Consider the following 576,716-nt stretch of genomic DNA (forward strand, 5'->3'; position numbering starts at 1 on the left):
GCCCAGCTGGAGCACAGATGAATCCCTGGAGAGACCTGAATATGGCTGTCCACTCACAGTCTTCATCTAACCTGAGCTTGAGAGGCTCTGCATAGAAGAAAGACAGAAAATTCCCAAATCCAGGTGTGCAAATTATGTGGCTTTGTGCCCAAAAGACTGGAGGTTTTAATCACTGATAAAGGTGCTTCAACTAAGTACTAAGTAAAGGCTCTGAATACTTTTGTCAAGGCAAGATTTTAGTTTTTCCTTAGAAAAGATTACAAACATTTTGTTTTCACTTATTCTTTATAAGGTATTGAATTCAGAATGGTGGATAGAAACTAGATTTTATTTTAGATTAGTATTAGGCTGCAACATAACAAAATATACAAAAATTCAGTCTGAACGCTTTCTGAATGCATTGTATATGTTCAATTATAAGAATGACTCATAGGCCTCTTGCACACGACCGTATGCCCTCCGAGATATACGTGAGCGGACCATATGTCCTGGAGCGGCATTGATCGTGCGCACGGGAGTACACAACATTATAGATTACAATGAAGCTGTGCACGTTGGGCCGCCCGTAGGGCTATTATCCCGCACTCATAAGATCATATGAGTGCGGGACAATAGCCCTGCAGGCGGGCCGACGTGCACAGCACCATTGTAATCTATGATGCTGTGTACTCCTGTGCGCACGATCAATGCCGCTCCGGGACTTATGGCACACTCACAGGCCGTATGTCTCGGAGGGCATACAGTTGTGTGCAAGAGGCCTTAGAGCTAAGTTGGAATAATACTTAAAAGGCTGCTATATCAATAGTGCAGAGATTTAACTTTCATATGTTGAACAAACCAAAGAATTACATTGCCGCTGTGTAAATTATAGGTTGCTTTCAGATATAAAACAGACCTTGTCAGCTACTTACTGCCATGAAAGAGAAATGAAAACATAGGACCTGAAAAAATGTTAAAAAAATATCAGTATATTAGAAGTGTGTCATGGAGCTTAATAGAATGAACAAAAAGAAAAAGAAATACTGCATACAAGGTTCTACCTCTTAATGTAAAAATGTATAATTTATTAGACAACACAAAAACTCACAGAATAAAATTATTGTATACAATTACACAACTATGTGTGGATTAGACATGAATCCAACACATTAACTTACAGCCACCAGTTTCTAAATGGAAACATATGAACACCGCCAGAGTAATAGTGCACAAATATAACATCACAAATAAGGCATCAAAATTTGCAGATACTTATCAAAATGAACAAGTCAGCGGGCATGGTGTGTAGGTAAGATACGCCCCACGCATATCGCCAGGTCAAACTGGCTTCCTCAGGGGTCCATGATCCAGAGCTTGTGTGCACAATATATATACATACATAATTAATTAATAATACACTTCACCTGTTAAAAATAAGTTCACAATGGGCAAGGGAGTGGGAGGTATTGGTACACCTAGTGCAGAACCCACATAAACATCATGGGACCACACGGTATGTTCCAGCATCTCAAACATACAATCAGATTGTGAGCAAGATGGCACACGACTGGAAGTAGGTAAGCGATGCGTTCCAAAGAACGGAAGTGCATCGCAGGAATGAATGTATAAATGTGCCGGATGCAGACTATGCGTGTCAACATGCGTTCCATATGCAAAAAAAAAAAAAAGAAAACCAAAAAAGTTTATTATTATATACTAAAGGAAACCTTTCAAACATAAACGTAATAGTGTATAGTATGATATAAAAAAAAACACCAATATATATGCGCATATATACTGTATATAATAATAATAAATGTAATGACAATAAATGCTTAATGATAGATGATAAATTCATAATAATAAATGCACAGTACATGATTAATTAATTAAATACATCCATGATAGTAAATTAGCAATTCATGATGAATACACAATAGAATAAATAAAGTTAATAAATCCATAATTCATAAATGCACTAAATGATACATGTAGGTAGGCATAGTGGTCTGAGGATTGCAGGGTTGGATCTCAATCGTGGGAATATTAGGGGAGCACCCATGTCTTCACAATTAATGAAATCTGAGTCTAGGTGGATTTTTAAACTGGTTTAACCCCTTAAGGACCCATGAAGTAAATGTACATCATATCTGGCCGGGACTTAAAGTCCAGTGACGTACATGTACAGTACGTCATGCTGATCAGGCTGGTGCAGGAGCTGCGCCCGCCTGATCAGCGGCAGGGGTCCGGCAGTCACTGATAGCCAAAGCCTTGCTGTATGCACCGGCATCGGTGAAAACACAGATTTTGCCGAATTTGCACCCCATATGTGGTCGTAAACTGCTGTATGACCAAACGGCTGGGCGCAGAAGGAAAGGAACGCCGTATGGTTTCTGGAAGGCAGATTTTGATGGCCTTTTTTTTAGGCGCCATGTCCCATTTGAAGAACCCCTGATGCACCCCTAGAGTAGAAACTCCATAAAAGTGACCCCATCTAAGAAACTACACCCCTCAAGGTATTCAAAACTGATTTTACAAACTTTATTAACCTTTTAGGTGTTCCTCAACAGTTTATGGCAAATGGAGATGAAATTTCAGAATTTCTATTTTTGGTTACCTTGCCTCACAAAAATGTAATACAGAGCAACCAAAAATCACATGTACCCTAAAAATAGTCCCAACAAAACTGCCACCTTATTCCTTAGTTTCCAAAATGGGGTCACTTTTATGGAGCTTCTACTCTAGGGGTGCATCAGGGGGCTTCAAATGGGACATGCTGTAAATAAACCAGTCCAGCAAAATCTGCCTTCCAAAAACCACACGGCGCTTCTTTCCCTCTATGCCCTACCATGTGCCTGTACAGTAGTTTACGACCACATATGGGGTGTTTCTGCAAACTACAGAATCAGGGCAATAAATATTGAGTTTTGTTTGGCTGTTAACCCTTGCTTTATTACTGTAAAAAATGGATTAAAATGGAAAATTTGGCCAAAAATTTTAATTCTTAAATTTCATCTCCATTTGCCAATAACTCTTGTGGAACACCTAAAGGGTTAACGACGTTTGTAAAAATCAGTTTTGAATACCTTGAGGGGTGTAGTTTCTAGAATGGGGTCATTTTTGGGTGGTTTATATTATGTAAGCCTCACAAAGTGACTACAGACCTGAACTGGTCCTTAAAAAGTGGGTTTTTGAACATTTCTGAAAATTTTTAAGATTTGCTTCTAAACTTCTAAGCCTTGTTATGTCCCCAAAAAATAAAATGACATTCCCAAAATGATTCAAACATGAAGTAGACATATGGAGAATGTAAAGTAATAACAATTTTTGGAGGTATTCCTATGTATTATAGAATTAGAGAAATTAAAACTTGGAAATTTTCAAATTTGGTATTTTTTTTCATAAATAAAAATGAATTTTTTTTTGCTCCATTTTACCAGTGTCATGAAGTACAATATGGGACGAAAAAACTTTCTCAGAATGGCCTGGATAAGTAAAAGCATTTTAAAGTTATTCACACATAAAGTGACACTGGTCAGATTTGCAAAAAATGGCCTGGTCCTTAAGGTGAAAATGAGCCCGGTTCATAAGGGGTTAACAGAAGGGTACTAACAATTTTGTCCATGTGTGTAAGTGAACATAGCCTGTTTCCATAACATTCACCAAATCTCTCAAGAGCAGTTTGTCTTTTGCCTGGCTGTGATGGAATCCATAGCGATTGCAGTGTCACAGACAGGGAGAAGAATGCGCTCACTGAGCAGAGTAAAGGTCTCCTCCTCTCTGTACATTTCCCACTCATTAGCATTTAAGGCGCCAGAGAGGGGGTATGGAGGCACAATGGGGCAGCCAATGTAAAAAAAAAAAAGAAAAACAACTGTGATGGCATATGCTGGAGGTCTTAGATTTAGAAAGAAAATCCTATGACAGGTTATTTCTCTTTAAATGGGTTGTGCAGTGTTATGTTGACCACTAATGTGAAGCTCTGTGATACAAAGACAGTAGTACAAATCTCCTACTTACTACTTACACTGCCGGAAATAAGGATTAAGGGGTCATTTATCAAAATGGTGTGCTGGTTTGTCTTGGATCTCCTGCTTCTCCATACATCTAAGTACTTGTTGCTTTTGCTGTTTCTTATTATTTGGCGTGTGTTGTTTCTAGGCCTCAGCGTGACGCAGGTTCCTTCATTCTGGAAGGAACCAGCTGTCTTATTCCCTGCTACCTATCTTAGGGCTCGTCAGTTTTAGCAGGGCTTTAGGTATGAGTATTTACACCATCAGGATCTGCTCATACTGGCAGGCGTTAGGGAAAGGCCTAGGGAATACTAGGAGGTCACCATCCCTCTTCCTTAGCTTTTGAGGCATAGATTATGGTCTATTCATTATGGTGTGTATTTGGGCAACTAAGCCAGTTCTTATTTATGCCAGTTTGATAACTGACCCCATACAATTGCACAGGTTTTTAGCCTTTAAACATAAAGAATCATGTGCTTGTTCACCAGTGACAAAAAGAGATTCTACAAAGTGGCTATAATTTGCTAATGTTAGCGCACCTAGATACTGTCATAAAGTGCTCCAAAATTGGCTTAATGTGGCAAAATATGCTACATTGTGGTGCATCTAATTCTATAGAGCTAAACAAAAGCCTCTAGCCATGCACCAAATTCATCATCCAGCATATGCTTCTGTTATAAATCTGGTGCAGGTCTAGACACCTTGTATAAGTTTACGCAATCTATAGGATTAATTAAGGATATAATTAAGTATTATACAATGATTATTCTTTTCTTTTACATGAAGCCTAGTATAAGGACATAAACTACATTTACCTTTCCTTTTACAAACGTAACACAGTAAAATAGCAGCAAGCTATCCAGATGAAGATGAAACAAACTGCCTGAAGCAATACCCAATTGTCCTCATCTTAGGGCAAGCATTCTTTCTGGAATACAATATGGCAGAATGAACATAAATGCTAGGATCACTCCCTGCAATTAAACTCTTTTTCACTTGTGGCAGAGAGTTCCCTGGTTCACTGCTCTTACTCTACGTGTGGTGGTTGACTCATTGTTTCAGTCATGGGTATAAATATATAGATCATTAGAGAGATCTCTATACTGGGTAGGGTTGAGAAAATTGAATCCAACAAAGTGGAATGACAAAGAGTTTAAGCTATCAAAGAACATGACAAAGAGTTTAAGCTATTGACTAGACTTTCAAATTTTCTAGGTGTCAATCCAATTGAACAGCTGTTGGATGTGCTGGAAAAACAAATTCTATTCATGGAAGCTCCAATTCGCAACTTACCAGACTTAAAAGATCTCCTGCTAATGCAGGACATGCTCAGAAATCTTGTAGAACCCATTCCTCAATAAAACAGAACTGTTTTTGTGGTACTTACACAATATTTGGCAGGTGCTTTTAATGTTAAGTCTGATCAATTATGTATATATGCATATATAGCTATTAGGTCACATCTCAGCCATATTTCTTCCATAATAAACAACCCCAATTTTAATACTGTATATGGGTTCTTGTCATGGTCTTACCTTCTTGCTGTTCTCCTTCGTTTGACATGTGCTGGCGGCCATCTTGGTTTCTGGGTTTCTTGTAGCCTCCCACCCTGCGGCTTCTCCTTCCCACTGGGAGGAGCTGGATGCCTAGCTCATATATATAGGAGGTCTGTGGCTTCAGTTCCTTGCTTGGTCCTCCTGTGTTCACATGCTTCTAAGACTGCTGCTGCTTCTGGTTCCTGATCCTGGCTTCGTCTGACTACCCTGCTGGTTCCTGATCCAGGCTTCGTCTGACTACCCTGCTGGTTCCTGATCCAGGCTTCGTCTGACTACCCTTCTGGTTCCTGACCTCTGGCTTCGCAAGACTCTGCTTCGGTTTAGCCATCCGTTTGGACTTTTGCCTTACAGCTTTATTTTCAATAAAGCCTTCTTATTTCCACTTATCTCTTGTTGTACGTCTGGTTCATGGTTCCATGACAGTTCTACAGTCCACCCATTTTGTTAATACTTGGGATGCGTACTTCTGAGTGCATGTCAGCTCTGCTATGTCCTTTACCTAGTATTTTCCTATTTGCCTCTTCTCTGTCCAAGGGTCCAATTTAGGGCTCATGCACATGACCGTATGTATTTTGCAGTCTACAAAAAACGGATCCGCCAAAAATATGGATGACGTCCGTGTGGATTCAGTATTTTGCGTAACGGAACAGCTGATCCTCTAATAGAACAGTACTATCTTTGTTCGTAATGCAGACATAGGACAAGTTCTATTTTTTGTGGAAGGGACATAAGGACATATGGACTAGAAATGCACACGGAGTTACTTCCATTTTTATTTTATTTTTTTGAAGACCCATTGAATTACATTTGTGTGCATGAGCCCTTATCCAAATCCATTTGTAAAATAAGGCAGTCCTCTTCTGTGTTAGCTGCTTTACACACTTTAGAATCAACTGCAAATATACATTTTTAAAACATTTATTACAGCGTATGACAGAATTTTAACATACTGTTGAAGCAAATTTCTTACAGAACTCAGCTTAAAGCTATACATCTAGTAGTGATATGTCAACCTCGGATAACAAAGAATGTTACTGGCAATAATGCCTCTCCGTATATTAATACATTTATTCTAAGCGGTACACCTGTCCCTGACTTCATAACTCTATGTTCTGATGGTATGTTGACCTTGTAAGAGTATTTTATAATAAAACAATAACTTCCTAAACTAGTGGAAAATTCCATTAATGTTGTTCTGCTATTTATTCGTAAGTTACAGAAGGTCGCTACCTATACGGAAGAAGATGACATGTTCAAGATTTTCTTTTCCTATAAGACCAATTTTTCAGTTTTAGCAATGGGTCCATCTAACTGAAAATAACTAATTAAAGGGGTTGGCCACATTGTTATATCTATAGAATATTTACAGGTTTCCTGTACCTGCTTCTCTTATCTTCATTGCAGTTCCACCATAATGTTTCTACTTGCGGCTATTGGATGGGGCTGCTGCGCCTGTATACAGTGCCTGTGCAGCGCTGGCCCCTCTAAATGATGCCATTCAAAATGGTTCCAGTGCCAAACCCCGTCCTGCCAGCCGTGCGTGCTCCGCTTATGTGTTCTACTGTAAAGATTCCACGTCCTGAGTGCTGTGTCTACGCAGTAGCAAACTCTTATGCCTCTAGTGTTCTGTCCTACAGACTGGAGTCTGTGCACTGTGTAGAGAATGCTAGTGCACAAGCTCTAGTCTGTAGGCAGCAGTGAGGACAGAACATGAAAAGAGGCATGAAAATGTTCTACTGCGCAGACAAAGCACTCAGGAAGATGAGTCTGTGTAGTAGAACACATGAGGTAAGCGCACAGCCGTCAGGAAGGGTTTGGGACTGGAACCATTTTGAATTATATCAGAGGGGCCAGCGCTGTAAAAACACTGCATACAGGAGCTGCAGCCCCATACAGCAGTAAGAAACACAATGGTGGAAATGCACTCAAGATAACAGAAGCAGGTACAGAAAGCCTGCATGTATTTAAAGGCTATGTTCTTCTTTGGGGCAATTTTTTTATATTATTGCATTGTACTTATTTTGAGCTAAAAATCATTTTTTCAATTAATCTTTATTAACAATATGGAATCCTTTTTTTGTGTACGTAGTTGAGATGCTCTATTAGCTGCCTCTGGATTTCTTTTCTTTTCCGTCATCTGGGGAGCAGAAGGGACTCCTTATCTCTGCTCTCTCACGTTATAAACACTCAATGTGGCTTAAATAAAAGCTCAATGTGGCTTAAATAAGTGTTTATGACCTCTTAGTAGTTTATCATAAAAGATGAAATAACATTATGTGAGCATGATAAAGACCAGTGTGGTCGAAACGTTGCTGCATTCGGTGATAATAAATCCTTGAAGATATTGAATCATTGGAGTGCTGCAGTTATTTAATCTTTTATGGTTTTGGTGTACATAGCTAGGTGTACATAGCCTTTAAAGAAGAACTCCCACAAAAATAATATTCTCTGACCTGTTAGAAAGGTACATGATGTAATCGATAGTGAATGTAATCTTCTCTTCAGTGACTGTATTTGTGAGTTATCCCCACCCTTCTGCTTTTGGCTGTGTCATGTGACCAGCAATCCGACTTTCCAAATAACACAGCATCTTATGTGTGGACAGGAAGTCACTTTCTCTATGTATTCCTATGGAAACCTCAATGTCAGTCTCATAGGAATGAATAGAGAAGCAACTGACTTCCTGTCCTGTGTCAGTTGGAGATCAGAGAGTTGGTCACATGACACAACTGAGTGAGGATCAGAAGGTAGGGGATAACTCACAAATACAGTCACTGATGAGAAGATTACATTCACTACAGTTTACATCATGTACCTTTTTAGCAGGTCAGAGAATAATATTTTTTGCGAGAGTTCTACTTTAATATTATTTTTCACAGGACATCTTAGACCTTTCTATTGTAACATTGGATGACAGATATATATCTTATATACAGTACAGACCAAAAGTTTGGACACACCTTCTCATTCAAAGAGTTTTCTTTATTTTCATGACTATGAAAATTGTAGATTCACACTCAAGGCATCAAAACTATGAATTAACACATGGAATTATATACATAACAAAAAAGTGTGAAACAACTGAAAATATGTAATATTCTAGGTTCTTGAAAGTAGCCACCTTTTGCTTTGATTACTGCTTTGCACACTCTTGGCATTCTCTTGATGAGCTTCAAAAGGTAGTCACCTTAAATGGTTTTCACTTCACAGGTGTGCCCTGTCAGGTTTAATAAGTGGGATTTCTTGCCTTATAAATGGGGTTGGGACCATCAATTGCGTTGTGGAGAAGTCAGGTGGATACACAGCTGATAGTCCTACTGAATAGACTGTTAGAATTTGTATTATGGAAAGAAAAAAGCAGCTAAGTAAAGAAAAACAAGTGGCCATCATTACTTTAAAAAATGAAGGTCAGTCAGTCCGAAAAATTGGGAAAAATTTTAAAGTGTCCCCAAGTGCAGTCACAAAAACCATCAAGCGCTACAAAGAAACTGGCTCACATGCGGACCGCCCCAGGAAAGGAAGACCAAGAGTCACCTCTGCTGTGGAGGATAAGTTCATCTGAGTCACCAGCCTCAGAAATGGCAGGTTAACAACAGCTCAGATTAGAGACCAGGTCAATGCCACACAGAGTTCTAGCAGCAGACACATCTCTAGAACAACTGTTAAGAGGAGACTGTGTGAATCAGGCCTTCATGGTAGAATATCTGCTAGGAAACCACTGCTAAGGACAGGCAACAAGCAGAAGAGACTTATTTGGGCTAAAGAACACAAGGATTGGACATTAGACCAGTGGAAATCTGTGCTTTGGTCTGATGAGTCCAAATTTGAGATCTTTGGTTTCAACCACCGTGTCTTTGTGCGACGCAGAAAAGGTGAACGGATGGACTCTACATGCCTGGTTCCCACCGTGAAGCATGGAGGAGGAGGTGTGATGGTGTGGGGGTGCTTTGCTGGTGACCCTGTTGGCAATTTATTCAAAATTGAAGGAATACTGAACCAGCATGGCTACCACAGCATCTTGCAGCGGCATGCTATGCCATCCGGTTTGCGTTTAGTTGGACCATCATTTATTTTTCAACAGGACAATGACCCCAAACACACCTCCAGGCTGTGTAAGGGCTATTTGACCATAAAGGAGAGTGATGGAGTTCTGCGCCAGATGACCTGGCCTCCACAGTCACCGGACCTGAACCCAATCGAGATGGTTTGGGGTGAGCTGGACCACAGAGTGAAGGCAAAAGGGCCAACAAGTGCTAAGCATGTCTGGGAACTCCTTCAAGACTGTTGGAAGACCATTTCAGGTGACTACCTCTTGAAGCTAATCAGTAGAATGCCAAGAGTGTGCAAAGCAGTAATCAAAGCAAAAGGTGGCTACTTTGAAGAACCTAGAATATGACATATTTTCAGTTGTTTCACACTTTTTTGTTATGTATATAATTCCACATGTGTTAATTCATAGTTTTGATGCCTTCAGTGTGAATCTACAATTTTCAAAGTCATGAAAATAAAGAAAACTCTTTGAATGAGAAGGTGTGTCCAAACTTTTGGTCTGTACTGTATATAAAAATGAGTTTCTGTCTGGACGTCTGTCTGTCTGTTCTTTATGCGCGACCAAATGACTAGACTGATCTTAACCAAATTTGGCACACAGGTACATCAGGTGTCCAGGAAGGTTTTAGATCTTAGTTCTCTAGGACATACCGTTCCTGAGATATTCCCCAAAAATGACCTGCATTAGCCAATACAAGCTTGCAAGTCTTTCTCTTCAAATCCCAACTGCCATACACACGGTCACATGTCCCTTATCAGCTAATAAAAGCTTGCAGGCTTTTAGTCTCCACATACACACAGTTTTACTCCAGGTTTCCATAACAACCCAGGCATTTTTCTTCACTGCTGTAGGTCAGATTTAGGCTAGGGCTACACAACGACATGTGTTGCTTGACAAAAGGGCACTACTACACTGAGACATTGATGTTGCACAACAATTTTTATAATGATAGTCTATGGTCTTGCACTGCGACATGTGACATGCTGCGAGACGCGTCAGTCACAGAAAAATCCATCTTGGATGGATTTTTGGCGAGTGTCATGTCACAGTCGCAGCATGTCGCATGTCACAGTGCAACACCATAGCCTATCATTATAAAAAAAATTGTGCGACATTGGTGCGACAAAATCTTGCGCAACCCATGTCATCATGTAACCCTAGCCTTAAAGGGGCAGGGCGCTGTGGAGGTCACTGTTAAGGGGGCAGGGGCCACTATTAAAAGGGCAGCTGCTGTGGAGGTCACTGTTAAGGGACAGGGACCACTATTAAAAGGGCAGCTGTTGTGGACATCACTGTTAAAGGAGAGGGCACCGTGGAGGTCACTGTTAAAGGGGCGTTCACTGTGGATGTTACAATTAAGGGAACAGGCCGCTGTGGAGGTCACTGTTAAAGGGTCAGGCACTGTGGAGGTCACTGTTAATGGGGCAGGGGCCACTATTAAAGGGGCAGCTGCTGTGGAGGTCACTGTTAAGTCAGCAGGGTACTGTGATGTCACTGTTAAGGAAGTGGGGTACTGTGGAGGTCACTGTTAAGGGAACGGGGTACTGTGGCAGTCACTGCTAATGGGAGAGGTGCTGTGGAGGCCTCTGTAAAGGGGGCAGGGAACAGTGGACACAGATAAGGGGACGGTCACCTATGGTGGTCAGTGTTAAGGGACGGGGTGCTGTATAGGTCACTGTTAAGGGGACAGGCCCCTGAGGAGGTCAATGCCAAGGGAGTGGGATGCTGTGAAACTCACTGTTAAAGGGGCTGGCTGCAGTGAAGGTCAAAGTTAAGGGGATGGACTGTTGTTGAGGTCCCTTTCTAAGGAGTCGGGGCACTGTGGGGGGGTCAGTGTTAAGGGGCGAGGGGCTGTGGAGATCATTGTTAAGGGGGCGGGGTATTGTAGAGGTCACTGTTATGGAGGATACTGTTGCTATCTTTTAACGACACACGGAAACATTAAACGAAATAAATGAAATATACCATTGCAATGCCGGGTCCTTCTGCTAGTCTCTTATATATAAATATATAAAAATGAGTTTCTGTCTGTCTGGAAGTTCTTTTTGTGCGACCAAACGACTGGACCGATCTTTACCAAATTTGGCACACAGGTACATCAGGTGTCCGGAAAGGTTTTAGAACAGGTCTCAGCTCTTTAGGATGTACCGTTCCTGAGATATTCCCAAAATATGACCTGCATTAGCCAATAGAAGCCAGCAAGCCTTTCACTTAAATCCGAACTGCCATTTACATGGTCACATGTCCCCCATTAGCCAATAGAAACTCGCAGGCCGTACTCCAGGTTGCAATAACAACTGATCACAGGTTTTAGTAGTTCACAGGTCCTTAAATATTCAGTCATATGATGTATGATGGCACAACTACACTGCTACATGCATAGGGGGCAGGGGCCACTATTAAACAGACGGGCGCTAAGGAGTTCACTGTTAAAGAGGCGGGAACTGTGGAAGTCCCTGTTAAAGGGGCAGGTATTGTGGAGGTCACTGTTAAAGGGACGGCCACTATTAAAGTTCACTGTTAAAGGGGTGGTCAATGATAAAGGGGAGGGCACTGTGGAGATCACTGTTAAAGGGGTGGGCACTGTGAATGTCACTGTTAAAGGGGCGGCCACTACAAAGGTCACTGTTAAAGGGGTGATCAATGTTAAAGGGTGGGCAATGTGGAGGTCACTGTTAAAGGGGTGGTCAATGTTAAAGGGGCCAGCACTGTGGAGGTCACTGTTAAAGGGGTGGGCACTGTGGAGGTCATTGCTAAAGGGGAGGACAGTGCAGAGCTCACTGTTAAAGGGGCGGGCACTGTGGAAGACACTGTTAAATAGGGGGGTGCTATGGAGGTCACTGTGAAATGGGCGGACACTATGAAGGTCACTGTTAAAGGGGTGGTCAATGTTAAAGGGGCAGGCACTGTGGAGGTCAATATTAAAGGGGCAGCCACTGTGGAGGTCATTGTTAAAGGGGCGGGCACTGTGGAGGTCAATGTTAAAGGGGCAGCCACTGTGGAGGTCAATGTTAAAGGAGCAGCCGCTGTGGAGGTCAATGTTAAAGGGGCAGCCACTGTGGAGGTCAATGTTAAAGGGGCAACCACTGTGGAGATCAATGTAAATGGGGCGGCCACTGTGGAGGTCACTGTTAAAGGGGCAGGCACTCTGGAGATCACTGTTAAAGGGGCAGGCACTATGGAGGTCATTGGTAAATGGGCAGTCACTGTGCAGGTCATTGTTAAAGATGCAGTCATTGTTAAAGAGACGGGCACTGTGGAGGTCACTGTTAATGGAGCGGGTACTGTAGAGGTCACTGTTATGGGGAATACTGTTGATATCTTTTTACAACACACGGAAACATAAAATGAAATAGATAAAAAATACCATTGAGAAGAATCCTTCTGCTAGTCTCTTATATATTTAAAAATGAATTTCTGTCTGTCCCGACGTCTGTCTGTTCTTTATGCACGACCAAACGACTGGACCGATCTTAACCAAATTTGGCACACAGGTACATCAGGTGTTCGGGAGGTTTTAGACGGGGGCTCAGCTCTCTAGGACATACTGCTCCTGAGATATTCCTAAAAAAAATTACCTGCATTAGCCAATATAAGCCAGCAAGTCTTTCTCTTCAAATCCCAACTGCCATACACACGGTCACATGTCCCTTATCAGCCAATAGAAGCTTTCAAGCTCTTAGTCTCCACATACACACAGTATTACTCCAGGTTTCCATAACAACCCAGCCATTTTTCTTCACTGCTGTAGGTCAGCTTTAGGCTTGGGCTACACAACGACATGTGTCGTCTAACAATAAGTCGCACGACATAGGGCACAACTACACTGCAACATTGATGTTGCGCGACAATTTTTATAATGAAAGTCTATGGTGTTGTACTGTGACATGCGTTATGTGCGACTGTGATGTGACAGTCAAAGGGGTTTTATTTTTGGGGAGATAGATTTTTTGATTTTGTGGGACAGTACTGAGGCACTTTTTCATGAATTTGTTTTAGCACTAAATTTAAATACAATTGGTCTAAGCTTCATAGCTGAAACACATAGGAAAATAACAATTATTTTGGACTTGAAGACTGTCCTGGAGCCTGATGGCAAATTATAAATAGAAATATTCAGAAAGGCCACATCATCAAATAATTTATTACATTGGGGAAGCTATCATCCCTCAGCCCTAAAGAAAAGAATCCCAGTAGGGCAATATGTAAGAGCCAAAAGAAACTGCTGTAGTTAAAAGGTCTTTAAGGAAAAAAGCAAATTACTTAACAGAAGGTTTATAGCAAGAGACTAATCTAGAAAAGTTTTACATAAAGCCTATGCTAGAGCCAGAACAATGGAGAGGACAGAGCTACTAAAAGATAAAACGGTGAGTGACAGCTCTAAAAAAGTGAGATGTATTGGCACATTTGACATTAAATATAAGAAAGTACTTCAAATATTCAAACATCATTGGCATGTTTTGCAAATGGATGCGGATCTAACAGAGATCATTACTAAAGATCCAACCATTACACACAGTATAGAAGGGGGGGATTTCCGAAGGAAAAATAAGTTCATAGCCATTACCTATAGAGAAAAAAAGAAAGTTGAGTCACATGGCTACAGATAAAAACTAAAGGGTCATACCCATGTGGAGAATGCACCTTCTGCAGCTATATGCCAGTAAAAAAAAAAAACAATTCATAAATCCAATAGATGGAAAAAAATATATATATGATTAATTAGCATATCAATTGCCAGGCCTCTGGAGTTGCACAGATAGTAAAATGTAGCTGCCCAAAATTTTACGTAGGCAAGATGGTACAGGGACTTAGATGGTGCACCTCTAGGCACCTGAGTAGTAACAACACAAAGGCATATACCTCAATTTCAAGAATATTAGGCAGTAACATCAAGGGAATGTAAAGAGTCTACAATTCTGGGGTGTCAGTCACCTGAAACTATGCCCTATACAAGGCAATATAGACAGAAGGCTATTACAGGAAAAAAAAAAAAACAGGTGGATCTATCGCCTGCAGAGTTTAACTCCAAATTGACTTAACAAAGGTTTCACTTTTTCATCATTGTTATAGATTTTCAGTCAATTCAGGCAGATAATGAGGGGATGCAAGGATAAGTACACTCCTATGGCTAATCTCCTCTTCAACAGTTAAATATAAAAGAAAGGATAAAGCAATATTAGATAAAATATCAATAAGCTGATGACAAAACAAAGTAAATCAGAAGCCTACCTTCAAGTGAAATGTGGACATTTACAATTAGATAAGCAGATGCTTACTAATGTAATCAAGCACAATACGAGGCAAATATTACAGTAGTATATAATGCATAGTCAACAAACCATGATGGACCAATTAATCTTCAAGAAAAACTATGAGCTATTTTAAGTGATATCAAAATAATAAGAAGAAATCTGAGAAGATCGTAACATAGTAACATAGTACATAAGACAGAAAAAATACATTTGTCCATCCAGTTCGGCCTGTTATCCTGCAAGTTGATCCAGAGGAAGGCAAAAAAACTGTGAGGTAGAAGCCAATTCTCCCCACTTTAGGGGAATAAAAAATTCCTTCCCGACTCCAATAAAGCAATCAGAATAACTCCCTGGATCAACGACCCCTCTCTAGTAGCTATAGCCTGTAATATTATTACACTCCAGAAATACATCCAGGTCCCTCTTAAATTTTTTTATTGTACTCACCATCACCACCTCCTCAAGCAGAGCGTTCCATAGTCTCACTGCTCTTACCGTAAGGAATCCTCTTCTATGTTTGTGTACTAACCTTCTTTCCTCCAGACGCAGAGGATGTCCCCTCGCCACAGTCACAGTCCTGGGGATAAATAGATGATGAGATAGATCTCTGTACTGACCCCTGATATATTTATACATAGTAATTAGATCTCCCCTCAGTCGTCTTTTTTCTAAAGTAAATAACCCTAATTTTGATAATCTTTGCCCCATTCCAGTTATTACTTTAGTTGCCCTCCTCTGGACCCACTCCAGCTCTGCTATGTCTGCCTTGTTCACAGGAGCCAAGCACTGTACACAGTACTCCATGTGTGGTCTGACTAGTGAATTGTAAAGTGGTAGGTCTATGTTCTCTTCTATGCCCCTTTTGATGCAACCCATTATCTTATTGATCTTGGCAGCAGCTGCCTGACACTGGTTTTTGCAGGTTAGTTTGCTGTTTATTAAAATTCCTAGATCCTTTTCCATGTCAGTGTTACCAAGTGTTTTACCATTTTTTTTAAATCAACTCTTTTTTATTGATTTTCAAGAATATTTTATGCAAACAACCCAAAAAGGTCAAAACATTAACCCCCCCACTCACCCCCCTTCCCCCCTTCCCACACCCAGAGTCTCAGGTTCGCGGTTGTAAGAAAGTCTCTAGAAGAGGCATCGATGGTGGCTCCGTAGTATTACAAGAACCTTAGTCCCAGAAGATCTTCAGGATAAGCCATTGCCCAACTTTCCATTGGTTCTCCGTTTTCCACATGCATATCCAGCATCCACTCCAACTATCTCCCAACCTTACTCACAGACCATCATGCAATACATTCCCATCGCCATTCAAAGCAACAAGTCTACTACATTAAACCACAACATTATAATGTGATATCCAAAGGGACCATATTTTTTCAAATTTCGTATTACTCCCTCGTTTTTGGTATACGTAACTCTCTAGTCTAACTAGCATATGAATCTTATCTACTAGAGGCAATCCAGTGAAACGCAATAAGCTTCCTTGCCTGGTAAAGGATTCTTGTGATCGCTATTCTAAGCTCAGGGGTAACAGGTATCTCCTTGGTATATCCCAGAATACAGATTGTAGGAGTTAGTTCAATAGTTACATCAAGCACATTACAGACTAAGTTCCCCACATCAGACCAATATCTTCGCAACCTTGGGCAATTCCACATTAAGTTAATTAAATCAGCATTATGTGCGCCACATCTAGGTCAAGTATCGTCCATCCTATACCCCATTTTGTGTAATAAGACTGGAGTTCTGTACACTCTATGCAGTAATAGCAATTGTAACACTCTGTGGGCCTCACTTACCGCTACCACCGGGAAATCCTCCAATACCTCCTACCACTGTTCCATTGTTAAGTCCGTGACATCATGTTGCCATTTGGAATATAGCTGCAGCGGATGGGCCTTGTGTAACGCCTCCATTAAGCTCAGATAGAACGAGGAGATCACCCCTCTTGTATCCCCCAGGGAAGTAATATGAGTAATAATCGGATGTGAATCAGCAGAGACTATTTTCTCCTTACGGTCTTGTGATTGTACAGCATGTCGTACCTGAAGGTAGACATAAAATAACGTCTTAGGCAGTCCAAACTCTTGCTGCAACATACTAAAGGATTTAAGACAGTTGTTCTCATATAGCTGACACATTCGATTAAGACCATAGACGTCCCATAATTTCACATTAGTTACCGTATTTAGCTCTTTATACAGGTCGTTAGGCCAGATCGGGGTAAGTTGTGTGTACCCTTGGATTCCTACAATCTTTTTAGTTTTCCACCATACTGTGTGTATGGTGCGTAGGATACCATATTGCCTACCCCTGTCACAAAAAAATTCAACCCTCCAAAGCTGCCATTACATTCTTAGTATGGATAAGCTGCTGCACAACCCGGCCAGCAGTGCTCAACTTATCTGCCTCTCCCCATCCCCGAAGATGCTGTAATTGGGCCGCTATGTAATACATCCATGGGTCAGGGACACTCAACCCCCCCTGGGTTTTGGATCTGCACAGCACCGCAAGTTTAATTCGGGGTGTTTTTTTCTTCCAAATAAGGTCTTGGAATATTGTATTAATAGAATGAAATATTCGTAAGGGGATCCAGGACAGGGAGTTATGCAAAATGTACAAAAGCTGAGGCATAAGGATCATTTTTAACAAGTTGGTACGACCGATGAGTGACAAGGGGAGTCTAATCCACACTTGGACCTTCCGTCTGAATTTATCTAATAGCAGTAATAAATTCGAACGGATAAAATCCAGAGGATCCGCCGATACCTGTATACCCAGATACTTAAAGGAGAGTACAACCTGCAAACCCGCAGTGAAACTATGATCTGTCTGCGTAGTATCCGCTACATCCACTAGAATATGCAGCCTGTTCGGGTTAAATCTCCAACACCTGTCTCCCTGCTGCAAGCGCGGCTGCAAGGCAATAACTGTCAGTAACGGAGAATGATCAGACAACCTCCTAGGGAGGTAAACTATGTCTCGTACAAAACGGACCATATTCACGGCTTCATTTCCTATCACCAAGTCAATTCTAGACAATGAGCCATATGAACTAGATTGACAAGAATACTGTTTCGCATCCGGGTTTGTCATTCTCCAGAAATCAAAAAGCACCGCCTCCTGTATTAACCGCGTGAAGGGAGTAACACCCACATTAATCACACTAGAGATCTGGCTGAGCTTGTCTAGTTTTGGACAGGGAACAGTATTAAAGTCACCAAAAAGTAGAGTGGGAACCTGTGGCAAGTCCGCAATAAAGGAGATCACCTTCCTTATTAGCAGCGGAGAGTAGGGTGGGGGGATATAGATTCCTATAAGAACGCATTCAACATTAAATACAGTGCAGTGTAAATATATATACACCTCCCTTCCTCATCAACTTTTTTAGTGATGCAGGTAAATGGAATCTTTTTATGAACCAAAATGCTCACTCCCCTTGCGTATGACGAATACGTAGCATGGAAGCTGTGAGTGTTTTACCATTTAGTATGTACGGGTGACTTGCATTATTCCTTCCCATGTGCATAACTTTACATTTGTCAGTGTTAAGCCTCATCTGCCACTTATTTGCCCAAGCCTCCAATCTATCCAGATCCCTCTGTAGCTGTATATTGTCCTCTTCAGTGGTAATTACTTTACACAGTTTAGTGTCATCTGCGAAAATTGATATTTTACTATGCAAACCTTCTACAAGATCATTAATAAATATATTGAAGAGAATAGGGCCCAATACTGACCCCTGAGGTACCCCACTAGTGACAGTGACCCAATCTGAATGTGTACCATTAATAACCACCCTCTGTTTTCTATCACTGAGCCAGTTACTTACCCACATACAGACATTTTCTCCCAGTCCGAGCATTCTCATTTTATATACTAACCTTTTATGTGATACAGTGTCAAATGCTTTGGAGAAGTCCAGATATACGTCATCCATTGATTCGCCGCTGTCAAGTCTAGAACTTACCTCCTCATAGAAACTGATTAAATTAGTTTGGCATGACCGAATCTTCATGAAGCCATGCTGATATGGCGTTATTTCCTTATTTCCGTTGAGATGCTCTATGATAGCATCTCTTAGAAAACTTTCAAACAGTTTACCCGCAACAAATGTTAAACTTGCCGGCCTATAGTTTCCAGGCTCTGTTTTTGGACCCTTGTTGAATACTGGCACCACATTTGCTATGCGCCAATCCTGTGGGACATTCCCTATCAGTATAGAGTCCGCAAATATCAGAAATAAGGGTCTGGCTATGACATTACTTAATTCCCTTAGAATATAGGGGTGTATGCCATCCGGTCCTGGCAAACCATCACCATAAGGGAGATTTTAGAGTAACTATATCACTATAAGAGTAAGCAAGATGATAGTAGCAGCCATAAATATATTTAAAAATTATGAGAATAAGCCCAATGGATATATACCTGAGACATTGAGCAATCTGGGGACTAAGTTCAAAGACAGGCACAGTAGTGACACTAAGAGAGGATGGAGACTAAGTCCCTGGGCATGTGCGGTACTGAGCACAAACTATGTGATTGAAGTCTTCTGACATGCACATCAACATCATCTGGAGAACATGAAAAACAAAGTTTATTGACATGCGAAGGATAGTGTCACTCTCCGTATCGCCACATCAGAGTATTAGGAACAAGTGACCTGCTGTTAGGGTCAGGCTGACAGTAACCTCTAGCAAGTAATCGCCAGAAGGATAAGGTAAGGTGTACATGGATACAGTTAAAGGTCAGTTAGACGTGGATACACAGTATAGGAGAATAGATTTAAGAGCGACCTCCACCCACCCAACCAGAAGATGCCAGGTTGCTGGCAAACATGTCAGGGGGCATACTGAATGTGTACATACAATATGAGAATACAATCTCAAGAAGGCTGAAGTGTGAAAGGATAGAAAGCTGCACATTGCTATGGGACTTCTGAGAATACCCTTGCGCTATTTTTGGAAGTCCCACAATGATGAAGGGAGGGAAGGCTGCACATGTGTGGCATGCTCCCCTTTCCATGTAAAAGGAGTGGGCTACAGAGGTGGGGACCACACATATTAGGAATGTATGGCATATCCTGCTGTGTGCTTTGTTTGGTCAGTATACCTTTACTACACTCTTGTATCTAAGCCTGTGGCAAGTCCGTATATTAAAGAGGTTGGGCAAGAGTTTTATACTGATGACTTACCCTCAGCATAGGTCATCCATATTTGCTCAGTGGGTGTCCGACACCTGGCACCCCTGCCGATCAGCTGTTTGAAGAGGAGGTGGCGCTCAAAGCTTATTCTGCTTCCTGCTTATCGTGTCCTGTGGAGCGGTGGGATGGTGTAATTACAAGTACTCGGTCTATTCAAGTAAATAGAGTGAGTACTTGTAATTATACTGCAAGACAAAGGGCAATCTAATCAAGAGGAAGCAGGGCTCGCATAGATATCAGATATTGATGTCTTATTCTGGGGAAAGGTCATCAATATAAACTCCCTGAAAAATCCCTTTAAGTACTATACTGTTTGATCTCTTTTACATGAAGCGTATCAAAATCCGTCCATATTCCAACTCTAGAATATGCATAGATTCCTGGTGCTATACCATCCAGAGTGTCATCAGTAATGATTCAGTAATTCATCCAGATTTACATGCGTATTCCTTCCTTCCTGCATTTTTGGATTCACTTCCAAAGACTATAATGGGCATATTTGGAAGCAAATATGCAAACCACTAGGACATACTGCGTACAGCAAATACTGATGGAAATTTTAAGCCCATGTAAATAGTCCTATTCATTAACATTAGAAGCGAATTCCAGTACATATAATATGTGTCATAAATGGACTGGAAACACGCTTGTGTGAATGAGGCCTCACTCTGTGTATGTGTTAGTGAGGCTTTTTTCTGTCATGCATGCAATAATCAGCATTTCATTATAGGCATGCATTGTTAATATCTATACAGTTTACATGGCTCCAGTTTTATGAGTGGGTAAATTTGTAATGTGTTGTATGTTGTTAACCTGAAATAATGATGTAATAATGATGAAATTGGATTTTTATATAATTTTGTGAAGTGTGTTGGCTTTTTTTGACATTTATATAGTTATAACTAGTGATGGCCTTGCGGTTCGCTCGGCGGTATTTTCGCGGCAAACTTTGCTCGTCCGCCGAGCAAAGTTTTACATTGTGAAGAACTTTGACCCATGACACATCCATCAGGTGGTACAGGACAGTCAATTGAGACGTTTCAGCACATGGAAATACCCCCTACCTCATAAATAAACCTGATCTGGGCGCCATTTTACATTTAGTCTTTTGCCAGTGTAGGGAGAGATTTCTGTGTGGAGCAGGGACAGCCTGTTAGGGACACCAAATGCTGGCTAATAGGGCCACAAAAGTCCTTTTACAGACTGGTATAGGTGTACTATTGATAGGTGTGACTTACTGAGGGGTGTGATATACTTATAATATACTTTCTAGCATAGAAAGTATAGTATAGTGCATTTGTATTGTGCAGCGGTTGTCTGCGGTTCTGCTGAGATACCGCAGCTATACAGAGAGCCAAACGCTATTGGAACAAATAATTTCTACTGGTGTGATTTACCAGTTGCCCCCCAAAAAAACTGATTGAAGCAGGAGTTATATACCAATAATATACTTTCTATATAGCGCATTTAGGTAGTGCAGCATTTGTTGGCAGTTTTGCTGCGTTACCTCAGCTACAGATAGGGACAAACGACATTGGAACTAATAATTTCTACTGGTGTGATTTACCAGTTTCCCCCCCAAAAAAAATTTGATTGAAGCAGGGGTGTTATATACCAATTGTATTCTTTCTATATAGTGCAGTTGGGTAGTGCAGCATTTGTTTGCGGTTCTGCTGCGTTACCTCAGCTACAGATAGTGACAAACACTATTGGAACAAATAATTTCTACTGGTGTGATTTACCAGTTTCCCCCCCCAAAAAACTGATTGAAGCAGGGGTGTTATATACCAATTATTTACTTTCTGTATAGTGCAGTTGGGTAGTGCAGAATTTGTTTGCGGTTTAGCTGCGTTAGCTCGACTACAGATAGTGACAAACGCTATTGGAACAAATAATTTCTACTGGTGTGATTTATCAGTTTCCCCCCAAAATTTTTTATTGAAGCAGGGGTGTTATATACCAATAATATACTTTCTATATAGTGCATTTTGGTAGTGCAGCATTTGTTTGCGATTTAGCTGCATTTCCTTTGCTACAGATGGTATATCCCCCTCTAGTATGTCACTGTCCATGTTGTGGGACTATTTGTACACATCTACTAAGTATTTGATGGCTGCAAATATGAGCTAAAGGTTTTTCAGGTTTGCCTGCCATTAAAGTGAATGGGGCCCGCTGCGAACTTGCAGTTCGCGAACATTTGATCGCGTTCGTGTTCGTGAACTGTCCCGGCCCATGTTCGTCCATCACTAGTTATAACACAATCCTGTATTTATGTCCACGGCTATTATCAATTAATCTATGAAAACCATCAATAACATGCATTTTGGTCTATGAGTCACAGTAAAATAGCAGCATTGCAGCTGTTTGCTCTGAGACTTCTGTTTTCCTATAGAGAAAGAGAGTCTCAAGCAACCATGTAACATATTTGGATTTTATGATATAAAAGCAAAGTCAGTTAGCAACATTCTCATAGGGAAACATTGACGTTGCTCTTCTTGGTCTTGAGCCACTTTAAACATTATGTAAGTGAACTGCATTATCGTAAGTTTTCTAATATAATGCCTGCTGCCCTGCAAGTGTTGTCAGCAGATGACAAGATTACAGTAGTAAAAGTAATAAAAATATAAAACAATGGGAAGGTTAGAACTAGTGTTGATCAAAGCAAAGCATCCGAAGTAGAATTCGATCAGAAGATAAGGAATAATTAGATTGGCAACAAAACCGAATTACTTTGTGCTTCGTGGTAATGAATCATTTTGTTTTCTAAAAGCTACACGTGTTAGAAAGTAAAAGTAAGCAGCCCGGGATGCAAGATTACCCATAATTCAGTGCAGACAGCCAATCAGCAGCTAGCCAGCCACTGTTATGTCACTTTAAAAGCCTCATCCCCAGCAGTCTTAGCATAGGCAGAGATGTGGCAAGTGCTAGGGACAGTGTTGGTAAAAGCTTTTAATTGTGGAATTTTGAATAGGGAGAGTGCAGGGACAGTGTAGGGAGATCGTGAGCGTTTTTACACACTGTAGGGAGAGCATAGGGAGACTGTAAGGGACTGTAATCTGAAGCTGAAGGGATCCATAGGAGACAGACCACTTTGCATCAATCCCTGTGTAGGGCACAGAACTATCTAATTAGACAGTGTCCACCTAGTTTAATGGTTAAGCAATTCCATTAGGTCTTGATTCTGACACTTGGGGGAATAAGCTGTGTAATTTAACTGTTATTGGGGTGTACACCTTGTTTAATAGATAAGCAAATCTATAATGTCTTGATTCTCAAATTGAGGTGAATTAGCTGTCTAATTCTAGGACTACCTTGTTTAAGATATAAGCAATTTAATTAGGCATTGATTCTCAAATTTGGCTGAATAAGCTTTCTAATTTGACTGTTAATGGGGTGTCCACCTTGCTTACTATATATGCAATTAAATTAGGCCTTGATTATCAAATTGGTGTCAATAACCTGTCTTGTTCTACTGTTATTGGGGTGTCCACTTTGTTTAATAGATAAACATTCCTATTACACCTTTATTCTCAAATCTGGCTGAATAACTTGCATTGTACTGTTATTGGTTCTCCACAACTTTACTGACACTGCCTCCATGTCCTTCTTTTGTTCCTCTAAAGAGTCATTGGGACATAGCTCTTGCAGGGGCTCTTGCTATTGGTGGTCTGCATGACTATGCACACGTCCATATACTGTATGAGACCTCCCTGTCATACTGATGCACAGTAAATGTTTCTCTACAGAAAGGACTAGCTATCCATGTTGCTGTAGTGCACAGTGATGTACACCAACATACACTATCCCTGCAAGCTGCGAAATAGCTGATTTAACACACTTTGCTACAAATTAATTTGTAACAAAGCAAATTTTTGGGAGAAATATGGTGATGCGTCCGAATCAAATTTTTTAAAACTTTGCTCATGTCTAGTTAGAACTAATGTTTTCCACTTCAATATTTCAGTTTTCAAACACTACTTTTACCTAGGATTTGTAGATACAGAGGGGGACATTTATTAAAATCAGCATTTTACATGCTGGTCTTTTTCTATCCCTCATTTGCATCAGATACACCATAACTATTAAGGGCTGCATGCATTTGAATAATTGCACCATATCTATTCAATAGTGATGAGCGGCAGGGGCAATATTCAAATTCACGATATTTTGTGAATATTCGTCATATATTCACGAATTCACAAATTTTTTGATTATTTTATTGATCGCAAAAAATCCAGCCATGTAATATTCACGTAATGCGCGCAAAATACAGGCATGGGTCAGTTTCCTGAGACTGGAGAAAATGGTTGGCACGGCAGAACATTACAATTGCTTTATATGCAGATAGAGTGCTCCAATATATTTGCGGTTGCGAAATCGGCAGTAATGATGCAAATATTTTGGCGCAATACATGCAACTTCATATTTTAACAGGTCTGACTACTTATTAGTGATTGTTGTGAACTTGTGACATCACAGCACTATGTACAGTTGCAGGAAAAAGTATGTGAACCCTTTGGAATTATATGGATTTCTGCACAAATTGGTCATAAAATGTGATCTGATCTTCATCTAAGTCACAACAATAGACAATCACAGTCTGCTTAAACTAATAACAGAAAAAAATGTAATGTTACCATGTTTTTATTGAACAAACCATGTAAACATTCACAGTGCATGAGGAAAAAGTATGTGAACCCCTAGACTAATGACATCTCCAAGAGCTAATTGGAGTGAGGTGTCAGCCAACTGGAGTCCAATCAATGAGATGAGATTGGAGGTGTTGGTTACAACAGCCATGCCCTATAAAAAACAAACACCAGTTCTGGGTTTGCTTTTCACAAGAAGCATTGCCTGATGTGAATGATGCCTCGCACAAAAGACCTCTCAAAATACCTACGATTAAGAATTGTTGACTTGCATAAAGCTGGAAAGGGTTATAAAAGTATCTCCAAAAGCCTTGCTGTTCATCAGTCCATGGTTGTCATGGTCTTACCTCCTTGCTGTTCCCTTCGTTTGACATGTGCTGGCGGCCATCTTGGTTTCTGGGTTTTCTTGTAGCCTCCCACCCTGCGGCTCCTCCTTCCCACTGGGAGGAGCTGGATGCCCAGCTCATATATATAGGAGGTCTGTGGCTTCAGTTCCTTGCTTGGTCCTCCTGTGTTCACATGCTTCCAAGACTGCTGCTGCTTCTGGTTTCTGATCCTGGCCTCGTCTGACTACCCCGTTGGTTCCTGATTCCGGCTTCGTCTGACTACCCCGTTGGTTCCTGATTCCGGCTTCGTCTGACTACCCCGTTGGTTCCTGTTCCTGGCTTCGTCTGACTACCCTTCTGGTTCCTGACCTCTGTCTCCGCAAGACCCTGCTTCGGTTTAGCCATCCGTTCGGACTTTGCTTACGGCTTGCTCTTCAATAAAACCTTCTTATTTTCCACTTATCTCTTGTTGTACGTCTGGTTCATGGTTCCATGACATTAGGACCAAGCCATGAATTCTGACGGTACAGGGCCACCCTCGCTACCTACGCTGGTTGCCAGACTTGATCAGCAGGATCACCTGTTGGGTCGGTTCGCTGTGGCGTTGCAAACCCTGCTTGAACGCACGGCTCATTTAGCTTCCGTTGCCGATGGGTCGGTTGTCGCTCCTGGGCCCGCTCCTACTGCCGCTCCGGTTGTTGCGCCAGAGTCTACCCTGACACCTGTTGCTGCGCCTGTGGTGTTTCAGGGTATGACCGGTTCTGCCCCCCTTCCACAGCGCTTTGGGGGAGAGCCAACTCAGTGCCGAGGTTTCCTTAACCAGGTGGGCATTTACTTCGAGTTGCTGCCACATGCCTTTCCTACTGAGAGATCAAGGGTGGGCTTCTTCATCTCGCTGCTCTCGGACAAGGCCTTGGCCTGGGCCAGCCCTTTATGGGAGAACAACAATCCGGTGGTTGCCGAGTTTTCCGGTTTTGTTGCTTCTCTTCGGAAGGTATTCGATGTGCCGGCTCGTGCTGCCTCTGCTGCGAAGCTCCTTATGTCCATCAGACAGGGTTCACGATCCGTAGCTGAATACGCCATTGAGTTTCGTACCCTGGCAGCAGAGGTGGGCTGGAATAATGAGGCTCTGGTCGCTGCTTTCTCTCATGGTCTCTCGGATGCCTTGAAGGATGAGGTTGCAGCTAAGGACCTACCAGTGGAGCTCGAGTCTCTTATTTCTTTCCTGATTTTGATTGACACCAGACTCAGGGAGAGACCTTCCTTTAAGGAGAGCCTGCGGAGGTCTCCTAACAGATTGGCGCCTACGTTTGCTGTCCCACCCGTGCCTCCCTCTCCTCCCACGCCTCCTGGGGATGACTTGTCTGGGGGTGAACCCATGCAGCGGGGGTTTGCTCGCCTGTCTGAGGGGGAGAGGGTACTCCGGAGACGCGAGGGCCGATGCATGTACTGTGGTCTCGGTGGGCATTTTCGGTTGGCATGTCCGAACCGTCCGGGAGAACGCTCGCACCTGAGGTCCTGTCGGGGGCAGATCTTGGGTGGAGTCTCCTCGTCCCCGGTTTCCCGTGTTGACAAACCACTGATCACGGTTGTCCTCTCCTGGGTCGGGGGCTCGGTGACGACCCAGGCGTTGGTGGACTCTGGTGCTGGTGGTTTGTTCATTGATAGAGTGTTCGTTGCCGCCAATTCCATTCCTCTGCAGCCTCGAGGTTCCCCACTGGCTCTTGAGGCGATAGACGGCAGACCCCTTCTGCCGCCACACGTGACTCATGAGACCCTTCCAGTGGGGATAGCCATTGGTGCCGTTCACAGAGAGTCGGTCTGTCTCCAGGTTATTTCGTCTCCACACTACTCGGTGGTCTTGGGGTACCCCTGGCTCCAGAAGCATAATCCGACTTTCGATTGGAGATCGGTCGAGATCCTCTCGTGGTCACCGCAGTGTGGGGCTAGTTGCATCCATGGGCCTGTCAAGTTGCTGTGTACTTCCTCGGACTCTCTGTTGCCTCCTGAATACGAAGAGTACCGGGATGTATTCGATAAGGTGCGCGCGGTTGCCCTACCTCCGCACCGCCCATACGATTGTGCCATAAAGTTACAATCCGGTGCCGTTCCTCCTCGTGGCAAAGTCTATCCACTGTCGGTAGCGGAGAATGAGGCCATGGAGGAGTACGTGAGGGAGGCGCTTTCACGCGGACACATTCGCAAATCCTCGTCCCCGGCAGGGGCTGGATTTTTCTTTGTGAAAAAGAAGGGCGGCGAGTTGAGGCCTTGCATCGATTACAGGGGTCTCAATCGCATCACGATCAAGAACGCTTACCCGATACCCTTGATTTCCGAGCTGTTCGATCGCCTCAAAGGGGCCACGGTCTTTACCAAACTCGACCTGAGGGCGGCATATAACCTGGTAAGGATCAAGGCGGGCGATGAGTGGAAGACCGCGTTTAACACCAGGACCGGTCATTATGAATCCTTGGTTATGCCCTTTGGGTTGTGCAATGCGCCCGCAGTCTTCCAGGAATTCATCAACGATGTTTTCCGTGACCTGTTGCAGCAGTGTGTGGTGGTCTATTTGGATGACATCTTGGTATATTCTGCATCCATGGAGGCCCACATTCTGGATGTCAGACGAGTGTTGCAACGCTTACGAGAGAACAAGCTGTTCGGTAAGCTTGAGAAATGCGAATTTCACCGATCCCAGGTAACCTTCTTAGGTTACATCATTTCCGCTGAGGGGTTCTCCATGGATCCTGAGAAGGTTTCGGCTGTCTTACAGTGGCCCCAGCCCAGTGGGCTTCGTGCCCTGCAGCGCTTTTTGGGCTTCGCCAATTATTATCGGAAGTTCATCAGGGACTTTTCCATGCTAGCCAAGCCTCTCACGGATCTGACCAGGAAGGGCAGTAATCCTCAGGTCTGGCCGCTCGAGGCCATCCGAGCTTTTGAGGCTCTAAAGTCCGCCTTTGTGTCGGCTCCGATTCTGTCGCATCCCAACCCTGGGTTGCCTTTTGTCCTCGAGGTGGACGCGTCTGAGACGGGAGTAGGCGCCCTCCTGTCTCAGCGTAGAACACCAGAGGGTCCTCTGCTTCCTTGTGGGTTTTACTCCCGGAAACTGTCTTCCGCGGAGTGCAACTATCAGATTGGTGACAGGGAGTTATTGGCCATCGTGCAGGCCCTTAAAGAATGGAGGCACTTGCTCGAGGGCTCGGTGGTTCCGGTTCTCATCCTGACGGACCACAAGAATCTGACCTACCTCTCTGAGGCCAAGAGATTGACACCACGTCAGGCCAGATGGGCTCTGTTCTTGTCACGTTTTAATTACGTGGTCTCCTACCTACCCGGCTCCAAGAACATCAGAGCGGATGCCTTATCACGGCAGTACTCCGAGCTGTCCGGGGAGGAGTCGATTCCGACTACGGTCATACCCCCGAATCAGATCCTGGCCGCTATTCGCACCAGCCTGACTTCTCCTCTGGGTGAGCAGATTTTGGCGGCTCAATCTGGTGCTCCCTCTGGGAGACCCAACGGCAGATGTTTTGTGCCTGAGGAGTTGCGCACTCGGTTGTTGCGAACCTACCATAACTCCAAGGCCGCGGGGCACCCTGGAAAGAATCAGCTGTCCTGGGCGGTTTCACGTCTGTTCTGGTGGCCTTCTCTACGTTCCGACATCGCCGCATATGTAGCGGCATGCTCCGTTTGTGCCCAGAGTAAGTCCCCTCGGCACCTTCCGTTGGGCCTTTTGCAACCCATAGCCACCGGGGAGCGTCCATGGTCACACCTGGGGATGGATTTCATTGTGGACCTCCCTGCATCCCGAGGCCATACGGTCATTCTCATGATTGTGGATCGGTTTTCCAAAATGTGCCACTGTGTTCCTCTCAAGAAGTTACCCTCTGCACAAGAGTTGGCCTCGATTTTTGCCAGGGAGGTCTTCCGGTTGCACGGTTTGCCCAAGGAGATTGTGTCGGATCGGGGGAGTCAGTTTGTGTCCAGGTTCTGGCGCGCCTTTTGCTCCCAGTTGGGGATTCATCTCTCTTTCTCCTCGGCCTACCACCCTCAGTCCAATGGGGCCGCAGAACGATCCAATCAGGCCTTGGAGCAATTCCTTCGTTGCTATGTCTCCGATCACCAAGACAATTGGGTTGACCTCCTGCCTTGGGCTGAGTTTGCCAGGAACACGGCGGTGAACTCTTCCTCTGGGACGTCTCCCTTCATGGCCAATTATGGGTTCCAACCTGCCGTGTTACCGGAGGTATTCTCTCCCCAGGATATTCCGGCTGTGGAGGATCACCTTTCCGTCCTACGTGCTTCTTGGGTACAGATCCAGAGGTCCCTTGAGGTCTCTGCGCAGCGCCAGAAACTCCAGGCTGATCGCAGACGAGCGCCCGCTCCTTCCTACCAGGTCGGAGACCGCGTATGGTTGTCCACCCGCAACCTCAACCTTCGAGTGCCCACTCCCAAGCTGGCGCCTCGCTTTGTTGGTCCCTTCCGAGTGCTTCGCAGGGTAAACCCGGTAGCCTATGCCCTTGCGCTTCCTCCTGGCATGCGGATCTCCAACGTGTTTCATGTCTCCCTGTTGAAGCCACTGGTGTGTAATCGTTTCACTTCCTCGATTCCTCGGCCTCGTCCGGTCCAAGTGGGCAATCGTGAGGAGTATGAGGTGAGCAATATCCTGGACTCACGCCTGGTCCGCGGCCGGGTGCAGTTTTTGGTCCATTGGCGTGGTTATGGTCCAGAGGAGCGTTCCTGGGTTCCCTCCGCAGATGTCCATGCTCCTTCTTTGCTCCGAGCCTTCCACGCACGCTTCCCTCAGAAACCGTTCCTTACTCCGCGGAGGAGGGGCCCTTGAGGGGGAGGTACTGTCATGGTCTTACCTCCTTGCTGTTCCCTTCGTTTGACATGTGCTGGCGGCCATCTTGGTTTCTGGGTTTTCTTGTAGCCTCCCACCCTGCGGCTCCTCCTTCCCACTGGGAGGAGCTGGATGCCCAGCTCATATATATAGGAGGTCTGTGGCTTCAGTTCCTTGCTTGGTCCTCCTGTGTTCACATGCTTCCAAGACTGCTGCTGCTTCTGGTTTCTGATCCTGGCCTCGTCTGACTACCCCGTTGGTTCCTGATTCCGGCTTCGTCTGACTACCCCGTTGGTTCCTGATTCCGGCTTCGTCTGACTACCCCGTTGGTTCCTGTTCCTGGCTTCGTCTGACTACCCTTCTGGTTCCTGACCTCTGTCTCCGCAAGACCCTGCTTCGGTTTAGCCATCCGTTCGGACTTTGCTTACGGCTTGCTCTTCAATAAAACCTTCTTATTTTCCACTTATCTCTTGTTGTACGTCTGGTTCATGGTTCCATGACAATGGTAAGACAAATTGTCTACAAATAGAGAAAGTTCAGCACTGCTGCTACTCTCCCTAGGAGCGGCCGTCCTGTAAAGATGACTGCAAGAGCACAGCGCAGACTGCTCAATGAGGTGAAGAAGAATCCTACAGTGTCAGCTAAAGACTAACAAATGTCTTTGGCATATGTTAACATCCCAGTTAGCGAATCTACGATACGTAAAACACTAAACAAGAATGGATTTCATGGGAGGATACTACTGCTATCCAAAAAAAACATTGCTGCACATTTACAGTTTTCACAAGAGCACCGGGATGTTCCACAGCAGTACTGGCAAAATATTCTGTGAACAGATAAAACCAAAGTTGAGTTGTTTAGAAGAAACACACAACACTATGTGTGGAGAAAAAAAGGCACAGCACACCAACATCAAAACCTCATCCCAACTGTGAAGTATGGTGGTGGGGGCATCATGGTTTGGGGCTGCTTTGCTGCGTCAGGGCCTGGACGGATTGCTATCATCGAAGGAAAAATGAATTCCCAAATTTATCAAGACATTTTGCAGGAGAACTTAAGGGCATCTGTCCACCAGCTGAAGATCAACAGAAGATGAGTGTTGCAACAGGACAACGACCCAAAGCATAGAAGTAAATCAACAACAGATTGGCTTAAACAGAAGAAAATATGCCTTCTGGAGTGGCCCAGTCAGAGTCGTGACCTCAACCCGATTGAGATGCAGTGGCATGACCTTAAGAAAGCGATTCACACCAGACATCCCAAGAATATTGCTGAACTGAAATAGTTCTGTAAAGAGGAATGGTCAAGAATTACTCCTGACCGCTGTGCACGTCTGATCTGCAACTACAGGAAACGTTTGGTTGAAGTTATTGCTGCCAAAGGAGGCTCAATCAGTTATTAAATCCAAGGGTTCACATACTTTTTCCACCTGCACTGTGAATGTTTACACGGTGTGTTCAATAAAAACATGGTAACATTTAATTCTTTGTGAGTTATTAGTTTAAGCAGACTGTGATTGTCTATTGTTGTGACTTAGATGAAGATCAGATCACATTTTATGACCACATTTTTTCTTGCTACTGTATGTGGCAATGTAGCATGTATGTATGGACAGTAGAACCTACACTATCATTTATAACCTACATCATCTCCCACTAACTATCTGTATTATATATATAAACTAACTAACTTACTAACTATCTAATGTAATGACACAGGAAAGCAGAGAGCACAGCAATGTCACTGCCGTCTCTCTCAGATCTGCAAAATACTGCATACAAGGACTGCTGGGGAGGTTCTTATATGGTAAGGGGTAGGCAGCTTTCCTATTGGTTGCTAGGGATGTTGCTAAGCTCATACAAAGACATTGTAGCCTTCTCATTGGCCCACAAGCAAAAAGGGAGGTTACTGAAAAAACAATCTAGAATATAGATTATATTCAAAATATTCGCGAATTCTCGAAGTGCCGATATTCACGATTATTATTCGCTATTTGAATATTCGCACCCAACACTACTATTCAAGTCCATGAGCCAGAATTGAAATCTATACCAACAAGGGATCTGATGTAGATTTCAGATATAATCTATGCTTGTTTCCTGACTTCAATGGGACCGCAAGATGCAGTAAAGAATAGAACATGTAAAAAAGTGGTTTTAGAGATCCGCTCACCTCTGTTCCTCCACGGTAGGTGCACCAACCACGGTTTGAGTACACCCCTCAAAAATGTGGTTTGAAATAAAATAAATGTGGATGGGCACTCTATATGAAGGTAAATAGGACGTAATTTATTGATAAAATTTCATAAAATGCAAACAATGTATATACCAAAATAAAATAAAATATAATATATAATATACACACTCTGTATCAAACTCTATAAAAATTTGAAAACAGATCAATTTATCATGCTGCTTCCTGAAACTGGGGCTGATACCCAATATAAATCTCACTTTTTAACAGGACCAGTTTGTTCTGGAAATGAGGTTTTATATTGGATGGAATTGATCGGACACTCAGTCTCCGTTGCATGTAATAGTGTCTGTCCAAATATACATAAACAAGTTAAGATGACATATATAATTTCATTAGTACAAATATATGGTCCTATTAAATAAAGCCACTTGAATTTCTTGTTTGGAGTCCTTGGTATGTTTTAAATGCTATACGTAGCAAAGTCCTGCTCAAATTGAGACTCTTTGTGAATAATGAACAGTCTCCTTTTGTATCCACATGGAGTTCGCTACAAATATGACCAGTCTTTCTAGTGTTAATCTTTAAAATAACGGCATCCGAGTCGAATCGCTATGGTGAAAATCCTTGATGATACAGTGAATCTTTCTTTCTCAATTGGTAATATGTATTGCGTCAAGAAAAGTTTTTTTACCCACTATGTGGGCTTACCTTTGCCTATGGTTTGCGGGAACTTGCGACTCAGTTCGTTCTCCACATAGTGCGCCGGCGTCCCGGCTGCAGAGTTGATCGCGTCCCACGTGTCTCTGCTGCTGATTAGCAGGAGCTGGTTTAGTATAGAGAACACGTCTTTTTTCGGCGCAGGTAGATGACGTCTTTTCAATCCGTTCAAATGGGTTCAAAATATTCCTTTTTCTTCTTAGTGCACTTAGGTTCTTTGAGATCGGGGTATCTTTCAAGGTCCTACGCCAGACGCGTTTCGGGGAGATGCTATCCCCTTCCTCAGTGGCATACCCCAATCCTTTAAGTCCTCGTCTTTTATACCAATTTTAGGTATTTCTCAAAGTCCGTTCTGGATTTGTGTTATGTACCAAAAGACGGACTAGATCTGTTCCTTTTATAGGATTCTGGCTTAATTGCGATTTCGATGCGGTAAAGGTGCGTTTTTTTCAATATAGATGCGTTTTTTTCACATTATTTGCAGTTTGTTATATATTATTAAATCCAGTGAAAAGAACTGTTTTTAGATGTTTTGTTTTCACATTATTTGTAATAATATGTCTCTATCTTGTTTGTAGATAGTTTTTCCAGCAATCTTTTTGTTATAAATCTCCACAATATTAAAAACATAAACTATTCTAATGCAATATAAAAGAGTGGATTCAAAAATAGGATTAAAACAGACTAAAAATATAAATACATTTTCATATAAATTTTCATACAAATATTCACAGCCTTCATGGTTGGGATCATTTCTCCCTATAGTGGGGTCTAATATGGGGTTATATGCGGATTTTATACATTTTATTCATACATATATTTTCATTGATATTCCTACAGATTGTTGGGACCCATTGTAGTATTCCACCTACAGACAGATGCTTCTAATTCTAATTTGGTAGGTGGTGTAGAGAAAGGGGGGGCACATGTGGGGTAGAGGGAGAGTTGTAGTGCTGGAAAAAACAGCCTGACATACAACTCTACATCGACACCCACATGGACCACCCAAATTCTATAAGAAGCCAAATATTTCAAGTTCTGCATTAAGGCCCTTTGGTAACATACTGCCAAATTCGTAGATTTTTCTGGATTCTGCCCTTGACAGTCTCTCAATCTGGTTGCCTCCCCGCCAATGTCTTTCGACTTTTTCCAGTGCCATGAAGGAGAGGCCCATCGGATTTTGATTGTGTGCTTCCTTGAAATGTCTGGACAGCGAATGTTTGTCATAGCCTTTAACAATATTGTTTAGGTGTTCCGCTATCCTGACTTTCAAGGTACGCTTAGTTCGGCCAATATATTGTTTCCGACATGGACACTGGATCAAGTATATAACGTTGTTGGAATTGCAGGTGAGGAAATGTTTAATCATCATTGAGTGAGAATTTTGTGTGGAGGTTACTGATAGTGTTTTTCTTGGGAATTTAGTTTTTCTACATCCTTGACATTTCCCACATCTAAAGAAACCCTTTGGCTGGAGCCAATTTGTTGTTGGGCCTTTCTTAGATTTCTCCTTTACTGAAGGGGCCACTTGGATTCCAAGATTTGGTGCTTTTGAGTATGTTATTTTAGGGGTAGGTGGCAGGAATGTCCCTATAATTTTATCATTGTGCAGGTGATGCCAATGTAACTTTATAATCCGCTCAATTTGTCTTGCCTGGGTATTATATGGTAGAATAATCCGAAAATTTAGATATTCTTCCTGTTTTTGTGTTTTTTCTATGGGTTCAAAAAAGGTCTTCCTATCCAAATTTTTTACTTTTTCAAATGCGTCGTTTATGATAGGTTCCGGATAATTTTTTTCTTTAAATTGATTTTTCATCGCATTGGCCTCTTCTTCAAACTTATTTTCTTCCGTGCAGTTTCGTTTCAGTCTACGAAACTGCCCGAAAGGAATATTGGTTAACCACCTTGGTAGGTGGCAGCTTGTGAAGGGAATATATCCATTTTTGGCCGTGGGTTTGTGGAATGTATTGCACATATATTTATTCTCTACCCGTACAATTTCAATATCCAAGAACTCAATTTTTTCATTCCCAAAGTTGGAAGTGAATTTCAGATTATTTTTATTATCATTAATTTCTTTAATAAAGTTTTCAAGATTTTCTTTTGTTCCGCCCCAAATAAAAATGATATCGTCTATATTTCTCGTGCTTTTTTCCATTGGGGGACACAGACCATGGGTATAGCTTAGAGGTATTAGTAGGAGGGACACTATGCAAATGAAAGAGCTCCTCCTCCTCGGGCTATACCCCCAGACTCCACCAGGAGGAACTCAGTCTTTGCTTAGTGTCTGGTGAAGGAGGTTGACACTCTCTGATTCTACTCCTTTTTGTTATTTTTATTCTAGATGGGGACACAGGTCGGCATGGCGCCTTCCTGGTCCCCCGTGGAGTGCCCGCCGCCGTCTTTGGGACGTTGCCTGGCTGCCTCCATTTCCCCCCAAGAAGATAAGTGGATCCGGGCTCGACCTGTTAGCTCCGGCATCCCACCAGCTGCTGGGACGCCTGCTGCCTACCCTCCTCCAGAGCACTGTTCTCCTGGATTGGAGTCAGAAGTCTGAAGAGGCGCATCCCTGCTGGTCTGGACATCGAGGGAGCATGCTGAGCAGATAAGTGTTGCACAATCCCTCCCCCTCCCTCTGTGTCTATTTGTCTGTGGCTGCCTGGGTGAGCTTGAAGAAGGATCCTGATGGGGCACTTTCTTCATTTTGGCACTGGAGTACTGGCATCTCTTCCCCTTAAACTGTGGGCTTCAGCGCTTCTCTCGTCGGGCCTTGGCTGCTGCGCTCCCTCAGCGCCCGCCGGCAGGCCGCTCCTCCACGTGGTGCGCTTATTTTGCGCATATTTTCGCGCTCGCGCATATTTTCGCGCGCACGCATATTTTCGCGCGCGCGCTTATTTTTCGTGCGCGCGCTTATTTTCGCGCGCTTTTTTCGCGCCATAATGACGCGTTAGGGGAGGCGGAGCCTCGGCATGCCGCTCTGACTCTCCTTACACCGGAGACTCTGTTTGCTCATGGCCGTGCAGCTCCTCATCACTCTACTCCGTTTTGTGCCAGGCAAGCTGGTAGCTCAGTGGTACTGCTGCTGTTGCCCCATGTCCAGGCTTTCTGAGTTCAAAGCCCCTTTCAGCCTTCAAAAATTGTTTATATTATTCTAGATGGGGACACAGGTCGGCATGGCGCCTTCCTGGTCCCCCGTGGAATGCCCGCTGCCGTCCTTGGACGCTGCCTGGCTGCCTCCATTGCCCCCCAAAGAAGACAAGTGGATCCGGGCTCGACCTGCAGCTCCGGTATCCCACCAGCTACTGGGTCTCCTGCTGCCACCCTCCACCAGAACACTGCACTCCTGGACAAGGAGTCAGAAGCCTGATGAGGTGCATCCCTGCTGGTCCTGGAGTCGAGGGAGAAGTTCTGCAGGAGCAGATAAGTATTGCCTGCATCCCTGCCTTACCCCCCTCCTCCTCCACCCCTCCTCCACGTCCCTGGGGGCCTGCGGTCCCCGCTTGGGCATCTGCCATGTCCAGCGCGGCCGCTAAATTGGTCTTAGTCACCAAGGCAACCATGTCCTTTAATCCTGTGGCGCTAACGACTCCATCTCTCTCAGTGGTCCCCACAGTGGGTGACTGACTACGAAGAGGCAGCGTGAGCGGCAGCATCCCACCTCGGATGTCTCTGTCTCTCCACCCCCCTCACCTCGCCGGTGGCGCTTGCGGACTGCTCTTCCCCCTCCCTAGGGAGAGTACTCCGAAGGAGAATTATCCGGCTCGGACGAGCCACGTCCTTTTTGGACTATAGGGCATTTTCAAATCCTGTGACGCCAACCACCTCTCTAAGTGGTTTTCCACAGAAGACGCCCGAATACTAACAGGGAGCGTGAGCAGCAGCAGCATCCCTCCTCGGATGGCTCTGGCTCTCCCCCTCCCCCCCCCTCGTCTAGAGGTGCGTTCGGGCGACTCTCCCCTCCCTTAGGGAGCGCAAGTCTGAAGGAGAATTTCCGGCTCTGATTAGGTCATGGAGCGGGACCCCTCGCCTAAGCTCTCCACCAGGGTGGCTGACTTAGTGGTGACTGTCCGAGACACCTTTATTCTCCAAGGGGATTCTCCTCCTTCCACTGGTCAGGAGTTCCCCCTTTTTCCGTCCAGGCAGTCGGAGACTACCATGTTCCCGGTCCATGAGGGATTTTTCCGCGGTCATGTCCAGGGCCTGGGGTGGTCTTAATAAGGTTCTCGACCACCCAGCGCATGAATATACTTTCCTTTCCCTGCTGACGGCGAGGAGAGGTGTCTCCTCCCCCTAAGGTGGATCCTCCGGTGGCCGGATTAGCCAATTATGTGGCCCTTCCTGTCTTAGTCAGTTCCTCTTTCCAGGATGCTGTAGACAGACGCATAGACTCTCTTCCAGGTCCTTTTTTCGCTGGCAGCGCGTCCCTGTGACCTACCTTTCACTCAGCAGGGGTAGCCAGTGCTCTCTCGGTGTGGTTACAACACCACCACCAGGAACTGGCGGTACGAGATGCGGCTACTAACACACTGGAGTTGGTTCTCCAGATGTCTCAGGCTTCTAACATTCTTTGCGAAGCTTCTAGGGACATTGTTTCCCTCTTTGCCCGCAGGTTGGCCATCTCTGTCACTCAGCGCGAAGAGATCTGATTGAAGGTGTGGGACGCTGACGCCTCCACCAAGCGTTCCCTTGCTAATCTCCCCTTTGGGGTTTCCAGGCCTTGTGGGGATCAGCTGGACGAGTTCGTCTCTGCATGCCTTTTGCCGTTTCTCATCTGGTAGGCCGTCGCCTGCTTCCTCCGCCGGGGGTCTCAGGTCGCCCGCAAAGAGGCCTTCCTTTGCACCAGCCTTCCCGGCACTAGAGGGCCCAGTCAGCCCGCCCTGCTGCTCCTAGGCCTATCACATGTCCCGATTGCGGAATCCCACCATCGATTCCTGCGCTTCGCCATTATGGGTCGACACTGTCAGTTTGTCGCCCTTCCTTCGGGTTGGCGACCACCCCGCGGGTCCTTGCCACGGTCCTGGACCGCTCATGGCGCTTCTTCGTACCAGGGGCATTCCTTTGCTGCCCTGTCGGGACGATATCCGGATAGAGGCCCCCCTCTCTACCGCAGACCACGGACAGCGTCCGGATCACTGTTCAGACCCTGGAACGGTTCGGCTGCCTGGTAACTTTCCCAAACTCCTGCCTCTTCCCGTCCCAGAGGCTCTCCTTCCGGAGGGTGATTTTGGACACCTCGGCTGCCAAAGTATTCTACCAGCCTTCAAGTCCTCCCAGGTCCAGGGGGCAGTGTCGCATCTGCTGCGCTCCCCGTGCCTCTCCATTCGGGAATACTTGCAGGTCCTGGGTCTTATGGTAGCCTCTTTCGAGGCCTTTCCATATGCCCAGTTTCACACTCGCCTGGCGCAACAGGAGATCCTTTACCTTTCAGCGGGTTCGGGCAGTTCTCCCTTGGTGGCTGTTCCCAAAGAACCTGAGGTCGGGGAGTTCCTTTCTCGCATTCTCCTGGACGATCGCCGCCACCGATGCCAGCATCCTGGGTTGGGGGGGCGTTTTCCAGTCTCGCACGGTTCAAGGAATTTGGCCGGCGGCAGAGTCTCGCCTTCCAATCAACTTTCTGGAATTGAGGACGATTTTTTCCGCTCTCTCTCTCCTATTGGACCTCTCTCCTTGCGGGCCTCCCAGTGCGGGTTCAAACGGGCAATGCCGCGGCCGTGGCCTATATCGACCATCAGGACGGGACTCGCAGCCGGATGGTGATGCAGGAGGTGAAGTGAATTCTGACGTGGGCGGAGACTCACGTTCCGGTGTTGTCAGCAGTTTGCATTCCAGGAATGGACAACTGGACAGCGGACTTTCTAAGCCACAACACGGTGGATCCAAGCGAGTGGTCTCTGCATCCAGAAGGGTTCGAAGAAATCTGCCACAGATGGGACCGTCCGGATGTGGACTTAATGGCGTCCGGGTTCAACAACAAGATCCCAGTGGTCCTGGCTCGCGCCCGTGATCCGGAGGCGTACGGATGGATGCGCAGGTGTCTCCGTGGCAGGACTTCAGCCTCCTCTGTTTTCCTCTCCTGCCAAAGGGTCTACGCCAGTTCGAGGCGGAAGGGACTCCGACCGTTCTCATCACCCCAGAGTGGCCTCGCCGCGCGTGGTTTTTCGGACGTGGCTCGGTTGCTAGCGGACGCCCCATGGCCTCTTCCCGACGGACAGGACTTACTGTCTCAGGGCCCGTTCTTCCGCCGGAATTTGCGGTCTCTTCGTTTACCGGCGTGACTGTTGAAACCGCCATCCTGATAAAGATGGGGTTCTCGGATTCAGTGGTTAGGACCATGATCAGTCCGGGGAAGTCTTCTTCCTCCCGGATTTACTATCGTACCTGGATGGCCTTCCTATCCTTTTTTGAGGGTTCGGGGTTCCCCCCCCTTCGGTTTTCCATCTTGATGGTACTGTCTTTTCTTCAGTCTGGGCTTGTGCAGGGACTGTCGCTTAGTTCCCTGTAAGGTCAGGTTTCGGCGCGGGCCGTCAGAGGTCCCTTGCTCTTAAGGGTCCGGTGGTGACCTTTCTTCGGGGGTGGCGCATTCGGTTCCCCGTATGTTCCCCCTTTGTCTCCTTGGGATCTCAATTTGGTTCTGCGCGCTCTGCAGTCGGCTCCCTTCGAGCCTTTGAGGAGGGTCTCTCTGACTGTTCTCATCTGGACTTCCTTGTGACCATAGCTTCTGATACAGCTACATAGCGTAGTGATTAAAGTTCTGGGCTATTATGCAGTGGCTGTGAGTTCACGTCCCATCACGAGCTTTTAGGTCAGACTGGTGTCGAAGCTGGCCGCTCTTTCCTGTCAGGAGCCTTAATGGTTTTCCTCCAGGATTAAGTTGTGCTCCGTCCAGTCCCCTTCTTTTTGCCCAGGGTGGTCTCTCCCTTCCGCCTTGATGAGGATCTTGTCCTGCCTTCCTTTTGTCCTTCTCCGGCTAACCCCAAGGAACGCACTCTGCATTCCCTGGATGTTGTACGGGTCCTGAAGGTGTGTCTCGCGGCTACTGCTTCCGTCCGCCGTTCTTGGCGCTCTGGATCTGCTTGGCTATTTCCGCGGCTTGTCACGCTTGTGGTGGAGTTCCCCCGGCTAGAATTGCCGCTCACTCCATTGGGGCGGAGGGGGCTTCCTGGGCAAGACGCAGTCGTGCCTCTGCGTCTCAGCTGTGTACGGCGGCCACCTGGTCGTCCTTGCATACCTTTGCAAATTTTTGTCAGTTGCATTCACTGGCTTCGGCTGATGCGGCTTTGGCCGCAGGGTTTTGCAGGCTGTGGTTCCTGTTTGACCGTTGGGGCGTTCCTCCTGGCGGTGCTGATATTTTTTCCCACCCCATGGACTGCTTTTGGACGTCCCATGGTCTGTGTCCCCCAATGGAAAAAAGCACGAGAAAAGGAGATTTTTGTGAAACTCACCTGTAAAATCTTTTTCTCGTCTTTTCCATTGGGGGACACAGCTCCCACCCATTATTCATGTTGCAGGAGGGGTCTTTAGTTCAGTTTTTCTGTTTCTGGTTGGACCTTATGGCTTGGTCCGATGGTTTCCATGATTTTTTCTTGCTCCTTCTCCTACTGCTTGTGCAACGCCTGAGTTCCTCCTGGTGGAGTCTGGGGGTATAGCCCGAGGAGGAGGAGCTCTTTCATTTGCATAGTGTCCCTCCTACTAATACCTCTAAGCTATACCCATGGTCTGTGTCCCCCAATGGAAAAGACGAGAAAAAGATTTTACAGGTGAGTTTCACAAAAATCTCCTTATCTCCGCCATAGTACCAGGTCTGCCCCCAGCTTGGGATTGATGTTCATTAATTCCCAATGTGCCAGAAAAAGGTTGGCATAGCTGGGGGCAAACCTGGTACCCATGGCGGTCCCCCTCTTCTGTAAATAAAATTGTTCAGAGAAAAGAAAGTAATTGTGGTGTAAGATATGGTCTACTCCCTCCAATACATAGTTGATCTGATCTATGTTCCATGATCCATTTCGGGATAATTGTTCTCTCAGGGCTAGTATGCCCTGATCGTGGTCTATAATGGTATAGAGGGACTGGACGTCCAGGGTACCCATAATCCAATGGTTCTGGGCGTCCAGGCCCTCCAGAATACTCACGATTTCAGTTGTGTCGCGTACATAGGATTTGATTTTTTTCACTTCAGGTTGAAGTAAAGTGTCTATGTATTGCGACAGATTAACTGTTAGAGATCCAATGCCCGAAATTATAGGACGTCCTGGTGGGTCTACAATATTTTTATGAACTTTTGGTAAACAATAAAAGATGGGCAATCTACCTGGTGTGTTTGTAATGAAGTTATATTCTTGTTGTGTCAGAATTCCCATTTGTAGTCCTTTTTTACAGAAAAGACTAAGAGACTGTCTATAGGTCTCTGTTGGGTCTTTTTTTAGGGGGATATATGTGGTTTGATCTGTTAATTGTCTGAGGCATTCAATATTATATTGGTCTTCTCCCCAGACAACAATAGCCCCCCCTTTATCTGCTGGGCGGATCACTACTTTTTTGTTTTTTTGTAGTTCTCTTATAGCTTTTATCTCCCCACTTGTTAAATTATTTTTATATCCTTTTTTGGTTTTTAGTTTTTCCAAATCCGCTTCTACATTTTTTTGGAATGTAGACATCTCTGGGCTGATTTCAGCTCTAGGGAATTTTTTTGATTTGTTTTTTAGATCAGTATGAATATAGGGATCTTTTCTAGGTTGTTCTATAATTGGTGGATTTTTGATAAAATATTTCTTTAAACAGACTTTTCTAATGAACTTTTGAATCCCTATATAGGTGTCAAATTTATTTAGGGAAGCTGACGGTGCAAATTTTAAGCCTTTATTAAGAAGTGCAATCTGTGTGGTTGTGAGATTAATTTTACTTATATTTATAATATTATCATTTAAATTCAGTGATGGTTCCTGTATTCCCCTCTTTCTCTGGGATCTTCGTGTCTTCCTCTTTTTTGATAATTTTCCCTGTGTTGATAATTCTCTCGTGTGTTCCCTGAGTTGTGATTTTCCTGAGTCTCCAGTGTCCATCTCTCGTGTTTCCCTGTGTTTGTTTTTGGATATGTTGGTTTCCTCTGATCCTGTAGTGCTCTGTGTCTCAAATTGTATGGTGTCCTGTATATGTCTGGGGAGAAGACCAATATAATATTGAATGCCTCAGACAATTAACAGATCAAACCACATATATCCCCCTAAAAAAAGACCCAACAGAGACCTATAGACAGTCTCTTAGTCTTTTCTGTAAAAAAGGACTACAAATGGGAATTCTGACACAACAAGAATATAACTTCATTACAAACACACCAGGTAGATTGCCCATCTTTTATTGTTTACCAAAAGTTCATAAAAATATTGTAGACCCACCAGGACGTCCTATAATTTCGGGCATTGGATCTCTAACAGTTAATCTGTCGCAATACATAGACACTTTACTTCAACCTGAAGTGAAAAAAATCAAATCCTATGTACGCGACACAACTGAAATCGTGAGTATTCTGGAGGGCCTGGACGCCCAGAACCATTGGATTATGGGTACCCTGGACGTCCAGTCCCTCTATACCATTATAGACCACGATCAGGGCATACTAGCCCTGAGAGAACAATTATCCCGAAATGGATCATGGAACATAGATCAGATCAACTATGTATTGGAGGGAGTAGACCATATCTTACACCACAATTACTTTCTTTTCTCTGAACAATTTTATTTACAGAAGAGGGGGACCGCCATGGGTACCAGGTTTGCCCCCAGCTATGCCAACCTTTTTCTGGCACATTGGGAATTAATGAACATCAATCCCAAGCTGGGGGCAGACCTGGTACTATGGCGGAGATATATAGACGATATCATTTTTATTTGGGGCGGAACAAAAGAAAATCTTGAAAACTTTATTAAAGAAATTAATGATAATAAAAATAATCTGAAATTCACTTCCAACTTTGGGAATGAAAAAATTGAGTTCTTGGATATTGAAATTGTACGGGTAGAGAATAAATATATGTGCAATACATTCCACAAACCCACGGCCAAAAATGGATATATTCCCTTCACAAGCTGCCACCTACCAAGGTGGTTAACCAATATTCCTTTCGGGCAGTTTCGTAGACTGAAACGAAACTGCACGGAAGAAAATAAGTTTGAAGAAGAGGCCAATGCGATGAAAAATCAATTTAAAGAAAAAAATTATCCGGAACCTATCATAAACGACGCATTTGAAAAAGTAAAAAATTTGGATAGGAAGACCTTTTTTGAACCCATAGAAAAAACACAAAAACAGGAAGAATATCTAAATTTTCGGATTATTCTACCATATAATACCCAGGCAAGACAAATTGAGCGGATTATAAAGTTACATTGGCATCACCTGCACAATGATAAAATTATAGGGACATTCCTGCCACCTACCCCTAAAATAACATACTCAAAAGCACCAAATCTTGGAATCCAAGGTGGCCCCTTCAGTAAAGGAGAAATCTAAGAAAGGCCCAACAACAAATTGGCTCCAGCCAAAGGGTTTCTTTAGATGTGGGAAATGTCAAGGATGTAGAAAAACTAAATTCCCAAGAAAAACACTATCAGTAACCTCCACACAAAATTCTCACTCAATGATGATTAAACATTTCCTCACCTGCAATTCCAACAACGTTATATACTTGATCCAGTGTCCATGTCGGAAACAATATATTGGCCGAACTAAGCGTACCTTGAAAGTCAGGATAGCGGAACACCTAAACAATATTGTTAAAGGCTATGACAAACATTCGCTGTCCAGACATTTCAAGGAAGCACACAATCAAAATCCGATGGGCCTCTCCTTCATGGCACTGGAAAAAGTCGAAAGACATTGGCGGGGAGGCAACCAGATTGAGAGACTGTCAAGGGCAGAATCCAGAAAAATCTACGAATTTGGCAGTATGTTACCAAAGGGCCTTAATGCAGAACTTGAAATATTTGGCTTCTTATAGAATTTGGGTGGTCCATGTGGGTGTCGATGTAGAGTTGTATGTCAGGCTGTTTTTTCCAGCACTACAACTCTCCCTCTACCCCACATGTGCCCCCCCTTTCTCTACACCACCTACCAAATTAGAATTAGAAGCATCTGTCTGTAGGTGGAATACTACAATGGGTCCCAACAATCTGTAGGAATATCAATGAAAATATATGTATGAATAAAATGTATAAAATCCGCATATAACCCCATATTAGACCCCACTATAGGGAGAAATGATCCCAACCATGAAGGCTGTGAATATTTGTATGAAAATTTATATGAAAATGTATTTATATTTTTAGTCTGTTTTAATCCTATTTTTGAATCCACTCTTTTATATTGCATTAGAATAGTTTATGTTTTTAATATTGTGGAGATTTATAACAAAAAGATTGCTGGAAAAACTATCTACAAACAAGATAGAGACATATTATTACAAATAATGTGAAAACAAAACATCTAAAAACAGTTCTTTTCACTGGATTTAATAATATATAACAAACTGCAAATAATGTGAAAAAAACGCATCTATATTGAAAAAAACGCACCTTTACCGCATCGAAATCGCAATTAAGCCAGAATCCTATAAAAGGAACAGATCTAGTCCGTCTTTTGGTACATAACACAAATCCAGAACGGACTTTGAGAAATACCTAAAATTGGTATAAAAGACGAGGACTTAAAGGATTGGGGTATGCCACTGAGGAAGGGGATAGCATCTCCCCGAAACGCGTCTGGCGTAGGACCTTGAAAGATACCCCGATCTCAAAGAACCTAAGTGCACTAAGAAGAAAAAGGAATATTTTGAACCCATTTGAACGGATTGAAAAGACGTCATCTACCTGCGCCGAAAAAAGACGTGTTCTCTATACTAAACCAGCTCCTGCTAATCAGCAGCAGAGACACGTGGGACGCGATCAACTCTGCAGCCGGGACGCCGGCGCACTATGTGGAGAACGAACTGAGTCGCAAGTTCCCGCAAACCATAGGCAAAGGTAAGCCCACATAGTGGGTAAAAAAACTTTTCTTGACGCAATACATATTACCAATTGAGAAAGAAAGATTCACTGTATCATCAAGGATTTTCACCATAGCGATTCGACTCGGATGCCGTTATTTTAAAGATTAACACTAGAAAGACTGGTCATATTTGTAGCGAACTCCATGTGGATACAAAAGGAGACTGTTCATTATTCACAAAGAGTCTCAATTTGAGCAGGACTTTGCTACGTATAGCATTTAAAACATACCAAGGACTCCAAACAAGAAATTCAAGTGGCTTTATTTAATAGGACCATATATTTGTACTAATGAAATTATATATGTCATCTTAACTTGTTTATGTATATTTGGACAGACACTATTACATGCAACGGAGACTGAGTGTCCGATCAATTCCATCCAATATAAAACCTCATTTCCAGAACAAACTGGTCCTGTTAAAAAGTGAGATTTATATTGGGTATCAGCCCCAGTTTCAGGAAGCAGCATGATAAATTGATCTGTTTTCAAATTTTTATAGAGTTTGATACAGAGTGTGTATATTATATATTATATTTTATTTTATTTTGGTATATACATTGTTTGCATTTTATGAAATTTTATCAATAAATTACGTCCTATTTACCTTCATATAGAGTGCCCATCCACATTTATTTTATTTCAAAGAATAGAACATATCCGGGGGGCGGAGCTTGTGCCAGACTGTGATAGCCGCATAGTCAGGAGCTCTCCGTACTTGAACCTCTAAAGCACCAGCATACACAAGCTGACGGATGACAGCATGGTCAAAATCAGGCACCCTAGAGCCGGTGACACTTCTGGAGCCAACAGGCAACCGAGTAACAGCGGTGACATGGACAAATTTATCCAAAAAGCGGCAGCCACCTTGGTAGCTCGAGAGGGCAAGATGGCGCCGAACCCACCACATAAGGTGAGCCAGCGCGCAGCTAACATATCTGAAGGGGAGAGTGATGCAGAGGACTCTCAGAACTGCGCTTCCTATCACCCGCCGTTTCCTGAAACAATCGCTGAATAAAGCAATGGAGCCGATCTTAAGTGAGCTCACGGCCATGCGCCATGATATGCACCATATTGGCGATTGCGTAGTCACTTTAGAAGCGCAACATAATGCAGTGCTTGACCACCAAGCAGCAACCGTGTCCTCCCTGCAAAAATGCCGCACATACCTTGACGACCTCCATAACGCTCTGGAGGATCAAGAGAACAGAGGACGTAGGAATAACCTGGGATTTAGGGGGATACCGGAAACAGTCGCCGCGGCTGACATACCTGGGACTGTAACCGCAATATGCTGCTCCCTGCTAGGCCCAGGCGAAAAGGCTGACATCATTGAGCATGCTCACCGAGCACTAAGACCTAGGCCTAAGGTGTCGGAACCGCCAAGAGATGTAATCTGCAAGTTTCTTTTTAAGTTAAAACTGGAAGCCGCAAGGAGCCATGAAGACTTGACATACGAAGATGCAAGCATCACGATTTATCAAGACCTGGCCCCGTCGACTTTAAAGAAGCCTAGATCCCTGAAGCCCTTAACGGACTGGCTCAGGACAAAGAAGATCCCTTATAGATGGACCTTTCCCTTCGGGATTTCATTCTTCAATGCGGGATGCGGCCTCAATATAAGTACCTTTGCTGACCTAATGGGAGTCTATGACCATCTACAGAATCCACCTTTAGATATCGTGAACTGGGAGCTATATCAGGATCTAACAGAGCTGCCAGAAGTCCTCACCCTTTGAGCTTCCACGCACCCCGAAGGCACAGAAGTTCAAGCGGAGGAACGCGCAGCTTACCCCGTAGAGACTGTCTCTATTATCGTAAATGCGTACCTGAATCGTTCCGATTTTTCTGCTAATCTTCTCTATCCCTCGGACTTACCCTCCTCCTATCCCCTCCCTTCTTCCCTGATACCAGCTATCTGCTATTGTGCTCTGCCCAGTTCCTTCCCATCCTATCCCCACCATACCTAAACTTCTCCTTCCCCCCCCCTCTACAGTTTCTTAAATGTCTGTCATTATGCCTCACCCCTAAGGCTGCTTCCTAACGCCTAGAGGATCGCAATTGGGTTGTTTAACTATTTCCCCCCTTGTGACCCTCATATCCAACACTGGATTAATCTACTTCAATGGGTACTGTTACCCGAAAGTTTACAAACATGTTATTCATTGTTTTGTTTATTCTGTTCTTAACCAGCTCCGGACCGCCGTACGCAGGATTGCGTCCTGCCGGCGGCCCTGCTCTTCTGGGTGGACGCATATACGCGTCCTCCCGCGAGAGCCGAGATTTCCTGTGAACGCGCACACACAGGCGCGCACGCTCACAGGAACGGAAGTTAAGCGAGTGGATCTCCAGCCTGCCAGCGGCGATCGCTCGCTGGCAGGCTGGAGATGTGTTTTTTTTTAACCCCTAACAGGTATATTAGACGCTGTTTTGATAACAGCGTCTAATTTACCTGCTACCTGGTCCTCTGGTGGTCCCTTTTGTTTGGATCGACCACCAGAGGACTCAGGCAGCTCACTAAAGTAGCACCAAACACCACTACACTACACTACACTACACCCCCCCCCCCCTGTCACTTATAAACCCTTTATGAACCACTGATCACCCCATATAGACTCCCTGATCACCCCCCTGTCATTGATCACCCCCCTGTCATTGATCACCCCCCTGTAAGGCTCCATACAGACGTCCGTATGATTTGTACGGATCCACGGATACATGGATCGGATCCGCAAAACACATGCGGACGTCTGAATGGAGCCTTACAGGGGGGTGATCAATGACAGAGGGGTGATCACCCATATACACTCCCTGATCACCCCCTGTCATTGATCACCCCCCTGTAAGGCTCCATTCAGACGTCCGCATGATTTTTACGGATCCATGGATACATGGATCGGATCCGCAAAACACATGCGGACATCTGAATGGAGCCTTACAGGGGGGTGATCAATGACAGAGGGGTGATCACCCATATACACTCCCTGATCACCCCCTGTCATTGATCACCCCCCTGTCATTGATCACCCCCCTGTAATGCTCCATTCAGACGTCCGCATGATTTTTACGGATCCATGGATACATGGATCGGATCCGCAAAACACATGCGGACGTCTGAATGGAGCCTTACAGCGGGGTGATCAATGACAGAGGGGTGATCACCCATATACACTCCCTGATCACCCCCTGTCATTGATCACCCCCCTGTCATTGATCACCCCCCTGTAATGCTCCATTCAGACGTCCGCATGATTTTTACGGATCCATGGATACATGGATCGGATCCGCAAAACACATGCGGACGTCTGAATGGAGCCTTACAGGGGGGTGATCAATGACAGAGGGGTGATCACTCATATACACTCCCTGATCACCCCCCTGTCATTGATCACCCCCCTTTAAGGTTCCATTCAGACGTCCGCATGTGTTTTGCGGATCCGATCCATGTATCCGTAAAAATCATACGGACGTCTGAATGGAGCCTTACAGGGGGGTGATCAATGACAGGGGGTGATCAGGGAGTGTATATGGGTGATCACCCCTCTGTCATTGATCACCCCCCTGTCATTGATCACCCCCCTGTAAGGCTCCATTCAGACGTCCGCATGTGTTTTGCGGATCCGATCCGTGGATCCGTAAAAATCATACGGACGTCTCAATGGAGCCTTACCAGGGGGGTGATCAATGACAGGAAGGTGATCAGGGAGTCTATATGGGTGATCACCCCTCTGTCATTGATCACCCCCCTGTCATTGATCACCCCCCCCTGTAAGGCTCCATTCAGACATTTTTTTGGCCCAAGTTAGCAGAAATATATATATATATTTTTTGGTTTGTTTTTTCTTACAAAGTCTCATATTCCACTAACTTGTGTCAAAAAATAAAATCTCACATGAACTCACCATACCCCTCACGGAATCCAAATGCGTAAAATTTTTTAGACATTTATATTCCAGACTTCTTCTCACGCTTTAGGGCCCCTAAAAAGCCAGGGCAGTATAAATACCCCACATGTGACCCCATTTCGGAAAGAAGACACCCCAAGGTATTCGCTGAGGGGCATATTGAGTCCATGAAAGATTAAAATTTGGCGAGTTCCTAGAATTTTTTATTTTTTGTCACAAGTTAGTGGAATATGAGACTTTATAAGGAAAAAAGAAAAAAAAATCATAATTTTCCGCTAACTTGTGACAAAAAATAAAAAATTCTAGGAACTCGCCGTGCCCCTCACGGAATACCTTGGGGTGTCTTCTTTCCAAAATGGGGTCACTTGTGGCGTAGTTATACTGCCCTGGCAATTTAGGGGCCCAAATATGTGAGAAGTACTTTGCAATCAAACTCTGTAAAAAATGACCGGTGAAATCCGAAAGGTGCACTTTGGAATATGTGCCCCTTTGCCCACCTAGGCGGCAAGAAAGTGTCACCATGCTGGGTGAGATAAATATCTTGGCAAAAGACAACTTTTTCCAATTTTTTTATACAAAGTTGGCATTTGACCAAGATATTTATCTCACCCAGCATGGGTATATGTAAAATGACACCCCAAAACACATTCCTCAACTTCTCCTGAGTACGGCGATACCAGATGTGTGACACTTTTTTGCAACCAAGGTGGGCAAAGGGGCACATATTCCAAAGTGCACCTTTTGGATTTTGCAGGCCATTTTTTACACATTTTCATTGCAAAGTACTTCTCACACATTTGGGCCCCTAAATTGCCAGGGCAGTATAACTACGCCACAAGTGACCCCATTTTGGAAAGAAGACACCCCAAGGTATTCCGTAAGAGGCATGGCGAGTTCCTAGAATTTTTTATTTTTTGTCGCAAGTTAGTGGAATATGAGACTTTGTAAGAAAAAAAAAAAAATCATCATATTCCGCTAACTTGTGACAAAAAATAAAAAGTTCTATGAACTCACTATACCCATCAGCGAATACCTTAGGGTGTCTACTTTCCGAAATGGGGTCATTTGTGTTTTTTTTTTACTGTTTGGGCATTGTAGAACCTCAGGAAACATGACAGGTGCTCAGAAAGTCAGAGCTGCTTAAAAAAGCGGAAATTCACATTTTTGTACCATAGTGTGTAAACACTATAACTTTTACCCAAACAATTTTTTTTTTGCCCAAACATTTTTTTTTATCAAAGACATGTAGAACAATAAATTTAGCGAAAAATTTATATATGGATGTCGGGTTTTTTTTGCAAAATTTTACAGCTGAAAGTGAAAAATGTCCTTTTTTTGCAAAAAAATCGTTACATTTTGATTAATAACAAAAAAAGTAAAAATGTCAGCAGCAAATGAAAGCTCTATTAGTGAGAAGAAAAGGAGGTAAAATTCATTTGGGTGGTAAGTTGCATGACCGAGCGATAAACGGTGAAAGTAGTGTAGTGCAGAAGTGTAAAAAGTGGTCTGGTCATGAAGGGGGTTTCAGCTAGCGGGGTTGAAGTGGTTAAGGTATATGCATCCCTTATTCTAAATATCTTGAAGCCACGAGGGACCCCTCTGAAGTTCACCTTACTCGTCCTGACCCCTCATATTGCCCACAGCTATACTGCGTTCTCCTGGAGAGGGGATGTCCCTCAGCAAGGTAATATCCACCACATTAAACATAATGGCTGACCTGCCATTTGCGTCCTACAATGTCAAAGGCTTTAATTCTCCCTCTAAACGGAGTCAGGTTTTCTCATTGTTACGCAAATTGGGGGCCACTGTCCTACTTCTCCAGGAGACGCACTTCAAATTTAATCACTACCCCAATCTCTCATATGCCCACTACTCTCAGTGGTATCATTCATCTGCTTCTGGGGGGGTGAGTGTTGGGTTTCAGAGGAGGGTCCCCTTTCAATACATCTCCCACCTGCAGGACCCCGAAGGTTGGTACTTGCTGGTCAAAGGTTACATTGGCCCTCAAGTTTACAAGATCATCAACCTTTATGCACCTAATACTGGTCACTATAGCTGGTTCTCCAAACTATTCCCTATTATTAAATCCTTTGCAGAAGGCTTAGTCGTAGTAGGAGGTGACCTCAATGCAACCTTAAACCCACAATTCGACTCCTCAGCTTTAAAATCTGCCCTTGCGCTTAAAGGGTTTCTACCACTTCGGTTTCACATATTTAGCTGTCAGACACTAGCGATCCGCTAGTGTCTGCTCTGCCCAACCATCCTAATATAATTGCTTTTGGGGCAGCCGTTTTGCTAAAAAAAGAACTTTTATTAATATGCTAATGAGCCTCTAGGTGCTATGGGGGCGTCATTAGCACCTAGAGGCTCTGTCTACCTTCAGAAACTGCCGCCGCCCAGCGCGTCCCTCCAGCCCGCCCATCTCCTCCTGAATGCGATCCTCCTTGTGAGCGCCTGTATTCGGCGCATGCGCAGTGAATGTCTGACAGCCTCCCTGCTCAGACATCTCCACTGCGCCTGTTCCTCGGAGCACTATGGCGTCATCGCGCAGGCGCAGTGGAGATGTCTGAGCAAGGAAGCGGTCAGACATTCACTGCGCATGCGCAAAATACATACGCTCACAAGGAGCATCGCATTCAGGAGGAGATGGGCGTGCTGGAGGGACGCGCTGGGCGGCGGCAGTTTCTGAAGGTAGACGGAGCCTCTAGGTGCTAATTACGCCCCCATAGCACCTAGAGGCTCGCTAGTGTCTGACAGCTAAATATGTGAAACCGAAGTGGTAGAAACCCTTTAAAACCTTGCGCTTCATAAGAGAGGGTTTCTGGAATTTGCACCTTATTGACGTTTGGCGTACGCTACACCCAAGTACAGCTGACTATACCTTCTATTCTAATACCCATGGTACATACCAACGGTTGGATTACCTATTCGTATCCAAGGAACAGCTCCAGCTCTGTGATAGTTCTCAAATAGGGTACATTCACTTATCCGACCATGCACCGATATACCTATCAATTTCAGCTCCTGTGCCCAGCCAGAACAAATTCAAATAGCGTCTAAATTAATCCTTGCTAGGTAACCAAAATATTAGAGATAAGATTGCTGATCTCCTCGCAGAATATTTCACCATAAATAAAGACCCAGAGATTTCAGACCAATCCTAATGGGATGCCCATAAACCTTTTATCAGAGGACATTTTATAAGTATGGAGCTTACCTAAAAAAGGAAAGAAATAAAAAGCTTGATTCCCTATGCCAAAAGTTACAATCCTTGGAATCCTTACATAAACGTTCATTCTCTGACCCACAACTTCAAGAACTATCTATCTATAGAGCTGAACTGAAATCCCTACTACAGCACTCTACAGCTAAATTTTTCCTGAATTCGCAACACAAATTCTTCGCACACGGAGATAAAGCATCTAAATTTATGATCTGCAGAATAAAAAACAGAAGATTAACGAACTGCATTCACCAAATAGAATCCCCCTAAGGATCCCCTCTTTACTCCTCCAAAGCCATAGGTGCCCAATTTCGTGAGTTTTACGAAGCTCTATAAAACCTGCTCCCTACGCTTACCCCAGAGGCCCAATCATCCCTTCTTTCTTCCTTCCTAGACTCTCTCTCAATACCAACTATCACCAAAGACCAGAAACAAAAACTTGCCTCCCCATTCACCTTGGGGGAACTTTCAGCTGCCTTAACTCCTTAGTGACCACGCACATTTGTTTTAAATCGCATTCCATGAGCTATAACTTTTTTGTTTTTTCATCAATGTACTTGTATGAGGTCTTATTTTTTGCAGGATAAGTTATAGTTTTTAATAAACCATTTTGTAAACATGTAATGATTGATTAAAGCCAGCTGTTTAGCTAAAACCCCCGTTGTTTACATCAGTAAAAAGATGCATTAGTGGTCACTAAGGGGTTAAAACAAACTCCCCCGGGCAAAAGCCCAGGTCCAGATGGCCTCCCAGTTTTACATTATAGAACCTTACAACAATGCTTACTCGGAAATCCGAGGAGTAGCGCTGGGAGGAACGGATCATAAAATAGGTGCTTTCGCGGATGATATCATGATTATGACTTCTAACCCTAAAAATTCACTTCCTGCGATTCAGAGGCATCTAGATACATACAGTTCCCTTTCCAATTTTAAAATTAATAAGCAAAAATTGCTCGTGATCTGTTTTACGATTCCCCAAGCAACACAGAGAAATAAAATAAAAAAGACTCCCCATTTAATTGGTCCTCCCCGTATTTAACATACTTAGGGATTAAAATTAGCCCTAACACCTCGGAACTTTTTTCACTCAACTATGCCCCATTATTAAAAAATATTTCCTCTTGCATAGATAAATATTGAATATTCCTACTATCTCCTGGTTCGGCCGCAAAAACCTTCTTACGTCTTTGATACTCCCCCGCCTCACATATCTACAGCAAGTCCTACCCATTCCAGTTCCCAAAACCTATTACGACTCCCTAAGGAAATCATTCCACACGTTCATTTGGAATGGGAAGAAACCTAGATTATCTTATGATCTCCTCTCACATCCCAAGTGTACTGGAGGAATTGCCTTGCCAGACCCAGAGATGTATGGCAGAGCAGTCATTTTGTCTAGAATAATAGATTGGCTTAGACCTTCTAACCCTAAATCATGGATCGCAATAGAACAGGAACTTTTAAACAAATCTTTCAGATCCCTCTTACTGGGCAAAAACAGTATATGTAACATCCCACCCTCACCATATCCAATTATTCAAGCTACCCTCAATGTGTGGAAATGGTTTCAATCTTCCCACTGTTCAAAACCATTCCCATCTCCCCTTCTCTTGATTAGAGACATCCTGGAGACAGCCCTGCCTGATGTAATTGAAGGTACACCACGGGGTTTGAGGGACTCATCCACCCTGGTCCTATCATTCTTTAGTCCAGATGGTTCTCTACTCCAGATTAAGGATTTTCAAAAAGTTTTCACTGCTAGTCACATACATCTATCCTCCACATCATATCTTCATGCCTTCATCTCGCAGCACATATCGATGAGCGACCTTTACCGCCCTCTACTATGGTCTGAGTCACTTATCTCTAGCCCCCCCCCCCCCCCCCGAAAAAACTAATTTCACACACTCCCCCTCTACTTACTAAACCAGCCTTCGTTCGACAATGGGAGAGAGACCTGGGACAGGAGTTCTCCATCATAACAGTGCCAAACATATTGTCCGCCTCACATAATTCATCCAGATGTGTTCGCATACAGGAAAACGGATATAAAATCCTAACCAGATGGTATAAAACGCCAGACATAACATCATTATACTCAGTACCAGCCTCAGACAGATGCTGGAGGTGTCTCAATAGTAGAGGAACCTTTTTCCACATTTGGTGGGACTGTCCAATCATAACGGCCTGGTGGAAAGAAATCTTCTATATTAGTAATCAAGTATGTCAGATTAAAGTGCAAATGTCTGCATTTAAAGCCCTACTTAACCTGGATGACGGTGATGCAATACATCCCATGTCCTTCCTTTTTAGACAACTACTGATAGCAGCTCGCCTATTGATACCCAAGTATTGGCTATCTACCTCCCCTCCCCCCATAGAACAATGGAAACTAAAAGTTGACCAGGTTTTTCGTTTTGAGGAACTTTCCTCATGGGAAGCTCGGACCATCAAAAGTTCCAACGTCAGTGGCACCTATGGCAAAAGTTTAGGCACCCGAGCTACTCATAGGGCTCATATGCCATCCTATCAGATAGGGTAGATACCCACTTAAATTTGGTATACCCAGACGGATATTAGATACCTTGCCAAACTCCTACAAAGCTTTCTCCGGCAATTTTCAGACATATTGTTTACCATTTACTGTTATAATCTGATAACTTGACTCTTTAACGAAATCTAACGTGACTGTAAAATATTGTGAATGGGAAATATTGTCACCTGTCTTTTCTGATGTGATGTAAGCTGTTAAGTCTATCTATACATATCACGCCTTGTTAGGCGTATCAGAGTCTATAGATGTACCTTGTTACGTTAAATAAAAATGTTATAAAAAAATAATAGAACATATCCTAACTTTTTCAGTGTGGCCGCATGCACCCGAAGCACACGAAAGTCAATGGGTCAGATTTTGGGCACAATCATATGCTTTCACTTGATGAACAAGCGTTTGTTCGTTCATCAGGTGATTAGCGCACAATTCCACTGGCCAATTTTTGGAAATTTGTGTTCATTCAAACGTTTGTTGCTGATAATCAGCCAGATATTTGATCCCTGAAATGGGCCTTTATAGTACAAGTTAAGAAAAATCTTACCTTTTGTACTTTCTTAGAAACTGTAAATTTACAAACATTTCATGCATAAACTAAGAAAACACATCTGATAAGCATTTGAGCTGGAAGTGAAGATAAAAAAAAGATTTTCAGATTTTCTTAAGGGGATCAAGTGTTTCAGGATTTAAGCATAGTGTGAATAATAGATTTTGTATCTAATCAATGTTCCCACAGTACAAAGACAAAATGAACATCTAACCCTCACCAACTGTGGTGAAAACGTGCTCAGTCCAAATCAACAGTAAGAAAAATGATCAAATAAATTATAAAATCATCCTCCAGTGCTGCTTCCTCTCATTACACTACGCATTGTCTCATTTGCAACGACGGTGTAGTATAATTACAAGTACTCGCTCCATTAAAGTGAATAAAGCGAGTACTTGTCCTTACACTGCACTTCCAAAATGAAGTGCAGTGTAAAGAAGAGAAAGCGGCACTCACATAGAGCACCAACTCTTCAATCTGATATGTTGGGGTGCCTGGTGTCGGACTCCTACCGATCAGATATTGATGAGTTATCCTAAGGATAGGTCCTCAATATAAAATCCCTGCACAACCACTTTATGTACAGTGGTTCATGAAAGTTTGTGAACCCTTCAGAATTTTCTATAATTCCTTCTTCTGAGCTTCCACAAACATTTGTTGTGAAGATCAGACTTTGATAGGTCCCTGTTCTTTACATAAAACAGGTCCCCCACTCACACCTGATTGTCATCCCATTGAAAACACCTGACTCCAATATCAACTTAAAATTATTTGCTAATCCTAGAGGTTCACATACTTTTGCCACTCACAGGCATGTGATATTGGATTATTTTTCTCAATAAATTAATGACCAAGTCTAATGTTTTTGAATCATTTATTTGGTTACTTTTATCTACTTTTAGGACTTGTGTGAAGCTCTGATATAGTTTTAGGTCAAAGTTATGCAGAAATATAGAAAATTCTGAAGGGTTCACAAACTTTCAAGCACCACTGTATATTGGCTTCTTCTTTGAAAAGGCCACACTGGCATTATTTTATGATGTACTGTACATCAAAACAGAAGCTAAAATTGCCTTTCACCTGAAAGTATTTTAGAAAAAAAATTATCAGTAATAGATGTCACACATAGGAAATGGCATGGCTTGACTGCAGCTGACAGCCGCTTTCCCTCTTATTTGCCGAGATCAGATTTAACCCTTTGCATGTCACTGTTAATAGTGACCACATTATCTAAATACTTAAAGGTTCTTACTGTTAATCTATCTCCTGGAATAACTGAAGTATTGCAGTATATGTTACAAGTAATAAAGTACATGTTAAAGTCTATTGACTAAAACTAATGTAGCAAAATGTAAAAATAAATAAAAAGACAGGCTATTAAGGTCCCAGTTGCTGGTGTAGAACCAGTTTTTACACAAATGGTTATATGCTGAACAGGCCTGTCTCTGGCTGGTTGCAGCAATTTCAGGTTTAACAAACATAACTGATGCCTTTTCTGTATCTTTGAAAATACGGTACTATGGTAAAAAAATAACACAAATTTAGGTCATTTTTAAATCCACTCAGAAAAATGTAAAAAGAACACCTAGAAGGAGTAGAATTTGCTGGAGGATGCTACTTGAAGTGATCAAAGTTCCACGATCTTTACTTTAGACCTCCTGCACATGAACATTTTTTTTCCATTTACGTTCCGTTATTTTGCGTTCCATATACGGACCATATACGGAACAGTTCATTTCAATGGATCCGCAAAAAAAAAAACAAGGTACTCTGTATGCCTTCCGTGTCCATATTTCCTTATTTCCGTTCTGTTCAAAGATAGAACATGTCCTATTATTACTCGCAAATCATGTTCCGTAGCTCTATTCAAGTCAATGGTTCTGCAAACAAAAAACAGAGTGCATAAGGAATGCATCCTTATGTCTTCGTATCCGTTCCGTTTTTTTCGGAACCATCTATTGAAAATGTTATGCCCAGCCCAATTTTTGTATGTACTTACTGTTTAAACATTATTGTATGCTTCCGTTTCCATTTGCGATCTGCAAAAAACGATCACAAATGGAAACCAAACGGAAAAACAGAACGGAAAAACGAAACAGAAACACTAATGAAACAAAAAAGAAAAACAGATCAGTTTAAAATGGACCGCAAAACCATATGGTCGTGTGCAGGAGGCCTTACATGGAGATTCTCCACAGACTTTATTTTGTCTGGCATCACTGCGGTTGTTTTTCATTTTCTCTCATACAGAACTATTGATTGGGTGCTATTGAAGTGTTCACTATGCCTGCTAGATGAAGTTGTGCACTGGATATGCAAAGAACTGGCTTTGAAAAAGGTCAAATCTGTGGGTCTTTGAGAAGCTGGAAGATCCATCTGTCAAATCTGGAAAAGAGTTGGAAGAGAGTTGGCGTAAAAGAAGATAAACATGTTGGGACTGCTGGGACTGCTCCTCCCCACCCTCACCATGCCCTTTTTTGGGGGAAAGTGGTGAGAGTGGTGGAGAAACGCTGCTTGCAGCATATGTTTACAAAGTTGTGGGGTGAATAATAAATTGTTTCAAGAATGCTGCCCCCACCAACACACCTCCTGGACTACACAATGATCGCCAATATCTCTCCCACATGTCTAGGACTGGATGGTGTGATGGGTCTCTCACGCACAGCAGCCAACAACCACCTTGGCTGAGCTTCGGGTCCAAGTTACAAGAGCTTGGAAAGACAAACCACAGGAGAATATCTATATGACCATTACCATGCCATAGGGGCAGCCTTTATTTCAGCAAGAGGAGATGCTGCCCGGTATTAATGTGATCCTGCCTCAACATATATACCCTGCTGGAGAACCCAAAATAAAGTGTGCCCCACCTTACTTGTGCACTCATTCACCAAGCACCACTATTCGTTTACACTTTGTCAATTTCAGCTCAGTTGTCTTGTTTTTCAGGTGTTCTTTTTTCATTTTCCACTAGTGTATTTTAAACATGGACTATGAACAATGGCGAGGCTCAGACGTGACTATGTTCTGGCTGCAGAGGACACAGAAAAAGACTGACAAGCTTTTAAAAGTCTGCTTTGTAACTAAAAATGTATCTAGATCACACTAATTAAGATGAACATTTAACATAACCCTAGGGTTCAAGCCAGAAAAAGAAGAGCGATAAGACAAGAACCCACTTGAGGAAAAAAAAAAAGAATATAAAAGTCTAATTACATGTCTCGCTCATATTGTTCTTCTACAGCTTGTGCAGCTGTTGGCACAGCCTTGGGTAACAGCATAACATAGCAAGAGGCATGATTAAGTAACAAGCTGGTTAGCCTTTGCCGTAAAAAAGGTCGTACTTGAGGGTGGAGTCCATATTACAGTATACTGTGCTTTTATATACCTGTATTTAGATTGAGATATGCTTTTTCTAGACTGCTTAGCTAGGAGGAAATAAAGTGCATAATTGTACAACTTTATGCCAAAGGCACCAAATTATCTGGTCTCATTTCTGGCACTATAATTTTGTATACAGAAACTAATGACTAGATGTAATGAAATTCAACTTTCTCTTGAACTTTGTTAATGAGAAAAAATATTCAATTGTATCGTAAAGGAAAGATAGATAATAGTAATCTATCACTGGAAGACAATTGTACTGAAGGTGCTTTAAAAACACAGGGTCTGTATGTGTGTATTCACTTTTGAAAGTTATTCTCCACTATTATAGCATTTAAAACGGGTTGTCCGGGTTCAGAGCTGAACCCGGACATCCCTCCATTTTCACCCCGGCAGCCCCACTGACTTAAGCATCGGAGCAGTTCATGCTCCTATACTCTCCTTTGCCCTGCACTAAATCGCTCAGGCCAAAGGCATTTTTAGGAGTTCTGGTTACGTACCGGGCTCTTTATGGGGCTGCCAGGAAGCCCGGTGATGTCACAGGCACTGATGGGCGGGCTTTAGCGCTGCCCTAGCCAGTAAAATGGCTAGGGCAGCACTAAAGCCCACCCATCAGAGCCGGTGACGTCACCAAACACACTGCCAGACGTAAATTTCCACCCGGCAGTGTGTTATCATAAACAAAAGAGCCCTTGCCCAGCGCGATCTAGTGCAGGGCAAGGGAGCACTTCGTCCCATGAGATGCTCCGATGCTAGCCTCAGGGATGCTGCTGGGGTAAAAATAAGGGTATGTCCGGGTTCAACCCCTTTAATACAGTATTCGGGTCACGCCACAGATTCTGCTAAATATAATTCCCCTATTAGCTAGTGATCCCCCCCATACACACACATGTTTCAACGCATTAGCAGCATCATCAGGGGAATAGGACACTTCAAGACACAGCAGATAATCAGAGTGGCTGTGCGTGTTCTGTCCACATCATTGCCTAGGGACCAGTTGATATTCCCCGATATCTTAGCTTTCTCCAAGTCACTTGTGAGCTCCTGCAGACACATGATTTCGGCACCAGGACGAGATTTTGAATGCAGATTACATGACATACCCTCTATCTATCATGTACATACTCTAGAGGCATTTTTTTCAAAGGGTTATGCCATGATTGATGTAATGACAATCTCTTTCTAACAAAGCTAGAACCAGCCCTGCACCTCACATGGATCCAAAGATTCCCCCATTCATTGCTACAATTGTTTTGCTAGATTTATTTTAGGCTGGCAGGTCAGGGGGCATGTCCTTTCTGTTGTAGCTCTTCGGTGGATAGAGAGAAAAGGAAAAGAAGAAACAGCAGGTGGCGCTATACAGAAATATTTTATTGAATAACTATGTGGTTATACTAAATTATTAATTATATGCAATTACAAAAGTATTTAGATCCGGCTGCTAGTTGGAAAAATGTAGAATATTTTTCATGGCACAACCCCTTTAATTAGATATGGCTTTTTGTTATAGGATGCTCATGCTGCAATTTATAAAGTAGTCCCTATTTGCAGAAATTAATAAACACACTGAAGTCTGAAGCAAAGTACCAAGCTGATAGACAAAGCTGTAGTCGGCAATATATAGATTTAATTTACACATTCAGTCTGGGTTGGATAAACTATTGAGGGGCTGTAAATTACAATCTTTCATGTTTATTGTATAATAAAAATCAATTCTGCAACAGATGTTGTAAGCAACTGTCATGTAATTGTCGCTGGATTGGGTTATATTATTTTTTATTTAACAGCTGCTAAAATTTATCTTTTTTTAAACTTAAAATGGTTCACATCCCATGAAATTAAAATTATACCTGTGTGTCATTTTAAGCTAAATATTAAAATGAACCAAGTAACCATCTGCGTGTTCTAGTAACATTTTATTTTTGTATGGTTTAACATCAGTTTGCCTTAGGCTACTTTCACATTAGCGTTTTTGCGGATCCGTCGTGGATCTGCAAAAACGCTTCCTTTACAATAATACAGGCAGCGTTTTGGTGTCCGCCTCCAGAGCAGAATGGTGACTGATCGGAGGCAAACTGATGCATTCTGAGCGGATCCTTTTCAATTCAGAATGCATTAGGGCAAAACTGATCCGTTTTGGATCGCTTGTGAGAGCCCATGACGGATCTCAGAAATGGAAAACCAAAACGCCAGTGTGAAAATTAGCCTAAAAAGTGCTGGTTCAATTCTGATAACAGCATAATAATTCTATCTTTTATTTCAGCCTTGGCTTCTACTCAAACAGAATATGTTTTAGTAACATCTTAGTGGTTATAAAATGTGTTATTATATTTTCTTTAGGAAATATAAAGAAGAGTTGACACATACACACATTTACCAGGGATGTAATACAGAGAAATTCCTTTTTGTGTTGTGATGGTGTCCCATTGCTTCTTGGAAATTGGAAATATGTGTTGTTTATTTGACTATGTTCACATCATCTCTTACATTGACATATTGTATATGCCATGACATATACATTAAATGGATGTTTCCATATCCGTTTTTGAAATACTAGTCTACTAAGAAATTCCATACAGTTATGCAATATGACCGGCACTCTTACATTGGGAGTAATGTAAGGCAACTCTAAAATAGGTAGACGCTATTTAATAACATTTATATCATACGGTTCAATAAAATTGCAATACATAGATACATAAGAAGCTCTCAAAAGTAAAAATAAAAATATGCTGGATGGGATTGAAAGTCCAAGTATTTACTAATAGTGTCCTCCTGAGGTAGCTTTCGGTTTGTTTTGGCTTTTATTCGATCATAGATGGAATGAAAAAAGGCGCATGAGTCAAAACGCATAAATGCATAGATGATAATAAAAGCGCATGAGAATATATTGAGGCGCATATGGTGGTATTACAGCGTATAAATAGTCTCTCTGTAGTGTTCCGACATATGATGCGGTTTGTTAAATGGTTACTCACTTTTTCGAGCTGGCTCTTATTGCTGTGGCGTCCCACGTGTAAGTGCTCTGTGCTCTAGATGTAATTCAAATCGTTTGTCGGATACGAAATATTATTTTCGGATACAGATTTTTTTTTTATTTTACGAATTTTCAATAGTTTAAGTTTCGCAATGGAGTTGGTCCGGGCGTTGTATCAGTCCGCAGCTGTCATGCTGTGTACTCCAAGTATCGTAAAGGTGATCTCTACAGAGGACATTTAAATGTAGAAGTCCTTATTGAAGTTTTCATATAGATCGCATGGCCATGCTCCAAGGACTTTTGTGAGCGAATATTTCTCAGCTTTCCCAGACGCGTTTCGAAGTAATCACTACTTCTTCCTCAGTGGGTTCACTCACAATGGTAAATCTCATGCTTTTATACCTAATGTCCTCAGATAAAAATGTCAAATCAAAACTCAGGAATAGATTTTTTGATCCTGGGTCTCCATATTGCCTTTTTTTCATGCGTTTAAATGTCTCTTCAAAGGAGGAATGCGATTTTTATGCATTTTTTTCGTCTGCAGTTTTCCCTTACTGCATAGTATATTTCTTATTATTAATTTTGTGTTAATAAATTCGGAACATGAAATATGCCTAAAAATTCATAACATATGGAGTAAAATAGAGTAAAAATCACTGTTAAAATTGCAAAACATCACATATCTCTATCTTTATAGTTATACTTGTATCTTGATAGAGATGTGGTGTTGGGGCCCTGCACGAAGGGGATAAACAGCCAGACATGTGATCTCCCGTCAGCACTGTGATGTCCCCTTCGTGCAGGAAATATACTATGCAGTAAGGGAAAACAGCAGATGAAAAAACGCATAAAAATCGCATTCCTCGTATCCGACAAACGATTTGAATTACACCAAGAGCATACTGATGTAGCAAATACTTGCCAGATGGAAGATAAAATACATTCTTTTGGCCTCTGTCCAGCTAATTCAACCCTTTGGACACATTTAGCTTATATGTCAGAAGCTTTCCCAGCGTACATTTTAAACGGACATCACAAACCTCATGTGAACATACTGTACAGTGGACTTTGCATGCTGTTGCCACTGTATGGCAATGGTGTGGATCTCTGCTCCCTTATCTCCAACCTGTGGGTCATCTAAACTAATTGGGCATCTGTTTCTCTCAGATAGCTCATACCTTTAAAAGAGTCCACTTTCACATGTCAGTATTTGGCCATTATTTTGTCTTAGTAGTTGTCAAAACTAAGACTGGGTCCAAAATACAGAAAAATCTTTCCATTATAATTCTCCTCTGTAGGTTCCACTCCTGGTTTTGGCTTGCAAATACTGGAGCAAAATACCAACCAAATACTGGCATGTGGCAGTGGACTGTCACGGATGAGAGTGGGGAAACCCTCAACCATGCGATGTCAATAGGATAAGGGTAGCTGCTAGGCCAGGACGACAGGATCAGGGAGCAGGTCACCTCCTAGAGCGTCCCTAATTCTGACCCTGACTCCTAACCATATGACCCAACCCAGATGGTAGGAGGGCCCATACTCCGTAACCTAGGGTCCCTACTAGCCCTCAGGAAATCCCTGGACTAGGAGCAGGGTAAGACGACCTGTTCCTCCTAGACACGGACGAACAGGAGTCTCCACTGGCCAAGGAGCAAGGAGAGGGGAAACATATGCAGCATATGGATATGGCAGGTGAGTTAAACCAGTACTACACCTACCTGCCACAGACACGCTGACTGGAACCCGTGCACAAGTACTGATGTTCACACAAACTTTAAGGACACAGCACACACACAAATCACACAGGTATCCAGGACACCCAATAGCTGCAAACAACATAAAGAGGAGCTAAATAGCCCAAGCAGCCACACCCACACACACATACTAGGAAAGGAGTTAACCCTTCCAACACCAGACAAGGTAGGTGTCACTTAAAGGGGAAATGCACACACAACTAAATCCCGTGCACACCAAACATAGAAAGTGAACACATTCAAACACACGTTGCAGATGCAACCGCATGCCTTGACAGCGAGCCACCTAGCAACCAGCTCAGACTGCTACACTGCCAACAACATCATGTTGCCAGTGACAACTACACGTGAGACAACATACTAACTGCCCTCACCTGCGGAAGACAATAAGCAGACCGCTGACAACTGCATGCGACCCAAAGAGTCCCGACCCAAAAATAGTCGTGACATGGACTTACTGTTTATCCAGTGCTTAATAAGAAGGTATCTAGTCTAGTTAGTGGAGTTCTGGGCACACTTACTAAAGATTGCTATTTCGTTTGCCAGTCTTAGTAAAAATTCTGCCAGAGTAAGATGCACTATATTCATTAAAAGGTGCATGCCTCTTCATAAATTTGTTGTATCTTGTGTGCCAAAAACTAAAATCTGGGATAAATTGATGTAAATAAGTTGGGATAACATGGCCTCATCTTTAAAATAAATTTAAAATACTGGCATGAGCCCCCCAGAATCATAAAAAGTTACACATTTTTGCAAAACAAAACAATTATGAAATTATGACTTTTACATGGTAGAAAGCTGAAGTCGAACTTTAGTAAATGTGCTTAGATCATAATTAGATAGGCAGGAATTTATAAATAATGTACCTTCTACACACCCCTCTTTTGGACAGGCTGTGGCTTTTTGCCCCTGTTAAATAGATTTGCAACAATACTGTATATCTACTATTCTACTATTTTGCTACAGTAATAATCTCTCTAGTTCCTAACAATATGTTAGACTGCAATTTTTATGAGTTGATATAGTGTAGATAGATAGATAGATAGATGTAAAAAAGGCCAAGGCAGCACTCAGATATCTGTGAAAAAAGGGTATTTTAATCACCCATGTGGAAACAGCAACGTTTCAGCTCACTCCATGGAGCCTTTGTCAAGCCATAATACATAGTGCAAAGTCAAGTGCTTAGATAGCATACATAATTAACAAAAGTGATTACATGAGTATACATCAATTTTTGCAAAAACACTATTAAGAACAGTAAATATCAAATGTACATGATTACATCACAATAAAAACAGACCATATAACATAAAGTGCTATGTGCCAAAAAATTCTAACCATAAATTCATCTGGTTACAGTGCATAACATCATTAATAAATATTTCAAATCAGGTGTACATGATCTAATTCATCTAATATAGAACTCTCACATGTAGCTTGAGACGGCAGGACTCAGTCGGCGTCCGGAATTGAGTAGTGCGCAGGCGTGGGAAGCTCCTCATCCCGCGAGACTATCTATCACATAGGACACATAGACGCCCACATCCAAGATGGTGACCCAGCACCAAACAGAGACTGAGCATGCTCGTTCCCGTGATGAGGTGGAGACAGTCTGACACACACAAATCATGTGATAAAGTCACATGACCGCCATTCATAACAATGGACCGATTATACTAGTCCAGCAGTGCAAAACGGGCCAATGGCATTGATATATGAATATGAGGGAATTGGTGAACAAGGGTGATAGTGGCGGTATGCCATTGGCCCGTTTTGCACTGCTGGACTAGTATAATCGGTCCGCTGTTCTATGCTGTGCACCAGCGCGTACTTCTGCTTGTTTGGTTGCAGCTCTCGCTATGATTGCTTTGGGCTGTTCTGCATGTTACACTAAACAATACCTTTTGATCAATACAGAAATGTTAGTTTTAGTATACTGTGACAATTCATACAGTCTTAATGGAACTGCATTTTTACAGAGTTTTACAGGACATTCCTTGATAATAGAAGTTCAAACAAGTAAGCCTAAAAATCTAATTTATTAACATGCACTGTACATAAAAGCATGTATTACTGAGATTGAAATCTTACTTCTCTGGCAGTAAATTGAGATTCTGTTTTCATTTGCATCAATCGCGGAGCCTGCAAATGCCTTTCTCTTTGATTTTTTATTTTTTTTATCTAAGATAACAGATAATTTGGAAGTATTCAAAACCTTGTTAGATAGATATTTATCTTCCAATTAATGTGGTATGCACCAATAAAATGAGCAGTGAAATATGTTCCAGTTTTAACAGTTTTGTCATTCTTTGTCCTTTTTTCAGTACACTTCAGTAAATGCACTTTCCAGGTTTTTAAATCTTGTTAAACAGAAATACCAATCCATTTAATAACTATTAAATAATTATAGTATGAGTCAGATCCCAAGCTGAGCACAGTAATATACAGTGTATAATCCAAAATGTGTCAAGCTGTGGTAATATGAATGTGGGGTTGTACTAGAGATTGCAACTGCATTATGTACATAAAGGAGATGCTAAGAACATAATGTTGTCAGAAGAATTATGTAAGATGACTGGTATTGAATGTGAACAATCTGCAGTTTTCTATTCTTAAAGGCAATCTGTCACATCAGTTTCACAATTATAACTAACAACATTGCCCCACCGAAGATTGAAAACACATTCCAAACATACCTGTGTGCAGGGGCATTGCTAGGGTCTCAAAAGATCCAGGGCCCAAGCCCCAATGCATATGACCCCAGTTAATGCCCCCTGCCCGCACTAGCACTAAAGACATTTTACTTGCTGCATATACACTATCAAACATACAGGAGTATACAGCAGCACATACCTCTCACATCCAGAGCCTCCTAAGTGGCGTCTCTACTGATCTTCTCTGTCATCATCTTCTACATTAGGTCAGGACAACTTCTCTCAGCCAGCCCTCGTCCCTGCAGAGTGTGACACAACGACATCTTAGCTTCTTCACATTTCTATCATCACCCCCCAACAACCTGGAGTCCCAACAGTGTTATACTGCTGTTCGCTGTGCCCCTCAATACCCCCAAATACTACCATGAAGAAAAATTACTGCCATTCAAATAGTACCCCCATAGTAATAGTGTTCCTCCAAGTCCCACCAATAGTAATTCCCTTCTAGAATGCCCTCATTAGTAATACTGCCCCCTACAGTGCCCCCAATCGTGATAATGCTCCCCAAGATTGCCTCCATTAGTAGAAGAGCCCTCCAGTATTAATAATGCCCTCACACAGCCCCCAGTGGATATAAGGCCCCCCTATTGTTCCCCCAGTGGTAATAAAGCTCTCTACAGCCCTAATGTATAAACACCTATAGAGCCCCCTGTAGCAATTAGGACCCCAATAATGTCCTCTGTATTTATAACGCCCCCTGCAGTGCCCCCTATAGTTATAATCCTCCCTGTAGTAACCTCAGAAATTATAATGCCCCATACATTCCAACATATAGACCCAAAAACATAATTTCCCTCCCTCCACCATACAGTCCCATGTAAATAACATCACACCATCTCTCCTGCCTCCTCCAACATACAGTCCCACATAAATAACATCAATCCCCTGTCTTAAGCCCCTCCAACATACAGTCCCATGTAAGAAACATCACTCCCTCCCAAACCGCCTCCATCATACAGTTCAATGTAAGACTACATGCACACGAATGTAAAAAAATAATAAAAAGAAATAATAGGTGTTTAGAAGCAGATGCACTGTCATAACCATTTTCTAACACTTTGTGCGTCATCTGGCTGTTTAAAAATGGATGAATTTCATTGGCTTATCCCAGCCCTCTATAATGGCTACAATTGTAAATAATGCCCAAATATTGTCCCCCAGCATTAATAATGTCCCTCATAGTGGCCCCCAGCATTAATAATGTCCCTCATAGTGGCCGCCAGCATTAATAATATGGCCCACAGCATTTCTTTTGATGGCAAAAAAAACTGTGATTGTGTGATATCATCACACTGGGTGCACAGGTCCTTCTGCATCCAATGAGGAGTCTGTGTCCCTGTGCTTTGGATGAGGTGAGTATTTTAACTCCTGAAATATCATTTATCCCCACTGTACCTGTTTTTATGAGCTGTTAACCGGGAACACTCCTGTCTAGACAACTGTTAAAAATGACCCCATTGATTTCACTGCCAAAAATAGTACATGTACTATTTTTTGTCGGCCGCTATTTACTAGACCTTTAAAAAATAAATAAATAAAAAGCAGCCATGTGAACAGCCACATACACTGCAATTGGTTATAAATGGTTATATATAGACACTACTTAAACTGCTATCACATGACCTAAATAACATCATTCTCATCCAAGATACAGTCCCATGTAAATAACATCACTCCTCGCCCTTCAGCCCCTCCAACATACAGTCCTATGTTAATAATATCACTCCCTTCCCTTCAGCCCCTCCAACATACAGTCCCATATAAATAACATCACCCCACTCCCTTTAGCCCCTTCAATATACAGTCCCATGTAAATAACATAACTCCCCTCCCTTCAGCCCCTTCAATATACAGTCCACATGTAAATAACACCCCTCCCTTCAGCCCTAACATACAATCCCTTCTAAATAAAATCACTCTATTAACTAAGCAGGGAGGTGGTGTGAGAGAGCAAAACTACAACTCCCAGCATTCCTCTGGCTCTCACACTGTATCCATCCCTTCCATTACCTCTCCTCAGTCACAGAAGCCATCACAGAAAACCAAAAAATTTTAAGCTAGCAAATAGGGTAATATGTGTGTTGATTAAACAGAAACCCTATAAAGTCTCACATATATGGTAAATCAATCTTTATTAGTTAAAAGAGAAAACATAGATAGTACAATTATTCGATTACATATAGTGGTAAAAATGCAGGAGGATAATGTGACAAGTGCAACAGAGCCACCATCAATCCTCAAGCTGTAAATATAGATGGTACAAAAGGGCTGAATAGGGAAGTTGCATATCTGTACTGATGTGATATAATAGTAACAATACATATAAGTAACCACACAGGGGATAAGCAACAGCTTGAGGATTGATGGTGGCTCTGTTGCACTTGTCACATTATCCTCCTGCATTTTTACTAGTATATGTAATCGCATCATTGTACTATCTATGTTTTCTCTTTTAACTAATAAAGATTGATTTACTATATATGTGTGAGACTTTATAGGTTTTCTACAAAAGCCATCACAGTCAGAGTCTTCTCCACTAGTTCTCCTCTTCACAGCTTAGCTCCACCCCCTCCAGCACTTATCACATGACGGTGACATCATCGAAGTTCTTCTTCACCACTGAGCTCTGCCTCTAGCACAGATAACCTGACTGTGATGTCATCACAGGTGCTTCAGCTCCTGCAGTGAGTCCCTGGTTAGTAGGCACGCTTTTTTTTCATTAGCAGGCAGTACATTCGGGGTCTAGGACAAAACATCTGGGGCCCAGGCCCCGAATATTTTAACCTAGTGATGCCCATGCCTGTGTGTCTTCATTCCATGTCCAGAAAAAGTGCTTTTATTCCGCAGGAAAACAGCTCCCAAGTGTCCAGCTGGGCAGGGTTTGCTGTTTCTTGTGCCCAAAGCAAACCAGACTTAGGGTCCATTCGCACGTCCGTTTTTTCTTTCCTGATCTGTTCCGTTTTTTGCGGAACAGATCTGGACCAGATCTGGACCCATTAATTTTCAATGGGTCCTGGAAAAAATCGGACAACACAATGTGTGCTGTCCGTTTCCGTTGTTCCTGTTCCGCATGTCCGATTAAATATAAAACTTGTCCTATTCTTTTCCGCAAAAATCGGATCCTGGTACAATACAAAGTCAATGGTTCCGCAAAAAACGGATGACATTCGTATGTCATTACGTATGTCATCCGTTTTATGCGGAATCCGTTCCTGGAAATTAAATCCTGCCCACAGAAATCACTTATTCACTTTTTTTCAATTTTTTTTCAAAGAAATCCAAACAACTTTATTTGCTTTGTGAAATTTATACATGTTTCCGTTTTTTGCGGATCCGCAAAAAACAGATGACATACGGATGACATACGGAAACATTTTCAGGAACAACGGAACCGCAAAAAACGGACCGAAATCCGGGATATAGAAAAATACTGACGTGTGAATGTAGCCTTAAGAAGAGAGTTGGGCCGGTTTAGCTGATCATATCTTGGGACTGGTAGCCACTAGAGATATGGGCCTGGTCTTGTTTGAAAGCTGTCCTAGCTTTAGAAATACCTGAAACACAAAAATATAGCTCTTAGAATATAATTCAGGATGGGAGAGAATAGAGTTGAAAGTCAAAGAAAAACAAGTAAAAGCATTATATCCATTACATCGGAAGATATAGCTATAAAACAGCTACTGTATATCTGTTTCAGGGAAATCTGTGAAAATGTTTTTACTTTCACTTTCAACTGAATTCTGGCAGCTATATCATCGTGATACTGGCATTGTGTAAGGCATGGAATGTCAGCTTGCAAACAAGACCAGGCCTGTATATCTAGCTGCTACCAATCCAAAGATATAAGCAGCTGAAGCAGCCCCCCCCCCCCCCCCCTCTTCTTCAGTTTGGCTTGCTTTCGGCACAGAGAATAGCAAACCCCATACTTGGGAGCCATTTTCCAGCAGAATAAAAACACTTTTTATGGACATGGAATAAAGGAAGAAAGTACACACAGGTATGTTTGGAATGTGTTTGCAATCTTCTGTGTAGCAATGCTGTTAGTTATATAGGTGAAAATGACAAGACACCCTTTAAACATTTATTTTTTATTTTTTGTATTAGTCTAATACAATAATCATTGAACGTGTATAGCATTACTGGTAAGCAAGACTGGACCTAGTGGGGGCTCTACAACTACACACAAGAAGATACTTCATGTACAAGCTTTCTAACGATTCTCCCACCAACCCAATGGACATTCCGAACACAGCTCTTTGCATCCCTAACATGCTGTTTCTAAGCAAAAAATAACACAGCATGAAATAACTTGAATCATTTCATTTCTTCCTATATCATGTAGGTTAGCCTTCTGTTTTATCAACCAAATAGATTTAGTAGCACAGTATATACACAGTCGAGTCACATTATTATGACCACTTCCTACTTTTGAGGTTGGCAGTGTGTAGCTCATTAAGGAAGTCACATGTAGTGAGCTGGCTTGGTGGGTATTCCTACTGCGTATGGGGCATCCTCTGGGCCCACTCATCCATGTGGAAGGCACTCTCAACCCATTTCAGTATGAATCCATCCTTGCAGATCACGTACACCCATATTGCCTGGGGAGGATGGGATGTTCAAGCAAGACAATTGTCTGTCATTGGTTGTAAGAGCATGACCAAGACTTCCAAGTACTACCCTGGCCCTCTAATTACCCAGATTTGAAGCCAATTAAGCATTTGTTGGACCACCTCGACCGACATGCTTACTCTATGGATCTTTCCCTACAGACCCTCCAGCAGCGGTAGAGTGCACTGTAGTCACCATGGCTCCAGATACCTATGACAACCTACTAGGACCTTATTAAGTCACTACCAGTCCATCTAGCTGCTGTCTGTGCTGCTCACGACAGTTATTCTGGGTATTAGCTGGTGGTCATAATAATGTGCCTAGACTGTGTAGAATCTATAATGTATATATCATATGACCAGCACAATTTTTATTAACAATGAAAGTAGTTCTTCTTTGGAATAGAGGAGAAATTGATACACAAAATATAGTAGAAATGCGCATATATTTGAAAACTGATACCAGAATAGTACTTTAAAGGGCTTCTGTCACCCCACTAAACCGTTTTTTTATTTTTTTTGTTTACTTATAATCCCTATAGTGCGATTTCTGCATACATAAGCTAAATAATAATTTCGTTTCAGTAGAATTTGTTAAAAACGTAATTTTAAAATATGCAAATTACCTTGCTACCAGCAAGTAGGACGGCTACTTGCTGGTAGCAGGCGCATTCTCCGATCCTAAAGACGCCCCCTCCGCATGTTGATTGACAGGGCCAGGGAACGGGATCGTTCTCTGCTGACCCTGTTTGAATTCAAAATCTCGCGCCTGCGCCGTACCTGTCTTCAATCGGCGCAGGTGCACTGAGAGGCAGCCGCTCGCTCGGCCGCTCCATCCTCAATGCGCCTGCGCCGTGTGTATATGTGACGTCATCGGCGAAGGTGCATTGAGGATAGAGCGGCCGAGTGAGCGGTCGCCTCTCAGTGCGCCTGCGCCGACTGTATACCGTTACGGCGCAGGTGCGAGATCTTGATAGCAGAAAGGGCCAGCAGAGGACGATCCCGTTCCCTGGCCCTGTCAATCAACATGCGGAGGGGGCGTCTTTAGGATCGGAGGATGCGGTTGCTACCAGCAAGTAGCCGCCCTACATGCTGGTAGCAAGGTAATTTGCATATTTTAAAATTACATTTTTAACTAATTCTACTGAACCAAAATGATTATTTAGCTTATGTATGCAGAAATCGCACTATAGGGATTATATTTGGTATATATAAACAAAAAAAAAAACGGTTTAGTGGGGTGACAGAAGCCCTTTAAGTCAGAAATGTAGGGTTAACAATGCCAATATCTTTTCCAGCCCTTTGCAGTAAATGAACAAAGAAAAAGCATCTGACTATATGACATGTACAGCACAGGACTGAAGATTGTGATACAGAAAACTTTCGATGTCATAGAACAGGGTTTAGCAACCTCTGGCACTCAAACTGTGCAGAAATTACAACCCCTAGAATGCTCCATTTATTACTATGGGAGTCACAAGAACAGCCAAGCAAATGTGCACGCTGAGAGTTGTAGTTTCACAGCAGCTGAAGTCCCGAAGGTGACTGACGCCTCTAATAGAAACATACCAGAAGTTTTGATCGGTAGGGGTCTGAGTCCTGAGACCCCCACCAATCACTAGAACAAGGAGAGAGAAGCACTAAGGTCTCGCTTTGCTTCTGTCTCCCTTGTTCTAGGGATCATGTGGGAAAGGGGGGGGGGGTCTCAGCACCCAGATCCCTACTGATCAAAACCTTTAGTATGTCTCTATGACATATCAAAGGTTTTCTGAAAACTCAGTGATCCTTTAAAGGGGTTTTCCCACAGTTGATATTTATCACCTATGCACAGGAGTGGTGACAAATGTCTGATCTTTTGGGGTTCAGCTGGTGGGACAGGGTGCACCCCATTTCTAGAAGTTTGAATAGAACAGCGGTCAAGCATGCATGATGCTGCTACATTTAAAGTCTATGGGATAGCGGAGTACAGTTTTGCAGTGAGGATAAATTCCATCCTTAGGACCAGTATTTTAGTGATAGGTATGGGTCCTAGGAGCGAGGCCCAGTGATTAGACATTCACCACCTATCCTGCCGATAGGTAATATATGTCAGTTGTGTGAAAACCACTTTTTCAGAGAATGTGTCATCAGAAGACGATCTATTGCTTAACATTTTTTATGTTAAACACATTTTAAAATAGTTTTTGGTGATGTTATATTTTAATTTTAATATCACTATGTATATTTAGAAAAAATAACTTCCTGTAGTTTTCACACTGGCCACTAATGGGTCCTTTACACGGGGCGGGAATCTTAAAGATTATCTGGCGGTGTAAATGTACCGCCAATTATCCAATGAACGAGCAAAATGCTCATTCATCAGGTAATCCAATCGTTTGTGCAGACACAAAAATGGTCGTTTGTCCGCAGCAGAACGTGCTGTGTAAACACAATCTGCTGTCGGCAAACAACAAGTCAGTATGGGGAAGAGCGATTGCATTATCGATCTCTGAAGGAGATCGCTGCATGTAAATGAAGAGGTCTCCTCCACCAGCAAGCAGCAGATAGTCGGGAAGGATTGCTCCCTTACCGATAATCCACTTCTCTGTCGTCCCATGTAAAGGGGTTTTAAGCCTAAGGGCTGTATTACACCAACAGATTATCTGATCAATTTCTGTCCGATCAGACCAATACTTGATGTGTATAACAAAAGATCTGTGTGTGTAAATGTCCATCTGACCGATTATTGGTAAGAAAATCTGTCAGATAATCTCTACAGATCACTTTTCTTGGTCTGTACAGATCACTTTTCAATAGCCATCTCATTATCATCACAACAGGATTAGAAAGACAATTATCACCTATATATAGATAACACAGGATTTAGCCTCAAATGTATTTTACATCAGATAATTGACATTAATACACTGATAAATCGACTGCTTCCCTTCACACAGAACATTATAAAACTGCCTGTCTGTGGCCACCACTAGGTGGAGCTCAGCGCAGATTTGATTAGTTACCATTTATATCAATAGAATCTGTAAATAATGTATTTGCACTGAGCTCCTCCTAGAGTTGGTTCCTGAAAAATGCCTTAAATTTATGTCAGGAAGAGGAGAAGTTCCGCACCAGGCCCTCTCTTCCCCTGGGCTCCTTAGCAGTAGCGTAGTCTGCCTCTATGGCAGGCATGCCACTGCCTGTTACTTGTATTTACTGATTTTATTTTGTTTAGAGCGCATCCAGCCTGTTTACGTCACACTGTGTCCTTGTTCATTCCTATTCGACAATTATCTGTTTCTAATAGATTTTCTGCCTTTGCAGATATATTAGCGCTGTACATACAAATCACACACTGACCTTGATGAGGAACATTTAATACATATGAGAATACATAAAGAATGTTACCTGACACTGACACATTGACAAGTCATGAAGTTCAAATAGAGTGATGCATATTGTGCCGAGGTCTAGTCTACACTGTAAGGTTTCTGACACTACATGCATTTGTTCCGTCTCACTTTTTAACAGGTCATCATCTTACTTCCCTAGCTGAGACTGGTAGCCAAAATCCATCATGAATTACTTATAAAGGTCATGAGAGAAATGAACCTTTTCTTGTACATGAAAAAATCGAATACTGCAGAATTAGGCATGGTGGAAGTTATACATCATCTACTTACTGCAATTATTGTCTAACTATGGTTAACTATACAATAGTGTTTACAGATGTACTAAAGTCCACAACAACAACAACAACTCAAATTGTATTTAATAATTAAAACAGGTACAATTTAAAACCAAATGATGCAGTCGGCATAGTAATATGATATACCTAAATGAGGTGCAAGCACATGGACCTCTGCAATCCCCATTCAAATGAATAAACAAAAGGTCCCTATACAGCCCCCAATAACCCCGTGATGGGTGCCACTGGCCATCCCTGCCAAGTTCCTAGGTCATGAGAAATATGGTGTGAAATGAGATACAGATAGGATGAAACTACTTTCCTCAAGCCTGTGATATGAGGTGACTGAAACATTGCATCTAATAATAATAATCTAATTGATATAACACCAACATATTCTACTGCGCTTTAAAATAGGGAGCGGGGGGGGGGGGGGGGGGTGTTCATGTACAAACTGTCATAAATAACAAATAAGTCAACAACATAACCCCTTAATGACCGCGCCATTTTGGACCTTTGTGATATTTCTTGAAAATCTGACATGTGTCAAGTTATGTGGTAATAACTTTGGAACACTTTTACTTATCCAAGCCATTCTGAGATTGTTGTCTCATGACACATTGTACTTCATGACAGTCACAAATTTGAGTCAATATATTTCACCTTTAGGCTACTTTCACACTAGCGTTCGGGTTTCCGTTCGTGAGCTCCGTTTGAAGGAGCTCACGAGCGGACCCGAACGCAGCCGTCCAGCCCTGATGCAGTCTGAATGGAGGCGGATCCGCTCAGACTGCATCAGTCTGGCGGCGTTCAGCCTCCGCTCCGCTCGCCTCCGCACGGACAGGCGGACAGCTGAACGCTGCTTGCAGCGTTCGGGTGTCCGCCTGGCCGTTCGGAGGCGTGCGGATCCGTGCGGATCCGTCCAGACTTTCAATGTAAGTCAATGGGGACGGATCCGTTTGAAGATGCCACAATGTGGCTCAATCTTCAAGCGGATCCGTCCCCCATTGACTTTACATTGAAAGTCTGAACGGATCCGCGCAGGCTACTTTCGCACTTGCGCACTTGCGAATTTTTTTAAAGTTATTAATGCAGACGGATCCGTACTGAACGGAGCCTCCGTCTGCATTAATATGAGCGGATCCGTTCAGAACGGATCCGCCCGAACGCTAGTGTGAAAGTAGCCTTATTTATTTTAAAAAATCCAAAATTCACCCATAATTTTGAAAAATTCTATTTTTCTGCTTTTAAAACAGAAAGTGATACCTCATAAAATATTTATTACTTAACATTCCCCATATGTCCACTTTATGTTTGGATCATTTTGTAAATGTCATTTTATTTTTTTGGGATGTTAGAAGGCTTAGAATTTTAGAAGCAATTCTTAAAATGTTTAAGAAAATTTCCCAAACCCACTTTTTAAGGACCCGTTCAGGTCCGAAGTCACTTTTCTGGGGCCTACATAGTGGATACCCCCATAAATGATCCCATTTTGCAAACTACACCCCTCAAGTTACTCAAAACTGATTTTACAAACTTTGTTAACCATTTAGGTATTTCACATGAATTAAAGGAAAATGGAAATTACATTTCAAAATTTCACTTTTTTGGGCAGATTTTCCATTTTAATCCATTTATTTCTTTAACACATCAAGGGTTAACAGCCAAACAAAACTCAATATTTATTACTCTGATTCTGCGGTTTACAGAAACACCCCATATGTTGTGGTAAACTTCTGTATGGGCGCATGGCAGGGCGCAAAAGAAAAGTAGCGTTGTATGGTTTTTGGAAGGCAGATTTTGCTGGACTGGTTTTTAGACACCATGTCCCATTTGAAGCCCCCCAGATGCACCCTACAGTAGAAACAATCAAAAAGTAACCCCATTTTGGAAACTACGGGATAAGGTGACAGTTTTATTGGTACTATTTTGGGGTACATATGATTTTTAATCGCTCTATATTATTTTATAGTTTTTTTTATGAGGCAAGGTAACCAAATAATGGATGTTTTGGCACCGTTTTTATTTTTTGTTTTTTACAACGTTCATCTGACAGGGTAGATCATGTGCTATTTTTATAGAGAAGGTTGTTACGGATAAGATGATATCAAATATGTCTACTTTCTTTGTTTGTTTGTTTCAGTTTTACATAATAAAGCATTTTTGAAAAATAAATATGTTTTTGTGTCTACATTTTCTGAACGCCATATTTTTTTAAATTTTTCTGGCAATCGTCTTGTGCATGGGCTTGTTTTTTGCAGGAAGAGTTGACGGTTTTATTGGAACCATTTTTGGGTACTGTAGGAGAGTCCCCGGAATAATAATGGACGGACGATACGTGCCACCAGAGGTCCTGGCCTCGGTGGAGTAAGAACCGGATCATTGCGGTTACAGCGGCGAATGCTGCTGGCGCAGCGTGTCCGGGCCGGTTCTTACTGTTCCCCACGGCCAGCCCAGGTTTTTGGTGGAGCTGGGCCTTTAAGAACCCAGCCTGCTGATGATGGGGGTGGGGTGTGTCTTGCTGTGCTGGAGATTTCCACAGACAGAGTGAGTGCTGGTGAAGGAGAGTCTGGGCGCAGCACACATTGAAGGATAGCCCTGGGACCTGTGGTGCTACGAGCCGAAGGGGCTCTGGCCTGAGGGAGACAAAGGCAGATAGCCTAGAAGCCTGCAGAACTGCTGTGGTCTGTCCAAAACAAGGTGACTCAAACCTGCTGTTTATTTTCTATGGAAGGACTTTTGTTTTATGCACTATGTGGATTTGCACCTGTGTGGTCTGCACATTGCCTGTTATGCCGTTGGTGTGAATAAAGTCACAGTGTATCACAAAGACTGTCTATGATTGCCTCAATACTGCTGCCGCTACCGTAGCCTACCACGAGCACATCCCCACAATTGGTGGCTTGGAGCGGGCATTCCTGCAGTGAGGCAGGCCTGAGGCAAAAGTTGTGTTGGACTGCATGTCATATATCAGGCCTGCAAGTTTTATGGTTCCTGACAAGATGGAGGAGGCCATTAAGCACCTGATTCAGAGTAATGTACAGCAGCAACAGGCATTGCAGGCTCAGAAGGAAAGACATGATGAGGCTATGTGTGCACAGCAGCAAACAAACAATCTCCTAATGCAGCAGCTGGTAGCCATGCAAGAGTCGGTGCGAACATCCCTGCAAGGAGTTTCAACTGCGACAACCCCGACTGTGTCTACCGCCAGGGACAAAGTCCGATCCGCCCTGAGGAAAATGGGTCCGGGAGATGATATAGAGGCATTCCTGATGGTATTCGAAAGAACCGCGGAGCAAGAGAGGCTGCCGTTGGAGCAGTGGGCCGAGGTGGTGGCGCCTTTTCTGGTGGGGGACGCACAAAAGGCCTATTTTGACCTCAGCTGCGATGAGGCCAAGGACTATGAGAGGCTAAAAACTGAGGTGTTGGCCAGGTTGGGGGTAAACACCTATGTGCGAGCGCACAGGGTGTATCAGTGGGTGTTTGCCGAGTCCCGACCCGCCCGGTCACAAGCCTATGACTTACTTCACCTAGTAAAAAAATGGCTTCAGCCTGAAATATTGAGCACTTCTCAGATGGTTGAAAGGGTCGTGGTCGACAGGTTCGTGCGTACCCTCCCGAGAGCCATACAGCGCTGGGTGGGACAAGGCGATCCAGGCAACCTGGAACAACTGGTTAGCCTGGTGGAGAGGTATATGGCCACTCAGGATTTGGTGCGGGACTCAGCGGTACTACCGAAGTCACGTCAGCCCCCGTTGCCGACCCGGGATCCTGAAAAAGGGATCCCACCACATAAGGAGGGGAGTGGATCTCCAGTCCGTGGGAGGAATACCCTGGGGAGGAGGGAGGCTGCGAGGATCAGATGTTGGCATTGTCAGGACTGGGGACATGTGGCATCCAACTGCCCTAGGGCATCCGAACCCATGGACTGCGGGTTCGCTCGCCGGTCCTCTTTTTATGCCCAACCGGTGTATATAGCTGACCCCCTGCTGGCGGCGGACAACCCTCCGGTGTGTGATGTCGTTGTTAATGGACACTCCGTGCAGGCCCTGCTGGACTCTGGGAGCCTGGTAACTCTGGTCCATGAGTCGCTGGTAACGGAAAAACTCCCAGAAAGGCGAACCCTTACCATTGTCTGTATACATGGGGATCGCAGGGAGTATCCCACCACTAAGGTTACCCTGGCAGTGTGTGGAAAGGAGGTACCACATGTCGTCGGGGTGGGGAGACGGCTCCCTTATGCCGCAATATTGGGGAGGGACTTTCCCCTGTTCTGGACTTTGTGGAGGAACGGGTTGCCTACCTATGGGGAAGGAAAATGTCCAGGTCCCGAGCCCGAGGACCCCGAGGCAGGGACCCCAGCTGTAGGGGTCACCGTAGAGGAGGTAGAGTGTAACCCTGACCGGTTTCCCCTAGAAGTATTGGCGGGTGAGACAGTAGAAAGTTCGTCCATCCTGGATCTGGAGGTACCCCGAGAAACCTTCGGGACCGCACAGCTCCAGGATTCGACGTTATTGCGGGCTAGAGAAGGTGTGTCGGTGGTTAATGGTGTTGCCCAGCGTCCCGGCGCCGATACCGTATTTCCTCACCTGGCCTATAACCAGGACCTGTTATATAGGGTAGACAAGGTGAGGCAGGAGGTGGTGGAACAACTGGTGGTGCCCCAGCCTTACCGGCGAATGGTCTTGGATTTAGCGCATGCGCATGTGTTGGGTGGTCATCTAGGGGTTAAGAAAACGCTGGAGCGAATTCTACAACGGTTCTATTGGCCTGGGATATATGAGGAAGTCCGGAGGTTCTGTCAGTCCTGTCCAGTGTGTCAGCTGACTAGCCCCCAACCTCACTATCGCAGTCCACTGGTACCTATGCCCATTATAGAGGTGCCCTTCGAAAGGATCGCCATGGATCTGGTAGGCCCCATTATTAAGTCAGCCCGAGGTCACCAACACATCCTGGTAGTGTTAGACTATGCCACTCGCTATCCGGAGGCGGTCCCATTGCGCCATACGTCGGCCAAGGTAATAGCTAAAGAGCTCATGAGTATGTTTGCCCGGGTGGGGATACCAAAGGAGATTCTGACGGACCAGGGGACACCCTTTATGTCCAAAGTAACAAAGGAATTGTGTAAGCTATTAAATATTAAACACCTGCACACGTCCGTCTACCATCCCCAAACCGATGGGTTAGTAGAACGGTTTAATAAGACCCTGAAGTCCATGCTAAAAAGAGTCGTGGCTAAGGACGGGAGGGATTGGGACTTACTGTTGCCCTATGTTTTGTTTGCGGTACGGGAGGTGCCCCAGGCGTCCACGGGGTTCTCGCCCTTTGAGTTGTTATATGGGCGACATCCCCGTGGGCTACTGGATATCGCTAAGGAAGCATGGGAGCAACAGCCTACGCCTCATAAAAGTGTGATAGAGCACATAGGAAAAATGCAGGACCGAATAGGGGTCGTGTTGCCGATCGTCCGTGAGCACATGGAAGCGGCACAACTGGCCCAGAGTCGGGTATATAACCGAACCGCCCGGGTAAGGACATTTCACCCGGGGGACCGAGTTCTTGTACTCGTGCCCACGGTCGAGAGTAAATTCTTGGCCCGGTGGCAAGGACCCTATGAAGTTAAGGAGAAGGTGGGCCCAGTTGATTACAGGATATACCAGCCAGGGAGGCGGAAGCCCGAACAGGTATATCATGTGAATCTACTAAAACCTTGGAGAGACAGAGAGAATTTGTTTGCAGACAGCCCGCCCTCTGTCGGGACGTCAGGGAGTGACCCGGGGTCACCAGGTGTTCCGGAGAGCGCAAGACCAAACAAGCACAAGAGGTGAAAGAATTTGTTAGTCGGAATAGGGACGTATTCTCTGACCTTCCTGGACGTACCACCTTGATCGAGCATGACATTATCACCGAGCCCCGGGTGAAAGTCCGCCTAAGACCATACCGAGTACCGGAGGCTCGGCGACAGGCCATTTCGCAGGAGGTAAGATCAATGCTACGTCTAGGGGTCATAGAAGAGTCAAAGAGCGAGTGGGCTAGCCCGATTGTCCTTATTCCCAAACCGGATGGTTCATTACGGTTCTGTAATGATTTTAGGAAATTGAATGAGGTATCAAAATTTGACGCCTATCCCATGCCTCGGGTAGACGAGTTGATAGAGCGGCTGGGAAAAGCCCGGTATTTTTCGATCCTAGATCTCACGAAGGGCTACTGGCAGGTACCTCTGACGGAGGCGGCAAAGGAGAAGACGGCCTTTGTCACCCCGGAGGGGCTTTTTCAGTATAGGGTGTTGCCTTTTGGGTTACATGGCGCTCCGGCTACGTTCCAGCGTCTGATGGATGTCGTCCTCAAGCCCCATCACCAGTATACCTCCGCGTATCTGGATGATATAGTCGTGTTTAGCCCAGACTGGGAGGGTCATTTGTCAAAACTTCAGGCAGTGATAGATTCTCTAAGGAAGGCGGGGTTAACTGCCAACCCAAAAAAATGCTCGGTGGGACTAGAGGAAGCTCGCTATTTGGGGTATGTGATTGGACGCGGAGTCATTAGGCCCCAAGTAAATAAAGTTGAAGCAATCCGGAATTGGCCCAGGCCTCGTACGTCCAAGCAAGTACGGTCATTTTTGGGCCTGATTGGGTACTACATGAGGTTCATTCCCCATTTTGCCACCTTGGCAGCCCCGTTAACCGGCCTCTTGAAGGGTAGAAAGTCGGTGATGGTTCGCTGGGGGGAGAAGGAGGAGGAGGCGTTCTCCCGTTTGAAGTCGGCCCTATGTGAGTCCCCAGTTCTGGTGACGCCCGACTTCAAGCGGGAGTTTGTAGTTCAAACAGATGCCTCGGGAGTAGGACTAGGGGCTGTGCTTTCCCAAGAGCTCAACGGGGAAGAGCACCCCGTGGTTTTTCTAAGCCGCAAGCTTTCCCCAGCAGAAACCCGGTATAGCATTGTGGAGAGAGAGTGCCTCGCCATCAAGTGGGCACTCGAGTCTCTCAGATATTACCTTCTGGGGAGAAGGTTCCGTCTGGTGACCGACCACTCCCCTCTCCAGTGGATGAGTCGGGCTAAGGAGGGGAGCGCTCGGGTTACCAGGTGGTTCTTGTCCCTCCAAAACTTTAAGTTCACTGTTGAGCACAGGGCCGGCCGCTTACAGGGGAACGCAGATGCCCTGTCCCGGGTACACTGCTGTGCGTGTGTTCACCCCCTCAGGCTTGAACGGTATGTTCAAGCCCTCAGGGGTGAACAAAGGGGGGGGGGATATGTAGGAGAGTCCCCGGAATAATAATGGACGGACGATACGTGCCACTAGAGGTCCTGGCCGCGGTGGAGTAAGAACCGGATCATTGCGGTTACAGCGGCGAATGCTGCTGGCGCAGCGTGTCCGGGCCGGTTCTTACTGTTCCCCACGGCCAGCCCAGGTTTTTGGTGGAGCTGGGCCTTTAAGAACCCAGCCTGCTGATGATGGGGGTGGGGTGTGTCTTGCTGTGCTGGAGATTTCCACAGACAGAGTGAGTGCTGGTGAAGGAGAGTCTGGGCGCAGCACACATTGAAGGATAGCCCTGGGACCTGTGGTGCTACGAGCCGAAGGGGCTCTGGCCTGAGGGAGACAAAGGCAGATAGCCTAGAAGCCTGCAGAACTGCTGTGGTCTGTCCAAAACAAGGTGACTCAAACCTGCTGTTTATTTTCTATGGAAGGACTTTTGTTTTATGCACTATGTGGATTTGCACCTGTGTGGTCTGCACATTGCCTGTTATGCCGTTGGTGTGAATAAAGTCACAGTGTATCACAAAGACTGTCTATGATTGCCTCAATACTGCCGCCGCTACCGTAGCCTACCACGAGCACATCCCCACAGGTACATATGATTTTTTTGATTATTCATTATTACACTTTTTGGGGCAAGTTGATGCAAAAATTTTAAATTTTGGCTCAGTTTTTATTTATGTATTTTTACGGCGTTCACCTGAGGGGTTAGGTCATGTGATATTTTCATAGAGCAGGTCATTACGGAGGTGGTAATACCTAATATGTATACTTTTTTTTATTTATTTAAGTTTTACACTAAGTATTTTTTAAACAAAAAAAATGATTTAGTGTCTCCATAGTCTGAGAGCCATAGCTTTTTAATTTTTTTGGCCGATTGTCTAATTTTTTGTGGGATGAGGTGACCGTTTGATTGGTACTATTTTGGGGGGCATACGCCCTTTCGATCGCTTGGTGTTGCGCTTTTTGTGATGGTAGGTGACAAAAAAATGTCTTTATTGGCACAGTTTAAAAAAAAAAAAATTTACAGTGTTCAATTAGGTCATGTGATATTTTTATAGAGCTGGTTGTTATGGATACAGAGATACCAAACATGTTTAGGCTATTCTATTTTCTTCATTTTACCTAATTGTAAATGTGTGTATTTTTTTCCATTTTTCTTTACACTTTCTTTTGCCCTTTTTTTACTCAGACTCGCTTGTTTCTTGAAGATCCAGTGGGTCTGAGGGCTCTACAATACACTGCAGTACAGTACAAAACACTGCAGTGTATTTTTATTCATAGTAAACCTGGTCAGGCCAATTAATAGATCGTATAGATAGATAGATACCGTTAGATAGATAGATAGATAGATAGATAGAATAGCGCAAAAGTGAAAATGAAAGATTAAGATCCAGTCCAAGATACCGTAGGCAAGTAGAAGTTTAGAATTCTTGGGGACATTGAACGGGTTGTCTCATCTCACCATTAAAGGTGAGAAGGGTCTAAGGCCATCATACATGCAGTGTGTACAGATATATAGTATATACAGCACTGTACTGATATGTGAAGTATGAGGCACAAATTACACCTTGTATCTCACATGATGCTTTGTATACTAAATATCTGTACACACTGCATCTATAATATCTCATACCTCACATATCAGCACACTGCTGGATATACTATATACCTGTACACACTGCATGTATTATACCATATAATACATGCAGTGTGTACAGATATATAGTATACACAGCAGTTCATCTTTTATACCTTGTACCTGAGGTATCAATACACTGCTTTATATGCTATATAGCTGTACACACTATTACACCTTGTTCTTGACATATCAGTACTCTATGTGTACACTATGTGTCATGTACGAGATATAAAAGATTCAGTGGATACAGATATATATATAGTACAGAAGTGTACTGATATACCTGTACCCATGAGATCTTTAGGTTAGGGTCAGGATTAGAGTTAAGGTTCAGTATTAGGGTTGGGGTCAGTATTCGGGTCAGTATTTAAGTCAGGGGCTAGCATTAGGGTTAGGGGTCAGTATAAAGGTCAGTTTTAGGGGCCAGTATTAGGGTTAAGGGCAAGTATTAGGATTCATTGCTCCGCCTACGAATCTCTACTGTCTCTGCATGTTCCATTGTCATAATGTTTCTATTGCAAGATTTCATAATATTCATCTTGAGCTTGGAGCAGTTTAGATTGTTGTAAAATCTTTACATTAGTTAGGTTGTGTCAACCATTTGTTAAATGAAAACATGTGCTGGAATAAGAGATATGGTCAATAGATAGGATTGAGCTACAGTACATTACACAGGAAGTAATAATATGCACAGGAGTGTATTATTTATTACTCACAGGGAATCAGCAATGATTTAGACACTGTTCACACTGGTGCTAGACAGCCATGACATATATGAAAGATTCATTGTGACATGCTTCATAATTAGAGATGAGTGACATTTTAAGAAATTTGATTTGGACCCTTCGCCGAATTTTCCCCAAAAATTTGATTTGATCCAAATTTTTTTGTCACAAAGCGTGTTAAAAAGCAGCAATTCCCCAGCTGCAGAGAGCCTGCATATTGATGTAAAATACTGTGCATTGCAGAAACTTGTATAGCTAATCCGCTGTGGTACTGAAAAAGTTACTGTGTGTCAGTATGACAGGCATTTGACAGGCGTTACTCTTAGAATCACTTTGCATTTCATTTATTTGGTTAGTTACAGCGCCAAATAACTCAACTGGCCTTTCGGGTCAATGTTAGCGTTACGTATAAAGAACTGTGCACTAAGTCAGCAGTAAGTGTGTATTGACGTCAATTTTTTCCCCTTCTTCTGATCCGTCACAAGAACAACTGCAAAAAAAATGTATACTGTCTTTTGAGCATCTGCCTTCACACGGTCAGCATTTGGTCAGTAATCCATCAGTATGCTAAGGTCTTCAAAAAAAACAGGAGTGGATCCAAAACAGAGATGACACGTCATTGGAATATTTATATGTCTTCTGTGTTTTGTACACACTCCTGTTTTTGGCTTCCAAATCGTGAGCATGTCCTGATGCAAAATAGGAATCTTGAGGGTGGTGAGGGTGGCAACTGCATAAGGAGTCAACACAGTGGCCCAGTCACAGAGTGGTGAGGGTGGCAACCACATAAGGAGTCAACATAGTGGCCCAGTCATGAAGTCGGGAAGATGACAACCGCATGAGGAGTCAACATAGTGGCCCAGTCACAGAGTGGTGAGGGTGGCAACCACATGAGGAGTCAACATAGTTGCCCAGTCACAGAGTAGTGATTGTGGCAACCATATGAGGAGTTAACAAAGTGGCCCAGTCACAGAGAGGTGAGGGTGGCAACCATTTGAAGAGTCAACACAACAAAATGGCCAAGTCACAGAGAGAGGAGGGTGGCAACCGCATGAGGAGTCAACACAATGGCCCAGTCACAGAGTGGGAAGGTGGGGGGCAACAACAGTGGCAACAGCTTAAGATGGTGGGTGGCAGTAGGAGAAGAGAAGTTTTAGTGTGGCATCCAAAATAATCTTGTCTGATGCATCAACCACTGGAGTGTGGAAATCCTGGCTGATCGATGCCTGATTCATCTTTGCAAAGGTTAGTCTCTCAACATATTGGGTGGAAAGGCCAGTTCTCCTTGGGGTAACTATGCCCCCCTGCACTAAACACCTGCTCTTAGGCTACACTACTAGCCGGGCGGGAAAGCTTATCCTGGGAAAACTCAGCCAGTTGCGGCCACAAATCAAGTTTGGCTGCCCAGTAGTCCAGGGAATTTTGGAGGTAGGGTGGCAGGTTGCAGTCGAAGTTTGCCACCACCTGCTGGTTCAGGTTCTGCTCTATATCCTGCAGCTGCTGGGTGGTTTCTTAAGCAGGCGGGTGAAGAAAAGTGCACACTAGAGACTCCAGACCTAAGTTTCCACTGATTGAGTTGGTGCTACTCCTACCCCCCTCACCCAGAAGTCATGGCAGGGGAGTGGGAGAGCAGAGGGGCCCCCCTTCGTGAGGATGGCGCACATAGGAAGCGGACAACTGACTAGATAGGATGTCTCAATACTAGTTGAGTTTATCCTCCCTCTCAGTAGGTGGAAAAAAGGCCCCCATTTTGAAATGGTAGCGAGGGTCTAACATGGTGGAGAGCCAGTAGTCACCCCTCTGCCAAATGGTGATAATATGGCTGTCACTATGCAAGCAACTCAGCATGCATCTGGACATTTGTGCAAGGGACTCAGAGGGACTCCCTTCCTCCATCTCCACTACATACTGCCACGGTGTGTTGGGGTCATCTGCCTGGTCTTACTCATCGGTCTTTAGCTCCTCCTGCTCCTCTCCTGTCACTTGTGTAGATAAACCACCCATTTCTGTATACATTACTTGTGTGTGAATGCCCTTCTCCTCCTCCTCCAGTTCAGCCCCCACAGGGCTCAGGCTCCTATTTCTCCTGTTCACTGGCCAGCCAGATTTATCAGCATCTGCTCCAGGACGTCAAGGAGTGGAATGACGTCATTCATCCTGTAATCCTGTCGACTGACAAATAAGGTGGCCTCCTCAAAGTGCCTGACAAACAGTAGGTGTCATGCATGAGCTTCGACTGGCTAACGCCGAAGATACACAGGGGAGTGCTCCTGTCCATCGGCATCATCTAGAAATCGTTCACGGTCTTCCTCTGCTCATATAATCGGTCCAACATGTGGAGGGTGGAGTTTCAATAGATGGAAACATCGCATATCAGGCCATTTTCAGGATGTCTTGCAGTTGGGTGGAAGACTTCAGGAACTTCTTTACAACCAGATTAAAATGTTCAGTATGCAGGGCCTATGGGTTAGCTCTCTTGACGCAGTGCCAACATGATGTTCTTCTTGACCATGGTTCCAATCTTCGTTTGGCAAGCAGACAGCCAGGATTTGAATTCCTGTTAAAGGACACGGAGCAGTCAGGCTGGGTTCACACCTAAGCGTTTTACAGCGCGTTCCTACGCGCTGTAAAACGCTCAACAAGGGGAAACCAATGCTTCCCTATCGGCATGGTTCTCACCTCTGCATTTTACAGCGCGTACAATCGCGCTGTAATACGCCCGACGCCCCAAGAAGTTCAGGAGCTTGTTTGGGGCGACTTGTCGCGCATTCCCGTACATAGACTTCCGGGAACGCGCGACAATGGGCGTTCGCTTGTTCCGGAGCCGCGATTGTAAACGCACATACAATCGCGCATACAGATAGCTCCATCCCGCACGCTCAAGTGTGAACGCAGCGTCAAGGCCGGCGTCAGCACCCGGCATACCCAGGCAAGTGCCGGGGCCCACAGCTGCAGGAAGCCAGAAACATTGAGTGCTTCCATCAATACAGATGGAAGCGCTCATTGCTGGAGCACTGGTCACTCACCTCTCAGCTCCCCACGCTCCTCCCCTCCTTTAGGCCAGCCGCGCTCTGAATGGTGAAGCAGGAAGATTTCTCCCTGCTCCACCATTTAGCCTGCAGGCCTGTGTGGTTGAAGCCTGCAGCCAGTAATCTGCATAAGCCCCGCCCACAAAGTGCTGCAGAGTGATCTGTGCCTGCAGGGAAGAGAGGACTGTGAGCTTCAGGAAGGGGACAAGGTGAGTAGTTACTGTGTTTTTTTTGTTTTTAATACAGAGGGGGCACAGAGGACTTTATTACTATAGAGGGGGCGCAGAGGTCTTTGTTGGTATAGACAAGGCACAGAGGTCTTTATTACTATGGAGGGGGTAGCGCCATCCTGGTCTTGGACACACGGGACTCGTGCAGGTAGGTCCTCTTCCATCAGTTACTCACACCAGTTGTCATACAGTGGGATGCTAAAGTTTGGGCAACCTTGTTAATCGTCATGAATTTCCTGTATAAATCGTTGATTGTTACGATAAAAAATGACAGTTAAATATATCATATAGGAGACACACACAGTGATATTTGAGAAGTGAAATGAAGTTTATTGGATTTATAGAAAGTGTGCTATAATTTTTTAAACAAAATGACAGGCCGAACTGGATGGACAAATGTCTTTTTTCGGCCTTATGTACTATGTTATTAGGCAGGTGCATAAATTTGGGCACTGTTGTCATTTTATTGTTTCCAAAACCTTTAGAACTGATTATTGGAACTCAAATTGGCTTGGTAAGCTCAGTGACCCCTGACCTACATACACAGGTGAATCCAATTATGAGAAAGAGTATTTAAGGGTGTCAATTGTAGGTTTCCCTCCTCTTTTAATTTTCTCTGAAGAGTAGCAACATGGGGGTCTCAAAACAACTCTCAAATGACCTGAAGACAAAGATTGTTCACCATCATGGTTTAGGGGAAGGATACAGAAAGCTGTCTCAGAGATTTCAGCTGTCTGTTTCCACAGTTAGGAGCATATTGAGGAAATGGAAGACCACAGGCTCAGTTCAAGTTAAGGCTCGAAGTGGCAGACCAAGAAAAATCTCGGATAGACAGAAGCAACGAATGGTGAGAACAGTCAGAGTCAACCCACAGACCAGCACCAAAGACCTACAACATCATCTTGCTGCAGATGGAGTCACTGTGCATCGTTCAACCATTCGGCGCACTTTACACAAGGAGATGCTGTATGCGAGAGTGATGCAGAGGAAGCCTTTTCTCCGCCCACAGCACAAAAAGTGCCGCTTGAGGTGGGCTAAAGCACATTCGGACAAGCCAGCTTCATTTTGGAATAAGGTGCTGTGGACTGATGAAACTAAAATTGGGTTATTTGTCCATAACAAGGGGTGTTATGCATGGAGGAAAAAGAACACAACATTCCAAGAAAAACACCTGCTACCTACAGTAAAATATGGCGGTGGTTCCATCATGCTGTGGGGCTGTGTGGCCAGTGCAGGGACTGGGAATCTTGTCAAAGTTGAGGGACGCATGGATTTCACTCAGTATAAGAAGATTCTGGAGACCAATGTCCAGGAATCAATGACAAAGCTGCGCTGGGGCTGGATCTTTCAACAAGACAACGATCCTAAACACTGCTCAAAATACACTAAGGCATTTATGCAGAGGAACAAGTACAACGTTCTGGAATGGCCATCTCAGTCCCCAGACCTGAATATAATTGAAAATCTGTGGTGTGACTTAAAGAGAGCTGTCCATGCTCGGAAGCCATCAAACCTGAATAAACTAAAGAGGTTTTGTAAAGAGGAATGGTCCAAAATACCTTCAACCAGAATCCAGACTCTCATTGGAACCTACAGGAAGCGTTTAGAGGCTGTAATTTCTGCAAAAGGAGGATCTACTAAATATTGATTTCATTTCTTTTTTGTGGTGCCCAAATTTAGGCACCTGCCTAACTTTGTCTAAACAATTATAGCACACTTTCTGTAAATCCAATAAACTTAATTTCACTTCTCAAATATCACTGTGTGTGTCTCCTATATGATATACTTAACTGAAATTTTTTATCGTAACAACCAACGATTTAAACAGGAAAATCATGACGATTAACAAGGTTGCCCAAACTTTAGCATCCCACTGTAGGCTTTGTGCTACACCGCTTGCGTTGTGGTTTTCCTGAGTTTTGGCGGGAACACTTTGCAGGCTCTGTGATTTTAATATATAGCTGTGTAATGTATGAGACCCACCTTTATTTACTATATACTGACAAATAGTTTGTTACATTATAATATGAATATGTAGCCGGTGTCCTACCAGGGTGGTGTTTCTTTCTGCTACCTTGTTTTTAATAGCAACGTCGTTTATACATGTATTGTTATTACTTCAATAAAGTATTTACATTTTTGTACTGGTACGTGGTGAGCTCCATTTTTTGTAGGTTTTGTGTTTGCGTTGGGAGCTGGTACTTTTGATTCTCTATCGTTGGCCCTCGCACTTTTGCCGCAATATGATTTGCACGTACTAACTTGAGTTTGGGCATGAGGGCCCCTTTTGGTGTTTGCCTTTGTATGTTACACAGGGGGCACAGAGGTCTTTATTACTATGGAGGTGGCACAGAGGACTTTATTGCTATGGAGGGGGCACAGATGTCTTTATTACTATGGAGGGGGCACAGAGGACTTTATTACTATGAAGGGGGCACAGAGGACTTTATTACTATGAAGGGGCACAGAGGTCTTTATTACTATGAAGGGGGCACAGAGGTCTTTATTACTATGGAGGGGGCACAGAGGACAGTATTACTATGGAGGGGGCACAGAGAGCATTTCTACTATGGAGGGTGCACAGAGGTCTTTATTAATATGGAGGGGGCACAGAGGACTTTATTACTATGGAGGGGGCACAAAAGGTATTTCTACTATGGAGGGTGCACAGAGGGCATTACTACCCTGGAGGGGGCACAGAGGGCATTACTAATGTGAATTCCGCTAGTGTGAAACTAGCCTAAGAAGGCAAAGGAGGACATTGGTGCAGGACTCACAGCTTGAGAACACAGAGGCTGGTGTGGCTGGGCAAGAACCATATTTTCCAAGTGGGCCATAAAGGACATATATTGTCCTTAACCGTAGTTGTAGCTCCACACATCAGTGCTGCTGTGAAATTTAGCAGACACGGATAGGCTCAAGGAGGACTGGCCCACCTTCTGATCAACATACATATGCAGGGCTGGCAGTAATGATGACTTAGGACTCTCCACCTTGACTCGGCACAAGCCATCAGTTCTCTGAAAGGTACATAGTTTACTACATGGAAAGGGAGGGACTGTAGTACCAGCAACTTAGCCAGGAGCATGTTCAGCTTCTGTATCGTTGGATGAGTGCATGCATATAGTTTTCTTTTTGCAATCACCTCGGTGATCGATTGCTGACGACATTAGTGATGAGGAGTAAGAGTAGGAGGAACAGGAGCATCAGGACCAGTAGATGATTTGAAGGGAACACAGCTTCCTTCTGCTAAGGTGGTGGAGCCTTGACTGCTGGAGAAGGGGTGCGGGCCACTGGGAGATGCAGCAGTTGCTGCGTCACTCAGGCTGTACCACTAGCTGTCAGGCTGTACCACATTAGCGCCATAGTTTTCCCAGGTCACTTTATGGTAACACTGTTGATGGAGGCCTGTGGTGCCAACTTTTACCTTCTGCCAACAGATTCTACAAACGGCCATGCTGACGTCCTTTGGCAACTTGATGAAAAATACACCAACAAACATGGTATTTTCCACCCACCACTCCGAGCTGACTGCCTGCTGCCTCTGTAAACCTGTGAACCACTTGTTCATTCCAGACAGGTAGGCTCCTGAGTAGCAGACGGTCTACACCAGGCACATTTGGCTACAGACCTCACCCTGCTGCCACCCTGCTGCCTCACAGCCTTGCTACCACCCTGCTGGCTCATGCACAAGCTGCAACCCTCAAACCCTGATGATGATGATGATAATGATGAAGCCCCCTCTTCATCTGGCTCCCACGTGCAATCAGCTACATCCTCATCCACTACTGTCTGCACATCACCAATGTCACCCTTACCAGTCTCGGGGCCGCATACCTCAGGACCGCTCGCAACACCTGCTCCCATGCGACTCTCATCATAACTACTTGCTCGACTACCGGAGGAAGCAGTGGATCTCTCATCCACATCTTGGCTGGGTAGTAGCTGCTGAATGTCTTCAATAAGCTTGTCCTCGCTGAAAAGCGGAGCAGAGCCGATGGCATACAATACTGCATACAATGCAGAAGCAACATAAAATAAAAGGCAGGTTCAGGACAGGTGGGGGAACAGAGCTGAAGAACCGACCAACTCTTGGCTGGGGGCGTCTGATGTCAGTTGAGATGATGTTGAGGACCGAGTCAACCATTCAAGGACAGCTGGGTTGCTGGTCAAAACATGACCACTGGATGACACTGGCCTGTCACTGCGACTGCTGCTGCCACATCCCCCCCTTCTTCTGCTGCTACTTCTGTCAGCTCCAGAAACATATTTGCCACTGCCTGTTCCCTTAGAAAGGCCTGGCACCTGTCTGTCAGACCTACTGTACTATAACAGTAACTGTAAAAAAGCAGCAGTATCAGGCCACAATTTCACCCCAGAATCATGGATGAATGGATGTACTTATATAGAAAAGAACATAAGCACCCTAAAATCTGTAGTATCAGTATCTGCATGGTATTATGGGTAGTCCCCTGTTCCCGGGATTCTTACTTCCTCTTTCTAACATGTTTAATAGCCATTTTAGAAAACATCTGATTCGTTACCACAAAGCGCAAGGAAATTCTACTATGGGATAAAACAAATATTTCCTGAAATTTAGATCTATTCTACTTTGTTAACTTCGATTTGCTTAATTCTATTCATAATGATACATCCAATGTGACTTTTATGAGTGTTTCCAGTTTACTATACTATTCTAAGCATGATAGAAAAGAAATAACAAAAGTGTAAACACAGCCTTACTTTTAAAGCCATCATTAAAAAAAATTATGTCCAAAAATATTCTTTGAGGTGGTGTTATGCACTTAGATGTCATACAGGGGGCAGCCTTTTATACTAGGAAGAGGAAAAAATGTGCATGTTTCTTTCTAAGACAGCAAAGACTATACTGACCCCTGCAGGCTATATGAGGTAATACAAAAAAATGTACTGTATGACCAGAATTAATGAGTTATATCTTTATCAATCTAGTTTCACTTTATTTTTTAAGTATTAAATATCTGTCTTGAACATGTAAACTAATTATGACTTATGAATTTTTACATCCGGATACAAGTTTAAAATACAAAGTTTTTGTGGTAACAGATATTATAGCTCCGCTTCGTCTGGTGGTAAAAGCAGAATTGCGTCATGGACACCGTTACCATGGACCATAATGCAATTCTATGCCTTTAGAGGCATAATAGAAGTCTATGGGCTGTAAAACGGATGTGTCCCGTTTCCGTTATGCAGGGGAGTCCTCTCCTGCATAACGGAAACGGGATGGATCCGTTATGAAGGCCATAGACTTCTATTATGACGGACTGAATAACAGAATGGCTCTAAAGGCATTCCGTTATGCATTCTGTCATAGAATTGCGTCATCCATAACACAAATCTGCTTTTACCACCAAACGAAGTGTGAACGAATTTCATAACATGAAATTCGCTCATCTCTATTAGCAGCATCTATATTAACATAATAACCCCAACAACAAAAATAAACTATTCTGTAACAAACTGTTTATTACAGTTTATTAACTCAAAATGGGTGTCATTTTCAACCATGTATTTTCCTAAAATGCAGGAAACAGTTTGATGAATGTCCTACCAGCTCTCCTGAATTTCCAAAACACAATCCCCGGGCGTATACTATTCATAGAAGTGTCATAAGAGGCTGACTCATGACATTTACTAGTAGAAAGTCATTCTATCTACGCTTTCTGCATGAGAGTACAAATTGCTCCACTAAGAACAAATCTAAATTTGTACAGTAAAGCATTAGAAGGTATATCCTGAGATCAATTACTAAGTGCGCTCACGCTACTTCAGTCAAACAGAAGTTAGCACTGATATTGATCGCTGACTAGTAACATAAAGCTTCATTAAACTTTTAACCCTCTATAGTCTCTGTTAATCATATCATCCCCTGATCATATTTAAAAATCAGCTGCAAACTCTATTAAATCTGCCACAGTAAAACTACTGTCTTTAATAAAAAAAATATATATATATGTTAAAAATGTTTCACATAATGGTCTCCTTTTAAAGGCCATGTACACCTTGGAAGCAATTTTTGTTTATGATTGCATTTTATTCATTTTTAGCTAAAAATCATATTTTCAATTGGCCTTTATTAAACATATTATGCCATTCTGTCATAAAGGGTTAACTGTTTTTCGAACTGCGTTACTAGTACTTTCACTTTGTGCCGGTCATCTAATAAACTTTATCTCTAAACTAAGAAGTCATAAAGACTTATTTAAAGGGGTTCAGCAGGAATTAAGAAAAGGAAAATACTTAAATATTACTTTATTATAAATATATTCACAAATACAGTTTATAAGTTATTTTTTTCATCAATAACGTTTTTTATTGAAATAAGGATTTTGTACTTAAGTAAAGTTAACAAAATAGACATAGTAGACATAAAGGAAGAAAATAAATAATAAAAGGGTTCCATACATGAGTACAAAGTTTTGGCAAATTGAAGATGTTACATTGATCATAAGCAGTAAATGCTAAACAATTGCAATTCACAAATTACAAAAGTCCTATGTAACTTACATAAGCAATGTACTTGTGCAGATGGAGTGACTATTGACAACTAGGTAGCGACCTCCAGAGTGTTCCAGTTATAGAAGGTAGTATGGGAGTGGGTCCACACAGGGCCGTCTTTAATATTGATTGGACCCTGGGCAAGAATTTACTTTGGCCCCCTGGATCCCGCCTTTACACACCCTAGCATGCAATCACGCCCTCCACCACAACACACAGTGAAAGGGTACGCATCCGAGCCGCCAAAACGGCGGCTCGGATGCGGACCCAAACAACGGCCGTGTGCATGAGGCCTAAGCACATGCAGTCTCAGGAGTGGTCCACACCACACCCCTGCCTTGCAGCCTCACAGGAATACAGGACCAGTATCTGCACACGTATGTATGGCATAATTGGGATGCACATCACACATGACATGACACAGGTCTTTACCAGGCTGCAGGCCAGCAGACACATTATTATTGACACGTGTCACATGCCACTACTGACTGTACAGCCGTTCAGACAGTTCACAGTTCCACTTCCTTCAGAAAAGCGAGCCTGCCGTTCACTCCAGCGACTGACAGATAGAGGCAGTGGCGTTGCTATGGCTGGTGTCACCCTTTTCTCAGGGGGGCCCTCATGGTGTGTCACATGGTGTGGTCTGGTCATTTTTACTAAGGAATATACAAACCGGATTCCAAAAAAGTTGGGACACTATACAAATCGTGAATAAAAACTGAATGCAATGATGTGGAGGTGCCAACTTCTAATATTTTATTCAGAATAGAACATAAATCACGGAACAAAAGTTTAAACTGAGAAAATGTACCATTTTAAGGGAAAAATATGTTGAATCAGAATTTCATGGTGTCAACAAATCCCCAAAAAGTTGGGACAAGGCCATTTTCACCACTGTGTGGCATCTCCCCTTCTTCTTACAACACTCAACAGACGTCTGGGGACCGAGGAGACCAGTTTCTCAAGTTTAGAAATAGGAATGCTCTCCCATTCTTGTCTAATACAGGCCTCTAACTGTTCAATCGTCTTGGGCCTTCTTTGTTGCACCTTCCTCTTTATGATGCGCCAAATGTTCTCTATAGGTGAAAGATCTGGACTGCAGACTGGCCATTTCAGTACTCGGATCCTTCTCCTACGCAGCCATGATGTTGTGATTGATGCAGAATGTGCTCTGGCATTATCTTGTTGAAAAATGCAGGGTCTTCCCTGAAAGAGATGACGTCTGGATGGGAGCATATGTTGTTCTAGAACCTGAATATATTTTTCTGCATTGATGGTGCCTTTCCAGACATGCAAGCTGCCCATTCCACACGCACTCATGCACCCCCATACCATCAGAGATGCAGGCTTCTGAACTGAGCGTTGATAACAACTTGGGTTGTCCTTGTCCTCTTTGGTCCGGATGACATGGCATCCCAGATTTCCAAAAATAACTTCGAATCGTGACTCGTCTGACCACAGAACAGTCTTCCATTTTGCCACACTCCATTTTAAATTATCCCTGGCCCAGTGAAAACGCCTGAGCTTGTGGATCTTGCTTAGAAATGGCTTCTTTCTTCTTTGCACTGTAGAGTTTCAGCTGGCAACGGCGGATGGCACGGTGGGTTGTGTTCACTGACAATGGTTTCTGGAAGTATTCCTGAGCCCATTCTGTGATTTCCTTTACAGTAGCATTCCTGTTTGTGGTGCAGTGTCGTTTAAGGGCCTGGAGATCACGGGCATCCAGTATGGTTTTACGGCCTTGACCCTTACGCACAGAGATTGTTCCAGATTCTCTGAATCTTCGGAGGATGATATGCACAGTTGATGATGATAGATGCAAAGTCTTTGCAATTTTTCGCTAGGTAACACCTTTCTGATATTGCTCCACTATCTTTCTGCGGAACATTGTGGGAATTGGTGATCCTCTACCCATCTTGGCTTCTGAGAGACACTGCCACTCTGAGAAGCTCTTTTTATACCCAATCATGTTGCCAATTGACCTAATTAGTGTTAATTGGTCTTCCAGCTCTTCGTTATGCTCAAATTTACTTTTTCCAGCCTCTTATTGCTACTTGTCCCAACTTTTTGGGGATTTGTTGACACCGTGAAAATTTGAATCAACGTATTTTTCCTTTAAAATGATACATTTACTCAGATTAAACGTTTGATCTGTCATCTACGTTCTATTACAAATAAAATATTGACATTTGCCATCTCCACATCATTGCATTCAGTTTTTATTCACAATTTGTTTAGTGTCCCAACTTTTATGGAATCCGGTTTGTACATTCGCCTTCGGAGCTGAGTTCAATCCTAGGATAGCCTGCAAAATATGCCCAGTAAACCCAAATTTCCTAAGAGTCTGTTCCAGGAACCCCCAGTGCACTCTGTCGAATGCTTTTTCAGCATCTAAGGAGACAAAAATCATGGGGATCCTGGACCACCCTGCAATCTGAATTAAGTTTATCTTTCTTGTGCCATCTCTACACTGTCTTCATTGCACAAAGCCAACTTGATCAGGATTTATCAGGGCAGGTAGTACTTTGTTAAGGCGGGAGGCTAGTATCTTAGCAAACAGCTTAAGGTCAGCATTCAACAGGGAAATTGGCCTGAAATTCTCATGAGCATCAGGAGTTTTCCCAGGTTTGGGTAAAGTAACTACAGTGGCCTTTAAGATTTGAGGTGGGATGTTCCCACATGTCAGGAATGCATTATACAGTTTAGTTAAATGAGGAAGTAACGCAGGGTGAAATGTTTTGTAATATTCCACTGGAAAGCCATCTGGGCCAGGAGCCTTTTAGATGGAGTAGCTTTAACAGTAGTGAGGATTTCTGTGGTAGTGATTGGCCTATTCAGAACACTTAAAGGGGTTCTGCACTTTCATTTCACTGATGATCTATCCTCTGGATAGATCATCAGCTTCTGATCGGCGGGGGTCCGACACACGGGACCCCCGCCGATCAGCTGTTTGAGAAGGCAGCGGCGCTCCAGGAGTGCCGCTGCCTTCTCACTGTTTACCGCCGGGCCGCCCGCCCACTGACGTCACGACTTGTATCAACTAGAGTGGGCGCGGCTAAACTCCATTCAAGTGAACAGAGCTTAGCCGCGCCCACTCTAGTTGATACAAGTCGTGACGTCAGAGGGCGGGCGGCCCGGCGGTAAACAGTGAGAAGGCAGCGGCGCTCCTGGAGCGCCGCTGCCTTTTCAAACAGCTGATCGGCGGGGGTCCCGGGTGTCGGACCCCTGCCGATCAGAAGCTGATGATCTATCCAAAGGATAGATCATCAGTGAAATGAAAGTGCAGAACCCCTTTAAGTCGTCTGAAGATACTTTGGGGAGCTTAAGGGAATCTAAATATGTTGATATTGCCTCCACAGATGGTTGAGTGGTGTTACCATCTAACTGTAAGTTGTGTAAGGAGGAGTAATATGACGCAAAGGCATCAGCTATTTCTTGAGTGTGTGCTTTATATAGTTCATAAGTTATAATGGCTCTTTTTTTTCCTCGGGAGCAATCATTAGGAGAAATAAAATGGCTGCCGTCCTATTTAGTACTCCCAAAACCTGTCCTAATCACACAGCAGGACAAGTTACTTCAGGACACTGAGGTAAAGAGCTGCCTCATCCTCCTCTCCTACGTGTCAGGAATTATGATCCTGAATACAGATAAGATCTTTAGCTGAATCTTTGTAGGAATGGAGTCCATGAGGAGACAGATGAAGTACAGAGAGGATGTGCGGATATGGCTGATGAGCAGCAGCACTTGTATGCAGCCTCCATTACGACAGCTCCACGTTACCACATTCTGTCCTGTCCATCCTCTCTGTACTTCATATCTCCTCATGGACTCCATTCCTACAGAGATTCAGATAAAGGTCTGTATTCAGGATAATAAGCCTTGACAAGTAGAGCAGAGAGGAGGATGAGGCAGCTCTTTAGCTCAATGTTGTTCTGATGTAACGTGTCCTGCTGTGTGATTAGGACAGGTTTTGTGTGTACTAATCGGATAGCGGCCATTTTTTGTCTCCTAATAATTGCTCCCCAGACAAAACAAGCTATTATAACTAATGAAAGGTATTTGGGAATATGTCTATAATAAAGTAATACTTAAGTATTTTTATTTTCTTAATTCCCGGAGAACCCCTTTAAGCTATATTCTTATCAGAAAGATAAAAACTGAGCTATGAGTGTTTATAATATGAGAGAGCAGAGATAATGAGTCCGTCTGCTCCTCAGATGATGGAAAAGACAGAAAATCCATAGGCAGCTACTAGAGCATCTCAGCTCTGTACAGAAAAAAGAATTCCATATTTTTTACAAAAATAAATTGGAAAAAAAAATGATATTTAGCTCAAAATAAGTACAAAGTAATAATAAAAATGTTCCCAAAGGTGTATATAGCCCTTAAAGTCGGTACAGTTTTAAGGGGTTTCTTTTGCTTGAATGTGATTGGGTTAAAGTGGTTGTCTAGCCTTTACTTAGCCTTTACTTAGTCATCACTGACTGATCACCGAGGGTTTGACTCTCCACAACCCTGCCAATCAGCTGTCGTTCCGTCGCTGGAGGTCAGCACATTTACTATGCAGCACTGCCAACCTCGTAGTGGAGAGAGCTTGTTACTAAAGCCCAGGTCATTGACTTCATTGAGAGCAGGGCTGTAGTAACAAGCTGCTTCCACTACAAGGTTGTCAGAGCTACACCCAAACAGCTGATTGGCCGGGGTGCAGGGTGACAGAAGTCATCACTTAGTAAAAGTTAGACAACCCCTTAATTTTTTTAAAGCCCTCTGAAATGTTTCCACACTAAAAAACAGCCTTGAATGACGTCTTTGACAGACAAATAATTAGGGACTGAATCCGTTGTACATCACAGAACTAGGTTAAAAGCAGGTTCACTTTCATAGAAAAGGTGCATATCCCGATAAAGAGGACTGATCACCACCCTAAACACATTAAACCAGGAAGATGCTGCCGCAGCACGGCAAGCATGCTGAGAGGGGACTGGACAAAAACTGCAGCACGTCCGTCTCCATTATAGTGAATGGGGCCGGAGCGGACTTCCGGCGGCACACATGGGCTATCAGTAGTACGTATCCGGAAGACTGTTCCCCTGCCTGACCCTGCTAATGCAAATGTGAAAGTAGCCTTGGAGTGGACAATATCAAAGCAGACTGCACTATATGTATAAGGTATTGTGAGAGCTCGCTTTCTTATCATGCAATGTCAATGCCGCATCAGCAGCATCAAAGAGTAATGATCCAAGAGATGAGTAGTAACATCCTAGGCATGAGCACCTAAAGCGTAACTAACCTTTCAACAAACTCTGCTTTAATCAATAGTACAGTGTGTGAGCATGAGGAATAGCACTATATTTGGCCACTGTATGACTTGTATCCTGCATTTTAAGAAATTTTCCCTGCGCATGCTGAATGTCTAGTTTGCCGTTCTCCAAGAGATGGTTGGTGGAGACTAGCTGCCATGCACTACACACAGAAAGTAGAGGGGAAACTACAAACCGGATTCCCAAAAAGTTGGGACACTAAACAAATTGTGAATAAAAACTGAATGCAATGATGTGGAGATGGCAAATGTCAATATTTTATTTGTAATAGAACGTAGGTGACAGATCAAACGTTTAATCCGAGTAAATGTATAATTTTAAAGGAAAAATACGTTGATTCAAATTTTCATGGTGTCAACAAATCCCCAAAAAGTTGGGACAAGTAGCAATAAGAGGCTGGAAAAAGTAAATTTGAGCATAACGAAGAGCTGGAAGACCAATTAACACTAATTAGGTCAATTGGCAACATGATTGGGTATAAAAAGAGCTTCTCAGAGTGGCAGTGTCTCTCAGAAGCCAAGATGGGTAGAGGATCACCAATTCCCACAATGTTGCGCAGAAAGATAGTGGAGCAATATCAGAAAGGTGTTACCCAGCGAAAAATTGCAAAAACTTTGCATCTATCATCATCAACTGTGCATAACATCATCCGAAGATTCAGAGAATCTGGAACAATCTCTGTGCGTAAGGGTCAAGGCCGTAAAACCATACTGGATGCCCGTGATCTCCGGGCCCTTAAATGACAGTGCACCACAAACAGGAATGCTACTGTAAAGGAAATCACAGAATGGGCTCAGGAATACTTCCAGAAACCATTGTCAGTGAATACAATCCACTGTGCTATCCGCCGTTGCCAGCTGAAACTCTACAGTGCAAAGAAGAAGCCATTTCTAAGCAAGATCCACAAGCTCAGGCGTTTTCACTGGGCCAGGGATAATTTAAAATGGAGTGTGGCAAAATGGAAGACTGTTCTGTGGTCAGACGAGTCACTATTCGAAGTTCTTTTTGGAAATCTGGGACACCATGTCATCCGGACCAAAGAGGACAAGGACAACCCAAGTTGTTATCGACGCTCAGTTCAGAAGCCTGCATCTCTGATGGTATGGGGTTGCATGAGTGCGTGTGGCATGGGCAGCGTGCATGTCTGGAAAGGCACCATCAATGCAGAAAAATATATTCAGGTTCTAGAACAACATATGCTCCCATCCAGACGTCATCTCTTTCAGGGAAGACCCTGCATTTTTCAACAAGATAATGCCAGACCACATTCTGCATCAATCACAACATCATGGCTGCGTAGGAGAAGGATCCGGGTACTGAAATGGCCAGTCTGCAGTCCAGATCTTTCACCTATAGAGAACATTTGGCGCATCATAAAGAGGAAGGTGCAACAAAGAAGGCCCAATACGATTGAACAGTTAGAGGCCTGTATTAGACAAGAATGGGAGAGCATTCCTATTTCTAAACTTGAGAAACTGGTCTCCTCGGTCCCCAGACGTCTGTTGAGTGTTGTAAGAAGAAGGGGAGATGCCACACAGTGGTGAAAATGGCCTTGTCCCAACTTTTTGGGGATTTGTTGACACCATGAAATTCTGATTCAACATATTTTTCCCTTAAAATGGTACATTTTCTCAGTTTAAACTTTTGTTCTGTGATTTATGTTCTATTCTGAATAAAATATTAGAAGTTGGCACCTCCACATCATTGCATTCAGTTTTTATTCACGATTTGTATAGTGTCCCAACTTTTTTGGAATCTGGTTTGTACTTCCTAACCTTCTCTTACTCACTCAAAAGCAAAATGAGGATCATGGAGGATATTACAGAGAGTTACTGACCTGTATGGTTGTGAAAAATGCACTTGTGCTGCAGTATAAACTACCTATTCAGCTATATCACTCATGCTCCTGCTCACTCCTCCCCCTTACCCCCTGGACGGTTTTTAAGTATATTTCAAAGTGAAAAGCAATTAATGCGCAGGCAGGTGGTGGGGGCAGGGCATGCATCTTTCAAATGTCCGACAGATATTGTCTTGGGCAATCATGGAAAAGATGGGGGACAGTTGGGGGAACGGTAGGCTAAATCCATAAACTTACTTTTTTTCTGTATATGGTTAGGAAACAGGATTAGCAAAATGTTCTTTACAATATCTTTCCTCAAAAATTTGTTGCCAACAGTGACCGCCAAAATTACATCCAACTGCCGGGTAGTAACTCCCAGAGGATCAGATGCTGTATGTGTCACCAAATAATTTAGAATAACCAGTAATATTTTTGTTATTGAGGGGTAATTACTTGTGCCTTGGGGTAATTGCATGTCTAGGTGTTAAGGGATGGGAGTTAAGTCTAGTCTAATAGTATGTTTTCTGGGGTAATTGCTCATCTCTACGGGGTACTTGCTTATGTCTAGTGATACTGTATGCTGGACAGTACCTTATGTCTGGGCATATTTCACGTTTACTAAGAATTTCCCACCCGTAAGAGGTTATTCTTTGTGTCCAGTGCAGTTACTAGTTCCTAAGGGTAACTGCTTGTGTCTAGCGAGATTGCATCTTTGCTCGGCAATTGCCCATGCTTAAGGGGTATTGCTCCTATCTATGGGTATGACATGATTGCTGAATAATTTCTGGCTCCTAGAGAGTCCTTGCTTGTGTCTAGGAGTATTGTAAGTTTCTCGGGGTAATTGATCTACAGTACTTTAGGGGGTAGACGCTCCTAAGAGGTAATTGCTCATTCCTATTAGATAATTGCTCACATCTATACCGTATTGCATATTTGCTGGGGCACTTATTTGTTCCTAGGAATTATAGAACAAAAGAAAGGGGAAAAGGTGGTGGAGCGCCTAGTTAAGGCCAGAGAAACAGGTAATTAGGAAGCCATATCAATTAGAAATTTTTAAAATTTTACTCTATAGCATCAGAACGGAGACCATAGAAACCCAAGGTGAGGGGTTAAACAGTTGTTAGACACCTGCTGATAAACAGTTGGTACACACCCATTATAAAGTGATAGGCACCCAGTGTCCAGGGAGTCCCAGAGGTTGGGTACACTAAATGATTTATTTAAAAGAGTTTTGTAGAAGTGAACAAGATCAAAAAAACTAAATTACTTAAGAAGTTACTAACAATAAAATCTGAATGTATCCATATGTTTAGGCCACATCAGGACCCGTACACACTTCATATAGTACTGGCGCAAGATAAACTCAGGACACCTGATGCCAACCTCTCCCTCGCCGAGGTCGCATGTAGATTGGTAAACTCCTATATGTCCTCTTCATGCGACCTCAGCGAGGGAGAGTTTGGCGTCAAGTGTCTTGAGTTTATCTTGCGCCAGTACTATACGAAGTGTGTACGGGTCCTGATGTGGCCTAAACATACGGATACATTCAGATTTTATTGTTAGTAACTTCTTAAGTAATTTTGTTTTTTTGATCTTGCTCACTTCCACAAAACTCTTTTAAATAAATCATTTTGCGTACCCAACCTCTGGGACTCCCTGGACACTGGGCGCCTATCACTTTACAATGGGTGTGTACCAACTGTTTATCAGCAGGTGTCTAACAACTGTTTAACCCCACACCTTGGGTTTCTATGGTCTCCGTTCTGATACTATAGAGTTACATTTTTAAATGTCTGATTGATATAGCTTCCTAATTACCTGTTTCTCTGACCTCAACTAGGCGCTCCACCACCTTTTCCCTTTCTTTTGTTCTATAATTGTGTTTACTACAGCCTGCCAGCTAGACCGTTGTTTGGTGTGAAGCAGCCTCATCACCTCACTCTCTGACTCTCCAGTCCTTTCTTTTTGTTCAGGCATCCTTTCGCTCCCCTCCCCTCCCCCCCCCCCCCCGAAAATCCCCTACCTTCCCGTTTCCCTCCCCCTATTTTCCTATATCCCTCAGACCCCCACCTCCCTTTTTTTAAGCTCCTTTTTTTGTTTCTCTATTTCTTGTTCCCAGGAAGTTATTGCTCATGCCCAGGGGTATTGCATGTACGATGAGCAATTATTGGTGACTAGCGGGTTATTGCTTGTGCCTAGGGGGTAAGTGCTTGTTTTTAAGAGGTGATTGCTCATATATAGGAGTAATGTGTAATTTCCTGGTACAATTGATTATTCCTAGGATGTACTAAAATTGCTTATCTCTAGAGACATTGCTTATACTGTACCTAGGGGTGATTGCTGATATCTAGTAGTAACGCAAATGTTTGGGGGCATTGCTTGTACCTAGGGGCGATTGCTGATATCTAGAAGTAACGCAAATGTTTGGGGGTATTGCTTATACCTAGGGACAATTGCTGATATCTAGAAGTAACGCAAATGTTTGGGGGTATTGCTTATACCTAGGGGCGATTGCTGATATCTAGTAGTAACGCAAATGTTTGGGGGGCATTGCTTATACCTAGGGGCGATTGCTGATATCTAGTAGTAACGCAAATGAATTGACCCCACCAGAGCGTCTAGCTTGGTAGCTTGGGGGGAGACATGAGGGCAATGACACCATTGTTAGGCAGAAAAGATAAAGGTTTAAGGGCCTTGTTTCTTTCCCTGTATGTCTTTTCCCACCCTTTTTTCTATTTCAGGTAAAATCACCTCAGAAATGTCTTACCTGCATTCCAGAAGTTTCCAGCTGCGGTGTGTCAAGAAAGCAGCTGATTGGTTGCTGCCTGTTGCTGGGGGTGATTTCCAGCTCCCTGATTTGTTGCTGTATTATCGGCGGGAATCTGTTCCCCTTTATATTTTCAGGTTCAGCGGAGCTGGCTCAGAAGTGCCTGGAGAGCTGACCAGCGTCCCACCCCCCCTTCCCCTAATTTTTTCACTGTGTCACCTGTCGCTGGGCTTTATTAGAGGGGTAGTGTCGCTCAGCTCATGCTGAGTGGATCTTGGTCTTTATATGGTTAATTTATTATTGGTCTTATGGTATCGGTTATGTTGGTATTTTAAAAGTTATTTATTTATTTAACGTATGGTTGTAAAATATTTTTAAGTGACCCTTAATAACGCACAGCGGCCATTTCCTCCACTATGTTGTTGATGTCATTTATTTATTTAGGAATGTCAGTATTAGAGTGTGTCATTTGCCCCCATGTTTGGGGGTATTGCTTATACCTAGGGGCGATTGCTGATATCTAGAAGTAACGCAAGTGTTTGGGGGCATTGCTTATATCTCGGGGCGATTGCTGATATCTAGAAGTAACGCAAATGTTTTGGAGATTTGCTCATACCTAGTGGGTTATTGCTCATGTCTCAGAGTAATGTGTGTTTGAGGCCGGGGGTAATTGCTTGTCCTTTGAGGTAATTGCTTGAAGTATGTCTAGGGGTATTACTTTTTTGTCTGGTAATTGCTCATGCATGTGAGGTAATTGCTCATATATAGGGGTTAATTATGTGTTCCTAAGAGGTAGCTGATCATGTCTAAGGGTACAGCGTGTTTTCTGGGCAACTGCAGGTGCCTATGGGGTTATGGTTTGTGTAGGGGCCCTGCATGTTTTTCTGGGGTAGTTTCTTGTTCCTGGCTCTCTTCTAGTGATATTGCTTGTTTGCTGCACAATTGCTCATTTCTAGGAGTTATTGCCCAGTTGGCAGGTCCATGTGTTTGGCAGGGGTTGGCACCCTCTGTAAATCTCTCGCCCATTTGATAAATGTCCCCTGCGAATCCTGTGCACCCTTATATTTTACATTTCTGCCAAATAAACTGCACTTTTGCTGAGGCAGAGAAAGGATGTTAATAAATATAAAATATGACCCCATTATTAGGAGCTGTCTCAGACTGGCACCTGAATGGATGGCACAATTTCCCAGGGCTGCTTTCCAACCTGGAGGAATTATTGATGCCAGACAGGTAGCTGTAATGTGACTGGTAAGCAAGCAGCCAGGCAGTGACTAGAAGAAATCCCTGTCAGATGATGATGATGGCTGCTACCAGATTATTAGCTGGAAACAGGGTCATGCCTGAAAATCATACACCCAGCAGAGAGATGATGACAGTGGTGTAGTCACCATCACACCCACCCACCCTCATCGCAGCAGCAGCACCCAGCCCCTCGGAGCTGAGGAGATACCCAGTCAGTCAGCCTGTGCTGGGTGTGCGTGCATTGTCTGGCTCCTCCACATTCACGGGGTCTCTCCTCCCCGGGGCTGCAGCAGGAGGAGCCCTCTGTGGACAGGGGATGGTAGCAGTGCTGTGAGGCACGGGTCAAGGCTGGACTCTCCCCCGGCGACACAGGAGAGCACGAGCAGCATGGTGTCCCTGTCTCCCTCTCCTTGCAGCGGCGTCAGGTAGTTGCTCAGGTAAGTGCTCCGTCTTCTCTGCTCGCTGACGCCTGTTGCTCTTTGGAAGCTGCCATTGCATCGTCTTCTCCTTGAGCTGTCTGTGCTGTGGCTGCCTGTGCTGTGGCTGCCTGTATCGGTATTCAACTCCCGCCAAGTTTCCAGTCAGGAGTTATTGTGTATGTATTTCTGCTGCTGTCACCCTCACACTGACCCTCCTGGCTGACCAGACATGGTCCAGGGGAATAGTCACGACGACACTCGTGACAGGGAATTGTCTGCATGTGCACGGTGAAGGGACCATGGTGTCTGCTGTCAGGAGGAGGGAATTGGACTTGTTGATGTAGCAGCTGAGAAAAGTCACCTCTTCTGATACCTCTCTGAAGTCCTCCAAGACATTACAAGCTATTTCCAATGTTGCTCTCTGCCAGCTCAGTGCTACACCCCATTTCATCTAAATGAAGCCACATCTCATGCCCATAGTATCCCCTCCTTCTACCCAGATGGATACCCTGTGCTCTTCCCCCTACAGGAAAGACCCCCTAGGTTAGCAGTCCCTGCAGTCTCTGTGGTGAGGAATACAAGCCCTAGTCTGGGAACATCTCTGCTCTATCCATGCCCCCACCTCATGCAGTTCTGGGGGCAATGAGTCCATTCTTCAGAAGGAGTTTGTCGCATCAGCGCCTACGGCTGAACGCTATTTTTCCCCCTTTTTTGTCTTTTGATTTGGATGATGAGAGTTTTCCTCTGTGTTCTTGTTTTTTACATCCTCTTATTTTTGCTAGGAATTGCCTTTATGAGGAATGAATATAAATGAGTGGATTCACTTGTGTTACGTGACTGTATGTATGTGCTGGAGGTCTACAGCTCTGGACACATCTCCTCATTCCTACCTGGTTTATGGTTGTGGGAAAGAGACCCCTCCATCTGTGCTATTCACAATGAGCAGTCTGATTTCCAGCAGGTAGAGAGTGGGCCTGGACTGCTGACACCAACTGCACCTGAGCTCTGCTCCAGCTGCTGACCTCCAGAGGTCCTGGAGAAACGGAATTGTGGATTCCAGTCAGGGATGTCTGCATGACACTGGTGTTTTCTTCCAGAAGTCCAAGACTGTGGACTCCAGCCCTCTCTAACTTGTGCGTCTGGCTGTCTGTCGCTTGCTTTTTATCAGTCTATCTATATCTATCTATACATCCAATTTGTTAACCTCTATGAATCTATCTATCTATCTATCTATCTATCTATCTATCTATCTATCTATCTATCCTATCTATACATTTGTCTATCCGATCTATCTATCTGTTTATCTATCATCTATAACTGTATTCTCTATCTATCTATCTATCTATTATCTATCTGATCTATCTATCTATCTATCTATCTATCTATCTATCTATCTATATCTGTCTTCTATATCTATCTATCTATCTATCTATCTATCTATCTATCTATCTATCCTATCTATCCATCTGTCTATCCGATCTGTCTATCCGATCTATCTATCTTTCCATCTATCTATCTATCTATCTATCTATCTATCATCTATATAGATAGATAGATGGATTGGAGTACTGCTGGCTTTTTGAATTTTCTCCATTGAATGGGACCATGGTGCCGGTTCATATTGGCCTGATTCTGCACCCGACCGTTAGTGTGCTTCGTCTTTATTTAACTTTTTTTTTTCTTTTATCTGTCTATCTATCTATCTATCTAAGCAGGACATAGATAAAAAGGAGGACTCCAAAAGTCCATTAAATTAGGTGATTGCTGCTTCATCCATGGCAGATGCAAAGTTTTAGTCCCCTCATACCACAGGCTCGAGAAAAGTTGTTTCATCTATCCAGCTCTCTGTATCTCATACTACACTATATCTATCTATCTATCTATCTATCTATCCATCCATCCTTTTATCTATCTATCCATTTGCGGTATCTATCCGTCTATCTATCTATCTATCTATCTATCTATCTATCTATCTATCCATTTGCGGTATCTATCCGTCTATCTATCTATCTATCTATCTATCTATCTATCTATCTATCCTTTTATCTATCTATCTATCTATCTATCTATCTATCTATCTATCTATCTATCTATCTATCTATCTATCTATCCATTTGCGGTATCTATCCGTCTATCTATCTATCTATCTATCTATCTATCTATCCTTTTATCTATCTATCTATCCGTCTATCTATCCGTCTATCTATCTATCTATCTATCCATTTACGGTATCTATCTATCTATCTAATCTATCTATCTATCCATTTACGGTATCTATCTATCTATCTATCTATCTATCTATCTATCTATCTATCTATCTGTCATCTGTCTGTCTGTCACAGTATGATTTTGTCTATCTATCATTGCAGTATACTGCGTCCCAATGTCTACCCATACATGTCCACGGGATGATTTCATGTATTGCTGTGACAGTGTGGATGCTGTACCTCTACATGCCGGTGATCACACAAGGCACATGTGATGGCTTCTGTGTGCTGGATGCAAGTCACCTGGAAATGAAAGAAGTCGGCTTCTATCCGTGTGCGTCTCATCTGAGTCCAGGAAACTAGTTTCCCTGTTTTATTACTAATTTGTGCCTATGGGATGTTCATTAGATGTCACGGTCCCTGATTCACGGGACCTATGCACTACTGCTTCTTATATTATGTAGGTAGCTGGATTGTGGAATATAAAGGCATCTGATGTTTAGAAAAAAAGAACATTCAAAGAAAACTTAAAATGAATATTCAGATTTTTGGACTGACGTCCCTGAATGGCTAGCTTCCTGCTACGCTAACAGCGTGACTGTAGGCCTGATACTAACATGATTGTGGTAAATGGTCGTTTTTTTCTTTTTTATTAATTGGATTGTTCATCGGTGAAACCTGAGGCTACAGAAGGATGTTATGTAAAGTTTTATTCCATATATGCTTCCTCTGGTGAAATGGCTTGTATTCTGTAGACATCAGAAAATAATTATAGATAGAAAAAAGAAACTCATTATGCCCTAGAGAACAACTGTCCCCATTATCTTTATGCCAAATACTTGAAAACAGAACAGATTTTATGTATTTTTATAACTGTATTGTAAAAAAAAAAAAGCTTTTTTCCATGAACGGACATTATAGGGAATTATTGTGAATGAACCAAACATTGCCTGATGGTCATTTACATACAGCAATCATCTGCACTGTATGGGGAGAAGCGATGGCCTCTGTGATCGCTTTTCCCCATAGAGAATCATTGTTTCTGGGCCAACCCCGGCCCAGAAAAGATCATTTTGATGCCAGCTGAACGACACGATCGCCCGATGAACACGATTGCAGGCAGTTTTACATGGGTAAATTTTTGGGAAAATACTAATAATGTGACCAATGATCGATGCATGTAAAGGGACCTTTAGGCTCCGTTCAGACTTCCATTGGAGGAGCCTTAATAGTTGATGAAAGAGAAGTGCAGCATGCAGCATTATTCTTCCCATTCGAACCCCATTATAAGTCAGGCACCATCGATGTCTGTCACATATCACAGATCAGGCACTCCATTATGTTCTTTTTCCTGATCATCTGACAAAACTGAAAAATGAACAACTTGATGAAGTGTGAATATAGCCTTACCTGTAGTGTTATCTACTCCTTATTAGTTATTGGGTGGGGGGCAGAAAGTAGCAAAATGTTCTTGATGTGACTGTCACCTCGCAGTGAAACCCTATCTTCCTCCACTGCGTGCCCCGTCTCCTGACCCGTGTGGTTTCCCTGCGTGCATACATCACGCTGCTGCTGCACACACGCAGATGGAGCATCCCCGTTGCCGACCCATATTCTGGAGTCTGGCGGGAGTTCATTGTGCTGACAGGTCAGGCAGAGTAGAAGAAGCCTCAAGAAGTGGAGGAGACTTAAACTGATTGAAATAAAGCTGCAGCAAGCACCGCGTTACATGAGATTGATACCTGGGAATGGGGCTGGCTACAATTCCTTAAACTGGTCTTTATTAAGAATATTCATCCATTCTGTGACACAGGGTTAACTGTCTAGCTGTGGGGAACGTACTTTTACTTTCACTTTGTGGCGTCATCTAATAAACCTTATCTCTAAATTACTAAAAGGCTATAAACACTTATTTAAGCCTTTATTCTTATCAGTAAGATACAAATTGAGCTATAATGAGTGCTTAGGTAGGAGGTCAGAGATCAGAAGCCGTCAGCTGAGCTGCCTGATGGAACAATCCTGCTACTAGAGAATCTCAAGGCTGTACAAAGAAAGGTGCACACATTTTTAATCAAGACCAATTGAAAAGATGTTTTAGCTCAAAATGAGTCCAATGCAATAATACAAAAATGCCCTAAAAGGTGTATATAGTCTTTAAGTTGTGTATTTGATGGAGTCCCCACCACTATCCATACACTTTGCACATCATCAACCCCGCTCAATGGCATACCCCCTCCAGGACCCCCATGGTCACCTGCCTCCCCCTCACTGAAAATACTGTCCTGGTATAGTAACTATGCATGGTGGGGGAAGAGCCTCCCTTCAGAGTGTCAAGTTATGTCTACTAAGTTATCTGTGGTGTTACATAGGACTGCAGGTTACATCTACTACATTATCTATACTCAGAGAATTATCACTGTGTTATCTGAGGTGTTACATACGACTGCAGGTGACATCTACTACATTATCTGTACTCAGAGAGTTATCACTGTGTTATCTGTGGTGTTACATAGGACTGTAGGTGACATCGACTGCATTATGTGTACTCAGAGAGTTATCACTGTGTTAATCTGAGGTGTTACATAGGACTGCAGGTGACCTCTACTACATTATCTGTACTCAGAGAGTTATCACTGTGTTATCTGTGATGTTACATAGGACGGCAGGTTATATCTATTACATTATCTGTACTCAGAGTTATCATTGTGTTATCTGTGGTATTACATAGGACTGCAGGTTACATCTACTACATTTTTTGTACTCAGAGTTATCATTGTGTTATCTGAGGTGTTACACAGGACTGCAGGTTACATCTTCTAGATTATCTGTACTCAGAGAGTTATCATTGTGTTATCTGTGGCGTTACATAGGACTGCAGGTTATATATGTTACATTATCTGTACTCAGAGAGTTATCGCTGTGTTATCTGTGATGTTACATAGGACTGCAGGTTATATCTATTACATTATCTGTTCTCAGAGAGTTATCGCTGTGTTATCTGTGATGTTACATAGGACTGCAGGTTATATCTGTTACATTATCTGTTCTCAGAGAGTTATCACTGTGCTATCTATGGTGTTACATAGGACTTCAGGTGATGTCTCCTACATTATGTGTACTCAGAGAGTTATCGATGTGTTATCGGTGGTGTTACATAGGACTGCAGTTTATATCTATTACATTATCAGTACTCAGAGTTATCACTGTGTTATCTGTGGTGTTACATAGGACTGCAATTAACACCGCTTTCCCTGCTTCCTCTACATTGATGTGTCCCTCAACTTATCATCTTGCTGCCTGCACATCATATCAATTCCTGCTGATAATGTCTGATTAGTGGTGGTCCAATGCCTTCGGCAGTCATCACAGTGAAGGGGCCATGGTGCCATGGATGAAGGAGTTCTGGATCTCCTTATCCAGGTACACTTGGCTTTATATGTGCTTTTTATTTAAGGCTACTTTCACACTTGCGGCAGTGTGATCCGGAGGGCAGTTCCGTCGTCGGAACTGGCCTCCGGATCCGCCGATCTGCTGCTGACTGAAAGCATTTGTGAGACGGATCCGGATGCGGATCCGTCTCACAAATGCATTGCAAGGACGGATCCGTCTCTTCGCTTGTCATGCGGACCGACGGATCCGTCTTGTACATTTTTCTCCTTTTTACCGATCTGCGCGTGCGCATGCCGGAACGACGGATCCGGCATTCCGGTATTCTGAATGCCGGATCCGGCGCTAATACATTCCTATGGGAAAAAATGCCGGATCCGGCGTTCAGGCATGTCTTCAGTTTTTTTTGCCAGAGAGAAAACCGTAGCATGCTACGGTTTTCTCTTTTGCCTGATCAGTCAAAACGACTGAACTGAAGACATCCTGATGCAAACTGAACGGATTACTCTCCATTCAGAATGCATGGGGAAAAAACTGATCAGTTCTTTTCCGGTATAGAGCCCCTGTGACGGAACTCTATGCCGGAAAAGAAAAAAACGCTAGTGTGAAAGTACCCTTAACAGCACATGACACAGTGTTTGGTACAGTCGTCTTATGGAGGAGCCATTGTGTCTGTGTAAACAAAAATGGGGGTGCATGACTTACAGGATAATGGGGCCCTTTTTACTGTATGTGTGGGGGGGCTGCAGTTCAGACCCCATGATAAGTATTGATGGCTTACAATATTGATATATGGCAGTGCACAGTACAGTTTGGTGCAGTCTTCACGTGTTTTAAGCCTTGGAAAAAAAGAAAAGGTGAGATTACGTCCACATGTAAATCTGCAGCAGCAGAATCCACCCCACATCATGCTGTTTATGTAAAATTTGCCCACAGTGCAAGTTTGCTGTGATTTTAACCCCTTCTACCCCGAGATGGTTTTCGCTCTTCTGCCCAGGCTATTTTTTGCAAATCTGACATGTGTCACTTTATGTGGTAATAGCTTTGGAACACTTTTACCTATCCAAGCCATTCTGAGATTGTTTTCTTGTGACACATTGTTCTTCATGATAGTCATAAATTTGAGTCAATATGTTTCACCTTTATTTGTGAAAAAATCCCAAATTTACCAAACATTTAGAAAAATTCCCAAATTTAAATTTCTCTAGTTTTATAATAGATAGTGATACCTCATATAATAGTTACTACTTTACATTCCCCATATGTCTACTTCATGTTTGGATCATTTTGAAAATTACATTTTATTTTTTGTGGACGTTAGAAGGCTTAGAAGTTTGGAAGCAAATCTTCACTTTGTGGGGCTTACATAATAGAAACCACCCAAAAATAACCCCATTTTAGAAACTGCACCCCTCAATGTATTCAAAACTGATTTTACAAACTTTTTTTGACCCTTTAGGTGTTCCACAAGAATTAATGGAAAATGGAGATTACATTTCAGAATTTCACTTTTTTGGCAGATTTTACATTTTAATCCATTTTTTTTCAGCAGCAAAGCAAGGGTTAACAGCCAAATAAAACTCAATATTTATTACCTTGATTCGGCGGTTTACAGAAACACCCCACATGTGGTCGTAAACTGCTGTATGGGCACACGGCAGGGCGCAGTAGGAAAGGAACGCCATATGGTTTTTGGAAGGCAGATCTTAGCTGAACTGGTTTCTAGATGCCATGTCCCATTTGAAGCCCCCCTGATGCACCCCTACAGTAGAAACTCAAAAAAGTGACCACATTTTAGAAACTACGGGATAAGGTGACGGTTTGGTTGCTACTATTTTGGGGGGTATATGCCTTTTTGATCGCTTGGTGTTGCAATTTTTGTGATGTAAGGTGATAAAAATGGCTTTTTTTTTTACACAGTTTTTATTTTTTTAGGGTGTTCACCTGAGGGGTTAGGTCATGTGATATTTTTATAGAGCTGGTTGTTACGGACGTGGCAATACCTAATATGTATACTTTTTTTCATCTATTTCACTTTAGCACAATAATAGCAGTTTTGAAGCAAAAAATAATAATATTTTGGTGTCTCCATTGTCTGAGAGTGATAGCTTTTTTTATTTTTTGACCGATTCTCTTGGGTAGGGTATCATTTTTTGCGGGATGAGGTGACGATTTAATTGGTACTATTTTGGGGGCATACGCTTTTTTGATCGCTTGCTGTTGCAATTTTTGTGATGTAAGTTGACAAAAATTTTTTTTTTTTACATTTTTATTTTATTTGATGGTGTTTATCGGACAGGGTGGATCATGTGATATATTTATATAGCCGATCATTACGGATGCGGTTATACCTAATATGTGTGGGGGTTTTTTCAGTTTTTTTTATTATAAGATACGAGGAAAGGGCGTTTTTTTTCTTTTTTTACTTAAAAATGTATTAATTTTATAAAAAACATTTGTTTTTTACAATTTTTTCTTAAATTTATTTCTGATGTTCACTTTTGGGGGTCTGATCCCCTCTGCAATGCATTACAATACATCTGTATTGTAATGCATTGCCTGTTCATGTACTACAGTGAGTAGTACACTAACAGGTTGCCTAGGAGACCGAGCCTGAGGCTTGATCTGCTCGGCACCCGTAGAAGGCAGGTCCCGATGTTGGGCAAGGCATTGTGAATAGGTGTATAGGGTGATAATCTACAGTGTTGAGAAGTCAATCACTTGTAGTTTAGACCCCCAAAAAATAAAGAAGAGAGAGCGCCAGACCTCGTATCAAGTACAGTTAGGAATAGGAGTAAAGAATACCACTAGACAGTGATAAATACTATATTTCACAGAAAAGTGTTATGGAGCGATAGTGTGAAGTCAAGATGGTGGGTGCTCCGGGTGGAAGACCCTAAGTATACCCTGCTCCGCAAAAAAGACCGTCTACAACCCAATACTCAAATGGTGATGTGGTTGACAAAGATGGAAACTGATAAAAATTGATGGAAATTAATAGAAATTAATAAAAAGATAAATTATAAATTATAAATTGTATATATGTGTGCATCAATTTTTGTGAGCACACATAGTAACATAGTACATAAGGCCGAAAAAAGACATTTGTCCATCCAGTTCGACCTGTCATCCTGCAAGTTGATCCAGAGGAAGGCAAAAAAACCCTGTGAGGTAGAAGCCAATTTTCCTCACTTTAGGGGAATAAAAATTCCTTCCCGACTCCAATCAGGCAATCAGAATAAATCCCTGGATCAACGATATCTCTCTAGTAGCTATAGCCTGTAATATTATTACACTCCAGAAATACATCCAGGCCCCTCTTGAATTCCTTTATTGTACTCACCATCACCACCTCCTCAGGCAGAGAGTTCCATAGTCTCACTGCTCTTACCGTAAAGAATCCTCTTCTATGTTTGTGTACAAACCTTCTTTCCTCCAGACGCATAGGATGTCCCCTCGTCACAGTCACCGTCCTGGGAATAAATAGATGACGGGATAGATCTCTGTACTGACCCCTGATATATTTATACATATTAATTAGATCTCCTCTCAGTCGTCTTTTTTCTAAAGTGAATAACCCTAATTTTGATAATCTTTCAGGGTACTGTAGTTGCCCCATTCCAGTTATTACTTTAGTTGCCCTCCTCTGGACCCTCTCCAGCTCTGCTATGTCTGCTTTGTTCACTGGAGCCCAGAACTGTACACAGTACTCCATGTGTGGTCTGACTAATGATTTGTAAAGTGGTAGGACTATGCCCCTTTTGATGCAACCCATTATCTTATTTGCCTTGGCAGCAGCTGCCTGACACTGTTTTTTGCAGCTTAGTTTGCTGTTTATTAAAATTCCTAGATCTTTTTCCATGTCTGTGTTACCGAGTGTTTTACCATTTAATAAGTACGGGTGACTTGCATTATTCCTTCCCATGTGCATAACTTTACATTTGTCAGTGTTAAACCTCATCTGCCACTTATCTGCCCAAGCCTCCAATCTATCCAGATCACTCTGTAGTAGTATACTGTCCTCTTCAGTGTTAATTACTTTACACAGTTTAGAGTCATCTGCAAGATCATTAATAAATATATTGAAGAGAATAGGGCCCAATACTGACCCCTGAGGTACTCCACTAGTGACAGTGACCCAATCTGAGTATTTACCATTAATAACCACCCTCTGTTTTCTATCACTGAGCCAGTTACTTACCCACTTACAAACGTTTTCTCCCAGTCCGAACATTCTCATTTTATATACTAACCTTTTATGTGGTACAGTGTCAAATGCTTTGGAGAAGTCAAGATACACGACATCCATTGATTCGCCGCTGTCAAGTCTAGAACTTACCTCCTCATAGAAACTGATTAAATTTGTTTGACATGATCGATCCCTCACGAAGCCATGCTGATATGGCGTTATTTGCTTATTTCCGTTAAGATGCTCTAACATAGCATCTCTCAGAAAACCTTCAAACAGTTTACCCACAACAGATGTTAAACTTACCGGCCTATAGTTTCCAGGCTCTGTTTTTGGACCCTTTTTGAATATTGGCACCACATTTGCCATGCGCCAATCCTGTGGGACATTCCCTGTCAATATAGAATCTGCAAATATCAGAAATAAGGGTCTGGCTATGACATTACTTAATTCCCTTAGGATACAGGGGTGTATGCCATCCGGTCCTGGCGATTTGTCTATTTTAATCTTTTTAAGTCGCTGATGTACTTCTTCCTGGGTCAGACAGGACACTTTTAATGGGGAATTTATTTCAACATTCGGCATGTCATCTGACAGTTTATTTTCCTCAGTGAATACATTGGAGAAAAAAATATTTAACAGCTTTGCTTTCTCCTCGTCGCTCTCTGCGACTCCCCCCTCATTACTCTTTAACGGGCCGACACCTTCAGATTTATACTTTTTAACATTTATATAATTGAAGAACATTTTAGGGTTAGTTTTACTCTCTTTGGCAATTAATCTCTCAGTCTCTAGTTTGGCCGCTTTTATTTGTTTTTTACATGTTCTATTTTTTTCCTTATAGTTTTTCAATGCTTCCGTGCTACCTTCCTGTTTTAGTGTTTTATATGCTTTCTTTTTGTCATTTATTGCTTTCTTTACAGTTCTGTTTATCCACATTGGTTTCTTTTTGTTCCTTAACCTTTTATTCCCATACGGTATGTACCTCTCACAATGAGATTTTAGGATGCTTTTAAAGATATCCCATTTTGTGGCTGTATTTTTATTTGTGAGGACTTTATCCCAGTTAGTTAGGCCTATGGCCTCTCTTAGTTGGCTAAATTTAGCTTTTTTGAAGTTTGGTATTTTTATTCCTCCCTGTACAAACGCTCTCTTGAATGATAATTGGAAGGTTATTACTTTGTGGTCACTATTTCCCAGGTGTCCCCCGACCTGCACGTCTGTTGTTCTGTCAGGCCTATTGGTTAATACTAAGTCCAGTATGGCCATCCCTCTAGTCGGGTCCTGAACCAGTTGGGAGAGGTAATTGTCTTTGGTTATTGCCAAGAACCTGTTTCCTTTATGAGATACACAAGTTTCAGTTTCCCAGTCTATATCTGGGTAGTTAAAGTCCCCTATAATAACCACCTCATTATGATTTGCCGCCTCGTCTATCTCGTTTAGTAGTAGATTTTCTGTGGACACATGTATATATTTGTGCTTTTTTTCTTATACGCCTTTTATATATATATATATATATATTTTTTTTTTTTTCTATGTTCACCTTTAGCATATTACATTATTTTAATAACCAGTTTTGTGCCCGCAACACTGGTTTTCTAATTTGCAGACCACCACAGGCTCCTACTGACCCGCACTGTGCGTTCCACCAGGGCCTCGATGCCGTGGACCAGAAACCCCGGCTCCTGTCTCTGTTGGAACGCATGAGGTGCGTTCCACTGAGCGGAAGTCGGTCCTACTTCCGGCCCGGGACGTCGCAGGATGGTGGAATTACCAGCGGCACCTCAAGGAGCCTAGCCGGACGATCGTTTTAGTTTTTTTGTAAGTCATCACTACCCAGCAGACCACCCTTACTCCCGCCCGTGGTGAGACGCATTGTTGTGCGTTCCACGGAGCGGAAGTGAGATCTTATCTGGTCTGATATGTCCGATCCAGCTCTCCTGCTGCACACATGTATACATATATGCATGTATCTAGCCTGCATTACTCATTGTGACCATTTAAGACTATATATTTATATTTATACATATATATATTTTTAAATTTATTTATCTGTTTATAACCACATTGTGGAATGCATATGCGTCCAAATACCGGAAGTACGGCCTTAACACTTCCGGTTCTTTGAAAAACGCGCCTTTTTGAGGGCTATTAAGGTATAAATTGTTTGTTTTACTGCCATTTGACTATGTAATGCTCCTGAAGAAGGGGATCTACTGTCCCCGAAATGCGTCGAGCCACATATACACAATAAAGGTGATTGATCAGAAGCACTGGACCTTCTGCTGCCTTCATCACTACGACTCTACATGCGATCCTGGCCGGGGGGGTTCAAGTCACAGGTGTTTTATGCTTATCCTGGTGACTACCCCCCAGTGAAGTGAGTGTTATTTAATAGTGTGATATTGTCCTGTTTTGGGCATCTCTCACTTCTACTACTTACCTTTTATAATTTATCTTTTTATCTTTTTATTAATTTCTATTAATTTCCATCAATTTTTATCAGTTTCCATCTTTGTCACCACATCACCATTTGACTATTGGGTTGTAGACGGTCTTTTTTGCGGAGCAGGGTATACTTAGGGTCTTCCACCCGGAGCACCCACCATCTTGACTTCACACTATCGCTCCATAACACTTTTCTGTGCAATATAGTATTTATCACTGTCTAGTGGTATTCTTTACTCCTATTCCTAACTGTACTTGATACGAGGTCTGGCGCTCTCTCTTCTTTATTTTTTGGGGGTCTAAACTACAAGTGATTGACTTCTCAACACTGTAGATTATCACCCTATACACCTATTCACTATCCTGTTAAGTGTCTGTAGTCACAAACACTTTTTGAGCTGCCTCACCTCCCCTTCTGCTATTTCAATACCACCCCTGTCGGCGCCCAAATCTTTCATTCCTTTGGGATACATTGTGATCCCTACGGGTCTGATTTAACTTCCATTTTTTTCTGTTCTTTATCGGGCAAGGCATTGGGCAGCCTTTGCACGGCATCAGGCTGCCTTCTGACACATCGAGTCCCCGCCACAGCAGTGCGGGGACTCGATGCGCTCCCTCACCCGACACAAAAACCTTCTATGTCACGGTCAGCGTAGACCACGGCATAGAAGGGGTTAATCCGCCGGCATTGTCTTTTACAGCGATATGCCGGGCACCTGCAGTGATCACGTGCGCACCGTCGGGTGTCCACCCGATCACCTATTACTATTACGTCAAATTGCGGGAACGAAGTGGCTTCCATGACGTGATAGTACGTCATGTGTCGGAAAGGGGTTAAAATCGTGTCCACTTTGCTGGTGCATAAGCAAATCTGCAGCATTTATGTGCCATGAGGACACCCCCTGATATTTCCATGTAGCTATAGGTGGGCTCTAGGTAGCCTAGTCCATCCCTGTTTACCATTTCTCTATAGACCTGTGCACAGGGAGCTGTATTCTGCACAGGCATGATATTAAAGGGCTTCTACCACCAGAAATTCTGTTATGTAGCTGACTGACATTAGCGATGCGCCCATGTCAGCACTACATAACAGTATGTTTCTAACATTAGTCCCTGCAGCCGTTTTTGTTAAAAAAAGCACTTTTATTATATGCCAATGAGCCTCTAGGTGCTATGTGGGCGTAAAATCAGCACCTAGAGGCTCCGTCTACTCACGCTTTATCCCACCCAGGTCCCCTGTTATGCCCGCCCAGCTCCTCTTGATTGATGCCACGGTCCACCACATCGTTGACGAAATCCCGCGCCTGCGCCGTTCACTTCTGTCTTCAGCGAAGGCGCAGTGAGTGAAGGCCGCTCTCCTGATGCCAGCTTCCTCACTGTGACGTAGTCGGCACAGACGCAGTGAGGAATCCGGCACCAGGAGCGGATCATTTACTCACTGAGCCTGCGCCGAAGACAGAAGTGAACGGCGCAGGCGCGGAATTTCGTCAACAATGCGGTGGACCGTGCCATCAATCAAGAGGAGCGGGGTGGGCAGAACAGGGGACCTGGGTGGGATAAAGGGTGAGTAGACGGAGCCTCTAGGTGCTGATTTTACACCCACATAGCACCTAGAGGCTCATTAGCATATAATAAAAGTGCTTATTTTACAAAAACGGCTGCAGGGACTAATGTCGCTAATGTCAGTCAGCTACATAACAGTATTTCTGGTGGTAGAAGCCCTTTAAATAAATCGTACTGAAGGGAAAAAATGTACACTGTTTACTGATCACCATAAATAAGGGATACTGTTGTGTGATATTTAATAGTAAGTATGTTACAAAAACACATCTATTATACTAGTTTTGCTTAGTCATTTTAATGTAATAGTAACAGATAAAATATTAAAAATATATATATCTATACATTCCATTTTTCTCCTATAAATTTAAATCAAGAGATTATTTAATCAGTATGCCCTGGGAATTGAACCCCAGACATTCATTACGGTAGACGACGAGCTTACCCACTAATATAGAGAAGCACTCTTTAGTTTAGGATTGCCTGGGCCTGTTTTCTTCACTAATAGTAAATCAATAGTAATACTGTTTAATAGCTGCTAGGCACAGAAAATCCAGTTCAAACAGCCAAATGTTCTTACACAGTAGTGGGTAAGTCTTCTGCCTCCTCTACAGAAGGTCTGAGGTTCTAATTCTTAGGGCATGCCTATAAAATCTTTAGTTTTTAATTAAAAGTTCCATCTTTTTATGTTACTAAAAAAGGCTAAAAAACCATTACATTTTTGTAACATACTGTTAATTATCACAAAGAATATTAGGTGGTATCCGTGTAATAATAATGACCCATACAATAGTAAACATTATTTATGGTGATCGTTAAACGGCGTAAGTTAGTGAGTAAGTTAAAATGTGCAAATCTCCGTTTTTGGAAGGCCACATATGTTCAAGCCTAAAGTAACTATTCTGTCAGGCAGCACTCTGCTTTTATTTTAATGTTTTGTAATTGCTTAGAGGTCTAGTCTGGGGTCTGCATTTATTTTTGGGTGGGATGAAGGGGTCGTATTCACTAATTGTGACTCAAATACCTTAGGTTGTGAGTATGTCCTATATCAGATATGCACAATGTGCATTACAAAACTATACAAGCATGTAGTTGGGTCGGAGGAGTAGATGCACATACACTAACTGTACGGGCATGTTCACATGTGGCAGAACTGTTGCACAAATGTGTGTGTCTGAATGGGATTGTTTCAGTGGTAAGCACATTAATTTCTTTCTGCAAGCACCATTCAGATAATGGGACAGTCGCAGAAATGTCTCAAAGGTGTCACATGTCAATATAACCTTAGGGCATCAAAGTGATAAGAATATATTTCTGTTTTTACCTGGATTAGTTCAGAAAAACCATTGTGTGGGATCAATGACTTCACTCTCGGCAAATTGTTACTGTGCGATAGCATTCTCATTGTAAAGTAACGCTTCATCTATAATGGCTGTGTCGTATTTGGATAGACTAGAGGGACAATGTACGTCCTTACTGTAGGGGGCTTATTTATGGGGCCTGTGAAAACACTTGATGTTACCATGCTTGACTGAAGTCTTGCTGCTCTTTGCCATTAGTCTAAATATATTTTATATGGAGCTAAATAATTTCTGACTGGCTTCACTAGACTATTATGATGGGGACATTTTACAAGAGGAAAAGCTGCCATTAAAATAACAAATCAGCAGTGCTGTTAATGAAGCATGCACTGCATATATCTGAATTACGATGAGAAATATGAATGCATGCAATTCTCTCCTCTGGGCTCTAGCTATATTTAGTACAGTATAGGGCTTTGCAGTTTTGCAAATCAATTCCTCTGAATGACTTTTAGGCTACTTTAACACTAGTGCTGCAGTTTGCTCTCTAGTATGAGAACGGAACGGAATGCATTTTGGAGCATTCCGTTCTGTTCAGTTACGTTTTGTCCCCATTGACAATGAATGGGGACAAAATGGAAGCTTTTTTTCCGGTATTGAGACCCTATAACGTATCTCAATACCGGAAAATATTAACGCTAGTGTGAAAGTAGCCTTAGTCCAACATTGAAATCAGTAACTTAAATATACAATGTAGGTCTCACGGTGGACTATGTCATGTTCCTATGACCCTGAATATAGCTGGTCAATGTGCTTCTTCTATTAATTCGGTAATTTGGGTTGCACTCACTGTCCAGGTGATGAGGCGCTTCAGTGGAGTGGATATGATCCAAACATAAATAATAAAGAGGGAACCACCGCACGCTCAAGGGTTATACGCAAAGTAAAGTTATTTTAATTTTTTGGACAAATCCTCCAAAAAGAGAAAAAAAAGGAACAATTGCCAATGATTAGATTGTGACTGTTTTTCTTTGATGTTTTGGTCACAAGAGTCACTAAAAGAAAAGAAGAACGCATTAGTCATAAAGGAAGGGGGTTGGAGACAAGGTAAATCGGTCCATTATAGTGAAGGGGAATGAATACCAATGTGTCAGCAGAAAGATTGGCTGGAGGTACAACAGGTGTGGCCTGTATAAAAGGTGAGAAGGCTGTGGCCAATGTTAGAGCTATTATAGAGTCCTAGGTAGAGCGGTTGTTATATTGTATATATACAGTGAGGTGTAATAGAATAGTACCCTAATATAAGGGTAAAATTAGAGAGTTGATACAGAAGTATAGCTTAGGTTTTATACATTGTAAATGGTTCCAGTAAAATGGAGACTAGGGAGCACATCATGGTTGAACGTTATTGTATGATAAATAACATGTTAAGACTTATATAATGTCAGTGGTAAGCCATAGTAAACCTTATGTTGAAACATGTTAAACCCTTACAAATGATAAGTTACAGTATATATTGGCAATACATAAGAGACAAAATGTTGAAAACTATGTAATGGAGCATGATGCAGACAAATATATAGTAGAGCATGGAGAAGACTATGCAGTGGAGAATATTGCAGACAAGTATATAATAGCATGGTGGTAATTAGGGGTATATCATAATAGAATGGACAAACAGTAGGTAAGGATGGCATCAGCCCCAGTGCCGGCAGAGGAGGCTTACAAGTAGGTTGAAGAAGAGGTAAACGAGGTGGTCCCCGTGGCACAGCATATGAGCGCTGCAGGGAAAGCTGGAGGCATATGGAAGAAGGACGCCTGGAGCGGCGTCTATGTAGATGTGACAGGGGGCTTAAGCGCACGAGATCCCACATAGTCTCGCGAGATCTCAGGCGCTTCAGTAAGTCTGACTTATGGTTATCGCGAGACTCAGTTGAGTCTTGCTGAAGATCAAGTGGCCATGTTGGAAGTGGGAAGGAGTGTGGAAGTACGGCAAAGTGTGGGCACATGTTGTGCTATGTGTGAAGTGATTATATGATTGGAAAAGATGGAGGGGGAAGAGAAGGAAATGTGCAGATGGGTATAATGTAGTGTAGTGAAACAAGGGTATAGTGAATGCGATGTAAATAAGGCAAGTGTGTAATGTGAGGGTGAAATGAATTATAAAGTGTATGTATAGTGTGAGGTGTATGTGTGCGTGTGTGTATGATGTGTGGGGAAGGGGGAAGAGGGAAATGTGCATGTATAGTGTGTGAGGGGCTTCAAATAGGACATGGTGTCAAAAAACCAGTCCAGCAAAATCTGCCTTCCAAAGTGTTGCTTTCCTTCTGCACCCCGCCGTGTGCCTGTAAAGCAGTATACGACCACAAATGGGGTGTTTCTGTAAACTAAAGAATCAGGGCAAAAAATATTGAGTTTTGTTTGGCTGTTAACCCTTGCTTTGTTAGTGGAATAAAATTGATTAATATTGAAAATCTGCCCAAAAAGTGAAATTCTAAAATTTCATCTCCATTTTCTATTAATTCTTGTGGAACACCTAAAGGGTTAACAACGTTTGGAAAATCAGTTTTGAATACCTTGAGGGGTGTAGTTTCTAAAATGGGGTCACTTTTTGGGAGTTTCTACTCTAGGAGTGCATCAGCGGGTCTTCAAATGTGACATGGCAGCTTAAAATTATCCCAGTGAAATTAGCTTTTCAAAAACCATATGGCGTTCCTTTCCTTCTGCGCAATGCCGTGTGCCCGTACAGCAGTTTACGACCACATATGGGTTGTTTCTGTAAACTACAGAATCAGGGCCATAAATATTGAGTTTTGTTTGGCTGTTAACCCTTGCTTTGTTAGTAGAAAAAAAAATGATTAAAATTGATATATATATCTATATATTATATAGTAGGGCACACCTGCATTCAGATACACATGGAAGCAAGACTATATCAATAAACATTTATTAAAACTGTAATATAGCAAGATAAAAAAAATGTGTTCCATGTGTATCTGAATGCAGGTGTGCTCTACTATATAATATACAGTACAGACTAAAAGTTTGGACACACCTTCTCATTCAAAGAGTTTTCTTTATTTTCAAAAACCATCAAGCGCTACAAAGAAACTGGCTCACATGCGGACCGCCCCAGGAAAGGAAGACCAAGAGTCACCTCTGCTGTGGAGGATAAGTTCATCCGAGTCACCAGCCTCAGAAATCGCAGGTTAAAATCAGCTCAGATTAGAGACCAGATCAATGCCACACAGAGTTCTAGCAGCAGACACATCTCTAGAACAACTGTTAAGAGGAAACTGTGTGAATCAGGCCTTCATGGTAGAATATCTGCTAGGAAACCACTGCTAAGGACAGGCAACAAGCAGAAGAGACTTGTTTGGGCTAAAGGCTAAAGAACACAAGGAATGGACATTAGACCTGTGGAAATCTGTGCTTTGGTCTGATGAGTCCAAATTTGAGAGCTTTGGTTCCAACCACCGTGTCTTTGTGCGACGCAGAAAAGGTGAATGGATGGACTCTACATGCCTGGTTCCCACCATGAAGCATTGAGGAGGAGGTGTGATGGTGTGGGGGTGCTTTGCTGGTGACACTGTTGGGGATTTATTCAAAATAGAAGGCATACTGAACCAGCATGGCTACCACAGCATCTTGCAGCGGCATGCTATTCCATCCGGTTTGCGTTTAGTTGGACCATCATTTATTTTTCAACAGGACAATGACCCCAAACACACCTCCAGGCTGTGTAAGGGCTATTTGACCATGAAGGAGAGTGATGGGGTGCTGCGCCAGATGACCTGGCCTCCACAATCACCGGACCTGAACCCAATCGAGATGGTTTGGGGTGAGCTGGACCGCAGAGTGAAGGCAAAAGTGCCAACAAGTGCTAAGCATCTCTGGGAACTCCTTCAAGACTGTTGGAAGACCATTTCAGGTGACTACCTCTTGAAGCTCATCAAGAGAATGCCAAGAGTGTGCAAAGCAGTAATCAAAGCAAAAGGTGGCTACTTTGAAGAACCTAGAATATGACATATTTTCAGTTGTTTCACACTTTTTTGTTATGTATATAATTCCACATGTGTTAATTCATAGTTTAGATGCCTACAGTGTGAATCTACAATTTTCATAGTCATGAAAATAAAGAAAACTCTTTGAATGAGAAGGTGTGTCCAAACTTTTGGTCTGTACTGTATATATTAATCTTTTTTCGCTAAGACTGTTTGGATCTTTACAGTAGGTGCACCCTTTTTTCTTGCTGGTCAGTAGGTGAGCCATATCTCTAACTTATAACCTCCGATATAAAATGGAAAATCTGCCAAAAAAGTAAAATTCTGAAATTTCATCTCCATTTTCCATAAATTCTTGTGGAACACCTAAAGGGTTAACAAAGTTTGTAATATCAGTTTTGAGGGATGTCGTTTTTTTCAAATGGGGTCATTTATGGGTGGTTTATATTATTTAACCCCTTAAGGATCAGGCTCATTTTCACCTTAAGGACCAGGCCATTTTTTGCAAATCTGACCAGTGTCACTTTAAGTGCTGATAACTTTAAAACACTTTGACTTATCCAGGCCATTCTGAGATTTTTTTTTCGTCACATATTGTACTTTATGACACTGGTAAAATAAAGTCCAAAATTTTTTTTGCATAATAAAATACCTAATTTACCAAAAATTTTGAAAAATTTGCAAATTTCTAAGTTTCAGTTTCTCTACTTCTGTAATACATAGTAATACCCCCAAAACTTGTGATGACTTTACATTCCCCATATGTCTACTTCATGTTTGAATTATTTTGGGAATGATATTAAATTTTTTGGGGATGTTACAAGGCTTAGAAGTTTAGAAGCAAATCTTGAAATGTTTCAGAAATTTACAAAACCCCAATTTTTAGGGACCACTACAGCTCTGAAGTCACTTTGCGAGGCTTACATAATAGAAACCGCCCAAAAATGACCCCATTCTATAAACTACACCCCTCAAGTTATTCAAAACTGATTTTACAAACTTTGTTAACCCTTTAGGTGTTGCACAAGAGTTATTGGCAAATGGGGATGAAATTTGAGAATTTAATTTTTTTGCCAAATTTTCCATTTTAACCAATTTTTTCCACTAATAAAGCAAGGGTTAACAGCCAAACAAGACTGTATCTTTATTGCCCTGACTCTGCTGTTTACAGAAACACCCCATATGTGGCCGTAAACTACTGTACGGCCACACAGCGGGGCGTAGAGTGAAAGGTGCGCCGTATGGTTTTTGGAAGCCAGATTTTGCTGGACAGTTTTTTTGACACCATGTCCCATTTGAAGCCCCCTGATGCACCCCTAGAGTAGAAACTCCATAAAAGTGACCCCATCTAAGAAACTACACCCCTCAATGTATTCAAAACTGATTTTACAAACTTTGTTAACCCTTTAGGTGTTTCACAAGATTTAATGGAAAATAGAGATACAATTTCAAAATTTCACTTTTTTGGCAGATTTTCCATTTAAATATTTTTTTTTCCAGTTACAAAGCAAGAGTTAACAGCCAAACAAAACTCACTTTCTATGGCCCTGATTCTGTAGTTTACAGAAACACCCCATATGTGGTCGTAAACTGCTGTACGGGCACATGGCAGGGCGCAGAAGGAAAGTAATGCCATACGGTTTTTGGAAGGCAGATTTTGCTGGACTGTTTTTTTGACACCATGTCCCATTTGAAGCCCCCCTGATGCACCCTTAGAGTAGAAACTCCAAAAAAGTGACCCCATTTTAGAAAGTACGGAATAGGGTGGCAGTATTGTTGGTACTAGTTTAGGGTACATATGATTTTTGGTTGCTCTATATTACACTTTTTGTGCGGCAAGGTAACAAGAAATAGCTTTTTTGGCACGTTTTTTTTTTGTTGTTATTTACAACATTCATCTGACAGGTTAGATCATGTGGTAATTTTATAGAGCAGGTTGTCACGGACGCGGCGATATCTAATATGTATAATTTTTTATTTATTTATGTAAGTTTTATACAATAACTTCATTTTTAAAACCAAAAAATTGTTTAGTGTCTCCATAGTCTAAGAGCCATAGTTTTTTCAGTTTTTGGGCGATTATCTTGAGTAGGGTCTCATTTTTTGCGGGATGAGATGACGGTTTTATTGGCACTATTTTGGGGGTGCATATGACTTTTTGATCGCTTGCTATGACACTTTTTGTGACGCAAGATTGCAAAAAATTGCTTTTTTTTTTTTTTTTTTTTTACGGTGGTCATCTGAGGGGTTAGGTCATGTGATATTTTTATAGAGCCGGTCGATACGGACGCGGCGATACCTAATATGTATACTTTGTTTTTATTTATGTAAGTTTTACACAATGATTTTATTTTTGAAACAAAAAAAAATCATGTTTTAGTGTTTCCATAGTCTAAGAGCCATAGTTTTTTTAGTTTTTGGGCGATTATCTTGAGTAGGGTCTCATTTTTTGCGGGATGAGATGACGGTTTGATTGGTACTATTTTGGCGTACATGCGACTTTTTTGATCACTTATATATTACAATAATATTGTACACCGGGAAAGCTGGGTAATAAGTCTGTAATATTATTGTACACCGGGAAAGCTGGGTAATAAGTCAGTGATAACATCTGATACCGGGAAAGCTGGGTAATAAGTCAGTGATAATATCTGATACCGGGAAAGCTGGGAAATAAGTCAGTGATAATATCTGATACCGGGAAAGCTGGGTAATAAGTCAGTGATAATATCTGATACCGGGAAAGCTGGGTAATAAGTCAGTGATAATATCAGATATCGGGAAAGCTGGGTAATAAGTCAGTGATAATATCTGATACCGGGAAAGCTGGGTAATAAGTCAGTGATAATATCTGATACCGGGAAAGCTGGGTAATAAGTCAGTGAATATATCTATCTATATCTAGCACAGATCATATGGCTACTAGCTAACATGCATTTGGGCTGTAGTGATTTATTGTTTTTGCTGCACAGAATGGGTTTGTAACACAGGTTTTATGTGTAAAAGTGTATTAGAATGCAGGACAGCCACAAGTTACTACATTAGTTCACTAGCATTGGTCAGTGGTCACTGAGTGATTCCCCAGCAGGGGGATGGGCTTTACATACTCTGCAGGCTCCATGTGGATGACTCATCCACATGAACGAGCACGCAAGGACTGAGCTCTGAGGGTGAGTCATGAGGAGGCGTGGCCGGCCTTCACTCAACTGGAGCCAAACCAGGAAGTTATCAGGACATTTACTGCTGGTAAGATTGAAAAAGCAAAGTGGGACAACCCCTTTAAGAACCTGTTAGCTCCATGAAGAGTGTGTGTGCAGTCTGAGGCTGTATCATGTTGTTTTCCCGTGAGGCTTGCTATCATGTGTGTGTCTGCTTGTGAGTGGAACACTCAGGAGTGTCCTGTCAACCTTATAACTGGTGGTGGCAGTGAAAGTTTCGTGTTAGTGCGTGGGTGTGCTTGCAGACCTCAGGTGGCGAATTATGATCAAGTTACGGCTTGTCGTAGGGCGTAACAGTGTGTGAGGGTGTGAGGTGAATCGGCCTGAAGGGCTTAGGCAACCCTTGTCACGTGATGCAGTGGGCCAGTCTGGTCACCGGTATGTGACAGTAATACTACTGACTCTCAAGCAATTAACAAATATAGCCATGAATATAGCTTAACTATATTCATGAATTTATAGCAGGATTGCTTGAGAGCCAGTAGTGTTACTATACACATTTAATGTTACCAACAGCTCTAAGGGTGAAGGGTGAGAATGCTCTGGTACAGGTAGATCAAGATACTGGGTGCAGATAGTAACATGTACATTACTGTATTGACATCTTTATCATTGACTTTTTTGTACCATCTGTGCTGTACTTTGGTGACACTGTAATCCTTATAAACTTAATTTAATCTTTATCACACGAGTGCATTTCCTCATTCTGGATGCAAGTTGTACTGTTGGTAATCGGCAACAGTAGATACCCGGGGCACTTGCCTCGCCATCAACATATAGCTAGCAGTAGTATCTCTGAAAACACTACCTTGGAAAGCCTGGACTTGAGCCTCTCTCCTAGCTTAAAAATGTTTTTATATAAAAAAAAAAAATGTTTATTAAAATGAATAAAGAAATAAAATTAATAAAGTAAAAAAAGATAAAAATATGCCCCTTCCCCTTATTTTATAATAAAAAACAGGGGGAAAAAAAAGTTTTTATTAAAATGAATAGAGAAATTAAATTAATAAAGTAAAAAAAGATAAAAATATGCCCCTTCCCCTTATTTTATAATAAAAAACAGGGGAAAAAAAAACACACATATTAGGTATCGCCGCATCCGTAATGACCGGCTCTATAAATATATCACATGATCCACCCTGTCCGATAAATACCATAAAAAATAAAACAACAACGGTGTAGAAAAAGCCAATTTTGTCACCTTTCATCACAAATAGTGTAACACCAAGTGATCAAAAATGCGTATGCCCCACAAAATAGTGCAAATCTAACCGTCACCTCATCCCGCAAAAAATGAGCCCCTATCTAAGACAATCGCCCAAAAAATAAAAAAACTATGGCTCAGAATATGGAAACACTAAAACAGGGCTTGACAAATTTCCTTGGAATCTAGGAGCCAGCTAAAAATAGTTAGGAGCCATTTATTTTATTTTTTTACCTTATAAAGCCTTATTTTCAGCGACAAAAATAACACCTCTTAAATTAATATATAAAGAAGTCTAGAACCAAACAACATGGGCATTAACAACATATACAGCGGCAGTGTACAGAATCGCAAACACATATACAGTGGCAGTGTACAGAATCGCTCACACATACAGTGGCAGTGTACAGTACCGCACACACATATACAGCGGCAGTGTACAGAATCGCACACACATATACAGTGGCAGTGTACAGAGTAGAGTTGTTGCAATACCAAATTTTTGATTCGATTTCGATACCATAAAAAAGTCTTATCTTGCAATAGGTGATATTTACCAACACCAGCCGGAACAACAGGTCTTCTCTTTCGGACTGAATTACTATACGGCTATAGTGCCTATATCCGGATGACTGATTGTCCCTAATGAAGGGAATTCTCTAGAGAGGACACAGCCATATATGAGGAAGTGATTGTTCCAAAATATTGCTAAACTTTGCAGGATTCACCTCCTGTGGATGATATAAGAGAATCCTTCATATATATATCTATCCCGATACAAATGAGGGATACCACCAGTGCATCTTTGATTATCTGAGACGGCACCACCAGTGTGCGTTTACCCTGCGGTTTTACTTTTTCATTCACCTTTTTTATTATTGTGTGAGATTGTATTTTATTGTAATTTTTATATCTTTTTTATGCTTGATCATGCGCTGATTTTAATATAATTGTTACAATAAATTGGCACTTTTCATATGATCCACATATTTGAGTGCCAGCCTTATACCATTTGTTTCCAGTTTTCCTTCCACTGATTGGGTGATTAGTCCTAGGCTAGAGCACCAGTTCCAGCCTGTAAAGGTGGTGAGCTATCCACTTTAGTGTTATTTTATTTATTTATTGTTTATATATTTTATATGTGAAATTAGGAAAGGGGGTGATTTATACTTAATATTTTGGTGGGTTTTTTTTAGATTTTTTTTTTTTACACTTTTGATTTAATAACTTTTTCCCCCCTTAGGGGCCAGAACCTGGGATCTTTTCATCCCTTGTCCTATTCACCCTAATAGAGCTCTATCAGGGTGAATAGGACCTCACACTGTCCCTGCTGCCCTGTGCTTTGTGCACAAGGCAGCAGGGAGCTGACTATGGCAGCCAGGACTTCAGTAGCGTCCTGGCTGCCATGTTAACTGATCGCAGCACCAGGATTACACAGCCGGGGCTCCGATCAGAAGCTGGCACTGCCACCAATGAAGAGGAGCGGAGGTGACCCTGTCCAATGAGAAGGGGAGGGGACCCTGTGGCCACTGCCACCAATGAGGGGGAGGGGACCCTGTGGGCACTGTCGCCAATGATTTTAATACTGGGGGGTTAAGAGGGGGCGGGCGCACTGTGCAACCAATGATTTTAATGGGGTGGGGGGGGGGGAACACTGCGCCACCAATGATAATTAACCCTTAATACAGGAGGCGGGTACTGGCAGCAGATAAGCGGCACCTAAGTGGTTAACCTGAGGCAGGGTGCCGGCTAAGCAATTTTGCTGCCGGCACCTGCCTCCTGTATTATTATGTGTTAAAGATGTGGGTCCAGAATTTAAGTAGCAGGCTACATAGAGCGGCGCCCAAAGATGTCCCAGCACTTACTATTATTCCTGGGCGCCGCTCCGTTTGCCCTCCGTGCCCCATTACTGGCTCCTGCTCCATATGATAATTACTATCAGAGCAATGGGAGGAGAAATCAGCTTCTCTCCTGGGCGTGCCTTCTCCCTGCACTGCGATTGGACAGCGCTACAGCCAGGGAGAAGGAACGCCCACTAGAGAAGCTGATGTCTCTAGCCACGAGCAGTATCCAGTGAGCAGGCGGGGCAGATCCGGGTAACTCCTTCCCTGCCAGACTGTCCGAGAAGTACACGTAGAGGTGTCGGGAGCGCCCCGGATTACAGGGGGGCAGCCATGTGAGGGCAAATACCCAGGCGCCAGGACAAAATTTCCGATCGCCATGGCGACCTGGCGTCTGGGATTTGTCGAGCCCTGTACTAAAACATCATTTTTTTTGTTTAAAAAAATGCTGGTATTGTGTAAAACTTAAGTGAATAAAAAAAAGTATACATATTAGGTATCGCCGCGTCTGTAAGAACCTGCTCTATAAAGAATATCACATTACCTAACCCTTCAGGTGAACACCGTAATTTAAAAAAAAAAAAAAACGGTGTAAAAAATGCCATTTTTTGTCACCTTACATCACAAAAAGTGTATTAGCAAGTGTTCAAAAAGTCATACAAATCAAACTGTCATCTCATCCCGCAAAAAATGAGACCCTACCTAAGATAAAAGATAAAACATGATTCATTTATTTTTTTCAAAAATTATATTATTGCATAAAACTTAAATAAAAAAAGTATACATATTATTGCCACGTCCGTAACGACTGGACGTGGCAATAATACCAAATATTGAGTTTTGTTTGGCTGTTAACCCTTGCTTTGTAACTGGAAAAAATTAAAATGGGAAATCTGCCAAAAAAGGGAAATTCTGAAATGTCATCTCTATTTTCCATTAAATTCTTGTGGAACACCCAAAGGGTTAACAACGTTTGTAAAGTCAGTTTTGAATACCTTAAGGGGTGTAGTTTCTAAAATGGGGTCACTTTTTTGGAGTTTCTACTCTAGGGGTGCATCAGGGGGCCTTCAAATGGGACATGGTGTCAAAAAAACAGTTCAGCAAAATCTGCCTTCCAAAAACCTTATGACATTCCTTTCCTTCTGCGCCCTGCCGTGTGCCCGTACAGCAGTTTACGACCACATATGGGGTGTTTCTGTAAACTACAGAATCAGGGCCATAAATATTGAGCTTTGTTTGGCTGTAACTGCTTTGTAACTGGAAAAATGGATTCAAAAGGAAAATCTGCACTAAAAGTGAAATTTTTAAATGTTATCTCTATTTCTCATTAATACTTGTGGAACACCTAAAGGGTTAACAAAGTTTGTATGGGGGGGCTCTGGCTACTAGGACATGATAGGGGGGCCCTATGGCTACTGCGATGCTGGCCTCTTCCGGCTTGTGTCCTGCGCTGTATGGCTCAGGGCTCAGGCGGCGCGATGACGTCATCGCGCCGCCTGCACGGGCCTCTGATAGGCTGCCGGCCTAGTGCCGCCTATCAGAGGAAGGGGAAGGGACACACCTCTCCCTCCCCTGCCCTGCTGCACAGTCATCTGTATCGCTGTCCTAAGGACGGCGATACAGATGACTGGAGATGAGCGCTTCCACAATGGAAGCGCTCAACTCCGTTTGACACTGACTGACTGTCCTGCCTATAGTTAGTTGCGGGCCGGCACGGGGGGGGGGGGGCCCTAAGGGCCCGGGGGCAATTGCCCCCCTTGCCTCTATAGAAGCGCCGGCCCTGGGTCTGTCCTCATGAGCTGTTTATGTGTAGCTCTGTTGCCGGAAGTCAGCGCTGGATCTACAAAGTTCTATCAACTCTGTAGTGGATGGCACTGTTACAGCAGCGCTGCTCACATTGACTTTAGTAGGAGCAGTGCGGTGGTGACGAGTGCTGGTCACTAGAAGGTTGACTGAGCTGTGTATTTCTGGCACTGACTTCCGGCAACGGACGCAGGCCAAACATCTGATAGGTGGGTGTGCAGGGTGTCATACCCACTGATGAGCTGAGGATAGGTCAGGATGAGCTGAACAACTCCTTTAACACCAACACGTAGGCTAAAGCTTGTATTACACTGCCCGATTTTTTGGGAGATAATTACTGTCTGGCAGTGTAATACTGCCGCCGATGGCCGGATGAACGAGAGATAATCGGACAATTTAAATCTTTTGACATGTAAAAAATCATTTGCAGGGGGCAGATCGTGCTGCCGGAAAACCACTATGCAGCATGGGGATGAGTGATGGCACAACAATCGCTCCTCCCCATGCTGCGGAGGAGATCGCTGCATGTAATAGCATCGGTCTCCTCTGCTAGCAAGCACGTGATTGTCAGGAGGGAAGCCACTCGTTAATCGCCTGCCACATCGGGCTGTGTAATACAGCCTTTATGGGCCTGCTTTTAAAGGAAGTCAGTGATGTAGTTTAATCAAAACATCAATTATACTAGGAAATTTATATATTAGATGAAATAAATAAAGCAGTTGGCTTACAGAGAAGATAAAAGTTTTACAGGAGAAAAGCTGCAGCTCCATAATTAAAGGGAATATATTGCATAGATTTATTTTCCTGCTAAGTGAAACCAGATAAATATTCCTTTTTTCTGATTGTAGATTTCATTTTTTTTTAGATAGTTAAGATATATTTTTAAAATGTTAGCAACCAATTAATGCATATGTATGACATTGGTTGCTAAGTAATGTATAGTACAGGTTCGGTAGCTAAGCTCGCTCCATACATGTCAGGTGTCAGTTGTATTATACAGCTGATACCTGCCGCAGCAGCCAGGATCAGAGCTAGCAGCTGTTTAATGACTCAGATAATTAGACAGAGGAAACACCTCCCTCTGTCCTCTGATCCACACCCATGACAATCAGCTTCTATGTCCCCGTGGGGGTGGGGGGGGGGGGGGGTGGTGGTTGGTCTTCTGAAAGCCCTGAGGCTGCAATGATATGGCACTTTTTTACACCCTGCCTCTGGCAGATGTATTGAGCGATAAAGAGATTACATTCAGTTAGGGGACTACTAAAGACTACAAAAATCAGCTGAATAAAGTTTGAAAAAATATAAAAATATTAAACATAAAAATCACAGTTTTGCCATCTTTCATATATAAAAAAAATTGGTATCGCCTCACCCGAAAGTGTCCTAACTAAAATATCACATTATTTGTCCTGCCAGAAAAAAATAGACGGAAAAAATCATATGTACACAAAAATCACAATGAATCACGATATCAATGAAGATTACAGCTTCCCCTGCAAAAAAAGAATTATCACACATCTGTCAGAAGAAAAATAAAGAAGTTATGGATGTCAGAATATGGAGATTTTTTTTTAAGTAGTAAAACATACAAAAACTGTATACATTTCGTATTGCCCTAATTGCACCGAACCACCAAATAAAGCAAACATGTAATTTTTGACTTTTATCACATTGTGAAAACTGTAAAAATTAAACCTGAATAACAAAGACAGAAGTGTTTTTTTTTACCATTTTCGCCTCACAAATACTTTATCTACAGTCTCTCAGCATTTTATATAAACCATTAAATGGATCCAATGAAAAGTACAACTTGTCCTACACAAAAAGATGCCCTCAAATGACTATGTTGACCAAAATAAAAAAGTTATGGCTTCAAATAGAGATGGCCTTGCGGTTCGCCCGGCAGTCGTTTCGCGGCGAACTTTGCTTGTTCGCGATTCGCCGAACATGCGAACACATGGAGAAATTTGCGCTCGCCATATTCTTTTACATTGTGAAGAACTTGACACATCCATCAGGTGGTACAGGACAGCCAATTGAGACGTTTGAGCACATGGACATACCCCCTACCTTATAAATAAACCTAATCTGGCTGCCATTTTACATTCAGTGTTTTGCCAGTGTAGGGAGAGATTTCTGAGCAGGGACAGACTGTTAGGCACAAAAAAACGCTAGCTAATAGGGCCACAAAAGTCATTTTAAGGACTAGTATAGGTGTGCTATCGATATGTGTGATACACAGAGGTGTGCAATATACTTATAATATACTTTTATAATGTTTTAAAAACACATAGATCTATATAGTGATCACCTGGAAGTCTAGGGGCTTACTAGGGCCATTTTTATATAGTGTAAGGTTCCGGACTGGGTCGCTCTTATCAGGGCGGGTGGTCTGTGGTTAGGCTATTAGGGCCAGAATAGCACCCCCTGTAGGGCAATATCAGGGACAGTTCTTTGCCCACCCTGTCCTTCAATACCACATCATCATCTAGCCCAGGGATGGATGTTTTTTGCTTTCTCTCCTGGATTCATCGATGTGCACTGGAACCCCCCGGATTGTGGTAGGACATATGGTTTCTGATTTGGTGCCTCTGAGCACCTGATTTAGTGCCACCCAGCACTTGTTATTGCCTACCACATCTATGCTTTTTGCTTAACTTTAATAATTCAATTTATTTTCATTTTGAGGGATATCTTTTCCATTCACATGTCCGCAAAATGGGTCTGCATCCGTTCCGCAATTTTGCGGAATGGGTGCAGACCCATTCATTTTCATTGAGGCCGGAATGTGCTGTCTGCATCCGCATTTGCGGATCTGCACTTCCGCATCTTTGCTTCCGTTTCCGCAAAAAAATAGAACATGTCCTATTCTTGTCCGCAATTGCAGACAAGATTAGGCATTTTCTATTATAGTGCCGGCGATGTGCGTTCCACAAATTGCGGAATGCACATTGCCGGTGTCCGTGTTTTGCGGATCTGCAAAACACTTACGGACGTGCGAATGGACCCTCATAGTAAAATTATTAAAGGTTACGTTTTATCTTTATGTATATTCTAATGAATTGCCTTCCTTTTACAATGTTATAATATACTTTCTATGTTAGAAAGTATATTATAGTGCATTTGTATTGTGCGGCAGTTGTGTGCGGTTCTGCTGCGATACTGCAGGTATATAGAGGGACAAGCATTATTGGAACAAATAATTTCTACTGGTGTGATATACCAGTCGCCCCTCAAAAAAAACTTCAATTTCGCATTGAAAAAAATAATGAATGGAGATCGCAAATTCGAATAATACATCTGGTATGTCAGTGTCCATGTTGTGGGACTATTTGTGCACTTCTAGTAATTATTTCTTGGCTGCAAATTTGAGCTGAAGGTTTTTCAGGTTCGCCTGCCATTAAAATGAATTGGACCCGCCGCAAACTTGCGGTTCGCGAACATTTGATCGCGTTCGCGAACCGTCCCGGCAGATGTTCGTCCATCACTAGCTTCAAACACAGGGAGGGAAAACCAAAAGCATTTATAGAGCAAGAGGAGCTGAGCATATTGATGTATAGTCTGTAAGGGATCGTCTCTTTTCAGGGGGTCACACTCACAGATATCTCACCAGACAACGGATTTTCATGTCCAAACTGTGCATTTATTTTGACAGTGTTCTTATAAAGGATAGTCCAGTTATACATCACACGCCAACACTTAAAATACAAATAAACTCCTGCCCGTCTAGGCGCTACCTAAACACAATACGTCCCTACCTCACTCATAGAGCTCAGTTCACACATGGACAACATATGCGGCTTTCCTCAGCCAACATCAATACTGCAGCCTCAAGGCTGTGGCAACTCCAGTACCTTTTGAGGGAGTGTGGCCCAGTAGTCCTCCAGACGCTGGGCATGCAACCCTCGTTCTCTAGGTGTCGCTAGGTCCTCCAAACCTGAGGCTATTCAAAGCCTTGTGGCCCCTCAGTCCTCCTGACTGAGACCACACACAGAGCCTCTGCTTCACAAAACAGTCTCGCTCTCCCTCCTCAGACTGACCTACTCTGAGGCTCTTTATGCCAGCCTGATTACAGAAGGCCTCACCTGTGATCACCACAGGTAGAAAGGAAAACCCGTACTGGAAGGGTGTGGACTGGGAACTCCCTCTACCAAGCCTAGCCACCAGTCCAAGTAAAATCCAGTCCAGAAAATGTATACAGAAATGTCTCAGCAAACTATGCTTTGCTGAGACTACTGCCACTCTCTGGATTTTATCTGTCTCACCCATCTGAGGTACCTGAAGTGGGTCAACACACCTTCCAGCACTGTTCACATTACCACAAGTCTTATGGAAAAATGATTCAGTATAATTTGTATTATATTCAGGTAAATCTCTTCTCTTCCTGAGCACACTAGCCTTGTGGAAGGTCTTCTCAAACGAATGACAGCTATCTCTACAGGGAAGGCTGTCAATCACTGGTAAGACTGCCCAGTTGGCCACTGAGCCTAGAATGAACAGAGATTATGAATGAATCATTTAATCAGAAAACTGTATATTAATCAGCTCAACTTCTGCTCTATAATATGCTGCCTGCAAATTGCACTGCATTTTCATGGTGATAAGTTCGCTTTCAGGGATAAGACCATAGAAACCTGACTCATTGAGTGAGATTTATTGAGACTGGCGTTTACTATTCCAGTCCTCATCCCCCATGCAGTGGAGTAAGAAGCGGCTTATTTAATAAGAGCTGCATGCCTCTTAATAAATTACATTCATGCTCTGGCCCTCAATGCTCCAGAATGTTGTTGTATGTCAGCTACTAGCTGATGTATGCTTGAGCTATAATTTTGTACAGTTTTTGTCGTAAATTATAGTGCGTTCCCATCACCTTCCTCTAAGTCCCAACCCATTTTTGGAAGTGCAAAAAGTGGCACAAATTTAGTATGCACCATACTTAGCTAATTGTTTTTGACACAAAATTTTGTTAAAAACTTAGTAAATCATGTGTTAGAAAAATATTGATATATATTTATATAGTCATGTTACATACACATTGGTCAACAGTAACCACGAAGTGGCCGACCCCTGTAATGTTATTTTTATATGTGTGCAGGTCCAACCATGTGACCTGCTAATTGCGGGGCCAGGTGGTGGGTGAGCATATATAGTGCATTCACTGAGTGTTTAGTATGTCATGATGAAGGACCCAAAATAGAGGTGGTCTGAAACGTGTAACTATACTACATCTCCTGTAACAGAAGCTTTCACTGCTTTTGGATTTAGAGCTGGATTTCTAAGTGTGTTTTTGGACTATCGTTTGAACAGCCAAACCCAGAGGCTGTTGTCCGCGCTCTGCATAGCAGGAAACAGGTGAGAGCTGCTCTTTTCTACCAATTCACGACTTTGTTATACCGAGCTTTCTTTTGTTTTTCTATCTATTATATATCTGCAAAAGATAGTTGTTTTCAGTATGTGTATATATACTGTAGATGTATGGATGTTTCTGTATTATGATTCAAAGCACAATAAAAATGTATGTACAGTAAAGACCAAAAGATTGGACACACCTTCATATTCAAATAGTTTTCTTTATTTTCATGACTATGAAAATTGTAGATTCACACTGAAGGCATCAAAGCTATGAATTAACACATGTGGAATTATATACATAACAAAAAAGTGTGAACCAACTGAAAATATGTCATATTCTAGGTTCTTCAAAGTAGCCACCTTTTGCTTTGATTACTGCTTTGCGCACTCTTGGCATTCTCTTGATAAGCTTCAAGAGGTAGTCACCTGAAATGGTTTTGACTTCACAGGTGTGCCCTGTCAGGTTTAATAAGTGGGATTGTGGGATTTCTTGCCTTACAAATGGGGTTGGGACTATTAGTTGTGTTGTGGAGAAGTCAGGTGGATACACAGCTGATAGTCCTACTGAATAGGCTGTTAGCTGCTTTTTTCTTGCCATAATACAAATTCTAAGTAAAGAAAAATGAGTGGCCATCATTACTTTAAGAAATGAAGGTCGATCAGTCCGAAAAATTGGGAAAACTTTGAAAGTGTCCCCAAGTGCAGTCAGAAAAACCATCAAGCGCTACAAAGAAACTGGCTCACATGCGGACCGCCCCAGGAAAGGAAGACCAGGAAGGAGTCACCTCTGCTGCGGAGGATAAGTTCATCCGAGTCACCAGCCTCAGAAATCGCAGGTTGACAGCAGCTCAGATTAGAGACCAGGTCAATGCCACACAGAGTTCTAGCAGCAGACACATATCTAGAACAACTGTTAAGAGGAGACTGTGTGAATCAAGCCTTCATGGTGGAATATCTTCTAGGAAACCACTGCTAAGGACAGGCAACAAGCAGAAGAGACTTGTTTGGGCTAAAGAACACAATGAATGGACATTAGACCAGTGGAAATCTGTGCTTTGGTCTGATGAGTCCAAATTTGAGATCTTTGGTTCCAACCACCAAGGTGAACGGATGGACTCTACATGCCTGGTTTCCACCGTGAAGCATGGAGGAGGAGGTGTGATGGTGTGGGGGTGCTTTGCTGGTGACACTGTTGAGGATTTATTCAAAATTGAAGGCATACTGAACCAGCATGGCTACCACAGCATCTTGCAGCGGCATGCTATTCCATCCGGTTTGCGTTTAGTTGGACGATCATTTATTTTTTAACAGGACAATGACCCCAAACACACATTCAGGCTGTGTAAGGGCTATTTGACCATGAAGGAGAGTGATGGGGTGCTGCGCCAGATGACCTGGCCTCCACAGTCACCGGACCTGAACCCAATCGAGATGGTTTGGGGTGAGCTGGACCGCAGAGTGAAGGCACAAGTGCTAAGCATTTCTGGGAACTCCTTCAAGACTGTTGGAAGACCATTTCAGGTGACTACCTCTTGAAGCTCATCAAGAGAATGCCAAGAGTGTGCAAAGCAGTAATCAAAGCAAAAGGTGGCTACTTTGAAGAACCTAGAATATGACATATTTTTAGTTGTTTCACACTTTTTGTTATGTATATAATACCACATGTGTTAATTCATAGTTTTGATGCCTTCAGTGTGAATCTACAATTTTCATAGTCATGAAAATAAAGAAAACTCTTTGAATGAGAAGGTGTGTCCAAACTTTTGGTCTGTACTGTGTCAGGAGTGTGGAATTCCTATCGCCCGACGCCCGGGACATGCAGTGCCGGGCGCCGGGCAGGTAGTTTGTGCAGGCAGCTTTGCCCTGCGGGCAAGTAGCAGGGCTAGGGTTGAGCCGTGTTTTCCTCTAATACACAGCCCGGTGCAGCAAGTCCGGGCTGCTTACCGCAGTGTTTTGTAGTGATGTCCGGTTCATGAACGAATCAAATTACTTGACTGATCCGATCTGTTTGAAACAGCTCAGTCACACAGCCCACAGACAATGCAGACAGAGACGCTCACCTCACGCTGGCAGCAGGGAGCCTGAGGGAGGGACGGGGAGGAGCGTAATATGATCTTAGAGTGGAAGCTGGCTTCTGCCAGCCCCACCCCTCCCCGCCCACCAACCAATCACCGACCAGAGCTGAGGGGGCAAGGCAAGCACAGCACACTAGCAGCTCTGACTCGAGTCGTCTGAGTCACACAAGTGCAGGGAGTCTACGAATATAAATGAATTGAATGAGTCACAAGTTAAAAGAATCTAAAGATCCGACGTGACTCATTCGATTCATTGAGTTAAAAGAGCCGTGAGTCAGGCTGTAGAACACTGAGGCTGAGGCTGCTTTTGTTGCAGCAGTGATAAGATTAAGGGACAGGAGCAGAGAGATAAGAGAAGGGAAAGATGACACAGAGTTTAGATTACAGGTTGAATTAAATTAACCCTTTAGAATCAAATTGGCTTCTCAGGAGATATATGTTAAAGGCATCTCATTCAGTAGCTATATAACTAAGGGTGGGTTCACATTACCTTTATGGATTCCGTTATGGCTTTCCGTTATAAAAGGGTTATAACAGAAAATAACGTAATCCATAAAATGGAATGCAAAACGGAAACCTTTAAGAGGCATTCCGTTTTGCTTTCCGTCATCGTAAAAGTCTATGGAAATCATAACAGATCCGTCTGGGTCCTGTCGTGTCGACAGGACTTAGTTTTCCGTCTTGCATAACAGGACCCAGACGGATCCATTTTGATTTGCATAGACTTCTATGAGGACAGAAAGCAAATGGAATGCCTTTTAAAGCCTTCCATTTTGCTTTACGCCATAATACAAGTCTATTGTCCTCCTGTCCTGAGTCCTCCTGTCCGGCGTCAGCCTCAGCTTCCCTTTACTATAATAAATCACTCTTCCTGACTCACTCAATACTAATCAGAGTTCAGAGAGCTGAAGAGCCGACTGCACTGAGTCAGCAGCAGCAAGTGAATCGAATGTGTATAGCATCTGCGTATGCGCACCGGCACCTAGAGTCTTCGGTTCACTTGCGAGTCAGCAAGTGAACCGAAGATCCGATTCATGAATCGGTTCATTTGAATGAGCTGATTCAAATGAACCGATTCACCTAAAAGATCCGAACTTCCCATCACTAGTTATCAGCGCTCCTGTGCAGGCCGGAAGTCGGGCACCACGGGCCGGAAGTCAGCTCCCAGCGGAGGCACACGTTAGTCAGCGGCTGTAGTAGGAGCTCCTGACATGGTGGCAGCCCGTGCCGTGATAGATAGCCCAGCAGGTAGTGTGTGTGGTGACTGCTCTGGGTCAGCTATGCTCTGCTGTCAGGCTGCCGCTCTGCTTCTTCTCCCTGGCATTGAAGTGTCAATAGGAGTGCTGCCAGGTTCCAACTTCCAGCCACTCACCCTCCATGAATGGGGGGGGGGGGGACTTCCCCATACTGGCATGTACATCAAGGGGATTCACTGCCCCATACTGGCATGTATATTAAAGGGATAATTCACTGGCCCAGTATGGCATGTACATTAAAGGGATTCACTGGCCCAGTATGGCATGTACATTAAAGGGATTCACTTGCCCAGTATGGCATGTACATTAAAGGGATTCAATGGCCCAGTATGGCATGTATATTAAAGGGATTCACTGGCCCAGTATGGCATGTATATTAAAGGGATTCACTGGCCCAGTATGGCATGTACATTAAAGGGATTCACTGGCCCAGTATGGCATGTACATTAAAGGGATTCACTTAAATATGGTTTTGATTTAAAATTACTTTTTGTATCAGGACAAGTAGATTGTCATGAGGGACAAGTGGATTGAGACCCCGCTTTAGTCCTTCGACAAGTAGTTTTTTTTTTAAATTTCCACACCCCTGTGTACTGTATATATATACAGTGAGGAACAGAAGTATTTGAACACCCTGCGATTTTGCAAGTTCTCCCACTTAGAAATCATGGAGGGGGTCTGAAATTCACATTATAGGTGCATTCTCACTCCGAGAGACAGAATAAAAAAAAAATAAAAAAAATAAAGAAATCACATTGTATGATTTTTTTAAGAATTTATTTGTCTTGCACCGCTGAACATAAGTATTTGAACACCTGAGAAAATCAGTGTTAATATTTGGTACAGAAGCCTTTGTTTGCAATTACAGAGGTCAAACGTTTCCTGTAGCTCTTGACCAGGTTTGCACACATTGCAACAGGGATTTTGGCCCACTCCTCCACACAGATCTCTTCTAGATCTGCCAGGTTTCGGGGCTGTCGCTGAGCAACACAGAGTGTCAGCTCCCTCCAAAGATGTTCTATTGGATTTAGGTCTGGAGACTGGCTAGGCCACCCCAGAATCTTGATATGCTTCTTCTGGAGCCACTCCTTGGTTATCCTGGCTGTGTGCTTCCAAAAACCATATGGCGTACCTTTCTTTCTGCGTGCTGCCATGTGGCCATACAGCAGTTTACAACCACATATGGGGCATTTCTGTAAACTACAGAATCAGGGCAATAAATATTGAGTTTTGTTTGGCTTGCTTTGTTACGGGAAAAAATGGATAAAAATGGAAAATTTGCCAAAAAATTGCACCGTTTTTATTTTTTATTATTTACAACGTTCATCTGACAGGTTAGATCATGTGCTATTGTTATAGAGCAGGTTGTTACGGACACAGGGATGCCTAATATGTTTACTTTATTTTTTTATTTTTTTTTATTTAAGTTTTACACAATAATATCATTTTTGAAACCCCAAAAATAATTTTGGTGTCTCCATAGTCTGAGAGCCATAGTTTTTTCTTTTTTCTTTGAGCGATTGTCTTAGGGTCTCATCTTTTGCAAGATTAGATGACGGTTTGATTGGTATGATTTTGGGGTGCGTATACCTTTTTGATCGCTTGCTATTACACTTTTTGTGATGTAAGGTGACCAAAAAAATTTTTGGACACGTTTTTATTTTTTATTTTTACGGTGTTCACCTGAGGGGTTAGGTCATGTGATATTCTTATATAGCAGGTTCTTACGGACGCGGCGATACCTAATATGTATACCTTTTTTTATTTATTTAGGTTTTACACAATAATTTCATTTTTGAAACAACAAAAAAATAAACATGTTTTAGTGTCTCCATAGTTTAAGAGCCATTGTTTTTTTTTATTTTTTTGGGTGATTGTCTTATGTAAAGTATCATTTTTTGCGGGATGAGGTGACGGTTAGATTGGCACCATTGTGGCACCATTGTTCGTAAGAGCAGGTTCTTACGAACGCGGCGATACCTAATATGTCTACTTTTTATTTATTTTTACGTTTAATATAAAAAGCATTTTTGAAACAAAAAAATCATGTTCTGAGAGCCATAGTTTTATTTTATTTTTTTGGGCCATTGTATCATGTAGGGGCTCATTTTTTGTGGGATGAGGTGACGGTTTGATTGGTACTATTTTGGAGTACATACGACTTTTTTGATCACTTTTATTACCTTTTTGGGAAATAAGGTGGGAAAAATGTCAATTTCATCATAGTTTTTATTTTATTTTTTTATGGCGTTCATCGTGCGGGGAAAGTAAGATGACCGTTTTATAGATCAGGTCATTACGGACGCGGTGATGTTAAACATGTGTAGGGAATTTGATTTTTTAAATTTTTTATCAGTGATAAATGTGTTTTTTTATTTTTTTCATCTTCACTTTTTTTTTTTCTTTCTTTTTTTTTACCCAAATCCACTTCGTTCTTGAAGATCCAGTGGGTCTGATGTCTGTATAATACTATACAGTACACTATATAGTGTACTGTACTGTATTTTCACTTTACACTTAGTCTGATCAGACTTCTGCCTTTAGCAGAAGTCCGATCAGCACCATGGAAAGCCGGAAGCCTGTGAAGGCATCCGGTTGCCATGATAACATCACCTGCTGCCACAACAGAGCAGCGGGTAATGGGGAGGGAGGGAGCTCTCTCCCTGTTAACCCCTTCCATGCAGTGGTCCCTATGGACCGCGCATGGAAGGGGTTAAACGGCTGACATCTGTGTGATTATGTCAGCTGTTTCAAGCAGAGTGTCAGCAATGTGCTGACACTCTGCTTTACAAGCTCGGCCATCCTGAAAATGAGAGGGAGATGATCGCCCTGTGTCCCCAAGAGGTTAAAGAGCCTTGACAGGTGCTACTAAGTTAGACTAATGAGTGGAGTAGAGGTGGACTTTTTAAAGGCACAGTAACAGGTCTTTTAGAGACAGAATTCTTGCTGTTTTTCAGGTGTTCAAATACTTATGATTTTTTTTAATTTTTATTCTGTCTCTCAGAGTCGGAAAGCACCTACAATGTAAATTTCAGACCCATCCATGATTTCTAAGGGCTCTTTCACACTTGCGTTGTCCAGATCCGTCGTGTACTCCATTTTCCGGAATTACACGCCGGATCCGGAAAAACGCAAGTGAACTGAAAGCATTTGAAGACTGATCTGTCTTCAAAATGCGTTCAGTGTTACTATGGCAGCCAGGACAGTGGTAGTAGTGGGGAGCGGGGGAGCAGTATACTTACCGTCCGTGCAGCTCCCGGGGCGCTCCAGAATGACGTCAGAGCGCCCCATGCGCATGGATGACGTGTCCATGCGATCACGTCATCCATGCGCGTGGGGCGCCCTGACGTCACTCTGGAGCGCCCGGGAGCCGCACGGACGGTAAGTATACTGCTCCCCCACTCCCCACTACACTTTACCATGGCAAACAGGACTTTAGCGTCCTGGCAGCCATGGTAACCATTCAGAAAAAGCTAAACATCGGATCCGGCAATGCGCCGAAACAACGTTTAGCTTAAGGCCGGATCCGGATTAATGCCTTTCAATAGTCATTAATTCTGGATCCGGCCTTGCGGCAAGTGTTTAGGATTTTTGGCCGGAGCAAAAAGCGCAGCATGCTGCGGTATTTTCTCCGGCCAAAAAACGTTCCGGTCCGGAACTGAAGACATCCTGATGCATCCTGATCGGATTTCTCTCCATTCAGAATGCATTGGGATAATCCTGATCAGGATTTTTCCGCCATAGAGCCCCGACGATGGAACTCTATGCAGGAAAAGAACAACGCAAGTGTGAAAGAGCCAGTGGGAGAACTTTCAAAATCGCAGGGTGTTCAAATACTTCTGTCCCTCACTTTATATACATGATATGTGAACTGTGACCTGATGTCAGGTCACAGCACAGTGTGCGGTGCTGGCAGAAGATGACCATGGAGCAGTGAGTACTGGAAGAGACCACTGGATATGCAAGTGTCGGTGCCATTCAGAATAGGAGAAGTTCTTTTGTTTATTTTATGTCTCATCTAGGGGTCTGATGAGGAATGGTCTGAGGTCTGATATGAGGTCTGATTAGGGTTTGATCTGAGGTCTGAAAAGGATTGGGAGTCTGATCTGAGGTCTGATGGGGGCCTGATCTGAAGTCTAATTATGAATGCAGGTCTGATGGGGATCTGATCTGAGGTCTGATTATGAATGGGGGTCTGATATGAGATCTGACGAATAATAGGGATCTGATCTGAGGTCTGATATGAGGTCTGATTTTGAATGGTGGGTCTGATATATATATATATATATATATATATATACAGTACAGACCAAAAGTTTGGACACACCTTCTCATTCAAAGAGTTTTCTTTATTTTCATGACTATGAAAATTGTAGATTCACACTGAAGGCATCAAAACTATGAATTAAAACATGTGGAATTATATACATAACAAAAAAGTGTGAAACAACTAAAAATATGTCATATTCTAGGTTCTTCAAAGTAGCCACCTTTTGCTTTGATTACTGCTTTGCACACTCTTGGCATTCTCTACGTGGCATTGATTCAACAAGGTGCTGATAGCATTCTTTAGAAATGTTGGCCCATATTGATAGGATAGCATCTTGCAGTTGATGGAGATTTGAGGGATGCACATCCAGGGCACGAAGCTCCCATTCCACCACATCCCAAAGATGCTCTATTGGGTTGAGATCTGGTGACTGTGGGGGTCATTTTAGTACAGTGAACTCATTGTCATGTTCAAGAAACCAATTTGAAATGATTCGAGCTTTGTGACATGGTGCATTATCCTGCTAGAAGTAGCCATCAGAGGATGGGTACATGGTGGTCATGAAGGGATGGACATGGTCAGAAACAATGCTCAGGTAGCCCGTGGCATTTAAACGATGGCCAATTGGCACTAAGGGGCCTAAAGTGTGCCCAGAAAACATCCCCCACACCATTATACCACCAGCCTGCACAGTGGTAGCAAGGCATGATGGATACATGTTCTCATTCTGTTTGCGCCAAATTCGGACTCTACCATTTGAATGTCTCAACAGAAATCGAGACTCATCAGACCAGGCAACATTTTTCCAGTCTTCAACAGTCCAATTTTGGTGAGCTTGTGCAAATTGCAGCCTCTTTTTCCTATTTGTAGTGGAGATGAGTGGTACCCGGTGGGATCTTCTGCTGTTGTAGCCCATCCGCCTCAAGGTTGTGCGTGTTGTGGCTTTACAAATGCTTTACTGCATACCTCGGTTGTAACGAGTGGTTATTTCAGTCAACGTTGCTCTTCTATCAGCTTGAATCAGTCGGCCCATTCTCCTCTGACCTCTAGCATCAACAAGGCATTTTCGCCCACAGGACTGCCGCATACTGGATGTTTTTCCCTTTTCACACCATTCTTTGTAAACCCTAGAAATGGTTGTGCGTGAAAATCCCAGTAACTGAGCAGATTGTGAAATACTCAGACCGGCCCGTCTGGCACCAACAACCATACCACGCTCAAAATTGCATAAATCACCTTTCTTTCCCATTCTGACATTCAGTTTAGAGTTCAGGAGATTGTCTTGACCAGGACCACAACCCTAAATGCATTGAAGCAACTGCCATGTGATTGGTTGACTAGATAATCGCATTAATGAGAAATAGAACAGGTGTTCCTAATAATTCTTTAGGTGAGTGTATATATACATATATATATATACAGGTCCTTCTCAAAAAATTAGCATATTGTGATAAAGTTCATTATTTTCTGTAATGTACTGATAAACATTAGACTTTCATATATTTTAGATTCATTACACACCAACTGAAGTAGTTCAAGCCTTTTATTGTTTTAATATTGATGATTTTGGCATACAGCTCATGAAAACCCAAATTTCCTATCTAAAAAAATTAGCATATTTCATCCGACCAATAAAAGAAAAGTGTTTTTAATACAAAAAAAGTCAACCTTCAAATAATTATGTTCAGTTATGCACTCAATACTTGGTCGGGAATCCTTTTGCAGAAATGACGGCTTCAATGCGGCGTGGCATGGAGGCCATCAGCCTGTGGCACTGCTGAGGTGTTATGGAGGCCCAGGATGCTTCGATAGCGGCCTTAAGCTCATCCAGAGTGTTGGGTCTTGCGTCTCTCAACTTTCTCTTCCCAATATCCCACAGATTCTCTATGGGGTTCAGGTCAGGAGAGTTGGCAGGCCAATTGAGCACAGTAATACCATGGTCAGTAAACCATTTACCAGTGGTTTTGGCACTGTGAGCAGGTGCCAGGTCGTGCTGAAAAATGAAATCCTCATCTCCATAAAGCTTTTCAGCAGATGGAAGCATGAAGTGCTCCAAAATCTCCTGATAGCTAGCTGCATTGACCCTGCCCTTGATAAAACACAGTGGACCAACACCAGCAGCTGACATGGCTGCCCAGACCATCACTGACTGTGGGTACTTGACACTGGACTTCAGGCATTTTGGCATTTCCCTCTCCCCACTCTTCCTCCAGACTCTGGCACCTTGATTTCCGAATGACATGCAAAATTTGCTTTCATCCGAAAAAAGTACTTTGGACCACTGAGCAACAGTCCAGTGTTGCTTCTCTGTAGCCCAGGTCAGGCGCTTCTGCCGCTGTTTCTGGTTCAAAAGTGGCTTGACCTGGGGAATGCGGCACCTGTAGCCCATTTCCTGCACACGCCTGTACACGGTGGCTCTGGATGTTTCTACTCCAGACTCAGTCCACTGCTTCCGCAGGTCCCCCAAGGTCTGGAATCGGTCCTTCTCCACAATCTTCCTCAGGGTCCGGTCACCTCTTCTCGTTGTGCAGCGTTTTCTGCCACACTTTTTCCTTCCCACAGACTTCCCACTGAGGTGCCTTGATACAGCACTCTGGGAACAGCCTATTCATTCAGAAATTTCTTTCTGTGTCTTACCCTCTTGCTTGAGGGTGTCAATGATGGCCTTCTGGACAGCAGTCAGGTCGGCAGTCTTACCCATGATTGCGGTTTTGAGTAATGAACCAGGCTGGGAGTTTTTAAAAGCCTCAGGAATCTTTTGCAGGTGTTTAGAGTTAATTAGTTGATTCAGATGTTTAGGTTAATAGCTCGATTAGAGAACCTTTTCATGATATGCTAATTTTTTGAGATAGGAATTTTGGGTTTTCATGAGCTGTATGCCAAAATCATCAATATTAAAACAATAAAAGGCTTGAACTACTTCAGTTGGTGTGTAATGAATCTAAAATATATGAAAGTCTAATGTTTATCAGTACATTACAGAAAATAATAAACTTTATCACAATATGCTAATTTTTTTAGAAGGACCTGTATATATATATATATATGTAAAAAACTGTAAATGCGCCATTAACTTCAATTAGAGAGTTTTGTAGGCATGCTCTGTAACCTGTGCAGAGGCGATAGTGAAGGAAGGGGGAGGACGTGAGCTGTATCCATGTATCCATCACGGTTTGTGAGTGGCAGCTGCTGTGATTTTGCCTCCAGCTTTATAATAGTGGAATTACCTTTAATTGTATTTCTTCCTTTGATGATATTGAGATGATCGCTGAGAAGAAAGCTCTACTAAACAGGAAGTGTCAACCTATTGTTAGTGTCAATGGCTCAGGCAACAACTGCAATACCTATCAACTGATTTGATAGACATAGAAAATTGGAAATTAAAAAATCTACTTAACATAAACAAAGCTTGATTCAACCTAAACCTTCACACACATTTGTGCTAAATGTGTTGGAAATGATTTTGTAGAGGGTTTTTTTAAATATTACTTTTACTAGCAAAATAGGTGCCTGTTTAATAGGTCATTTTCTAATGATACATTCCCCTTAATGCTGGGGATGTGAAACTCCCTGCATCTTCTCTATTAGAGAGACCAGGAAGATAAAAATACACCTAGTGTCTTTATACAGAATAGTCTTAGGAGGTTTTCCTGTTAATTGACTTAGCACTTCAGCTAGGTGTTGTGGCAGGTACAAATGGATGTGCGGTTACCATTAATGCTGTTTTGCAGACTGCTTCTGGTGTTCCAGGACTATAAAATACAGAAGTTGTATGTAATATACTCTTGCAGTTGTAATCACAGGGGAATATAAAAAAAAAACAGTTTTTATTAGGAAATGTACCGTAGGTTCTTTTATCAGAAGGTCAATTTTTCTGCGTTGAGCGGCATAATGTCCATTATTTGTAATGCAGACGAGAAGCTTTCTAGTACAGTCTGCTTTATTAGGGCTATGATGTAAGAATAGGAGACATACTGTCTCACACATTGGTATTAACAGTCTTTGTAAATATGTTTTCACACTACTATGCCGATAACACTAAGTCACTTCTTTGACTGATTTATAATGGCATTCATTTAATTTTCTTTATTTATTAGAGCTTGCTTGCTGAGCCACACTCAGGCTTGGTTCTTTCAGTTTTTTTTTAACAAAAAAGTCAGCTGAACGGAGCCCAGTGTTTTCTGTGTTATCAGTTGTGCCCCTCTTACCACAATTGTGTTTATCATTAAAGGGGTTATCCAATGACTAATGTATAAAAATGTGTATCAGATATCATATAGTACATGACAAAGCTAGAACCAGCCCTGTACCTCACATGGATCCAGAGATCTCTCCATTCATTTCTCTGCTCGAGAGGAGTGTCTTTTCTGCTGCAGCTCAGGAGGCAGTTGAAAGATGAAACTGAGCATGTGCGGCCATCTCAGTGACCTGGACAATGAAATAAGAAAAAAACAAACAGCAGGTGGCGCTGTACGGATACATTTTATTGAATAACTTAGTGGCTATGATACATTTTTATTACATGCAATAACAAAGGATTCATATCCAGTTGCTGGTTTGAAAACGGTACAATATTTTTTTGTGAGACAACCTCTTTAACCCCTTAGTGACCACCCATATGCCTTTTTACAGCGTTCACTAAGAGGCCTTAGGCTGGTCTACCGCCTTTTCACGACGGCCCAGTCTAAGCTCTGCACGGGTCCCCCATGTAGCGGAGAGGGGTGGCGCGGCTCTCACAAGGGGTTTTATTGCACAAAAGTAGTAAAACGTAAAACAAAAGAAAAAACAATATATGTTTGATATTGCTGTAATCGAACTTACCCAGAGAATAAAGATATTATATTATTTATGTTGAAAAATGAACGCAGCATTTCCCCATCTCCCTCCCTCAAAGAGTTATTGTAGTTTTTAGATGGCACATTTAAAAACTACAACTTGTCTTGCAAAAAACCTCATACAGCTACATAGACAGAAAAATAAAAAAGTTATAGCTCTTGGAAGGCGACGATGAAAAAAGGAAGAAAAACACTTGGTCCATAAGGCCCAAAAACGTCTGGTCACTAAGGGGTTAATTTTTATGTAAGTGAATGCATTTTCTAATATACTTTACTTCCCAATTCTACTCTTGCCCCCCTAACACCGGCCCCCTCTCTACCCTGACATTCTTGGTTTTCATTACTGTGTGATAAAATGCAAAAAACTGAAGACTGAAAAGAAGGAAAGAGTAGCAGGGTACCTAGAGGATGATTGGTGGAGGTTCCCAGCTGAATAGGAAAAGTATATCTTTTAGAATGTTTATAGTGATGTTTTAGGTTCATTGAATAGTATTAAAATGATGCAAAACCCATTTATATTCAGCAATACCGCTGCAGTCAGCTGAGTACAAGATTAATAGCACTTTCTCTAAAAATTGAAAGAGCAGCGGGACTTCTGGCACAATTCGACAGCTCTTCAGCTTTCTCTTGTACAGGTGCTGTAAATTTCCCAGAGCTTTCCCTTTTTCCATCGTCAGAGCCTCTTTTGCTTCTAAGGGTGCACTGACACGCTGCAGATTTTGTTGCAGAAATTTCTGCAACTAAAAATCTGTTCTATTCATTTGAATGGGATGGTAAGCACAGAGGTTTCTGAAAGCCCCATTCAGGTGAATGAATCTGCAACAAAATCCGCAGCATGCACCCCTAATGGGGTAAGTAGGGTCATAGTTGTGTTATGGGAGCTTGCTGAAAATCTAGTTGACTAATATACAAATTTAGGTTCACAGAATGAATCCTATTTCCATAAACTTGAACCACCTCCCACAAAATGACACTTACATAATCAGTAGGAAGTAATTCCCTTATGATCCAGTACATGTATGCTTGTGCAGGCACAAAAGTTGATTATCAGTGGTAGTGTGGCTTTCACACTCTTGCAGTTATGACCATGATTGGAGACAATTCTGATCCTAACCATTTCACCCCTGATGCACCTCAGTACTAGGTCAGATTTTTAAAGAGTTATCCAATGATTAATGTAAAAAAATGAAAATCATATATCATATAGTACCTCATGTGGATCAAGAGAGATCTCCCCATTCATTGCTCCAATTGTTCTACTACTATTTCAAGCTGGCACCTCAGGGGGTGTACGCTTTCGGCCGCAGTTCTCTCCCTATCATAGATCGGGGGTGCGTGCTTTCTCAGGGGGCATGTATTTTTGGCTGCAGCCCTCTCCCTGTAACTATTACAGCTTTTAACAGAAGATATGGCTGGTGGCAATTCAAGGATGGAACTGAGCATGTGCATCCACCTCAGGTGGACAGAGAAGTAAAGAAAAGAACAAATAACAGATTGTGCTATATATATACAGTCGTGGCCAAAAGTTTTGAGAATTACATAAATATTGGAAATTGGAAAAGTTTTTATAATAGCAATTTGCATATACTCCAGAATGTTATGAAGAGTGATCAGATGAATTGCATAGTCCTTTGCCATGAAAATTAACTTAATCCCCCAAAAAATTTCCACTGCATTTCATTGCTGTCATTAAAGGACCTGCTGAGATCATTTCCGTAATCGTCTTGTTAACTCAGTTGAGAATGTTGACGAGCACAAGGCTGGAGATCATTATGTCAGACTGATTGGGTTAAAATGGCAGATTTGACCTGTTAAAAGGAGGGTGATGCTTGAAATCATTGTTCTTCCATTGTTCCATCATCAAGAACTTCAAGGAAAGAGGTTCAATTCTTGTTAAGAAGGCTTCAGGGCGTCCAAGAAAGTCCAGCAAGCACCAGGATCGTCTCCTAAAGAGGATTCAGCTGCGGGATCAGAGTGCCACCAGTGCAGAGCTTGCTCAGGAATGGCAGCAGGCAGGTGTGAGCGCATTTGCATGCACAGTGAGGCAAAGACTTTTGGAAGATGGCCTGGTGTCAAGAAGGGCAGCAAAGAAGCCACTTCTCTGCAAAAAAACCCATCAGGAACAGATTGATCTTCTCCCGAAAATATGGTGAATGGACTGCTGAGGACTGGGGCAAAGTCATATTCTCCAATGAAGCCTCTTTCCGATTTTTTGGGGCATCAGGAAAAAGGCTTGTCCGGAGAAGAAAAGGTGAGCGCTACCATAAGTCCTGTGTCATGCCAACAGTAAAGCATCTTGAGACTATTCATGTGTGGGGTTGCTTCTCATCCAAGGGAGTGGGCTCACTCACAATTTTGCCCAAAAACACAGCCATGAATAAAGAATGGTACCAAAACACCCTCCAACAGCAACTTCTTCCAACAATCCAACAACAGTTTGGTGAAGAACAATGCATTTTCCAGCACGATGGAGCACCGTGCCATAAGGCAAAAGTGATAACTAAGTGGCTCGGGGACCAAAACGCTGACATTTTGGGTCCATGGCCTGGAAACTCCCCAGATCTTAATCCCATTGAGAACTTGTGGTCAATCCTCAAGAGGCCGGTGGACAAACAAAAACCCACTAATTCTGACAAACTCTAAGAAGTGATTATGAAAGAATGGGTTGCTATCAGTCAGGAATTGGCCCAGAAGTTGATTGAGAGCATGCCCAGTCGAATTGCAGAGGTCCTGAAAAAGAAGGGCCAACACTGCAAATACTGACTCTTTGCATAAATGTCATGTAATTGTCGATAAAAGCCTTTGAAACGTATGACGTGCTTGTAATTATATTTCACTACATCACAGAAACAACTGAAACAAAGATCTAAAAGCAGTTTAGCAGCAATGTTTGTGAGAACTAATATTTGTGTCATTCTCAAAACTTTTGGCCACGACTGTACTTTTTTTTTTATAAATCACTCAGTGGCTATTCTAAATTTTCAATTATATGCAGTTACAAAAGTATTCAGATCCAGATGCAGGTCAATAAAAGTAATGATTCTAAAAGAAATTGTGCTGCACAATCATAAAAAGATCTTAAATATCTGGATTTACAAAATTTAAAGTCTACTGTAGATAAGGGCAGGGGTGAACCTATAAGCACAGATAAGGCTATCTGTGAGGGAGGAATGATATTCAAAAAAGAATGCACCAAGAAGAAGTTATGGGAATCAAATGAAACTTTATATGAGTGAATGTAATGATATATGTGATTAGAATATTAGTGCGAAAGGATACGTTTATTAGGGAAACTGTACAATTGATAGGAGGCTCTAGGAGCTTGTTGGGCAATCACTAGTCCACACTCTCCCTCTGAGCACTTCTTACCTCTGCAGAATTCTCTTCAGATAACTGGCCACCTCATATCGCCCTCCTTTTCTTTCTCCTTCCCTCTGTCCGGAGTCCTGCAGCCTGGCAGGAAATTTCTCGCTTTGGGGGCAGGGTCTCCTGTGACTGTTGCCAGAGCTCCTTTAGAAGCTGCAGCTTCATATACGAGGGAGTCCTGCTGTTGTCACTGTGCCGCTCTGCTATGTGTCCACGCAGTAAACAGAGTTTATTATTTGGATAGTTAAAGGTGTGGTCCCACAAAAAAATTATTCTACAGTTTTCAACCCAGCACCTGGATCTGAATACTTTTGAAATTGCGTGTAATTAAAAATTTTGTATAACCACTGAGTTATTCAATAAAATGTATCTGTATAGCGCTACCTACTCTTTCTTCTTTTTCTTATTTCTTTGTCTGGCTTGCTGAGATGGTCGCACATGCTCAGTTTCATCCTTCAACTGCCTCCTGAGCTGTGATAGGGAGAGCTGCAGCAGAAAAGACACGCCCCCTTAGCTCCAGCAGAAAAGACTCTCCCATGGAGCTGTCAGCTTGATATAAGTCTAGCAGTGTAATGAATGAGGAGATCTCTGGATCCATATGAGGTACAGGGCTGGTTCGAGTTTTGTTAGAAATAGATTGTCATGTACTGTATGATGTCCGATTTTCGTTTTTTACATTAATTATGGGATAACCATTTTAAGTGCCTAAAATGATGTGATAACTGCAGGAGCCAGGCAGAGTATACAGTATGTGTAGCAGTGCAGGTCAGCAGAAGGGACAGGGTGTGGGGCCCACTGCAGAATTTACTGGCTCCGTTGTGGGCCATTCTGAGGCTAGCTGTACCCTAGGACAACTGTGATTTATTTTTTGAAGAAGTTTTTAATTTACAAGGCCTCACTTAGTAAAAGTTTTCCTGCTTTATAAAATAATAATTTGTTGAGTTCATACTTTAAAATCTATATATATCTTTACAACTAGTTAAGCAGGTATGTACATTTCATTAAATCTATGACGGGAACAGAGAGCATAAAGTTAAGCACAATCAGCAAAGGTGTTTCTGCGGGTCTGTAAGTGTTGAATAATTCATTTCAATTGATGGTAGCAAAACAATAGTTGTTGTTTGCAAGAATGCCTGCAAGAATATACTGTATATGTATATCCACTACAGCAAGGAAGTAATAACGTATTGTTTTTTTAGTTGCTTTTATGTATATATGTTCATTATTTTATATTCTTTTAACTTGCTCTGCTTTACCTCATATTACCTTTTATCTTCCTCGAGGAAACCCAAAGCAAATTAATTACAACCTTTACAGCTAGATTCTATACACAGTTCTTCCCCTTCCTCACCAATTTATTTATGGCATGGTAAAAGGAGATACATGTACACTGACAGAAATCCTTTGGGAATGCTAGTGTGTGGTTCAGGAGGTATACAGATAACCTTTTCTGCTAGTCAATTTCTGTCTTATTTGACTACCATAAAGGGGTTGTGCAAGTATGTAGGGGATTTTGGCAACCCCCCCAACTTGCCCGGACTTGTAAAGGGAAGCTTACTTACCTGCTTCCCTTTGCATCATGTAACCATTTGTCAATGTCAAACTGGATGTTTGCAGGGAGGGAGCCCAGTGGAGCATCACAGGCTGGGAGGAGAAGGAGTGGGGAAAAAAGGTAAGTAAGCTTCCCTTTACAGGTGCAGGCAAGTGTGTGTGTTGGGGGAGGGGGGGGGGGGGGGTAGCGCACAAGCCCTTTAGTCTCTTAAAACAAACAAAATAATATCATTTACTGTATCCACCAGCATATCCTGTGTCAGTTTTCTTGCACTTTATATAGATGAATACTATCTGGCAGTTGTCATACACATTTGTAGGTTAAAGTGAGGAAACTGTCTCACCCACAATATTTACAGCATAGCAGCAAAAATAGTCATGACTATATGTTAATAGAGAGTAGAAAGTTAAAGAGACAAAGGGTTAAGGTTATTTACTGCATGGCTAAATATCTTGTAAAAACTGATTTTAATTTGCAGCCTACGGCTAAAATAAAAACAGATAGCCTAACTGCAAAGTTCTGGAGCAGTAAAGTTCCCTTTATGTGCAGGTTATAAAATAACCTTTTTATGGTTTAATAATCTCAAACCATCAAACAAGGGGATACATGTTGTGCTTTATCTGGCTGGAGAAGACTCATGTTTGTGAGAATAACCCCTTTTTCAGATTGGATCTTGCCTGGTGATCAGATTATTACTGCAGTTTTTAAACCTTTTGTGATTAACTACCACCAGCTATACATTTACTGTGGCCAGCCATACATTTATATAAGTGCAGCCTTTGTATATCACTGGTCTTTAAATAAATGAGAGGTGCCAGAGCTGCTTTATATTAGTGGTTAAGTGAGGGGGCTCCCGAGTGGGAGACCCTCTCTGTGATGTCCTTCATATGGAAAGGGGTTGCCTTGATGAGACAACTCCATTAGAACAATTTTTGTGCAGCATGTCAATGACTTTACATGTCTACAGTGTAGGTCTAATGTGTGTAAAAAAAAGCAATACACGATACATTACGCATTAAATATATAGCGTTAACATTGTACACATAAAAATTTCAAACATGCCATGGCTAATAAAATAGTTTTGTATTTAAATGTTTTGTTCACTTTTGTAATCTTATTAAAATTACCCAATTAGCTACATTTTCTTCTAAAATACTTCGATATTAAAAGGTAATACATCCATTTTATGCATTGAAAACCCTATCCTATAAATATTTTTATGTGCAAATCATTTTGTGACTTCCCTACAGCAACTTGAGTATAATTTATTGGACATATTTAATACATTTATTTCTGGTCATATTTACTTTGCCTGCAGCACAAATATTGCACAGTATGACAATATTTTTCAGAATTCATTATCTTAGTTAATTGTAGGTGGAAAGATGTAGCTTTGTGAAGGCCCTGGTTGTTAATTGCAGCCTTTACATCCTTAAAGCGAACCTGTCGCCATGAAAATGCAATGTAAGCTGCAGGCAGCAGGTTATAGAACAGGAGGAGCTGAGCAGAATGATATGTAGTTTTGTGGGGAAAAATTTGGTGTAGCTCATATTCCATTCATTTATATTCCTACTCATTGTGGACTTTGACATCAAGGAGGAGGACCTATCAGTGATTGACAGCTCTATCTGTATACACAGTCATAGAGGAAAGGCTGTCAGTCACTGATAGGACCGCCTCCTTGACTTCAAAACCCAGAATGATCAGGAATTAAAATAATTTAAATATTAAGTTATACTAAATCTTTTCCTATAAAACTATAAATCAATCTGCTCAGCTCCTCCTGCTCTATAATATGTTGCCTTCAGGTCAAAAATCATGTTCAATGTGACAGGTTCCCTTTAATAGTACTATAGAAGATAGGAGTAGAGAGAATTGAAAGGTTGGCCTGTAAAATTATTGTACTGCTCAACTACCGTACAGCAAATTGGACTGATTTTCTGGGAGTAGAATATTGATGACCTGTCCTCAGTATAGGTCATTAGTATGTGATTGGTGGAGACATGGCACCCGCCACCCCAATAATCAGTTATTTGAAGAGGGTGCAATGTTCTAGTGAGTGCTGAGGCCTCCTTAGATCATACCAAGCACATCTACATACATTGTATTATAGCTGTTGTGCTTGGTATTGCAGCCCAGGCCCATATCCTTATAGGCTACGGACTACCTCAGTGGCGTTTTTTAAATTTATTGATTTACATGTATTTTGGACTATAAACATTTTCATTTGGCTTCTTCAGCTTCTATGTTTTACAGCCCATAGCAGCTGCAGAAAGTCATTTTCTGATAAATCCACCAATGACAGATTTGCAACAAAATGGTTTTCTGCAGCTACTGTGTACTCTAAACCTATTATGAAAATTAATGGTTCCAAAGGTGTCCATAGTTTTAACTATCAATGCTAACATTACAGCATAAATAAGACAAATGCAGTATGTAGCAAAGCACTCCTTTGTTAAGATATTGGAAATGCCTTCGGGTGGGAGTAGCATTGTGGGTGAAGAAGACGAGAAAGTCAACATGTATGACTAAATGTCATATGAGAAGAGTAATGCTAGCAAGAGGAGAAAACAGGAACAGAAATCATCCCCATAAAGCCATAATACATTTATAGCTGTGCTCAGTAGGGGGTAACGACACACCATGAGTGCTTTTTGGCAGCCATATTGGCCAAATAAACTAAAAAGAGACCCGTTTGCTGCTATTTATAGTCAGGTTATAGAGACAAATCTATTTCAGTAGCCTAGGGATAGAAAAAGATTTGAATAGAAGACTCCAGTGTATGATTCATACAGGACTTACATCTCTTTCAGAGCATTTCACATATTAAAAATATTTAGAAGGTACATATGAATTCATTTATTTGTGAATAACACAATACATTACAGTGAGCAGGACTATTATGAAAGTTGGAAAGATTGCAATGTGTCATAATCCGTTCTGATTAGGGTCTTCCTGTAAGGAAGGAATTTGCATTTAAACGTCCAGAAGTCAAATAAGGCTACTTTCACATTTGCGTTGTGTTGTCCGGTTTTAACATCCAGCACAGGCTCTCAAAACCGCAGCACAACACAACTGAAAAAAAACTGAACAAACTGGAACGGAGGGCACCAGAATACATTCCGTTCCGGTTTGTTGCATTCCCATGCTAGACACAAAACTACTGCAAGCAGCGTTTTTTGTGGGGCATGTAGAGATGAGCGAACCTGGTGAAGTTCAGGTTTGCCGGATTTGGCCGAACTTCAGGTCAAAGTTCGGGTTCGGGACCCGAACTTGACCCGAACTCAAACCTGAACTTGACCCTATTAAAGTCAATGGGGACCCTAACTTCATTTACTATTTTCTGTTATAACATGGTTATAATGGAAAATAATAGCATTCTTAAGACATAATGCTAAATAAAATGGACATTATCTTCATTCAGCAGGACCGGCTTTGACGTCACCGCAGGTCCTTTTGCAGGTCCTGAAGAAAGAAGATGTGCGCGATCAAGGCTGCGCGATCAAATGGATGAGGTGAGTTTTTTAAATTATTTTTAACCCCTCAATGTCCATTTTATTTAAGCATCCTGTCTTGAAAAAAATATTAAATCACCCCGAACACCGGACCCGAACTTCAGTGAAAAAGTCTTGGTTCGGGGCCGGGTATCGGAACTCGCAAAAACCATGTAAGTCCATGGTGCCGGATCAGTTTTTTTGGGACATGAAAAAAAAAACGATCTGGCACTAAAATCACTTTAAGTCAAAGGACTCTGGATCTGTTTTTTTTTCTGGACGTGAAAAAAAAACTGATCCAGCGCCCATTGAGTTACAGTGATTTTAGTACCAGATCCGGTTTCTTAATTTTCGATATAATATGACTGGATCTGTTCAGAACGGATGCAGACGGTTGTAGTATTATAACGGAAGCATTTTGCTGTGGTTTTGAGATCCCATGCTTTATCTCAGAACCAGACAGCAAAAGATCAGATGTGAAAGTAGCCTAACCCCTACTCAAAATAAATCTATTTATATGTATATACCCATATAATATAGTATACTACCTTTTGACATGGTATGTACCTCTTCAGGTCCAGGTATACATAACACAATATAGGGTCTAGAACAGCGGTGCACACCCAGCGACATAGGGGCCACTTACAGCCCACAGTGCCATTCCGTGCGGCTCCAAACTTTAGGTTACAGATATGCTATTGTTTGGTGGCTGCTCACATGCATTTCCCATCTTAGAGAGGTAATTCATGTAATACAGAATCAGGGACAGGTAAGTACTAATGGCAGAATGGTGGTTTTCTAATCCCTGTGTGGCTTTCCAGAAAGGAGTAGATGAAGTAGAGAGGTGGTTATGCATGCTTTTTATTGTCTTTATTGTAGTTTATGGGAGTAGTGAAATTGGCTGTTTCAGCAACTCATGAGTAGGGAGAATGGGGCCCCATTTCCCTATTAGATAGGAGTTTGGGAAATGAAAGTGGCACCTATCAAGCATGCTTAGCTTATACTTTTGACAAGCCATTAATGTCTTACATGACAATACACCTAGGTTTTATTGCAGCGCTTGATAATGGTTCATTCTCACAATGCAGGTTGTGCATACCTGGTCTAGAAAGAGCCATTGTACTCTAGATTCTAATACCTCATTTTGCACTAGCTTTTTATCTCTATTTTGTCTTCTTATGAATGTTATTAATAAAATCCTACTCAACCACTATTATTATTTTTTAAGCAGCTAAATCTAGGTAGAGCAGAGAGGGGCTGATCACCATGGCATGTCTACTCTTTATATTGATCACTAGGCTGTGGTTTACTTAGACTCTTTCCAGTATATTGAGGCACCTGCTATTTTTTATGAATAGCTCCTGTGCAATGGAGGGTTAATGAATTAGATCAATTGGATAAATTTAGATACATTTTCTTCAGTCTTCAGTAATAAAAGTATGCTTGGCTCAAATAACACATAGTGGTATTTCATTAATAGTAATAAATTCATTGTGATCACACACGTGAAATCTATTACATATTACAACAATGGGATTAATCATAATTTAATGAGACATTAAAATGTTTGCCTTTCTAACCTGACATTAATGTTTTATACAGACCTATTTTAATTCAGTTCTAGTGTCATGGGGGAAGCCCACCTCATTCCATCATGTTTGATAAGTTGGGTAAAACCAGTAAACTGTACCTATTAAGAGTGACTGGTGCCAAAGGCCTAAGTTGTGCGCATGGGCCCCAGTGTAAAGTATGGAACTAGGCCCCTATCCTATGTGGAAGACGGACCTTTTAGACCCTAAAACTTCAGAGCCTTGGTGCATCTGCTACCTCTGCACCACATATAGCTACACCCCTAACTGGTGCTGCTGTTATCAGAACTTATGGGGTGATTTATCAAACTGGTGTAAAGTAGAACTGGCCTAGTTGCCCATAGCAACCAATCAGATTCCACCTTTCAATTTCCAAAGAAGCTGTCAAAAATGAAAGGTGGAATCTGATTGGTTGCTATGGGCAACTAAGCCAGTTCTACCTTACACTAGTGTGATAAATGATCCCATTAGTCTTTATTATTTTCTTTTGTAATAAAATTATTATTATATATATTTTTTTTTAATTATAAGTACTTGGCTTATGAGGAAAAAGGTTTGACGTCAAAAACATCAATTTTTATACCAACCTCAAATTAGTGAAACACAAAGAGCACCACTGACAGATGATTGGGCTTTAGGTTCCTATACTCAGAAGATAAAAGTTGGCCGACCATCATATGAAAAATTAGCACAAACAATTGTTTGCTTCTGTTTGTGATCAGCCAGGTTGGAGGATCTTGGCTATAGTCCACTAAAACTACATGTGTATGGTATGATCATCAGTATTTGGCTGAACATTTGCCATTTTACTCGGGGACCAGGGAGTTTTTTTTTTTTATTGACTCCCTTGTCAGTCAGCTTAGGCTGTTGGTGGTTTGTTATTTTGTGTATGGCCAGCTTTAGAATTACACAGAGGACAGTCCTTTTTTTACCAGGTGGTCCTGCTTTAGATCAGAGTTCTACGTTTGTGAGAAAAATAGTTGAGGGTCACTTCTTGAAGGTTAGTCTTTTAGTACCCAACAACCTTGTGGGTAATAGGTGGGGAAGATACAGTATATGAAACAATCAGGCTTGAGTGGTCTGATGGAAGTAGGTTGGAGGTAGAGAGAGAAAAAAAATTGGTAAGGGGATATAACTGTTATATAGAAGCTGGGATTGGCCTATTTTTTTTCTGAAGAGAAGTACAGTCAACTTTGGTTAGGAGATTTTTATGAATTCAGTTGTTCCATAAAGTATGTGATGTCTTGGAGGCAATCTTCCAGTTTTAGTTCCATGTACTTTTGTAAAATAGTGTATGAAGCAAGATCAAGAGTGATCTTTGCCATGTGCCGACATGCCACTGATTATCCGCTCAGGGTGATAAGATTGTTTATTTGAGCATACAAATAAGGAATGTGCTGCCAATAATTAGCAAATTTTTTTGCTGGTGAAATAAATTCCACTGAATTGAAGATAGGAGAGTGCTGCGGTTTCTTCTATATGACGCATCCAAGGGGGAACTTCTGACTGGCTCCCAACACGGCTGGCACCACCACAAGATAAGACTTTAATTTTTCGTTGTGCTGCTATACGCATTTTTTCCTATAGCAAATTGTATGGGGAAGAATAATCGTGTTAACTGTAGTTGTTCCCCATACAGTGCAGTTATCGAGATGCTGGTAGTTTAGATCAGTGATGCCCAACCTACGACACGCGGGCCAAATGCGTGCGAAGCCGTGTCATGTGGCCCGCGCAGTGACAGGACTTTATCAGCGCAGGTCGCGCTGCGAACGGCACAGGCAGCAAAGCGATGCTGCCTGTGCCTGCAATCTCCCCACCCAGCGCCGCCTCCTTGCTAATTTATTAACTGCACTTGCCTCTGGGAAATTGAAGAGAAGCACCGTAATCTCGCACAGGCGCACTGGCAGATGCATCGAATTGCGCATGCACCGTCTTCCTGGCCTCTGCCAGTGCGAATGTGCGAGATTACGGCGCTTCTCTTCAATTTCACAGAGGCAAATGCAGTGAATAAATTAGCTAGGAAGCGGCTCTGGGTGGGGGGATATCTGTGGACGACACTGAAGGGGGGATATCTGTGGACGACACTGAAGGGGGGGATATCTGTGGACGACACTGAAGGGGGGGATATCTGTGGACGACACTGAAGGGGGGATATCTGTGGACGACACTGAAGGGGGGATATCTGTGGACGACACTGAAGGGGGGGATATCTGTGGACGACACTGAAGGGGGGGATATCTGTGGACGACACTGAAGGGGGGGATATCTGTGGACGACACTGAAGGGGGGGATATCTGTGGACGACACTGAAGGGGGGGATATCTGTGGACGACACTGAAGGGGGGGATATCTGTGGACGACACTGAAGGGGGGGATATCTGTGGACGACACTGAAGGGGGGGATATCTGTGGACGACACTGAAGGGGGGATATCTGTGGACGACACTGAAGGGGGGATATCTGTGGACGACACTGAAGGGGGGATATCTGTGGACGACACTGAAGGGGGGATATCTGTGGACGACACTGAAGGGGGGATATCTGTGGACGACACTGAAGGGGGGATATCTGTGGACGACACTGAAGGGGGGATATCTGTGGACGACACTGAAGGGGGGATATCTGTGGACGACACTGAAGGGGGGATATCTGTGGACGACACTGAAGGGGGATCTAGGGAGGGGTGTTTGGGTGGGAGCTCTGGAAGGGGTGGGAGGTCCTATAGGTATGTGGGGGTGGGAGATCCGGGAGGGGGGCTCATACATTTTATTGCTTTGGGGCCCAGTCATTTATAGCTACGCCCCTGATTGTTAAGATTGGGCGGGCACTGGAGAGATAGAGCGACCTGCTGTAGGAGAAGCTGGCGGGAGATGAAAGGAGGAGGGGCCTGCTCCTGGTGGTGTCGGGCACACGGCGCAAGCATGGCGGTGGAGGATCTGACTGAAACCTAAAGACCAGACATCAAGGTAGACCTGCAGAAGAAGGTGACAGCGCAGTATGTGATGTATACATGTGTGTAATGTATGTAGTGCAGTGTGTGATCATCACATACTGTACTACATACATTACACACATGTATACATCACATGCCCCCTTACAGTAATAATGCCAAGATATGTGCACTTTTCACAGTAGTAATGCTCACACATGCCCCCTCACAGTAATTATGCCCAGATATGTGCCCCCTCACAATATTAATGCCAAGATATGGGCCCTCTTCACAGACGTAATGCTCACACATGCCCCCTCACAGTAGTTATGCCAGATATGTGCCCCCTCACAGTAATAATGCCAAGATATGTGCCCTCTTCACAGACGTTATGCTCACACATGCCCCCTCACAGTAGTTATGCCCAGATATGTGCCCCCTCACAGTAGTTATGCCCAGATATGTGCCCCCTCACAGTAATTATGCTAAGATATATGCCCTCTTCACAGTAGTTATGCCCTGATATGTGCCCTCCTCACAGTAGTTATACCCTATGTGCCACCTCACAGTAGTTATGCCCAGATATGTGCCCCTCACAGTAGTTAAGCCAGATATGTGCCCTCTTCACAGTAGTAATGCTCACTCGTGCCCCCTTCACAGTAGTTATGCCCTGATATGTGCCCTCCTCACAGCTCACAGTAGTTATACCCTGATATGTGCCCTCCTCACAGTAGTTATACCCTGATATGTGCCCTCCTCACAGTAGTTATACCCTGATATGTGCCCTCCTCACAGTAGTTATACCCTATGTGCCCCCTCACAGTAGTTATGCTAGATATGTGCCCTCTTCACAGTAGTAATGCTCACACGTGCCCTCTCACAGCGTTTGAATTTCTTTCTGGCAAAGCTACCTGGTTCCGGCCCGCAAAATTTATACCAAGTCTAGTGCGGCTCTCAGACGAAAAATGGTTGGGCACCACTGGTTTAGATCAATACTCATTACCGGGCAGCCTATCTACACATGTAAAAGCAGGGGCAGACTGACCATAGACCATTCATGGAAATTTCCTGTTGGGCCACTACACAAGGGCTGCCCCAGCCCTACTCACAGCCGCTGGATGGGTACATGTGATTCTCTCAGCATTAATTAATGCTGGTAGCATCAGGTACCTAAGCAAATGGTCGTTGGCAGCAGGTGCCATCCTGTATTCAACTGTATTGCTAACCTGATGAAATTGATACAGTTGAATACTGCAGTGGGGGCATCAGTATTTTGTGCTGCACTGTGGTATTTGGTTCTGCTGGGGCAGCATTTTGTGCTGCATTGTGGTATTTGGTTCTGCTATGGCAGTATTTTGTACTACACTGTGGTACTTGGTTCTGCTACGGCAGTATTTTGTGCTACACTGTGGTACTCGGTTCTGCTACGGCAGTATTTTGTACTACACTGTGGTACTTGGTTCTGCTACGGCTGTATTTAGTGCTACAGTGTGGTATTTGGTTCTGCTGGGACAGTATTTTGTGCTGCACTGTGGTATTTAGTTCTGCTACGGCAGTAGTTTGTGCTACACTGTGGTATTTGGTTCTGCTGGGACAGTATTTTGTGCTGCACTGTGGTATCTCATTCTGCTGGGACATTATTATGTGCTGCACTGTGGTATCTGGTTCTGCTACGGCAGTATTTTGTGCTGCACTGTGGGATATGCTTCTGCTGGGGCAGTAGGGCAGTATTTTGTGCTACACTGTGGTATTTCATTCTGCAGTATGAGGCAGTATTTTGTGCTACGCTTTGGTATTTGGTTCTACTGGGGCAGTATTTTGTGCCACACTGAGATATTGCTGGCCCAAATTACTTCTGTTTTCTGTGCCTTCCCTTTTTTGTCAATTTAGAGCTGCCTACAATATAGGGGCCACTTTCAGATTTTTTACAGGGTCACTTTACGTTCCCAGTCCGCCCCTGGTTAATAACATGCATGTTATCCTCCCCTTGGAACCATGTATAGTCACACATGGAGAAGGAAGGCTCAGCGTCTCTCTTTCTCCCTGTTCAGCCTGTCAGCACTCCCCCACTGGCCCCTCTCTCCTCTTCCACGCTGGCTGACATCTCAGCCAGCTGAAGGGGAAGGGCTGCTTTTGACTTGAATATCTTGGGCTGTGTAACAGCTAGAGATTCAAGCCAGGTCTTGTTTTAAAGCTGACAATTTCAATATTGCCACGATATAGAGCTGAAGCACTTAGAACCCGGGTCGGGAATGAAAACCATAGGTATATGATCTCTCCAGTGTTTTTAGCATATTCTTCTTGAGCACAAAAAATCTGAAATCTTGATTCTCATGAGACTGTAGACTCCAGGTCCATTTCTCAAATTATAAGCAAAGTCACACATTAAAACCTATGGAGTAAAAAACATATACAACATGCAACTTGTGACACAAAATCCAGCATGTCTGGATTATTTGCGACTGTTGCAACGCATTTGTAGCATGTCGTATGTTGCATTGTGACACTATTATCATTACATAAATTGTAAGTGCAACTTTCTTGTTGTGTGACACGTCACCTTGTAGTCTCCCTTTGTAGTAATTTAATGTTCTGACTTTAGAAGACAAGTTTTAAATGTACATGATTTTGGAAACTTTCAGTATGAACTGACCAATGACACGGCCGCAGTACAAAAAAAATTAAGATGCAGCACTTATAACACCCACAGCGTCTTTGCTGGATCCGTGTCACGGTCTCTAACGTGACAGGTGTCAGAAGATCTAAGAGACTGGCTGCACATGATGTGATCTGACAGCCTCTTTGGTATCACTTGTTTTCAGTGTTGTTGCTGGTATGACCACACCTCTTGTCTCAGGTGTAGCTTAGTGGTCATTACTACTCCTCTATTTAGTCTGGCTTCACCCATCATGCTATGCGGTTGATAGCTTCAGTTTGCTATTGGAAGTGCTGGTGTGTGGTCCTCCTCTGAGTTCCTACTCCTCCATTTACTTCAGAAGTTAACTATTACTTCCCTTTCATATTTTGTTGTTTCCCCTCTGTATTTTGTCACTAGGCCTCAGGGAGATGCTGGTTATTTCATATTGGAAGGAACAGGCCGTCTCAAGCCCAGACACTACTCCAGGGCTATTCCTACCCTCAAGGTCCATTCATACGGATAGGAGTCAGGGCTAGGATTAGGGTTTTCATAGGTGGTGGTGTCAGAGAAAACGGACGGAAAGCAAACCGCATCATGTTGCAGTTTGCTCTCCGGTATGAGAACCGAACGCGACACATTTTGTAGCATTCCATTCAGTTACGTTTTGTCCCCATTGACAATGAATGGGGAGAAAACTGAAGTGTTTTTTTCCGGTATTGAGACCCTATGATGGATCTTAATTCCGGAAAATATTAACGCTAGTGTGAAAGTAGCCTTAGCCCTGTTTCACACTGGCGTTAATGGCTCCAGCAGGCTGTTCCCTGCAGCAGGTATTTGTCCGTCCATCTCTTGGCATATTTGCCGCGCTGTAGCCGGATCTCCGCTGGTCCCCTTTATAGTGAATGGGGCCGGATGGACTTCCAGCAGTGCATGGTTGCACACCTTAGTTACTGATCTGGCAGGCTGTTCCCCTGCTGGAGTCATTAATGCCAGTGTGAAACAGGCTTAGGCTCCTTTCACACCTGCGTTCAGGTGTCCGCTCGTGAGCTCCGTTTGAAGGGGCTCACAAGCGGCCCTGAACGCAGCCGTCTGGCCCTAATGCATTCTCAGTGGAGGCGGATCCACTGAGAATGCATCCGTCTGCCAGCGCTCAGCCTCCGCTCCGCTCAGTGAGCGGACACCTGAACGCTGCAAGCAGCGTTCGGGTGTCCGCCTGGCCGTGCGGAGGCGAGCGGATCCGTTCCGACTTACAATGTAAGTCAATGGGGACGGATCCGCTTGAAGATGACACCATATGGCTCAATCTTCAAGCGGATCTGTCCCCCATTGACTTTCAATGTAAAGTCTGAACGGATCCGCTCAGGCTACTTTCACACTTAGAAAAATTTTCTAAGTTATCATGCAGACGGATCCTTTCTGAACGGAGCCACCGTCTGCATTAATATGAGCGGATCCGTTCAGAACGAAGTGTGAAAGTAGCCTTAGGGGATTCACATTACTTTTGCAATGTTCAGCAGAAAAGCTGATGGCACATATGCCAGACATACTTATAGAACCTCATTTTGCCACCAGTTCAGCTACTCTACTTATAGTTTTGTTACTACTTAGTGTTTTCATTGGAGGTGTTTGTTGGGAAATCCTTCTGCTGTATACATACACTTCAATGTGAATAGACCCTTACACAATTTATTTCCTAATCAATTGAAGTTTGCTTTAGTGAGTTCAGCAAGCACTGTGCTTAGTAGGGAACAGACATCAGCCGCATCAGGAGACTGGATGATCTTCATGCTCCCTGCATGTCACTGGTCCCCAGTGCTGGAGTGTTCTATATTTTTCTCTCTTTTTTATCAGAAAAAATAGGGAAAGCAGAGACTGGAATAAGAAACATTTTTCTCTTTGGATTATTAACATTTTAGGAATATGCATAAGGCTACTTTCACACTAGTGTTAATATTTTCCGGTGTTGAGATCCGTCATAGGGGCTCAATACCTGAAAAAAAATGCTTCAGTTTTGTCCCCATTCATTGTCAATGGGGACTGAACAGACCAGGGTGCTCCAAAATGCATTCTGTTGCGTTTAGTTGCGTTCCCATACCAGAGAGCAAACTGCAACATGTTGTAGTTTGCCTTCCGTCCTGAGATGCGGAGCAAGATGGATACGGCATTACCCCCAATGCAAGTCAATGGGGACGGATCCATTTTGTCTGACACAATCTAACACAATAGAAAACGGATCCATCCTCTATTAACTTTCAATGGAGTTCATGACAGATCCGTCTTGGCAATGTTAAAGATAATACAACCGGGTTCATTAATAACGGATGCAGATGGTTGTATTATCAGTATCGGAAGCGTTTTTGCTGAACCCTGCCGGATCCAGCAAAAACGCTAGTGTGAAAGTAGCCTGTCTCATATTAATTGCTTGTTATAGACTTTGTAAGCTGGCAGCCATAGCCTTTAGATAAAGAGTGTATAAAAAATGAATTGCTGTGTCAGTTGTACCTGTGGAGATATAAATGATGATTGAATGAAAACCGTGAGTGCATCGAAGTTGGGATTGATACAGCGCTGTTATAGTGCCAATACATAGAAACTTGAAAGTTGCTGGCTTAAGGCAAATTGTTTATAGGCAGCTGCTGGGTATAATTGCAGGCATCAATTATCTGCAATCTGACTTTGTACGTGTAACATGATTATTTCAAAATAAAGGACTCATTTTTAAAAGCATGAATGAATCCAGCTCGAAGCATACCACAGCAGGGCGCTGATGCTGACTAAGGCTAAAAGTACCAAGCCTTTATGTATAAATTATCTTCGAAGGGTACCTCCATCTATGAACAGTACTTTACAAGCCATCAGGAATAGGTTTAACTTCTTAGGTCTCATACACACAACTGTGGTTTTGGTCCAAATCCGATCTGCATTTTTTGCGGATCAGATATGGACCCATGCATCTAAGTGGGGCCACAAAAGATGCGGACAGCACGTCCATGTGCTGTCCACATCCATATGGTAAGACCATTCCACGGCCCCGCAAAAAAATAGAACATCTCCTATTCTTGTCCATTGTGTGGACAAGGATAGGACATTTGTGAAGGAATGAAAAAGAAATGTCAGCAGGCTCTCGGCCAGTATCCCTGTTTTGCTGACAGCAAAAATGGCTACAACCATGTGCATGAGCCCTAAGAAGGTTTTTTCTGACAATAAATATTAACCCCTTCCGTAAGTATTTTTGTTCTTACGTTTTCATTTCTTCCTCCCCACCTTCCAAGAGACATAATTTTTTTAATTTTCTGTTCACATAGTCATATGAGGACTTAAGTTTTGCTGGACAAGTTATACTTTTTATGGCACCATTTAATTACTATATCTTGTGCTGGAAAATGGGATGAAATTAAAACAAACCCGCAGTTCCGCCATGTTTTTTTTGGGGTTGTTTTTACAGCATTCAGTATTTTCAAAAAATTACAGTCTTCTTTTACCTTATCCTGTGGACCAGTACTACTGTATTACCAAATTTATATAGGTTTTATAATGTTTTACTACTTAAAATAAAAAATTTTTTTTTTTTGCTTTGCCATATTTTGACAGCCATAACTTTTTTTTTTCATCTACAGAGTGATGAAAGGTTGATTTTTTTTTTGTATCATTAGAATACATATGACTTTTTGATTGCTTTTTATAAAAAAAATTGGGTGCGGCAAAATGACCAAGAAACAGCAAATTGGCTACTTTTATTTTTTTCCATTGCAGCATTTACTGCACATAATAAATATTTTTATATTTTATTCATTCAGACATTTTTGAACTTGTGAAAAAGTGAAAAAAATGTTTTTGGTAATATTCGTTATGTTATTGTTTGTTTTTATGTGCACATTTTTTTTTTTTTCACAGTACTTTTTAATCCCCTTAGGGGATGTATATGTGATCCTCTAATCAATGATTACATTGAGTGCAATAAATACTATAAATACCGGCTTTATAGAAACATAGAAAGTGTCGGCAGATAAGAACCATTTGGCCCATCTAGTCTGCCCAATATACTGAATACTATGAATAGCCCCTGGCCCTATCTTATATGAAGGATGGCCTTATGCCTATCCCATGCATGCTTAAACTCCTTCACTGTATTTGCAGCTACCACTTTTGCAGGAAGGCTATTCCATGCACCCACTACTCTCAGTAAAGTAATAGTTCCTGATATTACTTTTAAACCTTTGCCCCTCTAATTCAAAACTATGTCCTCGTGTAGCAGTTTTTCTTCTATTAAATATTCTCTCCTCTTTTACCTTGTTGATTCCCTTTATGTATTTAAAAGTTTCTATCATATCCCCTCTGTCTCGTCTTTCTTCCAAGCTATACATGTTAAGGTCCTTTAATCTTTCCTGGTAAGTTTTATCCTTCAATCCATGTACCAGTTTAGTAGCTCTTCTCTGAACTCTCTCCAAAGTATCAATATCCTTCTGGAGATATGGTCTCTAGTACTGAGCACAATACTCCAAATGAGGTCTCACTAGTGCTCTGTAGAGCGGCATGAGCACCTCCCTCTTTCTACTGGTAATTCCTCTTCCTATACACTCAAGCATTCTGCTAGCATTTCCTGCTGCTCTATGACATTGTCTGCCTACCTTTAAGTCTTCTGAAATAATGACCCCTAAATCCCTTTCCTCAGATACTGAGGTTAGGACTGTATCACTGATTTTATATTCTGCTCTTACGTTTTTAGGCCCCAGGAGCATTATCTTGCACTTATCAACATTACATTTTAGTTGCCAGATTTTTGACCATTCCTCTAGTTTTCCTAAATCCTTTTCCATTTGGTGTATCCCTCCAGGAACATCAACCCTGTTACAAATCTTTGTGTCATCAGCAAAAAGACACACCTTACCATCGAGGCCTTCTGCAATTTAGCTGATAAAGATATTAAACAATATGGGTCCCAGAACAGATCCCTGAGGTACCCCACTGGTAACAATACCATGGTCTGAATATACTCCATTGACTACAACCCTCTGTTGCCTGTCCTTCAGCCCCTGCCTAATCCATTCAACAATATGGGAGTCCAAGCCCAAAGACTGCAATTTATTGATAAGCCTTCTATGTGGAACAGTATCAAAAGCCTTACTAAAGTCTAGATAAGCGATGTCTACTGCACCTCCGACATCTATTATTTTAGTCACCCAATCAAAAAAAAAAAAAATCGATAAGATTAGTTTGACATGATCTCCCTGAAGTAAACCCATGCTGTTTTTCATCTTTCAATTCATGGGATTTTAGATGTTCTACAATCCTCTCCTTAAGTATGGTTTCCATTATTTCCCCACTATTGATGTCAGGCTTACTGGCCTATAGTTGCTCGATTCCTCCCTACTACCTTTCTTGAGAATGGGCACAACATTTTCAAATTTCCAATCTTCTGGGACGACTCCTGTTGCCAGTGATTGGTTAAATAAATCTGTTAATGGTTTTGCTAGTTCACCGCTGAGCTCTTTTAATAGCTTTGGGTGTATCCCATCAGGCCCCTGTGACTTATTTGTATTAATTTTAGACAGCTGACTTAGAACCTCTTCATCTGTAAAGACACATGCAGCAAAAGATTCATTAGTCTTCTTTCCTAACTGAGGTCCTTTTCCTTCATTTTCCTTTGTAAAAACTGAACAGAAGTATTCATTGAGGCAGTCAGCTAGTTCTTTATCTTCTTCCATATACCTTCCTTCTTTTGTTTTTAATTTGGTAATTCCTTGTTTTAGTTTCCTTTTTTCATTTATGTATCTGAAGAATGCCTTATCGCCTTTTTTCCCTGACTGAGCTAATTTCTCTTCTGCCTGTGCTTTAGAAGCTTGTTTGGCCTTTCTCTGCCTAATCTTATAAATTTGCCTGTCATCCTCTTTTTTTTTATTTTTTTTTATTTATATAATTCCTAAATGCTATCTTTTTGTTTTTAATGATTTTGGCCACTTCTGCTGAGTACCACAGTGGTCTCTTCCTTTTTTTGCTTTTACTGACAAGCCTAATGCAATTTTCTGTTGCCTTCAATAGTGCTACTTTTAAGTAGTCCCATTTCTCCTGGACTCCAATTAAACTGTTCCAATCTGATAGGGACTTGTATACCACTAATCTAATTTTAGAAAAGTAAGTTTTTCTAAAATCTAAAACTTTTGTTTTTGTGTGGTGTGACTCAGTCACTGTACTTATAGTAAACGACACTGACTGGTGATCACTAGATCCCAAGCTTTCCCCTACAGTAATATCAGATACCAAATTCCCATTTGTGAATACTAAATCTAAAATGGCCTCCTTCCGGGTTGGCTCCACAACTACTTTCTGTAGAGATAATCCCAGTAGGGAATTTAGAATATCTGTACTCGTGGCAGAACTAGCTATTTTGGTTTTACAGTTTACATCAGAAAGATTGAAGTCTCCTATAATGATAACTTCCCCGTTCAAGGTCATTTTAGCTATTTCCTCAACTAGTAGATCATCTAATTCTTTCACTTGGCTAGGTGGTCTATATATCACACCTACATGAGTTACCTTATGATTATCAAGCTGCAAGATTATCAAGGTTTGCAGGCAACCCATTATGACAGGTTTAGGGAGCCTTCACAAGGGCCCAAGCTGTCATAGCAACTGATCAAAAACATACGACTTAGACAGAAGGCTCCAATAACCCCACAGATGCGCGGGATAAGAGTTTCATATTCCTATTTTCATCCTTCAACTACCACCTTCCATATCTATTGTTGAAGCTGTGACAGGTACAAGGATCAGAAAGGACATGCCACCCGAAAAAGCCCCCCATCCCGAGCTACCAGCCCGAAGAGAATTTAGCAGTGAAATGAATAGGGAGCTTTGGATCAGTGTGATGTACAGGGCTAGTTCTAGCTTTGTTAGGAAAAGATTTCATGTACTATATTATGTCGGACTTAAAGTTGTTATGTCAGTCATGGCATAAACCCTTTAACCCCGTACAGCGCTGGTGGATGTGACTTAAGGACCAGGACTTAAGGACTGCGGGCTGATTGGATGAGTGCAAGAGCTGTCAGCCGGGCACCTGCTGCATATGCCATTATCAGTGAAAACACAGATGCCGGCGTATTAATCCCGAGTCAAGCTGACTGCGGCATTCAGAGGGTTTGCGGTGGGTATGGGTGCCCTCCTCATCTCCATCGGGTCTCAGCGCTGCAGTGACCGGGACCCAATGGCAGAGAAGGCAGCCCGATGCCTTCCATAGGCATTGGGGCTTGCCTTCTATGGAAGCCTGTGAGATCCAGCTCCTTAGGCTGGGTCTCACAGGCAGGCTGTCAGCAAGTAAAGTTTCAAGTAAAAAAAAAGCCCCTTTCTCAAAATAAAACACATAAAGGGTATTTTGTTGCTGTTAGGCTGACCATTCGGACTTCTGCCACACCTTTTTCAGTTTACATGCAGCGGATTCATCTGCTGATTTAGCCCCATTCAGTGGCTGAGTAACTGCAATCAGAAGGTATCACGCCAGAGCTTCTTTTATTATCTTTAAATAATGTGTAGTTCAGGGCTCGACAAATCCCATGCGCCAGGTTGCCATAGCGATCAGGAATTTTGTCCTGGTGCCTGGGTATTTGCCCCTGCTTGAAAATAGGTCCAGCACACCAGCAGCCGGGCGCAGCCACTGGAGGGTTAAGACCACGAGGCTAACAATGTGACAGGCGGTGCACATGACGGGTTAAGCCGAGTGACATCACTCCCTCTCCCCGCTGGCTTTCAGTGTCAGCTGGCCTCGGAGTGACACACGACATGTACGTGGCAGCGCTCACCTGCCCGCTAGGCGCTCTCCACCGCACGCCTCATGTCCCGGGAGCGGCGCAGGTGACTACGGCGGGGATTCCGTTTTCCTGTATGAAGACTCTTCCAGCGTGTCCAGGAGAGGAGCCGTCTCATCACCCTAAAACATCATGCACACGTCCGTGGAACACGGACCGTGTGATACCAGCCTGGATTTCTTCTGAGTGCAGGAGCGCACGGCGTCATTGGTTGCTATGACACCGTGCGCTCCCTGCTGCCGCAGTACAGTAATACACTGGTATAGATCATACCAGTGTACTAACGTACTGCGGCGGCAGCAAGAAGCGCACGGTATCATAGCAACCAATGACGCTGTGCGCTCCTGCACTCAGAAGAACTCCAGGGCGGTATCACACGTTCCGTGTTCCACGGACGTGTGCATTAGGCTTAACGCACTCACAGGACTCCGAGATCCCTCCGACAAACAGGACCTCAGCCCCACCCCCTCCCCATCACAGCATGGGATGTAGATCTGGCAAGAGCTGGAACCAAATCCCGGCCTGGACTCAGTGAGCGTCCAGAGCTGAGGGAGCACAAGGACGGCCCCGGAGACAACAGCGACTCCATTATCCCCTGGACAGGACAAATAATCCAGGACAGCAGAAGGGCAGTGATCCCGCAGTGACGGCGGATACAGGTGGCAACGAGGGACATTTCTCTTCCAACCCAGCGCTGGCTTCAGTTTTATCTAGTCACAAAATGAGTTTACAAGAGAAAAACTATGAGATGAATGATGAGCCTGGACCAAACATCCTGGGGAAGGGATCTCAGTTCTGTCAGCTGCAGCACAGGGATTATACACAGTGACGTCACAGCGCAGGGATTATACATACAGTGACGTCACAGTACACTGATAAACAATGAAGAGAGGCGGCACACAGTGACATCACAGTACAATGATAAACACTGAGGAGATGCGGCACACAGTGACGTCACAGTACACTGATGATAAACACTGAAGAGATGCGGCACACAGTGACGTCACAGTACACTGATAATAAACAATGTGAAGAGATGCTGCACACAGTGACGTCACAGTACATTGATAATAAACAATGTGAAGAGATGCGGCACACAGTGAAATCACAGTACACTGATAATAAACACTGAAGAGATGCGGCACACAGTGTCATCACAGTACACTGATAAACAATGTGAAGAGATGCTGCACACAGTGACGTCACAGTACACTGATGATAAACACTGAAGAGATGCTGCACACAGCGACGTCACAGTACACTGATAATAAACAATGTGAAGAGATGCTGCACACAGTGACATCACAGTACACTGATAATAAACAATGTGAAGAGATGCGGCACACAGTGAAATCACAGTACACTGATAATAAACACTGAAGAGATGCAGCACACAGTGTCATCACAGTACACTGATAATAAACAATGTGAAGAGATGCGGCACACAGTGACATCACAGTACACTGATAATAAACAATGTGAAGAGATGCTGCACACAGTGACATCACAGTACACTGATAATAAACAATGTGAAGAGATGCTGCACACAGTGACGTCACAGTACACTGATAATAAACAATGTGAAGAGATGCTGCACACAGTGACGTCACAGTACACTGATAATAAACAATGTGAAGAGATGCTGCACACAGTGACGTCACAGTACACTGATGATAAACACTGAAGAGATGCTGCACACAGTGACATCACAGTACACTAATAATAAACAATGTGAAGAGATGCGGCACATAGTGACGTCACAGTACACTGATAATAAACAATGTGAAGAGATGCGGCACACAGTGACATCATAGTACACTGATAATAAACACTGAAGAGATGCGGCACACAGTGACGTCACAGTACACTGATAAACAATGTGAAGAGATGCGGCACACAGTGACGTCACAGTACACTGATAATAAACAATGCCCATGTTTGTTCTAGACTTCTTTATATGTTAATTTAAGAGGTGTTATTTTTGTCGCGGAAAATACGGCTTTATAACGTTAAAAAAAAAAAAAAAGGCTCCTAACTTTTTTAGCTGGCTCCTAGATTCCAAAGAAATTTGTCAAGCCCGGGTGTAGTTGTTTTCTCATTATTGCACAGCACAAGTCTACTAATATTCATGACTTTATAATGGACAGAGCCAACCTACAGTAACAGTTTGTCTGACCCCTGCAGAACAATAATATTACAGGAGATCGTTAATTAAGGCTACTTTCACACTAGCGTTCCGTTTGAAGGCTCTCGCAAGCGGACCCGAACACATCCGTACTGCCCTAATGCATTCTGAGTGGATGCGGATCCGCTCAGAATGCATCAGTCTGGCACCGTTTGTCCTCCTCTCCGCTCAGCAGGCGGACACCTGAACGCTGCTTGCAGCGTTCGGGTGTCCGCCTGGCCGTGCGGAGGCAAACGGATCCGTCCAGACTTACAATGTAAGTCAATGGGGACAGATCCGTTTGAAGTTGACACAATATGGCTCAATTTTCAAACGGATCCGTCCCCATTGACTTTCAATGTAAAGTCTGGACGGATCCGTCTGAGCAACTTTCACACTTAGAATTTTTTTTCTAAACTATAATGCAGACGGATCCGTTCTGAACGGATCCCATCGTCTGCATTATAGGAGCGGATCCGTCTGTGCAGATACCAGACGGATCCGCTCTGAACGCAAGTGTGAAAGTAGCCTAACTAACTTTAATATAAGAATATACAGAACTTGGCAACTTTGCATTGTGAGAGTGGGTTGTTCGACCTAAATAAAACATTCAGGGGAATGGCAATATTGTGTATTATGGACAAAACGTTAAATACAGACAAATCATATTGGCCAAACTGTTGCAATTAAAAATAAGGGTATCCTTTGTAATTGCCAGATTTCGGCATTCATTGCTAATAAAATGTTGTTTGATTGTTTTTGAAGTCTCAAGTATAGAAAAACCCAATATAACACACAAGCATTTGTGCAATTTGTACCATTCATGTCTTTTATTGAGCACATTGTGTAAACATCCACAATGCAGAGAGAAAAAGTAAGTGGACCTTTGTATTAATAACTTCTTTCAGAGCTAATTGGCAGAAGATAAATAGCATGGAATATAATGGCTGCCTGCTTATGAATAGGAAAACCGATATCAATCGCTATCTAGCACTGGGGTGAGGCAGCAGAACACTTGCCAGAAACTACAGCAGTGTCTCTGTTTGTGCCCCTCATTCTCTCTCTCTCTGCAGCTGCTCTCCCCCCCCCCCCTACATTGAATTTTATAGGCAGCAGGTATAACCGTATCCCTGACTGAAGCCTCAACTGCATCTCAACTCTGCCTTCACCAAGATTAATTTTAATAATGAATTGAAATGAAAAGATTGAATGATTAGTGCATAAGGCAGGAGAAGGACATGAATCGGCTGAGTGGACAAAGAGGTATTTTTCTATATTAAGATATACTGTAGTGCAGGGATCAGCAACCTTCGGCACTGCAGATGTTGTGAAACTACGACTCCCAGCATGCTCTATTCACTCCTTTGGGAGTTCTGAAAACAGCCAAGGAGGTGTGCATGCTGGGAGTCGTAGTTTCACCACAGCTGGAGTGCTGAAGGTTGCTGATCCCTGCTGTAGTGTATACTGAGAGTCCAGAGGCTGAAAGCAACATGACACAATCAGAAGGTGATGATTTCAGACTTGATGTACTTGTTTTGGTCAAGTCGTATATAAGAAAATAAATACATTTTTGTGTTTTACTATGGAGTTATTTCCTCTGAGTATCCTGGTTTCCTCGGACACTGCAAAAACATACTAATAGGTTAATTGGATTTTTATGAAATTGGTCCTAGTATGTGTGTGAGAGACAAGGAATGAAAGCCCAACTGATGGCATTGATGTGAATGGTTCATTTATTTTTTCTATTGCTGTATGGAATTATGGTGTAACTATATAAGTATTAAGAAATAAAATCTTAAGTATTTCTTTCCTTTTTTTTTTTTTTCTTAAGATTCATTTAGAGAAAAATAATACTTCCTAAAACAGCACATCTTGGAACTAGGAGGTTCCACCAGGAGGACATAGTTCTGACACCAACTGATCTATGACCTTATCTTCCAGGGTAGCAAAGAATCAGGGATCACTACTGATCAACATCTATACTGTATATTGTTTATGGCCATCTATATTTCACACTGTGAAGAAGCCAGTCAGTTAGATATTAGATGTCCCAGTGGAGATGCAGATGACCAGTTGTACACCACATAGATTTTTTTCTTTTAGCAGGGAAATAAAATCTATGACCTTTTAGGTCAACCCTGCCATACAAGTGTAGAAATATGTTCAGAAATCTAGTATTATAGATTGTTTTCTTTGCTTGGCTGTCTTACTGAACAACAGACCTTGTCATTTCGCTTTATTTTCATAAAGAGGGAAATTGTATATTAAAGGGTTTCTGTCACCAGAATTAACCCTATTACATTGGCGGATGACATTAGTGATGTGCTAATGTCAGCAGACCCTAACTAACCTATTCTTATGCTCCTAGAGGCTCCGTTCGCCCACCTCTTTCAACTCCCATGTAAACTTGATTGACAGGGCCAGGCCAGAGTTGGTCTCCTCCTGCTGGAGAAATCTTGCACATGCGCCGTCCCGTTCTGTATACAAAAAGAAAATACGTAGGCGGCACTCATCAATCGGTGCAATCTTCTTTTATTTCCTCCAGAGCTGGGTACATCATTGCTGAATACATCATTGCTGAGTACACACGGCTGAGTACATGATGGCTGTATGCATAAAAGCTGAGTACATAAAATGGCTGGAGGCGGACTTACATACATGCAGTGCTGACACAGGTAATAAGGCAATTTTTTTGCCGTTTGGCGCCTAAGCGCTTCTTCAGGCCCTTCCATTCTGTATTCGGCGCAGGCGCAGTGAGTGAAGGACGCTGGGCTGCCGGCTTCCTCACTGTGCCTGCGCTGAATATGTCACGGAAATCGCAGGGAAGAGGGAGGAGCGAGCTGTGACGTCGCTGGATCCTCCTATGTGGTAAGTATTTGCCTGATTGCCCAGCGCTTTATTCCCATTGATACCGCCAATGATCAAGAGGGCATTAGAAGAATAAATATTTTATACAAAAAACATTCTACCAATAATAATTATATTTATGACCAGTATATCACCAACAAATCAAATTCATTTGGCACCAGATAATATATACATATATTTATATATTGTGGGGATTCGCTTTGGTAGGCAGGGTAAGCGGACGCAGAACAGAGGCAAAAAACTGTTTGTAAAACAAAACTTCAGTGTTTATTCACACACAAAGCAAGTCGTTTGCGGAAGTCGTTACAGAATTGTAACGTCCCGTCCGGCTTGGGTATTAAGACTATTTGACTGGCCCATTCACTTTTTGACTCCTCGATGACATATAGCCATAGAATTAGCTGCACTTCCTCCGAGATGGCTTGTCGCCGAGCTTCAGGTACCCGGTATGGCTTTAACCGGACTTTTGCCTGAGGCTCAGTGACAATGTCATGCCGGATTGCGGAAGTGCGTCTAGGGAGATCCGAGAACACATCCATGTTCTGACTAATGAATTCCCTGGCCTCCTGAGCCTGTTAAGAGGAGAGGCTGTCAGCAATTTTTACTGTGGCAACCGCTTCCCTTGCATCAGACAGAGGGGCCGGAACCTCTTCCGCTAGAAAACCCGGCCGCGGGCATGTCTTCAGTACAGGTCTCCCAATCTTTCCAAGGTTTTAGTAAATTAACATGGTAAACCTGCTCCGGCTTTCGCCACCCTGGCTGGTGTACCTTGTAATTTAACTCTCCTACTTTCTTAAGAACCTCGTAGGGCCCCTGCCACCTGGTCAGGAACTTAATGTCCAGGGTCGGTACCATAACCAAAACCCGATCACCCAGGTTAAAATTCTGAACCTGAGCCTGGCGATTATAGACACTACTCTGGGCTCACTGGGCTGCCTCCATATGTTCCTTAACCAGCAGCAACACTGTCTCCATCTGCTCTTGCATCTGAGTGACATACTCAATCACACTTTTATGCGGTGTGGGTTGTTGTTCCCACGCCTCTTTGGCTATGTCCAACAGACCACGTGGATATCGGCCATACAGCAGTTTGAAGGGCGAGAACCCAGTAGAGGCATCTTGCACTGCGAACATGAGATAAGGCAGTAGAAGATCCCAATCCCTCCCATCATTAGACACGTTTTTCAAGGTTTGTTTAAACTTCTCTACCAGGCCGTCCGTTTGCGGGTGATAGACGGACGTCCGTAACTGTTTTATCTGTAGTTTTATCTGATAGACATAAAAGGGGTCCCCTGGTCGGTCAGTATGGCGGTGGTATGTCGCAGCGGCACCGCCACCGGGTGCCGAGTGGCATAGTCCAGGACTACCAAGATGTGTTGGTGCCCTCTAGCGGACTTCGGTATTGGGCCTATGAGATCCATAGCGATCCTCTCGAATGGTACCTCAATAATTGGGAGAGGGACCTCTGGAAATGGGGCTGGTTATATGGCAGGTTAGGTAAAACTTGCAATACTCTTTCAACTCTCTGAACACACTGAGCCAATAAAACCACTGTAGAATCTGGTCCTGCGTTTTCTGCTGGCCCAGGTGTTCCCCAAGAACACCTTGGTTGGTGTGCTAACTCCAACATAGACCCCCAGTTGTTGAGGGTCACCCTCAACTACTACTACATTTTCACAGGCCCGAGATAGAGTCAGGTCCTGGTGCTGTGCTGTACCAAAATTGTCTCCAGAGACACTGAGGTCTGCCAACTCTGGACCAGGCGGCAAACCCTCCACATCTTCCACCATTGCATTCAGTGGGGTTGGCTCCCCCCCTTCCACCGCAGTGGCGGCCATCGCTACTGCTGGCCCTTCAGCCTCAGGTTCCCAGGGTTCCGGTTTCCCCCCTGAGCAAGGTCATTCTATTGGGGCTACTCCTGCCCCATGGGTATCGGTGACTCTCGCCTCAGGCCACAGTGATGGGAAACTGGGGAAGTCTCTCCCAATTATTAGTTCATAATGTAACTTTGTGGCGACGGCCACCTCATGAGTCCAACTGCCGGCCACCGTAGATAGAAACACCAGGGCGGTGGGATAGTCCTTTAAGTCTTCATGGATGCACACAATGCCGACTTTTCGGCCAGTATACTCGGCGGGCCGCACCAGGGCAGCTCTTACCAGGGACACCAGGCTCCCTGAGCCCAGCAGCGCCACCGCCAAGTTTTCTCCCACTTGCACCTGGCACAGGTGACTATTGTCTCGGGGTTACCGGTTGCACAGAGACTCCTGGCATACATTGAGGGACGGTAGCCATAGTTAGTGTCCATGGGTTCCCCCGGATGGGGACAGTCGGCCCTTATGTGACCAGGCTCTTGACACTGCCAACAGATCATCAGAGCTGGGTGTGTAGGGAGTATATCCCAAGCGGGTTTTGCTGGCCTTAGCCGCCTGGTCTACGGTGGATATTTCCGGGTTTTAACTGGCCGCCCCAAAAGAACCCCCTGTAGATTTCTGGTGGCCTCATAGCACTCCACCAGGTTGACCATCTCTAGGGCATTACAAGGGGACATGTGACCGATCCAGTGCTGGAGAGGGTACGGCAAAGCCCTCCAGAACACATCAGCCAACAGACGGTCCAGCATAGCAGTGGGACTAAGTACGTCAGGCTGCAGCCATTTTGCAACTCCTGTAGCAGATCATAATACTGCAGACTGGCGGGTTCAGCTGGGTTAAATTCCATTGATGCACCCGCTGGGCCCGGACCAATACATTTACCCCAGTCTTGCCAGAATCTCACCCTTTACGGTCGGGTAGTCATCCGATTGATCATCTGTTAGGTCGAGAAACACCTGCTGGGGTTCAAATGCCAGGAACGGAGCGACGACCTCATCCCATTGGTCTCGGGGTAGCTTCTCCCTCATGGCCACCTTTTTGAATACCACCAGATAGGTCTCAACATCATCCGAGGGGTTAATCTTAGGGATCAGGGACAGCTTTCCGGGCATCTTGAACGTTCTGGGACGTTCTGCTGCTTGTAACGCCATCACATGCTGTAAGAGCAGCTGCTTGTTAGCCTCCCGCTGTTGCAAGTTAGCCTCCATGAGGGCTTTCACAACCACCTCCATTTTGTCATGGGACATGGGTTGTAACCTTGCCGGCTTGATATAAGACATACACCCGTGCCTGGAAAAACGAAGGGCCAGATTTATCATTACTCTGACAGCTCACTCCACTTTCACATATGGCTAAAGTCAGTTTTAGCCAAGTCAGATTTATGATCGACCCTAAATGTGTTTTTTTCAACTTTTTTGCGACTTTTTAAATAGTCGCAATAGTAAATCTGTCTAGAGATTCATTTACATAAGAAAACACGCTTACTTTCAGAAAACTGGCGAGCATAGTGCAGAGCCAATAAAAGTCGCAAATTTTTGCGCAGTTTAAGCGATTGCGCAAAAATGTGCGACTTTTTCACTCCATTATTCTGACTTGAGCTAATGATAAATCTGGCCCTAAAACTTCACTGCGTGTGCCTACTCCAAGCCACCAATTGTGGGTATTTGCTCTGGTAGGCAGGGTAAGCGGACGCAGAACAGAGGCAAAAAAACTGTTTGTAAAACAAAGCTTCAGTGTTTATTCACACACAAAGCAAAAACAAAGCGACATATTTCAGTCTTAGTGTTAGCAGTTTTTCACCAGCAGTCAAAACAGGCTTTTGGGGGCCTGTTTCCCCACATGCTGGTCTCAGCCCTCTAGCACAGCACCATGCTTTAGATCCCAAAACAGAGACACCTTGCTGCTGAGCCCAGCTGTCTTTTAAGGACAGCTAGGTGTTGTCAAAACCTGGACCGGCACTTAAAATCCAGTCCGGTGTTTGACCCCACCTGGCTGCAAATCAGCCCAGCAGCACACACTGGGAGGAAAATACCTGTCCTCCCAGACCATACCCTTCACTGTGTCACAATAGATATCTATCTATCTATCTATAAAGAAAGAAAACAGCAGCACTCTATAGGTATGCCAGGTGCAATTCCCACAATGATTCCTGGACCAGGAACAGTAAAGTAAAGCAGCAAAATGAAGGCAGCTCTCCGGTCTTCAAGTGAAAAAGGTGGATTTTATTACACCCAACAGCAATGCAGCATTTCAGTTCTCTCAATGGAGCCTTTGTCAAGCTAGTGAACATAGTGCCACCAACATATTTAAATCAGGTAAACCTCATCAGTGTTACATAATTGATCATAAATAAATAAACATAATTATACTGTGTAAAACCTGATGTTAAATACAGGGAGTGCAGAATTATTAGGCAAGTTGTATTTTTGAGGATTAATTTTATTATTGAACAACAACCATGTTCTCAATGAACCCAAAAAACTCATTAATATCAAAGCTGAATATTTTTGGAAGTAGTTTTTAGTTTGTTTTTAGTTTTAGCTATTTTAGGGGGATATCTGTGTGTGCAGGTGACTATTACTGTGCATAATTATTAGGCAACTTAACAAAAAACAAATATATACCCATTTCAATTATTTATTTTTACCAGTGAAACCAATATAACATCTCAACATTCACAAATATACATTTCTGACATTCAAAAACAAAACAAAAACAAATCAGTGACCAATATAGCCACCTTTCTTTGCAAGGACACTCAAAAGCCTGCCATCCATGGATTTTGTCAGTGTTTTGATCTGTTCACCATCAACATTGCGTGCAGCAGCAACCACAGCCTCCCAGACACTGTTCAGAGAGGTGTACTGTTTTCCCTCCTTGTAAATCTCACATTTGATGATGGACCACAGGTTCTCAATGGGGTTCAGATCAGGTGAACAAGGAGGCCATGTCATTAGTTTTTCTTCTTTTATACCCTTTCTTGCCAGCCACGCTGTGGAGTACTTGGACGCGTGTGATGGAGCATTGTCCTGCATGAAAATCATGTTTTTCTTGAAGGATGCAGACTTCTTCCTGTACCACTGCTTGAAGAAGGTGTCTTCCAGAAACTGGCAGTAGGACTGGGAGTTGAGCTTGACTCCATCCTCAACCCGAAAAGGCCCCACAAGCTCATCTTTGATGATACCAGCCCAAACCAGTACTCCACCTCCACCTTGCTGGCGTCTGAGTCGGACTGGAGCTCTCTGCCCTTTACCAATCCAGCCACGGGCCCATCCATCTGGCCCATCAAGACTCACTCTCATTTCATCAGTCCATAAAACCTTAGAAAAATCTGTCTTGAGATATTTCTTGGCCCAGTCTTGACGTTTCAGCTTGTGTGTCTTGTTCAGTGGTGGTTGTCTTTCAGCCTTTCTTACCTTGGCCATGTCTCTGAGTATTGCACACCTTGTGCTTTTGGGCACTCCAGTGATGTTGCAGCTCTGAAATATGGCCAAACTGGTGGCAAGTGGCATCTTGGCAGCTGCACGCTTGACTTTTCTCAGTTCATGGGCAGTTATTTTGCGCCTTGGTTTTTCCACACGCTTCTTGCGACCCTGTTGACTATTGTGAATGAAACGCTTGATTGTTCGATGATCACGCTTCAGAAGCTTTGCAATTTTAAGAGTGCTGCATCCCTCTGCAAGATATCTCACTATTTTTGACTTTTCTGAGCCTGTCAAGTCCTTCTTTTGACCCATTTTGCCAAAGGAAAGGAAGTTACCTAATAATTATGCACACCTGATATAGGGTGTTGATGTCATTAGACCACACCCCTTCTAATTACAGAGATGCACATCACCTAATATGCTTAATTGGTAGTAGGCTTTCGAGCCTATACAGCTTGGAGTAAGACAACATGCATAAAGAGGATGATGTGGTCAAAATACTCATTTGCCTAATAATTCTGCACTCCCTGTATTATTTTAATATAATACATGTACATGAAATACAGCGCTATTATATAGTGACCGTGATTACAATAAATAATTTCATTTTATCCATAATTCTGTGTTAAATCCATAATTATAAGTAATATATACATAAAGTGCATCTGTGCTAATCATGTGTTAATTAAAAAGAATACAAACCCGTCATGAATCCTCACATGTGTCAAACAGCTTCAGCGTCCCATGTTGAAAATAGCGCAGGCGCTGGCATGTGTCCCGCGGCTGCGAGAATTCCTCACATCCTGCGCAAAAAAGGGACATGAACCAAGCGTCAACTCAGGTGCATATAAGTCCCATCGTGATAAGGGATCAGGGGCAAGTCATTGTCCCCATCCCTAGCCCCTACACCCCCGATACCTACACCACAGACTATATTGGGGAATAGCGCAGGGTCGCAGATGTTCCACACAGGTACGCCCGTCCCAGGATTACTAGAACGTGTTCCCCCATGCGGAACAGAGTAGAGGGACATCGAAAACGTCACCCCTCCCCTGCTCCCTCAGCCACCAACCTCTACCTCAATTCCCAATACCTCAATAGCACATCGCTAATGTCAGCCAGTTTAATAGGGTTAATTCTAGTGACAGAAACCCTTTAAATTAGAATACGCTCTGTACATATTGATTTAGTTTGAATAGGTCTATGTTTAATTACTTTTACAGTGTGTAGTACTAGATTTCATTCCATAATGTATGTAATTGACCTTAGTAAAATATTAAATTGCAAATGAGCTTAGTATCTCCAGTATAGTTTCAGAACTTCTATTATGTTGTCATTCAAATGTGCTCAGAAACTTCTGAGATCAGTTATGAAAGCAAAACTAGCATTTGTATCTTTTCTATTTGTTATTAATATTATGGCACCTAAATATACATTGGTCCCTCAAGTTACAATATTAATTGGTTCCAGGACGACTATTGTATGTTGAAGCTATTGTAAGTTGAGTAATCAGTTCCAAAGCCCCAAAATGTCATCCAAGATAAGAGAAAATGAAGATGTAAGAAAAATAAGCAGATAACTAAAATAGATAGGCCAGAAGTCCTTACCTTTGTCATTCAGCAATAGCTGCTAACCAGAAAAATCACCTTGATTGGTTGGATCTGAGTCTGAGGCTTGTGTGTTGAGACTAATTTCAACTTACGATGGGTCAGAAAAGACCATTGTATGCTGAAAATATTGTATCCTGAGGATATTGTATCTTGAGGGATCACTGTATATGGAATTTTACATTCCTTAACCGCCTCCGGACCGCCTAACGCAGATGTGCGGTCCGGAGGCGGCAGCCCTGCGCACGACGACGCATATACGCGTCATCTCGCGAGGGCCGGGATTTCCTGTGAACGCGCGCACACAGGCGCGCGCGCTCACAGGAACGGAAGGTAAGCGAGGGGATCTCCAGCCTGCTAGCGGCGATCGCTCGCTGGCAGGCTGGAGATCTGATTTTTTTAACCCCTAACAGGTATATTAGACGCTGTTTTGATAACAGCATCTAATATACCTGCTACCTGGTCCTCTGGTGGTCCCTTTTGTTAGGATCGACCACCAGAGGACACAGGTAGGTCAGTAAAGTTGCACCCAAACACTACACTACACTACACCCCCCCGTCACTTATTAACCCTTTATGAACCCCTGATCACCCATGATCACCCCATATAAACTCCCTGATCACCCCCTGTCATTGATCACCCCCCTGTCATTGATCACCCCCCTGTAAGGCTCCATTCAGACGTCCGTATGATTTTTACGGATCCATGGATACATGGATCGGATCCGCAAAACACATGCGGACGTCTGAATGGAGCCTTACAGGGGGGTGATCAATGACAGGCGGGTGATCACCCATATACACTCCCTGATCACCCTCTGTCATTGATCACCCCCCTGTCATTGATCACCCCCCTGTAAGGCTCCATTCAGACGTCCGCATGATTTTTACGGATCCATGGATACATGGATCGGATCCGCAAAACACATGCGGACGTCTGAATGGAGCCTTACAGGGGGGTGATCAATGACAGGCGGGTGATCACCCATATACACTCCCTGATCACCCCTTGTCATTGATCACCCGCCTGTCATTGATCACCCCCCCTGTAAGGCTCCATTCAGACGTCCGCATGTGTTTTGCGGATCCGATCCATGTATCCGTAAAAATCATACGGACGTCTGAATGGAGCCTTACAGGGGGGGGTTGATCAGTGACAGGGGGGTGATCACCCTGATCACCCTCTGTCATTGATTACCCCCCTGTAAGGCTCCATTCAGACGTCCGAATGTGTTTTGCGGATCCAATCCATGGATCCGTAAAAATCATACGGACGTCTGAATGGAGCCTTACAGGGGGGGTGATCAGTGACAGGGGGGTGATCACCCTGATCACCCCCTGTCATTGATAACTCCCCTGTAAGGCTCCATTCAGACGTCCGCATGTGTTTTGCGGATCCGATCCATGTATCCATGGATCCGTAAAAATCATACGGACGTCTGAATGGAGCCTTACAGGGGGGGTGATCAGTGACAGGGGGGTGATCACCCTGATCACCCCCTGTCATTGATAACTCCCCTGTAAGGCTCCATTCAGACGTCCGCATGTGTTTTGCGGATCCGATCCATGTATCCATGGATCCGTAAAAATCATACGGACGTCTGAATGGAGCCTTACAGGAGGGGTGATCAGTGACAGGGGGGTGATCACCCTGATCACCCCCTGTCATTGATAACTCCCCTGTAAGGCTCCATTCAGACGTCCTCATGTGTTTTGCGGATCCGATCCATGTATCCATGGATCCGTAAAAATCATACGGACGTCTGAATGGAGCCTTACAGGGGGGGTGATCAGTGACAGGGGGGTGATCACCCTGATCACCCCCTGTCATTGATAACCCCCCTGTAAGGCTCCATTCAGACGTCCGCATGTGTTTTGCGGATCCGATCCATGTATCCATGGATCCGTAAAAATCATACGGACGTCTGAATGGAGCCTTACAGGGGGGGTGATCAGTGACAGGGGGGTGATCACCCTGATCACCCCCTGTCATTGATAACCCCCCTGTAAGGCTCCATTCAGACGTCCGCATGTGTTTTGCGGATCCGATCCATGTATCCATGGATCCGTAAAAATCATACGGACGTCTGAATGGAGCCTTACAGGGGGGTGATCAATGACAGGGGGGTGATCAGGGAGTCTATATGGGTGATCACCCCCCTGTCATTGATCACCCCCCTGTCATTGATCACCCCCCTGTAAGGCTCCATTCAGACGTCTGCATGTGTTTTGCGGATCCGATCCATGGATCCGTAAAAATCATACGGACGTCTGAATGGAGCCTTACCAGGGGGGTGATCAATGACAGGGGGGTGATCCGGGAGTCTATATGGGTGATCACCCCCCTGTCATTGATCACCCCCCCCCCCCCGTAAGGCTCCATTCAGACATTTTTTTGGCCCAAGTTAGCGGAAATTTTTTGTTTGTTTTTGTTTTTGTTTTTTCTTACTAAGTCTCATATTCCACTAACTTGTGTCAAAAAATAAAATCTCACATGAACTCGCCATACCCCTCACGGAATCCAAATGCGTAAACATTTTTAGACATTTATATTCCAGACTTCTTCTCACGCTTTAGGGCCCCTAAAAAGCCAGGGCAGTATTAATACCCCACATGTGACCCCATTTCGGAAAGAAGACACCCCAAGGTATTCCGTGAGGGGCATATTGAGTCCATGAAAGATTGACATTTTTGTCCTAAGTTAGCGGAAAGTGAGACTTTGTGAGAAAAAAACAAAAAAAAATCAATATCTGCTAATTTATGCAAAAAAATAATAATTCTATGAACTCGCCAGGCCCCTCATTGAATACCTCGGGGTGTCTTCTTTCCAAAGTGGGGTCACATGTGGGGTATTTATACTGCCCTGGCTTTTTAGGGGCCCGAAAGTGTGAGAAGAAGTCTGGGATCCAAATGTCTAAAAATGCCCTCCTAAAAGGAATTTGGGCACCTTTGCGCATCTAGGCTGCAAAAAAGTGTCACACATCTGGTATCGCCGTACTCAGGAGAAGTTGGGCAATGTGTTTTGGGGTGTCATTTTACATATACCCATGCTGGGTGAGAGAAATATCTTGGTCAAATGCCAACTTTGTATAAAAAAATGGGAAAAGTTATCTTTTGCCAAGATATTTCTCTCACCCAGCATGGTTATATGTAAAATGACACCCCAAAACACATTCCCCAACTTCTCCTGAGTACGGTGATACCAGATGTGTGACACTTTTTTGCTGCCAAGGTGGGCAAAGGGGCACACATTCCAAAGAGCACCTTTCGGATTTCACAGGCCATTTTTTACAGATTTTGATTGCAAGGTACTTCTTACACATTTGGGCCCCTAAATTGCCAGGGCAGTATAACTACGCCACAAGTGACCCCATTTTGGAAAGAAGACACCCCAAGGTATTCCGTGAGGGGCACGGCGAGTTCCTAGAATTTTTTCTTTTTTGTCACAAGTTAGCGGAAAATGATGATTTTTCTTTTTTTTTCTTTTTTCCTTACAAAGTCTCATATTACACTAACTTGCGACAAAAAATAAAAAATTCTAGGAACTCGCCGTGCCCCTCACGGAATACCTTGGGGTGTCTTCTTTCCAAAATGGGGTCACTTGTGGCGTAGTTATACTGCCCTGGCAATTTAGGGGCCCAAATGTGTAAGAAGTACCTTGCAATCAAAATGTGTAAAAAATGGCCTGCGAAATCCGAAAGGTGCACTTTGGAATATGTGCCCCTTTGCCCACCTTGGCTGCAAAAAAGTGTCACACATGTGGTATCGCCGTACTCAGGAGAAGTTGGGCAATGTGTTTTGGGGTGTCATTTTACATATACCCATGCTGGGTGAGAAAAATATCTTGGTCAAATGCCAACTTTGTATAAAAAAATTGGAAAAGTTGTCTTTTGCCAAGATATTTCTCTCACCCAGCATGGGTATATGTAAAATGACACCCCAAAACACATTCCCCAACTTCTCCTGAGTACGGCGATACCAGATGTGTGACACTTTTTTGCAGCCAAGGTGGGCAAAGGGGCACATATTCCAAAGTGCACCTTTCGGATTTCACCGGTCATTTTTTACACATTTTGATTGCAAAGTTCTTCTCACACATTTGGGCCCCTAAATTGCCAGGGCAGTATAACTACCCCACAAGTGACCCCATTTTGGAAAGAAGACACCCCAAGGTATTCCGTGAGGGGCATGGCGAGTTCCTAGAATTTTTTATTTTTTGTCGCAAGTTAGTGGAATATGAGACTTTGTAAGAAAAAAATAAAAATAAAAAATCATCATCATTTTCCGCTAACTTGTGACAAAAAATAAAAAGTTCTATGAACTCACTATGCCCATCAGCGAATACCTTAGGGTGTCTACTTTCCGAAATGGGGTCATTTGTGGTTTTTTTTTACTGTCTGGGCATTGTAGAACCTCAGGAAACATGACAGGTGCTCAGAAAGTCAGAGCTGCTTCAAAAAGCGGAAATTCACATTTTTGTACCATAGTTTGTAAACGCTATAACTTTTACCCAAACCATTTTTTTTTTTGCTCAAACATTTTTTTTTTATCGTAGACATGTAGAACTATAAATTTAGCGAAAAATTTATATATGGATGTCGTTTTTTTTTGCAAAATTTTACAGCTGAAAGTGAAAAATGTCATTTTTTTGCAAAAAAATCGTTACATTTCGATTAATAACAAAAAAGGTAAAAATGTCAGCAGCAATAAAATACCACCAAATGAAAGCTCCATTAGTGAGAAGAAAAGGAGGTAAAATTCATTTGGGTGGTAAGTTGCATGACCGAGCGATAAACGGTGAAAGTAGTGTAGTACCGAAGTGTAAAAAGTGCTCTGGTCATTAAGGGGGTTTCAGCTAGCGGGGCTGAAGTGGTTAAAGGGCGTCTGTCAGCAGATTTGTACCTATGAAACTAACTGACCTGTTACATGTGCACTTGAAGGCATTTCTGTTGGTCCCATGTAAATATGTGTTTTAATATATGCAAATGAGCAATGTGGGCATTGCTTTTACACCTAGAGGCTCTGCTCTCTCTGCAACTGCTGCGCTCTCAGCACTTTGACTGGGAAGGCCAGGCAGCGAAAACATCATCATGCAGAGAAAGGGGAGCCTGCAGGTCTAACAGCAACACCCCCATTGCTCCTAGAGGCTCAATTGCATGTACCCCCAGAAAACTGGCATAATGATAGTTGCAATCTACAGCAGCTCCAAGCTGGCATAGGTTTCAGTTTTTACAGCACAATCATCCTAAATGTAACACATGTAAAAAAGAGGTTGTGTCTCTCTATTGTGTTCGCCAGTTAAACGCTGGTATTTGGTGAATGAGCTCCAGTGTTCTTAATTTATTATTATGCTGATAAAAACTGGTGAGTGGGTTTTTCTTTGTTTAGAAGGACCAGTTAAGACCCCAGGTGCTGTCTTCTCCAAACCAGACAACGCCTTCAATGAATACAGACCTCTGACTCCAAAATTAATCAGTTCAGGCTATAACATAAATTACAGAGCACAGATGCAATAACTAATTAATATAGCCTCCAAAATAAATGCGGACCCCAGATTTCACACACCAAAAATGAATACAATAATTCATAAATAAAAATGAAGACATAAACCTTAACGGCAAAAATTAATACCCCCAGAATTTAGACCTCAAAATTGAATACAGAAACAACTCAAAATGTAATACAGACAGCAGAACCCAAAAGTAGAGACAGGAACAGAAACGTCTGTCTACTTTTCTACTATACGTCGACATCTGCCAGTTAATTTCCATATTTCTCTTTAGTAAAAGGAGTATTTTCAGTGATGATATATTCACAAATACATTGGGGCAAACTTCATTAGAGCTTTAGTTGAAGTTGAGGTTCTATAAAAATTATTTATATTTCCTTATCTTACGATTTATCTTTGTGGCACACCAGTATATCCATTTTCTGATAAGGAAATTAAGATATCCAGTAAAGCTGTCTGAGATGCATGCAATAGTTGTTTGTGTTTGTTCCCTTGATCCTTTAATCCTGTAAGCACTTTAGTTAGATATAAAGCCAGGACATGTTGCTCGGGGCGACATCATGGATAAACTTTGTACATTAATGCCAAGGAAAATTTAGTTGTTTGTATATTGTACAGTGTATAATTAAAGCACAGTGGCATTGAGTTATTTTATAGCATGCCCAAAGTCAAAAGTCTATCATGTGATAGAGTGTGACATAAAGACTTCAAAATATACAAGAGGTCTTTACAACAAGAAAGAATACAATGCTAAGGCAAGATAAACCATGCAAGCTTATTGACGTATTCATAATGTATACAGAAGACATTCCTCTCTTAATATCCCAATTAAAAAAATTGCAACAAAAACATCCCAGTAAAATAGGATTAGTGTGCCTTTAATTTGTGGCGACTGATCCACTTTATCAGGTAGAGGCTAAGTTATATAACAGAAGAGCACGTATGTGTGAACGGAGCATGAGAAAGTGTAACTGCTCATTTGCATTTGGGAATACCAGAGAGAAGATCTGTTAATTAATGTGGAAATTCATCTAATGAAATGATTATTTATTCAGCCTCTTTTTCAGGAGATAAATTAAAATAATTTAAAGAAAGGATGCTCAACGTGCTAAAAAAAAAACAAAAAAAAAAAAACTCTAGCATCTAATTATGATTACTCGTGTAGGATTCTCAGCCACCTTCAAATAAATGGATATTTGAATTACACAATCTAAACATTTGTGGTGGGGGATATATGGAGTGTGACCTTGTGAAATTAGTTTAAATGACAGGAAAAGCTACTTGGCTTTGAGTATGCATTGCAGGGTTGTAGGGTTATGATCATATTTAGAGTAAACACAGCTGATTACATGTGGTCACGAGCCACACTTGACACAAAAATATTGTAGAAGTCATATAACCAACAGGAAACAGCTGGAAATGGTTAAAAAAAAAAATATGAATCAGTGTGCGACCTGGCACTGCACATTCTCTGCTAATCTTTCAGTGTCTTGATTATAATTGACATCTATATGCACGCAGTCACCCAGGTGGGCATCTGTCAAGTGGGTTCTATTTTTAGACTTCAGTATTTTCATAACTGAAAATCCAGATTCCCCCTGTAGTGCCCAAAGTAGTTATAATGCCTCCTATAGTGCTCCAATTGTTATATTTGCCCCTTGTAGTGTACCCAGTAGTTATAATGGCCCCTTTAGTGCCCCCAAAAGGTAAAATGCCTCCTGTAGTTCCCCCAGTATGTATAATGACCCTTGTAGTGACTCAGTAGGTATACTGCCCCCTGTCGTGCCCTCAGTAGGTATAACACCCCTTGTGGTTACCTCACTAGGTATAATGCCCCCTGTAGTGCCCTCAGTATTTATAGTGCCCCCACTAGATTTAATACTCCATTAAGTGCCCCTGGTAGGTATAATGCCTCTCTTAAGTGCCCAAGGTAGGAATAATGCCCCCGTAAGTGCCCCCAGGAGCTGTAATGCCCCTCATGTGCACCTACTAGGTATAATACCCACCTTCAGTGCCCACAGTAGGTATAATGCCCCCTTTAGTGTCACCAGTAGTTTTAATGCTCCCTTATGTGCCCCCAGTAGGTGTAATGCCCCCCTTATGTGCCCCAAGTAGGTAAACTGACCCCCCTTAAGGGAGTAATTCGACACAAAAAATCCTTGAGGCAAATTTTTTGCATCGAGGATTCGTTTGTTTCATGTGACCATGGAGCGGGAGTGAAGCGCTTGCTATAACTCCCACTCCGTGGTCTTCCGCTGCGCTCGGATTACTCCACAGTATTCCATCAGGTGACCTCCGGACACTCCACAGCATGTCCATGGTCCAGCGCTGCACTGACCTTCTGACATACGCACGCCGTTACCTGACGCGCTGTATGATTGCAATGACCAATGACGCTGTGCACTCCGGGTATCAGGAGGAGCGGGGGGGGGGGAGAGAGCTAATGGCACAAGGGGGAGAGCTGTTGGCAAAGGGGGGAGAGCTGCTGGCACAAGGGGGAGAGCTGATGGCACAAGGGGGAGAGCTGATGGCACAAGGGGGGAGATAATGGCACAAGGGGGAGCTGATGGCACAAGGGGGAGAGAGCTGATAGCACAAGGGGAGAGAGCTGGTGGCACAAGGGGGGAGAGCTGAAGGCACAAGGGGGAGAGCTAATGGCTCTGGGGTGGGGGAGAGCTGATGGCACTGGGTGGGGGAGAGCTGAAGGCAATAGGTGGGGGAGAGCTGATGGCACAGGGTGGAGAGAGCTGAATTGACTGGCGGAGTGTAGCTGATGGTGGTGGGGGAAAGCTGATGGTACTGGGGAACGGAGCTGATGGCACGCGGGGCTGATGGCACTGGGGGATAGTAGAGCTGATGGCACCGGGGGAACTGATGCACTTGGGCTGATCGCACAGGGGGGAACAAAGGGTGTTGGGGACTGATAGTAGGGGGTCTGATGAGTTTTTATAAAGGAAAACAGTCTATTAATTCATTTTTTTCTTATTAGAGTACTCGATTAATTTTAAAAAATAATCAATAGAATGCTTGATTTCTAAAATAATCGTTTACTGCAGCCCTACTTTGAAGTGCCCCCAGTTTGTATAATGCCCCTCTGAAGTACCTTCAATTGGTATAATGCTCTTCTGAAGTACCCTTAGTAGTCACCACAATATATTTAGTGCCCCCCAGTACATTTAGAAACCCTCCAGTAGTTATAATGCCCACCCCCCCCACAGTGCCAATCAAAGTGATTTAAAGAATAAAACACAAAACTCCACACAGCCATCTGCGATGCAGCTCGCAGGTCTCTTCTATCCTGATGCCTACGTTTCTGGCATCTCTGCTCAAGCGCATGCGATGACACCATCATGCCACCTGAGACCCGGTGTGACCACCTGCGTCAGCCTAGTGTCTGATAAGCTCAAGGCCTAGAGGCCTTGGCCTGTGAGAGTAAACAGTTGGGCAGGTAGCCATCAGCTCCCGTGTACCTCTGCAGTGCAGGATGCAATGTGCAAGCCACTGATTGGGGATCACTTCTTTACAGCATTTACAGGCTGCGGAAAGTGTCTGCAGCTAAATACTGTATGCACATGTTGACAAAAAAATATTCAGATTTTGCTTTTATGAAATTGTTATTTAATGCATTTGTTTTTAAGCTGGGTTTCCATGTTCAGGTTTTCTGATGCAGTGTATAGGGCCAAATCCAGGAGGTCCTTTATACTTACTCTCCCTTTATAATCCACAACTGGTTTTAGTTTCATAAACTGCATAAGAAAACCTTAACATTAAATCATACTCGTAAAAGGAAAAAAGTGGTGCTATTTCTGCACCCTTGCATAAAAGTTTTGCTGTGTGGCCTCCTTGTGAACCCATAGAGGTTCGCTTTGACAGGGCAAAATTACTTTGGGTCATGTGTGTCACTTCTTGCGACAATCAAAATTGTACTATGGACTAGTCTATAGAGAAATGGCTGAAAAAGCCATACCTAAAATATTCAGCATTTTGAAATATATGCCATGCACAAAAAAAGCACCAGAAAAGGACTATATTTAAAGGGAATCTGTCACCTATTTTGACCATATAAAACCGTTAACATAGCAATGTGCAAAAAAGTACCTTCATTCCTGTATGTGTCTTCTTTCTTTTATTTAACTTTTCATTCTTATTAAAAAGATATGCAAATGAAGTGTCAAGGTGCCCAGAGGGACGTTAATATTCTGCTCTAGTGCCCAGTAATGCCTCCCTGCAGTGCCCAGCCAGCCTTTCATCCAAGCCCAGCACGCCTTCTAAGAAATAAATGTCCTCTCACATACTTGCCGAATGGCGTCGCCCCCTCCCCACTACGTCATTTAATTTATTCACTGCACCTTCGTGGCTTCCTCCTCTCTTGTCCTCCTCCGAAATCCCGCGCAGGCGCAGTATCGCAGTTTCGAGAGGAGGCCCTCTCTGCACAGTGATGGTCTTAATGGAAAAGTTAAGCGTGACTGTCTGCTGTGCTAAAAGTCCCAACAAGGACTTTAAAGAGCCAGTTAAAGAGGAAGTTAAAGAGCCAGAACAGGAAATAGAATACATGGAATGACTTTTAAAAAAATCATATCCAGAAAATCATCTATCTGTTTTTATTATTAAAAATTGCATAAAATATTCACATTTAGGTTGTTAATATGTGATAAAAAAATATTTGATGGATGTGTTCCTTTAAATGATAGTTTTAGAAAGTTGAGTGCTGAATTTTGTAGACCTTGAATACAAAATGTGCTATTAAAATTATATTACATACCATCAGTTTAAAATGTTATCTGAGAGGGTTTGATAATTAATTGCATTTAGTGCTGCATATATATTAAAGAATAATTGCCAAGACAGGAGGTGAGGTAGATGATGAATTAAAAAGGTCCAGCAACTTTTAAATTAGCTTACAATTTATTTATTTATTATGCTCCCTTACAATAAAAGCTTACCAAAAATATGGATGAAGCCTACAGTACTTGCAACGTCTAACTGCTACAACAGTGCTGCACTGCTAAAAGGGTTAAAAATGTGTATTATGCAATTTCTGTATGTAACTTGCACTTGGAGTTAACAGGTCACAGTAACTATAGCTAATACAGGCTGTTCCACCTTCCCCATAGGGAGTGGCTTACATTGGATGATGCAGTGAGTTAGAGCTGAGACTTTGAAGGGTGCAGAAGCAGAGATTAGCACTGTTACCCTAAGTTCACACCTGAGCGTTTTACAGCGCGTTCAAACGCGCTGTAAAATGCTCAACACATGAAAACCAATGCTTCCCTATGGGAATGGTTCTCACCTGGGCGTTTTACAGCGCGTACGATCGCGCTGTAAAACACCCGACGCATAATCAAGTACTTGAGCTTCTTTGGGGCGTTTTGACGTGCGTTTGTGGCCATAGGACACTGCAGTCAATCACACAAACGCGTGTCAAACGTGCGTTTACTATTACAAAAAACGTGCATAAAAACGCGCTACAAAAACGCGCGTAAAACGCGCGTTTGAGAAACGCTCAGGTGTGAAAGCAGGGTTAGGCTACTTTCACACTTGCGTTCAGAGCGGATATACAAGAAATTACCTCTAAACCAATCCCTGGCCATTGGCTCAGCAACACTCAGCAACATCCACCATACAGTACATGTACAGTGGATTTCCGGAAGGGTTAAAAGTAGTTTTTCTCAAGACAACTCAACTCATTTAACTTTCATCATTTTCGACATCCATTAGTCAGATGCAGTGGTTGCTAAGTTGTGGCTGAACTACAACTCTGGCCTTGTCTGGGTAGTTACTGGCTGTCTGGCCATGATGAGAATTTTAGATTTCGAAAAGCTAGAGGTTAATGGCTATAAGAGATAAGGCTTCACATGAGCTGTCAGCTGATGGAACTAAGGGGGTACAGTCTGCAAGTAGACTGATTTTTAACCGCATGTATTACAACAACTGCTGAAAATTTTTAATAAAGACCAAATCAAAAAAAGATTTTTATCCCAAATTAGTAAAAGTAATCCTAAAACGAATTGCTCCGAAGGTGTCTATACCCCCCTTCAGGACCAAGCCATTTTCAGTTTTTTTTTTTTCTCCCAGCCTTCCCAGAGCCACTTTTTTGTTTCCCATTCACTTAGCCATATGAGGGCTTGTTTTTTTCGTGGGACAAGTTGTACTTTCTAGTACCACAATTTACTATTGCATATAAAATATTAGGAAGCTGGAAAAAATGTTTAGGGTGGAATTATATATAAAAAAATAAAACACAATTCCTACGCAGTTTTATGGGTTTTGTTTTTACAGTGTTTCCTATGCAGTATAACTTACCCGTCACCTTCATTCTCTGGGTCAGTATGATTATAATGGTACCACATTTATATAGTTTTTCTTCTTTGTGTCAGAGCTCATTTTTCGTTGAACAGTTTGTAGTTTTTATTGATTGACTCATTTTGGAGTTTGTATGTCTTTTTGATCACTTTTTATTCATTTTTTGGGGGAAGATGACGTGACAAAAAATCTGCTGTATGGGATAAATATTTTAATAGTATGGTCATTTTCACACATGGCGATGCTTATGATGTTAAATTGTTTAGGGGTTATTTCAATATTCATATTTTTTTATATTTCTAAAAACTTTTTTTCTTCTTTTACACTTTTTAAAAGTTTATTAGATTGCTTCTCTCAGACTCCAATGCAGCTTCGGATCTTTCAGCAGGACCGAGGCTGCTGCACACACTATCTGGCTCCTCCGATCCCCGCTAGGGGGAGCCGTTGCACGGATGGGAGCACATGCTTCCAGGTTTTGAGCTCCCAGATACCATGGAACCATTTGACCATGCCATGTGAGGAGTTAAATGTGTGCAATCATGCATACATTAGTCCCAAGTGTCTGCTGTTTTAAACAGCAGACACCCGGTGGCTGTAGTGGCTGCTGTGCTTGCGAGCAGGCACCTTATTTAAATACCCAACTTCCGCCTTAAATTTATGGTAGGCGGTTGGGAATGGGTTAAAGACTGCTGCTGCAAACCATTATAATGATAGAATCACACCTTTGGGTATTTGGAAGCCAGGAATTTACACCAAAGTGAGGAGGACTAAATTAATAAGACAAATGTTGTGTGAGTCTGTTGTAAGTCTGGAGAAATATTTTCACAGTAACAACTTGTTTTCAGAACAAAGATATAAACACATTTAAAGCAATTTCAGTTTTACTTCCCACTGAGCTTTGCTTGTAACGCCTTAAGACACTGTAGACATTTAGTTGTCTCCCTCGATTGCTCGATCTTTAACAAACTGACGGTAGCTAGGAAGTGGAGAAGTGCTTGGCTTCTTGGAAAACTTAGTAAATTGACCACTTTGTTTGCCATTCCTGACTTTTGTGTTATTCATCAATATTTCAGAACCTAGATTTCATGTACTGATGGTAACCTAATAGGGCTTTTTTCATAGGTCATCTGTTCACTTGCAAACTGCAGTGAACGGAAAGCATATTTCCCTTTGGTGAAAGCACAATTCTTTTATGGTCTTTGTTGTGAGTAATTCTAGCAGGGTAGACAAAACTCATGGAAAAATACAGCCCTGGCTACGGAAGTTGTCACCTTTATATGGAGCTTTTCTAGCTATATAAAATTTTAGGGCTGTGCATGGTCTCCATATGATATTGCATGATTCAGTTATTTAGTACAGAGCCACACTCACACATTCTTAATGCAATGCTGGACATACGCTATCGAACTCCATGTGTATATAGGCAGTCTCCCCAAGAAGCAGCGCTTCTAGGGGACAATACCTGAGTACATATGGCATGTAATGGGGCATGTCAAGCTTTGTGCAATATATGTAATTTCACAGAGAAAATCTAAATGTGTAAGGCTACTTTCACACTAGCGTTTTTGCTTGATCCGGCAGTGTTCAGCAAAAACCCTTCCGTTACTGATAATGCAAGCATCTGCATACGTTATGAACGCATCCGGTTGTATTATCTTTAACATAGCCAAGACGGATCCGTCATAAACCTCCATTGAAAGTCAATAGGGGAATGGATCAGTTTTAGATTGTGTCAGAGAAAACAGATCTGTTCCCATTGTCTTGCATTGTGGGTCATGACAGATCTGTCTTTCTCTGCATCCCAGGATGGAAAGCAAACCGCAGCAGTCTGAGGTTTGATATTTGATAAAGATTAGTGGAGTGTCTGAATGGGATGTCTGATGTCTAATAAAGATTGAGGGGTCTGATTTGGGGGTCTCATTAGGTTTAGGGGTTCAATGAAGATTAAAGAGTCTAAACTGAGGTCTGATGAAGATTGGGAGTATAATTGGCAGCCTGATTTGGGTGGGTGATAAAGTTTGTGATGTCTAAACAGGTCTGATGAAGATTGGGGGTCTGATTTGGTGGTCTGATGAATATTGAGGGTCTGATCTGAGGTCTGATGAATATTGGGGTTCTGATCTGAGGTCCGATGAGAAACATGTATGGTCTTAAAACACAGAATTTGAGTAATGAATCAAGGCTATACATGCTGTTTTCATCAAGTAGTATTTTTTCAGAAGAACAAAAACACTAGTAGTTTCAGTCCAATGATTCTTTTTATGATGATGTGAAGGAAGCAGTTCTCCCCATATACAGTGAATAAAAGTTGTCAAGTGAAGAATAATGTGCTTGCATCTTTAATGTATTATATATATCTAAGCTGCAAACTTTAAAGTCACATCTGTTTTGATCTACAATACAGTTAGTAAAGCATTGTATAATAAACACTTTACTAGAAATAAGTGTATAACTGCTAGAAGAATATGTACATGATCCAAAGGCTCTTTAGGGAACATATGTCCTTGCTTTTAAAATCCAACACTTTTTGTATATTACAATAATTAAATAGATAATTCACTTGGAATTATTTAATAGCTAATTCTTTGTACCTGTCACTGATGCCAGTGAATCTCTCAGCGGCTTTCTGGCTTTTAAGCACTTGATTTTCAAACCAGAGAATTATTTATGACTTATACTTACTTGATGTTAAGGCACTCAAACTATTCAGGTCCCTACCTACTGCTGATATTGTTTCTACCCATGCTAGCAAATTGCAGGTAATTGACAATGATTTTGACAGCAGTTATTTTGTTTGGAATTCTACAGATACTTCTGATACAAGGTAATTTTACCTACTAGGTTGTAAAACCTTAGGGTGAAACTTATCAAGCCCTGCATGCCAGAATTTCTGATTCCAAAACGTCTCAGAATAAGACTTTAGACTTTTATGACTTTTACAACACTCCAGTTTTGCAAAATGGGTGGGAAAATAGGCATGTTAGGCTTCCGTTTCATTTAATACATCTGGATGCATCAGTTTTATCCGGATCTGGTTGTATTAAATAAAAACTGAAAAACCGGATCCGGCATTAAAATCATTGTAAGTCAATGGGTGCTGGATCAGTTTTTTTTCGTTACCGAAAAAACTGATCCGACACCATTTACTTACATTGATTTTCATGCCGGATCTGGTTTGTTCAGTTTTGCAGACTGGACACAAAACCGTAGCTTGAAGCAGTTTTGTGTCCCGTCAAAAAAAATTAAGAAACCAGAACAGAATGCATCCTGATCTGGTTTGTTCTGTTGTGTCCCCATTGACAATGAATGGGGACAAAACAGAAGTGTTTTGCCCCCAGTTTTGAGATCCTCTGCTGGATCTCAAAACCTCAATGCAAAATGCATACGTAAAAGTAGCCTTAGCCTGATGGACTGATTTAAAGAGGTTGTCCAACCCTTTACAAGTAAGTTATCCTCTGGATAGGCCATTGCTTTTCGATTGGCAGGGGTCTGACACCCCATCAGATTATCTGTTCTGCAGTATTTGTGAGACTTCTTGACATTTTAAACAATACATTTTTATTGTCATTTTCAAAGAAAAAATAGACATTACAGGCGTAACAGTTGTAGGACAAACATAGAGCGAAGGAAGTGCATGCACTCTTATCTGACCAAGAGAGATTCGATGGCTGCAAAAATGACACACAAAAGCTACTTATGGTAGTAACAGAACAGACAAGGAAGAAACAGAGGAAATAATAGATATCCCCCTTATTATAATAGAGATGAAAATGATAAAACAGAAGAACTGGGAGTCTTTCCCCCTCAGAAAAGGAGGATATTGGTATGGAAGGCTGGATAGGGACCGCTATATAGGGAACTAGAGGCATCTTGACAGCTCTAGGTATCAAAACTGGAGGACCAAGAATGATAGAGGATATGAGAGAAACTATAAAAATAGAAACTATCAAAGTAGAAGCAGTCACTATAGAAATCAAAATCAGGAGTTTATTTTAGAAATGAACCAAGGAATAAAAAGGAAAAGATTAAAACAAAGGGAGATAAAAAGAAATTTAAGGAGGAAAATTAAAAGACTGAGGTCTCCAAAAAGTCTGAAATACTCAGATATGAAGAGATAGAGGAAGAAAATTTTCCCCATCAGATCACAGAGAGAATACAAATAGAAAAATAAATAAAGAACCGAGAACAGTAGTCAATAAAAAATGCCCCGGCATCTATCAGAGGAAGTAGAAGGAAGAGTAAGGCCCCTTTCAGACAGGCGTTGCGGAAACATGTGCGGGTGCGTCGCGGGAACACCCGTGATTTTTCCGCGCGAGTGCAAAACATTGTCATGCGTTTTGCACTCGCGTGAGAAAGATTGCGCATGTTTGGTACCCAAACCTGAACTTCTTCAGAAGTTCAGGCTTGGGATCGTTATTCTGTAGATTGTATTATTTTCCCTTATAACATGGTTATAAGGGAAAATAATAGCATTCTGAATACAGAATGCATAGTAAAATAGCGCTGGAGGGGTTAAAAAATAAATAAAAAAATGTTTTACTCACCTTAGTCTACTTATTCGCGTAGCCGGCATGTGATGGATCATGTGATGACTGTGACGTCACCAAAGGTCCTTGTTGCTACATAAAGCTAAGATGAAGACAGAAGGAGATGCCGGCTACGCGCACAAGTGGACTAAGGTGAGTTAAATTATTATAATTTTTTTTTTTACCCCTCCAGCGCTATTTTACAATGCATTCTGTATTCAGAATGCTATTATTTTCCCCTATAACCATGTTATAAGGGAAAATAATAATGATCGGGTCTCCATCCCGATCGTCTCCTAGCAACCGTGCGTGAAAATCGTACCGCATCCGCACTTGCTTGCGGATGCTTGCGATTTTCATACAACCCCATTCATTTCTATGGGGCCTGCGTTACGTGAAAAACGCAGAATATATAGCATGCTGCGATTTTCACGCAACGCATAAGTGATGCGTGAAAATCACCGCTCATGTGAACAGCCCCATAGAAATGAATGGGTCGGTATTCAGTGCGGGTGCAATGCGTTCAACTCACGCATCGCATCCACGCGGAATACTCGCCCGTGTGAAAGGGGCCTAAGGGACTCAAGTCCAAAAGCAATTAAAGTGAAGGAGAAGCAGTAGGTATTTTTAATCTCATACGTGTACTGAATTTTTGCAAATATGTAGCATCTAATACTGCTGCCCATAATCAGTTAAAGAAGAGCTCCCGCAAAAAATGTTATTCTTGAACCTGCTAGAAATTATGTGATCTGTAGTCAATGTAATCTTCTTACCAGTGTCTATATTCGTGAGTTATCCCCTCCCTTCTGCTTCTCGGCTGTGTCAGGTGACCAGCAATCAGACTTTTCAAATAACACAGCATCTTATGTGTGGACAAGACGTCAGTTACCCTATGGATTCCTTTGGGAGCCTCAATGTTAGTCTCATAGGAATGAATAGAGCATTAACTGACTTCCTGTCCTGTGTCAGTTGGAGATCAGAGAGTTGATCACATGACACAGCTGAGGATCAGAAGGGAGGGGATCACTCACAAATACAGTCACTGATGAGAAGATTACATTCACTACAGATTAAATCATGCACTTTTGTAACAGATCAGAGAATAACAATTTTTGTGGGAGTTCTTTAAGGAAGGAAGATGAAAATAATATACATGCAACCCTGAAAAATAAGTAAACGTTTTACCCAGAAAATGAAGATAATTAATGCATAGAGGTTTTTAAAAGGGGGTCTTGAAGGATCTGGAGGAAATTGATATGAAGAAAAAAAAATATGAACCTTACCAGAAGCGAGAAGGAACCTGTCACGAATGATGTTGCAGAAAGCTGGAACTTATAAATAAACATCCGACTGGCTTAATCCCAAACTAAGGAGCATATGGGTGAGCCCTATAAGACCCCTAGAGCTCTCCCAGACTGCTATGTCCATGCAAAGGTCTCTATGGTAGACGATTGCATGCCCACGTACCTAATACTGTGTGACACAAGAAAACCCTATAATAGTGAGGGGACTCGACCACCGGCACCCTGCACTTAATACTGACGGAGTCAGGGTCACCTAGAATCAAGCCAGCAAGGAAACACAAATAAAGGAAAAAGACTTATCTGAGGAAACAGCAGCAGCAGCCTCCAGCAGTGAACACCTCATCCAGGAAGTAGTATAAACCGCAAAGTGAGGCAGTATGGGAGGGAATATGAAGGGAGACAATTGGTCTAAATACGTGACACCTGGGAGAAGGAAATAAGATGACAAAGTGAAACCAAAACAAAGAACGTCATGCAAGAGGTAAAGAAGAACATCTGCCAGACCTTCTCACGGAAATGGCGGTGACAGAACCGCTATGGGGTTTAGAAGAGAAAAAAAGTATTGTTAGTAAACCAGTGGATGAGGAAAGGGGGGGGGGTGGGTTCGGGGGGTTATTTTACATAGTAATCTGTTAGAAAGAAATGGATATAATTTTTTCAGATGGAAATACACATAAAAAACAAAAACCTATAGATGGGTATATAAGAAAGAATTACAAATACTTCTAAAAAGACGATATGAGGAGAAAATACTGAACAAAAAGGGATTTGACTATTTAAAGATTAAATACTCAATAACTCCTGTTATTTATTGTTTCCCAAAAGTGCACAAAAACCCCTTGAAATTACAAGGAAGATTGATAATCTCAGGTATCGATTCCCTTGCTAGTAAGGTCTTAGAATAAATTGACTGCTTCCTCCAAAAATATGTTCAAATGGCTCCTTTGTATTTAAAGATAGCTGGTATGTTCTAAAAATAATAGGGCAAGATATAGTTTTTTCTAAAGATATGTTTTTAGTGACTGTCGATGTTAGATCATCAAATGGAGTTATCCCGAAAGGATATAGGGCTAAAAGCAGTGGAGTTCTTCCTTAACCAAGATGGAAATTTAAAACAAAAACAGCAGGAATTTATTCTAGAATGTATTAAATCTATTTCTGGTATGGGGAGAATTTCCACTCCCAGATGAATGGGACTGCAAACAAAACTGAAAAACTCAAAGGAACCAAATTTGAGAAATTCAAACATACGTTCATGACACAATATAATGCAGATTATGCAGAAATCAAATATTGAAGTAGAACTGGAGGGTTTTGAGAAAGTGTATAGACATTAGGTCTATAAATATTTTTAGTATTTATTATTTTAGATAAAGAAGCTCTAGTTTTAGTTTCATACATCTTTGTAGGATATTTATAGAAAAAGCTCTAGTTTTCATTTTTATTTCCTCCATAGGACATTTAGAAGGGATGACTGGCTGTTAGCTTAGTTAGATCAAGCAAAAAATTAATGAAAACTAATAGCACAATTCTATTGGATGCAGTGACTTAAAACACTAAGGAATCATAAGTAGTAAAGGGAATCTTTTCACTGATTGGATAGAATAGTCACTTGACTCCATTCATGCTCAGAGCTTGGATTTTAAATGGAATTTTTCAATGAAAGTTGTCAAACTGCATGAGGATAGTGAAAATATGAAGCGAAATTGGGCAAGTCCGCAAGGATTATTTTATATGCTGTTTGTAAGTGTTTTTTGGAAAAACCTGTAGAGACGGTATGTCACTATGTGGTATTTTTATTGATCAAGGAATACAGCTACAGGCACCGACACACAGGAAGAAATTAACACCAATGATTGATTGCGACACAGTGGTGAATCTCTAGGAGGTTCCTAGCATTGCATCTGTTATAGAATTTTTTTATCTGTCCAAGAACTCCCTAAATGTTCCTGGGATGCAGAGCTAGTAACGTTGGGTATTTGACTGTGAGAATATAGACCTAATTCTTTTTAGGATCCTGCAGCCAGTTTTGCACATAACAAAAGGAACCGTTTTATATACATTTTTAATGTAAGTTTTATAGTTTATTATAGAGTAAGAGGCAGAGGCGAGAAAGAATACAGAAGTAACTGTCCAGGACCATTACCAGCAAACTATATCTGCTACCTATCTTCTTTCACCACTGTGGTTAGTAGATCTAAAGCTACCCCTAGGTGTTCACCAGAGACCGCTGCAAGGCAGGTTGGATTTGGCTGCTAGGGACCCAAGTTAATGTCTGTGGAGTGAGGCAGCACAAAACAGGTGTGAGCTCACAGGTATCAGACCTATAAGATGCCAAGACGTAGCAGAGTGAAGCACAACCCAGAGTGAAAGCCACGAAAGACAGTTGGAACCAAATCAATAGATAAGTGGTTGATCCAGAGACAAGCAAAAGTCAGATTACCAGGAGTTCTAAGCAGGAGTTGAAAGTAGCACAAATAAAGTAACAGGAACCAGGAAACATACGAATCACAGGCACTATCTTAAATAGGCTGCCTAGCTCTAAGATTAGACATGAGCCAGGGAACGGTGTGCAGACTCACTGATAAGTCGACCAGCTGAGACTTAGCTGATCAGCATGGCAACTATTCTAGAACCGTTGTGTGCTGGATTGTTTCAGGGTAAATTCCTGACACATAGGAAGCCCATCAAAAGCAAAGATATAAAACAGTACAGGTAAGCCTAGCACTTGTTTAATAATGCAGAACAAACAATATAGCTCGGAGAGAAAAGAAAAAATGGAGGCACTGAATCATGTACTATAAAATATTCAACATTACAATAGTAATAGTAAATCTGTTATCCTGGTGATATAATTAAAGGCAGGATTAAAATGACAGATAAGCAGGTAACTGCAGTAAAGTTATCTGTACAGACCCAGATGTGGCGGCTATTATCAGGCTTAGTGGCCAGCAAGAAAACTGTAGGATTTTATGTTTTTTGTTTAAATATAGATATTGACATGGAAAATTAAAAGTAGCATCAACAGAAATTATTTAAAAATATGTTTAACATAAAAATGTTTTTTAAACAATAGGCCATTTTCTGATTACACATTCCCTTTAATTACTAACATCATAGTGGTTGTTGGTACAAGTGTATAGCTCCTCCTAGGGTGAGTTTACATCACCATTATGGATTCCGTTATTGTTTTCCGTTATAACATGGTTATAACGGAAAATAACAGAATCCATAAGACGGAAGTCAAAATGGAAGCCTTTAAGAGGCATTCCGTTTTGATCCTTCATAATGCAAATCTATGGGAAGAATAACAGATCCGTCCTGGTTTCCATTATGCAGGAGTCCAGTCCTGCATAACGGAAACCAGGATGGATCCGTTATGCTGGCCATAGACATGTATTATGATGGAAATCAAAACGGAAGCCTTTAAGAGGCATTCCATTTTGCTTTCCGTCATAATAAAAGTCTATGGGCAAGCATAACGGATCCGTCTGGTTTCCGTTATGCAGAACGGAAAAAAGTCCTGTCGACAAGACTTTGTTTTCCGTCTTGCATAATGGAAACCAGATGGATCCGTTATCATTGCCCATAGACTTCTATTATGACGGATCAAAACGGAATGTCTCTTAAAGGCTTCCGTTTTGACTTCCTTCCTATGGATTCTGTTATTTTCCATTATAACCATGTTATAACAGAAAACAATAACGGAATCCATAACGGTGATGTGAACTCTTCTGGATGTACACAACGAGGTTTTCATTCACTGATAGCAAACAGAGACATATCAAAGCGATATGGAATGCATTCTGTATAGCAATACTATGGCCTGTTTCTCATGGCCTTGTTCATATTTAGATTTTTTTTCACATTTGTGCTTTAAATAGAGATTATGTAACCAGAAAAGAAATGTTTATTGGATTAGAATAAAACTAAAAGCAATCTCTGGAACCAGCCATAAATGCATTAAACAAATTCACATATTCCAAGAAACTTGCAAATAGATTTTTAAATATTCTGATGGTAGAGTGATATTCCTATAATTAACACTTAGAGATTTCTGAATGCTGAGGCTAAAAATAAAGACAGGGCAGATGGAATTGAAACACAATGATATAATGGTTGTTTTCAAGCCATTTTAATTTTTTTTATTGATTCTTCAATTCAGTTTGTTGTCCATTGCGTTAATTAAAGAAAGGAAAAATAATACATTTATCTACCACCAGTAGTCTGATAAAAGCAGCATTCTAAAAAAAAAGTATCCAAACAGAGAAAATTGCATTTTAGGCATATGTGTCAAGTCTGTTGTGCCAAATAAATAGATTCCTATGTTTCTGGATACAAGTGCATATAATAAAAATTGATATGATATATTATTGTGTGCTATAACGAAGCAGCCATTACACTGTTAAACACACGCTGAACGTATCTACAGGGTCCTCTAGACCCAACGGATGTCAAAAGAGTGTCCTTTTGACATCTGCCATGAAGGTACACTGTACATCAAAATATGGCCCAATGTCCAACAAAAGTAAAAAAAAAAAAAAAATACCTAGCAGTATACATGGAGCCCCATGCATAACAAATATTTGTATGATATACCAATGCATGTGCCAGGGATTTATGTTCAGTGTATTTACCTGGCGTCAAATGTACAATCCAAATGCAATGCGAACATAACCTTAGTTATAAAGACAAATATAACAGCATACTTAGTATTAGAAAGACTGCACATATGATGAACTATAATACAAGTGTCTAAATTAAAATAAACAACATAACTTCTCTCAATAATAAAAAATAAATAACTGTCGATAAAACAGCTTGACTGCCGATTAACCTGTGTACAGATGTTGCCCTGATCCAATGTCAATACAGAATTCAGACGAAGACAAATAATTTAATAGAACCCTGCAATCTTTGCTAGGGTTGAAATAATAAAAAGTACCTCCATTTGAATCCATTTAGGCATTTCAAGGGCTTTTTCCAGTAAGACAATTGTGAAATAAAATATTAAACAGATAAGTATAAAAAGGTGACATTGCAGAGTGCTTTCAATTATTTCTCTTTGACAGCTTCAGAGCGGCAAGGACATCTTGTTGTAAGTTTGATAGAACTGATGCCCATTCAGTGGAGACAGCAATGTGATGAAATTGTGGTGGATGTGTTCACAACAGCTTGGTCTAGAAGATGACCTAGAAAAATAATTAAGCGCATGACTGTAGCATTTCTGAATATTGTATGAAAGTATAAAAGAATGCTGCACACAACCGTATGCCGTTTTTCAGTGTTTTGCGGGCCGTTTTTTACGGATCAGTTTTTGTTTCAGTAGTGTTTCCGGTTCAATTCCATTTTTCCGTTCCGTTTTTTCCGTATAGCATATACAGTAGACAATAATTACTTAGGAAAAATTGGTCTGGGCATAAAACTTACAATAGATGGTTCCGCTAAAACGGAACGGATACGGAAGACATACGAAGTACATTCCGTATGTGTTCCGTTTTTTTTGTGGGCCAATTGACTTGAATGGAGCCACGGAACGTGATTTGCGGGCAAAAATAGGACATGTTCTATCTTTCAACGGAACGGAAACGGAATGCGCACGGTGACACTTCAGTTTTTTTTTTTGCTGATCTATTGAAATGAATAGTTAAGTATAAGTAACGCATACTGAACTAAAAAAAGGCCAGTATACTGAACACAAAAAACGTTCATGTGCATGAGCCCTAATGCTGTAAAACGTGAGATTAAGTAATCATTTTCTTTACTGCGGCTGCTTTGCTTTATAATTTGCAAATTCACTATTCAGCCATTCTTATGACAATGAATAAGACTAGTAAAGATTGCAATGGTGTCCAGTCAAAGAGGTTTTCTGGGAGTACAATATTGAAGGTGTTCTGTCCTCCGTATGTGTGAGAGACACATAAGTTGCTAAACTTCCTACCTAGGAACCAACTGACCAATGTCCAACTTCAACTTTTACTGCAAAAATATGGTGAAAGTGAGAAACAAAAAGAAAATGTGCTTACTATTGTTGATGAGCACGTGGCAATAGGTTATAACACACTACTGTACAAAGCTATGCAAAACACAAACATGTGCATGAAATACAAGCTACACAGCATATAAATGTGCATAAGTGTATAATCCTGCATGTTAAATGATAACCTTGACACAATAGGCCTGGATGAAGAGGATGATAACAGATGCTGCTTGTCCTGGCTAGCTAGAAACTGTTTTCATAAGTGGCCACTAGATGGTGTTACAACAAATTGAATACAACTACTGCACATGTATAGTTAAAAAGGACCTTTCACCTGATTTGACTTTTCAAAATCAGGACCTGGCACTGTAGCTGATGTTTAGATTAGATAGGGCACATATTTTTTCTGATCCGCTGGTCTTCTTCGCCACTGTGACCGGTGTTCTGTTTGCCTCCCTGTATGATAATCAATGGCATCGGTACAGGGAGGAACAGATAGCCGCGTTTCTCAGTGGGTGTCTCCTTCTCGTTGGCTGTGAGCTGTCCAATTACAGCGGACCATGTCACAGTCAGGGAGAGGAGCTGTTTTTTTTCTCCATGGCTGCGACACAGTTGGTTGTAATTGCTCCCCATAACCAGGGAGAAGGAGAAGCCCATTGAGAAATGTTGGCATCAAGGGGTTAATAGATAAACTTTAATAGGCTGTCTTTCTTAGCTGATAATAATACTTTTTGCAGAATACTTAATCAGCATGATAGCTGAGAAATTCCGCTTAAAGGGGTTGTCCCACAAAACATATTTTACAGTTTTAAAACCAGCACCTGGATCTGAATACTTCTGTAATTGCATGTAAATAAAAAAAATTGTATAACCAGTGAGCTATTCAATAAAATGTATCTGTACAGCGCCACCTGCTGTTTGTTCTTTTTCTTATTTCTTTGACCTCATTGAGAAGGCCGCACATGCTCAGTTTCATCCTTCAACTGCCTCCAGAGCTGTGATAGGAGGAGAGCTCTAGCAGAATGGACACGCCCCCTTAGCTGCAGCAGAAAAGACCCTCCCCTTCAGCTGTCAGCTTGATATAAATCTAGCAGAGCAATGAATAAGGTGATCTCTGGGTCCATGTCAGGTACAGGGCTGGTTCTAGCTTTGTTAGAAGGAGATTGTCATGTACTATATTATGTCTGATTTTATTTTTTCCATTAATCATGGGATAACAATTGAATGTTTCCATATTGTTGATAACTTCTTCATTCCTTTTATGTTATACTCTAAAATTATAATCATCATAAGAGAGTAATTTTATTTTGCAAGCTATTGCAGTAATATTTGATATCTTCAAATGTTATGACTTTTTCAGTTTCATTAAATGCTTCACTGCAGATCAATTTGATTTTGCGGCTATACGTTTGTAGAGGAAATATCTCTAAGGCATTGAAGCTAATTGCGCTTTCATCATATTTTTGCACCTTGAAGGTGTAAGCAATAAGTGTTTTTTTATCTGTATATAGTATTTTCAAGTTGTTGGGAGAAGTATGTATGAAAGGAGTGCTGGCCTACATTTGTTCTTTATTTTGAGACTGAGTTCTCACTTCAGTTATTTATTTAGTTCAGTCTCAGAGTAGTCTTCACAACTGGTTTTGGTTCACAATAGCTGATAGAAATGACTGACCTAGTAACTGAAGTGTGAACCTGGCCTTACTGACATAGTTGTTTCACTTTGATTTGTGCATCTGGAACATACAGTTATTTTTATTTATAGGTCCCTCTATTGGTCACAGGATCCCTTAAAATTTTTAAGTATAACTGTCATTTTATGTTTTAATGTCTAGGGACAGTGAATGTGTTTTTATAATACACTTTATTAGGGAAATATGTTAAAGGGGTAGGCCACTTTCTGGCTACTTGTGACCAATGTGTATGCAAGATGACTTTATGGCACTTGCTAATATAGCCTCAGTTAATATTGTCCTTTGCTATATTTTATAAGCTTTGCCTCCTTGTTAGGCAGATCTTCTGTGCTGTCCACATAGAGGTCCTGTCCACTAGATAGCCTCTGATGGAGGGTCATGTTCGCACCTTCAAAGACAGCAGTGCAGATGGCAGGTTCATTGTGGGATGGAGGTGATTTGCCTGGTCACATCACCCGCCATCAGCAGCCATTTTGTGGACAAGATCTCCTCTATGTGGACAGCACAAAAGGCTTGGCCAACAAAGGAGGAATACATTATGAAATATATAAAATGCAGAAGAAGTTTAAAGGCTTTAGAAGTAAATGACATATAATCAATTACAACCACATTGCGCAAAAAGAGTTGCAGAGCAGCACAAACGGACCTCATCGACCAATCCCGGAATGCACCAGTTGCGTTAGGACCACAGATCCACAGCAGTCCGGAGAACAATAGAGAAAAACAGGGATCACAGCAGCATATCCGGTGCGTCTTTTTATTGGAAGCTTTGAGTTCACACACAAGCAAAGTACGACGTTTTCGGCTGCGCAGTAGCCTTTATCAAGTATTACTTGATAAAGGCTACTGCATAGCCGAAAACGTCGTACTTTGCTTGTGTGTGCACTCAAGGCTTCTAATAAAAAGACGCACTGGATATGCTGCTGTGATCCCTGTTTTTCTCTATTACAACCACATTGGTCATCAGTAACCAGAAAGTGGCCAACCCCTTTAATTCATATTAGAAAATTGTATGTAAAGTCTCCGCTAAACAACACTCTAAGACTACTTTCACACTCACGTTTGGTGAGGATCCGTCTGGTATCTGCACTGACGGATCCGCACCATACATTGTAAGTCAGGACGGATCCGTTTGGCTCTGCATCGCCAGGCGGACACCAAAACGTTGCAAGCAGCGTTTTGGTGTCCGCATCCAGAGCGGAATGGAGGCAGAACTGAGCCAAACTGATGCATTCTGAACGGATCCTTATCCATTCAGAATGCATTGGGGCTGAACTAATCTGTTTTGAACCATTTGTGAGATCCCTGAAACGGATCTCACAAACGGAATTCAAAACGCCAGTGTGAAAGTAGCCTAAGTCAAAACGGATCCCTCTTGACTTACATTGAAAGTCAATAGGGGATGGATCAGTTTTTAATTGCACCATATTGTGTCAGTGAAAAACGGATCCGTCCCCATTGACTTACATTGTAAGTCAGGACGGATCCGTTTGGATCCGCATAGTCAGATGGTCACTAAAACGCAGCCAAATTGATGCATTCTGAACGGATCCTTATCCATTCATAATGCATTGGGGTTGAACTGATCCATTTTGGGCCGCTTGTGAGAGCCCTGAAACGGATCTCACAAGCGGACCCAGAAACGCCAGTGTGAAAGTAGCCTAACTGGGGTTGCTAGGAAAAGCATTCTAATGAACACTGAAGGCATCAGATAACTGTATGGTTCAGAGGTAGACTGAAAGGCCTGCCTCTGATGTCCCTTATCCAAGCCTCTACTATCTTACCCCAGCTTTGCCTTCCTATATTTGTATGTAAAGTACATTACTAAAAATATGCCATTCTTTCCTGCAATTTATCTGCTGCCAGCTCTCATCTCTGTACGCTATACCCCTCCCTCGTGCAAGTACAGATGAGGTAGATTCAGGAATTGGTATATGCATTAGGGCTCATTCAGACGGCCGTATGCTATCCGCAAAAATGCGGATCCGTTTTTTTGCGGATTAGATGCTGACCTATTCACTTCTATGGGGCCCTTTTCTATTCCAAGGTTCCGCAAAATAAATGAAACATGTCCTATACTTGTCCGTGAAAATCAGGACATGGCCCTATTGAAGTCTATGGGTCAGCAAAAATACTGAATGCTATCCGTTTTTTTGCGGATCCGTTTTTTTGCGGATCCGCAAAAAAACGGATAGCATTCAGTATTTTTGCGGACAGCATACGGCCGTCTGAATGAGCCCTTAGGGAGATAAATAGTTTTGACCGCATACTCTGGGGAAGCAACATGCCAGCCATATTTCAGGCTGGAAACCTGGTAAAGGACATGATGTAGGTTCTTAATAGGCAGTGTCATGTGTAATTAATGTAGAAATTAGATGACAGCCATTTGGTGCCTGTTTAAACTGCATCTGGCCTACACAACTGTTTGTGTTCCTCCTCTTATATTCACGTGACTAGGAAACCATTCCAACTAACAATTTGCAATTTACCATATATAAATAAGAACTACATACACACATGGACACAATTGTTGGTACAGTTAAAGAAGAACACACAATGGTCACTGAAATAGCTTAAAACTGACAAAAGTAATAATAAAAAACAATTTATTGTGGTTCAACAGAATAATAATAATAATAATAATAATAATAATAATAATAAAAACTAATGAAATTAGCCTGGACAAAAAGAATGGTGCTCCTAGAAAGGATTGAAAATAATTTGACCATAGGGACATATTAAACAGGTGTGTCCTGTAATTAGCATCACAGGTGTTTTCAAAACTGTAATCAGTCAGTCTGCCTATTTAACCCCTTAAGGACACAGCCTTATTTCACCTTAAGGACCAGGCCATTTTTTGCAAATCTGACCAGTGTCACTTTAAGTGGTGATAACGTTAAAACACTTTGACTTATCCAGGCCATCCTGAGATTGTTTTTTCGTCACATATTGTACTTCATGACATTGCTAAAACTGGGTCAAAAAAGTAAATTTTTTTGCATTAAAAAATACCTATTTTACCCAAAAATTAGAAAAATTAGCAAATTTCAAAGTTTCAGTTTCTCTACTTTTGTAATACATAGTAATACCCCCAAAAATTGTGATGACTTAACATTCCCCATATGTCTACTTCATGTTTGAATTATTTTGGGAATGATATTTTATTTTTTGGGGATGTTACAAGGCTTAGAAGTTTAGAAGCAAATCTTGAAATTTTTCTGAAATTTACAAAAACCCAATTTTTAGGGACCACTACAGGTCTGAAGTCACTTTGCGAGGCTTACATAATAGAAACCGCCCAAAAATGACCCCATTCTATAAACTACACCCCTCAAGGTATTCAAAACTGATTTTACAAACTTCGTTAACCCTTTAGGTGTTGCACAAGAGTTATTGGCAAATGGGGATGAAATTTTCAATTTTAACCCATTTTTTCCACTAACAAAGCAAGGGTTAACAGCCAAACAAGACTGTATCTTTATTGCCCTGACTCTGCCGTTTACAGAAACACCCCATATGTGGCCGTAAACTACTGTACGGCCACACAGCGGGGCATAGAGTGAAAGGTGCGCCGTATGGTTTTTGGAAGCCAGATTTTGCTGCACTGTTTTTTTGACACCATGTCCCATTTGAAGCCCCCTAATGCACCCCTAGAGTAGAAACTCCATAAAAGTGACCCCATCTAAGAAACTACACCCCTCAAGGTATTCAAAACTGATTTTACAAAACTTTGTTAACCCTTTAGGTGTTGCACAAGATTTAATGGAAAATAGAGATAGAATTTCAAAATTTCACTTTTTTGGCAGATTTTCAGTTTTAACCCCTTAAGGACCGGGCTCATTTTCACCTTAAGGACCGGGCCATTTTTTGCAAATCTGACCAGTGTCACTTTAAGTGCTCATAACTTTCAAACGCTTTGACTTACCCAGGCCGTTCTGAGATTGTTTTTTCGTCACATATTGTACTTCATGACACTGCTAAAATTGGGTCAAAAAAGTTATTTTTTTTGCATAAAAAAATACATTTTTTACCAAAAATTTTGAAAAATTAGCAAATTTCAAAGTTTCAGTTTCTCTACTTCTGTAATACATAGTAATACCCCCAAAAATTGTGATGACTTTACATTCCCCATATGTCTACTTCATGTTTGTAGCATTTTGGGAATGATATTTTATTTTTTGGGGATGTTACAAGGCTTAGAAGTTTAGAAGCAAATTTTGAAATTTTTGAGAAATCTTCAAAATCCCACTTTTTATGGACCAGTTCAGGTTTGAAGTCATATTGTGAGGCTTAGATAATAGAAACCTCCCAAAAATGACCCCATTCTAGAAACTACACCCCTCAAGGTATTCAAAACTGTTTTTTCAAACTTTATTAACCCTTTAGGTGTTCCACAAGAGTTAATGGCAGATGGAGAAACAATTTTGAAATTTCTATTTTTTGGAAAATTTTCCAATATAATAAATTTTTTCCAGGAGTAAAATAAGGGTTAACTGCCAAACAACACTCAAAATGGGTTGCCCTGATTCTGTAGTTTGCAAAAACACCCCATATGTGGTCGTAAACTACTGTTTGGCCAAACGGTAGCACATAGAAGGAGGGGAACACCATATGGGTTTTGGAAGGCAGATTTTGCAGGACTGGTTTTGTTTATACCATGTCCCATTTGAAGCCCCCTGTTGCACCCCTAGAATAGAAATTTCAAAAAAGTGACTCCATCTAAGAAAGTACACCCCTCAAGGTATTCAAAACTGGGTTTACAAACTTTGTTAACCCTTTAGGTGTTCCACAAGAGTTAATGGCAGATGGAGAAACAATTATGAAATTTCAATTTTTTGGAAAATTTTCCAATATAATCAATTTTTTCTAGGAGTAAAACAAGGGTTAACTGCCAAACAACACTCAAAATGGGTTGCCCTGATTCTGTAGTTTGCAAAAACTCCCCATATGTGGTCGTAAACTACTGTTTGGCCGAACGGTAGCACATAGAAGGAGGGGAACACCATATGGGTTTTGGAAGGCAGATTTTGCAGGACTGGTTTTGTTTATACCATGTCCCATTTGAAGCCCCCTGTTGCACCCCTAGAATAGAAATTTCAAAAAAGTGACTCCATCTAAGAAAGTACACCCCTCAAGGTATTCAAAACTGGGTTTACAAACTTTGTTAACCCTTTAGGTGTTCCACAAGAGTTAATGGCAGATGGAGAAACAATTATGAAATTTCAATTTTTTGGAAAATTTTCCATTATAATCAATTTTTTCTAGGAGTAAAACAAGGGTTAACTGCCAAACAACACTCAAAATGGGTTGCCCTGATTCTGTAGTTTGCAAAAACACCCCATATGTGGTCGTAAACTACTGTTTGGCCGAACGGTAGCACATAGAAGGAGGGGAACACCATATGGGTTTTGGAAGGCAGATTTTGCAGGACTGGTTTTGTTTATACCATGTCCCATTTGAAGCCCCCTGTTGCACCCCTAGAATAGAAATTTCAAAAAAGTGACTCCATCTAAGAAAGTACACCCCTCAAGGTATTCAAAACTGGGTTTACAAACTTTGTTAACCCTTTAGGTGTTCCACAAGAGTTAATGGCAGATGGAGAAACAATTATGAAATTTCAATTTTTTTGAAAATTTTCCAATATAATCAATTTTTTCTAGGAGTAAAACAAGGGTTAACTGCCAAACAACACTCAAAATGGGTTGCCCTGATTCTGTAGTTAGCAGAAACACCCCATATGTGGTGGTAAACTACTATTTGGCTAAACGGCAGGACATAGAAGAAGGGGAACGCCATATGGTTTTTGGAAGGCAGATTTTGCTGGACTGGTTTATTTACACCATGTACCCTTTCAAGCCCCCTGATGCACCCCTAGAGTAGAAACTCCATAAAAGTGACCCCATCTAGGAAACTACGGGATAAGGTGGTTGTTGTTTTGGGACTATTTTTGGGGTAAATTTGATATTTGGTTGCTCTATATTACTCTTTTTTGAGGCAATGTAACAAAAAAATTAAAATCTAAAATTGTTTCTACATTCGCTATTTAGTTTTGTGGAACACCTAAAGGGTTAACATAGTTTGTAAAGTAACTTTTGAATACCTTGAGGGGTGTAGTTTCTTAGATGGGGTCACTTTTTTGGAGTTTCTAGTCTGGGCTACATCAGGGGGGGCTTCTAATGGGACATGGTGTAAAAAAAAAAACTGTCCATCAAAATCTGCCTTCCAGAAACCGTATGGCGTTCCCTTCGTTCTATGCCCTGCCGTGCGGCTATATAGCCATTTACGACCACATATGGGGTGTTTCTGCAAACGACAGAATCGGGGCAATAAATATTTAGTTTTGTTTGGCTGTTAACCCTTGCTTTATTACCGGCAAAATGGATTTAAATTGAAATTTTGCCCAAAAATAGGTGTTTTGGCACCGTTTTTATTTTATATTTTTAACACCGTTCATCCGAGGCGTTTGGTCAAAAGTTATTTTTATAGCGACGACTTTTACGCACGCGACGATGCCCAATATGTATGGCTCTCAGACTTTGGAGACACTAAGCAGGCATCCTAAAACTGCGGCCCTCCAGATGTTGTAAAACTACAATTCCCACCATGCCCTGCTGATGGCTGTAGGTTGTCTGGGCATGCTGGGAGTTATAGTTTTACAACATCTGGAGGGCCGCAGTTTGAGGATGCCTGCACTAAAACTAATATTTTTGGGGGAAAGAAAAATAGTTTTCGTGTCTCCAAAGTCTGAGAGCCATAGTGTTTTATGTTCTCTAGTGAACTGTTGGGGATTATAAAAATTTAGTACTCCATGGAAGTGTGATACTCCCTGAAGCAATCGATAACGCAGAGGCCCGGATGATCGGGGCACGTGTCGCACTGAGTGGTGGTGTCCTTCCGTATCCCCCTCCTGCGACACACTCTGCACTTTTTTTGGGTTCGTCCCTTCTTTCCAGTATGGGGGACCACACCTGGAAAGTGTTGGCCAGGGACGATCCGGGCGCCTCCAGTTCCCGAGGTACTCCGGCCTGCTCTTTCCCGGTCCGAAAAGATCAGGTCCTTGAGGACTGCCTCATAGAATTGGAGGAATGTCCCTGTGCTGCCAGCGCTTCGGGATAGTACAAAAGAGTTGTACATGGCAACCTGCACCAAGTAGACCGCAACTTTTTTGTACCATGCCCGGGTTTTGCGCATGGCGTTATATGGCGTGAGGACTTGATCCGAGAGATCAACTCCTCCCATATACCGATTGTAGTCGACGATACAATCGGGCTTGAGGACCGTTGCCGCGGTACCTCGCACAGGGACTGGGGTGGTGCCGTTACCGTGGATTGTGGACAGCATAAGGACATCCCTCTTGTCCTTATACCTGACCAGCAACAGGTTTCCACTGGTAAGTGCACGGGTCTCACCCCTGGGGATAGGTACCTGGAGGGGGTAGGCAGGGAGGCCGCGCTGATTTTTCTGCACGGTCCCACAAGCGAACGTAGATCTGGCGGCAAGGGACCTGAACAAGGGAATGCTGGTATAAAAGTTATCCACGTACAAGTGGTAACCATTATCCAGCAGTGGGTACATAAGGTCCCACACGAGTTTCCCGCTAACACCCAGAGTGGGGGGACATTCTGGGGGTTGAATACGGGAATCTCGCCCCTCGTACACACGAAATTTGTAAGTGTACCCTGAGGTACTCTCACAAATTTTGTATAGCTTCACGCCATACCTCGCTCGCTTTGTGGGAATATATTGGCGGAAACTGAGTCTCCCCTTGAACGCAATGAGCGACTCATCAACCGCGACCTCCCTTCCAGGTACGTAGGCCTGCTGAAATGTGGCCCCAAAGTGATCGATGACAGGCCGTATCTTATACAGCCGGTCATAGGCAGGATCACCTCGGGGTGGACATGCTGCATTATCGGAATAATGCAGACATTTCCGGATGGCCTCAAACCGGGAGCGTGTCATGACCATACTGTACAGTGGGGTCTGGTACAGGACGTCCCCACTCCAGTATTGCCTGACACTGGGTTTTTGGACTAGACCCATATGCAGCACGAGGCCCCAAAATGTCCTCATTTCGGCTGCACTGACCGGCGTCCAGCCACCGGGTCTAGCCAAAACTGAGCCTGGGTTTTGAGCGACGAACTGTTGGGCGTACAGATTCGTCTGCTCCACCATCAAATTCACCAGTGGGTTACTGAAAAAAAAACTAAAATAGTCAATTTCAGTAAACCCCACTGTGGGAATCTGGATTCCAGGATTGCCAGCGAAATCCGGAATCTCAGGCTCAAAGTCCACTGGGGGACACCAGCTAAGTTCATCGGCAGGGGTCTCCGGTGAACTTATTTGGTGGGCCGGGAAACCAGTACGAACCCCAGGGCGGCTCGTACTAGGGTGGGCCACAGGATCCCTAGCATGTGCGGCCCCTGGCTCCGCCTGGCGGCGTCTCCGCCGCCTTGGTGGCTCATCGTCATCCGATGATGATGAGGAGGATGCTGATGATAAGAGGAATGTGGGGTCATCCTCATCCTCACTGGGGCTCTCGGAGTCGGAGGCAATCTGGGCATATGCCTCCTCGGCCGAGAACACCCGGCGGGCCATGGGTGTGTGTGCGTGTAGGTGTGCGTGTGTTTAAAACTTTATTATATGTGCGTGTGTGTGGGGGCAACGGGTGTTCGCGTACTAAAAAAAGGAAAAAAGGGCAAGTGTTAGGAAAAAAAAAAAGTTGCTGATTAGCGGTACAACGCTGATCAGCGGTGGGGCAGGCGATGCGCTAACAGTGGACGGACGCTAAAAAGTGCCGACCAGTCAGCGAACGCAGAAAAAAAAGTGGTGGTGAGGGGGCTAGTGGTGGTGGTGGGGGGGGGGGGGGTTGGGGGGAGTGGTGGGGGGATGGGTGGAGGGGGTGGGGGGGCTGGTGGTGGTGGGGGGCTGGTAGGGGGGGCAAGTGGCAGGGGGGGGTCTGGGGTCTGATAGATGGATCAAAAAAAGTTTTGTGTAAAAGTTAAGTTTTTTTTTTTTTTTTTTTTTCCTAACTAACTTTTCCCTTCTTTCCCTGCCTAACGATGCCTCTCCCTCACTGACCCTAACCTACCTGGGTGGCGATGGGTGCAGGAGGGTGATGGATGGCGATTAGGGGGACACAGGAGCTGGTGCTGGACGATGCTGCCGGGTGCTCGTGCAGAACAGGAAGAGGAGGGGAGAGAGGAGCGCAGGAAGTTTGAATCTCGCGCCTCTCTCCCCTGCACCAATCAGCACCCTGGACAGCAGTGTTCAGCACCAGGGCCAGCACCGCCTCCTCAAATCCTCGGACTGCGATTGGTGGTGTATAATTACGCCACCGATCGCAGTCTTTTTCCGGTTCATCGGGTCACCGGACACCCGAATGGACCGGAAACGCAGAAAACCGCAGGTCTGAATTGACCTGCGGTTTTCTGCGATCGCCGATACGGGGGGGTCAAATGACCCCCCCCTGCGTTGTTACGGGATGCCGGCTGAATGATTTCAGCCGAAATCCCGTTCCGATTAACCCCCGTGGCGCCGGAATGCCGATTTTAAGTCAGGACGTACCGGTACGCCCTTGGTCCTTAAGGACTCGGGAAATAGGGCGTACCGGTACGCCCTGTGTCCTTAAGGGGTTAATATTTTTTTTCCAGTTACAAAGCAAGGGTTAACAGCCAAACAAAACTCATTATTTATGGCCCTGATTCTGTAGTTTACAGAAACACCCCATATGTGGTCGTAAACTGCTGTACAGGCACACGGCAGGGCGCAGAAGGAAAGGAATGCCATATGGTTTTTGGAAGCCAGATTTTGCTGGACTGTTTTTTTGACACCATGTCCCATTTGAAGCCCCCCTGGGGCGTAGCGTGGGGGGGGGCGGAGGGGCCGTTGCCCCGGGCGCCAAATTGCAGGGGGCGCCAGGCAGCCAAAATTTCAATGAGGGCTACGGGAGCCTATGGCTCCCGTCCCCTCCGTTATGCCCCATAGGCTTCAGGCCTAGTGGCCTGAAGCCTATAAGGCAGTAGAGCGATGCAGGACTCGGTCACGATAACCTCACTGTGACCTCCTGCGTCGGGTCTCGCGAGATGACGCAATGACGCGGCGCAGGAAGGCACAGTGAGGCGTTCGTGACCGCCTGCGGCGGGAACAAGCGGGGATGGAGATAGGTAAGTATTTATTTTTTTATGTTACCTTACCTAATTGCAGAGGCTCTGGGGGCAGTATGGGGGGTGGGAGAGGACTGGAGCAGAAAGGCTATCCTATTCAATGGCATTGGCACAGTAATAAGAGGGGGCGATTATATTAGCAAAGAGGGGGCCAGTACATTAATAACAAAGAGGGGGACATTATATTAGCAAAGAGGGGGCCAGTACATTAATAACAAAGAGGGGGACATTATATTAGCAAAGAGGGGGCCGGTACATTAATAACAAAGAGGGGGACATTACATTAGCAAAGAGGGGGCCAGTACATTATTAATAAAAAGGGGGCCATTATATTAATAATAAAGAGGGGGCAAGTACATTATTATTATTAATGTAATGACCCCCTCTTCATTATTAATGTAATGACCCCCTCTTTATTATTAATATAATGACCCCCTCTTTATTATTAATATAATGACCCCCTCTTTGTTATTAATGTAATGGCCCCTCTTTATTATTACTATAATGGCCCCCTCTTTATTATTAATATAATGGCCCCTCTTTATTATTAATATAATGGCCCCCTCTTTATTATTAATATAATGACCCCCTCTTTGTTATTAATGTAATGGCCCCCTCTTTGTTATTAATGTAATGACCCCCTCTTTATTAATATAATGACCCCCTCTTTATTATTAATGTAATGGCCTCCTCTTTGCTAATATAATGGCCCCCTCTTTATTATTAATGTAATGGCCCCCTCTTTATTATTAATGTAATGGCCCCCTCTTTGTTATTAATATAATGGCCCCCTCTTTATTATTAATATAATGACCCCCTCTTTATTATTAATGTAATGGCCCACCTTTATTATTAATGTACTGGCCCCCTCTTTGCTAATATAATGGCCCCTCTTTGTTATTAAAGAGGGGGCCAGTACATTAATAATAAAGAGGGGGCCATTATAATATACAGGGGGAATAATATTATGGGGAATGAAAGCTATCTGTCTGGCTCTAGCTCAGTATTGGGGGGCAGCAGGATGACAGTGTTGAGACACCAGGAAGGAGAGCATGATAGTAAAGTGAGGAACCTAAAAAAATTTCGGTGAAACTCTGCAGAGACGAGAAGCGGCTGAAAGAAGTTATCATGGCGGTCTTATCTCTGAATGAAGACGTCGAGGAGAGTCTACATCACAGGAGACGTCACTGGATGTAAGAGGTATGGTGCGGTATTCTACTGTAATAATAATGTCCATCCACATATCTGTTGAGAATTTGGCCCATACTGCCGCATTCGGGCCCCAGACTTCAGGTCACACTGTGTGTGTTCTGAATTTTGGGGGCTCACACCCATCTACTACATTATCTGTACTCAGAGTTATGTCTGTGTTATCTGAGGTGTTACATAGGACTGCTAGTGATCTACTACAGTATCTGTTAAAAGTGGCGTACCTGGGGTAGGCGCGGGGGGCGCGCAATTTTTGGCTTGCCCCGGGTGCTGGCAACCCACGCTACGCCACTGCCCCTGATGCACCCCTAGAGTAGAAACTCCAAAAAAGTGACCCTATTTTAGAAAGTACGGAATAGGGTGGCAGTATTGTTGGTACTAGTTTAGGGTACATATAATTTTTGGTTGCTCTATATTACATTTTTTGTGCGGCAAGGTAACAAGAAATAGCTTTTTTGGCACGTTTTTTTTTTGTTATTTACAACATTCATCTGACAGGTTAGATCATGTGGTAATTTTATAGAGCAGGTTGTCACGGATGCGGCGATACCTAAAATATATACAATTTTTTTTATTTATGTAAGTTTTATACAATAATTTAATTTTTAAGACCCAAAAAATGTTTTAGTGTCTCCATAGTCTAAGAGCCATATTTTATTCAGTTTTTGGGCGATTATCTTGAGTAGGGTCTCATTTTTTGCGGGATGAGATGATGGTTTGATTGGCACTATTTTGGTGTTCATATGACTTTTTGATCGCTTGCTATTACACTTTTTGTGACGTAAGATGGGCAAAATTTAAATTTTCTCATAGTTTTAATTTTTTTATTTTTATGGTGTTCACAATGCGGGGAAAGTAACATGATCGTTTTATAGATCAGGTCGTTACGGACGCGGCGATACCTAATATGTGTAGTGTATTTTTTTATTTTATTTTTTATTCAGTGATAAATGTTTTTTTTATCTTAACTTTTTTCACTTTCTTTACATTTTTTTGACCCAGACCCACTTGGTTCTTGAAGATCTAGTGGGTCTGATGTCTGTATAATACAGTACAGAACCCTATATAGGGTTCTGTACTGTATTTTACTTACACTGAACAGATCTATGCTTTTAGCATAGATCTGTTCAGCACCATGTCCCGTACGGACCGCGGTATGGAAAGGGTTAAACGGCTGACATCTGCACAGATGTCAGCCGTTTATACCAGGGTGTCAGCAATGTGCTGGCACCCTGGTAAAACCCACTAGAAACCAACAAATTTTCAAGGGGAGGCGGGCGGGGGATAGCGATCCCGCCTGACGCAACGCCCGCCTCCCGCAACGCCCCCACCGCCTGCGACACCCCCCCTGCACCACCCGCCGGCATCAAATCAAATGATTTTAGGCACTCTAAAGTTTCTGATCCCCGCAGGGATCATAAACTGCAAAAAGCGCAGCAAACCGCAGGTCTGAATTGACCTGCGGTTTGCTGCGATCGCCGACACAGGGGGGGGGGGGTCACATGACCCCCCCTGGCATTGTGACAGGATGCCGGCTGAATGATTTCAGCCGGCATCCTGTTCAGATTAACCCCTGGGGCGCCGGAAAAGGACTCAGGAAATAGGGCGTACCAGTACGCCCTATGTCCTTAATGGGTTAAAGGGTGAAAAGTAGACACTGTGCTGTTTGGTATCATGGTGTGTACCACACTGAACATGGACCAAAGAAAGCAAGAGAGTTGTCTCAGGAGATTCGAAAGAAAATTATAGACAAACATGTTAAATATATAGGCGTGTAGTGGCCGCGAGAGGAAAATTGATGACAAATTAAAGAGACAGATAATACGAATAGTAACAAAAGAGGCCAGAACAATTTTCATAAAGATCAGAGGTGATCTTCAAGGTCAAGATACATTAGTGTCCGATTACACCATCCGTTGCAGTCTTAGCCAACTTGGACTTAATGGAAGATGAAAGAAGAATTCCTGCACTTACTCTCTGACTGCACCTAAGTACCATTGACTAGAAGCAGGGTTCTACCACATCTGCTGTCCTCTAAGTTGTTATAAGTATCTATATGTGACACCGTCGCGCCTACCTGAACTTGTAGAGGAGAGTCCGTGATGTTGATGTGTAGTGGTGAATAATTGATAGTTGTCCTGATCCTCCAGTCCGGTAGAAGCAGTCAGGCTGTGTGTGTAGTTGGAAAAAGTGCCCCAGCCGGCAGCAGGTTTCCTATTCAAAAAAGCTTGCGCTCCTAATCAGAGCGCCGGTGACATCCTGCTAGCTTACAGCTACATGATCTATTGTGGACCAAAAATCTAACGCGTTTCAAAAGGATCGCCTTTCTTCCTCAATTGTAGAGTCCTCATGCCTGTGCTTCTCCTTATGAATACTTTTTAAGCAGAAACTAGCACTAAAGAAATATCATATGAAACAACAAAAACAGAAGCAAAAAGATAAGGATAACAATCCTCCAGAATCCTCAGGAGGAAATAAATATATACAAACAGATTTGCAAGCTAAATCCCACTTCCATCGCCTACAAGAATACTCGGAGTCCCTAAAAACATTTAAAAATATGGTCATTAGGGACATACAAACAATTACACATCATGTAACCAAACAATGTAAAAATAACTTAACCAAAAAAGAATAAGAGGCCATTACCATGCAAGACAAATATAACATCGTTATCCGGCTCGCAGACAAAGGGAGAGGGATAGTTATTTTAGATAAGGAATCCTATCATAAGGAATCCTATCATAAGGAGGCATTAAAACTGCTGGGGGACACTCAAACATTCAAAACTAAAACATGACCCCAATAGAACCTTCCAGAAAGAACTACAGAAATTCAATAAAATGGGTAAAAATACTAAAATCCTGAATAAAAATGAAATAGCCTTTATAACAAATTTACAGCCCTCGGTTGCCTTATTCTGTTATCTTCCAAAGATGCACAAATCCCTCACAGACCCTCCGGGTAGACCCATAGTATCAGGGATTGACTGCTTGACTATCAATTTGTCTAAATATGTGGACTACCACCTCCAACCCTGTGTACATTGCATACCGGCTTACCTAAAGGATACCAAGCATGTAATACAAATGTCACAACCAGACAGCTGAGAAGCTCTGACAGAAGCCTTTCAGAACCTCCTCCTTGAGTTTTCCTTGTTGTGGTGTTCAGTTCCTCATCTCGTTAGCCTCTCTCAGCTGTCATGTAGTTGGACTGATTGCATCCCTTTAAATTCCGCCCCATAATGCATTACTGGGCGGCTTATACTACTTCCTGGAGTGTGTGTGCATGCTGATCCTGTTTCCCAGTCTGCTACAAAGTTAAGTGCTGTACATTTATCTGTTATATTTATGTTTGCTGGATCCCAGGTGACCCTAACTCCCTCCGTGTCTGGTGTAGGGAGCCGGTGGTCGTGTCCCCTCACTATTGTAGGGTGTTCAGGGGTTATATAGTCGAGGTACGTGGATATGCAACCATCCACCTTTGGGATCTTTGCATAGGCTGAGCAGCCAGGGAAAGTGCCAGGTTTTGTGCAGGGGTCTCCCTTTTGGTTCCTTAGCTTTGGATCCAGTGAGTCATATATGCATGTTGCATTGTCTGGTTTCCTGTACACCGTCCGTGACAACAAATTTTAGTAACAATAGAATAGGATCCGGAATATATAACATTGGGACATTTGACATTAAATCATTATATACAGTTATTGAGAGCAAGAAGGGTTGCGATGCTGCTAAGTTCTTTTTACAAAGGTCAGGTTTTTATCCAACAAACCAAGTTGATTTTATTGGGGAATATATTATATTTATACTTAATAAAAATTACTTTTTATATGAAGGGGAATATTATTTACAGACATGGGGAATCGCAATGGGGGACGAAATTAGAACCGAGCTTCGCTAATTTATATGTTGCCAAATAGGAGGAATCAACAGTATTCTCCCAAAGCGGGCTCAGTGCGGACCTCATCCTGTGGAGGTGCTTTATTGACGATGTCACTATTATATGGAAGGGGGGGGGGGACTAAACTGAAAAGCTTCCTGTAGGAAATAAACAGTAATGATTTTTGCTTGGAATTCACTCAACAAATAGTAGAACAGAGGTGAACTTCGTGGTTCTAACCATTTTTATAGAAGACGGTAAATTGCACACTAAAACATAAAGTAAACCAACAGATACTAACAGCTTTATTGCCATGAATAGTTGCCACTTGTCTCAATGGCTATTAAATGTACCAAAAAGCCAATTCATGCGTTTATTTAGGAACTGCAGTAAAAAAGAGGACTATAATAAAGAAGCCATACACCTGCAAAATAAATTTGAAACTAGAGGATACTCATGTTCCCTCCTAAATGAACAAAGGAAAAAAATAGGCAGGTTAAAAAGGCAGCTACTACTGGAGGACAAAGACAACAAAGAAAACGTAGAAGGACAAAATAATGCTGATACAATAATTCCACCAATTATTTCTTAATACAGTAACCAATCAGGCATTTTAATAAGTATTTAGTAGATTCAACTGAAAATGGCTGAATCCAAGGTGGCTGAGGCTATTTATAGGGCTGTGACATCACAGGGCTAGCTGGCTACTGATTAGCTGCATGCATGGCATTGTGGGTGATCCCTCGTTCCCAGAGTTCCTTGCTCCATGTCCTAACAGGTGCAGCAGCCATTTTAGCAGCCATTTAAAAAATGTGATTCGTTACCACGAAGCATGAGAAGATTCGGAGTGAATTCCCGAAATTCTGATCAAATTCCACTTTGTCAGCTTCGATTCGCTCATCTCTAATGTTGACTCTACTGAATACTGACTGTCAAATACAGTTATTACATTGTTTTTATTTATTCAGTTGTGCTTTGATAATTGTATTATGTGACATAACTTAGTACAGACTTCTAAATAACAAGTTTGGTTTCTATTGATCGGTGCCAAATACATTGAATTGAATGGGCTGTGTTGTTACACAATAAAATGTAATGTCTAAGGGGCAGGGTGATTTTTTGTATAGTTACACTGTTAAATGAGTTTTTTTTTAAGTGGATATGTACATAATAATTAAAAATACAGTCAGCATATAAATATCATTTTCATAAAGTTAGAATGTAGGAATTATTTTAGATAGATCTAATTGAAACTAATAGAAGATAGCACATAAAAAGTGCATTAAAATAAAGCAGGTTCCAAGCCTGAGATGAAGCACTGATCTTGCCAAAATGGTACATGTGGAGCGTGTTTATCTGTCAACACGCCATACATTTTTGAGAGAGTAAGAGACAGGTTTCAGCTTGGTCTGTCAGGTTTGCTAACCCTTGAAAATATTACTTCTGACAGTTCTATAAAAGTAAACTGATGATAAACTGGTTTTACTGGCAAATAACTTACGCTATTTTTAATGTAGAAAAATAAAATTGTAGCATCTATGGAGAAAAGGTTGGCCTAACTAAAATCTCATGAATGGAGTATTTAACAACCTATATTATTCATAAACTAAGGAATACTGCTAAAATACCAATAAATGTACTGAAATTAAAACATTAGAAATTTAGCATCTTCTCTAGCTCCTCCACTTTTAATAACGCTCTGTACCCTTACGTGTACTGACGTGCGTGCATACTTGGACTACGACTGCTACCAAGACTCTATACACAGTATTCTATTCTACAGTCTTTATATATATATATATATATATATATGTATGTATACGCTAGCAGAAGGACCCGGCTTCGCACGGGTATATTTCATCTATTAAAGTTAATGTTTGTGTGTGTCGTTAAATGATATCAACAGTATCCCCCATAACAGTGACCTCTACAGCACCCTACCCCTTTAACAGTGAACTCCACAGTCCCCCACTTCTTAACACTAACCCCCTCCCACAGTGTCCCGCCACTTTAAAATGGGACATCCACAGCAGCCCATACCCTTAAGCTTGACCGTCACAGCAGCCTGCTCCTCCAACAGTGAATTTCACAGCACCCCACTCCCTTGACAGTGGCCTCCTCAGGGGCCCGCCCCCTTAACAGTAACCTCCACAGTACCCTGCTTCCTTAACAGTGACCTCACAGTACCCTGCTGCCTTAACAGTGACATTTACAATGAATGCCCCTTTAACAGTGACCTCCACAGTGCCATGCCCCTTTAATGCTAGGGCTACACGACGACATGTGGCGCGCAACATTTTGTCTCAACAATTTTTATAATGATAGGCTGTGGTGTCGCACTGAGACACGTGACACGCTGCGACACGACAGTAGCAAAAAATCCATCCAAGATGGATTTTTCTGCGACTGTTGCATCGCAGTTGCAACATGTCACAGTGCAACACCATAGACTAGCATTATAAAAAATTGTTGCGCAACATTGCTGCGACATCAATGTCGCGCAACACATGTAGCAGTGTAGTTGTGCCCTATGTGTCGTGTGACTTATTGACGCGCGACACATGTCGTCGTGTAGCCCTAGCCTAAAGCTGACCTACAGAAGTGAGGAAAAATGTCTGGATTGTTATGGAAATCTGGAGTAAAACTGTGCGTATGTGGAGACTAAGGGCCTGCGAGCTTCTATAAGCTGATAAGGGACATGTGACTAGAGATGGCCTTGCGGTTCGCCCAGCGGTCATTTCGCGGCGAACTTTGCTTGTTCGCTGTTCGCCAAACAGGCGAAAATATGGTGATGTCCGTCTGGCGCCATATTCTTTGCATTGTGCAGAACTTTGACCCATGACACATCCATCAGGTGGGACAAGACAGCCAATTGAGACGTTTTAGCACATGGACACACCCCCTAACCTATAAATAAACCTGATCTGGCCATTTTACATTCAGTCTTTTGCCAATGTAGGGAGAGGTTGCTGTGTGGAGCAGAGACAGACTGTTAGAGAGTATAGAGACACCAAACGCTGGCTAATACGGCCAAAAAAGTCCTTTTAATGACTGGTATAAGTGTGCTATCGATAGGTGTGACATACTGAGGGGTGTAATATACTTATACTATACTTTCTAAAATAGAAAGTATATTATAGAGCTATTGTAACAACTAATTGCAACTGGTGTGCTATACCAGTTGCCCCCCAAAAAATCTGATTGAGGCAGGGGTGTAATATTCCTTTAATATAATTGCTATATAGTGCATTTGTATTGTGCAGCATTTGTGTGCGGTTCTGCTAAGCTACCGCAGCTATACAGAGGGACAAACGTCATTGAAACAACTAATTGCAACTGGTGTGATATACCAGTTGCCCCCAAAAAAATCTGATTGAAGCAAGGGTGCGATATACCTATAATATAATTTCTGTATAGTTCATTTGTATTGTGCAGCAGTTGTGTGCGGTTCTGCTGAGATACCGCAGTTATACAGAGGGACAAACGACATTGGAAAAACTAATTGCAACTGGTGTGATATACTAGTTGCCCCCCAAAAAATCTGATCGAGGCAGGGCTGCGATATACCTAGAATATAATTTCTATATAGTGAATTTGTATTGTGAAGCATTTATGTGCGGTTCTGCTGAAATAGCGCAGCTATACAGAGGGAAAAACGTCATTAGACCAACTAATTGCAACTGGTGTGATACACCAGTTTCTCCCAAAAAAAATCTGATTGAGGCAGGGGTGTAATATTCCTTTAATATAATTTCTATATAGTGCATTTGTATTGTGCAGCATTTGTTTGCTGTTCTGCTGAGATACCGCAGTTATACAGAGGGACAAACGACTTTGGAAAAACTAATTGCAACTGGTTGCAACCAGTTGCCCCCCAAAAAATCTGATTGAGGCAGGGGTGCAATATACCTATAATATAAGTTCTATATAGTACATTTGTATTGTGCAGCATTTCTGTGCGGTTCTGCTGAGATACTGCAGATATACAGAGGGACAAATGACATTGGAACAACTAAATGTAACTGGTGTGATATACCAGTTGCACCCCCAAAAAAAACTGATTAAGGGGTTCTATATACTTGCTTTCACAAATACTGCTCTTCTATAGGGCCTTGTCACAGTGTCATTTTGAAAATGACAGGCAGAGAAAGAGGCAGGACATTCCGCAGGGGTAGTAGGGGTCGAGCAGGTGCACCAGGCCGGAGCCTAAGTGAGAACTTGGAGAAGGTGCGTGCGATTACATCAAAAGACGCATCAGAGTTGGTTGATTGGCTCACTTAGCCTTCCACTTCTGCACCCTCCTCATCCTCTTTATCTGTACCCTCCCCACTCCGTGCTGTGTTCAACCCCAAAGACACCACCACCATTGCCTCTCCACTCGAGTCAGAGGGAGAGACGGAGCAGCAGATAGGGAGGAGAAGCAGGCAGAACTTGCAGTGCACAGGAGGCAAAAAGCAGACTGAAAATGTATCTGGAGCGAGCCATCCACCATGCATGGTCACATCTTGCACTCCCAGGACGCCGGAACATGGCTCCTCAGTGTGGGCTTTTTTTTACTTGCCAGCTGCTGATAATAGTCTTACCATCTGCAGCCTGTGCTGTCAACGCATAAGTCGCAGTAAGCCCAACACTCACCTAGGGACGACCACCTTAACAAGGCACCTGGCCTCCCATCACCGAGCCCAGTGGGAGCAATGCCGTCAGAACCCACAAAGCCACACTCCTGGTGCTCCACGTCCTGCCTCTTCTCCTTCTCCTCTCTCCTCCCATTTGTCCTCCACTCCGTCGTCGCGTTCATCTGGCACAAGACAGGCTTCTGTGGCCCATATGTTTGAGCATAAAAAAATTATGACGTCGGATAATCCTCTTGCCCAACGGCTGACCGCTGGCTTGTCGGAACTGCGAGCCCGCCAACTACTGCAATATAATTTGGTGGACTCGGAGGCCTTTAGAAAAATTGTGGCCATTTGCACACCGCAATGGAACGTCCCCGGAGGGAAATATTTCTCCCAGAAGGGCATCCCAGAGCTATATGGCCATGTTCAGCGGCAAGTGAATGTATCTCTGGCACACAGTGTCGGTGCCAAGATACATCTGACCACAGACACGTGGTCTAGCAAACACTGGCAGGGAAGGTACATAATTTTTACTGTGCACTGGGTGAACCTTATGACAACCGTCAAGCATGTAACCTGTGGCACCTGTGTGGATTTGGTGCTACCGCCACGGATTGCATGCAGGCCTGCCTCTTCTTCTTCTCCTCCTCCTACTCCATCCTCCATTTCCTCCTCGGCTGACTCCTCTTTTTCCACTGCTACCGCCTCTTCCGCTGCACCCCCCAAGCTCCCCAGAACCTATTCGACATGCCAGCTGAGACGTTGCCATGCTGTGCTGCGGCTGTTGTGCCTGGAATCCAAGAGCCACACCGATCCTGCTTTCAGCTCACAGGCCGATCAGTGGCTAATTCCACTCAATTTTATAGTTGTTAAAGTGGTGTGCGACAACAGTGCCAATCTGCTGAGCGTGCAGAAACAGGGCAAAATAACACAAGTTCCGTGCATGACACACGTCCTGAACTTAGTCGTGCACTGATTCGTTGCCAAATACCCCGGGGTACAGGACGTCTTGTTGCAGGCCAGGAAAATCTCTGCCCATTTTAGAAGATCTATACACGACCATGGCTCGCCTTGCTGACGTTCAGTGGCGACACCACTTGCCCGTCAGACGTTTGATTTGTGACTGCCCGACGCGCTGGAACTCCACCTTTTATATGCTTGATATGCTTCTCTAGCAGAAACGTGCTGTTAACGACTACCTGTACAAACTTTGCGGCAGGACAGGTTCTGGGGAGCTTGTTTTTTTTCACAGCGCCAGCGGCTGCTCATGTGTGACGCATACAGACTTCTGCAGCCATTTGATGAGATCACCAAACTGGTCAGTCGCAGCCAGGGTGCCATCAGTGGCATCGTACCTTACTCCTTCTTTCTGGAGCATGCATTGCGTTGTGTCATTGATCAAGTCGTCGAGGAGCAGGAGCAGGAAGATGATGAAGTCGCAATGCTGAATGAATTCCCAGGGGGGCTACTCCATCTAAGATAAGTCAGCAGGAGTCTGAAGAGGAGTCACAAAAGAATGGTGCCTGGGGGGAGGAGGAGAAGTAGGAGCAAGAAGAGCAGGCATTAAACTTTTCTGGGATCCCTGGTGTTGTCTGTGGCTGGGGGGAGGAGACCAAGGACGACATTCTCCTTGGCGATGAGCAGGAGCCAGGCCGCTCCACCACTTCCAATTTAGTGCAAATGGGGGCCGTCATACTCCAGTGTTAAGCTCCAGCATAAAGGAAAAGGACCAGTACTGGGTGGCAACGTACGTAGACCCCCGGTACAAACACAAAAATGACGGACATGTTACCAGCATTACAGAGGGCTGTCAGAATGCAGCATTTCCAGGCCTTGTTGCAAAAGATGCTGCATTCTGCTGTTGCGGGCGCTGGCAGAGGAATTTCCACCCACATAGAAACATTTACAAGTAAGAAGAGGACGATTTTAAGATGTGTTGGTCACTTCGGATCTGAGATCATTCTTGCAGCCAACCTATCGACAGCCGCCCTCAGGATCCAGCCTCAGGGAATGCCTAGACCGACAGGTGTCCGACTACATCGGGTTACCGACCGATGTGGACACTCTGAGAAGCGAGAAACCCCTTGACTACTGGGTGTGCAGGCTTGACCTGTGGCCAGAGCTGGCACAATTTGCCATGGAACTCTTGGCTTGCCCCTCATCGAGTGTCCTGTCTGAAAGGACGTTCAGCGCAGCAGGGGTGATCATTACCGATAAGTGCACTCGCCTTGCTCACGACAGTGTGGACTACCTACATTTCTAAGAATGAATGAGGCATGAATCTCAGAGGAATTCAACACCTCTGACGACCATGTTTAATTGAATTTCCCCATGACAGCACACAAATATCCGCCACCACCCAGAACAAATAATGGTCCATGTCTTAGGGAGCATTCACACAACCGTGTTTTTCTTCCGCGTCAGTTCAGTGTCTATTCTGCAATTTTTGCGGACGATGCACTGACCCATTCATTTCTATGGGTCCGCAAAAATTGCGGAATGTCTTTCATTGTCATCCGAACATGTCCTACACTTGTCATCCGAACATGTCCTAGACTTGGCCGCAAATTGCGGTCTGTGGCCCCATAGAAAGTCATTGGGTCCGTAAAAATCGGATAGCACACGGAAATGCATCCGTATGTCATCCGTTTTTTGCATACCCCTGGACTGAAAACATTCTAGGAAACCCCATTTCAGTCCCATTTCAGTTTTTTGCGGACGTGAAAAAAATGGATGACACATGGAAGCACCACGTCCTTATTATACGGACTTACGGAACAGAAACGGAAAGATAACTGAAGACATACAGAACACACGGATCCGTGATTTGCGGACCGCAAAACCAACACGGTCGTGTGAATGCTCCCTTAGGTAAATACAGCGGCATAAAATGCATTTTCTGTTTGAGGAATGCCTAATGTTTGGGACCTCGATGAATTCAACACTTGTGACGACCACGTGTTCTCGAATTTCAACTATTATCATTTGGAGTTTTTTCAAGAGGGGGGATTTCGTTAGCCATGTTTTTAATCCAATTTAATATTTTTTGTTCTTTTAAACATATGTGTTTGACATCTATTTGTACTGGCTAGCCTGCAGTAAAATTGATATCTAATGACCGTCTAATATACCTCCAGCCACATAATTACTTGATCATTTATGTACGTTGAATGCATATTTTTGGGGGCCTGTAATCTAACTGGCCAACAGTAAAATTGTTATACTGTGACCGCCTAATGTACTCCCAGCCACATTATCTATTGTTATTTTCTGTCCAGTGAATGCCTAATGTTTGGGGCCTGTACTACACTGGCCTGCAGTAAAATTGATATTGAATGACCTTTTAATATATCTCCAGCCACATAATTACTTGTTCTTTTCTGTCCAGTGAATGCCTAATCTTTGGGACCTGTTGGCGACGACCACGTGTTATCGAATTTTAACTATTATCATTTTTTATTTTATTTTTAAGAGGGGGGATTTCGTTAGCCATGTTTTTAATCCAATTTTATATTTTTAGTTCTTTTAAACATATGTATTTGACATCTATTTGTACTGGCCTGCAGTAAAATTGATATCCAACGACCGTCTAATATACCTCCAGCCACATAATCACTTATTCTTTTTTGTACATTAAATGAATAATTTTTGGGGCCTGTACTCCACTGGCCTGAAGTAAAATTGTTATCCAATGACCGTCTAATATACCTACAGCCACATAATCACTTGATGTTTTCTGTCCGGTGAATGCCTAACGTTTGGGGCCTGTACTCCCGTGGCCTAAAAATAAATTTTTCTAGGCCCCAGCAGGTCACGTTTTTGACAGTTTCCCTTTAAGACGCATAAAAAGGGCCCCCTGATTAAAATACATATTCAATTTGTGGGAATTTTTGCCATTGATCCCCTTTGGTATGTCACTGTCCATGTTGTGGGACGATTTGTGCACTTCTTGTAAGTATTTGGTGGCTGCAATAATGACCTAATGGTTTTTCAGGTTCGCCTGCCAATAAAGTAAATGGTGCCCGCCGCGAACTTCGCAGTTCGCAAACATTTGATCGTCCCGGCCGATGTTCGTCCATCACTACATGTGACCGTGTGTATGGCAGTTGGGATATGAAGAGAAAGACTTGCAGGCTTGTATTAGCTAATGCAGGTCATTTTTTGGGAATATCTCAGGAACGGCATGTCCTAGAGAGCTGAGACCCGGTCTAAAACCTTCCTAGACACCTGATGTACCTGTGTTCCAAATTTTGTGAAGATCGGTCCAGTTGTTTGGTCGCGCATTAAGAACAGATACACAGACAGACGTTGCATCAGACAGAAACTCATTGTGTACCAGCATGTTACCTCCGCTGTATCTTTCCCAGATAGAAAGTGGTATGTGTACCAAGTTTCGTAGAAATTGATTGATGAGTTTTTGCGTTACAGAGCAATATGTGTGTAGCAAAAACAGTTGGAGCATACAAACTCCATGCAGCTGCTGTGTAGTGGCGTATGACCCCCACAAGACTTCTTTCCAGTTAGCAAGGGATGTGTATACCAAGTTGTGTTTTTGAATGGTCACGGAACATATATGCATACACACACATATATACGTCCTTCATTTTATATATATATTGTATAGCAACACTATGAAAAATCCACAATCCCTCTAAATATTACTAATACACACACACACATACATACATACATACACACACACATACAATATCATCCCCACCTATCACTAAACTTTCCCTAGAGAAGGGAAACAAAGGGTTAATTGCAATGTGACAAGGATACATATTAACCTTCGGCAGTCAAAGGATTAATCTGCAGGAAATATATAGGGCCCAATGCAGGGGTGTTGAAGGGCAGGAAAACAGGGTGGCAGTGAAAGGGTTCTATGGAATGAAGCCCAAAGCAGCAGGGAGGCAATGAGGCAAATGATGCAAATGATGCAGGGCTTATTGCAGGGAGAGCCAGGAAGTTGCTAGGCAGGGGGTGGGGAACACTGAGCCGTCCGTCAATGCAGGGAAGCTTGAAGCTGGTGGTTGTGTTTAGTCTCTGGTATCTAGTCTTCCATGTGCAGGCTCCCCTCTTTTTCCCTATGTTGGGCTATTTAAGCCAGTCAAAGCACCCCCCTTCCCCAGCCAGGGATATGACATCATCTTGTGCGTGTGATGAAATGCATGTCCCAGACTGTAACAGGTAACTGCCAAAAGACCCCCCTGTGGTTTGGACAAAGGGTATCAGCATCTGTACAGCCAAATGTACAAAAGAATTGCTGTCCAATGTGTAAATGTACACAATAACACAAACACACCTATACACACTTCATAGACAGCATTTCCATTTACAGGGAACACTATTAAACAGTGGGGAGCATAATAACTAGGTGGTATAAATATATATATATATATATATATATATATATATATATATATATATACCCAATATGTGCACTTCTGTCACCACCAAACATCTGAGAAGCTCTGACAGATGCCTTTCAGAACCTCCTGCTTGAGCTTCCTTTTGTTTTGCTTTCATTTTCTCATCTCGTTAGCCTCTCTCAGCTGTCATTTAGTTGCACTGATTGCATCCCTTTAAATCCCTTCCCAGACTGCTTCATTTTGCGGTTTATATTCCTTCCTGGAGTGTGTGCATGCTGATCCTACTTCTGAGTCTTCTACAGAAAAGTTTTGTTCATTCATTTGTGTTTTTCTGTTTGCTGGATCCCAGGTGACCCTGACTCCCTCCGTATCAAGTGTAGGGAGCCGGTGGCCGTGTCCCCTCACTATTATAGGGTGTTCAGGTGTTATACAGTCAAGGTACGAGGATATGCGATCATCTGCCATTGGGATTTTTGCATAGGCTGAGCAGTCAGGGAGAGAGCCAGGTCTGATGCAGGGCTCTCCCTTTTGTTCCTTAGTTTTGGATCCAGTGAGTCGGATATTCATTTTGTGTCTTCTAGTTTCCTGTACACCTTCCGTGACATTATAAACCGCCAAAACCGTCTCAAGCATGGATCCGGTTTCACTTTTGACTGAACGCATGCAGGGTCTTTCATTGGAGGTAGCAGATCTCCGTAAGACTCTTTCTCAGTTTCAGGTGACCGGTTCAGCTTGCGTTCATGGAGTTTGTTCTGAGCCTAAGATCTCGCTCCCGGATACGTTCTCCGGGGGTAGTGAGAATTTTGTTTGTTTTAGAGAGGCTTGCAAACTCCATTTTCGCCTACTTCCTCATTCCTGGTGATGAGGAACCGAGGGTGGGGATCATCATCTCGCTGCTCAGGGATAACGCTCAGTCCTGGGCCTTTTCACTGCCGGCCCCTCCGTTCAGTGGATGAATTATTTTTAGCCCTGGGTCAGATATATGATGATCCGGATCGTATTGCTCTGGCTGAGTCTAGACTACGTCTTTTATGTCAGGGTAAACAATCCGCAGAGATATACTGCTCAGAATTTCGGAGATGGGCAGCTGATACTGGTTGGAATGATGCTGCACTCCAAAGTCAATTTTGCCATGGTCTTTCAGAGGGATTGAAAGATGCATTTGCCTTTCATGAGAGACCTACCTCCTTGGACTCTGCCATGTCTCGGGCCGTTCGTATTGACAGGCGTCTTAGAGAGAGAGGAGAGATCACTCCTTCCTGTCATACTCAGTCCCAGGACAGTGCGGCGGTCTCATTCAGTGCACAGGGGTCTCAGTCGCTCTCAATCCCTTCTGAGCAGGAGCCCATGCAGCTCGGTTTGATTGCCTCTGACAGTGGAAGATTCAGTCCTCATAGGAAGGTTTGTTTCTGTTGTGGGGGTATAAATCATTTGGCAAATGTTTGTCCCTCTAGGAGATTCAGACAGTCTTTTGAGAGTAATAAAGAGACTAAAAGAAAAAAATCCTTTAAAAATGTTCCATCTGTTACCCTTGGCAAGGTTGATGCGGAAATTTAAGGTTTTCCGTTTGCTTGTAATTCCCGTTTTGTCCTACCTGCCAGGGTGGCGCTAGAGAGCAAGAAACATTTTTGTGAGATTTTTGTAGATAGTGGAGCAGCTGTCAATCTTATTGATAATCAATTTGCTATAACTCATGGTTTCCAGGTATGCACTTTGGGAAAGGATATACCTGTTTTTGCTATTGATTCCGCTCCACTTTCTCAGAAATCGTTAAAGGGCATAGTTCACAATATCCGTTTGATTGTGAGTGATGCTCATGTTGAGGATGTGTCATGTTTCGTCCTTAGCGGGTTGCCTACTCCTCTTGTGTTGGGGCTACCCTGGCTCACTAAACATAACCCCACCATTGATTGGCAAGCGAGGCAAATAAATGTTTGGAGTGACATTTGCAGAGAGAATTGTCTCACGACATCTGTTACTGAGGTTTCTACTAAGACTGTACCATCTTTTCTCTCGGAATTTTCGGATGTCTTCTCTGAGAGTGGTGTTCAGGACTTGCCCCTGCACAGGGAGTACGATTGCCCTATTAATCTCACCCCAGGCGCCAAGCTGCCTAAATCTCGTTTATACAATCTCTCCCAACCTGAAAGGGTCGCTATGCGTGCTTATATCTCTGAGAGTCTGAGAAAGGGACGCATACGACCCTCGAAGTCACCTGTTGCCGCTGGTTTTTTCTTTGTTAAGAAAAAAAAATGGTTCTTTAAGACCATGTCTGGATTTCAGGGAGCTGAACATTATCACAATTCGTGACCCTTATCCGCTTCCTCTGATCCCGGACCTGTTTAACCAGATTGTTGGGGCTAAAGTTTTTTCCAAGTTGGATCTAAGAGGGGCATACAACCTGGTCAGGGTCAGAGAAGCAGACAAATGGAAGACGGCCTTCAATACCCCTGAGGGCCATTTTGAGAATTTGGTTATGCCTTTTGGTTTGATGAATGCTCCAGCTGTCTTTCAGCATTTTGTGAAAAGCATTTTTTATCATTTAATGGGGAAATTTGTATTAGTGTATCTAGATGACATTTTGATTTTTCTCCTGATTTCAAAACTCATAAGGAACACTTACGTCAGGTCTTGCTCATCCTGCGGGAGAATAAATTGTACGCTAAACTGGAAAAATGTGTGTTTGCGGTTCCAGAAATTCAGTTTCTGGGGTTTCTTCTCTCCGTTTCTGGTTTTCGCATGGACCCCAAGAAGGTCTGCGCTGTGCTTGAGTGGGAGCTTCCTGAGAATCAGAAGGCGCTGATGCGTTTTTTGGGCTTTGCCAATTATTACAGGAAGTTTATTTTGAATTATTCCTCTGTTGTTAAACCACTCACTGATATGACTAGAAAGGGGGTAGATTTTTCCTCCTGGTCAGTAGAGGCGCGTAAGGCCTTTTCTAATATCAAGGAGAGTTTTGCTTCCGCTCCCATCTTGGTACAACCTGATATTTCTCTACCCTTCATAGTTGAGGTTGATGCTTCTGAGGTGGGTGTGGATGCGGTCTTGTCTCAGAGTCCCTCTCCTGCCAAATGGCGACCGTGTGCCTTTTTCTCAAAGAAACTCTCCTCCGCAGAGAGAAATTACGATGTGGGAGATAGGGAGTTGTTGGCCATCAAGTTGGCTTTTGAGGAATGGCGCCATTGGCTAGAGGGAGCCAGACACCCTATTACTGTGTTTACTGACCATAAGAATCTGGCCTACTTGGAGTCAGCCAAGCGTCTGAACCCGAGACAGGCCCGATGGTCTTTGTTCTTTTCCAGGTTTAATTTTGTTGTCACGTTCCGCCCTGGGGTTAAGAATGTGAAGGCGGATGCCCTGTCATGTTGTTTTCCGGGAGGTGGGAATTTTGAAGACCCGGGTCCCATTTTGGCTGAAGGTGTGGTGGTCTCTGCTCTTTATCCTGAATTGGAGGCAGAGGTTCAGGTAGCCCAGTCAGAGGCTCCTGATCTTTGTCCTCCTGGGAGGTTGTTTGTACCTCTCGTTTAAGACACAAGATTTTTAAGGAACACCACGATACTGTCCTTGCTGGGCACCCGGGGGCAAGAGCCACAGTGGATCTCATCGCTCGGAGATTCTGGTGGCCGGCGCTTCGTAAGTCGGTTGAGGGTTTTGTGGCAGCCTGCGAGACCTGTGCTCGTGCCAAAGTTCCCCATTCACGGCCATCAGGTCCTCTCCTTCCCTTACCCATTCCTTCCCGTCCTTGGACACATCTGTCCATGGACTTCATTACGGACCTGCCTCGTTCCTCGGGGAAGACTGTGATTCTGGTGGTGGTGGACCGTTTTAGCAAAATGTTCTAGTTTCCTGTACACCTTCCGTGACAACTTCCCTCTACAGTCTATCACAAAAAATCCCAATAAAATACATTTAAGTTTGTGGGTGGAACGTGGAACATTGGAATCATTACTTTCATACCAGCAATACAGTAAAAAAACATGTTAAAGAAAATCTGTCACCATGATCTTGTATTGCAATCTGCTGTAATACATTAGTACTACTGCACACAAGGATCCAGATTGCCAGTTTTATTTTCCTTCTCTGCCTCCGTCTTCCTACTGTCAACGCTCAAGGCTGCGCTGAAGTATACAGACTGCTGTGTCTTGCGAGAACTCCTATGTGCATGTACAACAGTCTTGACATTGCATTTCAACATAGCTTCAAATGCTGACAGTGATGGAATTGGGGCAATAAGAAAATAAAACATATTGATCTGGACTTGTTATATAAATTATAATACCCCCTGTAGTGCCAGTATTTTGAATGCCCCTCTGTAGTACCTCCTGTATAATTCCCCTCTGTAGAGCTAGTATATATTGCTTTACCCTCTAGTGCTAGTATATAATGTTTGAGAAAAAGAAGATATATAGTCATCCCATACAGTATAAATATTGTGAGTGGAGGAGCTGTGTACAGTATATATGTGAGTGTAGAAACTGTGGATGTATTATAGCAGACATGTACTGTGCACAGTATACAGGAGCATACAGGAGAACTCTGGTTGATATTTATAGGGTATTGTGATTTTCACTATTGTTATGTCATTTGGTATGTGGTAATGTTGGGGTTAGTATTTTGAGACCCTAGAAAATCCCATGCCATTGACAGCCCCCTTCACCTTTGTTTGCAGTGGTGTTGTGAACAAGAAACATGGACTGCTATGGGCTGGAATCATATCGTCTTTCGCAACAAACCCAGGTTCTGTTTGTGCTCCCAGAATGATCAGGTTTGAGTAGGGACATCAAGCTATTTTTAGGGGACCAGCTCGGACACCAGCTTCAGCAGCCTACAAGTGTACAGGATATACAGGCCCAGCTTCAAAATCTGTGGAGAAATGTGCCACAGGATACCATACAGAACCTGCATGCCGCCATGCCCAACTATATCTCATCTTGTATCCAGGCGGCCCAACTAGAGCCTCCTTTCAGTTGTCCTGTTTCCCCCAGTAAACGTATGCTTTTGCTCTAATACTGGAATCACTTCCATGTATCATCATTACTTTCACTCATATAAAGTGTCATTTGATTCCAACAATTTCTCCTTGGTGCATTATTTTTTGTCAATGAGTGTATATTCAAGAAGAGATGAATACCATTCCTCCTTCACAGCCCAAGGAATGTCAATAGGACTGCCTACAGAGGTAGCTGTGCATATATATTTTCCCCTGCCATTATCTACATTATCACATTCTCCTTCTTGGTGCATTATTTTTTGTCATTGATTGTGTATACTGTATATATATCTACCATTAACACGTCTGCAAAATGGGTCCGCATCCGTTCAGCAATTTTGCGGAACGGGTGCGGACCAATTCATTTTCAATGGGGCTGCAGAAGATGCTGGCAGCACACCGTGTGCTGTTCGCATCCGCACTTCCGTTCTGCGGCCCCAAAATAAAATAGAATATGTCTTATTCTTGTCTGCAGCTACGGACAAGAAAAGGCATTTCTATTATAGTTCTGGCCATTTGCGGTCACTATTTGGAAAAAGTATTTAAAATAGTTAATGTATTAAATTTAGACACTGTGCCAAGAAAGGAGAGGTGGGTCAATATTTTTTGGCTGACAGCTATCTAATGTTTAGGGCTTGATTTAAAGGGGATGTGCCATTAGAAATTAACCAATTGTTTAAAACGTTCTGTTAAACATTTGGGTATTTTTTATTTATTAAACATGTACTATATATATTAAGCAAAAATCCTGAAATGTAGTAGTTTTCAATCTTGGCACTGAGCCTTGTAATAGGCTGAAACTCGCCGTTCTGTAGATATCCCTCTAATTATCTAGTAGTCATCATATAATCATCACAGGAGGATTATAATGAAAGTTATCCTGTATATATGGAAAACATAAGACGCACCATTAAAGTGTAACTGTCATTTAAAAAACTTCTGACGTCATAGTGAGTTGTCAACATTTTTGATCAGTGGGGTCCAAATGAGGAGACATTGACTGATCACTCAAACTAGGAAGCAGAAGTACTCAGCTGAGCACTGTCTCGTCACTAGCTGAAGATGAGCTCAGTAGAAACTCCATGAGCCCATGTTCCGCTAGGGAGACAGCAAGCAGTTGAATATATTCGCCTCCTCATTTTAACGATCAGTGGGGATCTCATCACCAGGACCCCCACGATCAACACTTTTGAAATGTCAAAATTTGTTTTCTAAAAGACAGTTACACTTTAACACAGCTCAAAATTACCTTTCGCCTCTTAATAAATTAGGCGCATCTTACTCCTGCACAGGGGGAGCAAAACTGGCAATATGGGAATGCCAGTCTTGATAAATCTTCCCAAATGAGTCAACTCTAGACTCCAGGCCCCAGGGGCAGATTGGGAATTTAACCCTTTCTATCCTGGATGTTTTTGCTTTTTTTGTTATGCGTTCACTGCCCTTCCCAGAGCTATAACTTTTTTATTTTTCCATTCACATAGCCGTATGGGGCTTGTTTTTTGCAGGACAAGTTGTACTTTCTAACGCCACCATTTAATATTGCAAATGATGTAGTAAGAAGCAGGAAAAAGGTCCAAATGCGGTGTAATTGAAAAAATGTAATGCAATTACGACACTGTTTTACGGGTTTTTTATTTACAACGTTCAATGTGTGATAAAACTGACGAGTTGATTCCATTCTACAGGCCAGTACTAATCTGGCAATACCTTATATGTATAGTTTTTCTTGTGTTGGAAACCTTGGAAAATATCAGTTTTATTTTTTTATTGCCATATTTTGACCCCTATAACTTTTTGGGAGTTATGTGTATGGAGCTGTGTGAGCATTCATTTTTTGGAGTATACCAGACTTGAGAAAGTGATCATTAGCACCTCTCGATTTGCGACATTTTAATACCAGTAGCACTAAAATTTGACTTTTTTAAACCAAAATGTGCCATTTCAGCCACCCTCCCTGCCAGACCACACTTATGAATTTTGAAACATATTTTCGACTTTTGAAGCATATTTGCACATTTCCACTGGTACAGTAGATTGCGACTTTTGCCTCAGAATCGGGACATTTTTGTTATTGTTTTCTTTTTGTTGAATGTCATAATTTACTGACAAAACCCTGCTGTATAGCTCATATTAGATAAAAATAAACTGTATTATCTTTAACATAACAATGACGAATCCATCATGAACACCATTGGAAATTGATGGGCGACGGATTATTTTTCTATTGTGTCTGAGAAAACGGATCCATCCCCATTGACTTACATTGTGAGTCAGGACAGATCCGTCTTGCTCCGCACCAGATTGCGGATAGAAACACGCTGCTTGCAGTGTTATTCTGTCCGCGATGGGGACGCAACCAAACATAACGGAATGCATTCTGGTCCATTCCATTCAGTTCAGTTTTGTCCTCATTGACAATGAATGGGGACAAATTTCCCCCCCGCTATTGAGATCCTATGACGGATCTTAATAGTGGAAAGGGAAAGCGTAAGTGTTAAAGTAGCCTAAGAAAAAAGAAGGTTCTGTACGTGAGGATCTAAGAGCACTGGATGTACACATGACAAAGCGGTGAGATTACTATATTAGGAATGGTTTGCCGTATCTAACACTTGTCTAAAATGAGTAATAATAGTATATATGAGAAGTGGACATGGGCAGCAGTCTGTGTGAAGGGGGAGCAATCTGTGTAACAGCGGGCATGGGGAGCAGTCTGTGAGAAAAGGGACATGATAAGCAGTCTTAGGCTACTTTCACACTTGCGTTGGGGTGTCCGCTTGTGAGCTCCGTTTGAAGGGGCTCACAAGCGGCCCGAACGCATCCGTACTGCCCTAATGCATTCTGAGTGGACGCGGATCAGCTCAGAATGCATCAGTCTGGCAGCGTTCGGGTGTCCGCCTGGCCGTGCGGAGGCAATCGGATCCGTCCAGACTTACAATCTAAGTCAATGGGGACGGATCCGTTTGAAGTTGACACAATATGACTCAATTTTCAAACGGATCCGTCCCCCATTGACTTTCAATGTAAAGTCTGGACGGATCCGTTCAGGCTACTTTCACACGTAGAATTTTTTTTAAACTATAATGCAGACGGATCCGTTCTGAACAGATCCAAACGTCTGCATTATAGGAGCGGATCCGTCTGTGCAGACATCAGACGGACCCGCTCTGAACGTAAGTGTGAAAGTAGCCTTAAGATGGGGGCATAGAGAGCAGTCTGTGTAAAAGACTAGGGCATGGGGAGCACTATAAGAGAGATGCTAACATTAAAAAATAGTCTGTGTTACAGAAGGTAGGATGGGGAAGAGTCTGTGTGAAAGTGGGAAGCATAAAACCAGCCTATGACAGTGTGGAGTACAAAGGAAATCACCTACTGTGCAGATCACTCTCACTGACTCGGACACAACCAATTTCTTCAGCACAATATTTGCAACTATATGTTTTGCACTGTTGTCTTTGGGTGCACTATCTAGCATATGTTTTTCAGGGTAACCTTGAATTACTATTTGGGGGGTAACTGTAGTTTCAATAGCATTATATCTGAAACACAGTATTTGGTGGATCAGTGCCACATATTAGGTACAGTAATAGGGGCAAATGGGGCAGGAACAGGTACAGAATTAGGTCTAGCAGCACAATGGGGAGTTTATTCTGGATAGGAGAAAGTAGGGTGGGTGCTGGAAAAGTGAGGGGCCAAAGAGTCTGAATAGCAAACTCTCAGCCCTGTAGCTGACATAATGATGGGGCTCTGTACCTGGCATTGTGATGATGTATTCATACGTTACATATAGTACGGTTGAAAAAAAGAATATATGTCCACCAAGTTCAAGCAAGAGCCTTTTTCGTGGGAAGCAATACATAGATTCATCTTTGGCTCAGGTCATATATAAAATGATGTCAATTCTTGTATTATGAACCTTTAGACCTCTTAAACATAATCTTCATGAGCTCCTCAATGAGGGTATCTGGGCAGATGTGTATAACCTGATTATCTGGACTCCTTGCATAGTTCTTGTATCTTTTGCTCTTAATATTTCATATGGGATACAATATAGTTTATAATATAGTGACTGCTCATTGATTTTCTGTGCTTGGATTATATTTAGCTTCAGTGACTCTTAAAGGCTATGTACATCTTCAAAGGCAAATTTTTTTATGATTGCATGTTACTCATTTTGGACAAATTTTTTTTTCAATTGCTCTTTATTAGAAATATTCAGCCGTTCTGTTACAGGGTTAACTGTTTATCTAGTTGTGTGTATGCACTTTCATTTTCACTTTGTGCCTCTCTAATTTAGGCTACTTTCACACTGGCGTTTTGGTTTCCGTTTGTGAGATCCGTTCAAGGCTCAGTTTTGCCTTTAATGCATTCTGAATAGAAAAGGATCCGCTCAGAATGTATCAATTTGGCTCCGTTCCGCCTCCATTTCGCTTTGGAGGCGGACACCAAAACGCTGCTTGCATCGTTTTGGTGTTCATCGAACGAAACTGAGCCAAACGGATCCGTCCTGACACACAATGTAAATCAATTGGGACAGATACGTTTTCACTGACACAATATGGCTCAATAGAAAACGGATCTGTCCCCCATTGAGTTTCAATGGTGTTAAAGACGGATCCGTTTTGGCTATGTTAAAGATAATACAAACAGATCCGTTCTGAACGGATGCAAGTGGTTGTATTATCTGAACGGATGCGTTTGTGAAAGTAGCCTTACTAAGAGGTCATAAACACTTATATAAGCCACATTCTTATCAGTAAGATAAGAACTGAGCTATAATGAGTGTTTATAATATCAGAGATCAGAGATTAGGAGCCAGTTAGATTAGCTGGCTGATGGAGCAGAGAGAAAATCCAGATCCCTCTATTAGAGCATCTCAGCCCAGTACAGAATATGTGTCATAGGATACACTTAGATCCTTAGTTTTAGATCTCTACCATTAGGAGCCTTACCGTTTGTTGTCTAAGTTTTTTGCTGTTATGGCCTGCAGTATTTTTATACATTGTGTGGGATGCTCATCCATAGTGAGGACTTGACCTTTACTTTACTTTTGAAACATAAATATACTTCCATACTTATGGGGGAAATGAGATTTGGGATTTGGGTTTGGAATGGTCTTCCACTTAAAACGCCACAAGAATTACACTGTTAAATATGATATTATTACCAAAAGTCTTATTTTTTATTTTTATAAAATGAATATGACTATGACTCAATAAATTACTTGATATGGTGTGTGTTTCGAATTAAGCAGGCGTTTCTATCGAGATAATATGTAAAGAAGGGTTTTGCGATACCTAATTTGGGATTTTATTTTGTATCTATACAATTTCAATATTTAAGTCACCAGGAAGACAATAGTTAGGGTGAATTAACCTAGTACATTTAGTATTGACAACAGTAACCCCACATGTTTCACTGTAGGCATCATGCATTTTTCTTTTTACTCCTTACCTTTATGACACCATATAGTTTTAAAGCCATCAGTTCCAAAAACATTTATCCTGGTCTCATTACTCCAGAGTATAGTCCACTAGTCTTCATCTTTTTCAGCATGGGCCCTGGCAAATTGTAGTTGGGCTTTAAGAGAGCCTTCCTTCTTGCACGAACCCATACATGCCATTCCTCTACAGCAGGGGTGCACAACCTGCGGCCCGGGGGCCACATGCGGCCCTTGATACCATTCTGTGCGGCCCCCAACCATCTGGTAACAGACATGTATGCCTATGTCTTGTGGCTGCTCACATGTATTTTTGATGTATTTCTCCCATTAGATGGGAGTCCTGGAAGTGTAAGTAGACATTAATGTTATATAATGTGTGTTCAATGTGCCATAAGTACAATATTTCAGTTGTTAATACACCTTTAAATTTTAATTTCGGCCCTCGTCATTGGTTCAGTCTGGCAATGTGGCCCCCAACCAGGAAACGTTGTGCACCCCTGCTCTACAGTGTACGCCACATTCACGAGAAACACACCAGTTTGGCTTTCTACTTCTTTAACTACCTACAGTGAACTTGCATGGCGATTTTCTTTAACCCTTCTCACCAGAAGACGCTCCTGTTTATATGTTAACTTCGGTGGACAGCCTGGACGTGTCTGTGAGATGGGTGGAGTTCCATCTTTTTTTATATTTTTGTATTACTTTTGCTATAGTACTCTGACTGATAAGTAAAGCTTTGGTTATCTTCTTGAAGCCTTCACCTTTTTTGTGTAACGAAATTATGTTCTCTCTCAGGTCTTGTGATATTTCTCTTTCATGTGATGCAATTGCTGACCGCATGAAACGGGAAGGAATTTTCTATAAGTAACACCCTTTTATAGTCTACTGTCTGCTGGACACCTGCTTAAATGAGGAATTAGACTCACCTGCAGTTGAATACTTGTTAATTAGAATTTTGTAGTCTAAGCTTTGCTCCTACAACTTTCATTGGGGTCTACTCAATTTAGCAATGTGGTCTTGAATGAATGTGTTAGGGAAATTACTCATTTGTGTGTGCAAATTAGCAAATCTTGTTTGCAATCAATGGCCCACATTTGTGGCAGTATTATGTAGTATGGTGTCCCATCAAAAATATTGATTCCAAAAGGAAACTAAAGGATTTCTGACAAATCTATTGGGGTGTACTGTCTATATATACTTTGTATGTATATATATATATATATATATATATATATATATATATATATATATATATATATATACAGTGGCATGCAAAAGTTTGGGCACCCCTGGTCAAAACTACTGTAAAACGGGTTTTCTGAGGTCATCACTATGTAGTGCCACGGCCTTCTCTCAGCTTTTCCTAGGCCAAGTGACAACAATCTTCATTGGTCACTTGGCCTAGGCACAACTTAGCCCCACAGAAGTGAATGGGGCTGAGCGTGATACCCAGCACAGCCGCAATACAATGTATGACGCTGTGATTGGTAAGGTGATGGAAGGCCGTGGCGCTCACAGGAGCGCTAGTGCCTTTACCTTCACAAACAGCTGATCGGCGGGGGTCCTGGGTGTCGGACCCCCACTGATCAGATATTAATGACCTATCCTGAGGATAGGGGTTGTCTCAATTGGCGTTTATAATGTAGACAAAGTTAATACAAACCACTTACTAGGGTATCATGATTTTCCATATTGCTTCCTTTTCTGGCTTAATTTATTTTTCCATCACATTATACACTTCTCATAACCAGGGGTTATGTGTGCTGCACAGCTTATATATGATCCCTCTGTCCCAGACACCAGAGTGGTGGCTGTTACCCTCGGAAACAAGCAAGTATAATGCAACTTGGTTGGAGAAATGGATTGAGACAGCAAAGTGGCCAAAATGGATAATAACAGTACATTAGTAAGTGCCTTGTATTAACTTTCTCTATATGATAAATGCCATTTACTGTAGACAAACCCTTAAAGTTATAGTTAGCACTTAGACAGTTTGAGGACATTTATACTTCTGTAGGATGTGGCACATTTATCCTATTATAGAATTTAGGAGATTCATGGTTGTTCACTTTTGACAGAAATTAATTACACAGGTTTCACAGGTGTTAGTGTCATTTAGGCCTTTTCAAGAACCACAGTTTAAATGTGGGATGTTAGATGGAGGGTAGTATAGAAGTGCATATATTAAAAATGCTCTCACAGGGAATAAAGGGTGTTTAACATGTCATGATTGATAACTGTGGATTGTAGCATATAAGAATAAAAAAGGTTTAGTCGCTGGAATATATAGGCTCTTGAGTTCGGTGGAAAGCCCTAAGCAGGCTCCACCCTTTATTGTAATGTAATCTGTTTTATTTTTCTCATTTTATCTGTTACAGTATATATGATGTCACTGGAATATATAAGCGCTTTAGTTCAGTGGAGAAGCCCAAGAAGGCATCAACCTGTATTGTAATGTAATATTTTTTGTTTTATTCGTTTCGGTTTTATATTAGTTATAGTACATGTAATGTTAGCTGTTTGTTTTTTGTTTTTGTTTTTTTCTTTTTTGACTAATAAAAAATTAAGATTAAAAAAAACGTTCAACCAAGAGATTAATGGAGATGTTGATAAAGTGAAAGGAAGTGGGAAACTAGAATCATACACATTTACATAAACATTTATGTTATTTTGTTCTACGAAAGTATTTAAGTATTTTTTTAAACTGTCAACCGTTCCTGCCATTTACCACGTCCTGAGGTACACTATTCCAAAGATTCACAGTTCTCATGGTAAAGGAGCCTTTTAGACTTTGGAGACTGCACTTTTTCTTCTCCAGACGGAGGCAGTGTCCATTTTTATTTTGTGGGGGGTATTTTATAAAGAACAGCTTTTCACCATATTTTTTCTACGGGCTATTTATATAATTATTTACTGCAAATTAATCTTGCTGCCAAATATACACCTCTTCTGTAGAATAAATCAATTTAATTTCTTTAATCTATCCTCATAACTAAGACCCTACATGCCTATTATCGATTTAATTTCTCTTCTTTGTACCTTTGTCAGCTGCAAGGCATCTTTTTTTATGAACGGATGCATAGAACTGAACTGCATGTTACAACCCTGCAAGTCCATCCCTCTTTTAATACATACAAATATCCAGCTGGTCATAGAAGCAGCTGATTGACATTGCATGTTTAGACCCTGAACTAAAGTACACATTTCTCTGTAAGTAGCTCTCCTCATTTTACTCGCCCTATGACATATGATGCATGTAAATTATTAGTGCACAGATGAATAACTTTGCATTTGTCTATATCGAATCTCATTTACCAAGTGGATTCTCAAACACTTCAAGTCCAAGTCAGCTTGTAGTTAAAGGACATCTTCCATAGACTGCACAGTACTACAATACTTGGTGTCATCTGTAAAAACAGTAACAGTACTATGAATGCCATCCTCTATATTAGGGATGAGTGAAGCGAGCTTCGGATCATAGATCTGAAGTCGATATGCTCAAAACTTAGTTTTAATGCTGTACGTAGATCTCCTTACATCATTAAAAAGTGTTTGGGCTCCGGCGAGGTCATTTTTAAACTTGAAAAACAGGTATCTGAAGTCGGTTTCTGCAGCAAGTTTTAAAATGGTTTTCAAGTTGAAAAATCGAATCCCGAAGTTATTACCGAAGTCCCGCAAGACTTTGGTGATAACAAGTTTGCCGAAGCACATTCATTTTAATGCTGTACTGAAACTAATCTCCGTACAGCATTAAACAAAGTTTTGAGCGTAAGCTCATCGCTACTCTATATCATTAATAACTAAAATGAATAATAAAAGAAAGTATGTATGTAACATATGAATCAAATATTGCCCATAGAAATGTACAGTAAAAATATTTTCCTTTTTTAATGCTTTTAGTTATTGGTGTATCTTATGGCGTGTTGTGTACTATAGTTCAGGAATTGGTGAGGAGATCCTATTTTTTACATCTTAGGCTACTTTCACACTTGCGTTCGTCGGTCCGCTCGTGAGCTCCGTTTGAAGGAGCTCACGAGCGGACCCGAACGCCTCCGTCCAGCCCTGATGCAGTCTGAATGGAGCGGATCCGCTCAGACTGCATCAGTCTGGCGGCGTTCAGCCTCTGCTCCGCTCGCCTCCGCACGGCCAGGCGGACAGCTGAACGCTGCTTGCAGCGTTCAGCTGTCCGCCTGGCCGTGCGGAGGCAAGCGGATCCGTTCAGACTTACAATGTAAGTCAATGGGAACGGATCCGCTTGAAGATGACACCATATGGCTCAATCTTCAAGCGGATCCGTCCCCCATTGACTTTACATTGAAAGTCTGAACGGATCCGCTCAGGCTACTTTCAGACTTAGAAATTTTTCTAAGTTATTAATGCAGACGGATCCGTACTGAACGGAGCCTCCGTCTGCATTAATATGATCGGATCCGTTCAGAACGGATCCGATCAAGCGCAAGTGTGAAAGTAGCCTAACTGTGCCTTATAAAAGGCCCCTTCACATATATCCTGCCATCGTGTTCAGTTCTCCTCTGGTGTAATATATATATATATATATATATATATACTGTATATATATACACATAGATGTTTCCTTTCGTGTACCTTTCCTCTTGACAACTTGACAAGACATATGCTAATATACTTTATATGTAATGAATTAGTTTTGAACCAGATTTTCAAAACAACATGATTTTGCGATATTGTATCGCAAGGTATCTTTTCTATATGCCCAATATGCAGCCACCCAGTGGTTGTTTTGTGTATTACAACCTGTATAAGAATCTGCTAGCGTGCCATGATATGGGCCATAGACTATGGTTATGTGACCTAGGTGGCCTTGAAGATGTGAATTTTCAATGCATGCTTACATCTGGTTTTGTTAGGAGCAGGTCTAAATGGTGAGTGAGTTCCAGAGAATAGGTAAAGCATCGGAGAAGCCCTGTAGACAAAAGTGGGAGGATGTATTAAAGACATATGACAGTTGTAGGTCATTGTCTGTGTAAGAGCTTGCGTGGGTTGGTAAATGTAGATGAGAGCAGGGATTATCATGGACATCACACTTGACATGCAAATTGCCCCAAGGCCATTTTAATATGTCATGAATTGTTTCTAATCTGCCAATTTTACCAGTCAAAATGAATCACATACATATCAAGTTTAATAGAAATACAATTTAAAAGTAATTCCTGATTTATTTTATTATTTTAAAATTTGCTGTTGATGTCATCTGAATGCATTGAAGATTGACATTGTTCCTTACTGAGCATGTTACACGGACAACCTTCTAAATCATTATGTCTTACTAGCTGTCACTTGCTTGTCAATATTTCCAGAAAACGATATTGTAATACAAATCCATACTGCAGAAAGCTTTCATTATTGATACATAACGGATTTAGGATACATTTTTAATGTTGTATCTTTGGTTTTTGGGAGTTATGATGCTGTAATAGCAAAACTGAAGTGGCAATGTTTGTTATGTTCGGTTTAGGAGACAGGGACTTACTACACACTACACTCATGAATATACACACTTGAATAGACTACACATTGGTTAACGTTCCTGTCAGGCTACTCAGCCAAAATGGCATATCAAAGGCATGATCGCACCATTACTATCTATTGTGGTGGTGTGTGTAATGAGGCCTCGTCCAGACAGGGGTATAAAAAGGACCCAAGGGGCCCCATAGCAAAACTTGGAGTGGGTCCGCACACCATCATAACCACCTTCAGTAGCATAAATATAAGATGTTTATGATTATGTTATTTTTTTAAATGCACAGGAATAATGGCACACAGTGATATCACAGAAATAATGCAAAATGTAATGCACTCATCCATATACATCACTAACTGTACACATGTCTGAGTGGACATGGGCCCCCATATGTATTTGGGGCCCCATGGCAGCTGTAATGCCTGCTACCCTGGTAGTTACACCCATGCCCTAGGCAGCTCTGCAAATGGGTGACCAGCCCTGCTCACATTCTAGGACAAGTTGCTTGCTGCCAACTTAAATCATTCCAGGAAAACCCCTTAAAAGGGGTTCTCCAAGATGAGGAACCCCTTTTGATATTGCCACGAGGGGTTCAGGGATTTGAACCCCACCTACACATATTCAGTATTATTGTGATTGTAACATCCTATACAATAAAACTTAGCACATAACTGCCCTCACACAGTGAATGACATAAAAAAATGCTTGCCCAGAAAAATACAAACCCTTACACAGCACTTTAACAAAGCAATAAAAGTTATGTCTGTCAAACAAATTTTTTGTACAAAAGTAATAAAAGATAAAGAAGCTATACATTTTGCATTGCAGTAATTGCATCAACCCACATAATAAAAACAATAAAAAAAAAAAACAATTCCAGAATTGCTGATTTTTGATCATACTAACTACTAATAAATAGAATAAAGGTGATAAAAATATTTTTGGGTACCAATTACAACTATAGCCTGCTCTGCAAAAACAAATACCCCACACAGCATTGTCAAAAAAAAAAAAAAAAAAGTTATAGCTCTTATAACTTTTTAAAAAAAATAAGCAGCTTTTTGGGGGAAGTGTAACAACTAGTGTTGAGTGAACTTCTGAAATATTGATTTGGATTCAATTTGGCCAAATCAGTTAAGGTCCCTTTAGATGGGACAATTTAGCAAGTGATTGTCGGGAAAGAAAAGTTCCTTCCTGGCAATCACCTGTTTTCAGTGGAGGAGACTGCTGCATTTACATACAGCAATCTCCTCCACAGTACGGGGAAAAGCGATTGTTAATGCTATTGCTCGTCCCCATACAGAGTCATTGTTTGCCGGCAGCAGAGCGTGTTTAGACAGAACGATCTGCTGCTGGCAAATTATAATTTAGGTGCCTGCACAAATGATTCAATTATTTGACAAATAAGTGTTTCGCTTGTTCATTGGGTAATTGGTGGCACCTTTACATCGCAAGATAATCACTAACGAGCTTTCCTATGTGGCAGATTCTCGGCCTGTGTAAAGGGCCCTTTAGATGATTTGATTTTGGTACGAATAAGGCTACTTTCACTCTAGTGTTTTTGCTGGATCAGGCAGGGTTCAGCATAGGGCTGAAACGAATCATCGATTAAATCGAGGTAAAAAAATCCTTGATGCTGTTTCCTTGTATCGAGGAATCGTTTAAATCACATGACCACTGAGAGTGAAATTAAGCTTCTTACTCACCGCTCAGTGGCCTCCCGAGTCCCGAGATGACACCGCGCTGCAGGGCCTTGCAGAATGCGTACACACATCGTCAGCGCGCTGGCTGACGATGTGTGTGACGTAAGGTCCCAGTGCATGCTGGGATGAAGACGCTTCTCCTGCTGACTCCATGTGTCCGCGCATGCCGCACTGCCATTAGGTAAGTATAAACTAAGTTTGCAGCACCATTGGGGGGCCAGGGGGGAAGCGGGGGAACCTGTGAATTAATGGCATCATGTACAAAGATATTGGCGACGGCAGCGGGCTGTTCCTATAGGAGTGATTGAAGCATTCAGGAAGTTGTAGTTCCTGGACAGCTCAAGTGCCGGAGGTTGCTGATGGTTGCTTTAGGGTAAGCTGGTTCATGCAAGCTTACATGCACTTTACCATATGTACCTTATTCAGGAGATAGCTTTATCCAATCTGGTGTAAAGATCAACTGGTTTAGCAACCGATCAGATTCCACTTTTCATTATTCAGGACTCCTTTGGTTGCTATTGGGAAACTAAGCCACTTTTCCTTTACACCACTTTTGATAAATCTATTCTTCCCCATAGTTTTTGTTTTTGCCTTCGAAAGCCTTGGAAGAAAACAGAAAGACTTCAGAGTTGAACAACAAAGGGTAAGGCAATGTTTATGTCTTACTACTTTGATTACTTTTTTAGTAATTTAGCATTTTATTTGAATTCTGCTTTTAAAAGTAATTTGATCATCTTATTTAGGTTTCTTTAACAGCTTAGGCCAGGTTCACATTGCAGTGTGAACATTGGAACTCTGATCATCTGGCGACTGGCCAGAGTCCGGCCAAAAAATGCTATGTCGCTGTGCAGCATTTTTTGTCCTGATCCCCATTACAGTCAATGGGCATCCATCCAGCTATGACAGATGGAGCCAGTGTGCTCCGGCATTCTGATCCTCCACCGGCATAGACTGACGGAGTTCACAACATAACCTTAGATACACATTCTGGCAGAAGAACAGCCTGCTGGAGTATACCGTATTGGGTATAGCCGGATACAACCAGCCATATGCTCTCATTGACTATAATGGGTTCCAAGGCTTTGTTCCGCCATTCATGCTGGATATCGTCCAAAACCCAACTTGAATGCTGTAACAAGGCCAGACCCCATTACACCATTACAGTCAATTGCTGCAGCAGCCGGCAGTATCCAGCTATACCCGATATGGTACATTCTGGCTGTTCTTCTGACAGAACCAGAATGTATATCACAGCTGTGAAAGAAGCCTTATGTGAGTGCAATTATTTGCTATACCACTGTAAGAAATAAAAAATTGTTTTTATGGAGCAATATGCTATTTTAAGAAAGTTTTTCTTATTACTCGATTAATCGTGAAAAATAATCGATAGAATACTCGATTACTAAAATATTCATTTACTGCAGCCCTAGTTCAGCAAAAACGCTAACGTTATTCATAATACAACCATCTGCATCCGTTATGAACGTATCCGGTTGTAATATCTTTAACATAACCAAGACTGTTATGACACAATCTGACACAATAGAAAACTGATCCATCCCCCATTGACTTTTAATGGAGTTCATGACGGATCTGTTTTCTATTGTGTCAGAGAAAACGGATCCATCCCCATTGATTTGCATTGTGGGTCATGACGTCTTGCTCCGCATCCCAGGACGGAAAGCAAACCGCAGCATGCTGCGGTTTGCTCTTCGGTATGAGATTGGAACGAATGCATTTTGGAGCATTTTGTTCTGTTCTGTAATGTTTTGTCCCTACTGACAATGAATTAGAACAAAACGGAAGCGTTTTTTTCCGGTATTGAGACCCTATGACGGATCTCAATACTGGAAAATATTAACGCTAGTGTGAAAGTAGCCTTACTTCAACCCAAGATCGAAAGTGCTCAAAGTTCCCTAAATAGTTGTGAGTGAAATTCTGGGGTCTCTTAGGACCATATGCAACTCATGTCAAGCTCTTTAACACTAGGCCAGCATTAGCAGTCTTAAAGTTACATATAGCTATAGGCAAATAGTTGGCTGCTGGTGGTAACAAAAACCCTTTTAAAAAAAAACAACACTGTATGCATTAACCAAATAGTAAATTTAACATTTTGGTGAAACACATGAATGCCCCTGCGTGTGGTCATGTGATCCTCCTTCTAAGGCCTCTCCCCCACGGGCGTGTGCTCCCCGTTGCCGTATTGCGGACCGCATTTGCGGATCCGCAATACACGGGCGCCGTTCCGTGGGCATTCCGCATCACGGATGCGGACGCATTCACTTCCGTGGGGTTTCATCCCGTACTTCCGTTCCGCAAAAAGATAGAACATGTCCTACGGACCGCAGCACGACCACAGGGCTCACACACCAGTGGAAAAGAGGCCTTACTGTTTCCTGTCTTCTGATCTGCAAAATTGGAATCAGAATTCAGATTCGGATTTCACCTGAATGTTTTGGAAAAGTAAAGTTGAAATAGATCAGAATTAATTCAACCTGATTCACTCATTTGCAAGAAGGTATAACAATGCTTTTGATTATGATGTGTTTATATATATATATATATATATATATATATATTGGATAATGAGCAAGTAACCCCGTCTGGCTATATATTCTGAATATAATTTTTTTCTATACAGAACAAAGGTTCATGAATGTTTATAACATTCTGTTCATTAATTCAGTCACAAGTAGCGGCATTCCCAACCCTGATGTCATGTGTAATTTTAGATCTGTGAGAGATGCCTTAACATAATCACAACTATTTTTAAAGTCAACAGTGGCAACTACAATACAGGGGATTAGGCATCTATTTGAACTGGAACAATCACAAAAAAGCGTTGAAACAGTCTGCAAACCAACATAAAGTGTAGAAACAAAGTGACTCACGACGCTTTGGAACTGTTTGAATTAATGTTGTAAAATAACAAAATACTGTTATCGGCCATGCACATTCACATAATAGATATGAAGCTTTACAGAATACAGTTCGATGGATTTTGTAGAAAGGCCTTATATATTTTTGTGATTTGAATTCTTTTGGCCGAATTTTTTCACATTATCAAACAGATTATAGAATGTGACTTTCGTTTAGACAATTACTCGAACATATACTAGGCACTTCCAATCAGCGAATATTTACCGAATTTTAAAATATCGTCATAATTTAATTAAAAGTGTACTATATGCTATAGAAGATAAATACACCATTCTTACACTATGTTATATATTTTATATGCTATGTTATATATCTGAATGATGTTGTATCACCTCAGCTATTATTATAGACTTATTTTAGACATATTTGAGTGTATGATATATTAGTCAGATTTTATTATTAATGGTTTTATATTACTGTACATTTTAGTTGTCATATCTGCATTAGGTGTAATAAATATTTAATTGTTACCAGTATCTATATTTGTACGTATCTCTGTGTGGCCAAGGTGGTGAGTGCTCAGCCTTTCCAATTATTTGTATCCAATTCTATTTATGACCGGGTGAGTCTTTAGGCTTAGCAGCAACCAATCCACAGCTATAGACAGAGTGAGCCACCATACTTTTGTAGTCATACTAAAGGATGTTTGACATTTCAAATTTTAATATGCAAGAGAAGGCATAAGAACTGACACACCCGACAGCAAGGCCAGAGTTAGAGGGTGGAAAACGTAGCCCAGGATTCCCATTTCCTAGTGGTTCCCCAAGGTCTGGAATGAACATATTAACCTTCACTGCTATGGACAACCTAGCACCTTCCCTTTAACACTTTTACTGCCTTAAACCATCAAGAACATTAAAATGGACTTCGCTGTATAGACATTGTATGGTGGTGTTATTTGGTCAGTGAAATACAGTTTTTATTGGTGCATGATTTTAGTAGTATTGTATCTAATATATAAAGCTGAGTGTATATGTGTGTGTATGTCTGCTAAAGGAATCCGCACTGTCGCATTTACAATCATGAAATTTGGCACACAGGTGTCCGGGAAGGTTTTAGACCAGGTCTCAGCTCTCTAGGACGTACTGTTCCTGAGATATTCCCAAAAAATACATTAGCCAATAGAAGCTTGGTCACATGACCCTTATCAGCCAATAGAAGCTTGCAGGTCCTCCAGCCTCCACATACACAGTTTTACTCCGGGTTTCCATAACAACCCAGCCATTTATCTTTACTGCTGTAGGAGAGCTTTAAAGGAAATCTGTCACAAGGATAATTGCTATTGCAGTAAAGCCATAGCCTAATAGCACTTAGTACCTTATTTCAAGATGTGTCTTTGTTCCAGCAATAGATGTTTTTCTCCTCAGAAAATCCAGTTTATTTGGTATGCAAATGAGCCAGTAAGGTGCCCAGAGGGGCGTCACTCTAGCAGGAAGAAGCCCAGACATGCCCCCTCCCACAATGTGTCCACCCTGAAAAGACTTAAAACCCCGACCCCAGGTCCCACGAAGCCACGCCCAGATCTGGTTTGGCCACACATCTTACCACTCCTGAGCCGTCGGGGATTGAAAAAATTAAGGTAAAAATCAACTTCTGTCAGCTGCAGGGGTGGGAGGGAGGGTGACTTTCTCCCTGCAGCTCACACTCAGACAGCACAGTGCTGCTGTCTTAGAGTGAGCTATTCAAAAGGACACGCCCCTGATCCAGTAAAGGCCTCTGTTAAGGGGGCGGGCCCCTGTGAAGGTCACTGTCATTGGGGTGGTATGTTTTGAAAGTCACTGTTAAAGGGAAAGGCTGCTGTACAGGTCAAAGTTAAGTGGGTGGGCTGCTGTGGAATTCCAATTTTAAGTGACGGGGGCACTGTGGGGGGGGCAGTGTTAAGGAGTGGAGGGCTGTGGAGGGCACTCTTATAGTGAATAGTGTTGATATCTTTTAACGAAACACACAAACATTAAATGAAATAGAATAAATATACTCAAGTGAAATCGGGTCCTTCAGCTAGTTGTAAATTTAAAACAGTTTTATGTTAAAGGGATTCTGTCACCTCCCCTAAGCCAAAAAACGATTTTAAAGCAGCCATGAAGCACAGCTTACCTGGATTAGGCTGTGCTCTTTTATCTTGAAATCCGTCCAGCAGTTACTGCAAAAAACGACTTTGATTGATATGTAAATGTGTCCTGAAGGTGCCCAGAGGGGCGTTTTTTTCTTCTTAGAGAGCCCAGTACCGCCCCTCTTTCAGTGCCCAGCCCGCCTTCCTTGTACTGTCTAACCGCCGCCTCCAGCCTGCCACAGCCTCTCCTCCCTCTCCTCCCCCTCCCTCACGCCGAACGAACTCTCGCACAGGCGCAGTACCCACTGAGGGCTGCGCCTGTGCGATCAGCAGGATACTGAGGGCAGCAGCTTCATCTTCGTCACTGGGCATGCGCCGAGCCCAGTGACGTCCGATGCTCGCTCTTCCCTGCTGACTGAGGGAAGAGCGAGCATCGGACGTCACTGGGCTCGGCGCATGCCCAGTGACGAAGATGAAGCTGCTGCCCTCAGTATCCTGATGATCGCACAGGCGCAGCCCTCAGTGGGTACTGCGCCTGTGCGAGAGTTCGTTCGGCGTGAGGGAGGGGGAGGAGAGGGAGGAGAGGCTGTGGCAGGCTGGAGGCGGCGGTTAGACAGTACAAGGAAGGCGGGCTGGGCACTGAAAGAGGGGCGGTACTGGGCTCTCTAAGAAGAACAAAACGCCCCTCTGGGCACCTTCAGGACACATTTACATATCAATCAAAGTCGTTTTTTGCAGTAACTGCTGGACGGATTTCAAGATAAAAGAGCACAGCCTAATCCAGGTAAGCTGTGCTTCATGGCTGCTTTAAAATCGTTTTTTGGCTTAGGGGAGGTGACAGAATCCCTTTAACGCTAGATGGTAGTTATCCTCTAATAACAGACAGCACTTAAAAATTCCATGCAGAAGTGAAGTGTTATGTATTCAACCAGAAAGTGCACCAGAAAAATAGTTGTTTTTGGCTCCATTTTGTATAAAATAGGTCCTGCTTGGCAATCCTCAGTGGTAAATAGAAGACATAGGTACATAGTATTTAACAGGTAAATATATCATGAGACAAACTCACAGCATTCATCATGATAAAAATATGTATTTATACTCCATCATGTTAATATGACAGTACATCTTCAGTATTCATCAAGAAGGGTACATTCTCAGTATTCAGGACAGCCATTCCACATGTCTCCTTGCTTTGTCTATGCCTTGATAGTACAACCCTTACAAATAACTAAATGTACCTGTGATCTGGTACTAAACTAAGCTGCCAAAGAATATACAAAAAAGGCACAAAAAGTATAGGACATTTTCCATCTTTTTGCGGAACAGGCATACCACAGCCATATGTCCATTCCTCAAAAAGATAAAATATGTCTGCAGAATGCAGACCACGGACCCATTGAAATCAAAGCAGACGCCACTCAGACCACATCTGTATTTTGCGGATCCACGGTTTGCAGACTGCAAAATAGACATGGTTATGTGCATGAGGCCTAAAGCTTAAGGAAAACTACATACATTTTTTATCATTGTAATAATACTGACCCACACAATAAGGCTACACGCACATGACCGTATGTGTTTTGTGGTACGCAAGGATGACGTTCCGTATTTTTTTTTGTGGATCCATTGTAATAATGCCTATTCTTGTCCGCAAACTAGAAAAAAATAGAACATGCACAATTTTTTTAGCGGGGAAACCGAACGGGCATACTGATGCGGACAGCACACGGTGTGTGGGTCTGCATCCTATACGCAAAAAAACGGAGAGGACACGGTTAAAAAAACTACGTTCGTGTGCATGTAGCCTAAGGGTAATGTGAGTTTTGGCACACCAGAATGTCAAGTACACTAATCTGTAATAATCTGAATTATTTTAATAAACTTCTAAATACATTTTTTAAAATAGTCAACGGGACAGAATTCACTAGAATATATGGTTGGTAGCTGTTGTTGTGGAGATTTTATTATGCAGACATTTTATCTTAGGATGTGTGTGTGTTTTTATAGATTGTCATCTGTCTCCCTGTGTCTGATTTAACCGAAGAGCGCTCTAGCAGAGGGTACTTGGGTTGAATCAGGACCAGTGGTAAAACCGTCAGTATGAAAACCTTCTCATGGGCTTGGAGACATGTTCTCAGTGTGTAGAGGGGCGTTTGCCGGTTTCTGAGCACTAAGTGCAATGCACTGGGCTTCTTCCCTTCAAATGTCTATACACATTAGAGAAGTGAAGTCTGCATAACGAGAGATACATATTATACCTCTGCCGCGGCTTCGCTATCCCTTTCTGGATACATATCTGCTTTTAAGACATGCATATCTCCCTTGTCGGTATACTCGTACCGTATACTGACAATAGCCGTTGCAATGTTTCGCAGACAGTCTCAAATCTATAAGAACAAGTAGAATGATCTTTACTAGATACCGGTCATTTTGAGCTGTTTTGAATGGGATCCATGCTGACAGTGATGGGGGTGGGCGGCCGCCTGACTGATCAGACAATGGACATGACTCATCCTTCCTTATATAGGGATGGGGTGTGTGCATTGCACTGTTCAGCCACGATGATGCCCTTCCCTATCCTTTGACAAGTATCTGAACTTTCTCATCTTCCTGTGTCATCACTTTCTGTATCCTTGTTACATGAAGTAAGTGGTCAGGTGATGGGCCAACCCTTTTCTATTGTTACTGTGACTAAATAAAAGGTGAGCAGACAGCTGCTACCACCAGACATCCTGAGGCAGCCTGTCTCATATCTCTCAGTGAAATAATTAAAAATCTAACTAGCTATTGACGTCTCACTACTTAACCTCTCTGGCGCTAAACTAGCTGTATTCTGTGTTGTCAGAACTCTTTCCTCTACTGTATCTAACAGACGGTCTATGCCTCCATTGTATTCGCACAGAAAACACATGGCAGATCCTGGCTGGGATCTTCTGTAGCGCCTATGATTGGCTGAGGCTGACTGTAAGGCATTATGGGTAATACCGCCGGATGAGATCATGTGATCCTCCTTTATTATCTTTTCATCTTTCTTGTATTCTAATATGTAAATTGATGGACACCATTTTGAGCAATTTGTGCAAAACGAATCCTACAATGGTGTTTGTGAATCCTTCAAAATTTTATATAGTTCTGAATAAGTTTGAACTAAAATTACATCAGATTTTCACACAGGTCCTAAAAATAAAGATTAATCTAAATTGAATGGCAGCACCGCCAAAAAAGGATTTCAGATCCAAAAAGAGGTGCTTAGTGAAGGGGCTGTCAAGCCACTAAACAGAATTGTATATATATCCATGGCACACTCAAATACTTTGCTCAATAGAATATAATTTATTGTTTGCCAACACCAACTTTATATTTCATATTTCATATTTCAGACATCTCATGAAAGCAGGGCCAACGTTTCGGTCCGCACGGGACCTTGATCACGGCCTACAACAGTACAGATACATATATAATATCAGTGGGATATTGGTTCACAAACAATACATAAAAAAATATAATGAAATAGAGAAATATAGAGACAGTCTATATAAATATGTTAGTATAACAATCATTATTCAATCACTTTAGCGGAATCGGTCTAACAGATATTCGAGTGAAGCAATATGTGGAGTATGATCAGAAATGGGTCACATCCCTGTATAGCTATACAAGCTTACAGTCTGATAAGAGACTATATACATAAAGATCTATGCAAAAAAATAGCATCACTGTTATAGGAGTGCCACATAGGTGATCAGATATCCAATGCAAAATTGTAACCCATATAGACAGAAGAAAAGACAAGGTATCTAACAATCATGGGGTCTAGTACAGGACCTCCATACATCCGGTGATGTGAATAACTAGCGGCTATGCTATAAATAAACTGCAGAATTAGTATTCCGATATAGGGTACAAAGTTACAGACATGATAGTCAACGTATATACAGGGAGTGCAGAATTATTAGGCAAGTTGTATTTTTGAGGATTAATTTTATTATTGAACAACAACCATGTTCTCAATGAACCCAAAAAACTCATTAATATCAAAGCTGAATATTTTTGGAAGTAGTTTTTAGTTTGTTTTTAGTTTTAGCTATTTTAGGGGGATATCTGTGTGTGCAGGTGACTATTACTGTGCATAATTATTAGGCAACTTAACAAAAAACAAATATATACCCATTTCAATTATTTATTTTTACCAGTGAAACCAATATAACATCTCAACATTCACAAATATACATTTCTGACATTCAAAAACAAAACAAAAACAAATCAGTGACCAATATAGCCACCTTTCTTTGCAAGGACACTCAAAAGCCTGCCATCCATGGATTCTGTCAGTGTTTTGATCTGTTCACCATCAACATTGCGTGCAGCAGCAACCACAGCCTCCCAGACACTGTTCAGAGAGGTGTACTGTTTTCCCTCCTTGTAAATCTCACATTTGATGATGGACCACAGGTTCTCAATGGGGTTCAGATCAGGTGAACAAGGAGGCCATGTCATTAGATTTTCTTCTTTTATACCCTTTCTTGCCAGCCACGTTGTGGAGTACTTTGACGCGTGTGATGGAGCATTGTCCTGCATGAAAATCATGTTTTTCTTACCTTGCAGACTTCTTCCTGTACCACTGCTTGAAGAAGGTGTCTTCCAGAAACTGGCAGTAGGACTGGGAGTTGAGCTTGACTCCATCCTCAACCCAAAAAGGCCCCACAAGCTCATCTTTGATGATACCAGCCCAAACCAGTACTCCACTTCCACCTTGCTGGCGTCTGAGTCGGACTGGAGCTCTCTGCCCTTTACCAATCCAGCCATCTGGCCCATCAAGACTCACTCTCATTTCATCAGTCCATAAAACCTTAGAAAAATCAGTCTTGAGATATTTCTTGGCCCAGTCTTGACGTTTCAGCTTGTGTGTCTTGTTCAGTGGTGGTCGTCTTTCAGCCTTTCTTACCTTGGCCATGTCTCTGAGTATTGCACACCTTGTGCTTTTGGGCACTCCAGTGATGTTGCAGCTCTGAAATATGGCCAAACTGGTGGCAAGTGGCATCTTGGCAGCTGCACGCTTGACTTTTCTCAGTTCATGGGCAGTTATTTTGCGCCTTGGTTTTTCCACACGCTTCTTGCGACCCTGTTGACTATTTTGAATGAAACGCTTGATTGTTCGATGATCACGCTTCAGAAGCTTTGCAATTTTAAGAGTGCTGCATCCCTCTGCAAGATATCTCACTATTTTTGACTTTTCTGAGCCTGTCAAGTCCTTCTTTTGACCCGTTTTGCCAAAGGAAAGGAAGTTGCCTAATAATTATGCACACCTGATATAGGGTGTTGATGTCATTAGACCACACCCCTTCTCATTACAGAGATGCACATCACCTAATATGCTTAATTGGTAGTAGGCTTTCGAGCCTATACAGCTTGGAGTAAGACAACATGCATAAAGAGGATGATGTGGTCAAAATACTCATTTGCCTAATAATTCTGCACGTAGTGTAAATATACCTAATGCGGGAGAGACAGTGCGCGCTCGTTGGTGGCATAGGGGAGACTGACTATGCAGCGCCAGTTATAACGAGTTTCCCTCGTGCATGCCGGCGTCTGACGTCACTCATGTGCGCCTGGTTGTACATGGAACGCAAGCCGCTCCGCGCCGGACCTGCGCATGCGTGAACTCTGGAATTAGTATCTAATGCGCTATACAGCGCTCCCCTCTATGTCACACAGATAAGATAAGCCCAGGCATATTTATGAAATTTATAAAATAGTTAGTAAAGACATCATGATACAATGGTCCCCTATGGCTTATACAGGAGGCAATCAAGAGATGACACTTTAGGTGTCATATGCACATGTTTCATAGTGTCGGTCATCACATACAGGAGGCAATCCAAAGATGGCTCTTTTGTGCCATATGCACACGTTTCATAGTGTCGGTCATCACATACCATGTTAAATACATTGATTAGTAACAAGATTAAATATAACCTAATTAGTATATATTAGAATATACAGAGAATCAAAGAAGTTGAAGCATACCTAGACCTATGAGTCAGCGTGTCTAGATAAAAAGAAGAAGAAATATACAGGCAGTTAAATATGAATATCATAATAAAAATAAGAATAATGCAGTTTCACAGGAAATATATAAACAAATGGGGAGAACAGTATTGCTAGTCGAACATCCTTTAAGTATACCATAATTATAATAATAAGTCAAATTCACGATTGAGCCCTAGTGGTGATATTGTTTTGAGCTCATAGATCCAGCAGGACTCTCTTTTTTGTAATAGAAGCTTACGATTTCCCCCTTGTCTAGGCATAGGAACGTGATCTATGACTTGAAATTGCAACTGACTGATCCTATGTTGCATCTGCAAAAAATGATGTGGAATTGGAAGCTCTGCTTTTTTACACCTAATATCAGACTTGTGCTTACTAATCCTATCACTGATACATTGTGAAGTTTCACCGATGTAGGCTTGGCCACAAGGGCATTTAATCATATAAACTACGTAAGATGATGCACAAGTATAATGTCCCCTAATATTATAAATTTTCCCAGAATGAGGATGTGAAAAAGTATTACCTTTTTTAACATGGGTACATTGGGCACAGTTCAAACAAGGGAACATGCCATTTTTGGAAGAGGCCAATGTGGATTGAATTTATTTAGGTTTATATGGGCCTATATCGGCGTGTACTAAAGAATCCCTCAGATTACGTGGTCGTTTATAGCACATTCTCATAGGGTGTCAGAATTCAGGAACATCAGGATAGAATTTGTTTAGAAGAGGCCAGTGTTTTCGAATAATTTGATGTATCTTGGGTACAAATGAATGATAAGTAGTAATAAACGGTATGCGTGGGGGGGAAACAGGCTTAGTAGGTGCAACGGTACTCTCAACTATTTTATTCAACTCAGTGTCCAGGAGTGATTGTGGATAACCACGTTCAAAAAATCTTTGAGACATTTCTTGTAGACGAATCGTCCTGATATTGGAATCGCTCACGATTCGTTTGACCCTCATGAACTGTGATTTAGGTAACGATTTTTTTGTATTCCGAGGATGATTACTGGAAAAAAGAAAAAGAGTTTTTCTATCGGTAGGTTTTTTATAAAGATCTACTGTAAGTTTACCATCATGAATTTTTGTTATTAATGTACCAGGAAGTGAACAGTAAGTTCACTGATGGTCACAGTAAAACGTAGATCCGGAATGATATTATTTAAATATTGAAAAAATTGGTCAAACGAATCATGAGTGCCTACCCAAATCAGGAAGATATCGTCAATTAAGCAACGCCATATCGTACAATATTGTTGGAAAGATGACTTAGAATATACATACAATGTCTCAAAATTTGCCATATAGGCATTAGCATAGGGGGGGGCTACATTAGCCCCCATTGCTGTGCCCTTACGCTGGATATAATAATTATCTCCGAACATGAAGTAATTACATCGTAACACCAGCTTTAGTAAATCAATGCAAAAATTCTGTTGCTGCATGGACAGTAACGAAGATTGAAGAATGTTAGATACAGCCTGCACACTCCCATCGTGAGATATAGAGGTGTACAGGCTGCACACATCCAACATCACCAGAAGAGCATCATCCGGCACTGGGCCGACATCAGAGATAATACTTAGAAAGTGGCTGGTATCAAGTAAAAACGAGTCCGTTTTCTGAATCAATGGAGTTAAAATCTTTTCAAGATAAATAGACAGAGGCGATAATAGTGAATTAGTAGAAGCTACTATGGGCCGACCCGGTGTTTTTTCCAGATTTTTATGTATTTTTGGAAGTGTATATTGTACTGGAATCATAGGATATTAATTATGTAAATAATTAAATGTGGCTTTATCAATAGTGACCTGTTGTAATGCTGAGTCTAAGAGTAAATTGATTTATTTTTGTATTTTGTAAGTCGGGTTAGAAGGAATCAACTCATAGGTTTCTTTATCTGAGAGTTGGGTCTCTATTTCATGAATGTAGTATTTAGTGTCCATGACAACTATAGCCCCGCCTTTATCGGCGGGTTTAATTGTGATGTTAGTATCCTGCATCAAAGTTCTAAGGGCTAAGGTCTCTATGCTAGATAAATTGCCCGATATGGGATATCTCCCTCTTTTCTGTGCATCTAATGCCTTACGTATTTCTCTGTCCACTAGATCAATAAAAGCTTCAACACTATGATAGTGTTTTGGGGGCATGTAGTTACTTCTGGATCTAAGGCCCAAATGTGTGATAGATAGTCTATCATGACTAGTTGGTCTATAAGTAGAATCAGGTGATAAGAAGTGGGCTTTTAATCGTAATGAACTATAAAACCTATGCAAATCTTGTGTTAAATTGAAATGATGCAGAGGTACCATAGGGCAGTAGGACAGTCCTTTGGAGAGAACCATTATTTCTGCTGGTGACAGAGTTCTAGACAAAATATTTATCACAAGATCCCTACCTGGGACCTGGTCTGCATTGGAAGTGTCTCTGATCTGGTTGGAGTGTCGTCCCCGGCGTACCCTCTTTGTTTTCGCTGGGGGCGATTGCCTCGCCGATTGAAAAAACGTTGCGGTCTGCAATAGATCGGTTTCTCGCTCCCAGATGAAGAGGACGCATAGTCCGCATAGAAATATTGTCCATAGGTATTTGGTTCTTGCCATTGCCACCTATATACCCGATTCAACTGATAGTCCTCTGTATCTCGAATATATTTAGATCTTTTGGTCTGTTCAATATATTTCCGATGATCTTCCAAAATTTTATCAGTTTTATTCTTGAGGTCAGTCAGGTGCTGGGGAGAAATGGTTGCTGCAAGTTGGGTTTCGATCGCCAAAATCTTCTCTTTAGATTCCAGTATAGACCTCTGTAAAAAATCAATACTGAGGACAATTATATCCATAGAGCACTTGTTCAATATTGTTTCAAACTTATCACAGTAATCTTTGTTAGTAGAGAAGAGGTTTGGTCTTAGATGAACCCTCAATCCACAAGTCTGATATTAGGTGTAAAAAAAGCAGAGCTTCCAATTCCACATCATTTTTTGCAGATGCAACATAGGATCAGTCAGTTGCAATTTCAAGTCATAGATCACGTTCCTATGCCTAGACAAGGGGGAAATCGTAAGCTTCTATTACAAAAAAGAGAGTCCTTCTGGATCTATGAGCTCAAAACAATATCACCACTAGGGCTCAATCGTGAATTTGACTTATTATTATAATTATGGTATACTTAAAGGATGTTCGACTAGCAATACTGTTCTCCCCATTTGTTTATTCATTTCCTGTGAAACTGCATTATTCTTATTTTTATTATGATATTCATATTTAACCGCCTGTATATTTCTTCTTCTTTTTATCTAGACACGCTGACTCATAGGTCTAGGTATGCGTCAACTTCTTTGATTCTCTGTATATTCTAATATATACTAATTAGGTTATATTTAATCTTGTTACTAATCAATGTATTTAACATGGTATGTGATGACAGACACTATGAAACGTGATGACCGACACTATGAAACGTGTGCATATGGCACAAAAAGAGCCATCTTTGGATTGCCTCCTGTATGTGATGACCGACACTATGAAACGTGTGCATATGACACCTAAAGTGTCATCTCTTGATTGCCTCCTGTATAAGCCATAGGGGACCATTGTATTATGATGTCTTTACTAACTATTTTATAAATTTCATAAATATGCCTGGGCTTATCTTATCTGTGTGACTTGATTAACTCTGCTCCTGTGTGTGACTAATCGCCGCTCAAGCTGACATAGAGGGGAGCGCTGTATAAGGCATTAGATACTAATTCCAGAGTTCACGCATGCGCAGTTGCGGCGCGGAGCGGCTTGCGTTCCATGTACAACCAGGCGCACATGAGTGACGTCAGACGCCGGCATGCACGAGGGAAACTCGTTATAACTGGCGCTGCATAGTCAGTCTCCCCTATGCCACCAACGAGCGCGCACTGTAACTTTGTACCCTATATCGGAATACTAATTCTGCAGTATTTGAGTGTGCCGTGGATATATATACAATTCTAAAAATAAAGATAACTGGCTCAAACAATTGAATAAAAAAATATTAGACCTGGTGATTGATTTATTTATTAAGGAAAATGTTCCAATATCATGTCTGTAAGTGGCAAAAGTATGTGAACCTTTGCTTTCAGCATCTTTTTTGACCCCCTTGTGCAGCAATAACTGCAAATAAACGCTTCCAATAATTGTAAATTAGTCCCGCACATTGGCTTGGAGGAATTTTAACCAATCCCTCCATAAAAAACAGATTCACCTATTTTATGTTGGTGAGTTCCCTCCAGGAGTTGCTCACTTCAGATCCTTCCACACCATTTCTTTAGGATTAAGGTCAGGACTTTGACTTGGCAATTCCAAAACTTTAACTTTATTCTTTTTTAACCATTCTTTAGTAGAATGACTTGTGTTCTTAGGGTCGTTGTCTTGCTACATGACCAACTTTCTCTTGAGAACAGATTTGCTGTTGGTGTGATCTTTGTTGTTGGACCACTCCTGGGGAGGTTAAGGTTACCTGCACATGTTGCGGATTACGCACATTTTTCCTTGCAGATTCTCATGCAGAAAAATCACAGCATGATACAGTACCTGCAGAGTGCATGAGATTTCACAAATCTCATGTACACTTTGCTTTTTCATTGCATGCAGAAATTGACCTGATCTGATTTTGAAATCCATAGCATTTGTGTTGTTCTTTTGTGCAGTTTTCAGCCTTTTCAATGCAAGGGTGAGATCTGCAGCAAAACCACATCAAATCTACAACTGAATCTGCAAGTAAAAAGTATGGATTTTGGTGTGCAAACGCACAGAATCTACAGGGAAATTTGTGTGAATTTTCTGATTATAAAGCTGCACCCGTGTGCAGGTAGCATAATAATTGTCTTGAATACTTTATATGAGTCTAATTTCCACATTTACACCACTCAACTAAAGTCATACGCCAAAAAAAGGGTAAACTCTGCTGGCATAAGGGTACTCTTACACTAGCGTTATTCTTTTCCGGCATACAGTTCTGTCAAAAGGGCTCTATGCCGGAAAATAACTGATCAGGCATATCCCAATGCATTCTGAATGGATAGAAATCCGTTCAGTTTGCATCAGTATGCCTTCTGTTCAGTCACTATCAGGCGTTTTGGCATGCTGCGGTATTATGTCCGGCCAAAACGGTATTATGTCTGTCCAAAATGCTTGATCAGTCGTCGGAATGCTGGATCTGGCATTAATTCACATTGACTTGCATTAGTGCCGGATCCGGCATTGCAAAAAATTGAAGGACGTATACATGTCCTTCCGGTCTGCGCATGTGCAGACGAGGAAAACTGTGAAAAATACTGCAAGATGGATCCGTCCATCCGCATTGTCACACTGATCGACGGATCCGACAGGCAGCTCTGATGATTGAACTGCCTGCCAGATCACACTAACGCTAGTGTGAAGGAACCCTTACCCAGATCTGGAATCCAGTTCCTTACACCAGCATAAGATAGTTCTGTTACATAGATGGTAACCTTTTCTGCTTTTGTCCTTTTGTAAGTCGGTTATCAGGAAACACCATGATCGGAGTATATTGGTCTGATTTAAACATAGGATAATGTGGTGTTTTCATTTGCATAATGTTTTGTTGCACCTGCAGTTACTGAGATCTGGCTGTGATTGTTCATCCCTTTAGCATTATGGTCCACTGATCCAATTGTTGCATGTCTGAAAAAATCAGCAGCTGCAGGGAATGAAAGTAGAGACTGAAAAGGCTAAAGAATATGTAAGGTTGCCATGGAGATGTTTTCATTATCAGTAAGAGACAATTTTAAAGGTGTTATAGTCAAGGTCAAAATCAGCATCTCCAGTAAATATTGAATTCCTACAGATTTGCTCTTTCCAACTCAGTTTAAGATATGTGTACAGCAATGTTGACAATGCTGTGTTCCATATTAGACACAATTTGCCCTGGAAGTTATTTCCAACCGCCCCAGCTAACATCTCTGCAGAAAATGTTGTCACTCTTACATGAAGGTTAAGAAATATGCAATTCAGTGTATAATGTGTATAATGTTAGCATTGTAATGACTCACGACCAGCCAGAATAGAGGCTTTACTGCTTTTGCTTTGTAAGATGTGTTTGAGATATTATGCCTGCAGAGCTAGATTTACACATATAAGGTGTCTGCTGGTGTTGAGTACCAGTAGACATTCTCCACACAAAGCTTTTGTTTGTTGTGTAATTTTATGGGTAACTTACTGAAACAGGACAATTAGCCAGCCTTACATTCAGGGCCGGCCTTAGGTGTTCAGGCGCCCTGTGCGAGATAACCTTGTGGCGCCCCCCCCCCCCCCCCAAAAAAAAAAAAAACACTGCTTGTTGCTGGCATCATGGCATAGGCTGGCTGACTATCCAACCAAGTAGTTACCAGCCCTCACACCCCAAAGGCCGGTGTAATGTTATACTTCCCTAGTTCGTGAGATTTCCCTACCCTCGTCACTTCCGGTCGCACCGGACATGACGTGAGGAGGTGTGCCGCGCAGGCGCACAACGACAGGTTAGGGAAATTTCACAGCAGAGTGCGCATGCGCCAGGAGCCTCGCCGGCGGTTAGGGTAGGGAAAAACTATGGGCCAATGCGCAGGCGCAGTGATCGGATGGATGTTCTCAGCTGAACACCGGCCGACACTGCGCATGCATCGGGAGCCTCACCAGCGGTTAGGGAAGGGAAAAATTACGTACGGGCCAGTGCTTTTTCCCTACCCTAACCGCTGGTGAGGCTCCCAGCGCATGCGCAGTGTCGGCCGGTGTCCAGCTGAGAAAATTCGTTTCCAATGTAGTATTAATAACTAAACAATTAAATAATAAACATATTGCATTGTCTACTTACCACCAGGACAATAAGATGATCTGGACTCTGGCTGCAGTCTGGCTCTGGGGACTCCATTGTCACTCTCTTCCCCCCCCCCCTCCCTCTCTTGTCACTCTTTCCCCCCCGCCCCTTCCCTTGTCACTCTCATTATCCCCCCTCTCCCTTGTCACTCTCATTATTCCACCCGCCCTCCCTTGTCACGCTCATTATTCCCCCCCCATCACTCTCATTATTTCCCCCCCCCATCACTCTCATTATTCCCCCCCCATCACTCTCATTATTTCCCCCCCCCATCACTCATTATTTCCCCCCCCCATCACTCTCATTATTTCCCCCCCCCCATCACTCTCATTATTTCCCCCCCCATCACTCTCATTATTTCCCCCCCCATGTCACTCTCTTTCTTTCCCCCCCCCCCATGTCACTCTCTTTCTTTCCTCCCCCCTCCCCCCTTGTCACTCTCTTTCTTTCCTCCCCCCTTGTCACTCTCTTTCTTTCCTCCCCCCTCCCCCCTTGTCACTCTCTTTCTACTCCCACCTCCACCTCTAGTGTAGCGTGGCCGAGCTCTGTTAGGTCCGCGGTACAGGAGCATTTGTTTCCTGTACCCGGCCGGACTGAAAGGAAGTGCACACTAAGTGAGCACTTCCTGTCAGTCCGGCCGGGTACAGGACACAAAAGCTCCTGTACCGCGGACCGAACAGAGCTCGGCCACGCTACCTTAACAGGCGCAGGATTCTTTAGAGCGGCAAGCGCTCAGCCTCAGCCACTCAGGCGGCGCAGAATGAGGGGCGCCGCCAGCCGCCCCCAACTTATATAAGTAACTTTTTTTTTTTTAAACCGCAACGGGCGCCGGGCGCCCCCTGCTGAATATAGGAGGGGGGGGGGGGGGGAGAAAACATAAGTGCCGCCTCGCCTGCCCATATTACATTGCGGGCTGTCGGCCGCCCGGCGCCCCTGTTGCTATGGCGCCCTGTGCGGCCGCACAGCCCGCACACCCCAAAGGCCGGCCCTGCTTACATTAGTAAGTGCAGTACCCCAGCGTATCTGCAAATGGTTCATCTTTTATGTAATGTTATGCAGTGTAATGTTCTTCTGTGCAATGTATTGTACTCAGCATAGCTGTGCATGGTGTAGGCAACCCTGGCTCAGGGCAAACAGGTTCTCCATGGGATTGAGATCCGTGCAGTCTCCTGGACTCAAAATTTCAATGTTTTGTTCACTGAACAACTTAGTTATCACTTTTGTCTTGTGACATGGTGCTCTATCATGCTGGAAAAAGCATTGTTCATCACCAAATTGCTCCTGGATCGTTCGGAGAAGTTGCTCTTGGAAAATGTTTTAATACCATTCTTTGTTCATGGCAGAGTTTTTAGGCAAAATTTGGAATGAGCCCAAAGGCTTGAATGAGAAATAAACCCATCCATCAATGGTCTCAGGATACTTTACTGTTCGCATGACACAGGACTCACAGAAGCACCTTTGCTTTATTGGACAAATAGTCTGAAGGGTGCTTTACCAGAGACCATAAATTTACCCCAGTCCTCTGCAGTCAAATCCCCTGTACTTCCTGCAGAATGTCACTCTATCATTGATGTCCTACTTGTGAGAAGTGGCTGCTTTGCTGCCATTTTTTGACATAAGGCCTGGCCACCCACTAAATGCCTTCACCTCACTGTGCTCTCATATGCAGTCACACCTGCCTGCTGCAATTCCTGAGCAAGTTCTGCGCTGGTAATGACCCGAACCCGTAGCTAAATCCTATTTAGGAGAGAGCACTGACAATTGCTGATCTTTTTTGGGCTCTGTGAAGCCTTCTTCACAGCAGTTGAACCTCTGTTTTTGAAGTTCTTGATGATCTGATAAATGGTTGATTTAGGTGCATTCTTACAAGCAGCAATGTCCTCGCACTTTGATGCAAAGCAATGATGACCGCACATGTTTTTTTTTTTAAGTAACTGTGGTTTACAGAAGAAGACAATAATTTCAAGCACCACTACACATTTTAAAACAACCAGTCTTCTCTTCTTTTAATTCAATCAGCATGACAGTGTGATATCAGCTGCCTTTTCCTCGTTAACACTTTCTCCTGAGCTAATGAGAAGATCACTAAAATTATGTTAGCAGATCATTTTGTGACAGGGCTAAAATGCTATGTAAATTGGCTTTTTTATTAAGTTAATTTCATGGAACGACTGTAATTAATTCCAATTCTTCTGATCACTGTTCATAACAGTCTCGAGTTAATACAAATTGCGACCATAGAAACTGGAGCAGCAAACTTTGTGAAAAACAAAATTGGTGTCTCAAAAATGTTGGCCACGACTGTATATTTGGCACACAAGGCAACAGTTGCACAACCTCAGAATGATCTACTTGGAAAGGCGCTGCATGGAATAGGACTGCAAAATATTTATCGACCAGTCAGAGGGTGATTAACCTGATGCTATTAAGGTATAGTTCATGTTAATAACGTTCTCACCATCCCCTGTTTAAATGATGTGTTGTGCTATGAGGGAGAAATGTAGTTCATCAATACCATCTGAACATTGCTGGAGCGGTGAAGGTGTTAACATCCCCACTCTGCTTTGACTGATATCCCCCTTGTCAAAGATAACACTGAATAATGTTAATCAATGTAATTCTACTATTTTATCGGTCTGATTAACATACTAAAAATACGCTTTCCATAACCCCCCCTTCCCCCCTATGTCTGTAAAGTTTCCGCCTGCCTAACTAAGCAGGTGTGAACCTCTATAATTATTCTTGTTGTCATTTTAGCTTTTTTTATTATTAATTATTTACTTCTATTTGTCCTCAATTTTACTGTCATTTCTAAACCTATGGTATGTATGCATATATTTTTTTACTTGTTTATCTATATATTTTATGTACAAGTCTAAAAGTTAGGCGTGTCTTTCTCCTTACTGGAGCCAGTGCCCGTTGTTGATAAAGCTCTTAAAAAAAATAAAAATAAAATAGCAACGCCCCTTTTTTATCCTGCAGGGCGCCAAAACTGTTTTAAATACAATGCATGTTCTTATCAACACTCTGTAAAGCATACTGTCCCGAGGAAGAGGGCTGTACGCCCTTGAAATGCATAGACATCTTTATTATCATTAAATAAAAAGAAAAAACATGCAAGCCATTGTGCGGATCGAACTATATGCCTACAGCTCTGGAAAGTGGTCCTAATTTTCTTCAACCTTCTAAAAAAGCTGTATTTACGAATCTACAGGCCTCAGCATGTTAAATGTTTATGGCAGTACAGTTAGAAAAAGACTGAGCAAGTGTGAATTGTTTGGGTTTGCCAGGAGAAAGCCTTTTCTAATATTGTAGCACAACTTAGGTTTCCAAAGTTACATGTGAACAAATCACAAGACTTCTGGAACAATGTTCTTTGGACAGACATGAGTAATTGGGAGATATTTGGCCCTAATACACATTTAAAAAAAAAAAAAAAAAAACACAGCATATCCCAAACACCTCATACAAACTGTCAAGTATGGTGGTGGAGGGGTGATGGTTTGAGATTGCTTTGCGGCCAGAGGACCTGGGAACCTTTCAGTCATGTGTGTTGCTATTAGTGTTGAGCGAATCGAAGTGAAACAAATTGACTTTGATCCGAATTTCAGAAAAAAGAATTTCCTCAAGATTTATGGTAATGAATCAGTTTTTTTTCCTAAAATGGCAGCTATACTGGTTACAAAGTGAAAGTAAGAAACCCGGGAATGTGGTATGACCAACCATGCCGTGCAGCCAGCCAGTCAGCAGATAGCCTTCCCATGTAATGTCAAATCTCTATGAAAGCCTCATCCCGAGCGGTCGTCGCCATTTCACTATGAACTGAGCATAGAGAGACATGTGGCAATTGCAAGAGACAGTGTTTTATCAAATTTAATTGTAGACTATTGGATAGGGACAATGCAGGGACACTGTAGGGAGAGTTTTTAGACACTGCAGGGAGAGCATAGGGAGACTGCAGGGACAGTGCAGGATCAGTGTAATCTCCCTCTGCATCTTGTTCACCTGCTGTGCCATTCATACTTAATCTGTTCTGTTATACATAGACTTACTGTGCATCAGACTCATTGTCAACAGGCGGTCTGATATATAGGCGCGTTTATCTAGTTCACCTGCTGTGCCATTCATACTCAATCTGTTATACACAAACTTACTGTATGTCAGACTCAGCGTCAACAGGCGGTCTAATATGTAGATGCATTTATCTAGTGCACTTGCTGAACCAATAATACTTAATATGTTTTGTTATAGATAGACACATTGATTAATCGATAAGCAATCCTGTTAGGCCCTGATCCACAAAGTGGGGCAATACGCCTGTCTAATTCGGCTGTTTGTGGCGTGTCCACATTGTTATTTAACTGCTTCAGTTAGCCAAACAGTTACTGTGATTGAGTGTTACAGAGCGGTCTTATTTAACACCCTGTGGGCAGTGCAAATAAATTCATTATTCGTATTGCAGAGTTTCCCAAAAGTTGAAAATTATTTTTTTATCAGAAAAATTATTGTTTTAGCGAATAAATTAGTCTTTTACCAAATAAATTAGTCTTTTACCAATTAAATTAGTCTGTTCCTGCATTACAATCCCTGATCCGTATGATGAATGACATGAGCGGATAACCCGCACCTGTTGGCAAAGGGTAGATACACGATGATCCCTTTAGTGCAGCGCGTGTGCATCCCCGAACAAGTAAGGGCATCACTGAACATTTAGTGCTGAACGCCACTTGGGCCTCCAGGAAGTTGGATGCAGAATACTTGAGGTCAAATAACTCCTTGTATTTGGGTTAAAACCAAATGACTTCAAGTTATTGCTGCTAATGTTGGTTCTACAAACTATTATTCTGTTGTATAGCTAATGACACAGCGGTTGTATACTGTTCTTTGTCTGAAGTTGCAGTTACCTAATTTTAAGCCCTTTTTAAGGACCATTTTTTTTTTTTTTGCAATGTTCTGGTACATAAAACCATAGAATTGAAAGACAGTGTACTTTGTTTTTCTCATGACTGTATAGAAAATGCCTACAGATAAATAAACTTTAATGATAGGGCCAATTATTAGAAACCAGTGTTTATATGAAAGCTCAATTACAATTATTGGCCTGTATAAATATGCTGGTAATTTGCCAACTATTTCTGAAATGCTTTTTTATCGAGTGATCCAATGCTTTATGCAGCAAAAAAAAAAAAAAGACTAATGAGAGAGAGCCTGTGGAGACTTTTGACTAAAAATATTCCTATATTGTAATTTCAAATGAAGAAATGTAGAGCATCTTCAAAATCAGCTTGGCCATTGATCTTTCCAATTATTATTTGGTTTTGCAAAGATGAAAGGTCATCTTCAGTTAGAGTGCCATCTCCTGACACAGGGCCTCACATTGCTTTATAGGCAGAGCATGCATGTTATGTTCGTGGTGGAGTCAGGAGAAATGGCTATCAGTAGCAGTTATTTCATGTGTTAGCGCTCCATCCCAACAGTGTAACTCGATACCAACTTTAAGCTTAAAGGATAATTGTCATATTTTTTTTATTTGCTAGTTTATTAGACCTAGGCATGTATACCTGAGTTAGCCTGTCAATGATTGCCAAAAGATCTGTAATTGCCTTATAATAACAGCTTTCATTAATGCTTCCTGTCCCTTTCCGCTGCTCCCTTAAAAGACCGTTGCTATGGCTCATCTGTCTCCGGCTAGGAAGACTGAGGTGCGGTCCTTCACACTGCATGCCTGCATTAGGCTTCAGAGTGAGGAAGAAACTAAAGATTGCTTTATGCATAATGCTGTTGGAGCAGTAACATATGCTAAAATCGATTTTTTGATGAAAATATGACAGTTATCCTTTAAGACACTTTGCACATAGTTAAACTAAGCCAGTAAGCCAGAGTGATAACTTACCAGGTATGACTTTAATGCATATACATCTGTATATGTCTACTGTAAAAATTTGCCCAAAAAGTGTTACAAAATCTCGCAAAATTGTAAGTTATTTTTTTATTTCAAGCAATTTTTTGAAAAGTAACAGCTACTTTTTTCTTTTAAAAATAAATATCAAAATTGCTTGAAATCTCTTAAAAATTGCTCGCACAGGTTTTGAGGTTTCCTTTATTCCATAGAAGTCTTATACAAAACGTTTCACTGTAGCCCTAGCGCACAGGGGTTTTCTGGGCACTAAAAAGCAGTAAAGTACTTAGAATTGACTGCTGTAAGCCAAGCCTCATTTAACATGTCAGCAGTGATAAGCCACAAAAGGTAGAGGGAGCAGTTCTTTGAGTATGGTGAGATGCTGAAGCTAGGCGATACACAGATTCAGGCCCATTGTGGGTTATACATGTTCTTGGCCAAGCAGTGGAAAAAATCTAATGTGGTTAAACAAGGACAAGTCATCTAAGGGTGCTGACACACATTCATGTATTCATACTTTCTCTCCTGTTATGATCTACTCCTGATTTTGGCTTCAAAAACTGCATTGAGAAGATGTGTGGTACCAGCCTAAAGTTAAAGGGGTTTTGTCACTTAAGCAAATAGCATGTAGAGAAAGTTAATACAATAAATGAATTCAAGAGGGGCCTAGATGTATTTCTGGAGTGTAATAATATTACAGGCTATAGCTACTAGAGAGGAGTCGTTGATCCAGGGAGTTATTCTGATTGCCTGATTGGAGTCGGGAAGGAATTTTTTATTCCCCCAAAGTGAGGAAAATTGGCTTCTACCTCACAGTTTTTTTTTTTTTTTGCCTTCCTCTAGAACAGGGATCAGCAACCTCCGGCACTCCAGCTGTGGTGAAACTACGACTCCCAGCATGCTTCATTCACTTCTCTGGGAGTTCTGAGAACTGCCATGGAGGTGTGCATGCTGGGAGTTGTAGTTTCAACACAGCTGGAGTGCCGAAGGTTGCTGATCCCTGCTCTAGAACAACTTGCAGGATGATAGGCTGAACTGGATGGACAAATGTCTTTTTTTGGCCTTATGTATTATGTTACTAATACAAGCCACTTACTAATGTATTTGCTGGCTTGAGTCATTTTGCCATCCCATTATACACCTTGTTTTCATGGTTACTACCACCCTGCAATCCCTGCAAATGTTTTTTTTCCCACAATAATGCCTCTTGTACATTGTGTTATCATCTTTTGGGAGACACCTATGTCATTTCCCGTCAAAAAATTACTTGCTGGTTGAATAAAAGTAACTTTAAGTAAAAGTTTCCCAGGGGTATGAATAATTATGGCCAGCACTGTAATAAATGCTCTTTGCAAAAGTTGAGACAATCCCTTTAAGTTTATAACAATCTACTTGTTACTGCAATACTGATGAATGCAACAAGAATTTCTGCAACAAATCTATCATATGTGAACATATACAAAGAAGGTTTTGAGTTACCGATTCTGCAAAATTCAGGGTGTCAAAGATTACTGGTCATTATCAACAGTGCACCAATATCAAGATAGCTTTCCAAATATCTGCACAGAAAAGTAACTATCATCAGATATTTCTGAACATATGAATGATGCATAACAAGGCTGAATGAGTCATATTACACAGTTCCCCCTTTTATCAGAAGAATGTAGCTTGTCTTTTTAATGAACATTTTTTTCCTTCTAATTGTTATTCAGATTTCTGATAAGCTATTTCACACTTCATTATTTCATTTGAACCAGAAGTTGGCTCTTATTTACTTGATAAAGACATGCTTGAATACATTAACCCCTTCATTACCGGTCCAATTTTCACCTTAAATCCCAGGCCGATTTTTGCAAATCTGACGTGTCACTTTATGCGGTGATAACTTTAAAACGCTTTTACTTACCCAAGCCATTCTGAGATTGTTTTCTCGTCACATATTGTACTTCATGACAGTGGTAAATTTAAGTCAACATATTTCATTTTTATTTATAAAAAAAAAATGAAAAAATTTGCCCAAAATTTAGAAAAATTAGCCATTTTCAAAATTTCAATTTCTCTGCTTTTAAAACAGATAGTGATACCTTCTAAAATAGTTATTACTTTACATTTGCCGGATATCTACTTCTTGTTTAGATCATTTTGTAAATGACATATTCTTTTTTTTGGACATTAGAAAGCTTAGAAGTTTAGAAGCAAATCTTGAAATTTTTCAGAACATTTCCAAAACCCACTTTTTAAGGACCAGTTCAGGTCTGAAGTTACTTTGTGAGGCTTACATAATAGAAACCACCCATAAATGGCCTCATTTTAGAAACTACACCCCTCAAGGTATTTAAAACTGATTTTACAAACTTTGTTAACCCTTTAGATATTCCACAAGAATTAAAGGAAAATGTAGATAACATTTCAGAATTTCATTTTTTTGGCAGATATTTCATTTTAACCCTTTTTTCCGTTAATAAAGCAAGTGTTAATAGCCAAACAAAACTCAATATTTATTGCCCTGATACTGTTGTTTACAGAAACATCCCATATGTGGTTGTAAACTGCTGTACGGGCACACAGCAGGGTGCAGAATGAAAGGAACGCCATATGGTTTTTGGCAGATTTCACTGGGATAATTTTAATTTGCCATGTCCCATTTGAAGACCCCCTGATGCCCCCTAGAGTAGAAACTTCCAAAAAATGACCCCATTTTCGAAACTGTGGGATAAGATGGCAGTTTTGTTGGTACTATTTTAGGATACATCAGATTTTTGGTATGTTACACTTTTTGTGAGGCAAGGAAACAAAAAATAGCTGTTTTTGCACCGTTTTTATTTTTTGTTATTTACAATGTTCATTTGACAGGTTAGATCATGTGTAATTTTTATGGATCAGGTTGTTATGGACGCGACAATAGCAAATATTTTTGGTTGTTTGTTTCAGTTTTACATAATAAAGCATTTTTGAAAATAATGATTTTTTTGTGTCTCTATATTCTGAATGCCATAGTTATTTTTTTGGGGGGGGGGGGGGGGGCGATTGTCTTAGGTAGGGGCTAATTTTTTTCGGTATGAAATGATGGTTTGATTGGTACTATTTTAGGGTGCGTATGACTTTTTGATCGCTTGGTATTACACTTTTTGTGATGTAAGGTGACAAAGAAATTGCTTTTTTGACACCATTTTTATTTTTTTATTTTTAAGGTGTTCACCTGAGGGGTTAGGTCATGTGATATTTTTATGAAGCAGTTTGTTATGGACGTGGAAATACCTAATATATATACTTTTTTAATTATTTAAGTTATGCACAATAATATCATTTTTAAAACAAAAAAAATCATGTTTTAGTGTCTCCATAGTCTGAGAGCCATAGTTTTTTTTTTTTTTGGGGCAATTGTCTTAAGTAGGATATCATTTTTGCTGGATGAGATGACGGTTTGATTGGCACTATTTTGGGGGGCATATTACTTTTTGATCGCTTGCTATTACACTTTTTGTGATGTAAGGTGACAAAAAAAGTTTTTATTTTATCTTTTTTACAGTGTTCACCTGAGGGGTTAGGTCATGTGGTATTTTTATAGAGCAGGTTGTTACAGACGCGGAGATACCTAATATGTCAATTTTTTTTACATTTAACACAATAAAGGCATTTTTGAAGCAAAAAAATCATGTTTTAGTGTCTCCATAGTCTGAGAGCCATATTTTTTTTTATTTTATGGGCGATTGTCTTAGGTAGAGGCAAATTTTTTAGATGACGGTTAGATTGGCACTATTTTGGGAGGCATATGCCTTTTTGATCTCTTGGTATTGCACTTTTAGTGATGTAAGGTGACAAAAAAATCCCTATTTTTAAAAAAAATTAAACTTTTTTGGGGGAAAAGGACGCTTTATTTTTTTTTTTTACTTGAAACTCTTAATTTTTTTTCCTGTTTTTTTTTCACTTTATTTTTTGTCATACTCTGGGACTTCAACTTTTGAGTGTCTGATCCCCTTTACAATGCATTACAAAACTTCTGTATTGTAATGCATTGGCTGTAAGTGTGTTACACACTATAATACACTTCAGCCTGCTTGCCTGTGAGATCCAGGGGGCTGGATTCCACAGGTTGTCACGGAAGGCAGCCACGATGCCTAAGGACGGCATCAGGCTGCTTTCCCTGCCATCGGGTCCCCATCACAGCAGCACGAGGACCCGATGGCAACCCCACACACGGAAGTGCGAGGGTTAATGCGCCAGCATCAGTGTTTTCAACGATGTCAGTGCATACAGCAGGGGTCCGGCCATCAGTGACTTCCGGACTCCTGCTACTGCTCCTGCTACTGCCCGATCAGCCCGCCGTACCTGTACGGCGCTGGCATTTCTGTCCCGCTTTTCTGCTCTGTACATGTACGGCGCTAGTATCCTACAGGTTAACCCAAAGGTCTCCCCACTAAATGTATTTTCTTTTGTTTACAAGTTGTGGGTGTTAGGGACCATTTTACGTAATTTGTGCTTAACACAACAATTTTACTTCTTTTATATAAGGAAACTTGCATTTCTGTAGCAATGTCTGGATAAGTCAAACTGATTAGTGGTGCACTTCAGTTCATCAACTCGCCTGAAGACATGCAGGTTATTTAACTTTGAATCAGACATGATATGAAATATGCCTCTGATGACCATTGTGCATTTACTAAATTGTAATTGTTAACTGACGTGACTTAAAATGGTTGACCAGGATTTTGACAGCTCAGTCCATTGTGTAGCGGGTAGAGTTGGTAACTGCAGTGCTGCTCTCATTGATATGGCATCAGTGTAGCAGTTACCCGCTCCATCCACTACACACTGGACCGAGCTGTGTGTGCGCTCGCACCATCTTCTTGAGCCAGAACTACAAGGTAACAGCTGATTGGCATGGATTTGAGGTGTCAGACCTCTGTCTGTTTTTTTTTTTAATGCTGCGCCTGCCACTGATCAAATGCCATGTTACAACAGACTTCTGATTAGCTATTATTTATGGTATTGTAATTTTAAAATGTTAGTAAAAACAAAAAGACAAAAAAAAAGACCTTTGTTTGATATTAATGGCCTATCCTCCACATAAGCCATCAATATCAAAATCTTGGACAAACAGTTCAATTATTGCCTATAGCTTAAAGGTAATAAATCACATTAGATAGGGTTGAATACATTATTATTTGGCCAATAACCGCAATCCATAAAAAAAGCTTTTCCAGAGCTTATTAAAAACAATGGGAGTCATTTACTATCCATAAATACTCCTATATAAGATGTATTTCTGACTCAAAGGTTACTTGTCCCACAATCTGTGACTTTTTCCCACTCACGCTAGGTCTAAAAAAGTGGACGCGGTGTGGGCGGAGAAGGGGACGGGACGGAAGTCTCATTCATCATTTTCTACTCCTGTTTTAGGTGTAGAAAATGGTCTAAGTGTAAACCAGCAAGGAAGCTGTCTTACATGTAGACTGGCGTATAAAATGCCAGTCTTAATAAATGACCCCCAATATACTTTATTTTTAACATCTTCATAAAGTCCATGGTGCAACACAGTCCATTTTGCTTACACGTTTGAAGTTTCTACTGAGCTTTTGATCACAGCCTGATTATGCATACAACAGGCTGATTGTAGCACCACCTCCTGCGCCATATCTCAGAAGGTTACACAGAAGAACACTTTGGGACACATCAGGGGATGTATTAGATAAATGATTACCAGACCTGGTTAAATACCCTTTTACTCAAATCACCACCACTTACCAATCTGTGCACTTTTTCAGTACCATAAAACCTAAATGTTTTCTGGGAGACTTCAACACAATGTTTCACTACAACTGATGCCTCCGTATGTTCTTTATTAATATTGGCTATGTGTTTGCCATTCTCTGTGTTAAATTTTCTTGTACTACAGCCTATGTATGATTTATTGCAAGCTATACAATCTGTTTTATATACCACATGGTCAGTATCAGAATTTATTAACTTTTTGATGTTATAGGTTTTCGTATTATCCGACTGAAAAATATTAGTTCTCTGAGCATAATCACAAACATTTAATTTCCTGGAAAACCTGGAAGAGGTACAGGATACTGAAGTACTTGTATACAACAAAATCAGTAAGTACGGGGATAGCATTTAGACTTATACACACGTCAATTAATCATGGACATGTGGTGTCCATGCTCTCCAACAACACCTTTTTTTACTCAAATGCTAAACGGATGAGACACGGAGAGCAATAAACAAGCACAGAACAAAAGGAGACATCTTCACAAATAGCCAATGAATACGAATGACATCTATGTTGCATTTTTTATTTTTTTTTGCGGATCCATAGTAACGAGGCCTATTCTTCTCTGCAAAACGAACAAGATTAGGACATGTTCTATCTTTTTTGCGGGACTGCGGAACGGACATAAAGAGGCAGACAGCACACTGTGTATTTCTTGAGGCGCCATCGAATCCACAAAAAGTGCAGTTTGGATGTGGACCAAAAATATGGTCATGTGAATGTACTCTTAGTATCAATCTGTTTCATTATTCCATGTCTGATCATGATATATGGTATATCTAGTTAGCAACATGGAACTCCATCTAATATTTTGTGTTGTCCTGCTTGGTCTTGTGATGTGACTCAGGACAATTGAAGAAATGTAATACATGCCATGATGCCTTTGATGTGAGTGATCAACATACAGCAAACATTTTCTCATGCTTTCATGCTCTTTGCTTCCATACTTTAACAGCTTTGATTATTTCCAAAATCATTACATTTAATTTAGTATGTGTTGAACAATGCAATAGCTTGATGCATGAAATGGTTTGGCATCACACTGATAATATTTAGCCACAACCAAGAAGCCAAGAGTATTACAAATATCAAAAGGGGCTTAGTCACATAGGTATATTTTGCCTTGAGATAAGCTGCTGCGTGCCACATGGATAAAACTAAAATAAACAAATGTCCCTAGACAAAGGGATGCAGAACTAGCATGCACAGTATTGATCCCTTCTATCATGTAAACAAGCAGGCAAGTGACGTATGCCATTACTCACGCACTCACATGTTGTGGAATATTTACTGTATATATGAATACCATTATAACCATTTTTAGCCTGGGCCATTTATCCCGCTTCCTGAACAGATGCATTTTCAGGTTTTTTTTCTGCTGCCTGAGATAAAAATTACTTTTAAAGACATACTTGGAAAACATTACATAAATAGCTACAAGACATACAGGGTAATACAGCACCACCTATCTCTTGCATCCAGTGATGTCTCCTTAAGCTGATACTGCACCATGGTGCCCCCAAAAGTCATATCAATAGTAAGAATTATCTGCCAGAGCACACCAAGTGTTAACAGTGCCCCCAATAGTAACTGCCCCCATTGTGCCCCAGAAGTAATAATGCCCTATGTGGACATACAGTGTCCACACTAGTAATCATGTTCCCCATAGTACTCCAGTAGTAATAAAGCCCACCATAATTCCCTCTGTAGTAATTCCCCCTATAAAGTGTGCCAGTAGAAAAAAATGTCCCTAATGTGTGCCAGTAGAAAAAATGCTTACTTATAATGTGCGCCAGTACAAAAAGTTCCCTCTTATAACGTGGGTCAGTACAAAAAATACCTCCTTATAATGTTTGCCTGTACAAAAATTCCCTTATAATTTGTGCCAGTGCAAAAAAAATTTATAATTTGTGCCAGTGCAACAAAAACCCTAATAATGAGTGCTCGTACAAAAAAATACCCCATCCTAATATGTGCCAGTATACAAAATGCCCCCTTATAATGTATGCCAGTACAAAAAAAATCCCTTAAAATGTGTGCCAATGCAAAAAATGCCTCCTTATAATGGGCTCCAGTACGAAAAGTACCCCCTTACAATTTGTGCCAATACAAAAATTCCACCTTATAATGTGTGCCAGTACAAAAGAAATACCCCTTATAATGTGTGCCAGTACAATAAATGCACCCTCATGTGTGCCAGTATGAAAATGCCTTCAATTGCCAAGCACACATGTATCAGATCAGCCAGTTTCATAGGTACAAATCTGCTGACAGATTCCCTTTAATTGCTTTGGTTGTCCTCCTCTGCGCCCGCTCTAATTCAACGACAGTATGTCCATCTTATATACATGTGTGCAAAATTGTACACAATCTTCCATGTATAGTCTGATCCTCCATCTGTGGCCTTTTTAAGAACAGGAACAGCATGTGGGGTTGGAAGAGCAAAAAATGCTAAAAGGGTGGCATGGCTTCAGAAAGTGAGAAAGTGGCGCAGAACTTTTAATAAAGGTTGGTAAGTTGCCTATGATTAGGTTTATAATACACTTGAATAAATTATATGTAAAGCAGCTCAAAGGAATGTGTTGCGTTGTATCTAATCTTGGAAACTCAATTGTTAAAATTGATTAGTAGCCGTTAGAAATTCTGAGAGTTCAAGAGATCTGCACTACTTGAACTTTAGGAATGGAGCATAGATAGATTGGTTGTTATAACTTTCTAACTGTATAAATTGCTCCTGTGGCATGGGTCTATGCTGGGTCAAATATCGAGCACCAATAGACGAGTTGATTAGAGCGTGTTTTAAGTGTCTTTGACATGGCCCAATTCAAGGTAAAAGAGGGACGACAATTGTTATCATTAGAGATTAGCAAAGTTTTGACAAATTTGAATCATTAGAATCAAGTACGGCATAAGTACAGAATTATGCCGTACTTGATTCTATGTATTTGATTGTAATTGCTTTTACCTGTTTTGTAAATACCGCCCAGTCTTACGTCACACCACATGGCTATTATAACCTTGATTTAAGACCATGGGAATCATATCATTGTACTAGTTGAGGAAGGCTGGATGGGCTGAAACGTATCCTAACAATGCATACTTCATGATGCAATAAAAAGCATAACCTTGGAAACACTTTGTGTCTGCCTGGATTTCGTTACAGAGTGGGGAGAGTTGCAGCAGTGGCAGTAACAGTGAGAATAGTGGCCCCATGACAGAGTGGGAGGGTGGCAGCAGCAGTGTCAGTAACAGTGACAATAGTGGTCCCATGACAGAGTGGGAGGGTGGCAGCAGAAGTGTCAGTAACAGTGACAATAGTGGTCCCATGACAGAGTGGGGAGGGTGGCAGCAGCAGTAACAGAGACAATAGCAAGGCTCCATGATAGAGTGGGGAGGGTGGCAGCAGTGGCAGTAGCAGTTACAGTAGTGGCCCCATGAAAGAGTGGGGCAGTGGGAAGCAGCAGTGGCATGCAGCACAAGATGATGGCAGATCACAGTAGTAGCAGAACGTAACAACAGCAGTGTAATAGAAAGGCCCAGTGGCACACATACCCTTTTAAAATATAAAATGTACATATCAGTAGGCCAAGAAGCCCCATTGTAGGAATAGCAGTAAAGGCATCAGGCGGGTGGCAGCATCAGAATGGTGGCAACACCTGTGGCCAGAAGTAAGGACCCATTTTGCACAATATTCCAGTGTGGCAGCACACTACAGTATGATCATTAGTGGGAGAATGATCTATTCTGTTGCATCAGGTACCGATGTATAAAAATCTTGGTTGATCCACGCCTTATTCATCTTTATGAAGGTCAGTTTGTCAAAATTTTGGGAGGACAGTTAAGTTCTCTTAGGGGTAACTATGCCCTCCGCCACACTGAACAGCTCTGATGCCATACTACCAGCCGGGCAGAAAAGCATGTCTATGGCAAACTCGGCCAATTGAGGCCACACTTCAAGTTTGCTACTCAGTAGTCCAGGAGATCTTGGATCATGAGTGACAGGGTGCAGTCCAAGAATGCCACCATCTGCTGGTTGAGGTTCTGCTGGATGTCCCACTGCTTCTGATGCTCGGTGGTTTATTCAGAAGGCAGCTGAAGAAAACTAGTAATAAGGGTCTCCAGACTTTACTTGCTTATGAAGCTGGTAGTGCTTCTGCCCCCCCCCCCCCCCATAGTCATGGCAGTAGAGTGTGAGCGCAGAGGGTCCCTCCAATCAGACCTTGCTGAGGTTGGCAGATGGTGCTCGTAGGCAGCGACCAACTAACTACACAGTATGTCTCTATAGTAGTCCATTTTTGCATCCCTCTCAGATGCACCGTTTTTGACCTGTAGTGAGGGTTTAATAATGTGGATAGCCAGTAGTCATCCCTCTGCTGAATCCTGACAGTGCAGCTGTCACTACACAAACATGACAGCATACATTTGGCCATTTGCACAAGAGACTTGTAGTGCCTCCCTGCCTCCATCTCCACTGAATACTGCCATGGTCTGACGGGGTCATTTCCGTCATCTTCATTATCGTCTTCCAGCTCCTCCTGCTCCTATCCTGTCCCTTTAACAGATAAACCACCTAGGTGTGTATAAAATGCCTGGGCGTTTATGTCTTACTCATCATCCTAATCCTCTTCATCCTCCTCAGGGCTCAGGTGGCCTGAAATGTAGGCACCACTTCTGTCCCCTCGTCAATCTTTTTTTTCAGCATCTCTTCCAGGATGTGAAGGAGTGGAATGACATCATTCATCCCGTAGTTCTGCTGACTGACAAATAAAGTGGCCTCCTCAAATGGCCTGAGCAAATGACACATGTCACGCATGAGCTGTCACTGGCTAAGATATAAATTACACTAGGGAGTAAACCTGTCCATCCATGTTGCACTAAGAAATTGTTGCCGCCTTCCTCTGCTCATACAGATGAACGTGGAGTTCCAGTGGTGGAAACGTTGCATATCAGTGGATGTTGGGGAAGAGCATTTTGACTTTGCAGCTCAAGGAGGGCGTATTTCGCACAAGGGTGGCTAAAGTGCATGCACAGTTTTCTGGGTGACAACGAGATTGAAGATGTGCACCATGCACAGTCATCTCTGATGCAGCGCGTGACAACACCTAGTTTTGCATAGGTGATATGATGGAGGACCACTGTAAACTGTGCCTAGAGGTGAGGGTGAGGAAAGGTGGAGGATGAGGAGACATAGGAGGACATTGGCGCAGAAATCCTACGATTACATTGTGGGGGCATGCCTGGGCTGGAATGACATTTACCCAGTGGGCTGTGAATATATTGTCCTTAACTTCTTAAGGACACCGCCATATTTCACCTTAAGGACCAGGCAATTTTTTGCAAATCTGACCAGTGTCACTTTATGTGGTGATAACTTTAAAACGCTTTTACTTATCCAGGCCATTCTGAGATAGTTTTTTCGTCACATATTGTACTGCATGACACTGGTAAAATGGAGTAAAAAAAATCATTTTTATTTATAAAAAATACCAAATTTGCCCAATTTTTAAAAATTTTTCAAATTTCCAAGTTTCTATTTCTCTACTTCTATAATACATAGTAATACCTACAAAAATAGTTATTACTTTACAATCCCCATATGGCTTAGAAATTTAGAAGCAAATCTTGACATTTTTCAGAAACTCACTTTTCAAGGACCGTTTCAGATCTGAAGTCACTTTGTGAGGCTTACATAATAGAAACCACCCAAAAAGTACCCCATTCTAGAAACTACACCCTTCAAGGTATTAAAAACAGATTTTAAAAACTTTGTTAACCCTTTAGGTGTTCCACAAGAATTAATGGAAAATAGAGATACAATTTCAAAATTTCACTTTTTTGGCAGATTTTCCATTTTAATATTTTTTTTCCAGTTACAAAGCAAGGGTTAACAGCCAAACAAAACTCAATATTTATGGCTCAGATTCTGTAGTTTACAGAAACACCCCATATGTGGTTGTAAACCACTGTACGGGCACATGGCAGGGCGCAGAAGGAAAGGAATGCCATACGGTTTTTGGAAGGCAGATTTTGCTGGAGTGTTTTTTTTACACCATGTCCCATTTGAAGCCCCCCTGATGCACCCCTAGAATAGAAACTCCCAAAAAGTGACCCCATTCTATAAACTACACCCTCAAGGTATTCAAAACAGATTTTACAAACTTTGTTAACTCTTTAGGTGTTCCACAAAAATTAATTAAAAATAGAGATACAATTTCAAAATTTTTGCAGATTTTCCATTTTAATGATTTTGCTGGACTGTTTTTTGACACCATGTCACATTTGAAGCTCCCCTGATGCACCCCTAGAGTAGAAACTCCAAAAAAGTGACCCCATTTTAGAAACTACGGGATAGGGTGGCAGTTTTGTTGGTACTATTTTAGGGTACATATGATTTTTGGTTGCTCTATATTACACTTTTTGTGAGGCAAGGTAACAAGAAATAGCTGTTGTGGCACTGTTTTTATTTTTTGTTATTTACAACATTCATCTGACAGGTTAGATCATGTGGTATTTTTATAGACCAGGTTTTCACGGACGCGGCGATACCTAATATGTATACCTTTTTTTATTTATGTAAATTTACACAATGATTTCATTTTTTAAACAAAAAAAAATCATGTTTTACTGTTTCCATAGTCTGAGACTCATAGTTTTTTCAGTTTTTGGGCAATTATCTTAGGTAGGGTATGATTTTTGCGGGATGAGATAACGGTTTGATTGGCACTATTTTGGGGTGCATATGACTTTTTGGTCGCTTGCTATTGTACTTTTTGTGATGTAAGGTGACAAAAAAATGGTTTATTTAACAGTTAAATTTTTTTTTTTACAGTGTTCATCTGAGGGGTTAGGTCATGTGATATGTTTATAGAGCAGGTCGATACAGACACAGCGATATCTAATATGTCTACATTCCCCCCCCCCCCCTATTGTTTACCTTTTTTTTTAACTTTATTTGGGGAAAATGACGTTTTTGTTTATTTTTACTTGAAACTTTTAATTTTTTTTGGGGGGGGGGAACTTTTTCAACTTTATTTTTTGTCCCACTTTGGGACTTCAACTTTTGGGGGTCTAATCCTTTACAAGGCATTCCAATACTTCTGTATTGGAATGCATTGGCTGTAGGAGTAATACTGTGTGTATTACTCATACAGCTTCTGGCCTGTGAGATCCAGGGGGCTGGATTTCACAGGCTCGTCCCTGGAAGGCAGCGCTGATGCCTATGGAAGGCATCGCGCTGCCTTCCATGCCATCGGGTCCCCCGTACAGCCCCACGGGGACCCGATGGCACCGCCGATCGCCATCGCCACATAAGGCAGGTGCGGTTTGCGGCAATCGCTGACACGGGGGGGGGGGGGTCACAGAACCCCCCGCGCATTTAGCCAAGGTGCCTGCTCAATGATGATCGGAAATACACATGACGTACCGGTGCGTCATGTGTCCTTAAGTACCGGGACAACATGCCATACCGGTACATCATGTGTCCGGAACAGGTTAAAGGGGTTGTCTGACTTCAGCAAGTGGCATGTATCATGTAGAGAAAGCTAATGCAAGCCACTAAATAATGTATTGTTATCCATATTGCTTTATTTGCTGGCTTGATTCATTTTTCCATCATATTATACACTGCTCGTTTCCATGGTTATGACCACGATGCAAATCAGCATCAGTAGCCATACTTGCACACTATAGGAAAAAGCACCAGCCTATGTGCACTTCCACGGTCCCGGCCACCAGAGAGGCCGTCAATTTTTCCTATAGTGTGCAAGCACGACCACTGCTGCTGGATTGCAGGGTGGTTGAAACCATCGAAGCAAGCAGTGTATAATTTGATGGGAAAATAAATCAAGCCAGTAAAGGAAGCAATATGGATAATCACAATACATTAGTAAGTGGCTTGTATTAGTTTTCTCTACATGATACATGCCACTTGCTGATGTGAGATAACCCCGTTAACTATAATCGTGGCATGAACTCTACCAGACATGGGGAGGCCCAAGGACGGGCCCACTTTCTGCCCAACGTACGTGTTAAGTAATGTCGGCTCGGGACTCTACACTTTGGGTGGGCAAAAGCCATCAGTTCTCTGAAATGTGCAGAGTCAACTACATGGATAGGGTGGGACTGTAGTGCCAGCAACTTGGCCAGGTGCTTCTGGATGAGTGCATGCATACTGTTGTCTTTTTGAAATCGGTGATTGATTAATGAACCCTGACTGCTGGAGAGATGGTGCACACCACCTTATGGTGATGCTCCATGTATTGATGTAGGACTGTCATGCTAACATTAGCAATTTGGATGTGCCTCACCCTCTGCCCACACATCCTTCATAGTGCCACACTAACGTCCCACAGTGACTGTGTGAAATATTCCCACACTGCCGAGTACCGTATTTTACCTCCACCACTGCATTATGCTTGCTTGCCACTGCTTTTATGAAAACATTCACTGCCAGTGTATTCCTCACGGGTAATCTCCCAAGTAGCAGATGGTGTACCCTTCCCGCTTTTTGTTCCAGATCTTCCACTGCTTCCACCCTGCTGTCTCACGGGCACACTGCTACCCCTACCCCCTGATGACTATGGCTACATCATCTACATATGTTTCTTGTCACCTGTCTCTTGCGCATGTCCCTGACCTCTCACAACATGTGCTCTTACCAGACTGTCATCATTGTTGATTGCACACCTAAAGGAGTCTGCAGCAGACCTCTCCTCTAAGTCTGTGCCGACCTGTAACTGTCTTCAAAAAGGTCACCACCGCTGTTAATCAGAGCAGATTAGCTATGAATCTTGGCGCAAGGCACACTTATGTACACGGCAATAAATCAGACTTGCCAATAACAGTGGCCTGTAATACTGATGCACAGAAACTCTACAGCTAACAGAACGGATTAGCTATGAATCTTGGTGCACTGCACACTTATGTACACAGCAATAAATTAAACCTGGATAGAAAAACAACTGGCACTCACTATGTGGATCACTTCAACAGCATTTATTAGCCACTAACTCAGCAATGGAGTGTAAGCGGCACTCCATTGTTGAGTTAGTGGCTAATAAATGCTGTTGATGTGATCCACATAGTGAGTGCCAGTTGTTTTTCTATCCATTATTACATTTACCTTTACTGATTGGGTGATCAGTTCACATCTAGAGCACCCTTGCCATATAGAGGAGGGTAGTGAGCTATCCACAAAAACCTATCCAAATAAATTAAACCTACCAGTGACAGTGACCTGGCTGTAATACTGATGCACACTAACTCTACAGCTAACAGATTAGCTATGAATCTTGGTGCACTGCACAGTTATGTACACAGCGATAAATTAGACCTGCCAGTAACAGTGACCTGTAATAATGTCTTACAGTAAGTCTACAGCTAACAGAACGGATTAGTTATAAATATTGTTGCACTGCACAGTTATGTACACAGTGATACATTAGACCTGCCTGTAACAGTGACCTGTAATACTGACTTACAGTAAGTCTACAGCTAATAGAATGGGTCAGCTATAAATATGTTTGCATTGCACACTTATGTACACGGTGCACAGTAAATTTACAACTAACAGAACGGATTAGCTGTAAATCTTGGTGCGCTGCACAGTTATGTACAGAGTAGTAAATTAGACCTGCCTGTAATACTGGTGGCACAGTAACTCTACAGCTAACAGAATGGATTAGCTATAGTCTGCAGTACAGCAGTCTCCTACACTCTTCAATATGTCCTACACTCTCTGTTAGGAGTTTGCAGCAACACTTTCCTTAGTGCATGAGCGACTTGTAACATCTCTCCCTATGCACAGCTCATAGGAAAATGGCAGCGACCGTGTGGAATCAGGGTTTTATAGGGCTCTGCCTAGCTATGACATCACAGGGGGATAGCTTTATGGATGATCTCATGTTCCCGGGCTTCTTACTTTTACTTTCTAACATGTGCAGCGCCATTTTAGGAAAACAGATTTTTCACCACGAAGCGCAAGGAAATGTGGATTAGTTTAGAATAAAAGTTTTCCTAAAACTTTGGACCGAAATCCGCTTCGAATACAGTGCTTCACTCAACACTAGTTTTCATGATCTTTTGTCCCCAATTCACATTGCATATTGCTGACAGCACATTCCCTATTTTCACAGGATAATGTGCATGTGACAAATGATGATCTTAGGTGCGATCACCTGACAAACAAGCGCTCTACTCTTTGTTAGGAGATTGGCGGCACTCAGGGGAATTATCTGGAATGAAATGCGTTTTTTTTACGAACATTTGTTCCTAATAATTGACTCGATCCTCAAACAGTGCAAAAAGAGCCCCAAGCCCAGTATTATTACTACTTATCAATAAATATATCACCTTCTTCTACTGTAAACAAGTATTTAGCTACAACTACATCTACAAATGTGATTTTTTTTCTCTCTTGTCAACTTTTTAGAGACCTTATAAAAAAAAGTACTGAATGGTATTGATGTGAATAAAGCACTTTAGTGAGATCTATAACACTATCAGCTGCAGCAACTGAATCTGTGTATGTCTTATTGGAGCTTACTCCTCCACCATCCCCTTCCATGGGTATCTGTAATTTGTTCCTTTAGTGAGTTTACAGTCTGTCTTGATTTTACAAGAAATCAGAGTGAATGTTTGTTTAGGAAAGTGGGGCTTATACAAAGAGATGGAGGCTTTTTCTCTGAAAAGATATGTTACAAAGTCTCTTCTATTTGCCTGCACTATTCATTTATACAAAGTTGTGTGAAATGTTAGTGTCTATGACCAGCATTGTAATAACCAAGAGCATCTTTCTAAGACACAACTCTCAAGACAATACCTCTGTTATCTTCTGCCCTTATTAAAGCCACTTCCATCAGTGCTGGTTTATTGCAGTGTCTACATTTCTGTTCTGCTCCAGTAATTTATTTCTGGCTCCTGCCGACATTATCTTAGCTTACTGGATATCATTTTAGTATTCTTTGCTTGTCTCAGCTGATTATTTATTCAGGACTATCTAGGGGACAGAAAACTGGGGATACTCTAAAGGTTGGTGTACAGTTTTTTTAGGGATGCAGAAGGGAATAAAAGTGCACTCACAAATAGCAATGTGACCCCTGTGATTACTTACCTGTCTACCACTTGTCAAGTTTGCTTGGTGTGCTGGTCCAACCTGAGTGTCTTTATATGTATCAGCTGTCATCCTGTAATTCAGCTGCTCCTTCATGACCTAGGATTACTACTTAACTATCTCAGCTGCATTCAGTAAGGTCCCTATAACCCTGTATGCAAGACTGACAGTCTTAGGCTACTTTCACACTAGCATTTTTGCTGAATCCGTCAGGACTCAGCAAAAACGCTTCCGTTACTGATAATACAACCATCTGCATCCGTTATGAACGAATCCGGTTGTATTATCTTTACCATAGCCAAGACGGATCCGTCATGAACTCCATTGACTTACATTGTGGGTCATGACGGATCTATCTTGCTCCGGATCCCATGACGGAAAGAAAACCGCAGCATGCTGCGGTTTGCTCTCCAGTATGAGAACGCAGCCAAATGGAGCTGAATGCATTTTGGACCATTCCGTTTTGTTCAGTTACGTTTGGTGGGGGTTGTGAACTGTGCTGGTAGAATGACGCTCCAGGTAAGAGGCAGACGGCAACAGCATTCGTATTGTCCACATCCCCCACTGCACCCCAAAAACTTGGTCAGCCTATCCAACCATCATGTGGGGCCTCATTCTACCAGCACAGTTCACAACCCCCACCAATATATAGGTTATCCATCCTCCTCCCTCCAGCACCATCAAAATACCACCACACACTGCACCCACCCTTCTCATCACCACCGGCCACCTGCCCCCCCCCCCCTTCATTATATCACCACCACCTTCATTATATTACCCCCACAGCCAGATTCCATTATATTCATTATATTACCACCACCTTCATTACATTACCCCCACAGCCATATTCCAATACAATATATTCAATATATTTCCACTGCACTATATTTGTCTTGTTCCCCCCCCCCAACCTGCCATATTCCCCCCCCCCCCCCCTCAGTTCTATCACCACACACACAGACATCATCATGCCCCTTTGCTCAGTGTCCGTCTTCTCATTTGTTGTATTTTTATTCCCACAGCCATCTGGCCAGTCTCTCTGCTGACGCCCGATTAAGGTGGGGGGCCCCACTACATTTCACCAAATACCGTCATAACACACACACCACCTTCCCAAGACCGCACTAGGGACACCAGCTTTCACACGTACGGCATACATATTAGGACATCGTCAGACATCATCCACAACTGCATCCTCCGTCAGGCAAAACTCCATCAGCCCTCAGACATCAGACAAAACTCCGTCCTCCGTCAGGCAAAACTCCATCAGACATCAGACATCAGCTAAAACTCTGTCCTCCGTCAGGCAAAACTCCATCAGACATCAGACAAAACTCCGTCCTCCGTCAGACAAAACTCCATCAGACCTCAGACATCAGGCAAAACTCCATCAGCCCTCAGACATCAGACAAAACTCCGTCCTCCGTCACCCAAAACTCCATCAGACCTCAGACCTCAGACATCAGACAAAACTCCGTCCTCCGTCAGGCAAAACTCCATCAGACCTCAGACATCCGACAAAACTCCGTCCTCCGTCAGGCAAAACTCCATCAGACCTCAGACCTCAGACATCAGACAAAACTCTGTCCTCCCTCAGACATCAGCCAAAACTCCGTCCTCCCTAACTCAAAATACGCCCTACTACACACACTCTTCACCTGACGGAGCTGCTAGCTGCTGGAGAGGCAAAGGACCTGTGATGACGTCATGACCATGTGACGAGTCACGTGTGTGGGAGGGGTCAGATGTGCACAGCAGCTGGTAGAGTGTACAGAACAGTAGCCATCAAATAGAGCTCTGTACTAGAGATGTGTGTGTAACCTGCATGTAGCAGAGCTGTGTACTGTGTTACAGAAATGTATGTGTAACCTGCATGTAGCAGGCTGTGTACTGTGTTACAGAGATGTATGTGTAACCTGCAGGTAGCAGATCTGTATGTGTAACCTGCAGGTAGCAGAGCTGTGTACTGTGTAGCAGATCTGTATGTGTAACCTGCAGGTAGCAGAGCTGTGTACTGTGTTACAGAGATGTACGTGTAACCTGCAGGTAGCAGAGCTGTGTACTGTGTAGCAGATCTGTATGTGTAACCTGCATGTAGCAGAGCTGTGTACTGTGTAGCAGAGCTGTATGTGTAACCTGCATGTAGCAGAGCTGTGAACTGTGTAGCAGAGCTGTATGTGTAACCTGCATGTAGCAGAGCTGTGAACTGTGTAGCATAGCTGTATGTGTAACCTGCATGTAGCAGAGCTGTGTACTGTGTTACAGGAATGTATGTGCAACCTGCAGGTAGCAGTGCTGTGTACTGTGTAGCAGAGCTGTACGTGTAACCTGCATGTAGCAGTGCTGTGTACTGTGTAGCAGAGCTGTATGTGTAACCTGCATGTAGCAGAGCTGTATACTGTGTTACAGGGATGTATGTGCAACCTGCAGGTAGCAGTGCTGTGTACTGTGTAGCAGAGATGTGTACTGTGTTACAGAGATGTGTGTGTAACCTGCATGTAGCAGAGCTGTGTAGTGTGTATATAGAGCAATGTGTGTAACAGCATGTAGCAGAGCTGTGTACTGTGTTACAGAGATGTGTGTGTAACCTGCATGTAGAAGTGCTGTGTACTGTGTAGCAGAGCTGTATGTGTAACCTGCATGTAGCAGAGCTGTGTACTGTGTTACAGGGATGTATGTGCAACCTGCAGGTAGCAGAGCTGTGTACTGTGTTACAGAGATGTGTGTGTAACCTGGGAACTATAAAAAAGTGTAAAAAAAAACATAAATATTCAGATCACCCCCCTTTTCCCAAAATTAAAATAAAAGACACATCATGGGTTTCGCAATGTGTAAAAACGCCCATTGTATAAAAATATATTCCCCATACGGCAAACAGCAAAACAGAAAAAAAAAAAGAGTCCAAATGTCCGATTCGCCGTTTTTGGTCGCTTCATTTGCTACAAAAATGTAAATAAAAAGTGATCAAAAAGTCTTAAACACCCCAGAATGGTATCAGTAAAAAGTTTAGATTGCCCCGCAAAAAATTAGCCCCGACCCAGCTCCGTACACATAATTACAAAAAAGTTATGGGGCTCAAAATATGGCGACAAAAAAAAATCGGATATTTTAAATTTTTTATCACTATTAAAACGCAAGAAAAACTATACATATAAAGTATTGCCGGATTCGATCTGACCTGTAGAATAAAAGTAACCAGTCAGTTTTATCGCACATCGAATGTCGTAAATAAAAATCACGTAAAACTGTGGTGGAATTGCTTTTTTTTTTTCAACAGGAAGAATGGGCAGTTTTACCATCTGAGAAAATAAAGAGCCTCATCCACAACTACCACAAAAGACTTCAAGCTGTCATTGATGTTAAAGGGGGCAATACATGGTATTAATAACTGGGGTGTGTAAACTTCTGATCAGGGTCATTTGGGGAGTTTGTGTTGTGATTATGATTTATAAAGAGTAAACACCATAAATGGCTTCAGCCGACCACTAACCATGAGCGAGAGAAGTGTCCGTGTTATCATTCATATTCTCTGAACAATGGTTAGAGGGGTATTCTCATCTTAATGATCACTGTTACATCTGTTAATGATTTGACAGTGATAATTTTTCCAAATACTTTTTTAGAAAATAAGTCCCCTCTTACCTGATGTTGTCTTTGGTCTCCCCTGGTCACGGCCACCTCTCCTGTCGAATCCAGCCAGGCCACGCTTGCGCAGAAGACGGAAAATTCTCTCCCGGCTGGGCCGCGCAATGTCCTGAACGCGCATGCCGCCGCGCATGCGCCATGATGACTTCTTCCTGGCCAGTATAGTACAGAGCCGCGAATGCGCACGCCGACTCTGTACTATACAGGCCAGGAATAAGTCACCATGGCACATGCGCGGCGCTGTGCGCGTTCAGGACATTGCGCGGCCCGGCCGGGAGAGAATCTTCAGTCTTCTGCGCAAGCGCGGCCCGGCCGGGAGAAGAATACAGGAAGTAAACGTCACGCTCAAGGAAGGCAAGTATGAAAAAGGGAAGATGAGAATACCCCTTTAAGAAATCATAAATTCTGCAAGGGTATGTAAACTTATCAGCACAACTGTAAGTAGCTGTGTGATATAAATCTGTGGACTATGGGAAGCACAAGAGGATGTGCACCTTAAATCCCATCTTTGTAAGGCCTCTTGCACATGGTCGCTGTGTGCCTGTGGTCGTATTGTGGACCACATACGGCGGTTCCGCAATACACAGGGCACCAGCCGTGTGCATCCCGCATCCGTGATGTCGACCCATTCACTTGAACGGAACAGAAACACGGATCGGATCCCCACAGAAGCACTACAGAGTGCTTCCGTGGTGTTTCTGGCCATCCCTCCGCACAGCAAAAAAGTAGAACATATTCACGGACCCATTCAAGTTGAATGGGTCTGGATCTGTCCCGGCCGCTGCACGCACGTTGCCCGTGCATTGGGGACTGCAAATTGCTGTCCCCAATGCACGGAATGGACCAACAACGTTCATGTGCAAGAGGCCTAACACTTGTGATTTGTGTGAAGCGGCATATATGCATTCATGTATTTATTAATTAGGGCTACCAATTCTGAGTAACTCGGAGTGACAGGAGATTTACAGAATCAGATTTTTTTTTTTTGTCGTCATATTTTGAGCTCTATAACTTTTTGGGAATTATGTGTACAGAGCTGGATGGGGGCTCATTTTTTGCGGGGCAATCTAAACTTTTTACTGATACCATTCTGGGGTGTTTAAGACTTTTTGATCACTTTTTATTTACATTTTTGTAACAAATGAAGCGACCAAAAACGGCGAATCGGACATTTGGACTCTTTTTTTTCTTCTGTTTTGCCGTTTGCCGTATGGGGAATATATTTTTATACAATGGGTGTTTTTACACATTGCGACACCCATGATGTGTATTTTTTTAGTTCTTTTATTTTCATTTTGGGAAAAGGGGGGTGATCTGAATTTTTATGTTTTATTTTACACTTTTTTATAGTTCCCAGGTTACACACACATCTCTGTTACACACTAAAAAGCTCTGCTACATGTGGTTACACACACATCTCTGTAACACAGTACACAGCACTGCTACATGCAGGTTGCACATACATCCCTGTAACACAGTACACAGCCTGCTACATGCAGGTTACACATACAGCTCCGCTACACAGCACACAGCTCTGATACATGCAGATTACACATACAGCTCTGCTACACAGTACACAGCTCTGCTACATTCAGGTTACAAATACAGCTCTGCTACACAGTACACAGCACTGCTACATGCAGGTTACACATACAGCTCTGCTACACAGTACACAGCTCTGCTACATGCAGGTTACACATACAGCTCTGCTACACAGTACACAGCTCTGCTACATGCAGGTTACACATACAGCACTGCTACACAGTACACAGCTCTGCTACATGCAGGTTACACATACAGCTCTGCTACACAGTACACAGCTCTGCTACATGCAGGTTACACATACAGATCTGCTACACAGTACACAGCTCTGCTACCTGCAGGTTACACATACATCTCTGTAACACAGTACACAGCTCTACTACATGCAGGTTACACATACAGCTCTGCTACACAGTACACAGCACTGCTACATGCAGGTTACACATACAGCACTGCTACACAGTACACAGCTCTGCTACATGCAGGTTACACATACAGCTCTGCGACACAGTACACAGCTCTGCTACATGCAGGTTACACATACAGATCTGCTACACAGTACACAGCTCTGCTACATGCAGGTTACACATACAGCTCTGCTACACAGTACACATCTCTGCTACCTGCAGGTTACACATACATCTCTGTAACACAGTACACAGCTCTGCTACATGCAGGTTTCACATACAGATCTACTACACAGTACACAGCTCTGCTACCTGCAGGTTACACATACAGATCTGCTACACAGTACACAGCTCTGCTACCTGCAGGTTACACATACAGATCTGCTACCTGCAGGTTACACATACATCTCTGTAACACAGTACACAGCTCTGCTACATGCAGGTTACACATACAGATCTGCAACACAGTACACAGCTCTGCTACCTGCAGGTTACACATACAGATCTGCTACACTGTACACAGCTCTGCTACCTGCAGGTTACACATACAGATCTGCTACCTGCAGGTTACACATACATCTCTGTAACACAGTACACAGCTCTGCTACATGCAGGTTACACATACATCTCTGTAACACAGTACACATCTCTGCTACATGCAGGTTACACATACATCTCTGTAACACAGTACACAGCTCTGCTACCTGCAGGTTACACATACAGATCTTCTACACAGTACACAGCTCTGCTACCTGCAGGTTACACATACAGATCTGCTACCTGCAGGTTACACATACATCTCTGTAACACAGTACACAGCTCTGCTACTTTCAGGTTACACATACATCTCTGTAACACAGTACACAGCTCTGCTACATGCAGGTTACACATACATCTCTGTAACACAGTACACAGCTCTGCTACATGCAGGTTACACACACATCTCTAGTACAGAGCTCTATTTGATGGCTACTGTTCTGTACACTCTACCAGCTGCTGTGCACATCTGACCCCTCCCACACACGTGACTCGTCACATGGTCATGACATCATCACAGGTCCTTTGCCTCTCCAGCAGCTAGCAGCTTCGTCAGGTGAAGAGTGTGTGTAGTAGGGCGTATTTTGAGTTAGGGAGGACAGAGTTTTGGCTGATGTCTGAGGTCTGATGGAGTTTTGGGTGACGGAGGACGGAGTTTTGTCTGATGTCTGAGGTCTGATGGAGTTCTGCCTGACGGAGGACGGAGTTTTGTCTGATGTCTGAGGTCTGATGGAGTTTTGCCTGATGGTGGACGGAGTTTTGTGTGATGTCTGAGGTCTGATGGAGTTTTGGGTGACGGAGGACAGAGTTTTGTCTGATGTCTGATGGAGTTTTGCCTGACGGAGGATGGAGTTGTGGATGATGTCTGACGATGTCCTAATATGTATGCCGTACACACGCTATATACATTCACTCATCCCATAACCACAGTCCTCCTGAAACACACTTGAGCACACAATCCTTTATGCCAGCAGAATTAGTAGACACACCTGGGCCCAAAAGTGACCCTATACGCGGACCACTGAATACTTACCGACTTCCTTCGTTTTTAATCAACTGCTGTTGTTACTGACATTTGCATATTTATTTCTCTCTGCAAACTACAGATCCTATTATTGTTTTTATCATCATTATTATATATATATATATATTGTTGTATATAATTATGCACATTTTTAACGCTTAAAGGCACGCGCACAAACTCTCTAAATATTCTACTGTTTAATGCATGTCCACACCCATCTAACCAGGTGGGGATATACCTTTTGCCTCCGGCATTTTTTTCTTTTATACCCTTGTTTTAGACTTGATAAAGGAGTTATAAACTCCGAAACGCGTTGTCTACTGAACAATAAAAACAGCTATTTCACCAAAGTCCGCTGACTGAGGTCGTCCTTTTGTGCGCCAAGCAAATACCCTACTGTGTGCATTCGCACACAAACCAGCAACTTCTTCCTTCACAGTCCCTAGGAGTCCTTGGCAACTCTACCTTAAGGGACCGAACGGGTATTGGCAGCACCGACCCTCCCAAAAATACCAACGCCCCCTTATTTCTCCACGTGTACCTACCTGCATGGACGTTGTGCTCCAACCAGCACAACACCAAAAGGTGAGCACACTTCGACCATTACGCAAAACAACACAACCGCCACCCACCACCCTATGAGCGCCTCTCCCTTCTCTTTTCTCTCTCGCCAAATTCCTTATTATTATGAAGGGCAACAGCATTTTCTTGAAAATGATACCATACTTTTCACCTTAGTAGAGGGAGAGCAAAGTGGTGGCAGCTAAAAAAGTGACAAGGACCATTGTCTGTAAGTCCAGCAGAAGAAGAAAGGATGTGCTCCTTTGTATATCACATATAAAATGGATCAATTGTTAGAAAGACTACTCAGATCCAAAATTGCAGTTTTTTATTGTAGAATTTGAATTTATGTCTCAAATAAATATAGTCAGCGCACAACTCAGGCTACTTTCACACTTGCGCTTTCCTTTTCTGCTATTGAGATTCGTCATAGGATCTCAATAGTGGGGGAAAACGCTTCCGCTTTGTCCCCATTCATTGTCAATGGGGACAAAACTGAATTGAGCGAAACGAAATCCACCAGAATGCATTCCGTTTTGTTTGGTTGCGTCCCCTTCGCGGACAGAATAACACTGCAAGCAGCATTTTTCTGTCCGCTATGTGGTGTGGAGCAAGACGGATCCGTCCTGACACACATTGTAAGTCAATGAGGACGGATTCATTTTCTTGGACACAATAGAAAATGGATCCGTTCCCTATTGACTTTCATTTGAGTTCATGACGGATCCGTCTTGGCTATATTAAAGATAATACAACCGGATCTGTTCATAACGGATGCAGGCGGTTGTATTATCAGAACGGAAGCGTTTTTTTGCTCATCCACGACGGATCCGCTGGTGTGAAAGTAGCCTCAAGTGCAATAAAGGGGTTGTCCTCAAAAGATAATATGAGGCACTTACTAATGTATTATGATTGAATCAATCCTGCAATAGCGGAAATATGAACATTTTCCATCACATTATACACTGCACGTTTCCATGGTTACGACCACCCTGCAATCCAGCAGTGGTGGCTTTGCTTGCACACTGTAGCAAAAGGTTGCGGCCTCTGGCCGGGATCACAAGGATGTGAATAGGCCAGCTTTTTTTCCTATAGTGTGCAATCACTGAAACTGTAGATGGATTGCAAGAAGTGTTTAATGTAATAGAAAAATGAATCCAGCCAGCAAAGGAGACAATATGGACAATCACAATACATTAGTTAGTGCCTTGTATTAACTTTCTCTACATTGTAAATGCCATATGCTGAAGTGAGACTACTCATCCCATAAAATTCAATGTCTCTATAAGGCAAAAATGCACATCAATGTGAAAATGCACATCAAGGGTTTGTCTCTATAGTTCTATAGAACTTTTGAGACAACCCCTTTAAGTGCATTTTCACCCCTTAGTAATGCAACTAATTTTAGCCTCATGAGACATTGAATTTTATGGGATGAGTAGTCTGAATGCGAACGCATAAAATACGGACTGAATTCATTTCAATGGGTCTGTTCGCATCAATGGTGGATTATAATAGGGGCTTTTGGGTCGGCAGCCCCGGGCCCCACGTTTCCAAGGGGCCCCTGTCAATCCAAAACACCCACTCTCTTAAAAGCCTGCAGTGTATTGCCAGTCTTCATAAGCAGGCTGTGTTACCGAACAAACATAATACTGAAGGGAGAGGTGAATGAGGAAGGTCTGGTGACCTCTGGACAAGTTCTGACGTCGGGGGTCACAGACTATTCGCGTATGTGTGTATAAGTGTGTGTGTATATACAGTACAGACCAAAAGTTTGGATACACCTTCTCATTCAAAGAGTTTTCTTTATTTTCATGACTATGAAAATTGTAGATTCACACTGAAGGCATCAAAACTATGAATTAACACATGTGGAATTATATACATAACAAAAAAGTGTGAAACAACTGAAATTATGTCATATTCTAGGTTCTTCAAAGTAGCCACCTTTTGCTTTGATTACTGCTTTGCACACTCTTGGCATTCTCTTGATGAGCTTCAAGAGGTAGTCACCTGAAATGGTTTTCACTTCACAGGTGTGCCCTGTCAGGTTTAATAAGTGGGATTTCTTGCCTTATAAATGGGGTTGGGACCATCAGTTGCGTTGTGGAGAAGTCAGGTGGATACACAGCTGATAGTCCTACTGAATAGACTGTTAGCTGCTTTTTTCTTGCCATAATACAAATTCTAAGTAAAGAAAAACGAGTGGCCATCATTACTTTAAGAAATGAAGGTCAGTCAGTCCGAAAAATTGGGAAAACTTTGAAAGTGTCCTCAAGTGCAGTCACAAAAACCATCAAGCGCTACAAAGAAACTGGCTCACATGCGGACCACCCCAGGAAAGGAAGACTAAGAGTCACCTCTGCTGCGGAGGATAAGTTCATCTGAGTCACCAGCCTCAGAAATCGCAGGTTAACAGCAGCTCAGATTAGAGACCAGGTCAATGCCACACAGAGTTCTAGCAGCAGACACATCTCTAGAACAACTGTTAAGAGGAGATTGTGTGAATCAGGCCTTCATGGTAGAATATCTGCTAGGAAACCACTGCTAAGGACAGGCAACAAGCAGAAGAGACTTGTTTCGGCTAAAGAACACAAGGAATGGACATTAGACCAGTGGAAATCTGTGCTTTGGTCTGATGAGTCCAAATTTGAGATCTTTGGTTCCAACCACCGTGTCTTTGTGCGACGCAGAAAAGGTGAGCGGATGGACTCTACATGCCTGGTTCCCACCGTGAAGCATGGAGGAGGAGGTGTGATGGTGTGGGGGTGCTTTGCTGGTGACACTGTTGAAAAAAATTGAAGGCATACTGAACCAGCATGGCTACCACAGCATCTTGCAGCGGCATGATATTCCATCCGGTTTGCGTTTAGTTGGACCATCATTTATTTTTCAACAGGACAATGACCCCAAACACACCTTCAGGCTGTGTAAGGGCTATTTGACCATGAAGGAGAGTGATGGGGTGCTGCGCCAGATGACCTGGCCTCCACAGTCACCGGACCTGAACCCAATTAAGATGGTTTGGGGTGAGCTGGACCGCAAAGTGAAGGCAAAAGGGCCAACAAGTGCTAAGCATCTCTGGGAACTCCTTCAAGACTGTTGGAAGACCATTTCAGGTGACTACCTCTTGAAGCTCATCAAGAGAATGCCAAGAGTGTGCAATGCAGTAATCAAAGCAAAAGGTGGCTACTTTGAAGAACCTAGAATATTACATATTTTCAGTTGTTTCACACTTTTTTGTTATGTATATAATTCCACATGTGTTAATTCATAGTTTTGATGCCTTCAGTGTGAATCTACATTTTTCATAGTCATGAAAATAAAGAAAACTCTTTGAATGAGGTGTGTCCAAACTTTTGGTCTGTACTGTATGTATTGAAGGCTGCTTGCAGCCTGTATTTGTGGGAGGGGCGCGCTTACCTCATTTAAACCCCCTCCCACAAGCAGTAAGGGCGCCCGGCTTCTTGCCCTCCCTCCCTTCCCTTTCTTAAATACCTTCCTCTTGGGTGGCCCACTTATTCAGGCCTTACCTCGTCACTGGCACCGGGCACACTCCAGCCAGTCGGGTAGGGACAGGGACGGTCCATAGGCATGCCTATCCTGGCCCAAGCAGCTCCTCCCACAAATATATATATATATATATATATATATACACAGATTCCATAAAATAAAACAACGTTTCGGTTCTCCCTTTGGAACCTTTTTCAAGCAGGTTATAGATACAGTGGGGCAAAAAGGATTTAGCCAGCCACGAATTGTGCACGTTCTCCCACTTAAAAAGATGAGAGAGGCCTGAAATTTTCATCATAAGTACACTTCAAATATGAGAGACAGAGTGGGGGGAAAGAATACAGGAAATCACATTGTAGGATTTCTAATTAATAAATTGGTAAATTCCTTGGTAAAATAAGTATTGGGTCACCTACAAACAAGCAAGATTTTTGGCTCTCACAGACCTGTAACTTCTTCTTTAAGAGGCTCCTCTGTCCTCCACTCGTATTAATGGCACCTGTTTGAACTTGTTACAGTGGGATGCGAAAATGTGGGCAACCTTGTTAATCATCATGATTTTCCTGTATAAATCGTTGGTTGTTACGATAAAAAATGTCAGTTAAATATATCATATAGGAGACACACAGAATGATATTTGAGAAGTGAAATGAAGTTTATTGGATTTACAGAAAGTGTGCTATAATTGTTTAAACAAAATTAGGCAGGTGCATAAATTTGGGCACTGTTGTCATTTTATTGATTCCAAAACCTTTAGAACTAATTATTGGAACTCAGATTGGCTTGGTAAGCTCAGTGACCCCTGACCTACATACACAGGTGAATCCAATTTTAGGAAAGAGTATTTAAGGGGGTCAATTGTAAGTTTCCGTCCTCTTTTAATTTTCTCTGAAGAGTAGCAACATGGGGGCCTCAAAACAACTCTCAAATGACCTGAAGACAAAGATTGTTCACCATCATGGTTTAGGGGAAGGATACAGAAAGCTGTCTCAGAGATTTCAGCTGTCTGTTTCCACAGTTAGGAAATGGAAGACCACAGGCTCAGTTCAAGTTAAGGCTCGAAGTGGCAGACCAAGAAAAATCGCGGATAGACAGAAGTGATGAATGGTGAGAACAGTCAGTCAACCCACAGACCAGCACCAAAGACCTACCTACAACATCATCTTGCTGCAGATGGAGCCACTGTTCATTATTCAACCATTCGGCACACTTTACACAAGGAGATGCTGTATGCGAGAGTGAAGCCTTTTCTCCGCCCACAGCACAAAAAGTGCCGCTTGAGGTGGGCTAAAGCAGATTTGGACAAGCCAGCTTCATTTTGGAATAAGGTGCTGTGGACTGATGAAACTAAAATTTAGTTATTTCGCCATAACAAGGGGCGTTATGCATGGAGGAAAAAGAACACAGCATTCCAAGAAAAACACCTGCTACCTACAGTAAAATATGGTGGTGGTTCCATCATGTTGTGTGGCCAATGCAGGGACTGGGAATCTTATCAAAGTTGAGGGACGCATGGATTCCACTCAGTATCAGCAGATTTTGGAGACCAATGTCCAGGAATCAGTGACAAAGCTGGAGCTGCGCCAGGGCTGGATCTTTCAACAAGACAACGACCCTAAACACTGCTAAAAATCCACTAAGGCATTCTATGCAGAGGAACAAGTACAACGTTCTGGAATGGCAATCTCAGTCCCCAGAATGAATATAATTGAAAATCTGTGGTGTGACAGGCAGCACAAGGCGGGACACACAAATGAGGAGCAGGACCCAAGGAGAGGTCGGGAGATCAGTGCACGAAAATACAGGGAAAAAGAATACTAGCTGAAAGAGCATACCTGAGATCCTCATGGCAGCAACGCCCCAAACATCCCCAGAAGAAGCCAGATTTACTGGTGATACAGCGTTGGGTCAGGAGTTGGCCGAGAGATCTTTGCACCATTCAGGGTATGTTTAATTGTGTTCCTTCCATCTTAACCTCAGTCTCTACAATTGCCTCTTTTGCATTGTGTTTGGGGCGTTGCTGCCATGAAGATCTGAGGTATGCTCTTTCAGCTAGTATTCTTTTTCCCTGTATTTTCGTGCACTGATCTCCCGGCCTCTCCTTGGGTCCTGCTCATCATTTGTGTGTCCCACCTTGTGCTGCCTGTTTTAAAATACATGTATATACTGTTCATATATATTTACAATAAAGCTTTTTGGATTTTCATATACACGGAAATCAGCTTAATTTTTTGGTGATTCTTATTGGAACCTACAGGAAGCGTTTAGAGGCTGTAATTTCTGCAAAAGGAGTGTCTACTAAATATTGATTTCATTTCTTTTTTGTGGTGCCCAAATTTATGCACCTGCCTAATTTTGTTTAAACAATTATAGCACACTTTCTGTAAATCCAATAAACTTAATTTCACTACTCAAATATCAATGTGTGTGTCTCCTATATGATATATTTAACTGACATTTTTTATCGTAACAACCAACGATTTATACAGAAAATCACGACGATTAACAAGGTTGGCCAAACTTTCGCATCCCACTGTATCAGTATAAAAGACACCTGTCCACAACCTAGTTAATGACCTGCAGAGAGCTGGGACGAAAGTAACAAAGGCTACCATCAGTAACACACTACGCCGCCAGGAGCTCGAATCCTACAGTGCCAAACGTGTCCCCTTGCTTAAGCCAGTACATGTCTGGGCCAGTCTGAAGTTTGCTAGAGAGCATTTGGATGATCCAGAAGAGGTTTGGGAAAATGTCATATGGTCAGATGAAACCAAAGTAGAACTTTTTGGTAAAAACTTAACTCGTCGTGTTTAGATGTGAAAGAATGCTGAGTTGCATCCAAAGAACACCATACCTACTGTGAAGCATGGGGGTGGAAACATCATGCTTTGGGGCGGTTTTTCTGCAAAGGGACCAGGACGACTGATCCGTGTAAAGGAAAGAATAACTTGGGCCATGTATCGGGAGATTTTGAGTGAAAACCTCCTTCCATCAGCAAGTGGCTGGGTCTTTCAGCATGACAATGATCCTAAACACACCGCCCGGGCAACGAAGGAGTGGCTTCGTAATAAGCATTTCAAGGTTCTGGAGTGGCCTAGTCAGTCTCCAGATCTCAACCCTATAAAAAACCTTTGGAGGGAGTTGAAAGTTCGTGTTGCCCAGCGACAGCCCCAAAACATCACTGCTCTAGAGGAGATCTGCATGGAGGAATGGGCCAAAATACCACCAACAGTGTGTGAAAACCTTGTGAAGACTTACAGACGTTTGACCTCTGTCATTGCCAATAAAGGGTATATAACAAAGTATTGAGATGAACTTTTGTTATTGACGAAATACTTATTTTCCACCATAATTTGCAAATAAATTCTTTAAGAATCAGACAATGTGATTTTCTGGATTTTTTTTTTCTCATTATGTCTCTCATAGTTGAGGTATACCTATGATGAAAATTACAGGCCTCTCTCATCTTTTTAAGTGGGAGAACTTGCACTTGTGACTCGTCTGACACAGAACGGTCTTCCATTTTGCCACACTCCATTTTCAATGATCCCTGGCCCAGTGAAAATGCCTGAGCTTGTGGATCTTGCTTAGAAATGGCTTCTTCTTTGCACTGTAGAGTTTCAGCTGGCAATGGCGGATGGCACGGTGGATTGTGTTCACTGACAATGGTTTCTGGAAGTATTCCTGAGCCCATTCTGTGATTGTCTTTACAGTAGCATTCCTGTTTGTGGTGCAGTGTCGTTTAAGGGCCCAGAGATCACGGGCATCCAGTATGGTTTTACGGCCTTGACCCTTACGCACAGAGATTGTTCCAGATTCTCTGAATCTTCGGATGATGTTATGCACAGTTGATGATGATAGATGCAAAGTCTTTGCAATTTTTCGCTGGGTAACACCTTTCTGATATTGCTCCACTATCTTTCTGCGCAACATTGTGGGAATTGGTGATCCTCTACCCATCTTGGCTTCTGAGAGACACTGCCACTCTGAGAAGCTCTTTTTATACCCAATCATGTTGCCAATTGACCTAATTAGTGTTAATTGGTCTTCCAGCTCTTCGTTATGCTCAAATTTACTTTTTCCAGCCTCTTATTGCTACTTGTCCCAACTTTTTGGGGATTTGTTGACACCGTGAAAATTTGAATCAACGTATTTTTCCTTTAAAATGATACATTTACTCGGATTAAACATTTGATCTGTCATCTACGTTCTATTACAAATAAAATATTGACATTTGCCCATCATTGCATTCAGTTTTTATTCACAATTTGTTTAGTGTCCCAACTTTTTTGGAATCTTTGTATATTGGTTTGTATATTGAGTTTTGCAATCCGCAATTGTAATTTGCAATGTTTTTCACTCATGGTTGCTAGGAGATGTTGATTGTTATTCTTCAATGTTTCTTACTAATGTATTGTGATTGTCCACATTGACTCCTTTGCTGGCTGGATTCATTTTTCCATTGCGTTATACAAACGTTATACCAAATCAGTGACTTTATAAAGGTAGAGATCCAAGTCCTCCCTCCTGTCTGGACGGACAGAGCAAACGATGTCCCTGTACAAGCTGAACGCCAGAACAAATTCAGGAATCATTAACTTCAGATTGAGCCTATAATCTCAGCTCTTGAGGACTACCGAAACCTCACCGCAAGCTATAACCTTGTTTTCGGTGAGATCTTGAGTGCAATCAAGAGTGATGCTAGACTTACGTCTCTACCCTCAAGGATGTCTTTCTTGACATTGGCCGAAATGAAATGCGCTGGTGTGATGATAGGCATAGGGGACACTGTACCTGAGCAACCAGCAGTAGACGTGGAGGCAACGGGTACATCTCGTGCTGGACGAGTGACTACTGCACCCTGAGACTCCACTGTTTCCAACCTGAATATTGGTAATTGAAGACGTCAAGTTATTGATCATGACAACTGTGTAAGGGAAGTCTGTATGGTGGCAATAGATGCCTCCTCATGGCGAGAGCCAGCTGACTCCGCCGCAAGTAAGCGGTACAGCTCTGCTTTCCTTGCGGTAGCCGAAAAAGGGATACCCCTCCTCAACAACTCTGAAGTGAGCTTAGGAATGGTCCAGCTTCGAAGCGACGAAATACTGCCATGCTCCGACATCCTGGTAGTGTTCTCATTCACGGACACTTCCTCTATGTCAGATGCATGCGACATGTTGCAACTGATGATGATTAACAGACATTTGAACAACGCTAGTATGCGTGAGTGAAGAGAAATGCCAACCTGCCACCGAGAGAACAATGTTTTTCACTGATGGTTGCTAGAAGATGTTGATTGTTATTCTTCAATCTTTCTTACTAATGTATTGTGATTGTTCACATTGCCTCCTTTTCTGGCTGGATTCATTTTTCCATTGTGTAATACACTACTTGTTTCCAGGGGTTACGAACACCGCTGCAGTGCAGATACAATGTGGCCGGGATAGGAGCTGCTGCACATGCATGCCTGTACACATTTCCATGATCCTGGGCCACCAGGGAGGCTGGAGGTTTTTCCTATAGTGTGTAAGCATGTCCACCACTGCTGGATTGCAGGGTGGTCATATACATGGAAACGAGCAGTGTGTAATACAATTGAAAAATGAATCAAGCCAGCAAACGAGGCAACATGGGCAATCACAATGCATTAGTAAGTGACTTGTATTAACAATATATACATGATAAATGCCAAATGCCGATATCTCACTTCCATACAAACGATTTATTTACATCAGGGGAACCCTGACAAATTCAATGCAATCTGGTCTGTCTGGATCACTTCCAACTCTGGTGTGACACTGAAGAAGCTCTGTAGATTGTTAAATACTTTAGATGTGACCTATCTGACGAGAACTGAGCTGCTGGGATTACAGACATTTGGCTTGGTGACTGCAGGTGCTGGTCGGTTTCCTTACATCTGCTCTGTTATATGCTCCTGGGTGGTTGATGGAAGTCAAGATCACCTTATTAGAAATATGTGTTTTCTTTTTCTGTTGTTTTGGTTGGATTCTAATTTTATTTTCCACTAAGTATACTCTATACTGGTTGTACCACTACATGTGGCTCCATGTGACATGAATATGTGCTGAGCCACCTTTGGGTATCGCATGTCTATATGTACTCCTTGATCGGCCTGTACTGGATTGACTGAGCAACTCCATCCTGTATGTATACTTGTGCACTTTTACCTCCAAATAAATTGATTCTTGAATTTTTTTTTAAATGCCATTTGCTGAAATGAGACAATCCCTTTAACATTATCTCTTTCCTATTCAGAGACAGCTTGTCTACTTCTCCTGCAGACCCCACTCACCTACTCTACATAGGCTGAAGTAATAACTGCAAGCACAGTATATGCAGCTCTCACTTCAACCTGATCTCATTCAGACTAGATCGTGACTGGAGCTGCATTCTAAAAAGACCATGACCGTAGCTCTAGCTGCAATCTGACCTGAAAAAGAGCCATCAGAAGTCCCCCCATCCTCTGCATACGAGCTCAGGCAATACAGTTTTGTCCTGTTTTGATTAAACAAACCCAGCTCTGGCTAATCACTGGGGGATTAAACGGAATCTGTCACAAATTTTATGTTCTCTTATCTGAAGACAGAATAAACTGGTGACAATAATTTTGGCTAACATGCATTCTGACGCAGTAGGTTTTCTAAAATCACTACTGAGCAGCTACAGTCATGTGAAAAAATTAGGACACCCTTTGAAAGCATGTGGTTTTTTGTAACATTTTTAATAAAAGGTTATTTCATCTCCGTTTCAACAATACAGAGAGATTAAAGTAATCCAACTAAACAAAGAAAACTGAAGAAAAGTCTTTTCAAGATCTTCTGTAAATGTCATTCTACAAAAATGCCTATTCTAACTGAGGAAAAAGATAGGACACCCTTGCCCCTAATAGCGAGTGTTACCTCCTTTGGCTGAAATAACTGCAGTGAGACGGTTCTTGTAGCCATCTACCAGTCTTCGACATCGGTCTGAGGAAATTTTACCCCACTCCTCAATGCAGAACTTTTTCAGCTGTGAGATGTTTGAGGGGTTTCTTGCACGTACAGCCCTTTTCAAGTCACCCCACAGCATCTCAATGGGATTCAAATCTGGACTTTGACTTGGCCATTCCAGGACTCTCCATTTCTTCTTTTTCAGCCAATCTTTGGTTGATTTACTAGTATGTTTTGGGTCATTGTCATGTTGCATGGTCCAGTTCCGCTTCAGCTTTAATTTTCTAACTGATGGTCTCACATGTTCTTCAAGCACCTTCTGATACACAGTAGAATTCATCGTGGATTCTATGATGGTGAGCTGACCAGGTCCTGCTGCAGCAAAGCAGCCCCAAACCATGACACTTCCACCTCCATGCTTCACAGTTGGTATGAGGTTCTTTTCTTGGAATGCTGTGTTTGGTTTACGCCAAACATGTCCTCTGCTGTTGTGTCCAAATAATTCCAATTTTGGACTCATCTGTCCAAAGAACATTATTCCAGAAGTCCTGGTCTTTGTCAACTTTATCTCTGGCAAATGTCAGTCTGGCCTCGATGTTTCTCTTGGAAAGCAAAGGTTTCCTCCTTGCACACCTCCCATGCAAGTTAAACTTGTACAGTCTCTTTCTGATTGTAGAGGCATGTACTTCTACATCAACAGTAGCCAGAGCCTGCTGTAGTTCTCGAGATGACACTTTAGGGTTTTTGGAGACCTCTTTTAGCATCTTGCGGTCTGCTCTTGGGGTGAACTTGCTGGGGCGACCAGTCCTGGGCATGTTGGCAGTTGTTTTGAAAGCCCTCCACTTGTAGACTATCTTCCGGACAGTGGAATGGCTGATTTCAAAATCTTTTGAGATCTTTTTAAATCCCTTCCCAGACTCATAGGCTGCTACAATCTTTTTTCTGAAGTCCTCTGACAGCTCTTTTGCTCTCACCATGGTGCTCACTCTCACTTCAACAGTCAGGAGCACACCAAACTAAATGTCTGAGGTTTAAATAGGGCAAGCCTCATTCAACATGCAGAGTAACGATCTACTAATTATGTGCACCTGGTGTGATATACCTGTGTGAGATCTGAGCCAATTTAAGAGGGAATACATGTGAGGGTGTCCTATCTTTTTCCTCAGTTAGAATAGGCATTTTTGTAGAATGACATTTACAGAAGATCTTGAAAAGACTTTTCTTCAGTTTTCTTTGTTTAGTTGGATTACTTTAATCTCTCTGTATTGTTGAAACGGAGATGAAATAACCTTTTATTAAAAATGTTACAAAAAACCACATGCTTTCAAAGGGTGTCCTAATTTTTTCACATGACTGTATAACACAAACCAAGTGCTAGTGTCTTCTCCATACAGTGTAAAGCTCAGTATTCATATTCTTGAGTTCCAGGTGCCACCCCACTCCCCTTCACATGCTGAGTTCTAGATTTCTTTCTATATACAATATAGGAAGGGAGCTGTCAGTCATCATCGGTTGGATGGGGGCAAACAGGAATGCATAAATCCGAGGACTCCTGAGCTTGTGCATTGTATTGAGAGGATTGAAGCTGCTAAATAGTGTTTTTCAATAAATGACTGGGTTAGTACAAATAAGTAACATAGTAACACAGTATATAAGGCCGGAAAAAGACATTTCTCCATCCAGTTTGACCTGTTATCCTGCAAGTTGATCGAGAGGAAGGCAAAAAAAAATATGTGAGGTAGAAGCCAATTTTCCCCACTTAAGGGGGAAAAAATTCCTTCACGACTCCAATCAGGCAATCAGAATAACTCCCTGGATCAATGACCCCTCTCTAGTAGCTATAGCCTGTAATATTATTACACTCCAGAAATACATCCAGGCCCCTCTTGAATTCCTTTATTGTACTCACCATCACCACCTCCTCAGGCAGAGAGTTCCATAGTCTCACTGCTTTTACCGTAAGGAATCCTCTTCTATGTTTGTGTACAAACCTTCTTTCCTCCAGACGCAGAGGGTGTCCCCTCGTCACAGTCCTGGGGATAAATAGATTATGGGAGAGATCTCTGTACTGACCCCTGATATATTTATACATAGTAATTAGATTTCCCCCTCAGTCGGCTTTTTTCTAAAGTGAATAACCCTAATGCTGATAATCTTTCAGGGTACTGTAGACCCCCCATTTCAGTTATTACTTTAGTGGTCCTCCTCTGGACCCTCTCCAGCTCTACTATGTCTGCCTTCTTCACAGGAGCCCAAGACTGTACACAGTACTCCATTTATAGTCTGACTAGTGATTTGTAAAGTGGTAGGACTATGTTTTCATCACGGACATCTATGCCCCTTTTGATGCAACCCATTATCTTATTGGCCTTGGCAGCAGGCCGCTGTACTTCTTCCTGGGTCAGAGAGGGCCCTTTTAATGGGGAATTAACTTTTATATTCTGCATTTCATCTGACAGTTTATTTTCTTCAGTGAATGCAGTGGAGAAAAAAATATTTAATAGCTTTGCTTTCTCCTCATCGCTCTCTGCAACTCCCCCCTCATTACTCTGTAGAGGGCCGACACCTTCATATTTATACTTTTTACCATTTATATAATTGAAAAACATTTTAGGGTTATTTTTGTTTTCTTTGGCAATTAATCTTTCGATCTCTAGTTTGGGTGATTTTATTAGTTTTTTATATATTCTATTTTTTTTCCTTATAGTTTTTCAGTGCTTCCTCGCCTCCCTCCTGTTTTAGTGATTTAAATGCTTTTTTGTCATTTATTGCTTTCTTTACAGTTCTATTTATGCATATTAGTTTCTTCTTGTTCCTTAACTTTTTATTCCCATAAGGTATGTACCTCTCACAATTAGATTTTAGGATGCTTTTAAAAATATTCAATTTTGTGGCTGTATTTTTATTTTTGAGGACTTTGTCCCAGTTAGTTAGGCCTATAGCCTCTCTTAGTTGGCTAAATTTAGCTTTTTTTAAGTTTGGTATTTTTGTTCCTCCCTGAAGAAACACTCTTTTGAATGATAATTGGAAGGTTATTACTTTATGGTCACTATTACCCAGGTGCCCCCCAACCTGCACATCTGTTGTTCTGTCAGGTCTATTGGTTAATACTAAGTCGAGTATTGCTGTCCCTCTTGTCGGGTCCTGAACCAGTTGGGAAAGGCAATTGTCTTTGGTTATTGCCAAGAACCTGTTTCCTTTATGGGATATGCAAGTTTCAGTTTCCCAGTCTATATCTGGGTAGTAGAAGTCCCCCATAATAACAACCTCATTATGATTTGCCGCCTTGTATATCTAGTTTAGTAGTACATTTTCTGTGGACTCTGGTATATTAGGTGGTTTATAATAAACTCTGATTAATAATAATTTTTGTTTTTGCCTCCATGTATTTCTACCCACAGTGACTCCACATGTTCATGTCCCTCACTTATATCTTCTCGGACTGTGGGATTTAGACAGGACTTTACATAAAGGCAGACCCCTCCCCCTCTCCGGTTTTGATAATAATTTCTAAACAGACTGTAACCCTGTACATTAACCGCCCAGTCATAGCTATCATCCAGCCATGTCTCAGTTATTCCCACTACCTCATAGTCCCCCTCACAGATCACTAATTCCAGTTCACCAGTTTTATTAGTTAGGCTTCTATCATTATTATACATACAATTAAGAGGTTTATGTATATTTTATACCCTACAGTTTTTCTTCTTAGCTGTTCTAGTCTCTCCTTCCATTCCTCCCCCAGTCCCATTACCTTGCACCCTGTCTCTATCTGCACTATCTTCCCATCCTATAACGTAATTACCCTCCCCCAGGCCCTAGTTTAAACACTCCTCCAACCTTCTAGCCATCTTCTCCCCCAACACAGCTGCCCCTTTCCCATTGAGGTGCAGCCCATCCCTACGATAGAGCCTCTAGACAACAGAGAAGTCGGCCCAGTTCTCCAGGAACCCAAACCCTCCTTCCTACACCAGTTCTTGAGCCACTTATTAACCTCCCTAATCTCCCGCTGCCTTTTTGTGTGGCTCATAGTACCGGTGGTATTTTGGAAAATACTACCTTTGAGGTCCTTGCCTTAAGTTTTTGACCTAAATCCCTGAAATCATTTTTAAGGACGCTCCACCTACCTCAAACTTTTTCATTGGTTCCGATATGGACCATGACCGCTGGATATTCTCCAGCCCCTCCCAGTATACTGTCAACTCGATCTGCGATGTGTCGAACTCGAGCGCCAGGAAGACAACACACCGTTCGACGATCCTGGTCTTTGTGACAGATCGCCTTATCTGTACCCCTAATAATTGAGTCTCCCACTACCAGCACCTGTCTGGCCTGCCCTGCTCTCCTGGTCCCCTGCTTACTGGAGCTGACATTCCCCTGACTGGCAGAGGAAGTGTCTGGCTGCAGCAGTGCTCTCCCTGAACTGACATCTCCCTCATCTGCCAACCGTGCAAACTTGTTGGGGTAAATCTATCTATCTATTCATCTATCTGTCCATACACACTTCCCCCAGGTAGGATGCAAAGATTCGTAATTAAACACTAGTTATAAATTGCTACATGACAATTTATGCTCTTAATACTCAACTCATCATCAAAACTTAACTTTTATTTTGTTATAAATATGTCCAATTTTTAGGGCCGGTTGGCAGATATATACCCTCCCAACCAATCTTAGAGGGCAATTCTTTTTTTTCTCTGCCTTGGAGAGAAACACCCTTAGTCAGTGTTATTCCAATCACTAGCGGTAACTGACCATCTAAAATATTCATAATAGTCCACAACTATCCTGTGTCCCTGTTTCAAGGCACAAAGATGAGCCAGAGCAAAGTTGAGAGGAATGCGTTTACACATTGTAAAGCAGGATCTCCAGACCGAAGACTATAAAGCAAAAATCTGGCAGCACTACATCCAACTTGAACAAAAAAGGGTGCATGCCCGAAGGGGTTAGACTATTGCCCAATACACAAAGTAGCAAAAAGGCAGCACTCCAAATCAGTAAAAAGTTAAGAAAATGCTTTTATTCACCCATGTGGATACACTTTAACTAGGGGTGCACCGAAATTTCGGCGGCCGAAAATATCGGCCGAGAATGCACCTAATCTGTTTCTGCCGATATTTTTACATAGCGGGGAGGAGCTGGGGGCCGGTGCGTTCACTGTGCTCCGGCCCCCAGCTCCAGTAGTTATAAAATGTTGTACAATTAATAAGCATTCTATTAATTTGGCCCCCCTCTGCAGTATTACATTCAATACAGCCACATCCTACTCACAGGGCTGTGCTGGCCGGCCGGGCAGAGGAGCGGCAGCGTCACGACTGACGTCACATGCCTGCGCCGCCTCCTTCATTCAGAAAGTAGGCCGGGCACATGACGTCAGTTGTGACGCTGCCGCTCATCTGCCCGGCCGGCCAGCATTAAGATGACAGCCCTGTGAGTATGATGTGGCTGTATTGAATGTAATACTGCAGAGGGGGGCCAAATGAATAGATTTCTTATTAATTGTACAACATTTTATAACTACTGGAGCTGGGGGCCGGAGCACAGTGAACGCACCGGCCCCCAGCTCCTCCTCCCAGTTCCTCCCCGCTATTTTCTATTAATCTATTAATTGTACAATGGGGGCTGTGGATGGCACTGTTATGGGGTGGGGGTCTGTGGATGGCACTGTTATGGGGTGGGTGGGGGTCTGTGGATGGCACTGTTATGGGGTGGGGGTCTGTGGATGGCACTGTTATGGGGTGGGTGGGGGTCTGTGGATGGCACTGTTATGGGGTGGGTGGGGGTCTGTGGATGGCACTGTTATGGGGTGGGTGGGGGTCTGTGGATGGCACTGTTATGAGGTGGGGGGGTCTGTGGATGGCACTGTTATGGGGTGGGGGGTCTTTTAAAAGTATTTGGGCAAAAAGGCAGTTTCGGTTTCGGTCAAGGGGTATCCTGAATTTTCGGTTTCGGACCAGAATTTTCATTTCGGTGCACCCCTAACTTTAACATTTGGCTCAACACTAGAGCCTTTCTCAAGCAGTTATACATGTGAACAGATCAGATATATACAGTATATATGCAAAGTGCATGTGCAATGAATCATGAATCAATATACATAATTTAGCATAAAAAACAAAAGTAAAGTGCTAAAAGTGCCATAAAAAGTGCATGGTGCCATAGTACATCATAATGTATTTATACAATTGTGCACATAATTATCATATCCCTATACATAAGGGTCCATTCACACGTCTATATATATATTGCGGTTCCAAAAATTGCTGATCCACAATACACCCGGCCGGCACCCCCCCATAGAACTGCCTAGTCTTGTCCTCAAAATCTATTTTTTTGCAGAGCCGCGTCCCGGAAGTTCAGGGCCGCGCTCCAGAAATGCAGATTTGCAGAGCAAATAGTGTGCTCTCCGCATCCCGTTCTGCCCCATTGAGAATAAATGGTTACACACCCGTTCCCAATATTGCGGACGCAGACCCATTGCGGACATCTGAATGGAGACTAAAACAGTGAGTACACCAAATCACATAATACCATGATTAATATGGATGACAAAACATGATTACACCTGTATACTTCATATGCAAATGGGTATTAAATGAATAGATCAAAACATGTGCATTGGCGCGTTCACCTGGCGCCAATGCACATGTCAAAGAAAAATAGAGGAGGCAGAGGAAACTCTGCACTCTGCCACTCTGGACTTTGAGGCAGCCATCTTGGAAAAAGGAAAACAAGAGGGCAAAATGCTCTATAGTATTGAGCATGTCTGACATGCACACTGCCACTCTGGAATGGCCAGCAGCCATCTTGGAAAAGGGAGAACAAAAGGGTAAAATGTTTTGTAGTCAGTAATCACTGATAAGTGCCCTAGCTATTTCTATGGCGCTAACACCCTATTGAAAAAGGGCAAACATGCTTGTAGAGCAATTACAGAGGGCTGGCATATATAAAATTAAACTAAATATAGGAAAGAGACCAGTATATAGAAAATAATACTGGATACTTAGGTTCTTAAGTCAACCAGAAACAGAGGGGTCTCCTCATTAAAATGGTAACGGTGTGTAAATAATGGGGCATTACTAGAGAAGTGAAGAAAGAGATCATCACTCCAAAACTGAAGAGACGGCCCCTAACTGTCGGGAAACCAAATGGTTGGACAACCCCACAAGTGTGGAGCGACCCCCCCTTATAGGCCCCCCCAGTAGACACTCATACCTAGCTTGCACTACAATGTCACACCACCCATAGAACAAATACTTAAAGATATGCCACCAGCCTGCAAATTGTAAACTTGTTACTGAGCAACTAATAGAGTAAGGAAATTTTGCGTCAAAGGCTAAATCCAGTCAACCAAATTTTCTTCGGGAATATTGTTTGACGCGATATGGCAATCTGTGTGTTCTGGAGATGATGGAACAATGCCAGTTGCTCACAAGACTGCAGAAATGGGCTTTATATATAGAAGTCAACTTTCCCAAGTAATAACAGTGTATTTTGATACTCTCAGGACTTACAGTTGGGCTGAATTCCACAGCCCAAGAAACATATAAGATGCATGTATCAACACTGGCAGGCAACAAAGATCAAAACGGACAAGAATAGGACATGTTCTATAAGTGGCAGATTGGCTGCACTGATGCAGAGAACATATGGCTGATATTCATGTATTGTCCACATGTTTTTTTTCTTGTGGACTGAATGGGTCCTTGTGCGATGCGTAAAATTTGTGGATTGACAATACGGTTGTGTGCCTGAGCCTTAAAACTGGTGACAGAGTCCCATTAAAATGGGCCTTGGTATCCAGTTGGCAATAAACAATATAATAAATGAGCCATATTGACAGAAAAACAATAAGCTAGTAATTAAATTAAAACATCTGTTTAAGCAGCTGATGTGTACAATTGTTTAGTGTAATTGGGCAGAGATATACAAAGATTTTCTGCACATCTTATAATAATAATATTTATTTATATAGCGCAAACATATTCCGTAGCACTTTCTAATCAGAGGGTTCATTTACAAACAGAATCAAACATTATATAGCAATAGACAAGCCAACAATAAAAAGAGGAGTGAGGACCCTGCCCACAAGAGCTCACCATCTATGAGGAGATAGGGGTAACACATAAGGTAAAAAGTGTTTGTTTTGTACAATAATCTGGCCATCTTAACAAAATAGAGGAGTAGGTATAAAGCTTCATGAGCTATCACCAGCTGTTATCTATAAAGCTTCTAAGTCCAGGGGGTAGAAAGTGTTTGATGGATCAGGTTCAAAAGAATGATGTTGAATAGGGGAGAATACAGAAGTGTTAGATTAGGGGATGCAATAGGCCACCCTAAAAAGATGTGTCTTTGGGTTGCTTGGGGTAGGGCATTCCAGAGAACTGGTGCAGCTCTACAGAAGTCTTGAAAATGGGAATGAGAGGTTCAGATTGGCAGAACAGAAAGCATGGGCAGGTTGGTAGAGAGAAATTAGGGAGGAGATATAAGGGGATGCGGCACGTGTAGTGCTGTGGGTGAGAGTGAGGAGTGTAGTTGAATCCTATACTGTATGGGCAACCAGTGAAATGACTGGCATAGGGTGGAGGAGTAGAGCTTAAACAGATAGATTACCCTGGCTGCTGCATTAAGGATAGATTGGATAGGGGAAAGTTTAGTGAGGGGAAGACTGATTAACCACTTCAACCCCGCTAGCTGAAACCCCCTTAATGACCAGGCCACTTTTTACACTTCTGCACTACACTACTTTCACCGTTTATTGCTCGGTCATGCAACTTACCACCCAAATGAATTTTACCTCCTTTTCTTCTCACTAATAGAGCTTTCATTTGGTGGTATTTCATTGCTGCTGACATTTTTACTTTTTTTGTTATTAATTGAAATTTAATGATTTTTTTGCAAAAAAATGACATTTTTCACTTTCAGCTGTAAAATTTAGCAAAAAAAACAACATCCATATATAAATTTTTCGCTAAATTTATTGTTCTTCATGTCTTTGATAAAAAAAAAATGTTTGGGCAAAAAAAAATGGTTTGGATAAAAGTTATAGCGTTTACAAACTATGGTACAAAAATGTGAATTTCCGCTTTTTGAAGCAGCTCTGACTTTCTGAGCACCTGTCATGTTTCCTGAGGTTCTACAATGCCCAGACAGTAGAAAACCCCCACAAATGACCCAATTTCGGAAAGTAGACACCCTAAGGTATTCGCTGATGGGCATAGTGAGTTCATAGAACTTTTTATTTTTTGTCACAAGTTAGCGGAAAATGATGATTTTTATTTCTTTTTTTTTCTTACAAAGTCTCATATTCCACTAACTTGTGACAAAAAAAAAAACTTCCATGAACTCACTATGCCCATCACAAAATACCTTGGGGTGTCTTCTTTCCAAAATGGGGTCACTTGTGGTGTAGTTATACTGCCCTGGCAATTTAGAGAAATATCTTCGCAAAATACAACTTTTCCCATTTTTTTATACAAAGTTGGCATTTGACCAAGATATTTATCTCACCCAGCATGGGGATATGTAAAATGACACCCCAAAACACATTCCTCAACTTCTCCTGAGTACAGCGATACCACATTTGTGACACTTTTTTGCAGCCAAGGTGGGCAAAGGGGCACATATTCCAAAGTGCACCTTTCGGATTTCGCAGGCCATTTTTTACACATTTTGATTGCAAAGTACTTCTCACACATTTGGGCCCCTAAATTGCCAGGGCAGTATTACTACGCCACAAGTGACCCCATTTTGGAAAGAAGACACCCCAAGGTATTCCGTGAGGGGCATGGCGAGTTCCTAGAATTTTTTATTTTTTGTCGCAAGTTAGTGGAATATGAGACTTTGTAAGGAAAGAAAAAATCATCATTTTCCGCTAACTTGTGACAAAAAATAAAAAATTCTAGGAACTCGCCATGCCCCTCACGGAATACCTTGGGGTGTCTTCTTTCCAAAATGGGGTCACTTGTGGCGTAGTTATACTGCCCTGGCAATTTAGGGGCCCATATGTGTGAGAAGTACTTTGCAATCAAAATGTTTAAAAAATGGCCTGCGAAATCCGAAAGGTGCTTTTTGGAACATGTGCCCCTTTGCCCACCTAGGCTGCAATAAAGTTAAAGTTTATATGTTCTGTTCCAAAGTTAATAAAATTATTGCGTTGCGGCCTGTTTTTTTCTTTTTTTTTTTACCTTCCAGGTGGACCAACCGATCGACTAGCTGCAGCACTGATGTGCATTCTGACAGAAGCATTGCGCTGCTGTCAGATTACACGCAAGTCGGTGTATGCGGCGCTGCAAGACGAGATTTCTCCTCTGCAGTAAAAGATACGTTTGCCAAGGCATACGAGCTGAGGAGGAGGTGGTGTTCCTATGCTTTGGCAAACACTTTGTATATAAAAAAAATAAAAAAATCCCAGCAATGATTTATTCATCCACATCGATTGATGTGAATGGAGAAATCTGGTTTGCCAGGGCATACAAGCTAAGTGGGTATGGATGTTGGGCGGAGCTCCTATGTCCTGGCAGACGCCTTTCCCCTCCTTTTTTTCATCCACATTGATCGATGCGAATGAAGAAATCTGTGCCGTTCATTTTTTTCTTTCAGCCCACAGGGGCCTAAACCAAGGGGCCTAAACTATCCCTAAAACCTAACAGACAATACCAGTGAAAAAAAAAAGTGACAGTTTACACTGATCACTTTTTTCCTTTCACTAGTGATTGACAGGGGCGATCAAAGGGGTGATCAAAGGGTTAATTGGGGTGCAGGTGGTGATCTGGGGCTAAAGTGTGGTGTTGGTGCTACTCACTGTGAAGCCTGCTCCTCTGCTGGATCCAACCGACCAAAAGGACCAGCAGAGGAGCAGGGCATCCATATAACAGATCATATTTACTAATATGATCTGTTATCTGGCACTTGATTGGTTTTTTTAAAAATCATCAGCTTGCCAACTGCGATCATTGGCTTGCAAGCTGATGACGTGACCCCCCTTGACGAAATGCCGGCCCGCACTGCGCATGCGCGGTCCGCGAGATGACGCGTATATGCGTCAGTCTGCGCAGCGCTGCCGCCTCCGGACCGCAGATCTGCGTTAGGCGGTCCGGAGGAGGTTAATAATGGGTTGCAGTAATCAAGAGGGGAATGGATCAAGACAACAAGGAGAATTTTTGTTGATTCCTCAGGATTAGGTAGGTTAGTAGATGGTGAAAACACAAGACGTTCAGTTTTTGAAAGATTCAGAGAGAGGGCATGGTGTTGTAGACAGCAGACAATCAGTATTGTTTTGTAATAATCCAAGGGTGAGTTCATAGAATGAGGTATATAGTCGTCAGCGTAGAGATGATACTGAAAACCAAATTTACTAACAGTCTGTCTGATAGGGGCTGTGTACAAAGAAAAAGGGAGGAAACCTAGGACTGAATCCTGAGGAACCCCAAGAGGCAGAGGAAAAGGAGTAGAGCCAGCAAATCATATGCAAAAAGAGCGGTCAGGGAAATAGGAAGAAAACAAAGAGAGAGCAGTATACTTAAGGCCAATAGATTGGATAATTCTGAGATGGAGTTCATGGTCTACAGTGTCAAATGCTGCAGACAGATCCAGAAAATGAGCAGAGAGTAGCTACCATTGCATTTAGTTGTCAGTAGGTCATTTGTCACTTTGGTAATAGCAGCTTCTGTACAGTGTAGAGTGTGAAAACCAGATTGTAAAGGGTCAAGAAGAGTGTTAACAAAGAGATAATGGATGAGGCGAGAGTACACCAGGCGTTCCAGAAGTTTAAAGATGAAGGGGAGATTAGAAACAGGTCTTTAGTTAGTTGCATAGGATGGGTCAAGAGATGGATTCTGTAATGGCTTTTAGTAACAGAATGAGGAGGGGAAGATACCAGAAGAGAGAGATAGGTTGAAAAGAGACTGGAGAAGGTGAAAAGGAATAGGGTTGATAATGCAGGTAGTAAAGTGAGAAAATGAGGGGAGCCTGGAGACATCTTCATCGATGACTGGACCAAATGTAGAAAGTACACCGGAGGAGGTCCAGATGTTTTCAGTTTTCAATTTGACATAAGTTGCCAAATATTCAGCCTAGAGGTCTTTAATAGGTGCCTGCACTGGACTGAGGAGTGAGTGAAAAATTTCAGAGTTTTTTGGGAAGAAAAGTATGCAAATGAGCTCTTAACAAGCTCTGCCTCTCATGCCACCAGATGTAAGGCAACTATCCTATAAGTCAATGTTTGACCCTTTAAATAGGCCTTGAGACAAAACAGGCAGCTGTTTCAGGGTGATTGCCCTTCATCAGTGCAGAGCAGAGAGTACTGGCTTAACTGGGTGAGAGGCCTAAGTCAGGATTTGGGGGCTACTATCTCTCTTTGGGAAGAAAGCGCCTTAATTGGTGTGATTAATCAGAGTGATGAGAGGAAGAACTTGTTAAGAACTCATTTGCATCCCTTTCTTCCCAGAATTTCAGAGGAGCATGTATGGCCTATGTCTCCTCACGCCGATTAAGGCGTTCTCTACCCAAGATAGTACCCCCCCAAAGTTTTTGGGGATACTGAGGAGATCAGAGTTGTGAAATAGGTCTGGTTGACGTGGTGAAGAGCAAAGATATTAGCATAAATTAGCATACTTTTATAATGGAGGGATTCTTCTGAGATTGAGATTTTTCTCCAAAGGCGTTCTGCCCTCCTGGAGCACCGCTGTCAAACGTAACTGAACATAACGGAATGCTCCAAAATGCATTGCGTTCTCATACCAGAGAGCAAACCACAGCATGCTGCGTTTTGCTTTCCGTCCTCGGATGCGGAGCAAGATTGATCAGTCATGACCCACAATGCAAGTCAATGGGAATGGATCAGTTTTCTCTGTCACAATCTCTGCCAGATCTAGCAAAAACGCTAGTGTGAAAGTAGCCTTAGACACAATGAACATAGTGAAATATTAGCCATAAAATAACTGTCTCCTACACTAACCTCTATGTTTAAAAGCAGGACAGTTTGCCAACAACACTTTGCCTAAGATGTCTTCTACCCTCTTGCTAGCCCCAGCACTTGTGCCACCCCTATACCATATCAAAATTTGTAGGCAAGTGTCTGCACTGACATTGGCACCCTACAAATGAGTCTGCTTCCTGTATAACCACTTGCATGCTGTGGCTGCTATTTGATGGGCCCCAGGTACCCCAGTCTGACACTGCTTGCTACCATAATCCCTTGCAGATTACAGCTCATATATAGAGTTGAGCGAACACCTGGATGTTCGGGTTCGAGAAGTTCGGCCGAACATCCCGGAAATGTTCGGGTTCGGGATCCGAACCCGATCCGAACTTCGTCCCGAACCCGAACCCCATTGAAGTCAATGGGGACCCGAACTTTTCGGCACTAAAAAGGCTGTAAAACAGCCCAGGAAAGAGCTAGAGGGCTGCAAAAGGCAGCAACATGTAGGTAAATCCCCTGCAAACAAATGTGGATAGGGAAATGAATTAAAATAAAAATTAAATAAATAAAAATTAACCAAAATCAATTGGAGAGAGGTTCCATAGCAGAGAATCTGGCTTCCCGTCACCCACCACTGGAACAGTCCATTCTCAGATATTTAGGCCCCGGCACCCAGGCAGAGGAGAGAGGTCCCGTAACAGAGAATCTGTCTTCATGTCAGCAGAGAATTAGTCTGCATGTCATAGCAGAGAATGAGGCTTCACGTGAGCCACCACTGCAACAGTCCATTGGCATATATTTAGGCCCAGCACACACACAGGCAGAGGAGAGAGGTCCCGTAACAGAGAATCTGGCTTCATGTCAGCAGAGAATCAGTCTGCATGTCATAGCAGAGAATGAGGCTTCACGTCAGCCACCACTGCAACAGTCCATTGTCATAAATTTAGGCCCAGCACCCAGGCAGAGGAGAGAGGTCCCGTAACAGAGAATCTGGCTTCATGTCAGCAGAGAATCAGTCTTCATATCATAGCAGAGAATCAGGCTTCACGTCACCCACCACTGTAAGAGTCAATTTTCATAAATTTAGGCCCAGAACCCAGGCAGAGGAGAAAGGTCCCGTAACAGACAATCTGGCTTCATGTCAGCAGAGAATCAGTCTTCATATCATAGCAGAGAATCAGGCTTCACGTCACCCACCACTGTAAGAGTCAATTTTCATAAATTTAGGCCCAGAACCCAGGCAGAGGAGAAAGGTCCCGTAACAGACAATCTGGCTTCATGTCAGCAGAGAATCAGTCTTCATATCATAGCAGAGAATCAGGCTTCACGTCACCCACCACTGTAAGAGTCAATTTTCATAAATTTAGGCCCAGAACCCAGGCAGAGGAGAAAGGTCCCGTAACAGACAATCTGGCTTCATGTCAGCAGAGAATCAGTCTTCATATCATAGCAGAGAATCAGGCTTCACGTCACCCACCACTGTAAGAGTCAATTTTCATAAATTTAGGCCCAGAACCCAGGCAGAGGAGAAAGGTCCCGTAACAGACAATCTGGCTTCATGTCAGCAGAGAATCAGTCTTCATATCATAGCAGAGAATCAGGCTTCACGTCACCCACCACTGTAAGAGTCAATTTTCATAAATTTAGGCCCAGAACCCAGGCAGAGGAGAAAGGTCCCGTAACAGACAATCTGGCTTCATGTCAGCAGAGAATCAGTCTTCATATCATAGCAGAGAATCAGGCTTCACGTCACCCACCACTGTAAGAGTCAATTTTCATAAATTTAGGCCCAGAACCCAGGCAGAGGAGAAAGGTCCCGTAACAGACAATCTGGCTTCATGTCAGCAGAGAATCAGTCTTCATATCATAGCAGAGAATCAGGCTTCACGTCACCCACCACTGTAAGAGTCAATTTTCATAAATTTAGGCCCAGAACCCAGGCAGAGGAGAAAGGTCCCGTAACAGACAATCTGGCTTCATGTCAGCAGAGAATCAGTCTTCATATCATAGCAGAGAATCAGGCTTCACGTCACCCACCACTGTAAGAGTCAATTTTCATAAATTTAGGCCCAGAACCCAGGCAGAGGAGAAAGGTCCCGTAACAGACAATCTGGCTTCATGTCAGCAGAGAATCAGTCTTCATATCATAGCAGAGAATCAGGCTTCACGTCACCCACCACTGTAAGAGTCAATTTTCATAAATTTAGGCCCAGAACCCAGGTAGAGGAGAAAGGTCCCGTAACAGACAATCTGGCTTCATGACAGCAGAGAATCAGTCTGCATGTCATAGCAGAGAATCAGGCTTCACGTCAGCCACCACTGCAACAGTCCATTGTCATAAATTTAGGCCCAGCACCCAGGCAGAGGAGAGAGGTCCCGTAACAGAGGATCTGGCTTCATGTCAGCAGAGAATCAGTCTGCATGTCATAGCAGAGAATGAGGCTTCACGTCAGCCACCACTGCAACAGTCCATTGGCATATATTTAGGCCCAGCACACACACAGGCAGAGGAGAGAGGTCCCGTAACAGACAATCTGGCTTCATGTCAGCAGAGAATTAGTCTGCATGTCATAGCAGAGAATGAGGCTTCACGTCACCCACCACTGCAACAGTCCATTGGCATATATTCAGGCCCAGCACCCAGGCAGAGGAGAGAGGTCCCGTAACAGAGGATCTGGCTTCATGTCAGCAGAGAATCAGTCTGCATGTCATAGCAGAGAATGAGGCTTCACGTCAGCCACCACTGCAACAGTCCATTGTCATAAATTTAGGCCCAGCACCCAGGCAGAGGAGAGAGGTCCCGTAAAAGAGGATCTGGCTTCATGTCAGCAGAGAATCAGTCTGCATGTCATAGCAGAGAATCAGGCTTCACGTCAGCCACCACTGCAACAGTCCATTGTCATAAATTTAGGCCCAGCACCCAGGCAGAGGAGAGAGGTCCCGTAAAAGAGGATCTGGCTTCATGTCAGCAGAGAATCAGTCTGCATGTCATAGCAGAGAATCAGGCTTCACGTCAGCCACCACTGCAACAGTCCATTGTCATAAATTTAGGCCCAGCACCCAGGCAGAGGAGAGAGGTCCCGTAACAGAGGATCTGGCTTCATGTCAGCAGAGAATCAGTCTGCATGTCATAGCAGAGAATCAGGCTTCACGTCAGCCACCACTGCAACAGTCCATTGTCATAAATTTAGGCCCAGCACCCAGGCAGAGGAGAGAGGTCCCGTAACAGACAATCTGGCTTCATGTCAGCAGAGAATTAGTCTGCATGTCATAGCAGAGAATCAGGCTTCATGTCAGCCACCACTGCAACAGTCCATTGGCATATATTTAGGCCTAGCACACAGGCAGAGGAGAGGTTCATTCAACTTTGGGTAGCATCGCAATATAATGGTAAAATGAAAATAAAAATAGGATTGAATGAGGAAGTGCCCTGGAGTCCAATAATATATGGTTATGGGGAGGTAGTTAATGTCTAATCTGGACAAGGGACGGACAGGTCCTGTGGGATCCATGCCTGGTTCATTTTTATGAACGTCAGCTTGTCCACATTGGCTGTAGACAGGCGGCTGCGTTTGTCTGTAATGACGCCCCCTGCCGTGCTGAATACACGTTCAGACAAAACGCTGGCTGCCGGGCAGGCCAGCACCTCCAAGGCATAAAAGGCTAGCTCTGGCCACGTGGACAATTTAGAGACCCAGAAGTTGAATGGGGCCGAACCATCAGTCAGTACGTGGAGGGGTGTGCACACGTACTGTTCCACCATGTTAGTGAAATGTTGCCTCCTGCTAACACGTTGCGTATCAGGTGGTGGTGCAGTTAGCTGTGGCGTGTTGACAAAAGTTTTCCACATCTCTGCCATGCTAACCCTGCCCTCAGAGGAGCTGGCCGTGACACAGCTGCCTTGGCGACCTCTTGCTCCTCCTCTGCCTTGGCCTTGGGCTTCCACTTGTTCCCCTGTGACATTTGGGAATGCTCTCAGTAGCGCGTCTACCAACGTGCGCTTGTACTCGCGCATCTTCCTATCACGCTCCAGTGCAGGAAGTAAGGTGGGCACATTGTCTTTGTAGCGTGGATCCAGCAGGGTGGCAACCCAGTAGTCCGCACAGGTTAAAATGTGGGCAACTCTGCTGTCGTTGCGCAGGCACTGCAGCATGTAGTCGCTCATGTGTGCCAGGCTGCCCAGGGGTAAGGACAAGCTGTCCTCTGTGGGAGGCGTATCGTCATCGTCCTGCCTTTCCCCCCAGCCACGCACCAGTGATGGACCCGAGCTGCGTTGGGTGCCACCCCGCTGTGACCATGCTTCATCCTCATCCTCCTCCACCTCCTCCTCATCCTCGTCCTCCTCGTCCTCCAGTAGTGGGCCCTGGCTGGCCACATTTGTACCTGGCCTCTGCTGTTGCAAAAAACCTCCCTCTGAGTCACTTCGAAGAGACTGGCCTGAAAGTGCTAAAAATGACCCCTCTTCCTCATCCTCCTCCTCCTCCTCCTGGGCCACCTCCTGTTCCATCATCGCCCTAAGTGTTTTCTCAAGGAGACATAGAAGTGGTATTGTAACGCTGATAACGGTGTCATCGCCACTGGCCATGTTGGTGGAGTACTCGAAACAGCGCAACAGGGCACACAGGTCTCGCATGGAGGCCCAGTCATTGGTGGTGAAGTGGTGCTGTTCTGTAGTGCGACTGACCCGTGCGTGCTGCAGCTGAAACTCCACTATGGCCTGCTGCTGCTCGCACAGTCTGTCCAGCATGTGCAAGGTGGAGTTCCACCTGGTGGGCACGTCGCATATGAGGCGGTGAGCGGGAAGGCCGAAGTTACGCTGTAGCGCAGACAGGCGAGCAGCGGCAGGATGTGAACGCCGGAAGCGCGAACAGACGGCCCGCACTTTATGCAGCAGCTCTGACATGTCGGGGTAGTTGTGAATGAACTTCTGCACCACCAAATTCAGCACATGCGCCAAGCAAGGGATGTGCGTCAAATTGGCTAGTCCCAGAGCTGCAACGAGATTTCGCCCATTATCACACACCACCAGGCCGGGCTTGAGGCTCACCGGCAGCAACCACTCGTCGGTCTGTTGTTCAATACCCCGCCACAACTCCTGTGCGGTGTGGGGCCTGTCCCCCAAACATATGAGTTTCAGAATGGCCTGCTGACGTTTACCCCGGGCTGTGCTGAAGTTGGTGGTGAAGGTGTGTGGCTGACTGGATGAGCAGGTGGAAGAAGAGGAGGAGGAAGCCGAGAAGGAGGAGGTGGCAACAGGAGGCAAAGAATGTTGCCCTGCGATCCTTGGCGGCGGCAGGACGTGCGCCAAACAGCTCTCCGCCTGGGGCCCAGCTGCCACTACATTTACCCAGTGTGCAGTTAGGGAGATATAGCGTCCCTGGCCGTGCTTACTGGTCCACGTATCTGTGGTTAGGTGGACCTTGCTACAGATGGCGTTGCGCAGTGCACACTTGATTTTATCCGGATACTTGGTTGTGCAGGGAAGGCACGGCTCTCTTGGAGAAGTAGTGCCGGCTGGGAACAACATACTGTGGGACAGCAAGCGACATGAGCTGTTTGAAGCTGTCTGTGTCCACCAGCCTAAATGACAGCATTTCATAGGCCAGTAGTTTAGAAATGCTGGCATTCAGGGCCAGGGATCGAGGGTGGCTAGGTGGGAATTTACGCTTTCTATCAAATGTTTGTGAGATGGAGAGCTGAACGCTGGCGTGTGACATGGTTGAGACGCTTGGTGACGGAGGTGGTGGTGGTGGTGTTGGTGGTACATCCCCTGTTTGCTGGGCGGCAGGTGCCAACGTTCCTCCAGAGGCGGAGGAAGAGGCCGAGGCGGCAGCAGCAGAATAGGCCGAGGCGGCAGCAGCAGAAGAGGTAGCAGGGGGAGCCTGAGTGACTTCCTTGGTTTTAAGGTGTTTACTCCACTGCAGTTCATGCTTTGCATGCAGGTGCCTGGTCATGCAGGTTGTGCTCAGGTTCAGAACGTTAATGCCTCGCTTCAGGCTCTGATGGCACAGCGTGCAAACCACTCGGGTCTTGTCGTCAGCACATTGTTTGAAGAAGTGCCATGCCAGGGAACTCCTTGAAGCTGCCTTTGGGGTGCTCGGTCCCAGATGGCGGCGGTCAGTAGCAGGCGGAGTCTCTTGGCGGCGGGTGTTCTGCTTTTGCCCACTGCTCCCTCTTTTGCTACGCTGTTGGCTCGGTCTCACCACTGCCTCTTCCTCCGAACTGTGAAAGTCAGTGGCACGACCTTCATTCCATGTGGGGTCTAGGACCTCATCGTCCCCTGCATCGTCTTCCACCCAGTCTTGATCCCTGACCTCCTGTTCAGTCTGCACACTGCAGAAAGACGCAGCAGTTGGCACCTGTGTTTCGTCATCATCAGAGACATGCTGAGGTGGTATTCCCATGTCCTCATCATCAGGAAACATAAGTGGTTGTGCGTCAGTGCATTCTATGTCTTTCACCGCTGGGGAAGGGCTAGGTGGATGCCCTTGGGAAACCCTGCCAGCGGAGTCTTCAAACAGCATAAGAGACTGCTGCATAACTTGAGGCTGAGACAGTTTCCCTGGTATGCATGGGGGTGATGTGACAGACTGATGGGGTTGGTTTTCAGGCGCCATCTGTGCGCTTTCTGCAGAAGACTGGGTGGGAGATAATGTGAACGTGCTGGATCCACTGTCGGCCACCCAATTGACTAATGCCTGTACCTGCTCAGGCCTTACCATCCTTAGAACGGCATTGGGCCCCACCATATATCGCTGTAAATTCTGGCGGCTACTGGGACCTGAGGTAGTTGGTACACTAGGACGTGTGGATGTGGCAGAACGGCCACGTCCTCTCCCAGCACCAGAGGGTCCACTAACACCACCACGACCATGTCCACGTCCGCGTCCCTTACTAGATGTTTTTCTCATTGTTATGGTTCACCACAACAACAAATATATTATTTGGCCCAATGTATTGTATTCAAATTCAGCGGGATATAAATTTGAGGCCTAGTATTTAGGCGCTGGGTGACCGGTATGGATTTAGTGACAGAATTAGACTTGGAAATGCACAGAAGCGTGTGTGTGAAGTTATTCTGAATGACCCAATGTGCACCTTGAATATTATATACCCTTTTTGGGATAGATTTCAAATAGCTCTGATATAGCAGGAACCACTAAATTATGAAATTGCTAAATTGGGAATTGTACTTCAACCCAGAACAAAAAATGTGCTTTGACGGGCACTAAATAACTTTCCCAGCTACAACAGGACAGCGGTAACGAGAGATTTAGAGGGATTTAAATTTGAGGCCTAGTATTTAGGCGCTGGGTGACAGGTATGGGTTTAGTGACAGAATTAGACTTGGAAATACACAGTAGCGGGTGTGTGTGAAGTTATTCTGAATGACCCAATGTGCACCTTCAATATTATATACCCTTTTTGGGATAGATTTCAAATAGCTCTGATATAGCAGGAACCACTAAATTATGAAATTGCTAAATTGGGAATTGTACTTCAACCCAGAACAAAAAATGTGCTTTGACGGACACTAAATATCTTGCCCAGCAACAACAGTACAGCGGGGTAACGAGAGATTTAGAGGGATTAAATTTGAGGCCTAGTATTTAGGCGCTGGGTCACCGGTATGGATTTAGTGACAGAATTAGACTTGGAAATGCACAGAAGCGTGTGTGTGAAGTTATTCTGAATGACCCTATGTGCACCTTCAATATTATATACCCTTTTAGGGATAGATTTCAAATAGCTCTGATATAGCAGAAACCACTAAATTATGAAATTGCTAAATTGGGAATTGTACTTCAACCCAGAACAAAAAATGTGCTTTGACGGACACTAAATATCTTGCCCAGCAACAACAGTACAGCGGTGGGTAACGAGAGATTTAGAGGGATTTAAATTTGAGGCCTAGTATTTAGGCGCTGGGTCACCGGTATGGATTTAGTGACAGAATTAGACTTGGAAATGCACAGAAGCGTGTGTGTGAAGTTATTCTGAATGACCCTATGTGCACCTTCAATATTATATACCCTTTTAGGGATAGATTTCAAATAGCTCTGATATAGCAGAAACCACTAAATTATGAAATTGCTAAATTGGGAATTGTACTTCAACCCAGAACAAAAAATGTGCTTTGACGGACACTAAATATCTTGCCCAGCAACAACAGTACAGCGGTGGTAACGAGAGATTTAGAGGGATTTAAATTTGAGGCCTAGTATTTAGGCGCTGGGTGCACCGGTATGGATTTAGTGACAGAATTAGACTTGGAAATACACAGTAGCGGGTGTGTGTGAAGTTATTCTGAATGACCCTATGTGCACCTTCAATATTATATACCCTTTTAGGGATAGATTTCAAATAGCTCTGATATAGCAGAAACCACTAAATTATGAAATTGCTAAATTGGGAATTGTACTTCAACCCAGAACAAAAAATGTGCTTTGACGGACACTAAATATCTTGCCCAGCAACAACAGTACAGCGGTGGGTAACGAGAGATTTAGAGGGATTTAAATTTGAGGCCTAGTATTTAGGCGCTGGGTCACCGGTATGGATTTAGTGACAGAATTAGACTTGGAAATGCACAGAAGCGTGTGTGTGAAGTTATTCTGAATGACCCAATGTGCACCTTCAATATTATATACCCTTTTAGGGATAGATTTCAAATAGCTCTGATATAGCAGAAACCACTAAATTATGAAATTGCTAAATTGGGAATTGTACTTCAACCCAGAACAAAAAATGTGCTTTGACGGACACTAAATATCTTGCCCAGCAACAACAGTACAGCGGGTAACGAGAGATTTAGAGGGATTTAAATTTGAGGCCTAGTATTTAGGCGCTGGGTGACAGGTATGGGTTTAGTGACAGAATTAGACTTGGAAATACACAGTAGCGGGTGTGTGTGAAGTTATTCTGAATGACCCTATGTGCACCTTCAATATTATATACCCTTTTAGGGATAGATTTCAAATAGCTCTGATATAGCAGAAACCACTAAATTATGAAATTGCTAAATTGGGAATTGTACTTCAACCCAGAACAAAAAATGTGCTTTGACGGACACTAAATATCTTGCCCAGCAACAACAGTACAGCGGTGGGTAACGAGAGATTTAGAGGGATTTAAATTTGAGGCCTAGTATTTAGGCGCTGGGTCACCGGTATGGATTTAGTGACAGAATTAGACTTGGAAATGCACAGAAGCGTGTGTGTGAAGTTATTCTGAATGACCCAATGTGCACCTTCAATATTATATACCCTTTTAGGGATAGATTTCAAATAGCTCTGATATAGCAGAAACCACTAAATTATGAAATTGCTAAATTGGGAATTGTACTTCAACCCAGAACAAAAAATGTGCTTTGACGGACACTAAATATCTTGCCCAGCAACAACAGTACAGCGGTAACGAGAGATTTAGAGGGATTTAAATTTGAGGCCTAGTATTTAGGCGCTGGGTGACAGGTATGGGTTTAGTGACAGATCTAGACTTGGAAATACACAGTAGCGGGTGTGTGTGAAGTTATTCTGAATGACCCAATGTGCACCTTCAATATTATATACCCTTTTTGGGATAGATTTCAAATAGCTCTGATATAGCAGGAACCACTAAATTATGAAATTGCTAAATTGGGAATTGTACTTCAACCCAGAACAAAAAATGTGCTTTGACGGACACTAAATATCTTGCCCAGCAACAACAGTACAGCGGTAACGAGAGATTTAGCGGGATATAAATTTGAGGCCTAGTATTTAGGCGCTGGGTCACCGGTATGGATTTAGTGACAGAATTAGACTTGGAAATGCACAGAAGCGTGTGTGTGAAGTTATTCTGAATGACCCTATGTGCACCTTCAATATTATATACCCTTTTAGGGATAGATTTCAAATAGCTCTGATATAGCAGAAACCACTAAATTATGAAATTGCTAAATTGGGAATTGTACTTCAACCCAGAACAAAAAATGTGCTTTGACGGACACTAAATATCTTGCCCAGCAACAACAGTACAGCGGTAACGAGAGATTTAGAGGGATTTAAATTTGAGGCCTAGTATTTAGGCGCTGGGTGACAGGTATGGGTTTAGTGACAGAATTAGACTGGGATATGGCCAAAAAATAAACAGACTATTGCTGGTTAAATGCACTTGGTGTGACAGCTTCACCCTGATGTAGGCTTTAGCCAAAAAACAACCACACCATTGAGGGTTAAATGCACTTGGTGACAGGCGCAGCTTGCCCCTGATTTTGTATATGGCCAAAAAATGAACAGACTATTGCTGGTTAAATGCACTTGGTGTGACAGCTTCACCCTGATGTAGGCTTTAGCCAAAAAACAACCACACCATTGAGGGTTAAATGCACTTGGTGACAGGCGCAGCTTGCCCCTGATTTTGTATATGGCCAAAAAATGAACAGACTATTGCTGGTTAAATGCACTTGGTGTCACAGCTTCACCCTGATGTAGGCTTTAGCCAAAAAACAACCACACCATTGAGGGTTAAATGCACTTGGTGACAGGCGCAGCTTGCCCCTGATTTTGTATATGGCCAAAAAATGAACAGACTATTGCTGGTTAAATGCACTTGGTGTGACAGCTTCACCCTGATGTAGGCTTTAGCCAAAAAACAACCACACCATTGAGGGTTAAATGCACTTGGTCGCAGCTTGTGCTGGCGCACCACAAGACACAAAATGGCCGCCGATCACCCCAGAAAAATGAGACTGACAAACGGTCTGTGCAGCCTAAAAACAGTGAGCAATTGAGGATCAGCAGCTCAATGATCCACAGCTGCAGATCGATCAGTTAATCAAGTCCTTTGGAGGAGTTAATCTGCCTAATCTCGCCCTACTGTCGCAGCCGCAACCTCTCCCTACGCTAATCAGAGCAGAGTGACGGGCGGCGCTATGTGACTCCAGCTTAAATAGAGGCTGGGTCACATGGTGCTCTGGCCAATCACAGCCATGCCAATAGTAGGCATGGCTGTGATGGCCTCTTGGGGCAAGTAGTATGACGCTTGTTGATTGGCTGCTTTGCAGCCTTTCAAAAAGCGCCAAGAAAGCGTCACAAAAGCGCCAAGAAAGCGACGAACACCGAACCCGAACCCGGACTTTTACGAAAATGTCCGGGTTCGGGTCCGTGTCACGGACACCCCAAAATTCGGTACGAACCCGAACTATACAGTTCGAGTTCGCTCATCCCTACTCATATATATCATGCGATTGGGGTAAATAAAGCGGGTTCACCACCCTTTCACCTATTTTGGAGTGCTGCCTCATTTATGCTTTGTGTATCCTGTAACCCATAACAGTCGGTCTTCGAGGAATTGAACCCAGCTTGTTTGACCTGTGCTGATGTTTTTTCTACATTCAGCAATTTTTGTAGTTATGCTGTGAATACTCTATACTAAATCCAAATCGAGAAGCTGAACTATATTTCTTAACTCTACTCTGGAGTGATCCTGTTGTAATTTCATTATTTCAGTAACCTGTGTTTGTCACAATAAAATACCAAGAGGTCATTGCATTTGGGGTCACAATCAAATGTCTGACAAACCTCATAAAAGAAGATTTGTTTGTTTTTTAACACATTTTAATCACGTTACATGTAATGAGAATGTACAGTATTGTACAGAGTTGTATGGAGTTCTAGTTCTGTGACCGCCTAACTAAAAAACAAATCCAAATTACAGTACTGTCTGTGATCTGTTTGAATCATTAGTCTTCTTCAATATATGTCAAAAGAAAAAACTGAGAAAGCAGGCACATCTAATAATGTCAATTCAAAATATACTAAATTTAGTTGTATGCGCTTTAGCTGTGCCCATCTACTAGCTTGGTTTGTCTGTTTTGTATCTGTATATTTCAGGGTTGCACAAGTCACAGAGCTCAGGGCATTTAGAAAATTCTAAGTGGTACTTTTATGATTTCAATTTACAGTGCCTTGCAAAAGTATTCACCCCCCCCCCCTTGATTTTTTTCGTATTTTGTTACATTACAGCCTTAAGTTCAATGTTTTGTTAATCTGAATTTTATGTGATGGATCAGAACACAATGGTCTAAGTTGGTGAAGTGAAATAAGAAAAATATATAAATAAAACTATTGTTTAGAAATAGAAAACAGAAAATTGGCATGTGCGTATGTATTCACCCCCTTTGTTAGGAAGCGCATAAAAATCTCTGGTGCAACCAGTTACCTTCAGAAGTCACATGATTAGTGAAATGATGTCTACCTGTGTGCAATCTAAGTGTCACATGACCTGTCATTACATATACAGACCTTTTTTTTGAAAGGCCCCAAAGGCTGCACCTAAGCAAGAGGCATCACTAACAAAACACTGCCATGAAGACCAAGGAACTCTCCAAACAAGTAAGGGACAATGTTGTTGAGAAGTAAAAGTCAGAGTTCGGTTATAAAAAAAAAATCCAAATCTTTGATGATCCTCAGGAGCACCGTCAAATCTATCCATAATGGAAAGAACATGCCACAACAGCAAACCTGCCAAGAGACTGACGCCCACCAAAACTCACGGACCAGGCAAGGAGTGCATTCATCCGAGAGGCAGCACAGAGACCTAAGGTAACCCTGGAGGAGCTGCAGAGTGCCACAGCAGAGACTGGAGTATCTGTACATAGGACGACAATAAGCCGTACGCTCCATAGAGTTGGGCTTTATGGCAGAGTGGCCAGAACAAGGCACATTGTGAGTTTGCGAAAAGGCATGTGGGAGACTCGCAAAATGTATGGAGGAAGGTGCTCTGGTCTGATAAGACTCAAATTCAACTTTTCGGCCATCAAAGAAAACGCTATGTCTGACGCAAACCCAACACATCACATCACCCAAAGAACACCATCCCCACAGTGAAACATGGTGGTGGCAGCATCATGCTGTGGGGATGTTTTTCAGCTGCCAGGACTGGGAAACTGGTCAGAGTTGAGGGAAAGATGGATAGTGCTAAATACAGGGATATTCTTGAGCAGAACCTGTACCACTCTGTGCATGATTTGAGGCTAGGACAGAGGTTCACCTTCTAGCAGGACAATGACCCCAAACACACTGCTACAGCAACACTTGAGTGGTTTAAGGGGAAACATGTAAATGTGTTGGAATGGCCTAGCTCAAAGCCCAGATCTCAATCCAATAGAAAATCTGTGGTCAGACTTAAAGATTGCTGTTCACAAGTACAAACTATTCAACTTGAAGGAGCTGGAGCAGTTTTGCAAGGAGGAATGGGCAAAAATCCCAGTGGTAAGATGTAGCAAGCTCATAGAGACTTATCCAAAACGACTTGGAGCTGTGATTGCTGCAAAATGTGGCTCTTTAGTAGTATTGACTTTAGGGGGGTGAATAGTTATGCACATAGACGTTTTCTGTTATTTAGTCCTATTTGTTTGCTTCACAATAAAAAAAAAAAGTTGCAAGCATGTTCTGTAAATAAATTATGCAAATCCTCAAACAATCCATGCTAATTCCAGGTTGTGAGGCACCAAAATACGAAAAAAGTCAAGGGGGGGGGGGGGTGAATACTTTTGCAAGGCACTGTATGTCTTTGAAAGTATAGATTAGCAAACCACTAAAAAGTCAGATTGGCTCTGGGGGGTGACATGACTCTTAAAATCTACAGTATTTTATTTACTCCAGGATGAACTAACTTCTTGAAATTAGCTTTGTGTCCAATTTGGCAAATTTTTCAAAAAGTTTGATTTGGACCTGAATCGATTCATCATGAATCAAAGACGCTCCAATTGAAAATTGTATGTAAGACCCTCTAGTCTCCTAGGACTCCGATTTTTTTAATGAAAAGACGTTATCTCTTTTTGTACATTTTTTATGAATTTGTGCTCTTTCTTTCCTTCTCACCTCATTTACGCTCTTTAATACAATGACAGCAAAAGCAAATAATGTCAGAGTGACATTGACCTAAATAGCTAAAAGTCCTTAGAGTGCAGTCTAGTGAGCGTTGCGGCTTCCTCGTAGCATACCAAGCGCACCACTAGTATAGCGGCTGTGCTTGGTATTGCAGCTAAGACCCATTCACATTAATGGGACTGCACTGCCACTAGACCATGATGGATGTGAAGTCACTGGCCTAGGAAAAGGCCACAGTGCTAACCGGGATGCCGCTGTATCTTTAAACCACTGATCCGCAAAGGGGTGCCAGGAGTCGGACCTTACCGATCAGATATTGAAGACCTATATTAAGGATAGGCCATCAATATATGATAACCCCTTTAAGTTTAAACATGGCCTCCAAGGACAGTGCTTAGCTATCTCCATCAGTCCCTATTGAATAGAATTGAAGTGTTCATGCCTGACCATGCCACAGAACAAACCCCATTCTTATGATTGTTGGAGCTTCCAGTGGTCAGAGCCCCAGTGATTATACATTTATCACTCATCCTAGAGACAGATGATAAATGTTTTTGTGGACCAACCCTTTTAGCTACTTATTTTTCTTGTTTTACTCAATCCTGCTACACAGATTGTTCACTGTAGCTATTTATTTTGTAGCTGCATCCTCTCTCGGATGTCACACAGCAAGCAGGCTGCAGTGACTGAGAAGAACCATCTAAAGAGCAGCAGGAGAATTGTGAGGCCTGAAGGGATATTACAACCTGCAGTGTCGAAAGAGGATGAGAAGCAGTTCACTATCTTATGGTAGAGAACAATCTATAGTATAGAGCCATAGGGACTCCATTTGCAATCAAAAAGGCTGTGTGCTCATGATGCCAATAACTTCTAGCCACATGCATACAATAATATAATCCATCTGGTTTCACATTTGGTCTCCTCACTTCCTTATCACTTCTCTGCTACTATAGCATGGCTGACAGACACACATAAGACATCACTGTTGAAGACCAGATGGACTATTACAAGTATGTCTGAAATCTTTAACTTCTTGAAGTATTTTACTCTATGCCTTAGCCACTGCGCTAAATATATTTATTGGCAAAATAAAATAAGTTGCTTAAGTCGTCTAACTCTTTAAGAAACAAAGCTTTCCCTGAAGCCGGGTTGTGATGAGATACAAATAAAAGGAATGCTTAACAAAAAAATTGATGTTTTAAGAAGTTTCAAATTAACTGTAATTGAACTGTGCAATGGAATTAATGAAAGTAACTTCATTACTATTTCTTTTACTTTTCAATCTCGTCGTTAATAGTTTTAAGTTTAATGATGTTCCATTTACTGTGGGAACATATAAAAGCAGCAAACAGAAAATGACAATATAATTTATATATAGTAAGAAACTGAAATTTCAGCAGGCAAGACTGCCTTCTCAGGGTTTTTAGCTGGGCTTTAAAAATGAAACAAGCTGCGGTGTGCAGCCAAGTCTAAAAAAGGTGCATATAATTTTGAAATATTAAGTTTCATATCTTAGATACTACTCAGTCTGTTCAATTTAGCTCTAGAAAGCTACAGTGCATACAAAATATGGACAAAAGTATTGGGACACACCTCCTTAATCATTGAATTCAAGTGTTTCATTTGGTCGCATTGCCACAGGTGTATAAAATCCAGCCCCTAGCCATGCAGTCTGCCTTTAAAAACATCTATGAAAGAATGATTCGTTCTATGGCTACATAGAAATAGCCAAGTATCACATTGTACCAGGACTTCCATAGGAATGAATAGGTTGCATCTGTGGCGTCCATTTTTAGTGATTCACGTGCCACTGTTGAAACAAACATGCAAGTTGCTCTGCAACCCCATTAATTCCTATGGTAGCCCTGATGCATTGCGATACTTGGACGCAAGAGCGTAGCTTAACCCTGAATTCCAGTGTGTCACTGTAATAGGATGCCGCTGCTGCAACAAGTCAGTTTGTAAAATTTCTTCCCTCTTTGATATTCCACGATCAAGTGTGAAAGGTATTATTGCAAAGTAGAAGTGTTTAGGGACTACAGCAGCCATGAAGTAGTAGACCACGTAAAGTTACTGAAAGGAGTCACCAAGTGCTGAGGTGCATAGTGCAGCGGTCTACTGAATTACTGCAGAGTTCCAAACCTGGCATTAAAGGGGTTACCGCATGATTAATGTAAATAATACAAATCAAACATCATATAGTACATGTAACAAACTTAGAACCAGCTATGTAACTCACATGGATCCAGAGGCCTCCACATTCATTGCTGCAATCGCTCTGGTAGATTTATTTCAAGCTGACAGCTCAGGGGGCATGTACTTTCTCAAGGGGCATCTCCTTTATCAGGGGTATGTATCCTTTCTGCTGCAGCTGGTGGCATTTGAAGGATGGAACTGAGCATGTATGTCAACCTCAGTGAGCTGGACAGAAAATGTAGAAAAAGGGCAGACAGCAGGTGGAGCTATACAGATTTCAGTGAATAACAGTGCCTATACAAAAATTTTAATGACATGCAATTACAAAAGTATTCAGATCCAGGTGTTGGTTAGAAAAATGTAGAATATTTTTTGTGGGGCAATCCCTTTTACATCAGAGCAATAACTGTGTACTGGGAGCTGCATGTTATGGGTTTCCATGGCCGAGCAGCTGCATGCAAGACTTACTTCACCCTGTACAATGCCAAACGTCAGAACTTGCCTCAACTCCTGTCTTCTTGACCCCCCAGCATGTCATGTTTTTAGGATTTCCTTAGTATTGAATGGGTAATTTTATTATTTTCAGTGCATCTGGACTTTCCACAGCTATTCATTCTGCTTGATATTTTGAAATCATGATCGGAAAGTGGGCCCTGAGGACTGGAGTTGAAAAACACTGATATAAAGCGCCCCCCACTGGACTCTGGAGCAGTGGAAAAATGTTTTGTAGAGTGATGAATCACACTTCTCTATCTGGCAGCCTGATGGATGACTCTAGGTTTGGGGAATGCTAGGACAGAATAATTAAACACTGATAGCTTAGTCAATATTAGTCAATATATCCTAGAAACTATCCCAAAGAGGAAACAACTACATATACCTGAAACCCCAGCTGGGGCAAAAAGGGAGATAAAACGTAACTTTTAATAGTAATCAATAAGACATAAAAATTGCACCCACTATCGAAATAACGCACTTAATAACATGAGTCCCTAAATAATAATATATAGAATCCTGGGGCCCCTGGGTAAAAATAATCATATGAAAATTGGAATGTTCTTACCAATTCTGAAGCAATTCAAAAAGGACCAAACAGGCAACCATTCTGTCTTAAGATGTCCAAAATGTATTCAGATGGCTGTGAGATCTTGACGTCACTCATGTGTAGTCAGATGACGTTGGGTACTCATGTATAGACGGGTCCGCAGGAACAGCTGTCCCTGAAGATTCCTAAGTGAGGGGAGGGATCTAGGCCAGCCTTACCTGTCTACACAGAGCACCCACCCCCGAAAGGGGTAACCCCGTCCGGAAACCTGACCCTAGACCAGACGGAATCCCTGGTAATCCCTATGAGATAGTTCCCAACATGTCACGTTTCATTTGGTATTTCATCAGGGGAAGTATTCCAAGAAGGATTTTTACACAGACTAAATCCTCACAGTCAGTGGACCACAGGAAGGGACAGAGGGATAAAGGGTTCCGTGGTTGCTGGGGCACCCATCAATGGAATAGGGCTAACACCAGATAGAGGAGGCTCCCACAGTGGTAATGGGATGCCTCTAGATTGTGCGCCCACAATGTCTTATTGATTACTATTAAAGTTAAGTTTTATCTCCCTTTTTGCCCTGGCTGGGGTTTCAGTGAATGCTAGGACAGCATTACCTGCCTTTACTCTAAATGTAAAATTTGGTGCAGGAAGGATAATGCTATGCAGTTGTTTTCCTGGGGTTGACCTAGGTCCCTTAGTTTCAGAGGAACTCTAAATGCTTCAGCATACCAAGAGACTATCCAATATTCATGGTGTTGCTCATGGACGTTACCATCAGCAACCTGTAGAACTGTTATGGCAATATTCACAGGACATTTATTACTGAGGTGGATGTAATAAAACGCATGCTCAGAATGGTCCACAGGGGTACAAGTGAATCCCCCGGTGGGCCGCTAAACAAGATGAGCCTCTAGTCTTCCACCCCCTGCGCAAATGGCACATAACACAGTAGACTTACTGCACTACATATATACATATTCAATGTGCAGCACCTGAACCAGCCTATTAATATAAAAAACTTTAATAAAGAAACTACCCAGTTTATTATTATAGACACGATCAGATAGCTGAGATGACTTATAGGTACAGAGGAAAGCTAGCCAGTATCCTCTTTCTCCCAGGACCTACCTTCTCAAAGTTGCTGCAGGGACCCCCATAATCAATCATCTGGTAGCATCTTTCTGCTATGTGAGCAGGTAAAATTTGAATGTATCCGTACGGTGGGCCCCCCAAATAAATTTTACTAGTTGGCCTTAGGCACCCCAGTCCGACACTGATAAAGTGGTATATGTTACAGTCTTCTCCTGTGTACATAGAACAGAGTTTCTGATTCTTGTTTGATTCTAGTTTTGTAAAAGGAGTAAATAAACCATAAGGCTGTATATATCTGCTACATTGTACATTGTGTTCCATTAACTTAAACAAAGTGATTTATGCTGCAGTTCTTCTCCAATCTATTTCCATGCATATCATATGCAGAACATACCATGCAGGTCACCGCCATATATGCAGCAAGGATAGATTTCAAATTTTCTCCAAGTAACATGGGATTTAAACTACATCAAAATGTAAAATGCAGTACCAGCTTAGTAAAATCAAAGCACAACATAGCATTGCATGTTTAAACTCAGCAGCAGTGTGAGTAGATAGAGTTCTTAGGGTCACATATTAAGAATTCTACAAATTGAAATGCACGCTCTGACTTTCTCTCTGAACCAGCTCATTTAATTGAATAAAAACAAAAGAACCAAAATATAGTATATAGAATTGCATACAATTATCATGTGCAAAAAGTGAAACAGTCTCCAGGATCTGTACTTTGCATCAGAATATTTCTAGATGTCAGAATTACTCCCATGTGCCTTAAAGGGGTTCTCCAGAAATATGAACATGGTCTCCAGCAACATGTCCTAGAATGTGACTAGGATATGTTTCCTCCACTTTCCCAGCTGCCTAATGGGGTTGAGGAAGAGCACAAAAGGGGTTGGTCAGCACATCCCAATGCGCAGGTGCACGCTGCTATGACTGAAAACACAAAACAACACAACATATAATGCAACAGCTCTATAAGTACAAAAACATATTGTAATGCTAATGCTATGCTAATAAAGTAGAGATGCTTGGCAAATACATTTTGTACAAAATTATTTGAACCCGTCTGCCGCACATCAAGGCGATCTCTGTAAAATGGGAACCTAACACTAAGTTCTACCTGTTAAGTGCCCTGACAGCGCCCATGCAATTCAGGGGGTGTAGGTTCCACAGGCATGGTCCCCTTTGGTTTTTATCATTTTTGGTGCCAAAATGGCCTCCATTGAATACAATGGATGCAAGTACCAACATGCATGCCGAGTCCACTAGCCACTCCATACCTCTCCTGGTGTCAGGGGCTTCCAGTGAGTGGGGAGGAGCAGGCTAAGCTTTATACTCATGTTAATTAAAATCAGCCACACCTCCAGTACAAAATACAAGAAAAAACACAAAAGGGGTTGGTCAGCACATCCCAATGCGCAGGTGCACGCTGCTATGACTGAAAACACAAAACAACACAACATATAATGCTAACTCTCTGCTAACCAAATAAAGTACAAAAACATATTGTAATGCTAATGCTATGCTAATAAAGTAGAGATGCTTGGGGTTGAGGAGGAGCAGGGCCTCACTAGACAGTGCTTTGGCGCTGCAGTCACTTCACACTGATGAAATGTGCTGTCAGGCTGCTCAGACTGCCAGCATATCTAATGTATAATTGTTCCAGTACTACCTATTGTAGAGCTGGAACTCAGCTGTACAACAGATATGTAGTCAAGATGAGATCCTCTGTCATGGCTGAGCAGCCTGATAGGAACAGTGAGCAGAACTGCAAACCCCCCTTCCCTGGTTCCTATCCAGCTGCTCAGCCAGAAGGCATATTGCACAGTGGATTGCATTCTAGGACAGGTTGCTGATGCAATGTTGACAACATTCCCCAAAAATCTTTTAAAGACAGTACCATGGATGAGAATTAGTACTTATTCTGCATAGAGTTTCCATTAGTCCACTAGAGGAAATGTTTCTTAATATGAGTCTGTCACCACCCTCTGCTCTAAGTGGTGGCTGTAGTGGTCTCCTGGTTGGATCTGACAGCGGTCACTCAGAGCAGAAGGGAGAGGCTCTGAGGCAACTCAACAAAGAGAGCAGAGAGCATTTCACAGTGAAGCTATGCCCTGGGCACTTTCTAGAGCAAAATCTGCCATATTCACACTACTCCTGATAAAAGCTTCACAAAAGTCATGTTTGTCCTGCTATCCCCTACCTACTGCTGGCAGCATTTTATCATAGTCAAAACTGACGACAGACTCTCTTTAAGGCCTACTAACCTGTAAATGTTATTTTTTCATAATACGTTGTACATGCAATATATACAGCATAATCAGTAATCTATTTATGTACAGTAGTGCGATCGGGTCCAAAGTCAGCTCCAAACAGGGCTGAACCTTCAGAGCTTATTATTGTGTCAGTGCTTGGGTCTATCAGAGCATCCTCTGGTATCTCCAGTTCTGATAAGTATCCCAGATTTTGATTAAACCCTAAGGCCTCTTTCACAAGGGCATCATAGATTTGGGGCAGGATAAGATGCGGGTGCGTCACGGGAAAATGCGCGATTTTCCCGCGCAAGTGCAAAACATTTAGTACCCAAACTCAAACTTCTTCACAGAAGTTCAGGTTTGGGTTAGGTGTTGTGTAGATTTTATTATTTTCCCTTATAACATGGTTATAAGGGAAAATAATAGCATTCTTAATACAGAATACTTATAGGGCTAAAATAGGGCTGAAGGGTGCTTGCGATTTTCACGCAGCCCCATTCACTTCTATGGAGCCTGCATTGCGTGAAAAACGCACAAAATAGAGCATGCTGCGATTTTCACGCAATGCACAAGTGATGCGTGAAAATAACCGCTTGTGTGCACGGCCCCATATAAAAAAATGGGTCCGGATTCAGTGCGAGTGCAATGCGTTCACCTCACGCATTGCACCTGCGCGGAAAACTCGCCCGTGTGAAAGAGACCTAAGTCTTAGTTGTGTCTTTCTTGCTAAACTTTTTCAATGTTTTGATATAGTCCCCAATGTTTCAGATGTCCTTAGTTTGTTCTTCATGGCTAAACATTGTTGAGCATGGAACCGAACTTTCCAGTGATTGCAACTCATTCCATTTACTTCTGAGAGAAGTACCAAAGAGGATACGGCAGAAGATTCATTTGTTTTCACTATGCTACAGTTCTTAAATATATGAGTAACTCATGTAACAATTAGTGTGTGCTGCTGTATAGATATTGTGATTAGATATATGGTGTGCAATATGCTATAAATACATGAACCTTTATTTGAACTTTTAACCCAAAAATTCAAGTTTGATAGAAATTAACATTGTCCTATTGAACCTTCATGAATATGTATGATCTGATGTAAGAATCTGATTTCCCAGGGGTTAATGTTTTAATAAATAACCTTATACCCTGTATTATATTGACTTCACTTCCTGACTTTGGCCTCAGGGGACTGGGACTGTGAACAGAGGCTGCACTTTCACATGTTGCAATTTGGCTACAGGGAGTTTATGTAGACTACAATGTGAACATGCACAAGTAATAAACACAATATTGACATAAGTGATATTACACACAGATATAACACATTTAGATCTCTGACATGTAAACCTTTAACCTAAATTATTAGGCAATGTTTTTTATTTATGGGCATCAGCAGCGTCCTGTATGCTACAGTGAAAGGACAGACCTGGCAGTCCTCTTACTATGACATCTGAGTTAGACTTTGTCCATATATGACTGAAAATAAAACAAAAAAGTCCACTGCAGTTTTTGCCATCAAAAACCAACCGTGTCCAAACCCACATGTATTAAATATGTTCTTTGCCAAAATAGCTGAATTTGATATTGGTTGTGCTTAGTATCGCAGCTCAGCTGATTCACTCGAATGGGACTGAGCTGTACCTAGGCCACATGACCAATGAACGTGACGTCACATGGCTTAGGAAAAGTCCTAAGCTCTCACAGAGCACTGCAGCCTCATTATATAGCTGATTGGCAAGGGTCTATGGAGTCGGACTCCCTCCAATCTCATAGTGATGACCTATCCTGAGGAAAGCATGGGTGCAAGTTTCAAAACAGAAAATCCATAGGTCTTTTGCCTGTATTTCTATGGGTTTCCATACCATATCTGCTCCAAAAACAGCTTGTGTTGCTTGCAGTTTTTGGTTCGGATTTGATGCAAATTTTCTGCAGATCTCACCCTTGCATTGAAAATTGCACAAAGAATGGACATGCTGCGGATTTCAGAATCCGCACAGCAGGTCAGTTTCCACACAGTAAAAGCAAAGTTTACATGAGATTTTTGAAATCTCATGCACATTGCTGGTACCGAATTATACTGGAGTTTTTTGCACAAAAATCTGAGCTAAAAAAACCTGTGCAGGTACCCTCTACCCCAACCGCCCAATTTAATATATGTCAGGAGTCGGTAATTTAAAGATGGTGCCCGCTTGCGAGTGCAGCGGGTGCTATACCCACCGGGTGCCTGCTGTTTTAAACAGCAGACACCTGGGGCACACATTTAATCCATCAGATGCCATGGTCAAAAACCTGGGATCGTCCGCTCCCGACAGTGCAACGGCACCCCCTGTGGGGATCGGGGAAGCCAGATAGCCTCGGTCCTCCTGAATGTTAGTAGGCTGCCAAAGCTATGTTCCTATGAAGACCCTGCCCTAGCCATTAGAAAGTACAATTATAGGAGGGGAAGATAGTGCAGATGGAGACCGGGGGCAAGGCAATGGGACTGGGGGAGGAATGGAAGGAGGGACTAGAACAGTTCATAAGGTAAGGTGTAGGGTAAAAAATATTCAAAAACTTCCTAATTGCATGTATACTAATGCCAGAAGCCTGACTAATAAAACTGGTAAACTGGAATTAGTAATGACTGAGGAGGACTATGATGTAGTGGAAATACTGAGACATGGTTGGATGATGGCTATGATTGGGCGGTTAATTTACAGGGTTACAGTCTTTTTAGATAGTAAAAACCGAAGAGGGAAAGGGGTCTTCCTTTATGTAAAGTCCTGTCTAAAGCCCATACTCTGGGAAGATGTAAGTGAAAGAAAAGAACACGTGGAGTCACTGTGGGTAGAAATACATGGAAGCAAAAACAATAATCAAATACTAATAGGAGTTTGTTATAAGCCACCTAATATACCAGACTTCACAGAAAATCTACTACTAAGGGAGATAGACGAGGGGTTATTATGGGGGACTTTAACTTCCCAGATTTTGACTGGGAAACTGAAACCTGTAAATCTTGTAAAGGAAACAGGTTCTTGGCTTCTATCCCACATAATCATGACTGATGTGGCATATATAGTCGGGCTCCAATGTCTGTGGACTGTTACAATCTGAGTTCACAGAGCAATGTTCACACTTGAGTTATCGTATAGGCACATAACATATGCGGTTCTTTCAGGAAGGAGATTGTGGCATTTTTCATATGTCATTAGTGTCTTACAGATTGTACTGTACACTATCTCTATGTATTGAGAGATTAGTCCGCATTGAATGTCATTATGTGTCTTTTCTATGCTGCGCTTGTATCCTTTTAAATAAATCTGCAAAGCGCAACATATATACCTCATGTTATGAATAGCTGTGGTTGGGTGGTGTAAGATCGCTATTAGATTAGGTCTTTACCTGTAGATGATTACGGTTCCTTGAGATATAAGGTCACTTAAGCATGGATCACAATAACACAGTAGCCCCGGACGCCGATAGCAAGACTGTGATGACAGGAGAAGGTGTGGTAGTTAGCACAGATGCACCTCATTGGCTCCTGTTTTGGAGGCTTGGCAGATCCGGGGGCGGAGATTTAAACAGCGCTGAAATCGCCCGCGCTACGGCTGTCATAGTGCAGGAGGCTCTACCTTGCTGCACGCACGCCATCAGAGGCGTTCAGCGTTTTGTTCAATGTAATATATGTTATTGCACACTCACCATTAGAGTGATATAGTTTAATCTGAACAGTGCCCTCTATGATTAGGTTGCCGTTGCTCGTGAGGAAATACCGCTCAATAGCGGCAGGGAAATGCATTGAGCAATACAGAGCACCTTGTTATGTTCATTTTCAATAGATACATATCTATGTTGAGCTGCTGATTCAGTGGGGAGGGGGTCCATTTCAATAACACCACTAGTGGCTGTACCCTCACTCCAATACTTATTGGGGTGATCTATTGTACTAGGACAGACCAAGTTGTAGTGGTCTGGACTGAACCACCCCATTCAATTTGTGGGCTTTTTATAGTCCCTATATCTATCATAGTAGATATTTGTGGGGGGAGTTTTGTAGAGCTGGTATATATATATAAGTTCCCAGACTCCAACTCGCACCACCAGCCTGATTTGTGAATTTAGTGGAGAACCAATTTTTTTTATTAGTTCTCAATAAAATGTTCTTAAACGTACTTTATTCAGGCAGTTAGTAGGTTCTTGGCAATAACCAAAGACAATTAACTTTCCTAACTAGTTCAGGATCCGACTAGAGGGACGGCCATACGGGACTTAGTACTAACCAATAGACCTGACAGAGCAACATACATGGTTGGGGGACACCTGGGAAATAGTGACCATAAAGTAATAACCTTCCAATTGTCATTCAAAAGAGTGTTTCTTCAGGGAGGCACAAAAAGGCCAAACTTCCAAAAAGCACAATTTAGCCAAGTAAGAGAGGCCTCAAAAACAAAATACAATCACAAAATGGGATATATTTAAATGAGAGGTACATACCGTAAGGGAATAAAAGTGTGAGGAACAAAAAAAAAAAAACATAGTGGATAAATTTAATATTTAAATCGCTAAAAGGAAGGTAATGAGGAAGCATTGAAAAACTGTAAGAAAAAAAATTGAAAATATAAAAGACAAATCAAAGCAGCCAAGCTAGAGATTCATTGCCAACAAGAGTAAAACTAACCCTAAAATGTTCTTCAAGTATATAAATGATAAAAAGTTTAAAACTGTGTCGGCCCCTTAAAGAGTGATGAGGGGGAAGTTGCAGACATCGATGAAGAGAAAGCAAATCTATAAAATATTTTTTTCTCCACTGTATTCACTGAGGAAAATAAACTGTCAGATTAAATGCAGTGTCAAAATAAACTCCCCATTACAAGTGGTCTGTCTGACCCAGGAAGAATAGCTTGGTCATCTTAAAAAGATTAAAATAGACAAATCACCAGTAGGTATGAGCGAACTTCAGTTTTTGAAGTTCAGGTTCAGGTTTACGCTAAATTGCGTTATGGATTCTGTTACCACGGACCATAACGCAATTCATTGACCGAATGCATAACGGCATTCCATCATAATAGAAGCCTAATGGACTGGAGAATACTTTGACTGGGAGAAAATGTGTGTATGTGGGTAAGTAACTGGCTCAGTGATAGAAAACAGAGGGTGGTTATTAATGGTACACACTCAGATTGGGTCACTGTCACTAGTGGGGTACCTCAGGGGTCAGTACTGGGTCCTGTTCTCTTCAATATATTTATTAATGATCTTGTAGAAGGCTTACACAGTAAAATATAATATTTTGCAGATGACACTAAACTGTGTAAAGTAATTTACACTGAAGAGGACAGTATACTACTACAGAGGGATCTGGATAGATTGGAGGCTTGGGCAGAGAAGTGGCAGATGAGATTTTACACTGACAAATGTAAGGTTATGCACATGGGAAGGAATAATGCAAGTCACCAGTACATACTAAATGTTAAAACACTGGGTAACACTGATATTAGGAATTTTAGTGGACATCAAAGTTTACTGTAGAAACCAGTGTCAGGCAGCTTCTGCCAAGGCCAATACGATTGTGGGGTGCATCAAAAGAGGCATATATGCCCGTAATAAGAACATGAGAGGAGATGTAATAACTATGTTAAAATATATCAGGGGTCAGTACAGAGATCACTCTCATCATCTTTTTATCCCCAGCACTGTAACAACACCTTTAATACTGGGAATTCTGCTGTACGATGGCATATTAGCAGTTAATAACTGAAGATTATGTTCTCATACAATGCAAGCAGAGGGAACACAGCACGTACACTTTTACTTTTCTTTTTACAGCTTGAAAGAATGAGCCCTGTGCTTGGTCCCTGTCTGCTGTGTATACTTCTATTCAAGCTGATAATAACGCAATGTTCAACTACTTTCAGATTTTTCAGAACAATGTAGAAATTCATTGAAATACAGAGGGGATTACAGTCTATTTCCATCAGCTATCAAAAAAGATAGATCCAGTTTTCTGTTTTTCATTCACAATACAGCGCATCAGAGCATATACGTGCATTGAATGGCAGATTTAAAAAAATACCCATTGCATTTTTATAGATTTTCTACTAACTCTTTGCAACCCAAAATTATGATAGCTGAAAGAAACAACATACCTCTTATTCCTGCAAGTATTACTGCAGTAAAATGTTAATAATCCTTCAGGCTTTGAACCACCAAAAATGTTTTGGGTTGAATAATAATCATACAATGTTTTTAAAATGCTTATCTGTGAGACTGTGTGACGGTTATGGATGACAGAGGTGGGTATTGTGTTTGCGAAGAGGGCACTGTAAGATATATATAGATACATGAATTGGCAGCCAATCACTGTCCTCATCAGTCTACAGCTGAGGACAGTGATTGGCTGCAGTGGTCAAGCACCGTATCCAGACATATCAGCAGACTACCAGACCGCTGCCGCAGAGAACGATGCTGGAGACATGGATGAGCATATGTTTTTGATATTTTAAGACACTCTAGGGGTTGTCTGAGATTTAAATTATCTTGGACAACCCCTTTAACGTTTAAGTTCTTGCCAAATTTGTGGTATTCATTTGGGTTCCAGGATATTTTCCAGATAAATTCTCCTGATGTAAAAGAACATGTTCATAGGATATAATGGGCTAGTGTATGCCAAAAGAGTATGCTTTTGGGATATGTTGTGGCATGTGTCAGTATACCGTTTTTACTTGGCACTGAAAAGTGACTCACAAAAATGTAATATGTGCGGCATATAATAGAAGATGGACAAGTTATGCAGTTGTATAGCATTCAGTTGTGTACACTGGGTACATTACAGTACAAGGGCTGAAATGTGCCAACCTCTTCACAAGAAGTCCATAACAGATAAGGATTCTAAAGTCCTAAATTCTACTAATGTGTTCTTCTGCTCCTTGGTAATAGGATTTTAGAAAAGCTTTATTCACTTGCATATGATGGTTTTGTTGTGGAAATTTTATTAGGATGTGTATTTGATATATTGTGTATTGTCATCAGTGTCAGGGTAAACCATTGGAGTGGATATCTTCCCGTGTATGTCCTGTCACAGCTGCTGGGCACAGGGGTCTCCATCGGCGAATGGTCCATGTGCTAAGCACTGGGCTGTGGGCCGGGGGAGACTGATGTGTTCAGCAGAGCAGGGTTTTGTTGGCACATGTATTGCCGCCGGCTAGGACCCCCGCGCAAGAGCAAATTTATTGGCTTGGCGTGGATGCATTTGTTAAGAGAACAATATAAACGAAAGGAACGTGCATTTGTTGTCTCTAGTGCGCCTGATCAGCCGCTGGAGATAATGATGTTGTCCTGTAAATAAACCTGCATGTGGATCATAGTAACTTTATCTGGCATTGATCACTGAGCAGTGGAAATGGGTGATTATTGTATCTAAATGCTTGTCTTCCTATGTCATCACTTCCTGTATTGTATACATGTGTTTGTTAGCTGGCTATGTATTCTAAATGCTTGTCTTCCTATGTCATCACTTCCTGTATCCTTGTCTTGGGCCAGCCCCTTTTACACCTTTTATTAGTCAATAAAGGACGGACACTGGGCAGGGCGGGGAGATGCTCAGCAGAATTCAATCAAGATGGTAGTACATGGGAGCTCTCTCTAACTGCACCTGAGGGAAGATGGATTTACCTTTTTCCTTACACAAACTTTGATGTGAGCTGACTATTTTTAATTTCCAATTCAGATGGCGAGCTAGGTGGATTCAACAGATTTTTTTCTCTGCACAGCAGGTAAAAGGAGGGAAACTGTAGTTTTGTCTGCTGCGTCAGAGAAAATTTCTGCTTGTTAAAAGAACATTTTTTGCTCTATTTGTGTGAATGGGAATAAGGTTAGGTCACGATAGGGACAGGCATAATTCATTTTCCACCTTGAACCCTGGAACGGTGACGTTCTTAAGGGAAGGGCTGGATGTGTAGTGTGGCGGAGGTGTTCTCCGCAGTAGAATTTAGGTACTGTGACATCGCCGCTTAAGAGTCTGACCTGCCTTGTAAAGACCTATTAATCTGTCCACGGGAGAACCGCAAGATGGAAACAGACTTTGGATAGAAGAAAGTTGGGACTGAGGTTGTGAGGGTGAACCCGCTCCAGATGCCTTGGAGGCGGGCCATACCTGAAGATCGGCAGAACTACCGAGAGACTGTGGGGGTGTGGTCACTCCAAAGTGGAGGTGGCCGACACCAAGAGACTGTTAAAGAAAGGCCAGTTAAAGACTGCGAGAGTGAACCCGCTCCAGATTTGGGGGGGGGGGACGACAACTCCCGAGAGACTGGGTGTGTGTTATCCTAAAGATGGCTCAGGAGAATTCAATCAAGATGGTAACGACTGGGTGTCTCTGACTGCAGCTGATGGAGAATGGATTTACCTTTTTCCTTACACAAACTTTGATGCAAGCTGATTGCAACCATTAATTTGTCTACAACAGATTATTACAGATTTCTACTTCAGTTTTAGCAGTGGAAATTTTCAAATGCGTGTAAACATGAGCTTTGGGTTCCCTTCTCAACACCTAAGGCTCAAATAACATCTCTTTTGTCCATTTGGCGGATCCGTTGAGAAATTTCCTGGCCCATACACTAAACGTATCCTTAGTGTACGGCCACACATTCAGGAGTAAATTTAAAAATAGAAGTAGTATTTGTTTTTAATACTTTTATGATCCACTTCTGATTTGGGCTTCCAAAAACGACATCAAGAAACCTGAATATGTGGAAATATCCTTAGGACCCCAATGAGGTTTACCTAAAGGTCAGATACAACAAAACATTGTTAAAGCATCCATAAAGCAATAATCCTCAGAGAATAATTTGTCTCATAGGGATCGACTTGTCTCTATATATGATAAGGTTATATTAAATTCTATCATCTGCCTCTATACTCCATAGAGTACTTCTGGAACAAATGTGATCTCCAAAATACCATACTTAGTGAACTCCCCATTATCTAGTGTCACTGCCATACAGGCTTCCTATGTCTTATAAATCCTGCCCCAGCTGTAAATGTCACACATTATGGCCCTAAAGTGAAACATCTGTGGAATACTGCTTCATAAAAAGAGTAATGTTACATACTGCAGTGGATCAATTGGAACAGCTCAATAATACAGACGTGGACAAAATTGTTGGTACCCTTTGGTCAATGAAAGAAAAAGTCACAATGGTCACAGAAATAACTTTAATCTGACAAAAGTAATAATAAATTAAAATTCTATAAATGTTAACCAATGAAAGTCAGACATTGTTTTTCAACCATGCTTCAACAGAATTATGTAAAAAAATAAACTCATGAAACAGGCATGGACAAAAATGATGGTACCCCTAGAAAACACAGAACATAATGTGACCAAAGGGACATGTTAATTCAAGGTGTGTCCACTAATTAGCATCACAGGTGTCTACAACCTTGTAATCAGCCATTGGGCCTATATATATGGCTCCAGGTAATCACTGTGTTGTTTGGTGATATGGTGTGTACCACACTCGACATGGACCAGAGGAAGCAAAGGAAAGAGCTGTCTCAAGAGATCAGAAAGAAAATTATAGACAAGCATGTTAAAGGTAAAGGCTATAAGACCATCTCCAAGCAACTAGATGTTCCTGTGAGTACAGTTGCACATATTATTCATAAGTTTAAGATCCATGGGACTGTAGCCAACCTCCCTGGACGTGGCCGCAGGAGGAAAATTGATGACAAATCTAAGAGACGGATAATCCGAATGGTAACAAAAGAGCCTAGAAAGACTTCTAAAGAGATTCAAGGTGAACTTCATGCTCAAGGAACATCAGTGTCAGATCGCACCATCCGTCGTTGTTTGAGCCAAAGTGGACTACATGGGAGACGACCAAGGAGGACACCATTGTTGAAAACGAATCATAAAAAAGCAAGACTGGAATATGCCAAACTACATGTTGACAAGCCACAAAGCTTCTGGGAGAATGTCCTGTGGACAGATGAGACAAAAATCGAAGTTTTTGCCAAGGCACATCAGCTGTATGTTCACAGACGAAAAAATGAAGCATATCAAGAAAAGAACACTGTCCCTACTGTGAAACATGGAGGAGGCTCTGTTATGTTCTGGGGCTGCTTTGCTGCGTCTGGCACAGGGTGTCTTGAATCTGTGCAGGGTACAATGAAATCTCAAGACTATCAAGGAATTCTAGAGAGAAATGTACTAGCCAGTGTCAGAAAGCTTGGTCTCAGTCGCAGGTCATGGGTCTTGCAACAGGACAATGACCCAAAACACACCGCTAAAAACACCCAAGAATGGCTAAGAGGAAAAAATTGGACTATTCTAAAGTGGCCTTCTATGAGCCCTGACCTCAATCCTATTGAGCATCTTTGGAAGGAGCTGAAACATGCAGTCTGGAAAAGGCACCCTTCAAACCGGACACAACTGGAGCAGTTTGCTCATGAGGAGTGGGCCAAAATACCTGCTGAGAGGTGCAGATGTCTCATTGACAGTTACAGGAAGCGTTTGATTGCAGTGATTGCCTCAAAAGGTTGCGCAACAAAATATTAAGTTAGGGGTACCATCATTTTTGTCCATGCCTGTTTCATGAGTTTATTTTTTTACATAATTCTGTTGAAGCATGGTTGAAAAACAATGTCTGACTTTCATTGGTTAACATTTATAGAATTTTAATTTATTATTACTTTTGTCAGATTAAAGTTATTTCTGTGACCATTGTGACTTTTTCTTTCATTGACCAAAGGGTACCAACAATTTTGTCCACGTCTGTATAATAAATAAAATAATTGACATCATAAAGAATTAGGTTTCATACGCTCCAGAACTAACTGTATTTAATAAAATCATCATTTGAATCTTATAAGTACTTCAACCCAACTAAGATGATAGCAGCATATGATAAGTGTAACTAACACAGATTAGTAATAATGGATTAAATACAGTGCTATAGTTTCTGATTGACCCTTCCAAATGATTAAAGGGATGTTGTGAAATTCCCCTTTGATCCTTCACTAGTCATTGTCTTATCATCTCCTGACTCTAAGTAACGCAGAGATTCCTCGCTGTTTACAACTACAAAATATTTCCGAAGCACAAGGGAGATTAAAATCATTCATCTGTGCTGCCATTTTTATATAGCGTACACGATAAAAACATGAAAATCTACAAAGGCAGTGGCAGCTTCAGTGGACCTGTCTCCCACTGTTAGCGTGTATGACTGTCTCTGACTTCTGCAGTGATTGCTTGGTAAGTTTCAATGTGAGATCAACCCTGTTGTGAGAAAAATCTAAATCAAAGTGTACATAAAGGATCTATAGATACAATCGGGTCTCGTAACACAAAAGCTTTTTATTCAAGCATTTTGGTTTTCAAAACAATTTCCATAGTGGTATTGTGATCAGTAAGACAGTAACAGTATGGCCCATAGTAATCTGGATACATTAACTTGCAGTTGTCACTAAATTCCTTGATTTCCTTAACTAGCCTGCAATATCTGATCATGTCTTCTGCTGCAGCATCTCCTCGTGTACTCTGAAAGCTACACATTGCCTAGCAACTACTTGTCTTGTGTCTGGGTCTATATTTGCAGAATTTGGCCCAATATATTCACTATGACACTATGCTGGCTTGTTTTTGTATCTGCCAGGTGGAGTTCATATCACTGCTACTGATTTATAGTCTTGTGCTCTGTTATATGAACAGAAGATCAAAATAATGGAATCTGGCACATAACTGAAACTAATGGCACTAGACAGACCCCATTGGCTATAATGGGGGTCACCAGGTTTCTGTTATGCCATCTGTTATTTTACATGCCTGCAGATTTTTTGGGTCTAATATTTTTGACAGACTCTGCAGTGTGAACAAACCCTCTCTCAGGAAGCATCCGTTGAGAAATCATACAGTTTTTAGACAATAAAAGCAAAGGGGGAGGTGTGGAACCAAGAACAAGTGGGGGTTATATCCTGACTGTGTTGAGAGAGGACTGGGGGAGAAATCGTGTAGAAAAATGAAATCTACTTTACATTTATGAACATATCTGCTGCAGATTCTGTCATATCTGCTGGAAAAAATAGCACACCATGCTGCACTATTTTATCTGTTAAAATGACAGACGCCATGTCAGAGCCTGATGGACGCATTATAACTAGACAGTGCCTGTTGGGCCCGGTTGATGCCTGCTTTAATAGCTACATGCATTCCTCATGTAGTAACAATTGGAGCATCTATTATTATGTCTCTATGTTGTGCCATTGCTTTATTATTTCTACTACAAGTTTTGAATTAATTTCCAGCAGCTTGCAGTAAGGGTACAGAGGGTAGGTAACCAGTTGGGGGGGGGGGGGTGTACCTGCACAAACTCACTCTATCCAATCAGTGCTGCCATTTTCAGACTGTGCAGGGGACCCCCCCCCCCCCCCCCCAACTGGTTACCACCCCTCTGTACCCTTACTGCAGACTGCTAGTAATTCATTCATAACTTCTAGTAGAAATAATAAAGGAACAGCACAACATAGAGCCATAAGAATAGATGTATCAGAATTGTTATTACATGGGGAATGCATGAAGCTATTAAAACAGGCATGTCAGGAGTGGTGAAAGGTCCTCTTTAAAGGGAACCTGTCTCCATGAAAATGCAATGTAAGCTACAGGCAGCAAAAAGTAATATGCCATAAAGGCGTCTGAATTTCAGAGGCTTATTTCTCTTGAAATCAGTTTAGTATTTTTCAGCTTCAACGTTATGCCATGTGAACATAGCCTTAAAAGTGTACCTTGCCAATGCTTCAAGTCATTGATTGGTTCAGATCCCATTAAAAACAGCCTTCCCCATGCACAAAAACAGCCTTCAACTTGCTTAAAGTATAATAGGTTTGCCACCCTTAGGACATTTTTCAAGAAAATCCAAAAGAAGTAGTAACGCTGTAACATCTTACAAACTGCCTAGTTGTGAATAGCAGGATTTTTCAAACTTATACAGTCATGGCCGTAAATGTTGGTACCCCTGAAATTTTCCAAGAAAATGAAGTATTTCTCACAGAAAAGTATTGCAGTAACACATTTTGCTATACACATGTTTATTCCCTTTGTGTTTATTGGAACAAAACCAAAAAAGGGAGGCAAAAAAGCAAAAGCAAATTGGACATAATGTCACACCAAACTCAAAAAAATGGGCTGGACAAAATTATTGGCACCCTTGACTTAATATTTGGTTGCACACCCTTTGGAAAAAATAACTGAAATCAGTCGCTTCCTATAACCATCAATAAGCTTCTCACCCGGAATTTTGGACCACTCTTCCTTAGCAAACTGCTCCAGGCCCCTCTTATTAGAAGGGCGCCTTTTCCCAACAGCAATTTTAAGATCTCTCCACAGGTGTTCAATGGGATTTAGATCTGGACTCATTGCTGGCCACTTCAGAACTCTTCAGCGCTTTGTTGCCATCCAGTGCTTTTTGACGTATGTTTGGGGTCATTGTCCTGCTGGAAGACCCAAGATCTTGGCCGCCAACCCAGCTTTCTGACACTGGGCTCTACAGTGCGACCCAAAATCCGTTGGTGATCCTCAGATTTCATGATGCCTTGCACACATTCAAGACACCCAGTGCCAGAGGCAGCAAAACAACCCCAAAACTTCAATAAACCTCCACCATATTTCACTGTAGGTACTGTGTTCTTTTCTTTGTAGGCCTCATTCAGTTTTCGGTAAACAGTAGAATGATGTGCTTCACCAAAAAGCTCAATCTTGGTATCATCTGTCCACAAGACGTTTTCCCAGAAGGATTTTGGCTTACTCAAGTTCATTTTTGCAAAATATAGTCTTGCTTTTTTATGTCTCTGTGTCAGCAGTGGGGTCCTTCTGGGTCTCCTGCCATAGTGTTTCATTTCATTTAAATGTCGACGGATAGTTCGTGCGGACACTGATGCTCCCTGAGTCTGCAGGACAGCTTGAATATCTTTGGAACTTGTTTGGGGCTGCTTATCGACCATCCGGACTATCCTGCTTTGACACCTTTCATCAATTTTTCTCTTCCGTCCACGTTCAGGGAGATTAGCTACAGTGCCATGGGTTGCAAACTTCTTGATAATGTTGCGCACTGTGGACAAAGGCAAATCTAGATCTATGAAGATGGACTTGTAACCTTGAGATTGTTGATATTTTTCCACAATTTTGGTTCTCAAGTTCTCAGACAGTTCTCTTCTCCTCTTTCTGTTGTCCATGCTTAGCGTTGCGCTCACAGACACACAATGCAAAGACTAAGTGAACTTCTCTCTTTTTTATCTGCTTTCATGCATGATTTTTATATTGCCCACACCTGTTACTTGCCCCAGGTAAGTTTAATGGAGCATCACATGCTTGAAACAATCTTATTTATCCTCTATTCTGAAAGGGTGCCAATAATTTTGTTCAGCCCATTTTTGGAGTTTGGTGTGACATTATATCCAATTAGCTTTTTCTCCCTTTTTTGGTTTTGTTTCAATACATACACACCAAGGGAATAAACATAGGTATAGCAAAACATCTGTTACTGCAATACGTTTCTGTGAGAAATACTTCATTTTCTTGAAACATTTCAGAGGTGCCAACATTTACGGCCATGACTGTATATAAAAGGAGAAATGCACAAATGTGCAAGAAGGCTCGCAAGAAGAGTTATTGCTTGTTGCACTGGTTAGGTCCTAGCAGCTGAGGGGGCCATGAGCCCTCTTATTTGCCACTCGTGAACAGCTATATTCAGCATTGGACTTCCCCTGAAGATGTAGAAAGCATTTCTTTGTACTGCGCTGAGCAGATGAGCATCTCACACTAACACCTCCCTCTACCTGAAGCTGTGATGTCAGTAGTCGTAGCTTGGGAACCAAGCTCAGCGAGTGCCCGTATGCTTATGCAAATAGTAGCCACTCCAACCACTATTCTGTTGCTGAATGCATTACTTATGAGTTTATGCCAAAGGTAAATGTCTCAGTTTACAGCTCAAATAAGGTTGAGTTCACCCTTCAGTTATTTCCTTCAGATATTATGAGCCAAAACCAGGTGCGGGTAAAAAAACATAAAACAGGTGCAGATCTTTCCATTACACCTGATCTCTGTGTAGGCTTCGCTACTGGTTTTAGCTCACAATAACTGATGGAAATAACTGAACAAATAACTGATGTGTGAACTCAGCCCAGGTGATATATTGATGTTTTGATGCTTTTTTGTAATATTTTAAGTAAGCAAAGGTATTATCATTTCTGGTGTAAGGCCATATAATATACAGGTGAAACTCGAAAAATTAGAATATCGTGCAAAGTTCATTTATTTCAGTAATGCAACTTAAAAGGTGAAACTAATATATGAGATAGACTCATTACATGCAAAGCGAGATATTTCCAGCCTTAATTTGTTATAATTTGGATGATTATGGCTTATAGCTTATAAAACCCCAAAGTCACAATTTTGAGGTACCATTTTCTCAGGGGGTATGGATTAATTAGTTGATTAGACTGTGACACTTTGAGCCTAGAATATTGAACCTTTTCACAAAATTCTAATTTTAGGCTGCATTAATGCAATTCCTTTTATTTTACATTACTGAAATAAATGGACTTTTGCACTATATTCGAATCTTTTGAGTTTCACCTATTACATATTCTGATTAGGAGGTTATCTTATTTAAAGATACTCCTTGCCAGCCTTTCTTTACTTGTGGTGTTAATGTTCTGTAGCTTGTCATTGTACTATAGAATTCACTTGGTTCATAGATCAAAAGAGTTATATGGAGGCTTCTCTGTGGAGGAGACTTGGTTTATGTGCATTCGATATATTTTTTTTCAAGAGACGCTTTGATGTTAAACTATTGTATCTCCAGCCACAAGCCTTTCATTTTCCGCTACTGTCTTGTAGAAGCATTCAGGACTTCATTCTCCATCATGAAATTTGTATTAAATGTGATTATACTGGTTTTAAAAGTAAGACATCATATTCCATTAGCGTTAAGAGCATGAAGAGAAAACTCTGTGCAGTTGGTCAAATTGAGGAGAGTAAGGATATTTCCAGGGAATGTTCCTTGAGATAAGTTGCATATTCTAAAAGTAGCAGAGTATGCTTTATTGATGATGTTTAATTGAGTAAGTCAATGATTCATATAAAATTCTATATTGCAACCTTCTAAGGGAATTGTGGACCTTTCCTACTACCCAAAGTATTTTAACCCTTTCATCCACAGGGCAAAACTTCACCTTTTGAATTGCTGCGTTCTAAATGTTTATTTCAGTTTTTTAGTTGACAACAAAAACTTAAGACAAGGTATATATGGCTTTCTACATCTTTTTAGATAAGCATGGTCAGAGACAGGAAAAAATCTATAGTAAGGTCATTTTTTCAATGCATAGATATTTATCCCAAAAGTGAATTCTCTCATTCTCCCATGCAAAGGAATGTCAAATATGTGTATATAGTGTAAGATGTTTCTAGTGCTGAGAATAAGAACCCTATTTTAGATTTAAATGCATACCCCGTCCTTAGCTTCAGACACAGCCCCTGTACATGGGTGATGATCATTCAAGTACAGAATATTTTTTAGTAAAGGTGCAAAAGTAGATAGGGCCAGGGTACAAGAGACTAAAATTAGAGGCTGGATGTAATTATTAATATACCAGTAATATGTGACATGAGTGGGAAGGGGTTAACACACCTGGTTACTGTATTTTAATACATGGTTAGGTATGGCTGTGGACATGCTGGATCAGATGCAGGAATTAAAGGCGTTGTCCTAGATACCTAAACATCTCGGACAACTCCTACAATGTCTTAAAAAAAAAAAAAAACAGCATTTACTCACCCTTTATTAAAGCTTCTTTCTCTGAAGACCTCCTCTATCACTGCTGCTTGTTTTCGGTCGATCACTGAGGTCAGTGATGGGTTGCAGAGGTGAGGGGCAAATCTAGAAATGTCACTGTACAGCTCACCGACTCCAGTGAGGTGCACAGCAATGTGTCTGGAACTGGAATCTCACTGCTGCAGACAATCACTTTCCACATCTGCAGACCACTGAGGACAGGGATTGGCTGCAGTGGTTATGTGGCATATCCAGGCACATCACAACTGCTGTTTGGAAACAAACACCAGTGGGTGTGCCAGACCAGCACCACAGTGAACGGCCATGGAGAAACAGGTGGACATATAATGTTTTTTTTGTTTTTTTAAGACATTATAGCGGTTGTCTGAGATTTAAGATACTATCTAAGCAAGACCTTAATTAGAGCATACGGATGTCGTAGAGGGGTGCCCTTGAAGAAAAATGGACCAACATAACTATTTAAAGGGGTTCTTTCACTTCAACAAATAGCATTCATCATGTAAAGTTGATAAAAGACTCTTACTAATGTATTGAGATAACCTTTTGCGAATACAAAAGGGGGGACATGGTGTCAGGGAACACCCACCCCCTTTTAGTATGTGCAAAGGTATATGGATATGAAAGGGTTAAGTCGAATTACTTACCTGTAATGAGTGCTGGGCTGAACTTGACCTTGTGGATAATGGATGATCATGATTGGTCTGCTGGTAACGGTCGGCATGAGTCAACTGTAAGAGAAGAAAATTTCAGTTACTCACTGCGCATTCAGCAGTTGACAGCGAAGAATCCCCCATCTCACCCCCCTTCTTTTATCGTCATGGTGTTTATACGGGGTAATAGTCGCTCCTTGAGTGGACTAGTTTGGGTCTTAGACAAGGTCTTGGATTTAATTAATTCTTATGATTTAAATATTTTGATTGTCTAAGAATATGAGTCGTGGCCTTTATATACCAAAACAAATGTTAAAATGATATAAAATAAAATATCTTATTATATAATTTGACAAAGTCTAAGTCTCTTTGTGTGTTTCAATTTTGGTTAGTGGTGGAATACGACACCATGTGATTGTCCATATCGCCTTGTATTAACTTTATGTACATAATAAATCCCATTTTCTTAAGTAAGACACCCCTTTTAAGTAGCATTTCCCATTACTTTTAGGACCACCAAGATCAGGTACATTTTGATACATGAATTGTAGTTACCATTATGAAAATATTTCACTTAAAAAAGGTATGTGGTAACAATATGTTAACATGTATCTAAATTCATAAATGCCCTTTGTTACCACAATTATGAATTATGTGCAAATACAATATAAAGAAGTGATGTTCCTTCCTTGTTAACTTGTAGTCAAGGTAATTGACCCAGAAATTCGCTATCTAGCTGGCTATGTATGGATTTATTGAATTACTTGAGAATAGCTTGCCATCTGAAAGCTGCCTTTGTATTTGAACTATGGCATATAACTGTTGGCAATGGAATAAATCCTGCATTTTAAGTGCTGTGACCTGCTATACATAAATCACCTGCGGTCTCTTGTGAAAGGGTACACTCCCACAGTACTGAAAATAACACAACAAAAAAGGAGTGCAAAACACACCACTATGGAATAGTTAAAAAATCTAATGTTATTAATGTATCAATAAGTTATAAACATGATGGACAGCATGTATAAAAATAAAAAAGCAGGGACTAAACACAGTTTGCACCGCCCTGCTGTCAGCCCTATCCCAATGAAGATGGTAAGTATGTTTCTGATGATCGGTACAAGATGGAGTAAATAACCTATTGAAAGTGATCGATCAGAGCAATGTAAAATGGGTACGAAATACCAAATATAAAGGTGCCCCCTATAAATAACACTACTAAGGCCCAGAACAATCAAGTCATACAACCTAGAGGGGCACTAAATAGAGAGGCAATATACCGATGTTGGAAGGGGCTGATGTCAGGGCGGAGGTGCTCCTCGACGCGTGTTTCGTGTGTTAGTTCGCTTCCTCAGGAGGAGTTCTATACATAAAGTGTATGTTGTCTGGGCAGCCCGCAGCAGTTATTTAACCCCTTAATGACCAGCCTGTTTTGGGCCTTACTGACCAAGCATTTTTCATCATTTGTTCATCGTTACATTCCAAGAACTATAACCTTTTTATTATTCTGTCTATGTAGCTGTATGACGGCTTGTTCTTTTGTGGGTAGTTGTAGTTTTTAATGCTGTCATTTTGGGAAAAACATAACTTTCTGATTAACTTATATAAACTTTTTCTGGGAGGGAGATGGGAAAAAGGAACAGTACTGCCACTAAGTTTTGCATTATAAATTTTGCGGTGTTCATTTTTTGGCATAAATAACATAATATCTTTATTCTCTGGGTCAGTACGATTACAGCAATACCAAACACATTTAGTTTTTTTGCATTTCACTACTTTTGGGCAATAAACCCCTTTTTTAAACAAAAAGAAGAAAATGTTTTTGCATTTTTGTATACCAAGAACCATAACATTTTTATTTTGCTTTCTACGGAGCTGTGTGAGGGGTTTTTGTGGGATGACTTATAGTTTTCAATGGTATCATTTTGGTATAAATAACACATGTTAAGTTTATTTGGTGGCGACTAAGCAAAAATTAGCAATTCTGACTTTTTGTTTTTTTACAACGTTCACCATAGGAGATAATTTACATGATAATTGTGTGATGCAGGTCATTATGATTGTGGCAATACCAAACATGTGGGGGAGATTTTATTATTGCTATTTTTTTCATTGAAAATAATTTTTTCAATGAAAAAATGCGTATTTTTTTATTGGATTTTTTTTATTTAATAAAAATTTTTTAACTTTATTCAATGCACTATTCCTAGGTGCATTACGTTTTATTATCAGTGCTATACTGACTATACTGAGGTGCAGCCTGCTGGAGAACACTCAAGGCAGGCTTGGGACCTACACTAGATCCCAGCCTTCCTATACACACATTGGCACCTCGCAATCTCATTTGTTGATTGCCGATGGGAGATGCTCCCTCTGTCTCGACTTACATGAGGCAGGCCCCATGTAAAGGGTTAAACAGCCCAAGTTGGCACTCCTGCCGGTCCAGCTGTCAGAGCAGGAGCACTGCACTCATGTGAAAAGGTGGCGGCTGAGCCTAAGGCCTCTTAGCGACTGCTGTAAAAAGGCATATGGGTGGTCACTAAGGGGTTAAAATGTCACTTTCTAGCATAGGAGAATGTGATTAGCTATTGATTGTTAATAATATATTTATTTGTGCACATTTTTATGTAGCTGTGTTTCCATTCCAACACTCTTTCGAGATGACAATTTAGGTTCCATAAATGTTAATGCCTCACAGATACTGCCCCTAACAACTGCAGCCAGCTGGTGTCAAAATGCGATTACTCCATTTATCAGTAATTGTTCCCTGTAGATTATAGCTTACTGATTTAGGGCATTAGTGAAACAGGAGCAAGAAAAAATGAACACAGTACGTAAATGAGAGCAGTCAAATGTGGAACTAATGTGTCTGTTGATATCTTTAGAGCACATGGAGAAGAGACATAAATAAGAACATTACTGTCATCACAGGAACTTAATTAACAAGAGCAAACATTTGGATATATAATAAATCCATATGGCTTCTGCACGGCCAAACACAATATTTATACACTCTACATGTAACACCACCCGGAAACAAACTAAATTCCATCATAATTATTTCCTTATTCCCTGAATTCACCTTAAAGGGATTGACCTGCAAAAAATATTGCTAATACTATACAATGAATAGAGAATTTCAAATGAATTATTAGTATAATATACATGCAATAAGAATATTGTTTTCTTTTTTCGGTACCACCCCCTGCTGTTTCTTATGTGGCAAGAATTCAGGCCAATCTTTGCCTGCAATTCAGTAGGGGGCCGCATCTCTGCCTCCATTCAGTGCTGACATAGTGATCTCATAATGAAGCAGCTGAAGTGGCCCAGCCACCTTTTATTCATCCCTACTTCTAAATTCATGAAAGTATATAGCTATATCTCTGTCCAGACAGTGGAGAGGGGCATTAAGGAAGGACATTACATATAACAGTGCTATTTATTAGTGTAATTGCTGGCGCTGTGTTTGAGGGACTATTTAGTATCTGGGGGTTCAAAGAGTGTACAAGATCTGACTGCAATGCACTCCTGAGAGATGCAGGTGCTTAATGGTCACATGAGACAAGCTGCTGTCCACCCACAAAAAGGGAATTGACAATTCCTCCGGATTTGTGAGTAAAAAGACGAAAAGGGAGAAAATTACTGTGAGATCAGTGTTTTTTTTTCATGTATGATATAATTGAAATACTAGTGTGCATTACTCCATTACTCTATTTTATTTAAATCTTTGGATAACCTCTTTTAATACAAGTGGTCACAAGTATAAGTAAAAGAAGTCCATGTATGTTTTTTCATGTCATTATGAGAAAGTAGATTTACTTTTAAGAGCTCCATTAAAAAATATAACACATAACTATAAAATACCGGCTCTAGATTAAGCATGCCAAAAACTGTCTGTGCTTCGTCACCTAATAGCCACAGCTGGCCTTGCAATATTAGCAACATTATATCATATTTATTTCCTAAATTAGGTAAATTCTACTAGAGGGAACCAGAAATGCCATTCCTAATAAGAATTTTCACTGGCATAAGATGCACCTGAATTATGGAGATGCCTCTTCATAATTTTGGTATATCCATGGGACATCCATGCACCAGAAAATAAAAATCTACACCAAAAAGAAACTGCTGTAGATTCCAGGGGCTGTAGACACACCAACTTTTTAGCAAAATGGTTGAGGGTGTAGGAAAAAGTGTAAAAAGTGATAAATTTGGCTGCAAAAACTGGACTCAAAGTTGAACTTTTCTACACCAGAAGCTGCATCGAACAATTATACATTCCCCCATGTATTTGTAATAGACTTTTTATTTGCTGTTATACAGTTAAAAGGATTGTCTAATTTAGAAATACTCTACAAGCTGATTCTGCGTTAAAAACAGAAGGGGGGGGGGGGGGGACACACAGAAATTTCAGAAAGTATCAGCCGAGAACATTTACAATGATTGTTTCTCAGTCTGGGGGACTGCAGCATTTCTGTGAAATTCATGAATAGCTCATTGACTTCAATGGGCATTGTGTAATTCTGGATTTACAGGGCCCAATTTTTGGCCAGTTATCGGGAAACAATGTTTGTACAAATATTCTCGATACTTGGCCAATATAAAGATGCCATAGATCACCCAATGAACAAAAAAAGGCTCATTCATCAGGTAAACTGATCTTTCAGACGGACACCTCAGTCATCAATTAATCTGTAGGGGGACAAGCGGTGGCATTAGTCATTATCCCCATACAGTGAAGGGGTGCATCTAAGTGACGAGCAGGGAGTTATTGGGAAGGAGCGGTCCCTTTCAGAAAATTTCCTGTCCAGTTGGGCCATCTAAATCCAGTATAATGCTTCATTCTCCATGCAGTGGTACTGAAGACAATTTGAACACCTACTGCTGTGTTCACAGATTACATGTGGTCACTGGTGATCAGTGATAGTAATGATCTGAGCAATGAGACAATCTGTAATCAGGATCATTCTAACAAAACGGATTATCCAAAATGGATTATTTACAATGTAGGGATCCAAGGCAAGTGCAGCAGATCCACTCAAAGATTTGTCCCATTGTCATCCATTGGGGTTTTTGTGTGGTAGCAAAACAAATTCTGCTTTGGAAAATTTCTAATGCATGTGAATGGATTTGTGAACTATTGTGAACTATTTTACATGTATGCAATGTGGAATGAATGCAAATTTCACATAGATTTTGATGCGAACTATGTGCTGAAATCCACATGAAAATTCCACCGTGTGAACATAGTCTAGGTGTAAATTTATGCATCAGTTATAAATAGTGCTGATAATGAGTCGGCTGAATTCTTTATAGCTACTTTTAACTAAAATGTAGATGTATCCTTCTCTAATTATGCATTGTAAATAAATATATTTTCCTGTTTTTGCAAAACTTTTATGTAGGTCGACTATAATATAAACTGTAAACTATGAAAATCTACTCTGTTTCCTCAGACAAATGTTCTTTAACGGACAAGTCCTAATGAGCCGTAAGCTGATTGTCAGTGGCTGAGAATTGATAGAGTAGTGACAGAGTAGTGAACGTTGGCCGTCAGGGTTACAGAATGTGCAGCGTAAGATTAATGCTGGAACTTAGTGTACAGTATGACAGGTATTGGCATAATAAATGAATAGTTCGATTATAAGGAAGAAAAAAATGAGGAAAAAATTTAACAAATTTTAAAGAGATTGTGAGTAATCACACATTTATCCTGACTATCATATACTATAATATGAAGGAAATGCAACTATTAATCATATTAACTGCGCTGTATTTTTTTCCTTTAGGTGCCTTCCTTGAACTGATGAGTGCTACAGTCCTCCATTCAAAGAACTCTAAAAAATGAAGCTACATCTATGCTCCGGTGCATCTTTTATTACTTCTTTTGGGTAAATGAGGAGTAGTCATGTTATTATGCTGACATCTAAGCATGAATTTGGTAGACCTGTGGCTAACACGCTCTCTCTCCATGTGTCTACTCCTACAAAGCTTTGTTCTGATGATACTGTGCTTTCATTCTGCCAGTATGTGTCCCAAAGGCTGTCTGTGCTCTCATTCCGGAGGCTTAAATGTCAGTTGCAGTAATGCAAATCTCAAGGAAATACCTAGAGACATTCCCCCGGAAACTGTTTTGCTCTACTTAGACTCCAATCAGATAACCTCTATCCCTAATGAGATTTTTAAAGATCTCCATCAACTGAAAGTTCTCAACCTATCCAAAAACGCCATTGAGTTTATAGATGAACATTCTTTTAAAGGTGTAGCAGAGACCTTACAGACCCTAGATCTGTCGGATAACCAGATTGTAAGCGTCCATGAAAATGCTTTCAATAACTTGAAGGCAAGAGCCCGGATTGCTAACAACCCATGGCATTGCGACTGTACTCTTCAGCAGGTTCTGCGAAGCATGGCATCTAATCATGAGACTGCGAGCAATATTATCTGCAAAACAGCCGTGCTGGATGAACATGCGGGACGGGCATTGCTGACTAATGCTAATGATGCTGATCTTTGCAATCTTCCCAAAAGGACAACAGATTATGCCATGTTGGTCACTATGTTTGGCTGGTTCACCATGGTGATATCATATGTGGTATACTATGTACGGCAAAACCAAGAGGATGCAAGACGTCATCTTGAATACTTGAAATCCCTGCCAAGCAGGCAAAAAAAACCTGATGAAGCTGATGACATTAGCACTGTGGTATAGTATTTGATGCAGGCTTAGGCAATTTGTGGTTAAGCCAGAAAATAGCAGAAAACGCCAAGTGATTTGGTCCAACAGGAGCTGGAAAGCCACACGCTGCCTATTCCTGATCTAATGTATCAATGACTGACATAAGATTTTGGTAATAGATCAGATTTCATTAGGACAAATCAGTTTAGTTCTAATGTTTGTTGTAAACCTTTTTGCCTTTTTGAGACTATTTACAGTAGCTAATTTTTTGCCACTGATAAAAAAAAACAATACAACAATACAAGATAACTTTTGTCTGAATGGTACTCGGTTGTCTCTGATGGTATTCCAATCAACTTAATTAACTACGTAGTACATTATCATAAATTAGAATGCATTTCACTATTTAATATTGAAATATTTATTTTTTTAATTTCTAAAAAAAATAAAGGAGTAACTTAAAACTGTGTAATACATAGTTAACTATCGATAGTTCTTTAGATTATAACAAATGACTGGGTTAACTGATTTATTTTTATAGGTTAGTATTGGTTTAATATGAAATACAATGGGCTGAAGCCCCACAGTAAGAAATAAAAATCAATTCTGCATTTATTTTCCTCTTTATCTCATTATACTGTGTATAAATATGCACCAATCAATGAGTCGTAACACTAAAACCACGTGAATAACATTGTGTACATACACATGTAGTAGAGTTAACATTCAAACTTTTAACTTGAATTTCTTAACTCAGCGCATCTACTTAAGCATGTGTGTTAACTTTACTACATCTGTAGGTCTCCCTCGTGCTTTAAACATCTCAATGCATGGGCTCCACGATACTTTTGAAGATGTTATATGGTATCTAACACCAAGACATTAGCAGCAAATCCTTAAAGGGTTTTTCGCTTTCTTTTTATTGACGACCTGTCCTCAGGATAGGTCATCACTATGAGATTGGCAGGGTTTGACTCCCAGCACCCCCGCTGATCAGCTATTTGAAGAGAAAGCAATGCTCAAATGAGCGCTGCCTTCTCTTTATTGTTTACCTGCTTGCCGTCACAACTGCAGCAGCAAGCAGGTGTAATTACATCTCAGTTGTCCCATTCACTTCAATGGCACTGCTCTTTTCTATTCATTTAAACAGGAAAGAGTCGGCTTGTAATGTGGTTGTGACCGCAAGCAGGTAAACAATGAAATAAGGCAGAGCTCTTACGAGCGCTGTTGTCTCTTAAAAAAGCTGATTGTTGGGGGTCCCAGGTATTGACCCCCCAACCAATCTGATATTCATGAACTATCCATCAATATAAAAAAAAAGTGGACAACGGCTTTATGGTTGGGGCTACTTTTTGATATTATCCCTGAGCAAATAATCAAATGAATTGTCTGTGATACTCCAATTATTTTTTTTTCTCCAGGAGTAAGAGTATATGACTGGTCTGAAAATATTCACACATAGACAGAACATGTGGGATATCCCTTCTGGCCTCCCCCCAGAAGGTTCTTTAATATATAGAAAAAAGTATTGGGTGTTAAACTTTACAGCAGGGGTTTCAAATTAACCAATCAGATTATACCAGCTATTGTACCAAAAACCTATACTCTGATGTGCAAAAGGGTAACAATGTTTTGAACTTTTGAATTTCAGGCTCTATATCTAACCATCCACTACAGCTCCGAATGTGAGACTACCATCATTTTATAGACAATCATCTTGGCTATCTCATACATAATTTGGAATTACAACAATTTAGCATATGATTAGTTATGCAGATTCTTTTCATGTAACTGCATTGGTACTGTTTTGCTCCTAAAATTCTAAATTTTTATTTTTATTATTTTGTAAATCCACCTTTGGCTTTCAACACTGCCCGAATCCTTCTGGGCATCGACTGAAATCTGTTCTCAGGTCTAATCTACACATTCGGTTGGTGCATACTGGTCGACTCACTTGGGTACGAATACAGATTTTTCTTCAACTCTACCCACAAGTGTTCGATTGGGTTGAGGTCTAGGAACTGTGGGGGCCAATCCAGCAATTTTACTTCATTGTCATTAAAATATTTATTTGCCAATCTTGATGTATGTCATCCTTTTCTTACCCATAGTACTCGGCTTGTAAGATACTCCCCATATAGCTCAGCATTGAGACCACCAAGTACTCAATACCTTTGGCTGTGAAACAACCCCATATCATCAGGTTTCCTCAACCGAAATTGCCAGTTCCTTTAATTTTTTGATCCGTTAGCCCCCTTTTCCCTTGTTCTTTCCAGACCCATTTGCACCCGATATTTAGCCTGGACATCCACCTGGCTTTGGAATGGATGGACAGACTTCATTTCATACTCTTCCAACTGTCATGGTACTCACATGATGCAGTTTGGCTCATAGATACCGCTATCGTTGAGCTAGATGATACTGTTTCACTTTTCTTGGGAAATCTCCGTCATGGCTGCTCCTGGATATGAAACAGTGACCTTTTGCTTGGGAACCAATCTAATAACACACAAGTTGTAATTTATAGTATACAAAAATAAAAAGATTGCTCCACCACCAAGAGCAACATAGTAACAATGAAGTTACATGACAAGAACCTGTATAACGAATCATATGCTAAATAGTTGCAAATCCAATTTATGTACGAGATAGCCAAGATAATTTTCTATGAAATGATGGTAGTCTCTGGATAGTGACATATGGAGCCTTAAAGTCAAAAGTTCAAAACATTGTTACCCTTTTGCTCATCGGTGTATGTCTTCATAGGATAACATCTGGAATCATCATGGTAGCTCTTAGGCAGGAAACCCAAGGAATAATTTTGTCTAGATACATGAATGAGTAGTCTATATACTGTACAGCTTCTACCAGATATTGCAGACTAAGAACATGTGCTTACAAAGAGTATATGATTTAGACATTTACAGAACAGCAGTGTCTAAGGAAAATAATATTTGAAATTATGATTTAACTCTTAGTTTTTCTCATATCAAACTTGGCGGCAAGACATGTCACGTGGCAACTATTGCTGAGGATAGGTAATCAATATGGGAAACCCAGACAACCCCCTTAATAACATTTAGCACCTATCCACTGGATTGCTGAGGTCTGACTGCTGGGATCCCCACAGATTATGAGAAGAAGGGTGCCTAGGTCCCCTGTGTGACTTGAGTTTGCATATGTGACCACTGCTTCATCTACTTCTATAGGACTGAGATAGATGAGATCTGAACTTGTCAATCCCATAGAAGTTAAGTAGAAGTAAAAGGAGCAGAGGTTACTTCCCACAGATGCTTAATAAGATTACAATTAGGTTTTTTCAAAGTCTTGAACTCTTTCTCATGTATCTCAAACCATTCCTAAGCAATTTTTGCATTGTGGAAGCTTTCATTATCATGAAAGAGACCATTTCCATTTGGGAATAGCATTTTTATAAAGGATTGAACTTGGTCTGCAACAGTGTTTCGGTAGGTGGAACATGCCAGGATTCAGTATCCAGAGGATCACACTGCCAATACTGACTTACGTTCTTTTTACAATGCATCCTGGTGCCATCCATTACCCAGATTAGCAATGTCCACACACCTATATAATTTAAAAGAGAATTCATCAGACCAGGCCACCTTCTTTTAATTGCTCCGTGGATCAGTTCTTATGTGCCAATGTTGGCATTTTTGGTGACTCTGTCACTAGTTCACTGGTTATCCTTCCATGTAACACTATGAGTACTTTCTAAAAACTGAATGTTGGTAACGCCACACAAGAACTGCAGCTTTGTATATGCTGTAACCCAGTCATTTAGCCACTGCAACATTGCTTTCGTCAAGTCAATGTTAAGTCATTTTAGGGTGTGACTTTTATTATCTTTGACAATCCCTTTAAGCTTGTTCTTTAGGTGCAGGTCAGCTGTGCAACACCACCTTCACCCTCAGAAAGTGATATTGCCTATGCTGTTGCACACCATTAAGGTCAGCCCTAATGGCAACTGGGTTAATGCTATTCACTTCACCTGTCAGTGGTATTAATATTATGGTTAATCGATGTGTGTGTGTATATATATATACATATATATATATATATATATATATATGTATATATATACACACACACACACAAAAGAAAGAGAGAGCAGCACTAGGCAAATTATTCAAAGTATGGTACACGCAATCCAGACCTTGATCAAATATTCCCAAATGGCATGTAGAAAGGATCACATCACTCTAGGGATGTGAAAAATAGTATATTTATTGCTCTGTATCCATAAAAACACAACTTTTCGTCTCACACTTGCTTTAAAAAAGGTCCAGGTGGGAACTGTAATGTCACTTTTTATAGATACAGAGGAATAAATCTAAATCTTTTTTTCACCTTCCCAGAGTGCTGTGAACCCTTCTACATGATATATATACATTGCCTGTCCAAAAAAAGTCGCCAAGCAAATAGTTATGAGCCTCCTATTTGATAATTACTGCATAGGCGATTATCTTTCAGCTGGCAATAAGTTATTTAACCCCAACTGGTGCAATGAGTTGCTTCTCATTTCTTAAACAACCATGTCGAAAGACACATCTCGTGGTCGTGGAAAAGATGTTAGTCTGCTTGAGAAGGGTCAAATCATTGGTATGCATCAAGCAGAGAAAACATCTAAGAAGATTGCAGAAACTACTAAAATTGGGTTAAGAACTTTGCAACGCATTATTAAAAACTGGAAGGATAGTGGGGACCCATCGTATTCGAGGAAGAAATCTGGCAGGAAAAAAACCCTGAATGATCGTGATCGGCGATCACTTAAACATTTGGTGAAACCAAATCGAAAGGAAAACAACAGTAGAACTCAGGGCTATGTTTAATAGTGAGAGTAAGAACATTTCCACAAGCACAATGTGAAGGGAACTCATTGGATTGGGACTGAACAGCTGTGTAGCCGTAAGAAAACCACTAATCAGTGAGGCAAACCAGAAAAAAAGGCTTCAATTTTCTAGGGAGCATAAAGATTGCACTCTGGAACAATGGAAGAAGGTCATGTGGTCTGATAAGTCCAGATTTACCCTGTTACAGAGTGATGGGCACATCAGGGTAAGAAGAGAGGCAGGTGAAGTGATTCACCCATCATGCCTAGTGCCTACTGTACAAACCTGTGGGGGCAGTGCTATGATCTGGGGTTGCTGCAGTTGGTTAGGTCTAGGTTCAGCAACAGTATGTGCTCCAAGAATGAGGTGAGCTGACTACCTGAACATACTGAATGACCAGGTTATTCCATCAATGGATTTGTTCTTCCCTGATGGCACGGACATATTCCAAGATGACAATGCCAGGATTCATCGGGCTCAAATTGTGAAACAGCGGGCCATTCAGGGACCATGAGACATCATTTTCACACATGGATTGGCCACCACAGAGTCCAGACCTTGACCCCATTAAGAATCTTTTTTTTTTTTTTTTGGACAGGGAGTGTATATATATTTACAGTTGTGTTCAAAATAATTGCAGTCAGACATCACTAACCTGATCAATCACTGTTTTTGATAGAAATTATATTTCTACATGGCAAATAATTTACTGGCAGGTGTAGTAGAGTAATAGAGACCCAACAGACGCAACAGGCATGACATGCATGCTGCTGATTCTCTGCAGTTCAATCACTTATTGAAAGGGGCATGTTCAAAATAATAGCAGTGTGGAGTTCAATGAGTGAGGTCATTCTTTCTTTGAAAAACAGGTGGCAATTATTGTCCTTATTTAAGGAAGGAAGGCGCCAAATGTTGTGCATGCTGGTTACAGTGCATTTCTCTCTGAAATTCTGAGGAAAACAGGTCGTTCCAGACATTGTTCAGAAGAACAGCGTACCTTGATTAAAAAGTTGATTGGAGAGGGGAAAACATATAAAGAAGGGCAGAAAATGATAGGCTGCTCAGCTAAAATAATCGCAAATGCTTTAAAATAACAACCAAAACCTGAAAGACGTGGAAGAAATCGGAAAAACTACCATTCGAATGGATAAAAGAATAGCCAAAATTGCAAGGACTCAGCCAACAATCAGCTCCAGGAAGATCAAAGAAAGCCTAAAGTTACCTGTGAGTACTGTTACACTTAGAAGACGCCTATGTGAATCCAAGCTATCTGCAAGAAGCCCCCGCAAAGTCCCCCTGTTGAAAAAAAGACATGTGCTGAAGAAGTTGCAATTTGCCAAAGACATCTTGTGGAATGATGAAAGTAATATTGTTCTTTTTGGGTCTAGTAGCCAGAGACAGTTTGTCAGATGACCCCCAAACACTGAATTCAAGCCACAGTACACTGTGACGACGCAAGCATCATGATATGGGGATGTTTCTCATACTAAGGTGTTGGGCTTATTTATCGCATACCAGTGATCATGGGTCAGTTTGAATTAATCAGAATACTTGAAGAGGTCATGCTGCCTTATGCTGAAGAGGAAATGCCCTTGAAATGGGTGTTCCAACAAGACAACGACCCAAACACATCAGTAAATGTGCAACATCTTGGTTCCAGACCAACAAGATTGACGTTATGGAGTGGCCAGCCCAATCCCCGGATCTTGATCCAATAGAAAACTTGTGGGGCTGACATAAAAAATGCAGTTTCTGAGGCAAAACCAAGAAATAGAGAAGAACTGTGGAATGTAGTCCAATCATTCTGGGCTGGAATACCTGTTCACAGGTGCCAGAAGTTGCTTGACTCCATGCAACACAGATGTACAGCAGCTCTCAGAAACAATGGTTATACAACTAAATATTAGTTAACGGAGTCAAAGGAAAACAAAATCTTCAAACATTTTTCAGCTTATATGGTGAATGTTTGAGTTTGTAAAGAAGAATACAAACACTGCTATTTTTTTGAACAGTCTAATATATTTTTTTATTCAATTTATTTAGAGGAACAACACAAATTTGATATATTTTTCTTCATGTTTTGATTTCGAATAGAATGTGCAGTGTTCCCAATGCATTTGTATGTATGGAAATAAAAGCTATTAGAAGGATTTTGAGCTTTATTCACTTTTTTAAACACACTGCTATTATTTTGAACACAACTGTATATGTGTGTATATATATATATATATATATATATATATATTTATATATACACGAAAATATTCTATATATCTACCGTAGCAATGTACTAGTCTGCCACAGACCATGGTACCTGATATAAAACACAGTAAAATCTTGTGGTTATATTGTATATTGGTGTACATTAAAGGGAACCTTTCACCATAAAGGTGCAGTGAAATCCTCAGGCAGCATTTTATAGAGCAAGAAGAAAGCCGATCAGACTGAAATATAGTTTTATACACGCTCCTATAGTTTTATAGGAGAATATTCAGTATAACATATAAAATCAAAGTCATTTTAAATCTCTGCTAATTCTGAGTTTAGGCGTCATGTGGGAATTCCCAACCAGATATTGATATTCCTTCAAGCAGCTGATCAGTGAGGTGGCCGGAGTTGGACCCCCACCCATCTGGTATTGATGACCTATCCTAATGATAGGTTATCAATATCTTTGCACTGAACAACCTCTTTAAATGAATATTTAACACGTTATTCTGAATCTTTTCCTATAAAAACTTGTAAAAAATAAACTTGTTGCAGACTGTACTGCATTTTCATGGTGACAGGTTCCATTTAACATTGAATGTACAGTAAGATGTGTATATATACATATACAGTGGCCCCTCAAGTTACAATATTAATTGGTTCCAGGACCACCATTGTATGATGAAACCATTGTAACTTGAGTGATCAGTTCCAAAGCCCCAAAATGTCATCCAAGATAAGGCAGTCCCCAATGCACAGAATGGCCAGGCAAAGAGAAAATGAAGATTTAAGAAAAATAAGCAGATAACTAAGACAGATAAAACAAGTCCTGACATTATAATATAATAGCTGCTAACTAGAAAACTAATACAGCTATTTTACCATAGAAGTGACCGTGATTGGTTGGATCTGAGTCTGAGGCTTGTATGTTGAGTCTAGTTTCAACTTATGATGAGTCAGAAAAGATCATTGTATGTTGAAAATATTGTATCCTAAAGCCATTGTATCTTTAGGGAGCACTGTGTTGGCAAAAATATACATGAGGCATGTGGAAAGCAGCTTTTTTTTCTAAAACTGTTGTTCTGGATAGACCTAGTACCCTGCCTCTAACATACAATCTGTTTAAGTCACCAGTGTCTTAAAAGGGTTGTCTCACTTCAGTAAGTTGTATTTACGGTATCATGTAGAGAAAGTTAAAAGGGTTTTACCATCACATACAATGGGGGCATATCGCCATTGTCTGATAGGTGCAGGTCCCACCGCTGGGACCTGCACCTACAACAAGAACGGAACTGAGAAATGAACAGAGGGTGCAGTGTGCATGTGCATCCGCCCTCTATTCATTTCAATGGGGCCGCCGAAAATAGCCAGTCGCTGGCTCTGTATTTCCTTCAGCCCCATAGAAAAGAATGGGAGCAGGGGCCGCGCATGCGCAATGCACTCCTATTCACTTGTATGGGGGCATTTGGGAGCAGCGCTTGGTATTGGACGGACCACGGGAAACCCGGGGTCCTCCAGCCACAGCTCTCCCCGTTCCATTCTCCTTGTAGGTGTGGGTCCCAGAGGTGGGATTTGCACCTATCAGACAATGGAGGCATATCCTAGCCATATGCCCCCATTATATGTGATGGTAATACCCCTTTAATTCAATCTATTGTGATTGTCCATATTGCTTTCTTTGCTGGCTGGATTAATTTTTCCATCACATTATACACTGCTCATTTCCATGGTTACAGACCACTCTGGAATCCAACATTGCTGGTCATGCTTACACACTATAGGCGACAGCGTCAGACTCTCTGGTGTCAGCGACCATGGGCTGGTACCTTTTCCTATATTGTGCAAGCACAGCCACCACTGCTGGAATGTATAATGTGATGAAAAAATGCATCCAGCCAGCAAAGGAAGCAATATGGATAATAGCAATACATTAGTAAGTGGCTTATATTAACTTTCTCTACATGATAAATGTCACTTACTGAAGTGAGACAATCCCTTTAAGCCACAGAACTCAAATGGGAAGATTTATAAAACCATCTAAAATAAAAACTGCCCATAGCAAACATTCACAACACAGCTTTCTCTTCATACATTTCTCTTGAATAATGAAAATTGGACTGTGGTTGCTATGAGAAAATAAGACATACATCTGCCTCCGAGTGTTCACAGAGAGATGGATTAACGCCCATGTTTCCCCTGCAGGAAATAAACAACTATGGGGAAGAATATCTAGTGAGCCCTTAACATGCTATGTAACATACAAAATCAATTATAGTATTGCAAGTTTCTTGCCTTTATATCAATAAAAATTTCAAACACAAAATGTGGTGTGTTGCTTTTTCTTTTTTTCTATCTAAAAATTAATTTTGTTTTTTTTATTTTATTGCAAATGAAATGTCTAATTCATCGTAAGGAATTTACATTACAATTATAGAAAATAAAGTGTTTCACCATATTAACTTATTTTTACCCTCTGCAGCTTTTGTGCTTATCATGACATTAGATATGATTTACAATATTTAAATACATTTAATCCATTATCATTGTAATTAATTTTATTATTAACAATTTCAGAGGACATTAGTATGATACGTAGGGTTCAAAAGCTCCAATTTTAGTGTGTGGATTTTGCACCTCACCTGTGTAATCAGATAGAACTGGATGAGGGAGGAATTACTGTGAAAGCAACCAAAAAAGGTTGTGCACCTGTTATAGAGGAAGAGAAACCACTAACCTCTCCTCCCCGCTCCGGCCCCTCACGTAGTGATATCACACAGGTCCTTCACCACTTCTCCTCTGCATTGCTGAGCTCTCTCTTCCTGCGCAGGTCACATGATGATGACACAGGTCCTTCTCCACCTGGTATCTTCTCTGCACAGCTAGTTTGCCACAGTCATACCTCTTCCACCACACAGGCCCCATAGCAGCTGTGTAGCCTGCCTTCATTGGAGGTACACCACTAGCTCTCTCTTTGATCCAGCAAAGCACTGTATGAGTGCATCATTGAGAAAGCAGTCAGAGAGGTCTGGCAGTGTTGGACCACCCTCACTGCAGACTATAATGGCTTTTTAGCAAGACTTTTTGATCTTATTCTTACGACTTTATGATGTTGCGCCATGCTTCTGTAATGTTTATGAACAACAGTATATCTGGCTGTTACTAGTTGGGGTGTGTACCTGCACAGTCTGACACCATCCAATGAGCGCTGCCTGTGTTAGACTGTGCATAAGCATACACCCAAATTGAATCGCCCAGTTGTGCCTTTGTTTAAAAACGTCTAGCAGAAATAATAAAGGATGGCACAACACAAGGTCAGAAGAAAAGTTGTTACAACATAAATTTGTAGTAAACTTTTTGATTGTTTTGCATACTGTAGGCAAAGAAGTTTCTCCCAAGAAAGAGAACCACCATCTCGCCTGTGTCTCCTATTGAACATGGCCCCCTTTGAGTTAACATCTGACTTAAGTGGGGCTGGCGAGATGGTTTTCTTCCTTGGCAGATACCTCTCTGTATATTTGTTTCCCATGGAGCTTAGCCAATAAGTCTCCATATCATGGAGTACTTCCAGTAAGTCTCCATACAGGACTAGTCTCTTCAAGGACATTCCGCACCTTGCCTAAGCTGCTTACTTTATGGTAGGTATATGTGAAACTACTCTACTGGACAGTGTATTTTGTTTTGTGACACTTAACAAGATAGAAGGGAACAATCAGGCTTTTTTTTTTTTTTTTTGATCCATGTGGTTTCTGGTACCTCTTTAGTTTTAATTGTTTCTGTTGATTATATTTAAGATAAAGTAATCAAGTTTGAATATAATGTTTAGTGTAAAAGGCATAGGGTAGATTTATTAAAGACCAGCGTTTTGCGTCAGAATGAAATCTACTGCACCTCGGAGTTGCCATAGCTTTCTGTCTTCACTTAGGCCATAAAACTGGAGCAAATGAAGATGTGTGTTGGACCCTTCCTCACTACACCCCCTTTTCTGGAAAGTAGCGAGGGTAGTATAGAAACACCTTTTGCAAAAATATTTGCGGCATTTAAAAAGTCGCAAACATGGGGTTGTCAACATTTTTACACCACAAAAGTGGCTAAGGAAGATGATAGATCTGCCTCAAAGTGTTTATACTTTTTCTGCCTGTTTTAAATCTTTCACTAGGTTCAAACATACTTTACTACAAAAAGACCACTGGACCACCCCAGCTTTAAAGTCTGCTGGACCAAAAGAGAAAAGGCTGGTCAGTGTACTACTGACCAAGTGGAAAATGCATGGTGTACATATCACCAAAAATTGGACATATGAGGGAATGTTTTTGCATCAAGTAATTATATTGTATTTTGTGCTCATAGAATCTCTGCCTATGAGTTACAAGTGCAAGATTCAAAATAGCAATGAAGACTTGTTCACAGATAGTGCCTACAGTTACAGTATTTTTGGACTATAAAATGCACTTTTTTTCCCTCCAAAAGGAGGGGGGTGGAAGTGTATCTTATAGTCCGAATGCTAATGACCACTTGGGAAGCACTGGGCTGGCTCTACTGACTGCTCCCTGGTCTTCTTCTGAGCCCGGCTGTGCAGTGTGTCCTGATTAGGGTTGAGCGAACCCGAACTCTAAAGTTCGGGTTCGTACCAAACTTTAGGATTTTTGGACCCCGGACCCAAACTTTTCAGTAAAAGTTCGGGTTCAGTGTTCATCTATTTTATGGCGCTTTTTAAAAGGCTGCAGAGCAGCCAATCAGCAAGCGTTTAACTCGTGTGCCCTTAGAAGCCATCACAGCCATGCCTACTAATGGCTTGGCTGTGATTGGCCAGTGCAGCATGTGACCCAGCCTCTATATAAGCTGGAGTCACGTAGCGCTGCATGTCACTCTGCTCTGATTAGTGTAGGGACAGGATGCTGCTGCTGTGAGGGAGAGAATAGGACAGAATCAGAAGTGCTTGTTAACTCAGCGATATACCTAGATTTTGCTTTGTGGGTGCAGTGCACGATCTTTTTACCCTGCCATGAGCCCAGTGACCCAGAAAAATAACTTTTATCCATCTGTTAGTTAGGTGGGCGGCGGCGGCCATTTTATGCAAGTTCTTTGCACCAGCACAGCATATGTGCATTTGTGACAGTCAAATAGAAGCTTGAAATACTGCAATTATATTCTGGGTTTAAAAAAATCACCAATTTTTGGCAAGACCCTAAATCTGTGGCCTTTGCAGCATTTGTCTGTGTGCAATTTAGGCTTGAAATACTGCAACAATTTTCTGGGTTTTAAAAAACACCCATTTTTGGTAATACCCTCCATCTGGGGCCTATGCCGCATTAGTCAGTGTGCAATTCAAGCTAGAAGTACAGCAATAATTTTCTGGGTTTAAAAAAAAACACCCATTTTTGGCAATACCCTCCATCTGGGGCTTATGCCACATTAGTCAGTGTGCAATTTAATTCAGAAATACAGCAATAATTTTCTGGGTTTTAAAAAGCACTCTTTTTGGGCAAAATACTCAAATTTACAGCCTTGGCTGCATCTGTAATTGTTAAATACAAGCTTGAAATACTTCAATAATTTTCTGGGTTTTAAAAAACACAAATTTTTGTCAATACCCTCCATCTGGGGCCTATGCCGCATTAGTCAGTGTGCAATTTAAGCTAGAGAAATACTGCAATAATTTTCTGGGTTTTAAAAAACACCCTTTTTGGGCAAAATACTTCATTTTACAGCACTGGTTGCATCTGTCAGTGTGAAATACAAGCGTTATATACTGCTGTCATATTCTGTTATTAAAAAAACAACCATTTAGGGCAAAATCCTAATTTTGCACCATTTGCTACATCTGTAATTGTTAAATACAAGCTTGAAATACATCAATAATTTTCTGGGTTTTAAAAAACACCAATTTTGACAATACCCTCCATTTTGAGCCTATTCTGCATTAGTCAGTGTGCAGTTTAAGCTTGAAATACAGCAATAATTTTCTGGGTTTTGAAAAACACCCTTTTTGGGCAAAATACTAAATTTTACAGCCCTTGCTGCATCTGCATCCGTGAGATACACGCGTTAGGTACTGGTATTCTATTCTGTTATTAAAAAAACATCAATTTTGGGCCAAATACTAAATTTGCGGCCTTGTCTGCATCTGTCATTGTGAGATACAATTCCTTTAATAAATTAAGTAAAAAATAACCCCACAAAAAACACACAAAAGAAAAAAGAATGAATAACAATACATATGAAGATATGCATTAACTATACTGTGAACCGGGTATTCCTGAATGTCTCCAAGATACTGGAAGGGACCGTTGTCAGGGTAGGGTTATAGACTTATTGATTGTCAGGAGTATGAATATCTTGGACCCCTAAAACCCAGGGTGGCCACCTTCTACTGCCTCCCTAAAATCCACAAAGGGACCGTCCCCCTTAAGAGCCGTCCCATTGTATCTGGGATAGGTTGCCTCACGGAGCATGCAGGTACCTATATCAATAGAATATTGCGTCCTTTTGTAACATCTTTACCATCCTACCTCTGAGACACAAGCGATTTATTGAAACGCATTGATGGCATTATGTTGGACTCAGGGGGTATGGCTAACCTCCATTGACGTAGAGGCACTCTATACGTCGATCCCTCACAATAAAGGCTTGGCTGCTGTCAAGCACTTTTTGGATTCCAGATCAAATTATCTGAAAAAAAACACTACCATTTTGTGATTCAGCTTTTAGACTTTGTGTTGAATCACAACTACTTTGTGTTCAATGGTCAATTCTACCACCATTTCAGGGGCACAGCGATGGGGAGCCCATGTTCCCCTACTTACGCTAATTTGCTTCTGGGCTGGTGGGAGGACACTGTCGTCTTCTCTGATACTATGACAAAATGGACCAAATATATGTTCTTTGGTCTAGGTTCTTAGATGACATTTTATTATTTTGGTCAGGAACCCCAGATGATTTCAAGCATTTTATGCAGGATCTTAATATCAACCACATAGGGTTATACTTCACACATGAGCTCCAATATGAGGCACTAACATTCCTGGATATACAAATCAAAAGAAAAGCCAATAATACCCTAGCAACCACACTAATAACGGAAACAAACATCCACGAACAGCTTGCTCAGGTGGGAAAGTTTTCATCCCAAGCCACTTAAACGGGGCATTCCTAAGGGGCAATTTCTACGAGTCCGCAGAAACTGCTCGGATCAGACTGATTTTAACAGACAAGCCTCAGTGTTGTTCCATCGTATCAAGCAGAGAGGATACTCCGCCTCATGCCTATACGAGGCTTGGAACCATGCACAATCTATTGATAGATCTGCATTACTCCAGTCTGAGGGGAGATATAAACCGTCACAAGAGGTCATCAAGATTATTGGCACGTACGACACTGAATCCCTCCAAATCTAAGACATTTTGGAACGTTATTGGTCTCTGCTAAAATCTGATCCAGATCTGACTGATCTCCTCCCAGAGAGTCCGTCTATTACATTCAGATGAGGACGTAGTATTGGAGACCAATTGGTACATAGTCACTTTGAGGCACCCCAAGCACCCAATACCTGGCTGACAGATAGGAGATGTGGTACCCACAAATGTGGTAGATGCAAAGCCTGCTCTTTTGTGGAAGTAGGGAATACTTTCTTTAATAATAATCATGAACGTATATACACAGCTCGCATATTTGCGAATTGCAATACTGTAGGCCTGGTATACTTGGCACAATGTGGGTGTGGCATGAAATAAGTCAGTAAAACCTGCAGAGCTTTTAAGAAAAGGATATTGGAACATGTTGGTGACGTTCATTGGTGACAAACCACTGTCTAGACATGTGGTGCTCCTCCATGGAGCCAACCCCAATACACTGCGCTTCTCGATGATAGAAGCAATCAAACATTCTGTCAGAGGAGGAGACATTGACACCACCTTAAAACAAAAAGAATCTAAATGGATCTTTATGTTAAATACCATGTCACGATCAGGATTGAATGAGAACATTGATTTCTCATGCTTTCTATAGCCTGCCAACATATTTTTCTATCAATGACCAGATCATGGTGTTTTTATGTAGGTAGGGAGGTATTGTGGCCACCCCCAACACCTGATTCCCCACTCTCTCTTTTCCTATTGCCCATATGGCACAATAATTAGATGTATAACACCAATGTACCTAGTTTGATAGGGGCCTAGTATCTAACACCCCTCCCCTCCATCTATCTACTGTCCTTATTTCCTTCTTTCGATTTATTAAAAGTATGGATTTGTATGGCATCATCGCTATAGGTTCTTATTATAGGGGGCATGATATTAAAATGTCACTATACCTAATTGCACTAGTGTTTCCAACATCTAACCTCCTTGGATGTTGTCTGATGAGAAATGGTCCGCTATGATTTTACAGGTCCGATCATGTGATCAGAGTCGACGTAGGCACGTCAAGTGATGACGCGGTGAGATCATGTGACCGAAGGGGCGTGGCATCATTACGTGACCGGTGATGTATTGATGTGACGCGAATTACGTCACCAGACTACGCCTCCTTCAGTTCACCTTACCATCGCGATGTCTAGCGCTACATGGTGCGCCTTTGGGCCCTCCCCTCCTATCATCAGGCGTGGTATTTAAATCACAATACTAACCTTCACCTGCTACCTCATTTTCAACTCAAGTGAAGCATTGGCGCAGGTAGGTTTATAGCAATATTCAGATCATTAGACACCGAGGTTGCTAGTAACGCTACTGTGATTTTTGACTCTTTCCCCCTATAGACCATTGGCGATGCGGCGAGACCAGTGTGGTAATCATACACACTAGGCACTTCATGTGATCACCCTGATTATCTATTCTGGGGCACGCAAGTACCATGAATATATCAATTTGGTGCAGTATCTTTTATGCACCATATCTCTCTTAAACTTGTGGGATTCTTTTTCACCAATACTGCTGTGGAGGGGTTTGGTTTGGCCCATATGTCGGACCTGATACAATGGTTTATTGCATAAATTGTCTGCTGTAAATGACACATCTATTACTGCCATTAATGATTGTCCGCTGTAAATGACAACTTTATCAGTGTCATCACTGAGACAATTGATTTTTACTTATAACTGATGCCTACTAGGACACTGTATTAGGTGTCCCCTGATGAGCCCAGGCTATTATTGTGGGCGAAACGCGTTGGAATCTAGGGGCCTAAAAGCGTGATGTTGCAAATTGCAACCAGCTTAGGCACCTATATCATTGTACTATAAACTGGCGAACAGTGTACTTGGCACCTGGTGGTCGATAGTTGCATCTTCTATCACATTGATGATATTGTGTACTCAGCAGTTATTTCACATTCATAAAGATAACCGTATGTACTGAGCATCAATATTTTTTGTACTTAGAAGAATGACATTGTGTATTCAGCATTTATTTAATATCTACTACTGTGTACTCAGCATTTATTTATTATCTACTATAACAACTATGTGTACTGAGCATTTATTATTTTTTGTATACCTAGATTAGGCCACAATACATCAATATTGGGCACCCCATATGTCTCTGCCTGTGTCACCTGTCCTCAGGGTCAGTCTAGGGTATACAGGAGGTTCCTGAATATGGCATCGCCCCTATCGGGGCAGCCATTCAGTTTTTTAGGCAGGGATTCTCAAGAAAAGGGTCGGCATTAGGGACAGGTCCCAAATTGAATGCTATAACCCTATCCTGACAACTGTCCCCTCCAGTATCTTGGAGACATTCAGGAATATGCATTGTTAATCATTCTTTTTTCTTTTGTGTGTTTTTTGTGGGGTTATTTTTTACTTAATTTATTAAAAGCTACGTTTTAATAGGAGATACCCTGTGACTATATGATATATACATACCGTCCTAAATATTTTCCTTCTGACGGGATATTGTCCTAGCTGTGAATTATTGTGAGATACAAGCTTGCAATACAGCAATAATATTCTGGGTTTAAAAAAACACCCATTTTGGGCAAAGTACTTAATATTGCAGTCTTTGCTGCATTTGTCATTGTTAGATACACGCATTAGATACTGGTGTTCTATTTTGTTATTAAAAAAACACCCATTTTGGGCTAAATACTCAATTTGCGGCCTTGTCTGCATCTGTCATTGTGAGATACACGAGTTAGATATTGCTGTTGTATTCTGTTATTAAAAAACACCTATTTTGAGCGAAAAACTTATTTTGGCAGCCTTTGCTGCATCTGTCAGTGTGAGATACACGCGTTAGATACTGTTGTTCTATTCTGTTATTAAAAAAAACACCCATTTTGGGCAAGATCCTAAATTTGAGAAATATGAGGAGAGCGTTGAATAAGGGACGTGGCCCCGGTCGTGGTGCTGCTGGTGGAGCTTCTGTTGCAGGGAGAGTACGTGGTCAATCTGTGCCAGCTACACGCACAAGTGAAACACCTTCCTCAGGTGCGAGTAGGCGACAGAACCTTCAGCGGTATTTGGTCGGGCCTAATGCGGCTCTACAAATAGTGAGGCCAGAACAAGTGATAGTAGATTGGATTGCTGACAGTACCTCCAGTTCCTTTATATTGTCTCCCACCCAGTCTCCTGCTGAAAGATCAGAGTTGGCACCTGCAGCCGATGTCCATCAGTCTTTCACCTCACCCCCTTGCAAGTCAGCCAAGCAGTCTGAGCCCCAAGTCGTGCAGCAGTCTCTTCTGCTTATTGATGAGTCTGTTAGCAGGGTTTCCCAGGGCCATCCACCTATCCCTGCCCCAGAAGTGGAAGAGATTGAGTGCACCGATACCCAACCACTTATGTTTCAAGATGAGTACATGGGAGGACCATCGCAGCACGTCTCACATGATGACGAAACACAGGTGCCAACTGCTGTGGCTTTCGATAGTGTGCAGACCGACAAGGAGGGCAGGGGTGAAAACTTTGTGGAAGATGATGTGGAGGACGATGAGGTTCTTGACCCACATGGAATCAAGGTCATGCGAGAAGGAAGGAAGGAAGAGGCGGTGGTCGCACAGAGCAGAAGAGGGAGCAGGGTGCAAAAGTGGAGCGGCCATCCCCTAGACAGTACACCTGCTACTGCCCACCGCAGCAAGGGACCAAGCAAACCAAAGCCAGCTCCAAGGAGTTCCCTGGCGTGGCAGTTCTTCAGACAATCTGCTGACGACAATCAAAGCCTGAGGCGAGGCATAAACGTTCTCAACCTTAGCACAACCTGCATAACCAGGCATCTAAGTGCAAAGCACGAGCTGCAGTGGAGTAGACACCTCAAAAACCAAGAAAGGTCTCTGGCTTCTTCTGCTTCCTCTTCCGTAGCAGTCTCTGCCTCCTCATTCACCTCTGGAGTGACAGTGCCACCTGCCACCCCGCAAACAGAGGATCTGCCAGCAACACCACCACATGGGTCACCAAGCATCTCCACATTGTCCAACAGAAGCGTTCAGCTCTCCATCTCCCAAACACTGGAGCAGAAGAGGAAGTACCCCCCTAACCACCCGCGATCCCGGGCCCTGAATGTCAGTATTTCAAAATTACTGTCCTTTGAAATGCTGTAATTCCTTCTGGTGGAGACAGAGAGTTTTAAAGGCCTTATGGTTATGGCTGTCCCACAGTACGTCGTGCCCAGCCACCACTACTTTTCCAGGTGTGCCATCCCTTCCCTGCACAACCAAGTGGGGGACAAAATCAGGTGTGCACTGCGCAACCCCATCTGTGGCATGGTCCACCTAACTACGGATACCTGAGTAAGCATGGTCAGGGACGTTATATCTCTCTAACAGCACACTGGGTAAATGCAGTGGTGGCTGGGCCTGAGGCAGATAGCAGTTTGGCGCATGTCCTTGCACCACCGAGGATTGCAGGGTGCTTCTCTTTGCCTCCTGTTGCTTCAGCCTCCTACTCCGCTTCCTCATCCTCTACCGCTCCTCATCTGGTCACCGTAACACCTTCACCACCAACTTCAGCACAGCCAGGGGTAAACGTCAGCAGGCAGTTTTTAAACTTATCTGTTTGGGGGACAAACCCCACACCGCGCAGGAGCTGTGGACGGGCCTTGAACAACAGACCGATGAGTGGTTGGTGCCATTGAGCCTCAAGCCCGGCCTGGTAGTGTGCGATAATGGGCGAAATCGCGTAGCAGCTCTGGGACTAGCCGGTGTGACGCACATCCCTTGCCTGGCGCATGTGCCGAATTTGGTGGTGCAGAGATTCCTTAAAAATTACCACGATATGTCAGAGTTGCTGCATAAAGTGCGGTCCGTCTGTGCACGCTTTCGGCGTTCTCACCCTGCTGATGCTCGCCTGTCAGCGCTGCAGCGTAACTTCGGCCTTCCCGCTCACTGCCTCATATGCAACGTGCCCAAAAGGTGGAACTCCACCTTGCACATGCAGGCCAGACTGTGCGAGCAGCAGCAGGCGATAGTGGAGTTTCAGCTGCAGCACTCACGGGTGAGTCTCTCAGCGGAACAGAACCACTTCAACACCAATGACTGGGCCCCTATGCGAGACCTGTGTTCCTTGTTGCGCTGTTTGCTGTTTAGAGTAATCCACCAACAACCCCAGTACCGATAACGCCGCTCTCAGCGTTACTATCCCACTTCTATGCCTTCTTAAAAAAACGCTGCTGATGATGATGGAAGAGGATGTGGTAGGGTTTCCGGCCAGTCATTCACAAGTGGAACCAAGGGTGGGTTCCTGCACCCACAAACGCCAGGTACACAATTGTCTAGCCAGGGCAAAGTTCTGGAGGATGACGAGGTGGAGGATGAGGAGAAGGAGATGGAGGAGGAACCTTGTTCTCAGCAGGGTGGCACCCAGACCAGCTCATGGCCATCACTGGTGCGTGGCTGGGGGGATACAGAGAACACAGACGATACACCTCCCACAGAGGACAGCTTTTCGTTGCCTCTGGGCAGCCTGGCACACATGAGCGATTACATGCTGCAGTGTCTCCGCAATGACCGCCGAGTTGCCCACATTCTAACTTGTGCTGATTACTGGGTGGCCATGCTGCTGGATCCCCGTTACAAGGACAATGTACCATCCCTAATTCCGTCACTGGAGCATGATCGTAAGATGCGCGAATACAAGCGCACGCTGGTAGACGCGCTGCTGGTGGCATTCCCACCTGACAGCGGGGGCACAGTGGAAGCACAAGGCGAAGGAGGAGAAAGAAGTCGCCAACGCAGCTGGGGCACCACCAGCACCTCAGAAGGCAGGGTTAGCATGGCTTAAATGTGGAAAAGCTTTGTCAGCACGCCACAACAACCAGCACCACCAGCTGATATTGAATGTTTTAGCAGGAGGCAGCATTTCAGCAACATAGTGGAGCAGTATGTGTGCACATGCCTACACGTACTGAATGACGGGTCTGCCCCCTTCAATTTCTGGGTCTCCAAATTGGGCACTTGATCTGAGCTTGCCCTTTACGCCTTGGAGGTGCTGCCCTGCCTTGCAGCCAGTGTATTGTCTGAACGTGTGTTTAGCACGGCAGGGGTCGTTATCACAGACAAGCGCAGCCGCCTGTCCACAGCCATTGTGGACAAGCTCACGTTCATTAAAATGAACCAGGCATGGATCCCATGGGACTTGTCCGTACCTTGTGCAAAATATACATGTATACCGGCCTTAACCAGCCATTGTTATACTACAGCGCAATTGCTCATTGTTGTATTTTGGATATTTCACACTTTTTAGGAGTGTACCCTAATAAAAAAAGAAATTAAAACCAAAAATCAGTGTTGGCTACATCGTCCTCCACTGCCGCTTCCACCTACACCGCTACATCCATCGCCTACTCAAACTCCTACTCCATATGGACCTCCACCTCATAAATCAAGTTTTTTTTTTTATTTGTATGTATTATATTTTATGTCATTTCACTAATTTGTCTGTTACATTTTCAGGTGAAATTCACCAATTTTGGGGTGTGATATACCACTGCTACACCTAGTAGACGGGTAAAAACATTTCATTAATTTGTCGGTTACATATTCAGGTAAAATTCACCAATTTTTGGGTGTGATATGCCCCTGCTCTACCTAGAAGACAGGTAACATTTCACTAATTTGTCTGTTACATATTCGGGTGAAATTCACACATTTTTGGGTGTGAAATACCTCGGCTGTACCTAGTAGACAGTTAAAAACATTTCACTAATTTGTCTCTTACATTTTTGGGTGAAATTCACAAATTTTTGGGTGTAATATACCACTGCTATACCTAGTAGACAGGTAAAAAAAAAATCATACATTTGTCTGTTACATATTCGGGTAAAATTCACCAATTTTTGGGTGTGATATACCCCGGCTGTACCTAGTAGACAGGTAAACAAATTTCACTAATTTTTCTGTTACATACTCGGTTGATATTCACCAATTTTGGGCTGTGATATACCCCTTCTATACCTAGTAGACAGTTAAAAACATTTCACTAATTTGTCTGTTACATTCTTGGGTGACCGACCATTTTTGCCATGATTAAACCCCTGCTCTGCATAGGTGATAGGGACATAAATTTAAAAAAATTGTCTGTTACATTGTCAGGTGACATTTTACCAATTTTGCCGTATACAAACCCTTGCTCTGCATAGGTGACAGGGAATTAAATTTCAAAAATTCTTCTTTAATTGATGCGCATCGCACGCCACAACAACCAGCACCACCAGCTGATATTGAATGTTTTAGCAGGAGGCAGCATTTCAGCAACATAGTGAAGCAGTATGTGTGCACACGCCTACACGTACTGGATGGCGGGTCTGCCCCCTTCAATTTCTGGGTCTCCAAATTGGGCACTTGATCTGAGCTTGCCCTTTACGCCTTGGAGGTGCTGCCCTGCCTTGCAGCCAGTGTATTGTCTGAACGTATGTTTAGCACGGCAGGGGTCGTTAAACATTCAATGCTTAAACTTTAACAACTTGTCCTACATTTGCGCTTCAATAATTTGTCCCACTTTTCCGCTCGATCATATTTAATTTCAAACAATTAACCTCCCTTGGATGTGGTCTCTCTTTCTCATGCTCCTTCTCTGGCGTGGAACCCTGATTCGCCGATAACCGTGCTCAATATGGTAGGCTTAGAAAAGAACATTGAAAGATATCGCAAATGGATCGTGGACGTCATAGAGACGTGCGATCAGGCAGAAGTTATCTAGAGTCAACAAAGCAGCAGCAGGGCCTCTCCTGTCTAAGGTTTCCAAATCCTAAATACCCCAGTGACATTCCCTATAATTTTTTATTAATCATTCCAATAACCTGGCATCTTAAGAGTCCTGTATTGTTATTTATCGTAACTACCTCCCCGAGTCAGGAGTGGGTAATTGCCGCGCGCCCCCTCCTTTCCTTTGATTCTTCCGTTTTAATAGCTTCTCCCACATTTCCGCTCGATTACAATTAAATTTCATCCATTGATCTCCCTTGGATGTGCTATCCCTTTCTCACACTCCCTCTCCGGCGTGGAACTCTGATTCACCGCTAACTGTGATCAACATGGTAGGCGCAGAAAAGAACATCGAAAGTTGATAGAGCAAATATCCAATTGGATCGTGAACATCACAGGGACGTGCGACATGGTGGGGCAGTATGTATGCACACGCCTACACGAACTGACTGATGGGTCTGCCCCCTGCAACTTCTGGGTCTCCAAATTGGGCACATGGCCTTGAGCTTGCCCTTTACCCCTTGGAGGTGCTGGCATGCCCTTCAGCCAGTGTATTGTCTGAACGTGTGTTTAGCACAACTGGAGGGGGTTATCACAGGTTATATTTCCCAATGTTTTGGGGTGTACCCTAATTTAAAAAAATAAAAATAAATTTAAAACCAAAAAGCAGTATAGGCTACCTCCTTCACCGCCGCTTCCACCTACACCGCCACATCCACTGCTTCCTCAACCTCCTACTCCATATGGACCTCGTCCTCCTAGATCAAGATTATTCTTTTTTACATATTTTATGTTATTTAAAGTCATTTTCCTATCCACATTTGTTTGCAGAGCACTTGCCACGCTCTTAACCACATTTTGCTGGCATTTGCAGCCCTCTAGCCCTTCCCATGACATTTTTAAAGACATTTTAGTGCTCAAAAGTTCAGGTCCCCATTGACTTCAGTGGGGTTCGGGTTCGGAGTCAAGTTCTAACTTTTTTGTGAAGTTCGACCGAACCCGTCGAACTTCGAACATCCAGGTGTCCGCTCAACTCTAGTCCTGATGGCATACAGGGCGCAGGTCACAGTGCAGCGTGGGCCGGAAGAAGAGCAGGAGCAGTGAGTCCTGGATCTGCAGAGTAGCAAAGTTGTCCAGTGCAAGCGAGGCAAGTTTATTTTTTAATCCCTTCGTTTTTTACTCTCAGCCTTCATAGTTTTTCTTGTGTTTTAGTACTGAAAAAAAAATACTTTGGATAAAAATGCAGGACAATCTGTTCTTTTCATTAATACCATTTTGGGGTGTGTATGACTTGTTGATCACTTTTTATTTTAAAAATTGTGGGAGATGAAGTGACCAAAAGCTACGAATTGGCCATTTTGACTTTTTTTTTCCATTTAACTGATTGCCGTATGGGAGATATATATATATATATATATATATAGTTTAATAGCACGGACGCTTTTGCACATGGCAATGTTCTTTTGTTTATGTAGTATTATTTTAATTTTGGAAAAATGGGGATGATTTGAATTTTATATTTTTTACACTTTTTAATATTTCTCATAGAGTACTATAACAAGCAATCATTAGATTGCCTTTCTCATAGGTCCCAATGCATTGGGTTCTATGGGGATTACACTTTGTTCCTATGGAGCCCTGCCACAGGCAAGCTCTCTATAGGAACTAAGGTGCAGCACCCTCATATCATTCAGGACTACAGAGGCTGCGACACTCACCATTGGGCTCCCCCGATCCTCACTCACTCTTAACATCCCAGATGCCGATCGCATACATAAGCCCCGGGTGCCTGCGGTTTAAAAGCATTTACCATTTTTATAAACCTGACCACCAATGTAAATGTAAGGGATTAATGTCTGATCTGAGGTCTGATGAGGGTTTAATCTGAGGTATGATGCTGTTCTGATCTGAGGCTGATGGAGTCTGATCTCAGGCTGATGGGGATGGGGTTGGGGAGTCTGATTGGAGGCTGATGGAACTTAGGGGTCTGATTTGGGGGACTGATCTGAGATCTGATAAAGAATGTGGGTCTTATATGGGGGTCTAATGAGTATTCGTAGTCTGATCTGAGTTCTGATTAAAAAAAAAAAATTTTTTTAATTTCCTCCTCTAAATTCTGGGTGCATCTTATAGTCTGGTGCGTCTTATAGTTGGAAAAATACAGTAACCAATTCCCATGATTTTTTTTTATTTTATTTGACTTGCTAAGTAGCTATTGGTTTATGGCACTGGAGGGTTTCTTCCTTTTAGAAAATGTTTAATTAAACTTTATGTTTTTTTTTGTATTTGTATGCTGGTACAGAGAAGCTCTGTTTGCATATGGTTACATGTAATGTACATGTATTGTTACATGTGCAAATTACACCTGCCTACGAATTAAAGGAATGTCTTTAACTATAAGATCCAATATACTTTAAATGAATCAACCCTTTTAAAAACACAGGAATGTACAAATGGTTGAGAAGCAACAGGTGCACATGAATATGGTTAATTACAGGCAGAATTTTCCTGGCAGCAGTGGTTTCTCAGGAAGTAAAATTATATGCTGCTGTTCCTTTGTGTAAGATGTTGAAAGCTAAACAAAATCTCCAGGAAGCAGAATAGTTTAGAAATGGTCAGTTTTGTATATTACAATTAATTTGAGGCAAATGTGGTATTTTTTACATTTAGGCATCATTAGTCCTATTTTTGTCTTAGCATTGAAAATGATGGCAGTCATTAGCTAAACAGTTAATTACAGGGAACAGCTGTCAAAGCATGAGTTATAAAATGGCATGTACCTTCTATGGAATTATTTCTGTTGAGTAAGAGGATTCTTGCTAAATACAGGATTCTGTCTTTGGTGCTAAACTCAGACCACGATAATAAAAGCTGAAATCAGTCAGAGTTCTAGGCACGATAAGACAGATAAAATTATTCATATTTATTTAGTTACAGTTATTGCTAATAGGCCTAATCAAACCTCCGATGACGTTTAGCAGGGCAGGCACTTATTCACATAGGCAATATGGTTATAAATATCTGTGTAAAATAGGGAACCAATTTTCTAATACACCTGACCTGGTCACATGCCTTTCTTATACAAGTGCAGCAGACCCCTGTCTCTGTATAGTACAATAGTTTAATCCCTGGATTAGCTCTGTATAGTGCATTCATTTACAGTTGGAAGAAAAAGTTTTAGTTAGTGCAAACCAAGCCTTGATACAAACAACTTTGAAACGCTAAAGACTTGCTAGTCTATAACTCCATAGTTAGCCAAATTATTTGCAAATGGAGAAGATTTATGACTGTTGCTATTTTACCTAGGAGCAGCATTCGATTAAGATCACAATAGGCAATCAAGAAAGATGTGAGAAAAGGGGAATGGCAAAAAAACCTAGAGAAGACTCTACAAACTGCAAAAAAACCTCTAGCTCATGTATCCGCTATTATAAGAAAGAAAAGTTTATGATTTTTTAATGGAAGGACATCACAAAGGAAGTCATTATTATAAAAACTAAACAAAACATTGCAATCTGTGTTATTTCCCCCAGGCCACTTGGATGTTCCACAGTGTTTCTGGGGGAAAAACATTTTTTGGCTGGTGGAACAAAAGTAAATGTTTTTAATACAAATGCACATGATGGATGTTTGGAGGAAAAGAACACAAAACACCAACAGCAAAACCTCATCCCAAATGTAAAGAAGGAAACATCATGGTTTTGCTGCCTCAGGGCGTGGACACCTTGTGATAATTGATGGAACAATGAATTCTATAGTGTATCAAATCATTTTATAGGAGAATGTAAAGGCAGCAGTCTATGACCTCAAGCTGAAGCGACACCGGGGATTCAACAAGAAAATGGCCCAAAGCCCAAAAATGAATGAAAGAGTGGACTAAAAATAAGATTTGTGCTTTCTTTGGAATTGCCAAGGCAGTGTCCTGACCTTAACCTTATTGAGATGTTGAGGAAAGACCTGAAGAAGGTTGTGCATGTAAGGAATCTCAGAGATATTGATGATACTTGGAAGGAGGAATAAAGAGCAAAAGTCCTCATCAACACTTTGCAAGTCTTATTTGCAGTTACAGGAAACATTTGGTGTGGGTGATTGCTGCTGAAGGGGGTTCTACAGGTAAGTCCAGATTAACATCACCATTTAGTTTCCTTCAGAAGAACAGAAAAAAACACAAAGAAATGATCCTTTATTTTAGGCATCAGTTATGCTCAGGTATGCACATTTTTCATCTGTTTTAGCCATTTCCATTTGAGATCTGTTATTCTAGATGTTAATAAAAATACTTTGCGTAGGAATTGTTTGTCTAAAATAATGGATCTCAGACAGAAATGGCTAAAACTGATGCACAATGTGCATAACTGAGCATAACAGATGCTTAAAATACAAGACCAGTTTTTTTTTTCCAGTTCTTCTGACAGATCAGAAGAACAGAAAACTAAATGGTGAAGTGAATCAGGCCTTACTAAATTTAAGAGTTCACTTACCTTTTTTCCCCTGGATTATGGTTGGTTGGTTACTCAGTGTGCTGAATAAAAGATATGAATAGGACAACTGTGTTATTAATTTTGATAGTGTTTGTCTATATATGTAACCTAGATAACAGACTACATTTTATTAGTAATCAATGCAGGAATCCACATAATTCCAAATGGTTCACTTACTTTTTATTGTAACTTTATAAGGATTAAGTATGACATTATTCACATAACCCCCAAGCATGAAGTGACCCCTAGTGTCGTTATATGACAGGATATGGTTCACATGAAAATACACATGAAAGACACTAGACTTAAGCCAGATTTAGTCATCAGCAACACATTATTCAGGACACTGTCCAGGCATGTGACATTTTAACAATTAAAGAGTAGAATTTATCAAGTATTTCCAACTATAAAGGCACATTTACGCTGCGCCGATGAGCAGAAAATGATCGTGAAGAAAGAGTTCCTTCCAGAAAATTGCCTGCTCATCAGTGGAAGTGAAGAACTACATTTATTTGCACCGATCACCTCCACCACATGAGGACAAGCAATGGCTACTGCCATCACTCGTCTTTATACTAATTCATTGTTTCTAGGCAGCAGAGTGCTGATTAGACAACCTGATCTACTGCCCAGGAATGGCATGCGCCCCTCCTCCCCATGGCCCAATCTCCCAGCTTCAGTGCTAATGGTATACTTGGACAGGAAAATACAGCACCACATACCTCTTATGTCTAGTGACATCTCCTCTGACGTAGAAGTTCTTTTTTCTCATCTTCTCCATTTGTCCCAAACAACACATGATGACTTCTTTTATCTGCATCTTGTCTCTGGAAAGTTTGCAACACAGACTTCTTAGATTCGTCACTTTTCTATCATCCTCCTCCTGGTGTCCCAGCAGTGTTATCCTGCTGCTACCTCCAAGACTGTGTCAACTGCACTTACCAATGTCCCCAAATACTATACTGAAAAAATAACAGTAGCATATATATCCCTTGAAGTGCTCCCAAAAGTCCTACCAATAGTAATAATTCTCTCCCAGAGTGACCTCAGTAGTAATAGTGCCCCATACAGTGATAATGCTCCTCGAGAGTACCCTTATTAGTAGTAATGCCCTCCATATTGCATTCAATAATACCCCCACAGAACCCACAGTAATAATGCCCCCAATAGTGATAAAGCTCCCCAAAGTGCCCTACAATAGTAATGGGACCCCTGTGTAGAGCTTACAGGTGTTATAATGACTCCTTGTAGATCCCTCAGTAGTTATAATGCCTTCAATAGTGCTGCCAAAAGTTATAATGACCCCCTAGTGCCCGCAGTAGATATTATGCCCCCTATAGTTCCCCTGAAAATTATTAGGGCCCCTGAAGTGCCCCAGTAGTTATAATGCCCCTTGTAGAGCCCTCAGTAAGTATAATACCCATTTTAGAGTCACCAGTAGTTATAATGCTTCCTATAGTGCTCCCAGTAGTTATAATGCCACCTCTAGTATGCCTCGTAGATATATTGCCTCCTATAGTGCCCCATAATTACAATGGCTCCTTGTAGTGCCCAGCAGTTATGATGTTTCCTGTAGAGCCCCCAGTAGCTAAAATTCCCACTGTAATGCTCCTAGTAGTTATAATGCCCCCCGTAGTACTCCCAGTATGTATAATGCCCCCTATTGTGTCCCTGGTAGTTATAATGACCCCTGCAGTGCTACCAATAGGTATAATGTCCCCCTGTAGTGCCCCTAGTAGGTATAATGTGCCCTGTAGTGCCCCCAGTATTACAGTGCACCCCTATACTAGGCCCAGTACTTATAGTGCCCCCCTTATATTGTCCCCAGTACTTATAGCGGCCTCCCTATAGTTATAATGTCTCCACATAGTTCCACAGTAGGTATAATGCTCCCTCAGACCACATTTCAGGCCAGGCCTCTGGCTTGGGGCAGGCATGCAAGATGATGTAATTGCACTGCCTGAGACCCAGCTCAGGCCGTTGCTTGGAAACCACCTGCACCATTCTACATTCATATAGGCCTCAGGCCTAGTGGGCTTTGGTCTATGAGTGCAAGAGGCAGGGCAGGGAGCCATTGGCTCCTGTGTCCCACCTCAGTAGTTCAACTATATCATTGTCCTGAGGACAGTGATACAGTTGAATAGTCTGTGGCCACAAAGTTCAAGACCCTGGAAAAAAACATACAGGACTTGGGCCCAGGATGTTTTGACCTTGCAACGCCCCTGCATCTCAGCACGCCTCTCAGTTTTTATATGTATCGTCTCCATTCCTCTCATCATTAAACTCCACGTTTGATGGCCATATACCCTAATTAGCATGTGAAAAGGGGATGTTCATATGGACAAGGACAAAATCAGGACATCCTTACAGTGACATAAACATATTGGTAAAGGTATGAGAAGGGATATGAATAGTCTTCCTTTTGTGGGTGGTTATAGGATTGAACATTTCTCAGGTATTCTTTTAGACTCTCAGATTTCTCTGGAAGAGATAACAAATTCATTAAGACTGGAATTTTAGACACCAGTCTTAATAACCTCTATAGCTGGCGGTGAATCCCCGAAGTTATGAAGAGGTGCCGGTAACTTTGATGTATCCAGCAGCAGTCTAAATGTAAGCCAGCTTACTTGCTGGTTTACATTTAGACCATTTTCTATGCCTAAAACAGGCATAAAAAATGATGAATAAGATGGACATGCAGGCCTGCCCCTTCCCCTCCCACACCATGCCACACTTTTTAAGATCTGGCGTGGTGATTTGCGCCACAATCAGTGCCAGAAATATGCCTAATATACACATATTTCTGGATAGTAAATGATCCCTATAACCTTGGAAAATTTGTTTGCATTGCTGCATCCCAAAACTCATGGAAGTGTGCCAGAGCAAAAGGTTCCTAGCCTGTTAGTATCCTGCAAAGTTGTGCTATATTCAATGTCTGCCTGTGTACTGACTTTCTGCCCATTCCCTGGATTGAGACCTTCTGCTATCTGACCTGACATGTGCCTGACCTCTGTATTGAGCTTTTGCTAGCTGCCCTGACCTTGGACCATTTACCGTACTGCACATACTCTGCCTGTCTTGACCTTGGATTTTCCCTGACTATAAATTTACCTGATCTCTGTCTCTTGCCCACCATGAGTCAGCTGTTTAATCATTCAGATGCTGTGATACAATTGTACAATTGATGTTTTTTTATTTACTTTAATTTGTAAAGAGCGGTGATTTGAATTTTTATAAAAAATAAATAAAAAAATGTCAAACTCTTTTAAACTTTACTTTTAGCTCTCTTAGGGGGATGTTGAGATGGGAATGTGAGGGTTGAGTTATTAGTATGTCTTTTTCCTATGCTGTATTCTCTTGTATACTTTTTAGCTTGATAATACTTTGCAAACCTCTTCTGCATACCTGGTGTTGACCACTATATGTACATCATATTTCAGTATTATTAGTTATATTAGTGACTGTATAAAGGTGACATACTCTTGTACAATACTGAAAAAGTGAGTGTTTGAGCGTCCCTGACCATGTGAATAGGTGTTTCTATTTTCCACTTTCATTTTCCTTCTTGTATTGATGATGCGGCATACATATTTAAGGGCATGGTGAGGGTGTAAGCAAGAAAAGGGAGATTTGTAACAGTGCACATCACTTTATTTGCATGATTTGGGACAGGAGCACTATAATGTATTTGGGCTGGTGGAGATTGTGTACAATGCTGCTTTTCAGTCCAAGTCCGACCCTGAATGTAATAGAGCTTTATATGAACTTGGCAATGGTACAATGAACATTCTTGAAAGTAGGGAGATGGCTGGGGGAGAGGAAGACTGAATTTGGGTACCACGATATCAAAGACTATTAAAGAAGAACGTGTTTGCAATTGCTCCTTCTCATGTGGTAGTTTAAAGCCATCAACTATCATCTTAGGAGAGTGAAGTTTTGCTTTAAGCCATGGAGACCGTAACTTGAGTAAAGAGTCATTTGTTATTTGCGCAGCTAGACAGTTCTTCAAATCTACAAATTTGATTTAGTTTGGTTGGTTATGCAACTTTGGATAGAAGAAGGATGAGCCTGAAATCAGTAGAGGGCTATTAAACATTTGGCTGCAGTGATCATGTATTTAATCAAATTTAATCAAGATGGGACATGCATTTTAGAAGGTCTTGCAATGGCTATCATGTTCAGAATTATAGTTAGATTTTATTCAGGTGGTTATGGTGGTTTCAACCTGTTTCCAGAATTAAGTTATTAAGAAGCAGATCCATCAAATACACCTTTTAGACAAATAGAAATTCAGGGGTTTTATACCACCTGTATATTAATTTGTAGAAATTCTCCTACAGGAACACACAAGGAGAAAAAGCCACGTGAATGCTTTAGAATTAACTTTGTCTCCTCATGAGACTATGTGATTGATAGTTCTTTCTCCCAGGAGGATAGGTAAGCTGGTTTGAAAATACTTCCATTAGCATGAGACTCAAAAAAACTGAGACATAACTTTTCCTAAAATGTTTAGTTTTAGAGTAAAGTAAGGTAAAAGTGGGGGATCCATTTTTCCAGTACTGTTGCCAGGTTCCCCTTTAAAACTTCATGGATGAGAAGCACGTTAAAAGGAGTTGTCCAACTTCATATAATTTTTCAAATACCTCTCCCCCACCCAATGGACTTGTTAAGGGACACGTACTACCCTGCTCCCCAATGCCTGCTACTAGTTCAGTGGGTCCACATCTGTCTTCACTGCACTTTGGTCTCTGGTCATGTATCCTAGAGACACGATCAAGTTTACATGTATTGTTGTCTGCGATAAACACCTCACAGTCCTTCCACAGCATGATAAACATGATAAATTTCATATTGCTTATATTTACCTACCCAGTAATTTACCTACAATAATCTCCACAAATTCTTAAGGTACTTGCCATTTAGTGAAGAATTTACATTCTACTGTGGGAACAAGATTGAAGACCAAGTTCCAAATATTAGCAGACCTAAACTCTGGACTGACTCTCCTGGTCTCTCTGTAAGTGTTCCTTTACAATTGGCATCACTTTTTTAATTCTGTCTTGCATTGTGCAATGTGTTCGAGAATACTATTATATGGGGTAGCAAAATACTCTCAAGTCTTTTCAGCAACATCCAAAAGATCTTGGGTTCTGTCCCATACAATAACTCAAAATCCCATACTTTCCCACAGCTTTTCTAAGCATCCATTGCTTGTTTGTGGATGGTAAACTGAAGTAAGTGTGTTATTTTTAACAGTGCAAATGACTCTTAGTAAACTTTGAGATAAAGGGTGTTCCTTTGAGTAAACATATGAAACAACTGTTTGTTATTGTTAAAATTTTCCTAGAGGGATTGCTTCTGGATAGCATGTAGCATAGTCAAGATCAATCGGAATATACTGGTGATCTCTTGCTGACTTAACCAGAAGTCCAACCATATCCACTGCAATCTTCTCAAAGTGAGTTTTAGTGATTTACAGAAGTTCCAGGATTTCTTAAAGTTTGACATGGGGCTGCTTATTTGGCACTGTGTGGAGAATTCAAAATGTATTTACCTCATCATGTACACCTGTCCAATGAAACCTTTGCAAGATGTGCCCATTATTTTTTTTTTTTCATAAGCCAAATGCCCCTACCCCAACCTTTCATCAGTGAGATTAAGGGACTACTAGTTTAACTATAATTTGTCTTCTTACCTCATTTATTTTATATAGCAGTTCATTTTCTACTGCAAAATGTGGGGCTTTTTTCTCCACCCCTGGTTCCTGTGTCATTCCATTTATTACTTTTCCATTTTTGTGAACATGAGTTAATGTAGATGTCCAGCTTATTCAATATAAATCAATGAAAAAGGATCTGAAATTCACAGTGTAATGTCCAGCAGTATTGATCCCTTTAAAACATAACTTTTACTAATCAGATAATAAATAAAAAAATACCACCGTGGTGGTTCACCAGTGCATAAGTGAAAAAGACATACAACAATAATAGTAGATGCAAAGATATGTCTGGGAGCTAGTCGTCAATACACTAAACTACATTAAAAGAGGGATGAGTGAACACAGGGCAGCAAAGGGGAGCAGTGGGTATACCTATATTCTCCCTAAGCTCACCCTAGCTATAACCTCAGCCCAGGGACGTCCCCTTGTGGTGGAGACTCCCTGTCCTCGTTCCTGGGCTGACTGCCCTGCGTTTACCCTCCTCTTAAAAATAACAAAAGTTGCTCCCCAGAACATTGATGGGTGTAGTCATGTGTCCCTGGTTAAAAAATTCTAACAGGGCCACTGGGATGGATAAAGACCGATAAAGACCAATACAATGAAGGGTGAATTAGATAGATATCACCTTTAACCTATAGAGCCAAACCCGGGTGCAACAAACAGTGCGTTCCCAGGTTGGTTCCAAATCAAGCCCCTACGCGTTTCCCCTATCACTAGGTTCATCAGGGGGCATGTATGGTCAGAGATGCAACCATCACAGAAAATAATATATGGTCAGAGATACAACCATCACAAAAAATAAGTCAAAGATACTTAAGATATGGTGAGGCAACAGGACCAGAGATGCAGATGATGTTTAAGCATAGGACCAAGGGACCCATTTGATATGTCCCACCTGTAAGAGATAGAAATGCTCTCAGTTCATGTGCTAGACACAATACAGTACATGTGTGTCCCCTATATCTCCTTCAAGTCAGCACTTACTCAATGTCCTGTGCAGTCAGGAGGAAAAAGAGCCCACATGATACGGGCCAATACTTCACTTAGGGATCTGTGAGCAAAGAGTCAAATATAGTGTGAAACACACTACATGCTATAGTGATGTGAATTTTCAATAGATGGTCCAAACTTACATTTGAGCTGCGTCCTGGTATCGTCCTGTTCCTCCTCTCATTCACAATCACTCCCGTTCCCCTAAATAGCCACCCACCAGCTGTATCTAATTCATGCTGATTAACATGTATTCGGCTAATGCCGAGGATGAGGCATCATAGCCGGCGTCACTTCCGGCCTGAGAGTCATAGGTGCGGGTCGCGATTCGTCCCTCCTGTGGTTAAGGGTACATACCCGGGCACTCGGAGCCGGCCGGATCAAGTGGAACGCACTCGGACCCAACATCCGGTTGCGTGGAACGCATACTTGCGTCACTTCCGGTCCGTACGGCGCCTCACCCAGGTTGGAACGCATGGGGCAGCCACATCCTGTTCTGTGGAACGCAGACTCGCTCCCCATCCGGTCCATCAGGCGAATCGCTCACACTAGACGCAGATCTCATCACAGTAAAAGCAGGGCGACGCTCACTACATGAAACCAGACAGTTTCATCTGGCATAGTAATTTTTATTCTGGCGTTCTATTAAGAAAAGGGGGGCGGGGTCTGGGAGCTATTGATGATGCAGTAATGTACTTTTCACTTAAGGTGTATTACTGTCATAAATAAAACACCTAAAGCACATTGGATAAGCAATGTGCAACCTGGATACTTTTAAGTAGTATCCTACTTCTTTTATCATGGCTATTGGTAAAAATACCGAAGTGGCGCTATTTTTTGACAGAGGGATAGAGGAAAACGTACGGCCCCATGAACAGATGTCTCCAGGGGAAAGTAGATCATAGGAAACAGGAGAACGTAAGTCTCTCATTGATCCCTACTGGTGCCTGGGATCTAAAGCGGTGAATCCACATGCACTCTTTTTGGAGGATTTTACGATCCCAGTCGCCACCCCTTGGTGACATAGGGATGGTTTCCAGGACCGAAAATCGCAGGCACTTGGGATCGCCACCGTGCATATCAATTACATGTGACGCGACGGGTGTGATCTTTTTCTTCACCACGTCGTTCACGTGTTCACAGATCCGACGCCTGACCTCACGGATGGTTTTGCCTATGTAGTCCATGGGGCAGGGGCATTGGCATAGATATACCGCACCCTTGCTTCTACAGTTGTAGAAATCTCTGATTTCATAGGCTTGACCGGTTGCTGAACAGATGTTAGATTTAGAGGTGGAGATGAACGCACAGGCTTTGCAGGAGCCACATTTATACATCCCGCAAGGTTTCCGGTCCAGCCAAGTGCCGGCTCCAGTCGGTGCAATGTAATGGCTATGAACCAGACGGTCTCTTATGCTCCTCCCCCGCCTAAAGGTGACGCTCGGTTGCTTCGTCAGCACATCCTTCAGGTCAGGGTCCATGTGGAGAATTGGCCAGTACCTTTTCAGGACTGACATTACTTCCACATTTGCACAGTCGAATACAGATATTAGGCGTATAGGTTGTTGTCCGCTCTGTACCTTGGGTTTTGGGACAAGTAGTTCGGTACGCTCCCTGCTTGCGGCGTTCCGGAACGCCCCTCCGAGGACTGTTTGAGGATATCCCCTCTCTCTGAATCTCGTCTGTAATTTCCTGGCCTCAGTGTGAAACGCCTTACCCTCGGAGCAGTTTCTCCGGGTCCTCAAATACTGGCCCCTTGGTATACCGCGTTTAAGCGGTAGTGGGTGATGGCTCTCCCAATGCAACAACGAGTTGGTCGCGGTATCCTTTCTGAATAAGTTGGCAGTGAGTTTTTCTCCCTCCCTGGTTATCCGTACATCAAGGAAAGAGATAGAGTGATGGTCAAACTCAAATGTAAATCGCAGACCAACGTCGTTGTTGTTAAGGGACCCCACAAACTCCTGGAGTTCCTCTGACCCACCCTTCCAAATCACGAAAATGTCGTCTATATATCTTGTCCAGAAGGTGATCTTCTCGGACCACCAAGTCTCACTGTCTGGAAACACGACAGTGTCCTGGGGGCACAAGGGCTCCCCATTGCCGTCCCCCTGAGCTGGTGGTAGAACCGTGAATTGAAAAGGAAAAAATTGTGGGTCAGAGTGAACTCCAGGAGCTTGAGCACAAAGATGTTATGCGCTCTGCAGTGGATGTCCCTAGTCTTCAGGTAGTATTCAGTAGCAGAGATCCCTTTGGTATGTGGGATAGAGCTATAAAGGGACTCGACATCTATACTTGCCAGTATGCAGTCCTTGTCCACATTGATCGCGTCGATCTTGCTGAGGAAGTCCATCGTGTCCCTCGTATATGAGGGTAAAGACACGACGAACTCCCTCAGCACGCGATCGACGTAGATCCCACAGTTCTGGGTCAGGGAGTTAACCCCGGAGACAATGGGGCGTCCCTTAAGGGGTATAACCCCCTTATGGATTTTAGGTAATCCATAAAAGGTAGCGATGGTGGGGTGAGCTGGAAGGAGAAAATCGTACTCAGCCGCCGAAATCAATCTGTCTACTAGAGCGTCAGTCAAGATGATCTTCAAGTCCTCGTAGAAAGGGGTCAGGGGGTTCGTATCCAACACTCTATAACCTTCCCTATCTTTCAGGAGGTTCAAACACATAGTCTGATAAGCTACATGGTCAAGGATGACCAAATTGCCACCCTTATCAGATGGTTTGATGATTATAGATTTATCTTTCTCAAGGGCAGTCAAGGCTGACATCTCCATTCGAGACAGATTGAAGTGGCGGGGAGACATTCCCTCCAATCTCTCCAGCTCACTCGTCACCATTTGCATGAATATGTCCACACACTCGTATTTAATGGGTGGGGGCATCTTCGTACTTGTTGGTTTAAGATTGGTATATGGTCCCTGACCTGGGCACCGGCTACCTTCCTCTCCCAGTTCACAGAGAGTCTGCAACGAGGCAAGATCACATTCGCTCAAGCCAAGTCTGGCACATGTTTGTCTATCATTGTCCCTGAAGAATTTGTGCCACTTAAGGCGTCTAGCAAAAAGACTCAGGTCCTTAATCCAAGTGAATAGACAGAAATTGGTGGTTGGAACAAAGGAAAGACCCTTGCTCAATACCCCAAGTTCAAGTGCACTTAGGGTCCGTGATGCTAGATTTACAACTTGTAGCCCATCCTTCAGGTTCTGTCGGTTTTGTTCCCCCCCCGAAGGTTGTAAGGGATCTGACTTTTCTCTAAAAAAGACGCCGAAGCGCATGCAGGGGAATGAGACGACGGAAAGTTGTTGGAGGCGGCACCAGCTGCTTGAGATGATGAACCAGAGGGATAAGATGCTGGCCCAGTGGAGTAATTTACCCCTCCCGGACGACCCCTCCCGCTCGTTCCTCCCTTCTGCCATCGTCGTCTACCTCTTCTCCCAGTCTGTGTCGTGCCTCTACCCCTATAGTTCCCACCCGATAGTTCAGTGTCGGAGGAGTCCACCTCAGATGTGGACACCTCAGACACCAAAGGTGCGGAGCCAGTGGGTTGTTGTTGATAGGCCCTGTTCTCTCTAAATTCCGAGAGGTCGCGCAGGAACTGTCTATGCTTTCTCTCTTTTATGACAGTTTGAAATCTTTCAACGGACACTTGGAGAGAAGCTTCCCGTCTAGAGAAATCTGGGTCGTCTTTATAGGTGAGGGCAATGTCGATTTGTTCCTGAAGGCTAGCTGATGTTTTTTCAAACATCAGTTTCTCCTCGTCGAGGAGGATTTGCATAAGGTTCAGTGAGCTAAGTGTCAGTTGTTCCTCCCACCTGGTTATGAGGGATGGTGATGCGATACGTTCTGCCGGTTTAACCTGGAGACGAAGTCCTTTCGGGACTATCTTGTGTTCCAAGTAACTCTCGAAACACCGTATCTCCCACCAGGATTTAATGTTGTCTTTATACTTGTTATAAAGGTCCCAGAAGACCTGTTTACAGGAGGCTGATGTACTGAGTCCCGGAATCTCTCTGTCAGAGAAGATATCCTGCGCTTCTTTCAATAAAGCATCGGTAAATAGTGTGCCAGATAAAAAATTTGCCATAATGTATCTAAATATAAATGTCCAGCTTATTCAATATAAATCAATGAAAAAGGATCTGAAATTCACAGTGTAATGTCCAGCAGTATTGATCCCTTTAAAACATAACTTTTACTAATCAGATAATAAAAAAATACCACCGTGGTGGTTCACCAGTGCATAAGTGAAAAAGACATACAACAATAATAGTAGATGCAAAGATATGTCTGGGAGCTAGTCGTCAATACACTAAACTACATTAAAAGAGGGATGAGTGAACACAGGGCAGCAAAGGGGAGCAGTGGGTATACCTATATTCTCCCTAAGCTCACCCTAGCTATAACCTCAGCCCAGGGACGTCCCCTTGTGGTGGAGACTCCCTGTCCTCGTTCCTGGGCTGACTGCCCTGCGTTTACCCTCCTCTTAAAAATAACAAAAGTTGCTCCCCAGAACATTGATGGGTGTAGTCATGTGTCCCTGGTGAACAAATTCTAACAGGGCCACTGGGATGGATAAAGACCGATAAAGACTAATACAATGAAGGGTGAATTAGATAGATATCACCTTTAACCTATAGAGCCAAACCCGGGTGCAACAAACAGTGCGTTCCCAGGTTGGTTCCAAATCAAGCCCCTACGCGTTTCCCCTATCACTAGGTTCATCAGGGGGCATGTATGGTCAGAGATGCAACCATCACAGAAAATAATATATGGTCAGAGATACAACCATCACAGAAAATAAGTCAAAGATACTTAAGATATGGTGAGGCAACAGGACCAGAGACGCAGATGATGTTTAAGCATAGGACCAAGGGACCCATTTGATATGTCCCACCTGTAAGAGATAGAAATGCTCTCAGTTCATGTGCTAGACACAATACAGTACATGTGTGTCCCCTATATCTCCTTCAAGTCAGCACTTACTCAATGTCCTGTGCAGTCAGGAGGAAAAAGAGCCCACATGATACGGGCCAATACTTCACTTAGGGATCTGTGAGCAAAGAGTCAAATATAGTGTGAAACACACTACATGCTATAGTGATGTGAATTTTCAATAGATGGTCCAAACTTACATTTGAGCTGCGTCCTGGTATCGTCCTGTTCCTCCTCTCATTCACAATCACTCCCGTTCCCCTAAATAGCCACCCACCAGCTGTATCTAATTCATGCTGATTAACATGTATTCGGCTAATGCCGAGGATGAGGCATCATAGCCGGCGTCACTTCCGGCCTGAGAGTCATAGGTGCAGGTCGCGATTCGTCCCTCCTGTGGTTAAGGGTACATACCCGGGCACTCGGAGCCGGCCGGATCAAGTGGAACGCACTCGGACCCAACATCCGGTTGCGTGGAACGCATACTTGCGTCACTTCCGGTCCGTACGGCGCCTCACCCAGGTTGGAACGCATGGGGCAGCCACATCCTGTTCTGTGGAACGCAGACTCGCTCCCCATCCGGTCCATCAGGCGAATCGCTCACACTAGACGCAGATCTCATCACAGTAAAAGCAGGGCGACGCTCACTACATGAAACCAGCCAGTTTCATCTGGCATAGTAATTTTTATTCTGGCGTTCTATTAAGAAAAGGGGAGCGGGGTCTGGGAGCTATTGATGATGCAGTAATGTACTTTTCACTTAAGGTGTATTACTGTCATAAATAAAACACCTAAAGCACATTGGATAAGCAATGTGCAACCTGGATACTTTTAAGTAGTATCCTACTTCTTTTATCATGGCTATTGGTAAAAATACCGAAGTGGCGCTATTTTTTGACAGAGGGATAGAGGAAAACGTACGGCCCCATGAACAGATGTCTCCAGGGGAAAGTAGATCATAGGAAACAGGAGAACGTAAGTCTCTCATTGATCCCTACTGGTGCCTGGGATCTAAAGCGGTGAATCCACATGCACTCTTTTTGGAGGATTTTACGATCCCAGTCGCCACCCCTTGGTGACATAGGGATGGTTTCCAGGACCGAAAATCGCAGGCACTTGGGATCGCCACCGTGCATATCAATTACATGTGACGCGACGGGTGTGATCTTTTTCTTCACCACGTCGTTCACGTGTTCACAGATCCGACGCCTGACCTCACGGATGGTTTTGCCTATGTAGTCCATGGGGCAGGGGCATTGGCATAGATATACCGCACCCTTGCTTCTACAGTTGTAGAAATCTCTGATTTCATAGGCTTGACCGGTTGCTGAACAGATGTTAGATTTAGAGGTGGAGATGAACGCACAGGCTTTGCAGGAGCCACATTTATACATCCCGCAAGGTTTCCGGTCCAGCCAAGTGCCGGCTCCAGTCGGTGCAATGTAATGGCTATGAACCAGACGGTCTCTTATGCTCCTCCCCCGCCTAAAGGTGACGCTCGGTTGCTTCGTCAGCACATCCTTCAGGTCAGGGTCCATGTGGAGAATTGGTCAGTACCTTTTCAGGACTGACATTACTTCCACATTTGCACAGTCGAATACAGATATTAGGCGTATAGGTTGTTGTCCGCTCTGTACCTTGGGTTTTGGGACAAGTAGTTCGGTACGCTCCCTGCTTGCGGCGTTCCGGAGCGCCCCTCCGAGGACTGTTTGAGGATATCCCCTCTCTCTGAATCTCGTCTGTAATTTCCTGGCCTCAGTGTGAAACGCCTTACCCTCGGAGCAGTTTCTCCGGGTCCTCAAATACTGGCCCCTTGGTATACCGCGTTTAAGCGGTAGTGGGTGATGGCTCTCCTAATGCAACAACGAGTTGCTCGCGGTATCCTTTCTGAATAAGTTGGCAGTGAGTTGGCAGTGAGTTTTTCTCCCTCCCTGGTTATCCGTACATCAAGGAAAGAGATAGAGTGATGGTCAAACTCAAATGTAAATCGCAGACCAACGTCGTTGTTGTTAAGGGACCCCACAAACTCCTGGAGTTCAGAGATTTCTACAACTGTAGAAGCAAGGGTGCGGTATATCTATGCCAATGCCCCTGCCCCATGGACTACATAGGCAAAACCATCCGTGAGGTCAGGCGTCGGATCTGTGAACACGTGAACGACGTGGTGAAGAAAAAGATCACACCCGTCGCGTCACATGTAATTGATATGCACGGTGGCGATCCCAAGTGCCTGCGATTTTCGGTCCTGGAAACCATCCCTATGTCACCAAGGGGTGGCGACTGGGATCGTAAAATCCTCCAAAAAGAGTGCATGTGGATTCACCGCTTTAGATCCCAGGCACCAGTAGGGATCAATGAGAGACTTACGTTCTCCTGTTTCCTATGATCTACTTTCCCCTGGAGACATCTGTTCATGGGGCCGTACGTTTTCCTCTATCCCTCTGTCAAAAAATAGCGCCACTTCGGTATTTTTACCAATAGCCATGATAAAAGAAGTAGGATACTACTTAAAAGTATCCAGGTTGCACATTGCTTATCTAATGTGCTTTAGGTGTTTTATTTATGACAGTAATACACCTTAAGTGAAAAGTACATTACTGCATCATCAATAGCTCCCAGACCCCGCCCCCCTTTTCTTAATAGAACGCCAGAATAAAAATTACTATGCCAGATGAAACTGTCTGGTTTCATGTAGTGAGCGTCGCCCTGCTTTTACTGTGATGAGATCTGCGTCTAGTGTGAGCGATTCGCCTGATGGACCGGATGGGGAGCGAGTCTGCGTTCCACAGAACAGGATGTGGCTGCCCCATGCGTTCCAACCTGGGTGAGGCGCCGTACGGACCGGAAGTGACGCAAGTATGCGTTCCACGCAACCGGATGTTGGGTCCGAGTGCGTTCCACTTGATCCGGCCGGCTCCGAGTGCCCGGGTATGTACCCTTAACCACAGGAGGGACGAATCGCGACCCGCACCTATGACTCTCAGGCCGGAAGTGACGCCGGCTATGATGCCTCATCCTCGGCATTAGCCGAATACATGTTAATCAGCATGAATTAGATACAGCTGGTGGGTGGCTATTTAGGGGAACGGGAGTGATTGTGAATGAGAGGAGGAACAGGACGATACCAGGACGCAGCTCAAATGTAAGTTTGGACCATCTATTGAAAATTCACATCACTATAGCATGTAGTGTGTTTCACACTATATTTGACTCTTTGCTCACAGATCCCTAAGTGAAGTATTGGCCCGTATCATGTGGGCTCTTTTTCCTCCTGACTGCACAGGACATTGAGTAAGTGCTGACTTGAAGGAGATATAGGGGACACACATGTACTGTATTGTGTCTAGCACATGAACTGAGAGCATTTCTATCTCTTACAGGTGGGACATATCAAATGGGTCCCTTCAGGGGCGTAGCTATAGGCTCATGGGCCCTGGTGCAAGAGTTCAGTTTGGGCCCCCCCTACCCTCAATACCGTTTCATAACACCACCAGACCCATGTACGCCTAATGGCAGAACTAAAATCTCACAGAGAAAATACATTTTGATCCAATAAATGCATAATAATAAAGATGCCATTTAAAAGTAGTAACATTTCTTATTTTTTATTGAAAATATAAAATCTGAGTGAGATAAAGTGTAGTGGCACGATTACGCACATTGGCCGACCTAGGAGCAGAAAAAAATGTTTGTAGTTAGTATTGTTAATAGTATTTGAAAGTGCTCACTTTAATGTATGATATAAAAAACATCTCCCTAAGGCCACCCCTTGTGCTGACCAGATTTCCTAAAATAAATGTTCAGTGCAGTCATATAAAGCACTAATGTAAACAGCAAAACAAAAACATACCGTCAAGAAATCTGTAAATTCAATAGACAGCAGTCTGTGATCTTCTACATTCTTAATCTTCTCAAAGCAGCCATTAACCGGAAACTAAATTAACCTGCAAATTGAAGGAGAATAATTAGCATGTGGAATGGATCAATATTCATAAAGTAATTTGGTCAGTCAAAGAATGTGATACTTACTGGTAACTTGAACGAGGTGAACAATGTTGTTGCCATGATCTATCAAACTTTGATAACTCCAAAACAGTCAACAAAAACAGGCAAAATGAACAAGTAAAGTTGAACAGTCGTCCTATGGAATGAAGAATTACAATGAATACTAGATAATTATATATAGTAGACAACTAAAAATTTGTAAGCATCTGCCATGGCTTTCACTACACACAGAACCAATCAACCATGTATGTGTATCTATAAAAATGTTTTATAAATGCTATATTGCTTTAAAATGTATTTTTACTCTAGTCATCTCTGTGAAATACAGATCTATGTTTAGGGTTTTATCCTGTGGATTCGAGCTAAGCAGATGCTGTACAAATATATCAACCTGAACCATGCAACAGGTTAATGAACCGAAACCTTGCAACGTAATTCAACATGAACCGAAAAGGAGTTAGTATGAACCATTTAACTAGTTGAAACTGAAAACTTCAAAACCAAAACTGGTAACTCTGAACTGGCAAACTTTATACTCACAATCCTACTAAAATGTTTGTCTCCGTGCTTTTGCTTCAGAAAACTTGTCAATCATGCTCTGAATATCAAGTTTCTTGGCCTTCTCGTTTTCGACACTTAGTAGGGCTAGGTGATTTAATCTCTGTTGAGACATTGTGCTCCTGAGATAATTTTTGATCAATTTCAACTTTGAAAATGATCTCTCTGCTGATGCGACTAACGGGTAGTGTAAGAAAGAGAAGAAGAGCTATGCATACGTAGAGTGTCCAGTGTTATCAACCATCAGAAGTATGGCCAGATCTCGAACAGATGAAGATTTTTTGATATCTTGTAGAAGTGCTGACCGGAAACTTAGCAGCTGGCCAGGAAAATCACTAGATAAATCATCCTGGTACAGGTTTTGCAATGTTGTTGCTTCTTTAAAGATGGCATCATCTGATTCGTTAGAAAGTGTTGTAGGCTGAAGAATTCTGAATCTTTGTAGAACATTATTCATGCCAATAAACCTATTTTGTAGCTGACTTATGGCAATATCCAAACACCGGTAAAAGACTGTAGTTTTGAACCTTTCTTCGGGGTCTTGTAGCCTTTCATCCAAACACAGCTCATCAAAGTGTCGCTTCACTTTCCTGACTCGTTTATTTTCAAATTTTGCTGGAATGCCCCATTTGTCCGCTAAAGAAACTGCTGTCCTTTTAGCTTCTTCATAATTATTTCGGAAGCTGCTGAGAACTTGAGTAGCATTGTGTAACAGTTTGGTTGCATTAGACAGATCCATGTCTTTTGACTGCAGCATTTTAGAAACTGAATTAATATTTTCTAAAATTTTGGCTTGCAGGACTAGTATTAAAATAAACTGGAAGGCCTCCAGTTTTGCCTTCAATGCATTAGCCTCATCTCTCTCTTTTGGCTTGGTTGAAATGATAATAATTTTTGACAAAGCTTGTAAAATATCAGAAAAGCCTAAACCGTAGTGCTAGCACGGAGTCATAGCGAGAGGCCCATCTTGTTGGGCAAAGCTGCTTTAATGTTAGGGAGGATTCAGAGGTAAAGGATGCTAAAAATGCCCATCTCTTCACACTTTCACCAAAGAAAGTATACAACGACTGAACGGTGTCAAAAAAATTTGAAATTTCGGTAATATTTGAAACTGCATCCTGCAAAACTAAATTGAGGTTATGGGCAGCACAATGTATGTAAAGAGCATTCTTTTCTTTCTTCAGAATGCGTGTCTGTACACCTGTGTAAATTCCACTCATGGTGGCAGCTCCATCATAGCCCTGGCCTCGGCATTTTGATAAATCCAGACCTCTCTTTTCTATGGATTCTATAATCGTTTTTTCAAGGCCAGCTGCTGTTTGATCGTCAACACATTGGAAACCTAGAAATGCCTCTTCTATTCTAATACCAGTTGGCCTAAGGTTTTCATCTCGCTCAATAATTACATATCTAAACACTTGGCTTAATTGATCAATTTTTCCAATGTCTTGGGTTGTATCCATGATTATTGAATAAAACTGTGCTTTATGGATTTCAGAAACGATCTCCTCCTCCACTTTATTTGCAAGAAGACTTATCAGTTCATTCTGTATTTGTGGACTGAGATATTTAACAGTTCCTTGGGGCCTCTGCAAAAGGTCCTTTAGTACAGTATCATACTCCGCTAGTAACTCAATTATGGTGAGGAAATTGCCATTGTTTACCTCCCCTAACTTTTCCCTGTGACCACGAAAAGCAAGGTTGGCCATAGCCATTGTTAATGTAACATTAACAATTCTATGTAAAGCTTGTCTCCAAAATGTAGTCTCTCTTCTTATTTGTTTTTCATTTTCCACATCTATGGTTTTGTGACGTCTCCATTGGTCATAAATTATACAGGCATCTATGTGGGATTGACTGGTTTCATGTATCTGTATTTTTGCTGACAATCTTTGCCACTTTTGTATACCTTTTGCCCATGCTGGTTCAAATCCCTGTTTCTTACGATCTCCAAACAACCAGCAAGGCTCACAATAGGCTGCATTAAGTTTGGGAGAATAACAAAGCCAGGTAACAGGTATTTTAAGGCCTGTTTTAGTCACTCTCTCATAGAAACTTGCTGAGAAACACCTTTGGTCTTTTTCATCACGAGGGAATGGGCCTTTAGGTCTACATGGACCATTACTTATAATAAACCTTTTCAGATTTCCATCTTGAATGGTAATCGGGTAATGGCCTCTGTCTGTTACATGCTCCTCTGCTAGACAACGTTCTATAAGGCTGGACTGTGTCATTGACTCTGACACAGGCTGACTTTCTAACTGTTCCTCTGTACTTGTGCTACAACCTTGATCTAGACTTGATACACTCTGCAATGGTGTCTGCACACTACTACCTGGACTTACATTTACATTCTCTGTTGATAAAGTTTCTTCGTTTGTACTGTGAGAAGCAGAGGATGTACTTGCTTCTCCAGGTATTTTAAAGAAACTACTTATTTTTGTAAGTTTGGCAGATTTCTCCTTTTCCTCCCTTTGCTTTTTGCGTTTTTGAGCGCCACTCATATGGTGAGACATGATGCAGATGTCGATAAATAGTTCTGTCAAAAAATACACACAATTTTATACTGTGTGACAACCACATCTCTGGTGCAATAATACCTATACAATCTACCAATAAAGTGTCATATGTACAATTGAGCAAACCTTATTGCGGATGCAAGAAGGGGGACATGGTGTCACGAACCCTAAGTTTGCATGTGCAATTTACTGGTGTGGTGTGTTGGCTTACCTAAGTTACAGATGCAGTTGGAGCAGTCTGAAATCCTTGAGGTGCTGAAGAGGATTTTGATTGGAGAATTAATCGCCCGACAGCACAAGATGGCTGTTAAAAGAAAAACAGTGGTTACTTGCTGTGTATTCATGTAAGGCCCAGCAAAGAAACCCCCTCCCACCCCTTTATATATCACTGTGTTTGTATAGGGTAACACCGTGGCCAAATATTAGAAATAAGAGGGTGGCTTCGCTGGTACTTACCTGCAGAGAGAGTAAGGGAGCAGCTGGGTACCTTGAACACTTTAGAGAGAGTAGCTATCAGCAGATCTATATATTGGAACAAGCTTTCTTCTCCTGTAGAAAGAATGACATTAGGTTATTCAATGCTAGTTAGAGATGATTCTGCATAAATTGCCATTTGGAAATATGAAATGATATAAGGTTTGTAATCTGCACTGTGACTGCGAGGAAGGTAACGATCCGTGTTGCAGAATACAATCACCTAAAGAATTATTAGGAACACCTGTTCTATTCCTCATTAATGCGATTATCTAGTCAACCAATCACATGGCAGTTGCTTCAATGCATGTAGGGTTGTGGTCCTGGTCAAGACAATCTCCTGAACTCCAAACTGAATGTCAGAATGGGAAAGAAAGGTGGGCTACAACAGCAGAAGACCCCACCGGGTACCACTCATCTCCACTACAAATAGGAAACAGAGGCTACAATTTGCACGAGCTCACCAAAATTGGACTGTTGAAGACTGGAAAAATGGTTTCTTGAACATGACAATGAGGTCACTGTACTAAAATGGCCCCACAGTCACCAGATCTCAACCCAATAGAGCATCTTTGGGATGTGGTGGAATGGGAGCTTCGTGCCCTGGATGTGCATCCCTCAAATCTGCATCAACTGCAAGATTCTATCCTATCAATATGGGCCAACATTTCTAAAGAATGCTATCAGCACCTTGTTGAATCAATGCCACGTAGAATTAAGGCAGTTCTGAAGGCAAAAGGGGGTCCAACACCGTATTAGTATGGTGGTCCTAATAATTCTTTAGGTGAGTGTGTGTATATATATATATATATATATATATATATAAAAATCCACTGTACATTTCATACATATGGATGTATGCCATCACCGGGTCCGGGTGTGGAGCACATTCCTGTTAGTTTAGCTTTATGACAGTGAGATATGATAGGACTGTGTACACACTGCTATCAGCACAGGTGCCGGTCAGTCACACAGAATACCTAGTGGCTGGGAGCAGACGGGTCAGACAGATAGGACAGCATTCTTTTGTGTGACCGGCACCGGCGCTGATAGCAGTGTGTACACAGTCCTATCATATCTCACTGTCATAAAGCTAAACTAACAGAAATGTGCTCCACACCTGGTGAAATGTACCACAATGTGGTGTCTGAAGAATTTTTTCACTGCACATTTATCAAATTTATTTTGCCCTGATTTTAATTGCTAATATATTTACAAATTAAATTCAGGGCAAAATTTGATAGATGTGCAGTTAAAAAATTCTTCAGACAGCAAATGGTGTGCAATAATGCTGGACTGACCCATCAACCAGCTATATACGGACGGACTGGTAATATCGTATATAGCCAATGTATGGGTCAGTCCAGCATTATTGCACACAAGGCTCACAGTCACTGCCTACCCCAGGGCCAGTGTCTGGCGCAGGCACACACACTGTCTGCCTGTGGCCTGCCCCCTGGCACAGACACACACACTGTCATTAATTTAAGTGCCCAGCGCCAGTCAGCAACAGATCAATCAGCAACAGATCCCGCTGGGGGCCTGGGCCGCTGCCTGCAGCCTGCCCCTGGCAGGCTGGCACAGTGGCATGCACCCACACGCTTGCAGTGCACTGCTTCTCCTGGCTCACAGTAACAGCAGTCGCCAGTGCCCCTGCCTGGTGCAGGCCCACACACTGCCTGCCTGCCCCTTGGGCCTGGCATACACACACAGTAAGTAGTGTGGCCAGTAACCACTTCAGAGAAAGATTCCCACAGAATTCAGAGTGAGAGTCCCAGACTCCCACTGGCCACTCCATGATCCCATTCCCATCCCATACCATAATGCCGCCCAAATCCCATTCCCATCCCATCATCAAGTGATTCCCATGTGATCCCATCCCATCATCAAGTGATTCCCATGATCCCATTCCCATCCCATCATCAAGTGATTCCCATGTGATCCCATCCCATCATCAAGTGATTCCCATGATCCCATTCCCATCCCATCATCAAGTGATTCCCATGATCCCATCCCCATCCCATCATCAAAAAGTGATTCCCATGATCTCATCCCCATCCCATCATCAAAAAGTGATTCCCATGATCTCATCCCCATCCCATCATCAAAAAGTGATTCCCATGGTCTCATCCCCATCCCATCATCAAAAAGTGATTCCCATGGTCTCATCCCCATCCCATCATCAAAAAGTGATTCCCATGGTCTCATCCCCATCCCATCATCAAAAAGTGATTCCCATGTTCCCATCCCCATCCCATCATCAAAAAGTGATTCCCATGATCCGATCCATCCCATCATCAAGCTGATCTGGACTGATCCCTGGGCTGGGCTCTGCAATGCCGCCTGCCAATCAGAGATCCCAGATTCCCAGGCCATCATCAAGCTGGGCTAGCTAGCGCCTCTTCTCACTGCGCTGCCGCCGCCTGTCACTGTGACTAGTGAGAGTAGAGCCGAGTCAGAGAGAGTAGAGCCGAGCCGAGGCTAGTCAAGAAAAAACTCACCTCGCGAGTCGCGCCGCACAGTCACTCGTCACTGCCACTGCCGCCTGCTGCTTCTCCTGAAACCTGACAGACAGTATCTGACTGGGAGCCGGAGATGCGCGGAAACCACGCCTCCAGCTCCCAGTCACTCAGACCTCACACTGCTTCCGCGGCCGGCGCCGCCCCCTCTGACTCACGTGGTGAGCTGAGCTGCCGGCCCTAGTGCCTGCCTACTAGAGCCTGCGCTGCGCCGTGCGCACTGCCCCGGGCCCCGGCCGGCAGTACTATAGGATAACATTTTGAATAGGAGGCGGTGGGGGGGCCGTGGCAATTGCGACCGCTGCGACCCCTGTAGCTACGCCACTGGGTCCCTTGGTCCTATGCTTAAACATCATCTGCGTCTCTGGTCCTGTTGCCTCACCATATCTTAAGTATCTTTGACTTATTTTCTGTGATGGTTGTATCTCTGACCATATATTATTTTCTGTGATGGTTGCATCTCTGACCATACATGCCCCCTGATGAACCTAGTGATAGGGGAAACGCGTAGGGGCTTGATTTGGAACCAACCTGGGAACGCACTGTTTGTTGCACCCGGGTTTGGCTCTATAGGTTAAAGGTGATATCTATCTAATTCACCCTTCATTGTATTGGTCTTTATCGGTCTTTATCCATCCCAGTGGCCCTGTTAGAATTTTTTAACCAGGGACACATGACTACACCCATCAATGTTCTGGGGAGCAACTTTTGTTATTTTTAAGAGGAGGGTAAACGCAGGGCAGTCAGCCCAGGAACGAGGACAGGGAGTCTCCACCACAAGGGGACGTCCCTGGGCTGAGGTTATAGCTAGGGTGAGCTTAGGGAGAATATAGGTATACCCACTGCTCCCCTTTGCTGCCCTGTGTTCACTCATCCCTCTTTTAATGTAGTTTAGTGTATTGACGACTAGCTCCCAGACATATCTTTGCATCTACTATTATTGTTGTATGTCTTTTTCACTTATGCACTGGTGAACCACCACGGTGGTATTTTTTTATTATCTGAGTTAATGTAGGGTTGATGAGATGAGCTAACACAAAATTATTTCTGGAGACAAGTCAGGGAGGCTAATTTCAGCTATATTTTCCACTACATCTCCTGCAAACACCTCTAATGGTTGATTCTCTATTTCACTAAAGGTTACTTCTAAAGCATGCACATTGTCAGGTTCACCTTTTGGAATAGGGTCAACAACAGATGTATTTACATTGGCTAAATTCTTTTCAAGCATTCCCTATAACTGACAAAACAAAGGAAAGAAATTTCCTAAAATAATGTAATGCAATATTGTGTTTAACACTCCAACTTCATGGATTATATTTAGAGATGAACGAATTTCTTGAAATTTCTTTGGATCTGATTCTAGTGAATCAGTTGGTAAATTTATTCAGGTATGAATAAATTTGGCTCAAATGGAAATTGGCATATTACATTCTGAGGTCTACTAAGGCTACTTTCACACTAGTATTTTGGGTTTCCATTTGTGAGATCCGTTCAGAGCTCTCAAAAGCGGTCCAAAACGGATCAGTTTTGCCCTAATGCATTCTGAATGGAAAAGCATCCACTCAGAATGCATCAGTTTGCCTCCGTTCACTCACCATTCCGCTCTGGAGGCTGGCAGGCTGGCAGGCTGCCTGCAGCGTTTTGCGATCCACCTGACGAAGCAGAGCCGAACTGATCCGTCCTGACACACAATGTAAATAAATCGGGACGGATCCATTTTCTCTGAAACAATCTGGCACAATAGAAAACGGATCCGTCCCTGATTGACTTTGGTGTGCAAGACGGATCCGTCATGGCTATAGAAGACATAATGCAACCAGATCCGTTCATGACAGATGCATGCGGTTGTATTATTGTAACGGAAACGTTTTTTCAGATCCATGACTTATCTTCAAAAAACGCTAGTGTGAAAGTAGCCTAAAGCCTCATGCACACGACCGTATTTTGTTTCCGTGTCCGATCGTTTTTTTTGCGGATAGGATGCGGACCCATTCATTTCAATCCACATCAGTATGTCATCAGTATGTCATCAGTATCCGCATCAGTATGTCCGTTCCGTTGCTCCGCCCAAAAAATAGTGCATGTCCTATTTTTTCCTAGTTTGCGGATTATGGCATTATTACAATGGATCCATTATTAGGCATTATTACAATGGATCCACCAAAAAAAACGGATCCGCAAAAAAAAGGATGCCATACGGAACGTCATCCATTTTTTTTGCGGATACGCAATTTGCATACCCCAAAACACATACGATCGTGTGCATGTAGCCTAAGACTCATTGTTTTTCTCTGTTGCCTTTCTCTCTCTTTCCCCTTTCAAGCTCTTTAGCACAAAGATAGCAATAGAAAATAATGTCAGAAATAATGCCAAGAACTGTAATGTCACAGGCACGAGACTAAGCAAGTCTTTTGTTACTTATGGCTAGAAGAAGAAGGCCTCATTGGAGCCCATACATTTTACTGCAGTATAGCGCGCATAAATTATTAACAAAGTTTTGAAAGGAATCAGATTCAGATACAGCAGTTCAAATCTGATTAGCTCAACACTAATTGTGAACATTTACTCACAAATTCAAGTTAGAATTCCAGCAAGGTGGAACATCATGGTGCAAAAGCAGACTGTTCATTTGCTACCAACTTCTGCAAGCCACAATACTTTTTAAAAAGTGTTGTACCACTAAATCTATCACATGCAGGGCCGGCCTTAGGCCTTTAGGCGCCCTGTGCGAGAAAGCTTTACAGCGCCCCATAGTGACCACGCCCCTCAGTAACCACGCCCCTCAGTAACCACACCCCTCAGCGACTACAGAACATTGCAGATGTCGTAGATAATAATACCTGGATTACAACCAGCACAATGATAATACCCAGGTACTGTAAAGTTGAGCACACAGATCAGAAAGATGGGGGCAACATGCAAGCCTCCAAACCCAGCAGTACATGCACCTGTGTCTCTGGATTTTCTAGGAAACATTTTCAGGCTCTGAGATTCAGACGCCCTTGATTTATTTGCATCCGGTGTGGCCGCTGGATATTCCTCACTGCAGATACTCTGTTGTAGGTGGACTCACCTTTTATCACAATCACTTCTATCTGACGCTGAAAGGAGCCTGCAGAGTTGGTGCCAACGCACAAATACGTTCCGGCGTCTGCTACAGTTATTGATGGAATCAGGAGGGTGGCGATGTTTGTCCTCTCTGTATGAGCCTGGAAAAAACACAGGAACCCAAGTTGAGCACCATAGTAGTCCTCACAGACTCTGCGTATACGTGATTTATAAGAATTGTGCAGCGTCCAGGAGGTAATGGGCAATGGTTTGGACAGGATGTTCTGCAGTGCAGCACCTTACCAATTCTGCTGACAATGGAGATAGGGTAGTGGTAGAAGGGGACAGGTAAAGGTAGATTTGGTGAGATGTTAGGTAGAGGAGAAGAAAACAGGTCTGTGCAGTGTCAGACAATACGTGAGGGGTAGTTTTACATCATGGCCGTTCTAACTCCTGCTAGAGCCACTGGTCACTACAGTATGTGTCACCATGGGCAGCCTATGATGGAGGGAGTGACCGATCGCTCATCATTATACCATTGTATGGAAGGTCTGAGGCATTGGCCAGGGCAGTATCTATGTCAATGGCTTCTGCGGGTTATAGCAGATACCTGCAGCTCCTGAATCCGCCTCTGGATAGCTTCCAGGCTGCTGCTTCGAAAATCAAGGAAACCAAGAGAGGTGAGGGCCTGAGCAGATGGACGGGCCGAGAGAGAGAGACAGGAGGAATAGAAAGTGAGAGGGAAAATAACCATAGGGAGCAGTGGTGAGCATGCACGACCTGTGACAGTAAGGACCTCTATGTATCTGCAGCACCGCATGCACGGCTAATCCTCTCACCTGAGGGGGTAGGATACCATCTTGCTTCCTCCAGGAGATTGTTGGAGTGGGGCTGCCTAGCGCTCTACAGTACAGCCGGGCGGTGTCCCCTTCTCTGACCTCTGTCCACTCTGGGCTCACCTGGACGTCTTGCAAATTTCCACCTGCTAGCAAAGGAGACGTCATTTAAATTCCCAATTCCCATAAAATATTAGGTAATAGCCCCCTCCCTCCCCTTTTCTTAGAGGCCTGGCAATCATAAAAGTTTTAAAACCAATACTATACATACATCTGCTGACTGTGCTGTCTGTGGACACTGAGGAGTCTCACTCTCTGTTGTGGCTGCTGCTGGCTGGCGCTCGCTCCACCTCCTTCTTCTCTCTGCCTGTGCGGCAGCTGCGGCCTGCGTCACACTCCAGCAGCCAGTTTTGTGCTGCCCAGTCTGTCCAGGCAGCAGAGCAGCCGCGGGCCCCGCCCCCTCCTCACTCAGTCTCTAGTCCGGACCGTGACTCATTCATGTTCACGTGGTGTAGATGGCCGGCGGGCCGCGGCAACAAAATATATTAATAGTAGTACTAGTAAGTAGTAGTACTGTACTAGACAGACTTCACTTAGAGTTCCGCGGGCTGTGTCGGCCGCCCGGCGCCCCTGTTGCTATGGCGCCCTGTGCGGCCGCACAGCCCGCACACCCCAAAGGCCGGCCCTGATCACATGTATCATATGTGGAATGCAGTGAGCATGTGTTATTTCCCCCCAAATGCTGCACAGCTAGTTTTCTTATCATTGTTGATAACCACATGACCCAGTTGTAGCTGGTGTGGAAACATCCAGTGGGAAATTTGCTGCTTGATGCAAATTAGTAACTCACCTATTGTGCACCTTCTCATCCAGCCTGACTGTTCTTACACAACTCAGCAACAGGAAAACTCTCTGGGGTATCTTCCATAGCACATGGGATGTTGCTGGCTCTTCTAAAGGAAAAAAGAATGCTCTCAACTAGAAGGGGCATTGAAGATAGGTATGATACACATGAAAGGCTTCTCTGGGGCTGCGAGGAGGAGGAGTGGGAGGAATGCTATGACCCCAGGTTTAAAGGCACAGTTAGACAACCTCTGCAACCAAAATGTATGCTCCTGTTGCATAAGGAATGCTTATTTCTATACTTATAAACTGTAAAAGCTTTGCAACAGGTTTTTGAGAAAAAAGGTGTAACTGAACAACATCTGCAACCAAAATATATATGCTTTAGTGATGCACTAAAATGTGATTATTTTCACACTAATTAACTGTAGAAACTTTGCAACAGGTTTTTGTTAAAAGGTGTAATTGGAACATAGAACCTGCTGTTAACACACTAAAATATGATTCTAAACACTTATATATGTTATATATAATACTTAAAAATTGTAGAAGCTTTGCAGCAGGATTTTTATTTTTTTTATCTCTAAAGCATAACCTCTGCATCAAAATATACACTGTTGGTTGGTGACACACTAACATATACTTATTATAGAAAATTAGCAACAGACTTTTGAAAAAAAAAAAAAAAAGGTTGCATTGTGAAGTACAACACATAGGAAGTTATGAACAGCTCCAGTCATGGCTGTAACACTAACTGCCACTATCCTGTCCCTAATGATAAAATCTGGCTTTCTATCAAATAATTCAATTAAACTAAATATTTCTTCTTTATCTCTAACACTATCCATGTAATACCCTAGAATGGATTTCTTATTTATCTAATTGCATATAGGACAGACACATCCTATCACATTAGTGTTTGAGCTCAGAAAGGCATCTCTGCTTGAAAGCTAACACAGTGCCTGATAGACCAGTCAATATTCTCCCTCCTGACTGCAGAGCATTGTGGGCAAGTACATTGACTAGGGTTTCACCCAAATGATCCTTCATATTCATCTTTCCTGCCCTGTTTTGCCCACTAGTGTACTGAATTTCACACGGCCAGTACCATTTTATGCAATTTATCAAAATTCTTTTGCAAGAATAATTTTTTGTGAAATTTGGATATGACAATTATTTTAGAAACTATTTGCTGATCTCTAGTTACATTTCCACATGGAGTTTCAAAAGACAATAGAGCAGTGGGGTAAAATTTGGCTTTCCTATTAATGTAGTCACAAATGTAGTCAGAGGTATCCAGGCAACCATCCTACGCTACCTCCCCTTACATTTTCATTGGCCACCAACCCCCATATGACCACGGCGCCGGCGTCTGATGTGGCTAAACATGTGCACCTTGTCCATGATGGCAGGGTTCAACTGCGTTTCATGGGTATTGACCTTGTCAAACCACCAACCAGAGGGGGTGATTGGAATAAGATCCTTCTCCAGCGGGAAGCGCGCTGGATTTTTTATCTAAAAACATCGGCCCCTCTGGGTCTAAATGAGAGGCTTAATTACGGCTGCTTTATTTGATACTCGAATAAGAGGTCCAATTATGGCTACATTGCTGAATACTTTATATTGCTGAATACTCTATATTGTGTCATAGTCGATCTACTTGTTTGTCTAACCGCCACCTTTATGTTTTGTGTATTAATTGAATAGTTGGGACAGCTTGCACATCTTTATCTAACCATTTTCCTGTTGCCTCTCCTTTTGCTGTGAAATGCCGGTTATTCATATTACTGGTTAAAGCTTAGTTACCAGGTCACTATGGACGCGCATTATCAGTCGCGTCCTCCTCTTGTTTCCTGGATTACAGAAGTATCCAGGCAACCATCCTACGCTACCTCCCATACCTTTTCATTGTCTGCCAAACCCCATGTGACTGTGGCGCCGGCGTCTGATGTCGCATGCCGGCGCCACATGTGGGGAGCCGGTCCAGGCAGGGAAGCACGCGTCTGCACCATTTAAAATCCACTCGGTGCATAGGATATCAGTAGCCAAGTATTAGCATAGGATTATCAACTCCTTTTGCTGGTGCCTCCTCTCACCTGAAGGGCAGACCTTTTGATTTATAGAATCTTCTCACTGCACGCTAACAACCTTTGGCTGAGGTGGTTCCTTTGTACATTATATCCCCTGAAGAGTCGACACGGACAGAAACGTGCCACGTCGGGATGTTATTAGGAGCTCATTAAGGTGTTCATTAGTATCTAGAACCAGGGACTAGGCCCGAGCAGGGATAGGTATCTGGACGTTTCGGGGCGGGTGCACTGTATATACAGTTAGGACTGTAATAGACCCCTTCCCCTCAAGTAGGGCTTAATAGGGCCCAATAGGGTACAGAGCTCCTCCACCTGCACAGACCCCATCCTACACCCCTAGCTTGTTCCACTGGACCTACACCACATGTCCATCTGGCATAGCCATCCCTGATACCTCCAGGAGAATCCGGTCCCACTATGTGTATTGGTTCTGGTAAGACTGCTCGCCCCTATCCCTAGGTGAAGCAGGATATATTCATTCTACTTCTCTACCAGTGTTGGGGTACCAGTCTTGGTCCCTCAGTTTTTATTATTGATGCATCACACAGTGGTTTTGTTCTCTTTTTAATATATAGTACAGACCAAAAGTTTGGACTCACCTTCTCATTCAAAAATTTTTTTTTTTTCATGATTATGAAAATTGTAGATTCACACTGAAGGCATCAAAACTATGAATTAACACATGTGGAATTATATACATAACAAAAAAGTGTGAAACAACTGAAAATATGTCATATTCTAGGTTCTTCAAAGTAGCCACCTTTTGCTTTGATCACTGCTTTGCACACTCTTGGCATTCTCTTGATGAGCTTCAAGAGGTAGTCACCTGAAATGGTCTTCCAACAGTCTTGAAGGAGTTCCCAGAGATGCTTAGCACTTGTTGGCCCTTTTGCCTTCACTCTGCGGTCCAGCTCACCCCAAACCATCTCGATTGGGTTCAGGTCCGGTGACTGTGGAGGCCAGGTCATCTGGTGCAGCACCCCATCACTCTCCTTCATGGTCAAATAGCCCTTACACAGCCTGTTTGGGGCCATTGTCCTGTTGAAAAATAAATGATGGTCCAACTAAACGCAAACCGGATGGAATAGCATGCCGCAGCAAGATGCTGTGGTAGCCATGCTGGTTCTGTATGCCTTCAATTTTGAATAAATCCCCAACAGTGTCACCAGCAAAGCCCCTCCACACCATCACACCTCCTCCTCCATGGTAAACGGTGGGAACCAGGCATGTAGAGTCCATCCGGTTTGCGTTTAGTTGGACCATCATTTATTTTTCACCGTTCACATTTTCTGTGTCGCACAAAGACACGGTGGTTGGAACCAAAGATCTCAAATTTGGACTCATCAGACCAAAGCACAGATTTCCACTGATCTAATGTCCATTCCTTGTATTCTTTAGCGCAAACAAGTCCCTTCTGCTTGTTGCCTGTCCTTAGCAGTGGTTTCCTAGCAGATATTCTACCATGAAGGCCTGATTCACACAGTCTCCTCTTAACAGTTGTTCTACAGATGTGTCTGCTGCTAGAACTCTGTGTGGCATTGACCTGGTCTCTAATCTGAGCTGCTGTTAACCTGCGATGTCTGAGGCTGGTGACTCGGATTAACTTATCCTCCGCAGCAGAGGTGACTCTTGGTCTTCCTTTCCTGGGGCGGTCCGCATGTGAGCCAGTTTCTTTGTAGTGCTTGATGGTTTTTGTGACTGCACTTGGGGACACTTTTAAAGTTTTTCCAATTTTTCGGACTGACTGGCCTTTATTTCTTAAAGTAATGATGGCCACTCATTTTTCTTTACTTAGCTGCTTTTTTCTTGCCATAATACAAATTCTAACAGTCTATTCAGTAGGACTATCAGCTGTGTATCCACCTGACTTCTCCACAACGCAACTGATGGTCCCAACCCCATTTATAAGGCAAGAAATCCCACTTATTAAACCTGACATGGCACACCTGTGAAGTGAAAACCATTTCAGGTGACTACCTCTTGAAGCTCATCAAGAGAATGCCAAGAGTGTGCAAAGCAGTAATCAAAGCAAAAAGTGGCTACTTTGAAGAACCTAGAATATGACATATTTTCAGTTGTTTTACACTTTTTTGTTATGTATATAATTCCAAATGTGTTAATTCATAGTTTTGATGCCTTCAGTGTGAATCTACAATTTTCATAGTCATGAAAATAAAGAAAACTCTTTGAATGAGAAGGTGTGTCCAAACTTTTGGTCTGTACTGTATATCAGTAAAAGTTATGTTTTAAGTAATTGTCACTCCCCCCTCGGGGTTGCATTGTTCTTTTGAATTTGGAGTGCTTATTGAGCTTGTACACTACATTGCTCTCATTAGTGATTTATATATTGATTCTTTTTGGCATAGCAGGATTTTTGGCGGCAGGATTTAATGCAGACAGCTGGCTTAATGAGGTGAAAGACATTTTCTCTGATAAACAATTTCACCAGAAAAAGTACTTGCCATCTTTTCATACGGCTTTTAAGGACCTGACACAGGTTTATAAGGAACATATCACGTCCTGGTCGGAGGTCCAGTGTCTGGACAAGTATATAAAAAATAATATTGTTCCCAGGGGTCTCCGCATTTCCCCTCTACCAGCAGCTCGTTCACATAACCCAGGGTTCATGACCAAATGGGAACAGAAAGCCACTAATAGCTCCCTGAGATTGATGAGACTGCTTCTAGAGGAGGAAATGGGTACATTAGGGAACCTTAATCAGAAACTGACTGAACAAATTGAGGTGGTACAGACTTTCTCAGGAAGCCGAATTCTCCAACAAAGAGAAGCAATTTCAAAATACTTTGGAGAAATTCTAATACCACCTGAAAGAAAGAAAACATTTTCAGTTTATTAGGGATTTGACTGACTTTAAAGAAAACCGTATCTACTCCACTCTGACGAATAAGAGGGTTAGTAAATAGAGTAACACAGAACAGTCCTCTACTGAGACTGAATACTCGGATTTGGAACGTGAGACAGGCCCCAGAGGTAACAGGAACCCAAGTAAAGGCACGCCAAGGCAGGGTCTTTCACAGGGTACCTTTCGGGGACGGAACACACGTTTTTTAGGACAACCCAATCAGACCCTGGAGTTCCCACTCCGCAGTCGTACCCAGTTACCTCCCACCTAACCTCAAGTCCACAGGTTGTCAATTTGTCCTCACGCTCCCTTAACCAAGATGGGATTAAAACCTTGGAATTTGACCTTTCCTTTGTTCCAACCCCTAAGTTTGACAGGTTCTCTGTAATCAAAGACTTGAACCTTTTTATCCGCAAATTTAGGTGGTACAAACACTTCAAACACGCTTATAGACGTCAATGTCTTGATTTAGGGATTCCCACTGACTTATTAGCTGACGTGCAATTATTACATTCCTTGGGAATGGACGACAACCTTATGGAAGGTAAAGGCCCGTTTACTTAATTAAAACTTAAGAGTACGAAAATGCCACCAGTTTCCGGTGAATTGTCATGCATTGACGTTTTCCTCAATATGGCCACCAAGGACATGGAAAACCTCAATGCATCTACACACTACTCAAATTCAGAACGGAGGAAAAAAATTACAAATAAGAATCGGAAATATAACAAAAATAAGAATAAGACCACGTTACCCACTTTGTTATTAACTTACAGCAGACAATTTTCAATTATAAAAAATGCTGTACTTAAATGCCTCCCCATATTATATGAGGATGACATTTTATACAAAATACTAGAGGGGGACTGTAGAATAGTGTCCAGATGTTTGTGAACATTGGGAAACACTTTTTCTCCTTTGTTTTTTTCTAATGCCACTGTTACAACAAAAAATACTTGGTTGACATATAAGGGATTCTCGAAGTGTGGCAGTAATCCATGCAAAACACTATATCATTTGTAACACGTTGGGTATAATTTATTATTAAACGATGTGTGGAATGCGATTTGATGTACGTAGGCAGTTCTTCTAGAAAATTTTAAACTAGAATATTAGAACATATAAATTATATCACTAATCCTTCCTGCCTAGGTACATCAAATGCGGCCAAGCATTTTATATCTCTACATGATCGCAGTTTGAGGAGTTTCCAGACTTTTGCAATAGAAAAAATGATAACCCCCCTCAGAGGTGGAGATATTAAAAAGATGATCATACAAAGAGAGGATTTCTGGATATTCAGGTTAAATACTAGGTTTCCCATGGGTTTAAACATGAGGAAGTAACTTATATATTATTATCGAATTTTTTATTTTTTAAGGAATTTATTTTTTTAAAGAACTTTTTTACATTTTTTATAAAAATATATATTTTTTTTCTCCCCTTTCATGTTTATCCAATGGAAAATCGAAGCAAACTCAAACATGTTTTTGTAAAGGGGAATAGAACTTTGCTTTTGACAATGCTAACCATGAAATGCAATTTTAAAATACTCTACCCTTTTATTCTATTTATATGTTGTGTCTTTCTTGTGTGGCAGAGCCAAATTAATAATGACATTTGCATATGGGTTTTCATAGCATAATACACAAAGATGCATTACTCATGTAATTGTATAGGTGTACTTTGCATTGTATATATCTTTTTTTGTCTATAATAATTATTATTATTTTTTGTATGTTATTGACATATAATGTTGGTGTGTGGCAAGTTAATGCAAGATTGCCTGCACTGGGCTATTCCCACTCCAGGGAGTGATTGGAAGGGGGTGGTATATTTGAAGCCCTGCAGTGAACCTCTTATTGGGTTATGACTAAGAACACACCTGTGTGCGAAACGCGTCAACCATGCTGGGATACAGGTGTGTGTCCATGTGAGTTACATGCTGCAAGAAATAAATAAAGGGAACTGAGTGCTGAAACCATCTTTTCTTCTTATATTCTACAAGACCGATCGGCTTTGCTCGTTCTGTGCACAGGGCTGTGGATTGTAGGGTGAGCTGGTTTACATTTATGGACTACGAAGTTTATTTAAACCATGCGATGTCACAGGTTTGGTACACTGATTATTAAATGAGGAATTTGCAACAGCTTTTTGTAAAGAAAAAAAAGCACGGTTAGACAACCTCTGCAACCAAAATGTATGCTCCTGTTGCCTAAGGTATGCTTATTTCTATACTTATAAACTGTAAAAGCTTTGCAACAGGTTTTTGAGAAAAAAAGGTGCAACTGAACAACATCTGCAACCAAAATATATATGTTGTTGTCTGTTGATGCACTAAAATGTTATTATCTTCACACTTATTAAGTGTAGAAACTTTGCAACAGGTTTTTGTTAAAATGCGTAATTGGAAAACTTCTATGTCCAAAATATACCCTGCAGTTGACACACTAAAATATGATTCTAAACACTTATAAATATTATATATAATGCTTATAAATTGTAGAACCCTTGCAGCAGGAGTTTGGAAAAAGAAATATCAAAAGTGTAACCTCTGCATCAAAATAAACACTGTTGGTTGGTGACACACTAACATATACTTATTATAGAAAATTTGCAACAGACTTTTGCACAAAAAAAAAAGTCGCATTGTGCAGTACAACACATAGGAAGTTATGAACAGCTCCAGTCATTGCTGTAATAGACACACAATACATTAACACTAACTGTCCCTATCCTGTCCCTAATGATAAAATATGGCTTTCTATCAAATAATTCAATTAAAATGAAATATTTCTTCTTTATCTCTAACACTGTCCCTGTAATACCCTAGAATGGATGTCTTATTTATCTAATTGCATATAGGACAGACACATCCTATCACATTAGTGTCTGAGCTCAGAAAGGCATCTCTGCTTGGAAACTAACACAGTGCCTGATATACCAATCAATATTCTCCCTCCTGACTTCAGAGCATTGTGGTACACGTACACTGGCTAGGGTTCCACCTAAATGATCCTTCATCTTCATCTTTCCTGCTCTGTTTCCCCCACTAGTGTACTGGATTTCACATGGCCAGTACCATTTTAAGCAACTTGTCCAATTTCTTATACAAGAATAATTTTTTGCGAAATTTTGAAATTATGATTAATTTAGAAACTATTTGCTGATCTCTAGTTACATTTCCACATGGAGTTTCAAAAGACAATAGAGCAGTGGGATAAAATTTGGCTTTCCTATTAATGTAGTCAAAGACAGAACACTAACAGCCAGTGGATTGCCTTAAAGCATCGCAGTTCATGAGGCTCCCAAACTTTGCATCTATGTGTTATCATGCTTGACTGATGTCCACCAATTCTCTCTTTGAACTTGTATTGTACCTTTGGTCTCTGATCACATGTGGACTGTTTCCTTGGTGGATTTTATACTTTTTTATGTGGGATATTTAAAAAAAAAGTAATCAAAGTAATATTTTGAAGCTTACTGGGCACCAGAGTCCAACAGAGCTTCAAAAGAGTTCACCTCTACAATCAAATTGCAAGCTTGTCATTTGTTTTGAGACGGCAAGGCCAGGTAGGCAGATCTAGCAAACAGTTCACCTACTAAAACACAACTGCCACCTACACTGCCTTTTCCTTATAATATAGAATGTCAATCTCTTTCTAACAAAGCTAGAATGCAACGAGCAGAGGGTGAGGACCCACTGTAGCAACTAACCGGTTTGACTTTGGGCTAGTACTAGGGACAGTATCCTTTCAATGTCCTAGTTTTCACCCTTTAACCTCTGTACAGGGATCTGGCCTTCGTTGCAGGGGATCCTCCAGGCCACTACCACTTGGAATAGTCTTGGTGTAGCTTGCAGCTGACCCATGGGGGTCACAGGTACTGGTGCAAAGCACCAAAGAGAACAGGCAATATCTGTAGTCAGGAAACAGGCTGAGGTCAGTTCAGACAGAGTTTATGCATAGCCATGAAACTGGTGCAAGGTCAGGGGAGGCAGCAATTATTTAATAGAAACTATAGTCAAGACAGGCAGCGAATGATCAGAGTCAATGAAGAGGTAGAAGTATGATACACAGGCAGACAATAAGATAAGTACACCTTCACTGGAACACTAGCAAGCTACTAATGTAAAAATGTGGGATCCTTCCCTAGGGGGAGGTGCACTAAGTACCCTCATTAGCTGCAGAAGATTGGTTTAATGGTGTGCTGGATTGTTAAGAGCCGTGGAGCATGCACACCCTAAGAGACAGGGGAAAGAGGCCTAGCAGGCAAGTGCAGGATGCAGCCACCAATTTTGGACCAAGAATTCCAGCTACTGGCCCTGCTACAGGAGGGCCAAGGAGGGCTGGCAGTGACCAGCTGCCAGGTAGCAACAAAGGGGTGAGTGATGCGGCACCTGTGCCCATCCTGGATCGCAAACAGCAGTGGGCACGAAGCTATGCCATGACATAGAACCAGCCCTGTACCTGAGATGCCAGCCTGAATATAATTTAGCAGAGTAATTGGAGCAATTATTGGGGAAAGCTCTGGATCCATGCAAGATACATGAATAGATACATTTTACATTGCTCTGAAAGAAGATATTTTAATTGCAACTACTGTATTTCAAAAGTTGTTTACCTTGATCTCCTGAGTGACTCATGCAAGAACTACCATACAGTGGATATAAAAAGTCTACACACCCCTGTTAAAATGTCAGGTTTCTGTGCTGTAAAAAAATGAGACAAAGATAAATCATTTCAGAACTTTTTCCACCTTTAATGTGACCAATAAACTGTACCACTCAATTGAAAAACAAACTGAAATCTTTTAGGTGGAGGGAAGTAAACAAAAAAAAAACTAAAATAATGTGGTTGCATAAGTGAGGGATGCAGCTGTGTTCAGAATTAAGCAATCACATTCAAAATCATGTTAAATAGAAGTCAGAATACACCTGCCATCATTTAAAGTGCCTTTGATTAACTCCAAATAAAGTTCAGCTGCTCTAGTTGGTCTTTCCTGAAATTTTCTTAGTCGCATCCCACAGCAAAAGCCATGGTCCACAGAGAGCTTAAAAAGCATCAGAGGGATCTCATTGTTAAAAGGTATCAGTCAGGAGACGGGTACAAAAGAATTTCCAAGGCATTAAACATTATCAAGAACTGGATGTCCCTCCAAAATTGATAAAAAGACGAGAAGAAAACTGGTCTGGGAGGCTACCAAGAGGCCTACAGCAACATTAAAGGAGCTGCAGGAATATCTGGCAAGTACTGGCTGTGTGGTACATGTGACAACAATCTCCCGTATTCTTCATATGTCTGGGCTATGGGGTAGAATGGCAAGACGAAAGATTTTTCTTATGAAGAAAAACATCCAAGCCAGGTTACATTTTGCAAAAACACATCCGAAGTCTCCCAAAAGCAGGTGGGAAAAGGTGTTATGGTCTGATGAAACCAAGGTTGAACTTTTTGGCCATAATTCCAAAAGATATGTTTAGCGCAAAAACAACACTGCACATACCCAAAATATCACCATACCCACAGTGAAGCATGGTGGTGGCAGCATCATGCTTTGGGGCTGTTTTTCTTCAGCTGGAACTGGGGCCTTAGTTAAGTTAGAGGGAATTATAAAATGGTTCCAAATTCCAGTCAATATAAGCACAAAACCTTCAGGCTTCTGCTAGAAAGCTGAACATGAAGAGGAACTTCATCTTTCAGCATGACAACGACCCAAGGCATACATCCAAATCAACAAAGGAATGGCTTCACCAGAAGAAGATTAAACTTTTGGAATGGCCCAGCCAAAACCTAGACCTGAATCTGATTGAAAATCTGTGGGGTGATCTGAAGAGGGCTGTGCACAGGAGATGCCCTCGCAATCTGACAGATTTGGAGTGGTTTTCCAAAGAAGAGTGGGCAAATCTTGCCAAGTCAAAATGTGCCATGCTGATAGACTCATACCCAAAAAGACTGAGTGCTGTAATAAAATCAAAAGGTGCTTCAACAAAGTATTAGTTTATTTTTATATTTTTTCTTCCGTCTACCTAAATGATTTCAGTTTGTTTTTCAATTGAGTTGTATAGTTTATAGGTCACGTTAAAGGTGGAAAAAGTTCTGAAATGATTTATCTGTGTATCATTTTTTTACATCACAGAAACCTGACATTTTAACAGGGGTGTGTAGACTTTTTATATCCACTGTATTTAGCAAGCTGCTGAAGTTTTTACTAACTCATTGTTCCCAGGAGGCTTTATGAAGGATTTTTTTAAAGCAGTAAAGTATAGTTAAAGGAACAACAGAAAAAAAATTGAAATAAGATGGAATCGAGAAAGGTGCTCAGAGTTTGCACTGGTGCTTATGTGGTATGAAGAAATACAGTTTCAATAACTTCCTAGTGCAAAAGTCCTTCCTTGAGGGCCAAAATGTTTCAGCAACAGCCTAATCCTTAGTAATCACACTAATGAGACCATGTTGGGGGATTTTTATAACTGTTTGCCACTATATTGTCATTTCTGAAGTCCTGCCTGGAATTTTGCTTATGACATCACTGTAGTGAAGTCACAATGTTGTCATGATATGTGACTCACCCAGCTTAATACATACAACATCCCTGTAGGGAAGACACTATGGGAGAGATTTATAATCCCCATATACTAGAAAACTGACATAAGAAAGTGCCATGTTTGTGCAAATGACATTTTTTCTCCACCCTTGCCACTTTCTTAAAAGCAGTTGTGGTCCTTTTCATAAATTAAGCACAGGAGATATCAAGACTGGTGATGAGCAGCAGGAGTCATATTCGAATTCGCGATATTTTGCGAATATTTTGTAGAAAAATTGGCATGGTAATGATCGCGTAATATGTGAATATTACGCAATCAATACAGGCGTGGGTCAAAAACAAATATATAGCACTATAGAATTTAGTGCTATATATTAGTTTTTTAGAATATTCGTCTTTTCTTTCCCATCTGAAGTCATTGTTCTGTCCCCACATGAAGGCGAATGAAGGTGTAACTGATAATGACCTTGTGACTGTCCTACCTTCGTATCCAAGCAGTGGAGCAGACCGGACCGGCAGATGCTCAGGTTAGATGGATCCAGACGTAGACATGAGGATGCAATCAAACGTGGGTTTATTTGATCCAGAGCAGTGACATACAGTGATGCAGTAGATGCTGTGATGTGGATGTCTTTGCTGAGGCTAACTGCTGAGGCAACTGCTGAGGCAACTGCTGGTGAAAAACTGATGCCTTCACAAGCCAAGGTGTGAGTCTCCAGTCACAAGGAGTGCAGCACTGAAAATGGCTACAGGAAGTGACGAGGACCAAGGCTGCTAAAACCACGCCCAGCAGAGAAAAACTTTATAGACAAGGAACAAGGCGTGCAGCATACGAATTCCGGCCAGCAGATGGCAGCAGAGAACAATACGTTGGTAACAACATAGTGAAAGAAGATATAATAATACAGTGCAGGAATTCAATTTGAAAAGAACAGCACACTCCCCGTCTGAAATTCACTTTGGGGATTTCACTATGACGAATGTCCATAAAATATAAAACAACCTGTAAAAAGAAACATGTTAGAACGCAAACATAGATTAGTCCTGTTTTCCAACTTGGAATGGAGAAGATCTGCGAAGCTAGATACCGTTCTGTTCACCCGTCAGGGACGTTCTCGATGGGTCTCATCCAACTGGAGAAACGTTCAAAGGGCTGACAACCGAAGCTGGCTGTTTGCTTAGTTCCAGTGACTAATGCGCTAACTTCAGCGCAGATTTCTGGATCATTATCCGGATCCTGGATGCTGAAAACTTCCTGTACACATTCGTCTGCCTCTCCAAGCAGAAACTCTGGACCTGTAAGCCAAGTAGAGTTAGTAAAGGAACCTATAGACATAGGCCTAGTGGCGTGATCTGCTGGATTAAGTTCGGATGGTACATAGTGCCATTGTTCAGGTTTGGAGGATCTCCTGATTCTCTCTATGCGGTTACTAACGTACACATAAAATCGCTTGGTCCGGTTGTGGATGTAACCCAAAACGACTTTACTGTCGGTGTAATACTGGACTTCAGCTATGTCGACACCCAGTTCTTGTTGTATAAAATCCGCAATCTCCACTGCCAACACAGTCCAACAAAGTTCCAGTCTGGGAATAGTATGATCGGGCTTAGGGGCTAACTTAGCCTTACCAAAGACGAATCCAACGTGATTCTGGTTGTTGGGTTCTGTCACCTTCAGATAGGCAACCGCTGCGATGGCCTCCGTGGAGGCGTCTGAGAACACATGGAGTTCTTTCTTTATGCTAGAGGAAAGTGAGGTTTTAACATAGCATCTCGGGATGTGGATCTCATCCAAGGCACACAAGGATCGCTTCCAGGCTTCCCATTTTTGCTCTTTCTCAGAGGGAAGTGGGGTATCCCAATCCTTGACTGTTTCAGAGAACTGTCTCAGTAGAGATTTACCTTGTATAGTGATGGGCGCTACAAATCCCAGCGGATCAAATAGGCTGTTTACCACTGATAGGACACCTCGTTTTGTAAATGGCTTGTCTGCACAACTTATCTGAAAACCAAAGGAGTCAGCCGAGAGATCCCATCTGAGGCCCAAGCTCCTCTGCACAGGTGGACTGTCCAGTCCCAAGTTAATGTCCTTGAATCCTGGTGCATGATCACCTGATTCGAAGGCCCTCATAACGGCCAGGCTGTTCGAAGCAATTTTGTGTAGTCTAAGTTTAGCTTGGTACAACATATTGTTCGGGAGTCTCACCCTGGTAGCTCGGAAGGGTAATGGAGAAACTCAGTGATTGGTTTCGTCTTTAAGGAACTCATTGTCCATTATCTTGATAAATTCTCTGTCTTCTACTGACAAAGCTACTTTATCATCGTCCTTGCTTGTGTGAAAGACTAATCTTCCCAAGTTGTCGGCAAAGCAGGGAGGAATGTCGTCAGGTGGTTGTATGAGGTCTGGAGGCTTCTCTTTCACCTCGTAGTGATGAGGGCAAGGCTTAATGCAAGTTGTGCGTCCATCTCCACGCACGTATGTTTTGAAAGAGTGGACTCTTGGTTGATCCAAACATACATTTCCTATGACTACCCATCCCAAGTCCAGTCTCTGGGCGTATGGTGCATAGTCAGGACCATTACACTGTTGACGCACCTTGTGTACCCTTAGATTGTCTCTGCCAAGCAGGAGTAGAATCTCGGCGTTGTTGTCCATAGGTGGGATAATGTTGGCTAGGTGCCTTAGGTGTGGTTGGTGAAATGCAGCTTCCTGGGTAGGAATTTCATCCCTATGGTTGGGTATTTGATCGCATTTGATCAGCGTCGGTAGAGGTATCTCAGTATTTCCACTGACGGAACAAGCAATGAATCCTTGTGCCCTCCTGCCGCTAGTCTCTATGCGACCGGAGCAGGTGTTTAAGATGTAGGGTTCTGACGGTCCTATTATTCCAAAGGCTTCAAAGAATTTAGGTCCTGCTAGGGAGCGGTTGCTTTGGTCGTCAATGATGGCATACATTTTTACTGCCTTTTCTGGTAGCCCCTCCGGGTAGACCTTGATAAGGCATATGCGGGCACAACATTTCTCACTCTGGCCCTCCCCACATACGTCCAAGCATGAGCAGGAAACAGCAGTGGCTGTGTTAGCGTTGTTTTGGGGCTCCCCGCCATGACTTGGAGCGGGAGTGGTGGTGACAGCAGCCGGTGAATTCCTTGTAAGTGGAGTTGGGTGCATAGCTGAGGCGTGTCTTTCACTATGACACTCCTCACACTTGATAATGGATTTACAGTCCTTAGCCATGTGCTCCAATGAAGCGCAGCACCTGAAACATACCCCAAGCTCGGTGAGGACTTTCTTGCGCTCCTGTATGGTTTTGGATCTAAATCCTCTGCATTTGTTTAGTGAGTGTGGTTTTTTATGAATGGGACATTCACGATTGAAGGCCTTGTCTCCTGATGAGGTAGTGTACTGTTTACCAGTGGGTACTGCAGATGATGGTAGGTTAGTCTTTCTAACATTCACGCTGCTCTTAAAGTCTCTGTGTTTATGCACAATACTTTCATACCTTGATGATGGCATCACTGAAGCTGTAGTATTAAACTCCAGGAAGTCGAGGCTGGGGTCATTCCTCATCTGGGACTGTTCATCGATGAACCTACAGAAATGAATAAATGGGGGAAAGGTGACATCATGCACTCTTTTGTACCTTGAGACTGATGCCGCCCACTTCTCTTGCAGGCTGTATGGTAGCTTCACGACAATTGGGTTTACCCCATGGGCAGTATCCAGGTAGCACAGCCCGGACAGATGAGGATCTCTTTTGGCGAGCTCCAGTTCCATGAGCAAATCACTTAAATCCTGAAGCTTGTGGACATCCTTGAGACTGATCTTGGGAACGTTCTGCAGTCTCCTGAATAGTGCCTTCTCTATTGCTTCTGCACTGCCAAAGGTGCGTTCGAGTCTCTGCCAGGCTGCAGTGAGACCTGCTTCTGCTTGTCCTACATAGACAGTTCTAAGGCTCTTGATGCGATTTGTGGAGCCTGGGCCTAGCCAGTTGATCAAGAGGTCGAGCTCCTGCCCTGCGGTTAGGTCGAGGTTGGCGACGGCGGCTTTGAAGGTGGCCTTCCAGGCTCTGTAGCTCTCTGCACGGTCATCAAATTTTGAGAGACTGGTGTTAATTAGCTCTCTGCTCACCATAAACCTGGCAATCTCAGACATATCTGATCTCTCACTGCTTGTTGCCATGACAACTTGTGATGCCCCTGGGGCATATGAGCTGCATGGCGTGAAAGGGTGAGATGCTTCCGGGTAGAATGATGTTGCTGCAGGGTTGAGCTGTGGTCTAGCCTCTGTAGATTCTGATGACTGCTGCTTGAGCTGTGGAGGTAGGCCAGGAAACACCTGGTAGCCATCTTGCTGTAATAAATGCCCTTGAGAGGGCGCGCCTGGGCAACTGTTATTGGGTTGCTCAGGTGCTGTGGGTATCGCTGGCACTGCAGGTAGAGATGACTTGGAGGTTTCAGTGTCGTTTGCTTGGACAGTACTGCACACTGGGGGTGGTGCAGATAACTGTTTCAGAACATAGTCACTGGTGCGATCAACTGGATCGTCTATCTCCTCTGGTGGTAAACAGACTGAATCAAGGCCTTGGCTCAATGCTTGCTCAAGTAGTCTTACTTTTGCTAATGCAATTTCCTCTTCCCTCTCTGATTCAAGGATCTTTATTCGAGCCTCTGCTTCTGCCCTCTTGGCTTCTGCCTCCGCTTCGGCCCTCTTGGCCGCCGTCTGTGCTTCTGCCCTCGCAAGGACTTCTATTTCGGTGAAGGAACGCCTCACTTTGGATTGCTCTGCATTTATGCGGGCCTCTAGTAATCTGTCGCTCAGGGCGGAGGTTCTAGAGCATGATGATCTGTAGGACCGCGAGGAATGCTTGGATGAATGCGATCTGTGTGATCTAGTTTCTTGCAAATGAGAGATGCGGAGTTCCACTTTATCTTTAGCGTCCAGCACCATGGCGTCTCTTTGTCTGTCTATTGATTCTGCCTTGCACAATTCTGATGGGGCTTCTTCAATATTAGAGTCTTTTAGAAAGGTTATATACCTTGTGGACAGTCTCTTATATCTTTCATGGGCTGAGTTCAGCCGCCCGACGGCAACTTGTAAGCTGGTGGCATCGCCTGAGGAGGACTTAAGTCCTGATATGAGGGAGGAAACTCGTTCCCATAGCTCTTCCAGGTTGTCACATAGCTCATCTTTCCTGGTGTGATAGTTTTCCGTGATCTTTATAGTTGGTTTGAGAGAGCGCCTTGGTCGCGTGACTTGGTCTGCTGGAAGTGTGGGTTCTACCTCCAGCTCTTCATAATCATCAGTATCGGGTTGCATTTGCTTTGTTTCATCACTGGGGAACTGTACGAGGTCCATTTTGGCCATTTTGATTTAAGGTGCGCTGTCTCTTTAAGAAAATGAACTTTCGAATTGGGGGCTGAAAATTGCCGTGCGGCTCAGATGAGGCACCCCGATGAGGTTCCTAAAGTGTTTTGAGTGAATTGCGGGGTATTGGTATGAGGGAAGCCCCGCGTGCGTGAACAGTTCCTATATCATGCGAGCAAGGGTTAACATAGGATGTAGAAAGTGTCTTGGCGAGTAGTGGAGGACTTCCAGGCAAGAGTATATCTACTGCGGACGCACCGTGCTTCCCCTTGGGCTTGTGGGACGTGCACTGTTGCCGGGCAGATTTGCTGCGAGTGGGCCTGTTGCAGGGGAGGTTCCTGAGTGTGGCACTGGGCTCTGAGGGAACCTGTAGCCGGGCATTGGACTTGAGATGGGTATTTACTGGGGTATAAGGCTTTAAGGCAGTTTTTGACTGTTCTGTCCCCACATGAAGGCGAATGAAGGTGTAACTGATAATGACCTTGTGACTGTCCTACCTTCGTATCCAAGCAGTGGAGCAGACCGGACCGGCAGATGCTCAGGTTAGATGGATCCAGACGTAGACATGAGGATGCAATCAAACGTGGGTTTATTTGATCCAGAGCAGTGACATACAGTGATGCAGTAGATGCTGTGATGTGGATGTCTTTGCTGAGGCTAACTGCTGAGGCAACTGCTGGTGAAAAACTGATGCCTTCACAAGCCAAGGTGTGAGTCTCCAGTCACAAGGAGTGCAGCACTGAAAATGGCTACAGGAAGTGACGAGGACCAAGGCTGCTAAAACCACGCCCAGCAGAGAAAAACTTTATAGACAAGGAACAAGGCGTGCAGCATACGAATTCCGGCCAGCAGATGGCAGCAGAGAAACAATACGTTGGTAACAACATAGTGAAAGAAGATATAATAATACAGTGCAGGAATTCAATTTGAAAAGAACAGCACAGTCATGATTTCTCCCTGCTTAAGTAACTTAAGCAGGGAGGAATCATGACTTCAGGTGGAAAAAAATCCAGAATATTCTAAAAAACAAATATATTCGATATAGTGCTGTATATTTGTTTTTTAGAATATTTGTAATATTCTAAAACAATATATTAGTTTTTTTTAATATTCGTAATATTCTAAAATAAGAATATATAGCAATATAGCGAATATTCGGAAAAAAACAAATGTAGAGCAATTTAGCTAATATAGTGCTATAATTTTTTTTTTATAGTTGTAATTTTTTTCCAACCTAAACTACAGATGAGAAAAAAATTACAACTATTAGATAATAAAGATTATAGCACTATATTAGTTAAATTGCTCTACATTCCTTTTTTTTTTGGAATATTCGCTATATTGCTATATATTCTTGTTTTAAAATATTACAAATATTCTAAAAAACTAATATATTTGATATAGTGCTATATATGTTTTTTTTTAGAATATTCGTCATTTTTCCCATCTAAAGTCATGATTCCTCCCTGCTTAAGTTGCTTGTGGGCCAATGACTCAAGAAGCAGGGAGGAATCATGTTTCAGATGTAAAAAAATTACAAATATTCGATATAGCGAATATATAGCACTATATCCAAAATATTTGCGAATTCTCGAAGTTGCAATATTCGAGATAAATATTCGTAATTCGAATATTCACGGTCAACACTATTCAAGACCAATATAGAAAATGTTGTCTTGATAAATCTTCCCTTATGTTTTTGTTGCAGCTGTGTCCATAACTGAAAAACAGGGATATAACAACATCCACTTTTATGCCTCTCAAGTTACATGGTTCTGATAGAGATAAACGTCTTTCATAAATAAATATTCATGAGAAGGTGTAATCATCACATTAAAGGGATTGCCCCAGAATACTAAATGTAGTGTAGTCACTGAGTTATTCAATAAAATGTATCTGTGTAGTGCTATCTGTTGTTTGTTCTTTGTCTAATTTCTCTGTCCACCTCACTGAGGTTGGCACATATGCTCAGTTCCATCCTTTAACTACAACCAGTTGCAGCAGAAAGAGAGTACTCCCTAAGAAAGCACACTCTCCCTTTCTACACAAATACAGAATACTCTGCAAATGTTTTTGGCAGGTGTGGAAAAATGCTGCAAAGTAAGAATGCTTTAAAAGTAGAAATGTTAGATTATTTTTATCAATTAACAAAATGCAAAGTGAAAAAACAAAAGAGAAATGTAAATCAAATCAATATTTGGTGTGCTCACCCAAATTCAAAGGGGAGTGGGCATGATGTGGTGAGAGAAGCTTTGAAAATTTTGATTTTACTACTTTGCTAATGTTAGCCAAGAAATTAAATTCATCACAAACTAATTTGTCACAAATTGCAATAAATCAGGTATAGCCAGGCCACTCTGCCTTAGGCCTAGTTCACACGAACGTATGGCTTTTATAGTTTTTTGCGGTCCGTTTTTCACGGATCCGTTGTTCCGTTTTTGAGTTCCGTTGTGTTTCCGTTTCCGTTCCGTTGTTCCGTTCCGTTTTTCCGTATGCCATGTACAGTTTACAGTAATTACATAGGAAAAATTGGGCTGGCCATAACATTTTCAATAGATGGTTCAGAAAAAACGGAACGGAAACGGAAGACATACGGATGCATTTCCGTATGTGTTCCGTTTTTTTTGCGGATCCATTGACTTGAATGGAGCCACGACCCGTGATTTACGGCCAAATATAGGACAAGCTCTATCTTTCAACGGAACGGAAAAAACGGAAAAACGGAAACGGAAGGCATACAGAACACATTCCGTTTTTTTTGCGGAACCATTGAAATGAATGGTTCCGTATACGGAACACAAAAAAACGGCCCGTACACCCGCAAAAAAAACGTTCGTGTGAACTAGGCCTTAGGGTACAGCCACAAGGAGCAGCCGTCAATTAGCCTGCAGCTGCCTTTAATTTAATAATGAAGACCGCACTGTATAGTTCTTCTTCATTGTTAATGGCCACGCGGCACCTATAAACAGGGGCTGTTACTTGTATGGGATTTGGCTTGTTAGGTGGGGGGACAATATGAATATTATTGCTGTTCTAGCCTGTAATCTACTGCAGGTTATTTGCCAGTAAACACTTTATATTAAACCTTCCTGACCAATTCCCGCAATTTGACGTACTGCTGATTTTATGTCATGCTGATCGGGCAGGCATCACTCTGGTGCCCGCGCGATCAGTGCAGGGGCCCGGAAGTCACTGATAGCGCCCTGCTGTATCTGTATTCATAGCTGTAAAAGCAGATGCTTGCGGATTAACCCTTTCTATGCCGAGGTCCGCACTGACCACGGCACAGAAGGTGAGAATCTCCATCAAGTCCCCACGCTGCGATGGATGAAATAAAAAAAGTTAACATTTTAGGTATTGCTGTGCCCGTAACAACCAGCTCTAAAAAAAATATCACATGGCCTAACCCCTCAGTTGAACACTGTAAACAAAAATAAAATAAAAACCGTTTTTTTTGATGGTCAGCTCAGCAGCAGGCTCTCGCCAATAATTTTTTCCATGGTCAGCTCACCAGCAGGCCCTCAACCATAATTTTTTCGATGGTCAGCTCAGCAGCAGGCCCTCACCCCTAACATTTTAGAGGGTCATCTCAGCAGCAGACCCTCACCCCTAATATTTTAGATGGTCAGATCAGCAGCAGGCCCTTGTCCCTAATGTTTTTGAGGGTCACCAGCAGGCTATCAATCATAATTTTTTAAGGGTGTGTATGATGCCCTCCTTTATGTGTAATAAAGGGTGTATTGGAGTGCCGGTTCCTTGTAATTTTTGGCAGCCCTTTCACCTAGTGCATAGGCTTTATGAGTGTAGGAATCCCACTACCTGAACAATTGTACCACAATGTGAATGAGGCCCTCCTTTATGTGATATACAGGTTGTATCGGAGTGCCTCTTCCTTGTAATTTTTGGCAGCACTTGCACATTATATGCAAGTAAATATACAGGAAAGAATGTTTCCTAACAATTTTTCCTCTAAAATAGATTTTATCTATTACCTATATATTTTATCTATATACGGTTTTGTGCGTATTATTGTCAGTCTGTAAAATTGGTGTACTACTTGGAAAACATTGTTCCCAGCAGCGACCTGGGAGTCCCAGATGCATCCAGACATCCTCCCCATCCTGTTCCCGAACCATTTCAGTGGTGTTTCCATCAATTTCTGACCTTTTCATGTGAACCAGACACCCTCCCCTCTTCAGAGCAGGGGGTGCCTGTTTTAATGCTCGGGTTCTCCCATTGACTTCCATTGTGCTCGGGTGCTTAGTAGAGCACCCGAGCATCCCAAGGTGTTGTACTCTAACAACTCTAGACACCATCACAAGAGTCAGGACAGGGATAACTTGAGGCCATCTATAAGGAGAGGGAAAAGGGGCCAAGGACACTGTCATCATCGTCAAGCCATTATTAGGCCATTGTTAGCTGAGTGCAGCAGTTATCACCATCAAGTCAGCCTGCCACCATACCAACTCAGCTAGTGTCAGAAAAGAATTGCACTGAAGCCTGCTGAAACCGTCTATATTTTAAAGTTTTAGTTGCACTTAGCAAAAACCTTTATTGCATTTTATTGTAAGTCTGGTATAATTTGTCTTCATCAACCCTTTCACTGCATCAGACCTCAGGGAGAGATGGCCTGACTGTGACACAACTACTACACTACAACAGAGCCACTACCACTCCCATCCTCTACACTGGGGCTCACTGCATTTCCACACCTGAATTTGGGTATTTTCTGTAATTCTTCTCTGCAGATTGTTCCAATAATAGAACTCACAGTATATGTTGGATATCTAGAAAGGAAGAAATTTCACAACTTGACTTGTTGCAACAGTAGCATCATATTACAGTAACACACTCAAATTTAGTGATCTCTTTAGGTAAAGGTAGACTGCATGGCTAGGTTCTGGATTTTACACACCTGTGGCAATGGGACTAGACTTGAGCGATTCAAGTCGATTCATTCAAACATTTCAGTCCAGCCCTTTCTCCGTCCAGCATTAAAATGTATTGCCTACTTGTTGGCAAGCTTCGTTTAACGCAAATTCGTGCAAGACTTTGGTGAATTAATTTGGTATTCATTTCTGCCTCTTTTAAAACATTTAACCCGTTTGCTACAAGTGTCGTACAGTGCTGGAACGATTGGGCAAACATGGCGTCCGCTCAAGCGTGCAGCGGGCGTCATGGCTGGCAGGTCTCCGCTGTTTCAAACAGCAGAGGCCCGCGGCTAATGACTGCGACCGGCAATAAAGCAGAACATGGTCATTAAAGACTTTAGATGCCGTGATCAAGTGAGATCTTGGCAGCTACAGGGTGAAAAACTTCTTACCAGCATCCTCTGTTGGTAATGACGATGCCGGTAATTGAATTCAATAGTCTGGGTTTCTCAGAAGAGACCCAGGGTATTGAAGCTGCAATTTTTATTTTGACCAGCAGGTGGCAGGCCAACATAAAAAATGAGCAATTCTAAAAGACGCATGATTGTTCAGAATAAAAAAAAATGGCTTTTATAGGCTCAAATACGAGCTTCAAAATCATAAATTTTTAAAAGAAAATGTAAAAAATTATATAAAAATAAAGAAATAAAATCTTAATTCACCCCCCTTTCCGTAGAATAAAAAAATAAGTACATATATAACAAAAAATATAAACATCATGGGCATCACTGCTCGAAAATGCCCCTACTATTAAAATATAAAAATATTTTTCAAATATGGCGAATGGCATAATGGAAAAAAGGGTCAAAATAACCAATTTGCTATTTTTTTATTGCTTCTCTTACACTCCAAAGTGGTATCAATAAAAACTAAAGATTGTCCTTCAAAAAATGAGCCCCCACACAGCTCATTAGATATAACTATTAAAAAGTTCTGGGGGTCAGAATATGGGGGTGTTGCTGAACAAAATGTAACTGCACCTATCACGCGGATATGCATGTACCTACTTAGATATATTTGCTGTCCTGTATGTTTTCTTATTTGTTGTTCCTGTCCCCCCCCCCTCATTATTCCCCCCCCCTCTTTTCTTGTGTATGTACGATCTTGTCAATATGATTGTATACTGACATTTCAATACTGACAATGTATGTCAAGGATTTCCTGAAAAACCTTAATAAAAACTATTGATTCAAAGAATATGGGGGTACACTATTTAGACACAAAAATCTATACATATGTGGTATCATTGTAATTGTTCTGACCCAGAGAATGAAGGGCACAAGTCAGTTTTGCCACAAAGGGAACACCTTGGGAACAAAACCCAATTTTGAATTTTTTTCCTAACTTTGCAGTACATTGTATGCCATATTAAATGGTGGCATTAGAAAGTAAAACTTGTCCCACAGAAAAATAAAAAAGTTATGGCTCAAGGAAGATAGGGAAGAAAAACAAAATCGCTAAAGCCTCCGGTATTAGGGATGAGCGAACCCGAACTGTATAGTTTTGGGGTGTTCGTGACACGGACCCGAACCTGAACATTTTCGTAAAAGTCCGGGTTCGGGTTCGGTGTTCGGCGCTTTCTTGGCGCTTTTTGAAAGGCTGCAAAGCAGCCAATCAACAAGCGTCATACTACTTGCCCCAAGAGGCCATCACAGTCATGCCTACTATTGGCATGGCTGTGATTGGCCAGTGCAGCATGTGACCCAGCCTCTATTTAGGCTGGAGTCACGTAGCGCCGCATGTCACTCTGCTCTGATCAGTTTAGGGATAGGATGCAGCTGCTGCTGTCAGGGCAAGATTAGGCAGGGATTTACTCTTCCAAAACACTTAATGAAGTGATCGATCTACAGCTGTAAATCATTCAACCTCTGCTATTTAAATGCTCACTGTTTTTAGGCTGCCCAGAGCGTTTTTCTGTCACTTTTTTCTGGGGTGATCGGCGGCCATTTTCTGTCTTGTGGTGCGCCAGCACAAGCTGCCACCAAGTACATTTAACCAATAGTGTTTTTTTTTTTGCTATGTCCTATATCAGGGGTGTGGCTGTGCTTACTATTTTATTGAGGGGTGAAATACAATTGCCAAAATAGCAGTACCCTAAATCTGGTGTTTCAGCTGTGGCTAGCCAATTGTAATACTGTCTGCAGTCTGGCAAAGGATATTTTTTTTTCTGGGTTGAAATACAATTCCCAAATTAGCAATTCCCTAAATCAGTGGTTTCTGCTGTATCAGGCCAAGTTTAAATCTATCCATAAAAGGGTATATTACATTGAAGGTGCTGATAGGGTCATCCTCAATAACTTCACACGCTACCGTGCATTTCCAAGTCTAATTCTGTCCGTAAACGTATACTTGTAATCCAGGGCCTAAATACTAGGCCTACAATTTATATTCAGCTAAATCTGTGGTTACTGCTGTGCCTGTATTAGTGTAATACGGTACCTAAATAGATAGCCAGATAGTGTTAGGTGCCTGTAAAAAAAGGCCTGAATTTGAATTCAATACATTGGGCCAAATAATTTTTTTCTTATTGTTGTGAACGGTAACAATGAGGAAAATATCTAGTAAGGGACGCGGACATGGTCGTGGTGGTGTTAGTGGACCCTCTGGTTCTGGGAGAGGACATGGCCGTTCTGCTACAGCCACACGTCCTAGTGTACCAACTACCTCAGGTCCCAGTAGACGCCAGAATTTACAGCGATATTTGGTGGGGCCCAATGCCGTTCTAAGGATGGTAAGGCCTGAGCAGGTACAGGCATTAGTCAATTGGGTGGCCGACAGTGGATCCAGCACGTTCACATTATCGCCCACCCAGTCTTCTGCAGAAAGCTCACAGATGGCGCCTGAAAACCAAGCCCATCAGTCTGTCACATCACCCCCATGCATATCAGGGAAACTATCTGAGCCTCAAGTTATGCAGCAGTCTCTTATGCTGTTTGAAGACTCTGCTGGCAGGGTTTCCCAAGGGCATCCACCTAGCCCTTCCCCAGCGGTGGAAGACATAGAATGCACTGACGCACAACCACTTATGTTTCCTGATGATGAGGACATGGGAATACCACCTCAGCACGTCTCTGATGATGAAACACAGGTGCCAACTGCTGCGTCTTTCTGCAGTGTGCAGACTGAACAGGATGTCAGGGAGGAAGACTGGGTGGAAGACGATGCAGGGGACGATGAGGTCCTAGACCCCACATGGAATGAAGGTCGTGCCACTGACTTTCACAGTTCGGAGGAAGAGGCAGTGGTGAGACCGAGCCAACAGCGTAGCAAAAGAGGGAGCTCATGTCGCTTGCTGTCCCACAGTATGTTGTTCCCAGCCGCCACTACTTCTCCAAGAGAGCTGTGCCTTCCCTGCACAACCAAGTATCCGATAAAATCAAGTGTGCACTGCGCAACGCCATCTGTGGCAAGGTCCACCTAACCACAGATACGTGGACCAGTAAGCACGGCCAGGGACGCTATATCTCCCTAACTGCACACTGGGTAAATGTAGTGGCGGCTGGGCCCCAGGCGGAGAGCTGTTTGGCGCACGTCCTTCCGTCGCCAAGGATCGCAGGGCAACATTCTTTGCCTCCTGTAGCCTTCTCCTCCTACTCGGCTTCCTCCTCCTCTTCTTCCACCTGCTCTTCCAGTCAGCCACACACCTTCACCACCAACTTCAGCACAGCCCGGGGTAAACGTCAGCAGGCCATTCTGAAAATCATATGTTTGGGGGACAGGTCCCACACCGCACAGGAGTTGTGGCGGGATATTGAACAACAGACCGACGAGTGGTTGCTGCCGGTGAGCCTCAAGCCCGGCCTGGTGGTGTGCGATAATGGGTGAAATCTCGTTGCAGCTCTGGGACTAGCCGGTTTGACGCACATCCCTTGCCTGGGGCATGTGCTGAATTTGGTGGTGCAGAAGTTCATTCACAACTACCCCGGCATGTCAGAGCTGCTGCATAAAGTGCAGGCCGTCTGTGCGCGCTTCCAGCGTTCACATCCTGCCGCTGCTCGCCTGTCTGTGCTACAGCGTAACTTCGGCCTTCCCGCTCACCGCCTCATATGCAACGTGCCCACCAGGTGGAACTCCACCTTGCACATGCTGGACAGACTGTGCGAGCAGCAGCAGGCCATAGTGGAGTTTCAGCTGCAGCACGCACGGGTCAGTCGCACTGCGGAACAGCACCACTTCACCACCAATGACTGGGCCTCCATGCGAGACCTGTGTGCCCTGTTGCGCTGTTTCGAGTACTCCACCAACATGGCCAGTGGCGATGACGCCGTTATCAGCGTTACAATACCACTTCTATGTCTCCTTGAGAAAACACTTAGGGCGATGATGGAAGAGGAGGTGGCCCAGGAGGAGGAGGAGGAGGAAGAGGGGTCATTTTTAGCACTTTCAGGCCAGTCTCTTAGAAGTGACTCAGAGGGAGTTTCTTTGCAACAGCAGAGGCCAGGTACAAATGTGGCCAGCCAGGGCCCACTACTGGAGGACGAGGAGGACGAGGATGAGGAGGAGGTGGAGGAGGATGAGGATGAAGCATGTTCACAGCGGGGTGGCACCCAACGCAGCTCGGGCCCATCACTGGTGCGTGGCTGGGGGGAAACGCAGGACGATGACGATACGCCTCCCACAGAGGACAGCTTGTCCTTACCTCTGGGCAGCCTGGCACACATGAGCGACTACATGCTGCAGTGCCTGCGCAACGACAGCAGAGTTGCCCACATTTTAACGTGTGCGGACTACTGGGTTGCCACCCTGCTGGATCCCCGGTAAAATGGGATTGTGCCCACCTTACTTCCTGCACTGGAGCGTGATAGGAAGATGCGCGAGTACAAGCGCACGTTGGTAAACGCGCTACTGAGAGCATTCCCAAATGTCACAGGGGAACAAGTGGAAGCCCAAGGCGAAGGCAGAGGAGGAGCAAGAGGTCGCCAACGCAGCTGTGTCACGGCCAGCTCCTCTGAGGGCAGGGTTAGCATGGCAGAGATGTGGAAAAGTTTTGTCACCATGCCACAGCTAACTGCACCACCACCTGATACGGAACGTGTTAGCAGGAGGCAACATTTCACTAACATGGTGGAACAGTACGTGTGCACACCCCTCCACGTGCTGACTAATGGTTCGGCCCCATTCAACTTCTGGGTGTCCAAATTGTCCACGTGGCCAGAGCTAGCCTTTTATGCCTTGGAGGTGCTGGCCTGCCCGGCGGCCAGCGTTTTGTCTGAACGTGTATTCAGCACGGCAGGTGGCGTCATTACAGACAAACGCAGCCGCCTGTCTACAGCCAATGCAGACAAGCTGACGTTCATAAAAATGAACCAAGCATGGATCCCACAGGACCTGTCTATTCCTTGTGCAGATTAGACATTTATAACTACCTCCCCTTAACCATATATTATTGTACTCCAGGGCACTTCCTCATTCAATCCTTTTTTTATTTTCATTTTACCATTATATTGCTGGGAAACCCAAAGTTGAATGAACCTCTCCTCTGTCTGGGTGCCGGGGCCTAAGAATATCTGACAGTGGTCTGTTTCAGTGTTGGGTGACATGAAGCCTGATTCTCTGCTATGACATGAAGCCTGAATCTCTGCTATGGGACCTCTCTCCTCTGTCTGGGTGCCGGGGCCTAAAAATATCTGACAATGGCCTGTTCCAGTGGTGGGTGACATGAAGCCTGATTCTCTGCTATGACATGAAGCCTGATTCTCTGCTATGGGACCTCTCTCCTCTGTCTGGGTGCCGGGGCTTAAATATCTGACAATGGCCTGTTCCAGTGGTGGGTGACGTAAAGCCTGATTCTCTGCTATGCCATGAAGCCTGATTCTCTGCAATGGGACCTCTCTACTCTGTCTGGGTGCCGGGGCCTAAATATCTGACAATGGCCTGTTCCAGTGGTGGGTGACGTAAAGCCTGATTCTCTGCTACGACATGAAGCCTGATTCTCTGCTATGGGACCTCTCTCCTCTGTCTGTGTGCCGGGGCCTAAATATCTGACAATGGCCTGTTCCAGTGGTGGGTGACATGAAGCCTGATTCTCTGCTATGACATGAAGCCTGATTCTCTGCTATGGGACCTCTCTCCTCTGTCTGGGTGCCGGGGCCTAAATATCTGACAATGGCCTGTTCCAGTGGTGGGTGACGTGAAGCCTGATTCTTTGCTATGACATGAAGCCTGATTCTCTGCTATGACATGAAGCCTGAATCTCTGCTATGGGAACTCTTTTTTTATTATAAAATTACAAAACGTTACATAAATAAAAGTGCAGACAAACAAAACTTAAACATAGACAGCATTCCAGCTGCCCCAGCCACATTCACACACACATTCATACCTACATATAAAACTACAAACCTACAATCTATAATAAATAACCTACAATAAATAACCTAAAATAAATAAAACTTACCCAGCCGGTTCGGCCGAAATAACCTAACCCAAATAAAGTAAAATAAAACACAGAATAAAAAACAAACTCAAGCAAAAATATAGCTACTTCGCCGCAACTTAACTCCAGGCAGCCTGCCCCTAAACAAAAAAAAACAATTTTTGAATACATACATTTTTTTTTATATATATATATAAACATCACTACAAACTACTAACTTATCCTAACCTAACCTGTCCCTAGCTATTCCCTATCCTAAACTAAAACCCCCAGGACTGACCTCCGCCTCATGTCCTCTGCATGTCTGCATAGTCCGAGGCCAGCCCTACCTCCACCACCCACATCCAGCCCTCGCCCCATGTCCTCCCATGTCCGCGTAGTCCAGGACTGGATGTAGGCCTCTCCACATTTTGCAAGTGTCCCCCCCCTCACTCTAACTCACCCAACCTAACTAACTAACCCCCGCTTACCCTATCCTTCAACATAATATACACAATATAAACAATATACCATACAATAAACATACAATAAACATTACTATAACCACACATAACCACTCCCGAAGGACCAAGTTCAGCCTTTGCAAGACTTTCAAAACCATACACTTTATCCAAAACAAAAATCTAGGGTGAGAATATCAGCCCACCACCAGGAAGAGTACTACTAGGCTAGGGTACACTAAAAGCAAAACCTCTCCAGAGGAGAGAGGCCCTGCTGGTACCCAGTCTTTCGTACTCGAGAGAACGTACCTTCACCAGGTCCCCCAAAATGTTCCTACACACCTCATCCACTGCGAGGACTTTCTGCCTTGTTGAAACTAAACACCGTGCGTTCCACGTGTAGTACCTAACCACTATGCTAACTAAAAAACATGTGCACAGGTCCCTTCTGCCCAGGTCTCTGAGCACTCCATAGGCCCACTCCGCATAGGAGAGGCTGGCTAGCCTAGGCCAGCCAATGGAAGCTCCCACCCGTTTGTACACCTCTGTATTAAAGGGACACTGAAGCAGGAAGTGCTCCATACTTTCCAGTATGGAGCCGCACTCCTCCCGGGGACAACCCCTTTCATCAGAGTTCCTGTACTTCAGATTGTCCCTTACATACAGCCTCCCGTGAAAGCAGTGCCAAGCCAAGTCCCAAAACTTCAAGGGGATCCTTGCAGAATTTAGCAACTGTAACCCCTTGTCTAGATCCCGGCTTGGGCAATCCTTGAGGGCCAGGGGCTTCTGGAAGTGGGACAACAAGACCCTCTCATCAAGGGACCTCCTTGACAGAGTCCTGATTTCCCCTACCTCCAAACCCCACCGGCGGATTACCTTCAGCATCGGGGCGACGTAAGCCGGAAGATATCCGTGAGGCGTACGCAAGTCCTTCACTTGCCCTCCTGTCTCCCATTCCTGGAAGAAAGGCCGAAGCCACCCCCGGCAGGAGACTACCCATGGAAAAGCCCTCTCCATCCAGAGGTTCGCCAGATTTACTTTAACAAATGTGTTTACAAGAAACACCACGGGGTTGACCATAGATAACCCCCCTAGTCTCCTCGTGCGGTAAGTCACCTCCCTCTTGATCAGGTTCAGTCTATTCCCCCATAAGAGCTGGAAGAACAGACTGTAAACCCGAGTCCAGAGAGGCTCTGGCAAGATACACACACTGCCCAAATAGATAAGCAAAGGAGCAGGAAAGCCTTGATCAGGTGCACCCTTTCCCTGAGGGTCAAAGACCAGCCCTTCCACTGGTCGACCTTCTGAGCGGCGATCTTAAGCCTGTCGTCCCAATTTTGAGTGGGATAATCCCCATGACCGAAATGGATGCCTAGGACTTTGGCTGACGACTGGGGCCCTGGGAGGGTGTCCGGGAGATCAAAAGCTGGATCACCCCCTCCCAGCCAGAGACTCTCACACTTATCCTGGTTGATCATGGACCCAGATGCCTCCGAGTAGCGATCCACCTCAGACATCACGTATTCCGCCTTCCCTTTCGAGGACACGAAAAAGGTGACATCGTCGGCGTACGCTACTACCCTCAGAGTGGCTTCCGGCGCCGCCCGATCCATCCTGACTCCCGCCAACGGTCCACGACTGACCCTCTTAAGAAAGGGATCAATCGCAAACACGTATAAAAGCGGGCTCAAAGGACAACCCTGGCGAACGCCAGACCCAACCTCAAAAGGGCAGCCAGACCAACCGTTCACAAGCGGGAAACTCTCCGCCCCCGAATACAAGATCTTTAACCAATCGACAAACCCCCCCCCGGCAGGCCATACTTCAGAAGGACCGACCAGAGGTACTCATGGTTCACCCGATCAAATGCCTTTGCTTGATCTAAGGACAACATGTACCCCCTCCAGTGGCCTGCTCTACTCTGTTCCACTGCCTCTCGGACACCGAGCACAGCACTAAAAGTGCTGCGGCCTGGAACCGAGCAATGCTGAGCCACCGAAAGGAGTTGAGGCGCAAATTTCACCAGCCTGTTAAACAGTATCTTGGCCAGAATCTTTCTGTCCGTATTGAGAAGTGCTATGGGATGCCAGTTCTCAATACGGCTCGGATCTTTACCCTTTAATAGCAGGATCAGGGCTGACCTCCTCATTGACTGAGGCAGAGTGCCCGAGGATAGACACTCATTTAATACCTCAGTCAAGAGGGGACATAAAGAGTCCTTAAAGGTCTTATAAAACTCGGATGTTAAGCCATCCGGGCCTGGCGACTTCTTCAGAGCTAACCCTTCCACCACCAGGATAACTTCCTCCTTCCTGATCTCTTCTACCAAAACGTCAAAAGAGAGGTGAGCTTCTGACTCAGGGGTGATTTTAGCCAGGAAAGCCGACATCTTGTCCCGATCCAGATCCCTCTTTCCCAAGAGGCACGAGTAAAAGGATCTGACGACTTCCAGGATCCCTGATCTGGACCTGTTCAGGGAACCCGTACTGTCAACCAGTCCTGTCACTAACTTACTCTTCACTGACATCTTACAGTTTCTGTAGGGGTCGGGCGAGCGGTACCTCCCGAAGTCCCTCTCAAAAACTAAAGATGTGTCCCCATCATACTGGCACCTCTTGAGCAAAGATTTCACCCTGGAGATATCCTCGCGGCTACCCCCAGTCGAGACCAGATCTTCGAGTTTCCTCCTCAGACCCTGATACAGGCGGTACCTGTCCAGGGACCTGAGGCTCGAGAGCTGGCGGAAGAATTTTGCGGCCCGGTCTTTGAATATCTCCCACCACTCTGACTTACTGTCATAGAGATCCAGCAAAGCTACCTGACTCTGAAGAAAGTCCTCAAAGGATTGTCTTACCTCTGCTTCCTCCAGGACTCCCGCATTCAGCTTCCAGTAACCTCTTCCCATTTGGGGGGATTCTGAAATATTCAGAGAGAACATAATCAGACAGTGGTCGGAGAATTCTACCTCCACAACCCTCAAGGGCGAGAAAGTAGCCTCCTCCTTCAAAAAAAACCTGTCTATTCTAGACCTAATCCTATCTCCTCTATAGAAAGTGAAACCCCCGTGGTCTGGGGTGTGCCTAATGTGGACATCCACCAGACGAGCCTCACTAGCTATGCTATTTAAAGCTATACTATCATAAGCCAGCGGGTTTCTGGTGCCTCCCCTATCTTGGGACCTTATGATGGTGTTAAAGTCCCCACCAAAGACCACTTGCCGGCTTGTAAAAAGGAAAGGCTTGATCCTCATAAAGAGACATTTCCTGCCTCACCTGCACTGGGGCCCGTAGATATTGATCAGGCGCAGTTCCTGTCCCTTCATGAGGATATCCAAGATCAAACACCTCCTCATTTCCAGCTCAACCACCCGTCGGCATTCTACCGGTACGGTGAAAAGAACCGCCACTCCGCTATACGACTCAGCCGCAAGAGACCAGAAGGAGGGCCCAGATCTCTACTCCCTCTTCGCCTTGTGGACTTCTGCCAAGTTTGACAGTCTGGTCTCCTGCAAAAATAAAACATCAGCTTCAACTCGGCTGAAAAAATCAAAGCCTGTATAGCGAACCGCATCAGATTTAATGCTGGCGACATTAATGGTCGCCAGTGTCAGCTGAGTGGGTACCGCCATACTTGGTGTTTAAGCTAAATGTCCTCCTTCCTTCCCAACCTTCTTACCCCTCCCGGGGCTATCCTCTAAGGCGGCACGTCCTCTTTTGAGAGAGACGGTGGTGTCCATTCCATCTGTCACCACCGTTCCCTCTTGCGTACTGCCCCTGTCTTTCCCAGTTCCGGGAATCAGGTTTGCCTCCTCTTCTGGGGACCTTACATCCACACCAGAGAGGGGCACGGGACCTCCTGGAAGCCCTCCCACCTTCGCCCCCGGTACCCCACTTCTTACCTCCTCCCTGAATGAAGAGGAGGCGGAGATCTCATCCAAAGTGAGATACCGATTGGAGAGCCCAAGAGGGGAGCCAGTTACGCCTTCCCTGGCTACTTTGGTCGGGCTCTTCTTTTTTGAGTACCGTTTCCGTCTGTTGATGTAGGACCCAGTCTCACTACCCTCTGCTGCGCTTTCGTAGTGTGATGACTGGGTCTCATCGGCCCGGTCTAGTCTCTCGATTTCCGCACTTAGCTCCCTGTCCCCTAGGCTCTCCGAACTATGGGATCCCGCCACTTGGGGAGGGGCAGACATCACCCCATTTTGGTGGGGTTCCTTCTGTTCCCTCTCCGCCTGGCGCCTCTCCCTCCGCCTCTGCCGGGACGCTCTTGGTCTTCACCGACCCCTTAACTCGACTGTCTCCGCCAGCACCCGCCTCAGCCGAAGAGACCTCCCGGCCCACTCCTGCATGAGCTCGGGCCGCATTGACCTCAGAGAGGGGACAGCACACCACACAAGTTGCACCTAATCTCCTCACAAGATGCGGCAAGGTGACCTGTCCCTCCACACAATGCGCACTTCTGCACTTGGCAGTTGGCGCTGAAGTGTGAAGGGCTGCCACACTTGTGACAGAGCTTAGGCTGCCCCCTGTAGAAAACGAGAATCCTATCCCGGCCAATGAAGGCAGAAGATGGAATGTGGGAAACCGTACTTCCCAGACATTTCAACTTCACATTTAAAGTCCAGGCTCCCGACCAAATGCCAAATTTGTCCAGGTTTTTGGATGGTATACCCTGGACGTCACCATACCTGCTTAGCCAGGTCAGAATATCAATGCAAGAAAGTGATTCGTTACGGGTCAAAACGGTCACTTTCTTGACGTTGTTCTGCCAGGTTATCGCCTGGGCGAAAAACCCCTTCCAATCCGGTAAGTTCTTCACCAGCTCATACCCGGACCAGAAAAGCTCTAGGCCCTCCGGCCGGGCAAAGTTGATGTCGAACTCCCTAGGACCATAGGGATGTATCAGGGCGAAGATGTCAGCCACCCTGAAACCCATCCCAAGCAGGAGCTCCACCACCCTTTTTCTTGTAGGGCAGGCATCATTGCTTCTCCACTTGAGACAGACTACATTCCGTCTGGTCCCAGGGCCGGTTGTGGGCAGGGACCAGGTGGTCTCGCCCCCCCCTTTCCTCTCGGAAAGCCCACAGGCCGTGCCTGTCTATCCATAAGGATAGGTCCACCTTCTCACCCTCTACTGTCATTGAACTCTCCCCCCTTCTGAGGGCCTCCAGGTGTCGCCATTGCAAGTCACCAACCGCGACTCCCAGGAGTGAGGAAGCCAACAAGGACAGCCCCTCCCCCCCCACAGCCGCAGCCACACTGGCATAACTTCTGCCAGGTGTTACGGCCGCAGGAGGGGCAACCGAACCGCCCCCCCCCCCCACTAAGCTAGTACCAGATGCTACACCGGACCCCTCCGGAGGGCGGACACCAGGAGCCGCAACTGCCACTTTCTCAGCGACGGTCGGCTGACCCCCAGCCCCCTTCCCACCTTTGGGACCCGATGCAGCACCCCCACCAATACCACTACCAACACCCTGCTTGCACTCACCCTCTCTCCCTGCTGGGACAGCTGGTGCAGCAGTAGTCACCATATCATTGTTTTTACTATTTTTACTACTTTTACTACTTTTATTATTTTCATCAGTTCTTTTAATAATTACATTGCCACTGTCACCGCCCCCGGCCATGCCCCTCCCCACCTCCGCTGCCCCATGGACCTGGGCATAGGTTACCACACCTCTCCCCTCCCCAGCACTTGATTGAGCACTGGAGGAGGAGGAGGCAGAGACAGGGGGGGCACGCCCAGTGGCAACATACATGGCCATATACTTTGGCGCAATAAAACCTTCCTTCACTGCCTTACCGGAAGACCGGAGCACCACAGATAACTCTTTCACGGCATCTCCGACTCCCGGTTCTTTAGTGCGCAGGCGCTTACTCACTGCGCCTGCGCACTCACTCACAACACTAGGAGCGCACCCGGAAGCACGGCCGGGCACCCCCCCGGCCACGCCCACATGCGCGCCGATTGGAGGAGGCCCAGACGCGCCCCCGGACACACCCCCAGTCGCACCTCCAGCCCCACTCACTGTTGCTTCCCCTGATCTCCGCCGCACTTTTGCAACCGCAGGCGGAGACCCGGGGCTGCCACTGCCTTGTGTGGGAGGGATGGCGATCCCATCACACCACCCCAGCACCACCCTACACGCCGGAGCGGCAGGCAGGGCAGCAGCCAGAGCGGCGGGCGGGACCACCTCCTTCACGGGAGCTAGCTCCGGCGCCGGACCACCCCCCCTCCCACTGGGGGGTGGCCATCAGCACCGGAGGCTCCCGATTGAACTGGGTTTTTGCCGCTTCCTTTGCCTCTTATGTCGGCGTTCCGCGCCATCTTGGATTGAACAGGCAGTGGATTGGGGACATCAACCTGCGGAGTACCCGGCACAGACTTTTCAGCCTGCACCAAGCGCTCCGAAAGGAAAAAAGATGAAGTGTGCCTCCACTGCCTGCTGTTTTTTCTTGTTCTTGTTCTTGTTTCTCTTGCTTTTCTTTTTTCCCATGCTGATTTCTTCTTCTAGTAGCTCATCTCCAAAAGCAAAGTTCTGGAACTGGACAGGGGATTCCAGCTGACGGATTTCCTCCATCAATCCTCCCCCTCTGCTGTCCTCCTCTTCACTGAAGGCCTCTGCGGCCGAAGACGATTCTCCCTCAGATGAGGGCAACCCCGCTTGCTGCGCAGGGATACTGCAGTCTCCTGGCACAGACCACTGCGAGTCAGGAGGAGCTAGTGCAGGCTCCGGCCGGACCGATCGGGGAGTGACGGACTTGGACACCACTCCAGGTATGCGATTATCCTCATCCTCACTGTCGTTGCCGCTGTTATTTGTGTTCCGCCCGCTCCTTCTCTCTTCCATTTCCAGGAACCTTTCCTCATTAAGCAGTTTTTCCTTAAAGGGACCGCTCTCACTCAAAAGCTTTCCCCTCCTTTCCTGTGCCTCCTTAACCTCCTTTTTGAATGTTTTGATTTTCTCAGAGATAGGGGCTCTTTTTTTATTGCTCGTAATATTAGACTTTGCCCTAAGCATTTTCAGCTCTAGGCTTAGGCTCTTGAGGTGTTGCTCCAGCTCCCTGAATTCATGGAGGTGGTATGCCACGCGGGAGCTGTAGGCCTGGGTAGTCTCCCTCTCCCTTCCGGGACCCCCAACCTACCTGGGATGACACCTCCTGATCCTCTGCCTGCGACTTCAGGTCCTCAGGGGGGACTCGGCTTCCTCTGCCACGTCCTGATCGTAGAACCCCCTCACCGTCGTCACTCTTGGCCGGTTGCTGTGGCTCCCCACTCCGCGCCGACCTAGACCGAAGAGTAGGGGCACCCTTCCTGGATGTCATTGCCGCAGGTCCCCACCAACTCCCTAGGGAGCGCAGGGCCTGGGCTGGGGAGAAAGGTGAAAAACCTCCCCACAAGCCTGGTTCCACCCAGGGGATTAAGATGTTGGAAATCTCCCTGGGGCCTTAACGAGGTGGAAGTTCAGGAGCTGCAGCAAACACACAACCTCACTCTGTGGCTGCAGGAACCAGCCAGACCCAAGCATGAATCTCTGCTATGGGACCTCTCTCCTCTGCCTGGGTGCAGGGGCCTAAAATATCTGACAATGGACTGTTCCAGTGTTGGGTGACGTGAAGCCTGATTCTCTGCTATGACATGAAGCCTGATTCTCTGCAATGGGACCTCTCTCCTCTGTCTGGGTGCCGGGGCCTAAATATCTGACAATGGCCTGTTCCAGTGGTGGGTGACGTGAAGCCTGATTCTCTGCTATGACATGAAGCCTGATTCTCTGCTATGACATAAAGCCTGAATCTCTGCTATGGGACCTCTCTCCTCTGTCTGTGTGCCAGGGCCTAAAAATATCTGACAATGGCCTGTTTAAGTGGTGGGTGACGTGAAGCCTGATTCTCTGCTATGCCATGAAGCCTGATTCTCTGCAATTGGACCTCTTTCCTCTGTCTGGGTGCCGGGGCCTAAATATCTGACAGTGGCCTGTTCCAGTGGTGGGTGACGTGAAGCCTGATTCTCTGCTATGACATGAAGCCTGATTCTCTGCAATGGGACCTCTCTCCTCTGTCTGGGTGCCGGGGCCTAAATATCTGACAATGGCCTGTTCCAGTGGTGGGTGACGTGAAGCCTGATTCTCTGCTATGACATGAAGCCTGATTCTCTGCTATGACATAAAGCCTGAATCTCTGCTATGGGACCTCTCTCCTCTGTCTGTGTGCCGGGGCCTAAAAATATCTGACAATGGCCTGTTTAAGTGGTGGGTGACGTGAAGCCTGATTCTCTGCTATGCCATGAAGCCTGATTCTCTGCAATTGGACCTCTTTCCTCTGTCTGGGTGCCGGGGCCTAAATATCTGACAATGGCCTGTTCCAGTGGTGGGTGACGTGAAGCCTGATTCTCTGCTATGCCATGAAGCCTGATTCTCTGCAATGGGACCTCTCTACTCTGTCTGGGTGCCGGGGCCTAAATATATGACAATGGCCGTTCCAGTGGTGGGTGACGTAAAGCCTGATTCTCTGCTATGACATAAAGCCTGATTCTCTGCTATGGGACCTCTCTCCTCTGTCTGGGTGCCGGGGCCTAAATATCTGACAATGGCCTGTTCCAGTGGTAGGTGACATGAAGCCTGATTCTCTGCTATGGGACCTCTCTCCTCTGTCTGGGTGCCTGGGCCTAAATATCTGACAATGGCCTGTTCCAGTGGTGGGTGACGTGAAGCCTGATTCTTTGCTATGACATGAAGCCTGATTCTCTGCTATGACATGAAGCCTGATTCTCTGCTATGAGATGAAGCCTGAATCTCTGCTATGGGACCTCTTTCCTCTGTCTGTGTGCCGGGGCCTAAAAATATCTGACAGTGGCCTGTTCCAGTGGTGGGTGACATGAAACCTGATTCTCTGCTATGACATGAAGCCTGATTCTCTGCAATGGGACCTCTCTCCTCTGTCTGGGTGCCGGGGCCTAAATATCTGACAATGGCCTGTTCTAGTGAGAGAGGTCCCATAGCACCCACCACTGGAACAGGCCATTGTCAGATATTTAGGGACCTCTCTCCTCTGTCTGGGTGCCAGGGCCTAAATATATGACAATGGCCTGTTCCAGTGGTGGGTGACGTGAAGCCGGATTCTCTGCTATGACATGAAGCCTGATTCTCTGCTATGACATGAAGCCTGATTCTCTGCTATGACATGAAGCCTGATTCTCTGCTATGGGAACTCTTTTTTATTAAAAAAATACAAAACCTTGCAGACAGAACATAAAACAGAACAGCTTCTCAGCTGACCCAGCCTCACTCACACTCACACCCACACCCACACTCTATAAAAACTATAAAAACTATATACAAATTATATACAAACGCTAAAAAGAAATGAAACTTACTTAGCCGGTTCAGGTGTAAAACCCAAACCAAAGAAAAACTTGACTACTCGTCAATAAAACGAAAATGCAAAAAATACTATTCTTGCCTATAAAACAATAATAATAATAAAAATAAAACAAACACAAAAACAAATAATTTTAATTTTTTTTTTTTCATCACCAATTTTTTTTTTCCCCACACAAAACAAGACAACCTTTTAACTTCCCTAATCTAGCCCTAACCCCCACTACCTACTCCATCATCCCTCACCCATCACCCAAGGCTGACCTCCGCCTCACGTCTCTTTCGTGTCCGCATAGTCCGAGGCCAGCCCTACATCCACCACCACCATCTAGCCCCTCGCTCCATGTCCTCCCATGTCCGCATAGTCCAGGGCTAGATGCAGGCTTCCCCACTTCAAAACACACATAAAACACATAAAGGCGCAAATAAAAGACCCCTTCCCTCACCCACCCAACCTAACTAGCCCCAACTCATCCTATCTTAATAAACAACATAACTACTTAACACACACTGCAAAATATACAAGACTACCCGAAGCCCCAAGTTCTGTCTCTGTAAGCCTTTCTTCAAAGCTTAACATCCCACAAAACAAAAATCTATGGTGAAAGCATCAGCCCACCACCAGGAAACGTATGACTAGGCTAGGGTACGCTAAAAGCAAAGCCTCTCCAGAGGAGAGAGGCCCTACTGGTACCCAGTCTCTCATACTCCAAAGAACGCACCTTCACCAGGTCACCCAGAATGTTCCTACATACCACGTCGACTGGGAGGACTTTCTGCTGCGTTGAAACTAAACACCGTGCATTCCACGTGTAGCACCAAACCACTATACTAACTAAAAAACATGTGCACAGGTCCCTTCTACTAATGTCTCTGAGCACTCCATAGGCCCACTCCGCGTAGGAGAGGCTGGCTAGCCTAGGCCAGCTAATGGAAGCTCCCACCCGTTGGTATACCTCTGTATTAAAGGGACACTTTCCAGTATGGAGCCACACTCCTCCCGGGGACAACCCCTTTCACCTGAGTTCCTGTACTTCAAGTTGTCCCTCACATACAGCCTCCCGTGAAAGCAGCGCCAAGCCAAGTCCCAAAACTTCAAGGGGATCCTTGCAGAATTTAGCAACTGTAACCCCTTGTCTAGATCCCGGCTTGGGCAATCCCTGAGGGCCAGGGGCTTCTGGAAGTGGGACAACAAGACCCTCTCATCAAGGGACCTCCTTGACAGAGTCCTGATATCCCTCACCTCCAATCCCCACCGGCGGATCACCTTCAGAATCGGGGTGACGTAAGTCAGAAGATATCCGTGAGGCGTATGTAAGTCCTTCACTTGCCCTCCTGTCTCCCATTCCTGGAAGAAAGGCCGAAACCACCCACGGCAGGACACTACCCACGGAGAAGCCCTCTCCATCCAGAGGTTCGCCAGATTCGCTTTAACAAATGTGTTTACAAGAAACACCACGGGGTTGACCATAGATAACCCCCCTAGTCTCCTCGTGCGGTAAGTCACTTCTCTCTTGATCAGGTTCAGTCTATTCCCCCATAAGAGCTGGAAGAACAGACTGAAAACTCGAGTCCAGAGAGGCTCTGGGCAGATACACACGCTACCCAAATAGATAAGCAAAGGGAGTAAGTAGGCCTTGGTCAGGTTTACCCTTTCCCTGAGGGTCAAAGACCAACCCTTCCACTGGTCGACCTTCTGAGCGGCGATCTTAAGCCTGTCGTCCCAATTTTGAGTGGGATAATCCCCATGGCCAAAATGGATGCCTAGGACTTTGGCTGACGACTTGGCCCCTGGGAGGGTGTCCGGGAGATCAAAAACTGGATCACCCCCTCCCAGCCAGAGACTCTCACACTTATCCCGATTGATCATGGACCCGGATGCCTCCGAGTAGCGATCCACTTCAGACATCACGTACTCCGGCTCCCCTCTCGAGGATACGAAAATGGTGACATCGTCAGCGTACGCTACTACCCTCAGAGTGGCTTCCGGCGCTGCCCGATCCATCCCGACTCCCGCCAACGGTCCACGATAGATCTGCTTAATAAAGGGATCAATCGCGAACACGTATAAAAGCGGGCTCAAAGGACAACCCTGGCGGACGCCAGACCCAACCTCAAAAGAGCAGCCAGACCAACCGTTCACAAGCGGGAAACTCTCTGCCCCTGCATACAAGATCTTTAACCAATCGACAAACCCCCCCGGCAGGCCATACTTCAGAAGGACTGACCAGAGTTACTCATGGTTCACCCGATCAAATGCCTTTGCTTGATCTAAGGACAGCATGTACCCCCTCCAGTAGCCTGCTCTACTCTGCTCCACTGCCTCTCGGACACCGAGTACAGCACTCAAAGTGCTGCGGCCTGGAACCGAGCAATGCTGAGCCACCAAAAGGAGTTGGGGTGCAAATTTCACCAGCCTATTAAAAAGTATCTTGGCCAGAATCTTTCTGTCCGTATTAAGAAGTGCTATGGGACGCCAGTTCTCAATACGGCTCGGATCCTTACCCTTTGATAGAAGGATCAGAGCTGACCTCCTCATTGACCGAGGCAGAGTGCCTGAGGATAAACACTCATTGAATACCTCAGTCAAGAGGGGACATAAAGAGTCCTTAAAGGTCTTATAAAACTCAGATGTTAAGCCATCCAGGCCTGGCGACTTCTTCAGAGCTAACCCTTCCACCGCCAGGATAACTTCCTCCTTCCTGATCTCTTCTACCAAACCGTCAAAAGAGAGGTGAGCTCCTGACTCAGGGGTGACCCCAGCCAGGAAAGCCGACATCTTATCCAGATCCCTCCTCCCCAAGAGGCACGAGTAAAAGGATCTAACGACTTCCAGGATCCCTGATCTTGACGTGTTCAGAGACCCCGTACTATCGACCAGTCCTGTTATTAACTTACTCTTCACTGACATCTTACAATTTCTGTAGGGGTCGGGCGAGCGGTACCTCCCGAAGTCCCTCTCAAAAACTAAAGATGTGTGCCTATCATACTGGCACCTCTTGAGCAAAGATTTCACCCTGGAGATATCCTCGCGGCTTCCACCAGTCGAGACCAGATGCTCGAGTTTCCTCCTCAGACCCTGATACAGGCGGTACCCGTCCAGGGACCTGAGGCTCGAGAGCCGGCAGAAGAACTTTGCAGCTTGATCTTTGAATATCTCCCACCACTCTGACTTAGCATCACAGAGATCCAGTAAAGGTACCTGACTCTGAAGGAAGTCCTCAAAGGATTGTCTTACCTCTGCTTCCTCCAAGACACCCGAATTCAGCTTTCAATAACCTCTTCCCATTTGGGGGTATTCTGAAATATTCAGAGAAAGCATAATCAAACAGTGATCGGAGAATTCCACCTCCACAACCCTTAAGGGCAAAAAGGTAGCCTCCTCCTTCAAATAAAACCTATCTATTCTAGACCTGATCTGACTACCTCTATAGAAAGTGAAACCCCTGTGGCCTGGGGTATGCCTAATGTGGATATCCTCCAGACGAGCCTCACTAGCTACTCTATTCAGAAAAATACTATCATAAGTCAGCCGGTTTCTGGTGCCTCCCCTGTCTTGGGGCCTTGTGACAGTATTAAAGTCCCCACCAAAAACCACCTGCCGGCTTGTAAAAAGGAAAGGCTTAATCCTCATAAAGAGACATTTCCTGTCCCACCTGGACTGGGGCCAGTAGATATTAATCAGGCGCAGTTCCTGTCCCTTCATGAGGACGTCCAAGATCAAACACCTCCCCATTTCTAATTCAATTACTCGTCGGCATTCTACCGGTGCGGTAAAAAGGACCGCCACTCCGCTATACGGCTCAGCCGCAAGAGACCAGTAGGAGGGCCCTGGTCTCCACTCCCTCTTGGCTTTATAAATCGCTGCCAAATCTGGCAGCCTGGTCTCTTGCAAAAACAAAATGTCAGCTTCAACACGGCTGAGAAAATCGAAGGCTGTGAAACGAGCCGCATCCGACTTAATGCTGGTGACATTAATGGTCACCAGAGTCAGCAGAGCGGGTACCGCCATAAAGAGTAGTTAAATTAGACGGCCTTCTTCCCATCCTTCTCCTCCCTCCCGGGGCTGCCTTCTAAAGCAGCACGACCTCTCTTGAGGGAGATAGTGGTATCCATCTCTGCCACCACCACCTCCCTCTGCGCACCACTCCTGGCTTTCTCAGTCTCAGGGCCCGGTTTTGCCACCCCTCCTGAGGACCTTGCATCCCCACCAGAGGGGGGCGCGGGGCCCCCTGAAGGCTCTCCCTCCTTCGCCCCAGCCCCTCACCTTCAACCTCCTCCTCAGCAGAGGAGGCAGAGGTTTCTTCAAAGATGAGGTACCGGTTGGAGAGCTCCAGAGGGGAGCCGGTCACACCTTCCTTGGCGACTTTGGTCGGGCTAGACTTTTTTTTTGTACGCCGTTTCCGTTTACTTTGGGACTCTGCCCCACTACCCTCTGCAGAACTTTCGTAGTGCGAGGACAGAGTCTCTTCGGCCCGATCCAGTCTCTCAATCTCCTCCTCCAGCTCGCTGCCCCCTGGGGTCTCGGATTCAGGAGGGGCAGTCGTTTGGGAAGGAGCGGGCATCATCCCAGGACGGGGTTCCTCCCCCTCCCTCTCCGCCTGACGCCTCTCTCTTCGCCTCTGCCGGGACGGGTTGTTCCGGTTCCTCACTGACCCCTTAACTCCACTGCCTTTGCCAGTACCCACCTCAGCCGAAGGGACCCCCCGGCCCGCTCCTGCATGAGCTCGGGCCGCATTGGCCTCAGAGAGAGGACAGCGACTGAAGGGGTGCCCGAGCTCCCCACACAGGTTGCATCTAATCTCCTCACAAGATGCAGCAAGATGACCTGTCCCCCCACACAATGCGCACTTCTGCACTTGGCAGCTGGCGCTGAAGTGTGTGGGGCTGCCGCACTTGTGACAGAGCTTAGGCTGCCCCCTGTAGAAAACCAAGATCCTGTCTCGGCCGATAAAGGCAGATGATGGAATATGGGAAACTGTACTGCCCAGACGCCTAAGCTTGATATTAAACGTCCAGGCACCCGACCAAATGCCAAACTCGTCCAGGTTTTTAGCTGGTATTCCCTGGACCTCTCCGTACCTTCCCAGCCAGGTCATGATGTCACTCTCTTGACCTCACTCTGGCGGGTTATTGCTTTTGCAACGAAACTACACCAGTCTGGCATGTTCTTCACCAGCTCATATCCGGACCAGAAGAGCTCAAGCCCCTCCTGCCGGACAAAGCTGACGTCAAACTCCTTGGAGCCAAAAGGATGGATCAAGGCAAAGATGTCAGTAGCCTTGAAACCCATCCCAAGCAGGAGCTCCACTACCCTCTTTCTAGTAGGGCAAGCTTCATCGCTACTCCACTTGAGACAGACCACATTCCGTCTGGCTCCAGGGCCGGTTGTGGGTGAAGACCAGGTGGTCTCGCCCCTGTTCTGTTCTCGGAAGGTCCGAACGCTATGTCTGTTGAACCAGAATGAACATTCCACCTTCTCTCCCTCTACGGAAAAGGAGCTCTCCCCCTTTTTGAGGGCCTCCAACAGTCGCAGCTGCAAGTCACCATTACCAGGCCCTGAGAGTGAGGAAACCAAAGAGGCCAGCCCCTCCCCCCTACGACCGCAGCCACACTGGCATAACTTCTGACAGGCGCCACGGACACAGGAGGGGCAGCAGAACCGGCTCCCCCCCCTCTACCTGCCTCAACTGTCGCACCAGATCCCTCTGAGGGGGCCACTTTTCCAGCAGCAGGGTAACCCCCCGCATTCACCCCCCCATCGGGACCCGGAGCGACCCCTAAACTAACACCCCCTCCACAACCCTTTTGGGTGACCACTTTTTCAGTAGTCACCTTTACAGGGACTATCTCAATCACATCAAACCCCATACACACTGCTGGACCAGCTGACACTTTATTTACATCATTTACATTGCTTTTATTTATATTGCTTTTATTTATATCATCACTTTTATCTTTTTTACCCTTCTTATCCTTCCCTCTGCTACCACCTGCCCCACACAGAACCTGGGCACTGGTGGTCACTACCCCCACCTCCCCTGCGCTTGATTCAGCGCTGGGGGCAGAGGCAGAAGCGGAGGGAATGACACTGGTGGCCACATAGGCGGCCATGGAGGAGGAGGAGACACATCCCCTCCTCCTAACAGTTGTTCTTCTTGAGAAGCGCCGTGCCGTGGCACCACTGCGCTCAGCAAGCCGATGCTTTTCACTCCTAAATTGTCCTTTAGGAGCGCTCTCAATCTCATCCAGGGACACACCGACAGACACGCCATCCGGCCCGCCCACCACCCCCGCAGCACCGCTCTCCGCCACCAACACTGTTACGCAGGAGGGTGGACCAACGGGCACTACCGGAGCAGCGGGACCGGAGGAGAAAACAGGGAAACCTGGAGCCTTCTTTATGGGAGAGAGGGGAGGATCTCCGGCCACAGCAGCCGCCCCCACCACGTCACTCCGCCGCAGGTCCACCACACACCCATTCAGCGTGTTTAGGACCGCGGCGGGGACGGGCGGGGTTAGCCGCGTCACCGGAAAGCCCCCTCCACCCTCCGAACTTGCCGCCCTCAATGCCTGTGTGTTGGACTTTTCAGTCCCACCTTCTCTCGGGCCGCCCCCACTACTGCAAGTGAGGACGGTGTCCTTCGCCATCTTGGACACCTCGTGTTTTTTCTCCCCACTCCCGTCGCCCAGTCCCACAGCAGAGACCGGGGCTGGAAGGATGGTGGGGGTTGCAATCCAAGCAGCCTTTTCAGCCTGCCCGGATTGCTGGGGGTGAGAAACATACACATATCTCACCTCCACTCTGCTTTTTTCTTTCTTCTTTTTTCCCTTCTTTTTTTTCTTTTCAATATCTTCATCCTCATCTGGAAGTTCTTTTCCAAACAAAAAACTGCCTTCATGGAGCCGGGGTGACTCCAGGCGTTTAATCTCAGCCCTCCCCCGACTCCACTACTTCCACTTTCAAATTCATCTTCTGAGCTTGTGAGAGGCAGGCACACCTGTTCAGCTGTGATCCCAGTGTCCATGGCCTGCTCCTCTTTCTCTGTCTTTCTCTCTGCCTTTTTCTCTGCCTCTGGTTCTTCCTCATCGTCTGGGGGGTCAGCCATTTGCAGACTTCCCTGGGCCATGACGAAAAATCTTTCCTCGTTTTTAAGTTTTTCTTGGAAGGGACCACTACTTTCCAGTATAATTGCCCTCCTTGCTTCCATTTCTTTTATCTTTTCTTTTAGGACCTTTATCTTCTCTGATATCTCAGGTCTTTTATTTTTTGAAGCCTTGTCCGCCTTTACTCTTTCCAGCTTTATGTCGCTTCTGAGCTTTTTTAAGGCTTTGCCAGCGTCTTCATATTCCCTGAGGTAGGCCGCAATACGGGAGCTGTACATGGAAACTGATTCCTGGGGCCTTTTGATGCTCCAGTCAGTCTCCATCCTCCCTGGCCCACCCCAAGGAACACTCCGCTCACCTGCAGGGTTACCATCCACCCTCCCGGACTTGCTGGTGGTCTTCACAGCCCCGCTCCCAGGGGCTGCAGGGGATACCACAGCATGACCCCTGCTCGATCTTCTGACCGCTGAGACGGATGATGGTGCAGAGGCCGGTAACTCGCCTCCCCTACCTCCCGCCGGCCTACCCCGGGAAGCAGGATCCTGGGTCCCAACTGGAGACATAGCTCCAGGCCTCCACCAACTCCCTAAGGAGCGGCAGGGCCTGGGCTGGGGAGAAAGGTGAAAAACCTCCCCACAAGCCTGGTTCCGCCCAGGGGATTAAGATGTTGGAAATCTCCCTGGCGCCTTAACGAGGTGGAAGTTCAGGAGCTGCAGAAAACACACAACCTCACTCTGTGGCTGCAGGAACCAGCCACGCCCACGCCTGATTCTCTGCTATGGGACCTCTCTCCTCTGTCTGGGTGCCGGGGCCTAAATATCTGACAATGGCCTGTTCCAGTGGTGGGTGACGTGAAGCCTGATTCTCTGCTATGCCAAGAAGCCTGATTCTCTGCAATGGGACCTCTCTCCTCTGTCTGGGTGCCAGGGCCTAAATATCTGACAATGGCCTGTTCCAGTGGTGGGTGACGTGAAGCCTGATTCTCTGCTATGCCATGAAGCCTGATTCTCTGCTCTGACATGAAGCCTGATTCTCTGCTATGACATGAAGCCTGATTCTCTGCTATGGGACCTCTCTCCTCTGTCTGGGTGCCGGGGCCTAAATATCTGACAGTGGCCTGTTCCAGTGGTGGGTGACATGAAGCCTGATTCTCTGCCATGAGACCTCTCCAATTGATATTGGTTAATTTTAATTTATTTTATTTTTATTCATTTCCCTATCCACATTTGTTTGCTGGGGATTTACCTAAATTTGTCTGCCTTTTGCAGCCCTCTAGCCCTTTCCTGGGCTATTTTACAGCCTTTTTAGTGCCGAAAAGTTTGGGTCCCCATTGACTTCAATGGGGTTCGGGGCGAAGTTCGGGTCGAGTTCGGATCCCGAACCCGAACATTTCCGGGAAGTTCGGCCGAACTTCTCGAACCCGAACATCCAGGTGTTCGCTCAACTCTATCCGGTATCCTAAAGGTTAAATTTATCAAACCAATGTTGAGTTTGGTACCAGCCAGTACCAAACCGAACTTCGAATTCCTAATTTTAAACATTTTTAAAGATGCATGAATTAATACCTAATTCATTCACTGAAGTCTCGCACGACTTCAGGTGAACCGAAGTTTGGCTCCAGCTGAACAATGACAACATTAAAATCGATGGTCCGAAACTCAAAACTAAATGGGACTGAATAAAAAATTTGAATTCAAATAATAACAAGGTATGGCCTAATACTTGTATCTATATATTATATATACATTTAGCCACAGTGTTATTTTCTTCTAAATTCTGTTCTATTGAGCTTGGCCTGTAAAACTGCAATTGGGAACAGTTTAGTGGATATTTATTAGATAATCTTATTTTGACTGCATATTTTAATGGGATTAAACATAGCAGTTTTATAGCTATAGGAAATATTTGTCTCTTATTTGGCTCATGGCTAATGTTCATTTTCATATTCTGAACAACTAGAGTGGAAATGTGAAAAAATTAACCTCAACCAATTATATTTTTAATGAAAGCTTGAAAGTACGAGAAGCTTCTGGCACAGGTTCCTGCATTATTAATAAAATAATTTCAAAATCTGAATTATGGAACTGTCCTGTCTGATGCTAGAAGTATTAGGACAGGACAAAATCACTAGTGAATCCCCTGACCTCATGCGGCAACGCACTTGTGCGGCAACGTCCGTAAGGCTTCCATGACGGATCGAGAACCATTCAACTCTATTTCAAGTGAATGGGTCTGCATCTGTTATGCGGGGAGCACATGGCCGGTGCCCACATATTGCGGACCCGCTGTTTGGGCAACGGCCGTGTGCATGAGGCCTAATACGGGGCAACCCATCTGTGCACACAATCAGGGGTCATTATCCTCTTTGAAAGCGTTTTGAATGTCACATTCAACTAAAAAGGTAGGAAGACACTTCATCAGATAATTCTCTCCATAGTGGTCATTCATTATGTGATGTTAGTTCTGCAACGAGTGTACAAAAGTAATGGGCAAGGAAGGTTAAATAGATAATGAATTCAGTTAAAAATGTTTAGTCAGTCTAAAAATAGATACAAGCAAGGTGATTGTGACCTACCCATTGTTTACTACAGGACAGATTTTTTTTTATAGATGTGAGTGCCAAAATGTCTTTGTTAAATTATCTCGCACAGTATTGGCATTTGGCTCTAAGTAGCTGCTGTATAACCAACACTGTCTTCTCTACAAACAGGACAGTTCAGAAGCATGTAAATGGCAGCAACTAATGTTACATACACAATAGCATATATCAAATAAATAGACTTTTATGAGTATTTACAGTATGTGGAGGGTTAGCTCTTCTCCGGGGGTCATTCACACAAGTATCTGCGCCAGACACCAAGTTTCAGGTCCAAACATTGCTTTATTTGGCACCTAAAGCACCGTTCACACACGGTCATAACATACAGCTTTCCCAGCCGAATGTCTATCAGCCTCCTGGCTGTACAGAGCACTGTTCACACACGGTCTAAATTCCAGTGCCTTTATGGGGGAGTGTGGCCCAGTAGTCATCCCGACTCCGGCCTTGTGATCACTTCCGCCCAAGCGTCACGGCGTCCTCCAACAATCCGGCTAGCACCTAGCCCTGTGGCCCCTCAGCCAGTCCAGCTGAAACCACTCTTCCAGAGCCTCCAGCAGGCCTGTGTTTCACAAAAAGCGTCTCCTTTCCCAGACTGGGAGCCACACCCAAGTCCAGCAACAGGAGTAAATACCATCCCTGGACATGGGCATATTCCAAAATCCCGGACTGGAGCATGGGGAACAGGAACCCACCCAACACATTGCCTGTTCCCAGTAAAAGCCTGCCCCGGACTAGCTGGAGCCAGCTAAGCTAACTGTCTTGGTGTCCACCAACTAACTTGGTGGCCACCTATATCTAAAGCCTTTAGTCCACCAAGGCCGGGCCCCTTGGTGACATGCTCCTGGTGCAAACAACACCCCTTTTTCATGCTTCCCCGGGACTTTACTGCACCCATCACTATTCACATTGCCACAAGTACTAGAAGTAAACTTGTATTATGCTTTGTGATGAAGTGCACAGAAGAGGTATGGTGGGGGTGTGTATTTCATCCGATGGTTCAGTTTATCTGGGTGAGATAACTGAAATCCAGAAATAGTGCTGCTTCAGCAAGGCATAGCATGCTGGAAATTGTTTTGTTCAAAGTTATATGGGCTGGATTTCTTTGGACTGGGAGACAGGTTGGTAGTAGGAGTCTCTTAGTCCACTACAGGTATTCCCTTTAGCTGAGGAGATCACAGGTGAGGTCAGCTGGGCTATAATCAAGGAGGGATAAGACAACCCTGTGTGTATGACTGGGGAGAGGAAGTGACCCTACAGAGAGGGTTGGAGCCAGAGACCCTATGTGTGAACTGCGGTTTTTGAGGTGAGCCAGGGAGAAGACCTCTGTATTAGCTAGTGCCCAGACGGGCAGGTGTTTATTTTGGCTTATGTTTGTGTTTGTGATTGTGCTGAAGTGCCAGAATAAAGCACCATTTGGACTTGAACCCCATTGTCAGAGGAGAAATTGCGACCCCCTGTGAGAGAGGGATCCCTTACAGCTTGTTAAAGTCACATCTTGTAAAGTGGAATCCATTTAATCCCTTAGTGACCCACTTTGTGTGGGCCTTAACCCTTTCATGACTGGACGATGTTTCTGTTTTTTCAGTTTTCATTTTTTACTCCCTGCCCTCCCAAAGCCATAACTTTTTAATTTTTCTGTTCACATAACTGTATGAGGGCCTGTTTTTTTGTGGGACAAGATGCCCTTAAGGCCTCATGCACACGACCGTGCAGTTTTCTGCTGTCCGCAAAAAACAGAAGCCGTCCTTGTTGCCTTCCGAAATTTGTGGAACGGAACGGGCGCTGGCAGTATAAATGCCTATTCTTGTCTGCAAAGCGTGTACAAGAATAGGACTTGTTATATTTTTTTAGCGGGGCCGCGGAACGGAGCGACGAATGCATCTTTTGCGGCCCCATTAAAGTGAATGGGTCTGCATCTGAGCCGCCAAAACAGCGGCTCGGATGCGGAACCAAACAACGGTCGTGTGCATGAGGCCTTATAGTGGTACTATTGACGGTTGCATACAATGTGGTGGGAAGGGTGCAAAAAAATGATAAATGGGGTGAAATTGAAAAAAACCACAATTCCAGAGCAGTTTTTTGAGTTTTGTTTTTACAGCGTTCCCTATATCATAAAACTGACTGCTGACTACTTTCATTCTCCAGGTCAGTACGAATCTCGCAATATCACATATGTATATATTTTTATTGCATTTTTATACTGAAATTTTTTTTTTGGGTGGGAGGCGAAGCTACTGAAAAAAGAGGAATTGACCACTTTTACTTTTTTCTGTTTCACCATTTTCTGTATGGGATAAAAAAAATTATATTTTAATAGTATGGGTATTTTTGCACGTCAGGATACCTATGATGTGTATTTTATTTTTATTTTTTTCATTTTGGTGATTTGAATTTTGATATAATGATTAAATTTATTAATAACTTTATTTACACTTATTTTTTATAATTCTCATAGGGAACTATAACAAGCAGTTATTGGATTGCTTTTCTCATAGCATTGGAGTCTATGAGGCTTTTACTGTATTTCTATGGATCCCTTATACAGGGAGGGGCTCCATAGAAATTACTTAGCTGCAGCCTCCTGTCACACAGGAGTACAGGAGCTGCTGCTAGCACAGTCCGACTCCCCCAATCCCTGCCGGGGGGAGCTGGAGCACATCTGGAAGAGCGAGCTTCCGGGTTTTCAACATTCAGATGCCGTGGTAAGGATTAACCATGGCATCTGAGGGGTTAAGTGTCCGTGATTGGCATTACCAGTGGTCATGGACATTAGCCACGGGGACCTGCAGTATTAAAAAGTTTGAACCTATTCCGCTGTATAAAAAAGCAGGTGCCATCTTTAAAGTCCCGACCTCCAATGTATATAGCCGTATGGTGGTCTGAAAGGTTTTAATGACAAAGCCAGATTTAGGAAATCTGGCATGCGTCACTGTAGCAGAGAATAACCACCTAAAGGTTTTGCACATCCTAGTAATTCTGATATTGTTTTTTCATCACATATTGTACTTTACTTAGATGGTAACATTTTATTGATACAATTTGTGTATATTTATTAAAGAAAACGCAAAAATCTATAATAATTTGTAAAAGTTGTCACTTTTACCTATTTTCAACCGCAATATTTCACATACATAATATACTTTTTCTGAAATTTTATCAGAAATATATTTCCACATCTTTATTTTAGCTGCATTTCCAAAAAAAAGGAATTTTTTTTTTTTTAAAGACTTACCACTTTAACATTAATTAAAAAATGTGTGGCGTACATTTTTTTTTCCTACACCAAGCCAAGTTTGAAGAGGCTTAGAAGTGTCAGAATAATAGAAAACCCCCATAAATGACCCCATTTTGAAAACTATACCCTTTAGTCCCCTTGCAGATGAGAGTTTGCCACCCCTGCAGAGTCCGCAGCGCAGCTCCCAGCACTGACTGGGTCACATAGCATTATATTGATTTATGATGCTATGTAACCCTTACAGTTCTGGAATGTATTGGATAACACTGGCAGCATTATGTCAGTGTTATCCAATACATTCCAGAACTGTAAGGGTTACATAGCATCATAAATCAATATAATGCTATGCAACCCGTCAGTGCTGGGAGGTCAGGCCGGGAGCTGCGCTGCGGACGCTCAGTGTGACAAACGCTCTTGTGCAAGGAGCCTTAGGCCTCTTTCACACGGGCGTCATGTTTTTTGCCCGGATAAGAGGCGGGTGCGTTGCGGGAAAATGCGCGATTTTTCTGCGCGAGTGCAAAACATTGTCATGCGTTTTGCACTTGCGTGAGAAAAATCGCGCATGTTTGGTACCCAGACCCGAACTTCTTCACAGAAGTTCGGGCTTGGGATTGATGTTCTGAAGATTGTATTATTTTCCCTTATAACATGGTTATAAGGGAAAATAATAGCATTCTGACTACAGAATGCTTTGTATAATAGTGCTGGAAGGGTTAAAAATAATAAAAAAGTTAACTCACCTTCTCCTCTTGTTCGCGCAGATGCCACTCTGTTCTTTAGCTGTGGACTGAATGACCTGAGGTGACGTCAGATCACATGCTCCAATCACATGGTCCATCACCATGGTGATGGAGCATGTGATCTGACGTCATCAAAGGTCCTTTAGCCCACAGATAAAGAACAGACCGGCATCTGCGCTAACAAGAGGAGAAGGTGAGTTAACTTTTTTATTATTTTTAACCCCTCCAGCACTATTATACAAAGCATTCTGTATTCAGAATGCTATTATTTTCCCTTATAACCATGTTATAAGGGAAAATAATACAGTGAATAGACTGTCACCTAGAACCCATGCGTGAAAATCGCACCGCATCCGCACTTGCTTGCGGATGCATGCGATTTTCACGCAACCCCATTCATTTCTATAGGGCCTGCGTTACGTGAAAAACGCACAAAGAGGAGCATGCTGCGATTTTCACGCAACGCACAAGTGATGCGTGAAAATCACCGCTCGTGTGCACAGTCTCATAGAAATGAATGGGTCAGGATTCAGTGCGGGTGCAATGCGTTCACCGCACGCATCGCACCCGCACGGAAAACTCGCCCGTGTGAAAGGGGCCTTAAGGTATTCATCTAAGGCCTAGTTCACACGAACGTGTGGCTTTTATAGTTTTTTGCGGTCCGTTTTTCACGGATCCGCTGTTCCGTTGTGTTTCCGTTTCCGTTCTGTTTTTCCTTTCCGTTTTTCCATATGCCATGTACAGTATACAGTAATTACATAGAAAAAATTGGGCTGGGCATAACATTTTCAATAGATGGTTCAGAAAAAACGGAACGGATACGGAAGACATACAGATGCATTTTTTTTGCGGACCCATTGACTTGAATGGAGCCACGGAACGTGATTTGCGGCAAAATATAGGACATGTTCTATCTTTCAACGGAACGAAAAAACGGAAATACGGAAACGGAATGCATACGGAGTACATTCCATTTTTTTGCGGAACCATTGAAATGAATGGTTCCGTATACGTACCGTATACGGAACAGAAAAAAAGTCTGTTACATTCGCCAAAAAAACATTAGTGTGAACTAAGCCTAAGGGTGTAGTCAGTTTTTTATAGAAATTAATGTGAAGCTGGTAAAATTTAGTTTTAAATTTTTTACACAAGTATCAATTAAAAGACAGTTTTTTTTGTACAGAGCACTAGTGTTGATCGCGAATATTCTAATCGCTCATTTTTATCACCAATATCGGCACTTTGAGAATTTGCAAAGATGTAGACTATAGTGCTATATATCCGCAATCGCAAATATTCTAGATTTTTTTTTTTCATCAGTAACCTCCCTTCTTGCTTGTGGGCCAATGAGAAGGCTGCAGTGTCTTTATCTGAGCTTAGCAACATCCCTAGCAACCAATAGGAAAGTTGCCTACCCCTTAATATATATAAGAACCTTCCCAGCAGCCATTTTCTGCTGTGAGAGAGAGCAGTGTCATTGCTGTGTTCTGTGCTTTCATCTGGATCCTATTCCTTATCTAATTACATTAGTTAGTTAGCTTATATATATAATACAGATAGTTAGTGGGAGATAGTCAGTGTAGGTTAGATAGTGATATAGTGTAGTTGATAGGTTCCAGTGCAGGGTGTTAGGCAGTGTGATAGGTTCTGCTGTCCATACGTACATGCTACAGACATAGTGCTGTGATGTCACAACAATACTTAGTGCACCAATCAGAAATATCTAATCAGACCTGATAAAATGTGACGTTGCATGTATTGTGCAAAAAATATGCGCCTCATTAGTGCCGATTTGTGAAATCGCAAAAATAATGACTGATCACGAATTCTAGAATTCGCTAATTTATTGTGAAAATTTGGCAAAATATCAGAAAAACGAATATGCCGCTTGTCACTACAGAGCACATGAAAATTAAGGAGTACACCCCAAAAAGTATCATCTACTTTCTTCTGTCTTCAGAAATATCCCCATTGTGGCCTTAATCTTATTTGTTGACACACGGCAGGGCCCAAACATAAAAGAGCAGCCAGTGGCTTTCAGAAAATAAATTGAAAATGTTTCAGGCTCCATTGTAAACTTGTAATGGCGTTAAGCTGCCACATTTCTGTCATTCTGATGCTGTAGTGAGCAGCGATCTGGTCTGACATACTGTATAATATATTATTGCATGAAGAAAACTGAACATGTCCATGAAAATGGAGGAACTATATTGCAAATTCCAGTTTGTTCACAAGATGCATGAACACCAATAGGGCCATAATGACAAGCTGACATTCAAGGACAGCGACTGGTCATTCAATGTCTCTTTAGCCCCATCAATCCCTAGAGATGAATGTGCTAAGTGACGCGGTGCATGATATGAGGTCTATGCCTGGCAAGGTAGAAACCACTATGCACAAAAATCAACTAGTCCCCTACAGAATATATAAAAGGACAGTGTCCAGAACCATCTGTAGGAACATCTGTACGAACATCTGCCGGGACGGTTCGCGAACGTGATCAAATGTTCGCGAACCGCAAGTTTGCGGCGGGTCCCATTTATTTAAATGGCAGGCGAACCTGAAAAACCTTCAGCTCATATTTGCAGCCAAGAAATAATTACTAGAAGTGCACAAATAGTCACACAACATGGACACTGACATACCAGATGTATTATTCGAATTTGTGATCTCCATTCATTATTTTTTTTAAATGCGAAATATCGGCAATATAATTTTCACGTACGCGCATGTGTACACCAGTTATGATTATTTTTTCCAATACCGTTTGTCACTGTGTGTAGCAGAGGGAACGCAGCAAAACCGCAAACAAATGCTGCTGTACCCAAATGCACTATATAGAAAGTATATTATTGGTATTTAACATATATATAAATATTTTTCTAGTTGCGTTTGTCACTCTGTGTAGCTGCAGTATCGCTGCAGAACCGCTCACCACTGCTGCACAATGCAAATCCACTATAATATGCTTTCTATGTTAGAAAGTATAAGTGTATTACACCCCTCTGTGTATCACACCTATCGATAGCACACCTATGCTAGTCCTTAAACTGACTTTTGTGGCCCTATTTGATAGCGTTTTTGTCCCTAGCAGCCTGTCCCTGCTCCACACAGCAACCTCTCCCTACACTGACAAAAGACTGAATGTAAAATGGTGGCCAGATCAGGTCTATTTATAAGGTAGGGGGTATGTCCATGTGCTGAAACTTTTCAATTGGCTGTCCTGTACCACCTGATGGATGTGTCATGGGTCTTCACAATATAAAATAATATGGCGGGCGCGAATATCGCCATATGTTCGCTTGTTCGGCGAATCGCGAATGAGCAAAGTTTGCCGCAAACTGACCGCCTGGCGAACCGCAAGGCCATCACTATTCATTACTAATTCCTAAATCCTGTCATTATTTCTAGACGTGTTGTGGGGCATAACAGGTCCATCAAAAACAAATTCTTATTAATTCCCTTAGTGTACTGTAAGGAACAGAGATGAGTAAATCGAAGTTGACAAAGTGGAATTGAATCCAAATTTCAGAAAAAATGGCTGCTGCACGTATTAGGACATGTAGCAAAGAACTCTGGGAATGAGGGATCATCCACAATGCCATGCATACAGCCAATCAGCAGCCAGCCAGCTAGCCCCTTTGATGTCACAGCCCTATAAATAGCCTCAGCCATTTTGGATTCTGCCATTTTCCAGTGTTCTGAGTGCAGGGAGACATGTGACAGGCACTAGGGACAGTGCTAGGAAAGACTTTATTGAGCTAAAAAATATAGATTTAGAAGTTCAGGGAAAGATTAGTCATGGTGTAGGGAAAGGATAGGGAGGCATCATCCACGCTATAAAATGAGAACAGGGTACAATAGGAGCGATTCTATTACACCTGCATGATTTTACATTCTACTTTTTTTGGGGAGGGGGGTTATTAATAGGAAAGAAAGGGAAAAATATATTTCATAATCGCCATTCAGCGGTGAAGTTACATTGTACTGCAGCCATTTACGTGGTGTATTAAAATATACGTACGTACCATTAGGCATTCTGCGGTGAATTGTGATTGTTTTAATTGTTATTTTGGGGTGTAGAAATAGGAAAAATAATACATCTTAGTTGCCATTCTGCAGTGAATTAAGATTTTTTTTTTGGGGGGGCGGGTAATTTATTTTTGTCTTAATTGCCGTTCAGCAGTGAAGCAACATTGTACTACAACCATTTACGTGGTGTAAAAAAAGGAAATATACATATGTCCCATTAGTCGCTCTGCGGTGAATTGTGATTGTTATATTTCTTTTTTTGGGGTGTAGAAATAGGAAAAAGAAAATATATACAGTACAGACCAAAAGTTTGGACACACCTTCTCATTCAAAGAGTTTTCTTTATTTTCATGACTACGAAAATTGTAGATTCACACTGAAGGCATCAAAACTATGAATTAACACATGTGGAATTATATACATAACAAAAAAGTGTGAAACAACTGAAAATATGTCATATTCTAGGTTCTTCAAAGTAGCCACCTTTTGCTTTGATTACTGCTTTGCACACTCTTGGCTTTCTCTTGATGAGCTTCAAGAGGTAGTCACCTGAAATGGTCTTCCAACAGTCTTGAAGGAGTTCCCAGAGATGCTTAGCACTTGTTGGCCCTTTTGCCTTCATTCTGCGGTCCAGCTCACCCCAAACCATCTCAATTGGATTCAGGTCCGGTGACTGTGGAGGCCAGGTCATCTGGCGCAGCACCCCATCACTCTCCTTCATGGTACAAATAGCCCTTACACTGCCTGGAGATGTGTTTGGGGTCATTGTCGTGTTGAAAAATAAATGATGGTCCAACTAAACGCAAACCGGATGGAATAGCATGCCGCTGCAAGATGCTGTGGTAGCCATGCTGGTTCAGTATGCCTTCAATTTTGAATAAATCCCCAACAGTGTCACCAGCAAAGCACCCCCACACCATCACACCTCCTCCTCCATGCTTCACGGTGGGAACCAGGCATGTAGAGTCCATCCGTTCACCTTTTCTGCGTCGCACAAAGACAAGGTGGTTGGAACCAAAGATCTCAAATTTGGACTCATCAGACCAAAGTACAGATATCCACTGGTCTAATGTCCATTCCTTGTGTTCTTTAGCCCAAACAAGTCTCTTCTGCTTGTTGCCTGTCCCTAGCAGTGGTTTCCTAGCAGATATTCTACCATGAAGCCCTGATTCACACAGTCTCCTCTTAACAGTTGTTCTAGGCATGTGTCTGCTGCTAGAACTCTGTGTGGCATTGACCTGGTCTCTAATCTGAGCTGCTGTTAACCTGCGATTTCTGAGGCTGGTGACTCGGATGAACTTATCCTCCGCAGCAGAGGTGACTCTTGGTCTTCCTTTCCTGGGGCGGTCCGCATGTGAGCCAGTTTCTTTGTAGCGCTTGACGGTTTTTGTGATTGCACCTGGGGAAATTTTTTAAGTTTTCCCAATTTTTTGGACTGACTGACCTTCATTTCTTAAAGTAATGATGGCCACTTGTTTTTCTTTACTTAGCTGCTTTTTTCTTGCCATAATACAAATCCTAACAGTCTATTCAGTAGGACTATCAGCTGTGTATACAAATGACTTCTCCACAAGGCAACTGATGATCCCAACCCCATTTATAAGGCAAGAAATCCCAATTATTAAAACCTGACAGGGCACACCTGTGAAGTGAAAACCATTTCAGGTGACTACCTCTTGAAGCTCAACAAGAGAATGCCAAGAGTGTGCAAAGCAGTAATCAAAGCAAAAGGTGGCTACTTTGAAGAACCTAGAATATGACATATTTTCAGTTGTTTCACACTTTTTTGTTATGTATATAATTCCACATGTGTTAATTCATAGTTTTGATGCCTTCAGTGTGAATCTACAATTTTCATAGTCATGAAAATAAAGAAAACTCTTTGAATGAGAAGGTGTGTCCAAACTTTTGGTCTGTACTGTATAGATCATAATCGGCATTCAGCTGTACTACAGCCGTTTACGTGGTGTAGAAAAAGCAAATAAGTACCATTCGCAGTTCTGGGGTAAATTGTGATTGTTATATTTTTTTTTGGGGGGGGGGGTGTAGTTATAGGAAAAAGAATACGTCTTAATTGCCGTTCAGCGGTGAAGTAACATTGTACTACAGTATTTTTTGGGTGGGTATTATTTTAAATTTAATTCATTTATTATACAGTATGTCAGACAGACAGGTAACAGGCCCTTCAAAGGGAACGGGCAGTGAACAAAATGTTTCTGTCACAGGCAGCAGCAGAAGACGGGGGGGGGGGGGGGTGGTGGCAGCAGGAGTCGCAGCAAGAGGCCTGAGCTCCCGGTGTCATCTAGCGGTCGTGTCTTGACTAGCAACCCAGCGGTGCTTGAATGGTTGACTCGGTCTTCGACTTTGTTGCAAGTGACATCAGACACCCCGAGGCAACAGTCGGTGGGTTCCTCTGACACAACGCTTAGTTGGCATGGCCCGGGACCAGGTCCTGTGCCCCAACCTGTCCTGAACCTTCCTCTTTCATTTTCAGTTCCCTCAGCGTGAGAAGTATTATTTGCCGTAGGCTCAGCTCCACTTTTCATCGAGGACGAGCTACTAAAGGAAAGTCAGCAGCTACTGCCCAGCCAAGATCTGCAAGATCTGGAGGAGACATCCGCCGCTTGCTCCGGTAGGCGGGCAAGTAGTGATGATGAGAGTCACGTGGGAGCAGGTGTTGCAAGCGGTCAGGCTCCTGACGTGCAGAAAGTAGCGGATAAAGATGATGTAGCTGATCGCACTTGGGAACCTGGTGAAGAAGGGGCTTCATCATCATCAGGGGAAGAGGGTGGCAGCTTGCGCGTGAGACATCGGCTGAGACAGCAGCATGGCAGTGAGTCATCAGGGTGGCAGCAGTGGGAGGTCGGGAGCCAAACATGCCCAAGGTAGACCACCCGCTTCACAGGAGCCTACCTGCCCGGAAAGTAGTGGTGCAGGGGTTCACGGAGGCAGCGGCCGTAGCAGTCAATTAGTGCAGAGTGTTGGGGGTAAAATCACCTACTCAGCGGTGTGGCAGTTTTTTGTTAAGCCGCTGGAGGAGGTGAACATGGCCATTTGCCAAATCTGTGGGCAGAAGGTGAAGAGTGGCCAGAGTTCCAATGTTGGCACCACAGTCCTGCGTCAACATATGCAGTGTAACCATAAAGTCGCCTGGGAGAACCATGGCTCCAATGTCGTGGTCCAGCCTGCCGCAGCAACTGCTGCATCACCCAGTGGCACGCAACAATTTCAGGCAGTCAAGGCTCCACCACCTCAGCCGAAGGGTGCTGTCTGTCGTTCCCATCATCTACCGGTCCTGATGCTCTTTCTCCTCATCCTCCTACTCCTCGTCAGTCATTTTGTCATCAGGTGATCACCAAAGCAATTGCCAAGAGACAGTAATATGCGTGTGGTCATCCTATGGCAAAGAAGCTGATACTGCAGTCCCTCCCTTTCCAAGTGGTGGACTCTGCAACTTTCAGAGAAATTACGGCTTTTCCCAAGCCGAGGTGGAGAGTCCCAAGCCATAATTTCTTTGCCAAAAAGGCAGTATCAGCCCTGCACATATGTAGAGCAGAAGGTGGGCCAGTCCTTGAGCCTGTCGGTGTCTGCCAAAGTGCACTGCAGCGCTGACGTGTGGAGATGTAACTACGGTCAAGGACAATATATGTCCTTTATGGCCCACTAGGTAAATGTGGTTCCTGCCCAGCCACACCAGCAACTTGGCCACGTTCTCACACTGTTGGTCCTGTGACAATGTCCGCCTCTGCCTCCTCATCCTCCACTGTGTCCTCAGCCTCGACTGCAGGGACAATTCACAGTGCCCCTCGAGGATACCACATGTGCAGGGCACAGCAGTGTCATGCTGTTCTGCACCTAGTTTGCCTGGGCAAATGGAGTCCTCACACAGGTGAGGAACTGCTCTGTGTCCTTCATCAATAAATCGAATCCTGGCTTTCTCCTCCACAACTCAAAATGTGAACCATGGTGACCGATAATGGTAAGAACATGGTGTCGGCGCTGCGTCAATGAGGGTTGAGCCATGCGTCCTGCATGGCGCACGTGTTCATTCTGGTTGTAAAGCAGTTCTTGAAGTCTTCTGCCCATCTGCAAGGCATCCTGAAAATGGCCAGAAAACTTTGCATGCACTTCAACCACTCGTACATCGCAAAGCACACACTCCTTTAGCTCCAGCGGCAGAACGGCATCCCCCAACATAGGCTGATATGCGATGTTTCCACCAGTTGGAATTTCACTCTCCATATGTTGGACCGATTATATGAACAGAGAAAGGCTATAAACAATTTCTTGATGATACAGGCAGACATAGGTACTCCCCTGTGTAACTTCAAAGTTAGCCAGTGGCAGCTCATGCATGATACCTGCCGTTTGCTCGGGCCCTTTGAGGAGGCCACTTTATTTGTCAGTTGCCAGGAATACAGGATGGACAACGTAATTCCACTGAATCATGTCCTGGAACAGATGCTGCTAAATCTGGCTGGCCAGGGGACAGGAGACATGGTGACTACATCTCAAGGCCACATAGGACCCCCTGTGGGGGCTAAACTAGAGGAGGAGGAGGATCGCAATATGTAGAGAAATGGGTAGTTTTTCTACACAGGTGACAGGAGAGGAGGAGCAAGAGGAGCAGGACCAGCCAGAGGAGCTACAGGGCGATGAGGAAGACGAGGCAGAGGTAGAGATGAAGGCAGGGAGTCCCTCTGAGTGACTTGCAAAAATGACCTGATACATGCTCAGTTGCTTGCGTAGTGACAGCCGAATTGTCACCATTCGGCAGAGGGATGACTACTAGCTCTCTACCATGTTAGACCCTCGCTACCGGTTGAAAATGGGGGCCATTTTTACACCCGCTGAGAGGGAGGACAAACTGAACTGCTATCGAGACATCCTATGTCACTGCCTATGTACGCCATCGCACATCCTAACGCAGGTCTGACCGGGGGGCCCTCTGCGCTCACGTTCCACTGCCATGGCTGCTGGGGGGGGGGGGGCGCGAGCAGTACCAGCTCCATCAGCAACTTACAGTAAGTCTGGAGTCGCTGATGAGCAGTTTTCTTCACCCGCCTACTAAAGAAACTACTCAAGAACAGCAGCAGCTAGAGATAGAGCAGAACCTGAACCAGCAGGTTGTGGTATACTTGGAGTGCACCCTGCAACCCCACATCGAAGATCCCCTGGACTACTGGGCAGCCAAACTTGATTTGTGGCCGCAACTGGCTGAGTTTGCCCTGAACAAGCTTTTCTGCCCGGTCAGCAGTGTGGCATACGAGCGGGCATTTAGTGTGGCGGGGGCCAGGGGGCCATAGTTACCCCAAGGAGAACTCGCCTGTTCACCCAAAATGTGGAGCAACTGACCTTTGTGAAGATGAATCAGGCATGGGTCAGCCAGGATGGGTCAGACTAGATCCTCCATGGTGCCACACCAACACTTTGACAAAAGAGACCTGTTTCTTCTGGCTACCTGTTTTAGCTCCTATTCTGATGCTGCCACCTGCCTGATGCCACACCTGCTGCCAGGTGCTTTTACTGCCAGCCACCATCTTCAGCTGGTACTGTCACTGGGCCACTCTGTGGTCTCCTCATGCTGCTGCTACCTCAACACTATGTCACTGAGCCACTCTGTGGTCTCCTCATGCAGCTGCCACTTCACCACTATGTGCTCTCCTCATGCTGCTGCCACATATGCACTCTGTGTTCTCCTAATGCTGCTGCAACATCACCACTGTGTGGTCTCTTCATGCTGCTGCCACCTCCCCACTATGTCACTGGGCCACTCTGTGGTCTCCTCATGCTGCTGCCACCTCAAAATTATGTCAGTGGGCCACTCTCTGGTTTACTCATTCTGTTGCTACTTCACCACTCTGTGGTCTCCTCATGCTTCTGCCACCTCAACACTATGTCACTGGGCCACTTTGTGGTCTTCTCATGCTGCTGCCACCTCAACACTATGTATCGTGGCCACTTTGTGCTCTCTTCATGCTGCTGCCATTTTGTTGTCTCTTCATGCTGCTGGACTTCACCACTCTGTGGTCTCCTCATGCTGTTTCCACATCACTACACTGTGGTCTCCTCATGCTGCTGCTACCTCAACACTATGTCACTGGGCCACTCTGTGGTCTCCTCATGCTGCTGCCACTTCACCACTCTGTGGTCTCCTCATACTGCTGCCACCTCTACACTATGTCACTGGGCCACTCTGTGGTCACCCATGCTGCTGCCACTTTGCCACTCTGTGGTCTCCTCATGCTGCTGCCACATCACTACTCTGTGGTCTCCTCAAGCTGCTGCTACCTCAACACTATGTCACTGGCAGTGAAGAGCAGCAGGGGCAATATTCAAATTCACAATATCTTGCGAATATTTGTCATATATTCGTGAATTCTAGAATTTGTGATCTTCAGTCATTATTTTCTTGATTGCGAAAATCGGCAATCGGAAAATGTGCGATAAAAATTCACGATCCGAAAATTCGCAATCATCACTACTCCTAAAGTCAAAGATTGCAGCCTTCTCATTGGCCCACAAGCAAGAAGCAGTGAGGGATCATGGGTACTGATGAAAAAAAAATCTAGAATATTTGAGATTACGAAGTTATAGCACTATATTCTAGATATTCGTGAATTCTCGAAGTGCCAATCAACACTATTTGCGATCAACACTAGTTATTATATAGAAAGGGGTAGGAAGCTTTCCGATTGGTTGCTAGGGATGTTGCTAAGCTCAGACAAAGACATTGCAGCCTTCTCATTGGCCCACAAGCAAGAAGGGAGGTTACTGATGCTGCTGACACTTCACCGCTCTGTGGTCTTCTCATGCTGCTGCCACCTTAACACTATGCCAGTGGACCACTTTGTAGTCTCCTCATGCTGCTGCCACCTCACCATCCTGTCACTGGGCAACTCTGTGGTCTTCTCATGCTGTTCTCACCCTCCCCACTCCATGACTGGGCCACTATTTTGCCTTTTTGGCCTGGTTGACATCATCATTTATTTGATTCTTCTTCTGATCTGTCAGAAGGAAGGAAAAATGAGACGCCCAACGGATCCTGTCTATGTAGCAGCTGTAAGTTCTGTATGAAATTTGAATCAAAATATTTCATTTTTATTTATAAAGAAAAATTCAAAATGTACCAAAAATACCTCCTAAAATTGTTACTACTTTACATTCCCTATATGTCTACTTCATGTTTGGATCTTTTGTGAATGCCATTTTATTTTTTTGGGGACATTAGAAGGCTTATAAGTTTAGAAGCAAATCTTGAAATTTTTCAGAAAATTTCCAAAACCCACTTTTTAAGTACCAGTTCAGGTCTGAAGTCACTTTGTGAGGCTTAAATAATAGAAACCACCCACAAATGACCCTATTTTGGAAACTACACCCCTCAAGGTATTCAAAACTGATTTTTACAAACGTTGCTAAACCTTTTGGTGTCCCACAACAATTAATGGAAAATGGAGATTTCACTTTTTTGGCAGATTTTCCATTTTAATAATTTTTTCCGCTAACAAAGCCAGGATTAACAGCCAAACTAAACTCAATATTGATTGCCCTGATTCTGTAGTTTACAAAAACACCCCATATGTGGTCAATAACTGCTATATGGCCAGAAGGAAAGGAATGCCATATGGTTTTGTCACGGATGGTGTTGCAGAAAACAAGAAGTAAGAAATAAAGATCCAACTGACTTGATCCCAAACCTAAGGAACAAAAGCGTGAGCCCTATTAAAGCCCTATAGCTCTCCCTGACTTCTCAGCCCATGCAAAGATCTCTATGATAGATAATTGCATGCCATCGTGCCCCGACTGTATGACACCTGAACACCCTATAATAGTGAGGGGACACGACCACCGGCTCCCTGCACTTAATACAGAGGGAGTCAGGGTCACCTAAGATCGAACCAAAAGGAAAACACAAATAGAGTAACAGACTTATCTGAAGAGCCAGCAGTTGCAGCATCTAGCAGTGAGCACCGTCCAGGAAGTTGTATAAACCGCAAAGTGATGCAGTATGGGAGAGGATATAAAGGGAGGCAATCACTGCTAATAGATGACAGCTGGGAGAGGGAGAAGAGATGTCAAAGTGAAACCAAAACAAGAGAACATCATGCAGGAGGTACTGAAGAACGTCTATCAGAACTTCTCAGAGATCTGGGGGTGACAGGTTTTTAGAAGGCAGATTTTGATGGACTGGTTTTTTGACACCATGTCCCATTTGAAACCACCCTGATGCACCCCTAGAGTAGAAACCCAAAAAAAGTGACCCCATTTTTGAAACTACACCCCTCAAGGTATTCAAAACTGATTTTACAAACTTTGTTAACCCTTTAGGTGTTCCACAAGAATTAATTGAAAATGGATATGACATTTCAAAATGTAATAATTTTTTTTCAGCTAACAAAGCCAGGATTAGTAGCCAAACTAAACTCAATATTTATGGCTCTGATTCTGTAGTTTACAGAAACACCCCATATGTGGTCAAAAACTGCTGTATGGCCACACGGCAGGGCGCAGAAGGAAAGGAACGCCATATGATTTTTGGTTGCTCTATATTACACTTTTTGTGAGGCAAGGTAACAAAAAAATTGCTGTTTTGCCACTGTTTTTATTTTTTGTTATTTACAACGTTCATCTGACAGGTTAGATCATGAGCTATTTTTATAGAGCAGTTTGTTACGGACGCAACAATACCAAATATTTTTTGTGTCTCCATATTCTAAAAGCCATAGTTGTTTTTTATTTTTTGGTCGAATGTCTTATGTAGGGGCTAATTTTTTTCAGTATGAGATGATGGTTTGATTGGTACAATTTTGGGGTGCATTTGATTTGACTTTTTGATTGCTTGCTATTAAATTTTTTGGGATGTAAGGTGACAAAATGGCTTTTTGACACAGTTTTTATTTTTATGGTGTTCACCTGAGGGGTTAAATCATGTGATATTATTATAGAGAAGGTTGTTACAGATGCGGCGATACCTAATATGTATACTTTTTTAAATATTTTAGTTTTATACACTAATATTATTTTGAAACAAAAAAAAATCATGTTTTAGTGTCACCATAGTCTGAGAGCCATATTTTTATTTTTGAGTCATTCTCTTAGGTAGGGTATAATTTTTGCGAGATGAGATGACGGTTTGACTGGTACAATTTTGGGGTGCGTATGACTTTTTGATCGCTTGCTATTACACTTTTTGTGATGTAAGGTGACAAAAAAATTGCTTTTTTGACAGTTTTTTTTTTTTACAGTGTGAGGGTTTACCCTGAGGAGTTAGGTCATGTGGTATTTTTATAGAGCAGATTTGTACAGATTCGGAGATACCTAATATGTATACTTTTTTTTACATTTAACACAATAAAAGCATTTTTGAAACAAAAAAAAACATGTTTTAGTGTCTCCATAGTCTGAGAGCCATGGTTTTTAAAATTTCTGGACATATGCCTTTTTGATCGCTTTGTGTTGCACTTTTAGTAATGTAAGGTGACAAAAATTGTTGTTTTTTTTTTGCACAGTTTTTATTTTTTATGGTGTCTATCGGACAGGGTGGATCATGTGACATATTTATAGAGCCGGTCGTTACGAACGCAGCAATACCTAATATGTGTGGTTTTTATTTTTTTTCTATTTTTTATTATAAAATCAGGGGAAAGGGGCTTTTTTTTTTTTTACTTTTTTTTAAAACTTTAATTCTGTCCCACTCTGGGACTTCAACTTTTGGGGGTCTGATCCTCTCTGCAATGCATTACAATACATCTTTATTGTAATGCATTGCCTGTTCGTGTACTACAGTGAGTAGTACACAAACAGGTTGCCTAGGAGACCCAGCCTGAGGCTGGATCTCCTTGGCACCCGTAGAAGGCAGATCCCGATGCCGTGCAGGGCATTGGGCGGCCTCTGCAAGGCATCTGGCTGCCTTGTCACGCATCGGGTCCCCGCCACAGCAGCTTGGGGACTCGATCCGCTGCTTCACCCGCCGCAAACCACTTCTATGTCGCAGTCAGTGCAGACTGCGGCATAGAAGGGGTTAATTCGCCAGCATCGCTGTTTACAGCACGGGCCCGGCTATCACGTACTACCGGACCCCTGCAGTGATCGGCATGCACCACTCCGGTGCCCGCCTGATCATCCCGCTGTGCATGTACAGCGGAATGCATTCTGGCAATGCATCCCCTGCCATACATGCATGGCGTTCTGCGTTAAGGGGTTAATAGAACAGGTTCTGTAGACATCTATGTGGAATCAGCTGATGACTGTATAAAAGGAGTGTGTTTCTTCTTGCGCTAACATCGACCTGTAAGCCTGAGTTCACACTTGAGTTATTTGGACAGTTTTGGCCCCATACCTTCCCAAATAAGTGATATGTGCAGTGATTCTAAGAGCGATGCCTGTCATCTGCATGTCATACTGACTCGCAGTATTGTTTTACTACCACAGAAGACTCCCTATGCATGTTACTGCAATGCACAGTGTTCCACACCACTATACAGTCTTTCTGTAGCCAGGAAATACCACAAATAAGTTCCGATCTTATCGAATCTTTTTGTAAAATTCAGCGAACCGACCAAATCGAATTATTTTGCTCATCTCTAGTAAGTAACAAGTCAATCATTAGAGATCCTTCAAATAAAAATATATCTCGGCAATATCATGATACAGTAATGTGAATGGAAGTAACAACTATGTGTAGTAGAATATAGTCCTAAAAAATAAAATTAGGAAAATTAGGAAAACAAATCAGAAAAGGCAAAATTTGTTCCAATGTTTGAAAAATAAATTAGCTCCACAACCCATTCCAAAAGGATTGCTTCCTTCCTGGAAAGCCCACACAATAAGCAGAAAATGTGAATAAATCTTCCTGAAAAGACCCACCCTTTTTGGTAAAATAAAATTAATAATTAGCAACCATATGGTACATTTCAAAAAAGTTGTAATTGCAGAGGCCTTGTAGCAGTAAAATCGTGTGTCCCTCCTCCTTCCATGTTTGCCAAATACCCAGCATCGTTTCAGAGGATATTTTTGGGTGGCAGGGATGGGGTGAAGGAAGTGGCATTCTGATAGCCTTGGAACAACCTGATTCGAAGGCTTGTCCAGGTGCAGGGGACTCAAACAAGAGATTCTCAACCACCTTCTCCTGAAACTCAAGGAAGCTAGGGTTGCTTGGGCATTTTTAAATAAAACTATTATAAGTAGCAATTTGAATGAGGTAGATTGCTACCTTTTTATACCAGGCCCTGTTTTTTTTTTGCTTCACTTGGTAGGGTTGAAGCACCTTCTCCGAGAGGTCTACACCTCCCATAAATTTATTACAGTCTGTCTCCCAGACTGGTTTGTGTTTGTCAGCAGTAGCCCCCCTCTCCCTAACTGCCACTGTGGAGTCTTCATGCATGGTGATCAGCATGTAGACATCCTACTGTCCTTCCACTTCATTGCAGGTAGCTGTTCATTTGCAAGGGCAAAAGATGTTCCTTTCTCCAACCGCTTAGACACCAGCGGTTGTGGGTATCCTACTCTATTTTTATGGACTGTACCACAAGCCCCTGTATTTACAGCATAGAGGGATTTTAAAATTATATAATTTTACCCCATATCTGGCACACTTGGAGGGAATAAACTGATGGAAGGAAAGGCTGCCTTTAAAACTAAATCGGGATTCATTACCTGAGGGGGTATATAATTTTAAAAATGAATCCCTAAGGAGGGAAGGGGGTCTCAATTTATTTAGCCGGTCATAGACTGGGACAGTTCTAGAGAGGGATTCGGGAATTGTCAAAAAATGCATAACCCACATTAGGGCTTCACAGCATTTTTGGGACATACCTATTGCAAACACAGGGGTCCGACTAATGGCATTTTTACAATGCCCATATTAAGGGTAAGGCCCAAAAAATGTTACATTTCAGGGACACTTGTGAGGGTCCACCTTCTTATATAAATAGATGTGGGCTTTTGTACAGCAAACTGTGTGGCATACAGATTAGTCTGCTGTACAATTAATTCCAAGACTCCATCCACAAACAAATGAAAAAAAATCATATGGGGTAAAATTTCTGACTCCCACATTTAATTGGGGAGTAGGTAAAAATTTGGGTACTTGGGGAGAAAGTAAAGTTGCAGGAACCAAAGTAGTGGAAGGTAGTGATGGACGAATATAGATCAAATGTTCGTGAACCGAAAGTTCGCTGCGGGCTCCATTCACTTTAATGGCAGGCGAACCTGAAAAACCTTCAGCTCATATTTGCAGCGACCAAATACTTAGTAGAAGTGCACAAATAGTCCCACAACATGTACAGTGACATCCTAGAAGGGGATCAATGACAAAAATTCCAACAAAATATATGTGTCCAAGGCCTCATGCACACGACAGTATTTTTTCACTGTCCGCAAAACTGGGTTCCGTTGGTCCGTGATCCGTGACCGTTTTTTCGTCCGTGGGTCTTCCTTGATTTTTGGAGGATCCACGGACATGAAAAAAAGTTGTTTTCGTGTCCGCCTGGCCGTGCGGAGCCAAACGGATCCGTCCTGAATTACAATGCAAGTCAATGGGGACGGGCCCGTTTGACGTTGACACAATATGGTGCAATTGCAAACGGATCCCTCCCCATTGACTTTCAATGTAAAGTCTGGAGTCCCTTTTATACCATTGGATCGGAGTTTTCTCCAATCCGATGGTATATTTTAACTTAAAGCATCCCCATCACCATGGGAACGCCTCTATGTTAGAATATACTGTCGGATATGAGTTACATTGTGAAAACTCATATCCGACAGTATATTCTAACACAGAGGCGTTCCCATGGTGATGGGGACGCTTCTAGTTAGAATATACTACAAACTGTGTACATGCTTCACCTGAAGGGGTTAATTGTGCGTATCATAGCCCCCTGTAAGAGATCAGGGTTGCCAGGCAGCAGGGGGCAGACCCCCCCTCCCCAGTTTGAATATCATTGGTGGCCAGTGCGGCCCCCCCTCCCTCCCTCTATTGTAATAATAACATTAGTGGCACAGTGTGCGGCCTCCCCCAGCCCCCCCTCCCTCCCTGTATTGTAATAAGAACATTGGTGGCCAGTGTGCAGCCTCCCCCGGCCCCCCCCTCCCTCTATTGTAATAAGAACATTGGTGGCCAGTGTGCGGCCTCCTCCGGCCCCCCCTCCCTCCCTCTATTGCATTAATAACATTGGTGGCCAGTGTGCGGCCTCCCATCTCCCCCCCCCTCGATCATTGGTGGCAGCGGAGTTCCGATCGGAGTCCCAGTTTAATCGCTGGGGCTCCGATCGGTAACCATGGCAACCAGGACGCTACTGCAGTCCTGGTTGCCATGGTTACTTAGCAATAGTAGAAGCATCATACTTACCTGCTGGCTGCTGCGATGTCTGTGTCCGGCCGGGAGCTCCTCCTACTGGTAAGTGACAGGTCTGTGCGGCGCATTGCTAAATTAACTGTCACTTACCAGTAGGAGGAGCTCCCGGCCGGACACAGACATCGCAGCAGCCCGCAGGTAAGTATGATGCTTCTACTATTGCTAAGTAACCATGGCAACCAGGACTGCAGTAGCGTCCTGGTTGCCATGGTTACCGGTCGGAGCCCCAGCGATTAATCTGGGACTCCAATCGGAACTCCGCTGCCACCAATGATCGGGGGGGGGGGAGAGGGGAGGCCGCACACTGGCCAGCAATGTTATTAATGCAATAGAGGGAGGGAGGGGGGGGGGGCCGGGGGAGGCCGCACACTGGCCACCAATGTTCTTATTACAATAGAGGGAGGGAGGGGGGCCGGGGGAGGCCGCACACTGGCCACCAATGTTCTTATTACAATAAAGGGAGGGAGGGGGGGCCGGGGGGGGCGCACACTGTGCCACCAATGTTATTACTACAATAGAGGGAGGGAGGGGGGGCCGGGGGGGGGGCGCACACTGTGCCACCAATGTTATTAATACAATAGAGGGAGGGAGGGGGGGCCGCACCGGCCACCAATGAAATTTAAACTGGGGAGGGGGGTCTTCCCCCTGCTGCCTGGCAGCCCCGGATCTCTTACAGGGGGCTATGATATGCACAATTAACCCCTTCAGGTGCAGCACCTGAGGGGTTAATTGTGCTGATCACAGCCCCCTGTAAGAGATCGGGTGCTGCCAGGCAGCAGGGGGCAGTCATGTACACATCACTATGGGAACGCCTCTGTGTTAGAATATACTGTCGGATCTGAGTTTTCAGGAAGTGAAAACTCAGCTCTGAAAAAGCCTTTATGCAGACGGATCTTCGGATCCGTCTGTATGAAAGTAACCTACGGCCACGGATCACGGACACGGATGCCAATCTTGTGTGCATCCGTGTTCTTTCACGGACCCATTGACTTGAATGGGTCCGTGAACCGTTGTCCATCAAAAAAATAGGACAGGTCATATTGTTTTGACGGACAGGATACACGGATCACGGTCCGTGTAACCTGAAAGTCAATGGGTCCGCGAAAAAAAAATGGAAAACGGCACAACGGCCACGGATGCACATAACGGTCGTGTGCATGAGGCCATAATCAGGGGACATTTGTATGCGTCTTAAAGGGAAATTTTCTTAAATGTGCACTGTTGCGCTACCTAAATGCACTATATAGAAAGTATATTATTGGTATATAACTCCTGCTTCAATCACTTTTTTGAGGGGGCAACTGGTATATCACACCAGTAGAAATTATTTGTTCCAACAACGCTTGTCCCTCTAAATACCTGCGGTATCGCAGCAGAACTGCACACAACTGCCGCACAATACAAATGCACTATAATATACTTTCTATGTTAGAAAGAATATTATAACATTGTACAAGGAAGGCAATCCATTAGAATATACATAAAGATAAAACGTAACCTTTAATAATGTTAAAATTAAGGGGTCATTCAGATCAAAGTCTATGGGTCCGGAAAAATACTGAATGCTATCCTTTTTTTTTACGGACATGCTGAAATGTCCACTAAAAAATGGATCTGCATTTTTGCGGACAGCATACTGCCGCCTGAATGAGCCCTAAAAGATATCCCTCTAAATGAAAATAAATTAAATTATTAGGGTCCATTCACACGTCTGTAAGTGTTTGCGGACACTGGCAATGTGCATTCTGCAATTTGTGGACCGCAATGTTCTATTTTTTTGCAGAAACGGAAGCACGGATGCGGAAGTGCGGATCCGCAAATGGGAATGCGGACAGCACATTCCGGCCCCATTGAAAATGAATGGATCTGCACCCGTTCCGCAAAATTGTGGAACGGCTGCAGACCCATTTTGTGGACGTGTGAATGGACCCTTAGAGGTAAGCAAAAAGCATAGTAGGCAATAACAAGTGCTTGGCGGCACTAAATCAAATGCTCAGCGGCACCAAATCAGAAACCATATGTCCTACCGCAATCCGGGGGCTTCCAGTGCACATCGATGAATCCCGGAGGGAAAGCAAAAAACATCTATCACTGGGCTAGATGATGATGTGGTATTGAAGGACAGGGTGGGCAAAGAACTTTCCCTGATATTGCCCTACAGGGAGGTGCTATTTTGGCCCTGATAGCCTAACCACAGAGCACCCGCCCTAATAAGAGCCACCCCGCCCGGAACCTTACCCTATATAAAAATGGCCCTAGTAAGCCCCTAGCCCCTAAGCCCCTGACTTCCAGGTGATCACTATATAGATCTATCTATGAGTTTTTGACTTATTATAAAAGTATATAAGTATATTGCACCCCTCTGTGTATCACATCTATTGATAGCACACCTATACCAGTCTTTAAAAGGACTTTTGTGGTCCTATTAGCTAGCGTCTGGTGTCCCTAACAGCCTGTCCCTGCCCCACACAGCAACCTCTCCCTACACTGGCAAAAAACTGAATGTAAAATGGCGGCCAGATCAGGTTTATTTATAAGGTAGGGGGTTTGTCCATGTGCTGAAACATCTCAATTGAATGTCCTGTACCACCTGATGGATGTGTCATGGGTCAAAGTTCTTCACAATGTAAAAGAATATGGCGGGCGCAAATATCGCCATATGTTAGCATGTTCGGCGAATCGCGAACACGCAAAGTTCACCTCAAAACGGCTGCTGGGTGAACCGCAAGGCCATCTCTAGTGGAAGGGACAGGAACGCTGGGTGGTGAATGTGATGAGCTGGCGACCACTATCACCATAGGGCTATGGGGTTCAGGGATGGAACCTGAGTCACTGCTATCCGAATAAATTTCTACCTCTGAAGCAGTGTCAGATTCAGATCAGAACTAGCTCAGTAGAAGAAAAAAAAAAAAAAATATATATATATATATATATATATACAGTCATGTGAAAAAATTAGGACACCCTTTGAAAGCATGTGGTTTTTTGTAACATTTTTAATAAAAGGTTATTTCATCTCCGTTTCAACAATACAGAGAGATTAAAGTAATCCAACAAAACAAAGAAAACTGAAGAAAAGTCTTTTCAAGATCTTCTGTAAATGTCATTCTACAAAAATGCCTATTCTAACTGAGGAAAAAGATAGGACACCCTTGCCCCTAATAGCGAGTGTTACCTCCTTTGGCTGAAATAACTGCAGTGAGACGGTTCTTGTAGCCATCTACCAGTCTTCGACATCGGTCTGAGGAAATTTTACCCCACTCCTCAATGCAGAACTTTTTCAGCTGTGAGATGTTTGAGGGGTTTCTTGCACGTACAGCCCTTTTCAAGTCACCCCACAGCATCTCAATGGGATTCAAATCTGGACTTTGACTTGGCCATTCCAGGACTCTCCATTTCTTCTTTTTCAGCCAATCTTTGGTTGATTTACTAGTATGTTTTGGGTCATTGTCATGTTGCATGGTCCAGTTCCGCTTCAGCTTTAATTTTCTAACTGATGGTCTCACATGTTCTTCAAGCACCTTCTGATACACAGTAGAATTCATCGTGGATTCTTTGATGGTGAGCTGACCAGGTCCTGCTGCAGCAAAGCAGCCCCAAACCATGACACTTCCACCTCCATGCTTCACAGTTGGTATGAGGTTCTTTTCTTGGAATGCTGTGTTTGGTTTACGCCAAACATGTCCTCTGCTGTTGTGTCCAAATAATTCAATTTTGGACTCATCTGTCCAAAGAACATTATTCCAGAAGTCCTGGTCTTTGTCAACTTTATCTCTGGCAAATGTCAGTCTGGCCTCGATGTTTCTCTTGGAAAGCAAAGGTTTCCTCCTTGCACACCTCCCATGCAAGTTAAACTTGTACAGTCTCTTTCTGATTGTAGAGGCATGTACTTCTACATCAACAGTAGCCAGAGCCTGCTGTAGTTCTCGAGATGACACTTTAGGGTTTTTGGAGACCTCTTTTAGCATCTTGCGGTCTGCTCTTGGGGTGAACTTGCTGGGGCGACCAGTCCTGGGCATGTTGGCAGTTGTTTTGAAAGCCCTCCACTTGTAGACTATCTTCCGGACAGTGGAATGGCTGATTTCAAAATCTTTTGAGATCTTTTTAAATCCCTTCCCAGACTCATAGGCTGCTACAATCTTTTTTCTGAAGTCCTCTGACAGCTCTTTTGCTCTCACCATGGTGCTCACTCTCACTTCAACAGTCAGGAGCACACCAAACTAAATGTCTGAGGTTTAAATAGGGCAAGCCTCATTCAACATGCAGAGTAACGATCTACTAATTATGTGCACCTGGTGTGATATACCTGTGTGAGATCTGAGCCAATTTAAGAGGGAATACATGTGAGGGTGTCCTATCTTTTTCCATAGTTAGAATAGGCATTTTTGTAGAATGACATTTACAGAAGATCTTGAAAAGACTTTTCTTCAGTTTTCTTTGTTTAGTTGGATTACTTTAATCTCTCTGTATTGTTGAAACGGAGATGAAATAACCTTTTATTAAAAATGTTACAAAAAACCACATGCTTTCAAAGGGTGTCCTAATTTTTTCACATGACTGTATATATACAGACGTGGACAAAATTGTTGGTACCCTTTGGTCAATGAAAGAAAAAGTCACAATGGTCACAGAAATAACTTTAATCTGACAAAAGTAATAATAAATTAAAATTCTATAAATGTTAACCAATGAAAGTCAGACATTGTTTTTCAACCATGCTTCAACAGAATTATGTAAAAAAATAAACTCATGAAACAGGCATGGACAAAAATGATGGTACCCCTAACTTAATATTTTGTTGCGCAACCTTTTGAGGCAATCACTGCAATCAAACGCTTCCTGTAACTGTCAATGAGACATCTGCACCTCTCAGCAGGTATTTTGGCCCACTCCTCATGAGCAAACTGCTCCAGTTGTGTCCGGTTTGAAGGGTGCCTTTTCCAGACTGCATGTTTCAGCTCCTTCCAAAGATGCTCAATAGGATTGAGGTCAGGGCTCATAGAAGGCCACTTTAGAATAGTCCAATTTTTTCCTCTTAGCCATTCTTGGGTGTTTTTAGCGGTGTGTTTTGGGTCATTGTCCTGTTGCAAGACCCATGACCTGCGACTGAGACCAAGCTTTCTGACACTGGCTAGTACATTTCTCTCTCGAATTCCTTGATAGTCTTGAGATTTCATTGTACCCTGCACAGATTCAAGACACCCTGTGCCAGACGCAGCAAAGCAGCCCCAGAACATAACAGAGCCTCCTCCATGTTTCACAGTAGGGACAGTGTTCTTTTCTTGATATGCTTCATTTTTTCGTCTGTGAACATACAGCTGATGTGCCTTGGCAAAAACTTCGATTTTTGTCTCATCTGTCCACAGGACATTCTCCCAGAAGCTTTGTGGCTTGTCAACATGTAGTTTGGCATATTCCAGTCTTGCTTTTTTATGATTCGTTTTCAACAATGGTGTCCTCCTTGGTCGTCTCCCATGTAGTCCACTTTGGCTCAAACAACGACGGATGGTGCGATCTGACACTGATGTTCCTTGAGCATGAAGTTCACCTTGAATCTCTTTAGAAGTCTTTCTAGGCTCTTTTGTTACCATTCGGATTATCCGTCTCTTAGATTTGTCATCAATTTTCCTCCTGCGGCCACGTCCAGGGAGGTTGGCTACAGTCCCATGGATCTTAAACTTATGAATAATATGTGCAACTGTACTCACAGGAACATCTAGTTGCTTGGAGATGGTCTTATAGCCTTTACCTTTAACATGCTTGTCTATAATTTTCTTTCTGATCTCTTGAGACAGCTCTTTCCTTTGCTTCCTCTGGTCCATGTCGAGTGTGGTACACACCATATCACCAAACAACACAGTGATTACCTGGAGCCATATATATAGGCCCAATGGCTGATTACAAGGTTGTAGACACCTGTGATGCTAATTAGTGGACACACCTTGAATTAACATGTCCCTTTGGTCACATTATGTTCTGTGTTTTCTAGGGGTACCATCATTTTTGTCCATGCCTGTTTCATGAGTTTATTTTTTTACATAATTCTGTTGAAGCATGGTTGAAAAACAATGTCTGACTTTCATTGGTTAACATTTATAGAATTTTAATTTATTATTACTTTTGTCAGATTAAAGTTATTTCTGTGACCATTGTGACTTTTTCTTTCATTGACCAAAGGGTACCAACAATTTTGTCCACGTCTGTATATATATACAGTACAGACCAAAAGTTTGGACACACCTTCTCATTCAAAGAGTATTCTTTATTTTCATGACTATGAAAATTGTATATTCACACTGAAGGCACCAAAACTATGAATTAACACATGTGGAATTATATACATAACAAAAAAGTGTGAAACAACTGAAAATATGTCATATTCTAGGTTCTTCAAAGTAGCCACCTTTTGCTTTGATTACTGCTTTGCACACTCTTGGCATTCTCTTGATGAGCTTCAAGAGGTAGTCACCTGAAATGGTCTTCCAACAGTCTTGAAGGAGTTCCCAGAGACCATCTCAATTGGGTTCCGGTCCGGTGACTGTGGAGGCCAGGTCATCTGGCGCAGCACCCCATCACTCTCCTTCATGGTCAAATAGCCCTTACACAGCCTGGAGGTGTGTTTGGCGTCATTGTCCTGTTGAAAAATAAATGATGGTCCAACTAAACGCAAACCGGATGGAATAGCATGCCGCTGCAAGATATTGTGGTAGCCATGCTGGTTCAGTATGCCTTCAATTTTGAATAAATCCCCAACAGTGTCACCAGCAAAGCACCCCCACACCATCACACCTCCTCCTCCATGCTTCACGGTGGGAACCAGGCATGTAGAGTCCATCTGTTCACCTTTTCTGCGTCGCACAAAGACACGGTGTTCTTTAGCCCAAACAAGTCTCTTCTGCTTGTTGCCTGTCCTTAGCAGTGGTTTCCTAGCAGATATTCTACCATGAAGGCCTGATTCACACAGTCTCCTCTTAACAGTTGTTCTAGAGATGTGTCTGCTGCTAGAACTCTGTGTGGCATTGACCTGGTCTCTAATCTGAGCTGCTGTTAACCTGCGATTTCTGAGATTGGTGACTCGGATGAACTTATCCTCCGCAGCAGAGGTGACTCTTGGTCTTTCTTTCTTGTGGCGGTCCGCATGTGAGCCAGTTTCTTTGTAGCGCTTGATGGTTTTTGTGACTGCACTTGGGGACACTTTCAAAGTTTTCCCAATTTTTCGGACTGACTGACCTTCATCTCTTAAAGTAATGATGGCCACTCGTTTTTCTTTACTTAGCTGCTTTTTTCTTGCCATAATACAAATTCTAACAGTCTATTCAGTAGGACTATCAGCTGTGTATCCACCTGACTTCTCCACAACGCCAATAATGGTCCCAACCCCATTTATAAGGCAATAAATCCCACTTATTAAACCTGACAGGGCACACCTGTGAAGTGAAAACCATTTCAGGTGACTACCTCTTGAAGCTCATCAAGATAATGCCAAGAGTGTGCAAAGCAGTAATCAAAGCAAAAGGTGGCTACTTTGAAGAACCTAGAATATGACATATTTTCAGTTGTTTCACACTTTTTTGTTATGTATATAATTCCACATGTGTTAATTCATAGTCATGAAAATAAAGAAAACTCTTTGAATGAGAAGGTGTGTCCAAACTAATTGATGGACCCTAATAGATGCCCACTGACCGACTAACAGATGGACAGTAATAAATGCCCACTGACCGTCAGTTACTGACAAATACTAATGGACCTTATACCAGAAGCTAACTGATGCCTGATGACAGATGCTGAGTGACAGTCAGTAATGAATAGACTGTAACAGACGCCTAAGCAGGGGCGGACTAGGAACTTAGTGGCCCTGGAAAAAATACTAAAAGTGGCCCCATTTTGTAGTTGGGTCCAAATTGATGGAAGGCAGGGAAAACACAAGTAGGAGAAGCCAGCAATACCATATTGTGGCACATTATACCACCCCAACAGAGTCAAATACCACAGTTCATTACAAAATACTGCTACCAACAGCATAGAATACATCCCCAAAAACTTCCACTAGCCAGCCATGAAGAGGGCTCAGGTCCTCCCCTGGGCATTGGCCCACCAGAATATTTCCCTGTAAGGTCTATTGCCAATCCCCCCCTGTACCTAAGGATGGACACCTACTGACCGTCAATAATTGATGGATACCAACGAGGCACTAATGATAGATGCTAATTGACCATCAGTAACAGAGGGATAGTAACAGGGGTCTAATGACAGAAGCTAACAGACCATCAGTAATGGACGGACACTGACGCCTAATGACAGATTCTGACTGACCGTCAGTAACGAACAGACATTGACCTGTTAGGTGAGAGGAAGGGGAAAGTTTACTGCCAGCAGCTCTACTGCCAGTATTTTCACTGATCGCTGTGATACAGGGTATCACGGCGATCATGTGATCAAGGACCACTTTTCACAGTCTTTGATCATTGCCCCAAACCCTCAGCTACCTCCAGAAGCTGCAGGCATAATGCTTTTGTGCTTCCTTATAGAGCAAGCTTGGGCTGAAGCGCCACCATAAAAAGGCGGTGCCCCAGCCCAAGACCCCTTAGTGATCGCCATAAAAAGGCATATGGGTGGTTACTAAGGGGTTAATCTAGACTACACTGCGGTGTGAAGCCTAAGGGATTCCCTGGTTTTCCATTCTAGGTTAGAGCAATGACAGGGTAAAACAACATGAGAAAAGTTCTGAATAAATTTGTGATAATACAGTAATTTGTGAAGCTGAGGAATCTGCAGAGCCTTGAGACACACAGGTTTTGGCCTGTTTAGGACTGTGGAGACTTTGTCAAGATCCATGCAAAGATCCTTAGAAGAATTTATGTAACCCAGGAAGATTAGCTTTTCTCCTACTTGCAAAGCATGCAGGGAAAACGCATGTCAAAGCGATACAGAGTGGATCCCTGGATATTGTTGAGGTAGACCAAGATGCTGAGAAAATATTTCTAAATATCTAATTCATTTAATCAAACAAATTGTTGAAAAACAGCTGGAACATTACAAACACTGAATGGTCTCTTTATATACTCATAGGAGGATATTTATGAAGGTTGGCTCCTATCTTAATCTCTTCTCTGCTGGCTTTAGATGCACAACAATTATTCAGAGGCTTATAGCTCTTAATATTTGTGGTGCTTCTTTGCAGCTCTAGAGCTCTGCTATAATCTAGCCTAGTATCTTCACCTATATAAAAATGTATGTGATGGACCTCCCACTCCTGAGTCTTTGGCAAGAAGAGTGGCTATACAACACTCCTAGGAGAATCATAACCTAGGATGAGACTAGACATATAAGTTAGTGAGTGTGCTCTAGGCCTTGGAGACAGTGCTGAAAGCAATCTGAACCCATTGGATCAGAGTTACCGTGGATCAGGAAATCTCAGAATTAGAGCCATACAGTGACTTCTCCTGGAACGCCTGCAGATAAATATATATTTTTTTTGTGCTTAATGAGTAGTCAATAAAGTTCACTTCAGCTGAACAGTCCACGAAAGACAAGCAGGATTTCTGAATGGTTTTGAAATTCACATTGACAACAATCAATAATTTTATCAAGGAATGGAAGCCCAATGGTGATCTCTCCTACCTCAATAAGACTTTGGAACTCTGACCTCACATGGCACACTGAACAGTTGCAGTGCAGATTTTCTTTCAGTCTGTAGTAGACACATTATCATAGGTTCAAGGGATGACCTTTCTTCCTGAGTCCTATGACCCAATTGCATGGATTTCTCAGGTTAGGCTGGGGGAATATAATTCAAGTAGACCAATGAGGATGCCAACAAGCACTGTTCCTTCCTTGAGATTTTTTCCACATCCACTAGTCATTAGGAGGATAAGGTCATCAAGGGCTGTGAGTAGATCAGGACCCTTCAAATAATCCTTGAAGTGGCCAGATAGTCCTTCATAAAAAGCCATTACTAACACCTTTCTGATCCATGGCAGCTTTGAAACCAGGGTGTAGAACTTAATGTCATATTGTCCAAGTAAAGAATTCCTTTGTTTCAAGCATGGTCATGAAATTCAGAGGTGACGTTTCACAGTTCTCCAAAACTCTCTAAAATGTAGTCAGGAATGAGGTTAGTGATGAAGGAATTAGTTTGTTCCATTCTCATAAGGTTACGGCCCAACAATGCCTCTTCTAAGAACAAGGTACTTATGTAGGCCATCTTGGTTAGATCGGAAAGCAATTTCTGGGCATACAGTGCAAAGTGTATAGTATAATGATTGACTCCTCCTGGACCTTAGTTTTCCTCTCACTGTGGAGTTGCAAGGGGATGAAGTGAAGAAGCCAAAGTGGAAGGTCTGTGACTGTACACCTTTTAGATGTGTAGTAATGCCCCTGAAGCTCAATAAATTCTATTGCTGGTAGGAGCCTTGCTAGGCCACGTGTTTGGCAAAATCACCAACATTCATAGGTAAGGAAGCAAATGCAATATTGTTGGTATCCATGGATTGGTTTAACTGTCATGGTCATGTTCCACACTATGAATTATCCAATCTGCAGGGTAGCCTGGGACGCAGAGTATAAGATATTCTCTTAAGCAACTTCCACCCTTAACCTGCAGAGATTTTTGTTGCTGAAGGATCCCCAGATCATCTGCAATAATATTCACAGACTGATGGCGGTAGTGCAGATGGAGTAGAAAAATGTAGATGAGCTCAGATCAGCAGCAAAGGTCCCACTATTCACATAACTTGGAGTAGTCAAAACACCCAGCTACACTTGCAGACAAATGGACATGTCATCAATATTCTGTTCCAGGAAAGTAGCAGTGATTTAGACTGCTACTCAGCAGTATACCAGCCATCTAAAGGACATTTTAGCAATCACCCCCAGTATCTAATATCTTGCCTCGACAGACAAATTGAGCCCTATTATTTTCCCAATTCTAGACATAAAAAATGGCATAGTCAGAGAATAACTGAACTGCTGGAATTACTAATTTAATAGAAAAGTTTGCAAAAAGTAAGTATTGAGGATATAGAGTATATTATTTAGTATATTTAATATATGTTGTCATGTAAAGTGAAAAATGTCTTACTGACAAAATAAGAATTAATCTCTAGATCCAATTCCCAAATCAAATGTCACTGAAAAAAATATACTAATTAGTTTAGGTTATTAAATCTATTATTACTTTACCATTATTTTTCAGATCCCATTCCTATAGCATACTAAAATATAAGGCTCTTTTCATGTTGGCATCATGGATACTCGTCATTATGACACAAGCAAATGGCGCCCAACAGATCCCACTGACTTATTATGGCGTCTTAGGGGTTTCATCAAGGTTTCCACTGTTTTAACAGCAAGAATGGTGATGTATGCTGTTCTTGCTGTCATAGAAGTGATAGATAGAAACCTTAATGAAAATATTTAAGTGATAGAAACCTTAATGAAAGTCCCAATAGAAGGTCATAATTAGAGATGTAGAAAGTTATTAAAAATGTAATTCTTGAGCTTCGCTGAATTTCACAAAGAAATTTGATTAGTCACGAATTACTTTGTCACAAATCATTTTACATTCAGCAGCATCTGACATTAAAATTGAGGCCTTTCAAGGGTTAATGAAGGTTAAAAAAAAATACATACTCACCTGTTACACTGGCCATCGCAGCCATCTTGATTGAAGAAACTGCACGAAATCTTGCGTGATAATGTGATGACATCATCATATCATCTCGCTGGCCATGACTAATGACATTACCGCATCTGGCCAGTGCGCTGATGTGTATTTTTTTTTTTTACCGCCATTTCAGGAAAAAATGATTTGTTAACACAAAGCACAGTGAAATTCGGCTTTGTGGCAAATCAAAATTTTCATTTAATTAAAAAAAATGTTAATTCACATAGCTTGAACAAATAAGATCAGAATTTCAAGTCTTAGCTTTAAAAACTTGCTGAAAAAACTATTACTTATAGATTGTGCTGTTATTAAGATTACCTTCACAAGTAAATTACAGCAGATGAACCATAAAATCTCTGTGAAAGATAACATTGAGGATCATATGTTGTCCTCAAATTAAAAAAAGACAATTATCGGATGGATTTAATTTGATGTGTTCTGTGTCCTCATTTAATGTTGAGACAAGATCTTTTGGAAAAACATATTAAGTCAGCTAATATATTGTAAGATATAAAGAGACAAGTTTGCTCTCTTGCACTCTTTTAAAATAAATGCATTAAGCTAGTAGTAGTTTGCTCTTCATGGAAATGGCTGTCAAACAATTGTAGTAGAGAAGAGAGGGCCAAAGAGGAGAATAGCTCCATCCAACTTGACAGTTTAATTACTATGAGCTGGTCTGCAAAGTCATATCACATTTCTAGCACAATATAACTATTTCTGAGTTAACGCTAGACAAAGATGTTATGAACATAAAATGCACATAGTTCTACATGAGGCTATCAATAAAGCCTTAGATGGATATTTGCATACATTCATCACTGTGAATGGCTGTAAAAAATCAAGGTAACAGCAGATTTTTCTATTTAAGTCTATGCTTTTGTGTGGTTTTGCTATCGCGTTGTGCAGTTTTTATGTGTTTTCTTTTAAAATACAGTAAAGAAAATTACAGCAAAAGGTACAGTAGAGCCCCATAAAAGTCTACAGGAAATTGTACAGAGATGTAATACGCACATGTGCTCATAGGTTTCTTGCTTGCTTCATTAATTTGCTTAAATTAATTAGAAAATTAGCAAATTAAGATGGGAACTAAAATGCAAAATACCGGTAAATGCAAAATAAAAAAAACTTTCACAAAGTAGCATTTCATATAGTGCTTTTGTTTCCAGTTCATATTAGTTAGGCTACTTTCACACTTGCGGCAGAGTGATCCGGCAAGCAGTTCCGTATGCCAACTGATGGCATTTGTAAGACTGATCAGGATCCTGATCAGTCTGAAAAAGGACTGATCAGTTAGAAAAATGCATTGAAATGCCGGATCCGTCTTTCCGGTGTCATCCGGCAAAATGGATCCGGCATTTTTTTTTTCACTTTCACCTTTTTTTCGGTCTGCGCATTTTTGGGATCCGGCACTAATACATTCCTATGGAAATAAATGCCGGATCCGGCAATCAGGCAAGTCTTCAGTTTTTTGGGCCAGAGATAAAACCGTAGCATGCCGCTGTTTTTTTAATCTTTTGCCTGATCAGTCAAAAAGACTGAACTGAAGACATCCTGATGCATCCTGAACAGAATGCTCTCCATTCAGAATGCATGGGATTAAACTGATCAGTTCTTTTCCGGTATAAAGCCCCTAGGACGGAACTCTATGCCGGAAAAGAAAAACGCAAGTGTGAAAGTACCCTTAGGCCCCTTTCACACGGGCGAGTATTCCGCGCGGATGCGATGCGTGAGTTGAATTGAATACCGACCCATTCATTTCACATGAGCGGTGATTGATTTTCACGCATCACTTATGCGTTGCGTGAAAATCGGTGCATGCTCTATTCTGTGCGTTTTTTTCACGTAACGCAGGCCCCATAGAAATGAATGGGGTTGCGTGAAAATCGCAAGCATCCGCAAGCAAGTGCGGATGCGGTGCGATTTTCACGCACGGTTGCTAGGAGACGATCGGGATGGAGACCTGATCATTATTATTTTCCCTGAATACAGAATGCATAGTAAAATAGCGCTGGAGGGGTTAAAAAAATTAAAAAATGATTTAACTCACCTTAGTCCACTTGATCGCGCTGCCCGGCATCTCGTCTGTCTCCTTTGCTGAACAGGACCTGTGGTGATGTCACTCCGGTCATCACATGTTCCACCACATGATCTTTTACCATGGTGATGGATCATGTGATGGATCATGTGATGACCGGAGTGACGTCACCACAGGTCCTGTTCCTGCAATGAATGTTCACCACAGGTCCTGTTCAGCAAAGGAGACAGAAGAGATGCCGGGCTACGCGATCAAGTGGACTAAGGTGAGTTAAAAAAAATTTCTTTATTTTTTAACCCCTCCAGCGCTATTGTACTATGCATTCTGTATTCAGAATGCTATTATTTTCCCTTATAACCATGTTATAAGGGAAAATAATACAATCTACAGAACACCGATCCCAGACCCGAACTTCTGTGAATAAATTCGGGTTTGGGTACCAAACATGCGTGATTTTTCTCACGCGCGTGCAAAACGCATGACGCACCCGCACATTTTCCCGCAACGCCCATCTGAAAGAGGCCTTAGGCTGTTAGCTTCTTGTGTCCAATGCCCAACAGTTCAGTGGTATCCACTGAAATGGGAGGTTTCAGAATTACTGGACAACTTCTGTGAAGATGCACTTTACTATCGTGGCTTCTACCAACCCTAGCTCTACATCTATAGCTCTTGTGTGCCAAGGGCTGTATATAATTTGTTTTCTAAATGTATGTGTTTTTGCCACTTCATTTTACCATCCATCCAACCCAAATAACATTAAACAAAGAAATTATACTTTGGCAGAATTATCAGTTTAAGGAATGTTCACACATGTTGCCTAAAAAGTATCTACTGTGATTACATTACTATACAGTATATTACTTATATTACATTACTATATACATATACATGTTTTACAGTTCAACATATTGTATATGCTTTACGTCATATCTATAACTAAATATAGGCACATTTTTCAAAATGAATTACTGCCTTAGAAATATCACAAAGGATCCCAATTAGAAGTGTACAATAAACAGAGGGATTTATTGGAGAAAGAAAATGGGGCACTTCTGTCTTGGTCTGCATTTTTGGTGACCCCATAAAAGCACACTTAACCCTCATACTTGTGCCCAAACCTCCCCTGAGAATAGCAGCATACGTTTAGCAGGTGATTCATTTGCTAGTGTTGTGATTAATAGCTTTATATGACATATAGGTGGTCATTTACTAAAACGCTGGTTTTAATAAGCCCTTGCACTGGTGGTGGATCCGCCGAAGCTATGAAAAGGTGCCAGGCTCTATATAACTTCCGCGGATCTTCCGCCACTTCTAAATCTAAGCTGCTTCCTAGCTGTCTTACATTTAGACTATTTTCTACACCTAAAACAGGCATAGAAAATGGTCCTTCGTCCTATACCCTTCCCCACCCATTCTACCCCTCCTTTTATAGACCTGGCATTAACGGGGAAAAGTCACAGATTGCATCGCAAAAGACCTTGCATTACAATCTTTACCAGAAATACACCTAATTTAGGCGGATTTCTGTTTGATAAATGACCCCCATAGTTTGCAATATTTTGATGTTAAATTCTAATATTTTTATTTTTATATTTTATAGTTCAATCATGTAGTCTTTGTGCTATCGCAGAACAGCAAGAAAGACTTGTAGCTAAAATTATAGGATTATAGTTATGGAAGAGAAGAATTGTGCGTGAGCATGTAATAAGACTTAGGCCTCATGCACACGACCGTTGTGTGTGTCCGTTGTTCCATTTTCCATGATTTTCTGACTTTCAATGGGTCTGTTGAAAACTCGGAAAATGCACTGTTTGTCATCCGCGTCTGTGATCTGCGTTTCCTGTCCGTCAAAAAAATATGACCTGTCCTATTCAAGTCAATGGGTCCGTGAAAAAACACGGAGGCACACAAGATTCTCATCCGTATCCGTAGCCTACTTTCACACAGACGGATCCACAGATCAGTCTGCATAACAGCTTTTCAGATCTGAGTTTTCACATTGTGAAAACTCAGATCCAACAGTATATTCTAACACAGAGGCGTTCCCATAGTGATGGGGACACTTCAAGTTAGAATATACTAAGAACTGTGGACATAACTGCCCCCTGCTGCCTGGTAGCCCCTGATCTCTTACAGGGGGCTGTGATCCGCACAATTAACCCCTCAGGTGCCGCACCTGATCTGTAAGAGATCAGGTGCTGCCAGGCAGCAGGGGGAAGACCCCCCCTCCCTCCCCAGTTTTAAATTCATTGGTGGCCAGTGCAGCCCCCCTCCCTCCCCAGTATTAAATTCATTGGTGGCCAGTGCAGTCACCCCTCTCTCCCCTGTATTAAATTAATTGGTGGCCAGTGCGGACCCCCTCTCCCCCCCAATTAAAATCACCTCCCCATCATTGGTGGCAGCGGAGAGTTCAGATCGGAGTCCCAGTTTAATCGCTGGGGCTCCGATCGGTAACCATGGCAACCAGGACGCTACTGCAGTCCTGGCTGCCATGGTTGCTTAGCAATTTTAGAAGCATTATACTTACCTGCACTGTCTGTGACCGGCCGGGCGCTCCTCCTACTGGTAAGTGACAGGTCTGTGCTATAAGCAATGCGCCGCACAGACCTTTCAGTTACCAGTAGGAGGAGCGCCCGGCCGGTCACAGACAGCGCAGGTAAGTATAACGCTTCTAAAATTGCTAAGTAACCATGGCAGCCAGGTTGCCATGGTAACCGATCGGAGCCCCAGCGATTAAACTGGGACTCTGATCTGAACTCTCCGCTGCCACCAATGATGGGGGGGTGATTTTAATTAGGGGGGGAGAGGGGGGGCCGCACTGGCCACCAATGAATTTAATACAGGGGAGGGAGGGGGGGCCGCACTGGCCACCAATGAATTTAATACTGGGGAGGGAGGGGGGTTGCACTGGCCACCAATGAATTTAATACTGGGGAGGGAGGGGGGTTGCACTGGCCACCAATGAATTTAAAACTGGGGAGGGAGGGAGGGGGGGTCTGCCCCCTGCTGCCTGGCAGCACCTGATCTTTACAGGAGGCTATAATACGCACAATTAACCCCTCAGGTGTGGCACCTGAGGGGTTAATTGTGCGGATCACAGCCCCCTGTAAGAGATCGGGTGCTGCCAGGCAGCAGGGGGCAGTCATGTACACAGTTCTTAGTATATTCTAACTTGAAGCGTCCCCATCACTATGCATAGGTAAGCCCTTACCTGTGTCTGCGCTCCAAGCCGGTCTGAAACAAATGCGGTTACCGGGAGCAGGCAGTTCCAAGAACAGCCCGATGATGGCCCCTGGAGGCTGTTCTCGGAACTACCTGCTCCCGGTGACCACATTTGTTTCATACCGGCTTGCGGAACAGGCACAGGTAAGGGCTTACCTGTGCATCACCAAACTTGTGAGTTAAGATGGCAGCCTGTATGTCTTCGTGGGTGAACACGGCGAACTGGCCATCACTGGTAGGGAGTCAGCCCAGTGCGAGCAGGTGGTCGGTTGGATAGCAGCATGTAATGCTTCCAGTCTGTTGATCACCATCCTGTCTTCCACCAAGTCCAGTCTCAGTAGCCAGGAGTCTGGTCCACACAATCCTCACCCTTGTCCTCCTTCCTCCCATCATTTACAGTGTGATCCCAAACTCGGATATTCCAAGGAGCTCTTTTCAGCACTATTACTTGATTTGGCCCTCTCGCCAAGCACGCTTGAAGAGGGACATGAGATCTTGTGCCCTGATTCTAAACCCCTTGAGCATTTAGAGTTTAATGAGGTGGATGATGATTTGACACAGTTGCCAATGAGTCAACTGCAATTACTGTTTCAAGAGGTTGATGAAGAGGATGAGACACAGTTGGCAATCACTGAGGTTATGGTTAGGTCAACAAATCAGGAGGATGATCAGAGTGAGAAAGTGGACGAGAAGGAGGTGGTGGACGATGAGGTCACTGACCCAACCTTGGAAGGTGGAAAGCCGAGCGAGGAGAGCAGTACAGAGGGGGAGGGATCTGCAGCACCGCAACAGGCTAGAAGAAGCAGTGGGGTTCTAAAAAGGAGAAGGCGGGTCACACCAAACAGGTCCGTAACTGTTCAACAGAGCACCCCCTTGTGGAAATTTGCCTTGCCAAGGGGTAGATGTTTAGCAGTCTGGCGCTTTTTTGAAGAAAGTGCGAACGACAAAAGAATAGTAGTTTGCAACCTGTGCCATACGAAAATGAGCCGGGGCATGAACACTAGCAACCTCACCACCACCAGCATGATCCGCCTCATGACATCCAAGCCCTGTAATAAGTGGGACGAACGCCTGGGTCTACAATCTGTGTCTTCGGGTCACACCACTGACTCCTTTTTCTCTATGCTACATGCTGGCCAATCCCCTGTCGAAGGCGCAGGCCTGGATGCCTCCCGCCCTGCACCTGGACCTTCGCAAGCAACATCAGTGACCACATCCACTTCCGTGTCTCAAACCTTTGAACGCAAGCGAAAATACCCAGCCACCCACCCACAGGCCATAGCACTAAATGCACAGCTTTCCAAATTACTAGCCCTGGAAATGTTGCAATTTAGGCTAGTGGACACTGAGGCCTTCCGCAGCCTGTTGTCGGCAGCCGTCCCGCGTTATGCAGTCCCAAGCCGCCACTATTTTTCAAAGTGTGCAGTTCCCGCCTTACACCAATATGTGTCCCGTAACATCACACGTGCCCTGACCAACGCAGTTACTGGGAAGGTCCTCTTAACCACGGACACATGGACAAGTGCATTCGGCCAGGCACACTACATTTCCTTGATGGCACACTGGATGAATGTTGTGGAGGCCGGGAGCGAGTCGTACCCTGGGATGGCACAGCTGCTACCGACACCAAGGATTGCGGGCCCTACTTCCATCAGGGTGTCCGCTGACACCTACGTTAGTGACTGCAACCCAACCTTCTCCTCCTCCGCCTCCTCCTTCACTTCCACCTCTGAATTATCATCTTGCAGCACCAGTCAGCCATCAGTCAGTAGCTGGAAGCAGTGTAGCACTGCAGTGGGAAAGCTGATATGCGTACAGGACAAACAGCATAACGCCGCAGAGCTGTGGCAGGGGATAAGAGGCCAGACTGAGCAGTGGCTCTCGCCACTCAATCTAGAACCAGGCATGGTTGTGTCTGATAATGGCCGTAACTTGGCAGCTTTGGAGCTCGGCAAGCTTAGACACATCCCATACCTTGCCCACGTCTTCAACCTTGTGGTTTAGCGGTTTCTCAAAACCTACCCCAATTTGCCTGAGCTACTGGTGAAGGTGTGCTGCGTGTGTGTGCATTTCCGCAAGTCACCAACAGCTTTAGCCTGTCTGTCAACACTGCAGCAGTGCTTGAAATTGCCAGCTCACCAGCTGTTGTGCGACGTGAGCACGAGCTGGTACTCTACATTCCACATGTTGGCCAGGCATTGTGAGTAGCAGAGGGCAGTAGTGGAATGCCAGCTGCAACATAGTCGTCGCCTTTCCAGTCAACTTCCCCTATTCACAAGCAAGGCGTGGGCATGGATGTCTGACCTCTCTGAGGTTTTAAGAAACTTTGAGGAGCCAACACAGATGGTGAGCGGCGATAACGCTATTATCAGCGTAAGTTTAATTCCATCTGTTCAGCATGGGTGGGCAGAAGAGGAGGAAGAGAATGAGGAGATTGAGAGTGATCCTCCTGATGACGACAGCGAATCTGACAACGCTGGCTGCAGAGTCCGTAGTTCCTTGGCCAACCGAGGAGGGGAGACAAGGGGAACACACAGCAGTTCCAACAGAGGCAGTGCAACACTCTCCAAAGCCTGGGACAGTTTCATGACACCCTGCCAGCACCCTCACCCTGATGCGCGGCCTACTGTCACAAGGAAAGAAAAATTTGGGAAGATGGTGAAGGAGCACATAGCAGACTGTGTCAGCATCCTCAATGATCCCTCTGTGCCTTACAACTACTGGGTGTCAAAGCTGAACACGTGGCATGAACTGGCGCTCTACGCTTTGGAGGTGCTGGCCTGCCGCCAGCGTTTTGTCTGAACGAGTATTTAGTGCTGCTGGTGGCATTATAACAGATAAGCGTATCTGCCTGTCAACTGAAAATGCTGACAGGTTGACTCTTACAAAAATGAACATAGCCTAGATTGACCATGATTTCTTGACTCCACCAGAGGAAAGCAGCTGAACATACAGTAAAGGCACTTTAAATGTGTTGTTTAGAATGTACTGAATACACTGTATTTCCATACATCCCTTCCACCACAAACAAAGCTATATGGTTGAATCTTCCTTTTCTAATCCTCCTTCCATCATATCAACATGCTTATTTGTCACATATAATGCCCTCGCATATATGCCCTTCAAATATAATGTTTTACTGGGTCAGCTCAGCTGCAGGCCCTCGCATATAATATTTTAGAGGGTCAGCTCAGCTGCAGGACCTCACATATAATGTTTTAGAGGGTCAACTCAGCTGCAGGCCCTCGCATATAATTTTTTAGAGGGTCAGCTCACCAGCAGGCCTTCACCTACAATCTTTTACTGGGTCAGCTCACCAGCAGGCCCGCACATAAAATCTTTTACAGGGTCAGCTCACCAGCAGGCCCGCAAATCAAATCTTTTACAGGGTCAGCTCACCCAAAGGCCCTCACATTTAATTTTATAAAGGGTCAGCTCACCAGCAGGCCTTCACCTACAATCTTTTACAGGGTCAGCTCATTAGCAGGCCTGCACATAAAATATTTTACAGGGTCAGCTCACCAGTAGACCCGCACCTCAAATCTTTTACAGGGTCAGCTCACCTTAAACCCTTAAGGACCAGGCTAATTTTCACCTTAAGTACCAGGCCATTTTTTGCAAATCTGACCAGTGTCACTTTATGTGTGAATAACTTTAAAACGCTTTTACTTATCCAGGCCATTCTGAGATAGTTTTTTTGTCACATGTTGTACTTTATGACACTGGGAATATAGAGTCAAAAATTTATATTTTTATTTTTTTTAAAAATACTAAATTTACCAAAAATTTTAATTTCTCTAGTTCTATAATACATAGCAATACCTCCAAGAATAGTTATTAATTTACATTCCCCATTGGTCTGATTTGTGTTTGGATCATTTTGGGAATGCCACTTAATTCTTTGGGGACGTTACAAGGCTTAGAAGTTTAGAAGCAAATCTTGAAATGTTTCCGAAATTTTCCAAAACCCACTTTTTAAGGACCAGTTCAGGTCTGAAGTCACTTTGTGAGGCTTACATAATAGAAACCACCCACAAATGACCCCATTTTGGAAACTACACCCCTCAAGGTATTGAAAACTGATATTACAAACTCTGTTAACCCTTTAGCTGTTCCACAAGTGTTATTAGCAAATGGATTTGAAATTTCTGAATTAAAATTTTTGGGCACATTTTCCATTTTAATAAAAAAAAATTCCTGTAACAAAGCAAGGGTTAACAGCCAAACTAAACTCAATATTTATTGCCCTTATTCTGTAGTTTATAGAAACACCTCATATGTGGTCATAAATTACTGTACCGGCACAAGGCAATGTGCAGAAGGAAAGGAACACCATATGGTTTCTGGAAGGCAGATTTTGCTGGACTGGTTTATTTACACCTTGTCCCATTTGAAGCCCCCCTGATGCACTTCTAGAGTAGAAACTCCAAAAAAGTGACCCCATTTTGGAAACTACGGGATAAGGTGGCAGTTTAGTTGGGGCTATTTTTAGGGTACATATGATTTTTGGTTGCTCTTTATTACATTTTTGTGAGTCATTGTTACAAAAAATTGAAATTCTTAAATTACATCTCCATTTGCCAATAACTCTTGTGGAACACCTAAAGGGTTAACGATGTTTGTAAAATCAGTTTTGAATACCTTGAGGGGTGTAGTTTCTTAGATGGAGTCACTTTTATGGAGTTTCTACTCTAGGGGTGCATCAGTGGGGCTTCAAATAGGACATGGTGTCTAAAAAAAAACAGTTCAGCAAAATCTGAGTTCCAAAAACCATATGGTGCTCCTTTCCTTCTGCTCCCTGCCGTTTGGCCATACAGCATTTTACGACCACATATGGGGTGTTTCTGAAAACTACAGAATCAGGGCAATGAATATAGAGTTTTGTTTGACTGTTAATCCTTCCTTTCTTAACGGAAAAAAATGGATTAAAATGGAAAATTTGGCAAAAAATTGCTGTTTTGGCACCTTTTTTATTTTCTGGGGGATTTGTTTATTTGAGGGGTTAGGTCATGTGTTATTTTTATAGAGCAGATTCGTACAGACGTGGCAATACCTAATATGTCAACTTTAAAAAAAAATGTATTTAGATTTTACACTATAATTTTCTTTTTTAAACAAAAAAATACATTTTAGTATCTCCATAGCCTGAGAGTCATTATATTTTTTTAGTTTTTAGCCTATTGTCTTAAGTAGGGGCTAATTTTTTGCAGGATGAGAGGACAGTTTTAATGGCACTATTTTGGGGGTGCATATGACTTTTTGATTCTTTGCTATTATACTTTTTGTGATGTAGGGGGACAAAAAAAGCATTTTTTTGTTACCTTACATCACAAAAAGTGATGCAACCCAAAATAGTGCCAATAAAACCATCCTCTCATCCCGCAAAAATGTAGCCCCTACTTAAGACAATCGGCTAAAAATAAAAAATAAACTGACTCTCAGACTATGGAGATACTAAAATGTTTAGTTTTTTTTGTTTAAAAAAGGATAATATAATGTAAAACCTAATAAATTTTAAAAAGTAGACATATTTAGGTATTGCTACATACGTAAGAATCTGCTCTATAAAAATAACACATGACCTAACCCCTCAGATGAAAAAAGTCAAATAAATAAAATAAAAACTGTGTAAAATAAGCCATTTTTTACACCATTCTTTTTTTTACTGTGTTCATCTGAGGGGTTAGTTTGTTTTTTTCTGGGCAATTGTCAGTGGCTAAATAGAATTAAAATTGGGGAAGGGGATTATATATTTAGTACTCTATGGAAGTGTGGTACTCCCTGAAGCAACCGTCAATGCAGAGGCCCGGATGATCGGGGCACGTGTCACACTTAGTGGTGGTGTCCTTCCTTATCCCCCTCCTGTGACACACTCTGCACTTTTTTGGGAATCATACCTTCTTTCCAGTATGGCGGACTACACCTGGAAAGTGTTGGCCAGGGACAATTCGGGCGCCTCCAGTTCCCGAAGTACTCCGGACTGCTTTTTCCCGCTCAGAAAAGATCAGGGCCTTGAGGATTGCCTCATAGAAATGGAGGAATTTCCCTGTGTTGCCATCACTCCGGGACAGCACAAAAGAGTTGTACAAGGCAACCTGTACCAAGTAGACCGCAACTTTTTTTGTACCATGCCCGGGGTTTGCACATGGCATTTTTATGGCTTGAGGACTTGATCAGAGAGATCAACTCCTCCCATATACCGATTGTAGTTGATGATAAAATCGGGCTTGAGGACCTTTGCAGCGGTACCTCGTACAGGGACAGGGGTGATGCCGTTACCGTGAATAGTGGACAGTACAAGAACATCCCTCTTGTCCTTATATCTGACCAGCAACAGGTTTCCACTGGTATGGGCAACGGTCTCACCCCTGAAGATAGGTACCTGGAAGGGGTGGGTAGGGAGGCCGCATTGATTTTTCCGCATAGTCCCACAAGTGGACGTGGATCTGGTGGCGAGGGACTGGAACAAGGGGATACTAGTATAATAGTTATCCACATACAGGTGGTAACCCTTATGTAGCAGTGGGTGCATAAAGTCCCACACAAGTTTCCCGCTAACACTCAGAGTGGTGGGACATTCTGGGGGTTGAATATGGGAATCTCGCCCCTCATACACACAAAACTTGTAAGTGTACCCTGAGGTACTCTCACAAAGTATGTACAGCTTCACACCATACCTCGCCCGCTTAGAGGGAACATACTGGTGGAAAATGAGTCTCTCCTTGAAAGCAATAAGAGACTCATCAACAGCGACCTCCCTTCCACGTACATAAATTTTGCCCCGAAGTGAACGATGACCGCCCTGATTTTGTATAGGCGGTCATAGGCAGGATCACTTCGGGGGAACATGCTGCATTATTTGCATAATGCAGGCATTTCCGGATGGCCTCAAAACGGGAACGTGTCATGGCCATACAGTAGAGTGGGGTCTGGTAGAGGACGCCCCCCACTCCAGTACTGCCTGACACTGGGTTTTTTTACTAGGCCCATGGCAGCACGAGGCCCTAAAATGTCCTCATCTCGGCTGTACTTACTGGGGTCCAGACACCGGACCTAGCCAAAAAGGAGCCCGGGTGTTAAGCAATGAACTGTTGGGCGAACAAGTTAATTTGCTCCACCATCAGATTGACAAAGTGGCCACTGAAAAAAAAAAATTAAATAGTCATATTTAGTGAAGCCCACTGTGGGAATCTGGTTTCCTGATTGGCCAACAAAATCAGGAATCACGGGCTCAAAATCCTCTTATGTACACCATGCAAGTTCACAGGTAGGGGGCTCAGCTGGACTTATCTGGTGGGCCGGAAAGCTAGTATGAGCCCCAGAGCTGCTCGTACTAGTGTGGGCCACAGGGTCCCTGGCATGGGGGTCCCTTTGGGGGCTCATCATCATCACTAAATGATGAGGAGACAGCGGAAGACAAGAGGAAAGTGGGGTCATCCTCGTCCTCACTGGGGCTCTCCGAGTCGGAGGCAAGCGTATGCCTCCTCGGCCGAGAACGACTGGCGGGCCATAGGGGAGTGTGTGTGTGTGTAAAACTTTATTTAGTGTGTGGGGGTTTGGATGTTCGCATACTTGCCCTAAACCAAATAGTCAGCGCACGCACAAAAAAAAAAAATGGATGTGGGGCGGGGGGATTGGCAAGCTGCTGAGTGTGCTGTGGACCACGAGTGGTTTGCCACGATCGCTGATACGGGGGGGAGGGCACAGGACCGTGCGGCTGTGATCAGAAATACACAGGGCTTCCTTAAGTACCAGGACATCAGGGTGTACCTGTACACCCTGTGTGCCCAACAGGTTAAGGCCTTTGCATATAATTTTTCAGTTCAAACTCCATGCAGATGTTGCCCTTGGTTGGATTCGAACCTAGAGCCTGCACCTAAAATCTTTTACAGGGTCAAAGCACCCGAACATCCCGATGTGTTCGGCCCGAGCACTACGGTGCTTGATCAATACTACTCCTGACATGTCTGTTTTAAAAGATTCATGCATTCCCCATGTAATAATAATTCTGGAGCATCTATTCTCATGGCTCTATGTTGTGCCATTCCGTTATTATTTCAGCTAGAAGTTATGAATGAATTTCTAGCAGTCTGCAGTAAGGGTACAGAGGGGTGGTAACCAGTTGGGGGGTGTACCTGCACAGTCTCACTCTATCCAATCAGTGCTGCCATTGTCATACTGTGCAGGTACACACCCCAAATGGTTACCACCCCTCTGTACCCTTACTGCAGACTGCTAGGAATTCATTCATAACTTCTAGTAGATATAATAAAGGAATGGCACAACATGCAGACATAAGAATAGAGGCTCCAGAATTGTTATTACATGGGGAATGCATGAATCTAATAAAACAGGCTTGTCAGGAGAAAGGTGAAAGGTCCTCTTTAAGCAAAACCACTTGCTACAAAGCTTCAGACTGCAAAACTCAGATTAATTTAACCGTTTCCCACTAAAGCCATTATCTGGCCATTTCCAACACCAATTCAACTTACAGCAAAGCAAAATGATACCATCAAGAGAATATTGCTGCCCTATAGTTTTACGTTACAATTTGGAATTAGTCAGAGATGCACAGGGATTAATGTGCATGTAGCAGTGGGCCCTGGCATGCAACGTGTGAACACTAAAGTATGGGTAACAAGTCTGTTGTTCCATAGCAGCAGATAACACAGATTGAATCAATGGTGGTTCACTGTAAGAGAAAACTTCTAATATTGTAGCAAAGCAAAGGCAAAGACAAATATTTGCCCTTTTCCAGATGTCTCCTTATTGCATATCTTCCACATAAATATGTGTATGATCTTTGTACAAACTATAATATTAGACATGTATCATGTTTTTAACTATGCAGAAGAGATTCCAGCACTTGGATAATCTATTTATTTTTATTTTTTTATTGCCTCTGTTTAAGAAACAAATCAAACCCAACCCCATATGATTCATGTGAAAAATGAAGCATCCACTTAGCTGATCAATCAAGTAGTTAACCAAATGTAGATTATAATTAGTTATTGAACACAGCAAAGCTTTATTGCAGTCTGCCATGCTGAACATAAGGTAAATAATTATTTATTTTGAATCTTAACATTAGATCATTAATGTGCTTTCATACATGCTATTGTGATGTTTTTTAGATGCAGTTTATGAAACTAAAACTAACAATAGATTGAAAAAAAGAGAAGAAATATAATTTTTCTTATATACTTCTACTTCCGTTACGATCCGCACCTGGCATTGGCTTAAAAAAGACGCATTAAAAAACTTTATCAATATGGCACAGGGTGAAAGCACCCTGATAGTAAAGTAGACCCCCTGAATAGTTTTTACAACTGTATTATAAACTGTATTATACTACAGTTAAAAGAAATTCAGAAGTTATTATATATTGAAAATATATCAGTCTTAAAAGCTTTTTAAAGTGATCTTTGAGATGCTACCAAATTATGTTGAGAATAGGTGGGGACATTTATCAGAATTAAATAGACAGAAAATGACCCAGGGGGGCTCAGGAAAATTCAAATATAAAGAGTTTAGTAGCCAAGGGCTTTAAAGTTCCTGTTTTATGGCCTACTTTAAAACGTAACCTTTAATAATATAGTCCTAAAATATATAATGCCCAATTAATTTTAGAAAAATAAATAGTCGAGGGAGATTATAAAGTGGTTGCAGACTAATACATTGACTCTAGAAAGTTGCATTGAAAGAAACAATGCCAGTTTATTAACCTATTAGGCAATATAAAGAAAATATCCCTATAGGTCTCCCTTACTAGACACTCTAAAATAAACACACAGAAACAAGAGGAGATATACATTATGATATAAAACTAGGCGACTATTAATTTTTTTAAAATTAATTGGGCATTATATATTTTAGGACTATATTATTAAAGATTAAGTTTTAAAATACAATGTAAAGGCAAGAACGCTCTCCGTGTTGAGTGGATAAAAGGACACTCTGGAACGTTGCAATTCATATAATCGTGCGTGAGCTCCGCACTGTTAAGTATAGAGGGACTTGATTTTATGAATTAGGGCATATGTTATGTATTTATGTGGGTTGTTTTAATAAAATATATGTCATTTTAGAAGCCGGCCATTTGGTTTAAGTTTTAAAATAGAACAGAAACATAAAACAGAAACTTTATAGCCCTTGGCTATTGAACTCTTTATATTTATCAGAATTAATACATAAAAAATAGGGGAAAAGTAGGAACAGTGATGCAAGTCAAGTAAATGGACTGTCCAAATTACTGTAAGCGAGCAGCCATAATGCATCCAGGAAGACATTCCAGGATAATTTCCAAGGAACTTTAAAAACGTATTTCCAAGAGGAGAATCTCATGCTTGCACAAAAAATATGGGTTAACAGTTACATTTTTGGGACAACACAACCCAAGACAAGACCCATCATGACTGGGGTGGTCTGGCCCATAGTCAAGTAAAGTAATTTTTGTGTAATGTGGTGGTATATAGTGAGGACTCATCTGGGTGAGCACTAATCACAACCAGGCACTATGAAGAAACTGCATTCATTATTGGGATTGCTTTAGATACAAAAAACTCAACAATTAAACAACACTGGTGGGCCCACCAAAGGGTGAGTAATATTGGTGTATTATTCAATATGTATGAAGTATGAGTTTATTATATACAACTTTTTTGCTAAATGCGGTTGGAAAAAATCTGCCACCATCAAGTTCTTCTAATTACTAGGAATAAGCGAATCGACTTCGGATGAAACATGCAAAGTCAATTCGCATAAAACTTTGTCCTAATACTGTACGAAGCAGGAACTCCTGACAGTATTAGAATGTATTGGCTCAGATGAGCCAAAGTTATTGCTTCGTGAAGTCTCGTGAGACTTCACGCAATAACTTCATAAATTAATTTGTACTGTAAAAAAAAAACATTTCCTGAACTCGGGTTTGGTTCCAAGTACAAATTAATTTATGAAGTTATTGCAAAGCAATAACTTTGGCTCATCGGAGCCAATACATTCAAACACTTTACGGAGCTCCTGCTCCATACAGTATTAGAACGAGGTTTTATGCGAATCGACTTTGGATGTTTCATCTGAAGTTGATTTGCTCATCCCTACTAATTACTTTAAAATCTGAACAAGTACATGGAATTATTAGTGTTGGGCGAGCATGCTCGGCTGAACACCAGTTCGGCTCAAGCATCGCTATGCTCGGCCAAATATCGCGTGTGCTTGAGTCAGTGTATTTAAATCTAATTTAGCCTCTATTTCTGAAAAGTTTTTGGCAGGATTCAAACTCACAACCTTCTACATTACAGCCAAGAATGTTAACCACTACACTATAGAGCTGCATTGCCAGTTACAAAAAAAAATAAAAAATTTAAAAAAATATGAGACTTCTGCTGTATAGGAATACTTACTAGTAGTAAGTATTCCTATACAGCAGAAGTCTCATATTTTTCTTTTTTAAGTAACTGGCCATACAGCTCTATAGTGTAGTGCAGGTATGGCCAAACTGCGGCTCTCCAGCTGTTGAAAAACTACAACTCCCACCATGCCCTGCTGTAGGCTGCTAGCTGTAGTCAGTTTGGGCATGCTGGGAGTTGTAGTTTTGCAACAGCTGGAGAGCCTCAGGTTGGCCATCCCTGGTGTAGTGGTTAACATTTTTGGCTGTAATGTAGAAGGCTGTGAGTTCAAATCCCTTCAGAAATAGAGGCTGAATAAAATGTACATATTTTATTTGTAATTGTAAAAAAAATATGTAATTACTAAAAATATATATATATATATATTCATATTTTTGATATATATAAATGCATAATATGTGGGAAACTACTACAGATCTTTTAGCTATAATATATTTACATATTTTATATATTCTAAATATATAATAATATATGTAAATATATTATGGCTAAAAACACATATATATATATATATATATATATATATATATATATAAATTAAATTTAGCCTCTATTTCTGAAAATTTCTTACAGCCCAGAATGTAAACCACTACACTATTTAAAAATAACTACTAGTAAGTATTACTATACAACAGAAATATATATATATTTTTGTAACTGGCCATGCAGCTCTAATAGTGTAGTGGTTAACATTCCTAACATTAAATATCTATGTAACCAGTTTTAAATTTATTTATTTTTTTAATATGTTGATAAATGTTATAATATAATTGTATTTGTATCAGAGTATTTAAAGATTGTGGTTACACCCCATGGCTGTGCATGAATGTCATGCATTATGGGCTCATGGAAAGAGGCTTGCGAGCCATTAATCGTCTTGAAAAGGAATAAAGGATTGAAAAGTACAGATTGTGCTTCAAAAGAGTGATTAGTCTTTATTTCTCACCTATAAGTATTGAAGACAAAGACACGGCTGAACTGACTGTAGAGACCAATTTATCAAACATTATGTGGTACTTTATACATTTGGCACAAATTATGGCAACACAGATGCTTGCAAAACTGACTTTAAAAAATTATCTTATGACAAATCTTCCCTAGAATGCAGAAGGGCAAGCCAATTGTAACCACTTTCCACCAATTCTGCTCCACTGGACAGATGAGTAAATTCAATAAAATTTGCGTTGGTCCAATTCATCAAGAATTGGCCAATAAATTCAATTCAGGTGCCAAAATTGAAAGGGCTTTACATGCCTGAAAAATCTCTCTCCCGCTCTCTTCCTCACACCCTGTCCATCCCTCTCTCCCCCTCTCATTCTCTCTCTCAAAAAATTCGATCTAAATGAATCAGAAATCTTTTTTCACAAATTCTGTTCGAATTTCAATTCTAATTAATTGATTTGCTCATCTACACTCCACTTATTTCCAAATGGAAGTCCAGGGAAATATTGATATGGGGAAAGTCCTAAATGTGGCCTTTTTTTGTAGATCAGTGGAAAATAACATAATACTGGGAATTGTCACATAGATATGAATAAAATACTGGTTACTTTATATTAGCAAAACAATGGTGAAGTAATGAGGCAGCTTAATGTGCAAATTGCTAATTTCTCAAGTACAATCACTGCAGGCATAAAGCCTTCTAAAATTTTCTACCCAGCATTCTGGGTTATAATGGTACATTGTGTTTCTGAAGCCCAATTTGATAGGAATAATTTCTTCTCTGCCAAATCTATATCTTTAGACTTAAAAAAATACAGCCTCTTGACAAAGAAATATTACCCCTTCCATGTGCAACATTTCCACATCTAAAATAACACTCCATCTCCCATGGCACATCCTGTCACCACAAGTATGAAGCAGTAATAAGATGTGAAACAAGGAACGCGCCTGTTTGCTTTTTGCTTGCACTCGTTCCACTTTGGTAATCATTTTTCATAAACCTCAACCATGGAGAAGTAAAAACATCTTCCAATGTTATAAAGATTTAAATAAAAGACTTAATACCTCTGCTTACAGTGAAAGTAACATTTTTCAATTGGTCTATTACATTCAAGTTCCATAAATCTTTTCAACATTATAACTACAGCATCTTTCTACCAATTACAGCAAATTAAAACATATATATTTTTTGTAAAACTGTTCCTGTAACTATCAATAAATGTTAGTGCTTTAAAGGCAAGTTCGTAAGTGAATTTGACATTTTTGACACATTAAAGATACTTGCATAATATAAAAATTGAAGCCCACTACACTAAGGAAGCAATTACTAATATTGGAACAGAATATGAATAACCTCATAAACTTTAAAAACCGTCAGTACATTTCAGTCATTCCTCTACTGATTTAAAATATTGCTTGGAAGAACATCTGTTACAGACGTGGACAAAATTGTTGGTACCCTTTGGTCAATGAAAGAAAAAGTCACAATGGTCACAGAAATAACTTTAATCTGACAAAAGTAATAATAAATTAAAATTCTATAAATGTTAACCAATGAAAGTCAGACATTGTTTTTCAACCATGCTTCAACAGAATTATGTAAAAAAATAAACTCATGAAACAGGCATGGACAAAAATGATGGTACCCCTAGAAAACACAGAACATAATGTGACCAAAGGGACATGTTAATTCAAGGTGTGTCCACTAATTAGCATCACAGGTGTCTACAACCTTGTAATCAGCCATTGGGCCTATATATATGGCTCCAGGTAATCACTGTGTTGTTTGGTGATATGGTGTGTACCACACTCGACATGGACCAGAGGAAGCAAAGGAAAGAGCTGTCTCAAGAGATCAGAAAGAAAATTATAGACAAGCATGTTAAAGGTAAAGGCTATAAGACCATCTCCAAGCAACTAGATGTTCCTGTGAGTACAGTTGCACATATTATTCATAAGTTTAAGATCCATGGGACTGTAGCCAACCTCCCTGGACGTGGCCGCAGGAGGAAAATTGATGACAAATCTAAGAGACGGATAATCCGAATGGTAACAAAAGAGCCTAGAAAGACTTCTAAAGAGATTCAAGGTGAACTTCATGCTCAAGGAACATCAGTGTCAGATCGCACCATCCGTCGTTGTTTGAGCCAAAGTGGACTACATGGGAGACGACCAAGGAGGACACCATTGTTGAAAACGAATCATAAAAAAGCAAGACTGGAATATGCCAAACTACATGTTGACAAGCCACAAAGCTTCTGGGAGAATGTCCTGTGGACAGATGAGACAAAAATCGAAGTTTTTGCCAAGGCACATCAGCTGTATGTTCACAGACGAAAAAATGAAGCATATCAAGAAAAGAACACTGTCCCTACTGTGAAACATGGAGGAGGCTCTGTTATGTTCTGGGGCTGCTTTGCTGCGTCTGGCACAGGGTGTCTTGAATCTGTGCAGGGTACAATGAAATCTCAAGACTATCAAGGAATTCGAGAGAGAAATGTACTAGCCAGTGTCAGAAAGCTTGGTCTCAGTCGCAGGTCATGGGTCTTGCAACAGGACAATGACCCAAAACACACCGCTAAAAACACCCAAGAATGGCTAAGAGGAAAAAATTGGACTATTCTAAAGTGGCCTTCTATGAGCCCTGACCTCAATCCTATTGAGCATCTTTGGAAGGAGCTGAAACATGCAGTCTGGAAAAGGCACCCTTCAAACCGGACACAACTGGAGCAGTTTGCTCATGAGGAGTGGGCCAAAATACCTGCTGAGAGGTGCAGATGTCTCATTGACAGTTACAGGAAGCGTTTGATTGCAGTGATTGCCTCAAAAGGTTGCGCAACAAAATATTAAGTTAGGGGTACCATCATTTTTGTCCATGCCTGTTTCATGAGTTTATTTTTTTACATAATTCTGTTGAAGCATGGTTGAAAAACAATGTCTGACTTTCATTGGTTAACATTTATAGAATTTTAATTTATTATTACTTTTGTCAGATTAAAGTTATTTCTGTGACCATTGTGACTTTTTCTTTCATTGACCAAAGGGTACCAACAATTTTGTCCACGTCTGTATGACTGCATGTTATTAAGTTATAACATTTTCAGGTCTTTCCTATGTTTTCAATGTCACTTCTATATATTGATGGTCATCTGTTGGTAACTGATAGTTTAACTCTAATCGTTAGTTCTCTGTTGTTGGCTTTTCGTCACTTTGTTTGCATTGCTACTGTAATTTGTGAATATGGCAAACTTTGATAAAATATAAGTTTAAAAAAATCAACACAAAGGGTAGTGGTATCCTATACTAATGTCCATGTAGGACATTTCCACATGTAATGCAAGTTTGACATAAGTTGCAGACTAGCCTCATGGTTTTGTTCATTACTACTAGCATTAACAATGGTTTGTTTCATCATTCAGGCATACAAATGCTTATATAGTCATGTTTCTAAAATATAAATGTTAAATATCTGAATATAAAACTCTAAAGCTAAAAAAAAAAAATTCTGAGACAAAAAAATCGTAATTAGGGATGAGCGAACTCGAACTGTATAGTTCGGGTTCGTACCGAATTTTGGGGTGTCCGTGACACGGACCCGAACCCGGACATTTTCGTAAAAGTCCGGGTTCGGGTTCGGTGTTCGTCACTTTCTTGGCGCTTTTGTGACGCTTTCTTGGCGCTTTTTGAAAGGCTGCAAAGCAGCCAATCAACAAGCGTCATACTACTTGCCCCAAGAGGCCGTCACAGCCATGCCTACTATTGGCATGGCTGTGATTGGCCAGAGCACCATGTGACCCAGCCTCTATTTAAGCTGGAGTCACATAGCGCCGCCCGTCACTCTGCTCTGATTAGCGTAGGGAGAGGTTGCGGATGCGACAGTAGGGCGAGATTAGGCAGATTAACTCCTCCAAAGGACTTCACTTGATTAATCGATCGATCTGCAGCTGTGCATCATTGAGCTGCTGAAATTCAAATGCTCACTCACTGTTTTTAGGCTGCCCAAACCGTTTGTCAGTCACTTTTTTCTGGGGTGATCGGCGGCCATTTTGTGTCTTGTGCGGTGCTGCGACCAAGTGCATCCAAGCTGCGACCAAGTGCATTTAACCCTCAATGGTGTGGTTGTTTTTTGGCTAAAGCCTACATCAGGGTGAAGCTGTCACACCAAGTGCATTTAACCAGCAATAGTCTGTTCATTTTTTGGCCATATACTAAATCAGGGGCAAGCTGCGCCTGTCACCAAGTGCATTTAACCCTCAATGGTGTGGTTGTTTTTTGGCTAAAGCCTACATCAGGGTGAAGCTGTCACACCAAGTGCATTTAACCAGCAATAGTCTGTTTATTTTTTGGCCATATACTACATCAGGGGCAAGCTGCGCCCGTCACCAAGTGCATTTAACCCTCAGTAGTGTGGTTCGTCAAGCTGTGACACCAAGTGCATTTAACCAGCAATAGTCTGTTCCTTTTTTGGCCATATACTACATCAGGGGCAAGCTGCGCCCGTCACCAAGTGCATTTAACCCTCAGTAGTGTGGTTGGTCAAGCTATCACACCAAGTGCATTTAACCAGCAATAGTCTGTTCATTTTTTGGCCATATACTAAATCAGGGGCAAGCTGCGCCCGTCACCAAGTGCATTTAACCAGCAATAGTCTGTTCATTTTTTGGCCATATACTACATCAGGGGCAAGCTGCGCCCGTCACCAAGTGCATTTAACCCTCAGTAGTGTGGTTGGTCAAGCTATCACACCAAGTGCATTTAACCAGCAATAGTCTGTTCATTTTTTGGCCATATACTAAATCAGGGGCAAGCTGCGCCCGTCACCAAGTGCATTTAACCAGCAATAGTCTGTTCATTTTTTGGCCATATACTACATCAGGGGCAAGCTGCGCCCGTCACCAAGTGCATTTAACCCTCAGTAGTGTGGTTGGTCAAGCTATCACACCAAGTGCATTTAACCAGCAATAGTCTGTTCATTTTTTGGCCATATACTACATCAGGGGCAAGCTGCGCCCGTCACCAAGTGCATTTAACCCTCAGTAGTGTGGTTCGTCAAGCTGTGACACCAAGTGCATTTAACCAGCAATAGTCTGTTCATTTTTTGGCCATATACTACATCAGGGGCAAGCTACGCCCGTCACCAAGTGCATTTAACCAGCAATAGTGTGGTTATTTTTTGGCCATATCCCAGTCTAATTCTGTCACTAAATCCATACCGGTCACCCAGCGCCTAAATACTAGGCCTCAAATTTATATCCCGCTAAATCTCTCGTTACCGCTGTCCTGTTGTGGCTGGGAAAGTTATTTAGTGTCCGTCAAAGCACATTTTTTGTTCTGGGTTGAAGTACAATTCCCAATTTAGCAATTTCATAATTTAGTGGTTCCTGCTATATCAGAGCTATTTGAAATCTATCCCTAAAAGGGTATATAATATTCAAGGTGCACATAGGGTCATTCAGAATAACTTCACACACACGCTACTGTGCATTTCCAAGTCTAATTCTGTCGCTAAATCCATACCGGTCACCCAGCGCCTAAATACTAGGCCTCAAATTTATATCCCGCTAAATCTCTCGTTACCGCTGTCCTGTTGTGGCTGGGAAAGTTATTTAGTGTCCGTCAAAGCACATTTTTTGTTCTGGGTTGAAGTACAATTCCAAATTTAGCAATTTCATAATTTAGTGGTTCCTGCTATATCAGAGCTATTTGAAATCTATCCCTAAAAGGGTATATAATATTCAAGGTGCACATAGGGTCATTCAGAATAACTTCACACACACGCTACTGTGCATTTCCAAGTCTAATTCTGTCGCTAAATCCATACCGGTCACCCAGCGCCTAAATACTAGGCCTCAAATTTATATCCCGCTAAATCTCTCGTTACCGCTGTCCTGTTCTGGCTGGGAAAGTTATTTAGTGTCTGTCAAAGCACATTTTTTGTTCTGGGTTGAAGTACAATTCCCAATTTAGCAATTTCATAATTTAGTGGTTCCTGCTATATCAGAGCTATTTGAAATCTATCCCTAAAAGGGTATATAATATTCAAGGTGCACATAGGGTCATTCAGAATAACTTCACACACACGCTACTGTGCATTTCCAAGTCTAATTCTGTCGCTAAATCCATACCGGTCACCCAGCGCCTAAATACTAGGCCTCAAATTTATATCCCGCTAAATCTCTCGTTACCGCTGTCCTGTTGTGGCTGGGAAAGTTATTTAGTGTCCGTCAAAGCACATTTTTTGTTCTGGGTTGAAGTACAATTCCCAATTTAGCAATTTCATAATTTAGTGGTTCCTGCTATATCAGAGCTATTTGAAATCTATCCCTAAAAGGGTATATAATATTCAAGGTGCACATAGGGTCATTCAGAATAACTTCACACACACGCTACTGTGCATTTCCAAGTCTAATTCTGTCGCTAAATCCATACCGGTCACCCAGCGCCTAAATACTAGGCCTCAAATTTATATCCCGCTAAATCTCTCGTTACCGCTGTCCTGTTGTGGCTGGGAAAGTTATTTAGTGTCCGTCAAAGCACATTTTTTGTTCTGGGTTGAAATACAATTCCCAATTTAGCAATTTCATAATTTAGTGGTTTCTGCTATATCAGAGCTATTTGAAATCTATCCCTAAAAGGGTATATAATATTCAAGGTGCACATAGGGTCATTCAGAATAACTTCACACACACGCTACTGTGCATTTCCAAGTCTAATTCTGTTAGTAAATCCATACCGGTCACCCAGCGCCTAAATACTAGGCCTCAAATTTATATCCCGCTGAATTTGAATACAATACATTGGGCCAAATAATATTTTTGTTGTTGTGGTGAAGCCAGATTCTCTGTTACGGGACCTCTCTCCTCTGCCTGTGTGTGTGCTGGGCCTAAATATATGCCAATGGACTGTTGCAGTGGTGGCTGACGTGAAGCCTCATTCTCTGCTATGACATGCAGACTGATTCTCTGCTGACATGAAGCCCGATTCTCTGTTACGGGACCTCCCTCCTCTGCCTGGGTGCTGGGCCTAAATATATGCCAATGGACTGTTGCAGTGGTGGCTGATGTGAAGCCTCATTCTCTGCTATGACATGCAGACTGATTCTCTGCTGACATGAAGCCAGATTCTCTGTTACGGGACCTCCCTCCTCTGCCTGGGTGCTGGGCCTAAATATATGCCAATGGACTGTTGCAGTGGTGGCTGACGTGAAGCCTCATTCTCTGCTATGACATGCAGACTAATTCTCTGCTGACATGAAGACAGATTCTCTGTTACGGGACCTCTCTCCTCTGCCTGTGTGTGTGCTGGGCCTAAATATATGCCAATGGACTGTTGCAGTGGTGGCTGACGTGAAGCCTCATTCTCTGCTATGACATGCAGACTAATTCTCTGCTGACATGAAGACAGATTCTCTGTTACGGGACCTCTCTCCTCTGCCTGTGTGTGTGCTGGGCCTAAATATATGCCAATGGACTGTTGCAGTGGTGGCTGACGTGAAGCCTCATTCTCTGCTATGACATGCAGACTGATTCTCTGCTGACATGAAGACAGATTCTCTGTTACGGGACCTCCCTCCTCTGCCTGGGTGCTGGGCCTAAATATATGCCAATGGACTGTTGCAGTGGTGGCTGACGTGAAGCCTCATTCTCTGCTATGACATGCAGACTGATTCTCTGCTGACATGAAGACAGATTCTCTGTTACGGGACCTCCCTCCTCTGCCTGGGTGCTGGGCCTAAATATATGCCAATGGACTGTTGCAGTGGTGGCTGACGTGAAGCCTCATTCTCTGCTATGACATGCAGACTGATTCTCTGCTGACATGAAGACAGATTCTCTGTTACGGGACCTCCCTCCTCTGCCTGGGTGCTGGGCCTAAATATATGCCAATGGACTGTTGCAGTGGTGGCTGACGTAAAGCCTCATTCTCTGCTATGACATGCAGACTAATTCTCTGCTGACATGAAGCCAGATTCTCTGTTACGGGACCTCTCTCCTCTGCCTGGGTGCTGGGCCTAAATTTATAAAAATGGACTCTTACAGTGGTGGGTGACGTGAAGCCAGATTCTCTGCTATGGGACCTCTCTCCAATTGATTTTGGTTAATTTTTATTTATTTAATTTTTATTTTAATTCATTTCCCTATCCACATTTGTTTGCAGGGGATTTACCTACATGTTGCTGCCTTTTGCAGCCCTCTAGCTCTTTCCTGGGCTGTTTTACAGCCTTTTTAGTGCCGAAAAGTTCGGGTCCCCATTGACTTCAATGGGGTTCGGGTTCGGGACGAAGTTCGGATCGGATTCGGATCCCGAACCCGAACATTTCCGGGATGTTCGGCCGAACTTCTCGAACCCGAACATCCAGGTGTTCGCTCAACTCTAATCGTAATACATCTACTGTCTATAGACCTGCAGCTCTCTCATCTGATAACTTCTTGCTTTTGTTTATGATTAATTAAAACTTCCACAGTAAAAAAAAATCTGAAGATTCTCAAAATTCTCTAAAGATATTTCACAAACTCTTGGGAGAATTTACTTTTTTCTAATTTTATTCCTTGTCCATTTGCATATCTTAGTTTCCCACTTGCATGTATATGCATAATAACATTAATAAATGCATATTTTATGTCTCTCACATAGAAAGAGAGAGAAGCTGCAGGGTCTCTACCCTCCACACCCTGTGCTCAGTTTATCATACTAACCTACACAAATTTTTAGGAGGACTGAGAAGGTTTTTCTAACTACCCTTGGAAAATTCAGATATGAATTGGCCGCTGTAGGCAGCTGCCCCACCATTTTGCCTGAACTAGCTGTAATCACCACAGTCTTGGTTCAAATATGCCCTTATGCATAAAGCCTTTTTTTTGTCAGAGCGGTGTTTATGCATGGGGCTCACTACATAATTCACATATTGGTTGATAAAGTCATTTTTAACGATAATTAAAGAATATTCCTTTAGCTGCACATAATAAATTACTTATGACATAAAAATTTGTCTATTCAAAGCTGATTTTTATTATATTTAGGAAGGACATGTCATTAATTATTTTGAGATGCTTAACATTTTACACATGATTTCATTCCATGCATTAGATGGAATGTTTTACTCCATTAGCTTTATATACATTCAGATTGATTAATCCTTTTATACATTTTACCATCATTAATGAACACATTGAACATGTTTAAATAAAAGATAATCTATTAGAACCATTCATTTTTTTCACACTAATTTTCAAATGTAAGTCTAGAACAGGGGTACACAACCTTTTCTAGTTGGGGCCACATTCTCAGACTGAAGCAATCCCAAGGGCCGAAAATAAAAGTTAAAAGGGTAGTACAAATAGAGATGGCCTTGCGGTTCACGGCGAACTTTGCTTGTTTGTGATTCGTCGAACATGCAAACATATAGCGATATTCGCACGCGCCATAATCTTTAGCATATCGCTGAACTTTGACCCATGACACATCCATCAGGTGGGACAGGACAGCCAATTGAGACGTTTCAGCACATGGACACACCCCCAACCCTATAACAGAACCTGATCTGGCAGCCATTTCACATTATGTGTTTTGCCAGTGTAGGGAGAGGTTGCATTTTAGAGCAGGGACAGTTAGGGACACCAAATGAGCCCAGTGGGAGCAATGCTGTCAGAACCCACAAAGCCACACTCCCGACGCTCCACATCCTGCCTCTTCTCCTTCTCCTCTCTCCTCCCATTTGTCCTCCACTCCACCTTCCACCATGCCGTCGTTGCGTTCATCTGGCACAAGGCAGGCTTCCGTGGCCCAATTGTTTGAGCGTAAAAAAATTATGATGCTGGATAATCCTCTTGCCCAATGGCTGACCGCTGGCTTGTCGGAACTGCTAGCCCGCCAACTACTGCCATATAAATTGGTGGACTCAGAGGCCTTTAGAAAATTTGTGGCCATTGGCACACCGCAATAGAAGGTCCCCGGAAGGAAATATTTCTCCAGAAGGTCATCCTTGAACTATTGTCAAGACCGGCGTGCCGATCACATACGTGACACAAAGGGAGGGAAAAGGGAAGGCCCTGTCCAAGGGAGAGGGAAAGGTGGTGACCCCTAACTCACCTTGAGGCTGGCACCTAACTGCCCTGACGTCCCTAGACGGGTTCCTCACCCGTACACCCATCACGTAAGATGAGCCCTAGGTAGTGAATAGGGTGTTGGGAGCACTAGTCCGCACCACTAACACTAAAGGAAAACACCAAGGAGAGGACAGACAATACAGACAAAACATATAATTCCAGGTGGGCGACCACAATGGACAACAAAAGCCCAACAGGGATCGGGAGGGTAACACTCTGGAACAACAACCAGGAATCACAGCTCCAGTGGGTCAGTATAGAAGTCCAGGCAGGAAGCTCAATATCTGGAAACCAGAGAAGTGGGAGAGGAGAATATAAGGAGGTTGGGAGTGACAGACAAGAAACAGCTGAGGAGAAGAAGCTACGGATCCCTGAGTGAGACAAAAAGGATTGCAAGGCAAACACAGAAAACTATCATTAAGAAACAGCGTGATCTTTAGACATAGAGCGCGCAGCCACACGCTGCGACTTCCTGACCCTGGGTATAACCGAGTCAAACGTGGCTCTTGACACCCTCGTGACAACTATATGGCCACATTCAGCGGCAAGTTAATATATCTCTGGCACACAGTATCGGTGCCAAGATACATCTGACCACAGACACGTGGTCTAGCAAACATGGGCAGGGAAGGTACATACTGTAACTTTTACTGCCCACCGGGTGAACCTTCTGATGGCCGTCAAGCATATAACCCGTGGCACCCATGTGGATTTGGTGTTACCACCCCAGATTGCATGCAGGCCTGCCTCTTCTTCTCCTCCTCCTACCCCATCCTCCATCTCCTCCTCGGCTGACTCCTCCTTTTCCACTACTACCACCTCTTCCGCTGCACCCAAGCTCCCCAGAACCTATTCGATGTGTCAGGTGAGACGTTGCCATGCTGTGCTGCGGCTGTTGTGCCTGGAAGCCAAGAGCCACACCGCTCCTGCACTGCTTTTAGCTCTGCGGTCACAAGCTGATCAGTGGGTAACCCCATTCAATTTTGACAGTTGGTAAAGTGGTGTGCGACAATGGTGCCAATCCGCGGAGCATGCTAAAACAGGGCAAAATTAGCATGGCACACGTACTGAACTTAGTTGTGCAGTGATTCGTTGCCAAATACCACGGGGTCCAGAACGTCCAGCGGCAGGCCAGGAAAATTTCTGGACATTTTAGAAGATCTTACATGGCCATGGCTTGCCTTGATGATGTTCAGCGTCGACACCACTTGCCCGTCAGACGTCTGATTTGTGACTGCCCGAGGTGCTGGAACTCCACCTTATTTATGCTTGATAGGCTGTTCCAGCAGAAACGTGCTGGTAACGACTATACGAACTCTGCGGCAAGACAGGTTCTGAGGAGCTTTTTTTTTTTTTTTTACTGCGCCAAAGGCTGCTCATGCGAGACGCATGCAGACTTCTGCAGCAATTTGATGAGATCACCAAACTTGTCAGTCGCAGCCACGGCCTTCTTTCTGGAGCATGCATTGCTTTGTGTCATTGATCAAGCCATCAAGGAGCAGGAGCTGGAAGATGAGGAAGTCGCAATGCTAATTGAATTCCCAGGGGGGGATACTCCATCTGAGGCAAGTCAGCAGGAGTCTGAAGAGGAGTCAGAGGAGGATGGTGGCTGGGGGGAGGAGGAGCAAGAAGAGCAGGCTTTAAACTTTTCGGGGATCCCTGGTGTTGTCCTTGGCTGGGGGGGAGGAGACCGAGAACGACATTCTCCTGGGCGATGAACAGGAGCCAGGGCGCTCCACCGCTTCCAATTTAGTGCAAATAGGGGCCTTCATGCTCAAGTGTTTGAAGAGGGACCTCCGTATAAAAAGCGTAAAGGTCAAGGACCTGTACTGGGTGGAAAAGTACTTAGACCCCCAGTACAAACACAAAATGGCGAAAATGTTACCACCACATTGTGTTATATGGAACAGACTCACATCCATCTGTCACCATCCACAGTAGCCACTGGGGACTGTTAGGACTTATCACAAATTGGCGATTAGGCAGCCACACTGTTTATTATAAGTCTGCGCAACACTACTTGGCATTTTTTTGCTCAATTCACTAGGTGCACACACAATGTGGCTGTCTGTATTACCACATATCAATTGTTCCCTGCCATCGTTCATGCACTGTGGCTATTTGTATTACCACATTCAAATTGCTCACTTGCGGCATTTATACACTGTGGCCATTTGTATCGCCTCATTCAAATAACTCACTGCCAGCGTTCATACAATGTGGCTATATAGCACCACCTGCAGATTCACTGCCAATGTTCACACAATGTGGCTATTTGCATTACCACATGCGGATTGTTCACTGCCAGTGTTCATACAATGTGGCTATTTGTAACACCACATGCAGATTCACTGCCAGTGTTCACACAATGTGGTTAAATCTATTACCGCATGCAGATTGATCACTGCCAGTGTACATACATTGTGGCTGTTTGTATCACCATGCGCAGTAAAGGGAGGGGCAGTAATTATGTATGTGTGATTTTAGACAGGGCTGAGCAATAGAAGCAATACATCAGCTGAGGATAGATAGAGTGACTGAGTGGATGCATATGTGGATGGGCTGGAATGCCGGCAGATAGTAATCTGAGTGTGGTGATACAAACAGCCACATTTCACAAATGATGGCAGTGATTAATCGGTATGTGGTGATACAAAAAAGCCATATTGTGTGAACGCTGGCAGTGAATCTGCATGTGGTGATATAAAAAGCCACATTGTGTGAACGCTGGCAGTGAATCTGCACATGGTGATACAAACAGCCACAATGTATGTACACTGGCAGTGATCAATCTGAATGCAGCGAAAGATTTAACCACATTGTGTGAACGCTGGCAGTGAATCTGCACATGGTGATACAAACAGCCACAATGTACAGTCCTGATCAAAAGTTTAAGACCACTTGAAAAATGGCGAAAAATCATATTTTACATTGTTGGATCTTAACAAGGTTCCAAGTAGAGCTTCAACATGCAACAAGAAGAAATGAGAGTGAGACAAAACATATTTTGTGCATTCAATTAATTGAAAATAACGATTAAACTGAAACAGGCTGTTTTTCAGCTGATCCAAATTTTAGGACCACATGCCTTTAAAAGGCCAAATCTGTGCAAAGATGTGGATTCATTGTCATTTTCTGTCAGGTAGTCACACGTTGTGATGGCAAAGGCAAAAAAACTCTCCCTTTTTGAACGTGGTCGGGTTGTTGAACTGCATAAGCAGGGTCTCTCACAGCGCACCATCGCTGCTGAGATGGGACGCAGTAAGACAGTCATTTGGAATTTCTTAAATGATCCTGGGGGTTATGGAACAAAAAAGTCAAGTGGAAGACCCAAATAAATTTCATCAGCACTGAGCTGGAGGATCCAATTGGCTGTCTGTCAAGACACTGGATGATCCTCGACCCAAATTAAGGCCCTTACAGGTGCTGACTGCAGCCCCATAACCATCAGATGGGATCTGAGACTGAAGGGCTACAAAAAAAGTCTTCAAAGACCTCGTCTCCTTGAACGCCACAGAACTGCTCGTTCGGACTTTGCAAGAGAGCACCAAACATGGGACATTCAAAGGTGGAAGAAAGTTTTATTCTCTGATGAGAAAAAATTTAACCTTGATGGTCCTGATGGTTTCCAATGTTATTGGCATGACAAGCAGATCCCACCTGAGATGTTTTCTACGCGCTACAGTGGAGGGGGCGCCATAATGGTCTGGGGTGCTTTTTCCTTCAGTGGAACAATGGATCTTCAGGAAGTGCAGGGGTGTCAAACGGTCTCTGGCTATGTCCAGATGTTGCAGAGAGCATTCCTCATGACTGAGGGCCCTCGTCTGTGTGGTAACGACTGGGTTTTTCAACAGGACAATGCTACAGTACACAATGCCCACAGGACAAGGGACTTCTTTCAGGAGAATAACATCACTCTTTTGGCCCATCCTGCGTGTTCCCCTGATCTAAATCCAATTGAGAACCTTTGGGGATGGATGGCAAGGGAAGTTTACAAAAATGGACAACAGTTCCAGACAGTAGATGGCCTTCGTGCGGCCATCTTTACCACTTGGAGAAATGTTCCCACTCACCTCATGGAAACACTTGCATCAAGCATGCCGAAACGAATGTTTGGAAGTGATAAAGAATAATGGCCGAGTTACTCATTACTGAGTTCATATTTGGAAGTTGGATTTCTGTTTTGGGGGGGGGGGGGGGTTATTTTTTTGGAGGTGTGGTCCTAAACTTTTGATCAGCTGAAAAACAGCCTGTTTCAGTTTATTCGTTGTCTTCATTAAATTGAATGCTCAAAAAATGTTTTGTCTCACTCCCATTTCTTCTTGTTGCATGTTGAAGCTCTACTTGGAACCTTGTTAAGATCCAGCCATGCTAAATATGATTTTTTGGCATTTTTTAAGTGGTCTTAAACTTTTGATAAGGACTGTATGTACACTGGCAGTGATCAATCTGCATGCGGTGATAGATTTAACCACATTGTGTGAACGCTGGCAGTGAATCTGCTTGTGGTGTTACAAATATCCATATTGTGTGAACACTGGCAGTGAATTTGTACGTGGTGAGACAAATAGCCACATTATATGAACACTGGCAGCGAATAATCTGCATGTGGTGCTATATAGCCACATTGTATGAGTGCTGGCAGTGAGTTATTTGAATGAGGCGATACAAATGGCCACAGTGTATAAATGCCGCAAGTGAGCAATTTGTATGTGGTAATACAGACAGCCACATTGTGTGCGCACCTAGTGAATTGAGCAGGAAAATGTCAAGTAGTGTTGCACAGACTTATAATAAACAGTGTGGCTGCCTGATCGCCAATTTGTGATAAGTCCTAATTGTCCCCAGTGGCTACTGTGGAAGGTGACAGATGGACGTGAGTCTGTTCCATATAACACAATGTGGTAATCATATCCATAAACACACAGACAATTAAAGCCCCCAACCCCCAGCAATTCCAAGACTACAAGTGACATATTGCCAGTCCCTTATAGTTTAAATTGTTCATGAACTGTCATCTGTAGGTTTAATTTTAAAGGTACAATTAAAGAATTATTTTTATATACATCAAACTTTTTTGTTGGGACCCCTAAAGGGATTTTTTGGTCTGGATGACTTTTTGGATAACAAGTGAATTTTCAAACCGAGGGCTCCAACCTAGGGCTCATTTTGTTGTTTATTGGGTAATACTGACATACCATATGTGGACAAAATATCACATTATGTGGAACTACAGTTGAAAACAAAAATGTAAATGAACACTTTAAAATGACCTGGATTTCTACACTGATAACTTATTGTCACAACTATTGACACAATCTAAGGTAATAACACAAGCAAACATACAGTATGTACCATTCATGTCTTTTATCAGGCACAGTGAGTGAACATCCACAGAGAAAGGATAAAAAGTTAGTGAGTCTCTGTGCTAGTGAGCTTATAGAGCGAAATGGCTGAAGGTGGCTCAGTTAAGAAGAGATTGGAAATGTGGGTTTCACTTGTGCTTTGCCTATTAAATAAAGGCACACAAAGCCTGGTTACTGAGAACTCTCAAGAAATACTGGCTAGTATGAAACATGCCTTGATGAAAACAAGGCCTGTTTCACAAAGAAGCATGATCTGTCTTTCCACAGAACACATTTCCAATACTCTAGAGTCCAGTTATGGTTTACACAATCCAATTAGACATTTGATATTGAGCTTGGTGATGTAAGGCTTGCATGCAGTGGCTCAAGCATGGAAACCCAAGCCATGCAGCTCCCGATACACAGCTTTTTTGCTGATGTTAAAGGATAAGGCCTCATGTACACAAAAGTGAAAAAAAGTCAGTTAAAAACGGACACACCATTTTCTGGCCGTCTGTCCATTTTTAATGTCCGTTTTGAATCCGTTTTTGCATCAGTTTTTAACGGACATGAAAAATGAATAAATTTGATTGCCAGTTATTTCTAGACCCACGCTTCTGAGAACATTCACAGGATGGTAGGCCCCCAGCTGTGTCCCCCACATAATGTCCCCCACAGTGTATATAATTTTTTTTATAGTGCCCCAGCTTTAATAATGCCCCATGTAGACCCCAGCTAAATAAATGTCCCCCACAGTGTATATAATTTTTTTATAGTGCCCCCAGCTTTAATAATGCCACCATACAGGCTCCATGCTAAATAAATGTCACCCACAGTGTATATAATTTTTTATAGTGCCCCCAGCTTTAATAATGCCCCCATGTAGGCTCCCAGTTAAATAAATGTCCCCCACGGTGTATATAATCTTTTTAACCGCCCCTAGCTTTAATAATGCCCCCAATGTAGGGCTCCATCTTAAATAATGTCCCCCCATGGTTTATATAATGCCCCATAGAGTCCCAGAGCCCAAAATAAAATAAAAAAACTCTCACCTTATCCACTTTCTCGCGTTGCAGCAGTCTCTTCTGTCTTCACAAAACGGGACCTGCCGAAGGTGCGCAATGACATCACTGCATGCTCCCACATGGTTACGTCACCACGCAGATCGCAGGTCATTTGGCAGGTCCTGCTCAACAAAGAGAGAAGAGACTGCCGCTCTGCGAGCAAGTGGATGAGGTGAGTTCCCCCCCAAATGGTCTGTGTATCCGTTTTTAACGACCGTTAGACGGGTGCACTCCTGTTAATCGGCCATTAAAAACGGTCCCATTGATTTTTAACGGCCATGTCCTATTTATGGACGGACGCTATTCATTGGCCATTAAAAGAACGGCCATGTAAATAGCCCCATAGACTTTCTCTGTGCCATAAGTGGTCGTGTGACGGCCGTTACTTAGACGGCCATCACACGGCCATTTTTTACTGTTGTGTGCATGTATCCTGTCATAGTTTCATAAAAAAATCAATTTTTGCATAGGTTACTGTTGCAACAGCATTATGCATAAAACAATCTTTAGTTTATTCACTTACAACTGTTCTCCTTGAGTTTCCCCTTTAGTTACGGCTGCTTTGAATCCTACATTATGAGGATCTTCTCAAGATGGCTCCTCTGCCAATTCTCTGAGGCCAAAACTGCTTTCCCTCAGGTCACATACAAACTTGCTGTAGCCAGCAGCTTCCTGCTAGCCAAATAGGATTGGATTACTGAGAGACACACCTCCTCACTCTGAAGCCTAATGCAGGCATGCAGTGTGAAGGACCGCCCCTCTATCTTCTTAGCCGGAGAAAGATGAGCCATGGCAATGGTCTTTTAATAAAGCAGTGGAAAAGGACAGAGGACATTAATGAAAGCTGTTATTATAAGGTAATTACAGATCTTTTGGCAATCATTGACAGACTAACTCAGGTATACATGCCTAGCTCTAATAAACTAGCAAATAAAAATAAAAAAAGACATAGAAACATATAATGTGTCGGCAGATAAGAACCATTTGGCCCATCTAGTCTGCCCAATATACTGAATACTATGAATAGCCCCTGGCCCTATATTATATGAAGGATGGCCTTATGCCTATCCCATGCATGCTTAACCCCTTAGGGACCCATGACGTACCGGTACGGCATGGATCCCGAATCCTTAAGGACCCATTTAATTCGCGATTCCGGCGCCACGGGGGTTAATCGGAACGGGATGCCGGCTGAAATCATTCAGCCGGCATCCCGTAACAACGCAGGAGGGGGGGTCATTTGACCCCCCGTATCGACGATCGCAGAAAACCGCAGGTCAATTCAGACCTGCGGTTTTCTGCGTTTCTGGTCCATTCGGGTGTCCTGTGACCCGATGAACCGGAAAAAGACTGCGATCGGTGGCGTGATTACACACCACCAATCGCAGTACGAAGATTTGAAGAGGTGGTGCTGGCCCTGGTGCTGAACACTGCTGTCCAGGGTGCTGATTGGTGCAGGGGAGAGAGGCGCGAGATTCAAAACTTCCTGCGCTCCTCTCTCCCCTCCTCTTCCTCTCCAGCACCCTCACCGTGCAGCACCGTTCAGCACCAGCTCCTGCGTCCCCCTAATCGTTATCCATCACCCTCCTGCACCCATCGCCACCCAGGTAGGTTAGGGTCAGTGAGGGAGAGGCACCATTAGGAAGGGAAAGAAGGGAAAAGTTAGTTAGGAAAAAAAAAAAAAACTTTTGCACTAAACTTTCTTTGATCCATCTATCAGACCCCAGACCCCCCCGCCACTTGTACCCCCCCCCACCAGCCCACCACCACCACCAGCCCCCCCCTCAGGCACATCCCCGGTTTGAGGCCATCCGGAAATGTCTTATTCCGATAATGCAGCATGTCCCCCCCGAGGTGATCCTGCCTATGAACGGCTGTATAAGATACGGCCGGTCATCGATCACTTTGGGGCCAAATTTGAACAGGCCTACGTACCTGGAAGGGAGGTCGCGGTTGATGAGTCTCTCGTTGCGTTCAATTTTATTTTTTAATGCAAAAATATTAACTTTTTTGACCCAATTTTAGCAGTGTCATGAAGTACAATATGTGACGAAAAAACTATCTCAGAACGGCCTGGGTAAGTCAAAGCATTTTAAAGTTATGAGCACTTAAAGTGACACTGGTCAGATTTGCAAAAAATGGCCAAGTCCTTAAGGTGAAATAGGGCTGAGTCCTTAAGGGGTTAAAGGGTTTCTGCCATCCCACTAGAGTCTTTTTTTTTGGGCTTCTTATAATCCTTATACTGCGATATATTAATATATAATGCTATTACTCATTTTGGTTCAGTAGTTAATTTTAAAAAAACGGACTTTTATAATATGTAAATTACCTGTCTACCAGCAAGTAGGGCGTCCTCCTTTCATAAAGACACCCCCTCCTCATGTTGATTGACATGGCCAGCGAATGCGCTCGTCTTCTGGCTGGCCCTGTCTGTGTTTAAAATCTGGCGCCTGTGCCGTACCTGTCTTTAGTCGGCGCAGGTGCACTGAGAGGAGGATGCTCGCTCCCTATACACCCAAGCATTCTGCTAGCATTTCCTGCTGCTCTATGACATTTTCTATTATTTTAGTCACCCAATAAAAAACAATCAATGAGATTAGTTTGACATGATCTCCCTGAAGTAAACCGATGCTGTTTTTCATCTTTCAATCCATGGGATTTTAGATGTTCCACAATCCTCTCCTTAAGTATGGTTTCCATTAATTTCCCCACTATTGATGCCAGGCTTACTGGCCTATAGTTGCACGCTTCCTCCATACTACCTTTCTTGTGACTGGTCACGACATTTGCTAATTTCCAATCTTTTGTGACGACTCCTGTTACCACTGATTGGTTAAATAAATCTGTTAATGGTTTTGCTAGTTCACTGCTAAGCTCTTTTAATAGCTTTGGGTGTATCCTATCAGGCCCCTGTGACTTATTTGTATTAATTTTAGACAGCTGACTTAGAACCTCTTCCTCTGTAAAGACACATGCATCAAAAGATTTATTAGTCTTCCTTCCTAACTGAAGTCCTTTTCCTTCATTTTCCTTTGTAAAAACTAAACAGAAGTATTCATTGAGGCAGTCAGCTAGTTCTTTATCTTCTTCAATATACCTTTCTTATTTTGTTTTTAATTTGGTAATTCCTTGTTTTAGTTTCCTTTTATAATTTATGTATCTGAAGAATGTCTTATTGCCTTTTTTCACTGACTGAGCTAATTTCTCTTCTGCCTGTGCTTTAGAAGCTCTTATAACTTGCCTGGCCTCTCTCTGCCTAATCTTATAAATTTGCCTGTCATCCTCTTTTTTTTAATTTTTATAATTACTAAATGCGATCTTTTTGTTTTTAATGATTTTGGCCACTTCTACTGAGTACCACAGTGGTCTCTTCCTTTTTTTGCTTTTACTGACAAGCCTAATGCAATTATATGTTGCCTTCAATAGTGCCACTTTTAAGTAGTCCCATTTCTCCTGGACGCCATTGAAACTGTTCCAATCTGATAGGGGCTCGTATACCTCTAATCTAATTTTAATAAAGTCAGTTTTTCTAAAATCTAAAACTTTTGTTTTTGTGTGGTGTGACGGTCACTGTACTTATAGTAAACTACACTGGCTGGGGATCACTAGATCCCAAGCTTTCCCCTACAGTAATATCAGATACCAAATTCCCATTTGTGAATATTAAATCTAAAATGGCCTCCTTCCGGGTTGGCTCCTCCACTACTTGCTGTAGAGATAATCCCAGTAGGGAATTTAGAATATCTGTACTCCTGGCAGAACTAGCTATTTTGGTTTTGCAGTTTATATCAGGAAGATTGAAGTCTCCCATAAAGATAACTTCCCTATTCCATGTCATTTTAGCCATTTCCTCAACTAGTAGATGATCTAATTCTTTGAGTTGGCTAGGTGGTCTATATATCACACCTACACGAGTTACCTTATGATTATCAAGCTGCAGCGTAACCCAAACTGACTGTAAATTGGTCTTGCTAACTTGTATTAAATTAGATTTTATGCTATCTTTCACATACAGGGCCACCCCTCCCCCTTTCTTGTCTTCTCTGTCTTTCTTATATAGAGAGAACCCTGGTATTGTTATATCCCAGTCATTACTCCCATTGAACCTTGTCTCAGTAACAGCCACTAAATCTATATTCTCAGATGCCATTATAGACTCAAGATCATTGATCTTTTTCTCTAAACTGCGAGCATTTGTAGACAAGACTCCGAGCTTGTCATTTCTTAACCTTCTGGCATTGTTCCGGGGGGCAGTCGGACTGCTGGATTATCTGCTGATTTGCCCCCCTTTCCTAGTCTAAATGCTCCTTAGCAAATACTTTGAACTGTTCACTGAGGACATTCGTTCGTGAGATACTGGATCTCACTGTAACTGTGTAATACCAGAGACATTTTAACCCCTTTAGGACACAGTCATTTTTACTTTCCTGACGCAGTCAAATTTAGCAAATCTGAGATGTGTCACTTTATGCAGTAATAATTTTGGAATGCTTTTACTTATCCAAGTGATCCTGAGACTGTTTTCTCATGACAAATCAAACTTGATGTTAGGGGTAAATTTGACTTTCAATGGTTACTCGTTTTTTTTTAATACAATATATGAACTACTTGTTTTTAACACTATATATTGATATGTCACTGTATGTAAATGAATTATTCATCAATATTTATCATTAACTTGCACAATTATAAATATATGAAATCTTTTTGCATTGTTTGCACAGAGTGTGTTATAGGTTTAAGTATTTTTGTATCGATTATGCTTTTGAATATGTTAGACTATACATTGTAACTTACATATGCTCTAGATGTGTGCTATATACAGGATGATACTGACAGATAATATGTATACTTTTTTCTCCTGTACAGGGTAAAAGCTTTTTCTTCCCCTTTCATTTCCTTCTTTCTTTCTTCACGGTGCACCCTATTCATATCTTTCACCTTTCTTGCACTATAATAATAATAAATTATTTATTTATTAGTGGCCTTTTTTTGCCATCTTCTCTAGGATCAGGTGATGTGGCGATTAAATGCTGATTATGGGTGCTCTATGTGTCTGCAACTTTATTACTCAGTGTGTTATTTTAGTATGGTCTGGAATTCGCGGTCATATGTGTATATAACATTTACAAATGTGTATTTACTGGCTGTATCCCTCATTTTTCTGCTACCCCTTTATGAATGATGCGATGTTCATGTAGCCTTATTTCTTTTAAAAACAAATTTTTATAACTATGATGCTCCGGTACCCATAATGGTTTAAGGACCTGGGTGACGTCGGACTGACGTATTGGTCACATGTACCCCTTGTGATCAGTGCGTCATCGCCGCCTAACGTCAGATCCTATACCTTTCTGCTTGCTCGGCCCTCCTCTTAATCACATGATCTGATATGCGATGCCTGATTGGAAAGCATCGTCCCAGAACACATCTGGTACCAATTTTACTTTATTTCATTATGGGAAGATGCTATAAAAAGAGGAGTTTGTGCAATTGTTTCTTATCCCCGGAAGAAGCCAGGTGTCACTGGCGAAACGACGTTGCGGGAGGAGGCAGCTGAGGGTTCCACACGCATTATTGGGTAGTTATTGCTTTTCATTTCCACACATAGGTTTGTTTATGCCTTACTTTTGGATTTTCATGTCTGCTGGCTTCTTTTGTCTTACTGGCTTGCTTATGTGTGGCTTCTCTCTGCAGTCTATATACCCTTGTGTGTTGACCCCTCAGCCTCCTCTAGAGTTGTTTTTTCCTCACGGAAGGTTTCCCCCTATCTTGCTTTTTTTTTTTAAGTATATTTTTATACATCTTCTCTTACCCCAAAAAAGGTGGTCAAAAAGTCACAATGGTATATATAAATACTACAGATCGTCCTGCAAAAAATGAGCCCCACACTGCTCAGTAGACAAAACTATAACAAAGTTATGAGAACCAGAATATGGTGATTTAAAAAAAAAATATGTTTTCAAAGTTTACATTTTTTTGTTTCAGTATTTAGGCACATACAACCTATACATATGTGGTATCGTTGTAATCGTACCGACCCAGAGAATGAGCAGCACCGGTCAGCTTTGCCACAAAGGGAACACCGTAGGGACAAACCCGTAAAACTTTGGAGGAATTGCGTTTAAAAAAAACCTGCAGATCATCAGTTTAAAAAAACTGCAGAACCCCTTTAACCGGGTGAAACAAGTTTAATTTATTTGCTTCTCATAAGACTAATGTTTTGGACTTGATACCTCACATATCTGTCTGTTTTTAATGTATTTAATATTTGCCCTAGGTATAAACGTTTGACCTTTTCTTTTTATGTTACAATCAAATCAGGAAAATTAGATGTGATTACTTTTATTGTATAGATCCATGGTGCACACCGCTATTATATAATATTTCGTATTGCTGGTAATGTCTGCAGGATTACAGTGATCCACCGGTTTCTTATTTTGTAGTGCAAGCTACGAACATCTAAGATATATCCAGTCCTAGCATATCAGCAGGGTCTGTTCATATGATTAGAGGGAATACTGTTAACAAAATACAGCTTACCTTTGCAGTATTTCCAGTTTGCTGGAGGTTAAGATGATAACTGGACACCCGGTGGTACTGTGGAGTGAATACTCAGCACTTCCAGGATTATGCATGAAATGACTCAGCTCTTGTTAGTATTACATATCTATTTCTGTAAATTTAACTTAGCACCATCATGCTTAATAATTCCCTAGTTAACTGCTACTGTTATTTCCAATGGAGAGATGTATAAGAATGACTTGTGGTGGAGCAGTTTCTTTTATTTTCCAAAAAGTCTTTGGAAAATGAGACCTGATATCTAATTGGTTGTTATAATCAACTACTGCACTCAGGGGTGTACCTAGCCTTTCTGCTGTCTAAGGTGAAAATTGAAATGGCGCTGCCACTCTATGCCACATTCTCAACCTAAACCCTTTCCTCCAGCCCTACAGTTAAAGACATACTTAGAAAACATTACATACATCCAGTCGTGGCCAAAAGTTTTGAGAATTACATAAATATTGGAAATTGGAAAAGTTGCTGCTTAAGTTTTTATAATAGCAATTTGCATATACTCCAGAATGTTATGAAGAGTGATCAGATGAATTGCATAGTCCTTCTTTGCCATGAAAATTAACTTAATCCCAAAAAAATCCCTTTCCACTGCATTTCATTGATGTCATTAAAGGACCCGCTGAGATCATTTCAGTAATCGTCTTGTTAACTCAGGTGACAATGTTGATAAGCACAAGGCTGGAGATCATTATGTCAGGCTGATTGTGTTAAAATGGCAGACTTGACCTGTTAAAAGGAGGGTGATACTTGAAATCATTGTTCTTCCATTGTTAACCATGGTGACCTGCAAAGAAACGCGTGCAGCCATCATTGTGTTGCATAAAAATAGCTTCACAGACAAGGATATTGTTGCTACTAAGATTGCACCTCAATCAACAATTTATAGGATCATCAAGAACTTCAAGGAAAGAGGTTCAATTCTTGTTAAGAAGGCTTCAGGGCGTCCAAGAAAGTCCAGCAAGCGCCAGGATCGTTTCCTAAAGAGGATTCAGCTGCGGGATCGGAGTGCCACCAGTGCAGAGCTTGCTCAGGAATGGCAACAGGCAGGTGTGAGCGCATCTGCACGCACAGCGAGGCGAAGACTTTTGGAAGATGGCCTGGTGTCAAGAAGGGCAGCAAAGAAGCCACTTCTCTCCAAAAAAACATCAGGGACAGATTGATCTTCGTCAGAAAATATGGTGAATTGACTGCTGAGGACTGGGGCAAAGTCATATTCTCCGATGAAGCCTCTTTCCTATTGTTTGGGGCATCAGGAAAAAGGCTTGTCCAGAGAAGAAAAGGTGAGCGCTACCATCAGTCCTGTGTCATGCCAACAGTAAAGCATCCTGAGACCATTCATGTGTGGGGTTGCCTCATCCAAGGGAGTGGTCTAACTCACAATTTTGCCCCAAAACACAGCCATGAATAAAGAATGGTACCAAAACACCCTCCAACAGCAACTCCTTCCAACAATCCAACAACAGTTTGGTGAAGAACAATGCATTTTCCAGCACGATGGATCACCGTGCCATAAGGCAAAAGTGATAACTAAGTGGCTCGGGGACCAAAACGTTGACATTTTGGGTCAATGGACTGGAAACTCCCCAGATCCTAATCCCATTGAGAACTTGAGGTCAATCCTCAAGAGGCGGGTGGACAAACAAAAACCCACTAATTCTGACAAACTCCAAGAAGTGATTATGAAAGAATGGGTTGCTATCAGTCAGGAATTGGCCCAGAAGTTGATTTAGAGCATGCCCAGTCGAATTGCAGAGGTCCTGAAAAAGAAGGACCAACACTGCAAATACTGACTCTTACCATTCCATTCTAACCCCCCTCTGGAGAGAAGTGGGCGAGTCCTACTTCCTGCAGGAAGGATGGGGCAGAAGATTTAGTCAGTCTAGCTTACCCCCAGCTAGGGGAAAGGTGTGCAGGGGCAAGTCTCTGCTGGACGTGCTTACACCAGTAAGAGCACCCTAAGCTCTGCTGGCCATGGAGGCCAAAGCCTAAAGCCTCAGGAGCCAGGAGGAAAGTTCCCTGGTATAACCAAGAGTCAGACTACAAAGTGAAGTGCAGCATACGAAAGAAGCTGAGTTATACAGCCAGAATGTCAGTACAGCAGAATCAGAGAGCAACAAAGATCTAGCAGAGTTGAGCTTGCCTGCCAGTTTCATGCTAAAGCCTGCTGGAACCGTTTTGGAGCACGTCTATGCAAAGTTAAGCTGCCATTAAACTTCATCTCAAGGTCTGGTCCTCTCCTCTATGGACTTCTATGAGTTGCAGGTGTAATTTGATCCTTCAGTGAGCTGCTAGCTTGTCTTCGCTGAAGACAGCTATGGGCAGTAAGAGTTGGGGGGGGGGGGGGGATAGAAGCAGGAGCCTTATAACTGGAGAAAGACACATTTTTCTCTGATAAGATATACTGCAAAGTTTCTTATTTTCACTTGTGCTATTGAGTCATGGGAAAAAAAGAACAGAACCAGAAGTTACTCTTAAAGTACACATAGTGAACTCCTGCATGAGGAATATCCATATGTGATAATAAGCTATTTGTTTAAGTCTGAGATAAAAATATACCTTTAAGTAAACACTGTGCTGTTTGGTGGCTTAGTGTGACTAAACATTGTAAATATGGCTGCTATGTACAGCAGCCAGACTCCTGCTGCAATGGCCAGGATAGGAGAGTAACCCCTTAGATACTGCATTCAATAGAGACTATGGCATCTAAGTGGTTAAACAGAGAGAGGGAGCCCCTTCAGTTGCTCCATCACCCCCCATTATGCAACTGTGAGGGGAAGGAAATGATTGATATGGCAGCCACGGGGTCTAACAACGGCCCCAAGTCTGCCCCTCCATGTTTGATATGCACGTGTGCAAAACATTATGATTGGTTGGATGAAATTGGTATGAAATTCTTATGATGTCCACAAGAATATATATCTTAGTGGACAGATTCTGAGCCAAGCACTGACCTCATAAAACTTGGTTGTAAAAGGCTATTAACATACACACTAGCCTGTCCCTGACATTTGAGGCAGGGGGCTAGTGGGAGAATCTGCAGACCTTTTTAATGTGCATTTGTCACTGTAGCAAGTTGTCATTTCTTTGGGGAACAACTCATTTGATGATTTGGCCAACTTTTCTGCTACCCACTGGCAACCGGACTTCTACTGTCTTGTAACATATTAAGTTCTGTTTCTTTTATACTTTTTATTTTCAAACAGCTATCAGTTGAATTGTATTTGTATGTCATTGTATTTTTACCTTTTGATAACTGTATTGTTTGTATGCTCTGTCCTTTAGATATTAAAACTTCAATATATACACCAATACTTTCTACAGCAAAGATTAGTCTTGCAGGAAGTGTAAATATAACTAATTGGAGAAAAGACCTTCCCTTATTTAAATATAGCTTTTAATAGATTTCTTTAAAACCACATAGAAAACCCCAAAATCTAAATGAAATAATAATCCAGAAATTAATTGTCATCATATATACATAAGTCTCGGTTTGACAAAATTCATGTATCATGGAGTGTAAGATCAATGGCGTAGGCCTCACGGGACAAAAAACCTCACTGTCCCTATTAAGTCCCTTATCTATCCCTGCCAACAGGCAGAGCACCCGCCCCGAAAGGGGCAACCCTATCTCTCGGTAGCTAAGCCCTTTCCGATGCCTATTGGTGCTCTGACTATGCAAGTCTTTGTCCCAGAGATGAAAAATAGATAAGTCAACATCAAAAACAATCAAAGCGTCCCAATGCGTCCCGACGCAGCTTTTCCCCAGCATGGAATGCTGGTTCCTCAGGGGACAAAAAAGATGAAAGTGTATTGATAAAAACAGAAATGTAAAAAAAGACAAAAAGAAGTCCTCAAATATTGACCTCTAGATGATAAATGCTAACAGATGGTGGGAGGCCCTATGATTGGGGCTCATATGGAATCCTCAGCTTAAAGATGTTGGCTGACTAGGGTTGATCGAGCACCAAAGTGCTTGGGTGTCAATAGGAAGTCAATAGGAGAACCCGAGCATTAAACCAGGGGGAGGGTGTCTGGTTCACATGAAAAGGTCAGAAATTGATGGAAACACCACTGAAATGGTTTGGGAGCAGCATGGGAGGATGTCTGGATGCATCTAGGACTCCCAGGTCGCTGCTGGGAACGATGTTGTCTGAGTAGTCCGAGTTTTACAGACTGACAATAATATGCACAAAACCGAAGATAAAATAGATTTTAGAGGAAAAATTGTTAGGAAACATTCTTTCGTGTATATTTACTTGTATATAAAGTGCAAATGCTGCCAAAAATTACAAGGAAAAGGCACTCCGATACAACCTGTATATCACATAAAGGAGGGCCTCATTCACATTGTGGTACAATTGTTCATGTAGTGGGACTCCTACACTCATAAAGCCTATGCACTAAGTGAAAGGGCTGCCAAAAATTACAAGGAACTGGCACTCAAATACACCCTTTATTACACATATAGGAGGGCATCATACACATCCTTTAAAAATTATGATTGATGGCCTGCTGGTGATCCTCAAAAACATTAGGAGCAAAGGCCTGCTGGTGACCCTCTAAAACATTAGGGGCAAGTGCCTGCTGCTGATCTGACCATCTAAAAAATTAGGGGTGAGGGTCTGCTGCTGACCTGGGCATCTAAAACATTAGGGGTGAGGGCCTGCTGCTGAGCTGACCATCGAAAAAATTATGGTTGAGGGTCTGCAGGTGAGATGACTCTCTAAAACATTAGTGGCGAGGGCCTGCTGCTGATCTGACCATGGAAAAAAAAATCAAGGTTGAGGGCCTGCTGCTGAGCTGACCATCGAAAAAATTATGGTTGAGGGTCTGCTGCTGAGCTGACTCTCTAAAACATTAGTGTCGAGGGCCTGCTGCTGAGCTGACCTTCTAAAACGTTAGGAGCGAGGACAGCCTAATAAGCATGTTGATATGATGGAGGATGAGAACGAGAAAAAGAAAGATTAAACTATATACCCTTTTTTGTGGTGGAAGGGGTGTATGGGAATAAAATCCACATTTAAAGTACCTTTATGTTCAGCCGCTTTCCTCTGGTGGAGTTGAGAAGTCAGGGGCAATCCAGGCCTTGTTAATTTTGAAAAGAGTCAACCTGTCAGCATTTTCAGTTGACAGTCGGATGCGCTTATCAGTTATTATGCCCCCAGCAGCACTAAATACCCTCTCTGACAAAACGCTGGCGGCAGGGCAGGCCACCACCTCCAAGGCGTAGAGCGCCAGTTCGTGCCACGTGTCCAGCTTGGACACTCAATAGTTGTAAGGCACAGAGGGATCATTGAGGACGCTGACACGGTCTGCTACGTGCTCCTTCATCATCTTCCAAAACTTTTCTCTCCTTGTGACACTAGGCCGCGCATCAGGGTGAGGGTGCTGGTGGGGTGTCATGAAACCTTCCCAGTCCTTGGAGAGTGTTGCCTTGCCTCTGTTGGAACTGCTGTGTGTTCCCCTCGTCTCCTCTCCTCGGTTGCCCAAGGAACTATGTACTCTGCTGCCAGCATTCATAGCTGGAATTTTTTGGGATCAATTTTTCCACAAGGACCTTCTGGTATTGCACCATTTTGCTAGTCCTCTCCACCACAGGAATGAGAGATGAGAAGTTCTCTTTGTAGCGGGGTCGAGAAGGGTGAACAACCAGTAATCAGTGCCAAAATGCATATAACGCGAGGGTCACTGGAAAGGCAGCATAACATAAGTCAGCCATGTGAGTCCCAACAGGAGGATGACTCTCAATCTCCTCATCCTCTTCCTCCTCTTCGGCCCATCCACGCTGAACAGATGGAATAAATTATTCGCGCTGAGAAGATGCAGGGTAGAGATGTTGCGAACATAAAATTTTCAGTTTGCGAACCTGGCGAACCGCCATAGACTTCTATAGGCAGGCGAATTTTAAAACCCACAGGGACTCTTTCTGGCCACAATAGTGATGGAAAAGTTGATTCAAGAGGACTAACACCTGGACTGTGGCATGCCGGAGGGGGATCCATGGCAAAACTCCCATAGAAAATTACATAGCTGACGCAGAGTTGGATTTTAATCCATAAAAGGCATAAATCACCTAACAATCCTAATTTTTTTTTAACAACATGGTTTAAAACATCCAGTGTGTGTATACGATCAGGTATGATGTTGTATCGATCAGGTAGTGTAAGGGTTACGCCCGCTTCACAGACATTGACAGACCAAACTCCCCTTTTAATGCACCGCAAACAACCGCAAACAGTCTATTTGCCTAACCGCAAACTCCCCATTTGTACAAGGTTGGATACCAAGCTAGCCATGTCCCGTTGATGTCATTAAAGGTTTCTTCCTCCACCCAGCCATGTACAACACCAAGGGTCCCGGAAAGGTGAATTGAATTGATTATTCGAACAGGGAGATGGTTAAAAAAATGCTGGCTCCCTTCCCTTTGTTTAAATCCACGGTCACTGCGTCTGTGCCGTGCAATTTACTCTCACACCCGATATGAGTGCTATTTTCTCTCTTCTCATCAGTTTAATCCCTGTTACGTCCCCAATCTGGGGTCTATTTATTAAATGCATTTTTCGAACGGGGAGATGGTTAAAAAATTGCTGGCTCCCTCCCCTTTGTTTGAATCCATGCCACGGTCACAGCGTCTGCGCCGTGCAATTTACTGTCACACCCGATATGAGTGGTATTTTCTGTAGTACTATTCTCATCAGTTTAATCCATGTTACGTCCCATATCAGGGTGGGATTGCCTTTTGTGAAAAAAAATTTAGGCCGGGTACCTTCGACTGCCTTCACAGTGACAGACCAAACTCTGATACACCAAACTGAATTGATTTTAGGAACCGGGAGATGGAAAAAGCAGCTTGGTCGGTCCTATTACTCCCAAGTTGGGTCACTGCCCGTGCACGGAGCAATGTGCTGTGACACCCTATATGAGTGGTGTCTTAACTAGTACTATTCCTATCAGTTTAATCCCTGTTACGTCCCCTATGCGGGGACGTGTGTCGAATTGATTAACCATTGTCGAATTAACGAACCATTACGACATCCTGGAATAATTTAGTTCTGAGCTTTGTACTTGCTTTGTATTGGAGTTGATGGGGATTTTTTAAATTGTCTGCATTATTTCTAATAAACTATTAGGAGACTTTATTATGATTTTTTTATTTTGTGTATTAAAAACCCACCCATACAACTTTAAAAAAAAAAAAAAAAAAGTAAGTTTTTTCTATGAAAAAACATCCAGCCGTCCCGATCGCTTTTGGTCTGATCATAATGAAGCAACGGCCTTATCATCTGGGGTGTGGCAACATTGCCAACACACTCATAGAGGTGATGATCGCTTCATTGGGATACGCAAGCCCCTTCACCACAACAAGGTAACGATCACGAAAGGGGAATGTACACTTGTATGTGCCTTTTTTTTGTTTTGTTTTTGCAGCCACAGTGCAGCGCCAGAGGCCAGAAAAATTAGGCATGTACACATGCCTGAAAAATAATGTTATTGTTGCAGCAGCTGTTGTATCAGCAGCCGGAAAAATTTATGTTTTCAAGGCAGAAAGGTGACTAAAACATTGTGGCTTGAACCCTAGTTGGTGGCGGAGAATTCACGAAAGTCATACGGTATGCAGACATTAAATACAGCAGTGTGGTGACCATTTTGAGGCCAAGGCATGTCATCAGGCCTTTTGTTAGTTAAACATATCCCCTACTGTCAGTCCCTTCGGGATCCATGCCTCATTCATCCTAATGAAGGTGAGGTAATCAACACTTTTTTGACTGAGGCGACTTCTTTTGTCAGTGACAATGCCTCCTGCTGCACTGAAGGTCCTTTCTGACAGGACACTTGAAGCGAGGCAGGCCAGAAGTTCTATCGCAAACTGGGATAGTTCAGGCCACAGGTCAAGCCTGCACACCCAGTAGTCAAGGGGTTCATCGCTCCTCAGAGTGTCGATATCTGCAGTTAAGGCGAGGTAGTCTGCTACCTGTCGGTCGAGTCGTTCTCTAAGGCTGGATCCCGAATCGCTGTGGCGATGTGAAGGACTGAAAAAGCTCTGAATGTCCTCCATCAACAACATATCTGTAAAGTGTCCTGTCCTTACCGCCTTGGTCGGGGTAGGAGGAGGATTACTTTCTCCTCTTCCCCTGTTAGATTCCCGTTGTGCTGTGACATCTCCCTTATAAGCTGTGTAAAGCATATTTTTTAGTTTGGTTTTGAACTGCTGCATCCTTTCTGACTTCCAATAATTTGGTAACATTTCCGCCACTTTCTGCTTATACCAGGGGTCTAGTAGCGTGGCCACCCAGTACAGGTCGTTCTCCTTCATCCTTTTTATACGAGGGTCCCTCAACAGACATGACAGCATGAAAGACCCCATTTGCACAAGGTTGGATGACGAGCTACTCATTTCCCGTTCCTCCTTCTCACTGATGCCATTGACGGTCTGTTGTTTCCCCCAGCCACGTACAACACCACGGGTCCCAGATAGGTGACAACAACAAGCACCCTGGGATGCCTGCTGTGGTTGGTCTTCCTCCTCCTCAAAGCCACATTCCTCCTCTGACTCCTCTTCCTCATACTCCTCTTGCAGCGTTGCCGCAGGTCCGGCAAGCGATGATGACAAGGCTGTTTCTGGTAGTAATGGTGACCACAACTCTTCCTCTTCACGCTCATCTACAGCCTGATCCAGCACTCTTCGCAGGGCACGCTCCAGGAAGAAAACAAATGGGATGAGGTCGCTGATGGTGCCTTCGGTGCGACTGACTAGGTTTGTCACGTCCTCAAAAGGATGCATGAGCATCCAGTAAAGTGGCAAAAAAATTCCCAGCTCCGCAGAGGCTGTCCTAGCACCCCGGTCATACAAATACTCGTTGACGGCTTTTTCTTGTTTTCTTGTTGGAGCAGGCGGTCGAACATTAGGAGTGTTGAATTCCAACGTGTCGGGCTGTCGCAAATCAAGCACCTCACTGGCATGTTGTTTCGGCGCTGAATGTCTGAAAAGTGCGCCATGGCCGTGTAGGAACGCCTGAAATGGCCACACACCTTCCTGGCCTGTTTGAGGACGTCCTGTAAGCCTGGGTACTTAGACACAAAGCGTTGTACGATGAGATTCAACACATGTGCCATGCACAGCACATGTGACAACTTGCCCAAATTCAATGCCGCCAACAAATTGCTTCCATTGTCACACACCACTTTGCCGATCTCCAGTTGGTGCGGGGTCAGATGGCAAGATATTTTTGTGCAAAAAATATATATATAAAAATTGTATACATATTTGGCATCACTGTAATCATACTGCCCATAGAATAAAAGTTACATGTTATTTATACGTGGTGAGAAATTTGAAACACATCAAACATATTGATATAGAAAAAAACAGTATGATTACAGTGATGCCAAATATGTATACTTTTCTTATATTTTATTTCTATTGCACAAAAATATCTTGCCATCTGTTGCTATATTTTGAGAGCCATAACTTTTTTATTTTTTCATTTGTGGAGCTGTGTGAGGGCCGTATTTTGCAGAATGAGTTTATTTGTTGATGTGACACACCCCTTTAAGGCCCAAATATCCTTGGTTGTTTATAGGTTAAAGTATAGAAATGTACAGACTGTGAATTTGGATCTTCTCTCTGCATTCTTTTTTAAAGTATTATTTTCTTTATTACTCTCTGCACATCCGCTCAGTAACTTACCTGTCCTTCTCTGGATGGCGCTGGCACTCTGCAGCTCTAGCTCACAGGTATTTTTTTTTTTAAAACTACATCTAACAAGGATCCAGAAATTCAAGAATCCGCCTTTGCCAAAGATAAGTTTGCCCTGTTGGAGACAAAAATGCAGAATGGTCTAAATTAGCCCTTTTGATAAAAAATCTATAGTATATACATGTCCAGTCCTAGACCTTGGCCTAGATTTATTAAAGATGTTAAATATTGCATCAATGAAATCAAAGGAGATATTTGACAAGGATTCTGCCAAATTAATTAAAACCTTCAATTGTTTGCTTAATAAGAATTTCGACCCCTGCTATGAGCACCATACATTTGTGGTGCCCCTTTGTTGAGTAACGACTGTGCGCAATTATATGGATATCTGAAGGGAAAAGCAGCTGATGATTGGGGGCCTCTGGAAGGTTAGACAATTTCTGTGCAGGTTCAGCACCATTTTTTACTATGAGTTAGATTTGGTGATTCCTGGAAACAAGTCATATTTTTACTATAAGCATTATAGGATTTTTTCCTATTGGTGCCATGAAATGCATTTAATGTCATAAAAGTTCAAGCTGTTTGCAAATAATACACTTGCTTCATGTATAAGTAGAGAGATGGAGACTATATATTATTAGTACTGAATATTTTATTTTTTGTGATGTGATATATTTTACTTTTATAGGCAAGCTACTTACGGTATTTCTTCTTTATTGTAGATTTGTAGCTATTCAGAAAGTGGAAATATTTTCTATTTTTATTTTGTACTTATTTATTCGAGAAGTAGAAAAAGGTCTTGTTGCTTTGGAAGTGTGATCATCAGGACCAGATACTTATTAGTACACAGGAGCAAAGTGTCAATGCAGCTGTAAATTCTCAATCGATCTCACGTTACTTCCCCACATGCACTTCTGAAAGCCATCAACACCTTTTATTGTCATCATAACACATTTTCCTGTTAAACTGCAATGAGAAATCACAGGACAGCCCCTGTGTGTAAAAAAAAAAAGTGTGTTTCCAAGGGTAGAATAAATATTTTTGCCAACTATATTTTTTAAGGCTCTTCTGAGATTCCAAACAACACATGTAAATGGGACAATTACAATGAAAACTAAGATTTCATATCTCTCTTGCTAAAACTAATTTTCTTGAAGTAATAGGATTAAGTAGGAAGTAATGCTTCCAAGAAAACAATTGTCATTAGACTAATGTAAATAAGGTTAGAAAATATATAATACCTACTGTATTTTTGCTCCATAAGGTGCTCTTTTTCCTCCCCCAAAAATGGCAGTGTGTCTTATGGAGCGAATACAAATAGGTGCTTCCAATACAGAAGCGCTCATTAGCATGTAAGATGCGTGGTGAGTGGTGAGTGTGAGTGTAGCGCTGCTAGCATTGGCTGTACTCATCACTCACTGGTCTTTTTCCAGGTGCTGCGCTATATGTGTCCTGACTCCTGACTGCCTACAGCGTCAAGACATAGTGCACATAGACGAGCACTATGATCTGATGCTGTGCCATGTCATGTAACAGTGCAGCGTGGGCCAGAAGATAACCAGGGATCTCAGAGTGCATGAGAGACTGCTGGACCTGCAGAGTGGCAGTGCCATCCAGAGAAGGAGAGGTAAGTTAATTTATTGTATTGTCTCATCTGAGGTCTGATGAAACTTTGGGGGTATGATGGATCTTGGTGGTCTAATCTGAGTTCTGAAGGATCTTGGGGGTCTGATCTGAGGTCTGAAGGATCTTGGGATCTGATCTGAGGTCTTAAGGATCTATGGGGTCTGATTTGGGGGTCTCATCTGAGGTCTGATGAAAATTGGGGGTCCTGATCTGAGATCTGATAAAAAATAATAATTTCTTATTTTCTTCCTTTATATCCTAGGTGTGTCTTATGGTTCAGTACATTTTATGGCGCGAAAAACATGGTATATAAAGAAAAAGTGGAATTCAAGGGCTATACAATGTGTGCAAATGCATATAACTGAATCAAACACAGGTATATTCTAAACAAGTGTATGTCTCTGTACAAAAAGGGGGTATACTGAGGTAGTGCACATGGGTTATTTCCATCTTATATAACCTTCTATATCTGCATCATTTTATATTGTATATTCTCGACCAAATCATGTAATCCTCAGCAGCTACTGTAGCTGTTTAAGTTTGAAAACACACATAGCTATTTTGTGAAATTCTTCCTCACTTTGTGGTTTTAGCGTTGTTTTTTTCTAACTAGTGGTATTTATTTGTTGCTCTGACGTTTTTTTTTAAATATATATTCAAAATACTAGATGTTGGCACCATTTTTGTGGCATTTCTCCACCTCCTTCTCTATAGGGAAAAAAATGCTAAAAATGCCATTCAAACATTAGGTTAAAAAAAAAAAAACACAGAGACTGCCATAAAAACTGTATGCTGGTGTTGTTTTTAGTGAGCAAATAATGGCACACCAAATTTCTATAAGGGTCTAAGGCCTCATTCACATGGGTACTATTTATTTTTGTTGTTCTGCTCCAATATAGACTTCTCTTTCTACTAGTTTTGATTGAATCTTGGATGGAAACCTCAAACGGAACACCTAATGCAGATATGAATAGGCCCTAAATTTATCCCTTGCCCATAGACTTGTATACATAATTGTCTAGATTACTACACTCAGTGGAGGCCCATTCAATTGAATTCAAGTAATGTCTCTGAGAACAACATGCATTCTCGGGTCAAAATATTAAAGAAAAAGAACAGAAAAATGAATAAAAAAAAAAAAGGCTGAGGACCAGAAGGGAACAAGAAGATAGAAAAGATGAGGATGCAGAGAACAAGTATATCATTATGCTCAAAATATTAGGGGGTGATTTATCAAAACTGGTGCAAAGGTAAACTGGCTGAGTTGCCCATAGCAACCAACAATTAGATTCCACCTTTCATTTCAGAAGTCCATTGGAAAATGAAAATAGAATCGAATTGGTTGCTAGCCAGTTTTCCTTTACACTAGTTTTTATAAATGTCCCCCTTAGAAGTGTATCAATACATGCCAAATGGCACATGAGCGAAATGCTACAACAGCAACTAAGACTTAAACCAGTGGATTTTATATATTGATGTTTCCTTATATATTACTGTTCTCACTGCTTATGAAAGTCTATATTTCTCTTGTCTGTACACTTAAATCTTTAATAATCCTGTTGTGAATCTATTATTAGAGACTATGTTCTGAATACCTTGATGTTCTTCTTATGAGGGGGTACCTGACTCCTGCCTGTGTAGCCAATGAACTTTGGTGTCTCCTAGATGAGTTTTATAATATCATTCATATAACTGGTTGTGTATCAGCATTTGTTGGATGTATTGACTATATGGGTTGCTCGCCATGTTATTCTTTTGTATTACTCATACAATTTACTAGTTACCACTTTTTGGGCATTGTTTTTGCCTGTTTGCACTTAGATACTGATGCTTTTCCCTTTTAATGTACCTTATTCAAAGGCACAAATGGTCATGGTCACAGGGGGCATGACAACAAGCAGGTCTGGAGGGGAAGTTGGCAACACTACTTTCAACTAAATCCCATAAACCCCATAATGCAGACCCAGTTGAAATCAATGATGGAAAGAAGATCCATTACCATCCTGCCCCACTACATACTGGCTACTGGCTGCTTTACACCTGTAGTCTACTAGATATTGGGAGCAGATGATGTCAGTTCTTAAAGGGGTTGTCCGGGTTCAGAGCTGAACCTGGACATACCCCCATTTTCACCCAGGCAGCCCCCCATTTAATGCTTCGATGCTCTCCCTTGCCCTGAGCTGGATTGCATAGGGCAAGGGCTTTTTTGTTTATGTTTTTACACTGCTAGGTGGAGGCTTCCACCCAGCAGTGTTTCCAGTGACATCACTGGCACTGATCGGTGGGCTTTAGCGCTGCCCTAGCCTTTTTACAGGCTAGGGCACCGCTAGAGCCCAACCATTAGTGCCAGTGACGTCACCGAGCTCACTGCTAGTCAGAAGCCTCTGCCTAGCTTACCCATGGAGAACCCAGTAGTCACCGGATCTCCCAAAAAAGCCTTTGCCCTGCGCGATTTAGCACCGAAGCTCATGACAGACGGGTACCTGGGTGAAAATGTGGGTATGTGCGGGTTCAGCTTTGAACCCGGACAACTCCTTTTTACAGGCTAGGGCACCGCTATAGCCTGCCCATTAGTGCCAGTGACGTCACCGAGCTCACTGCTAGGCAGAAGCCCCCGCCTAGCTTACCCATGGAGAGCCCAGTACATCACCATATCTCCTTAAAAAGCCTTTGCCCTGAGTGATTTAGCGCGGAAGCTCATGACAGAGGGGGGCCTGGGTGAAAATGTGGGTATGTTCACAGACAAATGACCAGACAGTATTTATCACTAAATAATGTATATTTCATTGTTCACATGAACATTTTATTATGCTGTAATGCATGATCTACACATGATATTCACCAGAATCCTATTGGTGTTTTTAGAATGTTTCATTGACAGCAAACAGGCACATTACTATGTATGATCTGTTTCTATAGTATGCTTGAAAAAGCCAACACATTGAACACGTGTGACCAATAATGCAAAACAAAATTAGTATTTTTTTTATGCAACCTCTTTTTTTGCATTGATCTTATTTGTTGAAGTTTGGGCCTTCCATTGGCATACACCTTAATAACATACATTGGAGAGGTGCTGGCTCATCTACTGTCAGTTGGACAACGTGCCGATTAGCATGACCTCACAATTAGTAACAGTGACAGTAGTGGCTCCTTGACACAGTAGGGAGGGTGTCAGCAGCAGCAGTGATGCCCACGGCAATATATGACAATTGCCTTTAATACTGAGGCACACTAACTGTAAGGTTAAATGCATACAATCAGGATTGCGTGCAGATTTTCTGTGCAGATTTGCATGCAGAATATCTGCACTGTAGGTCGTGTACATTGTATTCTATGAGAATTTGAAATTCTTATCTACACAATGCATATTCTTTCTGCGAGGATTCTGACCTACGGTGCGGATTTTAAAATCCGCAGCATGTCAATTTATTTTATTTTTCCTGTTCGGATTTTCTCCATTAACTTCAATGGGGACAGTAAAATCTGCATGCACAAAATCAGTACCAAATCTGCATATAAATCTGCACCAACTGATACAGATTGTTCGCACATAAATCTTGAACGTGTGCATTTACCCTAACCTTAACATAACATATTAACTATGAATATCGGTGCGCTGCACAGTGATTTATACGCCAGTATATGACACCTGCGTATAATACTGAGGCTCATTCAAGGGGTTGTCAGAGTTCTGAAAAAAAAATATAGCACTGTAAATCTGATGGGCAGCAATATATAACTTAGCTAAGCAAGTTTTAGGCAAAAAATATATATTTCCTCATTTCCCTGGATCTCTTCTGGCCCTTTGCTTACCTTATATATATGAGCAATAGAGATAACCAAATAATGGAATAGACCATCTGTACAGCGGAAAATGAATAGATGATCAATATAAAATGTAACTTTTAATATTTATCTGATAAGAAAAATTGGCCCCAAGATAAATAGATAATGCAATGTAAACATATAATTCAAAATTGAAGCAAGGTAAGTCACCCCACAGATGGTTGTGGCACTAGGAGGCCATAAAACACTTATAATATATGATATATGAAAAAAGTGCTCGGCGGCACCAAAAAGTATAAACCGATGGTCCTACCGCTCCGATGAAACGTTCCTTGTGCAACGATTGCCTCACCAAAATCGATAATGTCAGTACACAGAGGCTGGAAATAGTTGCAAAAACCTGGTTAGGGATACTAGCCTAGCTTGCCCTGAAGTTACCCTGCAAGAACCTGCACTAGCCCCCGCGACCAGGTACAAACAGGAACCTAACCCTAGAATTGATGCGCCCTAATGAGCCCTCTCCTGCTAAATCCCTACATGCGCGTTTCGCTTAAAGATAAGTATAAAGCTCATCAGGGGAAACACAAGGGAGCTTGGGCTGCTTGGTTGACCAGGGCACACAGACAAAGATACTGGCTGCATCCCCTGGACATCAAGGTAATATGTCCAGAGCCCTGATGCAGCTTCACTTGGACATACTGGCAATAGGAGAGGAAGAGGACAACTGATAAAGGACCCTCCTCCTCCTAAGAAAGTTCCTAGCGCATAGACCTGATGTAGTCTGAGGCGGCGGTAAAGACCGCCACCCTTTAAAACGCCGGCTGGTGGCACACCTACTCCTCGTGACAATGCGGGTCAGGCCCGCGCATGTGCAGGAAAGTATACCGCATCGCTAGCAGGCGAGAACACCGGGCGGACGCTAGTGAGTATGGTGATGGTGGTGTCTAATCTCGTCCGTTCTCGCGAGATATCATGACGTAGTTACCAGGCAACCGGGACGCTCTCCCCGACTCCTGTCAAATGCGCTGCCACTGATATGGAGTCACGCTTTTGTTTTAGGTGGCATTAATGGCAAAAACGATTAAAGAAAATTATTTGAATATGCTGGCCAAACAGAGTCACATGGCCAATGGGCGAGGTTCGGGTAACATAAGGAATGAGAAAGGATATGGTGCTGTATGGCAGGCAGTAGGCTATACTAGAGGTCTGCTCACTCCACCCACCAAATATCATCTGCTTGTTCTTTTTCACACTGCTGGGCAATAATAAATATATCTGACTCTTTAATAAAACTATAGTTCTTCCAAAGAGCTGTAAATCCTATGTGTAAGGCCCCTTTCACACGGGCGAGAATTCCGCGCAGGTGCAAAATCGCAGCAAGCTCTATATTGTCAGTTTTTCACGCAACGCAGGCCCCATAGAAGTGAATGGGGCTGCATAAAAATCGCAAGCATCCGCAAGCAAGTGCAGATGCGGTGTGATTTTCACGCATGTCTGATGGCTGCTAGGAGACGATCGGGATGGGGACCCAATCTTTATCATTTTCCCTGATAACATGGTTATAAGGGAAAATAATAGCATTCTTAATACAGAATGCTTAGTAAAATGTCCATTGAGGGGTTAAAAATAATAAACAAATTTAACTCACCCCATCCACTTGATCGCGTAGTGGATCTCCTCTTCTTTCTACTTTCTTCAGGACCTGGTGATGGACCATGCGATGGACCATGTGATGAGCGCAGTGACGTCATCAAAGGTCTTTAGCCAGATCCTGAAGAAAGTAGAAAGAAGAGGAGATCCGCTACGCGATCAAGTGGATGGGGTGAGTTAAGTTTGTTTATTATTTCTAACCCCTCCATCCCTATTTTACTAAGCATTCTGTATTAAGAATGCTATTATTTTCCCTTATAACCATGTTATAAGGGAAAATAATAGAATCTACACACACCGATCCCAAACCCAAACTTCTGTGAAGAAGTCCGGGTTCTGGTCAGGGTACCAAACATGCCGATTTTTCTCAAGCGCGTGCAAAACGCATTAAAACGCTTTGCACTCGTATTTTAGGAAAAACTGATTTGTTACCACGAAGTACGGGCTTCATTGCGAATCATACTTTTCCTAAACTTAATATCGAAATACGCTTTGGATGCTTTGATTTGCTCAACACTAATCACAATATTACACAGGGTATAGAAAAAGCAGAGCCTGCTACAGCTGGTCACTATAACGTTATAATATGATACACTATATACATAGGACAACACAATCTGCTGCAGCTAGTCACTATGACATCAGAATATTATACACTGTATATAAGGGACAACACAACCTGCTGCAGCTAGCCACTATGACATCACAATACGATACACTGTATACAAGGGACAAGACAATCAGCTGCAGCTGATCACTATGACATCACAATATAATACACTGTATACAAGTAACAAGACAATCCACTGCAGTTGGTCACTATGACATCCCAATATGATACACTACATACATGGGACAACATAATCTGCTGCCGCTGGTCATTATGACATCACAATAAGATATACTGTATAGAAACATATAAACATAGAATGTGTCGGCAGATAAGAACCATTTGGCCCACCTAGTCTACCCAATATACTAAGTACTATGGATAGCCCCTGGTCCTATCTTATATGAAGGATGGCCTTATGCCTATCCCATGCATGCTTAAACTCCTCCACTGTATTTGCAGCTACCACTTCTGCAGGAAGGCTATTCCATGCACCCACTACTCTCTCAGTAAAGTAATACTTCCTGATATTACTTTTAAACCTTTCCCCCTCTAATTTAAAACAATGTCCTCTTGTAGCAGTTTTTCTTCTTTTAAATATTCTCTCCTCTTTTACCTTGTTGATTTCCATTATGTATTTAAAAGTTTCTATCATATCCCCTCTGTCTCGTCTTTCTTCCAAGCTATACATGTTAAGGTCCTTTAATCTTTCCTGCTAAGTTTTATCCTGCAATCCATGTACTAGTTTAGTAGCTCTTCTCTGAACTCTCTCCAAAGTATCACTATCCTTCTGGAGATATGGTCTCCAGTACTGAGCACAATACTCCAAATGAGGTCTCACTAGTGCTCTGTAGAGCGGCATGAGCACCTCCCTCTTTCTACTGGTAATGCCTCTCCCTATACACCCAAGCATTCTGCTAGCATTTCCTGCTGCTCTGTGACATTGTCTGCCTACCTTTAAGTCTTCTGAAATAAAGATCCCTAAATCCCTTTCCTCAGATACTGAGGTTAGGACTGTATCATTGATTTTATATTCTGCTCTTAAGTTTTTAGGCCCCAGGAGCATTATCTTGCACTTATCAACATTAAATTTTAGTTGCCAGATTTTTGACCATTCCTCTAGTTTTCCTAAATCCGTTTCCATTTGGTGTATCCCTCCAGGAACATCAACCCTGTTACAAATCTTTATGTCATCAGCAAAAAGACACACCTTACCATCGAGGCCTTCTGCAATTTCGCTGATAAAGATATTAAACAATATGGGTCCCAGAACAGATCCCTGAGGTACCCCACTGGTAACAAGACCACGGTATACATGGGACAAGACAATCTGCTGCAGTTGGTCACTAGGACATCACATTTAGTGTTGAGCGCGAATATTCTAATCGCTAATTTTCACGTGAATATCGGCACTTAGAGAATTCATGAAGATCTAGAATATATTGCTATATATTCATAATAGTGGATATTCTAGATTTTTTTATCACTTGATAAACTTTTCTCACTTATTGTATAGAGTACTCTTAATCTTTATTATGCTATCATCCATACCTATTTTTTTTTATAGTTATTATTTTACCTATCATTAATAACTTTTATTATAAATATTTTCCTACCTATCATTAATAATTTATTTTTATAGATGCTATATTATTTTTAAAATAAATAATTACTAGTGTTGAGCAAACCCAAACTGTAAAGTTCGGGTCCGTACCAAACTTTACGATTTTTGGCACCCGGACCCGAACTCGAACTGCCGGAAAAGTTCGGGTTCGTTAGGTGTTCGGTCATTTAATAAAGCTTGTTGAAAGGCTGCAGGGTCTGCAGGGCAGCCAATCAACAAGCTTTGCTTTTAAGCTGTGTGCCCTTAGAAGCCATCACAGCCATGCCTACTAATGGCGTGGCTGTGATTGGCCGGTGCATCATGTGACCCAGCGTCTATATAAGCTGGATCACGTGTAGCACCGCCCATCAGCTCTCAGTAGTGAAGGGACAGAAAGCAGGCAGCTGAAGTGAGGGACAGTGTTAGTGCGATTTTTTTTGTGTGGTTGCAATACACCATCTTTGCACCCCTGACACAGAAAGCTAATCCTAAATATGGCGGTAAATTCTGTATCCTACAGTGATTTTTTTTTGTGGATGCAATGCAACATTGTACTTTGTACCCCTCACACACAAATATAGTAGTTAATCCGTCTGTTAGTTAGGTGCACGTCATATACCCATTTATTGCGTGAAGTACACCTGCACTGCATATGTGACAGGGAAATTTGTACAGTTCATCTGTCTGTTAGTTAGGTGCACGTCATATACCTATTTATTGTGTGAAGTACACCTGCACTGTATACGTGACAGGGTAATTTATATAGTTGATCTGTCTGTTAGTTAGATGCACGTCATATACCCATTTATTGCGCAAAGTACACCTGCACTGCATACGTGACAGGGAAAATAATATAGTTAATCCATCTGTTAGTTAGGTGCACGTCATATATCCATTTAGTGCGTGAAGTACACCTGCACTGCATACGTGACAGGGAAATTGATATAGTTAATCCGTCTGTTAGTTTTGTGCACGTCATATACCCATTTATTGCGTGAAGTACACCTGTACTGCATACGTGACAGGGAAATTGATACAGTTAATATGTCTGTTAGTCAAGTGCACATCATATACCCATTTATTGCGTGAAGTACACCTGCACTGCATATGTGACAGGGAAAATAATATAGTTAATCCGTCTGTTAGTTAGGTGCACGTCATATATCCATTTAGTGCGTGAAGTACACCTGCACTGCATATGTGACAGGAAAATTGATATAGTTTAAGAGAACCTTTCATCTGTTTAACCCTAGTCTAATTAGGGCCTTACCTTATAGGGCGGACCGCCCAGAATGAGCTCCTCCCTGGATTTGAGCGGTGCGCTCTGATTGGATACGCTCACAGCCAGGGAGAAGAGAACCGCTCCAGTCTCTGCCTAGTATAACCAAGTCGGCTAATTAGAATATAAGGCGCCAAAATCAACGGGGGGCAACAGCGGACGAACGGGGGTCTTTGAAAAAAAAAAAAAGTGTGATGACATCAGTGGGGGTCAACCTATAAGGTAAGTCCCTAATTAGACTAGGGTTAAACAGATTAAAGGTCCTCTTTAATCTGTCTAGTTAGGTGCGTGTCATATACCCATTTCTTGCATGAAGTACACCTGCACTGCATACATGACAGGAAAATAATATAGTTAATCAGTCTGTTAGTTCAGTGGGTGACCTCAAAGAATGAGGAGAGCATCAAATGAGGGACGTGGCCCCGGTCGTGTGCTGCTGGGGTTGGGGGAGCTCCTCTTGCAGGGAGAGGACGTGGTCGATCTGTGCCAGTTACCCGCGCAAACGAAACACCTTCCTCAGGTGCACGTAGGCGACAGAACGTTCAGCGTTATTTTGTAGGCCCAAATACCGGTGTACGAATTGTGAGGCCAGAAAAAGTAGAGGGGGTAGTAGATTGGGTGGCAGACAGTGCCTCCAGTTCCTTCACATTGTCTCCCACCCAGTCCCCTGCTGAAAGATCAGAGTTGGCACCTACAGCACATGGCCATCTGTCTTTCACCTCACCCCCTTGCAAATCAGCCAAGTGGTCTGAGCCCCAAGTCATACAGCAGTCTCTTATGCTTTTTGATGACTCTGCTGGCAGGGTTTCCGAGGGCTGTCCACATATCCCTGCTCCAGAAGTGGAAGAGATTGAGTGCACTGATGCCAAACCACTTATGTTTTGAGGATGTGGACATGGGAAGACCACCGCAGCACATCTCTGATGATGAAAAAACACAGGTGCCAACTGCTGCGGCTTTCTGCAGTGTGCAAACTTGCAAGGAGGGCAGGGGTGAAGAGTGGGTGGAAGATAATGTGGAGGATGATGAGGTCCTACACCCCACATGGAATCAAGGTCATGCAAGTGACATGTGCAGTTCAGAGGAAGAGGTCATGGTCACACAGCACCAGCCGCACAGCAAAAGAGTGTGCAAAAGAAGAGTAGCCGTACCCTAACTAGTACGCCTGCTACTGCCCACCGTACCCAGGGACTGAGCACACCAAAGTCAGCTCCAAGGAGTTCCCTGGCGTGGCAATTCTTCAGACAATGTGCTGACTGGTTTCCATGCTGTGCAATCAGAGCCGGAAGCGAGGCATAAATGTTCTAAACCTGAGCACCACCTGCATGACCAGGCAACTAAAAGCAAAGCACGAGCTGCAGTGGAGTAAACACCTCACAACAGATCTCAGGCTCCTCCTGTTCCCTCTTCTGCTGCAGTCTCGGCCTCTTCCTCCCCCTCTGGACTGACAGTGGCACCTGCCTCCCCGCAAACAAATGATATGGCAGCAACGCCACCACGTCCGTTACCGTCACCAAGCATCTCCACAATGTGCAATGGAAGCATTCAGCTGTCCATCTCCCAAACACTGGAGAGAAAGAGAGAGTACCCCCCTACGATCCCTGGCTCTGAATGCCAGCATTTCAAAATTCCTGGCCTTTGAAATGCTGTCATTCAGTCTGGTGGAGACGGAGACTTTTAAAAAACTTATGGCGGTGGCTGTCCCACAGTAAGTGGTTCCCAGCCGCCACTACTTTTCCAGACGAGCAATCCCTCCCTGCATAACCAAGTGGTGGACAAAATTAGGTGTGCAATATGCAACGCCATCTGTGGCAAAATCCACATATTTACTGATACGTGGACCAGTAAGCACGGGCAGGGATGTTATATCTCCCTAACTGCACACTGGGCAAAGCAGTGGCGGCTGGGCCTGAGGCGGACAGCATTTTGGTGCATGTCCTTCCGCCACCAAGGATTGCAGGGTATTTCTCTTTGCCTCCTGTTGCCTCATCCTCCTACTCCGCTTCCTCCTCTACCAACTCCTCTTCTGGTCAGTGTAACATCTTCACCACCAACTTCAGCACAGCCAGAGGAAAATGACCGCAGGCTGTTTTGAAACTCATCTGTTTGGGGGAAATCTCAGCCAACATCTCATAGCAGCTCTGGGCCTAGCCGGCTTGACGCACATCCCTAGCCTGGCGCATGTGCTGAATTTGGTTTTGCAGAGGTTCCTGAAAAATACCCCGATATGTCAGAGCTGCTGCAGAAAGTCTGTGCGTGCTTTTGGTACTCTCACCCTGCTGCTGCTCGCCTGTCTGCTCTGCAGCGTAATTTCGGCCTTCCCGCTCACTGCCTCATATGCGACGTAAACTCCACCTTGCACATGCTGGAGAGACTATGCAAGCAGAAGCAGGCAATAGTGGAGTTTCAGCTGCAGCATGCACGGGTGAGTTGCTCTGCGGAACAGCACCACTTCACCACCAATGAGTGGGCCTCCATGCGGGACTTGTGTGCCGTTTAGCGCTGTTTCGAGTACTCCACCAACATGGCCAGTGCAGATGATGCAGTCCTCAGCGTTACTATTCGACTTCTATGTCTCCTTAAAAAAAACGCTTCGGGCGATGATGGAAGAGGATGTGGCACAGGAGGAAGAAGAGGAGGAAGAGGGATCATTTCCATGGTTATCAGGCCAGTCATTCACAAGTGGCTCGGAGGGTGGGTTCCTGCACCAACAGAGGCCAGAGACAAAGTTGTCCAGCCATGGCAGAGTTCTGGAGGATGAGGAGAAGGAGAATGATGAGGAGGAGGAGGAACTGTGTTCACAGCAGGGTGGCACCCAGAGCAGCTCATGGGCATCACTGGAGCGTTGCTGGGGGATACAGAGGACACAGATGATACAGCTCCCACAGAGAACAGCTTGCCGTTGTGTCACGGGGAGCCGGCGGCAAGCTCTTCATTCACAGCGCCGCCGGCATCCCACACATACAGCGGAGCGAGGAAGCGGTCGGCGTCCTCATATCCGAGGGGACCAGGGGAGCGGGGAGGACCCGGCCGCACACGCCTCCTCAGCGTGGCCGGCATTCTCCATCCCTTAGACAACGAGCAGCAGGGGATCTGAGTACCAATGTTAATGAATCGGCGCTCAGCTATTTTATGAGCAATCAGAGTCACCTGACGCTGGCCACGTCACGTGACTCACCTGTAGGGGTTATTTAAACAGGCAGCCAGCTGGCCACAGGTTGCCTGTGATTGGTATTGCTACCCTCACCAGCATTTTGTATTGCTCCTTTCTGTGTGTGTTTGGACCTCGGCACTGTTTTTGACCTCGACCTTGTGACCTCCCTGGAATTGATGTGACCTCTTGGCTTCTGACTCCGGATTGCGTTTTGACCTCGTTATTGTATTGCTCCCTGTGTACCTGTGTGACCTCCTGGCTTTGACCTTGGCTTTCCTCACTCTGTTAGAGTATTTCTTTATTTTCTTAGGCTCCTGCACGTGTCTAAGTGAGGGACTGCCGCCAAGTTGTACACCGTCGGTTGGGATGGGCCATGCAAGTAGGCGGGGACAGAGGTGGGGTGGAGTTTAGGGGTGCACTTATCCCTACCCTCTGTCACGACACATTGCCTCTGGGCAGCCTGGCACACATGAGCGACTACATGCTGAAGTGCCTGCGCAATTACCGCTGAGTTGCCCACATTCTAACCAGTGCTAATTACTGGGTGGCAACCCTGCTGGATCCCCGCTACAAGGACAACATGCCATCCTTAATTCTGTCACTGGGGCGTGATCAGAAGATGCGTGAGTACAAGCGCACGCTGGTAGACATGCTGATGATGGCATTCCCACCTGACAGCGGGGACTCAGTGGAAGCACAAGACGAAGGCAGAGGAGGAGGAAGAAGTCGCTAACACAGCTGTGGCGCTGCCAGCACCTCAGAAGGGAGGGTTAGCATGGCCGAAATGTGAAAAAGCTTTGTCAGCACGCCACAACAACCAGCACCACCAGCTGATATGGAACATTTTAGCAGGAGGCAGCATTTAAGCAACATAGTGGAACAGTACATGTGCACACGCCTACACTTACTGACTGATGAGTCTGCCCCATTCAACTTCTGGGTCTCCAAATTGGGCACATAGCCTGAGCTTGCCCTTTACGCCTTGAAGGTGCTGGCCTGCGCTGCTCTGTGATCACAGACAAGCACAGCCGCCTGTCCACAGCCAATGTGGACAAGCTCAAGTTCATTACAATGAACCAGGCATGGATCCCACATGGATGTCCGTACCTTGTGCTCATTAGACAAGTATACCGGCCGCAATATACTTTTTTTTATTCTGTTATTTTAATTAATTTTCCTATCCACATTTGTTTGTAGGGCAATTGTCCTGCTCTTACCCCGATCTTGTTTCCTTTTACAGCTCTCTAGCCCTTTCTATGACTTTTTTAGAGCCCCAAAGCTCGGGTCCCCATTGACTTCAATGGGGTTTTGGTTCAGTATCAAGTTCAGGTCCCAAACCTGAACTTCCAAGTGTTTGCTTAACCCTAATCTTTACCGATAACACACAATAAACAACATATAACAGACAATAACACAAAGGCTGTATGCCAAAAGCCGAGTATGTGCAATCCAACAGCCTATCCATGAGACAGGTACAGTCAGTGTACCTTTACAATGCTAGCCTTGTGTGCAATGAGACATTCAAGACCAGCTCTCCTCTGACTGGAAACCAGTAAGCCTCAAAGTTGCTTGATTTGTGTTGGATGGCTTGGGGGACCTGCGTACCTAGATCAATATCATTAGGGTGACAAAAATTTATAATTTTTTTTTTTGGGGATGCCAGCTAACTCTTCTCTTACTGCTAAGGGGGGCTGCATAAAAAATCAGTTTTCTAATTGTCCTAACATTTATATTCAATAACCTTTCTATACAGTTTTGTCAGGTAATCTCATTTGCATAAACATAGGCATATGGGAAAGACATGTAAATAGTGTTTCAGCTGAAAAACAAGGCAGATTCTTCTAATTTGCATGTATTTCCCGTATACCCATGTTATGTAAATGAGTTTACATGACAAAACAGTATAGAAAGGTTATTGAATCTAAATGTTAGGACAATTACAAAACTGAAAATGTGTATGCAGCCCTCCTAAGCAGTGAGAGAAGAGTTAGCTGGCATCCAAAAAAAATATTCTATTTTTGTCACCCTAATGATAATGATCTAGGTGTGCAGGCCCCCCAAAGTCATCTAACAAAAGTCAAGCAACTTTGAGGCTCACTGGCTCTCAAGTCTGTGTGTGCATAAAGAGTTGGTCATGAATGTCTCATAGTGCTCAATGCTCTCATTTTAAGGTATGCTAACTGTACCTGTCTCATAAATAGTTTATTAGTCTTTGTGTGATTGTTTGTTATAGGTAAAGAAATTGAACATCAATATGTGCATATTCAGCAAAAAATTATTGCGAATTTGAGTATTGCCTATGCCACTCATCGCTAATCACAATATGATGCACTATATACATAGGACAAGACACTATTTTGTGACTCTATTTTAGATAATCTTTTAAGTGTTCATTTCCACTAATGAGGAAAGGATAATTAGGTTGAATATTGTAGCCACATCATATTACTCCTGTTCGGATCAATCTTTCACAATTCCTGTTAATTAATATAACATTTTCATTTAACCCAGTGATTGCTTGCTTTAGGCTCTCTCCACTTTAGCAAATTTTATACATCATCCTCATGTCTCTTAAAATGCTCAATAAATTATCTCCATGGAGTACACATTAAATATGTAATTCATGCACAGTACAGTAGCTTCATGAGCATAAACATGGTTTCTAACAGCAAAATATTTAGCTTGTCACAAGAAAACAGTACATACATGTCAAAAACAAGCAGGGCTAGGAATGACCTTTCTCATTGACAGTCGAGCAATGACCTTTATAAGCCGCACACACAGAAAGCTCGCTGCTGTGTCAGAGGCTGTTAACATTTCGGAGCTGGCAAAAATGCCAGGCTGTGTGAAATAATGCTTAACTTGGGATGATGGCATCTCTGGCTTTTCGAAGCATTTCTCACAGTGCATTAGTAGGAAATTGTAAAATTATCATGAGCAAAATAAGTTACATTTTGACCAAATGCTAGGAAGCACCATTGCAGACATACAGTAGAATTCATGGTGAAATGTATCCATCCTATTTTATCTGCAAGTTATTTTTCGAATGTAAATTCTATGAAGCATTCAGATGAGTTCTAAATGGCCTTTATTTATAAGCATTTTGAGGTCATGATTTAGCTGTATCCAAAAATTGCCCCCAAAATTTTGGGGGGGGCAGTAAACTTTGTGGAGGATACTGTCAATGAATTGTATAAATCAATGTTTCTCAAAGTTGTTTAGCCAAGTAACCCAACACTGTGTCACAAATATTAATTGCGTGCCCATAAGTAGTTGGCTCCATTGCTTTAGTTTTTTATTGAATTCTGGGGTGCAGACTGATCTGTGTCCTGGCGCAGCTTGTCCTGATGACATCACTTTCTCCAGGAGGTCTCAGTAATGTCATTGTACCTTCTTGTGTTGTTCTACTGCCTAGTGGTCTGAAGCCTATGTGGCTGAATAGCCGCAGACGTGGCCTTGATTGGTGCCCTAGATAGGACTGCTCAGGTGAACTATGATCTAATATTGGTTTCAGTTGAAGTACAATCCATTTCTACCATTTTGTTACCATTTATTGATTTTATGTACATATACTTTATGCGGTTTTTGGCATGAAAGCATTAAAAACACCCAGAGAGCCAGCTGATTTTTGCACTGTTCTTGCTCTCGTTTCCTGTGGATACCAGGTATAGCTGGTAAACTTAGGCCCCTTTCACATGGGCGAGTTTTCCGTGCGGGTGCGATCCGTGCGGCGAACGTATGGCACCCGCACTAAATCCTGACCCATTCATTTCTATGGGGCTGTGCACATGAGCGATGTTTTTAACGCATCACTTGTGCGTTCAGTTGAAATCGCAGCATGCTCTATATTTTCCGATTTTGACGTGACGCAGGCCCCATAGAAGTGAATGGGGTGTGTGAAAATCGGATGGCATCCGCAAGCAAGTACGGATGCCGTGCGATTTGCACGCATGGTTGCTAGGAGACCATCGGGATGGAGACCCGATCATTATTATTTTCCCTTATAACATGGTTATAAGGGAAAATAATAGCATTCTGAATACAGAATGCATAGTAAACCAGCGCTAGAGGGGTTAAAAAAAAATTAAAAAAAATTTAACTCACCTTAGTCCACTTGCTCGCGAAGCCGGCATCTCCTTGTGTCTCCGCTGCTGATGAACAGGACCTGGGGTGAGCTGCTCCATTAAATAGAGCTTAAGGACCTTCGATGACGTCACTCCGGTCATCACATGATCTTTTACCATGGTGAATCACCATGGTAAAAGATCATGTGACGTACCATGTGATGACCGGAGTGACGTCATCGAAGGTCCTTAACCTGTATTTAATGGAGCAGCTCACCCCAGGTCCTGTTCATCAGCAGCGGAGACACAAGGAGATGCCAGCTTCGCGAGCAAGTGGACTAAGGTGAGTTAAATAATTTTTTAATTTTTTTTAACCCCTCTAGCGCTGGTTTACTATGCATTCTGTATTCAGAATGCTATTATTTTCCCTTATAACCATGTTATAAGGGAAAATAATACAATCTACAGAACACCGATCCCAAGCCCGAACTTCTATGAAGAAGTTCGGGTTTGGGTACCAAACATGCGCGATTTTTCTCACGCGAGTGCAACGCATGACAATGTTTTGCACTTGCGCAGAAAAAATCGCGCATTTTCCCGCAACGCACCCGGCTCTTATCCGGGCAAAAAAACTCACGCCCGTGTGAAAGAGGCCTTAGTGTTTTTAAGCATTTCGATCCTAGTGAATTGGGCAGGGTGAGACACATATTTTTCAGCTTTTTATGAACATGGTGCATGTGGCAGAAAAAATAGTGGTGGAACTTGATAAACATGGTAAGCAATGGCAGGAAAATATTAATTGACTTTTTCAGTGGTTTTCAATGGCTTTTGTCAGTAGATAACACCGTGACATGTGTTATGACAATTCCATTTAGTTCTGCTACATCTGTAAATTTTCTTTCTAATGAACACCCTTTCCTGAATACTCTAAGGGAGTCATTTATTAAACAGAAATATGCCTAAATTAGGCATATTTCTGGTGCGGATTGCGGCACAAAGGACCTTTGCGTTGTGCCGCAATCTGTGACTTTTCCCTACTCACACCAGGTCTAAAAAAGTGGGCGTGGCGTTGACGGGGAAGGGGGCGGGCCAGCAGGTCCATCTCATTTACCATCTTCTACACCTGCTTTAGGCATAGAAAATGGTCTAAATGTAAGCCAGCTGTCTTCATTTAGAAGCGGCACTGGATACACCAACCTTATGTAGAGGCTGGCACCTCTACATAACTGCGGCTAATCCACCGCCAGTGCAGGGCCTTATTAAGACCGGCGTCTAAAGCGCTGGTTTTAATAAATGTGCCCTTAAGTTAATTGATTCTAGTTCTATGCAGGTTATCTAGATGGAATAGTCATCATAATTTCTGCTTTCATGCATGTGGGATATTATATCCAAGTTGGAATATCACCTTATGTTCAGTGTATTCTCATTTCTTCTCCTCTGTCTTGAATTGCATTGCAATGCATTACATCTCACTTCAGGAGTAACTCACGCATATTCTGTAACATTCAGAATGTGTTTAAAATCCATGATATGCTAATAATGGACTTAGTCTTGAAGATGATTGAGCACTGATGAGTACAAAATGAATAATATAGCAAAATCTAATTTGCATTTTAATGAACTTTTTTGTTGCTAGACAATCTTGACAGCTGAACTAGAAACTGACTGACCAAAACATTGTGGCTGTCTATTCAGGTGTCATGTACCCAAATGCTAATTCCATGCTGAGTTGTGTCTGGGATCAAACATAGTCTTTTGATCTAGTGAGCCTTAAAGGGTTTCTGTCACCAGAATTAACCCTATTAAAGTAGCTGACATTAGCGATGTGCCTATTCCTACTTTTATCTATGCCCCCGTTACTCCAGAAATCTAACTTTTTATAATATGCTAATTAGCCTTTAGGTGCAGGTGGGGCGTTGCCTCTCCTCCTAGAGGCTTCGTTCTGCCACCTCTGGCCATGCCCTGCAACACTAGATTAACAGGGCCAGGCAGCCTTCACCTTGGCGGCCCTGTGCGCTGGGTAAATCTCGCGCTGTTCAGTATTCGGCGCAGGCGCAGTGAGAACGCCGGCAGTTGAATACTTAACGGGACAGGCAAGGAATGAGGTTTACACGGCAGACAGGGCCGGCAGTAGGAGATCAACGCTGCCTGGCTCTGTTAATCTAGTGTAGCAAGGCGTGGCCAGAGGTGGGAGAACGGCGCCTCTAGGAGCAGGGGCAACCCCCCCCCCCCTTGCACCTAGAGGCTAATTAGCATATTATAAAAGTTATATTTCTGGAGTAACGGGGGCATAAATAAAAGTAGGAATAGGCTAGTTAGGGTCTACTGACATTAGCACATCGCTAATGTCAGCTAGTTTAATAGGATTAATCCTGGTGACAGAAACCCTTTAAATACTGTACGTTTGATAGCTGTAATGTTACACTTTTAGAACAGATTTAGAACATGCTGCTTCATGTGTACTTAAGGGTACTTTCAGATGGGGTGGCCATGACATGGCTGACATTTACAGTAGCTCATTAGAAACAGATTAGCTATTTATTGTCAACCTTCATTGATAACCTTTCAAACCACATGTCCATTATAGAGAACCTATCATCATGAAAATGCAGTGCAATCTGCAGGCAGCATGTTAGAGAACAGGAGGAGCTGAGCAGATTGATTTATACACTTCTCAACATTGAAATGGCAACACCAAGAAGGACAAACCATAAGGTTATGCAAATCGAGGAAGTAGCAGGTGTCACTAAGATCAGTAGATGATCAAACTTTCAAGGATCTTACTCCAATCTGTGGGATGTGGGAGGAACATAAAAGCCAGATTGAAAGCAATTTTTTTTTAGCTATATGAAACTTAAAAAATCGTATCAATTCATGTGGGATGACTGCAGTGGCGTGCCTAGGGTGTTTGGGACCTGTGGCGGGTCCTTTCTCTGCCCCCCGCCAATACTTAAAAAAATTGTACCCCCTCAAAGTAGTATTGCCCTCATTGTACAACCTTCACAGTAGTTTTGTACAGATGTGTGCCCCCTCACAGTAGTTATGCCCACATTGTGACCTTTAACGGTTGTGATGGCCTCTGTGTGTCTCCTTCACAGTAATAATCCCCATTGTGCCCCCTTTACAAAAATAATGCCAATTGTCCCTGATTAATAGTAATAATGCCTACTGTGCTAGTAATGCCCTCTGTGCCCCCTCCATAGTAGAAATACCCATTGTGCCCCCTTCATAGTTATAATCCCCATTGTATCCCCTTCATAGTAATAATCACCATTGTGCCTTCTTCACAGTAATAATGCCCATTGTGCCCCCTTAATAGTAGTAATGCCCACTGTACTAGTAATGCCCTCTGTGCCCCCTCCATAGTAGAAATCCCCTTTGTGCCCCCTTCACAGTAATAATACCCACTGTACCCCCTTCACAGTAATAATGCCCTCTGTGCCCCCTTAACAGTAATAATGCCCACTGTGCCCCGTCACAGTAATAATGCCCACTGTGCCCCCTTCATTGTAGTAATGCCCTCTGGCTCTGTGCCCCCTCCATAGTAGAAATGCCCATTGTGCCCCCTTCACATTAGTAATGCCCTCTGTGCCCCCTCCATAGTAATAAAGTCCTCTGTGTCCCCTCCATAGTAATAAAGCCCTCTTTACCTCCTATGTATAAAAAATAAAAAAACATAGTAACTACTCATCTTGTCCCATTCCTGAAGCTCACATACCTCTCTTCCTTGCAGGCACAGATTGCTCTGCAGCACTGTGTGGGCAGAGATTATGCAGATTTCTGGGCTGCAGGCTCTGCCCACACAAGCTGGCAGCGCGATCTGTGCCTACAGGCTCAATGGTGGAGCGGGGAGAAATCTTCCTGCTTCACCATTCAGAATGCTGCCGGCCTGAAGAAGGGGAGGAGCGCTGGGAGCTGAGAGGTGAGTGACAGGACTACAGCTCCCAGTGCTCCAGTAATGAGTGCTTCCATCTGTATTGATGGAAGCACTCATTGCTTCTGGCACCCCCCTGAGAGAGCCCCCCCTGCACCGTTAGTATGCCACCCCCTTAGTACGCCACTGGATGATTGTGCATTGCCTCCTGTTGATGTGCCAGTTTTTGACACTTGTCACAAACTGGAGGGAACAGAAACCTGAGAAACAACAAGGATTACTAGGATGACAGCAAGAGGTGAACAGAGGCATTACATTGATTGGTCATGGAACTAGATTTACAGCCATTTCTCTGAAGGGTCCTAGGAGCCAATTTTCAAAATGACAATGCCAGGCTCGTGCTAATGTGAGCAGCCTGGGTGGCCTGAAAGTGCTACCATGAACTCCAGTGTCTCCACACTTGTCTGCCATTCAGTACATCTGGAACGTCAGTGGTCAGCAATTGCTATGAGAGGTGCACCTCAGATCTTGATGATTTTAGTGGATAATTGCATCCAGCATGGCAGAACATTCCTCAGACAACCATTAATAACCTCATTGATAAGCATGCCAACGTGTGTAAGTGCCTGCATTTCTATATGTGGAGCTATTATTTGATACTGAATAAATTGAGAAGTTCTGAATATTTTGTTTCCATTTTTTGATAATTTGCATATCATTAACATGTCTATAGATATTGTGATTTACACAATTCCATGACTTTTCCTTCTTGGTGTTGCAATTTCAATGAGGAGTAT

General features: G+C 42.8%; 1 protein-coding gene across 2 annotated transcripts; it reads left to right on the plus strand.

The window, feature by feature from the left end:
* The first annotated feature begins 104,980 nt into the window (after positions 1 to 104,980).
* On the plus strand, positions 104,981 to 370,473 carry LRRC3B (leucine rich repeat containing 3B). 2 transcript variants are annotated; one of them, XR_006390067.1, is made up of 2 exons: positions 104,981 to 105,196; positions 107,548 to 107,766. XR_006390067.1 is itself a non-coding variant. In XM_044294831.1 (2 exons), exon 2 carries the CDS (start codon positions 369,279 to 369,281, stop codon positions 370,056 to 370,058), a length of 780 nt encoding a protein of 259 aa, XP_044150766.1. In that variant the 5' UTR covers positions 104,981 to 105,196; positions 369,136 to 369,278; the 3' UTR covers positions 370,059 to 370,473. The 2 variants fall into 2 exon arrangements, 1 of the variants encoding a protein (XP_044150766.1); XM_044294831.1 differs by lacking the exon at positions 107,548 to 107,766 and adding an exon at positions 369,136 to 370,473.
* Positions 370,474 to 576,716: the final 206,243 nt, after the last annotated feature.

Source organism: Bufo gargarizans, chromosome 5, assembly GCF_014858855.1.
Source record: "Bufo gargarizans isolate SCDJY-AF-19 chromosome 5, ASM1485885v1, whole genome shotgun sequence".
NCBI classification, from domain to species: domain Eukaryota; kingdom Metazoa; phylum Chordata; class Amphibia; order Anura; family Bufonidae; genus Bufo; species Bufo gargarizans.

What these genes read in the sequence shown, in the direction of transcription:
- LRRC3B (XM_044294831.1), top strand. Translation starts at nt 369,279, where the DNA reads ATGAATTTGGTAGACCTGTGGCTAACACGCTCTCTCTCCATGTGTCTA.